Genomic DNA, 572,747 nt, shown 5'->3' with positions numbered 1-572,747 from the left:
TAGCACTTTGTACTCAGGACAAAAAGTGAATTGCTTTGCCACATGTTTTGTAGTATTACTTTGGTGCCTTGTTATAAACAGGATTAATATTTTGGAATGGGTTTTATTCTGTACATGTGTTCTTCTTTTCACTCTGTTAATTAGGTTAGTGTTATGGAATAACTACAATGTCGTTGATCCATCCTCAGTTTTCTCCTATCACAGCAAATAAACTATGTAACTGTTTTAAAATCCCCATTGGCCTGATGGTAAAATCCCTGAGATGTTTCCTTCCTCTCCGGCAACTGAGTTAAGAAGGAAGCCTGTATCTTTGTAGTGACTGGGTGTATTGATACACCATCCAAATTGTAATGAATAACTTCACCATGCTCAAAGGGATATTCAATGTCTGCTTTTTACATTTTTGACCGATCTACTAATAGGTGCCCTACTTTGTGAGAAACTGGGAAAACTCACCGGTCTTTGTAGTTGAACCTGTATTTGAAATCCACTGCTCGACTGAGGGACCTTACAGATAATTGTATGTGTGGGGTACAGCGATGAGATAGAGTAAAGTATTCAAACCCCTTGGCATTTTCCCTATATTGTTGCCTACAACCTGGAATTAAAATTGATTTTGGGGGGAGTTGTATCATTTGATTTACACAACATGCCTACCACTATGAAGATGCAAAATATGTTTTATTGTGAAACAAAGGTGTTAATGGTTTTAACTAAAAACTTGAGTGTGCATAACTATTCAACCCCCTCACTCCCTCTCTTCAAGGCAAAACTGCTCTATCTCAGATGGGTTCCGCTGGTGTACAGCAATCTTTAAGTCATACCACAGATTCTCAATTGGATCGAGGTCTGGGCTTTGACTAGGCCATTCCAAGACACTTAAATGTTTCCCCTTCAACCACTTGAGTGTTGCTTTAGCAGTATGCATAGGGTCATTGTCCTGCTGGAAGGTGAACCTCTCTGCCAGTCTCAAATCTCTGGAAGACAGAAACAGGTTTCCCTCAAGAATTTCCCTGTATTTAGCATCATCTATCATTCCTTCAATTCTGACCAGTTTCCCAGTCCCTGCCGATGAAAAACATCCCCACAGCATGATGCTGCCACCACCATGCTTCACTGTGGGGATGGTGTTCTCGGGGTGATGCGAGGTGTTGGGTTTGCGCCAGACATAGCATTTTCCTTGATGGCCAAAAAGCTACATTTTAGTCTAATTTGACCAGACTACCTTCTTCCATATATTTGGGAGTATCCCACATGCCTTTTGGTGAACACCAAACATGCTAGCTTATTTTTTTGCTTCAATTAATTGCTCTTTCTGGACACTCTTCCCGTTAAGCTCAGCTCTGTGGAGTGCACAGCTTAAAGTGGTCCTATGTACAGATACTCCAATCTCCGCTGTGGAGCTTTGCCTCCTTAAGGGTTGCCTTTGGTCTCTTTGTTGCCTCTCTGATTAATGCCCTCCTTGCCTGGTCTGTGAGTTTTGGTGGGCGGCCATCTCTTGACAGATTTGTTGTGGTGCCATATTCTTCCCATTTTTAATATTGATTTTAATGGAGCTCCATGGGATGTTCAAAGTTTTGGATATTTTTTATAACCCTAACCTGATCTGTATTTCTCCACAATTTTGTCCCTGACTTGTTTGGAGAGCTTCTTGGTCTTCATAGTGCCACTTGCTTGGTGGTGCCCCTTGCTTAGTGGTGTTGCAGACTCAGGGGCCTTTCAGAACAGGTGTATATATACTGAGATCATGTGACAGATCATGTAAAACTTAGATTACACAGGGGTGGACTTTATTTAACTAATTATGTGACTTCTGAAGGTAATTGGTTACACCATATCTTATTTAGGTGCTTCATAGCAAAGGGAGTGAATACATATGCAAGCAACACTTTTCCGTTTTAATTTCTTTAAATTTCACTTCACCAATTTGGACTATTTTGTGTATGTCCATTACATGAAATCCATATAAAAATCCATTTAAATTACAGATTGTAATGCAACAAAATAGGAAAAACGCCAAGGGGCGTGAATACTTTTGCAAGGCACTGTATAAGATGAGTAAAGAAAAAATATGTAAACATTATTGAAGTGTCTAGTGTTCCATTATTAAAGTGGTCAGTGATTTAAAGTCTAAGTATATTGAGCAGCAGCCTCTAAGGTGCAGGTTTATGTAACCTGGTGGAAGCCGCCTAGTGATAGCTATTAAACTGTCTTCATTTCTTTTTTATTTAACTAGGCAAGTCTGATGGCCTTGAGATAGAAGCTGTTTTTCAGTCTCTCGGTCCCAGCTTTGATGCACCTGTACTGACATCACCTTCTGGATGATAGCAGGGTGAACAGGCAGTGGTTTGGGTGGTTATTGTCTTTGATGATCTTTTTGGCCTTCCTGTGACATCGGGTGCTGTAGGTGTCCTGGAGGGCAGGTAGTTTGCCCCCTGTGATGCGTTGAGTGAGAGGTTATTTTCCTGACACAACACTCCCAGTGCCATCTCCTTCTCCCTGTAGGCTGTCTCATCATTGTTGGTAATCAGGCCTACTACTGTTGTGTCGTCTGCAAACTTAATGATTGAGTTGGCGTGCGTGGGAGTACAGGACAGGGCTGAGCACACACCCTTGTGGGTGGGGCCCATGTGTTGAGGATCAGCAAAGTGGAGGTCTTGTTTCCTTGTTTTTGGTCTCATCGTAGACTTTGATCTGAAGACATTCTTGTGATTATTGTGATTTTGCTTTTCTAAATGTTTGTAGGCTTATGTAGCCAAATTGTATCTATGATAGTAAGCTATCCATTTATGTTTTTTGTATGCTATTTTAATATTTGAGAATTAACCAATGATATCAGGCCACACCTGTGTGTGTCTTTTGACACTATATAAACGAGTCACCCCGCAGTGTTTGTCGTTATACCCTGATGAAGACAGCTTGTCTGTCGAAACGTTGGACATTACATTTTTGCATCTGAGCTTCTAGGGTGTGCGGCTCTCCTTTATTTTTCAAGAGGTCTTGTTTCCTACCTTCACTACCTGGGGGTGATCCGTCAGGAATTTCGTAACCCAGTTGCACAGGGCAGGCGATTGCATAGTCTGTGGAGCTATTGGGGCGGTAAGCAAATTGAAGTGGGTCTACGGTGCCAGGTAAGGTAGAGGTGCTATGATCCTTAACTAGCATCTCAAAGCATTTCATGATGACAGAAGTTAGTGCTACGGGGCGGAGCGATAGTCATTTAGTTCAGTTACCTTTGCTTTCTTGAGTACAGGAACAATGGTGGACATCTTGAAGCATTGAGGGGACAGAAAACTGGAATAGAGAGAGATTGAATATGTCCGTCAAAACTCCAGCCAGCTGGTCTGCACAGGCTCTGAGGACGCGGCTGGGAATGCCGCCTGGGCCAGCAGCCTTGCGAGGGTTAACACGCTTAAATGTCTTACTCACGTCGGCCATGGAGAAGGAGAACCCACAGTCCTTGGTAGCGGGCCGCGCCGGTAGCACTGTGTTATCCTCAAAGCAGGTGAAGAAGGTGTTTAGCTTGTCTGGAAACAAGACGTTGGTGTCCGCGACGTGGCTGATTTTCCCTTTGTGGTCCGTGATTGTCTGAAGACACTGCCACATACATCTCGCGTCTGAGCCGTTGAATTGTGACACCACTTTATCTCTGTACTGATGTTTTGCCTGTTTGATTGCCTAACGGAGGGAACTAAGACACTGTTTGTATTCAGCAATATTCCCAGTTACCGTGCCATGGTTAAATGCGGTGGTCCGTGCTTTCAGTTTTTACCGAATGCTGCCATCTATCCATGGTTTCTGGTTAGGGTAGGTTTTAATAGTCACAGTGGGTACAACATCTCCTACACACTTCCTGATGAACTCATTCACCGTATCCGTGTATTCCGCAATGTTATTCTCAGAGGCTACCTGGAACATATCCCAGTCCGCGTGATAAAATAATCTGGAAGCGTGGATTCCGATTGGTATGACCAGCGTTGAATAGTCTTGAGCATGTGAACTTCCTGTTTGAGTTCCTGCCTATAGGAAGGGAGGAGCAGTCAATGTGTTGGTAGATCTTCAGTAGCATTTTCCTCAAATTTGCTTTGTTAAATTACCCAGCTACAATAAATGTGGCTTTTCAGCATATGTGGTTTCTAGTTTGCATAAAGTCCAGTGTAGTTCTTTGAGGGTGTTTCGTGGTATTGGCTTGAGGGGGAATATACATGGCTGTGACTATAACTGAAGAGAATTCTCTTGGGACATAATATGGTCGGTATTTGATTGTGAGATATTCTAGGTCGGGTGAACAAAAGGACTGTTTTCTGTATGATATCAGAATCACACCATGAGTAGTTAATCTTGAAACATACACCCCCACATTTCTTCTTCCCAGAGAGTATAATTATGTCTGCGCGATGTACTGAGAACCCAGCTGGCTGTATGGACAAAGACAGTATATCCCAAGAGAGCCATGTTTCCGTGAAACAGAGTATGCTACATTCCCTGATGTCTCTCTGGAAGGAGATTCTCACCCTGAGCTCGTTGACTTTATTATCCAGAGACTGAACATAAGCAGGTAATATACTCGGAAGCGTTGGATGGTGTGCACGCCTCCTGAGTCAGACTGTAAGTCCACTCCGAATACCTCTTCCCTGTCGGCGGTGTTTTGGATCAGCCTCTGGAAAGAGTTCAGTTGTCCTGGGGGGTGCGAACAAAGGATCCAATACGGGAAAGTCGTATTCCTGGTTGTAATGCTGGTGACTTACCGCTGCTCTGATATTCAAAAGTTGTTTCCGGCTGTAAGTAATTACACATTACATTTCCTGGGCTAGTAAAGTAAGAAATTACACACAAAAAAAAACAAAATGCTGCAAAGTTGCTTAGGAACTAGAAGCAGAACTGCCCTGTCTGTCAGCGCCATCTTGATTGTCATAACTAGACAACCATTTTCAGGTCTTGCCATAGATTTTCAAGTAGATTTAAGTCAAAAAAGTAACTCAGACTCTCAGGAACATTCACTATCACCTTAGTACGTAACTGCAGTATAAATTTGGCTTTGTGTCTTAGGTTATTGTCCTGCTGAAAGGTGAACTTTCCTCTCAGATTTTGCTTGTCCTTTGTTCCTTTCCGTTTCTGTTCCATCCTGAAAACTCCCTAGTCCTGAGACGTGGTGAGGTTGGACCCTGGTGCAGAGAAGAGACCAGACGAGGAAACAGTGGTTAGGGATGAACATAAATACTTCACTGAGTATAAATACTTCAAAAAGTAGTCACAGGATCACAGTACACTAGAAAAACAACAACCACTAAGGAAATTAACACACTCGTTAACCTCTGTAGGGTAGGGGGCAGCATTCGGAATTTTGAACAGCATGCCCAAATTTAACGGCCTGCTATTAGGGCCCAGGATATATGATATGCATACTTGGATAGAAAACACTCTAAAGTTTCCAAAACTGTTAAAATAGTGTCTGTGAGTATAACATAACTGATTTATCAGGCGAAAACCTGAGAAAAATCCATTCATGAAGTAGTTTTTTGTAGTAGTAGTAGTGTAGTAGTTTTCTATTCAATGCCATTACAGTATCCATTGACTTAGGACTCAATTTGCAGTTTCTTTGCCTTCCACTAGATGTCAACAGTCTTTAGAAATAGTTTCAGGCTTGTATTCTAATAAATGAGGGAGTAAGACCAGTCTGAACGAGAGGACCCTAACGTGACGCAGAGTTTTTTCAGGCGCATTTGCATTTCTTGTTTAACCTTTTATATTGACGACGTTATTGTCCGGTTGAAATATTATAGATCATTTAGGCTAAAAAACAACCTGAGGTTTTTTGGATATAAAGAGTCTTCATTGAACAAAAGGAACATTTATTGAGTAAATGAATGTCTTCTGATTAACACCATATAAAGATCATCAAAGGTAAGGGATTAATTTTATCTCTATTTCTGAGTTTTGTAACGCTTCTGCCTGGCTGGTTACTGTTTGTAATAATTTGTCAACTGGGCTATGTTCTTGGCTAGGTATGTTCTGGGCTAGGTATGCTTTTGCACTGTGGTTGGTTTAATAACAAGAAGTTAATCTTTAAACACATGTAAAATATGTTTTGTTTTCTGAATTTTTATAATGAGCATTTCTGTAATTGAATTTGGTGCTCTGGAACCTCACTGGATGTTGGCTAGATTTGACGCTAGTGTCCCACGTACCCTAGAGAGGTTAAGCAATTCAAGCTTCTGCAATGGACCACAGAAAACACACCTCCTTAACCTCTAGCGTCGAGCAATCCCGTATCCGGGAGAGTAATTATAGCCTCAAGCTCATTACCATAACGCAATGTTAACTATTCATGAAAATCGCAAATGAAATGAAAGAAATATAGTCACTCACAAGCTTAGCCTTTTGTTAACAACACTGTCATCTCAGATTTTCAAAATATGCATTTTAACCATAGCTACACAATCATTTGTGTAAGAGTATTGATAGCTAGCATAGCATTAAGCCTAGCATTCAGCAGGCAACATTTTCACAAAAACAAGAAAAGCATTCAAATAAAATAATTTACCTTTGAAGAACTTCAGATGTTTTCAACGAGGAGACTCTCAGTTAGATAGCAAATGTTCATTTTTTCCAAAAAGGAGAAATCGCTCCGTTTTGTTCATCACGTTTGGCTAAGAAAAAAATCTGAAAATGCAGTCTCTACAACACCACAACTTTTTACCAAATTAACTCCATAATATCGACAGAAACATGGCAAACATTGTTTAGAATCAATCCTCAAGGTGTTTTTCACATATCTATTCGATGATAAATCATTCGTGGCAGCTGTGTTTCTCCTCGAAGCAAACGAAAAATACACGCAGCTGGAGATTACGCAATAATTGCAACGGAGGACACCAAGCGGCCACCTGGTAGATGTAGTCTCTTAAGGTCAGTCTTCCAATGATTTGCTTACAAATACGTCACAATGCTGTCGACAACTTGGGGAAACGACAGAAAGTCTAAGCTCATTCGTGACCCATACACAGCCATATAAGGAGACATTGGAACACAGCGCATTCAAAATCTGGGGCACTTCCTGTATGAAATTTCATCTTGGTTTCGCCTGTGGCACTCACAGACAATATCTTTGCAGTTTTGGAAACGTCAGAGTGTTTTCTTTCCAAAGCTGTCAATTATATGCATAGTCGAGCATCTTTTTGTGACAAAATATCTTAAAACGGGAACGTTTTTTTATCCATAAATTAAAAGAGCGCCCCCTATATACAAGAAGTTAACAAGGACACAATCATGAAATAATAAGACACATCTGTCCAATTAAAGTCTCTAGGGTGGTCTCAGCCGCCCTCTGCCTCCCTCTAGGAGCGGCTTCGCCCCGGAGCCACGAAGACCACCACGTAGTTGTTTGAAGTCTCTAAAAAGACCCGCACCAGGATGTCCTGGGCAGGCACCCACGCCCGCTCCTCGGGACCATAGCCATCCCAGTCCACCAGGTACTGCAGGGTCCCTCGAACCCGACGAGCCCATGTAGGCTGGGCGGCCATCCACAAGTTGAGGGGCGGAGGAGCAGGTGTGGGGGGATTGAATGGACTGGTCCGTACCAGCTTGAGGCGGGAGACATGAATGGATGGACTGACCCTCATGGACCTTGGAAGTTGGAGGCGATAGGTAACCGGGTTGATGCGACTCAGGTGGTTCTTCCTTTAAAAGTTGCGTCATACTGCAGCACAGCTTGTGGGGTGCCGCAGAATTCTATGGCATGTTATTTAAGTATCAGCCATTGCTGCCATTAATGCTAGTTAGTGCTAGTTTCACCACCAGGGGGATTTTTAAGAAGCATTTGACTGTCTTTAAAATTGTCTGTACTAGAGAACACCTATTTTTGTAAGAATATAGTACATGGGATTGATTTTAAGAATGTTGCTTAATTAGTTTGATTAATATCATGGTGTTTCTTTTCCAGGAAAACGGTACATCATACATCTGACAGACAGAGCCTGATTCAGTAACAATAAACATGGATTGGATGGAGGCAGATGTTATAGGAAGAGCCATGGGAGTATAGGTAAGGGAAAGGTGGAAAGTATCTGGGCAACTACAGCACCTTTAATTTAGCGAGTATTTTTTTGAGAATTAGAAACAGAGAAAAAGTTGTTAACATTGGGGGTTGGGGGGATGTAACGGCCGTTGGTGGAAGAAGGTAAGGACCAAGGTGCAGCGTGGTACGTGTTCATATTATTTATTCGAAACTGAACACTAACTACAAAATAACAAAAGGAATAACCAAAACAGTTCTGACAGGTGATATAAACACTCAACACAAAACAACTACCCTACAAAAACCCAGTGGGAAAAAGCTACCTAAGTATGGTTCTCAATCAGAGCCAACGATAGATAGCTGCCTCTGATTGAGAACCACACCCGGCCAAACAACAAAGAAATCAAAAACATAGAAAATGAACATAGAATGCCCACCCTAGTCACACCTGGCCTAACCAAAATAGAAAATAAAAGCCTCTCTATGGCCAGTGCATGTAGCACTGGAGGTCTGGAGAGCAGGGCTGGCACCATCCGTCCTGGCTAGATCCTCACCCTAGCCCGGCAGATGCAGGGAGCTGGAATGTAGCGCACCGGGCTCAGAACGCATACTGGAGATCTGTAGTACCAAGCTGGCACAAGAGGTGCAGGGCTGGGGAGGGGCACAGGAGGCCTGGTGCGTGGGGCTGGCACAGTCTTCACCAGACGGCTAGCACGCACCTCAGGACGAGTATGGAGAGCTGATTCGGGTGCCATCAAATCCAGGACACGCTTCGTCGGGCGGATGTCATGCCTCATGCACCAACACAGCAACTCCCTCATTACTCTCTCCTCCAATCTCCACATCAACTCCTTCACTGTCTCTGCCTTGCTTCCGTCGTTCACCCCCAATTTCGCCCTGACTGGCTCAGGTTCTATCCTTGGCTCCTTACAATAAGCACGGGGAGTTGTCTCAGGTCTAACTCCTGACTCTGCCACACTCCCCGTGTCCCCCCCACAAAAAAATATATATTTTGGGGCTGCCTCTCGGGCTTCCTTGCCAGCCGTGTTCCCTCGTATCGTTGGTTCCCTTTTCCTGCTGCCTCCGCTCTCCTGGCTGCCTCCCTGTTCCCATGGGAGGCAATCCCTTCCAGCCAGGATCTCCTCCCATGTGTAGGATCCCTTGCCGTTCAAGATGTCCTCCCATGTCCATTCCTCCTTTTCACCATGCTGCTTGGTCCGTTGGTGGTGGGTAGTTCTGTAACGGCCGTTGGTGGAAGAAGATGAGTACCAAGGTGCAGTGTGGTATGTGTTCATATTCTTCATTCGAAACTGAACACTAAATACAAAATAACAAAAGGAATAACCGAAACAGTTCTGACAGGTGATACAAACACTCAACACAAAACAACTACCTACAAAAACCCAGTGGGAAAAAGCTACCTAAGTATGGTTCTCAATCAGAGACAACAATAGACAGTTGCCTCTGATTGAGTACCACACCCAGCCAAACAACAAAGAAATCCATAACATAGACAATGAACATAGAATGCCCACCCTAGTCACAGGGGAGCAGTGACTGGATTTCAAAAATTGGCGCTGTACAACGTGACCGGTCGGGAGTCAGCTTCTAAGTGAGTGCGAGTGAAGGGAAATATAATCCTAACATTTCCACACCGTAAATGTAGACTAACCAATACCCGGACAGAGATTCCGTGAAAATAAAAATCTCATTGATTTTATCAAGACCAGTCCCCATGCTTGTCTCAGTGTGAAATGGTGATGAAATAGTTGACCACACATGGGTGGGCCATTGCTTCAAATCCTATTATAACAATTAGATGACTTTGGGTGTTCCAGTAAGCAACCATGTGTTGCCTTCATTAGCTCACTTTATTCTTAAAAGAACTCCAACACAGAGAAGAGAAAGGAGCCTTAAATAATTAAACAATAAAGCGATTGAATTCACAAATGCATTTGATTGTTTTTAATATTGGCCCTCAAGCAAAACACAGCATCTACCGTGGTATTCCATTTCAAGCGAGACCATTCAAGCCATCGACTCACTGATGGTTGAAGATTATCGATCGGCAAAGGTAATCTGGAATCTGCTGGCATCACCGCACAACATCAACATCAGTCTAATCACAGTCAGAAGAGAGTTGAAGAAACTGCAGTGGACTTATGGATCTGTAAGACATTATATATATACACCTACCGTTCAAAAGTCTGGGGTCAGAGACCCATTATCAGCAACCATCACTCCTGTGTTTCAATGTCACGTTGTCTTAGCTAATGCAAATTTATAATTTTAAAAGGCTAAATGATGATTATAAAATATTTTTGCAATTATACTAGGACAGCTGAAAACTGTTGTTCTGCTGCACATGTGAGAAATACGTCTGCAAAGTCCATGCACACACACGTGCATACTGTCCTACATGTGCTAATTAGAGTTGATCAATTTATGTTCTTCACGTTTTTGTTTTGTATCCATTATCTTACTTTATTCTTATTTATTGTTGATGTTTATACACCTTGTGGGTGGGGGAAAAGTTTTTAATAAATGGGAGAAGACAAGAATTTTGTATTTGAATTCCTCATTGTACAGTATATAAGAATATATCACTATGTTGCCAAAAAAGTTCAAGTGCTATCTTTCGCTAAAAATGTATGTTTAGACCTATGCAGTACCTATAGCAATAATAATAATAATAATAATAATAATAATAATGAATAAATAATAATAATAATGAACCTCTACTTTAGTAAAGAAAACAATTGTAATAAAAACGAGTGGTGTCCACTGATTAAATGCAGTCTTTCTGCATTGTGAAAATGGAAAACCCAGATATTCACAAAGTATGTGATGAATGACAATTTGCTTCTTCATGCAAAATATATTTGGGGTTTAAAATTCAATTAAGCTGCCTTATTTGAGGTATTTAGTGAAGGCGGGTCATTTTTGACCCTTTGAACATGGGGAGTATATAGAATGTTAAGAGTACACAAGGGTTAATCAGCACAACAGTTTTCAGCTGTCCTAGCATATTTGCAAAAGGGTTTTCTAATGATAAATTATCCTTTTAAAATGATAAACTTGGATTAGCTAACACAATATGACATTGGAACACATTAGTAATGGGTCTCTGTACGCCATTGTAGATATTCCATAAAAGATCTGCCAATTCAATGGACAAAAAATGTGCTTTTCTTTCAAAAAACAAGGACATTTCTAAGTGACCCCAAACTTTTTAACGGTAGTATAGAGTAAGATAGATGTTTTCGTGGTCAAAAAGTTGTATTCCTATTACCTTCCAGTGTAGTGAGAGCGGCTTTATCACAATGCTATGTCATACCGACAGAATGTCTGCCTGCTTGAAAGGCAATATCTCAGATGCACATGAAACCATTAAATTTCCCCGGGAATCGATAAAGCATCACCCAGAGATGCCCAAAAACAATAAAGCATTCAATATGGGTGAATCTTTCCTTTAACTGCAGCGTACATGGGACCCATGCTATGACCTATGCAATGTCCTCTTGTAAAAAATAAAACCGCAAATGCATCCTTCCATCACTCCCCCAACATCCCACTACTGTCAACAGCAGTAACATCACACACATTCACCCACTACAATACAACACCACAACACAACAGGTTCAAACAAGGAAACAAACACTTTATGTCCACTGGAGGCCAAATGTTAATCGTTCTGTTGCCGTGACTAAAACAGGGCCTGGTTTCACACAGTCACAGTGTTAAGCTGCTGTTATTACCAGCCCTCTATTAGAATGTACTGAGACTCTGGCACAGGGCACAAAGGACTGGCACCAACCCACCGCTTAATGAGTTGGGCCCTATCGCTGGCCTCAGCCAAACCATAATCTCCTCTTACCATAACTGAATAAAAACAGCACAAATGTTCTTATCAGAAGGGAACAGCAGACGATTCCCCAAAACACCCACTGATCTGCCACACACACACACACACACACACACACACACACACACACACACACACACACACACACACACACACACACACACACACACACACACACACACACACACACACACACACACACACACACACACACACTCACACACACACACACACACACACACTCACACACACACACAAACCCACGTAAACATGCATGCACGCATGCACAGGCAGACATACACACAAAAACACAAGCAACCACAGGACTGCTCTTAATTGATGTTCCCTGGCCAGCAGCTGCAGATCACTCATTTTGGTGCTATGTCAGCCTTACTTCATTTATTGGAATATTAGTTTGCTTGTTTGTCTTATTTAGGTTTGCTTTGATTTCCCGATACAGGGCTTTGGAGGGGGCTTAAGCAGCAGAAATGGCCTGTGAGACAGCAGTTGCGTGGCGGTAGTCTGGTGGTTTCCTGAGACTGACTGAAACTAGACAGTGTTGTGGACTGTGAAGGCTGGTGGGAGTCTCACTAATAACTGTATAATTGGGGAATATCAAAGACATATAACTATAGTCTCACACACATGATTTTTAGGGACACACCGATTTCAGTCAAACACTCAGACAAGAGTGTGAAAACACACACACTAATGCACACGCACAAACACGCATGCATGCACGCGCGCACACACACTCTTTTACTCTTTCTCGCTCCCTCTCTTGCTTCCCAACTTTTCATTTTACTTCCCATTTACATCAAAACCCCATTCTCAAAAACAATCCAGTGAAAGTAATTCGTTAATCAGCTTTCTCTCTCAAGCGTTTTTTTTCTCTACTTGGCAATTCTATTTTTTGAGTTTGGTCCCTGGAGCAATTATTAGTCTCATGTTAAAAGCTACTTCTCTTTCTTGACATTCAGAGAATATTGCTTATTTGGGGTTGGAGGAGGCACACCCGTCCTTTAGATGGGATAATTGGCTTATCCTCCTGGAATGAATATGATATGAGAGAACAGTTAGTTGTGTAATTGACTGAACATAGTGAGGACACCCACCCCCCCATCACACACACGCAAACACACACAAAAAAACGCCCCTTGACCACACACATACACACCCCTTGACATATACATTTGTGACAAAGTGTTGCTGAGCTCTTTCACTCCCTACACAGAAGACTATGTTAATAAATGGCCAGCAGGGGTTGTGGGCTGTAGAGGTGGGGGTGGCAGAGGAAGGGGAGGGAATGGAGATAAGGCAGATGTTTTTCCCCCACCACATTTCATTAGCAGAATTATGTGGTTTAGAGTCATGCAATCTGGTCATATGTTCATGCATTATGACACATTCTCTTCCCTCTTGCTGTGTGTTATTATAACATAACTAGATGGTAGTTTTACATTAAGTAAAGTTGCGGGGCTTTATTTAGCTCTTTAAAAGTTTGTGGTAGTGGAGAGAGAGAGAAGTGTAAATACGGTGTGTTCGGAAAGTATTCCGACCCCTTGACTTGATTTTGTTACATTACAGCCATATTCTCAAATGGATTAAATAGTTTTTCCATAATCATCAATTTACACACAATACCCCATAATGACAAAGCGAAACCTGTTTTTTAGAAATCTTTACTAATTAAAAAATAATAATAACTGAAATTTCAGATTTATATAAGTATTCAGACCATTTGCTCAGTACTTTGTTTGATGCACCTTTGGCAGCTTATACAGCCTTGAGTCTTCTTGGGTATGACGTTACAAGCTTGGCATACGTGTATTTAGGGAGTTTCCCATTCTCCACTACAGGTCCTCTGAAGATCTGTGAGGTTGGATGGGGAGCATTGCTGCACAGCTATTTTCAGGTCTCTCTAGAGGTGTTCGATCGGGTTCAAGTCTGGGCTCTGTCTGGGCCACTCAAGGACATTCAGAGACTTGTCCTAATGCCACTCCTGCATTGTCTTGGCTGTGTGCTTAGGGTCATTGTCCCGTTGGAAGGAGAACCTTCGCCCCAGTCTGGAGCAGGTTTTCATCAAGGATCTCTCTTACTTCCTTCGTCTTTCCCTCGATCATGACTGTCATGATCTACTTGTTCAAACATCTCAAGGATGACCAATGGGAACAGGATGCACGTGAGCTCAATTTCGAATTTCACATCGAAGGGTCTGAATACTCATGCAAATAAGTTATTTTGATTTTTTGTTTGTAATACATTTTCTACATTTTCTAAACATCTGTTTTTGCTTTGTCATTATGCGGTATTGTGTGTAGATTGATGAAGAATTGGTAGAATAATAATTATTTAGAATAAGGCTGTAACGTTACAAAATGTGGAATATTCAGGGTCTGAATACTTTCCGAATGCACTGTAAACTTGACTATAGACGGTATTTGAAAACGTTGTCATTCCACAATAAAATCAATTATGTGTGTGGTCTGCCTGTGCTCTTATCTGTTGTCATTTTTTATTTTATTTTTAAAATTTATTTTATTTCACCTTTATTTAACCAGGTAGGCTAGTTGAGAACAGGTTCTCATTTACAACTGCGACATGGCCAAGATAAAGCATAGCAGTGTGAACAGACAACACAGAGTTACACATCAAGTTTGCGGACGACACAACAGTGGTAGGCTTGATTACCAACAACGACGAGACGGCCTACAGGGAGGAGGTGAGGGCCCTCGGAGTGTGGTGTCAGGAAAATAACCTCACACTCAACGTCAACAAAACTAAGGAGATGATTGTGGACTTCAGGAAACAGCAGAGGGAACACCCCCCCATCCACATCGATGGAACAGTAGTGGAGAGGGTAGCAAGTTTTAAGTTCCTCGGCATACACATCACAGACAAACTGAATTGGTCCACTCACACAGACAGCATCGTGAGGAAGGCGCAGCAGCGCCTCTTCAACCTCAGGAGGCTGAAGAAATTCGGCTTGTCACCAAAAGCACTCACAAACTTCTACAGATGCACAATCGAGAGCATCCTGGCGGGCTGTATCACCGCCTGGTATGGCAACTGCACCGCCCTCAACCGTAAGGCTCTCCAGAGGGTAGTGAGGTCTGCACAACGCATCACCGGGGGCAAACTACCTGCCCTCCAGGACACCTACACCACCCGATGCTACAGGAAGGCCATAAAGATCATCAAGGACATCAACCACCCGAGCCACTGCCTGTTCACCCCGCTGCCATCCAGAAGGCGAGGTCAGTACAGGTGCATCAAAGCTGGGACCGAGAGACTGAAAAACAGCTTCTATCTCAAGGCCATCAGACTGTTAAACAGCCACCACTAACATTGAGTGGCTACTGCCAACACACTGTCAATGACACTGACTCTACTCCAGCCACTTTAATCATGGGAATCGATGGGAAATTATGTAAATATATCACTAGCCACTTTAAACAATGCTACCTTATATAATGTTACTTACCCTACATTGTTCATCTCATATGCATACGTTGATACTGTACTCTATATCATCGACTGCATCCTTATGTAATACATGTATCACTAGCCACTTTAACTATGCCACTTGGTTTACATACTTATCTCATATGTATATACTGTACTCGATATCATCTACTGTATCTTGCCTATGCTGCTCTGTACCATCACTCATTCATATATCCTTATGTACATATTCTTTATCCCCTTACACTGTGTATGACAGTAGTTTTTTTTGGAATTGTTAGTTAGATTACTTGCTCGTTATTACTGCATTGTCGGAACTAGAAGCACAAGCATTTCGCTACACTCGCATTAACATCTGCTAACCATGTGTATGTGACAAATAAAATTTGATTTGATTTGATTTGATTTGACATGGAGTAAACAATTAAAAAGTCAATAACACAGTAGAAAAAAAAAGATAAAAAAGAGTGTATATACATTGTGTGCAAAAGGCATGAGGAGGTAGGCGAATGATTACAATTTTACAGATTAACACTGGAGTGATAAATGATCAGATGGTCATGTACAGGTAGAGATACTGGTGTGCAAAATAGCAGAAAAGTTAATAAATATAAACAGTATAGGGATGAGGTAGGTAAATTGGGTGGGCTATTTACCGATAGACTATGTACAGCTGCAGCGATCGGTTAGCTGCTCAGATAGCAGATGTTTGAAGTTGGTGAGGGAGATAAAAGTCTCCAACTTCAGCGATTTTTGCAATTCGTTCCTGTCACAGGCAGCAGAGAACTGGAACGAAAGGCAGCCAAATGAGGGGTTGGATTTAGGGATGATCAGTGAGATACACCTGCTGGAGCGCGTGCTACGGGTGGGTGTTGCCATCGTGACCAGTGAACTGAGATAAGGCGGAGGTTTACCTAGCATGGACTTGTAGATGACCTGGAGACAAATATGTAGCGAGGGCCAGGCGACTAGAGCATACAGGTCGCAGTGGTGGGTGGTATAAGGTGCTTTAGTAACAAAACGGATGGCACTGTGATAAACTGCATCCAGTTTGCTGAGTAGAGTATTGGAAGCTATTTTGTAGATGACATCGCCGAAGTCGAGGATCGGTAGGATAGTCAGTTTTACTAGGGTAAGTAAGTTTGGCGGCGTGAGTGAAGGAGGCTTTGTTGCGGAATAGAAAGCCGACTCTATTTGATTTTAGATTGGAGATGTTTGCTATGAGTCTGGAAGGAGAGTTTACAGTCTAACCAGACACCTAGGTACTTATAGATGTCCACATATTCTAGGTCGGAACCATCCAGGGTGGTGATGCTAGTCGGGCGGGTGCAGGCAGCGAACGTTTGAAAAGCATGCATTTGGTTTTATTAGCGTTTAAGAGCAATTGAGCAGTCAATGATAATACTACAATTATTGTGAATATTCTGATTAGTATAATAGTTTGAGGGAAGGGACACTAAATGTTTACAGCCACCGAAAGATGTTCAGATTTAAGGGTTGGCTGTGTGTGTGTTCGTGTATGTGTGTGTAGGCTACTGTATGCGTTGTTATTAGGGAAGTTATGTTGTTTGTTGATTATTGGGGTAAATTACTGTTCATTACTACAGTGTGAAGTGTGAGGTGATATGTTGTGATTACTCACTGAGTATATAGGCCTAGAGCAGAATTGCAAGGGTAGATAAGGTCCTTGACAGTCGTTTACTACTCCAAGAAACAGTCTGGAATGGATAACAGCTAAGGAGAAAAAGAGAGGTTTTGTATATAAATGTGTCTATTTCCACAGATTAGAAAACATTTTTATTATCACAGAATCATCATCATATAAATGATGTGTGTTCTGCTTGTGTTCTGATCTGTTGTCAATGTTCACAAACACATGCAGAAAGCAGAAGATGATGACATTGCTCAAGATAATCTAACTAATCTAAATATGTATTAAAAAGTAGAAAGAATGATAGCCACGACTGTTCAATCTACAATTCAAATCAATTTAGCTAGCTAGTTGCAGACAGCATGAACAAGCAAGCTAGCTAACGTTACTCAAATTTCATTAGCTAGTTAGCTAACTAAACCCACAAGTCAAGCTAGCTAGCTATCATAACATTGAAGATGTCACAAGTTGACCTTTAGAATGCAGAGGAAATCCCACGAAAGTGGATGGAGGACAAAAATAAGTAAATAAAATTGTATTAGTTTAAAAATTATAAAATATTTCAAAAAGTTTTATGTCAGAAACTCTAAGCGCTGAAGACTCATGGACTTATTTTGTTTGAACGACTTAGTAACTCGTTTGAACAACTTAGTATTTTGTTTGAACGACTCTGTAAAGAAAATAAGGTAACACTTTGCATTAAGTGCACATTTATTAATATGTATCTAAATAGAAGTACATGTATTTATATCATAGTAGTTACATGTAATTACTATATAAATACTATGTAATTACACTGCTTTAAGGGTTTAGCAATGTAGGTTATTACACAAGTGGAATAAGGATACAATTACAATTCAGCTTGTCTGAGGTTATTCCACATGTGTAATTACTCATGATTTATCTATATGTAATTTCAAGATGTATTGTTCCAAATGTAACTAACATGTTCTCTAATTCCACTTTTGTAGTCTCCTGTGTAGCACCATTATATCATGTAACCTTGTCACATGTAACTACATAAGTCACTACCACCAAAATGGGCTAGTCTAGGACTTTGTCAGCTCTTGTAACAATGCAAACCATATCATTGACTACAGCTTCTGTTATCTTATTTCCATGTTATTTGGCATAAAGGATGTACTGAAAAAAATGTAAGAGCAATGTACTTACATTGGAAATGCAAGTAACTATAATGTACATACCCAGGAGCAAGCAACTTAATGTAAAGTGAAACACATAAGGGTATAACCTTTGTAAATACTATGTACCTGCCTTTGAAAGGGGATTTGGGGTTTGTTTCCCTGGCTTCAAAGGTGTAATGTATGTGAAATGTTGTTCAAAATAATTATAATGTACAATGTTCATGTACTCATAAGCAAGCAGCTTCAAGTAAAGGGAAACACAGTAGGAAAATGGGAAAATACACACCCAAAAAACACTGTTAGCAACAAAACATGCTTATAACCCTGTCAAAAGAATGTGTTTCATTCATTTGCTGTGGGATCATAGTTCCAAAGACATCGTATTGGTTGATATAAATGACAAGTTTACATTCTGTTGTTTTTGGCAAAATAGAGCTTGCAGGGGTTGCGTTTATTTAAACGGCCGGTATTGACCGCTATTTAAATTGACTCAGCAAAGTAGCTGGCAAGTGTTTGGCAAGTTTTCAGAAATGCAGCCACACTTTATATAAAAATCTAAACATATTTAGAATTCAATGTCCTTTTTTAGGCTCCGTGCAACAAACAACTCATCTGTAAGTATTCTACTCACGTTAAATGAAAATGGAAAGGTTTCAGTTATAACTCGGATAGTTCATCACAGTTGGCTCTTTTTGAACCTGTCTTACATTTTTTTTGCCAATCTCTTTCAATGTGTCGTGTGTGACATCCTGTGTGGGGATCCACAAAGTTCTTTCTGTGGTTGACTTGTCTGGTGATTCTAACCCACCCTATTCAGAGACCTGAAATATGCTCACCAGCAGTCATTCAGAGTATAGGAACCGCTTCGTCTGATGATAGGGATTAAGGTTTCCTGTGAACGTTTTCCACCATTTTAAGAACTGGGATGCCGTCTGTTGTGTTTGTCCTCCATCATCCCAAACGCCCAACCCTGTCTTCTCCATGTTGGCCCCATCCTTCCAGGATTGTACTGAAATATAGGAACAAGTCCATATCGTTATTTTGTGACAAGAGACTTGGCCAGTGGTTAGTCACACCTTGAAATGGCAGGGGATCAGTAAATCCATGGGAACTAGCGTAATGTCACATATGACACACGCTCAGGTCTGATGGGTGAAGTTGTATAATGTTGAAACATGATCCTAGGAAACCACTGATGATGTTTATTTATCAAATAATTCAGTATATGAAATGGGTAAACCCTATATTTTTTTTATCCATATCAGTACTGAGGAGTACTTTAAAAATGTTTTTTTTAAAGAAAAAGAAGAGTACTTTAAAAAGGCAACTATTTTATTTAACTAGGCAAGTCAGTTAAGAACAAACTCTTATTTTCAATGACGGCCTAGGAACAGTGGGTTAACTGCCTGTTCAGGGGCAGAACGACAGATTAGTACCTTGTCAGCTCGGGGGTTTGAACTTACAACCTTCCGGTTACTAGTCAAACGCTCTAACCACTAGGCTACCCTGCCGCCCTGGTTATACCCAGTGGTGGAAAAAGTACTCAATTGTCATACTTGAGTAAAAGTAAAGATTCCTTAATAGAAAATGACTCAAGTAAAAGTGAAATTCACCCAGTAAAATATTACTTGAGTAAAAGTCTAAAATTATTTGGTTAAAAATATACTTAAGTATCAAAAGTAAATGGAACAAAAAAAAATATATATATTTTTTTACATTTATTTAACTAGGCAAGTCAGTTAATTAAGAATAAATTCTTATTTACAATGACGGTCTACCAAAAGGCAAAAGGCCACCTGCGGGGACTGGGGCTGGGATAAAAAAATAAATATATGACAAACACACATCACGACAAGAGAGATAACACAACACTACATAAAGAGAGACCTAAGACAACAACATAGCATGGCAGAAACACATGACAAAACAGCATAGTAGCAACACAACATGACAACAACATGGTAGCAACACAACATGTCAGCAGCACAACATGGTAGTAGCACAAAACAGGCTACAAATATTATTGGGCAAAGACAACAGCACAAAGGTCAAAGAAGGTAGAGACAACAAGACATCCCACAAAGCAGCCACATCTGTCAGTAAGAGTGTCCATGATTGACTCTTTGAATGAAGAGATTGAGATAAAACTGTCCAGTTTGAGTGTTTGTTGCAGCTCGTTCCAGTCCCTAGCTGCAGCGAACTGAAAAGCCAAGCGACCCAGGGATGTGTGTGCTTTGGGGACCTTTAACAGAACCTGACTGTCAGAACGGGTGTTATACATGGAGGATGAGCTAAAATGTACTTAAGTATCAAGTAAAAGTATAAACCATTTCAAATTTCTTATATCAAGTCAACCAGACGGCACAATTGTTTTATTATTTTTATTGATTGATAGCCAGGGGCAATAATTTACAAACAAAGCATATCTGTTTAGTGAGTCCGCCAGATCAGAGGCGGTAGGGATGACCAGGGATGTTCTCTTGATAGGTGTGTGAATTGGACCATTTTCCTGTCAAAACGAGTACTTTTGGGTGTCAGGGAAAATGTATGGTGTAAAAAGTACATTATTTTCTTTAGGAATGTAGTGAAGTAAAAGTACAAATTGGAAAAATATAAATAGTAAAGTAAAGTAAAGATACCCCAAAAAACGAATTAAGTACTTCTTTAAAGTATTTTTATTTAAGTACTTGACACCACTGGCTATTCATTTGGTTGTGCGAGAACTTGGATTCATTCATCACCACCAACCTCTTGACCAAGTTTGGAAACCCTTCCTCCTCTTGAAACCTCCTCAGGGCTTTGTTGCAGACCTTCAATAATGAGAAGTGAGACAAATGTTAGTTTTATGAGAAGACTTGAGTGTCCCATGAAGTATGACCATCAACTTCAATAGGAGTGGCACCGAAATCAAATCTCACTTAGGATCCCAAATCGTCCTGAGCGGACACTGCTCCAGTCTCATGTGGAAATACACTTTAATGGAAGTTGTCACAAAATAACTGAGTTTGAGTTTGTCTGTTGCTGCTATCTGCACTGTAAACATTTTCAGATTTGAAAAAGCACAGCCTATATTCAGTCAGCAAAATAGGCTTTTAAAATTCCAACAAATTTAGTAATCAAAGTAAGAACTGACAGATTGATCATCAAAATAGTTGCAGGTCTAAAAACAGTACTCAAAACACATTTGTAACAACTTTTATTACATTTTTCTGAAACAGTGGTGCAAGACTCCCCAGTCACGCCATGATGCCCTTCCATAATGAAACATAACCTAAATCCCTGTGGGAAACAGTGGTCAGGATGGGTTGCAAAGCAAACTAAATGTTGAAGAGCCCCTTTAAGCTATCTAGTAAATAATGTATTAAATATCCCAAAAGCTTGATTATTAAAAGCACCCCTTTAAATACAGTTAAAAAAGCTAAAAAGCTAAAAAGAGCTAAAAATGTCCTCAGAGTGAATGGGTAAACAAATCTGGTGGCTTTTTCAGTGTCAAAATTGCCCAGAATTCTGTGTTTATCAACAACTGTAACAATCACAATGCACCTCTCACCATTCTCAGGCTTTTCATCATTCTTGTCAAGGTCCTTAACCTCTGTGCAATGCCATCCTCAATCATATTAAAGTGTAGCCCCTGTGCAAGTCTGCAATATTGTAACAAAGAAATTAACAAATGAGATCAATAGAATATGACAATAGAAACCCAAATCTTTTTTTCAGAAATTAAATTAAACCCATGATAGGCCCCAGACTCAACCCACTGAGACCCAGATTTTGGTAACAAAACATGAACTTGCCCTTAAACCACATTCTCTTCAGCCTGGAAAGACCTGCTCGCCATACCTTGCTCCAACTTTGTAATAACCTATGCCATGTAACTACTTAGCAGAGAGCCCCATGCTCATTTTTGAAAGATCATGGACTTTCTGTGGGGGACAGCTATTAACAAAGGAAGTCAAATGTATGTATTTTTCTTTTACCTTGGCATTCATTAACCTACCGATGAAGAACTTTAAGCGGAACCCGAGAATGGCTAAACATTGAAAACATTGAAAACCTTCCGAATGGTGCAGAAGGGAGTCTGAGGATGCCTCCTCTTGTTTTGACAAATCCTAGAAGGAAACATGCAGATTTAGAGACCGACACTAAGTGATAATTGGAATGCAACATAGGCTAAGTAATACTATTACATTCAGTTCCACTCTACTATGATTATTAATGAACTTTTTCAGTAGCAGTAGGAATACATCCACATTGTTGGAAATAGGAGAACAAAAGCTTTCCAGACAGACATGAAATATTTTGAGGCTGCAGGCCAAAGGTTGACCAGAAGGTTGTGCGTCTCCTAAGCCCTTCACTTGCTCTACATGGGCTTGCAGTCCAGAGTGTCCAGAGTCTGAATGCAGCCTGGACACAGAGGAGAGAACAGCACATACACAATTATGAAGGACATTGGCCACTGGAAAGCTTCGATTATTCTCTTCAATGCATGTTAATAGCAGTCTCATGGTTTGGGGGTAGAAGTTGTTAAGAAGCCTTGTGGTAACCTTTTTTCTTTTTCTGCTGTTTTTTTGCTGACAATATATCACTTAGCACAGGATCCATGTTCAATTAAAAATCCCTTGGTCAGGTGTAAACAGTATTGGATTTGGGCGTGCACTGTCAGAGTTAAAATGTATATCCAGCTGGACATTGTAGAAAGTGTTGTGAAATACCCACGTGCAGGAAATTGTAGTAACGTTATTCAGCAAAAAAAAAGATGTTCACTTGTTCACGTTGTTGAACGACATCGAGAACAGAAGCGCAGTGAAAGCCAACGTTGACCAAGGACAACAAAGGTATATAAATAGTAAGATATTAATGTAGTTCATATTTCGAATTGAATTTGTTTTGATAATCGGTGGATTTCATGTGACAACTCAGTGCAAATGAGGCGCCATGTGAGACCATCTCCTTCTTGGTCCCAGGCTGTCTTTAGCAACATAGCTAGCTAATGTTAGCTAAGGACTAAGTTAAGTGACACAGCTGGAATTTAGCTGGTTTACACAAGCAGTAGCTAGCTAGTTGTATTTTGCGAGTTATTATTTTCAATTGATTTATTATTTAGCTAACAATGTAACAGACGCAAAAGGCATGCTAATCGTTTCCATAGCAAGATAAGCCAGTTGTCTGACAGTGGTTGTTAAAGTTAGGCTAGCCAGCTTACATTGGTTACCCAACTGTCAGCTAACTTTTTGATGGCTAGCTAATTAGGATGAGGATGATGCCATAACTGAAGTGGTAGATGTCGAGATCCCGAAGCAAGAGGTACAGGAACCAACTGTGGTTACTATAGATGATGATATACAGGAACCAACTGATATACAGAAACCAACTGTGGTTACTATAGATGATGATATACCCCCCATAGATGGTAAGTATTGCTTGATTCATCATCATTTTTGGTTTCAGTAGAAACAACAAAACAATTATTTTGGGGAGAAAATTAAATATCTGACCCGACCAAAGCACCAGACTCTGTTGGGTGTTTGATATTATGTGACGAGTCTGCAATACATATACTGCAAAGTGCTAGCTAGTAACGTAAACTCACTCACTTTTGTACATCGCCTTGGTCCGTACAATTTACCTTATTTTTGCGCCCAAAAAACGTAATACTTCCAGATCAACTGTAATATCAATATCAATGTAAAGCACTATTTCTCCCCTTTCCAACGAAATTAATGACGAGACCTTCATGATGCCCATCTCTGCATAATTCAAGAAGGCAATGAGCTCCGTCGGGTCTTTTTTTAAATGTCGGGTGGGGAGCAAAGGCTACGAAGTGATCTTGAAAGGGGGAAATATGTTGTGTGAAGAAACAGGTTTTTTCACCCGATTAGTCCAACTAATCAACTTTAAAATGTAAATAAAACAAAGAGTTTATGTAGTATCTCATCACATACCTGTTTGAAGGTTTGTGTCGAATTTGAAGAGGGATTTAGGGCTGCGCTAACATTAGCCTCACATGTGAACTGCAGCTGTTGCGGCATTTGAGTGTCATGACGGCTCGCAGTAATGACGTGCAAAAAAATGCAATTGGCACCCTAGTCATGAAATATTACTTTAATATTAGCAATAATTATATTAGTTTAGACAAAAATAATGAATAATGAAGTTGTCTTACAAGTGTATATGGTTAAGCATGATTTTAATCTGCGAGAGAAGGGCTACCCTGATGGAAAGAGGCTGTGTTCATGATCATTATGTTTATTATAAGCTGAACACTGAAACAAAAACGGAACAAAACGCAACCGTTCTGTCTGTTACTCACACAAAACAGAAAACTACCCACATACACTGGTGGGAACAGGCTACCTAAGTATGGTTCTCAATCAGGGACAACGATAGACAGCTGCCTCTGATTGGGAACCACACCAGGCCAAACACAGAAATAGAAAACATAGAACAAAAAATAGAATGCCCACCCCAACTCACGCCCTGACCAAACCAAAATAGAGACATAAAAAAGGAACTAGGGTCAGGATGACACATAGTGAACAATACAGTACTTGACCAAAACGTATGTATCCTGCTTAAATATTGTTCTAAACAGGATTACTATCTACAGTGCCTTGCGAAAGTATTCGGCCCCCTTGAACTTTGCGACCTTTTGCCACATTTCAGGCTTCAAACATAAAGATATAAAACTGTCTTTTTTTGTGAAGAAACAACAACAAGTGGGACACAATCATGAAGTGGAACGACATTTATTGGATATTTCAAACTTTTTTAACAAATCAAAAACTGAAAAATTGGGCGTGCAAAATTATGATTCTTCACAAAAAAAATACAGTTTTATATCTTTATGTTTGAAGCCTGAAATGTGGCAAAAGGTCGCAAAGTTCAAGGGGGGCGAATACTTTCGCAAGGCACTGTATGTCAGTAGTCTGTCTCCATATATCGCTGAAAGCAAGAACACTCTTGTTATTCTGCATACTTAATGTGTATTCCTCTTCCACCCACTTCCTGCGCTCCTTATCTACTTTAAAAACCGATTAAACTATTATCACAAATTAAACTGTATTCAGTCCAAGGTTACATGCTACTTCCAACTATAACTTTTCTTCCTGATACTACTTTTACTTTTTATGCTACAGACCTTTATATACCCCAAAAGCTCCCATGGTGTCACGGGATTCTTCCTGGGAAGGAGAGGCGGACCAAAATGCAGCGTGGTTATTTTTGTACATCTTTAATAAAGATGAAAATACAACAAGCTACAAAACAAGAACCGTGCAAAACCGAAATAGTCCTATCTGGTGCAACAAAGACAGGAACAATCACCCACAAAACAGGCTACCTAAATATGGCTCCCAATCAGAGACAATGACTAACACCTGCCTCTGATTGAGAACCATATCAGGACCAAACACAGAAACAGACAAACAAGACATCCAACATAGAATGCCCACTCAGATCACACCCTGACCAAACAAAACATAGAACATACAAAGCAAACTATTGTGACACATGGACTCCTATTCAATTTCCTAAACTTTCCAAACTGGCCATTGTTACGTCTGCTGAGTTTTCTCTCTTCTAATTTCAAAGTAAAACAGCTCCTGAGTACTTTAAGGGCCGCTTAACTCCCACTTTGATACCAGTTGTTTTCTTTCTTTCTTTAACTACCCTAAATACTCTAACTGCCCCAAATACTCTAAATACCCCAACTACTAATGAACAGAATTCTATGGGAGATATGCTTTTAATTCGGCACATGCTCAATGTTTAAGCAAGAGACTCCATTAATCTTTCCAGAGCTTTTAAGTGTCTTTAAAATAAATTTTAAAAAATACAAATAATTAGGAGCCATTAACATAATCGTTGAGGATATTGGATCGTTAGGTATAGGAATTGATTCAATCTTATCAATACCAAACAGTAGCATGTGTGTGAGTGCCAGTGAGTGGGAAATGGAGGGATTCATTTCTATGCTTTGATACCCTTATTATTACCTTAACACAGATCATGGGGAAAAATGACTTGTTTAACAGGTTGTGGCGGGTCGTCGTCGGGCTGCATGCGCCGCACAGTCAGGCTCAGCAATGATTACATTATGTGTAAAAGTGTTTTTCTGTAACATATCTCTCCCTTATGTTTCAGGGTGTGCGAGCCGGACAATAGCGCCACAATAGCGGACAAAAAGAGCCGGACAATAGCGCCAGCTCGTCACCCACTAACAGTGAGATGAATAAAAGAATAAGCCGAAGAAGGAAAAAACAAGGGACTAAAAAAGGAAATGGCTAAATGCAGAGGTTGTGTCATGACACTGCACAAATGTAAATAATTGATTCAATGGCGTCAATGAACATTAGACACTTTTTGAGTGTTTAAAGGCAAGCCAGCACAGTCAAGCTGTCATATGGCATGTATATTTATGGAACACTAATGAAAAAAGTTTCAATTTAAAGTCCTACCATAGAATAGAATTTCAAAGATAATTGGCCACACCCACGGAAAATCCCAAGGTCACGTAGGAAAGGCCTGATGATTGTAAGGGCAACAAAAGAGGCCAGCTCCCTCTCTCTGCAGGGAAAATTACTATGTTTTACAACTAAGGTCATACGTCTTTCAATTGCTGTCAGCGATTTCAACAAAAAAGCATATAATAGGCTGCATGCATGTCAGTACATACAGATCCTACTGTTTATGTCAACACATATTCCTGTTAATTTACTAAAATCAGTTTGAAGTGCAACTAGCTCTCTCCTGCACAGGATAGCGGGCAAAGGCAGGTTAGATGGTAAACTCTGAGCTAGCATGAGTTTGCCTTGTTTCGTTGCTTGGGTTACCCTCCTGTCATAAAATAGAGCATTATGGGTAGAGTTCTGAAATAAAGTCCAGATGCAGTAGAAACCTTATGGACAATCTAAATTTGACCTATAAAACACAAAAATAAATGTGTACTTTTGGGAAATGTTAACAGCTTAGGGGTTCTGTAAGACATTGTTACTTTTGTGGATATTTTAGAGTGGAACCTTGTCTCCAAGGACAAGTTTAAGGCATAATGCACATGGGCTGTTGTCACTTTAAGGCTTAAATGCACCAACTGGACGGTTGGCTGACTGCTCCTCACTTCACATAGGATAGAGCAGACGAGAGCTAACAACAAAATCAAACACACAGCCCTAACGTTGATCTATCACATCTTTTAACAGGTTGTTCTACGCCTGTGCACAAGTGGAGCCAGTTGGCAGGTTACATTACTACTACCACCCGGTTTTCCAACACCTTAATTAAGGTTACTCTACACAATTTAGGGTCCAAAAGCCCCCTGGCAAAAGCCACATGGCATATTTTAAATAGCTTAAAGTATAAAATGAACAAATTACCTTAGTAGGGCTTAGTAACTACTTAGTATTAGTTACTAGATAGTAATTATGCTATTAACAAATGTTTTGTTTTATTGCAATTGCAACTATGTAATTACATGGTAATGAAGAAATAAGGCACGGGGAGTAGGAGGGGTATATTGCCAATATGCCACATCTAAGGGCTGTTCTCATGCATGAAGCAACGCAGAGTGCCTGGATATCCTCTTCCCTACCGGTGTGATTACTACTTGAGGGTTTAGAGCTTGAGGTAGTCACCTCATACAAGTGCTTGGGAGTATGGCTAGACGGTGCGCTGTCCTTCTCTCAGCACATATCAAAGCTGCAGGCTAAGGTTAAATCTAGACTTGCTTTCCTCTATCGTAATCACTCGTCTTTCACCCCAGCTGCTAAACTAACCCTGATTCAGATGACCATCCTACCCATTCTAGATTACGGATATATAATTTATAGATCGGCAGGTAAGGGTGCTCTCGAGTGGCTAGATGTTCTTTCCCATTCGGCCATCAAATTTGCCACCAATGCTCCTTATAGAACACATCACTGCACTCTATACTCCTCTGTAAGCTGGTTATCTCTGTATACCCGCCGCAAAACCCACTGGTTGATGGTTATTAAAACCCTCATAGGCCTCACTGAGATACCGCCTATCTGAGATACCTGCTGCAGCCCTCATCCTCCACATACAACACCCATTCTGCCAGTCATATTCTGTTAAAGGTCCCCAAAGCACACACACCCCTGGGTCACACCTCTTTTCAGTTCGCTGCAGCTAGCGACTGGAACGAGCTGCAAAAAACACTCAAACTGGACAGTTTAATCTTAATCTCTTCATTCAAAGACTCAATCATTAACACTCTTACTGACAGTTGTGGCTGCTTCGCCTGATGTATTGTTGTCTCTACAATCTTGCCCTTTGTGCTGTTGTCTTTGCCCAATAATGTTTGTAACATGTTTTTGTTTGTTTGAACCATGTTTTGTGCTGCTACCATGTTGTGCTGCTACCATTTTACAGCGTTGCTACTATTGTTGTCTTTGGTCTCTTTATGTAGTGTTGTGGTGTCTCTTTTGTGATGTGGGTTTTGTCTTATATTTATTTTTAAAATCCCAGCCCCCATCCCCGCAGGAGGCCTTTTTGGTAGGCCGTCATAAGAATTTGTTCTTTAAATTTTTTTTTTAGCCCTTTTTCTCCCCAGTTTCATGGTATCCAATTGTTAGTTGTTACTATCTTGTCTCATCGCTACAACTCCAATATGGGCTCGGGAGAGACGAAGGTTGAAAGTCATGCGTCCTCCGATACACAACCCAACCAAGCCTCACTGTTTCTTAACACAGGGCAGATCCAACCCAGAAGCCAGCCGCACCAATGTGTCGGAGGAAACACCGTGCACCTGGCAACCTTGGTTAGAGCGCACTGCGCCCAGCCCGCCACAGGAGTCACTGGTGCGCAATGAGACAAGGATATCCCTACCGGCCAAGCCCTCCCTATCCCGGACGACGCTAGGCCAATTGTGCGTCGCCCCACGGACCTTCCGGTCACGGCCGGTTACGACAGAGCCTGGGCGTGAACCCAGAGTCTCTGGTGGCACAGCTGGCGATGCAGTACAGCGCCCTTAACCACTGCGCCACCCGGGAGGCAAAGAATTTGTTTTTAACTGTCTTGCCTAGTTAAAAAAAGGTTAAATAAATAAAAATATTGGCCGTATACCACAAACCCCTGAGGTGCCTTATTGCTATTATAAACTGGTTACCAACATAATTAAAGCAGCAAAAATAAATATTTTGTCACACCCGTGGTCTGATATACCATGGCTGTCCGCCAATCAGCATTACCAAGGTGGAACAAGGAATGGGGAGGAAGGACTCGGGGGAAGGCGCCCTGTAATAATCTGTCAAACTGTATTTACATTGCAATTACTATTTACCTACATTGTTGTTACTAAGAACATTACTATGTAGTTACAATATTTAATATCAACTTCAGGATAAGTAATATCATGTTTTCTAATTAAACATACGCAGTCATTCTGTACACGTTGAAGTCGATTTGGTTTTGTAGCTTAAGCTTTATTTGAGTTATGGAAGAAGGAAAAATATAAATATTTATGTTTAGAATAAATGCTACTGTGTTCAGATTTCAGCAAGCACATTAATACATTGATTTATGTTGTATATGTTAATGGACAAAACCCCGTACGACATAGCAAAAAGGTGCAAGAAGGTCCTTGCGACCTACAAAAAAGGAAGCATCTCCACTGCTGATTGCCACTCTAGCAGAGATCATGCTAGTGGCGCCAGAGTTCCTTTGTTCACAGCCAGCATTTAACAGCTCTAAAGAGACGCTCCACCAATAAGCAAGAAGGCTCACCAGAAATGCAAAAGCAGAGATGAGCGACGCTATAAAAGAGAAGAGGTGTAATGAACTGCTCCCTATCACTTATAAGTTCAAATAAACACTGATTCACACATACACACACACACACACACACTAGGTAGAGATGACGTGAGAGAAAGAATAAAGATGCAAGGACACTTCATGAGGAACTGTCAGATGCCGCGGTTATCGATCCTGCATCTCAGTGGAGGCACATTGCATATCCTTGAGCTGATCAACACCCTGAAATACTCTGAAAAGCAGCCAATTATCTCTGTCCCCGTACTGCCTTTTGGTCACGGCTATGAAAGGTTCAGCAGGCTTTTAGCACTTTATATAACCTTGGAAAAGTAATTCCAATTTCAACTCTTCCCACTATTAATAATAGGGTTATGAAATAGCCATACCAACCATCAGACAGGGCCTGCAACTGCCTATCGAACACAGCTTGTTTGAGTTGGAGACTCCATGTGACTTTAAAAATGGTAAAGGACTTGGGTTGATGCATCTGAACAGTAGGAGCTTATTTTCTTAAGTGGATTACATCAAGAGCTGGGCTATGCAGACGAATCCGGAAATTCTGGTACTTGATCTCTGGGGACATTCAAATCAAATCAAATCAAATCGTATCGGTCACATACACATGGTTAGCAGATGTTAATGCGAGTGTAGCGAAATACTTGGACTCTGATAATAATTTTGAGGGTTATAATGTGTTCAGAGCTGATAGACAGGGTGGATGTGGTGGAGCGAAATGTTTATTAAAAAGATACTTTCTCTGTCTCTTTACTGAAATCCATTTGCCTTGACAAAAAAAATGTGAGCTACTACATTTAAGCTTGTGTTTGGGCAAACATTTATCCATAACTGTCTTAGGGGTCTACCGTCCTCCCTCGGCTAACCTTTGTGCACTCGAGGAGTTATTGTCTTATTTTACTAAATCAGAAGTTATTATCCTGGTTGACATAAATTATGATTTGGAAATGCAGGCTTTGGACAACCTGTAAGACATGTGTAATGATCTAAACTAAGCAACTGTAAAGATCCTTCAAAGGATGGATAATCATACTCCCTTCATTCTCCCTTCGAATAAATTAATGGTTAAAGGTATATCAAATGCCTGGTACACTCTGGAATTATCAGAAGTCATTCATAAAAGAGATGATGCTTGCGCCAAGGCCAGGAACGCAGGCTTAGGCTCGGACTGGCAAGCTTTTAAGCTTTTAAGCAACTGAGGAATCATTGTGTAACACAATTCAGAAAGGCCAAATCTGATTATTATATTACCACTCTTTTGGATTGTAATGGGAAACTGGCTAAATTCTGGAAAACTTTCTAATCCATGAAGGTTTCTACTTCCTCGTCTTCCTCGTCTGCCACAACAAATTAATTCAGACACAGGCCTCATTTCTAAGCCTATTCACAATGATATTGGGGTGGATGCTAATAGGGGAAACTTGCTAAATGATCAGAGAAATGATAGTCAAAGCATTTCTTTAAGGATATTTACAGAAAAATAAGTACTGGATGCTTTGCCAGACGACAAGAAATCCACAGGGGCTGAAAAATTGGATCCCGGTCTGCTTAAGTGTGCAGCGCCCATCATTGTTGGCTCAATTTCCCACATTTTATATTTAACATCGCTATTAGGAAATATTTAAAAGTTTGGAAATCAGCTCTTGTGTTGCCACTCCATAAGGGCGGAGGTAGTAGAGTTCTTAGAAATTACAACCCCATTTCAAGGCTTTCTTGTTTAGCTAAGATTCTTGAATCCATGATAAATGTACAACTTTGATTTTTCTTATCTGAGAAATCTATTTTGAATGTAAACCAATCAGGGTTTAGTCCTGGGCATAGCATTTTAAAAAGTATTTTTTATTTAACTAGGCAAGTCAGTAAAGAACAAATTCTTATTTACAATGACGGCCTACCCCAGGCCGAACCCTAACCTGGACAATGCTGGGCCAATTGTGCACCGCCCTATAGGACTCCCAATCTCAGACGGTTGTGATACAGCCTTGAATCAAACCAGGGTCTGTAGTGACACCTCTAGTACTGAAATGCAGTGCCTTAGACAGCTGGGCCACCCGGGAGCCCTGCTGCTTTGTTTGTGGACCTGTCAAAAGCTTTTGATACTGTTGATCATGCTATTTTATTGAATAAGTTGTCCTTGGTAGGCCTGAGCTCTGATTCATGGTTTGATAATTATCTTAGTGGCAGAACTCAGTCCATCGTGATTGATGTTATTAAGTCCGACTTTCTTGAAGTACATGAATGTGTTCTGCATGGGTTGATACCAGGACCTGTTCTTTCATTATATAGAAACGTTTTTGGTCATTCTGTAAAAAATTATACATTTGATCAATATGCAGACGATACTATTATGTACTCAGTTGCCTTGACTGCTGACCTGGCAGTGACAAGGCTATGGTCCGATTTTGCAGTTGTGCAGGAAGCTCTTACTGAATTAAAACGAGTACTTAATACAGGCAAAACTAAATACATGTTGCTTTCCAGTTCTCGTAAGATTGTCTCAGATCGAACGAGTCCCTTACTTACAGTTTAAAAAACATATGATTGAGCTTGTTAAGGAACTAAGATTTAAAGTGGGCTTTTTTTTACAGAAACAGATCTTGTCGCTCACTAGTCAGCAGGAAGCAGATTGTGCATTCAACCTTTCTACCTGTTCTTGGTTACGATGATACTATTTATCAAACTGCATCTGCCTCTAATCTTAAACCCGTGGATTCCATTTTTTATAGTGCCCTTTGTTTTATCTTAGGAGACAGTTTTATTACTCATCACTGTATTCTTTACCAAAAGGTCAGCTGGACACCTTTTTTTTAATGTGTCCTTTATTCAACTAGGCAAGTCAGTTAAGAACAAATTCTTATTTTAAATGACAGCCTAGGAACAGTGGGTTAACTGCCTTGTTCAGGGGTAGAACAACAGATTTGTACCTTGTCAGCTCAGGGATTCAAGCTTGCAACCTTTCGGTTACTGGCACAACGCTCTAACCACTAGGCTACCTGCCTGTCAGAGTCTAAGTGACGTGGGTAATGCTGAGTCAGGTGCAGAACGCCGCCCAAACAAGGAGGGGCACCAACTTCGGCTGAGGTCGTGACACTGCCACCCCTTTGACATCACGTAGCTCACATATGCTCTTTTTGTTTAATAAACCCCTGTTCCACAAACTTCCGACTTACCCAACGTTACTGTTCAAAGGGTTGGTTAACTCCGGAGACTCCTTTAGGTGTCTGGAGAGTTAGGTAAATCAGCCTTTACTGTCTTTACACTTTGCGTGTGGAATGATCTAGAATACACCTTCAAATTGGTGCCTCTTGGGCATTTCAAATGGTTATTAGGGGGCCTTTTTACTGAAGAATGTGTCCTGTTTTTATGATTGTGTTTTGCTTTTCATGTATTGTTGTTTAAAATGTGTTTTTTATTGTTTATATGAATCTATATTTTAATAATGTGTTTATTGTATTTTGATGTGTATTGTGGTGCAATATAGGGCTCATCTGGAAAAGAGACCTAGGTACTTTGTTGATATGATTATTCATTGACCATTCTTTGATAGCCTAAAGCAGGGCTTATTTTTGAATGCCAGAACATGTAATTGGGCAAGTGTAAGTGGGCAACTGTAAAATGTAAATTTTCTTCGAATAGAAATACCATAATATCAATCAATTTAATTAAGGTACAATATCAGAAATATATCGTAAATAACTAAGGCCAGTATCAGCGTCTTTTAAAAAAAGAAGGAATAAGTATCTCAAACTGCAGCGGTCAAATGATTTGCGCACAATACATTTGTGCATTAAGTGTGGGAAATGCGCTCTGCAAATTAAATATTATAATTATTATTATAAAGGCAGAAGAATACATATATAAAAACTGTATTAGATAATGGAATATTGGTGGGAATAAAGCCATAATCTAAACAAGAGGAAGGAGAGTGGGATATATTTGAAAAGCCTAACATAAAAAATGTATTGAGATGAAGCCGTATTTTTTTGCAAAATCTTATTTTACAGTGTCTATTGTGCACATTTTTATTAAAATGTCTTTGGAGAAAGGAAACAAGTAGGTGGCCAGTAAGGTACAATAAACCTTGTGGACTATTTACAGAAAATACACGCAAAAGAATACAAATCAGCCTGATCATCAGGACGCATAACTGCAACACGTTTTGACTGCTATTTCATACACACATTGCAACCCCTATGACTCCCCAAAAAAGTGTTTTAAGGCTCCATTTGAGTTCATTCCACCTGGGCCTATTGACCCAACTCCGGATACATATGACAGACTGGTGGATAAAGACATATCCAAGCTAGAGCTCTCTATTCCCTATGTAGGAAAAACTATACCCTCTCTGAAAAACAAGCCACTAAATGACACTTCTGTAGTCATCCGCCCAGCTGAGAAGGGAGGCGCTGTTACTGTACAAGACTACACTGTCTATAGGACTGAAGTAGTCTGGCAAATGAATGATCAGACGTTCTATAAGAGGCTCACTACAAACCACACAGATGTATATTATGATTTATATTATGGTGTTTCTATTCCAAGAAAAATGTAAGTACATTTTACAGTAGCCTATGTATTGCCTACCTAAAACATTTGTTAATACATTTGAAGTCCTTCAAAATACAAACTACATATCCTAATGTTAGAAAGTAGAACATAAGCTACATATAGGCAGTGGGTGGGTAGGCTAAATAATTACAATAGAATAATAAAAAAATATGAGTGATAAAGGAAATGAAAAATGCTAGGCAGAGCATGCCCAGAACTTGTGGCTGAGTAGTACCAGAGGGAAATTGGAGTGATAGCCTCGAGCATGCCCGAATTATGCTCTGCTCCTACTATCCACACTTGCCCACGTACATGTTCTGGAATTCAAAAGCAGCCCTGCTTAAGGCTATCAAAGAACTGTCAAGTAACTGCAGCAACCATTACATGGTTTAAACTACAAATAGATACTAAATGGTTTGAATGAGATAGTAAGTCATTCAAATTAGATGCTAAGTTCTGCTTTTTTTTTCGCCTTGGGCTTCAGGGCATCTGTACAACCCAGACTGGTCTACCCTTTTTAAAGTTTGAACCGCGTTTCTATCTTAAACGGTGTAAAAGGAATAGCGTTCCAAATGATATTAAGTATGTTGAAGATTTAAAGTGGGGACTCTTGCTTCACAAGCCACATTAATAAACATGTTCATTGTTTGCAGATATGATCAAGGCTCAGGCCCTGCATAAATCATATACATTTCATTCTGAGAATGTCAATGTGTGACTTGCAGCGACACAGTGTGAACCAAAATGAGAGAGCACCTTAAAAGTAACAGATGATGTACCTCTGAGTTAGAAACACATAAGTTATTGCCTCAACTGCAGTTATGAGTTTAGTCTTTTATAAATACAAACGGTGCTCACAAGACCCTTTTGCATAATTGAAACATCTCTTTAGAAATATGCAGTATGCAGTTGCAACAACATGAATGAACACACAACACACACCACATGAAGCCTAACACACATAACACAACACTTCGCACTGCATCCTCGGGCAATGGCCTACTCACACTGGCACACATGCAGATGATGCAGAGCATACACACAGACACTCATCGAAGGGTAGGCCTAATTCTGATCATGGCTGTTATGTCGAAAACACAATAGGATTTTCATGACCGTAACCCTCCTTTGACAACTTGGAACAGCGCTCTCTGTGTGGCGCTTTCTCAATTTGCCAACTCTCAAACTTCAACAGTCTACTGGCATTCATACACTGGATTCACAGACTAGCAGCAAATAAACTTAAACAAAGTGGAATCAGGATATGAATGCCCACACCCCATGGCAGATCACGCCTTCATTCTGCTTTGATCAACCTTATCGTGTGAATCCAGGCTGGTGATATCCCACATTGCTTTATAGAGGAGCTGGTTTGCAGTTCCCCAAAAATTGGAGGTGCCATTACCCTTCCGGCCCAAGTAGAGAGAGCGGTGAGAGAGGTGTTTATGGGAGTTCATCCTGTGCTCTGCTGGTTTGTGTCACACGCCCTCATGCCCCATCCAATTTCTGAATAGGTTATCTGTACCACTGACCCCACTCTGGCTAGATAACCTGTCATGGCTCCTCAGTCTCAGACACACTGAGGAAATGTCAGCAGAAAAAGTCAGCAAAAAAAAAATCTAAAATCTAAATATTTACTCAAAATGAAACAGTTGGCTGTCAGAGGGACTACAGAAAAATAACATCATACAGCCAGCCATTCACCAGCTGAACAAGATGGACAACATGCCCTGTCTCCTAGGAAAGAAATCTAAGTTGTCCATTCTTCACCAGTGATCTCAAAGTACTACCCAGCATGCCCCCCTCAGAGAGAGAGACACAGCTAAATGGGAGCTCTCACATCTCTCAACATGTTTTTTTACAAAAGGATAGACTTGGATTTCCGGCAGGTATATATGCAGGATTCTACTCCCCACAGCATGGCCTTCACATCAGATCAAGACTCCAAACCTACAACCTAATTTTGACCAAAATTAACCGGAGAGATTACTGCTTCCAAGGTTTTCTTTTTCCAAGCTATACAGAGGGTGCACTAACAAACAAACAGTAGAGACCTGAGGACACCAATCCAACCTGGAACTGAGCTCCCAGGCTTGAAAAAACAGACCAGATACAAATTAGCCAGACCAGATACAATTAGCACTAAGGTGTGAAGTAAAAGGGCTGTTGGCCCAACAAGTGTCAGGAGTCTTTGAAGCGTTCTCTGAAGACCCCTCTTCTGTTCAAAGACCATTCACTGCCATTTTCTACAAGAAATCTGCCTCCAGAAATATAAGCTTTTCCCATGTGGGTGTGACACCTACTCCCGTTGCCTGCTGCACTGTTGCTTGGATTCCACCTGGCGATCTGTTCACTGTCTGCCCTGGCCTGTCTTCCCCGGTCTGGTACAGGTACCCGCACCACACTCACTCCTCTCTCTCTCCCGAGCTTTCGCTAGCCTCTAGCACACATGCTGTTGGGGCGAGTGACTCTGAACTTACAACCGCTATCCTCAAGTCGTTATATATTTCATTTTTTTGTTGTGCATCTTGCTATTTTGCCATTTGCCTCATGACTCCTGCATACTTTGTTGACTACAATCTTTCTTTACCTAACCTGGGGGACAGACTGTTTGTTCCCACTCTGACTCTCTATTGGTTACATGGACTTTTGGCCTCCCAACCTATTCTAACCACCTCTCGCTGGATTTGTATTCATGTTATCTGATGGAATTGCTGTACAATATGATTGCTGTTGCCATCTGATGCACATCCAGATATCATAAATAGCACTGCAGAGCTCTCCCTGTACTTTGTCGTGCCCTGATTGTATTACTGTTGATGATATCTGGAAATGTGTACGTACACCCTGGCCCACCTACTGTTGCTAGCCCCAATTCTGACTTGTGCTTCTATGTTAACTTCTTATGGTATAGGGGACGCTTGCGTCCCACTTGGCCAAAGCCAGGGAAAATGCAGGGCGGCAAATTCAAATAAAATGATATAAAAATCAAACTTTCATTAAATCACACATGTAAGATACCAAATTAAAGCTACACTCGTTGTGAATCCAGGCAACATGTCAGATTTTAAAAAGGCTTTTTGGCGAAAGCATAAGAAGCTATTATCTGATGATAGAACAACAGTAAACAAAGAAGGTAGCATATTTCAACCCTGCAGGCGCTACACAAAACGCAGAAATAAAATATAAAACATGCCTTACATTTGACAAGCTTCTTTTGTTGGCACTCCAATATGTCCATAAACATCACAATCGGTCCTTTTGTTCGATTAATTCCGTCCATGTATATCCAAAATGTCCATTTATTTGGCGTGTTTGATCCAGAAAAAAACAGCTTCCAATTTGCGCCACGTCACTACAAAATATTTCAAAAGTTGCCTGTAAACTTTGCCAAAACATTTCAAACTACTTTTGTGATACAACTTTAGGTATTTTTTTTACATTAATAATCGATCAAATTGAAGACGGGTCTATCTGTGTTCAATACAGGAAGACAACAAATCGAACTGCCTGTAGCTCAGGCCCAGAACAAGTATATGCTTATTCTTGGTACCATTTGAAAGAAAACACTCTGAGGTTTGTGTAAATGTGAATTGAATGTAGGAGAATATAACACAATAGATCTGGTTTAGACAATACAATGAAAAAACCATATGTTTTTTTTTTTTATTGTTGTATCATCATCTTTAAAATGAACAAGATAAAACAAACATTCAGATAGGATGATGGTGACAATTCCAATGAAAAACATAAGAGGGCAACAGTACTTGTGCGAAGTTTCAGAATGATAACTTCCAAAATGAGTGTGCTACATGACATTTATCATGAAGTCACCCAGGTGTCCCACACAAGTAGCCCAAATGTACCCAAGTGGCCAAATTGATGAAGTTATACATTTTGAATGGAATAACTATATACAAAATACCAAAATGGTATTCTAACACACACCCCAAAAAATGGAGAAAAAACATAAAAAAACATATATACATTTACAAAATAAGACTTTCAATATTTGGAAGACCCTCAGTCCTCTACACAATATTGTGCTGCTGATGCCAGGTGTCATAGCACATCCATGCCTGCAGAAATACACTTGGGCAGATGAACACCACTTGTGGCAGGAGCTGGATGAACCAGCTTCCGTGGGGGATGGACACCTTGGCACTTGGGGCTCCCATTCGGAGTCAGTGTCACTGTGAAAGAAAATGTTCAGTTAGAATAGTTTCACATATGAGCCCTGTATCAACAGGTACAATAAACATATATATATAGAGTACAGGGAACATAAGGTTGAATATATTATTATAGACCTGCTAGATCTACTGTCTCATTTATATTATGACATTTCAGCTAGATCTACTGTCTCTATTATATTATGACAGACCAGTTAGATCTACTGTCTTTATTATATTACAACAGACCAGCTGTATCTACTGTCTCCATTTCACTTTGGCCATCGTTGTGGGCCTGCCCTCCCCTCACAGCCTCAAATAGGCTATTTCACAATGAGTGTAGCTTTAATTTAGTATCTTACATGTGTGATTTAATGAAAGTTTGATTTTATATAATTTTATAAAATTTTGAATAATGATGTTAACCTTTCTGGTTATAACCTTTTCGGCAAGACAGATCTTCCAAAGGTGGGGGATTGGCAATCTTACTAAGGATCACCTTCAGTGCTTGGTTGTCTCTACCAAGTCTGTCCCCAAACAATTGGATTTGCTGGTTGTAATTAAGCATTAAACTTTCAAATAGCTCTTTGTTGAATGTTGCTGTGTGCTAATTGTCCTCCATCAGCACCAGCCTGTATGCTACCTGCCCTAAATTTTCTCCTGGCCCCTTACTGTAAGTCTGAATATGTCCTGCTAGGTGACCTAAACTGGGACATTCTTAAACCACCTGACCAAGTCCTAAAGCAATGGGACTCCCTAAATCTTTATCAGATTATCACCAATCCACAAGGTATGACTCCAAACACCCAGAAAGGGCTACTCTCCTCGATACTATCGTCACAAATTATCCTGATAGGTATTAGTCTGGTGTGTTCTGTAATGACCTTAGTGATCACTGTTTTACAGCTTGTGTTCGTAATGGCTGCTCAGCGAAACGACCTGTCCTGAATTGTCATAAACGCTTGCTAAAATTTTTTAATGAGCAACCCTTCCTTCATGAACTGGCCTCTGTAAAATGGAAAAGAATCAGCTTGATCCCCTCTGTCGAAGATGCTTGGACATTCTTTTTTGATATTTTCAGCGGTATTGTTAACAAACACGCCCCCAAAAAGAAAATGAGAATTAAAAACAGGTTCTTGATCTTGCAGAGTTACTCCACCTCAAACATTGCATTTGGTGAAAGGCTTGGCACACTTCTAATGCGACTATCCCCAATGCTTCTTCCTCTTTTTCCCCTGCCCCTCCCTGCCGACAGTCACTGAGTCCGAGGTGCTAAAGGAGCTCCTCAAATTTGACCCCCAAAAAACATCTGGGTCAGATGGTTTAGACCCTTTCTTCTTTAAGGTTGCTGCCCCTATCATTGCAAAGCCTATCTCCAACCTTTTTAACCGTTCTCTCCTTTCTGTGGAGGTTCCCATTGCTTGTAAGACAGCCACAGTTCGTCCTTAATTTAAGGGGGAGATCAAGCTGATTCTATCTGTTATAGGCCTATTTCTATTTTGCCCTGTTTATCAAAAGTGTTGGAAAAACTTGTCAATAATCAACTTACTGGCTTTCTTGATGTCTATAGTATTATCTTGGGTATTCAATCTGGTTTCCGCTCAGGTTATGGATGTGTTACTGCAACCGTAAAGGTCCTCAATGATGTCAACATTGTCCTTGGTAGACCATTCCATTCTTGTGGGCCGGAGTACTGGTGTCTCTGAGGGGTCTTTGACCTGGTTTATACACTACCTTTCTCCAAGAGTGCAGTGTAAAAAGTCAGAAAATCTGCTGTCTCTGCCACTGCCTGTAACCAAGGGAGTACCCCAAGGCTCAATCCTAGGCCCTACGCTTCTCAATTTACATCAACAACATAGCTCTGGCAGTAGGAAGCTCTCTCATCCATTTATATGCAGATGATACGGTCTTATACTCAGCTGGCCCCTCCTTGGATTTTGTTTTAAATGCTCTACAACAAAGCTTTATTAGTGTCCAATAAGCTTTCTCTACCCTTGACTTTGTTCTGAACACCTCCAAAATGAAGGTCATGTGGTTTGGTAAGAAGAATGCCCCTCTTCCCACAGGTGTTATTACTACCTCTGAGGTTTTAGAGCTTGAGGTAGTCACCGCATACAAGTACTTGGGAGTATGGCTAGAGGGTGCACTGTCCTTCTCTCAGCACATATCAAAGTTGCAGGCTAAGGTTAGATCTAGACTTGGTTTCCTCTATTGTAATCACTCCTCTTTCAACCCAGCTGCCAAACTAATCCTGGTTCAGATGACCATCCTACCCATGCTAGATTACAGATATATAATTTATAGATCAGCAGGTAAGGGTGCTTTCGAACAGCTAGATGTTCTTTACCATTCGGCCATCAGATTTTCCACCAATGCTCCTTATAAGACACATCACTGCACTCTATGCTCCTCTGTAAACTGGTCATCTCTGTACACCCGTCGCAAGACCCACTGGTCGATGCTTATTTATAAAACCCACTTAGGCCTCACTTCCCTGTCATGACGTTGCCCTGTTGGGGGAGGTTTATGACCTCCCATAAATACCTTTCCCCCTTTTTCTCTCCACTCTACAGAATTGACTCTTGGAAAGCCCTTTTGTTAATAACAAATGCATTGTATTGTAACATCAAAAGGTTGGGGAAAAGAACAATCTTTAGATAATCCAACCAGCTGAAAGTATCCGTTGGTACTTAAAAAATATGATGTCAGATCACTTGTCGTCTGAGACATTATTGCTGATGATAGGATGACATGAACTGTATCTTGGAAGGTTTACACATTCTAGTTATCAGATTAACATGGAATTGTTGTGCAATTGAAATGTTTAAATATGATACAATTTTAAATGTTTAAATGTTTAAATAAGATCAAATTTAATTTTAGCTTCTAAATTAGATAATTATTTTCATAAGGGATATGCTCACTCTGCGGCCCCGCCCAAGTGAACAGGCATTGGTTGTGAATTATGAAACATGCCTTCTCTCCCCCACTACAAAAGTCCATTGACGAAAGTCAACCTCTTATGTTCCCGATGACGTGAGGACTGCTGTACATACTTTTAAAATGGCTAATATCAACTACAGAACTAAGCCAACATTAGCATGAGCTCTGGTTGCGAATGGTTGAACTACTACGACCCCACAAAATTAACATTGTGTTCACGATGAAGTGACGACTAATGCTGATGTCCATCCATTTAGAAGGGCGAATTTCAAAGTGGATGTGGTGATCGTCCCACTGGAAGGATGAATGTGACTACACCAGCCAGAATATAGCATGAGCTTATAGTACGTTGAGTTATCAGCAGCAGCTGTAAACGTGCTTGGCCTAGGAAAAGACAGAAAATCTCTTCAGAACAACTGGGTACTACATCGTATCCATTCTCCCACCAGACAACAGGGCACTACAACGTATCTGTTCTACCATATTCTTCAAAGGACAAGGGAGATCTCTAGTGGACAAACCAGCCTTCCATCTTCGACCAATCTATCGAAGCACAGCTCAGAGTAAATATATTTCTTGCATTTTCCTTTTCCGAATGTATGATGTATTGTTGTCTCTGCCTTCTTGACCTTTGTTCTGTTGACTTTGCCCAATAATGTTTCTGGCATGTTTTTGTGCTGCTACCTTGTTGTGTTGCTACCATGTTGTTGTCATGTTGTGTTGCTATCGTGCTGTGTTGTCATGTGTTTCTGCCTTGTTATGTTGTTGTCTTAGGTCTCTCTTTATGTAGTGTTCTGTCTCTCTTGTTGTGATGTGTGTTTTGTCCTATATTTATATTGTATTTATTTTAAATACCAGGCCCCCGTCCCCGTAATGATGATGTATTTACGTGTCGTCTGGATCAGTTGTATTTCCGTTCTGACGGAGATGAAACAGGGAAATGGTCAGTGGTCCTGGCGTTGGAGCTTGCAACCAAAGAAGCTTCTTCCCCAGTCGGAGCCCACACACATATGAGCCTGTTGTTCTTTCTAAGACTTGATGATATCGACCCATAGGTTGTTAAGAGTTAGCAGGGGCCTGCTCTCTCTCTGTCTCAGTCCTCAATTCCGTTCAGTCCGAAGAGATAGTTTGTTAAAAAGTTTGTTAAAAGTTTGTTAAAAGTTTGTTAAAGCACAATAGTGCAATATAATGTTTGGTTCCCCTTTTGGGAGAGATACAACTCAGTGGTTTGTCGAGAGTGAGCAGAGTGTGTGGTTCTGCAAAGTTCCTCTCAGGTGATTCTTCCGTCGAGTTGGATAAGGCTTGCTTGATCTCTGTTTTGGGTTTCCAAGGAGATGGGATCATTCATCACACAGGCATGGACTCGCCTTGTTTAACTTGATCTTATTTCTGTTTAGTAAGCGCTCTAATTTATAGGGAGACTCGCAGAAGGCGGGATCTAATGGCCGGACATTGTCATTAGGACTGCCCTGTTTATTGTAAGGATGCAGCATAGCAATGTTCATATGATATAAACTTGAGACTTAATTATTAGTGTTCACAGCATGTTTTTCTTGTCCGGAAGACAGTTTCACATTACCCATGATGAAAACGTAGCCTGTAAAGTACAAACATGACCATGGTTCCTTTACACACTGTATGTTACAGCAAAATCCACATTATATCCTCTTTTAATGACTGACAAATCAGAAAAAAAGATATTCATTTTATACAGTATCAACATGTCATAAGTCCTTCAGTTTCAATAGTGAAGAAAACGTGTGTAAATGTCCTTTGCGCTTTTGGCACCATTTTCCCTGTGTTATAAAGAGTAACAATTCCTGACTCTCCTCTTGGGATAGACATGCAGGCAGTCTGCTGACTTGCAGAAAGGTCTGGTTTATGTCTCCTGACCTGCTCAGGGCCATTCAGGGTTGTAAAGGGAGAAGGGGAGAGCAGTTTATTTGTCTTGTGATGGGTTGAAAGGGAGCACTGTCAATTACAGAACTGTAGATCTTTGCCTGGCATGTGGGACTCTGTCTGCTCGTGGGCTCTCATTACAACAGTAATATGCCATTATTTATTTGACTGAATAATGGGAAAAGGTTTGTTTGAGAATTTTTAATAAGGTCAGGATCAAACTATCAGGATGAAAAATGTTAGCTAGGTAATCCAACATTTTCCCTGACATGCAACCATCCCAGAGACAGGAGACAAAGGATGGTGAGCCTGTTGCTTCGAGAGACCCTGCTGGCCAGCCAGCCACATCCCAAGCATTTGCACCTGATTCACCCTAGCTAGCTAGTCAAAATACAGAATAAATGTCAAGCATTTTGTCAGACATTGATGTCAGTTTGGAAACTGTAGGGAGACTGTGTCCCTACTACATTGACTACGATTTGCTGTATGATAAAGTCACTCACAAATATGTTTGAAATGATTAGCATCTTCTGGGGTAACTAGCTAGGTAGCTTTAGCTTGGTAGCTAACTAGAACCAATATAACCAACCTGACCAGAAACTGCAATCATTTTCAATATTATTAGCAATGATTTAGTACTCCTTCTGTCTAAGTATTAGCCAGGCAGCCACTTTGTTGTTCTATTGAAATATAACTTCAGTTCATAAACATATATAGCTAACTAGTGTAATGAAGTGCTATTTCCTATGCAAATGACCAGCTTACTGCTATTGCATTGCTATAATTGAGACAACATATAGCAATGTATTTTCACAGTAAAACATGGTAGGGCCAGACAGGAACGCACACACCTACACACACGCAGCCCCTCCCCTTCTGGATGGGCTCCAAAGACAAAGAACTCTGTCGAGAACCAATGGGATACTGACACCAGGCTGGAGGAGACTGTCTATCATCTACGAACAACCTACTAGGAGCCTGGACTACCAGAATCTACCTACGTCATTTCAATGTATAAAATGAACTGTACGATTGTGACCAGCCTCTTTTTTCTTTCCAATGGTTCGCTTGAGAACTTGACGAAACGGAGCCGTGCACGTAATTGCCAGATATCATTACTTTGAATAAACGGCCTTTACTATACCGTATCCACGTTGTCCAGCGTCTCGACTTGGTCTCGTTTCTCATATACCTATTCATCAACACTAGCTAGTTAACAAACTAAACCAGCTAGCCAGATACCTTGCCCTGTGGCCACAAGCTAACTTTGTAAGCAGCTAGCTAGCTTCATCTGGCTAGTGTGGCTTGATGGGACTGGGTATGACCATCATCAACCAAAAACTGTCTTATAAATTAGGGATATATTAGATGATGAGATCTAGCTAGATAGTTTACTAGCTAACTATAGATACTGAAACACATTATTTCATTTTGCTACGTTTTTGAGGGAGAACATTGTTTGCATCAATCAGCTAGCTAACTTTTCCCAGAGCTTGGGGAAGAGTGTGTGACTGCCACGTGTGAGATAAAATTGCAAGATTATGTTATAATACTACTATCAAATGGTTGTTTTATGCAACTGAATAGAGTACTCTGTTAACTATTTTGTGTGTGTTCTACAGAGGATGGGTCTCTGGGAGATAACACTGACAGGAGATGTATGATGTCTTTTGGATGATAAAACCTAAAGAGCATTCCAGAGCATGAGTTAATGTTTCTGTTCTATACCATACCAGGGAGAGATGGTTCCAGTTTGGAGTCGGAGGGACAGACACGGGTCACTATACAATGAAAACTGTTGACACAGCAAATACTGTCTGCTATGTATTATGGGTGTCTTTCATATAAGTCTTAACCTTGTGACCCATTCTATATATCTGTTTTTTTGTCATGTAGTTTGAAAGGGGTGTATCTTGGCTATAAAATACCTTTGTACTTTGTCTCAGGGCTCTCAACGAATCATTTGATCGTGAATTGGCGACCAGCCATGACCAGCCATCATTATCGTAGAGCACTCAATCGATCCACTTTATATGTGTGCGTTGTATTTACCTGCTCTATTATTAATAAGTGATTCAAGATTTAGTTTAAGTATAACTCTGACTTGTGTGATAAGGTTGTCTCCTCATTTGATAGTAAAGAAATGAACCACCACACAGGTGCGGCAACGGCAGTTGCATGAGAGAACTTTACCGGCACCATAGCGTGCATATTGGTGAATCACTGTCACATATGAAATACGAGTGATAGTGTAATCAAGTGTTATTTGACGCATCAATTAGTGTTATTTGACGTGTATCTGTTTTGACAGGCAAAAATCCAAACGTCGTTCATATGTGGCTGCTGGAATACATCTAAAGTCAGGTCCAAAATTATTGGCGCCCTTGATAAAGATGAGCAAAAAGACTGTATGAAATAAATAATGCAAATACTGAGCAATATCATATTCTCAAATAAAATGAAAAATCATATTAATTTATACTAATTCAATTTCTCAGAGGAATATATTTTGGTTAACAAGTAATATTTATTTTTTGGAAAAGATAGGTGTCAAAATGATTGGCACCCCTGTTTTCAATACTCCGGCACCCTCGCATTGCAAGGATAGCGCCACCTAGCCTTTTTGTAAAAAAATTCATTTTGTGACTTTACTGTTATTTATCAAATCAACTAACTATTTTTAATTGTTACCCAATTAAATTAATAATATAACATTTAACTCATTAGGAATTTGGGGCACCACGAGAGTGGTTGTTTAAAGAGTTAATATGTCCCGAACTAAACTGTAATGATATTTGTACTACACAAATTGGTTTAATTATTTATTTACTAGCTAACTAAATGATAACGCAGAATTAACATACACACTTAATACATTAGAAAAATCGTCCCCGAAGGACTGACACAATATGGTGGTTTTTACACAACGACATGGAGAGGGAAAGAGAGAAAGAGACACTTATCATTGATACATTTTAGAACCTATTCTCACAGTAATCATATACTTTCAAATTGAAATCAAATTTTATTTGTCACATACGTGTTTAGCGAATGTTATTGTGGTGTAGTGAAATGTTTGTGTTTCTAGCTCTAACAGTGCAGTAATATCTAACAGTAATATCTAACAAATTCACAACAATACACACAAATATAAAGTAAAGGAATTGAATTAAGAATATATGAACATTTGAGCTAGCATTGTCAGAGCGGCATAAATTAAGATACAGTAGAATAGGATAGAATACAGTATATACATTTGAGATGAGTAATGAAAAATATGTAAAAAAGTGACTGGTGTTCCATTATTAAAGTGGCCAGTGATTCCAAGTCTATGTATATAGGGCAGCAGCCTCTAATGTGCTAGTGATGGCTATTTAACAGTATTTAACAGTCTGATGGCCTCGAGATAGAAGCTGTTTTTCAGTCTCTCGGTCCTAGCTTTGATGCCCCTGTACAGACCTTGCCTTCTGGATGATAGTGGTGTGAACAGGCAGTGGCTCGGATGGTTGTTGTCCTTGATGATCTTTTTGGCCTTCCTGTGACATCGGGTGCTGTTGGTGTCCTGGAGGTCAGGTAGTTTGCTGCTGGTGATGAGTTTGGCAGACAGCACCACCCTCTGGAGAGCCCTGCGGTTGCGGGGAGTGCCATTGCCGTACCAGGCAGGATGCTCTCGATTCTGCATATGTAAAAGTTTGTGAGTGTTTCAGGTGTCAAGACAAATTTCTTCAGCCTCCTGAGGTTGAAGTGCGCTGTTGCACCTTCTTCACAACACTGTCTGTGTGGGTGGACCATTTCAGTTTGTCAGTAATGTGTACACCGAGGAGCTTCAAGCTTTTCACCATCTCCACTGCGGTCCCATTGCTGTGGATAGGTGGTGCTCTCTCTGCTGTTTCCTGAAGTCCATGATCAGCTCCTTTGTTTTGTTGACGTTGGGTGAAAGGTTACTTTCCTGGCACCATACTCCCACTCACCACATGAATCGCCACCTTATTGGAGTAAGAAATCATTCATGTATTTACGTGTGAATGCCCTCGTTTGCCGTGGATCTCAGTCGGAACCAGCCTTCCTTCGGAAAGGTGATGGGCCTTTCAGCGGCACGCTTGTAAGCTCTCATTGTCCCGAAAGGGACCCGGACCAGTCTCTTCTACTGTTGTTCACTCTGGACCATGCTCCTTTGACGATAGACTAGACAGCCGTGTCGATGGTTCCCATGGGGTGATGAGAGCAGCGTACTATGGTGATTTGAGATGAATAGTAGAGTGGTCCCACTTAAATGAGCTTTTTTAGATAGTTTTCTTAGGACAGCTAATCAGCTGTACCAGTGATTGTCTGAGAGGTGAGCTTCGTGCCTCTTCCTCATGTTGATATTTAGAGTTCAAACAGCTTTAGATATGGGCTGCAGCTCCCCATCTTTCCTGGTCTTTCCTGGTCTTAATTTTCTTCACCTTGTGTTGAGGTACAAAGTTCCAACCATTTCAAACGTGTAGCTACCGCTTCACCCTTTTCTGGTCTAATGTTAATTTCTTTACCAATCCTTTTATGCACTCTGGCTGAAGGGGGCGGTTCCGTCAGGCTGATACGGTCTCTGACCTCACTCGGGGCGTGGCTACTTACTATGCACAGTTTATAGTAGATAGATTCTCCTACAAAATCACATTTGTATCTTAACAAAAATCATTTTTCATATTTTAAATACAATGTTAAGGATGGAGACTTCATACATGTAGTGTATATACTTTTCAAGTTACAGTATTTCCTTCATAACCTTTTTAATGATATCAGAAAATGTGACCGACCAGCTCAAATCGGTCTTTTGCAGCAAATGTTTTAAATATTTTTTATATTGGATAAAAGTAGACTCAGAGCTACAAAATGGTATATCATACACTGCAATTGAGGAACAATGGAAAGTAAGTCTACTTTGAAAGTTCATGAACTGGGAAACTCACTTTTGAGAAAAGGGCCTTTTAATGTTTTGGTACCTACTAGAGAGCTCTCCTTTGCCTGCACCCATTCAGCATTGTTCACACCCTCTTAAGCCAGCCCCACCCACCTATTTAAGGATTCACATGTGAGGTCATGTGCTAAACAGTGAGTAGTGTAGTAAAGATTAAGACTAAAAATGGCAGTAACCTACAATAAGGAACAATGCCAGGTAAACAGTTTCCAGTTAATTAAAATATATATATATATATTAGACAACCTTGTCTAAATTGATGGGTCATAATGCAATATGGTGGAAAAGTATAAATCTTTTCAAATTCCTTATATTAAATCAGACGTCACAAATCTATTTTTTTATTGACGATAGCCAGGGGCACACTCCAAAATAATTTACAAACTAAGCATTTATGATTAGTGAGTCGGCCAGATCAGAGGCAGTAGGGATGATCAGGGATGTTCTCTTGAAAAGTGAGTGAATTGGACAATTTTCCTGTCAAAAATGTAACAAGTACTTTTGGGTGTCAAGGAAAATGTATTGAGTAAAGAAGTACAATATCAGAAATAGATTATGTCAATATAAATAACATATACATTATGTATAAGAACAATATCAATTAACGATATCAGTGATAGACAAGGTAGTTTTATGCATACAATCCGGGGTGAAGTGGCTGAGCAGCAGTATAAAAAAAACAGTAGCAGCAACATATGGCGTGTGTGTTAGGAGAGAGTCATGTGAACAGAGGCACTGCAGATAGTGCCGATGACTGGTCCATCTAAACCACGCATGAACAAGGGAATCTATATTCGGAGAGCCTGTTTCTGTCCTGCCCTTAACTTTGTTGCAGGGCATGTGATGTCCGTAGCCTCCTCGTCCCAAAACTCCCTGATCATGTCAAAAAGATTTGTCCAGTCCAGGTGGTGCTTTTACAGGCCGACCATCTATGGGAGGAAGGATGCGCAGCAGCGGAAACCTGGTCCCGAAAGTCCGAACGCTCCTTGGCGACAACACCATTGACACTAAAACAGGGAATAACAAAAAAATCAGAAGACATTACAACCCTGCACAACATCAATTCACCTCCCAATTTTAGATAAGAATAACCTCATACAATGAAAATGTTTTGGTTTTTTACCTGAATTGCTGGTACTGGTTGATCTGTGTCAGCGGCATGAAGTACAGAGCTGGTGTTGTCAGCCATAGCTTTCCACCAGCACCATCCCATCCTCCAGGTCAACCAGCTGCGAGATGTTGACCACTGTCACGGTGCTGTCCTTCACAACACCAGCAATCTCAGACAAAGTGTTCACTCTGGTCTTTCTGAAGAGCTGCTTGATGAGGCCAAAGCACCAGCCAGGGGCAAATTGTGCTGGTCTAGATTGTGCTGGAGCTTGTGCATAAGAGAGCACAAACTTATTCTTGTTTTGGCCACTGCAGTTCTCAATTCAGGTTCACACGTGTTTTCCCAACTCCGTAGTTGAAGAAATGGTTAATGTAGTTGATGACTGCGCTGCTGCCTTTGCTTGCTTGGGCCAGCTCTTTTTTGGATGACTGTATGACTGGTGGAAAAGAGTCAGGCATGTTCTACTGATTGATGCTGAATGAAAAATTCCAGATATAAATATTTTAGCATTATTATACAATAGATATGAAATGGCATTCTGAGATATCACTACACACAGTTCATACAGGGAATGTTAGCTACTGCAGCTAGCCAGCCATCTAACGTCAACTGGCTGTCTAACAGCAAGCTTTAACTAGCAATACAAACCGATTGTCATAGCTAGCTAAAGTTAACCAATAGGCTCAAGGTTAGCTAGTTAGCTAGCCGATTGAATACTAACATCGTTTGACATGTTTCTATGAACTCTACGGATACAATTTGGATTTTTTGTCTGCCTGTTGTGACTGTTTGAGCCTGTGGATTACTGAAGAAAACGAGCAAACAAAATGAATGTTTTCAGATATAAAGAGAGACTTTCCCGAACAAAAACATTTATTGAATAAATGAATGTCTTCTGAGTGCAATCATATGAAGATCAAAGGTAAGTGATTAATTTTCTCTATTTTTGACTTGTGTAACTCTTCTACTTGGCTGGTTACTGTTTGTAATGATTTGTCTCCTTGGCTATGTTCTCAAATAATCGTAAGGTATGCTTTCGCCGTAAAGCATTTTAAAAATCTGACACCGTGGTTGGATTCACAAGAAGTTCATCTTTAAACCTATGTAAAATAGTTTTATCTTTTCTGAATTTTTATAATGAGTATTTCTGTATTTGAATTTGGCCCCCCTGCAATCTCACTGGATGTTGGCCAGGTAGGACGCTAGCGTCCCACACACCCTAGAGAGGTTAAGAGAATATCTTACTTAAGAGAATAGGCAGCCAGTGTCCTTGGGGGTCCGTGGGGTGTCTGAACTAAGTGGGGGGAGGCACAGTGCGGGGTAAAGAGACTTAATGGAATTATGAGACATCATAAGAACAGGTGCTTTTGGATTCACTCTTTACCTCCCACACCCCAATCCCATCCTCTCATCTTCCATTCCTTCCCTGACTCTCAAAGAGCAAATGGGTGAGACGTCAACCCCTACGGGAGGCTGACTCACCACAAAATAGAACATGGAATGGCTTTATTTCAAGCCAAACAAGAAATGCGTGTCCCCGTCCTTGTAATGCTGTATGTGGGTGAGCCTTTTGGGTGCCCACGCAACATGAGAAGGGAGGTGAGAGAGGGACAGAGTGGAGTGCAGAGAGGGAGGAGGAAAAGAGGAATGGAGGATGGGACAACTCACAGATTTTATTTTAAATGCCAAGCTCATGTCATAACAGGCCTCCCTCACATCAATAGGCCTAAAACAGTGCCTTCAGAAAGTTTTCATACCCCTTGACTTATTCCACATTTTGTTGTGTTACAGACTGAAATCAAAATGGATTAAATACATTTAAAAAATCTCACCCATCACACAATAATACCTCATCATTTTGATGATTAATAAAAAATTAAATGCAGAAATCTCATTTACATATGTTACGAATCCCTTTGGCCCGGCAGTCTAGGGGGGAAGGTATCGAAACCCGTAACATAACTCATGCAAAGTATAAAAGTGCCAAAGTAATGGTGAGAACGAAATAACCACAGACAAACTGATATTTACCGTCAAACACTCAGGGTTTGCAAACACTAGACTAGCCAATACAGCTAACTAACTAACCAAAAATACAGTGTATTGACACCCCCAAATATATATTAGAATCACCTTTGGCAGTTGTGAGTCTTTCTGGGTCGGTCTTTAAGAGCTTTTCACACCTGGATGATACAAAATTAGCTAATCCTTATTTACAAAATTCTTCAAGTTCTGTCAAATTGGTTGTTGATCATTGCAAGATCACCATTTTCAAGTCTCGCCATTAATTTGCAAGCACATTTAAGTCAAAACTGTACCTCGGACTCATCAGGAACATTCACTGTCTTCTTGGTAAGCAACTCCAGTGTAGATTATTGTCCTGCTGAAAGGTGAATTCATCTCCCAGTGTCTGGTGGAAAGCAGACTGAACCACGTTTTCCTCCAGGATTTTGCCTGTGCTTAGCGCCATTACATTTATTTTTTATTCTGAAATACTCCCCAGTCCTTAACAATTACAAGCATACCCTTAACATGATGCAGCCACCACAATGCTTGAAAATAACACTTTTTCCTGAACGCCAATCATTACATGTGGAGGAAACTCTCCAAATACAGGTGTGCCAAGCTTGAAGTGACATACCCAAGAAGACTCAAGGCTGTAATCACCGCCAAAGGTGCTTCAACAAAGTACTGAGTCTGAATACTTACGTAAATTTATTATTTCCGTTATAATTTTTTCTAACTTTGGAAAAATGTCTAAAAAACTATTTGCTTTGTCATTTATGGGGTATTGTTTGTAGATTGATGAGAGGGGGGAAAAAAAACAACATTTTAGAATAAGGTTATAAAGAAAATTTGGAAAAAGTGAAGGGATCTGAATACTTTTCAAATGCACTGTATTTATTGTATGTTTGCATTTTTACTGAATGTGTGGTTACAGTATGCTGTTCGACATTTATTGAGTCACGTTGAAATATAAAACGTACATTGTTGCATTTGTGTTCCTTTCTTGTTTGAGTACACACAAACATCATACAGTACAACAACAAAATCTTAGTCTTCACACTGAAATAGGTTTGATAGTGGTGTTTTGAATGTGTCACAGTAGTGTGATCTCGGGTTGTCACTAAGTTAGATTCATTTGATGTGTGCGTTTCATTTGTATGCAGAGTTTCATCTTGAGCAGGGAGTACACGATTTGTATTGCTGATTTGTATTATTGTATTGTTTCATTTTGCAAGATTCTGTGGGGTTTGGGGAAATTGGCCATTTTGTGTTTAGAGTGCTTGAGATGTAATTTCAATAAACATGTTAACAATTGAGAAAAACTGTAAGATTAATGGACTAACTAAGTCTGTATAAGAGTTTCTGCTAAATTACTCAAATGTAAATATGTTGTTCCATGGGGTACAAAATGGTCAAAACTACACTTCACAGATACTCATATGAACTAACATGGTACAGTGTGGGACCTTGTAGATATAATGAGACCCTTTTCTACCCAAAACGTTGAATATAAAGTACGATCACAACTGTGGTTTGATAGGTGGGGGCAATATACGGATGGGATCTATTAGCATATTTGCGAGTGTGGTCAAATATACTGTATGTGTATTTGTGCCAACCATCAGTGGAAATTTTCTAACAGTTTAAGTGTTTGATGGTTAAGCACATTCTTAGACACGGTCTGTTCTGCAAACTTGGTAAGAAAATGTGTCTGTAATGAGTTGCACTGTGGAGAGGTTATTGTACATTTTTCAGCAACTAAATGGCAACTGGTTGCCAGAATTTGCAATATCTTGACTGGAAACCTCTTTTCAGTAAGTCACAATAACTTAGTGCTAAAATATTGCCAGCAACCTACAGGACACTTGCTGCTATTAGCAGTCTTGCCATTAACCTACTGCACCTTCACTGACTCTTGTTGACATCCTGCACATTTGTGACACATGGTTTGACCTGCAGTCCCCACGGTTATATCCTAGGTTTAGGGTAATAAAGTATTGTGTGGACGAAGTGCGGGCGGGTTGTATAAAGAGAAAACGTTACCTTGAAAAATCCATAAATGTATCATTATTGTGCAATATACATCTATATGCTACATTTAGGTTTTTATTTCATTATTTTAGGCTGGCATTAGTGCGCAAGCTTTACGGCCTAACTGTATAGTGCCAAATAGGCTACACGCCAATTGCCAAATGCTTTTGGGAATGGGCAGAAAAAGTCCATGTGGACGGACAATGTCAGAGTTTAATTCAATAAAAGAAAAGCTGTGAAATGGAGAGTTAAAAATGAAGAGGAAGGAGGGCCAGAAAGGTCATGTTTTGGAAAGATTTGATGAAGTGATAATGGAGGATGATAGCAGTCTACTCCCCACAATGAACCTCACTGCCAGCAGTAATACCTCCTCTAGGAGGTTAGGGCTGATTGGCAAGGCCATGTGAATTCCCTCTGACCTCCAATCTCTGATTTGTCATGTATGATGATTGTGAGTCGCTACACAAATTTGACACAATATAGGGACTTCAAATAGGCCTGTGGCACGTCAAGGGAACTTTAGCCTACTGTTCAGATGGGTTACATGGACACTGAAATCTGGACACTGACTGTAAGTCTGTAACCTCTCAAATAGCCTTAATGTTAACTCCTGCAGAATTAAGCATTTGACTCGAGAACAGAGAGGGAGAAATAGGATTTCTTTCTTTCAGCATCTTGAGAGAATGCAAATGCGCAGTTAGATACCGCCTGTAGAGGTGTTATCTTTATCAGCATCTTATAACAGCTGGTAGTACTTCAACCATAGAAAATATGCATCCAAGCTGAACTGAAATCTTATCAGAAAACATGTTGGGTCTTTCGCACAGCTTTCTATTTCCTTACAAACCCCTCAAAATGATCTCATTTGGAAAGTTTGCACAGAAGTCTTTCCCGTTTTGACATGTTCTTCGCCGCCCCTGAACGTCTTTGCTCCGTGAAAGAAGCAGAGATGACAAAGAAAAACGTTACCGATATCATTAGATTGAAGCATTCATTTGATCGATTTATGACGTTTTTCTGGTGAGCAAGGGTTTGTGTTGTCTTCTGTATAACACTTTGTGACATCTTCTGATGTAAAAAAAAGGGCTTTAAAAATACATTAAATTGATTGATTCTTGAGCAACATACAGTATAATGACATAAGAGAAGCTGCCTGTATCTAATTATAGATAAGTTGACTAACAAATAGCCTACCAATATATTGGAAATTATAAGCAGAAACAGATTTAAAATCAGGAAAAATAAATTCTGCACCCACTGTCAGAAAATCATTCCGTCGTCTCTGACTGTAGCCTACAGCGCATTTTCGATATTAGTGTGTTAGGGTCAGGTGCAGGCCTCAGATTTCTCATTTATTACATCTAGTTGGGCAGTTGCAGATGGGTTATTATCAATTGCAGGCAGGTGCAGGTGAATAAACAGCTGATCTGTGTGCCACTGATTGGCAGCATACTGTAACAGCAGCAGTCTATCAGAGTAGTGCAGGGGTGGCTTATTCTAGAAGTGGCTTTCAGCCTGCTCTTTTTGGTTTCCCATAAAAGGGAATTGCATAGCGTGCTGACTTCATAAACATTAAGCTTGTACACAGGGCTTGAGTTTGAAGTGGAGGGAGTAGCATGTCTCACGAGGAGGCGAAAAAATAGATTATGGCTTGGAAAATGTGAATATTTTCAGAAAAAGTTAGGTAATTGGTTAAGGGAGGAGGATTGAGGGAAAGAAAGAGGAGATTGAAAAGACTGACGGAGGCAGATGATGGGTTTAAATATGCTGAAGCTAGCAATAACAAGGGAGGGGGTATGTCAAGGAAGATTGGTGTCAATTTCTAACAGAGTGAGCTGGATGCCAGTTTGAGTTCTGGAGGTGAAATGGAAGGGGTAGAAGGTTTATGAGGAGCTTGAAGCCTGCGTCTTGCGTTGATGGACATGATTATGATAAAGATAAGTTTGGTCCAGTGGGAGTGAGATTTTTGAAGAGGGTGGAACCAGGCATTTTGGGTGGTTTTAAGGTTGAGTGGAAAATATGGTTGGTGCTGTTGAGTCGGTGAAGGTAACCCGAAGTGGACTTGTGATGTGTGTTTGTATTTCTTCAGATGAGAGGGAGCAGGCACCCCGCTCGACCGCAAACTTGGGGAAAGACCTGTTACTTGCTTTGGGCACAGGTACACTTTTGAAGGGAATGATTTCTGGGGTCGCGTTAAGTGTGTAGGTAGAGCAATTGAAGTTGAACATTCCTGGTGTTTGTAACACCTGCCGTTTGGGGTGACGCAGATCCGGTGTGGAGTGTGACGAAACAGATGTGACACTGTCCTTTCTTTTGAGTTTTGAGTCTCTACCTGACAAAGTCATGTCAGGATATATCAGTTATCCTGTTAGAGCTTTTGTGGTGAATCCACTGCGCTGTTTCAGGTGCAACGTTCATAGTCATGTTGCAGCAATGTGTAGGAGGGAGATTCCAAGATGTGGGAAGTGTGCAGAAAGGCATGGGACAGAGGATTGTGTGGTTTTGGTGGATGGAGTTGTGTGTCAACTGTAGGGTGTTCATGTTGCTGGGGATCGGAAGTGTCTGGTGCGAGAGAGGCGGGTTGAATTGGCCAGAGTCCGAGTAGTGCTGAGGGTGTCGTATGCTGAGGCAGTGAAGAAAGTGGAAGACGATGGGTCAAGGGTGAGGGATCCTGAGAGGATCTTTAGTGAGTTGTAGATTTGTGCCAGCAAAAAAAAGGATAGGGCAATGAGTGAGTTGTGGTTCTTTAAGGTTGGCTTCTTAGTGTTCATATCAATGGTTGTCATCTGTACTGCAGAAATGGAATGTAAATCATAGAGAATAGATGTTGTGGTGGCAGCTGCAGAGAAGTATTTGGGTACACAAGATTTAACTTCAGAAGAGTTACAAGGTGTGTTGACCGGTGGTGTCCCGTCCTCCTAGGCCGTTGGCATGGTGCAGGAACAGATAGGGTCAAAGTAGTGGAATGGGGTAGTCTGTTTTAATGAGAGTAGGTAGCAGCTGCAGAAAAGTGTTAAAGAAACTTGCTCCCTTCAGTCTCAACATAGACTGTGATCATGGTGTTTTTGCTATCCATTGTAAATATTTGTTGGCTTATGTAGCCAAATGGTATTTATAATTGTATGTTATCCATTCATGCTTTTTATATATTTTATTTGTATCTGTAAATCAGCTTGTCAGCTTGTCTGTCGAAACGTTGGTTGTAAAATTATTGCATCTGAGCTCCTAGTGTGAGGCTCTTCTTTTATTTTTCAAGCTGCAGAGAAGTATCTGGGTGTATGACATCTTACTGCAGAAGAGTTAATGGTGTGGTGATTAAAAAATATATATAAAATAGTGGTATATAGGTGTAGGGTCAGTTGGCGGTGTAAGTTTTCCCTTTTAGGAAAAGGAAAAATTAAGAGAATTTAATGTAGGTAGGCCATAACTGGCCTCACTCTTTAGTACAGTAGGTGATGGTGTATGCACCTTTAAGTTGAATGTGATCTGCCAACCCATTCAAAAAGAGGAAGATGCTTGTACATTCAGTTATAAAGGCTGACAGAGTGCCTTCAGAAAGTATTCACAACCCTTTGTCCACATTTTGTCGTGTTACAGCCTGAATTCAAAGTGGATTAAGGATGCAATATTGAACTTTTTGGGCAACCCCACCAACTTCACATGGAAATCGTAGTTATAGATCTGCCATTCGCATTGAAAGCAAGTCTAAGAAGTGGTAGATATGTTCTATGTTCTATAAGCACATTTTCTTTGCTTCCGGGTTCTTAAGTTTCAGTTTCGTATCCTTTACTTTCGGTTTTGTACACCGGCTTCAAAAAGCTGAAAGTACCAAAGTTTTGGTTATTGAAAAGATATTTCACAGTGGTTTAGATTGTGCAATTGCTTCTTTTGTCACATAAACAAAAATTAGGGGAACTATTAGAATTTTAGCAACCAGGAAATGGCGGAGCAATTTCTGCATATTCCAACTTTAAATTGAGAATGTTGTCACTGGTTAACACACAATATCAAAGAGGAATTATGTTTTTTGAAGTGTTTGTAAATGTATTAAAAAATGAGAAGTGGAAACGTCTTGAAGTCAGTAAGTATGGCAAGGCTAAATAAGATCAGGAGTACATGTGCACAGGCTTAACAAGTCACATAATAAGATGCAGGGATTCACTTTCTGTGTAATAGTGTTTAACATGATTTTTGAATGACTACAGTGCCTTGCAAAATAATTCACCCCGCTTGGCATTTTGTACCCCACACATCTGTAAGGTCCCTCAGTCGAGCAGTGCATTTCAAATACAGGTTCAACTACAAAAACCAGTGAGGTTTCCCAATGCCTCACAAAGTAGGGAACCTACTAGTAGATGGGTTAAAAATAAATAAATCAGACTTACACTTTGGATGGTATATTAATATACCCAGTCACTACAAAGATACAGGCGTCCTTCCTAACTCAGTTGCCGGAGAGGAAGGAAACAGCTCAGGGATTTTACCATCAGGCCAATGGGGACTTTAAAAAAGTTACAGCGTTTAATGGCGGTGATAGGAGACAACTGAGGATGGATCAACAACATTGTAGTTATTCCATAATACTAACCTAATTGACAGAGTGAAAAGAAGAAAGCGTGTACAGAATAAAAACACATTCCAAAACAGGCATCCTGTTTATAACAAGGCACTAAAATTATACTGCAAAACATGTGGCAAAGCAATGAACACTTTTTATACAGGAAAAAAAGTTATGTTTGTGGTAAATCCAATGCAACACATTACTCCATAATGTTAAGCATGGTGGCTGCATCATGTTATATGTATGCTTGTCGTCTTTAGGGACTGGAGAGTTTCAGGTTAAAAAATAAACTAAATGGAGTTCAGCACAGGCAAAGTCCTAGAGGAAAATGTGGTTCATTCTGCTGTCCACCAGACACTGGGAGATGAATTCACAGGACAATAAACCACAACACAAGGCCAAATATACACTGGAGTTGCTTACGAAGAACACATTGAATATTCCTGAGTGGCCGAGTTACAGTTTTGACTTAAATCTGCTTGATTATGGCAAGATGTGAAAGTGAATGTTTAGCAATGATCAACAACCAATTTGACAGAGCTTGAAGAATTTTGAAAATAATAATGGGCAAATATGTGTGCAAAGCTTTTAGAGAATTACCCAGAAATGTAATCGCTGCCAATTATGATTCTAACATGACTCAGGAGTGTGGATACTTTTGTAAATTAAATATGTCTGTATTTCATTTAAAATAAATTTGCTAACATTTAATCTTTATTCAATTGGTAGTAGTTTATCTTTAGCTTTTGAAAATTCCCAAAGAGCATTTAACACCATACAACAGAATCTGTATGATTTAAAGCGGATTCTAAATTCGGGTAAAACAAAATGCATGGTATTTTCAAATGCCAGGCATGTTACAAATCATGTCATTCCTACATTGGCTGGACATACTATAGAGCAAGTTAAAGTGTACAAATATTTGGGTGTGTGGGTTGATGAAAATCTGAGCTTCACTGTGCATATAGAGAACTTGATAAGGAAGCTCAAGCTGAAAATAGGATTTTATTACCGGCATAAAGCTTGTTTTTCTTTTGAGGCCAGGAAGGAGCTGGTACGATGTACATTACTGTCGGTTTTAGATTTTAGTGATGTTATATACATGCAGACCTCAGCCACTACCCTGAGATTCAGTGTATCATGCAGCCCTGAGGTTCATTACAAATCAGAAACGTCTAACACATCATTGTGATCTCTTCAGTGCTGTTGTCATTGACCTTGCGTAGGCTTAAACACTGGTATACACTGATTTATAAGGCCATATTGGGTAAAATGCCATTTTATCTCAGTTTTTTTTTATTCGGGTCAGTAAATTAATATAATTTACGGTCCCATTCTGATTTGCTTCTAACAGTACCAAAAATTAGAACAGGTCATGGTAGAAATAGTTTTAGTTACTTAGCTGCGTGGTCCTGTAATTCTCTCCTGAACATTTTAAAATGTGATGATCTAGTTTCGTTGGTGGAGTTTAAAGACTTGATCGATGTCTACATCATAGAAGAGTTATTGTTTTAAGGCCAGCTGTTTTTAGTCAAGACGTTTGTGTTTTTAATGTAAAATGTTGTTGTACTGTAAGTGGGTTTATAGTTTTGTTTAATGTTGTGTTCGTAAGTTGTTTTGTCTGAAACATAGTTCCCTTTGCTGCTATTGGACCAGGTCTCTCTTGGAAAAGTGATGTTCTCAATGAGAAAAAAACGGTATAAATAAAGATAAAATAAAATAAATAAAAAATTCTAAGACATGTTTTCACTTTGTCCTTTGACATTATGGAGTATCGTTTGGATGGGTGAGATAAAATACATACATGTAGTCAATTTTGAATTATGGTTGTAACACAACAAAATGTGGAATCAGTCAATGGGTATGAATTATTTCTAAAGGCACTGTACGTGCACGTGGTTCCAAAGAACAAAAATACATTACATTTATAGCTAGTTTCAATATAATTGTAATACTCACTTTCATTCTTCAACAGAATCATAAAAAACTTAAACTGGAACATTTCCACTGCAGGTCGGCACGAATACAACATATTTTAGACCATGCCCCTCTTGAATCTAGGGGGCAGTATTTTCATTTTTGGAAAAGTAACGTCCCCAAAGTTAATGTCTATTTTGTCAGGACAAGATGCTAGAATATGCATATAATTGACAGTTTAGGATAGAAAACACTCTAACGTTTCCAAAACTGTAAAGATATTGTCTGTGAGTATAACAGAACTGATGTTGCAGGCGAAAGCCTGAGAAAAATCCAATCCGGAAGTGCCCCAGGTTTTGAAAGCGCTGCGTTCCAATGAGTCCCTATTGAGCTGTGAATGAGCTATCAACCAGATTACACTGTCTACGTATTCCCCAAGGTGTCTACAGCATTGTGACGTAGTTTTACGCATTTATGTTGAAGAATAGCCGTAAGCGGCTACATTGCGCAAGTGGTCACCTGATGGCTCCCAGGGTGACTCTTGCGTAAAATACAGAGGTAGCCATTACTCCAATCGATCCTACTGAAAAACGAATTGTCCCGATGGATATATTAATAGATATTTGAAAAACACCTTGAGGGGGGATTATAAACAACGTTTGCCATGTTTCTGTCGATATTATGGAGCTAATTTGGAAAATTTTCGAGGTTTTCGTGACTGCAATTTCCGGGCGATTTCTCAGCCAAACGTGAAGAACAAACAGAGCTATTTCACCTACAAAAATAATATTTTGGGAAAAAAGGAACATTTGCTATCTGACTGGGAGTCTCGTGAGTGAAAACATCCAAAGCTCATCAAAGGTAAATTATTTAATTTGATTGCTTTTCTGATTTCCGTGACCAAGTTACCTGCTGCTAGCTGGACAAAATGCTATGCTAGGCTATCGATAAACTTACACAAATGCTAGTCTAGCTTTGTCTGTAAAGCATATTTTGAAAATCTGAGATGACAGGGTGATTAACAAAAGGCTAACCTGTGTCTCAATATATTTAATTTGTGATTTTCATGAATAGGAATATTTTCTAGGGATATTTATGTCCGTTGCGTTATGCTAATTAGTGTCAGGCGATGATTACACTACTGCATGCGGGATAGGGAGTCACTAGAGGTTTGTTAGTTAGCAAGCCAGCCATCGAACTCCAGCTGGCTAGCTAACAGCAAGCCTTAGCTTGCAATGAAAATAACTTTGACAAAATTAGAAATGTGTAATATTTGAAACTGTAGCTAGATTCTTACCTGTATACATGGATGAAAGCTTCACGTCAGACTGCATATAAGACTGCATTATAAGACATCCTGTGTTGTTTGTGTTTTGTTTGCACAGCTTATTTGGACCGTTGTGTTCCACTGATTTCAAAACGTGTTCAAAACGCCAAAACACTCACACTGAAACAAACACCCACAAACCAAAAGTGAAACCCAGGCTACCTAAGTATGGTTCTCAATCAGAGACAACTAACGACACCTGCCACTGATTGAGAACCATACTATGCCGAACACAAAAACCAACATAGAAAAACCAACATAGACTGCCCACCCCAACTCACACCCTGACCATACTAAAACAAAGAATAATATAACAGAACTATGGTCATAACGTGACAGTAGTCCAACTTTTTCCCACTGACCTTTGTCAATAGCACCTGATAAATTCAGGGCAGCAATGTTATTGAGAGCAGTAGCAACATATTTGCAATTCTCCATGGCTAACGTTATATCTTTTTAAAAAACTGCAGTAGAAAGGATTATGTAGGTATTGTGAGCAAGTTCATTTTATAGACACAAGATGCAACCCTGCAGACCAATCCAAACTCATCTCTCGGGAATGTCCAGCCCACTCATTATCTCAGCCAATCATATTTACAGATGGCATACTTTTTGATATTAAAGCACATGAAAGTTCACATGTTCGAGAAGGCATTTCTGGCAAAAAAATGCATTTTGATTTAAAAAATAATAATACTTTCAACAGGCTCTCCTGTGAAGTCGTAACTTGCAACATACTCCTAGTTTCTGAATTGGGTCACACATTTTGTGGAAATGTGTTTTTGGAACACTTCACATGACATTTCACATGTGAAAACATGGTTTTGGAGCACTTAACATTTCAAACTTCACATGTGACTCAAGAGGCTGAGGACAGTGTGTGTGTGTGTGTGTGTGTTGCATTTCTGTGCCTGTGTGTATGTGCGTGTCTTGTGAGGGCTGCATTTCACACACTCACATTTTGTGTGTGCGTGTATGTGTGTGTGTGTGCTGCCTGTGTTTATGTGCAACACAGAACGACAAAATACCCTACCGAGCAGCGTCCGTTGAGAGTCTCCTGTAAAGAGGAGAGAATATACAACAGACGACTGAAGAAGTCCATGTTAGTCGATCCTCAATCAAGTTCTCTACACCTGATGCTATAACCAACCTAAAGCAAGGGATACACAGAACATACACAGAGAGAGAGAGAGAGAGACAGAGAGAGGAGTAAAGACTGTAATGCACTACAATACCTTTGACTTGAGTGAGAGGTGTGAGTGGAAAGTCACTAGGATGAGAAAGGCGAGAGCTAGGCTTGAGAAAGACAATCATTATATATTAATAACACTGGAGACTTCTCCTCCGGCCCACAGCCTCTGTTTGTGGCCCCTATTGATTTTTCACTCAAGTCCTTTGATGAGAGTATAGGGACTGACACTTTAATTACGTTTACTGGTAGTCTGTGTGTGGGTGGGTGGGTGGGGGGGATTGTGGAGTGGGGGAGTGTGTGTTTGTTACATCATCAATGACTAACTTGGACCTTTGTAAAGACATTTGTGGTTCATGTAGTGTGTGTCTACTCCCTATGTGCGTCTACTCCCTATGTGTGTCTACTCCCTATGTGCGTCTACTCCCTATGTGCGTCTACTCCCTATGTGCATCTACTCACTATGTGTGTATACTCCCTATGTGTGTATACCCCCTATGTGTGTCTATTCCCTATGTGTGTCTATTCCCTATGTGCATCTACTCCTTATGTATGTCTACTCCATATGTGTGTGTACTCTGTGTGTGTACTGTACGTCCGTGTGTGTACTCTATATGTTATAACTTGTGTTTGCAAATTTCTGACCTCTTTCTTTTCCTAAAACATGTTTAACCGTCTCCTTGCCTGTCTATCTCAAATGCTCTCCTCTCCATTGTTCTTTATAACTGTCACGGCCGTCCTCCTCTTCATCTGAAGAGGAGAGGCGAAACGGATCAGAGGACCAATATGCGGCGTGGTAAGTGTCCATGGTAAATATTTAATAAAGAAAGTACTGACACTGCATACAAAACAATAAACAAATGACGACCGTGAAGCTACAACATAGACAATCACCCACAAACAAACAGTGCAACCCAGGCTACCTAAGTATGATTCTCAATCAGAGACAACTAATGACACCTGCCTCTGATTGAGAACCATACTAGGCCGAAACATAGAAATGCCCCAAAACATAGAAAAACAAACATAGACTGCCCACCCAACTCACGCCCTGACCATACTAAATAAATACAAAACAAAGGAAATAAAGGTCAGAACGTGACAGTACCCCCCCCCAAAGGTGCGGACTCCGGCCGCAAAACCTGACCTATAGGGGAGGGTCTGGGTGGGCGTCTGTCCGCGGTGGCGGCTCTGGCGCAGGACGCGGACCCCACTTCACCATTGTCTTAGTCTGCCTTATTGTCTGCCTCCGTGGCTTTCTCACCATGGCCACCCCTCTCAATGACCCCACTGGACAGAGGGGCAGAAGCTCTGGACAGAGGGGCAGAAGCTCTGGACAGAGGGGCAGAAGCTCTGGACAGAGGGGCAGAAGCTCTGGACAGAGGGGCAGAAGCTCTGGACAGAGGGGCAGAACCTCTGGACAGAGGGGCTCTGGCGCCTCTGGGCTGACGGGCTCTGGCGCCTCAGACTCCGGCAGCAGCGCCGGACAGGCGGGAGGCTCCGGACAGGCGGGAGGCTCCGGCAGCAGTGCCGGACAGGCGGGAGGCTCCGGACAGGCGGGAGGCTCCGGACAGGCGGGAGGCTCCGACAGCGTCGCCGGACAGGCGGGAGGCTCCGGCAGCGGCGCCGGACAGGCGGGAGGCTCCAGACAGGCGGGAGGCTCCGGCAGCAGCGCCGGACAGGCGGGAGGCTCCGGACAGGCGGGAGGCTCCGGCAGCGTCGCCGGACAGGCGGGAGGCTCCGGCAGCGGCGCCGGACAGGCGGGAGGCTCCGGCAGCAGCGCCGGACAGGCGGGAGACTCCGGCAGCGGCGCCGGACAGACAGGACCACCTGCAGGGAGGAGACAGAGAGACAGCCTGGTGCGTGGGGCTGCCACAGGAACCACCAGGCTGGGGAGACCCTCAGGAGGCTTGGTGTTAGGAGGCACCTGAAGGACCGGGCTGTGGGGGAGCACTGGAGCTCTGGTGCGCAACCTTGGCACCACTTCCCCAGGCTGGACAACTACTCTAGCCCGGACCCTCCAGAGTGCAGGCACAGGTTGAACCGGGCTGTGGGTAAGCATGGGAGATCTAGTGCTTACTACACGCACCTCTCCCTTAAGCTCCACTCCACATTCGCCCGACATGAGCGGAGCGCAGGCAGAGGACGCACTGCACCCTCCCAGCGCCCCGGAGACACAGCACGCAGAGCCGGCGCAGGATAACCTGGACCAAAACTGCGTACCGGCGACCAGACCCGCTGAGCAGGCACCATACGCCCTGGCTTGATGCCCACACTCGCATGGCACTTTCGGGGGGCTGCCCTATAGCGCACCGGGCTATGGGCACGCACTGGCGACACCGTGCGCTTAACCGCATAACACGGTGCCTGACCAGTAATGCGCTGCTTATAATAAGCACGAGGAGTGAGCTCAGGTCTGCTACCTGGCTTAGTACCACACCTCGTCTGCCCCCCAAAAAAAAAAAATTTTGGGGCTGCCTCTCGTACCTGTCGCACTGCTGTGCTGCCTCCTCATATCGCCGCCGCTCAGCTTTCGCTGCCTCCAGCTCTGATTTCGGACGGCGATGTTTCCCAGCCTGTGCCCAGGGTCCCTCTCCGTTCAGTATCTCCTCCCATGTCCAGGAGTCCTGTGATGCTGGCCGCTGTTGTTGCTGCTGCTGCTGCTGTCGTCGCTGCTGTTTACCACGCCGCTTGGTCCGAGTTGGGTGGGTGATTCTGTCACGGATTTCCTCCTCTTCATCTGAAGAGGAGAGGCGAAACGGATCAGAGGACCAATATGCGGCGTGGTAAGTGTCCATGGTAAATCTTTAATAAAGAAAGTACTGACACTGCATACAAAACAATAAACAAATGACGACCGTGAAGCTACAACATAGACAATCACCCACAAACAAACAGTGCAACCCAGGCTACCTAAGTATGATTCTCAATCAGAGACAACTAATGACACCTGCCTCTGATTGAGAACCATACTAGGCCGAAACATAGAAATGCCCCAAAACATAGAAAAACAAACATAGACTGCCCACCCAACTCACGCCCTGACCATACTAAATAAATACAAAACAAAGGAAATAAAGGTCAGAACGTGACAATAACTCAATTCAATTTCTTCCCCCACTCTCACTTTCTCTCCCTCTCCCCTTTAGAGGGCCTTTTTTTACTACAATTGTTTTACAAAATACAGCCCTGGAAGGGCATTTCACTCGGTTGGTTCTTCACAGCTCCGTGAACCTGTCCTGCTGCCACTCCATGCATGAAACCTCAACAACGGCCAAGAGAATAGGGGAAAAAAGACACACAACAATACAACACACAACGATCTGAAACAATACAACAGAGACATGCACATGAACTCATACACAGAGACACACAGACACACACACACACACAGACACACACACACACACACACACACACACTTACAACCGGAGAGGGCAGCATAAACATTGTTTTCCTGGAGGCTGGTCCTACTCTCAGCTTTCCTCCGCTCTCCACTCCTTCTCCTGCAGCTGATCAGGTGCCAGAGGGTCCAGGGTCCAGAGGTCATCATGGCATCTGGCTCCACCACAGTCAGTGTTGGACTTGGACATGTGTACACCAGCTAGCTAGCTAGACCACCTCCTGCTGCTATCTAAGTTAGCGCACGTCTTGGGCAGCCTGCTACAGCTAGCAGACAGACCTGTTGCAAGCGGGGTATGGTGCTTTTATCAACTCAATAATCTGGTCCGCTATTCTCTCTGCATGTAACATCTTGGTGATATTACAGTCACACCTCCTATGTAGGAGAGTGCACCCTGCTATTTCAATATGTGTCAATAGCCCTTGAGGATGTATGCTAAGTGTGGAAAGCGCTGCCGATTGTACTTAGGATGTGCTGGAAAAAAGTGGGACGGCACTGCTTTTTCTGATTGGCATGTTCCAATATTACGCTTTCATTTAAACTAATCTATTCAATTTGTCTGAAATCAAATAACGAAATTGGCATATCAAGGTTTTTTCTTTAGGGATGGGGAAATTGAGTTTCGAGGCATTGAGCATTTCCATCCAGTTTTGTCAAAAATCGGTTAATTACTCAAGGCTTTGATCAACACGTTGTATACTAGTGGTACCTGCTGGTCAGAAGAATTTAGAACAAATTATTAGAGACGACACCGCACACGCTGTATCCTTTTTGTCTTCTACAAAAGCAATTTCAAACCAATCAGGTGGTCGTTCGACAGAACAAAGCTTTGGACGCCATTTGATTACCTACTTCTGATAAAGTGATACAAGTATCGGCATACTGCTTCAAAGTAAACAACTTAGCAATTTCGGCTCAAACCTCGGAGCTCCAGTATAAAGCGTAACATCACTAGTTACAATATTGTAACCAATTAATGTGAACGTCTTGTGTAAAGAATGTGTTTGGAGTCATTATTTCAGGTTCTGGAACCAACTATAATATATTCATTAACAGAACGTTGATTGAATTGCTGGTAACTCAATTGAAGAAACGTGGATTTGTAATTCCAAAGTGAAAAATCTACTTGGTAAAAAATGAAAACGGGGTTGTATGTCTGTTAGTTTGTATTTATGTCATTTATTTTGGTTTAACTGAAGGGAATAGTAATTTGGCTGATAAAAGAATTAGGGTGCAACTTGATTTATAGGTTTGTCAAATATCAAATATAAAACGTTGGCATTGAATCATATTTAGTTTCAACAAATGTAATTTTGAAATGTATTGAAGCAATTTCTTTGGTTGATCCAAATAGTATTTTCTTTTACAGTGTGCATTATATTAGCACAAAGCATGCATTTTCCTTCTTCAAATGGGGACTTTTAGCTCCAGTGGGTGAAAATCCATTCTGTAAGATCATTTAGTAACTGCCATGTTTTTTGTTGGAGTAAGCATATGTCGATTCGGTCTTACAGTTTTTGACAATTGCTTACACATGATTTCTGAAACGATGACTCCTTTTCTCTACCCTCTACACACAAAACCCCCAAACAAACACACAACATGCAAAACGTCACACATCTCTTGCAAAACCAAACACTTCAATCAAAACTATTTTAACTCTTCTCAAAACTGTTTTTGAATCAAAACTACACACAAACCATCAAATGATTAGCTCTAATACATGCCAACTACACACAGATGTGACAAATGTAAAAAACTACAATCTTGTGTCTTTTTCATGTTCAGTGTGCAGCAGAGTCCACGGCAGTTTGTTATAGCACTCACACGTACATGTAGGTGCACAAGTATATACATTATGTATGCATATTCAGTATATATTTACACTATAAATAGAAATCTAAGGGGGAAAAAATGTAATGTATTTATTTCTCAAAACATTGTATTTTCATCCCGATTTCCGGATGAACAGTAACAGACAAAACAAATACAGTAGGAGACAACCAAATAGGCATGTTGATATTAAAAAAAAAGCTGTTAGGGTGCATCCTGTCTCCTATTTTTGTCTGGCCACAGCACATCATAAACATCACAAGCGATGTTCTCTCTGCCTAAACAGCGGGGGAAGCAGTGTCTGGAGTGGCGCATCCAGCCCTGGCATGCCCCCTCATCTATGTCACCACAGGCCTCCTCCTTGTCCTCTTCCTCCTCCTTGTCCTCATTCTCCTCCCCCTCTTACTCTCGCTCCTCTAACTCTCTCTCCAAAACTCTCTCTCCTCCATTGTTGTCCAAACCAAGAAAGACAAGCTGAAGCATATTTATAGTGCTCAACTCCGATTTCTTAGTGAAGAAATTTGCTATAAGTGTTTTCACACGTGAGCACTGGGTGTAGGTAATGGGTAAATGAGTGTGGCATTTTGAATGGCAGTACTTTCCAAATGAAACACAAGACCTGTTAGTTTTGAACGAAGTGTCTAATATAGAGAACTAGTGTTTTGCAAAAAGTGTGTTTTACAATTGCAAATTGAGTGTAAAGCAGATATTGTGCTTGCAGTTTTGGAGACTTGGTCTGAAGATTAGGTACATGAGTGAATTGTTTCTCTGAGTGTGCCTCAAATACCACTTTTAGCGTGTGATTGTAAAAAACTGTAAGTAGCTAAATTTGAAATGTTGTTGTTTACATTTTTACTTAGGCACTTTACACCACTGCTGTCTGGTGTGTGATCGTCCAGGATTGAAGATCATCTTCCGGGTGGGCCTGGTGTTGTTGAAGTGCATGCTGGGCTCCCAGGACAAGCGGAAGACGTGTCAGGGCCAGTATGAGACCATGGAGCTCCTCGAGACCATAGATACATGCTACATGCAGGAGGGGCTTCTAGTGCGGTGGGTACCCCCACCCACAGCCATACTTATAGAACAGAAACATCAAATACTGGAGAATACTAAGTGTCATGTTTTTTAGCCACTTTCAGAATACCTGAGAATGATTCGACTGTCATGGCCACTTTGCATGCTAAGGGCTATGGTGTAAACTGAAAAAAATATATTAATAAAACACTGATATTACAGTCATGATTTCTGCTAAGACCACTACTCCTTATGCTCTGTCCCAGACTCTAGAGCTGTCAGTGTCAGAGCGGGACATTGAGAAGAAGCTTCTGGCATCGGTGCGGTGCTGGAAGGAGACCCGAGGTGAGTTGCACTGCAAGTTCCTTCCTATAATGCATGGCGCCAAGGCCATCATGGCAGCCGAGCTGCCCAGTTGCCAAGACCTGAAACAGAACCCAACCATCATAGTCAAGTCGCCCCTGGCAACCAAGAGCAATGGGGAGGCCAAGGAAAGGAAAAAGACCAAAGAGGAGAAGAATGGGAAGAAGAACAGCTCTTCGACTCCAGTGGAAGCCTACCTTGAACCCAACGAGCCCTCTCCCCTCCTCAAAGACACAGCCCTGTATGCCTATTCCATTAAAAAATCTGCCGTTTCCAGCTACAATAGTCATTTACAACATTAACAATCTCTACACTGTATTTCAGATCAATTTGATGTTATTTTAATGGACAAAAAATGTGCTTTTCTTTCAAAAACAAGGACATTTCTAAGTGATCCCAAACTTTTGAATGGTAGTGTAATTCAAAAACAGCGCGGTAGAAAGGACTATCAACACATACTGAGCAGTTCATGTTATAAACAAAAGCGTGTTACATGGCATACCAATCCAATCTCATCTCCCGGCATGTCCAGCCCACCCATTATCTCAGCCAATCATGACTAGCGGGAAGGTTCCTCTCTTTTTTTCCTCTCTTTTTCTAAACCCACCAGGCTCGTAATTGAACAATTTTATTTGTATTTATGGATGAAATACAAGTTTGTTATTAAGGCAGGCTTCCCCCCATAAATTATCAAAAAATTAAGGAAAATAATACATAATATCTTTTGTCTCTCTGTTTCATACATTTCCTTCAATTCGCAAGTAGCTGAATGTATCTCACTGATGGAAGCATCCAAGCGAATGAAATAGAACCCTGCTGTCTCAATATGTCTAGGCTATCTATGCTTTCTGGTCAAAAATAGTATTTTTGTATTTAAAAAAAAAAAATAGCCAATCAGCATTGAGCTAAACTGGGTGAGCTCAGCTGTGAATGGTCCTGGCGCACCAAAAAAACATGTCAGGAGTGACTAAAGTGGAGTTTGGAGTGTGACTGTTTGAGGTTGTGGACAGGTGTCTGTTATACTGATAACATGTTCAAACAGGTGCCATTAATACAGGTAACGAGTGGAGGACAGAGGAGCCTCTTAAAGAAGAAGTGCCCCACTGTATATATATATACACAGTATATCACAAAAGTGAATACACCCCTCACATTTTTGTAAATATTTGAGTATATCTTTTCACGTGACAACACTGAAGAAATGACACTTTGCTACAATGTAAAGTAGTGAGTGTACAGCTTGTATAACAGTGTAAATTTGCTGTCCCCTCAAAATAACTCAACACACAGCCATCATTAATGTCTAGACCGCTGGCAACAAAAGTGAGTACATCCCAAAGTGAAAATGTCCAAATTGGGCCCAAAGTGTCAATATTTTGTGTGGCCACCATCATTTTCCAGCACTGCCTTAACCCTCTTGGACATGGAGTTCACCAGAGCTTCACAGGTTGCCACTGGAGTCCTCTTCCACTCCTCCGTGACGACATCACGGAGCTGGTGGATATTAGAGACCCTGCACTCCTCTACCTTCCGTTTGAGGATGCCCCACAGTTGCTCAATAGGGTTTAGGTCTGGAGACATGCTTGGCCAGTCCATCACCTTTACCCTCAGCTTCTTTAGCAAGGCAGTGGTCGTCTTGGAGGCGTGTTTGGGGTCGTTATCATGTTGGAATACTGCCCTGCAGCCCAGTCTCTGAAGGGAGGGGGATCATGCTCTGCTTCAGTATGTCACAGTACATGTTGGCATTCATGGTTCCCTCAATGAACTGTAGCTCCCCAGTGCCTGCAGCACTCATGCAGCCCCAGACCATAACACTCCCACCACCATGCTTGACTGTAGGCAAGACACACTTGTCTTTGTACTCCTCACCTGGTTGCCGCCACACTCGCTTAACACCATCTGAACCAAATAAGTTTATCTTGGTCTCATCAGACTACAGGACATGGTTCCAGTAATCCATGTCCTTAGTCTGCTTGTCTTCAGCAAACTGTTTGCGGGCTTTCTTGTGCATCATCTTTAGAAGAGGCTTCCTTCTGGAATGACAGCCATGCAGACCAATTTGATGCAGTGTACGGCGTATGGTCTGAGCACTGACAGGCTGACCCCCCACCCCTTCAACCTCTGCAGCAATGCTGGCAGCACTCATACGTCTATTACCCAAAGACAACCTCTGGATATGACGCTGAGCACGTGCACTCAACTTCTTTGGTCGACCATGGCGAGGCCTGTTCTGAGTGGAACCTGTCCAGTTGAACCGTTGTATGGTCTTGGCCACCGTGCTGCAGCTCAGTTTCAGGGTCTTGGCAATCTTCTTATAGCCCAGTCCATCTTTATGTAGAGCAAAAAAAAAAATCAGATCCTCAGTGTTCTTTGCCATGAGGTGCCATGTTGAACTTCCAGTGACCAGTCAGTATGAGGGAGTGTGCTGGGCGATGTTCACAAATAATCGCATAAATAAAGGTATGCTTTCGCCGTAAAGCATTTTAAAAATCTGACACCGTGGTTGGATTCACAAGAAGTTCATCTTTAAACCTATGTAAAATAGTTGTATCTTTTCTGAATTTTTATAATGAGAATTTCTGTATTTGAATTTGGCGCTCTGCAATCTCACTGGATGTTGGCCAGGTGGGACGCTAGCGTCCCCCATACCCTAGAGAGGTTAAATTGTATTGTTTATTTACGTATTAGGGTACCTGACGTTTGATTATAAACATTGTTTGGCTTGTCTGGAGAAGTTTATTGGTAACGTTTGTGATTCATTTTGTATGCGTGTTATCAGAATTTTGTTATCAATGTTCATAAACTTCAATTAATCTACTCAGTCTGCAACCCAGAGTTTGTAAGGTTCTGGTTTAAATTAAACATACAGAGTTCCCAGCTTACAATGGTCAAAATGTTTATTCACGAGAGCACTCTGAAGTCCATTATACAAAGACATCCATTTTATACCTTGCTCCTTACTTACGCACATACTTCCACACAAACAGTAGATATCCTACGCACATACATACACACGAACAGTAGGTGAGTTGGATCCTTCTCCAGAGTTCTCACCACTGTGTATCACTACCCAGCCAGCAGTTCCATTCCCCCAAGATTAGGGAAACCTTGAGAAGTATTTCCTGTCCAATCATAAGTTTCTCAGAGTTCTAGCCAGGTCGGGTCAAACACAGTTTAATTGTTCTCTGTATTTTCTTAGGCACACACATATTTCTCTCACAGGTCCTTCTGAACCTAGTTGGACTTACGTGTAAATACTTTAATTATTCCTTATACGTGCTACATAAACTATAATCATTAATAGTTAGGTTTCAAGGTGGAAGTATTTAATCATTATCTTTAAACATATAAATTCCCTTATCAATGCGTTTTGAAGGAGGGAAAACGGTGCATTATTGAATGAAGTGCGCTAGCTAAACTGAGTTTTTGGGGAAATGAAGAAGGACTTTATCAAACAAAAGGACCATTTGTGATGTAGCTGGGACCTTTTGCAGTGCCAACAGGGGAAGATCTTCAAAGGTAAGGCATTTATTATATCGCTATGTCTGACTTTCGTGGCGCACCTGCCTGGTTGAAAAATGTTTTTCATGCTTTTGTATGTGGGCCCTGTCCTCAGATAATCGCATGGTGTGCTTTCGCCGTGAAGCCTTTTTGAAATCTGAAAAGCGGCTGGATTAACAAGAAGTTAAGCTTTATTTTGATGTATGACACTTGTATTTTCATGAATGTTAAATATTTATATGTCTGTCATTTGAATTTTGCGCTCTGGGTCTCTAGCGGAACGCCTGCGCCAGAAAGGTTAATGATGTTGTCCTTTTGGCAGATGAAACTTCGCCCCAGTCAGAGGACCTGAGCGCTCTGGAGCAGGTTTTCGACTTCCATTCATCTTTTCCTTGATCCTGATTTGTCTCCCAGTCCCTGCCTCTAAAAAACATCCCCACTGCATGATGCGGCTACCACCATGCTTCAACGTAGGGAGGGTGCCAGGTTTCCTCCAGACGTGACACTTGGCATTCAGGCCAGAGAGTTGAATCTTGTTATCATCATACCAGAGAAAATTGTTTCTCATGGTCTCAAATCAAATCAAAATCAAGTCAAATCAAATTGTATTTGCCACATGCACCGAATACACCAGGTTTAGACCTTACAGTGAAATGCTTACTTACAAGCCCTTAACCAATAAAGCAGTTAAGAAAAAGAGTCAAGAAAGTATTTACTAAAATAAACTGAAAGAGAAAATATATAACATTTTTTGAAACAAATTATTAATTAAGGAGCAACAATAAAATAACAGCAGGGAGGCTATATACAAGGGGTACTGGTACATTGTCAATGTGTGGGGGCACCGGTTAGTCAAGGTAATTGAGGTAATATGTACATGTAGGTAGAGGTAAAGTGACTATGCATCGATAATAAACAGAGAGGAGCAGCAGTGTAAAAATGGGGGCTGGGGTGGGGACAAAGCAAGTAGTCTGGAATTAGCTGTTCAGGAGTGTTATGGCTTGGGGTAAAAGCTGTTAAGAAGCCTTTTGGACCTAGACGTTGCTCCGGTACTGCTTTCTGTGTGGTAGGAGAGAGAACAGTCTATGACCAGGGTGGCTGGAGTCTTTGACAATTTTTGGGGCCTTACTCTGACACCGCCTGGTATAGAGCTCCTGGATAGCAGGAAGCTCGGCCCCAGTGATGTACTGGGACGTACGCATTACCCTCTGTAGTACCTTGCGGTTGGAGGCCGAGCAGTTGCCATACCAGGCAGTGATGCAACCAGTCATGATACTCTCGATGGTGCAGCTGTGGAACTTTTTAAGGATCTGAGGACCCATGCCTGAGAGTCTTTAGGCATCTTTTGACAAAGTCCAAGCGGGCTGTAATGTGCCTTTTACTGAGTGGCTACCGTCTGGCCACTCTACAATAAAGGCCTAATTGGTGGAGGGCTGCAGAGATGATTTAAGAATGCTGGTGGCCATTGTGTTCTGGGGACCTTCAAAACTGCAGTAATGTTTTGGTACCCTTCCCCAGATCAGTGCCTCGACACAATCCTGTCTCCTAGCTCTACAGACAATTTTTTCGACCTCATCATGGCTTGGTTTTTGCTCTGATATGCAGTGTCAACTGTGTGACATTATATAGACAGGTGTGTGCCTTTCCAAATCATGTCCAATCAATTTAATTTACCACAGGTGGACTCCAATCAAGTTGTAGAAACATCTCAAGGATGATCAATGGAAACAGGATGCACCTGAGCTCAATTTCGAGTCTCAGAGCAAAGGGTCAGAGTACGTATGTAAATGTCATATATTAATTATACATTTGCAAAAAATCTCTAAAAACCTGTTTTGGCTTTGTCATTATGGGGTATTGTGTGCAGATTGCTGAGAATTTGTATTTATTTAATCAATTTTAGAATAAGGCTGTAACGTAGCAAAATGTGGAAAAGGTCAAGGGGTCTCAATACTTTGAGGATGGTCACATGTTTCATGAACTGAAATAAAAGATCCCAGAAATGTTCGATACCCACAAAAATCTTATTTCTCTCACATTTTGTGCATAAATTTGTTTACATCCTTGTTAGTGAGCATTTCTAATTTGCCAAAATAATCCATCCACCTAACAGGTGTATCATAGCAAGAAGCTGATTGAACAGCATGATCATTACAGAGGTCCCACTTGTGCTGGAGACAATAAAAGGCCACTCTAAAATGTGCAGTTTTGTCACAAAATACAATGCCACAGATATCTCAAGTTTTGATGGAGCGTGCAATTTTTATGCTGACTGCAGTAATGTTCACCAGAGCTGTTGCCAGAGAATGTTAATTTCTCTACCATAATAGGCATCCTACGTCGTTTCAGAGAATTTAGCAATACATCCAACCGGCCTCACAATCGCAGAAAACCTGTATGGCGCTGTGTGGGTCAACAATAAGCTATGGACAACGAACACAATTGCACAATTTAGATATTGTGACAAAATCCTGAGGCCCATTGTCTTGACATTCACCTCATGTTTCAGCATGATAATGCACGGCCCCATGTCGCAAGGATCTGTACACAATTCTTGGAAGCTGAAAATATCCCAGTTCTTCCATGGGCTGCATACTCACCAGACATGTCACTCATTGAGCATGTTTGGGGTGCTCTGGATTGACGTGTATGACAGTATGTTTCAGTTCCCGCTAATATCCAGCAACTTCGCACAACCATTGAAGAGGAGCGGAACAACATTACACAGGCCACAGTCAACAGTCTGACCAACTCTATGGGAAGGAGATGTATGGCGCAACATGAGGTTAATGGTGATCACACCAGATACTGACTGGTTTTCTAATCCACGCCTCTACCTTTTTTTTAAGGTATCTGTATCTCCCGAGTAGTGCAGCGATCTAAGGCACTGCCTCTCAGTGCTAGAGGTGTCACTACAGACCTTGGATCAATTGTGGGCTGTATCACAACTGGCCGTGATTGGAAGTCCCATAGGGCGGCCCAGAACTGGCCCAGTCTTAACTGACTTGCCTAGTTAAATAAAGGTAAAATAAAATATCTGTATTCCCAGTCATGTGAAACCCATAGATTAGGGCCTAGTGAATTTATTTAAATTGACCAACTTCCTTAAATGACCTGTAATCAGTAAAATCTTTGAAATTGTCCTAGATCTTTCAGGTAATAATTTCAGGTAATACATTCAATGCAGTTATTTAGCTATGGGCTCTGCATAAACTTCTAACTTATAGACTCTGTCTCTTGCGCAATATGCAGCAGGAGCTCCGCTGGCCTCTCTCCTTACAAGAATGCTCCTTGGAGTTCCAGGAATAGCTAGACTAGAATAACTTCTTGCTGAAAGAATGTATTTTTAGCATGTCTTATACAAATAGACTATTGGAGGAGGGATACAAGCACTTGTTTGCTGAATTTGAAGTACATCAGCCAATAGAACTCATGGCCACATGCCGGGGAGTTTGAAAGAAGAAAGAATGCAGGATGGCGGCAGGATACAGCAGCTATTTGTTCAGACCCATAACCATTCAATCTTCGTGAAGAGAAAAGAATGCCATCTGCATCTTATTCTAGTCCTATATTATTCAAGTATGATGAAGATCAGGACAACAAAACATTTAAATTAGCTACTGAAAGCAAGGAACGAACGAAGCAACAATACAGAAAGAGTAAGTAGGCTAATATGCACATCGCTCAACATTAGGGGAAACATTATGAAAGGTATACATGTGTCAGCCTACTAATTATAAACATTTACAATAGGCCCTACTATATTTCAAAATTAAAATCGAATTCGCTAGCCTAAAATTGCAACTTTGTAGGCTGCATGTCCTGCACCAACATTATGTTCTCTCCAAGGTGCATGGTTTGAAAGAGGTGCATAATTCTAGTCCATATAATACAGTATACTACAACACAGTAATACAGCCCGCACTCAAAAATATTAGCTTACTGGAGCTTGTTTTATTTACTTACCCAAGAGAGCATAGCTATATCTATAGGCATTCATCATTTGGGCTTTTTTTGACTCACAAATGCCCATAAAATATCTTGAATGTAAGGATCACCAGGCTCAGGTAGCATCAGACTTTAATTTTCATGCCAATCAAAGCATTCATATTTTAGCAGATTGTCTTGTCCAGATCGACTTATAGGAGCAATCAGGGTTAAGTGCCTTGCTCAAAGGCACATTGACTGATTTTTCACTAGTCATCTCAGGGATTCAAACCAACAACCTTTCAGTTACTGGTCCCACACTCTTAATCCCTAGGCTACCCGCAGCCAACTTTATATGCTTTAGAATGACACTTCCAGTTTGGGTGGGAAATACCGGGTTACCCGGGGGAAAAGTGATTATTCTTGGAATGGAACATTTGTAAAATACAGGGAAAATATTCGACCTTAATCTGTATATTATTTTTTAGATGTTTGTGGCTGCTGGTGAACCATGATGTGCTGGCATAATCAAAGTGACACTGGACTAGTGCACTTGCCACAGTCTTTAGGATGTCTATAGCTAGGTTTCCATCCAACTGGTGACAGATTTTCATGTGACTATTCTAAAGTCTGCATATAAACAATATGAGCATTTCAGGGTTCCCTTAAAGAAAATTTGGCCCCTGACAAAGTGGCCTGGAAGATTTCCATTTAAGAAATTTATTGGATATCCATATGCTTTGAGATCCGACTTGGCGCAGCCAGTGCCCTCAATAAATGAGGGATATTGGCCAAATGAGCCACATTTACGTGTCCTTAAAAACAGCCTAGATCAAATGACCAAAACACCATTCCTTGTGTTTCGATGTGTAGCATATGCAAATCTTTATTGCCTATTTTTGAAATAGTTTTTTAGGCTACTTTCCTGAAAAAAATAATTGTCCACCTCATGGTTCAGCTGTCTAAGATTTGAGCACTAAACGCATCTGGGCATTGCATGCATAGGCTTAGGTGTCCACCGTATGATTCATTTAAAGTTTTATATAGCCTATATAAAGGAGGAGAAGCTTAGGTCCATCCCCAGAGAGATAGAGAGAGATAGAGATATGCCGGTGGCATTCTACAACACCGGCATGCATTTCTTAATGCCAGATGCCTACTGCGTCTGCTATACAGATGTAAACATACAGAGGGAGGTTAATTCATACATTTTCTACCAGAATATTTTGGATGAAGAGAAGCATTATATTGTTAGATCATAGGAGTAATTCTCTTAGGCCTGAAACATTCTTTCTCACCTCAAGTTCAACAGTTGAAGCGCAGGTGTGCACTTGACACGTCTGTAGTTAGAATGAGACCAAGGCGCAGCATGGTATGCGTACATTCTCTTTGAATGAACACCGAACAAACCAACAAAATGAACAAATGAAATGTGAAGCTATACAAAATAGTGCTGACAGGCAACTACACATAGTCAAGATCCCACACCAGAAAGTGGGAAAAAGGCCTGCCTACATATGATCCCCAATCAGAGACAACGATAAACAGCTGTCTCTGATTGGGAACCATATCAGGCCAACATAGAAATACACAACATAGAATGCCCACCACAAATCACACCCTGATCCCTCCGCTTCTGTGGAACTGGACCGTGGATCGTTGCCGGAGGAACCGGACCGTGGATCATCGGCGGAGGCTCAGAACTGGGAACCACCGCTGGAGGCTCAGAACTGGGAACCACCACTGGAGGCTCTGGACTGCAGCTCATCGCTGAAGACCCTGGACTGGGGACCGTCGCTTGAGACCCCGGACTGGGGACCGTCGCTAGAGGCCCCGGACTGGGGACCGTCGCTGGAGGCCCCGGACTGGGGACCGTCGCTGGAGGCTACAACACCGGCATGTATTTCTTAATGCCAGATGCCTACTGCGTCTGCTATACAGATATAAACTGGGGACCGTCGCTGGAGGCTCCGGACTGGGGACCGTCGCTGGAGGTTCCGGACTGTGGACCGTCTTTGGAGGTTCCGGACTGTGAAACTTCGCTGGAAGCTCTGGACTGGGAACTGTCGCCGGAAGCTCTGGACTGTTGAGGCGCACTGGAGGCCTGATGCGTGGGACCGGTACAGGTGGCATCGGGCTGATGACACGCCCCTCAGGGCGAGTGTGGGGAAGAGGCACAGGACGTCCTGGACTGTGGATATGCACTGGAGACCTGATGCGTGGGACCGGTACAGGTGGCACCGGGCTGATGACACGCACCTCAGGGCGAGTGCGGAGAAGAGGCACAGGACGTACTGGACTGTGGAGGTGCACTGGAGACCTGATGCGTGGGATCGGTACAGATGGCACCGGGCTGATGACACGCACCTCAGGGCGAGTGAGGAGAGGAGGCACAGGACGTACTGGACTGTGGAGGCACAATGGAGGTCTATAGCGCAGAGCTGGCACAACCCTTCCTCCTGACTGGATGCTCACTCCAGCCCGGAAAGTGCGGGAAGCTAGCACAGGACGCACTGGGCTGTGAAGGCGCACTGGAGACCTGATGCGTGGGACCGGTACAGGTGGCACCGGGCTGATGACACGCACCTCAGCACGCCCGCTCTGCAGCGCTCTGAATGCCAGCACCTCTCTCCAGAATCTTGGGTCAAGCTCCTCACTTGACTCCCTGACTGGCTCCATGTCCCTCCCCCAAAAACATTTCTTGGGGTTGCCTCTCGTGCGTGCTCCGTTGAGCTATCTCCTCGTATCGTCACCGTTCCGCTTTTGCTGCCTCTATCTCCTCCTTAGGATGGCGATACTTCCCGGCCTGCGTCCAGGGTCCTTTTCCATCCAGGATCTCCTCCCAAGTCCACTCCTCCTGTACACGCTGCTTGGTCCATTTTTGGTGGGATCTTCTGTCATTTCCGTCATTAGAATGAGACGCAGTGTGGGATGCGTACATTCTCTTTTATTGAATGAACGCCGAACAAACCAACAAAATGAACAAACGAAAGCTATACAAAATAGTGCTGACAGGCAACTACACATAGTCAAGATCCCACACCAGAAAGTGGGAGAAAGGGCTGCCTAAATATGATCCCCAATCAGAGACAACGATAAACAGCTGTCTCTGATTGGGAACCATATCAGGCCAAAATAGAAATACACAACATAGAATGTCCACCCCAAATCACACCCTGACCTAACCAAATAGAGAAATAAAACGTCTCACTAAGGTCAGGGCGCTGCCTTCATATTATAGACTTGCAGTAACTAAAGCTTAATAATAGCCACACCACACCAAACCAAACCACAAAAGTTTCTAAACTTTATTAGGGTAATATCAAAATATAGTCAAGCCATTGTTTATAAGGAATTACAGTTAGAACTTAATTTGGCCAAAGAAAATGTCTCAACAGTACGAAATAAAACAATTGCAAACTGGTTTAAACCTTGACAAAAGTTTAGAACAGGCTATATTGCAACAATAACCAACAAAGGCAAATGCCTACCATACCCAACAAATGACAGAAACAGGCTGATGTTATTTTTTTACAACATACCTACTTATTAATATCTTAAACTAAATATGGAACACACATTTTGCCAATAAAATGCTCAACAGAATTAAACAAAACAGCTTTCGCAAATTTAAAAAAAAGGATTTCGATTAATAAATAGGCTTACAATAATAACAATGATATACAATAATAATAATAATGACGAACAAAATTGCATCCTACCTGAATAGGGAGTTGCACAGTAGCCTGCATTTGGGCATGACAACGTGCTTCTCATCTTCCATTACAACATTAAAACATATTTTTTAAATCCACCTTCTAGGCTTTTCACTACAGGCATAGTATTTTTCCTCTAATGTTTGTTTTACTTCATCTTCACAATCAAAAGCGGTCTAGGCCAAGGCTCCTCTCTCTCTCATTCTCCTCAGCAGCAGGCTCACATGTGCGCAAGGCATGAGAGAATGGTACTGAAGCGCAAATTTGGGGTGGAGGCTATGATAGATTGTCCTGAGCAATTTGGCCCACTACAATTTTATTGTTTGGCTTTTCATTTTTGATTAGCCAAAAGCCACAATGCTGGACAAGGGAAACCCTGGCACCTTTTCCCATTAGAGTTGTGTTTCCACCAAATTGACTTGTTGCAGATAAAAGTCTGGCAAAAAATACAGAGTGCACATAAAACTTAATTACAGAATAAAGTTAAGTGGGTAACCAACCATAGCATTTTCAACCTGCTAAAGTCGGGTCCTCTCCTTGTTCGGAAGGCGCACGGTGCTCGGCGTCGCCGGTCTGCTAGCCATCGTCGATCTACTTTTAATTTTCCATTTGTTTTGTCTTGTTTTTCAACACACCTGGCTTCAATTACCTCATTTACGTGTTGTGTATTTAACCCTCTGTTCCCCCCATGTCTTTGTGTGGGATTGTTTATTGCAGTGCTTGTGCACGTTCCCCGTGAGCGCACGACGGGTTATTTTTGTGCCCATTTATCTTGTTGTTCTGGATGCCATTGGTTTTGCTTAATAAATCTCCGGTTATTACCCAGTTCTGCTCTCCTGCGCCTGACTTCTCTGCTGCCAATTACGCCCCCCCGCTACAGCTTAGGTATAGCGACGTCTGGTATTGACGTGTGCTCTAGCCAAAAGCTTGCAGATACAGTGAAGTGCCTACTTACATGATGAGATTACTATGGACAAAAGTTCCAGATAAATTGTACTTATCAGCCAAGCATCAATCATCATGTCACTAGAAAAATACTCTCCATATTTATTGAAAGGAGCATCAACCTCATCACTGTGCACTTTCAACACTCTGTGAAGTTCATCATCATTTCAGCTGTAGCCTACTAAACTGGATGCTTTCCATTGATGTCGTGACATTTTTATCCAAAACTGGCTACTTTACTCGCATAAAAAGGTTGGATGGAAACTAACATACAGTATGTAATTGTTTTAAGATTGTCATGCCAAGGATAATTAAGCTATTTGATTTAGAGTTGTACCCCTTAAGGTATAAAAAAATATATATTTGATGAAACATTGAATTTGGCCCATAGAAACGCATTCAATAACTACTTCATACATAAACTCAGCACAAAAAGAAATGTCACTGTCAACTACATTTATTTATAGCAAACTTAACATGTGTAAATATTTGTATGAACATAACAAGATTCAACAACTGAGATATAAACTGAAAAAGTTTCACAGACATGTGACTAACAGAAATCGAATAATGTGTCCCTGAACAAAGGGGGAGTCAAAATCAAAGTAACAGTCAGTATCTGGTGTGGCCACCAGCTGCATTAAGTACTGCAGTGCATCTCCTCCTCATGGACTGCACCAGATTTGCCAGTTCTTGCTGTGAGATGTTGCCCCACTCTTCCACCATGGCACCTACAAGTTCCCACACATTTCTGGAGGGAATGGCCCTAGCCTTCACCCTCCGATCCAACAGGTCCCACACGTGCTCAATGGGATTGAGATCCAGGCTCGTTGCTGGCCATGGCAGAACACTGACATTCCTGTCTTGCAGGAAATCACGCACAGAACAAGCAGTATGGCTGGTGGCATTGGTATGCTGGAGGGTCATGTCAGGATGAGCATGTAGGAAGGGTACCACATGACGGAGGAGGATGTCTTCCCTGTAATGCACAGCATTGATATTGACTGCAATGACAACAAGCTGTGACACACCAATAATGTGACACACCGCCCCAGAGCATGATGGACCATCCACCTCCAAATTGATCCCGTTCCAGAGTACAGGCCTCGGTGTAACGCTCATTCCTTCGACATTTATTGTGAATCCGACCATCACCCCTGGTGAGACAATACCGCTACTCGTCAGTGAAGAGAACTTTTTGCCAGTCCTGTCTGGTCCAGCTACGGTGGGTTTGTGCCCATAGGCTACGTTGTTGCCGGTGATGTCTGGTGAGGACCCGCCTTACAACAGGCCTACAAGCCCTCAGTCCAGCCTCTCTTAGCCTATTGCGAACAGTCTGAGCACTGATGAAGGGACTGTGCATTCCTGGTGTAACCCGGTGTGATGTTCGGATGAACCGATCCTGTGCAGATGTTGTCACACATTGTCTGCCACTGCGAGGACAATTAGCTGTCCGTCCTGTCTCCATGTAGCGCTGTCTTAGGCATCCCACAGTAGGGACATTGCAATTTATTGCCCTGGCCACATCTGCAGTCCTCATGCCTCCTTGCAGCATGGCTAAGGCATGTTCACGCAGATGAGCAGGGACCCTGGGCATCTTTCTTTTGGTGTTTTTCAGAGTCAGTAGAAAGACCTCTTTGGTGCCCTATGTTTTCATAAGTGTGACCTTAATTGCCTACCGTCTGTAAGCTGTTAGTGTCTTAACGACCGTTCCGCAGTTGCATGTTCATTAATTGATTATTGGTTCATTGGAAAAGCATGGGAAACAGTGTTGAATCATTTACAATGAAGATCTGTGAAGCTTTTTGGATTTTTACAAATTAGGGGTCCTGAAAAAGTCCTGAAAAAGGGACGTTACTTTTTCTTGTTAAATAAAAATAGAAATCAAATGCAATAATTTCAAAGATTTTTACTAAGTTACAGTTCATTTAAGGAAATCAGTCAATTGAAGTAAATTCATTGGACCCTAATCTATGGATTTCACATGACTGGGCAGGGTTGCAGCTGTTGGTGGGGAGTCACCCACTGGGGAGCCAGGCACAGCCAATCAGAATGAGTTTTTCCCCACAAAAGGGGAAGCTTGTGGAAGGCTACCCGAAACGTAAACAATTTAAAGGCAATGCTACCAAATACTAATTGAGTGTATGTAATCTTCTGGCCCACTGGGAATGTGATGAAAGAAATAAATGCTGAAATAAATAATTCTCTCTACTATTATTCTGACATTTCACATTCTTAAAATAAAGTGGTGATCCTAACTGACCTAGAACAGTGATTTTATACTAGGATTAAATGTCAGGAATTGTGAAAAACTGAGTTTAAATGTATTTGGCTGAGGTGTATGTAAACTTCCGACTTCAACTGTATACTTTCATTTATTTTTTAAAACTGGTACCTAAAACTAGGCTACATTCAGACTAGTCTTGTGAGGCTTGTGGGTGTCCAATAGCAAAACAACCAAAATGTTTTGTGTTTGGGATAGACTCACTTTTCAATCAAGGGCTAATATTACAGAAAGAAGTTGGGAGATTGGATGTACCAACTTCAGACAAGCTTCTTGCTATGTAGGCGTCCTAATAGTTTGTAGCCCAAACTGTTCGGACGCTACAGACGTTTCGTGAAAATACCGATTTTCGGGACGTCTCATGGTCGGTCTGATATACACTGCTCTGGCCCTGCCACTTTTCTCTGCAGATGCGCAGATGCGAAAGGACGACATCAGCGGATGCAGTGAATTGAGACACAGCCCAATCAGTAACAAAAATATATCTCTAGTTTATTAAAATGATTGATTTTGATGGAGATGTTTTTATTATGCTTATTCGATTGCCGTGGGACTGCGGACATCAACTCTAGTGTTTTTTAATGTCAATCCATTTTGAGGATACTGAAATTATATTATGGATGAACATGATTACAGGAGACTTTTGAATTAGCCTAATCAGATTAAAACATAGTGACTGGGTGTGTTTATGCCACATATAAAATATAATAGATTTTAAAATGTAAAATTACACATATTTGGGCTATACTGAAGCGTTCGATTCTAGGTGCGCGAGGAATAGCCACTCGGATTGGAGAGGAGCGCGTGTAAAGCATTCCTGAATAACTGTGGCTGCTGTGAGACACGTCATTATAGGACGATTTGGGATTAAGATCATCTGAAACAGACAGCGCATTCAGTATCAGAAGTAAAAATACAGCCAGACTGGCCTGCTACTGTGTCTTTCTAGACTTTATATGCTGTGGAGAGTAGACCCACAACTGATCCAAATCGAATTCAAATTCAAATTACATTTAAATTACAGGGCTTTTGCTCCATTATTTAAATTTCATTTTCACTGCAACCAAAAGTAGAATTGTGTATATACTTGAAAACAATAATGCAATTATGCGTTGCATTTTGGTGTTGTAGGCTACCAGTCTAGGGTAGGATATGTGTATTGCCGCTAAACGAGATCAATAGGGGAGACCGTTAGACTGGTAGACTATACTGACCTGTGGTATAGTAGTTAGCACACGGAAAGGGCAGTGCATGAGGGAAGTATCAAAACTTCTTCATATAGGGCGCATGCAAGCAGATGATGAAAATTGGCTAGGATGGAAGAAATCATACAGTAAAACCTGCAAAAGACCAAATGTTAACAAGAAAAAAAAACATACAACCCTCCCCAAAGAAAAAAAAGGTTGACAACCCTCTCCTGCTTTAGATCCCCCTTGGTATTTTCCAATGTATTCCTAAACATATGTGATTAGAGTATGTTGAAATTGTGCTGGAATAGTGGAGGCAGCGCCTGTTTTCTTTGTGACTTGTGGTAACTCTCCGTGGTTCTAAATCAGTCTTTTTTTATTAGTCCGAAAATGCCGGAAACATTAACTTGCTTGACAATGCGGATGGTCATATACCTGTTTGTTACATGCAATATGTTTTGTGGACTTCACCGGACAGATGTTGCTCTCCGGTTGTGTGATGAAACAAAGGTGTGGTTGAATTTATTCTGCCACTGCGTCTTCTTATTGTTTCGACTTTAGGCCTATATATCACGGTATCACGGTATTAAACTCATGTTTTTATTAATGGAACTTGATGTCTATGGAAATATTACATTTTCTCTGCACCTATAGGGATACACTTTCAACAACTACATGCAACTGCTTTGCAAGTTACAGGTACAGCATGCGTGTGGTGTAACACATAAACATAACGAAACTGTGTTTCCTACTATTGTTAATACATACTCCATTTAATAACCTGTTATCAGAGTTAGGTATCCAACAAATATAGGTGACGTTGCTGCATACGGCACATACATTTTGTGCATCCACAAGCTATGAAAAACAAGTAGCTTAAATTAAATCAGGCAACGACTTGCTTTTGCTTCAACCCAGACGTTTCATCTGTAGCCTGTTGGTAGCAACACAACACATACGATTTGGGAGAAAGAGAGAGAGAGGAATAGATAGACTACATTCATTTATCAGTACATTCTATTGAGAGTTGGATCTAACCCACAATAGTCTCGTGTGTGTTTTGTTCTGTTATCTTTTCGCACATTGGTTTCTGCAGAGTGAAGGAGTCTCGGGGGCCCAGGAAAAGCAGTGTAGGGGGTAGGCGGTACAGCTCGAGCTGTGCGGTGGCAGAGTCGGTGACAGAGGTACAGCAGTAGCCCAGCTGCGCGTGGAGGGCACAGCAGACAGAACGGAGCAGAACTGGGAACCTGGGTGGAACGTGCCGCGCGCATGACAGCTTCAAAGGAACGCAGCGCCGCGCGGCAGCACACAAATTGAGCCCGCTAATCTGAACCCCTGCACCGCTCTTGTCAAAAGCATCTGTGTGAAATAACCCTCCTCATGCAGATCAGCTTCTAAACTAGGGCAGGCTTTATCCCTCATCTGTTCCGCGTCGCCGCCGACCAGAGCCTCATAGTCAGCAGTGGATAGTGCAGGAATGAAGTGGACCGCATAGCAAGAAATCAGGCGATAGGCTACCGCACCTTGGCTTTGTCCTTTTCACTCAAAACGTGACACAGTCTGGAACTATCCAGACGTTATTTTTTACTATTTCAACAATACTGAGGATAACACCTAGTTTGCACTTCCTGAACGATTGGAGACCGCAAAGGAGATCTTTTTACCCAGACAAATTTATTTGGATGACCGGCTTTCCAAGTGGCTTTTTTATTGGATTCTCTACTACTTGGACTTTAATCTCAGAATCTCTGATTGTTATCCGTCGTTGCATGTAGAGGGTAACGGTAAAAAAAAATAACCGAAGAAAATCCGAGAAATCGAAGTTCAAGTTCTGTAAATACGTTACATATGAGTTGACTATGTTTAGTTCCCCGCCACTCCTGCTAGAACCGTAGCCAGCCCCTGTGGTAGAGAAGTTGTTTAGCTTCTCTCTCCCTCTGTGCGCGAACACTTAGAGCTAACACCCCTTTCTATGTAGTAGATCGCCTGGAAAGAAACACAAAAATAGAGCGTTCTCCTTCACCCCCGCCTCGTACCAACAGGCGGTTCTGGTCTAAGGTTCTCCAGAGAATGGTAAATGGCCGATGGGGAATCATGAACAGCACTTTGGAACTCGAAGATGGACCACGGCATAAAAAACAGGTATGTACCTACCCTCCTTGTCCACATTTTTCCTTGCGCAGCTGTGCGCTGTATTTGTTGTCTTTATAGATTTTGTATAGCGCGCCAGAAAGGCAGGTGCAACTTTGGCGCAGTATTTTGTTTGCCTCCCGCTAGAAGGCTAGATGCTAATCGAGTCCGTGGATGTCCATCCCCTAAACCCTAACCGTAACCTCAACCACTACCGTTATCCTAACCCCAACCATAACCCTTACCTTCCCATAACCCAAACATTAACGATTACATTAACCATGTGAAATGTCAACTTCAATAGGTAGGGGACTCCCCAAGGATCCCGGATAGTCACACTGTATTTGGGTGCAGCGCTCTATTCCGTGGGAGTAGCAGTGGAGCTCCCCTCTCTCTCTCCCCTGGCTATGGCACTTCTTGTTCCTGTCACAGTTTGTAAACCCAGCTGTATATCAAGTGGATGGCTAATAGGTTATTTTGTTTCCCTCAATGCAAGCCTCGGAAGAGACAGCGCTATTCTCTGGAGTTGAAATTGCTTCACAGATAGAGAAATAGCCGAGAAAGGGGAAGAGAGTCTTTGGATTTGGACTGTGTGATATTGGCTATTCACCTCCGAGTTCCATGAATGATGTTTTTGAATCTACAGGGCCCTCGAAAAAATGCTGGGTGTATGCACTCTAAAAATAATGCTGGGTTATAAACAACCCAATTTGGGTAAATATTGGACAGAACACACATTTGGTTATTTTGACAAAGCCAATTGGGTCACAAACAACCCATTGTTTTCTTTAAATTGGATTGTTGATGCTGGGTTATTGAGCTATGATCCAAGGGGTCAGATCAGAAGACTGGAGGCGTGGCTTAGTAGGGGTGTGACTTTCAGATAGTTATTTTTGCCCCCCCCCATGAGAGTAAATGTCTTTCTGTTGAATCTGTTCTGTTTAATGCATGTTAAAATTAAAGTAACTGTCATATTATATTTTGTTTGTGTGGAATTGGATGCTGTTTGATTGAACCAGATGAAAGTATGATGACTAAAATGTACTGTTATTTCATAAAGTTACTGGTCATGTCCCCCATGTCAAACAGTTGGATTCAGAAAGAGGGATTATTGAAGGGATAGGGTGACATCAACCTAACTCTAATTTTAATACACCAATGGTAAAATGATATTCTCTTACCTAATTTTAAGAAGTGTCACCTTGTAACCATCATCGGAGAAGGCGTGTTTGCAGAGGGGCGTGGTTTATATAGCTAGATAGCTACTCTACTGGTGCCACAATTTGACTGTAGGGTGTCAGCAAATATATTTCAACGTTTACACTATTGATCTATGGCAAAGATACTTATATGTCTCCCCTTTCATCTGTGTCTGGTATTAGATAGTTACTAGCTAGCTAGGTCTTCAGCCAGCATGGAACAGGGTCGTTCAAATCTCTAACGTAATTGTCAAGTCATTGGAACCGCATCACAAAAGAAATGGAAACAGAGCTGTATGTAGGTGTTTTAAATCATTGCTGCAATTTCACTGTTTGAGTTGCTTTGTGTGTCACCACATTTGCTTGAGTTGGATTGTCACGCCCTGACCTTAGAGATCCTTGTATGTCTCTATTTTGGTTTGGTCAGGGCGTGAGTTGGGGTGGGCATTCTATGGTTTGTGTTCTATGTTTTCTATTTCTGTGTGTTTGGCCGGGTGTGGTTCTCAATCAGAGGCAGCTGTCTATCATTGTCACTGATTGAGAACCATACTTAGGTAGCCTTTTCCCACCTGTGTCTTGTGGCTAGTTGTTTTCTGTTTTGTGTCTTTCTGCACCAGACAGAACTGTTTCGGTTTCATTCGTTCTCTTCGTTGGTTTTTGTTAATCCGTGTTCAGTTCAAATAATAAATACGAAGACGTACCACCCTGCACCTTGGTCCTCCACTCCTTCCAACAGCCGTTACATGGATGTATTGCACCACTGCTCACTGCATCCAAGTTTCTTGACACAGGCCTTTCAAAGAGCTTTTAATCAAGGCGAGCTCATGATTATAAAATCCCTACTCATTCAGAACTTAATTTCAAACTTCCTGGTATTGAGCCATTAGATAAAATAGTACTTTTCCAAAAATGTTGAGCATTTCTATCTTCAAAAAATGTTATGTAACTCAAAAGGCTATAAACACATGGGAATCATAATGACTGTTCAGGACCCTTAAATGAGTAATGATATTCATGATCACCTTTTACTTTAAAGGTCCAACACAACTATTAACACCCACAAACATGATACTGTTCTACATTCACCCCGATTACAAAAATGGATCGCTCTTACAGACAGTGAGCCACGTGGCTTGCTATATAAAGCAGGCAGACAGGCATCAAGGCATTCAGGTATTGTTCGATTTAAATTCAGAATGGGCAAAACAAGTGACATAAGCGACTGTGAGCGTGGTATGATCGTCGGTGCTAGGCACGCCGGATCCAGTATTTTAGAAATGTCTGCCCTCCGGGGCTTTCACGCACAGTAGTGTCTAGTGTTTACCGAGAATGGTGCAACAACCTAACAGGCGGGCCACAAACAGACAAATAATGGCACAGTACAACTGCGGTGTGCAGAACAACATTTTGGAATGCACAAGTCCTCTATCATTATAATGGTTATTGCTGCAGACGACCAGACCAGGTTCCATTCCAATCAGCCAAAATCAAGAAGAAGCTCCAGTGGGCACATGATCACCAACACTGGACAATTGAGAAGTGAATAAACATTTTCTGGTCCGACGAATCCCAGTTCCTGTTCCGTTATGCCGATGGCAGAGTCAGGTCATTTTGTAAATTTACTTTTTAGTTCTTTTTTCTTCTTTTCCTTTAACTTCTTGACGCTACCCATCCCGGTACCGGGATAATTGTCATCAGTAACCGCTGAATAGCATAGCGCCACAGTCAAATAATATTACAAAAAAATATTCATATTCATGAAATCACAAGTGCAATATTGCAAAACACAGTTTAGCCTTTTGTTAATCCACCTGTCGTCTCAGATTTTGAAATTATGTTTTACAGCGAAAGCAATCCAAGCGTTTGTGTAAGTTTACCGATAGCACAGCATAACATTATGTACACTAAGCATTAAGTAGCTAGGTCACGAAAATCAGAAAAGCAATCAAAAAATTGTTTACCTTTGATGATCTTCTGATGTTTTCACTCACGAGACTCCCAGTTACACAACAAATGTTCCTTTTGTTCCATAAAGATTATTTTTATACCCAAAATACCGACGTTTGTTTGTCACGTTATGTTCAGAAATCCACAGGAAAGAGCGGTCACGACAACGCAGACGTATATTCCAAATAATATCCATAATGTCAAAATGTCAAAACATGTCAAAAGTTTTTTATAATCAATCCTCAAGTTGTTTTTAAAATATATATTCGATAATATATCAACCGAGTGTGTAGCTTTTTCAATAACAGCGGGAGAAACAATGGCCGCTTTACTCAGTTGCGCAAAACTCACTCTGAGAGCCCCCACCTATCCACTTACGCAATGTGATCCTTCACGCTCATTTTTCAAAATAAAAGCCTGAAAATATGTCTAAAGACTGTTGACACCTTAGGGAAGCCATAGAAAAAAGGAATCTGGTTGATATCCCTTTAAATTGAGGATAGCATGCATAGGAACAGAGAGGTTTCAAAATAAGAGGCACTTCCTGATTGGATTTTCCTCAGGCTTGTGCCTGCAATATCAGTTCTGTTATACACACAGACAATATTTTTGCAGTTTTGGAAACTTTAGAGTTTCCTATCCTAATCTGACAATTATATGCCTATTCTAGTTTCTGGGGCTGAGAAATAGGCAGTTTCAAATGGGTAAGTTTTTTAGCCAAAAACGAAAATACTGCCCCCTACACGCAAAAGGTTAAAAAAAGTATTAACCCCTCCAACAACCCCCTCCCTTCGAAGGACAAATATATATATTTTGTTTTTTTAACAGCTTTTCTACTACATGCACATTTTACATATAGACATACATTTTACATACACATTTTGCATACACATTTTACATACATGGTACTTTTATATAAAGCAGTCACATACAATAATACATTACCAAACATAAGCTCTTTAGTCCTAACCCTCAGCCACTCTCAGCCCATTCCACCTATCACCATAGACTTCCCTTGTTTGGTTTCCATGTGCCATATATTTTTCAATTGTGCTGTGATGTTTTACATAATTTTTTAACCTTTCCAATAATTTAGTATATTATATTGTGAGCTAAAGATGAAAACCTTTCCTATAAGTATTATTATATTATTTATTGACTGACAATGGCTTTCCAAATCACCCCAAAACTGCTATCTGTAAGGTCAATTTTAAGTGCATGTTGTGATTTTTTTTTAACCATTCCTGAACCTGTGACCAGAAACAAGCTATATAGGGACAATACCAGAATAAATGATCTAATGAAACATCTACAGAGCTGAGATGGTTGTATGCCCCATGTATATAGCATCCTGCTGGTGGCAAGAAGTTTATATACTCATTTAAATGGGAAAATTCTTAATTAAGTGTTGAATCAAGTGTTGTTTTTTGTACCAGTTCATAAACCACGTGCCATGGAATTGGAACATCGAAAATCTCTTCCCATTTATTTTGCAACCCGTATGGCGTGGCTGTCAACATTTTTGTCCTCAAATGAAACTGGTATATTTTTCTATTTATGACAATTCCTTTCAGCCAATTTGTATCTTTAATATATGGCAGGCAAAAGGTTTCCTATCGTCTCCCTTTTCCACTTGCATCCTCAATTTTTGTGGTAATTGTTTTATTTAACCAGGTAGGCTAGTTGAGAACAAGTTCTCATTTGCAACTGCGACCTGGCCAAGATAAAGCAAAGCAGTGTGACACAGACAACAACACAGAGTTACACATGGACTAAACAAGCCAATAACACAATAAACAAATCAATAACACAGTAGAAAAAAATAAAGTATATATACAGTGTGTGCAAAAGGCATGAGTAGGTAGGCAATAGGCCATAGGAGTGAATAGTTACAATTTAGCAGATTAACACTGGAGTGATAAATGAGCAGATGATGATGTGCAAGTAGAGATACTGGTGTGCAAAAGAGCAGAAAAGTAAAGAAATTAAAAACATTATGCGGGTGAGGTAGATAGATTGGGTGGGCTATTTACAGATGGACTATGTACAGCTGCAGCGATCGGTTAGTTGGCCCGATAGTTCATGTTTAAAGTTGGTGAGGGAAATAAAGGTCTCCAATTTCAGCGATTTAGGCAGCAGAGAGCTGGAAGGAAAGGTGTCCAAATTAGGTGTTGGCTTTGGGGATGATCAGTGAGATATACCTGCTGGAACGTGTGCTACGGGTGGGTGTTGTTATTGTCACCAGTGAACTGAGATAAGGCGGAGCTTTACCTCGCATAGACTTATAGATGACCTGGAGCCAGTGGGTCTGGTGATGAATATGTAGCGAGGGCCAGCGGACTAGAGCATACAGGTCGCAGTGGTGGGTGGTATAAGGTGATTTGGTAACAAAATGGATGGCACTGTGATAGACTGCATCCAGTTTGCTGGGTAAAGTGTTGGAAGCTATTTTGTAGATGACATTACCGAAGTCGAGGATTGGTAGGATAGTCAGTTTTACGAGGGTAAGTTTGGCGGCATGAGTGAAGGAGGCTTTGTTGCGAAATAAAAGCTGATTCTAGATTTGATTTTGGATTACAGATGTTTAATAAGAGTCTGGAAGGAGAGTTTTCAGTCTAGCCAGACACCTAGGTATTTATAGTTGTCCACATTTTCTAGGTCGGAACCGTCCAGGGTGGTGATGCTAGTCGGGCGGGTGTAGGCAGCGAATGGTTGAAAAGCATGCATTTGGTTTTACTAGAGATTAAGAGCAGTTGGAGGCCACGGAAGGAGTGTTGTATGGCATTGAAGCTCGTTTGGAGGTTAGTTAGCACAGTGTCCAAGGAAGGGCCAGAAGTATACAGAATGGTGTCATCTGTGTAGAGGTGGATCAGGGAATCGCCCGCAGCAAGAGCGACATTATTGATATATACAGAGAGAAAAGTCGGCCCGAGAATTGAACCCTGTGGTACCCCCATAGAGACTGCTAGAGGTCCGGACAACATGCCCTCCGATTTGACACACTGAACTCTGTCTGCAAAGTAGTTGGTGAGCCAGGCGAGGCAGTCATAATAAAAACCACGGCTATTGAGTCTGCCGATGAGAATACGTTGATTGACAGAGTCGAAAGCCTTGGCAAGGTCGATGAAGACGGCTACACAGTACTGTCTTTTATCGATGGCGGTTATGACATCGTTTAGTACCTTGAGCGTGGCTGAGGTGCACCCATGACCGCCTCGGAAGCCGGATTGCACAGCGGAGAAGGTACGGTGGGATTTGAAATGGTCAGTGATCTTTTTATTAACTTGGCTTTCGAAGATATGCAGGGCAGGATAGATATAGGTCTGTAACAGTTTGGGTCTAGGGTGTCACACCCTTTGAAGAGGGGGATGACTACTGCTGCAGCTTTCCAATCTTTAGGGATCTTGGACGATATGAAAGAGAGGTTGAACAGGCTGGTAATAGGGGTTGCAAAAATGGCGGCAGATAGTTTTAGAAAGAGAGGGTCCAGATTGTCTAGCCCAGCTGATTTGTACAGGTCCAGGTTTTGCAGTTCTTTCAGAACATCTGCTGTCTGGATTTGGGTGAAGGAGAAGCTGTGGAGGCTTGGACGAGTAGCTGCGGGGGGGGAGCTGTTGGCTGGGGTTCGAGTAGCCATGAGGAAGGCATGGCCAGCCGCTGAGAAATTATTTTTGACATTTTCGATTATCATGGATTTATCAGTGGTGACCGTGTTACCTAGCCTCAGTGCAGTGGTCAGCTGGGAGGAGGTGCTCTTGTTCTTCATGGACTTTACAGTGTCCTAAAACCTTTTGGAGTTAGAGCTACAGGATGCGGAATTCTGCTTGAAAAAGCTAGCCTTTGCTTTCCTGACTGACTGTGTGTATTGGTTCCTGACTTCCTTGAACAGTTGCATATCGTGGGGACTATTTGATGCTATTGCAGTCCACCACAGGATGTTTTTGTGCTGGTCAAGGGCAGTCAGGTCTGGAGTGAACCAAGGGCCTTATCTGTTCTTAGTTCTGCATTTTTTGACTGGGGCATGCTTATCTAAGATGGTGAGGAAATTACTTTTAAAGAATGACCAGGCATACTTGACTGACGGGATGAGGTCAATATCCTTCCATGATACCCGGGCCAGGTCAATTAGAAATGCCTAGTCGCAGAACTGTTTTAGGGAGCGTTTGATAGTGATGAGGGGTGGTCGTTTGACCGCGGACCCATAGCGGATACAGGCAATGAGGCAGTGATCGCTGAGATCCTGATTGAAAACAGCGGAGGTGTATTTGGAGGGCAAGTTGGTCAGGATAATGTCTATGAGGGTGCCCATGTTAATGGATTTAGGGTTGTACCTGGTGGGTTCCTTGATGATTTGTGTGAGATTGAGGGCTTCTAGCTTAGATTGTAGGACTGTTGCGGTGTTAAGCATATCCCAGTTTAGGTCACCTAACAGAACGAACTCTGAAGCTAGATGGGGGGCGATCGATTCACAAATGGTGTCCAGGGCACAGCTGGGAGCGGAGGGGTGTCGATAGCAGGCGGCAACAGTGAGAGACTTATTTCTGGAGAGGTTAATTTTTAAAATGAGAAGTTCAAACTGTTTGGGTGTAGACCTGTAAAGTATGACAGAACATTGCAGGCTATCTCTGCAGTAGATTGCAACTCCTCCCCCTTTGGCAGTTCTATCTTGACGGAAAATGTTGTAGCTGGGTATGGAAATCTCAGAATTGCTGGTGGCCTTCCTAAGCTTGGATACATTTAGGGCATAATGTGCAGACAGGGGTATGGGGGGTGAGGGTACAGCGGAGGTAAACCCAGGCACTGAGTGATGATAAGAGAGGTTGTATCTTTGGATAAGCTGGTTATAATGGGTGAGGTCACCGCATGTGTGGGAGGTGGGACAAAGGAGGTATCAGAGGTATAATGAGTGGAACTAGCGGCTCCCCAGTAAACTAAAACAATGATAACTAACCTAAAAAACAGTATACAAGGCATATTGACATATGAGAGAGACATACAGCGAGGAATAAAGTAATCACAGGTGTTGATTTGGAGAGCTAACTAAGACAACAATTGGTGAGACAACAACAGCTAATCAGCTAAAACAACAACAGGTAAAATGGCGATGACTGGGCAGACAGGGTCGGTTAAGTTGTTATGGCTGCAATCCCGATATCGGGATCGATATGACAACTACGAGTGAAAATAGAGGGCGCCAAATTCAAACCACAGAAATCTCATAATTACAATTCCTAAAACATACATGTGTCTGATATAATTTTAAAGCTATTCTCGTTGTTAATCCCACCAAAGTGTCCGATTTCAAATAGGCTTTTCATCGAAAGCACTACAAACGATTATGTTAGGTGTCCACCAAACCACAATAAGCACAGCCATTTTCCAGCAGGATATAGCATTCACAAAAAGCATAAATAAAGATAAAATGAATCACTAACCTTGAATTATCTTCATCAGATGACACTCATAGGACTTCATGTTACACAATACATGCATGTTTTGTTTGATAAAGTTAATATTTATATTTAAAAAAATCTGAGTTTACATTGGCACGTTAGATTCACTAGTTCCAAAAACATCAAGTGATTTTGCATAGCCAAATCGTTTCAACAGAAATACTCATCATAAATGTAGATGATAATACAAGTTATACACATGGAATTATAGATATACCTCTCCTTAATGCAACCGCTGTGTCAGATTTTCAAAAAAGTTTACGGAAAAAGCAACCCATGCAATAATCTGAGACGGCGCTCAGAACAGTATCCAAATTAGCCTCCATGCTGGAGTTAACAGAATTCCTTACCTTTGATGAACTTCATCAGAATGCAGTCCTAGAAATCCCAGGTCCATAATAAATGCTTGATTTGTTCGAAAATGTCCGTTATTTATGTCCAATTAGCTACTTTGGTTAGCATGTTTGGTAAACAATTCCAAAGTCACAAAGCGCGTCCACGATAACGTGACAATGTCCAAAAGTTCCGTAACAGTCAGTAGAAACATGTCATATGATGTACTGAATCAATCTTTAGAATGTTGTTTACATATATCTTGAATAACGTTCCACCCGGATAATTAGAATTACTTCAGATGAGCGGTAGAACGCATGTCCTTCCCCTGTGAATGCGCCTGGTGAAAGCATGGTCCACTCATGGCTGTGGTGACAATTTCCTGTGTCAATCGACCCCCCTGGTGACATCTAGTGGAAGGCGTAGGAAGTGAAAACTTATCCATATCTCGATGTAATTTCAATGAGACCTTGGTTGAAAATCTGTCACCTACAGGAAAAAAAACAGGAAGTGGAATTTCTCAGGTTTTTGCCTGCTATATGAGTTCTGTTATACTCACAAACATAATTGAAACAGTTTTAGAAACAGTTTTAGAATCGTCAGTGTTTTCTATCCAATACTAATAATAATATGCAAATATTAGCAACTACGACTGAGGAGCAGGCCATTTGATATGGGCATCTTTCATCCAAGCTACTCAGTACTGCCCCTGCAGCCATAAGAAGTTAACTACACAGAGCTTGAGTTCGCGGCTGGGGCCGACAGATAAAAACAAAAAAGAATAATAAAAAATAAATAAAATAATAATAATAATAAATAAATAAACAAAACTAAAAACATAAATATATAAACAGAATGGATTTCTGTGATTAATGGACAGTCCAGCGGGCATCAGCTATGTAGCCAAGTGATCATAGGGTGCAGGGGACAGCAATATATGGGACAGGGAAGCCGCGGAGTAGTCGCTACCACGCTATCACGTGGGCGACGCAGCATTTAAAGTTAGTAGCCCGGGGCTAGTAGAAGCGTCTGCTCCGACGTCCAGCGGAGGCCGGTTGATGGCACAGTGGATGGAGTATTCGTCGGCAGATCTGTCGTGGTGGTGCGGCGGGGCGCCTTGTCTACTAAGGATCCAAGCCAGATGGCGAAAGAGGTATTGTAGTTGTAGTAATTTAGTTTTCTATCCTGGAGATGCGCCTGGCTCATAGCTCAATGGTGCTAGCTTTGGGGCAGGGGCGTTAGCCACTATTTGCCACTTGGTAGCAGCGGTGATCCTGTGCCAAGGTCCAGAGATTACGGCAAGGATCCGGTGGGGTAGTGTGTTCTAGCCGTGTTTGGGTGGAGTCCGGGTGAACAACTGAGTAGGCCAGGAGGTGGGCCTCAGGGATAGTTTCGGTACTGCTGCAATCAGTTGGTTGTAAGTTTGTATTGAGCAGGTATTCCCATATATTTTCAATAGCTGCATATGTGACAACTCCTCCATTTCTATTCATAGCATCATTAATAAATATAATACAATTTATTTCAATTTTTTCCATTAAAATGTTTATTTATTTGTATCAGTATATTTGAGTTTAACCATAACATTGGTTGTAATATTTGTTCTATATTTTCTGGTGGATAAAACTGAAATTGTAATCAGCTTTGTATGGCTTGTTTAAGAAAGGCAATACTTTAGACAAAATTAAATGTTCAATTAGTCGAAAATGAGAAGTTGTAATCTGTATAAAGGCAAAAAGTAAATTTTTTTAACAAAGGATGAGCCTTTCTTAATAATCTACGGGAGAATCATTTTGGGTATAGCTTATGTATGAGCATAATTTTTGCATAATGTGATTTAAAAGATTAGTCGTCTGGAGTAGGCAGGACCAAAGAGTTAATCAATGTGATTTTTCCTTAAATAGACAAGTGTTTACATCTCCATGGTTTCAGAATCTTGTTTATTTTTTCTTTACTTTCTATTGAAATTGATTGTGGTAAGTTCATTTATATTTTTTGAGATGTGAATACCAGGTATGTCTACTTCACCACTCACCCATTTTATTGGTAAACTACAAGGTAGTGTAAACACTGTATTTTTGAACGATCCAATACGTAATATGGTATACTTGTCATAATTAGGTTTTAGTCCAGAGAGGATAGATAAATGATCTTCAATTAGACTGTGAAGGGATCCAAATTGCGGAATTATGACAAAACTGGAGTCCTCAGCATACATTATCCCCTGGATTTCTAACCCCTTGATGTTCTTGTTGGATCTAATTTTCATAGCTAACATTTCAATGGCCATAATAAATAGATATGGAGACAAAGAACAGCCTTGTTTAACTCCTCTTAAAAGTGCAATACTTTCTGAGAAGTAACCATTATTTACTGTTTTACATCTGGGGTGGCTGTACATAACTTTAACCATTTGTATAAGAGATTCACCAATATTAAAGTCAGGATTTGAACCCACCCTGCCTGGTGTCAACGCTACAGACGGGTGGCGGTGGTGTACTGGTACGATGAATGTTTTCCTGGCACACGTTAGGTCCCTTGATACCAATTAAGCAATGATTGAACACCACAGTGTATCTGAAAATTGTTGCTGACCAAATCCTACAGAGCATCTTTGGAATGACATTGAATGGGCGGTTTGCAGCATGAATATACTGCCGCCCTATCTGCAAAAACTGTGTGATAGGGGTTCTTTGGCTTGTAACCATAACGTGTAACCCTTTCTGATGCTTGCCAAGATTTACCAGAGATAAGGGACTGTTGATATTGCGCATGCGTGCACACACACTTACTTAAACACGTGATGCATCTAGTGTAGTAAGGGGAGTCACCCCAGGCCATTGCAGAGCTGCTTTAGAAGGCTATAATGAGCAGCAGACAGATTTGAGTCTTCTCTTTTCAGCAGGAGCCAATTGTTTCCAACCTGGGTTTTCCGCATAATAATTGTCTCGAAATTGAACCTAAACTTTACAGAAACAAATTTCACACACATTGAAATAAAATAAGTAAAGTATAATGGGAGAGAAAGGGGGAGAATGTGTGAATTCATGAGTGAGGGCAAGCAAACAATATAGATAAGGCGTTCAATATCTGGGAACAGATTCACATCGGGCAGCAGGTGAGCAGGTGTCGGAGAATGTGGTGATGAGGCTTGTGGAACCTTACGTTGGCAAGGGGAGAAATGTCACCAAGGACAATTTTTTCACTTCACTGTCATTGGCGAACAAGCTGCTTACAAAGAAAACAAGCCTGGCCATGAACAAAGTCAGATGGGCGCTCCCTCCCTCTGCACAAAATAAGGCACCTGCACAGTCGTTGTACTCGGTGCTGAAGAATGACAAGACAATGGGACACAATAAAGAGAGAACCGTAGACTAACCAAACAAATGTATGTCAAAGAGTGTCAAGCTATTGAAAGTTACCCAGATTTGTGTCAATTGTTAGGAGAAGTGATAGGAGCTAAATTAAATTAAACTGTTGCCATTGTGTGAAGATGCACACAATGTAAGAATGATCTGAGAATAATTTACTATTTTTGACTGCTGTCATGTCCACACTTCTATTCAATGCCGTTATTGCTTTTGTGCTGATTTTCACTATTTATCAAGGCCACTTGGAGCTTATTGTGATGTTTAGGCTACGGATGTTTTCGTCATTTGACCATGGGTCTTGCTGACCCCGATTGGTTGGGGTATTTTTTAAATTGAGTAATTCTAAAAAGAAGCTGTTACCCTGTTCCAACACATGTGCTTTCTGTTTCATAGTTGTAACAAAAGCACTGTAAAAAAATTGAACACTTGAATTTTTGTGTATTTTTTTTTTGTATGTGTAGCCTACAGTAACATAAACGAATGAGAAGGCTAGCGTGTTATTAAAATAAAAAGACAAGGCCTTCATAAACAGAAACACCCAATACTTAGTTTTAAATGCATTAATTACGCTGTGAGAATGTTGCAGTCAGAATGACTGCTCATTAGCTTGAAGGGGGGTCCCTCGAGGCCCAGCAGTTCTAGTTAAAAGAAGCTATTGATCCTTTGTGTCTAAATTACATTATGGGCATTCTCATGGTGTAGTAGGCTATTCAGAATGATTTAATTTCTTTTTGAACAGACCAGCAATTCTATAACTTTGGCAAATTATTTCAATTTATCAGGGGTGCTGCAGCTCCTCCAGAACCCTTCGCGCGGCTGTGATTCTATAAGGAATAAATGATGATGAAGTGCAATGCTGGAAAAATGAGAGTTTCAGGCGTATGTCTATCAGAGCAGAGAGATCTTAGAAAGGGAATCTCATTCTAGTTCTGTGAGGAATACAGGCACGCTTCTCACACTGCCACATTCACGAGTTGGTATCAAACATATGTTCCAATGTTGGGCAAACCATAAGGCCTGGCCAGCCCAACCAAATCAACTTTTAGAATATCAGGCATGGATTTGAATATCTAGATACTTTATCACATTGTGTTTTTTTTGGGGGGGGGGCAGGATAATTAACGAAGAGGAAACTCAAATTAACTTTGAACACGTTTATTCTAACTTGTACATTGCAAAAAGTGAACATTAGTTTTCATGCCACGAGAGGTACCGGATCGGCCAAATATGTTCCGGAACTAAACAGTCCAAAACTGAGAGGTGCCGGATCCTCAAATTAAGCATGGATCATTTGATGTCTCTCCATCTGGGAGGGACCTGCTGAGGTCAAACACTCCCGTACGCTCTCCCGTACACGCACACAGACACACACAGACACACACAGACACAGACACACAGAGAGAGGTAGATCCCAGGTTGAAAAATAAGCAGCAAAAAGGGAGTGGTTCCTGGTTCAGTAGGCCTCTGATTTCCCTGCTGGTGTTCTCACAGTGTAAAATCACTGTTCTAACAACTGAAAATAGCCCTCTCTCTCTCTCTGAGATACTGTTCTCTGTGTGGTCGGGGTGTCTAATATCAAATTCTACAAGTGCAAGTTTCTTCACGCAAGTTACACACACACACACACACACACACACACACACACACACACACACACACACACACACACACACACACAGGGCTGAGGGCTTGCTACTTGTTTGTATGCCTCTGCAGTTGAGTGTGAATGTGTGAGCGAATGTGTGAGAATGTTAGAAGGTGCTTCAGTTCGTGCAAGTGCATTTGAGTGTTTTGTTAATGTATGCCTCTGCTGGTCTTTGTGAATGTGTGAGAGTCCCGAAGCAGCATGTGTGTGTTTAATCAAGCCATGCTGCTCCATAAGGACGGGTTTACTATGTTTATTGAGGGAAAAAAACAAGCCTTCAGACTCATTGATTTTAGTTTGAAGCAGTTTTATATTAACAGCAGCGTGGAAATCATTCACCTCCAAGTCACCTCAACAATTATGGATGCATGCCATTATGAATTTTAACGCATTTCTTGGGATTTCATCACATAAGAGATATTGTAGGATGTTACTGGAGATTTGATATTTTCATTCATATTATTTTGGCTATTTTTAGACCATTAACAATTTGATGTGTAGTGACATTGACATTTGTGACTCCTTTCAGGAAACATTTCCCGCATCACTACTTCACTGGAGCGTTACTTTCTTTTAAATATCAACATGCATTTTTTGGCAGAAAAGCCATCTGGAACATTTGAACTTTAATGTGCCTTAATTCTTGTGACTCCCCATCCCGGGTCCGGGAGCGTAATCATCGCCTGACACTAATTAGCATAACGCAACGGACATACATCTTCCTAGAAAATCTTCCTATTCATGAAAATCACAAGTGAAATATAATGGAACACAGCTTAGCCTTTTGTTAATCACCCTGTCATCTCAGATTTTCAAAATATGCTTTACAGCCAAAGCTAGACAAGCATTTGTGTAAGTTTATCAATAGACTAGCATAGCATTATGCCTTGCTAGCAGCAGGCAACCTTGTCACGAAAATCAGAAAAGCAATCAAATTTGACCTTTGATGAACTTCGGATGTTTTCACTCACGAGACTCCCAGGTAGATAGCCAAAGTTCATTTTTTCCCAAAAGATTTTTGTAGGCGAAATAGCTCCGTTTGTTCTTCACGTTTGGCTGAGAAATCGCCCGGAAATTGCAGTCACGGAAACGGCGAAAAATATTCCAAATTAGCTCCATAATATCGACAGAAACATGGCAAACGTTGTTTATAATCAATCCTCAAGGTGTTTTTCAAATATCTATTCAATAATATATCCGTCGGGACATTTCGTTTTTCAGTAGGACTGATTGGAGTAATGGCTACCTCTGTATTTTACGCGAGAGTCACCCTGGGAGCCATCAGGTGACCACTTACGCAATATAGCCGCCTACGGCTATTCTTCAACATAAATGCGTAAAACTACGTCACAATGCTGTACACACCTTGGGGAATACGTAGAAAGCGTAAGCTGGTTGATAGCACATTCACAGCTCAATAGGGATCATTGGAACGCAGCGCTTTCAAAATATGGGGCACTTCCGGATTGGATTTTTCTCAGGCTTTCGCCTGCAACATCAGCTCTGTTATACTCACAGACAATATCTTTACAGTTTTGGAAACGGTAGAGTGTTTTCTATCCTAAGCTGTCAATTATATGCATATTCTAGCATCTTGTCCTGACAAAATATCCCGTTTACTACGGGAACATTTTTTTTTCAAAAATGAAAATACTGCCCCTATTAACCAGGTTAATAACAAACTTGTATGCCATCTGTAAATACAAATACAATTGTTCAATTAAGAGCCTAGTTGGTTTAGCCATGGAAAAAGTTAGAAAACTTCCTGCTAGCCATGATTGGCTGAGATAATTAGTGGGCTGGACATGCCGAGTAATGAGTTCGGATTGGTCTGACATGTAGCACGCTTCTGTCCATAACATGAGCTGGTCAGTATGTGTAGGTAATCCTTTCTAACACAACAATTGTATCCGTGACAGAGAGGGAGAAGCGTCCATCCAGCTACATTGTCAGATATTAAACATTTATAATTTTGGCAGAAAGTCATTTTTGCTTCAAGTTAAAGTGTACTGTTAGTTAGCTAGCTAATGTTACGTGTATGATCTCTGTAGTAATATTATTTGAATCTCAGATCCATTTGCATTGCTAGTTATAGCCTAATGTCAGCTGGCTAACATTGACCTTGGTTGGTTAGCTACCTGCAGATTCATGCAGGGTAGTAATGGTGTGAGTTGGGATTATGGTTCATTGTTTAGCTAGATAGCTGCATATCTAAACAAAAGACTCCACTACGCATGTAACTATTTCAATAGAATGTTTACGATGTGACTGCAACAAACTGTCGATAGACGTAGCTGGTAAATTCGCTCTGGCTAGCTACTCCAATTTCAGAGCACTCTTGTCTGAGTGTGCCAGAGCGCAGAATAACTGACAAATTTACGAACGCTCAACACCAATTGAATATGGCCAGTGTCAGTAAGCGTTGGCAAAAAAGCACAATTAAATTGTTTCCAGCAGCACAGTTGCAGTCACCAACACTCTGGAAAAAAACTGCCTAACGAGCTCTGCTAGGGCGAGTAAAATGGTCAGAGTGAGCTGTTCTCTCATTTGTGTCTGGAAGTAACTAGCAAGCCAGCCAATGTTAGCCTGGGTGCTTGACTGCTGTTGTTAAGTCAGAACACTCTGATCAACCCTACTCCTCGGGCCAGAGCATCCAGTGTGCACTCTGAATGCTCTGAAACCGAATCGCTCGGAATTTACAAACGCACACTCTGACAATGCTCTGAGTTTAAGAATGCCCAGAGCACACTCTGGCACTCCAGATTAAATCCAAGAACACACCCGTATTATAAACCAGCCTTTAGTCTTGAAATCTTTGGTGGTTAAGTACTTGGCCTCACATGTGAATCCTTAAAGAGATGGGTGGGGCTAAAGCTTAAGAGGGTGTGAACAATGCTGAATAGGTATAGATAAAGAAGAGTTCTCCAGTAGGTACCACAACATTCAGGGGCCATTTTCTCAAAAGTGAGGTTATAAGTTTATCAACTTTCAAAGCAGAATTACTTTCCCATAGTTCCTCAACTGTAGTGTATGTATGATATACAATTTTGTAGCTCTGAGTCTATCTAATGTAAAAAAAAACTAAAAAAACACAATTTCAAATTTTCCTACATAAGACGAATCAAGCCGGTCAGTCACATTTTGATTCGCTCATTCGGGCTATTTTTTTTGTGAAATTTTAATTGTGTGACTGATGGAGAATGCGGTTCTTATCAAGTTACACAAATCCGCGAGGAGTCAGTAGAAACCACAGAGAACTAACTAGGCACACTCCCTCGGGACATACCAAGATGGAGTTTCTCTACCATCATAGGACGATGGTAGAGTAACTCCATCTTGGTATGTCCCGAAGGAGTGTGCCTAGTTAGTTTTCTGTTTGGATATAAATATGTGCATGCTAATGTGAATGTGTGTTTGAGAAATATTGCACTTCTAAGAGTTGCATACTGTAAGTGTGCATGTGTGTGCATGTGCGTGTATGTGCATGTCTGAGTGTGTGCGTGTGTGTGTGTATTCACTGTTAAAGGGAAACCATTGTGTAAGTGCTAGATGGAAGGCTACAGATGACAACAGCATGGGCTTCTTTCTGTGGCCTTGTTCTTCTATATGCCCTCAGTCTTTGTTTATATCCTCGTTGATCAGAAGGCTTGAGAGAGAGAGAAAGAGAGAGAGAGAGAGAGAGCGAGAGAGACATTGAGAATGGGAAAATGAGAGTATGAGAGAGTGAAATCTTATAAAGGGTCTCTATACACCATTTTTATTTTAAATAGTACCATATATGGGTTCTTTGGCTTGTAACCATAGCAAAACCCTTTTTGGTGCTATGTAGAAACGTTTTTGTAAGGCTCTTTAGAGAACCCTGCTCATAAGGTTCTAAATCAAACCTATATGGTGCTATATGGTGCTATATTTAACCCTTTTTTAAGGTTATTTTGAGATTTTAGCATGTACATTTTGGTGGCGCAAACTCAACCAGTTTTTCTAGATGCATGCCAGAAAAATCACTACACCACATAACACTAAACAATACATTAGTTGCACAATAACGGTGACAAACAGTGCCCACAAACTGTTAGGGCCTACTGTACATAAAGCTGTCCCAACAGAGGAGCTTTCCTTCTAGCACCATGGAGCGAATCCTTACCACCACTACACCTGGCTATCAGCGGAGACTCGTCTGGCAGCGAAACAGTTCATTCAGCCTCATTTACTGCCTTTTTGAAAACCATAGCTGACATGGCTGACTTAAATACGGACTCCTTGTGGATTTGTGTAACTCGATAAGGACCGCATTCTCCTTCAATAATATCGAATGCCGATATGAGTTGTACTTCTGAACCATACCCAAACATTACATTTACGTTCAGTAAACTCCTAATCTTTGTTCTTGTATCATATGAGATGTGAATAGGAAACTTAATTCCGAAGTTGAAGTGTGTTTTCCGTCGCTTCAGCTCAAATAATGGACGCCGTTGACTTCAATAAATGTTGCGGAATTTTTTACTTGGCTGCGTGAGTTCTTTTTGCATACTTTACAATGAAGCTTGCATCGATGCATGTTTCAAAATATGTACAAATGGAGTACGCCTTCGAGAAGTGCCCTCCGTGCGACCGTTTCGCTTCCTTTGTTTTGGACTCATACTCCGACCCTCCCCTTCTCCAATTTGCGTGCCTGGAGCACGGTAGTATGCATTTTGACAAACACCCAGGGTTTTGCCACACTTACCACCGGGTCTGCGTCGCGCCGAACGGTGTACATCACAGACACCAGGGGATTCCCAACTTCAATTGAGCCACCTTAACTCTCAACCCCAACGCAGTTATCGATCCTTTCAGTGGCACTCTGAAGGAGAGCAGAGCAGGACACCCTTTCATCCCGAGACTGGAAGCACCCTCTCCCTCTGAGCAGCAGATACACAACAAAATAATCAGCATAAGTCCACCTCTGCATATTTTGGCCAAATTGACAGACTCCAACTACTTCTTCACCCAGCCTGATACCACAAATGGATGTGCCAAAAGGCATGGATCTGATTTTTCCATGAATCATACTCCCACAGGGCCAGAGTGATCTCCGGAATATACCTGAGCGTTATGGTACAGCTCAGGAGCTTTCACCTCACCTCTGACAGCTGATGACACAAGTTCGTTCTTCTCACTTTGTAATATGAAACAAGATAACACAACACATCACACTCTCAAAAGCGGTTGCACAAAAAACAGCTGGGCGCAAACCACACCCCAGAATATTCTAACGGGCCGCTCCCCTACATTTTAATTATCACTAAAAGAGCAGGGAACCCTTTTGTGAACTGTAGAGAATCATTGAAGAGCTCGAAGGGTTCTTTGAGTCATTATGGTTCCACAATGACCCATCACCCTTCCCAACGAACCCACATTTTGTGCGTGTTTAGAGTCGCAAAGATCTTCAGCCCCACGGAAAGTGTCAGTACGAAATCCAGTCTACATTACACTCCAACAGACTATTTCAGAACCATGGACAGCGTCCACATAGAGACAGACAAAGGGTGGTAGGAGAGAGAGAGAGAGAGAGGATGGTTACAGGCAATTCCCAGTAGTGTAGAGTGTTAACCTTTTAAAGCAATTGTAAAGTAAACCAATTGTGTGTGTGTCTGTGCGTGTGCGCATGTGTGTACAGGGGAGCAGTGGTGAAAGGAATGGAGAAATGAAACGAATGAGATGATAAGAGAATGAGATGATGGCAAGGTTATACCTCCTGGAGCCTCTGACAGATACATCACTGATTTTGAGCTGCTCGACCAGATACAGCATAGTTGCTGGACAGAGAGAGAGCGAGAGAGAGGGCGAGATAGAGAGAGAAAGGTGGAGAGAGAGAGAGGGAGTGAACAGTTTCACTGTACTTGTGCATGTGACTATAAAAAAAACTTGAACTTGCACTTCGGGCAGAGAGAGAGCCAGAGACAGAGGAAGAGAGTGAGTGAGAGAGACTATATTTTAAGAGTGGTATTTTCATCAGACACTCCATGTCTCTCTTACACACACTTACACACCCTTTCCAGTGTCTCTCTCTTTTGGATCTCAACCTCTTTACCTTCTCTCACTCTGTCTCACCCACACATTATAACCAGAGGCAAATTGAAGATTGGATAGTATTTTCTCCTTCATATGCTGCCTGCTTGGCATCATAGAGATATTTCTGCCCTCAAGACATTTCCTGTTATTTTTTGTTCATCCAAAACAATATGCTGTGTGTGTGTGTGTGTGTGTGTGTGTGTCTAGATGTACTGTTTACAGTTTGCGTAACTTCCTCTGTTCAATCACCTTGAACGGTTCAATCATCTTGATAGACACCTCGGCTTCCCTACTGTTTTGGACAGATTGGTTTATATCTCCATGTCTGCATCTAAAATAACAGCCCCATGGGCCGTGGTCAAAAGTAGTACACTACTTAGTGAATAGGGTGCTCTTTAGAACACAACCCATATATGTGGAATGAGAAGTGTTCGGTTTCCTGGAGGTGATTTCAATCTGTCTGAAATGGAGCTCCCATTCATTTGGCTTCTGTCGCTTGCTAGCCTGCCTGGGCTGGTGCTACTGCTATCAAATAGAGATGTTAGATTAAGTCCTACTCTTATAAGACGCACAAGAGCTGCACAGCTCCCCGGCATAATGGACCTCTCTGTTCCCCGGGTTCCCTATTAATCAAGGGGTTCTTTCATGCACACATGAACACGCACACACATGGGCAGCATACAAGTTAGTACACACCAACATGTGCAAGCGTGCATACATGCACACACACACAGACATGCACACACACTAAAAACAAATGGTTCTATATCGTGCCAAATAAGTGTTATTTGGCTTGCAACCATAGCGGAACCCTTTTTTGGTGCTATATGGAACCTTTTTCTGTAGGTTCTCTATAGCACCAAAAAAGGGTTTCACTATGGTTCAACACGTTTGGGGGCTATATAGAATTCCATTTTATGGTTCTTTATAGAATGTTTATGGAGAATGGTTCTATAAAGGACCTTGCTCAAACTCAAAGGTTCTTTGAGATGCCCCACTGTGTTAGCCTACTGTTACAGCATTAAACTAGGAAACATGGCACGGTATCATCTGTCATATACAAAGCATGGTCATCCAATTTGTCTTTGTGTTAAAGACACATGGTGAAACCCTGATGATTGAGTTGTGTCTCCCTGACTGAGTAGTGCTCTCCCCAGTCACATTATTCGGTCTGTTCTCAACCAAATGGGGCTGTTTCCTCTGCAAACCGGTGTCATATATTTACCCACTAACGAGTGTAGTTCAACTAACAGAGAGCATTAATAACGTCTTTATGGGCCAGGCGCCATCAGGTGTCCCAAGGTTAATAGTTATTTTAATTGACTTGAGGCAACTGGAGGGAAGGATGCCTCCGATACATTTAGAGTTTCCCCTTGGCTCATAGTGTTCGACAGGGATGGGTGACTCTGGTCCTCAGGGGCCTGAGTGTCTGCTCTGCTGATTTTGATTCTGTCTTTCAAATGAGTGTCTGGTGTATGTATACCTGGAGAAGCAGGTTTGTCTACTCATCTTTTTATGAATCTGAGCACTGTAGGGGAAAGAGGGATGGAATAGAAGAGTGGGCAGGTGAGAGAATAGAAGTGGTTCTGCGGTCAAAAGATCTGAAGTGCACCCTCCCCAACTACAGCCTGGGGTTCGATACCAGGCTGTGTCATAGCCGGCTGAGTCCGGGAGCACCATAGGACGGTGCACAATTGTCCCAGCACCGTTCGGTTTAGGGGAGGGTTTGATCAGGGTGCTTTCCTTGGGTCATTGTGCTCTAGCGACTCCTTGTGGCAGGTCTGGACGCCTGCAAGCTGATGTCAGCTTAACTGTGTTTCCTCCAACACATTGGTGCGTGCGGTTCACTTCTGGGTTAAGCGAGTTGTGCGATAGGGATGGGTGACTCAGGGCCTGAGGACCAGAGTCACCGCCTGAAATTTGGTAATAATGTAGTGCGGCCAGGCGGGTCATGTTTCGTAGGACGCATGACTCGACCTTCCCCTCTCCCGAGCCCATTTTGGAGATGCAGCGTTGAGCCAAGGTTGTAATTTGGGGAGAAACAGGATTTTTTTTATACACTTGTGACCATACCACCCTGAAAACACCTGATCTTGTCTGATCTTGGTAGCTAAGCAGGGTCATGCTTGGTTAGTACTTAGTAGTGCTGTAAGCTCCCCCTCAAAAAATGTAAGAAGATTTAAAAAATAACAGGTGATTGTAGTGATGGGAGGGTGACAAAGATGGAGTGATGATGATGATGTATCACAAGAGACAAAGTTCTCTGATGGCAGATATCAGATTTAGATTCCGTTTGCGATGGAGATGTATAAACAGAGGGATACAGCGATGAGTTCATTCCTACTGTACTATAAAACACTTATGACAAACTCATGGCTAATATATTAACAGAGTTATCCTCTGCCATCCATAATTTATTCACCATCAAAAATTCAATCTGGCAGACTGTGTGCCATTATTCAGCCTCGCTGGGGGAAAGCAGTCGCTGCTGTTTTAATAAATGAGGAGTTTAAGGACTCCACTCCCACGGATCACAGTTATTCCAAACCCCTGAATAGAAATGGAGGGAGGGAGGGAGTTGGAGGGAGTTGGAGGGAGATCTCTGGAAGTAAATGCATTGGGATTGGTTGTCGTCACGCTTTTAGAAATCAGGACAATAAGTGCTTGTTTGCGTTTTCTGAAGTGACACTTTTTGGTTCTTGAACCCTCTTCAAAATCAACAGTCTGCTGTGATTGCCTTTTACAACCGGAAGACATGAAAACACTTGCCCTCCACCAGTCTCTCTCTCTCTCTCTTCCTCTCTCCATCGCTCCCTCTCCGACTGCCATTGAAGTCAATGTATTGTGTAACCCTTGTGTTTATGCTGTAGTTCTATGTACTTGGATGTTTCTGTAGCCCTCTGTGCAAAATGTGCAGCAGGCGGCAATAAGCCTGATTGGATATGGAAATGGGAGGTGTTGGGGGTCCAAAGACTTTCTGCTGATGCTGTACAACTCTTTACAGTGTGCATACTGGGGATCTCTCTGTATTACACGCACGCACACACTCACGCACGCACACACACACACACACACGCACTGAGCATGAAACAGCTCTCATCCCCCATGTAGCGAACACTAATCTTATAAAATAGGACAGGAGTTAGCACGTGTGGTTTCTTCGTATTACTTTGACCAATTTGATCATATTAGATTACTAATCTCTGCAAAGAAGGGCCGAAGGAAAGATTTTTCCAAAACACCACTGTGCTGTCTTCCGCCATCTTGTCTGTCACCTTTTTTTGAATTCACTCCCTGCTGCTGATGCTCCATGACTCATATCCATAGCCATAGAGAGATGAAGGGAGAGAGACAGACTGAGAGAGAGAAGCAGGAAGTGAGAGTGAGAGTGAGAGAGAGACGGATGGAGGTTACAGACTAAGGAGGATGGAGGGAGAGAAAAAAATAGAGAGAAAAGGATGAAGGAGGAGAGAGTGGAAAGACTGAGAGAGACACTGTTGTAGGTATTCCAACAGGTAGACTATCCCAATAGGCGAAGCACCGCCACAACATGTAATTTTTCACTGCGAAAACGGCAACAGTCTGCTACAGTATGTTGAGTTTACCGGGGAAGCAGTGAAGCCAGCTGTAGAATATTGAGTGATTATGTTTATGAGTCTGTTGTTAATAACGTTTAACTTTTCCAAAATTGTGTGATATAAAACACTTTTGTTCCTTCTATTAATGGCAGTTCTGTTTGCCTATCGCTATAATAACCATTTATCTGTGAAATTAGAGATTGAGCACCAATCATCAGCTGAATCAGAAAATATTTTACCAAATGACAGTAAAGTGAACAGCTGTTGTGATAGCGCACCACATTTTTCTGGAATGTTTTGATGTTGTTACACAAGGGATAGTCCAAACTATACAGACTCAAAATGTAGGCCTATAGCATTTTTAAAAAAGGTTTAAAAGCTGAAAAACTCTCCTGAGTGGTGTCACTACAGACCCAGGTTCGATCCCGGGCTGTGTCGCAGCCGGACGTGACTGGGCGACCCATGAGGCGACGCACAATTGGCCCAGCGTCTTCCGGGTTAGGGGAGGGTTTGGCCAGGCGCATGCACGCTGACACGGTCGCCAGTTGTACGGCGACACACTGGTCCTCCGACACACTGGTGTGGCTGGCTTCCGGGTCAAGCAAACAGTGTGTCAAGAAGCAGTGAGGCTTGGCAGGGTTATGTTTCAGAGGACGCATGGCTCTCGACCTTCGCCTCTCCCGAGGCTGTACGGGAGTTGCAGTGATGGGACAACACTGTAACAACTGTCGGGTTCACCTAGGGGTCATGATAAGGGCTGTACCAAAATGTTTGATGTATTAGAATAATTGATTATGCTTATGTTTTATTAATAGAAGGGGAGGGTTTATAAGACCCCTCCCCTTACATGTATAGGGTCATAGACTACAGATGAACAATATATATTCATTATAGAGTTTCTCTCTCTCTCTCTCTCTCTCTCTCTCTCTCTCTCTCTCTCTCTCTCTCATAAAGAAGACCCCTCTTTGAAATGTGTGACTGACACAGAACTCTGCAGGGGAGTGTGGGAGATAATAGAGGGGGTCAGACATTCCACAATAAATCAACTTTGGGGAGTGGACATTTATTGCCTAGCTTTTAGATAACACTGAAATGCTATGTTTGTATAGCTATGGATGCTTGGTCTCAGGAGTAGAAGGTAATGACGTAGTCAGTGACATCACTAAGGCTGGATTTTGGTTTAATAAAACAACTGGAGACCTTTTGTTTGATGCAGAACTTACTCAGAAACATGCGTGCTATGTTCCTGATTGTCAACTTCTGTCTGCAATTGCATTAATAAAGGTTTTTGAATGATTTAATTAAAGATATTGTCTAATGCTAATTTCACCAATTTTTTATTTTAGCTTTATTTAACTAGTCAAGTCAGTTAAGAACAAATTCTTATTTTCAATGACGGCCTAGGAACAGTGGGTTAACTGCCTGTTCAGGGGCAGAACGACAGATTTGTACCTTGTCAGCTCGGGGATATGAACTTGCAACCTTTACTAGTCCAACGCTCTAACCACTAGGCTACCCTGCTGCCGCCCACTAGGCTACCAATGAGGCAATAATGATTGACAAGGACGAAAGGAACAAACCCTAACACAACCAATTTGATATCATGAAATTGGGGAGAAAAGGAGTAAAAAAATAATAAGAAAAATATATAGAAAGCTTTCTTTGCTTGTTATTAATTGTATTCAATGGTTTCACCTGAGTGTCCTTGCCAGCCAGGGTAGGGCAGCAGTACAACATTCCGATGTGATAGTCTTCTGAATCTTTCATGCATCTTTTTTGATTGAAAATGGGAGCGATGAGGGGTGAAAATTATTTGAATGTGTGTCCAGACAAGGCAGGGTAGCATTTTACAGCATTATAATGTTATAGTCCTTTGAATATCTCAGGCATATATATATATATTTTTTAAATGGGAACAAATACTAATTTCAAACAAAAAGGACTACATTCTCATTCATATTATGAATACATGAGGTGAGTATCAAAATAGTTTTAAAAAATGCCCTTGCCTTAATAAAGTTGGACCTTGGATAGATCTTGTGTGTTATAGCCTATTCAGTCAACTCAAAATATAGTGTTCTGTTCTTATGAAATAGCCTACTTTTTCCATATCATAATGAGACTAAATGAAAGGACATAGGCCGAATCGATGTGATTTTGTCCAATATTAAATTGTTAAAATGTAGGGGGAAAAGGCAGACATTGTATATAAACATTGGGTTTGTGTGGCTCAAAGTTTTCAGACGCTTTCTGTCGGTAGGCCTACCCATGTGTCTCTCCTCATTCGGAAAGGCTGCTCACTGCTGTCAATACAAAAACTGATAATTCTGACTGAATTAATTTGCAATGATGTGAATAATGATGATGATGATGGTGAGAGCTCAGTATAGCCTAACCCTTTAGTGAAATTCCATTTCTATAGTCATGTTACAGAGTATTTTTTTTACATTGAAACATCCAAATGCTGGCCTTTTACCAGATATATTTTTTCTCTGAAGAAATGTTCGATTTTCAGAACAAATGCTGTTTGCTATAGCATATAGATAACATTCAGCCAATTTGAACACATTTATAGAACATATAAAGAACAGCAATGTACGATTTAATGGATAGCAGCAGACAGACACAAAATAGTTTCACATTCTTTATTAAAAGACACAGAAACAGCCAATATGCAAAACAGTTGGCTTCACAGCTTCCCCGCCAAATAGGCCTACTGTCACATCCTGATCCGGTTCACCTGTTCCTGTTATTGTCTCCACCCCCTCCAGGTGTCGCTTATTTTCCCCAGTGTATTTATCCCTGTGTATTCTGTCTCTCTGTGGCAGTTCGTCTTGTATGCTTCCAAAGTCAACCATCGGTTTTTCAGTTTTTCTGCTTTTTTCATTCTCCTTTTTCTAGTCCTCACAGTTTTGACCCTTGCCTGATTCTGGACTTTGTACCCGCCTGCCTGACCATTCTGCCTGCCTTGACCACAAGCCTGTCTGCCACTCTGTACCTCCTAGACTCTGATCTGATTTTGACCTTTTTGCCTGTCCACGACCAATCTCTTGCCTACCCCTTTGGATGAATAAACATTGTAAGACTCCAACAATCTGCCTCCTGTGTCTGCATTTGGGTCCCGCCTTGGGCCTTGACACCTACAAGGAAACTTGATGTATCTTGATGACGTTGAGTGCATGAGGGGATCTGTGCGCTACGTAATACCTTCTATAAAAAAAAAATTGTTTTGCTTGACAAAGAGACACGTAAGCCTCAACAGGTATTCCAATTAGGTATTCTAAACGTAGGTGCCCTTGACACTGGGTTTGAAACTTGAAGGAAACAGTAATTAAGTGGTTCCATAGCCACTTATTAAATATGCTCTCTTATTGGCACTGACACTGGTTGGTTTAAATAGACCCTCTCATTCACCTCTCTCCTATCTCACACACACACAAATTCACACCCACACCAAAACCTTTAAAGCCACACACACGTATATGCATGCAAGCAAACACACACACACACGCACACACTCACACACTCACTCGATGTGAGTGTGAGAACTGGAATCAGTGAGGTTAGAGTTAACTCTCCAGCGACTCTTCCCCTGTAAGGGAAAATGTAGGCCAGGCTTCACAGGCCCTGTAATGTGCCAACATAAGAAATCAATCAAACTCACACTACTCGTAAAGGCCTACAACTCCCATTGATCTACTGCTGAAAATGTGCAAAAGATGGAGGGAAAACACCACCATGCAGGTTTCTACTGAACAGCGTTGGGGACAGGAGGATGAAGAGGGTTAGGAGGGATGGGAAGAGGTGGCAGAGGAGGGAAATGCAGGTGAGGAGGCATGGGGAAATACAGGAGGTAGTGTAAGGGGGAACTTTGTTCTGACCTTTGATCTGATTGGCTGATAGCAGTGACCCTGGGGGTGATGGAGCTGTCAATCACATGACAGGCAGTCTGGGAAAGTGATTATGTCAAGATTCTGCTGTGGCGTGCCGGTATGAGTTGAGGTTGGGATGGGGAGGCATTTATTTGTATTTGTGTGTGTGTGTGTGTGTTTGCGTGCGTGCGCTGTGGTTTATGTTATTTCCACTCTCTGACACCCTTGACAGCAGCTGTCGCCTGTGGTGAGTCATGGTTCAGAGGTTGGTGGGATGCCCCTGCTTCTAACAATACACCCCATACTTTTGATCGGCTTATTCGGCACTAAACTTTCTTAACGGACCAAATCAATTGCAAGTTCAATATTTTACAGAGGATCCTCTGTTTTTGTCATGCAGTAGATGACTACAGAGCAACAAGCTCTCACAGTCTACCTGCAAGATTAAACATTTCTCCAACAGTAACATTTTGTTGACATTGCACTGCTTATCACAGGGATTGAACACATATCCCTCCAATACAGAGCCTGTGGTCTTACACCCCTCCACCATCCTCAAAATCCAAGCATACTTGATGGTAATAGCGCTCTCCATTGCACCTAATGGCAATGTAGGTTAAATTAAGGGTTTAGGTTAAATTAAGGGTTTAGGCAGATTAAGGTTTAGGAATATTAGGCACGCAGAAACAACTCTACGGTTCAGTTAAGGCATTCATTCAGACTGGGTTAAGTTAAAGGCTAATGTTTGGGATACAGAATTACCTCTAGGGCTCACTTCAGGCATAAATTCTGAGTGGTTAAATTAGGGATTAAGGTTTGGGATAGGGTTAAATCATTTCAGGAATTCAAGCGGATTGTTTAACAATTCGGCATTAATTTCAATTGGTTAGATTAAAGATTATGGTTTGGAATAGTGTTCATTAACTTCAGTCATTAGGTCTGATTGGTTGAATGAAGGATTACGGTTTGGGATAGGGTTAAAACAGAACAACAACTCCACGATTACGTTTAGCCGTTTACTAAGACTCACCTTTCATCACATTGTGGATGGAGAGGAGATATGTTTTATAGACCAGGTTTCAATTCCAGCTCCCGTCACTTGCATTTTTCGATGTTGCCTATAGTGACCGGTTTTGACGGAGTCAAAAACGTCAAATTGCTACATTAATCTACATTAATCTCCCAGCTATAGAGACCGATAACATTTCTAGAGTCCAAAAAAAAGATTTTCGAACATTTCCATTTTCATCCCATCAAAGATGATTTTATTATCCTTATGTCATAAGTGAGACATCTCCTGCAGGGGATAGTTGCAGTATTTATAACCAAGCTTGCTTTTCCATTTTAGATGTGGGAATCAAATCTCTTCAGTAAACATGCGTGTATCTAATTCTGGTCTAAATGCAGAGAACATTGACATTTTTATTTAGCAAAAACTTGAACCAGTGCCATGGTATATTTCTACAATATTCTCCTAGCATCCCTACAGTGTACTAATCACTCAATGTGTCTGAGAAAGAAGATGATATTAGACAGATAGATATGGGACAAGTGCACACAACACAGATAATGATTTCAGTGTTAGAGGGATCCCATCCATGCATATGGGTGGTTTAACCAGCTAGCGACCACACTTGTCCCTGGTCAGATACGGTGATAAGGCCTAAACACATTCAAATAAATTCACGTGAAATGTTCATGTGTCGGACACGTGTGACATTTCACATGACTTTTTTCACATGACATGTGGTTTACCAAAATGTCACGTGTTAATTTAAGTTTTCCATGTGCTTTTGTAAATGGCGGGATTAGAACGTGGGACTTCCATGGGATAAACCAACATCTTGACCATTAGACCAAGAGGGACAACACTAATTTGGAAGTTGTAGGCCGGGCTACCTCATCACGTGACCAAGAGTTTTTTTTTTGTCCATTTTAGCTAGGGCTGTAATTTCATATTATTCATACAAAAAGCATTGCAAGAATATTGACGTCTTGATTTTGTCCAAAGCAACTGTTAGCAAAATCAGGTTAATTGATAAAACACTTTCTTTAACCACAATGTCAACTTGTTTTGACATCGCATTGTTTTTAACTGTGTTGATTATGTATTTTGGATGTGCTCAGGGTATTTTGACCGCTTTCAAACAATGCTTTCAAAATAGATGTCAACGTTTTTAACATGTGAAACTACAAATTTCACATGTGCAACTGCAGTTCACATGTGAAGTGAAAACATAGGATGATTATCTGCCATATGCGACGTGTCAACAATTACAACTGTGGGTGATCGTGAGGAGTCAGAGGTCAGATGAAGATCAGCGCTGGGGCGGATGTAGAGTACTGTTTAGAACATGCATTAGGGTCATGCAAACCATACTATATCACCGTAATGTGTGGCTAAATAGAGCGATAGTGTTTATATTATTCCATATGGAGGAATGTATGGTGTTGTGCTTGATACTCTATCCCAGTCACACAAACTAGACTGATCTTATGGATTGCATTTATACTTCTGTGCTCCATTCCATATAGTTGAATATAGTGCTTGATACTCTTTGAAGGATTACGTACAGTGCCTTCGGAAAGTATTCAGGCCCCTTGACATTTTCCACATTTTGTTACGTTACTGTCACGCCTCCTCCCCCTCTCCCTCTCTCTGGCGCTCGAACCTGCCCTTCATTACGCACACCTGTCACCATCATTACACGCAGCTGAGCAATATTGTAATCACCTGGACTCCATTACTTTGTTGATTGCCCTTCTATATCTGTCTGTTCCTCAATTGGTTACCTGTGTCAACATAATATCATTTCCGATTCCCCTGTCCAGACGCTGTCTGTATTCGGTTTCTTTCCATGGTTATTAAATGTTCACTCCCTGTACCTGCTTCTCGTCTCCAGTGTCAAACCTTACAGTTACAGCCTTATTTTCCACACAATACCCCATAATGACAAAGTGAAAACATTTTTTTATTTTTTACATTTTAGCAATGTATTCAAAATGTAAAACAGAAATACCTTATTTACATAAGTATTCAGGCCCTTTGCGATGAGACTTGAAATTGAGCTCAGGTGCATCCTGTCTCCATTGATCATCCTTGAGACTGTTATACAACTTTATAGGAGTCCACCTGTGGTAAATTCAGTTGATTGGACATGATTTAGAAAGGAACACACCTTTCTATATCAGGTCCCACAGTTGACAGTGCATGTCAGAGCAAAAACCAAGCCACGAGGTCAAAGAAATTGTATGTAGAGCTCCGATACAGGATTGTGTCGAGGCACAGATCTGGGGAAGGGTACCAAAAAATGTCTTCATCTTTGAAGATCCACAGCAACACAGTGGCCACCATCATTCTTAAATGCACACATTTTGGAACAACCAAGGTTCTTCCTAGAGCTGGCCGCCCAGCGATTGGGGCAGAAGGGCCTTGGACAGGGAGGTGACTAAGAACCTGATGGTCACTCTGACAGAGCTCTAGAGTTCCTCTGTGGAGATGGGAGAAGCTTCCAGAAGGACAACCATTTCTGCAACACTCCACCAAGCAGGCCTTTATGGTAAAGTGGCCAGATGGAAACCACTCCTCAGTAAAAGGCACATGACAGCCCACTTGGAGTTTGCCAAAAGGCACGTACGGACTCTCACACCATAAGAAACAAGATTTTCTGGTCTGATGAAACCAATAGTGAACTCTTTGAATGCCAAACCTGGCACCATTCTTACGGTGAAGCATGGTGGTGGCAGCATCATGCTGTGGGGATGTTTTCAGCAGCAGGGGACTGGGAGACTAGTCAGGCAAAGATGAATGGCGCAAAGTACAAGGAGATCCTTGATGAAAACCTGCTCCAGAGTGATCAGGACCTCAGACTGGGGCGACGGATCACCTTCCAACAGGACAACGACCCTATGCACACAGCCAAGACAACGCAGATGTGGCTTTGGGACAAGTCTCTGAATGTCCTTGAGATGGTCCAGCCAGAGCCCGGACTTGAACCCATCTCTGGAGAGACTTGAAAATATCTGTGCAGCAACACTCCCCATTCAACCTGACTGAGATTGAGAGGATCTGCAGAGAAGAATCAGAGTAACTCCCCCAATACAGGTGTGTCAAGCTTGTAGCATCATACCCAAGAAGACTTGAGGCTGTAATCGCTGCCAAAGGTGCTTCAACAAAGTACCGAGTAAAGGGTCTGAATATTTATGAAAATGTGATATTTCAGTTTTTTTTTTTTTATAATACATTTGCAAAACAAAATTAAAAACCCTTTTCACTTTGTCTTTATGGGGTATAGTGTTGTAGATTGATGAGGGGGAAAAAAACAATTGAGTCGATTTTAGAATAAAGCTTTAACGCAACAAAATGTGGAAAAAGTCAAAGGGGTTGAATCATTTTCAAAGGCACTGGTTATAAAGTGCGTGCTGTGCTCGAATCTCAAATAGCTGAATTACCGATTTGACCTCATGTCACCCATGACCCAAAACATTGCAATGGTGGCCATGGTGATTCATCAAATAAGGTGAAACCCAGGTTTTAGCTAACCAAACAAACAATTCCAGGATAGCCTATAGCTCCAGACTGTTTCTCTCCAACTCAATGAGAGATGATGCAGAATGCATGAGGCCCTTGTGTTGCTATAGTATGTCCATTGGAATAGAAAGAGGGGAAAAAAATTGAGAAAACATTTGGAAAGCCTTTGCAGTTTGTCCAGGGTCATTCCATTAGGACCGTCCAGGCATTTTAACTCATCCCACAGTGATCCTACTGGGAATGCTTCATTTCCTATCAAGCCGTGCTCTCACAGGCACCCTGGAAAGGCAGCAGCAGTAAGGTGTAAAGAGGTTTCACCGTTCTATTTTACAGTCTTTGGCTTTGATCTGCACCATGTTACTGCTGAGAGATGGGCTGCTGTTATTAGGGAGCGGTGTATGTGCATGCGTGAAGAGGAAGTTGGGATAGGGGTTAAAGTGGTCATGTTTTTTTCTGTGAAATTACATCATCAGACTGCTTCAACAGTGCTTATCTATCATTACAAATCTCTTACTAGTGCCAGTGCAGTGGTAATTCTACCATGTACAACCATGTTAATATTGGATTAGTGGTTTATATCATGGTGCTGAATGTATAATGCTTGCGGTGGGTCTCTTTATTATTTACATTCAATACTGTAATTACTAAACCTGAACTGACATGTTTCACATCACATTGGAATCATAAAAATCACTTTTCCAACATGATAAATCCCTCACGAGTTAATCCTCGCCATCAGATAGTGTGAGAGATGCGTGGGCTGATGGCCTTTATCTGTGATCGTATTTGTCAGATGTCAGTCCAGATGACAGGGTGACATTACGGGGTGGCAAGGCTGGCAGCGCCAACTGCCAACATTCCCATAGGGCTCTGGTGAAAAGTAGTGCACTATGTAGGGGATATGGTGCCATTTGGGATGCATCCCTTCTGCGCATCCTGTCTCCATTTTTGACTCTTCCGCTCTCCTATAGGGCTCTGGTCAAAAGCAGTGCAGTTTGAAGGGAATAGGGTGCCATTTGTGTCGTAGCTAGGGACTCAGTGCTGCAGTCGCTCCAGATACTATTTAAGACTTTAAACAACAATTAAGGTGGACTTGTGTTTCCATATCAACACCTCCAGTCTATTAGACTGTCACCCAACTGACTCGTGGCTGTTGGAACAGAAGACACTCTAGAGCCCTCTGGCATTCTACTGGTGAAATAATTACTTTCTACTGCCTGTTCAGTTTCATAATTACTGCCTTTTAAAGGGGTTCATTTTACCCACTCTAAAAAAGCTAGCTAGTGTAGAGCTCTCTCTCTTGATTCTGGTCTTGTTCCATCCCCCTCGTTCTCTCTCTCTCTCTCTCGCTCTTTCTCGCTCTTTCTCTCTCTCTCTCTACCTTTCAGTCCTTCTCTCTCCCTCTCCATATTCTTTCTTTCTTTCTTTTTTTCCCTTCTATTTGTCCTGGGAAGGCTTTGGTGATCTGATTCACAATGACTTCAGAACACGTGAAAAAAGTACTCAGCGAAAAAAGAAACAGCCCTTTTTCAGGACCCTGTCTATCAAAGATAATTAATAAAAATCCAAATAACTACACAGATCTTCATTGTAAAGGGTTTATTAAACACTGTTTCCCATGCTTGTTCAATGAACCATAAACAATTAACAAACATGCACCTGTGGAACGGTTGTTAACTGACAGACAAAATTTCAAGTGTTTTCTATCCTAATCTGTCAATTATATGCATATTCTAGCATCTGGTCATGAGAAATAGGCCGTTTACTTTGGGAACGTTATTTTTCCAAACATAAAAATAGTGCCCCCTAGCTTCAAGAGGTTAAGACACTAAGAGCTTACAGATTGTAGGAAAATAAGGTCACAGTTATGAAAACTTAGGACACTAAAGAGGCCTTTCTACTGACTCTGAAAAACACAAAAAGAAAGATCTCAACGCAATCTCAACGCTGTGCATTAAAGGGAAGACATCCTCCTCCCTCATGTGGTACCCTTCCTGCAGGCTCATCCTGACATGACCCTCCAGCATGACAATGCCACCAGCCATACTGCTTGTTCTGTGCATTATTTCCTGCAAGACAAGAATGTCAGTGTTCTGCCAAGGCCAGCGAAGAGCCTGGATCTCAATCCCATTGAGCACGTCTGGGACCTGTTGGATCGGAGGGTGAGGGCTAGGGCCATTCCCCCCAGAAATGTGTGGGAACTTGCAGGTGCCTTGGTGGAAGAGTGGGGTAACATCTCACAGCAAGAACAGGCAAATCTGGTGCAGCCCATGAAGAGGAGATGCACTGCAGTACTTAATGCAGCTGGTGGCCACACCAGATATTGACTGTTACTTTTGATTTTGACCCCGCTTTGTTCAGGGACACATTATTCTATTTCTGTTAGTCACATGTCTGTGGAACTTGTTCAGTTTGTCTCAGTTGTTGAGTCTTGTTATGTTCATTCAAATATTTACACATGTAAATTTAGCTGAAAATTAACGCAGTTAACAGTGAGAGGACGTTTCTTTTTTTGCTGAGTTTATATTACTCTGATGATTCCAGATCAGTTTATTAAACTCTCATTACTACAGAGGAGTAAACTAAACTCCAGAGGCTCCCGAGTCTCATAGCAAAGGGCCAGAATACTTAATGAACTGCATCTCAGTGCTAGAGGCGTCAGTACAGACCCTGGTTTGATTCCAGGCTGTATCACAACTGGCTGTGGTTCAGAGTCCCATAGAGAGGTGCACAATTTGCCTAGCATCGTCCGTGTTAGGGTTTGGCTGGAGTAGACAGTCATTGTAAATAAGAATTTGTTCTTAACTGATTGTTTAAATATTCATAAAAACTATAGTCTTCTCTAATCTATCTAATCACCTAGCATCTTTACTCCAGAAGGCTAATGCATCTCTTTTTTAAATTCCTCAGTACAGGGAACTCACTCCTGAATTCCTTTTGATATGTTTGCTCATGCTCTTGTTGCCGCTGTGATGTATTAATGATACACTAGTTGTCAAGCTTCACAATGAATACATCTGCTGGTTTTTATTTATCTCCCTTGACATATGAACCTGATTAGTAAATATTATGGCGTGTTTGAACTAAGACTTTGAAGAGTAGAGAAATGTAAACCCCTTCTAGTTTGCTGAACAGCGTGATCTCCTTTCTGTTTCTCTTAGTCTTAGCCTTATTTAGCAATCGCTAAATGTGCTAACAGTGAGGCAGCCATTTGCCTAAATTGATGCACACAAGTCCTCTTCAATATGTATCTGCCTTGTGTATCTTCGACATCTCCTGTGTAAATTGACAGATGAATGGCAGAAGTGGCAGCTGTCAGCGAGTGGCTGGGGACTCATTTCAGAGCTGCATAGGCATGCCATGAGGTTAGTAGGCTTCTCCTCTGATGTGTTCCCAGGTCCCGAGGATTCCTGCTATTGACATCAGATGCTGTTAGCTTTATTTAGCAAAGTGTTAAGCTTTACCCTCGTTCTTCTTTTTTCCTCCATAGACAACAACAGACTTTATTTAGTTTGTTAACCTGTTATCGCTGCAATCCCCCTATCGGGATAAGTGTCATCAACAACCGCTAAATAGCATAGCGGTACATACAATAAATATTACTATAAATATTTATATTAATGAAATCACAAGTGCAATATACGAAAACACAGCTTAGCCTTTTGTTAATCCACCTGTTGTGTCAGATTTAGATTTAGAAATTATGCTTTACAGTGAAAGCAATCCAAGCGTTTGTGTAAATTTATCGATCGCACGATAAAACATTATGTACACTTAGCATCAGGTAGAAAATCAGAAAAGCAATCAAATTAATCGTTTACCTTTGATGATCTTCGGATGTTTTCACTCACGAGACTCCCAGTTACACAACAAATGTTCTGTTTGTTCCATAAAGATGATTTTTTATATCCAAAATACCTCCGTTTGTTTGCCGCGTTCTGTTCAGAAATCCACAGGAAAGAGTGGTCACGTCAACACAGACGAACATTCCAAAGAGTTTCCATTTAGTCCACAGAAACATGTCAAACGTTTTTTATAATCTATCCTCAACCGCAAATGTCTTTCACAGTAGGAGAGGGTAAAACAATGGCTGTCCAAATCTGTTGCGCAAGCAAAACTCATGTGACCACTTGACGTGATGTTATCGTTCTGGCTCATTTAAAAAAATAAAAGCCTGAAACTATGTCTGAAGACTGTTGACACCTTGAGGAAGCGATAGGAAAAGGAATCTGGTTCATATACCTTTAAATTGAGCAAAGGGAGGCTATGGAACATGGAATTTCCAAAATAGAAGCCACTTCCTTTTTATTTTTTTATTTTTATTTTACCTTTATTTAACCAGGTAGGCTAGTTGAGAACAAGTTCTCATTTACAACTGCGACCTGGCCAAGATAAAGCATAGCAGTGTGAACAGACAACAACACAGTTACACATGGAGTAAACAATAAACAAGTCAATAACACAGTAGAAAAAAAGAGTGTATATACATTGTGTGCAAAAGGCATGAGGAGGTAGGCGAATAATTACAATTTAGCAGATTAACACTGGAGTGATAAATGATCAAATGGTCATGTGCAGGTAGAGATACTGGTGTGCAAAAGAGCAGAAAAGTAAATAAATAAAAACAGTATGGGGATGAGGTAGGTAAATTGGGTGGGATATATACCGATGGACTATCTACAGCTGCAGCGATCGGTTAGCTGCTCAGATAGCAGATGTTTAAAGTTGGTGAGGGAGATAAAAGTCTCCAACTTCAGCGATTTTTGTAATTCGTTCAAGTCACAGGCAGCAGAGAACTGGAAGGAAAGGCGGCCAAATGAGGTGTTGGCTTTAGGGATGGTCAGTGAGATACACCTGCTGGAGCTTGTGCTACGGGTGGGTGTTGCCATCGTGACCAGTGAACTGAGATAAGGCGGAGCTTTACCTAGCATGGGCTTGTAGATGACCTGGAGCCAGTTGGTCTGGCGACGAATATGTTAGCGAGGACCAGCCGACTAGAGCATACAGGTCGCAGTGGTGGGTGGTATAAGGTGCTTTAGTGACAAAACGGATGGCACTGTGATAAACTGCATCCAGTTTGCTGAGTAGAGTATTGGAAGCTATTTTGTAGATGACATCGCCGAAGTCGAGGATCGGTAGGATAGTCAGTTTTACTAGGGTAAGTTTGGCGGCGTGAGTGAAGGAGGCTTTGTTGCGGAATAGAAAGCCGACTCTAGATTTGATTTTAGATTGGAGATGTTTGATATGAGTCTGGAAGGAGAGTTTACAGTCTAGCCAGACACCTAGGTACTTATAGATGTCCACATATTCTAGGTCGGAACCATCCAGGGTGGTGATGCTAGTTGGGCGTGCGGGTGCAGGCAGCGAACGGTTGAAAAGCATGCATTTGGTTTTACTAGCGTTTAAGAGCAGTTGGAGGCCACAGAAGGAGTGTTGTATGCCATTGAAGCTCGTTTGGAGTAAAAGCTCGTTTCCTGCTTTGATTTTCCTCAGGGTTTCGCCTGCAATATCAGTTCTGTTTTACTCACAGACAATATTTTGACAGTTTTGGAAACTTTAGAGGGTTTTCTATCCAATACTAATAATAATGTGCATGTATTAGCAACTGAGACTGAGGAGCTGGCCTTTTACAATGGGCACCTTTTCATCCAAGCTACTCAATATTGCCCCTGCAGCCATATGAAGTTAAGTAAACGGCTGTTATTTGAGGCGATGAGGACTGTTAAGAGGGCAGTTATAATTATGGGGATTCTGAAAAGTTTTTGAGCTTTGTGGGGGACCTTTTTATCCAGAATCGCCATGGAAAATGCAGTTTTTTGGCATAGAGGCTGAAATGGTCCTCCTCTCACGTGGTGGACAGGGCATGGTGTTGGCTTTCATAAACACTTTTTCAACAGTGATTTACTGTTACGTATTCAGCTCTACTCGAGAGCCTAGTGCTTAAATAAAACCCCACTCTCTACCCACTAGGAGAGAGAGAGAGACCACTCAATGGAGCACACATGATGCTTAGCTGATAGGTCTTTATCCTAACTTCACATTCTACATTGTGTCGTTTTCATCTTGTGGGGTTATTTTGAATGCAAAACCAATGCCTGCAATGTTCTCCATACAATTTCAGAAAAATGTATCTATTACCTCGTTCACTTCTCCCTCATTCCTTCTTTTCAACTATTCCAGAGTTGCAAAGAAAAAGCCATATCTCAGACTGGCCAATAAAAATAAAAGATTAAGATGGGCAAAGAACACAGTTTGTGCTGTTCTGTGAAGGGAGTAGTACGCAGCGTTGTATTGTAACGGTTTTCTAGTGGTGATGAAGGAGAGTCGGACCAAACTGCAGCGTGTCGATTGCGATCCATGTTTAATACAACAAAGAAACACGAACTTACAAAAAACAATAAACAAAACCGAAACAGCCTATCTGGTGCAAACTAACAGAGAGTACACATAGGACACTAAGGACAATCACCCACGACAAACTCAAAGAATATGGCTGCCTAAATATGGTTCCCAATCAGAGACAACGATAAGCATCTGCCTCTGATTGAGAACCACTCCAGACAGCCATAGACTTTGCTAGACAACCCACTAAGCTACAATCCCAATACCACCACCAAAACCCCAAGACAAACACACCACAATTACAAAAACCCCATGCCACACCCTGGCCTGACCAAATACATAAAGATGAACACAAAATACTTTGACCAGGGCGTGACAGAACCCCCTAAGGTGCGGACTCCCGAACGCACCTCAAAACAATAGGGAGGGTCCGGGTGGGCGTCTGTCCATGGTGGCGGCTCGGGCGCGGGGCGTGGACCCCACTCATTTAATGTCTTAGTCCCCTCTCCCTTCGTCCCTGGATAGTCCACCCTCGCCGCCGACCATGGCCTAGTAGTCCTCACCCAGAACCCCACTGGACTGAGGAGCAGATCGGGACTGAAGGACAGCTCGGGACTGAGGCAGCTCGGGACTGAGGGGAAGCTCGGGAGTGAGAGAAAGCTCAGGAGTGAGAGGAAGCTCAGGAGTGAGAGGAAGCTCAGGAGTGAGAGGAAGCTCAGGAGTGAGAGGAAGCTCAGGAGTGAGAGGAAGCTCAGGCAGGTTGATGGATCTACCAGATCCTGGCTGGCTGGTGGTTCCGGCAGATCCTGGCTGACTGGCACTTCTGGCGGATCCTGGCTGACTGGTGGGTCCTGGGAGACTGGCGGATCCTGGCTGACTGGCGGATCCTGGCTGACTGGCGGATCCTGGCAGACTGGCGGATCCTGGCAGACTGGCGGATCCTGGCAGACTGGCGGATCCTGGCAGACTGGCGGATCCTGGCAGACTGGCGGATCTAACTGATCCTGGCAGACTGGCGGATCCTGGCAGACTGGCAGATCCTGGCCGACTGGCAGATCCTGGCCGACTGGCAGATCCTGGCCGACTGGCAGATCCTGGCTGACTGGCAGATCCTGGCCGACTGGCAGATCCTGGCCGACTGGCAGTTCTGGCGGATCCTGGCAGACTGGCGGATCCTGGCAGACTAGCGGATCCTGGCTGACTGGCGGATCCTGGTTGACTGGCACTTCTGGCGGATCCTGAAAGACTGGCGGATCCTGGCTGACTGGCGGATCATGGACTGGCGGATCCTGGCTGACTGGCGGATCCTGGCTGACTGGCGGATCCTGGCTGACTGGCGGATCCTGGCAGACTGGCGGATCCTGGCTGAATGGCGGATCTAACTGATCCTGGCAGACTGGCGGATCCTGGCTGACTGGCGGATCCTGGCCGACTGGCAGTTCTGGCAGATCCCGGCTGACTGGCGGATCTGGAAGAGTCTGGTTGACTGGCAGATCTGGAAGAGTCTGGTTGACTGGCAGATCTGGAAGAGTCTGGTTGACTGGCAGATCTGGAAGGGTCTGGTTGACTGGCAGATCTGGAAGAGTCTGGTTGACTGGCAGATCTGGAAGAGTCTGGTTGACTGGCAGATCTGGAAGAGTCTGGTTGACTGGCAGATCTGGAAGAGTCTGGCTGACTGGCAGATCTGGAAGAGTCTGGCAGACTGGCGATGCTGGGCAGACTGGCGGTGCTGGGCAGACTGACGACGCTGGGCAGACTGACGACGCTGGGCAGACTGGCGGTGCTGGGCAGACTGGCGATGCTGGGCAGACTGGCGATGCTGGGCAGACTGGCGATGCTGGGCAGACTGGCGATGCTGGGCAGACTGATGGCGCTGGGCAGACTGGCGATGCTGGGCAGACTGGGGGCACTGGCGGCGCTGGGCAGACTGGCGGCACTAGCTGCTCCATATAGGCTGACAGCTCTGGCGGCTTCTTACAGACTGACCGCTCTGGCGGCTCCGTGCTGACTGGCAGCTCCTTGCAGACTGGCAGCTCCTTGCAGACTGGCAGCTCCTTACAGACTGACAGCTCCGTGCAGACTGACAGCTCCGTGCAGACTGACAGCTCCGTGCAGACTGGCTGCTCCATGCAGACTGGCTGCTCCATGCAGACTGACAGCTCTGGCTGCTTCATGCAGACTGACAGCTCTGGCTGCTCCATGTAGACTGGCTGCTTCATGCAGACTGGCAGCTCGGGCTGCTTCATGTAGACTGACAGCTCTGGCTGCTCCATGCGGACTGACAGCTCTGGCTGCTCCATGTAGACTGACTGCTTCATGCAGACTGGCAGCTCGGGCTGCTTCATGTAGACTGACAGCTCTGGCTCCTCCATGCAGACTGACAGCTCTGACTGCTCCATGCAGACTGACAGCTCTGGCTGCTTCATGCAGACTGGCAGCTCTGGCTGCTCTATGTAGACTGGCTGCTTCATGCAGACTGGCAGCTCGGGCTGCTTCATGTAGACTGACAGCTCTGGCTGCTCCATGCGGACTGACAGCTCTGGCTGCTCCATGCAGACTGACAGCTCTGGCTGCTCCATGCGGACTGACAGCTCTGGCTGCTCCATGCGGACTGACAGCTCTGGCTGCTCCATGTAGACTGGCTGCTTCCTGCAGACTGGCAGCTCGGGCTGCTTCATGTAGACTGACAGCTCTGGCTGCTCCATGTAGACTGGCTGCTTCATGCAGACTGGCAGCTCGGGCTGCTTCATGTAGACTGACAGCTCTGGCTGCTCCATGCAGACTGACAGCTCTGACTGCTCCATGCAGACTGACAGCTCTGACTGCTCCATGCAGACTGACAGCTCTGACTGCTCCATGCAGACTGACAGCTCTGGCTGCTCTAAACAGGCGGAAGACTCCGGCAGCGCTGGAGATGAGGAAAACTCTAACAGCGCTAGATAGGCGTGAGACTCCGGCAGCGCAGGAGAGGAGAAAGGCTCTGGCTGCGCTAAACAGGCGGGAGGCTCCGGCAGCGCTGTAGAGGAGGAAGGCTCTGGCTGCGCTGAACAGGCGGGAGGCTCCGGCAGCGCTGTAGAGGAGAAAGGCTCTGGCTGCGCTGAACAGGCGGGAGGCTCCGGCAGCGCTGTAGAGGAGGAAGGCTCTGGCTGCGTTAAACAGGCGGGAGACTCCAGCAGCGCAGGAGAGGAGAAAAGCGCTGGCTGCGCTGAACAGGCGAGAGACTCCGGCCGCGCAGGAGAGGAGAAAGGCTCTGGCTGCGCTGAACAGGCGGAAGACTCCAGCAGCGCTGTAGAGGAGAAAGGCTCCGGCAGCGCTGAACAGGTGGGACGCACTGTAGGCCTGATGCGTGGTGCTGGCACTGGTATGCCGTGCATGCTATGCCAAGCCCACACCTTTCTTTCTACTCTGTCCAATACATCCTCCACACTCTCAGACTCAGCACTCTGCTTCGCCGACAGCTCCAATTCCATCCATGGCTCTGCCCAGGGTCCTTGTCCGTCAAGGATCTCCTCCCAAGTCCATTTATCCAAAGAGTGCAGCCTCTCCCAATGCTGCTGCTGCCTCTGTTGCTTCTCCTGCTGCTGCCTTTGCTCCTGCTGCTGCCTTTGCTGCTGCTGCTGTTGCTCCTGCTGCACCTGTCGCTTCTCCTGCTGCTGCTGTTGCTGCTGCCTCTGTTTACCACGCCGCTTGGTCCTTGGTTGGTGGGTGATTCTGTAACGGTTTTCTAGTGGTGATGAAGGAGAGTCGGACCAAACTGCAGCGTGTCGATTGCGATCCATGTTTAATACAACAAAGAAACACGAACTTACAAAAAACAATAAACAAAACCGAAACAGCCTATCTGGTGCAAACTAACAGAGAGTACACATAGGACACTAAGGACAATCACCCACGACAAACTCAAAGAATATGGCTGCCTAAATATGGTTCCCAATCAGAGACAACGATAAGCATCTGCCTCTGATTGAGAACCACTCCAGACAGCCATAGACTTTGCTAGACAACCCACTAAGCTACAATCCCAATACCACCACCAAAACCCCAAGACAAACACACCACAATTACAAAAACCCCATGCCACACCCTGGCCTGACCAAATACATAAAGATGAACACAAAATACTTTGACCAGGGCGTGACATGTATGAGATCTTCAGTTTCTTGGCAATTTCTCGCATGGAATAGCCTTCATTTCTCAGAACAAGAATAGACTGATGAGTTTCAGAAGAAAGTCCTTTGTTTCCAGCCATTTTGAGCCTGTAATCAAACCCACAAATGCTGATCCGCCAGATACTCAACTAGTCTAAAGAAGGCCAGTTTTATTGCTTGTTTAATCAGAACGACAGTTTTCATCTGTGCTAACATAATTGTAAAAGGGTTTTCTAATGATCAATTAGCCTTTTAAAATTATAAACTTGGCTTAGCTAACACAATGTGCAATTGGAACACAGGAGTGATGGTTGCTGATAATGGGCCTCGGTACACATATTCAATTAAAAATCTGCTCTTTCCAGCTACAATAGTCATTTACAACATTAAGAATGTCTACACTGTATTTCTGATCAATTTGATGTTCTTTTAATGGAAGAAAATTAGCTTTTATTTAAAAAACAAGGACAAGTGATCCCAAACTTTTGAACGGTAGTGTATATATCTGTATATATACAGTACCAATCAAAACTTTGGACACACCTACTCGTTCAAGGGTTTCTTTATTTTTAATATTTTATACATTGTAGAATAATAGTGAAGACATCAATACAAAAAAATAACACATGGGCTCATGTAGTAACCAAAAAATTGTTAAATAAATCAAAATATATGATATATTTGAGATTCTTCAAAGTAGACACCCTTCAAAATAGACAGCTTTGCACACTCTTGAAATTCTCCCAACCAGCTTCATAAGGTAGTAATCCGGAATGCATTTCAATTAACAGGTGTGCCTTGTTAAAAGTCCATTTGTGATTTTTTATTGAACCTTTATTTAGCTAGGCAAGTCAGTTAAGAACAAATTCTTACGTTTAATGATGGTCTAGGAACAGTGGGTTAACTGCCTTGTTCAGGGGCAGAACAGATTTTTACCTTGTCGGCTCAGGGAGTTGAACTTCAACCTTTCAGTTACTAGTCCAACGCTCTAACCAATAGGCTACCCTGCCGCCCTGTGTTTGAGCCATCATTTGTGTTGAGACATGTTAGGGGTATTATACAGAAGATAGCCCTATTTGGTAAAAGATCATGTCCATATTATGGCAAGAACAGCTCAAATAAGCAAAGAGAAATGACAGTCCATCTTAAAAATGTTAAAAAACATCAAGTGCAATGATGAAATTGGCTCTCATGAGGACCGCCACAGGAAAGGAAGACCCAGAGTTACTGTTGCAGAGGATAAGTTCATTAAAGTTACAAGCCTCAAAACTTGCAGCCCAAATAAATGCTTTATAGATTTCAAGTAAGAGACACATCTCAACATCAACTGTTCATAGGAGACTGTGTGAATTAGGCCTTCATGATCGAATTGCTGCAAAGAAACCACTACTAAAGGACACCAATAAGAATGTTACGCACGCCTCTATGAAGAGGGAACGCAACACCCTGCTACAACTAAACTCTGTGAAGCGAAAAAGGTATGGACTGTAGGTGCGAGTAAAAATGACAACAAGCAGAATGTGGTACCGTTTACAAGGACTTTATTCCTTTACACGGTAATATGGGGAAAAGGGGCTGGACGGAACCAAAGCAAAGAAAGTAAATCTCAAAGCCCCCCCCTCTCCTATCTTACCTGCCTACCCACTACTTACCTAATTTAGCACCACCTGGTACCCTAACCAAAATACAAGGGGTGGTCCGCCCAGGTCTTACCTAGTGTGCCTAGACAGCGAATATGCTACGGGTATATGTATGCCCGCGGGCCTCTTGCCTAAGCACTCCCTAGGTGCCTTCCCCTTCCCCCTGGGAACAAATGAAACAGAATATTAAACAATTTCACAAACAAACTAAGAAACAAAGGACATCAAATAAGTTCTATCTGAGCAACAAACTCACAAAACATACCAACTCTCAGCAATGAACTCCCAGCAAAATCAACCTCTAGCAAAACCTCTCTAGCAAAATCTCTACAATGACCTCCCAGCAAATCTCTCTAGCAAATCTACCTGGGCAAAATCCTCTACAAAAAGAAGATCTTCTGAACAGAACACTGGCTTTTATATAGCTTCTGAAGGAATGGGTAATTGGAGACAGCTGCGTCTTGACGAGGGGGCGGGGTCAGCTCCAATTAGCCCTGGAGTCGACCAATCAGCTGCTTGAGGGATTTCAGGAAGCCATTTCCTGAAATAAACACATGTAAATACACAAACTACAACACATAATCTGGGGAACGTAACAAAGAAGAAAAGACTTGCTTGGGCCAAGAAACAAATGTCCTTGTTTAACTTTGACACAAAGTAGTCTGTGATAAATAGCACAATATGTTTCATCTGAGCATTTGTTATAGACGACCAACCACCATGTCTTTGTGAGATGCAGAGTAGGTGAACGGATGATCGTCATATGTGTTGTTCCCACTGTGAAGCATGGAGGAGGAGGTGTGATGGTGTGGGGTGCTTTGCTGGTGACATTTAACCAACATGGCTACCACAGCATTCTGCAGCAATACTCCATATCTTCTGGTTTACGCTTAGTGGCACTCTCATTTGTTTTTCACCAGGACAATGACCCTACACACCTCCAGGCTGCGTAAGGGCTCTTTGACCAAGAATGAGAATAATGGAGTGCTGTATCAGATGACCTGGCCTCCACAATCACCCGACATCAACCCAATTGAGATGGTTTGGGATGAGTTGGTCTTCAAAGTGAAGGAAAAGCAGCCAACAAGTCCTTGGAAAAACATTCCAGGTGCTGGTTGAGATAATTCCTGGTGCTGGTTGAGATAACATTCCAGAAGCTGGTTGAGATAATGCCAAGAGTGTGCAAAGCTGTCATCAAGGCAAATGGTGGCTTCACAATTGATTCCTTAAAGAGATGGGTGGGGCTAAAGCTTAAAAGGGTGTGAACGATGCTGAATGGATGTAGACAAAGAAGAGCTCTCCAGTAGGTAACAAAACATTCAAGGGCCATTTTCTCAAAAGTGAGGTTACAAGTTGATCAACTTTCAAAGCAGACTTACTTTCCCATTGTTCAACTGTAGTGTACTTTTCTCCAATGTAAAAAAACACAATATCCAGCTAGTCGGTCACATTTTGATTCACTCAGTCGTCTATTTTCATTGTGACATTTGACTCGTGTGACTGAGCTGTGGGACTATGGGACGATGGTAGAGGAATTCCATCTTTGTATGTCCCGAGGGAGTGTGCTTATTTACTTCACTTTTTGGATATAAATATGTGCATGCTAATGTGAATGTTTGTATGAGAAATAATGCACTTCTGAGAGTTGCATAAGTGTGTGTGTGTGTGTGTATATGTTTGAGTGTGTGCATGTGTGTTTGCGTGTTTGTATTAATTTATACAACTTTCTAGCTCTGAGTCTGTACTTTTATCCAATGTATAAAAACACAATTTCAAATGTTGTTACATAAGATCGAATCGAGCTTGTCCGTCACATATATAGACAGTTGTGGGTCTTTTCAAATCATGTCCAATCTATTGAATTTACTACAGGTGGACTCCAATCAAGCTGTAGAAACATCTAAAGAATGATTAATGGAAACAGGTTGCACCCTAGCTCAATGTCGAATCTCATAGCAAAGGGTCTGAATACGTATGTAAATAAGGTATTTCTGTTTTTTTATTTTGAATAGATTTGCATAAATGTCTAAAACACTGTTTTTGCTTTGTCATTATGGGGTATTGTGTGTCGATTGATGAGGAGAAAAAAATATTGAAACAATTTTAGAATAAGGCTGTAACATTACAAAATGTGGAAAATGTCAAGGGGTGTAAATACTTTCCGAATGCCCGTATATATGTGACACAAGGAATAAATACAAAGTGAATAACCAATAACAATAACGAGTAAACATGACATGGCTATATACAGGAAATACTAGTACCGAGTCGATGTTCAGGGTAAGAGGTAATTGAGGTAGCTACAGTATGTACAAATATACTGAACAAAAACATAAATGCAGCATGCAACAATTTTAAAGTTACAGTGCATATAAAAAATGTTTTAAAAAATCGGTCAATTGAAATAAATTCATTAGGCCCTAATCTATGAATTTCACATGACTGGGATTGCAGATATGCATCTGTTGCTCACATATACTTTAAAAGAAATGGGCTTCATAATGGACCTCAGGATCTCGGTACGGTATTTTAGTCAATTCAAATTGCCATCGATAAAATGTAAATGGGTTCGTTGTCTGTAGCTTATGCCTGCCCATACCATAACCGCCACAACACTGACATCAGCAAACCACTCAACCACACGACGCCATACATGTATGCGGTTGTGAGGTCGGTTGGACGTACTGCCAAATTCTCTAAAACGACGTAGGAGGTAGCTTAAGGTAAGGAAATGAACATTCAATTCTCTGGCAACAACTCTGGTGGACATTTCTGCAGTCAGCATGCCAATAGCACACATCTTCAAAACTTGAGACATCTGTGTCATTGTGTTGTGTGACAAAACTGCACATTTTAGGTTAGCCTTTTATTGTCCCCAGCACGAGGTGCACCTGTATAATGATCATTCTTTTTAAATCAGCTTCTTGATATGCCCCACCTGTCAGGTGGATGGATTTTCTTGGCAAGGGATAAATGCTCACTAACAGGGATGTAAACACATTTGTGCGTATGGAACATTTCTGGGATCTTTTATTTCGGCTCATGAAACATGGGACCAAAACTTTACATGTTGCTTTTATATTTTTGACCAATGTAGGTAGGGGTAAAGTGACTACAGGATAGATAATAGACTGATAGACAACAGGATAGATAATAGACTGAGTTGTAGCAGCAGTGTATGTGGAGTAGTAGCAGCAGTGTATGTGGTGAGAGTAAAAGTGTGTGAGTGTGTGTACCGTGTTAAGTGGGCAGTACTGGGCACACTCACCTGTTAAAGCCAGTTGGGTGATACCATTCCCTTGGGGTTGGGGGGAGGCACATGAAGCCCTCAGCACTCACTTCACCCTTGATCACTACAGCTGCCTCTGTCCCCCATGAGAGGCTGACCGAACTGAACCCAATACTGCTGGGCCAAAACAGACAGACACACACATATCAAATTATGTCACACAGACACATATGCATGCATGCTTGTCAGGAGTTCAGAGGTGAAAACAATGGGGGATGCGTGTGTGTGTGTGTGTGTGTGTGTGTGTGTGTGTGTGTGTAGGCGGGCAGGCGGGACCTCCACCTCCACACCAACGTCGCCATCCATCAAGCTGTCTGCAACACCACACACTTACCTACGGTCTCCAGGTCAAGCAGCTTGAGCGAATCCATATAGGATACCTGCAGAGCATCCTGGGAATCACCTGGTGTGACCGTGTGCTCTGTACGGAAATACTTGCTAAGACCAACTGCAAGACCATGGAGGCCAATGGTCACCCAACACCAATTGGCTCGGCCATGTCGTCAGGATGTCTCAGGAGCACCTGCCATGGAAGATCCTGTATGGCCAGTTACACCAGGCGGGCAAAATAAGCGCTACGAGGACCAGCTAAAAACATCGAAGTAGTTCAACAGGAAGACGTGTCACATCAAACCCACAGACTTAGAGGACGCAGGTGGTAGCTCCGCCAGAGAGGTGTACAGAGGTGTAACGATAAGAGGAGCACAAAGAGACAGCAAATCAGCCCCAAAGAAACACAACCATGCCTGTCCCCACCGACACAGACTACACGTGCCCCACAATAACATTTGTAATAACATTTGTAGATCTGCAATAACGTTTGTAGATCTCGGATTGGACCCTTCAGCCACCAACAAATTCACTGTTAACTCAGAAGTGGAAGTCCTCATTTGAATATGATTGACTACCATAAGTAAGTAAGTAAGTAAGTGTGTGTATGTGTGACTTACCCAACTGTATATTTGCCCTGTCCTCAAGGAGGGGGGTGTTAAAATGAACACTCACCAGCCCGTCTCACCCCATCACCATCAAACTGTGCTCCCTGAGCTCTGTCAAGGTCAATACTAAAGCAGGGAATGGGTGTTCACTTCGTACTGCCTCCCAAACACACATACACACACCACACACGGCTTCCTCTCAACCACCACCTACCCACCCATCACCACGTCACACACCATATTCCCGTAAACACATAACTCAGTCTGTAGAGAAGCTGTACCATGAACTAAGGTGTATGTGTTATTGATGTGTGTTTATATGGCACACGCATGGAGATAGAAGTATGCACATGTATACATTAAGGAGGAAGGGCTCTTTATTTCTCTCTGTGTGGAAGTGTCAGCACTCTCTCTCGAATCACACTTTAGACTTCTATAAAAATGCTAAGGCTGAGGGGTGGGATGATCGTTCTAGTTATTTAAATGCCATGTGTGCGTGTGTTTGTGTCTGTGCATGCATTCATGAGTTGAACTTAGAACCGAAAGGTTGCAAGATCGAATCCCCGAGCTGACAAGGTAAAAATCTGTCGTTCTGCCCCTGAACAATGCAGTTAACCTGCTGTTCCTAGGCAGTCATTGAAAATAAGAATTTGTTCTTAAAACTTCTTAGGGATAGGCATCCCGTCAGCGGGACAACTGTCGACAACATCCGGTGAAATTGGAGGGCGCGCAATTCAAATAAATAATCGTAATATTAAACATTCATGAACATACAAGTATCTTATATCATTTAAAAGCTTAAATTCTTGTTAATCTAACTGCATTGTCCGATTTACAATAGGCTTTACAGCGAAAGCATACCATGCGATTGTCTGAGGACTGCTCCCAACAAGAACATATATTTCAACCAGCACAGGCTTTATAAAATAGCAATTAAATAAATATCTTACTTTTGAAAATCTTCCTCTGTTTGCAATCCCAAGGGTCCCAGCTACAACATGAATGGTTGTTTTGTTGGATAAAATCCTTCTTTATATCCCAAAAAGTCAGTTTAGTAGGCACCATCGATTTCAGTAATCCACTCATTCAACAAGACAGACAAAGGAGTCCAAAAGCTACCGCTAAACTTTGTTCAAACAAGACAAACTTATTTTCTATTTAATCCTCAGGTATCCTAAAATGTAAATAAACTATAATATTTCATATGGAAAGAAGTATGTTCAATAGAAAAGTAAAATTAATAACTGCTTGTCTTCTTCATCGTGCCAACAGACTGATATTGAACTGGGAGTCTGTACAAAAGCTCCAAATTCTTGCTCGTTTTGAAGAAACAAGCCTGAAACAATGAACAAAGACTGTTGATAGCTAGTGGAAGCCATAGGAATTGCAATCTGGGAGCTGGAATTACATAGAACCCATAGCTTTCCATTAATCTCCAATTCTGGTTGGTTTTTCTTTTTAATTTCGCCTGCCATATCAATTGTGTTATAGTCTCAGACATTAGTTTAACATTTCTAGAAAGTTCAAATTGTTTTCTATCCAATGCTACAAGATATATGCATATCCTGGCTTCTGGGCCTGAGTAACAGGCAGTTTACTTTGGGCACGTCAGTCAGGAAGACTGTCAGGAAGATTCAGGAAAATAGATCCTACTGACTTGCCTAGTTAAATAAAGGCAAAAATAAGTGTGCGTGTGTGTGTATGTGCTTGTGTGTATTTATTTATGGCTCTTTCAGAAGGGAACTTGAAGTGGAGGCTGAAGGCGAGACAACCTGTAAGGAGGAGGTCAGAGACCTGGCCGTGTGGTGCCAGGACAACAACCTCTCCCTCAACGTGATCAAGACGTGATCAAGACAAAGGAGATGATTGTGGACTACAGGAAAAAGAGGACCGAGCACACCCCCATTCTCATTGACGGGGCTGCAGTGGAGCAGGTTGAGAGCTTCCAGTTCCATCACCAACAAACTAACATGGTCCAAGCACACCAAGACAGTCATGAAACTTAACTTAACAACAAAACTTATTCCCCCTCAGGAGACTGAAAAGATTTGGCATGGGTACTCAGATCCTCAAAAGGTTCTACAGCTGCACCAGCGAGAGCCTTCTGACTGGTTTCACCACTGCCTGGTATGGCAACTGCTCGGCCTCCAACTGCAAGGCACTACAGAGTGTAGTGTGTACGTCCCAGTACATCATTGGGGCCAAACTTCCTGCCATCCAGAACCTCTATACCAGGCAGTGTCAGAGGAAGGCCCTAAAAATTCCAGCCACCCTAGTCATAGACTGTTCTCTCTGCTACCGCACGGAAAACAGTACCGGAGCACCAAGTCTAGGTCCAAGAGGATTCTAAACAGCTTCTACCCCCAAGCTTGAACATGTACATACTATATACTACCTCAAATAACCGGTGTCCCCACACATTGACTCTGTATCTGCCACGCTCGTCTGAAGACGAGGGAATGAGATTGAGAACCACACCCGGCCAAACACATTGAAATAGAAAAAATAGAAATAAAGAAACTAGAATGCCCACCCTAGTCACACCCTGGCCTAACCAACAGAGAATAAAAGCCTCTCTATGGCCTAACCAACAACTGCATTGTTGGTTAGGGGCTCTTAACTAAGCATTTCACTGTAAGGTCTACACCTGTTGTATACGGCACATGTGACTAATACAATTTGATTTGATGTGCTGACAGAATGGAGAGCTGGAGCCTGTGAAGTTTCCTGTTTTTCTTTATTTTTACTATTTTCTACATTGTAGAATAATAGTGAAGAAATCAAAACTATGAAATAACACATATGGAATCATGTAGTGACCAAAAAAGTGTTAAACAAATCAAAATGTATTTTGTATTTGAGATTCTTTAAAGTAGCCACCCTTTGCCTTGATGACAGTCCATTTTCCAAGACCTGAAAGTCAGACAATCCGGAACATTTCAGGAACTTTGAAAGTTTCTTCAAGTGCAGTCACATAACCCATTAAGCTCTCTGATGAAACTGGCTCTCATTGTGACTGCCACAGGATAGGAAGACGCATAGTTACCTCTGTTGCTGAGGATAAGTTCAGTAGCGTTACCAGCCTCAGAAATTGCAGCCCAAATAAATGCTTCACAGAGTTCAAGTAACAGACACATCTCAACATCAAGTGTTCAGAAGAGGAGACTGCGTGAATCAGGCATTCATGGTCAAACTGAAACCACTAGTAGGACACCACTAAAAAGAAGAGACTTGCTTGGGCCAAGACACACAAGCAATGGACATTAGACTGGTGGAAATCTTTCTTTGGTCTGATGAGTCCGAATTTTAGATTTTTGGTGCAAACCACTGTGTCTTTGTGAGACGCAGAGGAGGTGAACAGATGATCTCCGCATGTGTGGTTCCCATGGAGGAGAAGGTGTGATTGTGTGGGGGTGCTTTGCCAGTGACACTGTCTGTGATTTATTTAGATTTCAAGGCACACTTAACCAGCATGGCTACCACAGCATTCTGCAGAGATACTCCATCCCATTTGGTTTGTTCTTAGTGGGACTGTCATTTTATTTCAACAGGACAATGACCCAACACACCTCCAGGCTGTGTAAGGGCTATTTAACCAAGAAGGAGAGTGATGGAGTCCTGCTTCAGATGACCTGGCCTCCACAATCACCACGAATTTAGATGGTTTGCAATGAGTTGGATGGCAGAGTGAAGGAAAAGCAGCCAACAAGTACTCAGCATATTTCGGAACTCCTTCAAGACTGTTGGAAAAGCATTCCAAGTGAAGCTGGTTGAGAGAATGCCAAGAGTGTGCAAAGCTGCCTTAAAGTCAAAGGGTGGCTACTTTGAAGAATCTAAAATACATTTTGATTTGTTTAAAGCTTTTTTGGTTAGTAAATTATTACGTATGTGTTATTTAATTGTGTTGATGTCTTCGCTATTATTCTACACTGTAGAAAATGGTAAAAATAAAGACAAACCCTTGACTGAGTAGGTGTGTCCTAACTTTTGAATGGTACTGCATATGTATGGCCTCCTTGATAGGAATGCTTGTTTATGTGTGTACTATTTACCAGAAACAATGTAGAGGGAAGGGATTATGAAGCTTCTTCTGAAGGCATATCATAGACGTGTGTGTGTGTGTGTTTATGCATATGTATCTGTGGGTTTGTGGTGTGTGTGCGTGTGGCAGTTTACAATTGTGTGTACACATGTGCGTGCGCACACGCAGAGGCAGCAGCAACAGTGATGTGGGCAGCCTCTTTTGAAGGGCCCTCATGTTGTGATGAAGATGTTTTTACTGTCGGAGAAGTGCTGCTCGTGCATTTATATTTCACCAGGAGAATTCAAGCCTGCTGAATGTGTTAAGGCAGGACCATTTGTGTTTATGACCTCATTACAAATGTATTTTAAAAAATGCAGAGTGTTTATGAATGTGGGGGGTCATTTTGGGTCCATAGTGGTCGCCAGATGTACTATATATGCACTCCTCTATCCCTCAGAGGTATAAAAAACAAACCTGAGAGAGGAACTGGCAAAAGACCCACTCACTAAAAAGTGAGGGTTCGTCATTTATTTATTTATTTTTAACATTTATTTAATTAGGCAAGTCAGTTAAGAACAAATTCTTATTTACAATGACGGCCTACCAAAAGGCAAAAGGCCTACTGCGGGGACGGGGGATTTAATTTTTTATATTTTTATATATATATATAAATATAGGACAGAACACACATCACGACACAAGAGACAATACAACACTAAATAAAGAGAGACCTAAGACAACAACATAGCACGGCAGCAACACATGACAACAGAGCATGGTAGAACACAACATGACAACAACATGGTAGCAACACAACATGGCAGCAGCACAAAACATGGTATAAACATTTTTGGGCACAGACAACAGCACAAAGGGCAAGAAGGTAGAGACAACAATACATCACGCAAAGCAGCCACAACTATCAGTAAGAGTGTCCATGATTGAGTCTTTGATTGAAGAGATTGAGATTAAACTGTCCAGTTTGAGTGTTTGTTGCAGCTCGTTCCAGTCGCTAGCTGCAGCAAACTGAAAAGACGAGCTACCCAGGGATGTGCTTTGGGGACATTTATTAACAGAATGTGACTGGCAGAACAGGTGTTGTATGTGGAGGATGAGGGCTGCAGTAGATATCTCAGATAGGGGGGGAGTGAGGCCTAAGAGGGTTTTATAAATAAGCATCAACCAGTGGGTCTTGCGACGGGTATACAGAGATGACAAGTTTACAGAGGAGTATACAGTGCAGTATTGTGTCCTATAGGGAGCATTGGTGGCAAATCTGATGGCCGAATGGTAAAGAACGTCTAGCCACTCGAGAGCACCCTTACCTGCCAATCTATAAACTATGTCTCTGTAATCTAGCATGGGTAGCATGGTCATCTGAATCTGGGTTAGTTTGGCAGCTGGGGTGAAAGAAGAGCGATTACAATAGAGGAAACCAAGTCTAGATTTAGCTTTAGCCTGCAGCTTTGATATGTGCCGAGAGAAGGACAGTCTACCATCTAGCTATACTCACATGTACTTGTATAAGGTTCTTTGGGCAGGATGGGGGTTTTATGTGGAACTACAATAACTGAAAGAACCCTCTGAGCTCTTTAATGGTTATTTACAGTTCACAAAAGTGTTCTTAGCTCTTTAAGTGATCATTAAGATGTAGGGTAGGTGGCTCATTCAAATATTTTGGGGGGTGGTTTGCGCACAGCTCTTTTTGTGTCACCATGAGTGAGAGTGTCTTTTCTGTTTCTCCAATGTGTTGTGTTAAGCTTTTTCACATTATATATGGCTGTAGCCAGTTATGGTGTCTTGTGAAAGAGTCCTCTATGGCCTTGTTTCAACTCCGAATGGCTGACTACATCAGTCAGTGATTCTCTTCCCAGGATCTCCCAGTTGTTCGATTAAGTACACTTGATAAATCTGCAACATGCAACTTTTTGGGTTACTTGACCAAATAGAAATGTATGTAGATCTGTCATTTTCAATGAAAGCAAGTCTAAGAAGCAGTAGCTATATTATATGAGTGCTATTTCTATGATTCCTGTTCTTAAGTTTTGTTTGTTTAAGTTTCGGTTTTGTACACCAGCTTCAAATATTTGAAAATACAATATTTAGGGTTAGATGGTACATTGATTATCTACACTATGCTTGCTTGTTTTGTCACAAACTGAAATTAGAATTAGAGATTTCTGCATAGTGCATCTTTAATGAATACAATAGTCCTTATGGGAATTTTAACAATATAATATGGCTGACCAGAATTAAAAAAAAAATGTGGTTCTTCAAAATGATCTACAAAGAACTTTTCAGATTGAGAAAGGTTCTTTATAGAACCATTCTCCATAAACGTTATATAAAGAACCATAAAAAAGGGGTCTATATAACCATAGCAGAACCCCTTTTTCACCCTATAGAAAGTCTACACCCCCTTGAACTTTTTTTTCTCTCTCACATTTTGTTGTTTTGAAAAATTGGGATCGAAATATATGCAATTGTAATTTTTTGTCATTTATCTCCACAGAATACTCCACAAATGAATACAAATGAAATAACTCAATTAAATGAATTGCTTAAGTATTCACCTCCTTTGTTTAGGCAAGCCTAAATTGGTTCAGAAGTAACATTTGGCTTAACAAATCACATAAAAAATTATATGGACTGACTCTGTGTAGATAATAGGGGTTGACATCATTTTTTTATGACTAACCCTGCCTCTGTCCCCCATACATACATCAGATTTTTAAAAGCCTCATATAGAATGGCAGTGATTAGTATACAGGTTACAATAACAAATGAGACATTGAATATTTCTTGGTCAAATTAGTAAATATGCTGTGGATAATTTATTAAACCAGCCAGACTCGTCAAAGATGCGGTCGTTCCTTCTGAACTGAGCTGCAGGACAGGAAGGAAACTGCTTAGGGATGTCACCATGAGGCCACTGGTGTTTTTTAAACAGCTACAGAGTGCATTGGCTGTGGTGGGTGAAAACTGAAGGTGGATCAACAACATTGTAATGACTCCACAAGAATGCCCTAAGTGACAAATAATACAAATATACTGAATAAAAGTATTCCAAAACATGCAACAAAAAAAACATGGCAAGGGGATACACTTTTTGGCCTAAATGCAAAGCCTTATGTTTGGGGAAATTCCAACACAACACATCACTGAGCAACTGCCTCCATAGTATGGGGATGCTTCACATCAGCAAAGACTGGGGAGTTTTTCAGGAGGAAAAGAAGGAGGAAAAGAAACGGATGCAGCTAAGCACAGGCAAAATCCGAGAGGAAAACCTGCTTCAGTCTGCTTTACATCAGACACTGGGCGAGGAATTCACCTTTCAGCAGGACAATAACCTACAACACAAAGCCTAATCTACACTGGAGTTTCTTACCAAGAACACAATGAATGTTCCTGAGTTGCCAAGTTACAGCTTTGACTTAAATCTGCTTGAAAATCTATGGCAACACTTGAAAATTGCTGTCAAGCCATGATCCCCAACACCTTGACAGAGCTTGAATAATTTTGAAAAGAATAATGGGCAAATATTGCACAATACAGGTGTAAAACTTACCAAAGAATCGCTGCCGAGGTGTTTCTAACATGTATCGACTCAGGGGGAGAATACATACAGTGTCTACTCAACCTTAGGAAAGGTTTCTTTATAGCACCATACAGGTTCCATTTAGAACCTCATGAGCATGGTTCGTTATTGAAACTTCAATAAAGGGTTCTATATAGCACCAAAAAGGGTTCCACTATGGTTACATGCCAAATAACCACTATCTGGTTCTAAAGGGTTTCGCCTGTAACATCAGTTCTGTTGCACTCACAAACAATATCTTTGCAGTTTTGGAAACGTCAGAGTGTTTTCTATCTAAAGCTGTCAATTATATGCATAGTCAAGCAACTTGTCGTGACAAAATATCCCGTTTAAAACGGGAATGTTTTTTATCCAAAAATGAAAATACTGCCCCCTAGTTACAAAAGGTTAAAGTTCCATAGATTCTATTATTTTGTTTAGTAGCAAGTTGAGTCAGGTATGCTAGCTCTGGAACAGCTGGAGGTCCCTAAAGAGAGACTTTGAAAAGTACTTACTTAGATAACTGCTCTCAATTGACACAAGACACCATTACAGACTATAATCATGTACAGTGTAACATGTAATAGCATAACTCAACAGATTAGATCAACTGTAATGACACTCTCACTCAAAGTTGCACAAAAAGAGCTGGGCACAAACCACATCCCATAAATATTCTCTCCTACATTTTAATGATCATTGAAAGAGGAAAAAACACTTATGAACTGCAAAGAGACATTGGTGGTCTATTTACGTGTGCGTGTGTGTGTGTGTGTGTGTGTGTGTGTGTGCGTGTGCGTGCCTCCCTGCCTGTTTGTGTATTTGCATGCCTGCCTGCTTGTGTGTGTGCATGTGTGTGTGTTTGTGTGCATGTGTGTGTGTTTAAAGGAGACAAGTATTCCCATTTTCCCATCTAGTTGTGTATTCATGTATGTATGTTGGTCCTAAGTGATTCAGATTCTCTGCATGTTTCTTTGCACAAAGTATGCAGGTGGTCATGCGTGCAGTGTTTGAGTTGCCCCTGGTGTAGTCGGAAGAATAAAAGCCTTGAATCTGCATCCGATACCCCTCTATTTTGATGGAGCCACAGAAAACACAGTACAAACACAATAGAGGGTAATAGTGGTGCCTGGAACTCATTTAAAACCATTCTCACTGAGCTATTCATTTTACAGTGACCACAAAGTTACACAGAAGGGCCTTCAGTTCCTTTAAACCTATTCACATTCAGCTCCTACTTTCACTGCAACAGCAAACAACACAAATAACTCACTTACACCACCACAGCCCGCTTGTCAACGTATTCACATTCAGATCGTGTGTAGGTCTATGTTTTTTATATCTTTATTTCTCCAGTGTGGGCTTAAGGAAAGTGTAGCTAGTGTGTGTGTGTATGTGTGTGTGTGTGTGTGTGTGTGTGTGTGTGTGTGTGTGTGTGTGTGTGTGTGTGTGTGTCTGTGTGTGTGTGTGTGTGTGTGTGTGTGTTTTGTGTGTGTAGCTAGTGGGCTCACACAGAGTTTGTTTACTACTAGAGGATGATGTCTCACGGACTATTGAGCTGATCCAAGATATCTAAGGAAAAGGCAGGCGGATTAAAAAACCAATGTAAGAATTCAGAAGATTCATTCAAAATACATGCCAACATAATGTAGAAACTCATCAAATCAAATCTTAAATACACATCTAGAATATGCTTCGGAATGAAAATGAATAGTAATGTCACAAACAACACTCCAAGGTCTAAACCATTCCCCTCAAGGAAGAGGGAAAAACTAACCACACCTGTTTAGGTTTGAGATAAAGCTATCAGGTATGTGTGACCTGGGCTGTAAATTGTACACTGAACAACACTATAAACGCAACATGTAAAGTGTTGGTCTCATGTTTCATGAGCTGAAATAAAAGATCCCAGAAATGTTCCATATGCACCAAAAGCATATTTCTCAAATGTTTGCGCAAATTCTGTGCACAAATGTGTTAACTGCCATGTTAGTGAGCATTTATCCTTTTCCAAGATAATCCATCCACCTGAAAGATGTGGCATAACAAGAAGCTGATTATACACAGGTGCACCTTGTGCAGGGGACAATAAAAGTCCACTCTAAAGTGTGCAGTTTCACAATGACACAGATGTCTAAAGTTTTGAGGGAGCATGCAATAGCCAGAGAATTTAATGTTAATTTCTCTACCATAAGCTGCCGCCAACGTTGTTTTACAGAATTTTCCAGTATGTCAAACCGGCCTCACAACCACAGACCATGTGTAACCACGCCAGACGATAATCTCCACATCCGGCTTGGTCACCCAAGGGATTGTTTGAGACCAGCCCCCAGACAGCTGATGAAACTGTGGGTTTGCACAACCGAAGAATTTACAAACTGTCAGAAACCATCTCAGGAAAGCTCAGCTGCGTGCTTGTCGGACCAACGTCTTGACCAGACTGCAGTTCAGCGTGGTAACCAACTTCAGTGGGCAAATGCTCACCTTTGATGGTCACTGGCATGCTGAAGAAGTGTGCTCTTCACGGATGAATCCCAATTTCATCTGTACCGGGTAGATGGCAGCATGCATGGTGACGTGTGGGTGAGCAGTTCACTGATGTCAATGTTGTGAACAGATTGCCCCATGGTGGAGGTGGGGTTATGGTATTGGCAGACATAAGCTACAGACAACAAACACAAATACATTTCATCAATGGTAATTAGACCGTATAGAGATACCGTGATGAGATCCTGAGGCCAATTGTCATGCCATTCATCCGCCACCATCACCTCATGTTTAAGCATGATAATGCAGGGCCTCATGTTGCAAGGATCTGTACACATATTTCCAGTATAGCTAGGCTGTCTCAATAGTGACATGATCAGCATTAAATCCTGGCGGAATTGAATTTGAATGTGTGAAATTGTTGGGGATAATATTGAATTGGGAATTTAATTATTGGAATTTACTTAACATTGGAATTGAATTTAATTGAATCTGAATTCACAGACCGGCGTGGAATTTGTATGGAATTTAATTACATTTACAGGGAGAGGGAATTTAATTGGAATTGAATTTGTTGTGCAACAAAAGTTTTCCCTAATGTCTATGGAAAACTAGTTTTTTTCTGGTCTTTGACTTCTGTCTTTGTCTACGCTATGCTCTCCTTCTATCTCTCTCTCCCCCTCCATCCCTCTCTCCCTCCCACCTATTGAGCCCTGTCCCGGTAAATGATATACCCAGGACTGAATGTGTGCTAAGCCTCTTCCTTGAGATTGGATTAGCGAGCAGTAAGCTAAAACTCACCTCACCTCTCCGTGCACACACACACACACACACACACACACACACCTATCTCAAACAAACCAAACACACTGTCCCACGACACATTTTTTCACCCAATGTTTTTAAATCACAAGTAACACACACACACACACACACACTGCCCCTTCCTGCTCACATTGACTATAAGCTCTGCCACTTCTCACAACCAGCCTGAATCTCAGTTCATCAGATTGAATCCTGCCTGCCAGGTCCAACCAATAAAAGCCAAAAATATGCTTTTAGGTGTAAATCCCTTGCTGTTTTGGAGCTAGATTAGGTCGAGGCAAACACAGAGCAAACAAACAAAGTCACACCCTCACCCACATCACATTTTAATCCCACAGCAACAAACACAACGGGGAGCATGGGGAGTGTACTGTATGTGTGTGTGCAAGAATGAATGAGTGAATGAATGAATGAATTACATTTTATTTTCATGTCAAATCGCCAGTTGGCAACCCATCCATTGCGGGATCAATTGGAACATAAACAAACATTACAATGATTCACAGTGATAATTCTCCCGGTGTTCTGCACAGTTCACAATGCATAAAGAATGAAAAATAAGTCAATACATAGTAGTAGATAATTTTACACACAACAAAAATGTGGGTTCCTCAAGGGTTCTTTACAATTCACAAAAGGGTTCTTTGCTCGTTTAGTGATTATTCAAATGTGGGGGAGGCAGCTTATATATTTTGGGGTGTTGGTTTATGCCCAGCTCTTTTTGTGCAACTGTGAGTGAGAGTGTCATTCTAGTTTGTCTAATGTGTTGTGTTATGCCACATTATATTATAAATGACTATGGCTATAAAGTTGTTTTGTCAATTGAATATATTTGACGAAATCAGTCAGTGGTTCTCAATTCCTTTCTCAGGAACTCACAGCTGTTCCAGAGGTAGCTCCCTTCATTAAACTTCTCATTTAACACAATAGTAACACCTATAGCATTTTTACAACATAATACGCCTGACCAGAATATTAAAAAAAAAACTGTATAAGTCTTCAAAATGATCGACAAAAAAATATTTCAGATTGAGAAAGGTTCTTTATAGAAAGGTACCTTATGTGTATCTTTGTAGTGATTCATATGTCGATGATGTAACAAATATTTGCTGGTCTATGGTGTGTAATGAGGAGCAACCAGACGATGCACTTGACACATTTATGAAATTGCTTATTCCAGTTACTAATTAGCATGCAGCCATTAAGAAAATGACTGTGAAAACTGTTCAATCCCAGCAGATTGATGAGGAATTGAAAAATGGTATGGTTGAGAGGGATGAGACAAAAGATATTGCAAATAAGTCTGGCAGCCCAACTGATTGGCAAACGTACTGCAAATTAAGAAATCATGTGACTAAACTAAATAAAAATAAACTATACTATGAAACAAAGATAAATTATATAAAGAAGGATAGTAAGATGCTTTTGGGCACCTTAAATGCCCCAAAGCTTCATTGAATCAGATAGCTCATTCATCACAAAGCCCACTGATATTGCCAACTACTTTAATGACTTATTCATTGGCAAGATAAGCAAACTTAAGGATGACATGCCAGCAACAAATGCTGACACTACACATCCAAGTATATATCGGACCAAATTATGAAAGACAAGAATTGTACTTTTGAATTCTGTAAAGTCAGTGTGGAAGAGGTGAACAAATGATTGTTGTCTATCAACAATGTCAAGCTACCAGGGACTGGCAATCTGGATGGAAAATTACTGAGGGTTATAGCAGACAATATTGCCACTCCTATTTGCCATATCTTCAATTTAAGCCTACTAGAACATGTGTGCCCTCAGGCCTGGAGGGAAGCTAAAGTCATTCCGCTACCCAAGAATAGTAAAGCCCACTTTACTGGCTCAAATAGCTGTCCAATCAGCCTGTTACCAACCCTTAGTAAACATCTGGAAAAAAATGTGTTTGACCAGATACAATGCTATTTCACAGTAAACAAATTGACAACAGACTTTCAGCACACTTATAGGGAAGGACACTCAACAAGCACAGCACTTACACAAATGACTGGTGATTGGCCGAGATAAATGTATGATAAAATGATTGTAGGGGCTGTCTTGTTAGACTTCAGTGTTGCTTTCGACATTATCATAGTCTGCTGCTGGAAAAACACATGTGTTATGGCTTTACACCCCCTGCTATAATGTGAATAAAGAGTTACTTGTCTAACAGAACACAGAGGGTGTTCTTTAATGGAAGCCTCTGGAACATAATCCAGGTAGAATCAGGAATTCCCCAGGGTAGCTGTTTAGACCTCTTGCTTTTTTAAAATGTATTTTTTACTAATGACATGCCATTGACTTTGAGACAAGCCAGAGTGTCTATGGATGCGGATGTCTCAACACTATACACGTCAGCTACTACAGCGACTGAAATGACTGCAACACTTAACAAAGAGTTGCAGTTAGTTTCGGAGTGGGTGGCAAGGAATAAGTTAGCCCTAAATATTTCTAAAACAAAAAGCATTGTATTTGGGACAAAACATTCACTAAGCTATAAACCTCAACTAAATCTTGTAATAAATAATGTGGAAATTGAGCTACCTGAGATGACTAAACTGCTTGGAGTAACCCTAGATTGTAAACTCTCATGGTCAAAACATATTGATACAATAGTAGCTAAGATATGGAGAAGTATGCCCATAATAAAGCGCTGCTCTGCCTTCTTAACAGCACTATCAACAAGGCAGTTCCTACAGGCCCTAGTTTTGTCGCACGTTGACTACTGTTCAGTCGTGTGGTCAGGTGGCACAAAAAAGGACTTAGGAAAACTGCAATTGGTTCAGAACAGTGCAACACAGCTGGCCCTTGAATGTACACAGAGAGCTAATATTAGTGATATGCTTGTCAATCTCTCCTGGCTGAAAATGGAGGAGAGATTTACTTCATCACTACTTGTATTTATGAGAGGTCATGTTGAATGCACCGAGCTGTCTGTCTAAACTACTGGCACACAGCTCGGACACCCATACATACCCTACAAGACATGCCACAAGAGGTCTCTTCACAGTCCCCAAGTCCAGAACAGACTATGGGAGGCGCACAGCACTACATAGAGCCATGACTACATGGAACTCTATTCAAAATCAAGTAACTAATGCAAGCAGTAAAATTAGATGAAAAAAAAACAAGTTACATAATAAATACAAATACACATAAGAACTCACATGGTACTGGTCGGTACCTTTTAGGGTACATGTGCGGATAATCTAGTATAATGGTACATTGTTCTATAGTTGCCATGGCATCATAGTAGCCAGCCTAAGCAGAGAGCTCCTGTAAATGTGTACATAGTTAATTATTTGCAAGTGTTTTTATTTGTGTTTTTTTTAATCAGCTGTTTTGTTTTGGATAACATGGAGTTTTATTGCAAATTTCTGGTGGTTTTGACCCACAAATTTGCAGATGGACTGACAGGTCAACTAGCTAGCCAAGCCAAAAAGAGTAGGCATTTATAAATACTGAACTTCACGTGAAAATGCACTGATCCTCCCGTAGACCATGTGGACACACTGTTTCTAGTGGTTGATGTATTGCATTGCAAGAAGGCAAAAGTAGCCATGTAGTAGCTTTGGGGAATATATGATGGTAGTCTTTTTCATAACAGAAAACAACAGGCAGCTAGGCCTAAATAGAATAACAAAATGAAATAATTTGCTGTAAGTGAGAAGAGCGAAAATATATGTGTTATACCTTGCATTCAAAAATAATTAGCGATAGGCATCCCATAATCCATAGGCCTAATACATAAAGTGGGGAGAACAAGCATTTGATACACTGCTGATTTTGCAGATTTCCCTACTTACAAAGCATGTAGAGGTCTGTAATTTTTATCATAGGTACACTTCAACAGTGAGAGACGGAATCTAAAACAAAAATCCAGAAAATCACATTTTATGATTTTAAGTAATTAATTTGCATTTTATTGTATGACATAAGTAATTGATACATCAGAAAAGCAGAACTTCATATTTAGTACAGAAAGCTTTGTTTGCAATTACAGAGATCATACGTTTCCTGTAGTCCAGGTTTGCACACACTGCAGCAGGGATTTTGGCCCACTCCTCCATACATACCTTCTCCAGATCCTTCAGGTTTCGGGGCTGTCGCTGGGCAATACGGACTTTCAGCTCCCTCCAAAGATTTTCTATTGGGTTCAGGTCTGGAGACTCGCTAGGCCACTCCAGGACCTTGAGATGCTTCTTACGGAGCCACTTCTTAGTTGCTTTATTTTTGTCTCATCAGACCACATGACCTTCTCCCATTCCTCCTCTGGATTGTCCAGATAGTCATTGGCAAACTTCAGACGGGCCTGGACATGCGCTGGCTTGAGCAGGGGGACCTTGCGTACGCTGCAGGATTTTAATCCATGACGGCGTAGTGTGTTACTAATTTTCTTTGAGACAGTGGTCCCAGCTCTCTTCAGGTCATTGACCAGGTCCTGCCATGGAGTTCTGGGCTGATCCCTCACCTTCCTCATGATCATTGATGCCCCACGAGGTGAGATCTTGCATGGAGCCCCAGACCGAGGGTGATTGACCGTCATCTTGAACTTCTTCCATTTTTAATAATTGCGCCAACAGTTGTTGCCTTCTCACCAAGCTGCTTGCCTATTGTCCTGTAGCCCATTCCAGCCTTGTGCAGGTCTACAATTTTATCCCTGATGTCCTTACACAGCTCTCTGGTCTTGGCCATTGTGGCGAGGTTGGAGTCTGTTTGATTGAGTGTGTGGACAGGTGTCTTTTATACAGGTAACGAGTTCAAACAGGGGCAGTTAATACAGGTAATGACTGGAGAACAGGAGAGATTCTTAAAGAAAAACTAACAGGTCACGTTGTCACATGTAGCTTTATGTTAACACATGTTCCTTCACATGTTGTCATGTTATCACATTAACTACACGTTAAATCACATTAGATCACACAAGATCACGTGTTCACACGTGTTCACGTGAAATTCATGTGGTTTTTCCGTAAGGGATCTGCTGTCTGTACCAGCATTGTGTTATTTGGCTGGACTGAGCTTTGTCCTGAGAGTGTGTTTGTTCTATGGTTCTAGGCTAATTGGTCAGGTCAATGGTGTGTGTAGAAGGTCAGGGACAGCATGTACTCTCCTAAAGCAGTTACAATGCCATCAGCTAGGACATAGCCCTAGCATAATTACATTAAACTTCCTACAGCACACAAGCGCTTGCTCGCGTTGCGTGTCACATGCGCATCACGTGTCACATACGCACGCACACATGCACATGCACGCACACACATGCACGAATACACATGCACGCACACACACACACACACACTCACCGGACACACGCACGCACACACACACACTCACTGGAAACACGCACGCACACACACACTCACCGGGGACACACACACACTCACACTCACACTCACACAGTAACCTTTTGCAGAGAAGTTGAAGACACACTCAGCAGTGACTTAGAAGGGACATGAAATCTTTGTTGGGACAGACAAAGTTATTCCTGGTATCCTACCTCAGTTCTCCTCCTGTTATGTACTAAATGTCTCTTTTCTGTTGTTCTGTGTGTGTCTGTCTGTGTACTGTCATGGGTTTATTCTTTATACGTGTGTTGTTACTGTATCATTTTACCAATAGCATGATTTTGGTGCTTCATTTTCAATAATTGAGCATTTGTAGAGGTTATATACCTTGCATTTGCGTTCCAATCGTTGGCCTTTTTTTTGTGTTAGAGCTGAAAGTTTACTGTAATATCGGCACATCGAAACAACACCGACAAACACAACAACAACGGTTTGTTTGTTTGTTCCATGCAGACATTCTGTGAGTGTGTACCCAGCTCCTCCCAGATCAAACACCGCTGGTCAGACTCAGACACAGTCAGAGAGACCCCCTCACCCACGAAGGTAAGAGCGCCCACACACCTTACCTCTCTCACACACACACACCTATAACACAAACGCACATGCAGGCTACTAGACCCACCAGATTACTCTCTTACACCTCAAACTTCTAGTTTTGTAACACAACCTGCCCAACGTTAAAATTCTACACGCTGTAGCACCCCACTGTGAACCTGACACAAAACTATGTGTTATAGTGCAGTTAACATGCAAGCAAATCCTAAAATAATGATGAATAATCTTATATTCAGTATTGCAGTTATATCTATTTTTTATGTGGTGAAATGTGTTTGTGGAAAGATGAAAGTCCTCTAATGTAACTCGTGACTTGTCGTGTGACAAGTAGCCTAGCGGTTAGAAAGGCGAGCAAGCATGAATGTTGACAGTTTGAATCCCGGGTCTGACTGGAAAGATCAGGCGGGAAGTGAGCTGGCAACTTGAAGGGTTGCTGGTATCAAATCCTAGATGCCATCGCGTGCTGTTGTGCACTTCAGAAGGCACTTAAACCCCCCAAAAAGCTGCTCCACTGGTGCTCAATGTATGTGTGTCTTTCAGAGAAGCCAATGCTGACTTGGGTCTAATGTAAATCAAATCACATTTTATTGGTCACATACACATGGTTGGCACATGTTAATGCGAGTGTAGCGAAATGCTTGTACTTCTAGTTTCGGCAATGGAGTAATATCTAACAAGTATTCAACAAATTCACAAGAACTACCTTATACACACAAATGTAGGGGATGAAGAAGAATATATACATATATGGATGAGCGATGGCCGTGCGGCATAGGCAAGATGCAGTAGATGATATAGAGCAGTATATACATATGAGATGAGTGATGTAGGATATGTAAACATTATTAAAGTGGCATTTTTTAATGTGACTAATGATAGGCATAGGCAAGATGCAGTAGATGATATAGAGCAGTATATACATATGAGATGAGTGATATAGGATATGTTAACATTATTAAAGTGGTATTTTTTTAATGTGACTAATGATAGGCATAGGCAAGATGCAATAGAACCGTATATACATATTTTACCTTTATTTAACTAGGCAAGTCAGTTAAGAACAAATTCTTATTTTCAATGACGGCCTCGGAACAGTGGGTTAACTGCCTATTCAGGGGCAGAACGACAGATTTGTCAGCTCGGGGGTTTGAACTTGAACTTGCAACTTTCCGGTTACTAGTCCAACGCTCTAACCACTAGGCTACCCTGCCGCCCCATATGAGATGAGATGCGTTATTTTAGCTGACTAGTGATACAGTTGATTACATACACTTAAGATGGAGTCATTAAAACTCGTGTTTCAACCACCCCACAAATTTCTTGTTTAACAAACTATAGTTTTGGCAAGTCGGTTAGGACATCTACTTTGTGCATGACACAAGTAATTTTTCCAACAATTGTTTACAGACAGATTATTTCACTTATAATTCACTGTATTGCAATTCCAGTGGGTCAGAAGTTTACATACACTAAGTTGACTGTGCCATTAAACAGCTTGGGATATTCGAGAAAATTATGTCATGGCTTTAGCAGCTTCTGATAGGCTAATTACCATCATTTCAGTCAATTGGAGGTGTACCTATGGATGTATTTCAAGGCCTACCTTCAAACCCAGTGCCTCTTTGCTTGACATCATGGGAAAATCAAAAGAAATCAGCCAAGACCTCAGAAAATAAATTGTAGACCTCCAGAAGTCTCGTTCATCCTTGCGAGCAATTTCCAAATGCCTGAAGGTACCACGTTCATCTGTACAAACAACTAGTATAAACACCATGGGACCACGCAGCCGTCATACCGCTCAGGAAGGAGACACGTTCTGTCTCCTATAGATCAACATACTTTGGTGCGAACAGTGCAAATCAATCCCAGAAAAACAGCAAAGGACCTTGTGAAGATGCTGGAGGAAATAGGTACAAAAGTATCTATATCCACAGTAAAATGAGAGGCCGCTCAACAAGGAAGAAGCCACTGCTCCAAACCGCCATAAAAAAGCCAGACTACGGTTTGCAACTGCACATGGGGACAAAGATCGTATTTTTTGGAGAAATGTCTTCTGGTTTGATGAAAAAAATATAACTGATTGGTTGTAATGACCATCATTATGTTTGGAGGAAAAAGGGGGAGGCTTGCATGCCGACGAACACCATCCCAACCATGAAGCACGGGGTGGCAGCATCATGTTGTGGGGGTGCTTTGCAGCAGGAGGGACTGGTGCACTTCACAAAATAGATGGCATCACGAGGATGGAAAATTACGTGGATATATTGAAGCAACATCTCAAGACATCAGTCTGGAAGTTAAAGCTTGGTAGCGAATGGGTCTTCCAAACGGACAATGACCCCAAGCATACTTCCAAAGTTGTGGCAAAATGGCTTAAGGACAACAAAGTCAAGGTATTGGAGTAGCCATCACAAAGCCCTGACCTCAATTCTATCGGACATTTGTGGGCAGAACTGAAAAATCGTGTGCGAGCAAGGAGGCCTACAAACCTGACTCGGTTACACCAGCTCTGTCAGGAGGAATGGGCCAATACTCAGCCTACTTATTGTGGGATGCTTGTGGAAGGCTACCCGTAATGTTGGACCAAAGTCAAACAATTCAAATGCAATGCTACCAAATGCTAATTGAGTGTATGTAAACTTCTGACCCACTGGGAATGTGATGAAAGAAATAAAACCTGAAATAAATCATTCTCGCTACTATTATTCTAACTGTCTTAGGATCCTAACTGACCTAAGACAGGGAATTTTTACCTGACTAAATGGAATTGTGAAAAACTGAGTTTAAATGTATTTGGCTAAGGTGTATTTAAACTTCCGACTTCAACTGTACCTTTATTAAGTACATTTATTACAGTGGCTAGAGATTTGAGTCTGTAGGTTGACAGCAGCCTCTCTATGTTAGTGATGGCTGTTTAACAGGTTGATGGCTTTGAGATAGAAGCTGTGCATCTGTAAACGTTTGTGAGTGTTTTAGGTGACAAGCCAAATTTCTTCAGCCTCCTGAGGTTAAAGGAGTGCTGTTGCACCTTCCTCACCATGCTGTCTGTGTGGGTGGACAATTTCAGTTTATCCGTGATGTTTACGCCGAGGAACTTAAAACTTTCCACCTTCTACACTACTGTACCTATGTCGATGGGGGGTTGCTCCCTCTGCTGTCCTCCTTTGTTTTGTTGACGTTGAGTGTTAGGTTATTTTCCTGACACCACACTCCGAGGGCCCTCACCCCTCCCTGTATGCCTTCTCACCCCTCCCTGTATGCCGTCTGGTAATTTAGCCTGCCACTGTAGTGTTATCTGCAAACTTGATGATTGAGTTGGAGGCGTGCATGGCCAAGCAGTCACGACTGAACAGGGAGTACAGGAGAGAGCTGAGAACGCACCCTTGTCGGGCCCCAGTGTTGAGGATCAGCAGGGTGGAGATGTTGTTTCCTACCTTCACCACCTGGGTGCGGCCGGTCAGAAAGTCTAGGATGATGCACAAGGCGGGGTCGAGATCCAGGGTCTCAAGCTTAATGACGAGTATGGAGGGTACTATGGTATTAAATGCTGACCTGTAATCAATGAACAGCATTCTTACAAAGGTATTCCTCTTGTCCAGATGGGTTAGGGCAGTGTGCAGTGTCGACCTATTGGGGCGGTATCAAATTGGAGTGGGTCTAGGGTATCAGGTAGGGTGGAGGTGATATGCTCCTTGACTAGTCTCTCAAAGCACTTCATGATGACAGAAGTGAGTGCAGCAGGGCAATAATCATTTAGTTCAGTTACCTTAGCTTTCTTGGGAACAAGAACAATGGTGGCCATCTTGAATCATGTGGGGACAACATACTAGGATAGGCATTGATTGAATACGTCCGTAAACACACCAGCCAGCTGGTCTGCGCATGCTCTGAGGACGCTGCTTGGGATGTCGTTTGTAGCTCTAAAGCCTAGGCAAAATTGAGTCTAATGTATCTCTAAACACTAGACTGACTTGGGTCTAATGTAGCTCTAAAGACTAGGCTAACTCGAGTCTAATGTAGCTCTAAAGACTGGGCTAACTCGAGTCTAATGTAGCTCTAAAGCCAATGCTAACTTGGTTCTAATGTAGTTCTAAAGCTTAACAAGACTCTTCACGTCTCATGCACGGTTAGTCATCAAATGATCATGGTTCATCTGAGTTCTTATTCCAGGCATTGTCACAGATGGAGATTTGAAGTGTTCTCATTGAGAGGAGAGGGGATAGGATGAAGCATTTTACTGTCAGTAGCTGTGGAGAACAGCACAGCACGGCTCAAGTGTTAATAAAATCCAATTAGATTTGATTTGTATTGTCATGATATGGCTGTGGCATTTTCTCTCTTTCTGGCTTTCACCCTCTCTGTCTCGGCCTGTCTATGCTTATTTTTTCTGTTTCTGCCCGTCTCTCTCTTCCTTCATGTTTTTTTCCCTCTTTCCCCCTCTCTCTTTCACCCTCCCCCTCTCTCCCCTGCTCTCTTGCTCTCTCTCTTTCCTTCTCCCCCTCTTTCTCTCACTCCTCCCTCCCCATCTCCCCCTTTCTCTCTCTCTCTCCCTTGAACCACCTCACCCAATCTACCCTCTAACTCTGAGGAGAGGATGATGAGAACTGAGGTGCTCATCTACAAGGAGGATTTAGGGCTCCTTCACGACGTCAGCCTCGCCTCATCAGTGTCTCCATCACCATGGCGATCGCATTCAGGGGATTATCACATATTAAATGTCACATTTGCGCATGGAGCAGAACAGGTGGCAAACCCTGTCTCAATAGAAATACCTCAATTAACGATGGATTTAGCTTGTGTTGCTGTACCACCCCACATGAGTGCATGTGGGGAGGTACAGAATATTAATGTGTATGTGGAGGTCTGTGGGTGGGTATGTATGTGTGTGTGTGTGTGTGTGTGTGTGTGTGTGTGTGTGTGTGTGTGTGTGTGTGTGTGTGTGTGTGTGTGGTGTGTGTGTGTGTGTGTGTGTGTGTGTGTGTGTGTGGTGTGTGTGTGGTGTGTGTGTGTGTGTGTGTGTGTGTGTGTGTGTGTGTGTGTGTGTGTGTGTGTGTGTGTGTGTGTGTGTGTGTGTGTGTGTGTGTGTGATCTCTGCTGTATCTCCTGTGGTTTTCTAGTTACCTAATGAGCGGATGGAGCCCGTCATCTAGCCACCAGCCTATGACCCAGTAATGTCTCTGGGAGGTCTTACCTCCCAGTGTGCCTCCTCTTATCCCAGAGTAAGCTGTCTGAAACAGAAGAGAGGGAGAAAGTAAGAGAGAGACAGAGAGAGAGACAGAGAGAGAGAGAGAGAGGTAGCGAGAGCAGGGCCCATAGAGAGAGAGCGTTTGAGTTTTTAAAATACCTTTATTGGGTCTGGGAACCCACAACACGATAAACACTCAAACAAACAAAAAAATGGTTGAACATCAATTAACCCTTGTGTGGTTTTCATAATTTTGTTATTTACCCAATGTTTGCAAGCCTGATGTACCCTCAAAATTATTGGGTTTTTAAAACAATACAGCCATAACATTTTCCATACAAATACTTAATGCTTAATACTTAGATGTTGACTTATATCAATTAAAAGCAATATAGACAGCATACATGCTTCATATTTGAAATTTAACTCAGCTAGATTACATTTATCAGTAAAGTGCTGTTTTTTATAATCAAGACATGGGTGGAATAAATCATGTTTATCTTGAACAAATATAAATTAAACAAGGTTTTCATCACTATTGATGTTTATTGCTTTGAACTGAACAAATTGGAAGGACACATTTTACATACAGCATTTTATGGAAATGATAAAGGAGCCCCATTGAACACAAATTAAGGCTGGTCTACACACCACATGAGGGACAGAGTTTGTGTGTGTGTTGAAGAGGTATTTATTGCACTTGCTGCATGTGTACTGTGTCTTCCTGTCCTTCTTGGATCCACACATACCACAGCGCTTCTTCTTGCTGCTACCGGATGCAATCTAGAATGATGAACACACTTAGTTCAGGAATTTTACTAACATCTCATTCACTCACATATATAATTACATCAGGCCAAGGTAGGATAGTCAGACACACACACATGCAGAAACATCACTCACACTTATGTTCGGTATTGGAGTTGTTGGTTCTGTGGGTCGGGCAGATGGGGCGCCAGTTTTCTCCTCCTCACGATGGCTGCAGAAGCTGGGGTCCGTGGGATATGTTGGCTCCTCTGAATTTTAGTTCTTACCAATGCCTTGCCCAGCTCCTCTAGAAAGAGATGTCTCCTCTGGAGCTTCCCTCTGTTCCAATCTGGGTTCAACGCCATCCAGATGATCAACACGTTGTACGCTGAGATGTCCAAGAATATCACAAGTGACCAGCATAGGGTTCTTCTTTTGCAGCTGTAGCCAGTCACCAGCTTGTCTAAATTGTCCACCCCTCCTTTTGTGGCATTGTAATCCATTATGATTTCTGTTTTTTGATGTTCCTGGCCACAGATTCTTACATCCCTATGCAGCGTACTCATGAGTACCATATTTCTGCTTTTCTTTGGCACGTACGACACTAGGGACGTGTCGGCCGTGAACACAAACAAAATTGATAGGCCTGTTCCGTGTATTCAACAACTGAGGTGGGAACTCTGGCTTGTTTTTTCATACCATAGTCAGCTTCCTCTTGAGGAGCTCCTGTCCCAGCTTGTGCGAAGTAAAAAAGTTATCGCATGTGATATTGTGGCCACGGAGTTCAGGTGTCACATCTAGGACAACCTGCGTCCCTTGGTTCTTCTCAGGGGCTCCTCCATCTGGTTTCCCTGTATACACTTACAAGTTCCACACATATGATGAAGCAGCATCACAGGCAGCCCAGATCTTGGTTCCATATTTTAGATGGTATGTACTGCCTGAAGGGGCAGCGTTCCCTTAAATGGCGTAAGCTGCTCATCAACAGTAACGTTTGGCCCAGGGTTGTAAAACAAGTGAAGGCGGTCCACCCATTTGTCCCACACTGACCTGATTGCATCTAGCTTGTCTCTCTGCTGCCTAGCTGGTCTGGTGTCTCGGTTCTGGAAGCAGATAATCCTGGAAATAATGTGGAGGTTTTCCAGAGACATTGTTGCAAAGACAAATTATCTGCTAGTTTCTGTCTCCCAAAGGGATTCGGTGGATTCCCCATTGGATCTGAAAACACCATCAAGGATAAGAACCCCAAAATATGCATGTAAATGACTTTGGCCCATCTCAATCTATCCCTCTCCAAAAACATACCTTCCCTCCAAATTAGTGCAGTCCAGAATGATTTTCTGGATGGTGTCTGGGATGATCAGTTTAAAAGAAGACTTTATGTCCTGCACATGAGTAACCGCCATCCGTGTCGGCCCTGGTTGCATCCTTATCACATTGGCAGCTATGCCGTGTGGCTCCTTCCTTGGGCAAGAAGACCATTTAATTTCACATTTTTCAGACTCCGAACTGACAGAGACATGATCCTCATATTCTGAAAATTCTTAATCTTCTAAAGTAGGAGACGCTCCTTCCACACTAACATCTCTCTCTGCAAAAGAAATGTCTAAGGCCCTCTGAGCAGAAATTATTTTTGCGATACTGATTGATTGTGGTAAGGAGACACACATGCAAGGCTATTTATTTGTTGTGTCCCTCCACCAATTTGCACCTGGCTGGGGTAGAGTGCTGTAAAACACTGGATTTTTTTTTACAATGTATCGAAATAATGTTTTCTAATGATGTATTGTAATAACATTGTGCAGGTCCTTGTGTAGTTTCACACATTACAAAGGGTAAAGAGTGCGAGAAAAGTGGCAGATAGGCAGGGAGACAGACAGGTTCTTGGTGTTGAAACATCAGACCCAGGGAGGAGGAAGACAAAGTTTTCATTTTCACTTGCTTTCACCTTCACAGACACACTTTTCCACACTTTTGCTACCCTTGGGTTCAGTGAACCCGAACACCACGTATGTCATATAAATGTGTAGGGGGGTGCACAGTGTGCACTCAATGAAAATGGGTTATTTTACATGTACATTACAGAAAATTAGCCAAGGCCAATTAGTCTGGAAGGTTGGAAAAATAGGTTGGAAAAAATAATTAATTGTATCATTTTTCTTTTAATAAACATTGAAAACGGGTCCCACAGACCCGAACACCACACAAGGGTTGAAAACACAACACCAAATCTTCCTTCACAGCAACTAAACAAAACAACCTCTGAATTCCCCATATCCTCATAAACAGCCCTATGTTATTAACCAGTTTGTAATAGGCAAACTCATTCCTCAGTATCGCTGCCAACATCCCCTCCAGCATGCCCACCACGTCCACAGATCCCTGTCCCTGAATACTATTCTTTTGTGTCTTCCAAATTGCTAATTTAGCTGCCCCTGACACAACGTTAATTTAGATAACTACACCCCTTCAACTAAACCTGTACTTTGGTCCAAAGTTGGGAAGAGAAAAGCTCTCCCAGAGCTGAGAACAAACTAGTGATAAGGTCAAACATCCTGACCAACCTGGAACACTGTAAAAAAAAGATGCGCCAGACTTTCAGACTCAGCACAGAATGGACACCCCACCCCAACAGTAGGATCCAGGTGTACCAGATGCATATTGGTGGCTATAGCTCCATGTATTATCTTCCATTGTAGGTCAGCCGTCCTCTTATCAATAGGCGGTTTATATAAAGACCACCAACAGCCTTTTGGGGAGGTGCCTGGACCAAACACACCCGCCCACCTTGTCGATTTTACCCCTTCCAGGGAAGAAGCATGGGACACTTTTACACATATTGTGTACATTGTTTCCCACCGGCATTAACTCCCCCAGCTCCGGGGTATCGAAGGAAAGCAGCATCCCCATGTCCTCATCTAATGCCCCCTCAAAAGCACTAACATTCAGCGCAGGGAACACACAATCCAGACCCTCCGTCCACCAATCAGAGATGGAAGTATCAGTCTCATACTGCCGAGTAAGTACCGGCAAGGAATTGCAGACCTCAGCTATGGCCTTCTTCAGTAGGAGAGATGACCAGATCCCCTCTCTTTCTCCCAGCTCCTCCAATGATCTGCTCCTGCTGCGCATCAGATGACCCAGCTTGGTACACCCCACACCTAACAGGCATGAACGTAGGCTGGCTGAACCCATAGCACGGGACTGGATGACAGTGTTATAAAACAGAGGCTCTTCAAAAAGCCACATCCCGGTGGCGTGCCGGCCTTATAGGACATGTTGAAAACTCTCCAAGCCTACATAACAGACTCATAGAATGTAGTCAGGCCAGACAAATCCCCCCTCTAGCTTTAAGAGGAAAATGGGCTTGTCTAAGCCCAAACAGCCCGCTCTCCTCATCAATGTGTAGGCTGTATCAACCCAACTGGAACCGTCACAGTACAACGGTCTCTGGGCTGCTTGAAGTCAAAAAGCCATGATCCTAGAAGAAATGCCCACCAGGCCTTACCCACCCTTGTGCAGTGGCAGGTATAGGGCTGCAGCTTTAATCCAATGTTGTCCAGACCAGAAGAAATTGGCAAGGGTACTCTGAAGCTCTTGTATCAAGCCCCCTGGTCTCTGTAAAGTCTGTGCCACAGGATAGAGGTGGCTAGGTTATTGGCTACCAGCACCCTTCCCCTATAATACAGATGGGATAGTACCCATTTTCACTTAGACAATCTAGCACACAACTTCTGCACTACACCCTCACAGTTATTTTCTTGAAAGACATCTGACCTAGAAAATCTCCCAAAGTCTTCGTCCCATCTCTGCCCCACTGAAGCCCCTCTGGCAACTGTGGAGCGGACCCTATCTGAAGCTGACCTGTCCACAGCGAATCATTCTTTTCCCAATTGACACTGAGGAGGCCCCATCATACATATTTAGAGCATTTGAGAGAACCTTAACATCCTCACCCCCTGTAATAAAAACTGTCACGTCATCCGCATACGCAGACAGTGTTATCGTGGAACCCTTCATAAACCCATCGCACAGAGAAACCAGTAAGCCTTGCTCTTAAAAAAAACACTGGTTCAATTGCCAGACAATAACTGTCCTGAAACTGGGCATCCCTGCCTAATACTGCAATGGACGGGGATGGGGCAGCTCAACCTCCGCCCCCACCACCTTCACCATACATGAGGCCCCAGCATTCAGTAAGCTCATCCAAGACAAAACTGTGGTTCACACAATCAAAAGCCTTCTGATTCAAAGAAAGCAAACCCACATTCACATCAGACACTTTAAAAGTATCTAAAACATATCTTATTAGAAACAAGTTATCAAAAATAGAGCAGTCAGGTACACAATAAGACCTGTTTGAGAGACACTTAGATATAATTTTATATTCTGCACACAACAATGCAACAGGTCGCCAATTAAAAAAAAGAAGCCAAATACCCCTTTTTTGGCAATAATGAAATCACAGCACGTTGACAGCATACAGGAAGAGAATCCTCATGAAAAGATTCACACACCACTTCATAAAAATCCCCCCCAATAGACCCCCAAAAGTTCTTATAGAAGTCAGATTGTAAACCATCAATGCCAGAAGCTTGGCCTGATGAGAGCTGCATAACTGATGTGGACAGCTCCTGCAGAGTAATGTCAGAGTCCAAAGCAGGTCTCTGCTCAGAGCCCGATTGAGGAAGTCCATGTAACAACTGTTCAGCACACAGAGGATCACAATCCTTCACCTTGTAGAGGGCAGTGTAGAAATCCACGGCATATTGGCGCATCTCACCGTCAGCCGTGGTCACTTTCCCATCAGGGAGACGAAGGCAGACCATCAGTTTGCGGTGCGATGTCGACTGCCCTAGATTTTTTTTTAAGTGCTAGGAGCAACCATAACCTTGAAGGTAGCAAAACAATACCTAATCAAGGGAACCTTCACTCTTTCATGTAAAAAACAACCTCAGTTCATGTCTCTTGTCCTGTATGTTCATGACTAGTCCGGGGTCATTCTAAGTGAGCAATTTCAATTTAATAGATTTGATGTCCTGTTCAAGGGCCCCGATAGTCTCTCTAACTTCAGTACTAGACAGGGCAGTATACTGTTGACAAAAACACACGTATTTTGGCCTTCCCAACCTCCCACCATTGTCTCAAGGACTCAAAATTCCATTTAATAGCCTTCTATTTTTTCCCAAAACTACAAAAACATTCACAAAACATGACATCAAGTAATAACTTAAAATTAAAATAAGAATGAGGTGATGACCTTCGTGAACAGGACAAGTGAATATCAACAGTAACACTATGGTGATCAGAAAAAGCCACAGGAGTAATGTCACAACTTCCAACCTTACTACAGTAGTGCTCAGATACAGACAACCTGTTTAACCTTGCTGCACTGACACGACCTTCATGAATTTTTAGCCATGTGTACTGCCTAACTTTTGCATTTCTTACTCTCCACTCATCAGAAAGCTCAAACTCAGTTAATAAACCAGACAGACAAGTAGCTGACCGCAGTTGAGGTTCTTGCGCAGTGCGATCAAACTGTAAAATCAACTGTACAGTTCCAGTCCCCCCTAAAACCATAAACCCCTCTTGGTCACACTGTCTTAAGGTTTCCTTTATTTGATAAAATACAGCAATATGTAGCCTCAGTAGGGGCATAAACATAAAGATAAAAAAAATACTTAACATCTGCCTTGACCAATAAAACCTGACAATTGACAATCTCTGTTGTGGATACCACAGTCACCCCTAAACCTGAGGATACAATTGCCACCCCAGCACTGAAATTAGTACCATGACTGAGTATACGTTGCCACTCCCACCACATAACTCAGTCAAGCTCATTAGCCTCATCACTATGTACAGTGGGGCAAAAAATTATTTAGTCAGCCACCAAGTGTGCAAGTTCTCCCACTTAAAAGATGAGAGAGGCCTGTAATTTTCATCATACGTACACTTCAACTATGCGAGACAAAATGAGGAAAAAAAATCCAGAAAATCACATTTTTAATTAATTTATTTGCAAATTATGGTGGAAAATAAGTATTTGGTCAATAACAAAAGTGTATCTCAATACTTTGTTATATACCCTTTGTTGGCAATGACAGAGGTCAAACATTTTCTGTAAGTCTTCACAAGGTTTTCACACACTGTTGCTGGTATTTTGGCCCATTGCTCCATGCAGATCTCCTCTAGAGCAGTGATGTTTTGGGGCTAATGCTGGGCAACACGGACCTTCAACTCCCTCCAAAGATATTCTATGGGGTTGAGATCTGGAGACTGGCTAGGCCACTCCAGCACCTTGAAATGCTTCTTACGAAGCCACTCCTTTGTTGCCCGGGCAGTGTGTTTGGGATCATTGTCATGCTGAAAGACCCAGCCACGTTTCATCTTCAATGCCCTTGCTGATGGAAGGAGGTTTTCACTCAAATGCTCATGATACATGGCCCCATTCATTCTTTCCTTTACACGGATCAGTCGTCCTGGTCCCTTTGCAGAAAAACAGCCCCAAAGCATGATGTTTCCACCCCCATGCTTTACAGTAGGTATGGTGTTCTTTGGATGCAACTCAGCATTCGTTGTCCTCCAGACATGAGTTGAGTTTTTACCAAAAAGTTATATTTTGGTTTCATCTGACCATATGACATTCTCCCAATCTTCTTCTGGATCATCCAAATGCTCTCTAGCAAACTTCAGACGGGCCTGGACATATACTGGCTTAAGCAGGGGGACACGTCTGGCACTGCAGGATTTGAGTCCCTGGCGGCGTAGTGTGTTACTGATGGTAGGGAGATTATCAGTGGTCTTGTATGTCTTCCATTTCCTAATAATTGCTCCCACAGTTGATTTCTTCCAACCAAGCTGCTTACCTATTGCAGATTCAGTCTTCCCAGCCTGGTGCAGGTCTACAGTTTTGTTTCTGGTGTCCTTTGACAGCTCTTTGGTCTTGGCCATAGTGGAGCTTGGAGTGTGACTGTTTGAGGTTGTGGACAGGTGTCTTTTATACTGATAACAAGTTCAAACAGGTCCCACTAATACAGGTAACGAGTGGAGGACAGAGGAGCCCCTTAAAGAAGTTAAAGGTCTGTGAGAGCCAGAAATCTTGCTTGTTTGTAGGTGACCGAAAAATTACAGTATTTTCCACCATAATTTGCAAATAAATTCATTGCAAATCCTACAATGTGATTTCCTGGATTTTTTTTCTCATTTTGCCTGTCATAGTTGAAGTGTACCTACGATGAAAATTACAGGCCTCGCATCTTTTTAAGTGGGAGAACTTGCACAATTGGTGGCTGACTAAGAACTTCTTTGCCCCACTGTATCTCCTGTAGAAAAACGATGTTAAGCCTTTTCTATTTTATTACTTCTTATACCCAAGCCCTATATTTCCTGTCCCTTCCCCCATTCATTTTGAGATAACCTACCCTTCGTACCTCCATATATAAAAGTGGAAGGAAAAACAGAAGAAACCACAGAGAAAACAGACAAAATGAAAAAAACATGCTATGAGGCATGATAATCATAATTGATTTGATTTTCTCTTAACCTTGCCACGTTTACCACTACCAGAAACGCATCTTCAAACTCAACTAGTCTAACCCCACCATCTTCTGTAACTCTCTCTCTAATATAGATATATCTCATCTTTCTGTCCCCACCTACTTTCCTTCCTCACCCAGCAGCATCCTCTACTCCTGGACTCTGTTATTGTCAGGGATCAAACGATTGTTTGTGTTATGCACCTCTTGGCTTTGTTCCTCTCCAATGAGTTTGGATGCAAATGCTTTCACTGTGTACTCTGTGTGGATGTGTATGTGCAGATGAAACACAAGTGAGGATTTCTATATAGAAGTTTGCACATCCCTAAATCCAACACAGACTAAAGATGTTGAGAGTGAACAAACACACACACATGGCCATGACGTCCACATCTGTGCAGAGAGACTATGAATAAACACAGTGATGAGGAAGTGCTTCCTGGAAAACAAGGTGTATTTCCCAAAGAGCCACACAGTAATACAACTCCATAATAAAGTGAAGGTTGGCATTTATTGGGATGAGTATTGTCCTGGAGGCAAAACTGAGGAATTCCACTAGATGGGCCAGATGCAAAGTAAAATTGGCTAAATGTGACTCACCACCTGGATTAGGTCTTAGGTAGCAACATTTTAATTTCTGTTGTTTTACATTGGATAAAAGTAGAGACTCAGAGCTACAAATTTGTATATAATACACTGCATTTGAGGAAACAATGGGAAAGTAATTCTGCTTTGAAAGTTGATCAACTTGTAAACTCACTTTTGAGAAAACTGTCTTTCAATGTTTTGGTACCACTATTGGAGAGCCCTTCTTTGTCTACACCCATTCAACATTGTTCACACCCTCTTGAGCCTTTGCCCCACCCATCTCTTTAACGGTTGACCCAAGTGTTCTGCACTAACTGCCAGCTACTTCCAAACATCTAAGAGAGATAGAACAGCTCACTGAACAATACTCGCCCTAGCAGAGCTGGTTAGGCTGTTATGTTATCCAGAGCGTTGGTGACTGCAACTATGCTTTCAGGTTGTCCATTCTTAAATTCAGAGCGTTTCGTGTTCAGAGTGCACACTGGCTAACATTGGCTAGCTACTTCCAGACACAGAATGAGAGAACACCCCACTCTGACCATTTTACTCACCCTAGCAGAGCTGGTTAGGCATTTTTCATGTTATCTTTTTGTGGCAGGGCTGAAATGCAGTAGGAAATGTTTTTGGGGGATTCAGTTCATTTGCATGGCAAAGAGGGACTTTGCAATTAATTGCAATTCATCTGATCACTCTTCATAACATTCTGGAGTATGTGCTAATTGCCGTCATACAAACTGAGGCAGCAGATTTTGTGAAAATTAATATCTGTGTCATTCTCAAAACTTTTGGCCAATGACTCAGTCAATCCTCAACAGGCAGGTGGACAAACACTCACAAATTCTGACAAACTCCAAGCATTGATTATGCAAGAATGGGTTGCCATCAGTCAGGATGTGGCCCAGAAGTTAATTGACAGCATGCCAGGGCGGATTGCAGAGGTCTTGAAAAAGAAGGGTCAACACTGCAAATATTGATTCTTTGCATCAACTTCATGTAATTGTCAATAAAAGCCTTTCACACTTTTGAAATGCTTGTAATTATACTTCAGTATTCCATAGTAACATCTGACAAAAATATCTAAAGACACTGAAGCAGCAAACTTTGTGAAAATTCATATTTGTGTCATTCTCAAAACTTTTGGCCACGACTGCAAGTCAAGGTGTCTTATACCATTGTAGTCGTGATAGCCTTGAAATAGACTTCTTCATTCCTATGTTATCCATGGAGGAGCTAACCTAACTACAAAGTTCTCTATAAGCACTGAACCAGTTGTACGCAGTGTGATCATGGTTGTTACGAATCCCTTTTGGCCTGACAGTCTAGGGGAGATGGTAACGAGACCCTAGGGATTGCGACCACAGTATTACAAAACATCAAAATCATAATTTTTCTTTTAAACACAAGATAAAGCATCTGCCAATACATCTGCCAATACAATTATAATTTGGATCTCCAAATTATAATTCAGCACAATCAGCCCCCTACGCATAAGGCACTGGTTCTGGTTGTACATCCGGTGGAGAAACACTAAGGGGTTGTGGTCAGTATATACAATCACTGGTAGGGCACTGGAAGCAATATATACCTCAAAGTATTGCAGAGCCAACAACAAAGCAAGAGCTTCTTGTTCTATTGTGGCATAGTTTGTTTTACATTTATTACATTTACGTGAAAAATAACAAACGGGATGATCCACTCCACTCTTGTCCTGCTGCAGTAGAACAGCACCAGCACCTCTGGCACTAGCATCTACCTCAAGTTTGAATGGTTGTTCAAAATCCGGAGCAGCAAGTACAGGGGTATTACATAAGAGTGCTTTCGCAGATTCAAAAGCTCTCTTACAATCAGGGGACCACACAAATGATCTAGCCGGACTGACCATCCCCACTGGCGGTTGGGACCTCTCGCACCCGAAGCGAGAATCATACCCCTAGGTACGCTTTTTGTGGTCATATTCCCCACAAAGTGGAGTGATTGTTCGCAACGGTGTGATATGTCATTTGTATTCATGGTGAAAACAGATGGACTTATTTGAGTTTGAGTGGAATTGGCTATTGCGATGTTGTTTACCTTGTGCGTTGTAACAATTGTATCTGAGTCTATAGTCAAAGCCCACCGTGGGCTTGATTCTTGATCGAGCGTCCCTGGATCGCTTACACTCTCGCTAGTGGTGCTAATTGTGGCGGACCTGTTGTCTGGCAATTCCGCGCATAGTGTTGGCACTTTTGTACTTCTCTTAGTAGAGAGCATCGGTCTACGTTTTGATCATTATTGAACCCTTTGTTACCCTTCTTAGCCTTGTGCCCTGACACTTTGTGTGGGTTGGGAGCAGGAACATAGCGACCAGGTTGATTGTAGCAGTAGTCGTTTCTCCGGCGACGTACTTTATGGTTATTTTTTACCGCGGTGGTTATTGGTATCATGGTGTCATGGTAGATACCATTGTTGTACATCATCTCTCAATGCTCCTATCCCTGATAACTCACCCTCTAACTGGAGTGAGTGCTCATGCTCAATATTCAAAACTGAGATGTCAGGACTCTTAGCGCTGCTCACTTTTGATGCCTCAAAGAGTTCTCATATTGGCAAACCAACGTGGGCTATAGGGCCCAAGGCGCAGGAATTCGCTGTAAACAAAAATGGCTGCTCTCCCTTTGTTAGCTTAACATCTAATGCAAAGCTAGCCATTCTTGTACAATAATGTTATTTAAGCACAAAACGGTCATTGGCGATTCTTCACCACAAAGGGTAATTTAACCCTGAAAGCTGAACTCACTAAGGGTTCCAGCAAAGGCGGGACTTCCGTCGTGCAAGGCGGAGATTTCCGCTGGAGACAAAGGAACATTCCTGTTTGGATTTGGAGAGGGATGTTCTCTCTCCTTAATTTACAAGAGGAAGTGAGATGTCAACCCCCCACCAGCTCACCCCTCTGTGGGTCAGAGAGGTCTGGTTACTGTCTTCCATTGCCAAGCTGATCTGACCCATTCGGATCCTCACAGGACAGTCATAACATTCTTATTGGTGTCCTTTAGTAGTGGTTTCTTTGCAGCAATTAGACCATGAAGGCCTGATTCACGCAGTCTCCTCTGAACAGTTGATGTTGACATGTGTCTGAAGCGTTTACTTGGGCTGCAATCTGAGGTGCAGTTAACTCTAATGATCTTGTCTTCTTGCGGCAAAGGTAACTCTGGGTCTTCCTTTCCTGTGGCGGTCCTCATGAGAGTCAGTTTCATCATAGTGCATGATGGTTTTTGCAACTGCACTTGAAGAAACTTTCACATTTCTTAAGTGCTCCATATTTACTGACCTTCATGTCTTATAGTAATGATGGGGTGTCATTTCTCTTTGCTTATGTGAGCTGTTCTTGCCATAATATGGACTTGGTCTTTTACCAAATAGGGCTATCTTCTGTATACCACCCCTACTTTGTCACAGCACAACTGATTGGCTCAAACGAATTAAGAAGGAATGAAATTCCGCAACTGAACTTTTAACAAGACACATGTGTTAATTGAAATGCATTCCAGGTGATTACCTCATGAAGCTGGTTGAGAGAATTCCAAGAGTGTGCAAAGCTGTCATCATGGCAAAGGGTGGCTACTTTGAAGAATCTCAAGTAGAAAATGTATTTTGATTTGTTTAACTGTCTTGTGATTACAACATGATTCCAAATGTGTTATTTCATAGTTTTGATGTCTTCACTATTATTCTACAATATAGAAAATAGTAAAAATCAAGAAAAAAACATTGAATGAGTAGGTGTTCAAATTTTTGGACCGGTAGTGTATATATATAAATAAAATAAATATCCCCTTTTCAGGACACTGCCTTTCAAAGATAATTAGTAAATATCTGAATAACTTCACAGATCTTTCTTGTAAAGGGTTTAAACACTGTTTCCCATGCTTGTTCAATGAACCATAAACAGTTAATGAACACGCACCTGTGGAACGGTCGTTAAGACACTAACAGCTTACAGACGGTAGGCAATTAAGGTCAGTTATGAAAACTTAGGACACTAAAGAGGATTTTCTACTGACTCTGAAAAACACCAAAATAAAGATGCCCAGGGTCCCTGCTCATCTGCGTGAATGTGCCTTAGGCATGCTGCAAGGAGGCATGAGGACTGCAGATGTGGCCAGGGCAATAAATTGCAATGTCCGTACTGTGAGATGCCTAAGACTGCGCTACAGGGAGACAGGATCGTCCTCGCAGTGGCAGACCACGTGTAACAACACCTGCACAGGATCAGTATATCCGAACATCATACCTGCGGGACAGGTACAATATGGCAACAACAACTGCCCGAGTTACACCAGGAACGCACAATCCCTCCATCAGTGCTCAAACTGTCCGCAATAGGCTGAGAGAGGCTGGACTGAGGGCTTGTAGGCCTGTTGTAAGGCAGGTCCTCACCAGACATCACTGGTAACAACGTCGCCTATGGGCACAAACCCACCGTCGCTGGACCAGACAGGACTGGCAAAAAGTGCTCTTCACTAAAGTGCTCTTCACTGACGAGTTGCGGTTTTGTCTCACCAGGGGTGATGGTCAGATTTGCATTTCTCGTCGAAGGAATGAGCGTTACACCGAGGCCTGTACTCTGGAGCGGGATCGATTTGGAGGTGGAGGGTCCATCATGGTCTGGGGCGGTGTGTAACGGCATCATCGGATTGAGCTTGTTGTCATTGCTTGTTGTCATTGCGGCTAATCTCAACGCTGTGCTTTACAGGGAAGACATCCTCCTCCCTCATGACCCTCCAGCATGACGATGCCACCAGCCATGCTGCTTGTTCTGTGCGTGATTTCCTGCAAGACAGGAATGTCAGTGTTTTGCCATGGCCAGCGAAGAGCCCGGACCTCAATCCCATTGAGCACGTCTGGGACCTGTTGGATCGGAGGGTGAGGGCTAGGGACATACCCCCAGAAATGTCTGGGATCTTGCAGGTGTCTTGGTGGAAGAGTGGGGTAACATCTCACAGCAAGAACTGGCACATCTGGTGCAGTCCATGAGGAGGAGATGCACTGTAGTACTTAATGCAGCTGGTGGCCACACCAGATACTGACTGTTACTTTTGTCCCTTTGTTCAAGGACACATTATTCCATTTATGTCTGTGGAACTCCACATGTCTGTGGAACCTTTTCAGTTTATGTCTCAGTTGTTGAATCTTGTTATGTTCATACAAATATTTACACATGTTACGTTTGCTGAAAAAAACGTTGTTGACAGTGAGAGGACGTTTCTTTTTTTGCAGAGTTTCTAAGTTCAGGAAATGTTTTTGTTATTTTTTAAAACATATTTTACCCCTTATTTGAGGCACAAAATGATCTCCATACTTCTATTTGTTTGTATGGATTACATTCAGACGAATCGCGTGACACTTATGGGTTTTGTAGAGCAAAACAGAGAACACCATCATGCTCGCTAGTGTCTCCCTATTCCAGAGTGGTCATATAATAATAATGACAATAATAATAATTTGTAGGCCAAACCGTTCGGACGCTACAGACTTTTTCGTGAGTAGACCTAAAAAGGTGTCAGTGTCTGATTTCTGATTTCAAATAGGATTTACAGGGAAAGCACCACAAACGATTATGTTAGGTCACCAACAACTCTCTAAAATACACAATTTTACCAGCCAAAAGAGAGAGAGAGAAAAAGCACATATAGAGATAAAAATGAATCATTTCAAAAAAACTTTACAGAAAAAGAAACGCATGCAATAATCTGAGACGGCGCTCAAAAGTAAAAACACCACAGCCTCAAAGATGGCGTCAACATAAACAAGAAATTACATGATAAATATTCCCTTATCTTTAATGATTTACATCAGAAAGCACTCCAGGAATCCCAGGTCCACAATAAATGTTTTTTTTTGTTCAAAAATGTCTGCTATTTATGTCCAAATACCTTATTTTGTTTGCACGTTTGGAATACATATCCAAACACTAATTCTGGTCAACGTTATATCGGACAAAAACGTCAAAAAATGATATTACCGGTCGAAGAAACATTTCAAACTAAGTACAGAATCAATCATTAGGATGTTTTTAACATATAGCTTCAATAAAGTTCCAACTGGAGTACTCCTTCTTGTCTTCGTGAGCAATGGAACGCAAGTGACTACCACGAGGAATAAACATGATCAGAAAATGGCTGACTGCCAGACACCTGACTGATTCTGCTATCATTCACTCCCACAACATCATAGAAGTCTCATTATAATTTCTATTGATGGTTGACATCGAGTGGAACCCCTAGGCAGTGCAACATCATTCATATCTCAAGGGGATTTCATTGGAGACTCTGGTGAATACATTCAAGCTCAGATTTATGACTTCCTGTTTTGATTTCAACTCAGGATTTTGCCTGCCAATATGAGTTCTGTTATACTCACAGACATCATTCAAACAGTTTTAGAAACTTTACAGTGTTTTCTATCCAATACTAATAATAACATGCGTATATTAGAAACTGAGACTGAGGAGCAGGCCGTTTACTTTAGGCACCTTGTTCATCCAAGCTACTCAATACTGCCCCCCAGCCATAAAAAGGTAATGTGAAGGTGGATATAGGGAGATATGAGTCATTAATTGTGAAATGGTAGAGTAGGACACACTGTTCTCTCCTCTACCTACTCTATACACAGATGATAATGGCTATATCCCTGAGTGACAAGATGGCTCCCGATTGTGAAAGCTTTTTTTAGTTTTGGTTAATGACACCATGGCAGTGTCAAAATGTTCTCCCTTTCTCTATATTTCTTGCACATTCTTGCTTTCTCTCTCTTCTCACACACTTTATCTCTCTATCTTCATCTGTATCTCTTACTCACTTATTTCTGTGTCTCACACTTTCCCTTTCACTGCCTCTCTCACACTTTCTCTCTCTCCCATGCTCTCTCTCCCCTTCTCTCTCCTCTCTCTGAAGTGGGAGTGAGAATTGAACCTGGCTCCCTGCTGTGTTTTATCCCCAGAAGTGTTTTAAACGGGGACTCTTTTCAACATTCTCTTCAATAAGCTACTTATCTCTTTTCTTCTCTTCAAAAACTACACATGTTGCAGAAAACATGTCTTATATCGAGCCTCTTCCAACTTTCAGACTTCCGATGTGTGCGTTTGGTTGCAGATCAGGTTTTGATACAGGAGTCGTTTATGGTGGTTAATGAGATATAGGAGAGAGAAATTGCTCCGAACAAAAACGATTTGATCAAGGACGAGTTGTGAAATGTGACACCTTTAAAATACTAAAAACCTGTAAACACTGCGTAATATTCAATTAGAGGTCACCAAATGACGAAGCTACAGACATATCCAGAAAGATTCTGAAAATAATGTTGCTCTAACATTCCCCTTTTCTTTTTGTCCCTGCCTACCATAGAGGATGAGCTGCAGCTACCTTCTGTGCACCATCCTCCTGTTCGTAGCCGTCCTACTCGCCGTCACGGTAACCGGCACCATCCTCTTCATGAACCACAACCAGGCCCCGCCCATGTCCGACGGCCCTCCCCACATCTCCACCAATCAGGACGAGGCCAACGCCCTGGTCACCGTGGAAAGGGGCGATGGCTCGCGCATCAACATATTTATTGACCCCAACTGTCCTGACTACAATGGGAACTTCCTGCGCCTGGAGGGGGTCCAGACATCGCTGCTCCACTCGCTGACTGACCACGACGCTGACCTGAAGTCTGTCAAAGGTCAGGACCGGGCACTGCTGGTCAATCTAGCTGAAGAGGTGGCCAAACTGTCGGCCCACGCTGGTCAGCTGAAAATGGACTACGAGTCTCTGAGGCGAGGCCAGGGGAGTTTGGGACAGGACCTGAACACACTGCAGACAGAGCAAGGACGTCTCATACAGGTGAGGTACTACATGCTACAGACATGTTGCCTAACATACTGAAACACACTCGACACTAGTCTGAGACAAGAGTCCCAGAGACGAGATCAGGGGAGTTTGGGTCAGGACCTGAACACTGAAGACAGAGCAACACTGTAAAATGAATCTAGTTGATTCAACTAATTATCATTTAGTCACTGGTTCCACAGCCTTTTTTAATTTACTAAACTTTTCAGTCAAAGTGTAACCTGAACTAAACATTTTTTTTACTTGAGTAAATGTAGGTTAGGGACACCCACATGTTCAATTACTGCTTTTAACATACAATATTTTCAACACGTTGTGTATGTTCATTTATACAGTAAATGTCCCTACCTGGGATTTGAATTCAAAACCTTGTGGTTTATTACATTCCTATCTTTATTCCGCTCCACCGTGTCGATGACAGATTCCACCTGTATTCCTTTACTTCAAGGTAAATCAAAGCTCTGCTAAAAGCAGACTAAAAGTACACTCAAGAAATACTGTAGTCAACGGACACTAATAAACAGCCCAAAACACACTCTGTGAGACACTTGACTTGACGTATGCGCACCCTGACAAAACTACTCCGGGGCAGGACCTGAACACAGCAGGGCGGACTCATACAGTTAAGATACGACACAATACAGTGCAGACAGGGTTTACAGTACTGGATATTTGTCTCTGTCTGAGGCTGCTCGACTGACAGGCTGTATGAAAGGGCTCAGGAAGTGGGTTAGACAGAGTGAGTGTTGACTGACAGTCTCTCCCCTCTTCCTAACACACATTTGGTAATTTGGGATGTGACCTGAGAGTGTGAGAAAATGTGTACTTGTCGAGCTGAAGAAACCTATTACCAAGCACTGGGAAAAGATAACTGACAAATGTTCCATATTTTCCATGGATTTGTTCAACTGAGCCTTCATTAAACTACACACAGAATCGACATGTTTTCACAAAGCTTTCCCTCCTGCACTTCTCCCGTTCTCTCGCTTCTCCCCTTCTCGTCTTATTCTCTCACAAAGCCATGAGTTCTACGTCCGCTACATACTTCAGTCTGAGACTGCCATGGTTGAAGTCGTTTGTGGCTGAAGTCAAAATGAGGGTTGTTGTGCAAAACAAAGTCATCAACGGTTAGATCATCTCTAACCAATCAGAGTATCAAAGCCTATCAAAGCCTACGGCACATTTTCAGTTTGGGTAGCCAAGCAAACGATTCCCTTGCAACGCTCCCTTTCATTCTGTTCGCTACCCCTTTTCTGCTCATTCTCTCGTTAACACACAAAACAAGAGAGAATGAAAAAGAAAGTGAGGAAGAGAGGGGGAACAGAGAGGATTCTTCCTCCTGAGCATCCGCTGCAGGAGCCAGTATACTGTGCTATTTAGGAAGTGAAACCAAGACATGGATTAGTGAGAAGCTTCCCAAACCTTTTGGCGTTCTGTTCCTCTGGCTGTTCAAACAGAGCTGGAAAAGGGCCTTCTCTTTATCAAAGACCACGTTCCAACCAGACCAGGAACACCGAACACAGGCAGTGGATGGAGAAGGGGCGGGGGTTGGTGGAGATGGTGGGGGGGGGTGATCAAAGCTGTGGTTAAAAAAAAGACACGCAGGAGAGGGCTTTGCGTTGTGGAAGTATCGCTCCCAGTAAGCCCTTTTATTTTAGGAGGAAGAGGGGCTGTGAGGGGAGGTAACTTAGCAGTTAAGAGCATTGGGAAAATAATTGAAATATTGCTGGGGTGAATCTCTGAGTCGACTCGGGAAAAATCTGTCGATGTGCCATTGAGCAAGGTACTTAACCCTAATCGTGCATGTATGTCGCTCTGAGTAAGAGCGTCTGTTCTAATAGAGCGTCTGGTCCTGGTCAGTCCCTGGATGGGAGACCAGATGCTGCTGGAAGTGGCGTTGGAGGGCCAGTAGAAGGCACTCTTTCCTCTGGTCTAAAAAATATCCCAATGCCCCAGGGCAGTGATTGGGGACACTGCTCTGTGTAGGGTGCCGTCTTTCGGATGGGACGTTAAACGTGTGTCCTGCCTCTCTGAGGTCATTAAAGATCCCATGGCACTTATCGTAAGAGTAGGGGTGTTAACCCCGGTGTCCTGGCTAAATTCTCAATCTTGCCCTCAAACCATCACGGTCACCTAATAATCCGCAGTTTACGATTGGCTCATTCATCCCCCTCCTCTCTCCTGTAACTATTCCCCAGGTCGTTGCTGTAAATGAGAACGTGTTCTCAGTCAACTTACCTGGAAAAATAACGGATAAATAAAAATGTCAATAAATAATCAAATGTGAGCGTATTATATCTGTAAGCTAACAGAGCTGGGAGACTCCATCTTGTCATTTCCAGGGCCATCTTCTCATTTACACTAGCTAACCAAGGAATGGAAAAAGACCTACAGGAAGCGAAATGCAGATTCTTCCAGTGCTGCAAGACAATATGTTTCTATTAAAGTCCCCTATTTACAGTGCCTTCGGAAAGTATTTATACCCCTTGACTCAGTGATTCCCAAACTCTGTCCTCGGGACCCCAAGGGGTGCAAGTTTTGGCTTTTGCCCTTAACACTAAACAGCTTATTCAAATGATCAAAGCTTGATGATTTGTTGATCATTTGAATCAGCTGTGTAGTTCTAAAGTAAAAACCAAAATGCGCACCCCTTGGGGTCCTGAGGGCCGAGTTTCGTAAACCCTGACTTAACTTATTTCACATGTTCTTGTGTTGCAGCTTGAATTCATAAGGGATTACATTTATATTTTTGTCTCACGCATCTACACACAATACACCGTAATGTGGAAACCTAGTTTTTGAAATTTTACCAAATCTATTGAAAGGAAACACATAAATATCTCTCTTACATAAGTATTCACACCCCGAGTCAACACTTTGTAGATGCACCTTTGGCGGCGATTACAGCGTTGTCTCGGGTTTTCGGATGTTTTTAGTCCGAGCCCTGATCATGAGGAGGCCCGAGAGATGATCATGATGGCGCCGACAGAGATGGTCGCCTCGCTTCAGGTCCTTAGGAAACTATTCAGAAATGTGTTTTTTTTATGTGTTATTTCTTACATTGTTAGCCCAGAAAATCTCAAGTGTTATTACATTTAGCCGGGAAGAACTATTGGATATAAAAACAACGGCAACATACCAACATTACGAGCAGGAAAATGACTTTCCCAATGCGGGTCCTCTGTTCGGACCTCCACGCTGGACATGGGATCTTATCCCAGTGCCGACCCAAAACACTCTGGCCGCCGCAGGAGAGGCAGACGGAGTGGCCTACTGGTCAGACTTAGAAGGCAAGCACACCATACAGCATACCATTCAGCATATTACGCTCTAGACAAAAAGAAAACCAGCCCCGTTGCAGACATCGAGTTCTTGCTCCCTAGGCAAATTAAACAACTTCTTTGCTCGCTTTGAGGACAATACAGTGCCACTGGCATGGCCCTCTACCAAAGCCTGTGGGCTCTCCTTCTCCGTTGCCAACGTGAGTAAAACATTTAAACGTGTTAACCCTTGCAAGGCTGCGCGTCCTCAGAGCATGCGCAGACTAGCTGGCTGGTGTGTTTATGGACATATTCAATCAATCCCTATCCAGTCTGTTGTGCCTACATGCTTCAAGATGGCCACCATTGTTCCTGTTCCCAAGAAAGCTAAGGTAACTGAACTAAATGACTATCGCCCCATAGCACTCACTTCAGTCATCATGAAGTGCTTTGAGAGACTTGTCAAGGATGATATCACCTCCACCTTACCTGATACCCTAGACCCTCTCCAAGTTACTTACCACCCCAATAGGTCCACAGACGACACATTCGCCATCACACTGCACACTGTCCTATCCCATCTGGACAAGAGGGATACCTATAAGAATGCTGTTCATTGAATACCGCTCAGAATTGAACACCATAGTACCCTCCGAACTTGTCATTAAGCTTGAGTCCCTGGGTCTCGACCCCGCCCTGTGCAGCTGGGTCCTGGACTTTCTGACCGGCAGCCCCCAGGTGGTGAAGGTAGGAAACAACATCTCCACACCGCTGATCCTCAACACAGGGGCCCCACAAGGTTGCGTTCTCAGCCCTCTCCTGTACTCCCTGTTCACCCATGACTGCGTGGCCATGCAGGCCTCCAACTCAATCATCAAGTTTGCAGATGACACCAGAGTGGTAGGCTTGATTACGAACAATGATGAGATGACCTACAGGGAGGAGGTGAGGGCCCTTGGAGTGTCAGGAAAATAACCTCTCACTCAACGTCAACAAAATGAAGGAGATGATCGTGGACTTCAGAATACAGCAGAGGGAGCATTCCCCCATCCACATCGACGGGACAGTAGTAGAGAAGGTGTAACGTTTTAAGTTCATCGGCGTACACATCATGGACAAACTGAAATGGTCTCCATCCACTGCCTGTTCATCCCCGCTATCATCCAGAAGGCGAGGTCAGTACAAAGCTGGGACTGAGAGACTGAAAAGCAGCTTCTATCTCAAGGCCATCAGACTGTTAAACAGCCATCACTAACATAGAGTGGCTTCTGCCAACAAACTCAAATCACTGGCCACCTTAATCATTTGAATAAATGGATTTGATAAAGCTATCACTAGTAATACTTTAAATAAAGCCACTTTATTAATAATGTCTACATATCTTACATTACTCATCTCCTATGCATATACTGTATTCAATACTATCTACTGCATCTTGCCTATGCCACAAGGTCATCGCTCATTCATGTATTTATGTGTACATGTTCTTATTCATCCCTTTACATTTGTGTGTAAGGTAGTCGTTGTGAAAGTTTTAGTTTACTTGTTAGATATTACTGCACTGTTGGAACTAGAAGCACAAGCATTTCACATTAACATCTGCTAACCGTGTGTATGTGACCAGTACAATTTGATTTGATTGTGTCTGTCTGTACAGCTTTGAACATCTGGATTTGGGGATTTTTTCCCATTCTTCCTTACACATTTTCTCAAGCTTTGTTAAGTTAGATGGAGAGTAGGAGTGAACAGCAATCTTCAAGTCTTTCCACAGATTGTCAATGAGATTCAAGTCTGGGCTTTGGCTGGGCCTGGAGCCATTACGGAGTTGCTTTGGCTGTATGCTTGGGGTCATTGTCCTGTTGGAACGAAAATATTCACCCCAGTCTAAGGTCGTTTGCACTCTGAAGCAGGTTCTCATCAAGGATATTCCTGTATTTGGCTCCATACATCGTTTCCTCTATCTTTACACTTCTCCCAGTCCCTGCCACTGAAAAGCATCCCCATAGCATGATGCTGCCACCACCTCATCAGACCACATAATCTTTTGCCTTATGATCTCAGAGTCTTTCACGTGCCTTTTTGCAAAACTCCAGGAATGCTGTCATGTGCTTCCATCTGGCCACTCTCACATGAAGCCCAGATTTCAAAATTGCTGTAGAGACTGTTGCCCTTCTGGCAGGTTCGCCCATCTCAGCCAAGGAACTCTGTAGTCCTGTCAGTGTAGTCATTGGGTTGATGGTCACCTCCCTTACCAAGGTCCTTCTTGCCCGGTTGCTCAGTTTGGTCGGACGGCCAGATCTAGACAGAGTCTGGGTTTTTCCATATCTTTTGAATTTCCCAATGATGGAAACCAGTGTGCTCTTGGACTTCATGGTGTAGTTTCTGCTCTGACATGCATTGTCAACTGTGGGACCTTTATAGACAGGTGTGTTTCTTTCTAAATCATGTCCAAACAATTGAACTGGCCATAGGTGGACTCCAATCAAGTTGTAGCGACGTCTCAAGGATGATGTATGTACCTGAACTCAATTTGGAGTGTCAAAGCAAAGGGGTATGTAATCAAGATATGCCTGTATTTCATTTTAAATACAGTTGCTAAAAATGAGAAAAACATGTTTTCACTTTGTCATTATGGTGTATTGTGTGTAGATGGGTGAAAGAAAAAATATATATACTGAATCGATTCTGAATTCAGGCTGTAACAAAATGTTTCATAAGTCAAGCGGTATGAATACTTTCTGAAAGCACTAATAGGCGACTTTGAGAGGTTCTGGACCGGTTGCATCCATTCTTTTTTGTGTACAGAGCACTCTGTGAACAGTGCAACATCAATTGCTGTGCACTCCTTGAAAGATCTAGTTCTCCTGCTTCACATACCTCTCTCTGCTCTGAGCTGAGATACAGTATGTGAAATCGGACACCTAATTTGAATATTTTCAGACCGATCCTGGACAAAGGGTTGATTTCTGCTGGCTGTGAACCTTGCAGCTCTGCTTGCAATACTGTATATGAAACGGGAGAACCTAGCGAATGCAGCAAAAAGCAGTCTTATCTCACTGAGATGTTCTCAGATGGATTTAGAGCTCTCAATATCAAAGAATAAAAAATAATTTAATAGAATTGAAACAAGACCACTTTTTCTTGGTCACTTTGTTCTTATTGCTGGAGTTGTAACGAGTCAGAAGGCATTTGAATGGCGTCTCTGCGTCGCTCAGAGGACGCTGGGCAGAACATTCTCTGTCATCAGTTAAATGAAATGGTGCCAATTTTGTACTGTCAGTAAGTATGATTGCTGCTATATTTAGAAAGCATTTCAATCATTTCAAGCCCTATTCCCCCCACTTTGAATAGGAAAAAATAATATATGATTTGTCATGTTTTCCTATTTCTATTATATTTTAGCACAAATTACTTGCTGTTTGTGGTCCCAATGCAAACATTATCATATTTCTGCAGATTCTCACAGTATAACGTGTGTTGAAGATCGACAAATGCTGTTGCTGTCTGGCTACAGACCTAGTCTACAGAATGCACCGTGTTTCCCATTTCCTTGTCTAAATACAAAAACATGAAGGCCAAATGGAATCTGCAGAGGACAAAAGCCTCTTTTTAAGTCCCTCTAAGTCATTTTAAATGGTGTTTGTTTAAAAAAATGATATCCCTGCAGTTTGAGCTTGGTACAAGTCATATCAGCTCCAGTCAAACAGCCCCAGCTTTAGCCATGCAGAACTCAGGGGGGGAATGGGATAGAGAAAGAAAGAGTGAGAGAGCGTTGATTGAGAGAGAAACCATAGACAGCGTAGAGGGATAGAAAGAGAGAGATAGAGAGGGAAAAAGAGAGAAAGCATATAGAGAAAGAGCTAGACTGAAAAGAGCGAGACCAAGATGGTAGCAACGAGCGTCTAGCGGGTGCTAAGTGGAGGTGGCGGCGACAGAGACGTCCTGGTAGCAGAGCAGAGCCACAACCCTGTGTGATTGATTTCCTCCCTCAGATGAGGCGAACGCAGGCCACTCGCTGCTCTGTGCTTTATGTGCGTGCAGACGCTGTTCCCCCACCTGACACTTCAGTATGACTGTCTGATCTATGACTATCTGATCCCTGGCCCGTGTCCAGGGACAAGATTTATGGTGCCACGGTTAGTAATGGCCCTGACTGCATGCAACACGGGGAGCCCCAGGAGAATGGTTCCAACCCACAACACATTAAGGAACTGTCCCAGAATGACCCAGAGGTGTGGGAAGGAGGAAGGATCTGATTGGACAGGTATATAGACCATCTCAAAGTCAGGGTGTGTGTGTGTCACTTTGATGGACATACTAATTTCTTTGGATGTCTTTTTCTTACACACACATAGATTGTAGATATAGTTATTCCTCAAGAAATCACTAATGTCATGCCCTCGAGCTAGTATTACCTTTCAAACACACTAACATCTGATCTCATAACATCCTTTGCATAAGTAACTCTTTTTGCACACACGCATGACGCATACACACATCGGGCACTACTGAAATCGCATTACACGGCCACAGGGTCTCTACACACCCACTAAGGATATGACCCATTTTACGCTGAGGAGAGAGGGAGCACAGGGAATTTGTATACCTGGTGTGCTTCTGTATACCTGGTGTGTGCGTGTGTGTGTTTGTGTGTGTGTGTGTGTGTGTGTGTGTGTGTGTGTGTGTGTGTGTGGGTGTGTGCGTGCGTGTGTGTGTGCATCTAGGAGTGCATCTTTGCGAGTGTATGATAGGATGAGTCACCAAATTCCCCTGATTTCATTGAGTTCCTTGTGTGAGAGAGATGGAGGTGGAGATATAGGGGATCTAGGGGAAGAGAGGGGGGGGGTAAAGAGAGAGCTGTCAGCAGCTTATCACTAAACCCAGACTAACACACAATTAGCATCACAATACAATTAGTTCTCATTTACAGCCTTCTAAAGCAGCTCCACAATGGCCCGGGGTGACTCCCCTTACTACACTAGATGTATCAAGTGTTTAAGTGTGTGTGTGTGTGTGTGTGTGTGTGTGTGTGTGTGTGTGTGTGTGTGTGTGTGTGTGTGTGTGTGTGTGTGTGTGTGTGTGTGTGTTGTGGTTATTGAGGCCAGTGGAGGGCCTGTGGGTTTCTCTACTGTAATGCTGTTAACACACCAGACAATAGCTGACTCCATGGACACTGCCTCAGACTCACAGGTGTCTGAGCCACTTATCTGTGGCTTTTTGCAGGGGCAGAGGAGTGTTTATGTGTTCGTGTGCGAATGTGTGCAAATGTGTGTGTGTGTGTGTGTGTGTGTGTGTGTGTGTGTGTGTGTGTGTGTGTGTGTGTGTGTGTGTGTGTGTGTGTGTGTGTGTGTGTGTGTGTGTGTGTGTGTGTGTGCACGTGTGTGCGCGTGCACATGTGTGTCCAACACCAGGCTGGGTAGCCGCTGGACAAGTAGGTGTACAGCGGTAGAGAACAGAAAGTAAAGAGCTAAAGAGCTAGAAGGTAGAAACATAAACAGTTAGAGAGGTTTGTTGCTCTATTTTCTACTGGCAACCCCATTTATCAATCCAGTGGGCTCTGGCTCTTTTCTCTAAACCAATTAGGGGGCAACATGCTGGGGATATTGGCTTAGATCAGAGGTACAAAGCTTTGGTCCATTGTGTAGGCAATATACAACCAATCAGTAAATCAAGTGATGGGCAGAGAGAAATACTTGAGGGCCTGTTATGTTTAAATACAGTCTTTTTGTGGCCTATTGAGCCTGATTCACAATATAGGGCAAATTTGGCCTGGGCACACCGAGCCAAGTTGGGTTGTACTGGGCTTTTTTGTTGTTGTTGTTATTAAACTAGGCAAGTCAGTTAATTCGATCCAGCAACCGTTCGGTTACTGGCTCAACACTCTTAACCACTAGGTTTGCCTGGTTAGACATCCACCACATTGTCTGGAACAGTGCTGGAAAGAACAAAGTGAAAAGGATACATGCAGGCCTGCACAGTACGGATCAGGTCGGCCCTACGGTGTGAATCAGGCATTGGAGTTCTGCTCAGGGTGGAGTAATATTTCTGGACTACAGTGGTGGATATTTCTACACATGCCTACATAGTTAGTCATTAAAAATTGTCAACTAATAGTTCATATCTTCAGAACATAGACTACATGTTAGAATAGGTACAAATCCTACCTCTCCTTCCTGTATGTCTCATTCTATCTCTCTCTACCCCTCATTCAGGACTGTACCTATCCCAACACAAATGATAATGCAAATGATGGTTAACTAATGGTTAATACTGTGTATTGCAGCTGCTGTCCGACTGCCAGATCAACATGGTGAAGGTGGTGAACTCTGTGAGCGATGCTCTCAGCTCCATGCAGAAGGAGACGGGTGGACTGAAGGCTCGTGTCAAGGCTGACCTACAGCGGGCACCGGTCAGAGGCGCTCGCCTCAAAGGCTGTGCCAACGGTAAATCTCTGTCTGTCTGTCTGTCTGTCTGTCTGTCTGTGTGTGTGTGTGTGTGTGTGTGTGTGTGTGTGTGTGTGTGTGTGTGTGTGTGTGTGTGTGTGTGTGTGTGTGTGTGTGTGTGTGTGTCAGTGGAGGCTTCTGAGGTGAGGACAGCTCATAATAATGGCTGGAACGGTGTGAATGGAATGGCATCAAACCATGTGTTTGATGTATTTGAAACCATTCCACTGATTCCGCTTCAGCCATTGACACGAGCCCGTCCTCCTTTATTAAGGTGCCACCAACCTCCTATGGTGTCTGTCTGTCTGTCTGTCTGTCTGTCTGTGGCTGGCTGGCTGGCTGGCTGTCCTGCATGCATGCATATATATCTATGTTTGTGTGTCTCTGTCTTCATATGTGTCTGTCTGTCCTGTATATGAACAATATATCTCTCTAGCTGTGTATTATTCAATAGTCTGCCAGTGGTGAAGATGAATATTACCTCAAGGCCCCTTGGTGCTCGTGTTGAATGTATGAGTGTTGAATATACAGCATGTACATATATGAGTAGTGACTAGTGTGTTTATTGAGGTGTGTTGCTCGGAGTGAGAGCGTGAGAAAGCCTGAGGCGTGGTCACTGAAGAAAGCTTGAGTCAAACCTAAAAGACCTGAGGAGAGTCTCCCTCTAGCCACCAACCATGGAATACACTGCGGCTGACACTTACATACCACACACACACACACACATACACTAACACTAACACACTCGAGAGCATGCGCGAGCGCGTGTGCGAGAGCGCCACAGGCCCCAGGTTCCCATTAATATTTCATACATAGGGACTGCATGAAAATCCTTGATGTAATTTCACACTCCCGGATTCCTGCATATGTGGAACTTTACAATATCCATTTCAATGACTGCCCTGCTAGCCACCACCCTGTCCAACACGCTATACACTGTAAAAATATATATTATTTGGATCAACCTAATAAAAACTGGATCAACTGGTTACAAGTAAATGGGTTAGGTTTTCTCAATTGAAAAAACGACATTTGTTGAAACCAAATACATGATTCAATGCCAACTGTTCAATACCACTATTTCAATTTGCAACCTATTTCTTTCAACATTCATCTTACTTTCCCTTTTTGTTAATCCTACCAAATAATAAGTAGATTTTTCGCTTTGGTACTGCCTCTCCAAATTTCATACATTGGTTTTCAAGCAATTAAATCAATGTCCTCTTAATCAAGCTATGAAGTATGTTCCATAAAGATGAATGAATCACTCCAAACACATTGACTTTCACATCGACTTGCTACAACATTGTTACCAAATAATGAAGGCCTCATCCACACAAGCACTTCCAGCATTGCTCCCACCACAATCACTTACAATTTAGTGTGGAATATGCACATAACCTATTTAAAAAATAAAATGGAATAGATTTCCTGGAATGACATTAACTCTCATGGGTAGTTAAGAAAAACAACCCTGAAAAGCCACGCCCCCAATAGGCCATGCCTCCAACTCTACCGCCGCTACGTTGCACCCACCGCTGTTCAATGCGAATGTGCACGTGTTGAAAGCAATTGCGAAGCGTTCATTCAATAAAAACAATCACATTGATCTGTCAAATTCGTTATTTGATTTCAGACAAATTGAATAGAACCGACGCATAATTCTGGATAATTCCAATCACAAAAAGCACTTTGCAGCTGTGCCGTCCTACTTTATACAGTGTACATGGGTGGAGGAGCACAGCCTACTCGTAGCACAGAGCATCACACTGGCTGCATGTCTATGAAACTGCAAATTATACAGTACACTAGCATTGTGTTATTTGTTTTTTACATGCCTAAAAGAAATATAAGTTGTCTGTAAGAAAAGCAACTTTGCTCGTGAATCTGAATTTGATGGTCATTTGCTAAATGGCATATATTACATTATTATTAAATTGTGCAACAAGTTCACCAGGCTCATAGGAGGGGGCGGAGGGGGGCGAGGGATGAGAGATGGCTAAGGGAAGTCTCTAAAGTGTCTTCTCTCCAAAATTATAGTGTTTGGCCCCTGTGGGAACTCTCTCTCTCTATGCTTTAAATTCTGGGGTTTGACCTACTGAAAGCTGGCATGCATAATCTATGAGAACTAATCATCACAGAATTCCCCCAACATAGTGACGAACCCACACACACCCAATCCTGCTGATCCCTCTGTCACACAAATACTACCTGTATCCCCAACCCCCCTCTCTCACCACCTAAGTCCCAATTTTCCCCCTCTCCCTATCTGTCAAGGGAGGGCTAGATATAGTGAGATGGCGCCGGAGAAGAAGGCAGACGGTTTACCCAGCCGATAGTGTTATTTTGTTCTTTTATTTGCGTTGTTTATAAATGATTTTTTAAAACTTATTTTGTACATAATGTTGCCACTACCGTCTCTTATGACCGAAAATAACTTCTAGACATCAGGACTGTGATTACTCACCACGGACTAGCAGAATCCTTTTTTCCTTTCACGTCTCTGACGAGCCCGACGCAAAGGATATACTGCTTCCTCGGGAACAGGCCCTGGTCCACGTGAAGAGGAGACGGAGAAAGAGGGGCCGAAGAGGTGGGCTGCCTTCTGAGAGTTCGTAGGCGATCGAATAAACCCCCACTTCCCTCCATACTGCTAGTAAATGTGCAATCCTTGGAGAATAAAATTGACGAGTTACGCGGAAGATTAAACTAACAACGGGACATGAAAAACTGTAACATCTTATGCTTTGCAGAGTCGTGGTTGAACGACGACAATATTAACATACAGTTGGCTGGTTATATGATGTACTGGAAGGATAGAACAGCGGCATCTGGTAAGACAAGTGGTGGCGGACTGTGTATTTTTGTAAATAACAGCTGGTGCACGATACCTGTGGTCTTGAGCTATTGCTCGCCTGAGGTACAGTATTTCATGATAAAGTGTAAACCACACTACCTACCGAGAGAGTTTTCATCTGTATTCTTCGTAGCTGTTTACATACCACCACAGTCAGAGGCTGGCACTAAGACAGCATTGAAAGAGCTTTATTCTGCCATAAGCAAACAAGAAAATGCTCACCCAGAGGCGGCTCTCCTAGTAGCCGGGGACTTTAATGCAGAGAAACTTAAATTCATTTTACCAAATTTCTATCAGCATGTTAAATGTGCAACCAGAGGAAAAATAACTTTGGACCACCTATACTCCACACAGAGATGCATACAAAACTCTCCCTCACCCTCCATTTGGCAAATCTGACCATAATTCTATCCCTCTGATTCCTGCTTATTAGCTAAAATTAAAGCAGGAAGCACCAGTGACTAGATCCATAAAAAAGTGGTCAGATGAAGGAGATGCTAAGCTACAGGACTGTTTTTCTAGCACAGACTGGAAAATGTTCCGGGATTCCTCCGATGACATTGAGGAGTACACCACATCAGTCATTTGCTTCATCAATAAGTGCATCGATGACGTCGTCCCCACAGTGACTGTACGTACATACCCCAACCAGAAGCCATGGATTACAGGCAGCATCCGCACTGAGCTAAAGGCTAGAGCTGCCACTTTCAAGGAGCGGGACTCTAATCCAGAAGCTTATAAGAAATCCCACTACGCCCTCCGACGAACCATCAAACAGGCAAAGCTTCAATACAGGACTAAGATCGATTCGTACTACACCGGCTCTGATGCGCGTCGGATGTGGCAGGGCTTGCAACGTACTACGGGCTACAAAGGGAAGCACAGCCGAGAGCTGCCCAGTGACACAAGCCTACCAGACGAGCTAAACTACTACTATGCTCACTTCGAGGCAAATAACACTGAAACATGCATGAGAGCACCAGCTCTTCGGGAAGACTGTGTGATCACGGCCTCCGCAGCCGATGTGAGTTAGACCTTTAAACAGGTCAACATTCACAAAGCCGCAGTGCCAGACGGATTACCAGGACGTGTACTGCGAGCATGCGCCGACCAACTGGCAAGTGTCTTCACTGACATTTTCAACCTCTCCCTGTCCGAGTCTGTAATACAAACATGTTTTAAGCAGACCACCATAGTGCCCGTGCCCAAGAACACTAAGGTAACCAGCCTAAATGACTAGCGACCCGTATCACTCACATGTTTGTATCACACGTATCACTCACATTGCTCACATCAACACCATCATCCCAGAAACCCTACCCCACTCTAATTTGCATATCGCCTCAACAGATCCACAGAAGATGCAATCTCTATTGCACTCCACACTGACCTTTCCCACCTGGACAAAAGTTACCTATGTGAGAATGCTATTCTTTGAATACAGCCCAGCGTTCAACACCATAGTTCCCTCAAAGATCATCAATAAGCAATGGACCCTGGACAAAACACCTCCCTCTGCAACTGAACCCTGGACATCCTGATGGGCCGCCCCCAGATGGTAAGGGTAGGTAACAACACATCCGCAACGCTGATCCTCAACACAGGGGCCCCTCAGATGTGCGTGCTCAGTCCTCTCCTGCACTTCCTGTTGACTCATGACTGCACGCCCAGGCATGACTCCAATGACACAACAGTGGTAGGCCTGATCACGGACAAAGACGAGACAGCCTATAGCGAGGAGGTGCGAGACCTGTCCGTGTGGTGCCAGGACAACAACCTCTCCCTCAACCTGGTCAAGACAAAGGAGATGATTGTGGACCACAGGCAAAACAGGACCAAGCACCCCCCCCTTCTTTATTTAGTCACTTTAATAAAAATAAAATAAAAATATTATTTCACCTTTATTTAACCAGGTAGGCTAGTTGAGAACAAGTTCTCATTTGCAACTGCGACCTGGCCAAAATAAAGCAAAGCAGTTTGACACATACAACAACACAGAGTTACACATGGAATAAACAATCATACAATAAATAATACAGTAGAAAAATCTATATACAGCATGTGCAAATGAGGTAGGATTAGAGAGGTAAGGCAATAGTGGCGCCATGGTGGCGAAGTAATTACAATATAGCAATTAAACACTGGAATGGTAGAATGTGCAGAAGATGAATGTGAAAGTAGAGATACTGAGGTGCAAAGGAGCAAGATAAATAAATACAGTATGGGGATGAGGTAGATTGAATGGGCTATTTACAGATGAGCTATGTATAGGTGCAGTGATCTGTGAGCTGTTCTGACAGCTGGTGCTTAAAGCTAGTGAGGGAGGTAAGAGTCTCCAGCTTTAGTAATTTTTGCAGTTTGTTCCAGTCATTGGCAGCAGAGAACTGGAAGGAGAGGCGGCCGGAGGAAGAATTGGCTTTGGGGGTGACCAGTGCGATATACCTGCTAATGACTCTAGCTACATGTACATACTACCTTAGCTAACCTGTGCCCCCGCACATTGACTCTGTATCGGTACCCCCCTGTATGTAGTCTCGCTTTTGTTATTTTACTGCTGCTCTTTAATTACTTATTCTATATCTGTATTTTTTTAAACTGCATTGTTGGTTAGGGGCTCGTAAGTAAGCATTTCACTCTTGTATTTGGCGCATGTGACTAATAACATTTGATTTGATATGCCCACAGTATAAGGCTATAAGAAGTCTAGTCGAATGTTCTCTTCGTCTCTCTCGTTTCTCTTTGTGTGCTCTTACGTAATGTTTTAGCCACTTGTTTTACTGTCCAGCTAGAATTCCAACTGATAGATTGTTGGTTCTCTTTGTCTTTTTCTCTTCCCTTCTGCATCTCTCTTCTCTCTGTCTGTCTCTCTTTCTCCCTCTCTCTAGGCTCTCGTCCTCGTGACTGTGGCGATCTGTATGCTAACGGGCAGAGGGAGGATGGCATCTACTCTGTGTTTCCCACTCACTACCCCTCCGGCTTCCAGGTCTACTGTGACATGACCACGGACGGAGGGGGCTGGACGGTGAGTCATACTGTACACACACACACACGCTCGCTCAAGAAAACCACACACACATTCAGAGGCACACACGTAAAGGCACACACACACAGAATCAGAGGCACACACGCACGAGCACACACACACACGCTCAAGAAAACCACACACACATTCAGAGGCACACTCATAGAGGGCACACACACACACACACAGAGGAACACATATAGGGAAGAACACACACTCACATGAAACACACACTCATGAGTGGAACGGTCTGGTGTCTGCATTAGAATAGAAGAAACACAGCCATTTATATCCTCAAGTACTCCAATAGTTTTCTTATTCATCCACAACAGACACAATCTCTCTCCCATCTCTCTCCTTTTTTGCACTTTTATTGGGTTGGTAATCAAAATGAAAACTCCCGAGCTAAAAGGTAATGAAATGCTTTTTATTACGATTACCTTTGGGTTTATTACGACTACCTTTGTTTTAAATGGTTTTTTACTCTCACTTACAAATGATATCTGCCAAGCCACACTAAAATAACAATCATTCGGTGTGGAATGCTCTTAATTAAAACTGTCCCAGAATGCAACATGCATTTCATTTCACCAATCTTTTGGATCTCCAGAGTACAAACATTGTTTTCTTCCACACTCCTCATGATTAAAATTCAGCACTGCAGACTTGTCTATGTAGAGAAACCAAAGTGGAAGAAATGCGCTGCGATTAGATTGCTTGTTTAACTTTAGACCTGACACAGTGTGTAGAGCTGAAAAAATTATAAAAATAAAACAGTGGAACATGATATGGAAAGGCTTCTAAGACAGTGCCTGAGAGCACAGGCGAGGATAAACACGAGAGAGGGAGATACATAACTACTAGATATCCATCTACGTGTGAGAGGGAGGGAGAGGGAGAGAGAGAGAGAGAGGGAGAGAGAGAGAGGGAGAGGGAGAGAGAGAAATTAGTATTCAAAGGAGAATGAAGTAATTGAACAGGGTGAGAGAGAGAGAGAGAGAATTGAATAGGGGGAGTGAGAGAATGAGAGCATCTATTAGGTAGATATGAGAAGGTGCGTATAGAGTAGTGGGGAGGTATTACACAGGCTGTGGGTCCTTGTGTCACAGAGTTATCTGTCCCCGCCAGACAATCTAGCGTGACAGCTACTCAGCACTTCACTCAGTAGTTTATGAATCAGGTAGACATACTCAGCCGCAGATTTAAATGTACACCCCAATTTGCCACTGTGAGACTCTCAAAGACATATCGCTCTGCTTGTTGTGACACTAGAATGCTAAGTTGTTTATTTTCACTTGTCTTCCTGTGATAGGCTTTTGATAAGGTTCTGATATCCAAATACAGTAGGATATGATTAAGTTAGAATGGAATTGAATGTTTAGTTGTTTGTTGTCGAAAGGGAAGACACTTGTCTCCTATTCATATCCTGAGTGGCGCAGGGGTCTAAGGTGTGGCTGTGTAAGGCACCACATCTCAGTGGGGGAGAAGTCACTGCAGTCCCCGGTTCAAATACAGGCTGCGCCACTTCCCGGCTGTGATTGGGAGTCCTATAGGGCGGCATGCAATTTGCCAGTTTTTGGGCTGGTGTAGGCTCTCATTGTAAATAAGAATTTGCTCTTATTTGACTGACTTGCCTCGTTAAAAAAAAATATATATATATATATAAGGATTTGATATCCAACTACAGTAGCATAGGACAAAATGAAGTGTTAGGTTGTTTGTGTTTTGCGGAGTTGTTTGGTATTAAGCGATCACACACTCTTGTGTAGCTGGGTCTACGCAAGGGTGTGTGAGCTGTTTTGTGAGATTGAATCTTTGGACAGCTGTCCCACATAGAGGATTAGAACGGCAGAGACAGCGAGGTGAACAAACACTGTCACAGAGCTAGTAGATCTAAACACACTTGGCTACCTCCCAAATGTACTACATCCCTATGGAGTGCACTTCTTTTGACAAGGGCTACTAAGGCTCCGGTCAAAAGTGTTGCACTTCATAGAGAATAGGGTGCATTTTGGGACGCAGTCACTGTCACAGAACTACTACATCTAAAAACGCTGTCACAGAAACACTAGATCTATATGGTTTTGGTGATGGGAGACATAAGCCGTGTTCATCTAGCTTTACTGTGTGTGTGTGTGTGTGTGTGTGTGTGTGTGTGTGTGTGTGTGTGTGTGTGTGTGTGTGTGTGTGTGTGTGTGTGTGTGTGTGTGTGCGTGTGCGTGTACTTTTTGTGTTCTCTTTTGTGTGTCCTGTTTATATTAGTGTACTGTATGTGTGTGTAGTTTACCCGGTTCAGTGTGTGTATGCAGTGTGTCAGTGTGCAGTGTAGTGACCATTTTTCTCTCTTGTTCTGAGCTGTAGTGGTCCTCAGGGAGACGAGAGTGGAGCTCTTATAAGGAACTAATAGTTTATCTGCTTTGTAAATCATCTGTAGCCTGCAGCGCTTTGGCTGTTCCTACACACTTACGACAAGCGCCGCACACCAACACACACACACAAAAAAAAACTCACAAAGACACACGCATAAAAGACGAGATGGGGACAGTTTAGGATATTTGTTGGCTGGCCCATTGTCCACCATCACAGAGAGACTGTGCTGTCTGAGTTAGTCCCTACACCAATAACCTTCTCAACTCTGCCAAGATAATGACAGACACACGGTGCGTGTGTGTGTGTGCGTGCGTTCGTGTGCGTGTCACTGTCAGTGAGCATGCCTTACACAAGCAAGGTCATAGCCTCCTGTGACAGAGTGCTTGACACAGCATGATGGAGTACAGCCAACCACCAGTCTGTATCTGGGTGTGTATCTTTCCATGTTGGTGTGTTTGTGCATGGGTGCGTGCGTGCGTGCGTGCGTGCGTCAGTCACTGTCAGCAAGTCTACCAAATGTATGCCTCTTTGCATGCTGTTCTTCGCATGAAACATTTAAGAATGAACTCATTCTCAATTTGCCAATGTTACAGCCTAATTGCTGAGACCTTAACAGACAGCATCTCATCTCCTGTCTGTCTCCCTGTCTATTCATAACGGTTAACACCTCCGGGTCATTAACAGCCAACGAGAGTTAGGACTTTCTGTAGCAGGTACAGAGAGACGTGGGCTTACATAAGGAATGAGCCGTATGCTGCAGCTCACTCAAACAGAGCAGCCCTACTGAGACTAAGGCACACACAGAGAGGGGCTTGAAGAGGGAGGGAGGGAGGGAGGGAGGGAGGTAGGGAGGGAGGGAGGGAGGGAGGGAGGTAGGAGGTAGGGAGGTAGGGAGGGGGAGGGAGGGGGAGGTAGGGAGGGAGGGAGGGAGGGAGGGAGGGAGGGAGGGAGGGAGGGAGGGAGGGAGGGAGGGAGGGAGGGAGGGAGGGAGAAGAAAGACAAATATCTTCAGAGAAAGAAGGTTGGGATCTCTAGAGAGTAAGTGACGGAGTAGAGAGAATGAAGTTCTAGAGGGCCCCCGGGGGAGGCTGTAGTCTACAGAGGTACAAAGGGAGGGGACGTGACGTATAGGTGTTGAATCAACTACGGTATTGAAATTCTAGGTCCTTTTGAATCACACCTTCTAACCACGTTCCAGTATCCAGCACGGCTCAAAACATCAGTCTCCTCGGCACTACAAGAATGTTAGCACCCATGTCCTCCACGTAAGTCAGTTAAAATATGGCTTTCCGCCCCAGGGCTGCAGCAGCGCAGTGTTATGGTGACCTTTTCCACAGGGCTGGTTAGTGCTGGTGATTGAATAGGGCTCTCCGTCTGGTGATAAGGTCAGGCCAGTCTGCTGTGTGATAGTGCTGGGAGTAGAGAGTGGGAGAGGGAGCTTTGAAATGTGTCCCAAATTGCTGTGATCCCTAGGGAGTGCACTCCTTTTGTTCCGGGCCCATAATGGCTCTTGTCAAAAGTAGGGAATAGCGTGCCATTTAATGTAATGCCACATTGTATCGGCCAACTACAGCAGATAGCCCCTCCCTAGTGTTTAGTATTAGAGAGATTTTAGTACGAGAGGAGATGCCCTGTGTGTTCAGCCACAGCAGCCTTCTATCATTTTTGTGTTCACATCTTTATGCCCGCGTTTAAGTTCAGTGCACAACACAGGAGATTGATGGTGTACAATGTGTGTGTGTGTGTGTGTGTGTGTGTGTGTGTGTGTGTGTGTGTGTGTGTGTGTGTGTGTGTGTGTGTGTGTGTGTGTGTTTGTGTGTGTTTGTGTGTGTGTGTGTGTGCGTGTGCGTGTGTGTGTTTGTGTGTGTTTGTGTGCGTACTTCCTAGCATTACAGCTTTATGTAATAGACATTTGGGGATGATTTATAGCTGGGGGCTGTGATGGCCATTCCATTCTTCCAGTCTACCGACCACAAGGCCAGAAAATGTGAAAACAATGAACTTTTCCCCAGAATTTCCCGCAAGAAAATAAACTATTGTCACATTCCACTGCAAGATTCACTTTCAAAACCCTCAAACATCACAGCCAGCAAACACACTGCAGGGTATCCAGTGGAATGTCTCACTCTTCAAAACAAGGCTTCACCATTTACCTTCTTTTTTTTTGTAATACAAACATACAGTATTTCCCAGGGTTGCACAGTTCCAAAGTATCTATCTGTGTGAAATATGTTGCCATGAATTTCAGACAGGTTTATCTATTATTTCTATACTCGTGACATACTTGCTTCAGCCCTGGTTTCTCAGGAGGGAACATGACAGAGGAAAAGGGAATATTTTTGTCCTTCAAGGTTTGACACTTTTTTTTTTTTACCTCATTACCATCTTTAGGCTCTCACTAAAAGAGAGAGAGAGAGGGGGGAGCAAGAGAGAGAGGGAAAAGTATGAGAGAGCCGGGAGAGACCTTAAATTTAAACTTTAATTGAAGTGAATAGAAGAGAAGGAGTGAGAGGTGAAAGAGGACTGCAGAGGAAAGAGAGAAAAGGAGAAACGGAGAGTGAGAGGGTTGAGCTGGTGAAGGGAATGTAGAAGGTTCTCTGGGGTAATTGCCGCAGTATTTCTCCTTTCTCTCATGCGACAGACCAGGGACACAGAGCGGGGCCTGTCTGTCTCACAACCTGTATGTTCGGAAAGATGGTGACGGATAAAAGACACTCCGTTAGACCAGGGGGAGAGAGGACCTGTCATATGTACCTCTCCCTGCTTCTCTCTCTCCGCCCCCCCCCCTCCCCTCCCTCTCAGCCTTTCTCTCTCCGCCCCCTCCCCTCCCTCTCAGCTTCTCTCTCTTTGCCCCCCTCCCCTCCCTCTCAGCTTCTCTCTCTCCGCCCCCCTCCCTCTCTGCCCCCCCTCCCTCTCTGCCTCTCGCTGTCTTTCTGTCTCTCGCTGTCTTTCTGTCTCTCGCTGTCTTTCTGCCTCTCGCTGTCTTTCTGTCTCTCGCTGTCTTTCTGCCTCTCGCTGTCTTTCTGTCTCTCGCTGTCTTTCTGTCTCTCGCTGTCTTTCTGTCTCTCGCTGTCTTTCTGTCTCTCGCTGTCTTTCTGTCTCTCGCTGTCTTTCTGTCTCTCGCTGTCTTTCTGTCTCTCGCTGTCTTTCTGCCTCTCGCTGTCTTTCTGCCTCTCGCTGTCTTTCTGCCTCTCGCTGTCTTTCTGCCTCTCGCTGTCTTTCTGCCTCTCGCTGTCTTTCTGCCTCTCGCTGTCTTTCTGCCTCTCGCTGTCTTTCTGCCTCTCGCTGTCTTTCTGCCTCTCGCTGTCTTTCTGTCTCTCGCTGTCTTTCTGTCTCTCGCTGTCTTTCTGTCTCTCGCTGTCTTTCTGTCTCTCGCTGTCTTTCTGTCTCTCGCTGTCTTTCTGTCTCTCGCTGTCTTTCTGCCTCTCGCTGTCTTTCTGTCTCTCGCTGTCTTTCTGTCTCTCGCTGTCTTTCTGTCTCTCGCTGTCTTTCTGTCTCTCGCTGTCTTTCTGTCTCTCGCTGTCTTTGTCTCTCGCTGTCTTTCTGTCTCTCGCTGTCTTTCTGTCTCTCGCTGTCTTTCTGCCTCTCGCTGTCTTTCTGCCTCTCGCTGTCTTTCTGCCTCTCGCTGTCTTTCTGCCTCTCGCTGTCTTTCTGCCTCTCGCTGTCTTTCTGTCTCTCGCTGTCTTTGTCTCTTGCTGTCTTTCTGCCTCTCGCTGTCTTTCTGCCTCTCGCTCTCTTTGTCTCTTGCTGTCTTTCTGTCTCTCGCTGTCTTTGTCTCTCGCTGTCTTTGTCTCTCGCTGTCTTTCTGTCTCTCGCTGTCTCTCTGCCTCTCGCTGTCTTTCTGCCATTTCTCTCCTTCTGTTACCCTCTCACTGTACCTCACACTGCCCTGATTGCCTCTCTTACGTCTTATTCCTGCATTCCTACCCTCTGTCCACATTTATTTTGCTGTCTTCGTGTCCTTCCCCTCCACCCCCCCCCCTCTCTCTCTCTTTCCATCCATCTCCCTCTCTCTTTGGTGTTCTCTGTGTGAAGTGTGCAGTGTAAAGGGTGGAGGACATTAGACAGAGTGATGTGTATAGGGACAGACATGTATCAGTCAGGAAATGGTGCCCACGGCAGGCCCTCTCAATAGGCAGAGTGCGGCATTTTCCGAGCTAAACTGACCAAGACGCACCTCCAACAACAACATGTAAGACTTCACATAATTCCTCCCAAAAACAAGGACAACTTCTGTCAACCATTGGCATATGGGCTTTTTAGGTGAGCGCTGATGATAAGCAGTTCCCACTTTGTCAAAGGTGCAAAATATTTTGCTTTGCTGCTGGAGAGACCCATCGATGCAGCGTTCCGTCCCAAAAATAATCGAACATAAACGATGTAGCAGATATATATAAGATATGGTAGAAAGAGTATGTGGCCTTTTCTGTAGCCTACAGGGCAGAGATACAACGTATGTCAATGTAATGAGAAAGACACTTTTAACATCATGCAGGTTTCTCTGATTAAATAGCCTAAGCTAAACGGTACCCAATCAAATAAAATGTTAACAAACAATGTATCCTAAAAATAGGACAGGTCCAAAGTAAAATGGACAATATGGAACAGGCAATTGCAACTGTTGGCCAGGAGTTTCACCCGATTGTCACAATCGGCGGTTTCAAGTTTGTATCCGTATAGTTTTTGACAAGGCGATCGTAGTGAAAATAATATTTTTGGTCTCGCCTAGAGCAGCAGAAGGGCAAGGACTGGCCCTGACGGTGCCTTGTTCACATTCAGCTACATCTGTGTTTTACTGGTTATAGCCTGGAATATCAAGTACTGCCATTGGAATGGATTAGGTCTTAGCGTAGTATACGTGATTATTATTATTTTATTTTGCTCAAAGGAGGAGACTAAAAATGGACGCTGTCTTAATAATGGATGGGATCAGTTCTATCAGAGTGCCGCATTATCGAAAATATGCTTTTATCAAAAAGCACCGCCTATCACTCTAAAATATTAAATTCTGCGAAGAACTGAAATGTGGAAAAAGTTTGAGATTCAACGTGTGATTGTGTGCAGTTTTGTAGCACTCTCTATTTGGAGTCAGAGTGCATTTGGAACCACTGGCATTCTCGTCAATAATGCATACCCAGTTAGTTTATTGGTTTTGAAAAAAGAAAACACCTTCCTAGATGGATTCGGATGTAAGTCTGTCTGTTTCTGTGGGACGGAGGAAAAGTAAAAATCTCATTCTGTAATCGGTCTTATATGTTGTTGTTGTTTTTTTTTTTTTTTTTACAAAATGGCTGTACCGAGCTAATGTACAGATTATTTCCATCCAAAATATGCTTACTTTCTATACATCCATAACCTCTTATGAAAGCCCTGCTGTGAAAATCAGGTATGTGGGTCGTTTTCGACTGTTTGTTTGGGTGCTTGTGTTGCACCTTGCAGCAGTCCTGTGTTGCACCTTGCAGAAGTCCTGTGTTGCACCTTGCAGCAGTCCTGTGTTGCACCTTGCAGAAGTACTGTGTTGCACCTTGCAGCAGTCCTGTGTTGCACCTTGCAGAAGTCCTGGGTTGCACCTTGCAGCAGTCCTGTGTTGCACCTTGCAGAAGTCCTGTGTTGTACCTTGCAGAAGTCCTGTGTTGCACCTTGCAGAAGTCCTATGTTGCACCTTGCATAAGTCCTGTGTTGCACCTTGCAGAAGTACTGTGTTGCACCTTGCAGAAGTCTTGTGTTGCACCTTGCAGAAGTCCTGTGTTGCACCTTGCAGAAGTCCTGTATACACAGTATTATAGCGATGTCTCGCAGAGGCACAGAGACCTAATGGTGTTTTGCATTATCCCCGCCTGTTTGTTGTTTCATTCTGATATGTACCTGTGGCGGGCAGACAGGTAGATGGGGGAGGAACAGCAACTTGCAAAAAGAGAAAGAATGAGGAACAAGACAGCGCATAAAATATGATTAATCAAATTTTAAGGGGAGTTGAAAATGGGGATGGAGGTCAGATGAAGGCTCGTCTGCTTATCCCTTCCCGTATGGGAAAAACACGTGATCTCATGTGATCTCACGTGAAATAAATATGACAACATGGGGATGCAAAATTTCAACATGTGATACCATGACACTGCACATGTAAAAACAATTCAGCACATGTGAAAACCCAGGTGTGAAACCCAGGTGTCTTTGAAAGGCATAATTGACATTCATTAAATTTAAACAGTCATGCAGGTTTTGTTTTTTTGTTCGGGTTTGTTCCAAGGACATTTTCAGGACATTGTGGCATGGTCCCCTGGAGGTTTTGTCTAGTTGCTGTGAAAATATAGTAAATCTATAACTAGTCACTGTATTTTTACAGCTACATTCCGGTGTTAATGTTAGGACTGGATGCTGCTTACTTGGGGATCAATATTAAATACAAATACTTGGTGCTCTGCCTCACTTGGGATTTGAACACATAATATCTTTATTTCTAGCTACCTTAATAATTTACTGCCGCGCCACCAGGTATGTGGACCTAATGAACGTTGGCAAGAATACATTTCTGCACTTTGCCTAAAGTTGCAGTAGAAAATAAAGGTATTATTTCCATAAAAAGAAAGTGTGCTGCTGTATTCTGAATTCAATTAGTGTCAATTATTGTGTACTGTGACAACGCTTGGGACTCAACCTTAAATGGAGATTTGAACTTCTAACATCTTGGTCCCTTTAAAAAATAAAATGTCTTGCTCCAGTGCAACTTCACCACCAGATCGTTAAGCGTGAAAGAGATATGTCCCCAGCCAAATGATCACCAAGGTAAAAACTAAAAGTGCTCAAGACACTTTACGTATACAATAACTATTTGAGAATTTGAGCATGCATCCTTTTGGTTGGGAGCGCCACCAGGTACTTATTCATTACAAACAAAATACATATTCAATTATGGCTAAGGTACAGTGTTCTTAACGGTGGTACAAAAAGGTCAAAGGTACACTTCACTGGTACACATATGAACTCGCATGGTACAGTGCAGTACCTTGTTGGGGTAATGGGATATTTTTCCACCCAATATTTTTAAAATATAAATTACAATCATCACTGCACTTTTACAGGTGGGGGCAATGTACTATTTGTGGGCTCATTAGCATGTTTTGGGGTGTGGTCAACTGCCTGTGTATTTGTGCCAGCCGTCAGTGGAAGTAATGTAGCCATTCACGTGTTTGATGGTCATGCCACGGCAAGTGGAGGACTTTCTTTAACACTGACCTTTTTTTTTTTTTGTATTCTAACTGCATGCTTATTGTTGAGGGTTGTTGTGACTGTTCTGGCCAACAAATACCTGTTGAGACATTCAAGCAAACCCGACCAAGTGTTGTCAAATCTACAAGCTTCTCCCGGCATAATACCTGAAGCGGAAATTGCAAATGGCTGCACGTGCTGCATTAAGAGAAATCCCATGCAGCCTTGTTTGCAGGTTGGAACACTGGAATGCTTTATGTGATCTAAACATTGATAAGAATGATGTAAAGCCTTCATTATTTTCTTTCTTGATTTTACATTTCAGGTCATTATTTCTATACAGGATTTGAGGGACGCTGATCTTTCTGTAGTGCCAGAAAGTCTGTAGCATTCGTCTCAAAATCCCTTCCTTATAATACATCACTGCACTTAGCAAAAGAGTGTGATCTGCAGTGCTATTTTATTCATCAATTATTCTGACTATTCTCCAAAGGAAGTTAGTGGCACCTTAATTGGAGAGGACGGGCTCGTGGCAATGGCTGGAGCGAAATCAGTGGAATGGTATCAAATACAACCAAACACGGGGCTTCCATGTGGTTGATGCCATTCCATTTGCTCTGTTCCAGCCATTATTATGAGCCATCCTCCCCTCAGCAGCCTCCATTGCTATTCTCTCATCATTGATTTAATTGACTTGTTTCAGCAATTTGAGGATTATCTATATACAGTAGATGTCTAATGTTGATTGGTCACATTATTCTGTTTAAATGTTACTCCTGAATCACTGTGATAAATATATATATATTTTTCTTTATAGTGTATTTTTAACAAAGCTGAGATTTGCATTGACGTCCAAAGTTTAGGAACACAGGTGAAACCTATTGCTGACACAGACATCGGGGCATAGCAGGTAGATCGGAATGCCGTCAACTAAGAGGTTGTGAGTTCAAATCACAGTTAAGAACATGTTGAATGACATTTTTTCTCTAACTAAACATGCACGATATGGTCAAATATGTCATTTAAAAGCACTCTGTTTGTATCATAATGACTCAAGATTTTGGCAGGGTGTCACCTGTGAAATCTCATGTGAAATGTTTAATCCACATATGAAAGGTCATGTTAAATATGATCACATGTTAAGTGTTTAAAAAACACAGTTTTGCATGATTTCACATGTGAAATGTCATGTGAAGTATCATATGGGAAGTGTTCCAAAAACACATGGATTCACATGTGCAAAACGTGGAAAATCACATGATTCAATTATGTTTAAAAAAAAATCTGCAAGCATTGTGACACAGCTGTGCGTGCGTACCTCTGTGTTTGTGAATGACTGGGGAGAGTCCCCCTAGCCATGAGGAAATAGGCCAGATAAGCTTGGAGCCAGAGTGTGAGAGAAAGCCTGTCCTCTGTGTGTTTAGTGTTATCACAGGCACTGGCTGACGTGACCTTTGTGAAACAACCACTATTAGCCGTTGGCCTGCCACTGTGGAGCTAGCTAGCATTAAAACTGCAGCACATACACAACAATATCCTCTCTGTTCTATGCCCTTTGACAGAGGATGGCAGAAACAGGGTCTACATATACAACCTGCCGCAGTTCTTTCCCTTGCTGCCCCTCCTTCTTATGCCTACTTTTATACCTGCTGTCTGTCTGTCTGTCTGTCTGTCTGTCTGTCTGTCTGTCTGTCTGTCTGTCTGTCTGTCTGTCTGTCTGTCTGTCTGTCTGTCTGTCTGTCTGTCTGTCTGTCTGTCTGTCTGTCTGTCTGTCTGTCTGTCTGTCTGTCTGTCTGTCTGTTTTGTATGCAGGCTCATACACTCCTCAGTGATGATAGAGTGTAGTAATTATATAATCTGTTGATTAAACATCAAATAGGCAAATTTCCTATCTACCACTGGCCTGTCCAGCAACATGGGAAATACACCGTCTCAGGGATGGAGTTAGGAGGAGAGGGGAAAGGGATGTAAGGGAGAGAAGGATGGAGTTAGGAGGAGAGGGGAAAGGGATGTAAGGGAGAGAAGGATGGAGTTAGGAGGAGAGGGGAAAGGGATGTAAGGGAGAGAAGGATGGAGTTAGGAGGAGAGGGGAAAGGGATGTAAGGGAGAGAAGGATGGAGTTAGGAGGAGAGGGGAAAGGGATGTAAGGGAGAGAAGGATGGAGTTAGGAGGAGAGGGGAAAGGGATGTAAGGGAGAGAAGGATGGAGTTAGGAGGAGAAAGGGGATGTAAAGGGATGTAAGGGAGAGGGGAGGGATGTAGGATGGAGTTAGGAGGAGAGGGGAAAGAAGGATGGAGTTAGGAGGAGAAAGGGATGTAAGGGAGAGAAGGATGGAGTTAGGAGGAGAGGGGAAAGGGATGTAAGGGAGAGAAGGATGGAGTTAGGAGGAGAGGGGAAAGGGATGTAAGGGAGAGAAGGATGGAGTTAGGAGGAGAGGGAAAGGGATGTAAGGGAGAGAAGGATGGAGTTAGGAGGAGAGGGGAAAGGATGTAAGGGAGAGAAGGATGGAGTTAGGAGGAGAGGGGGGAAAGGGATGTAAGGAGAGAGAAGGATGGAGTTAGGAGGAGAGGGGATGTAAGGGATGGAGTTAGGAGAGAGGGGAAAGGATGGGGAGTTTAGGAGGAGAGGGGAAAGGGATGTAAGGGAGAGAAGGATGGAGTTAGGAGGAGAGGGAAAGGGATGTAAGGGAGAGAAGGATGGAGTTAGGAGGAGAGGGGAAAGGGATGTAAGGGAGAGAAGGATGGAGTTAGGAGGAGAGGGGAAAGGGATGTAAGGGAGAGAAGGATGGAGTTAGGAGGAGAGGGGAAAGGGATGTAAGGGAGAGAAGGATGGAGTTAGGAGGAGAGGGGAAAGGGATTAGGAGGAGGAGGGGAAAGGAATGTAAGGGAGAGAAGGATGGAGTTAGGAGGAGAGGGGAAAGGGATGTAAGGGAGAGAAGGATGGAGTTAGGAGGAGAGGGGAAAGGGATGTAAGGGAGAGAAGGATGGAGTTAGGAGGTAGGGGGGAGAAAAGGAGGAGTTTAGCGCAGGGGAGGGAGTTTAGGGATTGGGCAGATAGCACACTTCTGAAAGAATAGTGGAGAATCAGAGCACAGTTCTATATCTCGCTCTTTCTCTTCTCTCTCTGTGTGTATGTGTGAGGTAGTGGACAGACAGACAGACAAACAGACCGACAGAAAAACAGAATGCTAGCCTGCTGAAAGGCTTATCTCAGCTTGTTAAGGAGCCTTTACTTAATGCAGAGATTACTAGCAGCTTAATGTGATTAGGCCAATGGAATATACCCTTGAGTGGGTGTTGGGAAGGTGGACGCTCTACAGGATGGAAAAATTCATTTGCAGACCGTGTGTCTTTGTTAGTGTCTCTCGCTACCTCCCAAATGGCATACAATTGCCTATTTAGTGCAAATAGGGCTTTGGTAAAAGCAATGCACTATGTAGGCAATATGGTACCATTTGTGATAAAACATCTTTCTACAGTTAAGGGCTTTCCACACGACTGAGCCAAACTGTACTGGCCTGGTTACGCGTCCAACATATTTGCTGAAAATTACAATGTGTGAATGTAACATATCTGTCCAAGCGCAGTCAGCACGACAGTGTGAAGAAGGTTTCATTTTGCGTTGTTTGTGTTCAGAATGGATTGCCCTTCTCTCCCATTCACTCTCAAGACCTTACTTACAGTACTCTCTAGAGAGACCGAGTAAGGCTATGAAAAAGGCACAATGTATTGTAAAGGCAGGTCATCTATTTGGCAAACTGTCATAATAGATCACATCCCAGATCAGTTACCCTAAAATGAGCTTGTCAATGTGTTTGTGTTCCAAATGGCACACTATTTCCTGTGTAGTGCAAGCACTACATTTGGACAAAAAGTTGGGATGTAGACAGGGACACACCTGTTGGAGGCTTCATAAAAAGAAAATACATACTGTATACGTCTGGGTGAGTTTGTAGATGAGAAGGTGGAGTATAAACATCAACAATGAACTGTCGATCAACATGGTTGTCTTTCGCGGAAACAGCAACTTGGGAATCTAGATTTGATTGGGGAGAGAACATTGAGAGAACATTGTAGAATACTGGATAAAAGTGATGTTCTCCTAATAGCTTCATTCCCCAGCTTTTGTTTCTCAGGTTTAATTGGGAGTTTGTCATCCAATGACTCTGCTGCCAGTTTTGGTTGACATTTCCCCCCTGATTGGTATCATTCTGGTTGGAAATGCCAGGCCTAAATTAATTAAACGATAAAGGGCTCAAGACAACAAATCCCCACTTAACAAACTATCAGGATCCCTCAGCATCAAATGTGACATTATGAGTGAACTTCTCTCTGTGATCCAGAGATGGATGGAGGGAGAGAGAGAGAAAGAGAGGAGGAGAAAGAAGAGGAGAGAGAGTGGGAGAGGGAAAAGGGAGAGAGAGATAATAACACAGAGAGAGAGAGAGAGAGAGAGACTAGGCCTTTTGACAGAAGTATTGTTTGCTAATCTGAAATGCCTCCATTTGAAATAAGCAACATGTACACCATGGTATCCATTGCAGTGCAATTGACAATCAAATTTCAGGTGTACTATGAAAAAGTCTGACAGCATTTACCTATATTGTGAGCTGGTGGCATAGTTAACTAACGTTCTTATTTTCTTTCATCTTGATTTGTTTAGTGCACATTGTTGGAGAACAATTTTATTTTCGACAGTGACCATTATTGAGAACTGATAACGACAGCATTCTATTTCTGCGGGCATTTACCTTTGAAAGCCAGGATGTTTTTCTTAGTCGAGCAGAAGAGCTCAAAATAAAGAATTCATCTCCGAAACGTATAACAGGGAACCTGGATCAACATACACAAAGAAAACTGCAAATGGAAACAAGATATTAAGAAACGGCCCCTGGATCATTTCTCTCTCTCTCTCTCTCAGTATTAGGCGAGGCACCTCACCGTAAAAGGCACCCTAATAGGCAACGAACCGGTTGAATACAGACACCAATATAATAGTTTTTTGCATTACAACATTTATGAAATATTGTATTAAAACATGCAAATTGTTCTATAACTAATTATATATGTGAATGTTTGCAAATACCACCAATTTATTTTTCTGCACACTGGATGAAGTAAGCCTAAATATTTTGGTTTAATTTTAGTTAAGACAAACCTTTTTTTGCCACATATTTCCAAAGAAAATGTTATGTAGAATCTAAAATTGACAACATATCAACAATTGCCTCTATACATCTCTGGAGAATATATCTAAGTATAACCCCCCTGTTGTGTTCGTTTCATGTTAATTCATTCTGTGATCCCGGTCCAAAATGACCACCCCATTATAGCTGATTATAAATCCATAATAATACATATATTATCACCTAATGTTGTGTTACATCTTTTTATCAACTTACACATTTTGAACTTCTATTTGCTATTTATGGCCTGTAGGCATCAGTGAACAAATCAGATTGTATTAGAAACATGCACCGAATACAACATTTCACCTTACAGTGAAATGATTACTTACTTACTTGAGCTCATACAACTCGTTTTTGAGCAAATAAATTATGGATGGATAATTTTGACTACAACAAATGCTCAGAGGAAACATATTGTGATATTTATCACAGACTACTTTGTGTCAAAGTTTAACAAGGACATTTGTTTTAAAACCATTTCAAAATGTTTAAATAGTGGCACAAAATAACATCTGTTGTGTTCCCGGTCAAAACTGACCGGTATGATTTTATTAGTAAAGAAAGGACATAGGCCCAAAACTACACATGAACACTTTACCATATTACAAATTCATGTCTGAACACATTAAAGAACAACAGTAACAATAACAGTATTACTAACAGTAACAAAAACATGAAATTGTTCACAATCTATCAATCAATGGTGGTTACATTTTGTGTGTTCTCATGTATATGTTGGACAATACGTGGTGGTTGTTGCATGTGCCTTGCTGTCAAGGGTTAGTTGTGCATATGTGTGAATGGAGTCAGGCACAGGACACTGAACAGAGTAAAAATAACATTCTTTACTCGGGAAAATATTCGGGAAAAATAAATCCACGCAGGGATCACAATCCCTAACACAAAAGACTAACATAAACCAGGAACAATCACGCACAAAACACAGAGGGTTAAATAGGAAAATAATAGTAACTTAATGGGAACCAGGTGTGTACACTCAAGACATAACAAATGGAAAACAGAAACATGGATCGGTGGAAGCTAGAAAGCAGGTGATGACGAACACCACCCAAACAAGGACAGGCAGCAACTTCGGCGGAACTCGTGACACTTGCTAATATATGCACAGAATTTATGGCACATGATGCTCATTTTGACATCTCTTGATGCTCATTTTGACATGTCTTGATGCACACAGATTCCACCTCTACATTTAGTCTCTTCTGTCTCTGGCGGCTGTAGATCTTGCTTCTAGCCCTTGTATATCTCTCACCAATCCAGCAGAGGATGGTGTTCGAGGAAGGTGTTTGCGCCTTTGAATGAGGGGAGCCACCATGGCTTTCCCCAACTCTTCTAGGAATATTCTCCTCTTGAAGAATTACCCCTGCTTCCAGCCTGGAATCACCTCCATCAACACCACAAACACGTTGTAGGCCGACACATCTAGGATGTTGAAGAACACCACCATGGGCCAACATGCTCTCATCCTCTTTACGAGAGTACGTGCCAGTAACCTGCAAAAAGTGCAACGATCAGTAAATAAAATAATGAGTACATACAAGTGATACTTCATGTCTTGCGTAGTAACGTGAAGAATTGCATCAACGCGTTGTTTTAATGTATCACGTCTAAAACATATTTACATATTCAAATGCATAGATTTGACTCCAGATTGTTCACAAATTCAATAAGCATTTCACCAAACAACAACATATCTTATTTTAATGGTGCAGATAAAATAATCTAGTGATAGAAAAAAAAGAATATGAGACTTGAAAGATAAAAAGTAACATACCTTATCAAGGTTGTCAACTCCCCCTTTGTTCCTGTTGTAATCCAGGACAGCATTGAGCTTCTTGTACTCTCTGGTACTCACAGCGGCATCCCTGTACAGAGTTGTCATCAGGAGCACATTCTTCTTTTTCTTCGGGCAGTAGGACACAAGAGTGTGTGTATCGGTGAAGGCAAATTCAGAGGAAAAATGATCCGTGTCCTTGGTAGTGAGCAAGGCAGGAGGCAACTCAGGATTGTTCTTTCTGACCGTCCCCACCATGGTCCTTTTTTTTTGAGTAGTTCCTGACCAAGAGCATATGAGATGAAGAAATTGTCACATGTTATGTTGTGCCCCTGGAGACCAGCAGCCATTTCCAGGACCACCTGCTTCCCCTGGTTCCTTTCGGGAACACCGTCATGTTCCCGGCATAACTTGTCCTGGCATTACATGCTGCCCTCATCTTTATTACATATTTAGACATCCCCTAAAAGTGACCAGATGCTCATCCACTGTGATGTCTGGACCTGGGTTATAGATGAGTGGCAGGCGCTCCACCGACTTGTGCCAAACCTCTCTGATCGCTGCCAGCTTGTCTTGTTGACGTCGGCCTGGGCTTGTATCACGGTTGTCGAACCAAAGAACCCGCGACAACTCGTGAAATGTCTGGAATGACATAGTGGCACGATAAATTTCCCGACCAGACTTTGCTTCCCATAAACTGGTGGTAGATTCATTTCTGGATCTGTACACACCAGCCAAGATCAAGAGATCCACTTATGCTTGGACATCTGTCGGGTCTACTTCCTCCAGTTGTCTTTGTAAATGCGTTTCGATTGACTCTGTCAGGAATGGTTCTAAGGAGGATTTTATGTCATCAACCCGGGATATGGCGTATCTCGTTGGTCCTGGGGTCATCCTGATAACATTTTCAACCGACAGCCGACCTCTCCTCTCAGGTGGGGATGAAGACCAGGACAAATTCCCATTCTGCATCTTTACTGTCAGTTTCCTGGCCTCCCTCCTCCTCACCAGTGTCATGATCAAAGATCTGAACAAGAGCCTCACATACAGTATATCACTTGGTCAATGTGCTGCCACAGAATGAACTGTGAGCAAGGCCATGTCCTTATTTTTTAATTTAAACTTTATTTAACTAGGCAAGTCAGTTAAGAACAAATTCTTATTTACAATGACAGCCAACCAGGGATAACAAGCTTAACTACCTTGATCAGGAACAGAAAGATAGATTTGTATGTGCCTAATTGGTTTCTTAATTCATTTTCATGTTCGTAAATGTGCACTCTCCTCAAACAATAGCATGGTTTTCTGTAATGGCTACTCTAAATTGGACAGTGCAGTTCGATTAAGAAGAATTGAAGCTTTCTGCCAATATCAGAAATGTCTATGTCCTGGGAAATATTCTTGTTACTTACAACCTCATGCTAATTGCATTATCCTACGTTAGCTCAACTATCCCGCGGGGGACCCACCGATCCTGAAGAGGTTTTAAAATCGTCTGCAATGTCGAACGTGCCCACACTCTTACTACTTAGGCTATATCCCACCAGCAACCGTCTACTGGCTGACCCGGCTGTAGACGTTAGGTTGTGTCTAAGGCTGGAGGATGGATTGAACAAGGAGAAGGAGGCGGGAGAGGGGGGATTGAGTGGGAGAAGGTCGAACCTCCCTCTTGATTGACCGACAGCTAAGGTCCAAGGCAGAGTGTAATACCAGACTAGCACACACACTTTCAGACACACACACACACACACACACACACACACACACACACACACAGTACAGTACACTTGATTTGAACTAAGCCTACATTCTGTACCTTTGACTGGATGGCAGTTTGGCCATCTTCACAGATAATACACGTGAGCAGTTTATCCCTGGACCCCAAAGCTTGTTGATACCCCCATTGCTTGTTTTTATTCATACATTTTTTATCCTCCTGTATTTTATCTTTGCTGCAGTGGAGAGGAAGGAGTCCATTGGGTTTGCATGTATGAGTAAGCATGAGATGGAGAGGGAGGTGGAGAGGAAGCAAGAGCTGTTGTCTGTTTTATTCACCTCTATGCTACATGCTTCTGCATTTTTTGGTTTTACACATCCATGAAAGGAAAGGGGATAGCTGGCTTGGCCTGAAGCGGAAAGAGTCCAGTCACCCCAATAAACACACACACACTTGCACACACGCTTGAATGGAAAGCACACCAACACACATCCATCCGTCCACGCACGCACATACACAATCACGCACATTCACCCTCAACCCCTCCACCGGCTTCTAAACCTAGAGACAGTAATGGTGTGTGAGGGGAAACAATCAGTGTATGTGTGGGGCATTGGCCCATGGCTCTGGGGATCACACACACCGGCTCCAGGGTCAATAGGCAATCAAAGAGAGGAGGCTAGGCCATATTGCTGAGCAGAAGACCAAGGCAGGGTGTGTGTGTGTGCGTGCGCATGCCTGTGCGCATGTGAGTGTGTGCGTGCCTGTGCGCGTGAGCGTGCATGCAGTTGCTAACCGAGCTAATCGTTAATCTGGTTGGTGGTAAAGCTGCACATTCAAGTCACCAACTCAGTGATTCACTGTGGCAGACAGGGCAGCTAGCTAGCAGGTAGCTAAATCTGGTTCAGGGACCAGGGACCTCTCTACTCTCACGCTGTTGGCTAAGTGGCCAAAGTGATTAATGAGTAGAATTGTGAGAGTGAGGAGTTTTCTTAAAGAACATCCACGTAACTTCCAAAATAAAGGAAATACCAACGCAAACTATTCTTAATAGGCCGTTGGGCCATCACGAGGCATCAGAACAGATTCAAAACGCCTTGGAATAAATTCTACAAGTCTCTGGAATTATATTAGATGGTTGCAACACCATTGTTCCACATGAAATTCCATAATTTGGTGTTTTGTTGATGGTGGTGAAAAGCGCCGTCTCAGGCGTCGCTCCAGAATCTCCCATAAGTGTTCAATTGGGTTGAGATCTGGTGACTGAGAACGCCATGGCATATGATTTACATCGTTTTCATGATCATCAAACCATTCAGTCACCACTTGTGCCATGTGGATGGGGGCATTGTCATCCTGGAAGACACCCCACTCATCAGGATAGAACTTATTCACCATGATGGGTTAGCTGACAACAAAATGTAAAAGATCCATGCGCGTCATTGGTGCAGGAGGGTGTGTCTTTGTGAATATCTTGTTCTTGATATCATGTCTTGTTTTGGGGTGATTTGACGGATGTCATCGCTAAAATCTGACAGATAGCTAACCAAGAATGTATTTGAGAAACAACAAGTGCTCATTGTGCAAATGTATTTATGTTCTCAATTAACATTGAAGATGAAATATAGTTTGCATGAGAGGTTGACACAGGAGTGAATATTCCTTCCTGTCCTGCCTTGTCCTGTCAGATTTTTCCCCGTACTGTCCTGATCCCGCGACAGTTTTATAACCTTCCTGTCCCATTCTGATAAAATTCACTCCCGTCCTGTCCAGTGCTCATCTTTACACAGTGGTGGAAAAAGTACTCAATTGTCATACTTGAGTAAAAGTAAAGATACCTTAAAAGGGAAAATGACTCAAGTAAAAGGGAAAGTCATCCAGTAAAATATGACTTGGAATAGCTATTTATTTATTATAGCAATTCCAACTGAAAAGACGAGCGACCCAGGGATGTTTGTGCTTTGGGGAGCTTTAACAGAACGTGACTGGCGGAACGGATGTTGTATGTGGAGGATGAGCTAAAACGTACTTAAGTATCAAGTAAAAGTATAAACCATTTCAAATTCCTTATATTAAGCAACCAGACAGCACAATGTGTTTATTTTCTTTATTGACGGAAAGCCAGGGACACACTTTAACGCTCACACATCATATACAAACAAAGCATTTGTGTTTAGTGACTCTGCCAGACCAGAGGCAGTAGGGATGACCAGGGATTGGTAGGTGTGTGAATTGGACCATTACTTTTGGGCTATTCCTGTACTGCCCATTTATGGGGCTATGCATTTGGGTGAGGTTTCTTTCTCGCCCGAGTAGCCTCGTTTCACTGCTAAAAAATAAAATAAATAATCTATAATCTATAATCTGTTCAGCGAAATAACTCAATGCCAAATACAGGGAGCCTAGTCAAATAATTAACATCCAAATCACATTAACTGTTACTCTCTCGCGGGAATTCCACTTAACGGTGCGTACGTAGCCAAAAGTAGCTGCTGCTCATGTTGGTATCTGTACTGATGGCGCAAAAGCCATGACAGGGAGACATAGTGGAGTGGTAACGCGTGTGCAAACAGTTGCTCCCGACGCCACTTGTGTACACTGCAGCATCCACCGAGAGACTCTTGATGCCAAGGGAATGCCTGACAGCTTGAAAGACATTTTGAACACTACAGTGAAAATGGTTAACTTTGTTAAAGCAAGGCCCCTGAACCCTCGTGTATTTTCTGCACTATGCAATGATATGGGCTGCGACCATGTCACACATTTGCAACATACAGAAGTGGGCTGGTTATCAAGGGACAAAGTATTGACACGTTTTTTAAAATTGAGAGACGAGCTTAAAGTTTTCTTTACTGACCATGATTTTCACTTGTCTGACCGCTTGCATGAGGACAAGTTTCTCACATGACTGGCCTATCTGGGTGATGTTTTTTCTCACCTGAATGATCTGAATCTAGGATTACAGGGACTCTCTGCAACTATATTCAATGTGTGGGACAAAATTGAGTCATGATTAAGAAGTTGGAGCTCTTCTCTGTCTGCATTAACAAGGACAACACACAGGTCTTTCCATCATTGTATGATTTTTTGTGTGCAAATGAACTCAAGCTTATGGACAATGTCAAATGTGATATAGTGATGCACCTGAGTGAGTTGGGTGCGCAAATACGCAGGTACTTTCCCGAAATGGATGACACAAACAACTGGATTCATTATCCCTTTCATGCCATGCCTCCAGTTCACTTACTGATCAGAACAAGAGAGCCTCATTGAAATTGCAACAAGCGGTTCTATGAAAATAGAATTTAATCAGAAGCCACTGCCAGATTCCTGGATTGGGCTACGCTCAGAGTATCCTGCCTTGGAAAATTGTGCTGTTAATACACTGATGCCCTTTGAAACAACTTACCTATGTGAGAGTGGATTTTCGGCCCTCACTAGCACGAGAACAAAATACAGGCACAGACTGTGTGTGGTAATTTAATTTAAGACTGAGATTCTCTCCAATACAACCCAACATTGCAGAGTTATGTGCATCCTTTCAAGCACAACTTTCTCATTAACCTGTGGTGAGTTATTCACAATTATCGATGAACAAATAAGGTTTTATATGTATGATGGTTAAATAAAGAGCACAATTATTGATCATTATGATATTGTTATTTGCGCCCTGGTCCTATAAGAGGTCTTTGTCACTTCACACGAGCCGGGTTGTGACAAAAACACACACTATTTTTTAGGTTTTATGAATATGTCGTATAGTGTGTGTGTGGCAGGCTTACAATGATGGCAAAAAAACAACATTTGAGAGTATGCTGACCCTGGTGCTAGAGGGGGTATGCAGCTGGAGGTGGAATATTTGAAGGGGTACTATAGGGGTCTATAAAAAGTTGGGAACCACTGCTATAAGGGGTTGAGTGGACCTAAACCATGCCAGGAAAATGCACCACACACCATACACACTAGGTTTCCTCAAAGGTTATTTGGAAAGGGGGATGATTCTATGTGGAACCATGACTAAAATAACCCTTTCGTTTTTCACAGTTCACAAAAGGGTTGTTTGCTATTTTATTAATAATTTAAATGTAGAGGAGGTGGCTCATTAGAATATTTTGGGGTGCAGTTTGCTGCTCTTTTGGGAGATCCAACGTGTTGTGTTAACGGGATCGATATGACAACAGCCAGTGAAAGTGCAGGGCGCCAAATTTAAAACAACAGAAATGTCATGATTAAAATTCCTCAGACATACAAGTAAGTACATACAAGTATTTCACACCATTTTAAAGATACAAGATACACTTCTTGTTAATCCCACCACAGTGTCCGATTTCAAATAGGCTTTACGGCGAACGCATTACAAACGATTATGTTAGGTCAGAGCGAAATCACGGAAAAACACAGCCATTTTTCCAGCCAAACAGAGGAGTCACAAAAAACAGAAATAGAGATAGAATTAATCACTGACCTTTGATGATCTTCATCAGATGACACTCAAAGGACTTCATGTTACACAATACATGTATGTTTCATTTGATAAAGTTCATATTTATATCAAAACATCTCAGTATACATTGGTGCGTTATGTTCAGTATTTCTAAAAACATCTGGGGATTTTGCAGAGAGCCACATTGTCACGTCCTGAACTTAGTTGCTTTTTATGTCTCTATTTTAGTTTGGTCAGGGCGTGAATTGGGGTGGGTATTCTATGTTTTTGTCCTATGTTTTGTATTTCTGGTTTTGGCCTGGTATTGTTCCCAATCAGAGGCAGCTGTCATTCGTTGTCTCTGATTGAGAACCATACTTAGGCAGCCTGTTTTCCCACTATCGGTGGTGGGTAGTTGTTTTCTGTTTTGTGTTGCTGCACTTTACAGGACTGTTTCATTTTCGTTTCACTCTCTTTGTTATTTTGTTAAGTGTTTCTGTTCTAATAAATATAACATGAACACTTACCACGCTGTGCATTGGTCCGATCCATCCTATTCCTCATCAGAAGAGGAAGACAATTGTTACACACATCAATTTACAGAAATACTCATTATAAATGTTGATAAAAATATCTCAAGGCATTCTGGCAGACCTCTGACTCATTCCCCTCTCATTTGCCCCCACTTCACAGTAGAAGCATCGGACAAGGTTCTAAAGACTGTTGACATCTAGTGGAAGCCTTAGGAAGTGCAACATGACCAATATCCCACTGTATCTTCAATGAGTTGAAAAACAACTAACCTCAGATTACCCACTTCCTGGTTGGATTTTTTCTCAGGTTTTTGCCTGCCATATGAGCTCTGTTATACTCACAGACATCACTCAAACAGTTTTAGAAACTTCAGAGTGCTTCCTATCCAAATATACTAATAATATGCATATATTAGCAACTGGGACTGATTCGCAGGCAGTTTACTCTAGGCACCTCTGGGCACCTTATTCATCCAAGCTACTCAATACTGCCCCCAGCCATAAGAAGTAAAAAAAATTATATATGACTATGGCAAGTGATGATGTATTCTATATCCAAGATGGCAGCGCAGTAGGACGTGTATATCTGTCTTTGTCTTATCCCTTGTTTTATCCCTTGTAAATTGCCAGCCTTTTTCGTATATATCTTAATCTCACTTTCTATCTACGAACTAAATATACTTTCCTGCAACCCGCCTCACCCAATGTGGTACAGATCTGCTATTTTTATTCCTTATAACTGGAACTTCCATCACGAGCTAGCCAGCTAACGAGCTACTAGTCTTTGTTAGCCATGGCTAGCGGTCCTCACCTTTTTTCCCCCCGGCATCGGCCAGCCTTAAGCTCGGACCACACCTGCCAGTCTTGACCAGCGCGATATCAACCCATAGCATATCAGACTGCTTCTCTCTACTATATCATTGGATTCCTGCAACCCGCCTCACCCAATGTGGTACAGATCTGTTATTTGTATTCCTTATAACGGGAACTTCCATCAGGAGCTAGCCAGCTAACTAGCTACTAGTCTTTGTTAGCCACAGCTGGCGGTCCTCACATTTTTTCCCCGGCATCAGCCAGCCTTAGCTCGGACAATCACCGGCCAGTGTGCACAGCGCGATATCAACCCAGAGCATATCAGGCTGCTCCTATCTACCATATGACCGGATTCCTGCCGCTCTGGATCATTACACCGGATCATTTCTCCGGATCATCGCAGCTAGCTAGCTGCAAACGAGTGGCTGCCGACATGAAAGCCCGATGTGGTCTCAATAGGAAATTCTGTTACGATATCGTGGTAGGACCATCTACTAGCCTTGGCCCGCTAGCTTTTCTGGACGCTGTGTCCCCTGCCTGCCTAGCGTAGACTCACCTATTTCAGCTTTTTTGACCCTATGATCACTCGGCAACACAGCTGATGCCCCCTGGACGGTTTCAATAACACGGTGCCTCATTTTGTTTACCTGTCGGCCCCAGCCTCAAACTCAGGTCCTGTATGTACCTAACTGACTCACTCTGCCCATTCATCGCCATTTACCTGTTGTTGTCTTAGCTCTCCAGATCAACACCTGTGATTGCTTTATGCCTCTCTCTAATGTCAATATGCCTTATCTACTGTGTCTTGGCTAGTTTTTATTGTTTAATTTCACTGTAGATGCCTCAGTTCCACTCAAAATGCCTTTGCTCTTTCATTCCCCCCCATACACATGTGGAAACCTCACCTAGGTTAATTGATGCCTCCAGAGACGAAACCTCTCTCATCGTCATGCAACGCATAGGTTTACCTCCACTGTACTTACATCCTACCCTACCCTTGTCTGTACATTATGGCTTCAATCTATTCTACCACGCCAAGACATCTGGTCCTTTCATTCTCTGTCCCCAACGCGCTACACGACCTGTTCTTATAGCCTTTAGCTGCACCCTTGTCCTACTCCTCCTCGATTCCTCTGGTGATATAGAGGTTAACCCAGGCCCTGCAGCCCCCAGTTCCACTCCTATTCCCCATATACTGTGAATGTTTAAATTACGTATTCAATATAGACAAGAAAAATATAATAATTTGTGTGTTATTAGTTTAAGCACACTGTGTTCGTCTATTGTTGTGACTAAGAGGGAGATCAGATCAAATTTTATGACAAATTTAAGCAGAAATATATGTATTGTGTCAATCATTGGTATTGTGTCAATTGAGAGCAGTTGACTAAATGACTCAATTTTCTCCTCATGTAGCCCCAGCTGTTTCAGTGGTTGCTCACATGATTCAACTTGTCAATTAAGACAACTATGGAAATGTAACAATATAATATGGCTGACAGGACAACAACTATATGGGTCTTCAAAAGGATCTACAAAAAACCTTTCAGATTCAGAAAGGTTCTTTATAGAACCATTCTCCATAAAGGCTCTGAAAAGAACCACAAAATAAGGGTTCTACAGTTGAAGTTGGAAGTTTACATACACTTAGGTTGGAGTCATTAAAACTCATTTTTCAACCACTCCACACATTTCTTGTTAAGAAAATATAGTTTTGGCAAGTCAGTTAGGACATCTACTTTGTGCATGACACAAGTAATTTTTCACGTTCTGTCTCCTAGAGATGAACGTACTTTGGTGTGAAAAGTGCAAATCAATCCCAGAACAACAGCGAAGGACCTTGTGAAGATTCTGGAGGAAACAGGTACAAAAGTATCTATATCCACAGTAAAACGAGTCCTATATCGACATTACCTGAAAGGCCGCTCAACAAGGAAGAAGCCACTGCTCCAAAATCGCTATATAAAAGCCAGACTTCGGTTTCCAACTGCACATGGGGACAAAGATCGTACTTTTTGGAGAAATGTCCTCTGTTCTGATGAAACCAAAATAGAACTGTTTGGCCATAATGACCATGTTTTGAGGATAAAGGGGGAGGCTTGCAAGCTGAAGAACATCATCCCAACCATGAAGCACAAGGGTGGCAGCATCATGTTGTGGGGGTGCTTTGCTGCAGGAGGGAGTGGTGCACTTCACAAAATAGATCACAAGGAAGAACAATTATGTGGATATATTGAAGCAACATCTCAAGACATCAGTCTGGAAGTTAAAGCTTGGTCGCAAATGTGTCTTCCAAATGGACAATGACCCCAAGCATACTTCCAAAATTGTGGCAAATGGCTTCAGGACAACAAAGTGAAGGTATCGGAGTGGCAATCACAAAGCCCTGACCTCAATCCTATAGAAAATGTGTGGGCAGAACTGAAGAAGCGAGTGCGAGCAAGGAGGCCTACATACCTGACTCAGTTACACCAGCTCTGTCAGGAGGAATGGGCCAAAATTCACCCAACTTATTGTGGGAAGCTTGTGGAATGCTACCCGAATCATTTGACCCAAGTTAACTTCTTCGATATAGGGGGCGCTCTTTTAATTTTTGGATAAAAAACGTTCCCGTTTTAAACAAGATATTTTGTCACGAAAAGATGCTCGACTATGCATATAATTGACAGCTTTGGAAAGAAAACACTCTGACATATCCAAAACTGCAAAGATATTATATGTGCGTGTCACAGAACTGATGCTACAGGCGAAACCAAGATGAAATTTCAAACAGGAAATGCCCTAGATTTTGAAGGCGCTGTGTTCCAATGTCTCCTTATATGGCTGTGAATGCGCCAGGAATGAGCTTACACTTTCTGTCGTTTCCCCAAGGTGTCTGCAGCATTGTGACGTATTTGTAGGCATATCATTGGAAGATTGACCATAAGAGACTACATTTACCAGGTGCTCGCTTGGTGTCCTCCGTCGAAATTATTGCGTAATCTCCAGCTGCGTGTATTTTTCCATTTGCTTCAGAGGAGAAACCAAACTGCCACGAATGATTTATCATCGAATAGATATGTGAAAAACACCTTGAGGATTGATTCTAAACAAAGTTTGCCATGTTTCTGTCGATATTATGGAGTTAATTTGGAAAAAAGTTCGGCGTTATAATGACTGAATTTTCTGGGTTTTTTCTTAGCCAAACGTGATGAACAAAACGGAGCGATTTCTCCTACACAAATAATATTTTGGGAAAAACTGAACATTTGCTATCTAACTGAGAGTCTCCTCATTGAAAACATCTGAAGTTCTTCAAAGGTAAATGATTTTATTTGAATGCTTTTCTTGTTTTTGTGAAAATGTTGCCTGCTGAATGCTAGGCTTAATGCTATGCTAGCTATCAATACTCTTACACAAATGCTTGTGTAGCTATGGTTGAAAAGCATATTTTGAAAATCTGAGATGACAGTGTTGTTAACAAAAGGCTAAGCTTGTGAGTGAATATATTTCTTTCATTTCATTTGCGATTTTCATGAATAGTTAACGTTGCGTTATGGTAATGAGCTTGAGGCTATGATTACGCTCCCAGATACGGGATTGCTCGATGCAAGAAGTTAAACAATTTAAAGACAATGCTTCCAAATACTAATTGATTGTATGTAAACTTCTGACCCACTGGGAAGGTGATGAAAGAAATAAAAGCTGAAATAAATCATTCTCTCAACTATTATTCTGGCATTTCACATTCTTAATTAAAGTGGTGATCCTAACTGACCTAAGACAGGGAATTTTACAAGGATTAAATGTCAGGAATTGTGAAAAACTGAGTTTAAATATATTTGGCTAAGGTGTATGTAAACTTCTGACTTCAACTGTGTATACTGTTGCTCCTAAAAGGGTTACAATATAGCGGAACCCTTATTTGGTGCTGTATATAACCTTTTTATATAGTTCTTTATAGAACCTTAGGAAATGGTTATTTGTAGCACCATACAGGTTCCATTTAACCCAATGAGCATGGTTCTTTATTGGACCATGAAAAAAGGGTTCTATATATCACCAAACAGAGTTATGCTATGGTTACAGGACAAATAACCCCTATCTGGTACTTGTACAATACAAGGAACTATTGCAATACCAAGGTATATTATCAACCCAATGCATTGATTTACCCCGGGAAAGGTTATGTTTTTGCCATACTGTTAAATGTATCTTCCTTTCCTATTTGTTATAGGTTGGAATGTGAAAGAAGATCTAGGGAGAATGATAGCCTCCTCAAATTCATTCTTTATCACTTTCAGTGGCTTGTCCAGAACATATTGAGTGGGGTGGCCATGGTGGGGCACAGATCCAGTTTAAGGGGGCCATGACATTGTGTTATTGTCACGTGCACAAGTACAGTGAAATGCCTTTCTTGCCAGCTCTTTCCCAACAATGCAGTAAATCAATATCAGTAGTACTACGAAATAGTAAAGAAGCACAAAATCACACAATAAATAGAAATAAGAACACAAGAAAGTAAGTAAACTATGCATAGGGTCAGTTCCAGGGTCAGTGCCAATACCATATTTACAATGTGCAAGGATACTGGAGTGGTAGGGGTAGATACTATTTGTATAGAGATAAGGTGACTAGGCAGCAGGATATAGGGTAACCAGAGTAGCATCATGTATATATGATGATTGAATGTGAGTGTGTGTGTGTGTGTGTGTGTGTGTGTGTGTGTGTGTGTGTGTGTGTGTGTGCGCGTGCGTGTGTGTGAGTTCGAATGTGCATAGAGTGAAAATAAAATAGGAGAGTCAAATCATATATTCTGTGTAGCCATTGTGTTAGTAATTTAGCAGTCTTATGGCTTGGGGATAGAAGTTGTTCGTAGAGGTCCTGGATGGCAGGCAGCTTGGCCACAGTGATGTAATGGGCTGTCCGCACCACACTCTGTAGTGCCACTTGATCGAGAGCGATGAAGTTGACATATTAAACAGTGATGCAGCCAGTCAAGATGCTTTCAATGGTGCAGCTATATAACTTTTTTAGGATTTTTTAAATCTGATTGTACTGCTTGCATGTGGAATAGAGTTCCATGTAGTGCTGTGCGCCTCCCATAGTCTGTTCTGGACTTGGGGACTGTGAAGAAACCTCTGGCAGCATGTCTGTGGGGTATGCATAGGTGTCCGAGCTGTGTGCTAGTTGTTTAAACTTCTTATGGCTGGGGGCAGTATTGAGAAGCTTGGATGAATAAGGTGCCCAGCGGTGTCCAGAGTAAACTGCCTGCTACTCAGTCCCAGAAGCTAAGATAAAAAACACTCTGAAGTTTCTAAAACAGTTTGAATGATGTCTGTGAGTATAACAGAACTCATATGGCAAGCAAAAACCTGAGAAACAATCCAACCAGGAAGTGGGAAATCTGAGGTTTGTAGGTTTTCAACTCATTGCCTATCGAAACTATAGTGGGTTATTGGTCATGTTGCACTTCCCAAGGCTTCCACTAGATGTCAACAGTCTTTTGAACCTTGTTTGATGCTTCTACTGTGAAGTGGGGGAGAATGAGAAGGGAATGAGTCAGAGGTCTGCTAGAGAGCCACGAGCTGGCCACGTTCGTTCACGTGAGAGCGAGCTCTGTTCCATTGCATTTCTACAGACAAAGGAATTCTCCGGTTGGAACATTATTGAAGATTTATGTTAAAAACATCCTAAAGATTGATTCTATACTTCGTTTAACATGTTTCTACGGACTGTAACAGAACTTTTGGACATTTTGCCTGCTCCTAGTGATCGCGCGTCATGAATTTGGATTTGAGAACTGAATGCGCTAACAAAAGGAGGTATTTGGACATAAATGATGGACATTATCGAAGAAAACAAACATTTATTGTGGAACTGAGATTTCTGGGAGTGCATTCTGGTGAAGATCATCAAAGGTAAGTGAATATTTATAATGCTATTTCTGACTTCTGTTGACTACACAACATGGCGGATATCTGTTTGGGTTGTTTTGGTCTCTGAGCGCCGTACTCAGATTATAGCATGGTGTGCTTTTTCCATAAAGTTTTTTTGAAATCTTACACAGCGGTTTCATTATTAAGAACAAATTCTTATTTACAAGGGCAGCCAACTCCTTTGTCCTTGTCGGGGAATTGAAGCCCGGTCTCCCGCGTGCCCGCCCGCACGACACGGGAGTCTTTAGCTAAATAGCCCACTACTGTACTGCCGACCGTCACGTTGTACAGCACCATATTTTCTATTCCATCCTAATGGAAACCTAGAGGGTTTTTCATTTTTCTTGGAATAGAAACACCATAATATTAATCAAATTAATTAAGCAAGTATCAGTCAAAAGTTTGGATACACCTACTCATTCCAGGATTAGTCTTTATTTGTACTATTTTCTAAATTGTAGAATAGTAATGAAGACATCCCAACTATGAAATTACACAAATGGAATCAGTTAACCTCTTGAGCCTATGGGGGCGCTATTCCATTTTTGGATAAAAAGACGTTCCGTTTTAAGCGCAATATTTTGTCACAAAAGATGCTCGACTATGCATGGAATTGGTAGCTTTGGAAAGAAGACACTCTGACGTTTCCAGAACTGCAAAGATTTTCACTGTGAGTGCCCCAGAACTCATGCTTGTTTCTGCAACCAGGAAATGAACAGGATTTCTGAGGCTCCGATTTGCATCATCTCCTTATATGGCTGTGAATGCGACAGGAATGAGCCTACCCTTTCTATTTCCCCAAGGGGTCTGGAGCATTGTGACGTATTTGCAGGCATATCATTGGAAGATTGACCATAAGAGACTACATTTTCCAAGTGTCCGCACGGTGTCCTGCGTGGAGTGCGCAAAACTCAGGTGCTGCTATTTTTCCATGGGATTCTGAGAAAAAACCATGCTTCCACGAACGGCATATCAATGAAGAGATATGTGAAAAAACACCTTGAGGATTGATTCAAACAACGTTTGCCATGTTTCGGTCGATATTATGGAGTTAATTCGGAAAAAGTTCGACGTTTTGGTGACTGAGTTTTCGGTTTGTTTCGGTAGCCAAATGTGTAGTAACAAAACGGAGCGATTTGTCCTACACAAAGAATCTTTCAGGAAAAACTGGACATCTGCTATGTAACTGAGAGTCTCCTCATTGAAACATCTGAAGTTCTTCAAAGGTAAATTATTTTATTTGATTCCTTTGCTGGTTTTTGTGAAAATGTTATGTGCTAAATGCTACGCTAAATGCTAAGCTAGCCATCAACACTCTTACACAAATGATTGATTTTCTATGGTTCAAAAGCATATTTTGAAAATCTGAGATGACAGTGTTGTTAAGAAAAGGCTAAGCTTGAGAGCAGGCATATTTATTTCATTTCATTTGCGATTTTTAGAAATCGTTAACGTTGCGTTATGGTAATGAGCCTGAGGGTGTAGTCACACTCCCGGATCCGGTATCGGTAGTTCAGAGAGGTTAAGAAAAACAATGTATGTACAAGGACAGCCTACTCCTTCCTCCCGGTCGGGGAAATGAACCCTAGTCTCCCGTGTGCCTGCATTCTCTAGTACCCTCTGCCCAATGCGGTAGCGGGGAGCTGGAGTCCGGCGATGGTCCGCTTGTCGACGATACCTGGAGTTGGTCTTGAGAAGTGCCGTCCAAGCTCTTCTCCAGGTTCGTTGACAGCGGTGGGAAAATATCTGGGCCGAGGTTACGCTGACATCTTCCTCTTGTTCAGGGAAGAGTGGAGGCTGATAACCCATGGAGCACTCAACAGGGGAGAGTCCCATGGCAGAACTGGGAAGAGTATTCCGGGCATACGCCATCCAGACCAGTTGTCGGCTCCAGGTAGTGGGATTGGTTGAGACCAGGCATCTCAGGGTGGTTACCAGGTCTTGGTTGGCTCGCTCCGACTGACCGTTGGTTTGGGGATGGAATCCGGATGAAATGCTGGCCGACGACCCAATAAGGTTGCAGAATGCCTTCCAGAACTGAGACGAGGACCCTGATCGGAGACCATGTCTACCGGGTGTCCATGGATCCGGAAGACATGCTGCAACATAAGCTTGGCTGTCTCCTTGGCAGAAGGTAGTTTGGGGAGAGGGATGTAATGGGCGGCTTTGGAGAACCGATCGACTACCGTCAGAATGACAGTGTTTCCATCAGACGGAGGGAGCCCAGTGACAAAGTCCAGAGATATATGAGACCAGGGATGATGAGGGACCGGTAGGGGCTGAAGGAGGCCAGAAGGAGCTTGCCGTGGAGTCTTGCTCTGAGCACACACTGTTTATGTGGCGACAAAGGCAGAGACGTCAGGTACCATTATGGGCCACCAGAAACATTGTCGGAGGAATGCTAGTGTACGACGGGAACCTGGATGACAGGTCTGCCTAGAGGAATTAGCCCATTCCAGGACCCAGGACTGGACTGGGTTAGGGACAAACAGCCAGGTTAGTCGGGCCCTCTTCAGGTCCAGGCTGGGAGCGTTGCACCTCGCAAACCAGGTTCTCAATACCCCAATCCACAGTGGCAGCAAGGCATGAGGTAGGGAGAATGGTTTCAGAGGTCGAGGGTGTGGTAGATGAACTGTGTAGATGAACTGTGTAGGCATTTTTTGACCCTGGGCGGTAGGAAATGGTGAAGTTGAATCTGGTAAACAAGAGCGCCCACCGGGCCTGCCTGGAGTTGAGGCGCTTGGCTGTATGGAGATATTCCAAGTTTTTATAGTCGGTCCAGAACAAGAATGGCTGTTTCAACTGCATCCTGGACAGTGGTTGAGGCCAATCCACCACTGCTTTCACCTTTCGAGGATCCATCTGAACATTGCCCTCAGCAATGACATATCCCAGAAAGGTGATAGTAGAGTGGTGGAACTCACACTTCTCTGCTTTCATGAACAATTGGTTCTCCAGGATGCGCTGAAGGACCTGTCTGACATGAAGTACATGTTCTTGGGCAGATCGGGGAAAAAACTGGATGTCGTCAAGGTAAACGAACACAAAATGGTTTTGTCCGCTAGCGGATACACAGTCCTAGACAGGTTAAAAACTCCTCATGTCTCCCAATGGTGGCTCCCTGCAGGGACACAGAGTGGCAGAGCTGGTCCAAGTCTGCTGGGCCTGTCATGGCCAGTTCGCACTATCAAAGCACAAAGCGAGACCCAGATGCAGACACAGGAGGCATATGGTTGGAGTCTTACAATGTTTATTAATCCAAAAGAATGGTCGTGTACAGGCAAAAGGTCAAAACCAGTTCAGAGTACAATAGGTACTGAATGGCAGGCAGATTCAAGGTCAGGGCAGGCAGGATGATCAGGCAGGTGGGAAAGTAGTCCAGAGTCAGGCAGTGGTCAAAACCGAGAGGACTAACAAAAGAGAATAGTAAAGGAGTATGAGGAAAAACACGCTGGTTGACTTGACAACACATACAAGACAAACTGACACAGAGAGAAAGGAAATACAGTGATAAAAACACTGGGGAAATAAGTGAAACCTGGAAGGGGTGGAGACAATCCCAGGGACATGTGAAACAGATCAGGGCGTGACATATACAGTTGAAGTCGGGAAGTATACATACACTTGGAGTCATTAAAACTCGTCGGTTAGGACATCAACTTTGTGCATGACAAGTTCTTTTTTCAACAATTGTTTACTGACAAATGATTTCACTTATAATTCACTGTATCACAATTACAGTGTCAGAAGTTTACATACACTTTATTGACTGTGCCTTTAAACAGCTTGGTAAATTCCAGGAAATTATGGCATGGCTTTATAAGCTTCTGATAGGCTAATTTGAGTCAATTGGAGGTATACCTGTAGATGTATTTCAAAGTCTACCTTCAAACTCAGTGCCTCTTTGCTTGACATCGTGGGAAAAGCAAAATAAATCAGCCAAGACCTCAGAAAAAGTATTGTAGACCTCCCCAATTTCCAAATGCATCAAGGTACCACATTAAACTGTACAAACAATAGTATGCAAGTATAAACACCATGGGACCACGCAGCCATCATACCGCTCATGAAGGAGACGCGTTCATTCTCCTAGAGAAGATGGGGCGAAAATTGCAAATCGATGCCAGAACGACAGCAAAGGATCCTGTGAAGATGCTGGAGGAAACAGGTACAAAATGATCTATATCCACAGTAAAATGAGTCCCATATCGACATAACCTGAATGGTCGCTCAGCAAGGAAGAAACCACTGCTCTAAAACCGCCATAAAAAAAAGCCAGACTGCGATTTGCAACTGCACATGGGGGACAAAGATTGTACTTTTTAGAGAAATGTCCTCTGTTCTGATGAAACAAAAATGTAACGGTTTGGCCATAATGACCATCGTTATGTTTGGAGGATAAAGGGGGATGCTTGCAAGCCGAAGAACACCATCCCAACCGTGATGCATGGGGGTGGCAGCATCATGTTGTGGGGGTGCTTTGCTGCAGGAGGGAGTGGTGCACGTCACAAAATAGGTGGCATCATGAGGAAAGGAAAATTATGTGGATATATTGAAGCAACATCTCAAGATATCAGTCTGGAAGTTATAGCTTGGTCGCAAATGGGTCTTCCAAATGGACAATGACCCCAAGCATACTTCCAAAGTTGTGGCAAAATGGCTTCAGGACAACAAAGTCAAGGTATTGGAGTGGCCATCACAAAGCCCTGACCTCAATCCCATAGAAAATTTGTGGGCCGAACTAAAAAAGCGTTTGCGAGCAAGGAGGCCTACAAGCCTGATGATACACCAGCTCTCTCAGGAGGAATGGGCCAAAATTCACCCAACTTATTGTGGGAAGCTTGTGGAAGGCTACCCAAAATGTTTGACCCAAGTTAAACAATTTAAAGGCAATGCTTCAAAATACCAATTGAGCGTATGGAAACTTCTGACCCACTTGGAATGTGATGAAAGAAATAAAAGGTGAAATAAATCATTCTCTCTACTATTATTCTGTCATTTCACATTCTTGAAATAAAGTGGTGATCCTAACTGACCTAAGACAGGAAATTTTTCCGAGGATTAAATTTCAGGAATTGTGAAAAGCTGAGTTTAAATGTATTTGGCTAAGATGCATGTTAACCGACTCTACCATGTTATTACAAGAAAGGTTTTAAATTATCTGGTAATGCCAATATGGAAGGCTATCAAATGCTTCTCAAAGATACCCTCTGGTGGTCAAACTAGAAATAACTTGCATTAACAGAAAAAATGGCTGACAATTAAATAACGTGTCACAGAATGCAAGGTGTGCTGCAATATGACACCATTTTTAAAAAGGAGGAACCACTGTAGGAAAGCAAATTTAAGTGGGACCATTCTAGTACTCTTCAATCCAATGTATTCTACTACTGTCATCATTTCTTACTCCAATCAGGCAGCAGTTCGGGTGCAAAGTATATATTTAATGTGAGAGTAGTTCTTAAAATGTGTCAACGATAAGTATCTCTTTCTCTCTTCCTCTTCATGTTCTTTGTAACAAGCCGCCATATGTTGTCAGTCTGCTAGGGACCTGTTTCTAATGTATTTAAGTGTGTATATTTATCCTGTGTTTCATTTAATTAGCTAGTAAATAGATAATTAACTTCTTGATTCTAGCCATCCCGGATCGGGGATCGTGAATACAGCCTCAAGCACATTACCATAACGCAACGTTAACTATTCATGAAAATCGCAAATGAAATGAAATAAATATATTAGCTCTCAAGCTTAGCCTTTTGTTAACAACACTGTCATCTCAGATTTTCAAAATATGCTTTTGAACCATAGCTAAACAAGCATTTGTGTAACAGTATTGATAGCCTAGCATAGCATTAAAGCTGGCATTCAGCATGCAACATTTTCACAAAAACAAGAAAAGCATTCAAATAAAATCATTTACCTTTGAAGAACTTCAGATGTTTTCAATGAGGTGACTCTCAGTTAGATAGCAAATGTTCAGTTTTTACAAAAAGATTATTTGTGTAGACAAATCGCTCCGTTTTCTTCATCACGTTTGGGTAACAAAAAACCCGAAAATTAAGTCATTAAAACGCAAACTTTTTTCCAAATTAACTCCATAATATCGACAGAAACATGGCAAACGTTGTTTAGAATCAATTCTCAAGGTGTTTTTCACATATCTATTCGATGATAAGTCATTCGTGGCAGTTTAGTTTCTCCTCTGAAGAAATGGAACGCACATGGACCTGGAGATTACGCAATAATTTCGACGCAGGACACCGGGCGGACACCTGGTAAATGTAGTCTCTTATGGTCAATCTTCCAATGATATGCCTACAAATACGTCACAATGCTGCAGACACCTTGGGGAAACGACAGAAAGGGCAGGCTCATTCCTGGCGCATTCACAGCCATATGAGGAGACATTGGAACACAGCGCCTTCAGAATCTGGGGCATTTCCTGTATGAAATGTCATCTTGGTTTCGCCTGTAGCATTAGTTCTGGGGCACTCACAGATAATATCTTTGCAGTTTTTTTTTCTTTCCAAAGCTGTCAATTACATGCATAGTCGAGCATCTTTTCGTGACAAAATATCTTGTTTAAAACGGGAACGTTTTTTATCCAAAAATTAAAAGAGCGCCCCCTATCTCGAAGAAGTTAAACCAATTCGTGTCATACTGAATCATCAGTAAGGCTGGGGTTTTTGCAGATGCAGAAGGTTACGACTGTTCAGAATGATGATATGATACGAGGTTATGAATAATATGTTGACTGTTTTATGGATGTGACAGGTAAAGACCTTTGAGTTTAATTTGGGAGATGGCAACTTTTTAAACCACCGCTCTCGTGGTGCCCTAAATTCCTAATGAGTTAACCTCTCTGGGATATGTGGGACGCTTGCATCCCACCTGGCCAAAAGTCATGGAAAACGAAGAGCGCCAAATTCAAATAAATTACTAAAAAAATCAAACTTTCATTAAATCACACATGCAAGATAGCAAATTAAAGCTACACTTGTCGTGAATCCAGCCAACCTTTACTTTCGGAAAATATGCTATTAACTGAGGATAGCACCATAGTAAACAAAGAGTGAGAAGTATATTTCAACCCTGCAGGCGCGAAACAAAACGCAGAAATAAAAACTAATTAATGCCTTACCTTTGACAAGCTTCTTTTGTTGGCAGTCCAATATGTCCCATAAACATCACAAATGGTCCTTTTGTTCCATTAATTCCGTTGATATATATCCAAAATGTCAATTTATTTGGTGCGTTTGATCCAGAAAAACACCAGTTCCAACTTGTGCAACGTGACTACAAAATATCTCAAAAGTTACCTGTAAACTTTGCCAAAACATTTCAAACCACTTTTGTAATACAACTTTAGGTATTTTTTAACGTAAATAATCGATAAAGTTGAAGACGGGATAATCTCTGTTCAATACAGGAGGAAAACAAACTGTAGCTAGCTTTCTGGTCATGCGCCTCTATCTAACAGTACACTTCAAGTTACCCTCATTCAAGATGGCCGTACTTCTACATTACACAAAGGAAAAACCTCAACCAATTTCTAAAGTCTGGTGACATCCAGTGGAAGCGGTAGGAACTGCAAGAAGGTCCCTTAGCAATATGGATTCCCAATGAAAGCCCATTGAAAAGAGGGTGACCTCAAAAAAATCTAATCTGAATGGTTTGTCCTCTGGGTTTCGTCTGCTATATAAGTTTTGTTATACTCACAGACATGATTCTATCCAAATCTACTAATAATATGCATTTCTTATCTTCTGGGGATGAGTAGCAGGCAGTTGAATTTGGGCATGCATTTCAACCCGGATGTGAAAATAATGCCCCATGTCACCATGAAGTTAATCGTTACATGATTAACCCTCCTGGTGTGTTCCGGTCGAATTGGACCGATTTATACGTTTTCTCTCAGAAAAATGTAGTTCATTTAATCTGATTGTCATAAGGCTCCATGATGTTGTCCACACAGGACATCTGAACACACAAACTACATTGTGATGCTTTTCATTACATTTTGGGTGTTTTATTTAACTTTTGTACACCTGTGGTGTTCCCGGTCAAAAATGGGTGAGACTACAACTAGTATATAAAATTGAGTTCAGGCACATGCCCATTCATCAGAAGGACACACTTCCTCTCCCAGACCCCCACATGCATGTGTGTTTACACACACACACACACACACACACACACACACACACACACACACACACACACACACACACACCTCACTCCCCGTATTGGCTTCCATGGCAACCCCCACGGGAACCGTTCCCAAATAGATATCCCCTACGGGAACCACACCTGTTGGCTTTCTCACAAACAATTGCAATATTGTTTCAATAATATAGATAACTTTTCTCGCAGCTCTGGTACATAGAGCTTTTTTGTGGCAATTAATTCAATGCAGCACAATGACCAAACGAGATACTGTATGTGAGGCTCTTGATCATATCTTTGATCATGACACTGGTGAGGAGGAGAGAGGCCAGGAAACTGACAGTGAAGATGCTTTCTTGCAGCTCTGGTATACTCAAAAACAAGTTGCATGAGCTCAGGCCAATGAGGCCTACAGGCCATAAATAGCAAATAGAAGTTCAAAACCTGTAATGTTCACAAGAACTTAAGTTGATAAAAAGATCTAACACAACATTAGGCGATAATAATAATATATGTATTATTATGGATTTATAATCAGCTATAATGGGGCGGTCATTTTGGACCCGGGATCACATAATTAATTAACGTGACACGAACACAACAGGAGGGTTAATTTAATCGGGTAACAATTAAACATGATTCGTTGATTCGATAAATAACAGTCATCAGATTAATGAAAGTAAAGTCACGACAGTGGCCAATCAGATTTCAGGGGTGGGCCGTGGCCACACCCTGAACACGCCACTGCTCACATTCTTCTAGATACTCTCTATTTACACTTCCTTACACCCTGAAGTACACATCTGTATCTGTCAGACATCTCTGACTCCTCTTTCAGGTGCTTCCAAAGAAACAGTGAAGCAGAGTTCAGCTCTTTCAGAAACAAGATAACAGTCGTTAGATATCTTTCTCGAAAGGGCGCTGCCAAAGTGCACAGGAATGGAGAGAAATTAGTTATTATCAGCAGGTGAAAGTGTGTAAAAGCAAAGGTCTGTCTGACAGAACTCAGCCACATCGTTGGAGTTGCTTTGGTGAAACGAATGGAGGGTGGTTTGTTTCTTTTTGCTGGATGTGATTCGTGTTTGATTTGGAGGAAAGGATTCATGGTCTCCCTGTTGCATTTTAAACCTCACTGCTACCCTGCTGGCTCCGGGCTAGAGCTAATGGTAGTGGAATTCAGAGAGAGAGGGAGAATGAGGCATAGAGGAGAGAGAAAGAGCGAGAAAGATATATATAGAGAGAGAGAGAAAGAGAGAGAGAGAGGGGGAGAGAGAGGGGGAGAAAGATAGAATGTTAGAGCGAGAGAGTAAGAGTGAGGAAGAGATAGAGAGAGAGAGAGATAGAAGAGGAGAGAGAGAGTGAGAGTGAGAGAGCAAGTGAAAAGAAAAGCCTCTCCATCGTGTTCTAATACCTATCATCACTCACTCAATTTGCACTATTCTCCTCCGTTCTAGAGAGGGAGGGAGGGAGGGACAGAGGGATAGAGAGGTAGTTATGCCACAAAAGAGAATTTACTGAGATGGGTTTTGAACCATTGTGTTTCGTGTCTTGTTGTTGCGTTTGATTGTCTCTGTACCCAAAGGCCTTTGCCACCTTTACCACCTCTCCTACTGGGAGAATGAGAGGAGTAGAGCACAAAGGCCTGCTATGGAAACTAAACGATCTTGACAATATGACTACTAGAGATTTTAACAGAACATTTTCTAAATTGCCAGCATGGTCATAGTAAACACAGCCTAAATTCAAACAAACAGATATGAATGAATCAGTGACACATCACTAGCTCTTAAATCACACATCTTTTTTTCCCCAGAACACTCACTGTGTAGTCCAGCCCTGTACAGCTATGTACTGTACTATATCCCTATGTAGCAGGGTCTGAGAGGTAGCACTCAGGCAGTGTGTGTTTCAAACACTTCATCCATGATGTGTTACGGTCAGTCATGGTCACCCTACTAACACCAGACCATAGCAAGACTACATCTATAAAGGGGAGAAACAAACCACATGGGACAGAGCCCAGTAAATAACGCAGGACGAAGCAGTGTTATAGATGGACTAAGAACAGCATGGAAAACTACCAGAAAGCAACTGACCATCAAGAAATGCAATCCATTCAAGACAACTTTCTGGCCATCACATATCCTCACAATTATTAAGGAAGGCTAGGCTACTGGCTGTAGGCCTACAAAACAAACAACATTTTTTTTACAAGATGCCAGACCCATCTGCTCTGCTCCCATGTTACTACCCCCTCAGCATATTGCTCTCGGTTGATGTGATGGCAACTGGTCCCTAATTTCCCACGTGCTCTTGAATGAACTATGACTTCACCTGCAGACGACTTTCCTAGGACTACACCCGCGCATGCTTGAGAAACATGCATCCCAGATTTCAACCAGTTAGTTATATGCACCCCTGCATGTTGAAGCAATGGTTTTTCCCAGGGAGTGTTTACATTCTGTTTTGTGTGCACGAGGCTAACACTGAGGGTGAGAGTATCCATGTTGGTAGCCTGTAGATAATATTTGTCTAACGTATCCTGATTCCCACCAAATCTGGGTTTTGTGTTGAGTTAATTTTTATTTCGATTTTTTTGAAGACATACATTTTTTTTAATCATCTGCCTATTTCTGCCATAATTATTATTTATTCCTACCACTTCTAGGCCTACCGTACTTTAGTGAATAAAACCAACATTTTGGCACCGTAAATGCCTTTTGCCTATCTACCTGTAAAACCGTGCGACACTTCTACCTTTTCACAGTTGAACTGTAGGCCTATGATAAAAACAAAGATTTCTTTCATCGTGTTTGTCGAGGTGTGGGTGGTTCATTGGTGTGGATCACAAACCGACTCAGAGAATTGCCGGTGTCACTTTAACACAAACAGCAACTTCACTAGTAATCATTCTGACTGTTTCTCCATTCAGATGTGTTTTTCACAGCTCTAGCACATTTCCAATTTCTGTTCATATACTGCTTGTGATGACCCAATCATCAGCATTTTTCCCAGGGAGTTTATTTAATATACAAACATATCTAGGCCTACACACACGCGCAAAGGCACACAGGCATACAATTGCACACACACACACACACACACACACACACACACACACACACACACACACACACACACACACACACACACACACACACACACACACACACACACACACACACACACACACAGTGCCTTGCAGAATGTTACAGTGAGATATTTTCTATTAAGTCTTTCATCTCCAGTCTGAGCCATGTAATCGAAAATATTCTGTATATTTGTTTTGTTTTCCATCCTGAAAGGTCTCTTTTATGCAAAGCTTCACTCTATTTATTCACACATCACTTAGCCTGATATAATTAATTTCATTTCATTCATAGTGCTACAGTGGGTGAAGGATAATGTCATTTTCACCTAGTGCTAGAGTTCGGATTATTTTATTATGACAAAGTCAATCAAGATTTGATGGATTCCCTTTATTAGCTTCCGACAAATGGCCTTTCAGAAGGGAAGAGTGTGTGCATTAGATATTGGTGAGGGCAGAAGCATTTATGACGGAGAGAAGATAACGTTTTAATGGTGTCCTTAGATCTACAAGATTGGTGCACTTATCACTGTGACTCATCTTACTATTGGAAAGATACAGCAGTCAGGAAGTGTATCACTGCTGACCCCAGACCCACTCTCCGACCTTTAAACTCCCCCACTTAAAAAATATTACAGTTTACTGTAGATTTTCACAGTACTTTCCTTAGAATTCTGTAGTAAACTATAGTATACTGTAGGAGACTACACGACACACTTTTGTATCCCTCCCACCATGTGTAGTACTTAGTATATAATTGTGTAGTACAGTATTATCCACACAAAAAAAACACTTTAGTAAATACTACAGAAATGCCTGAAAAAACACAACAGTCCGCATTTACTATAATAAATAATACAGCATTCAATTTGCATATACCCTGCCCATTCTCCTCCCCCATGTCCCAATTTGTGCAACCCGTAAAATAACCTACACGCCGAGTATAGACAATATATTGTGTTCCCTACAGTTAATAAAAAAACTAGCTAAATGAGAACAAACACACTACTGTCAATACTACAGTACAACATACTACAGTCTGCAAAAACACAATAGTATGTACTATAGTCTGCAAAAACACAACAACAATTAATATAGTATATACTAGTCTTTTTTAACTGCAGTATGTATACTATAGAAAACTGTAAATACGACAGTATACTGTCGTAGTGTTTTTTCAAAAAAACTTTACGGAAAAAGCATAATCTGAGAACCGTGCTCAGAGCCCAAAAAATCCAGAGGAATATCCACCATTTTGGAATCAACAAAGTTAGAAACAACACCATAAATATTCACTTACCTTTGATGATCTTCATCAGAAGGCACTCCCAGGAATCACAGGTCGACAATAAATGACTGATTTGTTCTATAACGTTCCATCATTTATGTCCAAATTGCCACTTGTTAGTGTGTTCAGCCCAGTAATCCATCTTCATGAGGCGCAAACATTTCGTCCAGACAAAAACTCAAAAAGTTCCGTTACAGTCCTTTAGAAACATGTCAAACAATGTATGTATATCAATTGTTAGGATGTTTTTAACAAAAAACATCAATAATGTTCCAACCGGAGAATTATTTTGTCTTCAGAAAAGCATTGGAACGAGAGGTAACTCTGTCGGAAACGAGCGTAATGAGACCGAGGCTCTCTGCCAGACCACTGACTCAAAGAGGTCTCATGAGCCCCTCCTTTATAGTAGAATCCTCAAAACAGTTTCTACAGCAGTTTGGCATCTAGTGGAAGCCATAGGAAGTGCAACCTCATCCATTATCTCAATGTGTATTCGGTCGACCAAGCTTTGAAAAACTACAAACCTCAGATGTCCCACTTCCTGGTTGGATTTTTCTCAGATTTGCACATGCCATATGAGTTCTGTTATACTCACAGACATCATTTAAACAGTTTTAGAAAGTTCAGAGTGTTTCCCTTCCAATACTAATAATAATATGCATACAGTGCCTTGCGAAAGTATTCGGCCCCCTTGAACTTTGCGACCTTTTGCCACATTTCGTGCTTCAAACATAAAGATATAAAACTGTATTTTTTTGTGAAGAATCAACAACAGGTGGGACACAATCATGAAGTGGAACGACATTTATTGGATATTTCAAACTTTTTTAACAAATCAAAAACTGAAAAATTGGGCGTGCAAAATTATTCAGCCCCTTTACTTTCAGTGCAGCAAACTCTCTCCAGAAGTTCAGTGAGGATCTCTGAATGATCTAATGTTGACCTAAATGACTAATGATGATAAATACAATCCACCTGTGTGTAATCAAGTCTCCGTATAAATGCACCTGCACTGTGATAGTCTCAGAGGTCCGTTAAAAGCGCAGAGAGCATCATGAAGAACAAGGAACACACCAGGCAGGTCCGAGATACTGTTGTGAAGAAGTTTAAAGCCGGATTTGGATACAAAAAGATTTCCCAAGCTTTAAACATCCCAAGGAGCACTGTGCAAGCGATAATATTGAAATGGAAGGAGTATCAGACCACTGCAAATCTACCAAGACCTGGCCGTCCCTCTAAACTTTCAGCACATACAAGGAGAAGACTGATCAGAGATGCAGCCAAGAGGCCCATGATCACTCTGGATGAACTGCAGAGATCTACAGCTGAGGTGGGAGACTCTGTCCATAGGACAACAATCAGTCGTATATTGCACAAATCTGGCCTTTATGGAAGAGTGGCAAGAAGAAAGCCATTTCTTAAAGATATCCATAAAAAGTGTTGTTTAAAGTTTGCCACAAGCCACCTGGGAGACACACCAAACATGTGGAAGAAGGTGCTCTGGTCAGATGAAACCAAAATTGAACTTTTTGGCAACAATGCAAAACGTTATGTTTGGCGTAAAAGCAACACAGCTCATCACCCTGAACATTCTATCCCCACTGTCAAACATGGTGGTGCCAGCATCATGGTTTGGGCCTGCTTTTCTTCAGCAGGGACAGGGAAGATGGCTAAAATTGATGGGAAGATGGATGGAGCCAAATACAGGACCATTCTGGAAGAAAACCTGATGGAGTCTGCAAAAGACCTGAGACTGGGACGGAGATTTGTCTTCCAACAAGACAATGATCGAAAACATACAGCAAAATCTAGAATGGAATGGTTCAAAAATAAACATATCCAGGTGTTAGAATGGCCAAGTCAAAGTCGAGACCTGAATCCAATCGAGAATCTGTGGAAAGAACTGAAAACTGCTGTTCACAAATGCTCTCCATCCAACCTCACTGAGCTCGAGCTGTTTTGCAAGGAGGAATGGGAAAAAAATTCAGTCTCTCGATGTGCAAAACTGATAGAGACATACCCCAAGCGACTTACAGCTGTAATCGCAGCAAAAGGTGACGCTACAAAGTATTAACTTAATTAAGGGGGCTGAATAATTTTGCACACCCAATTTCAGTTTTTGATTTCTTAAAAAAGTTTGAAATATCCAATAAATGTCGTTCCACTTCATGATTGTGTCCCACTTGTTGTTGATTCTTCACAAAAAAATACAGTTTTATATCTTTATGTTTGAAGCCTAAAATGTGGCAAAAGGTCGCAAAGTTCAAGGGGGCCGAATACTTTCGCAAGGCACTGTATATTAGCATCTGGGACAGAGTAGGAGGCAGTATACTCTGGGCATGCTATTCATCCAAAAGTGAAAATGCTGACCCCTATCCCAAAAAGGTTAACTTCTTGGTGACAGGGGGCAATATTTTCACTTCCGGATGAAATGCATAAACAAATTAAACTGCCTGCTACTCATCCCCAGAATATAATATATCCGTATTAGTAGATTTGGATAGAAACCACTCTGAAGTTTCTAAAACAGTTTGAATTATGTATGTGAGTATAACAGAACTTATTTAGCAGGCGAAACCCCAAGGACAACCCATTCCGATTTGTTTTTTTTGAGGTCACTCTCTTTTCAATGAGATTTCATTGGAAATCCAGATTTCTAAGGGACCTTCTTGCAGTTCCTATCACTTCCACTGAATGTCAACAGTCTTTAGAAATTGGTAGAGGTTTTTCCTTTGTGTAATGAAGAAGTACGGCCGTCTTGAATGAGGGTAACTTGAAGTGTACTGTTAGATAGAGGTGCGTGACCAGAAAGCTACCTACAGTTTGTTTTCCTTCCGTATTGAACACAGATCATCCTGTCTACAATTTTATCGATTATTTACGTTAAAAAATACCTAAAGTTGTATTACAAAAGTACTTTGAAATGTTTTGGCAAAGTTTACAGATAACTTTTGAGATATTTTGTAGTCACGTTGCGCAAGATGGAACCAGTGTTTTTTCTGGATCAAACGCGCCAAACAAATGGACATTTTGGATATATATTGACAGAATTAATCGAACAAAAGGACCATTTGTGATGTTTATGGGACATATTAGAGTGCCAACAAAAGAAGCTCGTCAAAGGTAAGCGTGAATTATATTTTTATTGAGCCTGCAGGGTTGAAATATGCTTCTCTCTCTTTGTTTACGGAGGTGATATCCTCAGATATTAGCATTGTTTGCTTTCGCCGAAAAGCCTTTTTGAAATCTGACATGTTGGCTGGATTCACAACAAGTGTAGCTTTAATTTGCTATCTTGCATGTGTGATTTCATGAAAGTTAAATTTTTATAGTAATTTATTTGAATTTGGCGCTCTGCATTTTCCCTGGCTTTTGGCCAGATGGGATGCTAGCTTCCCACATATCCCAGAGAGGATAACTTCCTGACTGATGTCTTGAGATGTTGCTTCAATATATCCACATCAATTTCCTTTCCTCCTGATGCCATCGATTTTGTGAAGTGCACCACTCCCCCCTGTAGCAAAGCACCCCCACAACATGATGCTGCCATCCCCGTGCTTCATGGTTGTGATGGTGTTCTTCGGCTTGCAAGCCTCCCCCTTTTTCCTCTAACATAACGATGGTCATTATGGCCAAACAGTTCTATTTTTGTTTCATCAGACCAGTGGACATTTCTCCAAAAAGTACGAACTTTGTCCCCATGTGCAGTTGCAAACCGTAGTCTGGCTTTTTTTTATAGCGATTTTGGAGCAAAGGCTTTTTCCTTGCTGAGCGGCCTTTCAGGTTATGCCGATACGTTCATCTGCCAGTACGTTCATCTCTAGGAGACAGAATGCGTCACCTTCCTGAGCGGTATGACGGCTGCGTGTTCCCATGGGGTTTATACTTGCGTTCTATTGTTTGTACAGATGAACGTGGTACCTTCAGGCATTTGCAAATTGCTCCCAAGGATGAGGAAGACTTATAGTTTGTTAACAAGAAATTTGTGGGGTGGTTGAAAACAAGTTTAAATGACGCCGACCTAAGTGTATGTAAACTTCCAACTTCAACTGTACAGTGCATACATACATACATACATACATACATACATACATACATACATACATACATACATATAAATACATATATATACACTTAAAAAAAAGATATGTACTTTATTTCTCTCCAACCCTACCACCCCTCCCCCTATTGGAGCAAACTAGAGAACAGCAACGCTTAGGCCTTTATTTCCAGCTCATTCATACTATATACATTTTATGAACACAGTCTATTTTACAATAGTTGTATTTTATTTGTTTTTAACTCTTGTCCTTCCTCTACCTTCAACCTCTCCCATATATTTGATTTCCATTTGCCATATCTTTCAAACTGTACTCTTTCAAAAAACATTAGTTATCTTCTTGTTATTAGTTGTTATTAGTCCCTACCTTCAGCTCCATTCAACCCCTTCCAATATATCTCTTAACACCATCCATGTTGATGTTTCACAAAAGCTCTGAACCTTTCCAATCTCATTGTTTCTACAGATTGTACATTTAAAAAACATTTTTTTTGCTAAAAGTGTTATTATATTATTGACCAATTGACTATGACAGATCGCCCACTAATTCTATCTGCAGGGTTAGCTCCAGGTACCAAAACACACATGGACAGTATCAAAACAAATTATCTAATGATTCTCCCTCTTCGCAGCAAAGTGGAGCTGGGAAGGTTGTATCCCCCATATAAATAACATTCTGTTGGTTGCAAGAATTCTGAATAGTAATTTAAATTGAAAAATGCTACGTTTCGAATCCGGCGTCGTTTTGCTTATCAGTTCATAAACCATGTGTCATGGAATCGGTACGTCAAAAATCTCTTCCCAACTATTTTGCAGTCTATATGGCACGGCTGTCAATTTTTTGGGTCCTTAAATGAAACTGGTATACTTATTTTTTTATCACAATTTTCTTTAACCAATCGTGGTGTTTAAATTAGAATATATAGATATATATATATTACCTTTATTTAACTAGGCAAGTCAGTTAAAAACAGATTCTTAATTACAATGACAGCCTACCCCAGCCAAACCTGGATGACGCTGGAACAATTGTGACCTGCCCTATGGGACTCCCAATCTCAGCCAGATGTGATACAGCCTGAATTTGAGCCAGGGACTGTAGTAACGCCTCTTGCACTGATATGCAGTGCCTTAAAATTCTGCACCATCCGGGAGCCCAAGTGCAGGGCCGACAGACAAGTTCCTTACTTTTCCCCCTTCCACTTTCATTTTCGCGGTAATGCCAAAATTAGTAGGTTCTAATTGTGGGTAGAGCAGATGTTGCCATATGTTTTAGTTTGCTGCATGTATGACAACTTCACCAGTCACATTTATGATATAATTTATAAAGAGTTTACCTTTTTTTTTTTATTAAAAAAATATTGTTTTTTTAATCAATTAGTATGTTTATGTTGAACCACAAAATTTGTTGTATTATTTGTTCTGTCTTTTCTGGTGGATTAAATTCAATGAAGGGAAAAAGGCCTTTCTGGAACATAGGTTTTAGATATTCTTACTAATTTGCTAGGGAACCTTTTCGGATTTAAGTATAACTTTTGTATGACTGAAGCCTTTAGTGAGAGGTATAATGCTTTAATATTTAAACATTTCAGTCCTCCGAATTCATGTTCATTATATAAATGGGCACATTTTATTTTGTCTGGCTTGCCGTGCCAAATAAATTGGAATCATTTTTTCTCACATAATTTAAAAAACTGTTTGCTAGGTGTAGGCAAGACCATAAGCAAATAGGTACTCTGGGATATGACTAGAGAGTTAGTCAGGGTGATTTTTCCACAAATACAAAGATATTTACATTTCCATGGTAGCAAGATCTTATCTATTTTTTCAAAATTTCTATAAAAATGTATTGGAGTGAGATCATTTATTTATTTCGGAATATGCATACCGAGTATATGTACATCACCATCAGACCATTTTATTGGTAAACTACATTGTAAAGTAAAAGTAGTATTTTGTAATTATCAAATACGTAATCCAGAGTTTAGAATCCAGAGTATAGAACAATTATCTGGATCCTCTATGAGGCTGTGGAGGTATCCTAGTTGTGGATTTAAAAGAAAACATGAATCATCAGCGTACAATGACACCTCATTTTCGAATCCCTTGAAATTATTGTTGAATCTGATTTTAACAGCTAACATTTCAAAAGCAATAATAAATAAGTATGCCGATAGTGCACAACCTTGTTTCACTCTTCTTGACAGTTCAAAACTTTCTGAGAAGTAGCGAATATTTACTATTTTACACCTGCTCTTTGTCTGTGTACTCCAGGTGATCCAGCGAAGGGAAGATGGCTCAGTCAACTTCTTTAGAGGATGGGACCCCTACCGCGAGGGATTTGGAAAAATCACTGGAGAACACTGGCTCGGTAAGTGTGTGTGTGTCCCTTTTGTAAGTGCACGATCAAGAAGCACCTTGGCCCAATTCTTGGTTCCAGGACCATAGCTGAGTAGGATAATAATTTGAGTGCTGATAACATACTCAGGACCATGAGGGTAAATGTGGGTAGTAAATGTGGTTTGAGGCAAAGTCACGATTATTCATCTAAACACATTTAACAGATACAACAGGAGACTGTCAGAGCACCACAGAGTACTCTCCCTACTCCTCATTCAGAGGGTGTAGTTGTCTTCTTTGTCCGTGAAATATAAAGTAGTGTACAGGCTAGAAAGGGATTTACAAGCTGCTGCTGCTGCTTCCTGCGCCATCCACTTTCTTCCTTCCCTTCCCTTCCTTCCTTCCCTCACTCTCTCTCTCTCTTCTTTTCTTGCTATTTGTCTCCCAGCCCAGTTCTCACTCTCCTTTCCTGTGCTTTGTTCATAAAGCCTGTTCTTAGTGTGCCTGCATGTTCCTGGAGTCCAAGCTGTCTGCTTACAGACTAAATAGTGTGTACGTTTCTTTGTAGCTTCAGAAGTGTGTTCCGTAGACGTAGCCTGCTTTGCTGTTGTCCTGTATCTTCAGTACTGCAGAACTGCCTGCCTGTGTAACTATGTACTGTATCTGCTACAGTGTGTCCTGTCCTGCAGCCATACTGTGCTGCCAGTAGATGATCTTAGTGTGATCTTACAGTGCCTTCGGAAAGTATTCAGAAGCCTTGACTTTTCCACATTTTGTTACGTTACAGCCTTAATATAAAATTGATTAAATAATACAATTTCCTCAGATATCTAAACACAATAACGCATTGACAAATCTAAAGCAGTTTTTTATAATTGTTTGCAAATGTATTAAAAACAAAAAACAGAAATAGCTTTTTTCCATACAGTTAAAGTCGTAAGTTTACATACACTAGGTTGGAGTAATTAAAACTCATTTTTAAACCACTTCACAAATTTCTTGTTAACAAACTACAGTTTTTGCAGTACACAAGTCATTTTTCCAACAATTACTTACAGACAGATTATTTCACTTATAATTCACTATATCACAATTCCAGTTGGTCAGAAGATTACAAACACAAACTTGACTGTGCCTTTAAACAGCTTGGAAAATTCCAGAAAATTATGTCAATTATGTCATTTAGAAGCTTCTGATAGGCTAATTTACATAATTTGAGTCAATTGGAGGTGTACCTGTGAATTTAATTCAAGGCCTACCTTCAAACTCAGTGCCTCTTTGCTTGACATTATGGGAAAAGCAAAAGAAATCCGCCAAGACCTCAGAAATTTTTTTGTAGACATCCACAAGTCTGGGCCATCCTTGGGAGCAATTTTCAAACGCCTGAAGGTACCACATTCATCTGTACAAACAATAGTATGCAAGTATGAACACCATGGGACCATGCAGCTGTCATACCGCTCAGGAAGGAGATGCATTAGAGATGAATGTACTTTGGTGCGAAATCTCCTAGAGATGAATGTACTTTGGTGCGAAAAGTGCAAATCAATGCCAGAACAACAGCAAAGGACCTTGTGAAGATGCTGGAGGAAACAGGTACAAAATGATCTATATCCACAGTAAAACGAGTCCTATCTCTACATAACCTGAAAGGCCGCTCAGTAAGGAAGTAGCCACTGCTCCAAAACCGCCATAAAAACGCCAGACTGCAGTTTGCATCTGCACATGGGGACAAAGATTGTACTTTTTGGAGTAATGTCCTCTTGTCTGATGAATCAAAAATGGAACTGTTTGGCCATAATGACTATCGTTATGTTTGGAGGAAAAAGGGGGAGGCTTGCAAGCCGAAGGACACCATCCTAACTGTGAAACACAGGGATGGCAGCATCATGTTGTGGGGGTGCTTTGCTGCAGGAGGGACTGGTGCATTTCACAAAATAGATGGCATCTCAAGACATCAGTCAGGAAGTTAAAGCTTGGGCGCAAGTGGGTCTTCCAAATTTACAATGACCTCAAGCATACTTCCAAAGTTGTGGCAAATGGCTTCAGGACAACAAAGTCAAGGTATTGGAGTGGCCATCAGAAAGCCCTGAAGTCAATCCCATAGAAAATGTGTGGGTCAAACTAAAGAAGCGTGTGCGAACGTGGAGGCCTAAAAACCTGACACCAGGTCTGTCAGGAGGAATGGGCCAAAATTCACCCAATTTTTTGTGGGAAAATTGTGGAAGGCTACCCAAAATGTTTGACCCAAATTAAACAATTTGAAGGCAATGCTACCAAATACTCTTTGACTGTATGTAAACTTCTGACCCACTGGGAATGTGAGGAAAGAAATTAAAGCTGAAATAAATCATTCTCTCTACTATTATTCTGACATTTCACATTCTTAAAAAAAGTAATTGATCTTAACTGACCTAAAACAGTGAATTTTTACTAGGATAAAATGTCAGGAATTGTGAAAAACTGAGTTTAAATGTATTTGGCTAAGGTGTATCTAAACTTCCAACTTCAACAGTAAGAATTCAGGTCCTTCGATATGAGACTCGAAATTTAGCTCAAGTGGACCGTGTTTCCATTGATCATCCTTGAGATGTTTTTACAACTTGATTGGAGTCCACCTGTGGTAAAATCAATTCAACACCATGTCAGAGCAAAAACCAAGCCATGAGGTCGAAGGAATTGTCCATAAAGCTCCAAGACAGGATTGTGTCAAGGAGCAGATCTGGGGAAGGGTACCAAAACATTTCTGCAGCCTTAAAGGTCCCCAAGAACACATTGGCCTCCATCATTTTTAAATGGAAGTACTGAGTAAAGGGTCTGAATACTTATATAAATGTAATATTTCAGTTTATTTGTAATAAATTACATATTTTTCTTCTAAAAACAGGGGTATTATGTGTAGATTGATGAGGAAAAAAACTATTTAATAAAATTTAGATTATGGCTGTAACCTAACAAAATGTAGAAAAGGTCAAGGGATCTGAATACCTTCTGAAGGCACTGTGTATCTGCAGTACTGTGGTGTGTTCTGCCCATGTATCTGTAGAAGTAGTAGTGTGTACTGTAGACTGTCCATGTAGTTGTCAGACAGTTCTTCTCAGACAATGCTCTGCCTGTGTAGGTAGGTGACTGGGTTTGTATCTGCAGTGTGTTTAGCTGTAATGTGATATCTCCACCTCCGTCTGATGTAGAAAAGGTCATCCCATCTTTTGCAGCGGCTCGTTAAAGACAAACTAACGACCGCCGAGGGAACAAAGGAGGAAAAGCTATGTTTTTTTGCCCCAATCTCTTTCCTTTCTCCCTCTCCCTGGCCATCGACACAACTAAAAAAATATAACCAAGGCGCAGAGTTTAGCGCTTTTGTCGTGCCATAATTGAGATGTTAAACCCCGTTATCGGTGTATGTACATGTGATTGCAGGAGAGGTGAGAAGAGGTATGTGCGCGGGAATGCATTTATGTCTGTCTGTCTGTCTGTGTGTTGGGAGGTGCCCAAAACTCAAAGACTAGCGTTTTGGGATGACAGTCCTGTCTGTGTCACTGAGATTGTCGAGTTCTCCAAAAACCACGGGCAGGGGGAAGAGAGGGAGAGAGGGAGAGCTATATAGAGAGAGCACTCTGGACACAGCAGGGTCGAGAAAACACTTGATAAATCCTTTTATAGGCAGCAGGCACGGCCCTCATCCTCTCCTGCTGGTTCTGTCCTTCTCTCTGTCTCTGTCCGATGTAGGAGGGCTGTGGTAGAGGTCTACAATTGATTTAGGGAGGTTGGCAATGACACTTTTTTGAAAGATGCCAGTTGTAGTTTATTAAATAGATGTGTCGATTGATGAGGGAAAACAACGATTTAATACATTTTAGAATAAGGCTGTAAACTGAGTTTAGCTCACACAGACAGTTTACCCCTTTTCTCACTTAACTCAAAATTGGAATATATTATGCCGTCTGTGACTCATCCATAAGTGAAGACCACCTGTCTTCATTCTAGTTTCTCTCTCTCAATGTACCCCCTTCTCTGTGTGTGTGTGTGTGTGTGTGTGGGGGGGGGTCTTCACCTCTCAGATCAATAAAAAAAAACACCACCAGAAACTCAGTAAATTAACTCCCCAGCCCATAGTACCAGTCTCTCAGCAAAGGTGTAACAATCTTCCAACACAGCAGGGACTCCACAGCACAACTACACACATTGTACGCTGAACTATTGTATATAAATAGAAGTGTGTCAATTTTACATCCAACCATTATACACAGTGTACAAAACATGAGGAACACTTTCCCAATATTGAGTTGCACCACCTTTTGCCCTCAGAGCAGCCTCAATTTGTTGGGGCATGGACTCTATAAAGTGTCGAAAGCGTTCCCACAGGAATGCTGGCCGATTGGTAGTGGACCATTCTTGATACACATAGGAAACTGTTGAGTGTGAGAAACCCTGCAGCGGTTGCAGCTCTTGACACACACAAAGCAGTGTGCCTGGCACCTACTGACATACCTGGTTCAAAGGCACTTAAATATTTTATTTTGCCCATTCACCCTCTGAATGACAGACATACACAATCCATGGTGCGGTCCAAACACTTAAAAGACACACCCTCATACACTTATGCCCTTGGGGGAATCCCCCTCACCATCTTGGAGGGCGGTCCAAATGATTAGCCAAGCAAGGGAAGTTTGCAACGTAAGCCCCTCAGCCCTTATTTTTAGTCGGCTTTGCGAGTGTCACGAATGTTGTTGTAAGAATCGGACCAAGGCGCAGCGTACGTAGAGTTCCACATGTTTATTAAACGAAACTCACAAAAACAATAAAGAGCAAAACGATACGTGACAAGATCCCAACAGACAACAGGTGGGAAAAGGCTGCCTAAATATGATCCCCATTCAGAGACAACGATAGACAGCTGCCTCTGATTGGGAACCATACCAGGCCAACATAGAAATAACAAAACTAGAATGCCCACCCTAGTCACACCCCGACCTAACCCAAAATAGAGAATAAAGGATCTCTAAGGTCAGGGCGTGATAGCGAGTGTACAATTATGTTCACTCCGGGGCCTGAAACGCCCCATAATTCAATTTGTAACAATTGTACATCCACTAAGAAAAGTCAGGGAAAACTTTTAAAAAACATCAATGGAGAAGTCAGCATACAAGTTTAAGTAAAAACGAATGCAAATAAGTTAGAAATTGTGCTACTAATGCACATGACGGCATAAACACGTCTCATACAAAGTAAATATGTTTTGTTTGGATATCTTTTGGAATTGGTAGAAATAAAACATTTCCCCTTTTCAGAAGTTCCAGCTAAGCAGGCTAACGTTAGTTAGCTAATAAATTTGCTAGCGATCATACAGTAGGTGTATATTAATAATTATATATTTAGTATAAGTAGACATGCACTCGTAATAGACTGTAGCGCATATAAAGCACCCACAAGCTACCAGTGGCTGAAAACACAATCGTCGCGGGATTAAGGAGTGACGGATTTCCGACCAAGGGTGTATACTCTTCAGACGTCATGATACGTCATCAGCAGTGTCCACTTAATCTGAGGGCTGAGGGGATAGGCTGTGTCTTAAGTGTTTGGACCGCAACCCATGTCTCAATTGTCTCAATGCTTAAAAATCCTTCTTTAACCCGTCTCCTCCCCTTCATCTACACTGATTGAAGTGGATTTAACAGGTGACATCAATAAGGGAAAATAGCTTTCACCTGGTCAGTCTATGTCAGGTTTTCCCAAATTCGTTCATCAGGATCCCTGGGGGGGCACATTTTGGTTTTTGCCCTAGCACTAAATCAAATCAAATTGTATTTGTCACATACACATGGTTATCAGATGTTAATGTGAATGTAGCAACATGCTTGTGCTTCTAGTTCCGACAATGCAGTAATAACCAACGAGTAATCTAACCTTACAATTTCACAACAACTACCTTATACACACAAGTGTGTGAAGAGTATGTACATACAAATATATGAATGAGTGATGGTACAGAACGGCATAGGCATTAGGCATAGGCAAGATGCAGTAGATGGTATTGTGTACAGTATATACATATGACATGAGTAATGTAGGGTATGTAAACATATGAAAGTGGCATTGTTTAAAGTGGCTAGGGATACATTTTTTCATTATTTTTTACATTATTAAAGTGGCTGGAGTTGAGTCAGTATGTTGGCAGCAGCCACTCAATGTTAGTGGTGGCTGTTTAACAGTCTGATGGCCTTGAGATAGAAGCTGTTTATCAGTCTCTCGGCCCCTGCTTCGATGCACCTGTACTGACCTCGCCTTCTGGATGATAGCGGGGTGAACAGGCAGTGGCTCGGGTGGTTGTTGTCCTTGATGATCTTTATGGCCTTCCTGTGACATCGGGTGGTGTAGGTGTCCTGGAGGGCAGGTAGTTTGCCCCCGCTGATGCGTTGTGCAGACCTCACTACCCTCTGGATAGCCTTATGGTTGTGGGCGGATCAGATGCCGTACCAGGCGGTGATACAGCCCGACAGGATGCTCTCGATTGTGCATCTGTAAAAGTTTGTGAGTGCTTTAGGTGACAAGCCGAATTTCTTCAGCCTCCTGAGGTTGAAGAGGTGCTGCTGCGCCTTCTTCACCACGCTGTCTGTGTGGGTGGACCAACAGTTTGTCCGTGATGTGTACTCCAAGGAACTTAAAACTTACTACCCTCTCCACTACTGTCCTGTCGATGTGGATAGTGGGGTGCTCCCTCTGCTGTTTCCTGAAGTCCATGATCATCTCCTTTGTTTTGTTGACGTTGCGTGTGAGGTTATTTTCCTGACACCACAATCCGAGGGCCCTCAACTCCTCCCTGTAGGCCATCTCGTCGTTGTTGGTAATCAAGCCTACCACTGTAGTGTCATCTGCAAACTTTATGATTGAGTTGGAGGCGTGCATGGCCACACAGTCGTGGGTGAACAGGGAGTACAGGAGAGCGCTCAAAACACACCCTTGTGGATCCCCAGTATTGAGGATCAGCAGGGTGGAGATGTTATTACCTACCCTCACCACCTGGGAGTGGCACATCAGGAAGTCCAGTACCCAGTTCCACAGGGCGAGGTCGAGTCCCAGGGTCTCGAGCTTGATGACGAGTTTGGAGTTTACTATGGTGTTAAATGCTGAGCTGTAGTCGATGAACAGTATTCTCACATAGGTATTCCTCTTGTCCAGATGGGTTAGGGCAGTGTGCAGTGCGGTTGCATCGTCTGTGGACTTATTGGGGCGGTAAGCAAATTGGAGTGGGTCTAGGGTGTCAGGTTGGGTGGAGGTCATATGGTCCTTGACTAGTCTCTCAAAGCACTTTCATGATGACGGAAGTGAGTGCTACGGGGCGGTAGTCGTTTAGCTCAGTTACTTTAGCTTTTTAATGGTTACTTTAGCTTTAACAATGGTGGCCCTCTTGAAGCATGAGGGGACAGCAGACTGGGATAAGGATTGAATATGTCCGTAAACACACCAGCCAGCTGGTCTGCGCATGTTCTGAGGACGCGGCTGGGAATGCCGTCTGGTCCTGCAGCCTTGCGAGGCTTAACACATTTAAATGTTTTACTCACGTCAGCTGCAGTGAAGGAGAGTCCGCAGGTTTTGGTAGCGGGCCGTGTCAGTGGCACTGTATTGTCCTCAAAGCGAGCAAAGAAGTTATTTAGTCTGTCTGGGAGCAAGACATCCTGGTCCACGACGGGGCTGGTTTTCTTTTTGTAATCCGTGATTGACTGTAGACCCTGCCACATACCTCTTGTGTCTGAGCCATTGAATTGCGACTCCACTTTGTCTCTATACTGACGCTTAGCTTGTTTGATTGCCTTGCGGAGGGAATAGCTACACTGTTTGTATTCGGTCATGTTTCCGGTCACCTTGCCCTGATTTAAAGCAGTGGTTCACGCTTTCAGTTTCGCGCGAATGCTGCCATCAATCTACGGTTTCTGGTTTGGGAATGTTTTAATAGTTGCTGTGCTTACTTGCTAATAAACTCGCTCACCGAATCAGAGTATTTGTCAATGTTGTTGTTTGATGCAATGCAGAACATATCCCAGTCCTGGTGATCGAAGCAATCTTGAAGCGTGGAATCAGATTGGTCAGACCTGAGCGCGGGAGCTTCCTATTTTAGTTTCTGTCTATAGGCTGGGAGCAACAAAATGGAGTCATGGTCAGCCTTTCCGAAAGGAGGGCAGGGGAGGGCCTTATGTGTCGCAGGTATTTCAAATAAGAAACTTATCATCAAGCTTTGATAATTTGAATCAGCTGTGTAGTGTTTGGGCAAAAACACAAAATGCACCCTTTGGGGTCCCAATGACCTAGTTTGGGGAAACGCTGGTCTATGTAATGGAAAGAGCAATGTTGTGTTTTTTGCCCAAACACTACAAACACTATAGCACCAAACAGGTTCCATTTAGATCCTTATGACGATGGTTCTTTATTAAACCTTCAAAAAATGGTTCTATATAAGCACCAAAAAGGGTTCCACTATGGATACAAGTAGTATTTAAAAATGTGTGTGGAGTGTCTGTATTCTGCTCACGCAGCAGAGATCTGTAAAGGGCTACATCTCTACAAAGAGAGCAGACAAATAAAAGAACAGTCTGAATCCTGGGAGGACGAGAGGCTATTGTGCTCTTTCTCATTTTGTCATTCTTTGTCACAGACACTCACTTTACATGGCTGGGACAGGCTAGGGAAAGCCACACAATCAGCAATCATCCAGAGCTTCTCCATTCACAGACCTTTTGATTCACTCCTCTCCTTCCTCGCTTCTCTCCTCTACGCTCCCCCCTCCGTCCATGCTGTTATCTTCATCCAACCTCCTAACAGTCTGTTCCCTGGCCCAAGATCGGTTCTGCCCTCCTCAACCCCATTCAGCGTAATGTCATCCGAAAGCATCCCTCCTTATCTCTCTGGCTGTCCCCCCTCACTTCTCTCACCCTTCCTCACATCTCTCCATGTCGCCCTTCACTCCTCACACCACTCCCTGGCCTCCATGTCCAGTCTCCACGTCCAGTGTCATCAGAAAATGTCCCTAAATGCCTGACCCAAGCAGGGCCTACCCCACACTATGCCTACCTCTCCCATCCACTGGCTCAACCTATAGGCACTTGTGAATGCCTAAAGGACCTAACCTAGCCGCTCCCCCCATTGTACCTATGCCCCCATACCTCCCTCACTCCCATCCAGCTTTCTCATCTCCTCGTCTTTCTCCCTGGCCTCCACCAAGACCTCAGCCCCTCTCACCTCCATCCATCCCATGTCATCACGAAGCGTGTCTGAATACAGAACCAGGCAGCAGAATCAGCAGCTCTGCTGTAGAAAAAAAAAGAAAATTTCGCCCCAATCACATCTGGCATCATCTGCCCTCAGGTCATCTCCGCTTCTGACAGCATGGGGTTAGAGGTTGAAGGCATGCACCAATTATAGTGAGAGGAGGGAGAAGAGGGAGGAGAGGGGAGAAGAGGAGGACAGGGGATCGACCGTGCAGAGGGAGTTTTATTCTCCTGGTATTTAACGGAAATATAGATAAAACGATAGGTGATCTCTCTGTGGCTCATTAGCAGGGAAGGGCTGAGGGAAGGCATCAGTGGCTCTGCATATAAATGTCAACCCTCCATCCCCTCCATCATGCAAGAGGGAGGAAGGAGTGTGTGTATACAGTGCCTTCAGAAAGTATTCACACCCTATGACTTTTTCCAAATTGTCTTATGTTACAAGGTGGGATTAAAATTGATTTCATCGTCTTTTTTTCTCAAATATCTACACAAAAATACTCTGTAATGTCAAAGTGGAAGAAAAATTAAATTACATGTAAAATAAAACAATATACTGTATCTTATATTACATAAGTATTCAACCCCCTGAGTCAATACATGTTAGAATCACCTTTGGCAGCGATTACAGCTGTAAGTCTTTCTGCGTTAGTCTTTAACAGCTTTGCACATTATTATTTTTACAATTCTTCATGCTCTGTCAAGTTGATCGCTGCTAGAAAGCCATTTTCAAGTCTTGTCATAGGTTTTCAAGCTGATTTAGGTCAAAAACGTAACTAGGCTAACTCACAAACATTCAATGTCGTCTTGGTAAGCAAGTATATTTAGGAAGCAGGGAAGCAGGACTGATGAGACGAGGGACTGGAGACAGGGACTAGAGTCAGAGTGGATGGGACTGTAGCGGAGAGAAAAGCAGCGTCAGTCTAGGGAAAAACAGGCACAACACGATAAAACTATTAATGCAGGAACAAACGGCTTAAAACTCAGACTGACTGAGCAGAGGCTTTGATTATCGAACAGGTTGCAGCTGGTGGAGATCTGCTCTGCCTCCAGTACACCTGTCTCCACTCACACAATCAATACACAGATAGAGAGAGAGAGAGAGAGAGAGAGGGAGAGAGCACTGGGGGAGTGGCTGCAAGTTAGAGAGACACAGGATGAGAAGTAGAGGGCGTGGCATTAGAAGATTTCGCGAACACTTTGAAATTCAGGATATGAAGAAAAACATTGTCACATTTTTTGCAGTTTTACTTTAGTTTACTTTATTACGAAAAGGAAGCATGTTTTGGAAAATGTTTATTCTGTACAGGCTTCCTTCTTTTCACTCAGTCATTTAGATTAGTATTGTGAAGTAACTACAATGTTGATCCAGCCTCAGTTTTCCCCTATCACAGCCATTAAACTATGTAACTGTTTTTAAGACACCATTGGCATTATGGTGAAATCCCTGAGCGGTTTCCTTCCTCTCCGGCAACTGAGTTATGAAGGACACCTGTATCTTTGCAGTGACTGGGTGTATTGATTTACCATCCAAAGTGTAATTAATAACTTCAGCATGTTTGTTTTACTCATCTACCAATAGGTGCCCTTCTTTGCAAGGCATTAGAAAACCTCCAACGGCCAAATAACAGCCAAATAACGGCCAAATAATCTTACTAGAAAATATTCATATTCATGAAATCACAAGTGAAATATAGCGAAACACTTAGCCTTTTGTTAACTTCTTGGATATAGGGGGCGCTCTTTTAATTTATGGATAAAAAAACGTGCCCGTTTTAAGCGCAATATTTTGTCACGAAAAGATGCTCGACTATGCATATAATTGGCAGCTTTGGAAAGAAAACACTCTAACGTTTCCAAAACTGCAAAGATATTATCTGTGAGTGCCACAGAACTCATGCTACAGGCGAAACCAAGATGAAACTTCAACCAGGAAATGGGCAGAATTTTTGAGGCTCTGTTTTCCATTGTCTCCTTATATGGATGTGAATGCGCCGGGAATGAGCCTGCCCTTTCTATCGTTTCTCCAAGGTGTCTGCAGCATTGTGACGTATTTGTAGGCATATCATTGGAAGATTGGCCATAAGAGACTATATTTACCAGGGGTCCGCCTGGTGTCCTTTGTCTAAATTGGTGCGTAATCTACAAGCTGCACGCAGTCATCCAGTGATTGAGAGGAGAGAGAGGAGGCTTTCAACGAACGATATATCATGAAGAGACATGTGAAAAACACCTTGAGGATTGATTCTAAACAACGTTTACCATGTTTCAGTCGATATTATGGAGTTAATTTGGAAAAAAGTTCTGCGTTTTGATGACTGATTTTTCGGGTTTTTTTGGTAGCCAAACGTGATGCACCAAATGGAGCGATTTCTCATAAAAAAATAATCTTTCAGGAAAAACTGAGCATTTGCTATCTTAACTGAGTCTCCTCATTGAAAACATCTGAAGTTCTTCAAAGGTAAATTATTTTATTTGAATGATTTTCTGGTTTTTGTGAAAATGTTGCCTGCTGATGCTAACGCTAAATGCTACGCTAGCTGCGCTAGCTGTTACACAAATGCTTGTTTTGCTATAGTTGAGAAGCATATTTTGAAAATCTGAGATGACAGTGTTGTTAACAAAAGGCTAAGCTTGAGAGCTAGCATATTAATTTCATTTCATTTGCGATTTTCATGAATAGTTAACGTTGTGTTATGCTAATGAGCTGCGGGGATAATTACACTCCTGGATACAGGTATTTTTCGTAGCTAAACGTGACGCACCAAACTGAGCGATTTCTCCTAAACAAATAATCTTTCAGGAAAAACTGAGCATTTGCTATCTAACTGAGAGTCTCCTCATTGAAAACATCTGAAGTTCTTCAAAGGTAAATGATTTTATTTGAATGATTTTCTGGTTTTTGTGAAAATGTTGCCTGCTGATGCTAACGCTAAATGCTACGCTAGCTGCGCTAGCTGTTACACAAATGCTTGTTTTGCTATGGTTGAGAAACATATTTTGAAAATCTAAGATGACAGTGTTGTTAACAAAAGGCTAAGCTTGGGAGCTAGCATATTAATTTCATTTCATTTGCGATTTTCATGAATAGTTAACGTTGCGTTATGGTAATGAGCTTGAGGCTGTATTCACGATCCCGGATCCGGGATGGCTAGAATCAAGAGGTCACCCTGTCGTCTCATATTTTGAAATGATGCTTTACAGCCAAAGCAAGACAAGCGTTTGTGTAAGTTTATCGATAGCCTAGCATAGCATTATGTCCAGCTAGCAGCAGGAAGCTTGGTCACGAAAATCAGAAAAGCAATAAATTTAACCGTTTACCTTTGATGATCTTCAGATGTTTTCACTGACGAGACACCCAGTTAGACAGCAAATGTTCCTTTTGTTCCATAAAGATTATTTTTCTACCAAAAATATCTCAGTTTGTTTGTCACGTTATGTTGAGAAATCACCGGAAATAGCGGTCACGACAACACCCCCAAAAAATCCAAATTAGATCCATAATATCAACAGAAACATGGCAAACGTTTTTTTAGAATCAATCCTCAAGGTGTTTTTCAAATATCTATTCAATAATATATCAACCGGGACAATTGGCTTTTCAGTAGGAGCGAGAGGAAAAATGACTACCTCTGTCTTTTACGCAAGAATCACTCTGAGAGCCCTCAGCTGGCCACTTACGCAATGTAGTCGTTTACGCTCATTCTTCAACATAAAGGTGTGAAACTATGTCAAAATGCTGTAGACACCTTAGGGAATACGTAGAAAAAAAGGAATCTGGTTGATATCTCTTTCAATGGCCAATAGAGGTGCATAGGAGCACAACGGTTTCAAAATAAGAGGCACATTCAGATTCAGATTTTTCTCAAGGTTTCACCTGCAATATCAGTTCTGTTATACTCACAGACAATATTTTGACAGTTTTAGAAACTTTAGAGTGTTTTCTATCCTAGGCTGTCAATTATATGCATATTCTAGCATCTGGTCCTGAGAAATTCGTGGTTTACGTTATTTTTCCAAAAATAAAAATAGTGCCCCTAGTTTCAAGAGGTTAAGCAAATGTTTACTCCTGAATGTATTTAGACTTGCCATAACAAAGGGGTTGAATACTTATTGACTTACAACATTTCAGCTTTTTAATTTTTAATTTATTTATTTTTAATTTTTAAATACCCTTTGACATTATAGGCTATTGTGTGTAGGCCAGTGACACAAAAATGCAGGCTGCTATGGTGACCGTATTACCGTGACACCGGCGGTCTCGAGTCATGACAACAGTCAAATTCCACGTTACCATTTTGTTAACTAGGCTTCTCCAAGCTCTGATGCCTGGTACTCTATTGTCTGATGGGTGAGTTTGGGGAAGTCTGAAGTTTCAAGTTTTGGGAACAACATTTTTCACAATGCACCTTTGTAATAAACATGCATAATCGCATTTGCGGTCACTTTTGAGGATGATGTTTTGCATTTTGGAACATTCACGCTTAAAGCCTACTGCTGTGTGTAAATTAATGGGCTTATATTGTGAACAAATTGCCTAACAGTTTATCAACATTTTAAGCTAAACCTTCTGATCTGTTGCAACAGCCTCATTGATTGAAAAGAAAAATGATGTATGCTAGTAGTTCTATTAACTTAGGATCAATTTCATCCCAACAACCAGATCCCCTTAGCCGGTTTTGACACCTTAAAACTCAGTTGTAAATTAGGCAGGAGGGGAATCTCTCGCTTTGCTCCTCAGTATTGGGAAATAAATGTGCTTTGTCCTCCGGAGAACTTTAGCTGCCAAAACCTTTTCGTCCAAAAAGTGAACATTGGAACATTATTTCTAACATGAGAATGTTTGGAATGGTCAATGGGGACCTAAATAATAATCATGTCATATTGTTTATTTTCTTGTGATGTTATTAAAAACTATATTAAATACATTTGTGTAGAATTGCATAATCAGACAAGGCTGGGGTTCTTGCGGATTCAAGAAGTCTGCGACATTCAGAATGAGACTGATATGAGGTATTGATAAATAAGTGACTGTTATCGATATACAGTTGAAGTCGGAAGTTTACATACACCTTAGCCAAATACATTTAAACTCAGTTTTTCACAATTCCTGACATTTAATCCTAGTAAAAATTCCACGTCTTACATCAGTTAGGATCACAACTTTATTTTAAGAATGTGAAATGTCAGAATAATAGCAGAGAAAATGATTTCATCACATTCCAAGTGGGTCAGAAGTTTACTTGCACTCAATTAGTATTTGGTAGCATTGTCTATAAATTGTTTAATAACTTGGGTCAAATGTTTTGGGTAACCTTCCACAAGGCTTCCCACAATACGTTGGGTGAATTTTAGCGCATTCTTCCTGACAGAGCTGGTGTAACTGAGTCAGGTTTGTAGGCCTCCTTGCTCGCACACTTTTTCAGTTCTGACCACCAATTTTCTATAGGATTGAGGTCAGGGTTTTGTGATGGCCACTCCAATACCTTGACTTTGTTGTTCCATTTTGTCACAATTTGGAAGTATGCTTGGGGTCATTGTCAATTTGGAAGACCCATTTTGCAAACAAGCTTTAACTTCCAGACTGATGTCTTGAGATGTTGCTTCAATATATCCACATCATTTTCCCCCTCATTTTGCCATCTATTTTGTGACCAGTCCCTCCTGCAGCAAAGCACCCCCACAACATGATGCTGCCACCCCCATGCTTCACGATTGGAATGGTGTTCTTTGGCTTGCAAGCCTCCCCCTTTTTCCCCCAAACAAACAATTGTCATTATGGCTAAACAGTTCTATTTTTGTTTCATCAGAGCAGAGGACATTTCTCCAAAATGAGCATTCTTTGTCCCCATGTGCAGTTGCAAACAGTAGTTCTTATTGCCTGTTTAGGAGCAGTGGCTTCTTCCTTGCTAAGCCACCTTTCAGGTTATGTCGATATAGGACTCGTTTTACTGTGGCTAATAATACATTTGTACCTGTTTCCTCCAGCATCTTCACAAGGTCCTTTGCTGTTGTTCTGGGATTGATTTGCACTTTTCTCACCAAAGTACATTCATCTCTAGGAGACAGAATGCGTCTCCTTCCTGAGCGGTATGACGGCTGCGTGGTCCCATGGTGTTTATACTTGCGTACTATTGTTTGTACAGATGAACATGGTACCTTCAGGCGTTTGGAAATTGCTCACAAGGATGAACCAGACTTATGGAGGTCTACAATTGTTTTCTGAGGTCTTGGCTGATTTCTTTTGATTTTCCCATGATGTCAAGCAAAGAGGAACTGAGTTTGATCGTATAAGCCTTGAAATACATCCACAGGTACACCTCCAATTGACTCAAATTATGTTTTCCAAGCTGTTTAAATGCACAGTCAATTTAGTGTATGTAAACCTCTGACCCACTGGAATTGCGATACAGGGAATTGTAAGTTAAATAATCTGTCTGTAAACAATTGTTGGAAAAATTACTTCTGTCATGCCCAAAGTAGACGTCATAACTGACTTGCCAAAAGTTTAGTTTGTTAACAAGAAATTTGTGGAGTGATTGAAAAACTAGTTTTAATGACTCCAACCAAAGTGTTTGTAAACTTTCGACCTCAACTGTATAACAAATATTTATTTATCTTCGTAGTTGGTCTAGGGTCCTTTTTTTTCAGAATTTCCGCCTGGCTGACGTGCTCAAAGTAAACTGCCTGTTACTATGCATATAATTGGTACCATTGGATAGAAAACACTTTGAAGTTTGTAAAAATGTAAAAAATAATGTATGAGAGTATAACACAATTGATATGGTCAGAGAAAATCCAAAGAAAGACCTACCATAATTTTTTTGAGAACCCATGCTCTTACAATGGAAAGCTATGCAATTCCAGCTCCCAGATTGCAAATCCTATGGCTTCCACAAGATATCAACAGTCTTTGCTCAAGGTTTCAGGCTTGATTTTTGAGTTTTGGTACAGGGAGTCCGAGTTGGAAATCAGTCTGTGGGCGTGCGACGAAGAGGACGCACTTCTTTGAAATATTAGTATGAAATATTAGAGTTGGATTACATTTTAGGGTACCTGAGGATTAAGTAGAAACATAGTTTGACTTGTGTTAACAAAATTTAGCAGTATCTTTTTGGATTCCTTTGTCTGCTTGTTGAACTCAAATCGATGGCGCCAACTAAACTGACTGTTAAGACAAAAAGAAGGATTTTATCTAACAAATGCATGTTGTAGCTGGGACCCTTTAGATTGCAAATCAGAGGAAGAATTTCAAAAAGTAAGTGATTATTTAATCGCTATTTGTCATTTTATGAAGCCTGTGCTGGTTGAAAAATATGTTGACTTGGGGCGTCATCCTCAATCAATCGCATGGCATGCTTTCGCTGTTAAGCCTATTGTATAAATCAGACAACGCAGTTAGATTAACAAGAATTTAATCTTTTAACCGATATAAGACACTTGCATGTACCTAGATGTTTAATTTCCATAATTTTCCCAATTTTTTTATTTGAATTGCGCACCCTACAATTTCACAGGAAATTGTCGACAGGCCCTAAGAAGTTTTAATTCAGGTGATGGTAGCTCATTAAACAACTTCTTCCATGGTGCCCCAAATTCCTAATGAGTAAATTGTAACATGATTAATTTAATCGAGTAACAATTAAACATAGTTAGTTGATGAGATACATAAGTCATCACATCAATGCAAGTCACGTCACGACATATTATAAAATAATATAAAATAATGCCATGAAATTCTAAGCAAATCATGTTTGCTAAATTAACTAGTGTAGCCCATAACCATATCGAATAGTCAGATGAGGGCCTAATATAAGGACCACTCAGAGTATGCTATTCTGTTCTTCTGAAATAGACTACATTTCATCATTTCATATTACTTTAGACCTTTCTAAAAGTAAATAATGGATTTATTGTGGTGTAGGCTATATTACATTGATTTATTAGACTTTTTTAAATGTAGATGTTCCAAAGGTCTGCATCAGTGGCTTATAGGCTATGCGTGGAAGCCAGGAGATGTTAAATGTGTTTACGTTAATTAACGGTCAAATACCGTGAGATCTGCAGTCATTTGCTTGACAATCACCTGCTGACCAAATTTCATGACCGCCACAGCCCTAGCTGCAACACCATAAAAAAAATATATTCAAAAAGTCAAGGGATGTGAGTACTTTCTAAAGGCACTGTAGATGGAAGCATTCTGAAACGTCAGAGCCAGGAAAGAGATGCGCCCTGTCTATATGTGCAGAGAGGAAGAGAGATTGTGAAGATTGTTTGAGCTCTGCTTAGTTTGACAGGAAACATATCAGTACACTCAGTCTCTTCCAAGTCATCCACAGCTGGGCTGCAGCTCATTTTGTTTTAGAGAGAGCTGCCTCATATTAGTTGTTTGTTTTGAGAGAACTGCCTCACATTAGTGGGTCTCTCTCTCTCTAGGCCAGCATCCCGGAGTCGCCTCTTCACTGTTGACGTTGAGACTGGTGTTTTGCGGGTACTAATTAATGAAGCTGCCAGTTGAGGACTTGTGAGGAGTCTGTTTCTCAAACTAGACACTCTAAAGTACTTGTCCTCTTGCTCAGTTGTGCACCGGGGCCTCCCACTCTTTCTATTCTGGTTAGAGACAGTTTTACTCTGTTCTGTGAAGGGAGTAGTACACGATGTTGTACCAGATCTTCAGTTTCTTGGCAATTTCTCGCATGGAATAGCCTTCATTTCTCAGAACAAGAATAGACTGATGTTTCAGAAGAAAGTTATTTGTTTCTGTCCATTTTGAGCCTGTAATCAAACCCACAAATGCTAATGCTCCAGATACTCAACTAGTCTAAAGAAAGCTTTTATTAGCACAACAGTTTTCAGCTGTGCTAACATAATTGCGAAAGGGTTTCTAATGTTCAATTACTCTTTTAAAATGATCAACTTGGAATAGCTAACACATTAGCTTACACTGATAAGGGACCTATGTACGTCTATGTAGATATTCCATTAAAGAATCTGCTGTTTCCAGCTACAATAGTCATTTACAACATCAGGAATGTCTACACTGTATTTCTGATCAACTTGATGTTATTTTAAAGGACAAAACATGTGCTTTTCATTCAAAAACAAGGACATTTCTAAGTGACCCCAAACTTTTGAACGGTATTGTATATGGAGAAAAGATAAGGGGTTAAGTACATGTAAAAAAAAAATATATGTTTACTGATCTTTCTTATGTCACTAAGATTTAGGACAGACACTTAAGAACAAACTGTCTGTTGTTCCATGTTGTGAATCTGTTATTCAATGCATTTGTATTTGCTCATAGCAGTAAGGCCAAAAATAATTGGAGGGGTCTTTTAAAAATGTCATAACATGGATACCATTTAACTATCAGATTTAGAATTTTTGGACCCATTCAGGTGAATCATTCTTTTAAAATGATTTGATAAAATATTGAATTTGACCTTTACTACTATAGCCGATAATATCGCATTGAATAACACATTCATAAATGGCAAAAAAGACAGTCAAAAAACAAATCATAAGTAATAAGGTTTTGAAGTGTCTGTCCTATATGTAGGAGATATAAAGAAAGCTTAGGAAATATTTTAGCTTTTATTGGACACACATTTAAGCCCTTAGTTTTATTTCCACAAAACTACTTTCATACTCCCATTAATTTGTATGGGTTACCTTCATACGAGTACCGTGAGGCTTGTGGGGTCTTGGAGCAAAATGGAGAACACCATCCTAGTTCATGACACTACAAATATTTTTGTGAGAAGACCGATTTTCAGAATGGCTCATGGTCTGCCATACACCGCTGTAGCTTGGCCGATGCGGAAGGCCGACATAGATGGAGGCGACACAGCTCATGTAAAAAAAAAAAAAATCTCTAGCTTAAACTGATGGATTTCGATTGGGATTTTTTATTATGTTGCTTAGATTGACACACGGGTGCGTCAATAGACTCTTAAGGATTATCCATCCCCTTTAGTCACATATTAAGTCCATTCAATTGATTGAAGATGTCAATAAAAAACTAACAACTCCTCATCACGCATTTATTAGATATGTGTTGTCTTTCTTGTGACGGCAATCACAGAGGAAAGCAACTATCTCCTTCCTAAGCTCACATGGGCTGCTCTCTTGAGATCATTATGACCCTTGCTTAGCCACTGAACATCGTTATGTAAAAGTGTATCATGATGCTCAGCAGACTACGAAACAAATTATGATGCAGACTAGATGTTGATTGGATAAATGTTATGATAGTCTTAACTGAGTCCATGGTGTTTTTTTTTTTTTTACAAACAATGAGCACGAGAGGGGGGGGACCTGGGGAGTTTCGAGGTAGCGAAATACATGTTAAAAAAAAATCTAATTTATAAAAAAGCATTGCATTATATCATTGCATTTGCATAGTGGCATAGAGCATTAAAATAGAGTCACTTACAGAAGTTGTACACATGGGGTACATTTTAGCATAATGTCTGGGAAAATGATGGCCTTTTATAAATGCATTTCATGCAATTCTATGTAATATTACATGACTGGAGACTTTGGAAGAATCTTTGTTTGATACTGCATAAATGATTGAAATGGTAGGCTACTTTTACAAACCGAGTTTTGAAGATCATAAAAAAACAACCTTGTCTTGAATCCATCATTAGCCTAGGCCTAGGTGTGTGGAGACACATATTATAGGCTCCAATATGAGGAGGAAATTATAGTCCTAAAAATGCTTTCCAGTTTCACTGACTCACCCAGTGATGCGCAGACCACTCACTGGTGATGGCCGATGTACTCGTGCCAAAAGCCTATCTCACTCTCTCTCTCTCTTTTGTAAAACAATATTTGGAAGTTGATCAAATATTTTGGGGGCCTACAGCATAGAGTCTAAATAAATGATTAAGTACAACTCTTGAAGATGAAAGAGATGTGAGAGATACTGGTGCGCTTCTCACACAGCCACCACCACGCGTTGGTCTCAAACACATACTATGTCTTACAAGACTTGAATTTCACATACATCAATGTAGCAGTAGAACAAGCATATCACAATCATTTGATTTGATAACAGAATATAAAAATAAAAGAAATCATTATAGGCTACAGCAGAACATATAGCATAATATATACAGTTGAAGTTGAAAGTTTACATACACTTATGTTGGTGCCATTAAAACTAGTTTTCAACCACTCCACACATTTCTTGTTAATAAACTATAGTTTTGGCAAACCGGTTAGGACATCTACTTTGTGCATGACACAAATCATTGTTCCAACAATTGTTTACAGACAGGTTAATTCACTTATAAATTACTGTATCACAACTCCAGTGGGTCAGAAGTTTACATACACTAAATTGACTGTGCCTTTAAACAGCTTGGAAAATTCCAGAAAATTATGTCATAGCTTTAGAAGCTTCTGATTAGGATAATTGACATAATTTGAGTCAATTGGAGGTGTACCAAGGCCTACCATCAAACTCAGTGCCTCTTTGCTTGACATCATAGGACAATCAAAAGAAATCAGCCAAGACCGCAGAAAAAAAATGTAGAACTCCACAAGTTTGTTTCATCCTTGGGAGCAATTTCCAAATGCCTGAAGGTACCACGGTCACCTGTACAAACAATAGTATGCAAGTATAAACACCATGGGACAACGCAGCCATCATACCGCTCAGGAAGGAGACGCGTTCTGTCTCCTAGAGATGAATGTACTTTGGTGCGAAAAGTGCAAAACAATCCCAGAACAACAGCAAAGGACCTTGTGAAGATGGAGGAAACAGGTACAGAAGTATCTATATCCACAGTAAAGTCCTAAAACGAAATTACCTGAAAGGCCACTCAGCAAGGAAGAAGCCATTGCTCACTGCCACAAAAAGCTAGACAACGGCTTGCAACTGCACATGGGGACAAAGATCGTACTTTTTAGAGAAATGTCCTCTGGTCTGATAGAACTGTTTGGTCATAATGACAATCGTTTAGTTTGGTGGAAAAACAGGGAGGGTTGCAAGCTAAAGAAGACCATCCCAACCGTGAAGCTTGGGGGTGGCAGCATCATGTTGTTGGGGTGCTTTGCTGCAGGAGGGACTGGTGCACTTCGTACGTTCCGTACTGTGAAGTTAATCTGAATATATGTAACGTTTGTATCTTCACGTTTGTAAAGGAAAAATATGTTCTTACCTTAGTTTTCCAAAATCTCCCACAACACAGCCGTTTCCTCGTGCGTGGTCTCCTCTCTATATCTTGTTTTTGCTCCTGGTGTCTGTGACACAACTGTGTCCTTCAGCAATCCATAACCTCACATAGGGGACTGGGTTGAATTTGGTCAGGGGTGGGCCAACAAGGTTCAGAAAGAATTGCCCTGAAATGGTGGAGGTATGCAGAGAGGCGCGGGTTGACGTGCAAATCAGATTCATTTGAGAAAATCCCTGCTGGCATTCTGCTCTGGAGAAGGGGATGGTGCTGACCTCCATCAACAGCTCTTTAAGTCCATCTGGGATGTCTCCTTTATCATTACCATTAGTGTCCCTGTACTGCCTGTAGGCCTGTATGACCTTGCATGGACTGTCAATGCCAAACCGCTTGCAGAGAGATTCTACCTCTGTTTCTCCATACAGTGCTTCTGCGTCCTCCGGCCAGTATTGTGCGTAAAGCACCTTCAGCTCCTCTATGAATTGTCTGTATCCTGTATTGTCCCCTTCCCCTCCTCCTTGAGAGAACATTCTGATTAAGGACTCTGTCGCTGGGTCTTCCACCATTCAGTTTGACACCTTGGAAAGAGTTTTCCTGAATCCCTCTTTGGCTGAGTTCTGTGCCGGCCTGGCTGCTCTGCCGGTGCACTGAACACCCTCACTTCCCTGGTGACTGTCTTGCATACACTAATAATTGTGCAGTCTCTCTTTTGGAGCACAAGTGAAAATTCAGATAGTTCTTGAAGTGCATCACACAAGGCCTAGATTGTTAACAAACACACGTAAAAACTTAATCAAAGTTGATGGCCTTTTCTTATTCACTTTTTAATTTGCCTTTCCCTTAGTTCCAAATTCAGTAGGGAGACGACTAGCCTAAGCTACGTGACGTGGTTACGTAGGGACCTCTTCACTAGCTGACCACTGCCAAGACCTGTCTCAAGATCAGTTACTAACCTCGCTGGCCTGCCCCATAAAATATGCAGTGCATACAGTAACTTTTTCCACATTTTCTTATATTACAGACTTATTGTAAAATTGATTTAAAAAAAATGTTTTTCTCATAAATCTACACACAATACCACATAATGACAAAGCGAAAACAGGTTAAGAAATATTTAGTTATTTAATATTTAGTTATTTAGTTAAGCATTCAGACCCTTTGCTATGCGACTCATAAATGAGCTCAGGTACATCCTGTTTCCATTGTTCATCCTTGAGATGTTTCTACAACTTGATTGGAGTCCACCTGAGGTAAATTATATTGATTGTACACAATTTGGAAAGGCACACTCCAGTGCATGTCAGAGCAAAAACCAAGCCAATAGGTCAATAGATTTGTCCGTAGAGCGCCGAGACAAGATTGTGTTGAGGTAGAGATCTAAGGAAGGGTACCGAAACGCTTCTGCAGCATTGAAGGCCCCCAAGAACACAGTGGCTTCCATCATTCTTAAATGGAAGACGTTTGAAACCACCAAGACTCTTCCTTGAGCTGGCTGCCCATCCAAACTGAGCAATCGGGGGAGAGGGCCTTAGTCAGGGAGGTAACCAGAACCCAATGGTCACTCTGACAGAGCTCCAGAGTTCCGCTGTGGAGAAGGGAGAATCTTTCAGTATGACAACCATCTCTGCAGCACTCCACCAATTAGGCCTTTTTGGTAGTGGCCAGACGGAAATCACTCCTCAGTAAAATGCATGACACCCGCTTGGAGCTTGCAAAAAGGCACCTAAAGACTCTCAGACCATGAGAAACAAGATTCTTCGGTCTGATGAAACCAAGAATTAACTCTTTAGCATGAATGCCAGGCGTCACATCTGGAGGAAACCTAGCACGATCCCTACGCTGTAGCTTGGTGGTGGCAGCATCATGCTGAGGGGATGTTTTTCAGCGGCAGGGACTGGGAGACTAGTCGGGATTCAGGGAAAGATGAACCGAACAAAGTACAGAGAGATCCTTAATGAAACCCTGCTCCGAGCACTCAGGAACTCAGACTGGGTTGAAGGACAACAACCCTGAGCACAGAGCCAAGACAATACAGGAGTGGCTTTGGTTCAAGTCTCTGTATGTCCTTGAGTGGCCCAGCCAGAGCCCGGACTTGAACCCAATCAAACATCTCTAGGGAGACCTGAAAATAGCTGTTTAGCATCGCTCCCCATTCAAACTGACAGAGCTTGAGAGAATCTACAGAAAATAATAGGAGAAACTCCCCAAATACAGGTTTGCCAAGCTTGTAGCATCATACCCAAGAAGACTAGAAGCTGTAATCGCTGCCAAAGTTGCTTCAACAAAGTACAGAGTTAAGGGTTTGAATACTTATGGAAATGTGATATTTCAGGTTTTATTTTGTATACATTTGCACAAAAATCTAAACTGTTTTTTTGCTTCGTCATTATGAGGAATTGTGTGTAGATTGATGATGTTTTTTAAAAAAAATCCATTTTAGAATAAGGCTGTAATCTAACAAAATGTTGTAAAAGTCAAGGTGTCTAAAATTGTTCAGAAAGTACTGTTGTGACGTTGTTTTAGTTAATATGACGACTGTTGCTCATCGAATGATTAAAAGTTTCTAATTGTGTGATTAACTGAATCAAGCAATTATTAACTCATTAACCTGGGGCACCATGGGAAAACTAGTTTTTATTGAGTTTCTATTTCCCAAATTAACCCAAAGAATATCAGAATATCGATTTTACAACAGCACCTAATTAACCAGTTACGTCTACAATCTCGTTCTGAACGTCGTATATACCATGAATCTGCACGGACCCGGGTCTTACCAATGAGTTCGTACCACACCAATCTTAGTTGAATAATTTATTTACTAGAAAGCTAAAATGATGTTAAAAGATACACATAGACAAAACACATTATAGGCTATTGATTAGAACTTAGGATAACGGGCCAACACACTCTGGCGCATGTTACCCAAAATGGGGATATCAAAGAGAGAGAGAGAAAAAAGAAAGTACACGAGAGAAATATACATTTGGGTGAATTTGTCAGCTATGCTATTCTAACCCTAGCCTTGCCCCAAACTGCCGCTCTTATGGGTCAGAATACAATGATGTAATTACGTGGGGAAGATCTCCGAGGATTCTCTGCGTGGACCGTTCAGGGGACCGTTCAGGCTGCTCGATGACGTACTTCTCCGGCGCACCTTTCTAGTTGTCCTCACAATGTCAGTGGCTTAGGAGTCTGTTCCCTCACCCTTGCTCTGGAAGGGGTCTTCTGAGGACAGACAGCTCTGTAGCTCAGAGCTCACAGCATAGGAATGAAACCGTTTAGATACCACGATTCGCTGGGATTAGGTGGTCCGGCTTGAATTCACCCGCTTAGACACAGCTACTCATCCGTAGCTTGGGTAGAAAAATATTTATTTTGTCTTCAAACTTGTGTTGCGTTCTGGGTTTGTTGACTTTTTAGACCTCGGCTGCAGCTGGGGTCACTTAGTCTCCTCTGTAAATTCTTCACCCACAGGTTTTATACCCTCTGGTCAGAAGTGGGCGTAACCGCCTTTAGGGCAATTCTCTGGGCGTACCAAGTTAAGGGCAAGGTCTAGATTTTACTCAAATCCAATTTTAGACAACTAACTTCACATTTCATCTTTACCAAAACATTCTCTTTGATTTGGACATTTTCCATACAACGTACAATGTATAATATTCAAACATATACTAGGTAAACTGTTGATGTCACACTGTTTTCGTAATAACGTCATCTATTAACCTTTAATAACAAAACAAAAATGACATACATTTTCATATTCCATCTATCGTCATGACCACCATTGTGGCTGACAGAAACCATTGTTCCAAAGTCCCTTTATTTCATGTTTAATGTTCTGAGGTTGGTTCCCCATATTAACAGGAGAAAGGAATTTGTCTGTGGCCTGAGATTTACCAGAGGCGTGAGGGGTCATAAAACGCCCACATCTTTCAGACCCCTAGATCTCTCCTCCTCTGTTGGGGTTGAGAGATAATCTGTATGGTTGTGGTGTCCTGTGACCTGACCTGATCAGGACAGTCATGACAGTACTGTATATACAAATAAGAGAGCAGGTCTGAAATCACTTTGGAAGGATTAGGATGATGGCACAGAAGGATCACCGTGCTTTTACATGATGTTTTTTTCTGGGAGGCGGGAGAAATAACCAGAAGGCAACGTGATTTGATTGGTTTAACTCTGATCGCATTATTTAAATGTTTACAGTGCAAACATATACTCCAGGTACTGGAGCCAGGCAAATAGGTGCTGGAACAAAAAATGTCATATCTGAGTGGTGTCGGATCCTGTTCCGCGAGCCACCAGTTGAATATTCCTGTCCTGGGAAATCTCACCGGCTTTATGATTCATCAATATGTTGTGTGACGGTGAGAATGTCACAATGCACGACGATTCATCAGAGAAGGTGTATTTTGTGACGTGATGGGACCAGAGTTAGAACATTATAATGTATATCTGAAACTACACATGGTTTTACTTCAGCAGAAGCAATGGCAAAAGATTAGAAGACAAGCATAGATTGATATGCCAGATTTTGGTATATTTAGATTTGATTTTAAAACAAAAATCATGGCTCGTATCTGACGTCCCTGTCAATGCTCCAAACTGGGTGGGCTATGGTAGAGGAAAATGCTGGTATTCCTCTCCCTCTCTCCCCTTTGCCAATAGGCAAGCCATACTGGGCCAAACGAGTCTCCCCGTAGCCTCACTGGACTCTCCCTAGCCTCACCCGCAAGTAATTACATGCAGCCGGAGGAGAGAGAAGAAAGCATTTCATGTGATTTTACACTCTCAGTGCCGTGCTAACGGTATGTTTAATCCTCACAGCTGCAGCACAGCATGCTAGTATCAGCTAGACAGGCCTTCTCGACTACAGTATCAGCCACACTTTTATTCGCTACAGATTATCTCTAAAGCCTTCTTCATCTAATTTGTCTGGGATTGAAATGTTTTTCCCTGATATGTAGCACCAGCTGGTTGCTGTGCCAAATGCCTGGTATATAAGGCTAGTGGATGGGGTAAAGTGAGTCTGACGTGAGTACAATGTACAGAACTGAGAGAAAGAGAGGACGGGGAAATATACTATACCAATCAATGCAATTGATTTGATCAGGTTTGGAGGCCAAGGTTGGTCACAAGGCATCTGTCCAATCACCTTTCATGGCTGATGGGATGGATGGTTCTCATTCATCTTGTACTCACACATTCCTCTATCTGCTTCTGCACTTTATAAAACCAGCTGTTTTCTCTTCAGTTCGGTGAGTTATGATGAACGATATCAGGGTTATTTATTGGCAACCAAAGATCTCTCTCTCTCTCTCTCTCTCTCTCTCTCTCTCTCTCTCTCTCTCTCTCTTGTTACTTTCTGAATGTAATCCATTACAGTTATACAGTGCATTTGTAAAGTATTCAGACCCCTTAACTTTTTCCACATTTTGTTACGTTACAGCCTTATTCTAAAATGTCTCTTCAAATGCCTCATCACTCTAAAATGTATTTGTAAATATTCAGACCCCTAAATGTTATTAAGCCTTATTCTTTTTACTTTTTTCTTTACATAGTTGAATGTGCTGACAACAAAATCACACAAACATTATCAATGGAAATCAAATTTATCAACCCACGGAGGTCTGGATTTGGAGTCACACTCAAAATTTAAGTGGAGAACCACACTACAGGCTGATCCAACTTTGATGTAATGGGCCAGTCCATAGCATCAATGCCTTTCTCTTGCAGGAACTGCTGACACACTCCAGCCACATGAGGTCTAGCATTGTCTTGCATTAGGAGGAACCCAGGGCCAACCGCACCAGCATATGGTCTCACAAGGGGTCTGAGGATCTCATCTCGGTACCTAATGGCAGTCAGGCTACCTCTGGCGAGCACATGGAGGGCTGTGCAGCCCCCCAAAGAAATGCCACCCCACACCATGACTGACCCACCGCCAAACCGGTCATGCTGGAGGATGTTGCAGGCAGCAGAACGTTATCCACGGCGTCTCCAGACTGTCACGTCTGTCACATGTGCTCAGTGTGAACCTGCTTTCATCTGTGAAGAGCACAGGGCGCCAGTGGCCAATTTTCCAATCTTGGTGTTCTCTGGCAAATGCCAAACGTCCTGCACGGTGTTGAGCTGTGGTGTTGAGCTCTGACCGTTTGAGCAGACACATGCGCATTTGTGGCCTGCTGGAGGTCATTTTGCAGGGCTCTGGCAGTGCTCCTCCTGCTCCTCCTTGCACAAAGGCGGAGGTAGCGGTCCTGCTGCTGGGTTGCTGCCCTCCTACGGCCTCCTCCACGTCTCCTGATGTACTGGCCTGTCTCCTGGTAGCGCCTCCATGCTCTGGACACTATGCTGCCAGACACAGCAAACCTTCTTGCCACAGCTCGCATTGATGTTCCATCCTGGATGAGCTGCACTACCTGAGCCACTTGTGTGGGTTGTAGACTCCGACTCATGCTACCACTAGAGTGAAAGCACTGCCAGCATTCAAAAGTGACCATAAACATCAGCCAGGAAGCATAGGAACTGAGAAGTGGTCTGTGGTTACCACCTGCAGAACCACTGCTTTATTGGGGGTGTCTTGCTAATTGCCTATAATTTCCACCTGTTGTCTATTCCATTTGCACAACAGCATGTGAAATGTATTGTCAATCAGTGTTGCTTCCTAAGTGGACAGTTTGATTTCACAGAAGTGTGATTGACTTGGAGTTACATTGTGTTGTTTAAGTGTTCCCTTTATTTTTTTGAGCAGTGTATATACAGTACACCATAATGACGAAGCAAAATTCGTTTTTATACATTTTAGCATATTCATAAAATAAAAAAAACTGAAAAATCACATTTACATACAGTTGAAGTTGGACGTTTACATACACTTAGGTTGGAGTCATTAAAACTTGTTTTCAACCACTCCACACATTTATTGTTAAAATATAGTTTTGGCAATTTGGTTAGGACATGTACTTTGTGCATGACACAAGTCATTTTCCCCAAAAACATTTACAGACAGATTATTTCACATATAATTAATTCACTGTATCACATTTCCAGTGGCCCAGCAGTTTACATACACTAAGTTGACTGTGCCTTTAAACAGCTTGGAAGATTCCAGAAAATGATGTCATGGCTTTAGAAGCTTCTGCTAGGCTAATTGACAGCATTTGAGTCAATTGGATGTGTACCTGTAGATGTATTTCAAGGCCTACCTTCAAACTCAATGCCTCTTTGCTTGACATCAGGGGAAAATCAAAAGAAATCAGCCAAGACCTCAGAAAAAAATTGTAGACCACAAGTCTGGTTCATCCTTGGGAGCAATGTCCTAACACCTGAAGGTACCATGTTCATCTGTACAAACAATAGTACTCAAGTATAAACACCATGGGACCATGCAGCCATCATACCGCTCAGGAAGGAGATGCGTTCTGTCTCCTAGAGATGAATGTACTTTGATTTGCACTTTTCGCACCAATCCCAGAACAACAGCAAAGGACCTTGTGAAGATGCTGGAGGAAACAGGTACAGAAGTATCTATATCCACAGTAAAACGAGTCCTATCGCAATATAACCTGAAAGGCCGCTCAACAAGGAAGAAGCCACAGCTCCAAAACCGCCATAAAAAAAAGCCAGACTACGGTTTGCAACTGCACATGGGGACTTTTTGGTCCTCTGGTCTGATGAAACAAAAATAGAACTGTTTGGCCATAATCACCATTGTTATGTTTGGAGGAAAAAGGGGGATGCTTGCAAGCTGAAGAACACCATCCCAACCGTGAAGCATAGGAGTGGCAGCATCATGTTGTGTGGGTGCTTTGCTGTAGGAGGACTGGTGTACTTCACAAAATAGATTGCATCATGAGGAAGCAGATTATGTGGATATACTGAAGCAACAAAGTCAAGGTCTTGGAGTGGCCATCACAAAGCCCTGACCTCAATCCTGTATAAAATGTGTAGGCAGGACTGAAGAAGCGTGTGCGAGCAAAGTGACCTACAAACCTGACTCAGTGTCACCAGCTCTGTCAGGAGGAATGGGCCAAAATTCACCCAACTTATTGTTGGAGGCTTGTGGAAGGCTCTCCGAAATGTTTGACCCAAGTTAAACAATCTAAAGGCAATGCTACCAAATACTAATTGAGTGTATGTACATTTCTGACCCACTGGGAATGTGGACTAAATGTCCGGAATTGTGAATTTAAATGTATTTGGCTAAGGTGTTTGTAAACTTCCGACTTCAACTGTAAGTATTCAGGCCCTTTACTAAGTACTTTGTTGAAGCACCTTTGGCATTTATTACAGCCTCAAGTCTTTTTGGGTATGATGCTAGAAGCTTGGCACACCTGCATTTGGGATGTTTCTCCAATTTTTTTCTGTAGATCCTCTCATGCTCTGTCAGGTTGGATGGGGAGCGTTGCTGCACAGCTATTTTCAGGTCTCTTCAGAGATGTTTAATCGGGTTCGAGTCCGGGCCACTCAAGGACATTCAGAGACTTGTCCCGAAGCCACTCCTACATTGTCTTGGCTGTGTGCTCAGGGTTGTTGTCGTTGGAAGATGAACCTTCGACCCAGTCTGAAGCCCTGAGCACTCTGGGGCAGGTTTTCATCAAGAATCTCTGTACTTTTCTCTGTTCATCTTTCCCCCGTTCCTAACTAGTCTCCCAGTCCCTGAAAAACATCCCCTCAGCATGATGCTGCCACCACCATGCTTCACCGTAGGGACGGTGCCAGGTGTCCTCCAGACGTGATGCCTGACATTCAGGCCAAAGAGTTCAATCTTGGTTTCATCAGACCAGAGAATCTTGTTTCTCATGGTCTAAAAGACTTTAGGTGCCTTTTTTCAAACTCCAAGTGGGTTGTCATGTGCCTTTTACTGAGGAGTGGCTTCCGTCTGGCCACTCTACCATAAAGATTCTCCCTTCTCCACAGAGGACCTCTGGAGCTCTGTCAGACTGACCATGGGGTTTTTGGTCACCTCCCTGACCAAGGCCCTTCTCCCCCAATAGCTCAGTTTGGCCGGGCATCCAGCTCTCGGAAGAGTCTTGGTGGTTCCAAACTTCTTCCATTTAAAATTGATGGAAGCCACTGTGTTCTTGGGGGCCTTCAATGCTGCATAATTTTTTCAGCACCCTTCCCCAGATTTGTGCCTCGACACAAGCTTGTCTCGGCGCTCTAGCAACAATTCCTTCGACCTCTCGGCTTGGTTTTTGCTCGGACGTGCACTGTCAACTGTGGTACCTTATATAGACAGATGTGTGCCTTTCCAAATCATGTCCAATCAATGTAATTTACCACAGGTGGACTCCAATCAATTTGTAGAGACATCTCAAGGATGGTCAATGGAAACAGGATGCACCTCAGCTCAATTACAAATCTCATAGCAAACTGTATTTTACAAGTCTCATTGCAAGTCTCATAGCAAACAATATCAGTCCTGTGGCCTTCACCAAATTAGTTCCTAGTTAGCTATGATCATTATAATCGAACCGTTACATATATCATAAGGCCTAAATACTCATGGTTGAAATGGCACATCAGGCCTGCAAGTTAGGTTGCACATTTCCACAAACTTTCCCTCTTTTATGTCGGTAGTAATCTTCCAACCAGGATATGTAGAAAACCTGGGAATTTTACAACCCTGACTGTAAATCATATAATGCTGGCTTGCGAAGTGAAGTGTGTTTTCTACAGGAATATAGCCGGGATGAAGCTAGCCAACAGTTTACATTTACATTCACCCTCGTCCTGCATTCATAATGACTGCCTGGGTTATTAAGAAAAGTGAGAAGAAACTTCCTAAACCATTCAAACTGGAACAACCATTTCAGTGACGTGTGCAAAAATGCAATAATTGGATTAGTTTAGATTTTTTGTTTTTAGCATAACATTTAATTACTCAATCTCCCAATGTACCTGCAAAAACACAGATAATTCAAGAAAATCTACCTGCAGTAAAGCATGCTTGGCATTTTTTTAAATTTGCAATCATATCTTTAAATAAAAATGTTGGTGTGACTTCTCATTTAGTTTTGAGTTAGTACCACAATAATAATTATTTTCTTGGACTTTCATTACAACTTTTGGATTACCCAAACTCAGTAATGTAATTTGATTACTTTCCATTACTTTTCGATTACTGTCCCTTAAAGGTGCAGTATACAGAAATAGCTCTGTCATTTCCTGGTTGCAAAAATTGTAACAGTTCGGTTAATTTCAGTTTATGTGACAAAGCAAGCAGTGCATAGTGTAGAGAATCATTGTACCATCTAAACCACTGTGACACAAGTTTTCAATAACCAGAAATATAGCATTTTCAGCTGTTTACAGCTGGTATACAAAAGATGCAAAAACGAGGTTTAAAGGTGCCAAAAGGTCATTCTTAATCTCATGTGCAATAATCTTTTGAATTACTAAAATATCACGTGATATTTTTTGGGGATAGAAATGCCAAAAACTCGAGTAAAAGTACTCTCTCTCATGGCTAACTACCAGGAAGTTTGAAAAGACAGGCTGAGTTGGCCGGGGAGCTTATATTTATGAGCTTGCATTGACTGACAGCTCTTTGAAACGTGGATGTCAAGAAACGTGGATGCGGTGAGCAGTGTTGCAGTAAAATCATCTGAAGCAAATTTGGTGATACACAAAGCAACTAAAACAACATTGAAATGTTGAGGTAGAGCACTGACATGTTTGTAGTTTACCCGAGAATATGAGTTAATTAATTGCCTATACCTGTTATAATGTGTGAATTGCTGTGTTGTTAGATTGAAATAATATTATATGATGTATGTTCACAAAAATATTCAAGGATATTTTTCATTTGCTCATTTGAGCAAGAATGACATTTACTCTCACAGGTGGCCAAAAATAACAATCTGAAAGCCACGTCCCCAATAACCCGATTACCCAAACATGGGTTAATTTAATTAACATGGGTTAATGCTGGGTTGATGTAATCTGGTTTTCTTCAGTCTTTTCATTAAATATTTGAATATAAATGTCTTAACATTACGATTGAAATATTATAACAGTGTCAACTGTGCCAACTCTTAGATATGCATAGACAGTTGATGACCTCATACTCTTAACAACCTAATTAAAGCTACAAAACTATCAGTGCTCAACCTTAACCACGTGATGACAATACAACAAAATAGATTAAATGCTTATGGGCTTTTTAGAAATATGTGTTCGTTTGTGTGTTGAGCGGGTTATATGTGTAAGCATGGTTGTACAGCATGTGTTAATTTGTATGTGTGTGTATTGGTGTGTGCAATAATACAGTATGTAGGGCTACCAATGCATGTGTTTTTGCATATTTCTGTCTCCTGAAACCATGCAATGAAAGTCAACCAATCCCAATCAAATAAAGTTAGAATTAAATCAAAACTCATCCAGCCATGACAGCATCATAATCACTGCCCAGCAGTAGGCCTAGTCTTACTGTAACCTACTGCAGCAACAGAGCAGACAGGCATAATATCTCACGGATGTTAAAGAGAAATACAAACTACAATCTCAGTATATATAATTCGTATGGACACATAACTGTTTTCAGTTAAGGGTTCCTCTCAGAGCACATTCATGTCTCATCTATTATTCAACTGTTAAGAAAGGAGAGAAGCCTCATCTGTTATTCTGACACTGTCAGTGTTTAACGAGCCCCATCAACCACTATCAGAGGAGCGCAGTAGAGGCAAGGCCCTCAGAAACCCTGATGCTGTTACACACTACTGAAACACCTAGACTACTGCATCAGCCTCCGAGCAGAGTAGAGGCAAGGCTCCCTGGCGCTAGCACACCCTTTACATAAACTTCAGTCTCAGCCTGGTAGAGCTCCGAGAGGCAGATGAGTAGCTGCAGATATAGAATCTTAATTTGCCCAGTTTGTCTCAGCAGGAAAATAATCCTGCAGCAACAGGAAATGTGAAATATTATGTGGATTATAATTAATGCACATTTTTGTAGGGGATGATACATTTATATTTTCAGCAAATCAAGTCTGACATTTTAAAGAGGAAATTACACACTTTAGAAGCCTTTTTCACCTCCAATACACTACAAGTTTGCATTTCATGCTGTGCAGAACATTTTCTGCTAGAACAGGGTGATCAAAATAAGATTCTACATCTGTAGCTAGCCTACTCCATATGCTGCAGATTGGAGCTCAAAGCGGAGGCAACGCCCTGAGCAGCTTTGCCTGACACTGTTGTACCTGCTATCGAAACTCCCATCCACATACACCAAGTGTACAAAACATTAGGAACACCTTCCTAATATTGAGTTGCACCATTTTAACCCTAAGAACAGCCTCAATTTGTTAGGGCATGGAATACAAGGTGTTGAAAGTTTTCCACGGGGATGCTGGCCCATGTTGACTCCAATACTTCCCACAGTTGTGTCAAGTTGGCTGGATGTCCATTGTGTGGTGGACCATTCTTGATACACACAGGAAACTGTTGAGCAAGAAAAACCCAGCAGCGTTGCAGTTCTTGGCACACTCAAATCGGTTCGCCTGGAATCTACTACAAAACATGTTCAAAGGCACTTAAATGTTTTGTCTTGCATACCCTCTGAATGGCACACAGACACAATCCATGTCTCAATTGTCTCACGGTTTAAAAATCATTATTTAACCTGTCTCCTCCCCTTCATCTACACTGATTGAAGTGGATTTAACAGGTGAAATCAATAATGGAGCATAGCTTTCACCAGGATTCACCTGGTCCGTATGTCATGTCATGTTTTGTACTATACACTCAGTGTATATGTAGCTAGCCCACTCACGTTGCTATAGAAAACCACACCCTACTGTAGTCATGACAGTTAGAGCTCTCGCTGGCAGCTAGCTAGCCTCCACCTACATCCACTGTAGATTGGGGAACATTGCTGTAGTGGAGATGTCCATTCTTGCAATTTGTAGAAATTCTGTGGTAATTCCGATATGTTCGAGGATCCCTGGCAATTGGGACGGCAGGTAGCCTAGTGGTTAGAGTGATGGGCCAGTAACCGAACGGTTGCTAGATAACATCCCCGAGCTGACAAGGTAGAAAGTTGTCGTTCTGCCCCTGAACAAGGCAGTTAACCCAGTATTCCTAGGCCATCATTGTAAATAAGAATATGTACTTAACTGACTTGCCTAGTTGAATAAATCAAAAAATTGGTGAGTCGACTCTGTTGGTGAAGGCACTTAAAATGATGCTTGTCTCGCATGCCCATGGGGATGTACTCCATTCTCTTTTACTGTTTCTATCCCTCTCCCAGCTCAGGTATCTACCCCTCGCTGATGCATACAGGATAAAACAAAAAATTTAAGCAGCCACCAGTAGTTATTTCATAAGGTGTTACATTTTTGGAGAGGATTCCTCTCATAAAGGAGTGTTGAAGGATTGCAGATGGGGTGATTGAAAATGTGATTGAGGAATGATTGAATGGGTCTAGTAATGATGAGGAGAAAGCCTTTACTCTGAGAGGATGTTGGTTGGTTTCCCCCCAGCTCACAGCACCCCTCTGGTAATTCACTGTCTGCAGCAGTGTTTAAGTCTTCTGAGTACCTGAGCTTGGTAATTAGTCATCCATTTTGTATGTGATGTATGGAGAGGAGCCAGGAAGCAGGAGTCAGATGTATCAGTGAACACCATGTTACTCTTTACAATGTGTGCCTGTGAATAAAACATAAACTCCAGTTGCACCCTGCTGTATCATAACCCTGTTGTCTGTTACTAATGACTGTTAGTGAGGTAATAACTGGTGTTCCTAACAGTATTGCTTTGCTAACAGTTTAGATGATATCATGGCCATCACAAGTCTTTCCCTGGTTACGCCCTTTGCCTACAGATTATTTTTTTAAACTGGTTATTACATACCACATATCACGAGTGGAAAGCCATACCCTCTACCCATAGACAATAGCGGGGAGCAGGGGTTGGGTGGCGGTCCACCTGTTGCCGATACCTGGAGATGGTCTTGAGAAGAGCAGACCGGGCTCTCTTCCAGGTACGACGACAGCGGCGGACGAACATCTGGCCAAAGGGTATGCTGACTTCTTCATCTTACTCAGGAAGTAGCGGGAGCTGATATCCCAAGGAACACTCAAAGGGCGAGTGACCAGTGGCCGAGCAGGGAAGGATATTGCGGGCGTTTTCCAAACACACGAGTTGCTGACTCCAGGTGGTGGGGTTGGCGGAGACGAGGCAATGAAGAGCCGTCTCCAGGTACTGATTGGCTTGCTCTGACTGGCCGTTAGACTAGGGATGAAAACAGGAGGAGAGGCTGGCCGATGACCCAATGAGGGTGCAGAACGCCTTCCAGAACCGGGACCTTGATTGGTGACCATGTCGACTGGAAGTCCATGGATCTGGAAGACATACTGCACCATGAGCTGAGCCCTCTCCTTGGCTGAGGGCAACTTGGAAAGGGGAATCAAATGGGCGGCTTTGAAAAACCTATCCCTCACCGTTAGGATGGTGGTTTTTCCATCAGATGGAGGCAGACCAGTGATGAAGTTCAGGGATATACGGGACCATGGGCGGTGAGGAACAGGGAGTGGTTGAAGGAGGCCAGCCGGAGCTTGCAACGGGGTCTTCTTCTGCACACACACAGTGCAGGCGGCGATGAATGCAGAGACGTCAGGAACCATGCTGGACCACCAAAAATGTGGTAGACATGGTATGGTAGACATCAGGGACTTCCGGGATGCCTTGGAGGCGAAGTGGGAGCAATGGACGAGCGAGTGTTATCGATCCATATGGTCAAGGCTATGAGAGAGTCGAGGTCCATTGGAAGCTCCCAGGCTGCAACCTCGTCTTTAACCTCCTACGATAATCCATGAAAGAACGTGTTGAACAGAGATTCCGGGTTCCAGGCACTCTCGCCGGCCATTGTGCAAAAATCTACCGAGTAGTGTGCCAGACTACGGGAGTCTTGACGCAGTTGAAGTAGCTTCCAAGAGCCTCTCTCCAGGACAACAGAGAATCTAATACCTTTCTAACCTCTGCCACAAACTCCTCCAGACTGATGCAAACGGTAGATTGTTGCTCCCACACCGCCATAGCCCAGGCAAGTGCCCTCCCAGACAGCGTCATCAGGTACATTATCTTCCTCGAAGATGAGGGAGCACTGGGAGAAAAAATGCCCGGTAGGTTCCTGGATCTCCAGCGTTGCACTCCGGAGGAGGAGGGTTCTCTGGAAGCTGGGGTTGGCTGGGGAGAAGCGCCTCTAGTAGCGAATTTACTGAGAGTCCGGGGATTACAGTAGTATCTTTCTGCCTCGAAGATAATCCACAAAACTGCTCCAGCAATTGAATGACCATGCATTGAAAGCATGGTCATGGCATTATGCCAAGGACTGGAGTCCTTCCATAAGGTTTTGAAGTAACTTCTTGTGTCTTCCAATGACGGCTTATTGGGACGAGACAGCTTTGCGGAGATGGTCCGAGTCTGCTGGGTCAGTCATGGCCAGTTCGGACTATCACGACTCAGGATAAGACCCAGATGCAGACACAGGAGGCGGTTGGTTTGAATCTCAGATATTTATCGTAACACAGGGGGCTGGCAATGGGCAGGTTAAGGACAGGCAGGGGTTCGTAAAGCAGGTCAGAGTCAGAGGACGGCAGGCAGGCTCAGGGTCAGGACAGGTAAAACGGTCAGAAATGGGAAGACTAGAAAACAGATATAGAAAACAAGAAAATACGGGAAACACGCTGGTACGATCTGAACAAGACAAGACTAACTGGCAACAGACAAATAGAAAACACAGGTATAATACACAGGGGATAATGGGGAAGAATGGGAGACACCTGGTGGGGGGTGGAGACAAGCACAAGACAGGTGAAACAGGTCATGTTTGATTGTGCTGTCACAACTAATGGCTGCTTAAGGATTGTCTATCTGCTTTGGGACTGTACGCCAGTTATTATCACCTTGGTAACAGTGTAGTCCAGCATTGATGCCATGGCTAACATAAGTCTTTCCCTGAGTTAGTCCAAAGAATGCCCATTCACATACAGTAGGAATGATCAATTATCAACATAACATGAAATACTCTGAATCATTTTGCTGCAGCATAATGTAAATTATGGTGCATTGTGGCAACATTTTGGGGGTGGGTAAATAATTGCTATATTTTGAATAGTACTGTAATTCCACCCCACACAATACAGTACCTTGCTTAATTTTTGGAGTGCCAAAAAACCTTTTGACCGCTTGTGGGTCTATGTTGTTTTTGTTTCTGTCTCATTAACATATTTGGAGGTGTGCCTTGTAAGACGCCATATTTGTTGCACCCTTGAGTGAGAATTCTGCAAGCAAAGATGATTCTGAGAGAATAGATCCTTACCTTCTGGCTGATCCATATGTGGTGTCAGGTTGGGTGGAGAAGAGTTTGGGAACTGTTGAGTCAGTGAAAGTAACTTGAAGGATTTTTTGCTTTTTCCATCCAGAGGGTGTCTGAGACGCCCGCCACATGGTGCGATTCAGACCTGGTGGTGAGTGTGGTGAGACAGAGAAGACACTGTCTCTCCTGCTGAGTTTTTATGCAGAGTCTAGTTTTGATGCATACTAACCCAACAAAGTCAAGTTAGTATGCATCAGTTATTTTTTCAGATTTTATCCTGAACCCAGTACAGTGTTTTAGGTGCCAAGCTTATGGTCATGTTGCAGCAATATGTAGGAGGGAGATTCCAAAATGTGAGAAGTGTGCAGGCGAACATGAGACAAAGGAATTTGTAGTATCAGTGGAAAAAGTTGTGCGTGTTAACTGTAGGGGTACCCATGTTGTTTATTTTATTTATTTCACCTTTATTTAACCAGGTAGGCAAGTTGAGAACAAGTTCTTTTTTACAATTGCAACCTGGCCAAGATAAAGCAAAGCAGTTCGACACATACAACAACACAGAGTTACACATGGAGTAAACCAAACATACAGTCAATAATACAGTAGAAAAATAAGTCTATATACAATGTGAGCAAGTGAGGTGAGATAAGGGAGGTAAAGGCAAAAAAAGGCCATGGTGGCGAAGTAAATACAATAAAGCAAGTAAAACACTGGAATGGTTGATTTGCAGTGGAAGAATGTGCAAAGTAGAGATAGAAATAATGGGGTGCAAAGGAGCAAGATAAGTAAATAAATACAGTAGGGAAAGAGGTAGTTATTTGGGCTAAATTATAGATGGGCTATGTACAGGTGCAGTGATCTGTGAGTTGCTCTGACAGCTGGTGCTTAAAGCTAGTGAGGGAGATATGAGTCTCCAGCTTTAGTGATTTTTGCAGTTTGTTCCAGTCATTGGCAGCAGAGAACTGGAAGGAAAGGTGACCAAAGGAGGAATTGGCTTTGGGGGTGACCAGTGAGATATACCTGCTGGAGCGCGTGCTACGAGTGTGTGCTGCTATGGTGAGCAGTGAGCTGAGATAAGGCGGGGCTTTACCTAGCAGAGACTTGTAGATAACCTGTAGCCAGTGGGTTTGGCGACAACTATGAAGCGAGGGCCAACCAACCAGAGAGTGCAGGTCGCAGTGGTGGGTAGTGTATGGGCTTTGGTGACAAAACTGATGGCACTGTGATAGACTGCATCCAATTTGTTGAGTAGAGTTTTAGAGGCTATTTTATAGATGAATAGATCGCCGAAGTCGAGGATCAGTAGGATGGTCAGTTTTATGAGAGTATGTTTGGCAGCATGAGTGAAGGATGCTTTGTTGCGATATACGAAGCCGATTCTAGATGTAATTTTGGATTCGAGATGCTTAATGCGAGTCTGAAAGGAGAGTTTACAGTCTAACCAGACACCTAGGTATTTGTAGTTGGTTAACCAGGCGAGGCAATCATTTGAGAAACCAAGGCTGTCGATTCTGCCAAAAATAATTTGGTGATTGACACAGCCGACAGCCTTGGCCAGGTCGATGAATACGGCTGCACAGTAATGTGTCTTATCGATGGCGGTTATGATGTCATTTAGGACCTTGAGCGTGGCTGAGGTGCACCCATGACCAGCTCCGAAACCAGATTGCATAGCGGAGAAGGTACGGTGTGATTCGAAATGGTCGATAATCTGTTTGTTAACTCTGCTTTCGAAGACCTTAGAAAGACAGGGTAGGAGAGACATAGGTCTGTAGCAGTTTGGGTCTAGAGTGTCACCCCCTTTGAAGAGGGGGATGACCGCGGCAGCTTTCCAATCTTTGGGAATCTCAGACGATACGAAAGAGAGGTTGAACAGGCTAGTAATAGGGGATGCAACAATTTCGGCAGATAATTTAGAAAGAGAGGGTCCAGACTGTCTAGCCCAGCTGATTTGTAGGGGTCAAGATTCTGTAGCTCTTTCCGAACATCAGCTATCTGGATTTGAGTGAAGGAGAAATGGTGGGGGCTTTGGCGGGTTGCTATGGAGTGTGCCGGGCAGATTACCGGGGTAGGGGTAGCCAGGTGAAAAGCATGGCCAGCCGTAGAGAAATGCTTATTGAAATTCTCAATTATAGTGGATTTATCGGTGGTAACAGTGTTTCCTAGCCTCAGAGCAGTTGGCAGCTGAGAGGAGGTGCTCTTATTCTCCATGGACTTTACAGTGTCCCAGAACATTTTTGAGTTTGTTCTACAGGATGCACATTTCTGTTTGAAAAAGCTAGCCTTAGCTTTCCTAACTGCCTGTAGATATTTGTTCCTAACTTCCCTGAAAAGTTGCATATCACGGGGGCTATTCGATGCTAATGCAGAACGCCACAGGATGTTTTTGTGCTGGTCAAGGGCAGACAGGTCTGGAGTGAACCAAGGACTATATCTATTCCTAGTTCTACATTTTTTGAGTCGGGCATGCTTATTTAAGATGGTGAGGAAGTGATAATTGAACTTATATGTTTAAAGTTCTGATTAGAATATTCCATCCTGAAAACATATAATTGTATGAAATTGATTAGAATCATAAAGTTACTAGTAATGAGGTATGTAGGTTTAGTCAGTTAAATTATATCTCTGTACAAAATGTCTTTATAGTATCTTAAACACAGACTGTTGATAGACTGTTGGGAGAGGGCAGGGAGTACTTCTCACGGCCTCCCTAATCTTGGGGGAGGACAGGGAGTGCTTCCCATGGTCTCCCTAATCTTTGTTGGCTGGGTAGTGATACAGTATGTGCGTAGGATACCTTCTGTTTGTGTGTGAAAGTATGTGCGTAAGGAGTCTGTTTGTGTGTGAAAGTATGTGTGTAAGGAGCCAGTATAAAATGAATGGTTTTGTACAATGAACTAGCGCTCTCGGAAATAAACATTTTGACTATCATAGCTGGGCCTCCGTCTGTTTCCTTCAACAAGTATCTTACAAATTCTGGGTTGCAGACCTAGTGGTTTAATGAACATTGAGAATATAATTCTCGTAACAGGAAGGCACTTTTAAAGAATAACCAGGCATCCTCTACTGACGGGATGAGGTCAATGTCATTCCAGGATACCCCAGTCAGGTAGATTCAAAAAGGCCTGCTCGCAGAAATGTTTTAGGGAGCGTTTGACAGTGATGAGGGGTGGTCGTTTGGTCACAGACCCATTACGGATGCAGGCAATGAGGCAGTGATCGCTGAGATCTTGATTGAAAACAGCAGAGGTGTATTTGGAGGGCGAGTTAGTTAGGATGATATCTATGAGGGTGTCCGTGTTTACGGATTTGGGGTTGTACCTGGTAGGTTCATTGATAATTTGTGTATGATTGAGGCAATCAAGTTTAGATTGTAGGATGGCCGGGGTGTTACAGTTTTTCTCAATTGCTAAAACCCATTGGCTGAACAAAGTTCAGCTAATTATGCAGTCTGTTGTCAATACCATAAACCATTTCACATGGTAAAACACAATTTGCAGATCTCACTTAGAATTTTCAGCAAAACTCGAAACACATTCTCATTCTCAAAACACATTCTGCACTCTAATGCACATGTCATCCATACTGGTAAACACAAGTGGCAACAATCAAATAAAAATAGAGAAGACTGAACACAACCACTCAAAATTGATTTAACCTGTTTCAAATGATGCGACACAACCAATATAAGCCAGTTCAGAGATCAAACAGGTTGTTGAAGGTGGGAAGGAGAAAGACTGAGAATGGATAGAAGAAACAATGTGAGAGGACGAGTGCGTATGCGAGGTGGGCGACGAGGAGGAAGAGGATGATGAAGAGGAAGACAAAGAGTGGAAATATCTGATGAAATTCGAGCAACAGTTATAGACCATGTTTTTGTTCATGGACTGACAATGAGGGAAGCAGGACTTAGAGTGCAACCCAATTTGAGCCGATTTTCTGTGTCCACCATAGTAAGGACATTCAGAGAAGAGAACAGGTACAGTATACTACTGTATTTTTGTAATTGCAAATTTACTGTACTACACTATATGCAGCTGTTTCAATAGACATTTGTAAAGTTAATCACTGTATTGTATTGTACTGCATGAATATGTTTTGTAACTGCACAACTACTTTTTGTAGAATTGCAAGGCTGCCACATGCAGGTGGAAGGACAGCTATATTCACTCGGGAGCAAGAGGCCATTATAGTTGGCATGGCCCTTCAAGATAATGCAATACGACTCAGAGAAGTCCAGAAACGAGCGATACAAGACACCACACACTTCCAGGGAATCGACAGTGTGATCATTTCCACAATTAGCCGTTTCCTCCATCGTAACAGGATGCGAATGAAACAAATATACAGAGTACCTTTTGAGCGCAACTCGCCAAGGTTGAAAGAACTGCGAGCTCAGTATGTGCAAGTAATTGTACATTCAGAAGCATTTACTGTAATCCAGATTGTCTACAGTACTAACACATACTATGTGAATAACATTACTTTTCAGTACATACAATGTATGTGAATCAGAAGCCTAATTGTACTCTACAGTATAGCACTGTCTCTGTGCGACTTACAAAATCCTACATATTGTATTTCTACACAGACAATATTTGACTTGGAATCCTTGGACAGACCCCATGAGTTCATCTTTGTCGATGAAGCAGGCTTCAATCTAACAAAGAGGAGAAGGAGAGGCCGAAACATGATTGGACAGCGGGCCATTGTTGAAGTCCCTGGTCAACGAGGTGGCAATGTCGCAATCTGTGCTGCTATCAGCAACGATGGTGTTCTACATCACCATGTTACACTCGGGCCATATAACACCCAGCACCTTCTAAGATTTATTGCCAATTTAAGATATATTTTATTTGAGCAGCAGGCTCAAGAGCAGCAGGGTCAAGAGCTAAATGAGAATCCCATTCCCACCTATGTGATAGTGTGGGACAATGTCAGTTTCCACCGAGCTGCTCAGGTAAGGGAATGGTTTAACATCAATGGGCAGTTTATGAACTTGTACCTCCCTCCATCCTCGCCTTTCCTGAATCCGATTGAGGAGTTTTTCTCCTCTTGGAGATGGAAAGTGTATGATAGACAACCCTACACCAGAGTAAATCTGCTGCATGCCATGGATTTAGCCTGTGGTGATATTGGTGAGGAATCATGTAAGGGCTGGATACGGCACACAAGAGGCTTCTTCCCTCGTTGCCTCACGAGGGACAATATTGCTTGTTATGTCGACGAAGTGCTCTGGCCTGACCCAGCCCAATGACAAGAAGAAGCACATTGATCACATGTTTACTCCTTAGATTTTTGTCGTACAGTGCATTGTAGGCTGTATACTGTACAATGGACACATTGTATGGCCCTGAACATTGTGCTTTCCATTTATTAACAGTATTGACTGCTCAATAGATTTTGACTGGTTGCAGGTTCATATCAACAAAGAACAAGAATTTACAGTATCACAGAGTGAAAGGACATGTTTATGAGATGCAGGGTACAGTACTGTAAAAATAGGGGTACAAGGAGGAGGAAGAACAAAAAACAAAATTGCAAAGAGCAAAGCAGAGTAGTAGTTTCTGATCAATTTTGAGCTACTATGACAGAACATGTTTTCGTTCATCAAAAGACAATGACGGAAAAATATTATTATTTCTTTTGATTAAAAATGTACTTCTATCTGAGAATTGTATGTTTTGAACAATATGTTTTCTATTTCGATGTATTGTTTACTGACTGCTTGAGAGTGTATATAATTTTGATCACTTTGTTTATGATTTGAGAGCAGTGTTTGATTTTGAACACAGGTAAAACTGTTTTGAGGCAAATGTTTCATTTTGCAAGAGGAGTCAGAGGTTATGTAAATAGTGCTTGAAGATGAGGTTTTGTGTTTAATGTTTTCAGGAAATGGAGCAAGGTTTCAGAAATTGTGTTTTAGCAATTGAGAAAAACTGTAATTAAGCATGTCCCAGTTTAGGTGACCTAGTAGGACAAGCTCAGAAGATAGATGGGGGGCAATCAATTCACATATGGTGTCAAGGGCACAGCTGAGGGCAGAGGTTGGTCTATAGCAAGCGGCAACAGTGAGAGACTTGTTTCTGGAAAAGTGCATTTTTTGAAGTAGAAGCTCGAATTGTTAGGGTACAGACTTGGATAGTAATACAGAACTCTGCAGGCTATCTTTGCAGTAGATTGCAACACCGCCCCTTTGGCAGTTCTATCTTGGCGGAAAATGTTATAGGTAGGGAGGGAAATTTCAGTTTTTTTTCTGTGTTGGCAGAGTGTGCTAAAGCAGTGAGTAAAACAAACTTAGTTAACATGCATGAAACCAAGGCTTTTATGGTTACAGACGTCAACAAATCAGAGCACATGGGGAGTAGGAGTGGAGCTAGGCACTGCAGGACCTGGATTAACCTCTACATCACCAGAGGAACAGAGGAGAAGTAGGATAAGGGTACGGCTAAAGGCTATACGAACTGGCCGTCTAGCACGTTCAAAAGAGTAAAAGGAGCAGGTTTCTGGGCACGATAGCATAGATTCAAGGCATAGTGTACAGACAAAGTTAAGGTAGGATATGAGTACATTGGAGGTAAACCTAGGCATTGAGTAATGATGAGAGAGATTTAATCTCTATAGACGTTTAAACCAGGTGATGTCATCGCATATGTAGGAGGTGGAACAACATGGTTGGTTAAGGCATATTGAGCAGGACTCGAGTCTCTACAGTGAAATAAGACAGTAATGGACAAGGCATATTGATATTAGAGAGAGGCATGCATAGCCAAGTGAACATATGGGTCCAGTGAGTGGTTGGGCTTGTTGGGGACACAGCGATTCAGACAGTTAGCAGGCCGGTGCTAACAAGCTAGAAGTTATTTGGCCAGAGCTAACAAGCTAGCAGTTAGCAGACCGGGGCAAGCAAGCTAGCAGTTAGCAGACCGGGGTTAGCAAGCTAGCAGTTAGCAGACCGGGGCTAGCAAGTTAGCAGAAGGGCCTTTGGGGGACGTTGCGATGGAGGTAAGTCTTTTTGCCTCTTTGTGCGGTGACGTCGATAGACCAGTCGTGGATTAGTAGGGTTCCAGGTAGCTCTACATAGCTAGCAGGCCGCGGTTAGCAGAATGGGCCTTCAGCAGATGTCGTGCCTGAGGGGCCTGTTGGAATCCCCGGGCAGATTATATCGGTATTCCAGTCGTAGAGGATCGGCGGGGTTCCATGCCCCATACCGGCAGTAGAAGGGGTCCAGATATTGTAGCCCAGGAGTGAGCTTCGGTGGTAGCCCTGGAGCCCTAGCCGGGCTAGCTTCAGGCTAATTGGTGCTTGCTCCGGGATGGAAACGCTAGCCAGGAGTTGTCACCCAGGATTGCGGTTAGCTAGCTGCGAAGATCCAGATGAAAATGTTCAGAGTTTGCTGTTGGAATCCAGGGTTATGGAGAAAAAAAAATAGGTTTGTTATGCTCTGGTTTGAGTCACGTTGTACAAACTGGCGAGAGCTTTCTGAGCTAAAGTTTAGCTGATGACCGCTAGCAGTGGATTGCTGACTGATAGCTGGTAGGTAGTTAGCTGGCTAGCTTCAGTTAAGGGATTCCAGATCCGAAGTAAATAGAAACACTTTAGGAAAAAAAAAGATCCACGCCACATTGGGCGAGGCGGGTTACAGAAGAGTATTTAGAAGTTGAGATTTTGGAAAAAAAATGTAAAAGATATGCAAAGAAAAATATATAAAAAGATATATACAAGGGACGCGACAGGACAAAGACAAGTTATGGAATAGTGGTGTGGTTTTAATCGGTTTATGGTTAGTAGTTTTGGCAATTTGTATTCCCTTTTTTCAGTCCTTTTCCCCTTCTCTTTTTGCGTCGCAGAATGTAATGAATTCACGTTTCAGAACCATAGGATGAAACACAAGTCTAGATAAGAGAAATAGATGAATAGGGAGACCATGAATGGCCTCACACTCCAGTACAGTAGCTGGCAGTGTATGCACCTCTTGGTGCGATCCGCCAATACAAATTTGAAGTAGAAGAAGCAGCAGCAGCAGAAGAAGAGGAAGAGGAAGATTGGCGTACCAATTTAAATCCTATGTGGTTATAGTGCCCCATCAATTTAACATGTATAGGGGACAGATTGGATTGGAAGCAAGTCTTAAACCTTAAATGGTTGAGCATTTTGCCATGTTCTTTTGATCTGTTTTGACCTGTAGTCGCACAGCCAGTTTGGAAGCCTTTGTTAAGGCCTCTAGAAATCAAAGTGATATAAAAGACCAAATATTCTGTTGTGTTTTTAAACCTAACACTTTTCCCAAACTCAGTCCCGCAAATAACCAACTCATCATCAAGTTTGATTATTTGAATCAGCTGTGTAGTGCTAGGGCAAAAATCAAAACTTGCACCCAGTGGGGGCCTCGGGACCGGGTTTGGGAAACCCTGCTATAGGCAATGATGTCATACAATCAGTATCTTGTAAAGTGATGATTATGTGATGTGTTCAGTGAATATGGTGAAGGTGGTTGTGATGTTTTAAACAGTGGTAATGGATGACTGTTGTGCTGCTGATGTCAACATGAAAATAGTAATACAACTCCTTCATATGTTGTAATGGTATAGTAATCATGTATAAAATGGAACAGTAGGAAATGAGAATTGGTCAAATATCTCTCAGAAACATATATAAGATGCCAGCATTGTTTGTCTGTCTGGGGTGAGCTATCGATTTCCTCTCAATTACAAACCCATTAGATAACTCACTTCCTACTCTAAAGCCATTTACCCATGAATCATAGAGCCCTGACCTCTGTGAAACCAAGTGACCTCACACCCTAATCCCATAGATCAAAGGCAGCTATTAACCCCTCCTTTCCCAAACCCTACTTCCTTCTATTCATTCCTACTCTTTTCTAGCCATCCTTTACACCTCCGATCCCTCCTATTCATTCTATTCCTCATATCACCTCCTATACCTTATATTCCTCATATCACCTATTCCTTCTATTCCTGATATCACCTCCTATTCCTTCTATTCCCCATATCACCTCCTATTCCTTATTTTCCATTAAATATCAACATTTTCTGTCCTTCTCTACCCCTCTCAGTAACCCTAATTGTTTACTGAGAAGACACCATCTGGTCATTTAGCTCAGCTCAACACTTCTTTTAGCTCATTTCTTCACAGAGATAGCCCTCAGTACCCTCCAGCCCTGCCACACTCACCTGACCTGAATAGATAATTGATCATGTGTAATTCTGGAACCTTTGACTCTGTGCATGCGGGTCTGTTTGCATGCCGGATGTGCGTGTGTATTGTATGTGCAACGTGTGCGTGGTTAAGTGTGTGCATGTATGTGTGTGTGTGTTTCCCCATGGATGTGTGTGTTCAGTCTCCTCCCAGTCATCCCCATCAGGCCTAGCTGGGCTGCAGCTTATTTTGTTTTACCTGAGAGAATTGCTTCATATTATCTCTCTCTCTCTCTCTCTCTCTCTCCATCTCTCTCCATCTCTCTCTCTCACTCCTATCGCTTTCTCTCTCCCATCTCTCTCTCTCGCTCTCTCTCTCACTCTCTTTTTTTCTCCATCTCAGAGGTTAAGTTCAGATGATTTCACACTGCCTGCTAGTGTTTAATTGTATTGTATCTCTTTGATTCTTACACAGCCATTACTCTGTGTTTTTCCTGTTGGATGGAAGTGGGAAGCTATTTGTGAAACAGACTTGGGAGTGGAAAACACTTGTAAGATCTCATCTCTACATCTGATCGGTCTTTACACAAACATATTAATCTGAAGATGAGGTTAGCACAGCACTGCTTCACTGGTGAAGGGCTCTGGAGAGAGAGAGGGAGATGGGAAGATAAACAAATGGGGAGAAGAGTCAGTCTGTATGTGTGCATGCGTCCTCATTTGGCAATACAGGATATACACCGAGTATACCAAACATTAAGAATACCATGTTGACCAATGCTTCCCACAGTCGTGTGAAGTTGGCTCAATGTCCTTTGGATGGTGGACCATTCTTGATACACACGGGAAACTGTTGAACATGAAAAACTCAGCAAGGTTGCAGTTCTTGACATGAAACGGTGTGCCTGGCACCTACTACCATATCCCGTTCAAAGGCACTCTTTTGCCTTGCCCATTCACACTCTGAATGCCACACATACACAATCCACGTCTCAATTGTCTCAAGGCTTAAAAATCCTTCTTTCACCTGTCTCTTCCCATTCATCCACACTGGTTGGGATGATCGTTCTATTTGGGATGCTGCTGTTGCGTCTAAAGAGAGGCTAAAGAGTACTCGAAGACTCACACTAATCCTCACACACAGACAGACACACAGACACACAGTCAGACACACAGACACACAGACACACACACACACACACACACACACACAGCTGGTATGCTGGCCCTGTATGGGGCGATGGAGGGAGGATGATTGACTTGTAGAGGAAGGGAGAAAGATGGAAGAAGGGGAGAGTTGGACGGAGGTATACAAGAAGGAGGAGGAGGAGCGATGGATGGATGGAAGAGGAGGAGAGAGGGGTGGAAGAGTAGGATAAAATGGAATAGAGAAAGCGAGAGCCGGGTGGAGGAGAACGAGGGATGGAGGGAGATGATGGATCATGGAGGAGAGAATATAACACAAATGCAGGTGCAGAGGTGAGGAGTGTTGCATGATCCCATGATTTTCACAGCCATAACACACAAATATCACAGATCACCTGTCGCACTCATCACTGGCTATAATATTATCTGTTTGTGGTAAGAGGGTTTTTGTCACAGGGTGTTTTTTGGTGTTGCTTTCGGCACCCCCGGTCATACACACGTTGATGTGCCAGTAATTGGAAGAGAAGAGAATATTGATGAAGAGATAAGAAAATGATGCAGAGATAGAATTGGGGGAGAACGGAGTTCCAACTCTTTACTATGGTAAACATCAAACAAATGATCATTTCAGTAGATTTCTGGTTGGAAATGGTCCTGAAAACAGTTCTAGAAAACTAACGTTCTATATCACCCTTCTTATAGAGCAGCTTCTTATAGGCACTTTCTGCTATATCTACATGTTGTATTCATCACTCCTTCCTTCCCAGGTTATATATCCAGCTTATAACCACCTTCACCCTTCTTATGAACACATTGTAACATATTTTACCATATCTACAGGTAGTCATCACTCATTCCTTCCCAGACTATATCTACAGGCTCTAGTTGCCCTTTGACTCTGTTTCCTCAGATCAAGTATGGTTTCATGAATTATTCCCACAGGTGGTTCATTATGAATTAGGTATCATAAGAGCAGTTGAATAATTTACTCCCGGGCGCTCTACGGGGGTACTCACAGACAGATCTATGGGAAGAGAGAGAGGGAAGCGAGAGGGAGAGAGGGAGGGAGAGATACGGGGAATAGGCATGCAGTCTCTATGGTTATGTGTGTGGGGGGGGGATTTGTGTGTGTGAGTATGCATGTGCAAGTGCGTGTGTGCGCGTGTGTACTTTGTGTGTTTGTGTGCCTTCTTTGTGAGCTTACTTTGTGTGCATACTTTGTGCATGCATGCATGCGTGTGTGCACAGATCGGCAGTATTTCTGTTGCATTTGAAATACATATTTTAATTACTTCTGAGTATTTTGTCATTTTGAATTACAATACATTCCAATGTATTTTGTATTTCCAAAATATTGTAATTTGTATTTTCAAAATACCAAATACTTTTCTATAAAAAAATATATAGTGGTTCACATTTTGTGGCCCACCTTTCACCCCGCATTGATATTAGAAGTGTGATAGCACCATGGTGTGATAAGAGCTTCTGCTAAATTACTTTGTTGAGGGAAATTTTTAAGATGAATAGCTATTTGACTAGCTATTTTAAGATGAATGCATTACCTTAGTCATTTAGCAAATACTTTTGCCTGAACTGGTCCCCCATGAGAATTGAACCCACAATTCAGATCTTGCAAGCACCATGCTTTACTGACTGTGCCTCACAGGAATGCACTAATTGTAAGTTGCTCTGAATAAGAGTGTTTGCTATGTAACTACATGTAAATGTAAATGTGAATATGCAAAGCATGCTGAGTATTATTCTAATGGACTCAGCCCTGAAACAAGGCCTATAATAATACCCAGTGTGCTTTGCAGTTTGTTTTGCTGTGTTCATTTTCACATATACATTTACATTTTTACCATTTAGCAGACACTCTTAACCAGAGTGACTTGCTCAACGAAGGTAGATAAACAACAACATATCACAGTTAAAGGAAGAAAAACGTTTTTTTTTGCAACCGTTACTGAGAATGTTGTTGTCCGGGCTTAAAAGTGACATGTATTCAAATTCAATGTAACATAAGTTACAGGATTTTATAATTTGTTTTGATCTTTATGTTATTTTGTATCTCTGAATTTTGTAATTGTATTTTGTAACTTTTGTCCACCCATACGTGTATGGTAAGGAAAGGTTGGCACTGGTTTGTGCAGCTGCTTTAGTCGGTGCTTGTCAACATGTGGTTGTGACCTGACAATTTCAATTGGCACGCAAACAAAGGTACATTTAGCCCACGCTTACTTTCATGCATTTTCTCACTCAGTCTCAAACACTTACTATGAGTATATAATATGGAAATTAGGGAATAGCTGGTTTTGTCCATGGTGCTAAAATGGTCTGTTGGAGTACATACTGAAAGAACTACATACACAAAATGAATGGTTCTAAATAGTACCTGAAAGGGATTTTGGCTTGCAACCATAGCAGGACTCTTTTTGGTGCTATGTAGAACCCTTTTTTTGAAGGTTCATTAAAGAACCATGCTCATAAGGTTCAAAATGGTGCTATGAAGAACAATTTCCTAAGGTTCTATAAAGCAACATTAATTAAGGTTTTATATACTGTAGCACCAAAAAAGGGTTCTGCTATGGTTCCAACTCTTTTGGTGGCTATATAGAACCTGTCTTTATGGTTCTTTATAGAACCATCATGGAGAATGGTTTTATGAAGAACCTTTCTGAATCTGGTCTATTGAAGTACATTATAACTGTCCATTGTGCAGAATTTTACACTGGTGGGTCTATTCCTGAATGCTGATTGGTTAAAACAGCATTCCGCCCAGTGTCTTGTCCACAAGTTAGCACCGGCTAAATCTATGACGTTAAAATGCCAATTTACTCTGCGCAATCCACTGTCTCGTCAGCCCATCCAGGCAATTCATTTATTTCAATGAATTCATTCATTTATTTTTATAATTTGTGCATAGGACTTTATATGGTCCTGAAATGGTCTATTGAAGTACAATATAAATGTCCCTTATTTGTATTTATTTTAACTAGGCAAGCCAAACCCAGACAATGCTGGGCCAATTGTGCACCGCCCTATGGGACTCCCAATCACAGCCGGTTGTGATACAGCCTGGATTTGAACCAGGGTGTCTGTTGTGATTCACTGAGATGCAGTGCCTTAGACCACTGCACCACTTGGGAGCCCCAATAATGCTGAAATGTATTGTAAGCCTTGCCATTGATGCTGTCAGTAATGCTGAAAGCCTTTGCAGTGCCATACACCCATTACAAGAGGTCAGACTCTCACCCTCATTCTTTCACTTTCTTTTTCTCCCTTTCTCTCTTTTTTTATTCCATAATGTCCTATATTTCTCTGCTAATGGCATCATTAAAGAGCCTCTCGCTCTCTCTAGCTCTCACTCTCTCTATCTCTCTCCCTTCCTCTCTCTCCCTCTCAACCCTCCCCTCTCTCACCCCCTGTCTTTCTCTTTCTGGCCATGTGCACTGTCTACTCTCTCCTCAGATATGACCATTGACCCTATAAACAGAACCTCAAAGAGGCCCAGGTTAATGACCTGGATCCAGGCTTTTAATTTATAAAGCACAGGAGGGGGGTTAACCATATAGATAATATATATTACTATTTAATTATGTGGTTTTAACATGAACAACTGTGTCTCACTCATTTTGTAGGAGGTAATAGATGTTCAGCAATGACTGAATTCATTGATTTTGATGGCATATCATATAAAACAATGATTCTTTAGATACTTTTTTAGAATTAAAATCTGAAAAACACTGTCGTAATTGGAGCACACTGGTGTTGAGAAGAGATAGTTCTTCGAGAGATAGTTGGATCCTGTGATGTTTGTAAACCTTTCATCTGTCACAGAGAGAAAGTGCTGTTCCTTTAATTGCACACACACATACACACACACACACACACACACTTTTCCTGAAATCCCACACCAGTATACCATCCCCAGTCGAACAGTACTGTAAAGAAACTGCACATTAGTGTGGTAATATTTGATAGGCTGAAATTGCTTAGGGGATGAAATATGCTTCTCATGCATCTCTGGTGTCTTTACAGAAACCCATGAGGATATTTTTCAATTTAAAAGGAAATAATATGTATTATTGATACTTATGCAAAACTCTGTATCTTCAATGAGGGCTTTGGGGGACCCTAGAGAGGGGTAATGAAGAGGTGCTTTGGGGCAAACGCTGAGCAAACATCCCTAAGATCATTATCCAGGGCTTTAGAATAAGATTGTGGAACGAACGGTTGAGAGAGAGAAGCAGGGGGGGAGCGTTGATTCTTCTCCTGAGTACATACCAGAAGTGATCCGTTCCTCTGACTCTATTCAGCCCTGAACGGCTGTAGTTATATACACATAGGCCTACGGTAGATGGAATCAAGGAGCTCACACGAACACGCACGCACTTACAGTAGGGCAAAAAAGTATTTGGTCAGCCACCAATTGTGCAAGTTCTCCCACTTAAAAAGAGGAGAGAGGCCTGTAATTCCTCATATTTACACTTCAACTATGACAGACAAAATTAGAAGAAAAACAATCCAGTAAATCACATTGTAGGATTTTTTATGAATTTATTTGCAAATTATGGTGGAAAATAAGTATTTGGTCAATAACAAAAGGTTAGCCCAATACTTCGTTATATACCCTGTTATATACCCTTTGTTGGCAATGATAGAGGTCAAATGTTTTCTGTAAGTCTTCACAAGATTTTCACACACTGTTGCTGGTATTTTGGCCCATTCCTCCATGCAGATCTCCTCTAGAGCAGTGATATTTTGGGGCTGTTGCTGGGCAACACAGACTTTCAACTCCCTCCAAAGAGTTTCTATGGGGTTGAGATCTGGAGACTGGCTAGGCCACTCCGGGACCTTGAAATGTTTCTCACGGAGCCACTCCTTCGTTGCCCGGGCGGTGTGTTTGGGATCATTGTCATGCTGAAAGACCCAGCCACGTTTCATCTTCAATGCCCTTGCTGATGGAAGGAGGTTTTCACGGATCAGTCGTCCTGGTCCCTTTTCAGAAAAACAGCCCCAAAGCATGATGTTTCCACCCCCATGTTTCACAGTAGGTATGGTGTTCTTTGGATGCAACTCAGCATTCTTTGTCCTCCAAACACGACGTGTTGAGTTTTTACCAAGTTCTATTTTAGTTTCATCTGACCTTATGACATTTTCCCAATCTTCTTCTGGATCATCCAAATGCTCTCTAGCAAACTTGACACGTCTGGCACTGCAGGATTTGAGTCCCTGGCGGCGTAGTGTGTTACTGATGGTAGGCTTTGTTACTTTGGTCCCAGCTCTCTGCAGGTCATTCACTAGGTCCCCCCATGTGGTTCTGGGATTTTTGCTCACCGTTCTTGTGATCATTTTGACCCCACGGGGTGAGATCTTGCGTGCAGCCCCAGAGGAAGGAAGGAAGATTATCAGTGGTCTTGTATGTCTTCCATTTCCTAATAATTGCTCCCACAGTTGATTTCTTCAAACCAAGCTGCTTACCTATTGCAGATTCAGTCTTTTCAGCCTGGTGCAGGTCTACAATTTTGTTTCTGGTGTCCATTGACAGCTCTTTGGTCTTGGACATAGTGGAGTTTGACTGTTTGTGTGACTGTTTGAGGTTGTGGACAGGTGTCTTTTATACTGATAACAAGTTCAAACAGGTGCCATTAATACAGGTAACGAGTGGAGGACAGAGGAGCCTCTTAAAGAAGAAGTTACAGGTCTGTGAGAGCCAGAAATCTTGCTTGTTTGTAGGTGACCAAATACTTATTTTCCACCATAATTAATTTATTAAAAATCCTACAATGTGATTTTCTGGATTTTTTTTCTAATTTTGTCTGTCATAGTTGAAGTGTACCTATGATGAAAATTACAGGACTCTCTCTCTTTTTAAGTGGGAGAACTTGCACAATTGGTGGCTGACTAAATACTTTTTTGCCCCACTGTATATATGCGTGGGCATGCACACACACAGGCTCTACTTATCTCCCTGCTTTTCTGTCTCTCTCCATCTCTCTCTCTCTCTCACACACACACGCATGCACGTGCAGACACACACACACACACACCTCTCTTTACCCTCTCTCTCTCAAACACACACACAGACTAGATACAGACAGAAATAAAGCCTATTAAACAGCCAAAGAAAACAGACTGATGAATAGACTGAATAGTTTCAAAAGAATCACAAAAAGCACAGAGATGTCGAAGGTGCAACAGTTAATCTTAAGTTTCTCCTCCTTCTTTCCTGTGACCACCACAGTCGGATGTTGGAACGAGCAAGCGGCAGAGTTCAGCGCGCACCTGTCTGCATTTTGTCCCTCGCGCACCTCCCCTTTAATGTCTGTGTGTGAGCTTCTCCTCTCTTCTGCTGACGCGCAGGCGACATCACAGAGAGAGAGAGAGAGAGAGGTGGGCTGAAAGAGAGAGAGAGAGAAAGATAGACTGAAAGAGAGAGCAAGGGAAAACACGGAGAGGGACAGAGTGAGAAACAGAAAAAAAATAAACAATATATATTTTACGAGAATCAGTGTGGTATAATAACCGCCCTGCAGCCACGCAGAGGGAGAAAGACATGAATAATTAACACCAAGAAATGTCACAAGCGGCAAAGAGAAGTGTAATCATTCTGCTGTTGGCTTCATAGCTCTGTTTAGTTCTTCTCTTCCTCTCTCTTTCTCTGCCTGACGGCACAATACGAGCAAGACAGAGGGGTTGGCATCTCAACGATGCCTTAAAAGCATCCAATACGTTTCCCTTCTATGACATATTTTTCAAATGAAATGAAATAAATCATTAATATTTTAACCTTTTAACGGCATTGTGCAGACTACCAGCTGAGGCCTTTTACATATTTAATCACAAGACATCGATGTCTCTCTCATTAGCTGTTCTGTCTCATTTGAGAAACACAAATCTCTGTCGCTAATGGTTTAATCAATGTCAACGAGGAGCTGTTTTGTCTCTTTAGAGCACCGCCTCGCCTTCACTCGGTCTCTCGCTCTCTCTCTCTCTCTCTCTCTCTCTGTCTCTCTCTTTCTCTCCCTCCCCCCAAAAAAACACCCTGACAAATTGTGAACTTTATAGTCCCAACGAGTAGAATTTGTCCGTCGCTCTAAAAACCTCAGAGCTCTGGAATGAGTTATGGATGACTCCGACCCAATTTTAATAAGGTAATTGAGGATATATTTCATTTTTAGTACGCCATTATTCACTGTCTCTTTACCATGCTGACAAAGGCACCATATGTTCCCAGTTGTGTTTTTATCTCCGTTCTATATTTAAAAGGAGTTCCACTTTTTACGGTCTATGGGTCTGCATTTTTTGTTGTTGCTATAAGTGAAGAAGAACATGCAGGTCATAATAATCGGTGGAAGGCGCTTGAAGAACATCTTAAATCGAACACCAGAGGGAATAGAATGCTCTGGAATGCTCATGATAGTGCCCGAGAAGCCGGTGTTTGGAGGATGTATTGGCAGTGGTGTAAAGTACCTAAGTAAAAATGTATTTTTGTGTACTTTACTATTTATATTTTTTTGAATTTTTACTTCACTCATTTGTACTAGAAAATGATGTACTTCTTACTCCATACATTTCCCCTGACATCCAAAACCACTTGTTACATTTTGAATGCTTTGCAGGACAGAAATGGTCCAATTCAGGCACTTATCAAGAGAACATCACTGGTCATCTCTACAGCCTCTGATCTGGCGACTTACTTAATACAAATGCTTTGATTCTGAATGATGTCTGAGTGTTGGAGCATGCCCTTGGCTATCTGTAAATAAAAATACATTTAAAAAAACAATTGTGCCATTTGGTCTGCTTAATAAAAGGAATATGCAGATAGCTTTTGCTTGTGATACTTAAGTAAATATTTGCAATTACATTTACTTTTGATACTTAAGTATATTTAAAACCAAATACTTTTAGACTTTTACTCAAGCAGTATTTTACTGAGTGACTTTCACTTTTACTTGAGTTATTTCCTATTATGGTATCTTTACTTTTACTCAAGTATGACAATTGGGTACTTTTTCCACCATGTGGGTGTTAGGCTCGAGATGAAGTCGATATATGCCAATATATTTCAAGGGCATTATCACTTCTATACAACGGGTTACCAACATATTCAAATAATGATTTACATATTTTCATTAAAATGTTATTTATAATAATATAATTACTATTTCATCCTTCTACAAGATATAATCCCAACGCAAATATAGGGTTGCTACCCAAGCCGACTGGCCGTTCGTTCTATCGGTTTGGTTGCCAGAGACGCCACCCAGTCGTTCAGTATCTATGGCCGCAACCCAATCGTTCTAAAGGTTCTATTGGCTGGCAAACTTCTTATCCCTTGCTTGCTAGCTAGCCAACTACGGCTAACTTACAGTCACGTCAAACAGTGCAGCCAGAATAACAACAGTAACATTCGCATTTGTTTAAGCTGTTTTCTAGTGATATTTATTTGGACACATCCATAACAACAAGCTAATGAGGCGTGATTTCACCTGGCATAGATGTCACGTGTTGACGCTGGAGAGACGATTCAGGTACGGGGAGTAACATTTAATAAATAACGGACACATGACTGAGACAGGAACAGCGTCAGCAAACAGACAACAAAGACAAAAAAACAATACAAAGCAGCAGTGGGGGATCAGAGCTGGGGAACTGACTAATATAGGGGAGGAAATGAACAGGTGATGAGTGAGTCCAGGTGAGTCCAATAACGCTGATGCGCGTGAGGAGGGAAGGCAAGTGTGTGTGATGGATGGCAGGAGTGCGTGATGCAGGGCAACATGGCCTCCTCAAGCGCCAGGGGGAGGGAAGAGCGGGAGCAGACGTGACAATAGAAAATGTGCTCTCTCGTCAGGACACTGTTGTTCAGAGGAGCTAGCCAACAACACAGCTACAGTAACACAATCACTTCAAACTGAAGCTGGAAAGACTGTAAACTAGCTGCACTTAAGTTTTGTTTGAGCTTTTGTCAATTTACATTTCTTTGTATAAAGACATAAAATGATGCCAGCTAATTCCTGGTTTCGACTGGCTGAGAAACGCAGTGTCTGTCTCATCACACCTCCTGACCCGTTCATTGATATGTGACAGCTTGAGATCGAATTTCAAAGTTGAAACAATCTTGCAAATGTCGGAGAGACAGTCAGCAAGGTTAGAAAAATCTCAGTTGTTGAAAAATACATGTTTTTCTAAAAGAAATGTGAGATAATGTCTAGATGCCTTTGATAGTGGAGATCAAATGTATAAATTGACTTGCTGGGCTGATGAAACAGTGGATTGTCAGATGGAACAGAGTAAATAGGCATTTTAACGTGATAGATTTAGCCGGTGGTAACATGTGAAATAGACACCGACTGGAATGCTGTTTTAAACAATCAACATTCAGGAATAGACCCACCCATTAAGGAATATGTAAATAATGATGTCATAGAAGGTATTTAACTTCTTCAAAATTGGTGGGTTCCCTACATGACGGTTGAGTTAACATAGGCTAATGCGATTAGCATGAGGTTGTAAATAGCAAGAACATTTCTCAGGACATAGACATATCTGACATTGACAGAAAGCTTAAATTATTGTGAATCTAACTGCACTGTCCAATTTACAGTAGCTATTACTGTGAAATAATACCATGCTATTGTTTGAGGAGAGTGCACAGTTTTGAACATGACAAGTTATTAATAAACAAATTAGGCACATTTGGGCAGTCTTGATACAAAATCTTGAACAGAAATGCAATGGTTCATTGGATCAGCCTAAACCTTTTCACATACACTGCTGCCATCTAGTGGACAATATCGAAATTGCAACTGGGCTGGAATAATACATTATGGCCTTTCTCTTGCGTTTCAAATATGATGGTACAAAAAATACCAAATAATAGTTTTTTTCCTTTGTATTATCTTTTACCAGATCTAATGTGTTATTCTCCTACATTCCTTTCACATTTCCACAAACTTCAAAGTGTTTCCTTTTAAATGGTACCAACAAAATGCATATCCTTACTTCAGGGCCTGAGCTACAGGCAGTTAGATTTGGGTACGTCATTTTAGGCAAAAATGCTTTCAAAAAACGGGGCAGATCCTTAGGAGGTGAAAGCATGTCACTTTAACTGTTATAGTTGTTCAGGAATGTTGTAGGCCTACACTGACGAATGCCAAATCTTCCCCTGATTTAAATAAATACTAAAAATAAACCTTGAATCTCCTTTTTGAGTGTGGACCAGCTACACAATATTGGAACTCTATTACATTTTAGTCGACACACCGGTTCTGAGCGTAGTGGTCACACAACCTCCGTACACTTATGGAAAAAACACATGATTTCACGTGACATTTCGACACGTTTTGCACATGTAAAATCATGTGATATTTTACATTGTTTCACATGTGGATTTTCATCTGTGATCACATAACCTTTCAAACAATGTTGTTTTTAATGATACACACAGTGCTTTTAACATAGTGTTTTCAACTAACATATTTGACATACATAACTACATTATGCATGTTTATTTAAACAGTCATTTTATTCAACATAATTGTTGGGCGGGATTTGAATTTACAAACTCTCAGTGCATGGCATTACGATCTTCCTGTTTGTACATCCTGGTACTTTGCCAGCCAGGAAAAGTATAAGAGAACAGATAGGATCCAATGATCACTATAGTAAACAGAAGAGTATCTGCTATCCGGAATAATTGGGACGTCCCTACCTCATTGAAGTTTGAATTTAACATGGTAAGGTAAGGGTTAAGGTTAGGGTTAGGAATATGGTAAGGGTTAGGGTTGAGGTTTAGGATAGGGACATCCCAAGAATTCTGGATAGCACTGACCTAAACAGAAGATTCTGGCAAGTTTAATTTATTTTACTTCTATGAATTTGACTCATGCACGGCCATTGTAGTTGTGGTTGAACAGGGAGAAAAGGACGTGCCCTTGAGCAAGTTATTTAATCCTAATCGCTCTGGATAAGAGCGTATACATTTAAAAAAGAATAATAATCATCATTTATTTGTCACATGCTTCGTAAACAACAGGTGTCGACTAACAGTGAAATGCTTACGGGGCCTTCCCACCAATGCAGAGAGAAAGAAAATAGAGAAATAACAGAAAAGTAAAACACTTAATAATAAATACACAATGAGTAATGATAACTGATACACGGGGTACCATTACCGAGTCGATGTGCAAGGATACAAGGTAATTGAAGTAGGTACAGTTGAAGTCAGAAGTTTACATACACATTAGCCAAAATACATTTAAACTCAGATTTTCACAATTCCTGACATTTAATCCTAGTAAAAATTCCCTGTTTTAGGTCAGTTAGGATCACCACTTTATTTTAAGAATGTGAAATGTCAGAATAATAGTAGAGAAAATAATTTTGTTCAGCTATTATTTCTTTCATCACATTCCCAGTGGGTCAGAAGTTTACATACACTCAATTAGTATTTGGTAGCATTGCCTTTAAATTGTTTAACTTGGGTCAAATGTTTCTGGTAGCCTTCCACAAGCTTCCCACAATAAGTTGGGTGATTTTTGGCCCATTCCTCCTGACAGAGCTGGTGTAACTGAGTCAGGTTTGAAGGCCTCCTTGCTCGCACACACTTTTTCAGTTCTGCGCACACATTTTCTATAGGTTTGAAGTCAGGGCTTTGTGATGGCCACTCCAACACCTTGACTTTGTTGTCCATTTTTTCACAACTTTGAAAGTATGCTTGTGGTCATTGTCCATTTGGCAGACCCATTTGCGACCAAGCTTTAACTTCCTGATTGATGTCTTTCGATGTTGCTTCAATGTATCCACATAATTTTTCCTCCTCATGATGCCATCTATTTTGTGAAGTGCACCAGTCCCTCCTGCAGCAAAGCAGCCCCACAACATGATGCTGCCACCCCCGTTTTTCACGGTTGGAGATGGTGTTCTTCGGCTTGCAAGGCTCCCCTTTATCCTCCAAACATAACAATGGTCATTATGGCCAAACAGTTCTATTTTTGTTTCATCATCCTAGAGGACATTTCTCCAAAAAGTACAATCTTTGTCCCCATGTGCAGTTGCAAACAGTAGTCTGGCTTTTTTATAGTGGTTTTGGAGCAGTGGTTTCTTCCTTTCTGAGTGGCCTTTCGGGTTATGTCGATATAAGGACTAATTCTTCTGTTGATATAGATACTTTTGTACATGTTTCCTGCAGCATCTTCACAAGGTCCTCTGCTGTTGTTCTGGGATTGATTTGCAATTTTTATGAAGTACATTCATCTCTAGGACACAGAACACGTCTCCTTCTTGAGCGGTATGATGGCCCCATGGTCCCATGGTGTTTAGACTTGCGTACTATTGTTTGTACAGATGAACGTGGAACCTTCAAGAGTTTGGAAATTGCTCCCAAAGATGAACCAGACTTGTGGAGGACTACAATTTTGTTTTCTGAGGTCTTGGATGATTTATTTTGACTTTCCCATGATGTCAAGCAAGGAGGCAATGAGTTTGAAGGTAGGCCTTGAAATAAATCTACAGGTACTCCTCCAATTGACTAGCCTAATCAGAAGCTTCTAAAGCCATGAAATAATTTTCCAATATGTTTTTAAAGCACAGTCAACTTAGTGTATGATAACTTCTGACCCACTGGAATTGTGATATACAGTGAATTATAAGTGAAATAATCTGTCTGTAAACCAATTGATGGAAAACTTACGTGTCATGCACAAAGTAGATGTCCTAACTGAATTGCCAAAACAATAGTTAACAAGACATTTGTGGAGTCGTTGAAAAATGAGTTTTAATGACTCCAACCTAAGTGTTTGTAAACTTCCGACTTCAACTGTATGTACATATAACTAGGGATAAAGTGACATATAATAAACAGTAGCAGCAGTGAGACAAAAAAGTGAATGCAAAACAGGTCAATGCAGATAATCCGGTTAACTATTTAACTAACTATTTAGCTGTCTTATGGCTTGGGGGTAGAAGCTGTTCAGGGTCTTGTTGGTTGGTTTATCAGTACCACTTTCCATGCGATAGCAGAGAGAACAGTCTGTGACTTGGGTGGCTGAATTCTTTGACAATTTTAAGGGCCTTCTTCTGACACCACTAGGTTGGCAGGGAGCTTGCACCCAGTGATGTACTGGGCTGAACGCACTACTCTCTGTAGCACCTTGCGGTGGGATGCCAAGCAGTTGCCATACCATTCGGTGATGCAGCCAGTTGAGATTCTCTCAATGGTGCAGCTGTAGAACTTTTTGAGGATCTTAGGGCCCATGTTGGTGTGTGTGGACCATGATAGAGCCTTAGTGATATGGACACAATGGAACTTGAAGCTCTCGACCCGCTCCACTACAGCCCATCGATGAGAATGGGGGCATGCTCGGGTCTCCGTTTCCTATCGTCCACAATCATCTCCTTTGCCTTGTTGACATTGAGAGAGAGGATGTTGTGCTGGCACCACACTGCCAGGTCTCTGACCTCCTCCCTATAGGCTGTCTCATTGTCATCGGTGATCAGGCCTACGTCTGTCGTGTCGTTGGCAAACTTAATGATGGTTTTGGAGTCATGCACGGCCATTGTAATTGTGGTCGAACAGGGAGTACAGTAGAGGACTAAGCACGGACCCATGAGGGGCTGCTGTGTTGAATGGCTGACAATAACCAGACCTTCTTTCACCTGCAGAGGGGAGGAGGGGATTGGTGTGGAGGTTTTGACACCCGGTTGTAAGTTAAGCAGGATTGGACTCTCTCTCACCCTCCAACATTGGCTAAAGGAATGTCCCTTTGTCTCCAGAGACTTTTTCACACTCAAAAAGTGGACAATGGAACAATAATTATATCATACAGAATATGGAGAATGTTCAGTGGAGAGATATGGGAAACTAATGTCATATTGTTTTTCATTTTGTGATGTCATTAAAAACTGTATGGATGAAATACTGTAACTTGTAAAGGAAACCCCCTTTATCTGTCAAGTTTCCATCCAATACGTTGGTATATGAATTATAATTTTTTTGTAATTTTGTTAAAACTTCTTCAGGATAGGGTCTATTTATCTCCATTTCCGCCTGACTGACGTGCCCAAAGTAAACTTCCTGTTCATCAGGCCCTGAAGCCAGGATATGCATAGAATTGGTACCATTGGAAAGAAAACACTTGAGAAATGTTAAAATAATGTAGGAGACTATAACACAATAGATATGGTAGGAGAAAATCCAAAGACATACCAACCGGAATGATTTGTTTGAGAGCCCATGCTCTTCCAATGGAACGTATAGGTAAACAATTAAATCTAGCTCCCAATATGGAATTCCTATGTCCTTCCAATGGATGTCAGTAGTCTTTGCTCAAGGTTTTAGGCTTGTTTCTTCCCAAACGAGGAAGAATAATGAGTTTTGATACAAGGACTCAGACTTAGAAATCAGTGCGAGCGATGAAGAGGACACGCACATGCTAATATCATTTACCTATTGAACATACTTTTTTTCTGTATGAAATTGTATAGTATAATTGTCATGCATAGGTGTAATAGGTGGCAGGGAAGTCAGGCACAGGAGAGTCAAATGGAGTGTAAAATGGAGTCTTTTAATAAAGTCCACGGAGTATGCTCCATAACACTCTATGTACATAAACACAAAACATGGGTACGAGGACCCGACGCGCACCTATACAAACAATCACACTACACTGACAATAACAATCTCTGACAAAGACATGAGGGGAAACAGAGGGTTAAATACACAACAGGTAATGAATTGACAACAGGTGTGTGGGAAGACAAGACAAAACCAATGGAAAATGAAAAAAGGATCAATGATGGCTAGAAGACCGGTGACGTCGAACGCCGAGCACCGCCCGAACAAGGAGAGGCAACGACTTCGGTAGAAGTCGTGACAATAATTAGATTTTAGGGTATCTGGAGATTAAATAGAAATGTATTTTGACTTGTTTTAACAAAGTTTAGCAGTAGCTTTTTGGATTCCTTTCTCTGCATGTTGAACGAGTGGATTACTCAAATCGATGGCGCCAACTAAACGTTCTTTTTGGGATATAAAGAAGCATTTTATCTAACAAAACAACACTACATGTTGTAACTGGGACCCTTTGGATGACAAATCAGAGGAAGATTTTTAAAAAGTAAGTGAATATTTATTCGCTATTTGTGAATTTATGAGACCTGTGCCAGTGGAAAAATATTTTGATGAGGGGCACCGTCCTCAAACAATCGCATGGCATGCTTTCGCTGTAAAGCCTACTGTAAATCGGACAGTGCAGTTAGTTTAAGAAGAATTTAAGCTTTTAACCGATATAAGACACTTTTATGTACATAAATGTTTAATATCCATAATTTGTATGATTATTTATTTGAATTGTGCGCCCTCCAGTTTCATCAGAAGTTGTCCCACTAGCGGGACGCCTAGCCTTATTAAGATAAGAATGTGATTTTAGGAGTCATAAAAGAACTTCTAATCATATCCTTTGCACATTAAGTAGCCACACCCCTGGTGAGGTCAGAAGAGCGTGTCAGACGGACGGAGTTGTCCCCTTTGGCCAGAGTGCATAAAAGTTCTTGGTAACGAAATTAACATTAGACCAGAAAAGTGTGGAGGGGTCGCTACACGTGAAATGGTTGGAACTATGAACCTCAACAGGAGGGGAAGAAAATGAACTCACCTACCAGACCTGGACATTGCCAGTCTGCAGCTGCGCATGTAAAGTGGTTCAAACTCTGATTGTCCACACAAGGAGGAGAAAGGCGATATCTCCCCTCTCAGACAATCACTGGTACTGCTAAGTATCTTTTCTTAGGTATGAAAACCCATGGAGACCAGACAACTAAGAAGAAGGACAGTGTGACCTCTTGTGGACAATCAGAGCCTTATACCCACAGGAGATCCCAACCAAACCCTTTAAGGCTTGGTGCCAACAGAGATAAACGACGAACGAAGGCATTTCACACGTAAATATATTAATGATGTCTTACTCCAAACTATATAATTAATGTGAGAATAATTCTGAAATGTATCGATGATAAGTGTCCCTTTTTATCTCTCTCTTCTCCCAACCCCTCTTCATTCGTTGTGTATAGGCTGGCATATTTTGTCAGTCCACTAGGGACATTTGTCTCACCTAAAGGGTGTATGTTTATTCTGTGTCATTATTTAGTTAGCTAGTTAATAAATAATTAAACCAATTTGTGTAGTACTGAATAATGAGCAAGGCTGGGGTTTCCGCAGATCCAAGAAGGTTATGATCATTCAGAATGAGTATATGATAAGAGGTTATGATTGAAATGTTGACTGTTTCATGGATGTTATAGGTGAAGACCTTATAGAGTTTAATTTGGGAGATGGTGACTCAACAACTTCTTCCATGGTGCCCCAAATCCTAATGAGCTAATTGTTAAATTATGCATTTAGTCAAAGCACATCCAATCCAATCAAATTGAATTAGTCACATGTGCCGAATACAACCTTACAGTGAAATGCTTACTTACAAGCCCCTAACAATGTAGTTTAAAAAAATATGAATAAGAATAATAAATACAAGTAAGTTACAAGTAGTTAAAGAGCAGCAGTAAAATAACAATAGTGAGACTACATACAAGGGTTACCGGTACAGAGTCAATGTGCAGGAGCACCGTCGAGGTAATTGAGGTAATATGTACAGTACATGTAGATAGAGTTATTAAAGTGACCATGCATATATAATAAGAGAGCAGCAGCGGCATAAAAGGCAAATAGTCTGGGTAGCCATTTGATTAGATGTTTAGGAGTCTTATGGCTTAGGGGTAGAAGCTGTTTGGAAGCATCTTGGACTAGACTTGGCGCTCCGGTACCGCTTGCCGTGCGGTAGCAGACAGAACAGTCTATGACTAGGGTGGCTGGAGTCTTTGACAATTTTTAGGGCCTTCCTCTAACACCGCCTGGTATAGAAGTCCTGGATGGCAGGAGGCTTGGCCTCAGTGACATACTGGGCAATACGCACTACCCTCTGTAGTGCCTTGCAGTCGGAGGCCGGGCAGTTGCCGTACCAGGCAGTGATGCAACCACTCAGGATGCTCTCGATGGTGCATCTTTAGAACCTTTTGAGGATCTGAGGACCCATACCAAATATTTTCAGATTCCTGAGGGGGAATATGTTTTGTCATGCCCTGTTCACGACCGTCTTGGTGTGTAATCGGGGAACAATTAAACATAGTTGATTAAATGAATAACAGTCATCAAATGAATGAAAGTAAAGTCACGACATATTGGCGTCCCCATGCAAGGAATCTAAAATAGAACTAGGCCTTGCTGTTGAATTCAGTCTATAAGAATTGTGTAGCAGATTACGTTATACATCAATAGAGATGTAGGATTTGTTGTTGAGCGGTGTGTGCTTTTCCATTTGATTCCCCTCCTGTGTTGCATACTGAGTAAGGATCAGTGTAGGGTGAATTACTGAATTTAAGAAATTTGAGAATAGATTTGTTTGGCCAAAGTGAAGTACTATCTCTGTCGCGTTGTAGGAGCATGAGTCGACCATGGCGACTATGTTAATGCATTTTCCGGTAACATCGCTAGAATGCGAGATGTCATTAGTAAACTCCTGGTCCCGTATTGAAGGGGACCCTTTCTGTGCTTGGAAGTTAAAATTGTATAAATAAACAGATAGCTTTGCATTCGAATCTAAGCTAACAAAGAAAGAGCAGCCATTTTCCTTTTTCACATCGAAATACTGCACTTTGTGGGAATCCCGTGTGATTTCAGCTTTCAGGGAGAAACCCTGTGCCTTGGGCAACGGAAGTCCCGCCTCTGCTGGAATCTCATGTGGCCCCTCGTCGTGAAAAATTGGCAGTATTTTAAAAAAAAAATGTTACTCCATTTTGAGGGCCAACGTCTTCTCACATTTGTAACTGGTTACATTTTAATAATATCCAACCAATTTCAACTGATTGGAAATTATTGACTCATTCGATTTAACAATGAAGATAAATTGCCAAAGAAACCTTTCACCAAGTTGATAATTTGGATAATGAGAAATATTAAACTTGTCAATCTTAACCTAGATACAACGATGCTTTCAGGTTAATAAAAGTTTAATTCCCAGATAGCCTATGAAGGTAATAGTTAACATTAATTAATCAATTAAATTTACTTTTGCAAATTCATTGACGTCCAACTCCCACATTACTGATCCAGTGTTGATGATTCATTAATGTCTATAAATAGATTAAAATCGTATTTCCAACGACTCAAAACCCAAACTCTATCATTTGCAAGCTATCAGAGGGGGTGGTCCCCATTCCCCTGCTAATTAGGGAACCCTCACCCATAGATGAATTGATCGCTGACCTCATCATCAATGTAAACCCAAACTATGTCATAAGCAAGAAAACAGCAGAAATTGCGACAGACGCCCTCCAAAATATACCATCATGTACAGGCCTTGTAAAGGTTCTCTCCAGGTTAGCCCTGATGTATGGCCGCCAGCAGAGATTGACATCGGTCCAGTACCACAGTGCACAGCACAAGCATGTACAAGAAACTGTTGACATGAAGGGACAGGTGGAGAGAAGCAGAAAAGAGAAAAATACTGCTAGACGTGGAACTGCGTTTGAAAACTGAACAATAAAAAGCACTTACAAAAACCTTTGACGACGAACAAGCACAACAAGCACAAGCTTGATCTAGTCGGCTTATGGTAGAGAAAAGACCATTCAATTCTCTGGCAACAGTTCTGGTGGACATTCCTGCAGTCAGCATGCTAGTTGCACGCTACATTTAAGACATTTGAGGCATTGTGTTGTGTGACAAAAGTATTTTATTGTCCCCAGCACAAGTTGCACTTGTGTAATGATCATGCTGTTAATTCAGCTTCTTGATATGCCACACCAGTCAGGTGGATGGATTATCATGGCAAAGCAGCTTTTTGTGCACATTTCTGGGATCTATTGTTTCATCTCTTGAAACATGGCACCAACCCTTTACATGTTGCATTTATATTTTTGTTCAGTATACAGTATATACACTACCGGTCAAAAGTTTGGACACTCCTACTCATTCAAGGGTTTTTCTTTGTTTTACTATTTTGTACATTGTAGAATAATAGTGAAGACATCAATCTATGAAATAACACATCTGGAATCATATAGTAAACAAAAAAGTGTTAAATTTTTATTATTTTATATTTGAGATTCTTCAAAGTAGCCACCCTTTGCCTTGATGACAGCTTTGTACACTCTTGGCATTCTCTCATCCAGCTTCACCTGAAATGCTTTTGCAACAGTCTTGAAGGATTTCCCACATATGCTGAGCACTTGTTGGCTGCTTTTCCTTCAGTCTGCGGTCCAACTCATCCCAAACCATCTCAATTGGGTTGAGATCGGGTGATTGTGGAGGCCAGATCATCTGATGCAGCAGTCCATCACACTCCTTCTTAGTCAAATAGCACTTACAAAGCCTGGAGGTGTGTTGGGTCATTGTCCTGTTGAAAAACAAATGATAGTCCCACTAAGCCCAAACCAGATGGGATGGAGAATCGCTGCAGAATGCTGTGGTAGCCATGCTGGTTGAGTGTGCCATGAATTCTAAATAAATCACAGAGTGTTACCAGCCAAGCACCCCCACACCATAACACCACCTCCTCTATGTTTCACTTCTTCTTATTATTACTTCTTATTCTATGTCTCTTCTTCTTATTGGTCTCCTTTAGTAGTGATTTCCTTGCAGCAATTCAACCAATAAGGCCTGATTCACACAGTCTCCTCTGAACAGTTGATGTTGAGATGTGTCTGTTACTTGAAGTCTATGAAAAATGTATTTGGGCTGTAATTTCTGATGCCGGTAACTCTAATGAACTTATCCTCTGCAGCAGAGGTAACTCTGAGTCTTCCATTCCTGTGGCGGTCCTCATGAGAGCCTGTTTCATCATTGCACTAGAAGAAACTTTCAAAGTTCTTGAAATTTTCCGTATTGACTGACCTTCATGTCTTAAAGTATTCATGTCTTTGCTTATTTGTGCTTTTCTTGCCATAATATGGACTTGATCTTTTACCAAATAGGGCTATCTACAGAACGAGAAAGTTTAGGGCAATGCAGACCCCATTACTTTTTCCACATTTTGTTAGGTTACAGCCTTATTCTAAAATGTTTTAAATCATTTTTGTCCCTCAACAATCCACACACAATACCACATAATGACAAAGCAAAATATGTTTTTAGACATTATTGCTAATTTATTCAAATCTGAAATATCATTAACATTAGTATGCAGAACCTTTACTCAGTACTTTGTTGAAGCACCTTTGGCAGCGATTACAGCCTTGAGTCTTCTTAGGTATGACTCTACATTTTCGCAGCAGATCATCTCAACCTTTGTCTGGTTGGATGAGAAGCGTTTCTGCACAGATATTTTCAGGTCTCTCCCGAGATGTTCGATCGGGGTCAATTCCGGGCTCTGGCTGGGCCACTTAACGACATTCAGAGACTTGTCCCGAAGCCACTCCTGCATTGTCTTGGCTGTGTGCTTAGGATCGTTGTCCCGTTGGAAGGTGAACTGTCGCCCCAGTCTGAGGTCCTGAGTGCTCTGGAGCAGGTTTTCATCAAGGATTTCTGTACTTCGCTCCGTTCATCATTGCCTCGATCCGGACTAGTCTCCCAGTCCCTGCCGATGAAAAACCTCCCCACAGCATGATACTGCAACCAACATGCTTCACTGTCGGGATGGTGCCATGTTTCCTCCTGACATGACGTTTGGCATTCAGGCCAAAGAATTCAATCTTAGTTTCATCAGACAAGAGAATCTTGTTTCTCATGGTCTGAGAGTCTTTTGTCAAACTCCAAGTGGGCTGTCATGTGCTTTTTACTGAGGAGTGGCTTCCGTCTGGCCATGGTACCATATAGGCCTGATTGTTGGAATGCTGCAGATATGGTTGTCATTCTGGAAGGTTCTCCTATCTCCACAGAGGAACTATAGGAACTTCATTGGTCACCTCCCTGACCAAGGCCCTTCTCCCCCGATTGCTCAGTTTGGCCAGGCGGCCAGCTCTAGGAAGAGTCTTGGTGGTTCCAAACTTCTTCCATTTAAGAAACTGATGGAAGCCACTGTGTTCTTGGGGACCTTCAATGCTGCAGATTTTTTTTATACCTTTCCCAGATCTGTGACTCCACCAAATCCTGCCTCGGAGCTCTACGACAATTCCTTCGACGTCATGGCTTGGTTTTTGCTCTGACATGCACTGTCAACTGTGGGACCTTTATATAGACCTTTCCAAATCCTCTCCAATCAATTTACCACAGGTGGACTCCAATCAAGTTGTATAAACGGCTTAAGGATGATCAATGGAAATAGGATGCACCTGAGCTCAATTTCAAGTGTCATAGCAAAGGGTCTGAATACCTATGTGAATAACGTATATATCTATATTTCTAAAAAAACTATTTTTGCTTTGTCGTTATGGGGTGTTGTGTGTAGGTTGCTGATTGTTTTTATTTATTTTATCCACTTTCGAATAAGACTAATGTAACAAAAGGTGCAAAAAGTCAGCAGGTCTGAATACTTTCTGAAGGCACGGTAGAAATTATGACACACTAATTGAAAGTCTTAGAATAAAACAATGAGGATTTCTATCAGCTTAATCAAGGTGTAGATTACATATCACATTCCAGTGTTCCAACTTGTAAACATGGCTGCATGGGATTTTGCTTATTCCAGCCCATGGCAATTTCCACTTCAGGTATAATGCCTGGTGACGCCTGTGGATTTGACAGCTCTAACACTGTTCCACAGCCGACACAAACACTATGCAGGTCTCTGCTAGCTTGGCTCTGATAGAATCTAGCCGTAAGCATAAATGCCCTTGGGATTTGAACTTGTAACCTTTTGGTCTGGAGTACCTTAATGTCTCAGCAGTGCCACCAAACGATTATTTGTTAGCAAGAACATATATCAAAAATAACAGTGTGGTACAGTGTTTTGTTCCCTGGTGTACAAAAGGTCAAAGGTACACATAAGGTAGCTTCAGATGTACACATAGGAACTCACATGGTACTATTTGGTACCGTTTAGATTACACGTGTGGATAATATAGTTTAATGGTACATTTTTTACCCAATAAATTAAATAGAAAGCTGCGTTCGTAACAATGAGGGAGGTGGGAATTTACCAGTTGTGAAGTCGTGGACACCATTTGGGATGCATTCATATGCTATGAATTTCCTGGGAAATGCCAATTCGCTAGTGGCCGATAAGATGCATCAACCATAAGATAAACATACAGCTATCATGCTTGTAAACAAATTAGAGAGTTCAAAAACCATTTTAATTGATTAATTTTTATAAATATACATTTGTTGTTACATCTACCTGCCGAAAATGCTGTTATCGAGGTAATTTCCTTGGTACTTGATGTCAGAGGTCAACATGTGGGAGAAGTAGGAGCTCAGGGATGATAGACGCATTTCCCACTAGTAATTACCAGTTGGAGGGCCATTCACGCAAGGTTGTTGTGCAGTTTACAGAAGCAGTTGATTCACGTGAATGTTTTAGTTAAATAAATAACTGTCAAGTCACTGAACAAAAAAATAAACACAACATTTAAAGTTTTTGTTTGAGAAAACCGCACATTTTAGAGTGGCCTTTAATTGTCCCCAGCACAAGGTGCACCTGTTTGTAATGATCACGCTGTTTAATCAGCTTCTTGATATGCAACACCTGTCAGGTGGATGGATTATATCAAGTCAGACTTGAGTCACAAATATGAGGACTTGCAACTCGACTTTGACTTTAACACCAATGACTCGTGACTTGACTTGGATTTAAGCCTTATGACTCGACCTGACTTGATACCCTCCCCAAGCCCAAATATGAAAAATGATGCTATTAAAAAAAGTGAGCAGCACATCAACTCTTCATTTAATGGATTACAGTTTGTATCGGACAGCAGCCAATCAAATTGTGCCAGCTGAGAAAATGTTGCGCGTGGCAGTGCAGAGGAACGTCGGCAGGTGAAGTCAGATGGCGCCCTTGGAAAGATGATACCCAAAATATTTTTTTTCGGATATAAAGATTAAGCTGTATCAACAAAAACGTATTGTACTTTCAAAACATGTGGGAAGAAAATTGCAGACGGAGGCCTGTCTTTCTCATAGCTACCCATGTATTCCCATAGAAATATAACTTTTATTTGGAAAGTAATAAATATCTAGATGTTTTTAAAAGCATTCATGATTTGCGTAAATGTAATATACTAACTATTACTCTTGTTAAAAATATGAGATGGTATTACATTTGATGAAGAACACATTATGACTTATTTAGGACTCGAAACTCAAAGTTTAGGACTTGAGACATGACTTGATACTTGCCTGATTTGACTTGAGACTTGACTTGGGACTTGAGTGCTAAGACTTTAGACTTACTTGGGACTTGTGAAAACAATGACTTTCAAAAAACGATAGTCACACTAAGCACAAACCAGATGGAATGGCGTATCGCTGCAGAATGCTGTGGTAGGCATGCTGGTTAAGTGTGCCTTGAATTCTAAATAAATCACTGACATTGTCACCAACAAAGCATTCCTACACCGTCACACCTCCTCTTCCATGCTTCACGGTGGGAACCACACATGTCGACATCATCCATTCACCTACTCTGCATCTCACAAAGTCACAGTGGTTGGAACCAAAATCCTCAAATTTGGACTCATCAGTCCAAAGGACAGATTTCCACCGGTCTAATGTCCATTGTTCGTGTTTCTTGGCCCAAGCAAGTCTCTTCTTATTATTGATGTACTTTAGTAATGGTTTCTTTGCAGCAATTCAACCATGAATGCCTGATTCACACAATCTCCTCAGGTGATGTTGAGATGTGTCTGTTACTTGAACTCCGTAAAGCATTTATTTGGGCTGGTAACTCTAATGAATTTATCCTCTGCAGCAGAGGTAACTATTGGTCTTCCTTTCCTGTGGCGGTCCTCATGAGAGCCAGTTTCATCATAGCGCTTGATGGTTTTTGCGGCTACAATTTTCCAGATTGACTGACCTTCCAGGATATCCCTGGAATAAACTGGGAACTAGACAAAAACTCTGCAGGTACATTTACTGTTTAATTTCTTTAATGTAAATGATGCCTTTCATAGTAAAATCTTCTAAATGGCCTTTTATGAGAGCAAACGAGATTACGCGGTCAGATGTGTTCACGTGAAATTCATGAGGTTTTTCACTTAAGAGTAGGCCTACACTACACATAATGTATCTTCACAAACCTTGCAATTAGCAGTACAAGTAGAAGTATAACTGACAAATACTGTTGGTTCTCTTAGGGGAGTTCAGCAGTGTTTTGGAAACCTTGTGCTGCATGAATGGACTGTTTAATTACAATGCAATCAATGCCACATGCCCACTGACTGGAATTGTACACAATACCAATTACAGTGGAAATAATTCCCACTGAAAAGGTGGCATTGTTGTCAGTGACGTGATGTCTGTGACGAACATTTGGGATCGGTGCCCTTGTGAAGTGTTTTTTGAATTGATGGTATGACCAACTATTGTAATTTCATAATGCTGTCTTTCTTTGATACTCTGGAGTTAAGCCCTGCTGGTACTTGAAGGGTGATGATGTGCACACTAGTGGTTGTTTACACACATTCCTAGTTAGACAATCAGTAGGCACACAGTAGTAGATACATAGTAGTAATATAGTCGTAACACAGTACTACACAGTAGTAATACACTCCACGGTAGTCACAAAACATACACTGTAAAAAAGTACTGGCAGCAGAGTAGACAGTAGGTTACTGTAAATTTGTGGTAAAATGTACAGCAATTTATTAGTATAGTCAACTCAACGCAGTAGAACGTTCTGTAATTCCAAGGTTAATAGCAGACCAAGAAACCAAATAAAATCTGTATATTTTATAATCAGTCCTATTATGAATTACAGAATCAAACTGATGGGATATGCATGTTATTAAAGAGGATAAAATACTTATTTATATTGTGCATAGCGTTTTTTGGGACCTGGACAGACGTCAATATGAAACATCACAGAAAATACAAATGTATCACACCTTATCCATTCCTAATGACTTCTTTATAAAAGTGTAATTCCATTCTGTTCTTCACCTTGCCGACACAGGGGAGAGAGTTTTCTCCTCATTAAACTGCGACTGAAAGGGAAATTAGCAAGAAATAAAGAGATGCCGTCCCCCTAACAGAGCAATCAGTATGATAATTCACCAGCAAAATGCCTAAAAAAATCCTAATTTCAGAGGAGCAGAAGCAGTTTAAATAACTCTACATTAGCATTTAATTAATGTGGCTGACTAGGAACACCACACCTGAGCGTTTAAGTTTGAACCAAAGAAGACAATGAAAGTTTCTGTTGTTTAGGTAACGTCTCTATATGTCTGCGTGCCAAATGGTACCCTATTTCTTACATAGTGCACTGCTTTTGCACTATATAGGCAATAGGGTGTCATTTGGGACTCATGCTCTGTTTAATTATTCTCAGTTAGAGTCTGGGAGAGAATCTCCAGGGCTTCAATTAGATAGTGAATTAAAGCTATGTAAATGTGAAGTGTGTGTGTGTGTGTGTGTGTGTGTGTGTGTGTGTGTGTGTGTGTGTGTGTGTGTGTGTGTGTGTGTGTGTGTGTGTGTGTGTGTGTGTGTGTGTGAATTCAGATGGAAGTCAGTGTTCTTTAAATAGAGCTGTGTCACATCTGCTAGTTAATTTCTAATTCTCTTTCTGAAGAAGAGAACAAACATTCAGCTGTTATTTTTACATTTTATTGTTAAACCTCTGTCGAGAGAACTGCCACTGTCTGTCTGAGCAATAAGGTGTGGCATTAATTCTCACACTGGTATAAGCTGCTGCTGCATGCTCGTGTGTGTACGTAAGTGTGTGCATGCATGCGGGCTTGCAGGAGGGTAATGTGTAAAAGTGTTTGCTCGAAGTCTGCGAACAGAACGAGTGAGAAGCACCCTAGAATCTGCTGATGCTCTGAGAAACTCAAAGCCTGGAAGATCCACCTCCCGTTGAGTGAGAAAACCAAAACTAAGCAGCTCCTCTACCCAGCCCCATACTGGGGTGTGTGTCCCAAACTACACCCTATTCACTACAAAGTGTACTACCGTTGAGGAGAGCATGATGGGTCCTGTCCAAAGGTTGTGCACTATGTAGAAAATAGAGTGCCATTTGGGACACTACCTGGGAGTCAACATAACTGAATGGTAATGGGGCTTTTTCATCAGGGTTTGCTGTCAAATTAGGCCTCTTCTTTAGCCCTCATCAGCCCTCTCTGTCAGAACACACTGAGACTGACAGAGCTGGAGGATTAGTAGTGAATTCAAATCAGACTGAGCCACTAGACATTAAGTTTGGTGGGGTTTGGAAAGGAAGAGAGAGTATTGAACTTAATTTCTGATGAGGTTTGTCTGAGAAATACCATTGGCTCCTCTTACTCTGGGTGCCAGTTTTCACTGCTTTCTTGCTACTTATGGAATAGTTAAGCCAAACATGCACTGTAACAAATTGCTAAAGCACTGTATTATCTGTTTTGCTGTATATTTAAAGCAGCATACTGTGAATTATGGTGCGTTGTGGAATTGGAAAGAATCGCTGGCCCATTAACAATATTTTGAGGTGTGCCTTGTAAGTGGCTAATGTTTAATTGTTTGACACGTTAGTGAGAATGCTGTAACAATTCAACTGATATATGGTAGTATTTCCCTAACAATTGAATCCACGTATATAGGGGTAGATTAGAGTTAAACCACATCCTTTGATTGGTTTAGACCTACAATCACAGCCGGTTGGTAACATTTTGTTTAGGCCTCTAGAAGGGCAAGTGATATAAAACCTCATATGTTCACAAATATTCTGTAAAATCAAATACCTAACAGCCAACCTGCTTGCACTAATCCCATGTCATTACAGTAAAATACCAACATGATTACAATAGCATTCACTTTTTGTACTGTTGTACGGTCATTGCTTTGCATTATCCAGTAACTTACAGGAAGTTGGTGGCAAGTAACTGTCAATATTGCGGTACCATAATTTGTAATAGCCAGAGATCAGGAAAATATACATTCAAAAGGTACACTACATATACTAAAGTATGTGGACACCCCTTCAAATAAGTGGATTCGGCTATTTCAGCCAAACCTGTTGCTGACAGGTGTATTAAATCTAGCACACAGCAATGCAATGTCCATAGGCAAACATTGGCAGTAGAATGGCCTTACTGAAGAGCTCAGTGACTTTCAATGTGGCACAGTCATAGGATGTAAAGATTTCTGCCCTGCTAGAGCTGCCCCAGTCAATTGTAGGTGCTGTTATTGTGAAGTGAAGATTTCTAGGAGCAACAACAGCTCAGTCGCAAAGTGGTAGGCCACACAAGCTCACAGAATGGGACCGCTGAAGTGCATAGCGTGTAAAAATCATCCTCTGTTGCAACACTCACTACTGAGTTCCAAACTGCCCCTGGAAGCAGCGTCAGTACAAGAACTGTTCATCGGGAGTTTCATGAATGGGTTTCCATGGCTGAGCAACCACACACAAGCCTAAGATCACCATGTGTAATGTCAAGCGTCGGCTGGAGTGGTGTAAAGCTCGCCACCAATGGACACTGGAGCAGTGGAAACGCGTTCTCTGGAGTGATGAATCACGCTTCACCATCTGGCAGTCCGACGGACAAATCTGGGTTCAGCTGATGCCAGAAGAACGCTACCTGCCCGAATGCATAGTGCCATCTTTAAAGTGTGGTGGAAGAGGAAAAATGGTATGGGGCAGTTTTTCATGGTTTGGTCTTGGCCCTTTAGTTCCATTGAAGGGAAATCTTACTGCTACAGAATACCAGGAAACATTCTAGACGATTCTGTGCTTTCAACTTTGTGGAAACAGTTTGGGGAATGCACCTGTGCACAAAGATAAATGGTTTGTCGAGATCGGTGTGGAAGAACTTGACCAGCCTGCAAAGAGCCCTGACCTCAACCCCATCAAACACCTTTGGGATGAATTGGAACATCGACTGCAAGCCAGGCCTATTATCCCAAAATCAGTGCCCAACCTCACTAATGCTCTTGCAGCTGAATGGAAGCAAGTCCCCACAGCAATTTGGAACAACTAGTGGAAATCTTTCCCAGAAGAGTGGAGATTGTCATGCAGAAAAGGGGGGACCAACTCCATATTAACGCTCATGACTTCAGAATGAGATGTTCAACAAGCATGCTTCGACATACTTTTGTTCACATAGTGCATCGTAATACAAATACAGGACAAGATGAAGACCAATCTATCCTTAACTTCAACAACATTCCCAGTAACGGTTACATAGACATTTTACTTGCGATGACTGTAATATGTGTTTTTATCAACCTTAGTTTAATCAGCTGACTGTTAGTCACTCTGGATAAGAGCTGCTAAATGCTTCGCAAGTGTGCATTTTTACATTTTGGTCATAGCAGATGCTCTTAGCCAGAGCGACTAACATTCAGTGTATTAAACTAAGGTAAACAAGAATATACCATAGTCATAACAAGTAAAAGATTATATTACCATTACCGAGAATGTTGTAGTTAAGTGGGGTATTTCCAAATATATATTTGTGTTTTAAAATACTGAATACTTCTATTCTAATTAAACTGTTACAAAATAGGCTCTGTGAATTGTATGCATTCTGACTGCAGGAATGTCCACCAGAGCTGTAGCCAGAGAATTTAATGTTTGCCGATGTCCACATTGTGTACAAAGTGCCCCATATTGGTGGTGGGGTTATGGCATGGGCAGGCATAAACTACGAACTACAAACACAATTGCATTCTATTGATGGCAATTTGAATGCACAGAGATACCGTGACAAGATCCTGAGGCCCATTGTCGTGTCATTCATCTACCGCCATCACCTCTTGTTTCAGCATGATAATGCATGGCTCCATGTCGCAAGGACCTGTACACAATTCCTGGAAGCTGAAAATGCCACGGGTTCTTTCATGGCCTGCATGCTCACCAGACATGTCACCCATTGAGCATGTTTTGGATGCTCTCACAATCAGCAGCCTGATCAACTCTATTGCGAAGGAGATCTGTCGCGCTGCATGAGGCAAATGGTGGTCACATCAGATACTGACTGGTTTTCTGATCCACGCCTCTACCTTTTTTTAAAGGTATCTGTTACCTTTAAAATATGCATATCTGTATTCCCAGTCATGTGAAATCCAGGGATTAGGGCATCATTTATTTATTTAAATTGACTGATTTCTGAACTGTAACTTAGTAAAATCTTTGAAATTGTGACATGTTTTGTTTATATTTTTGTTCAGCGTATATCAAGTACATTTAAGTACATGCACTGTACATCTGCAACAGTTTACTAACCACGGTGCTTCCAGCAATGCACTGTAAATTCTAAGAATACAGCATCTTGTACTGTTACAGTAATATTCTGTACATTTGTGTTATAGTAAAGGTCCTGTACATCTACAGTTATTTACTGTCAAAATTACAGGATTACATTTACAGTGTGTTTGACTTGACAATGAGTGACAAGTATATGGCAAAACATCACAAACAGATCTGGAACCAGGTTACATTGACACCTGTTGCTGCTTGAAATGTCAACCAAGCACCTCAGTTGTGAACAGCTGTTCTCTTGCTTATTTAGGTTATCTTATCTTGTTTCTGCACTGCTACAGGATATAATTAGAGCCTTATTGCATATCTTCACTGTGACCTTAAACTATCAGAGGCTGTTCCCATTGCATACAGTTAAGTAATCATATATGATCCGTGAAATCTCAAGACACAACATTGCTTTTAAGCTACACAGCCTGTGGAAAATCATTATTTCTCTTTCAAATATCTTTTCATCCTAAGAAAACACCCGTAACTGTAGAATGTGTTTTGAACACCAAAGCTAGAGGCTGGTATGCACTAAGCTGCAGTCCCCCACTGTTAGTCTATCGTCGCTGTAATGCAGTGTGCTTTTCACTGAAACACCTCAGAGTGACTGGAGAACCCAGTTTGGTCAGGAGGGAGGCGTATTCCTGTTCTGCTCTGTCTGTCAGTCTCTTTGATCTCAGGAGTGCAGAGCTCTGGCCTGGAAGCACCATCAGTCTACACACCACAGGAAACCAAGGAACAGGAGGGGGCAAGGATGTGTGGAAGGAGGAATGGCAACGCCCTCACTCTGTCTTTGTCACTCTCTCTCTCTCTCACTCTCTCTCTTAATTAGAGTTCATTGTGAGACAGCCATGACATGCCTGAACTGAAACAGACTCACTGAGTGAGTCACTTCACAGCCTGTGATGTCAATCACTGGGTTTGTTTATTTTGAAATATTGAGTTTTCAATCTTGACTACAGAGTTGGAATGGAGTGAAATTGACCCATAGCCAGCTGAAGATTGTATGATCGGCACAAGAGGAGTCTTTTGTATTGAGTTCCTGTCATGGGAGCTTCCAAACTCAGTGACTGGGGCGTGTCCATTCACACACACAAAACATTTGTGACTTGTTTCAGGAAACTAGGCATATGTTGCACGTCACTATTTCATAGGAGAGGTATGTGAATTATATTTATAAAATATATATTTATATATATATACATCTAAATGCGTTTTTTGGCCTTCTGGAACATGTGAACTTTCGTGTGCCTTAATACATACGTGTATGCCATCTGCAAATGCGAATACAATTGTTAAATTAGTTGGTTTAGCCATGGAAAAAGTCAGGAACCTTCCCCGCTGGCCATGATTGGCTGTGATAATGAATAGGCTGGAAATACAGAGAGATGAGTTCGGATTGGTCTGCCGTGTACCATCTTCTGTCTATAAAATGAGCTGCTCGTTATGTGTAGCAGTGGCGGTCAGTGCCGTTTAATGAGCATGACCTTATTTCTATTACAGCATATTGGATGACTCTCATTCATATTCCATTCACCCAGTTCAATGTATCAGTGATAGGTGTAGGCTACTACATGATACTCAAATGTTCCCTATACCCATCATGAGGTTGCTACAACCTAGCCTATGAATTACATTTTACAACGTTTGTGCAGGTTTCAATGCCGCTTGCACACTCTTGCCTGCATCTAGCTGATGTAAGGTGAAGTCATTAGTACAACAGTTGCAAACGAGAGTTTCTGTTGGACAAATTCAGGTATGTTTATCCTTGTTTTGTTCTGTTTGCTTCCGTTTAACCTCTAGCGACGAGTAATCCCGTATCCGGGAGCGTAATCATAGCCTCAAGCACATTACCATAACGCAACATTTCCTATTCATGAAAATCGCAAATGAAATGAAATAAATATATTCAAACACAAGCTTAGCCTTTTGTTAACAACACTGTCATCTCAGATTTTCAAAATATGCGTTACAGCTAACGCTAGACAAGCATTTGTTTAAGTTTAGCATAGCATAATGCTATGCTAGGCTGTGCTGGCAGCAGGCAACATTTTCACAAAAATAAGAAAAGCAACCAAATTAAATAATTTAACTTTGAAGAACTTCAGATGCTTTCACTCAGGAGACTCCCAGTTAGATAGCAAATGTTCCTTTTTTCCAAAAATGGCGAAAAACGTCACATTTGTTCATCCTGCTTGGCTGAGAAATCGACAGAAAATACTTCAACTATAATGCATTAGCATAATGCAACTTTCTATTCATGAAAATCGCAAATGAAATGAAATAAATAAATATATTGAAACACAAGCTTAGCCTTTTGTTAACAACACTGTCATCTCAGATTTTCAAAATATGCTTTTCAACCAAAGCTACACAAGCATTTGTGTAAGAGTATTGATAGCCTAGCATAGCATTAAGCCTAGCATTCAGCAGGCAACATTTTCTCAAAAACAGGAAAGCATTCAAATAAAATAAATTACCTTTGAAGAACTTCGGATGTTTTCAATGAGGAGACTCTCAGTTAGATAGCAAATGTTGATTTTTTTCCAAAAATATTATTTGTGTAGGAGAAATCGCTCCGTTTTGTTCATCACTTTTGGCTAAGAAAAAATATGAAAATTCATTCACTACAAAGCCAAACTTTTTCCAAATTAACTCCATAATATCAACAGAAACATGGCAAATGTAGAATCATCCTCAAGGTGTTTTTCACATATCTAAGGTGTTTTTAACATATCTATTCGATGATAAATCCTTCGTGGCAGTTGGGTTTCTCCTCAGTAGCAAACGGAAAAGTACTTGCAGCTGGAGATTACGCAATAATTGCAACGGAGGACACCAAGCGACCACCTGGTAAATGTAGTCTCTTAGGGTCAATATTCCAATGATATGCCTACAAATACGTCACAATGCTGCAGACACCTTGGGGAAAACGTGGAAAAGGTAAGCTGACTCCTAGCTCCTCCACAGCCATATAAGGAGTCATTGCCATGAGGCGGTTTCAAAAAATGCGGCACTTCCTGATTGTATTTTTATCAGTTTTTTTCTGTAACATCAGTTCTGTGGCACTCACAGACAATATCATTGCAGTTTTGGAAACGTCAGAGTGTTTTCTTTCCAAAGCTGTCAATTATATGCATAGTCGAGCATCTTTTCGTGACAAAATATCTTGTTTAAATGGGAACGTTTTTCATCCAAAAATTAAAAGAGTGCCCCCTATATCGAAGAAGTTAAGAAACGTTTTTCAACAGAATAGGCAGAATGAATACTCCCCTGATCACGCATGAACAGAGTTCACTCTCATAACAGCCACATTGTATTCCTTCTCTGCCCTTCGCTTGTGGACTTCAATCCACAACAGATCAGCTGTATGTGACCAGGCAAAACACATTTTCCAAGCCAAACCGCTACACACAGCCTGCATCGTTGTCACCCTATTAGCTAAAGTAATGTCATAGTCAGCATAGCTAAAAGAACTAACGTTAGTAAATTCGCTACAATCACGCCCAATTTTTCAGTTTTTGATTTGTTAAAAAACCAAAAGTTTGAAATATCCAATAAATGTTGTTCCACTTCATGATTGTGTCCCACTTGTTGTTGATTCTTCACAAAAAAAGTACAGTTTTATATCTTTATGTTTGAAGCCTGAAATGTTGGCAAAAATAATTTGTCTGTTCAAAGTTCAAGGGGGCCATGTTAATACTTTCAATTCAAGGCACTGTATATAGCCCTTCGTACATCAGCTGGTATCTCAAAGTGCTGTACAGAAACCCAGCCTAAAACCCCAAACAGCAAGCAATGGTGCAAAGGTGTAGAAGCACGGTGGCTAGGAAAAACTCCCTAGAAAGGCAAAAACCTAGGAAGAAACCTAGAGAGGAACCAGGCTATGTGGGGTGGCCAGTCCTCTTCTGGCTGTGCCAGGTGGAGATTATAACAGAACATGGCCAAGATGTTCAAATGTTCATGAATGACCAGCATGGTCCAATAATAATAAGCCAGAACAGTTGAAACTGGAGCAGCAGCACGGCCAGGTGGACTGGGAAAGCAAGGAGTCATCATGTCAGGTAGTCCTGAGGCATGGTCCTAGGGCTCAGGTCCTCCGAGAGAGAGAAAGAAAGAGAGAAAGAGAGAATTAGAGAGAGCATACTTAAATTCACACAGGACACCGGATAGGACAGGAGAAGTACTCCAGATATAACAAACTGACCCTAGCCCCCCGACACAAACTACTGCAGCATAAATACTGGAGGCTGAGACAGGAGGGGTCAGGAGACACTGTGGCCCCATCCGAGGACACCCCCGGACAGGGCAAACCGGAAGGATATAACCCCACCCACTTTGCCAAAGCACAGGCCCCACACCACTAGAGGGATATCTTCAACCACCAACTTACCATCCTGAGACAAGGCCGAGTACAGCCCACAAAGATCTCCGCCACGGCACAACCCAAGGGGGGGCGCCAACCCAGACAGGAAGATCACATCAGTGACTCAACCCACTCAAGTGACGCACCCCTCCTAGGGACGGTATGAAAGAGCCCCAGTAAGCCAGTGACTCAGCCCCTGTAATAGGGTTAGAGGCAGAGAATCCCAGTGGAAAGAGGGGAACCGGCCAGGCAGAGACAGCAAGGGCGGTTCGTTGCTCCAGAGCCTTTCCGTTCACCTTCCCACTCCTGGGCCAGACTACACTCAATCATATGACCCACTGAAGAGATGAGTCTTCAGTCAAGACTTAAAGGTTGAGACCGAGTTTGCGTCTCTTACATGGGTAGGCAGACCATTCCATAAAAATGGAGCTCTATAGGAGAAAGCCCTGCCTCCAGCTGTTTGCTTAGAAATTCTAGGGACAATTAGGAGGCCTGCGTCTTGTGACCGTAGCATACGTGTAGGTATGTACGGCAGGACCAAATCAGAGAGATAGGTAGGAGCAAGACCATGTAATGCTTTGGAGGTTAGCAGTAAAACCTTGAAATCAGCCCTTGCCTTGACAGGAAGCCAGTGTAGGGAGACTAGCACTGGAGTAATATGATCAAATTTTTTGGTTCTAGTCAGGATTCTAGCAGCCGTATTTAGCACTAACTGAAGTTTATTTAGTGCTTCATCCGGGTAGCCGGAAAGTAGAGCATTGTTCTACACTGCAGTGCTAGCTAGCTGTAGCTTATGCTTTCAGTACTAGATTAATTATCTAATAATTTCATTGGGTGGACAACGTGTCAGTTCATGCTGCAAGAGCTCTCATAGGCTGGAGGACGTCCTCTGGAAGTTTCTGTGCACGTCTATGGAAGGGGGTGAGAACCATGAGTCTCCTAGGTTTAGTATTGAAGTCATTGTACCCAGAGGAGGACGGAAGCTAGCTGTCCTCCGGCTACAACATGATGCTACCCTACATAGTGCTGTTAAGGCTCCTGTAGACCTTTGCAGAATAGTGTGTTTTAGTCAGTTATTTGGTGATGTGAATCTATTTAATACAGTTTTATCTAAAAATAATAACCTTTTATATGTTTTACAATTAACATTTTTATGAAATTCACTGAGGAGGATGGTCTTCTTCTTCCTCCTTCTTCCTCCTCTGAGGAGCCTCCACTGATATGTAGATAATCCTTTCTATTGCAGCTATATGTATATATATATATATATTATCAATGGAGAACTGCAAATGAGTTGCTACTGCTCTCAATAACATTGTTGCCCTGAATTTATTAAGCTTTATCGACAAAGGTCAGTAGGAAACAATTGTGATGGACTACTTTCTGGAGGACGATTGTGCCATGCTGACTCTCTCTGACTCTAAAAATTAATCAGACGTTAAGGAAATTCCTGATTTAGGTAAAACACATTGAACCAGACATTTGATTACAGTGATGGGGAAGAAATGGCAATCATGAAGTTGCCCGAGTTTTGAAATCAGTGGAATGCCTGGTGGAAGCAGAGTATTTATTTTATTTTTCCTTTATTTAACTAGGCAAGTCAGTTAAGAACAAATTCGTATTTTCAATGACAGCCTAGGAACAGTGGGTTAGCTGCCTGTTCAGGGGCAGAACGACAGATTTGTACCTTGTCAGCTCAGGGGTTTGAACTTGCAACCTTCTGGTTGCTAGTCCAACGCTCTAACCACTAGGCTATGCTGCCGCCCCATATGGTAACGAGATTCATACAATTCTGTCATTTAATATGCAGAGGGAGTCGAAAAGAGAACACATAAGGCTATTATATAAAACACCTGTCTCCGTATTACATCTTCAAACTAAGGGCAACCATGGCATCCGTGACAGAGAGGTAGAAAGATTGGATGATTGTTATGGCTTTGCCGCCTGACTCTCCTCCACCAGTCATACAAGGAGACTGGAGGATGGTACGGTGCTGGTGGAAAGCTATGGCTGGCAACAACACCTGACTCCGTACTTCAGGCCATTGCCACAGATCAAGCAGTACCAGCACTTCAGGTGAATATCATTTTCATTGCATTGTATGAGGTTATTATTCTAACCTAAATTTGGGAGGTGAATTGATTTTATTTAAGGTCTTTATTTTTTGGTCTATTTTCCTGTTTTACAGCTTCGATGCTCCGGAGTCTGGTGTTGTTGTCGCCAAGGAGCATTCAGACTCAGTCTGGACCAGGTTTTAGCTGCTGCGCAACACTGACGTTCTTCCTCCCATAGATGGTCTGCCTGTACAAGCACCACTTGGACTGGATACAACTAGACGTGTATATTTTTGAGAAGATCAGGGACTTTTACGATGAAGTGACCATGGATATCACATGCCCTGCACCAAAGTTAAGGGCAGGACAGAAACAGGCTCATATAGATTCCCTTGTTCATGCGTGGTGTGGACGGACAAGTTCATCACTGGGGGAGAGTTCCCAGTCATCCAGGCTTTCGGCAGTGCCTCTATGCACATTCCTATGGCTCTCTCCTAACACACACACACACACGCCATACGTTGCTGCTGCTATTCATTTTTTATCCTGATGCCCAGCCTCTTTACCCCTGATTGTATGCACATAACTACCTCATGTAGCACTAATATTGTTCTTGATATTATTCTTGTACATACTCATTATCATTTTGTTCTTTCTCTTCTGGCGTTGACATTTTTTGTTCTTTTTTTATCTTGACATTTTTTATTTTTGATATTGCTACTATGCAAATATGCAATTACCCATTTCACTGTACCGTTTACACCTTCTGTAGAGATCCTTCCAGTTATCAAGATTATAGCGAGATTATGCACCTTCTGTATGCTGTGCATGTGACAAATAAACAGATTTTGTTTTTGATATCGTGTGTTTAGCAGAGACGGTAATGTGAACAACAACATGACCTGCACCAAAGTCATATTAGGATATAGGCTTTTTGTAGGCTACTACTTTTACCACTTTTAGCCTTGAAATCTTTACTACACTACTCACTCTGTTTAGCACATGGCCACATGTGAATCCTTAAAAGAGATGGGTGGGGCTAATGCTTAAGAGGGTATGAATGATTCGGAATGAGTGTAGACTAAGAAAAGCTCTCCAGAGACATTTTCTCAAAAGTGGGGTTACAAGTTTTTCAACTTTCAAAGCCCATTGTTCCTCAACAAATGCAGTGTATGATATAACATGTTATAGCTCTGAATCTTTACTTTTATCCAATGTAAAAAATATATATATATATAACTTAAAAATGTAGCTTCATAAGTCCAAATCAAGTGGGTCAGTCACATTTCGCCTGTCTCCAACAGGAAAAAGGCTTTTTCAAGTTTAGGGGTTAGGTTTAGGGTTAGGGTCACAATTAGGATTAGGTTAAGATTAGGATTTAGGGTTAGGGGTTTTGGGTTAAGATTAGGGATAGGTTAAGGGTTAGGGAAAAATAGGATGTAGAATGGGAATCAACTATTTGGTCCCCAAAAGGATAATAAAACAAATGTGTGTGTGTGTGTGTGTGTGCATGAGTGCGCGCTCACGTTTGTGTGTGTGTGTGTCCATCAGAGTGTGGGCTTTGTGATGACTCGGGAGTGAGAGCAGTGCTGTCTTTGATGTTATGTGACAGACCATGGGTTAAAGCATCCAGACAGAGCAACCTGCTGCGCTGAGGGGACCTCTCACTTACTGTAGCAGGTTGACTTCTGGGAACTGACCGGTGGGCAGGGACATTAAGTGTTTTCCTTGAAGACACATGGTACAGCACGAAGCAGATGCTGCTGCTGAAATTAAATGACTTTGGTGTGGGTGTTGTCTCAAGGAAACAAGGGATCTCTCTCCCTCAAGGAGTGGCTCTGACTGGTCAACTCTCTCTCTCACGCTCTCTCTCTCTCCAGGGTTGAAGCAGATCCATGCTCTCTCCATCCAGGGCAATTATGAGTTGAGGATTGACCTGGAGGACTTTGACAACAGTACAGCCTATGCCCAGTATGGGATGTTTGGAGTTGGCCTGTTCTCTGTGGACCCTGACGATGATGGATACCCACTGACTGTTGGAGATTACTCTGGAAATGCAGGTACATATATCTGAATGACCTGTTCCCTTTGTTAATCAATAAAGTATCAACCTAATAAACTCTCATCTTCAATTAACATTTTATATTTAAGTTTGATTTAAATTATAGATTGGGTTGTTATAGACCCGAGACACCGGGGTACCCAAAGCAAAGTTAAGCCGCACTTAAACACGTATGTTGAAGCCCCAGGTTTACTCATTAAATACGTATGACTCAAAATTGCATTGACTATCTATAGTAAAAACTGCTGTGTCCTCTGCAGTAGTTTATTGTTAAGTGCTGAGGGAAGGAGGGATGGAAGCGTTTGGTTTGGTCTCCACGGCGTGGATAGACAGGGACAGAAAGACAAGCACAATCCGTATGTGTCTGCGTATATCTGTTCCCCAAACATCACATCCCAGCCGCAATCCCGTCACCGTGAATAAATTACTACCCAATTAATTATGGTGGTTGACCGGCAGCATAAACAAAACACTGCCAGATGCCTGTCACAACAAATAATCAATTTAAAGAACCTTTGGGGAGTGGAGTACTGAGAACACAGAGAGAGAAGAGGGACAGATGAGAGATGGAGGGATGGGAAGAGGGGGTATAGATGAGAGGAGGAGGGAGAGAGTGTTGTCACAAGCAGGTTTTGCAGAAAGAGAGAGTGTTGTGTAAATGGCTTGTACACACAAATAAATAATGGTTCTAAATAGTACCAGGCAGGGGTTATTTGGCTTCTAACCATAACAGAACCCTTTTTGGTGCTCTATAAATTACCATTAACATATGTTCTATATAGCACCAAAAAAGGGTTGTGCTATGGTTACAACCATTTTTGGAGCTACATGAAACCCTTTTTTTTGTGGTTCTTTATAGAACCTTTGTTAATAATGATTGTATAAAGAATATTTCTCATTCTGAAAGGCTCTTTGTAGATCATTTTGAACCATACAGGATTTTTATTCTGGTCAGCCATATTATATTGTTAAAACTCCATATGTGTTGTTATTGTATTGACAAGTTGAATCAAGTAAGCTACCTCTGGAACAGCTGGGGGTCACTGAGTAGAGAATTGAGAACCACTGACTGAATTAGTCAACCGTTTTCAATTGACACAAGGCAATACGTGTGAGGCTTTCACAAGACACCATCACTGGCCATGGCCAGATATAATATGTCATGGCATAACACAACCTATTAGATACACTGGACAATTAAATGATCACTAAAAGAGCAAAGAACCATTTTGTGAACTGTAAAGTACCATTGGAGAGCTTAACGGGTTCTTTGAGTCATTATGGTTCAACATAGAACATCACCCTTCCCAAAGAACCCTTGAGGAACCCTAATATGTTACAGTGTAAAGCTTGTTCCTGCTCTTCCTACCTCAATACCACTAACCTTCAACTGACAACATGCCGATTGGACATTTGAATCCCACTGCAGCACACTAGCCTCTCCCTCATACCCTCTCCTCCCCTTAGTACCACTGTTATTGTTATTATCACACACACTCTCACTCACATTTTCTCTGATCTGAGGGGTATCCTACGAAGCATATTTGAGGCGTTGGCGAGGTAACTTTGGTCAACTCTGAGTTCAAATCAAATCAAATTTTATTTGTCACATACACATGGTTAGCAGATGTTAATGCGAGTGTAGCGAAATGCTTGTGCTTCTAGTTCCGACAATGCAGTAATAACGAACAAGTAATCTAACTAACAATTCCAAAAAAACTACTGTCTTATACACAGTGTAAGGGGATAAAGAATATGTACATAAGGATATATGAATGAGTGATGGTACAGAGCAGCATAGGCAAGATACAGTAGATGATATCGAGTACAGTATATACATATGAGATGAGTATGTAAACCAAGTGGCATAGTTAAAGTGGCTAGTGATACATGTATTACATAAGGATGCAGTCGATGATATAGAGTACAGTATCTACGTATGCATATGAGATGAATAATGTAGGGTAAGTAACATTATATAAGGTAGCATTGTTTAAAGTGGCTAGTGATATATTTACATCATTTCCCATCAATTCCCATTATTAAAGAGGCTGGAGTAGAGTCAGTGTCATTGAGAGTGTGTTGGCAGTAGCCACTCAATGTTAGTGGTGGCTGTTTAACAGTCTGATGGCCTTGAGATAGAAGCTGTATTTCAGTCTCTCGGTCCCAGCTTTGATGCACCTGTACTGACCTCGCCTTCTGGATGACAGCGGGGTGAACAGGCAGTGGCTCGGGTGGTTGATGTCCTTGATGATCTTTATGGCCTTCCTGTAGCATCGGGTGGTGTAGGTGTCCTGGAGGGCAGGTAGTTTGCCCCCGGTGATGCGTTGTGCAGACCTCACTACCCTCTGGAGAGCCTTACGGTTGAGGGCGGTGCAGTTGCCATACCAGGCGGTGATACAGCCCGCCAGGATGCTCTCGATTGTGCATCTGTAGAAGTTTGTGAGTGCTTTTGGTGACAAGCCGAATTTCTTCAGCCTCCTGAGGTTGAAGAGGCGCTGCTGCGCCTTCCTCACGATGCTGTCTGTGTGAGTGGACCAATTCAGTTTGTCTGTGATGTGTATGCCGAGGAACTTAAAACTTGCTACCCTCTCCACTACTGTTCCATCGATGTGGATGGGGGTGTTCCCTCTGCTGTTTCCTGAAGTCCACAATCATCTCCTTAGTTTTGTTGACGTTGAGTGTGAGGTTATTTTCCTGACACCACACTCCGAGGGCCCTCACCTCCTCCCTGTAGGCCGTCTCGTCGTTGTTGGTAATCAAGCCTACCACTGTTGTGTCGTCCGCAAACTTGATGATTGAGTTGGAGGCGTGCATGGCCACGCAGTCGTGGGTGAACAGGGAGTACAGGAGAGGGCTCAGAACGCACCCTTGTGGGGCCCCAGTGTTGAGGATCAGCGGGGAGGAGATGTTGTTGCCTACCCTCACCACCTGGGGGCGGCCCGTCAGGAAGTCCAGAACCCAGTTGCACAGGGCGGGGTCGAGACCCAGGGTCTCGAGCTTGATGACGAGCTTGGAGGGTACTATGGTGTTGAATGCCGAGCTGTAGTCGATGAACAGCATTCTCACATAGGTATTCCTCTTGTCCAGATGGGTTAGGGCAGTGTGCAGTGTGGTTGAGATTGCATCGTCTGTGGACCTATTTGGGCGGTAAGCAAATTGGAGTGGGTCTAGGGTGTCAGGTAGGGTGGAGGTGATATGGTCCTTGACTAGTCTCTCAAAGCACTTCATGATGACGGATGTGAGTGCTACGGGCGGTAGTCGTTTAGCTCAGTTACCTTAGCTTTCTTGGGAACAGGAACAATGGTGGCCCTCTTGAAGCATGTGGGAACAGCAGACTGGTATAGGGATTGATTGAATATGTCCGTAAACACACCGGCCAGCTGGTCTGCGCATGCTCTGAGGGCGCGGCTGGGGATGCCATCTGGGCCTGCAGCCTTGCGAGGGTTAACACGTTTAAATGTCTTACTCACTTCGGCTGCAGTGAAGGAGAGACCGCATGTTTTCGTTGCAGGCCGTGTCAGTGGCACTGTATTGTCCTCAAAGCGGGCAAAAAGTTATTTAGTCTGCCTGGGAGCAAGACATCCTGGTCCGTGACTGGGCTGGGTTTCTTCCTGTAGTCCGTGATTGACTGTAGACCCTGCCACATGCCTCTTGTGTCTGAGCCGTTGAATTGAGATTCTACTTTGTCTCTGTACTGGCGCTTAGCTTGTTTGATAGCCTTGCGGAGGGAATAGCTGCACTGTTTGTATTCAGTCATGTTACCAGACACCTTGCCCTGATTAAAAGCAGTGGTTCGTGCCTTCAGTTTCACACGAATGCTGCCATCAATCCAAGGTTTCTGGTTAGGGAATGTTTTAATCGTTGCTATGGGAAAGACATCTTCAACGCACGTTCTAATGAACTCGCACACCGAATCAGCGTATTCGTCAATGTTGTTGTCTGACGCAATACGAAACATCTCCCAGTCCACGAGATGGAAGCAGTCTTGAGGTGTGGAGTCAGCTTGGTCGGACCAGCGTTGGACAGACCTCAGCGTGGGAGCCTCTTGTTTTAGTTTCTGTCTGTAGGCAGGGATCAACAAAATGGAGTCGTGGTCAGCTTTTCCGAAAGGGGGGCGGGGCAGGGCCTTATGATAACTGGTCATACGAAAGCTGCTCACCTTTTAGCCAAGTACATTTCTATGGCTGCTTCAGAGCTAACCTTCTCCGGTGCAGGCTAACTCACGGCTAACTCCACTTACCCTGATTGAAATGACTGAGCCACGAGTTGAGCACCAATGAAATCAGATTCCCTTCCTCTTCCAAAGATTGCATCATCATCCCCTTCATTTGAGGAAGACTGATTAAATATTGTATTTATCAAAAGTAAATATTTGTTTATCTGTACGCAGCATCCATAGGAGGGGGGGGTACTTGTGCATTGATAAGCACCCGAAATACGGCATTAACAACAAGTATTAAAATAAAGACAGCCAGAAACAGTGGGTTAACTGCCTTGTTCAGGGGTAGAACAACAGATTTGTACCTTGTCAGTTTAGGAATTCGATCCAGTAACATGTTCGGTTACTGTCCTAATGCTCTAACCACTAGGCTACCTGCTGCCCCACTTCTAAAAGCTTATTTCACACAATAGCCTGCTGAATTTGAAAGATAACTTTAATTTCATATTGAATCCAACACAAATGAAAATGTGGCACTGACTCGCCTATAGATTGATGTTCCAGAAATGTCTCAATGAAGAGCTCGGTGTTCGACTAGCCATGTGTGACATGCACATGCAGTTACAAGCCTGTTAGACTTAGCGGCAGGTGGACAAACAATATCCACCGTCGTAATACGGATAAAGCCTGAGCTTTAGTCAGCCACCAACTGTGCAAGTTCTCCCACTCAAAAATATGAGAGAGGCCTGTCATTTTCATCATAGGTACAATTCAACTATGACAGACAAAATGAGAAGAAAAAAAAATTGAGAAAATCACATTGTAGGATTTTTTATTAATTTATTTGCAAATTATGGTGGAAAATAAGTATTTGGTCAATAACAAAAGTTTATCTCAATATTTTGTTATATATCCTTTGTTGGCAATGACAGAGGTCAAACGTTTTCTGTAAGTCTTGGTTTCACACACTGTTGCTGGTATTTTGGCCCATTCCTCCATGCAGATCTCCTCTAGAGCAGTGATGTTTTGGGGCTGTTGCTGGGCAACACGGACTTTCAACTCCCTCCAAAGATTTTCTATGGGGTTGAGATCTGGAGACTGGCTAGGCCACTCCAAGACCTTGAAATGCTTCTTACGAAGCCACTCCTTCGTTGCCCGGGCGTTGTGTTTGGGATCATTGTCATGCTGAAAGACCCAGCCACGTTTCATCTTCAATGACCTTGCTGATGGAAGGAGTTTTTCATCAAAATCTCACGATACATGGCCCCATTCATTCTTTCCTTTACACGGATCAGTCGTCCTGGTCCCTTTGCAGAAAAACAGCCCCAAAGCATGATGTTTCCACCCCCATGCTTCACAGTAGGTATGGTCTTCTTTGGATGCAACTCAGCATTCTTTGTCCTCCAAACACGACGAGTTGAGTTTTTACCAAAAAGTTATATTTTGGTTTCATCTGACCATATGACATTCTCCCAATCTTCTTCTGGATCATCCAAATGCTCTCTAGCAAACTTCAGACTGGGCCTGGACATGTACTGGCTTAAGCAGGGGGACACGTCTGGCACTGCAAGATTTGAGTCCCTGGCGGCGTAGTGTGTTACTGATGGTAGGCTTTGTTACTTTGGTCCCAGCTCTCTGCAGGTCATTCATTAAGTCCCCCCGTGTGGTTCTGGGATTTTTACTCACCGTTCTTGTGATCATTTTGACCCCACGGGGTGAGATCTTGAGTGGAGCCCCAGATCGAGGGAGATTATCAGTGGTCTTGTATGTCTTCCATTTCCTAATAATTGCTCCCACAGTTGATTTCTTCAAACCAAGCTGCTTACCTATTGCAGATTCAGTCTTCCCAGCCTGGTGCAGGTCTACAATTTTGTTTCTGGTGTCCTTTGACAGCTCTTTGGTCTTGGCCATAGTGGAGTTTGGAGTGTGACTGTTTGAGGTTGTGGACAGGTGTCTTTTATACTGATAACAAGTTCAAACAGGTGCCATTAATACAGGTAACGAGTGGAGGACAGAGGAGCCTCTTAAAGAATAAGTTACAGGTCTGTGAGAGCCAGAAATCTTGCTTGTTTGTAGGTGACCAAATACTTATTCTCCACAATAATTTGCAAATAAATTCATAAGAAATCCTACAATGGGATTTTCTGGATTTTTTTTCTCATTTTGTCTGTCATAGTTGGAGTGTACCTTAGATTAAAATACAGGCCTCTCTCATATTTTTAAGTGGAAGAACTTGCACAATTGGTGGCTGACTAAATACTTTTTTGCCCCACTGTAACTGAAGCTGATTCGCTTTAGAAAACCCCGAGTAGATCTAGCTTGCATCGTAGGATACCCCTCTGGTCTCAGTGGACAGGTTGGTCATTGCGGCTGGGAGCAGCTGGATTCTAACCGTGTTCAGTGGAGCCACCTTGTCCCATCCACTTCCCTTCAGCCAGACAAGGTTACACTGAGTGGGCTGCAAATGACACGCTAAGTACTGCTAGCCTGGTTCCTCTTTTCTCTCCCATTGTTTCGTATTATCCGGCAACCATTATCATGTTGTCACATTGGGTTGTTGTTATATGTTTTTTTTATTTTTATGTTTCGACGTAGGGGCTCTCTGTGTGAATGCTGAAACGCGCCCTGTAGGAACTGGTGGCGCTGCGAGTTACTGTGGGAAAATGGAATTGGAGGGAGTGGAGTGGTGATGTGGCCACACCCTGCCTGGGTAAATAATGGATTTAGTTGCCCTGATGAGATGCTAGAGAACACTTAACTAATTGTCTTTTGTTGAATTTATATAACAACATTCCAACCTCATTTAGCATGATCTATTATATTATGTCACTATTTGCATTCATTTGCATCTCTTTCAATTAGAGACTTTTATTTTGAAGGTGAACCGCAAATTGAAGTACTGTGGCTAACCCTTATTGTGTCTAGCTTCACATATGTGGGTCCGCCCATCATTAATCAAATAAGTCTTATAAATGTGGGTTATTTTAGATTATGACACCCAGCTTGATCGTTAGTTAGTTAACTATAGCTACTGAAATATTATGTTGTTTGGCTATGTTTTCGGGGAAGAACATTGTTTGCATCCATCAGCTAGCTAGCTTTTTTTTTATGACCAGCACTGTCCCAGAGCTTGGGGAAGTGTGTCTGCGTTCAAGTGAAGCAGCGGCAGATGCGCGAGACAAAACTTTGCCAGCATCATAGCATACAAAAAAATATATGAACGTATTAAATTATTATCTGATGTGCAGTCATATTTAGGTCTTGATTGGTCAACAAGCTTATTTTACGTGTCAAATAACATTATTTGACGTGTATCTTATTTGACACGCAAAACCCAAATGGCGTTCCATAGCCAACCACCCAAGAGTGACATTCAGCTCAAAGCCGTAGCCTATAGCTAGCAGTGTCCCGTGTACCTCTCTTCAGTTCTATTTCTGTAAATGCTCGCAGAGTAGTTTTAGATCCGGCTGAGGCTTCAAAGCTCTTTTTTAAGTGTGTGTGTGTGTGTGTGTGTGTGTGTGTGTGTGTGTGTGTGTGTGTGTGTGTGTGCGCGCGCGCGCACTATGTGACGGTTGAGCGCTGATCGGATCGTTAGGGAGGCGATAGTAAAAGCAGAAGGATAAAGAGGTCAGCATAGAGCCCTTTGATAAATGAACAACAAAGTGTTGTAACCCTGTGGTTTGTGTAATGAGGACTGATCTTTAGAGAGGAGAGGAGGCCTCTCTCTGATCTCACGTCATCTATGGAAATGACGGATTGTTCCTTAGTCATTTGGAAATGAATTAGGAATGCAGTGGTGCTCTGGTGCTGTCTGATGTAAGAGGGCTCTAGTGAAAGACATTGGTTTAGCCAGGAAAGACAAATCAAAGCACTGAAGATTTGGAATCAAATGTATGTCTCTCTAAAGCCTCTTCTATCCTCTCTTAATTATCTATTTCTCCTTTCTTGTCTTCCAATCTATCCCCTATTTCTCCTCTGTTCACCCTTGTCCCTTTCATTTGACTGTGTGGGTGGGTGTGTGTGCTTGTGCGTGCATTTGTGTGTGTGCGTGCATGTTTGTGTAAATATGATGCGTGTGCGTTTGTACATGAATGCAACATGAATGTGTTCTCCACCCATCCAATCCCCCCCCACACACACAGGCGATGCTCTGCTAAAGCACAACGGAATGAAGTTCACCACCAAAGACAAGGACAACGACCACTCGGAGAACAACTGTGCCTCCTTCTACCACGGTGCCTGGTGGTACCGTAACTGCCACACGTCTAACCTGAATGGACAGTACCTCCGCGGGCAGCACACCTCCTATGCCGACGGCATCGAGTGGTCCACCTGGACCGGCTGGCAGTACTCCCTCAAGTTCTCCGAGATGAAGATACGGCCCACTCGCGACGAGAGCAAATGAGAAAAATTAGGGAATAAAAGAAGAAAAAGAGAGGAAAGGAATTTGAAGGAAGAAGGTGCTCATAAGAATAAATATAAAACCCCACACTCAAAAGACAGCTATAGGCTGTGGTTCTTGTTCAGCTATTGTTTGCTGACTGACTAAAAGGACATCTTTGATTGGTATACTACTATTGTCTACGTTTCTCTGTGGAACCCTCATCCCTTCCCCCTGCCCCGCCCCGCTTGCTGCCCTCTGCTAATCCCTCGTCGCTCGTTGCGTACTGTTGTGCTGAGGTTTTTCGTGCCCCCCCACCCCCATTATCCTTATCCTTCATCACTATCATTAGGAGATTTGTTGCCAATGATTTTGAGTGTTTCCCTCCTGACAACGACCACACCGCGACACGAAATGAATCTTACTCACTCTTACTTCACAGGAGTTCGGTGGCACGTTTAACTTGGGGAGAATGGGCTTGTGGTAATGACTGGAGCGGCGTCAGTGGAACGGTCTCAAAAACCATGTGTTTGATGCCATTTCATTTGCGCCGTTCCAACCACTACTATGAGCCGTTCACCCCCTCAGCAGCCTCAACTGTCTTACATACGTCTCTCTTTCTCGCGTTATTTACATCTAGTCATCAATCAATGATCTGTCTTTTCTATCTGAGCCTTGACCTTGACCTCTCTCCTGTGATAGTTGCACCTTGTAGCCAGTAGTTCTATTCCCACAGTCCTTTACTGCGTTGTTTCCAGTCAGCGAAGTATGGTGTGACCTTTGAACAAGTGGCTGAGTCAGAACAGGAGATGTGGCATTACAGTTAGAGAACACACACACACACACACAAAACGCTGTACCCTGAAGCTACAGTATTACCATGACACAGCAAAACTCAGTCTGTCACCTAAAGGGACTTGGCTGTATTGGCCTTCCAGTCAGGAGACATGCTAAAATGGCACAATCCACAGTACCTCACCACCCACTGCTTAAGCATCCCTTTATTAAAGATATGCTCTGTGGGATAACAAGACAATGGAATGGGAATGGTGTAGAGGGAGCGGTTGAAATAGAAGGAGACAGAGCTAGACATATCAAACAGAGGGGTGAGAAGGGAATTACTAAATGAAAAGGGGAATAAGAAAGACAGAGTGAGAAAAATGAGGAGATCAAATAGAGGGGTGAGGGAGCGATCGACAGAGAGATCGGGGGTGGATGGAGATCAAATAGAGGGGTGAGGGAGCGATCGACAGAAAGATCGGGGGTGGATGGAGATCAAATAGAGGGGTGAGGGAGCGATCGACAGAGAGATGGGGGTGTTGATGGAGATCAAATGGAGGGGGGAGGGAGAAGGGTAAATGAGAGGGAGCAGATATCATTAATCTGACTGAGGCCATTAGGGAGCATATTGGGCACTTTGTCTGATCAGCCTGCCAGCTGATCACCAGCCAAGTCACTGCTACGACAGAGCCCCAGACGTTAACTCCTCAGTGTGTGTGTGGACGTGTTTAACTATTCTTGTGGGGACCAGAAGTCCCCACAAAAATAGTAAACGGAACATATTTGAACAACTGGGGACATTTTGTTAGTCCCCACAAGGTCAAATGCTATTTCTACGGTGTTTAGGGTTAAGGTTGGAATTAGTGTTAGGCTTAGAATTACGTTAAGGGTTAGGAGCTAGGGTTAGCTAGGGTTAGTTTTAGGGTTAGGAGCTAGAGTTAGGTTAAAGGTTAAGGTTAAGTTTTTGGGGGTTAAGGTTAGGGTAAGGGTAAGACTATTTGAGCTCCCACTCAGATAGAGAGCCTATATAAATGTGCTAAGGGTTATCATGTTCACATTGGTAGTAAGTGAATGTAGCAGGCAGCAGTATGGAAAAGAGAAGGAAGAGAGTGTGGTGAAGTTACAAGTGGACCCTTGGGGCCAAAAGTAGAAAGAAAGAAAGAAAGCAGGAAAGAAAGAAAGAAAGAAAGAAAGAAAGAAAGAAAGAAAGAAAGAAAGAAAGAAAGAAAGAAAGAAAGAAAGAAAGAAAGAAAGAAAGAAAGAAAGAAAGAAAGAAAGAGAAAGCCACCTTTCAGAGACAGGAGTGACATGACAAGAGAGTAAAATCTGTTTTTCATCTCTTCCTTTAGGAAAGTAAAGCATGTTTTAACCTTTACCCCCACGGTCACAACATTAAATAGTCCCCTACTCTCCTGAGCATTTTAACTCTACGCCTGTGTTTTCGCAATCAGCTGTAATCTAACCCATTGATGTACACATGCACACGCAGATACATACACACATTATGTCTCTCTCTCCTCCTTTATGTTCTATTTCATCCATATCTCATGTAAGAAAATGTCCACCCCCCCCTCCCCTCCCCTCTCGGTTTCTCCGTCTCCCCTCTCTCCCTTTCTCCCCATCTCCTGTAATGTTTTCTCTTCTGTAATCCACCCATGTCTAGCTGAATGCCTAGGTTTTCTGCCAGGGTGACGCAGGCTCTTGTCTTCTGGCTCTAGCAGAGAAACTGTTGATGTAAAATACAGTTTGCTGCTATCGACCGATCCCTCAACCTGGATTTTCTTTCTTAATAGCTCAAAAACGTGTTTCGTGAAAGACGACAACAAAAAATATGTTTGTCTGTACAGTATTATAAAAAAGAAAAAGAAAAAAAACAGTAAGAGAAGTTTTGCGTAAGAGAAGAGAAGTAAGAGAATTTGTGGGGATGAAATTGTGCAATTCTGAATATTTTTTACATTTGGTGTATCAACTGTTTTTTTTTCTCTCTTCATTTTTTGTTTTGTTATGGATTTTCTTAGATGTACTGAAAGCTTTAAAGATATGTGTAGATTTATTGTACAGTGTGTATGACTTTAAGAGCATGTCCTACTGTTTTCATCCTATGCCAAAAGACAAACGATAACTCAAGCACACAGACTTTACACATCTTTACACAAGTCAACAGAAGAAAAGAAAACTCATCTCGAGCCGGTACTTCTCCTCATTTACCGGACTGGGCACCAGGGGAAGTGTGGCCAGCTATACTTTTTGGAGAGGAGCAAGTGAGAAGAGGAGGGGCATAGTATAGCACACGAGGACACATCCGCCTTGATCGACAGCACAAATTGATCTTTACCGAAGTGATAACAATGGCACATCTGGTGGCTCTGCTTTCTCTGTTCGACATTGTGTTGTGGGACACCTTTGATCTATTCGGACATGTTGGCTCTACCAGACATACTGGTTCTATGGGATGCACCAGCTCTGGAGGACATGTTTGATCTGCCCTGGCTGCCAATGGACAAACAGGCATTACAGTGAGCATTGCTCCTCAGACACTGGGCTGTGTGTTTTGGATGGGCTGGTGCTTGGATCCTTCTTCCACTACAGGGCAGTCTATTGACTGTAGTATCGGCAGAGCCTCGGCTCTATGCAGCCAACCATCCGCAAAAACCTGCTCCGACTCAGTCAGAGCGAGCACTGCTCACTGTGATGTCAGCTCAGCTCTCCGGGAGTCCTGTGGTGGTAACACTGTGCCAGGACTCCGGCCACATCTACAGTCTGCCTCTTCTACCGCTACCCAGCGCTGCAGCTAAACATCAAAGAACCGGCTGTGTGCACAGCAACCACGCGTTATCAACACTAATCGTGTTACCATGGAAACAGAATTACATGGGAGCTTTCGATGTTGAAAATTTGTGTCGGGTTAGAATTAATAGTGATTTAGACGTACATTATGATTTCAAATGTGGTTGGTGCCGAATTGAAATGGTGAAACTTGTAAAGCTGAAGTTTAATGAGGTACTGGAATGAGTCAGACTGATATCGTGACGTGACTGGCTGACTTAGATTACATGGATTCCTCTTTCTGTGTGTCTGATTGCATTTAGAAGGGCAGCTAAATTTGCATATTTCTTTCCACTAAATGGTCTTTTCAGGCAGACCAATCACATAAGATCTTTTCACATCAGCTTTTTCTTCAGAGCTGATCCAATTGGCCAAAGGACCAATTCGTGAAAAAATATCAGAATTGGTCTGCCTATCTATACGCAGACTCTGTATGTGTGAGAGTGTCCGCTTCAGTGAGAGAGAGAGAGAGAGAGAGAGAGAGAGAGAGGAGGAAGGGGAGGGGAGGGGGAATTCATCAAAGTTAATGTGATGCTTATGTATAACTTGCCTCCCTACTATTTGTGTTGATAACAGAGTGATATTAATAAATCAACGATTAATTAATGTGATAACCAATTCCATAGAGTGGCTCACCCCCTTCAGGTCATGTGTTGAACTGCGCTGCTCATTTTAACCCTCAACTCTACTCTCCCATGTACAATCTTCACTTGAGCATCAAATATTGCACATAATATGTTCTATCAATGTATTGTAAACCCTACAGTCTTTTTTCCAAACCCCCTCCATCCCACCTCCACTTCTCTCATTTCCTGTCTGCTGTTTCAAGCACCATCCACCTCCCTCCTCTCTGCTTAAAGGTGAACTGCATTCACTGATTCCGCATGTGTTTCGTCCAGTGCTCATTAAGAAATGCAGTTTCCATTACTGAAGCACAAACAAGAGTTGTCTTTGGGGTGTGGTTTAATGTGGGTGTTTCTTGGGAGTGTCTTTTAGTAAGGAGGTGGATGAAGATCACTGAAGCATTGATGCTTTCCAGGCAATTTTGTCATTACTCAAGGTTTTGATCACCATAGTGTACACTAGTGACACCTGTTGGTCAAAATAATTTACAGCAGCCACATTATTATACAGTAACTGATGTCCCACACACTGTAGCGAGTGTAGAGAGTAACCTTTTTGTCTTCTACCGAAAACAGCACCAAACCATCAGGTGGTTGTTCGATGAATCGAAGCTTCGGACGTCATTGATCACATGCCTTTGATAAAGTTATACAAGTAAAGTCTTAGCGATTTCAACAAACAAAAAAGGTCAGTAGTGAGTAATTTAGTGATAGTGAGGTAAGCTAAGATAGCTTTGCTATGGAGAGAAGTGACTCACCATCTCAAGATGATCTACTAATTCAGTTGTATGTGTAGGTTATAGCCTGTGCTGACCTTGTGTTTAACCAATCAGACAGCAGCTAGATATCTAGATAGCTTGGGGGTAGCTACAGCTACAGCTGGCTAGCCTATCTAACTAGCTGATGTTCCTCTGTCACATCACAGTTATGCCAAGATAGCAAGAAGTACCGGTGTCTGGAATGTGTTTCATGACACACTCGTTCCACAACACCTTGCTACGAAAGTAGCTTGCAACTGGAAGTGTTGTCTCGTCACGTGTTCCTATGGACACGATATCAACAACTGCGAGTTGAATGCCCTTGTCTTCAGTCAACTAAGTTGTCAACACAATATTCGAGAAGATGCTAGTTTGGTCTCATCCCGTCTCTGTTTACTCCAGCTTTTAGATCTTTCCTAGGGCACAAATCCCAAAACTAATATCCCTACATGTGGACATTGCACAAACATGGCCAGCTTGAGTGTAGATACATTTATCAACAACAAAATCGATGCCCGCGCTTGTGTTACAAAGACAAAAATGTGTTCTACTGCAAATAGGCTATCATATCGATATGCTTATAAAGACAGTATGCCTACACTTTACCTAGCAAAAGAAAATAAGTTGTGCGTCGAGGACAACCGCAGATAGAACAAGGAGCATACAAATATGTGGTACAACTTCAGCTGTGCCAGAAATAGAGTGGCATTCTATTATATTTAAATGGTCTAATCTAAGGACTTGGCTGTCTAACCACACCCTGACATTTACAGCTCTCTGGGTGAGATCCTGTCTTCAAGTCTCCAGTGTGTAATGTAGTCCCTTCCATCTATATAATGTATTACAGGTTATGGACAGGTGCATGGGTTCAGCAGGCAGAGTTCAATAAATACAGGCAGATGTGAAACGCAGGAAGATGCTACTTGTCTCATACCACTCATACCACTCTGTAGGTAGCCTAAAGAGTAATATAAAATTGCTGAACTTACGTAGATATTCCAAACAAAGTGTTTTGATACCTTTCAAGCGTAACAGTTCCATGCAGAATATACAATCCTTCACATAATACTGTTGTTTAAGGTTCTGAACAAACAAAGTTTTAAAAAAAATCACAGATGACTAGAAAAAGCTCAAACCAAGTGTATTCACCCACTGGGTCACACAGCTGCAAAGACAAAGACATGATTACACACGCACATATATTTATACCCTCCTACTAGGCCGAATCAACTTCTTGCACATCGAGACAGCCAATACTTTACTGTATGTGTGTGGGAAAGGACTTCATCTGACCTGACCACTGGCAGAATTTATTACTCCTCTCTAATCTATGACTGTCCTACCTTATTAGTGACTGAAACCAGACTGTTGTCCTTTGCCTCCCTCCATAGGAGCCATGAAATTTGACAGTAACATGTTTGACAGAATGTAAACAGACCACTTGACTGTTTCCACATTTTTTCACGTTACAGCCATATTCTAAAATAGATTTTAGACATTTTTGAAACTTTTTGCAAATGTATTAAAAATAAAAAACAGTATTCAGACCCTTTGCTTTGAGACTCGAAATTGAGCTCAGGTGCATCCTGCTTCCAATAATCATCTTTGAGATGTTTCTACAACTTTATTGGAGTCTACCTGTGGAAAATTGAATTGATTGGACATGATGGAAAGAAACACACCTGTCTATATAAGGTCACACAGTTGACAATGCATGTCAGAGCAAAAACCAAGCCATGAGGTAGAAGGAATTGTCCGTAGAGCTACAAGACAGGATTGTGGCGAGACACAAATCTGGGGAAGGGTACCAAAACAATTCTGCAGCATTGAAGGTACCCAACAACACAGTGGCCTCCATCATTCTTAAATTGAAGAAGTTTGGAACCACCAAGATTCTTCCTAGAGCTGGCCACCCGGCCAAACTGAGCAATCGCGGGAGAAGGTCCTTGGTCCGGGAGGTGAACAAGAACCCAATGGTCACTCTGCCAGAGCTCTAAAGTTCCTCTGTGGAGATGGGAGTACCTTCCAGAAGGACAACCATTTCTGCAGCACTCCACCAATCAGCCCTTTATGGTGGAGTGGCCAGACGGAAGCCACTCCTCAGTAAAAGGCACATGACAGCCCGCTTGGAACAAGATTCTCTGTTCTGATGAAACCAACATTGAACTCTTTGGCCTCAATGCCAAGTTCCACGTTTGGAGGAAACCTGGCGCCATCCCTACGATGAAGCATGTTGATGGCAGTATCATGCTGTGGGGATGTTTTTCAGTGTCAGGGACTGGGAGACTAGTCAGGATTGAGGCAAAGATGAATGGAGCAAATTACGGAGAGATCCTTGATGAAAACCTGCTCCAGAGTGCTCAGGACCTCAGACTGGGGCGAAGGTTCACCTTCCAACAGGATAACGACCCTAAGCACACAGCCAAGACAATACAGGAGTGGCTTCAGGACAAGTCTCTGAATGTCCTTGAGTAGCTTAGCAAGAACCTGGACTTGAATTTCTGGAGAGACCTGAAAAAAGCTGTGCAGCAATACACCCCATCCAACCTGACAGAGCTTGTGAGGATCTGCAGAGAAGAATGGGAGAAACTCCCCAAATACTGATATGCCAAGCTTGTAGCGTCATACCCAAGAAGACTCAATGTTGTAATCACTGCCAAAGGTGCTTCAACAAAGTACTGAGTAAAGGGTCTGAATACTTATGCAAATGTGATATTTCCATTTTTCATTTTTTATACATTTTCAAGCATTTCCAAAAAACAGTTTTTGCTTTCTCATTATGGGGTATTGTGTGTAGATTGATTAGGGAAAAATAATTATTTTATCAGTTTTAGAATAAGGTTGTAACATAACAAAAAGTGGAAAAAGTCAAGCAATCTGAATACTTTTCAAAGGCAATGCAAGACAATTCTCTGAGATATTCCCCCACCATTCAATTCAATAATAACAAAATATGACAAAAGTCATCGATGTGTCTTGTATAACATTAATGCTGAGTGCAAGGTCTCTCCCAGTTCAGACATCTGTATCAACCTGTATTTTAGTCATGGGACTCCATCTGTTGAAAAACAAGGTAGAGTTGATACACACAGCACTGGATACATTATCAATGGTTGTAAGGTGAATTCCAGGACAGACAAGTGATAGTATTCTTGCCTATGACCAGATCAAATGTGGGATTGTTGCCTGGCCACGTACTGCCTAAGCCTTCTGCTTCTGATAGTGTAGGGGGGGTTCACACGTCACTGTTGAACAACAAATCCACCAGGTTTTGTAAGTAACCTGTGAATCAAATTAAATATCATCACTTAGCATAACATAAAGCACGGAAAATAACTTTTCTCTCATTTGGAAGTAATTATACTAATAGAGTGACCGTAAGTACAGAATAGATTCAGGATAGTGAAGCTGAGCCTTTACTATTGTGTTGAAAACAACTGGTAACTCGGAATTCGAAATTTTTCTACTTCCGACTTCAGTGCGTTCAAGACAAGTGGGAACTCGTCGGAATTCCAAGTCGGAAATGTGGCCATGTTTCTAGAGCTCCGACTTTCCAACTTGAAGATCACTGACCTCATGATTTGACCTTCTTTTTTTAAGCGTTCCCAGTTGTCTTGAAAGCACCATACGCAACCAGCTGTGCAACATTACAATGCTGAATGCTTGCTGACATACATGTGTAGCATGTTAGCTAAAAAGACTGGTATTCAGGCTAGACAAGTAGCATCCTTTATTTTTGCCAGAGGAAAATACACACAGTAAATTGGCCAGTGTTACCAAGTGTTGATTTTCCAGTGTAACATTTCTAGAGTTATAAATACTTTCTGTATTTATTGTTGTTTTCAACCCAACATTGAGGGACTTTGTCAAGTTATATGGACCTCTTGTTGTAATGGTTAAAAACACTGAGGTGTTATTGCATGAGACCATTTGATGGAAACTAATTGTATACACACTTCCTAGTGTTAAAAATACAATTTAAGGCTGTTATTCCATAAGACCATTGGTGTAAACTACATACAATCCTAGTGTAAAAATACTAAATCAGGTGTTATTTCATAACACAAAGTGTAACAGCCTAAGCTTTAAGCACAGTGATAATGTAACACTTAATAGTGTGGACCCATAGAGACACTGGCAACCTCTTGATTCTAGCCATCCCGGATCCGGGATCGTGAATACAGCCTCAAGCTCATTACCATAACGCAACGTTAACTATTCATGAAAATCGCAAATGAAATGAAATTAATATGCTAGCTCTCAAGCTTAGCCTTTTGTTAACAACACTGTCATCTCAGATTTTCTAAATATGCTTCTCAACCATAGCAAAACAAGCATTTGTGTAACAGCTAGCGCAGCTAGCATAGCATTTAGCGTTAGCATCAGCAGGCAACATTTTCACAAAAATCAGAAAAGCATTCAAATAAATCATTTACCTTTGAAGAACTTCGGATGTTTTCAATGAGGAGACTCTCAGTTAGATAGCAAATGCTCAGTTTTTCCTGAAAGATTATTTGTTTAGGAGAATTCGCTCCGTTTGGTGCGTCACGTTTGGCTACCAAAAAAAAACGAAAATTCAGTCATCAAAACGCCAAACTTTTTTCCAAATTAACTCCATAATATCGACTGAAACATGGTAAACGTTGTTTAGAATCAATCCTCAAGGTGTTTTTCACATATCTCTTCCTGATATATTGTTCGTGAAAGCCTCCTCTCTCCTCTCAATCACTGGATGACTGCGTGCAGCTTGTAGATTACGCACCAATTTAGACAAAGGACACCGGGCGGACCCCTGGTAAATGTAGTCTCTTATGGCCAATCTTCCAATGATATGCCTACAAATACGTCACAATGCTGCAGACACCTTGGAGAAACGACAGAAAGGGCAGGCTCATTCCTGGTGCATTCATTTTTTATGGAATATCTACATAGGCGTACAGAGGCCATTATCAGCAACCACCACTCCTGTGTTCCAATGGCATGCTGTGTTAGCTAATCCATGTTTATCATTTTAAAAGGCTAATTGATCATTAGAAAACCCTTTTTTTCAATTATGTTGGCACAGCTGAAAACTGCTGTTCTGATTAAAGAAGCAATAAAACTGGCCTTCTATAGACTAGTTGAGTATCTGGAGCATCAGTATCTGTGGGTTCGATTACATGCTGTTTGTAAATATTCCATAAAGAATCTGCCATTTCCAGCTACAATAGTAATTTACAACATTAACAATGTCTACACTGTATTTCTGATCAATTTGATGTTATTTTAATGGACAAAAAAACAACATTTTCTTTCAAAAACAAGGGCATTTCTAAGTGACCCCAAACTTTTGAACGGAGTGTACTTTTATAAGAAAAGTTTAGCACTAATTGCAGACGAAGCAACAGAATACTAGCTAACCTAGCTCTTGATCATGACTCCAGTTCCATAGCAAAGGCAGAATTCCGCCATGGACTGAGTTATCGAAAGCAAGCATTGACCCAAACAACATGCATGTTCTCATAAAAGTATCAAGCTACCTAACTTGCAAATCTGGGTTAGTTATCCGTATCTTTGTCCGAGTTTATATTAATTGCCTAGCTAGCTAACGTTAGCTAGCATAGGGAGGTTCTTAGCTAGCCAGTTTGAGTTGAAACGTAATCGATGGCAAGCTGGCTAAATTTACATCCTATCAAACCTTGTCATCAGGTGCAATGTTAACTATGCAAATCTTCCTCTATGACATTACATAACATTACACAATCAGGAGAGGCTATATATTTAGCTAGTTAAATCACAGTATAACAGTATCATAGCTAGCTAGTTAGCTACTCACCACATACCAGTCACAGCCATCATGTACGTTTGTTGCATTTAATCCATTCCTTGCCATCTAGACATCATCATTGGCAAAAGTGGGCATGTAATCCATACCCATCCCATCCATACATGTCGTGATGCACTCACTTCCAAACCTCGTTTTTGGACAAGACTGACTTAATTACCAACATTATCCTATTTACACTTTGTTGTCAATTTTGACACTGTAGTTAATGTTTTTGTTTCATATCGGTGCCACATAGGCCATTACAACCAGAGAAGTTGGTTCGAGAAGGCAGTTCTCCTTTAAACTCAAGCACTATCTTGACTCCAGCATTATAAACAGAAGTTGGGATCATTCAGTTATCCCTTTCTCCCACTCATTATCATCAGCATCAGCAGAGTACTGATCAATCCCCCCATTCCCTCACCCATCTCACTCCTCCTTGTTTCCATTCCCCCTCCATCTCACATGCTCTCCATTCCCCTAACCCCTCCATTTATCCCACCTCCTCCATCCCTCCATTCCCCAACCCAACCTCCCTCAGTCCCAAGCTCCCTAGTCCCCATCACAGAACCAACTCTGCTTTCATTTTTCTCTCTCGTGAATATAGATTGTTTTGTGGAATCTTGATACTGTGTTTTAATGTTCTTGTCAACATTGAATAAACATTCACATTTTATGAGTGGAAAAGTACTTCATGTTTGTATTATCTGTTTGTATCTTGTGCAATGTGTTTGTACATGCATGAGTGTGTACAGAGATGGGCAGTAGTTCTGTTACATGTGAAATACGTACTTTTATTACTTCAGAGTTTTTTGTAATTTGAATTACACTGGGCTGAATTCATCTCCAATGTATCTTGTATAAAAAAAATACTGACATTTTTATTTCAAAAATACAAAACATTTTTCTATACCATTTTATAAATTATGGTTCACCCTGCATTGGTATCAGAAGTCTGATAGGACTATGGCTGGGGAAGGCAACCCTGGTCCTGGGGTGCTGCAGGCACCTGTAAGACTGCCTGTGTTGAATTTAGGTAGTCACTGAACTGATCAATTAGTTGGAACAAAATCCTGCAGTACCTGCAGTACTCCCCTGCACTATGGTGTGATAAGAGTGTATGCTAAATTAACAAAAATGTAAATGTTTAATTATATACGTAACATAATTGTTCAAACTAATTACATTTTAGTAGTTGTTCTTGTTGCACCTATTACTGAGAGGGCTGTTCCAGTTTATTGGTAGTTCCACCAATTTGGCATCTCTGAAGAAGTTAAACATGGTCAAAATAAACACTTTTTGTCCACGTAATTTTAACAATCTGTCATAAAGCACACGTAACTTTCACGACTTCCACCGAAGGTGGCTCCTCTTCCCTGTTCGAGCGGGGCTCGGCGGTCGTCGTCGCCGGTCTACTAGCTGCTACCGATCCCTTTTCTTTTTTTGTTTGGTTTTGTCTGTCTTGTTGTTCACCTGTGTCTAGTTTAGGTTCATCAGTGGGGTATTTCATCTCGCCCTACCCTCTATACTTTGTGCGGGATTGTTTGTGTACCTGTCATTTGTTTGGGTAGCGTTTGGTTTGTTCTGTTGTACAAGTGTTTTTTCTGGACTGCGTTCCTGTTGTTTAATGGCTGCTGTGTGGTCCTGTGTCTGTTCTTGATGGACTAAATAAAATAAACGCCCTTCTTGCAATTCGTACTCTCCTGCGCTTGACTCCACACTCACCTCTCCTAGGGAGAACCTGACAGACTCCCCGCAATCTCACTCACCGCAATCATGGAGTCAGCAGGAGTGGACGTGCCCTCCCCGTCAATGGAGGAGCGTGTCCTCCAGCATACAGCCGTGCTACACTGTCTGGGGACGGCCATGGATCAAGTGATGGCGATAATGGAGAGATGGGAGAGGAGCGGCCTCCCTTCCCCATCTTCAGCCACTCTCACGCGTCCGGCCCCAGCGGGATTCAGTACGATGGGACGGCTGCCGGATGCAAGGGGTTCCTGCTCCAGCTGGAACATTACCTGGCGACTGTTCACCCGACTCCCTCGGGAGGTGAGAGTGTCAACGTCCTCGTCTCTTGCCTTTTGGGCAAAGCCCTGGAGTGGGCCAACGCAGTCTGGGAGGGTCCAGACTCAGCGAGGGACCATCACTCGCTTCCGGTGGTAGTAATTTCCTTTGGGCTGGTGGCTGCTCCCATTACCTCACTGCTGAAGGGGGGGGTGGACAGAGCTTTTTGTCATCTGAAGGCGTTGTTTACGATGCTCCCGTATTGGCGCATACGGACCCCTCTTTGGCATTCATAGTGGAGGTGGACGCGTCCCAGGCTGGTGTTGGAGCCGTGCTATCACAGCGCTCGGGCACACCCCTGAAGCTTCGCCCCTGCGCTTTGTTTTCGAGGAACTATGATGTGAGGGACCGAGAGTTGCTGGCTGTGGAAAAAAAGCTCTGAAGGTGTGGAGACATTGGCTTGAGGGGGCGCAACACTCTCTTCTCATCTGCACTGTAACTGTCACAACTTCCACCGAAGTTGGCTCCTCTCCCTGTTCTGCCACCGATCCCTTTCCTTTTTCATTTGGTTTTGTCTGTCTTGTTGTTCACCTGTGTCTAGTTTAGGTTCATCAGTGGGGTATTTAATCTCGCCTTCTAGGTTTTGTGCGGGATTGTTGGTGTATCTGTCATTTGTTTGGGTTACGTTTGGTTTGTTCTGTTGAACAGGTGTTTTTTCTGGACTGCGTTCCTGTTGTTTAGTGGCTGCTGTTGTGGTCCTGTGTTTGTTCTTGATGGACTTGTAAATTCGTACTCTCGTGCGCCTGACTCCAGACCCACCTCTCCTAGGGAGAACCTGACAATAACGGACATATACCAGGAGCTGTGCCTGGCCCGCAATGTCTGTTGACTCATCCAACTGTAACGCATAGAATTCACTGGCTTGTGTGCGAAGCAGTAATTGTTTGAAAACATCTCCTGCCATGTCACTGATGCATCGTGAAATAGCGTTGTTTGATGAAAGCATTGTCTATATGGTTTTCTTGGCCTTTGTCCCAGCATTGTCCCAGCCATATCCGCGGCATAAGGAAGAATGAAGTCCTCCACAATAGAACGGGGCTTTTCTGTCCTAGCCACTCGGTAGCTCACCATATGATATATATATAGTTGCTTCTAGCCCATTCTTATTAATGGTATCTGTTGCTTTTATAAAAGGTCTTACAACTCAAGTCACATCTTAATTCTCGCTTAATTCTTGTTTCTAAATGTCTGTGCAAGAGTGATGGTTTCATCGAGTTGCGAGATAGTACTTTTGCACATATAACACACTGTGGCTGAGGAAAGACACTGCTCCCAATATAAGTGAACCCCAAATCAATGCAGTTCTCATCATATTTGCGCCTCTTCGATGGTCCAACGTTCTTGTCTGTTGTTCAGTGCTTTCCCGGGTCAGGGGGCAGTAGCTCTTTGGCTGCATCAGATTCACAACTGTCAGTGTCCATGCTAGCTGGACTAACAACAAATGTAGAATTAATGATGCTAGCATTGTATATGCTCGTGGAAGCAGAACAACTTGTGTTATTGACAGGTGCAGGTGTAGTAATGCTGGTAGTAGCAGTACTTCCAGTAGAGCTGGTATGTGTCTCTATGGAAGTGGGCCTTACTTTATTTTAACCATTTATCAATTTCCGAGCAAACCGAATGAGCAGCAGCTACGTTTGGCTACATACTGACCATTAGTGGAATTCCCGCGAGAGAGTAACAGTTAATGTGATTGGATGTTAATTATTTGACTAGGCTACCTGTATTTGACATTGTGTTGTTATTTAGCTGAACACTAGATGATTTAATTTGATTTTTGGCAGAGAAACGAGGCTACTCAGGTGAGAAAAAAATCTCACCCATCTATCCCATTGGGAAATATAAATGTACTGTTTGAATTTTTATTTTATTTTTGGCTTACCCCCGAAGGCATTGCGCGTACCCCTGGTCTAGAGGTAACAGGGTTGACGTGCTGTGCTCAACTCACTTAGTTTTTATATCACAATGTTTTTTACTTAAAAAATGTAGAACCAGGTCACCTGCTTTTAAACTTTAATTTGACTATTACATCTGCAATGTTTCTTTCGAAAAAAATATTTTTTAAATCTTTATTTTCACCATATTAAAACGAGTGTACAGTTTCACGGACTGGGTTCACCTGAAAATGAGGGACAGATATAAATGATATACCACCACAGACCGATGCTGGCACTAAGAGTGAACTCAACCAACTCTATAAGGCCATAAGCAAACAAGAAAATGCTCACCCAGAAGCGGTGCTCCTAGTGGCCGGGGACTTTAATGCAGACAAATTTAAATCAGTTTTACAAAGCTTTTACCAGCATGTCACATGTGCAACCAGAGGAAAAGAATCTATAAACCACACACACAAAGCTCTCCCCTGCCCTCCATTTGGCAAATCCGACCATAATTCTATTCTCCTGATTCTTGCTTACAAGCAAAAACTAAGCAGGAAGTACCAGTGACTCGATCAATACGGAAGTGGTCAGATGGCATGGATACTGCGCTGCAGGACTGTTTTGCTAGCACAGACTGGAATATGTTCCGGGATTCATCCAATGGCATTGAGGAGTATACCACGTCAATCATTGGCTTCCTCAATACGTGCATAAATGACGTCGTCCCCACAGTGACCATACGTACATATCCCAAACAAAAACCATAGATTACAGGCAACATCTGCATCGAGCTAAAGGCTAGAGCTGCCGCTTTCAAGGAGAGGGACACTAATTCGGACACCTATAAGAAATCCTGCTATGCCCTCAGACGAACCATCAAACAAGCAAAGCGTCAATACAGGATTAAGATTGAATCATACTACACTGGCTCTGACGCTCGTCAGATGTGGCAGGGCTTGAAAACTATTATGGACTACAAAGGGAAACGCAGACATGAGCTATGCAGTTATGCGATCCAACCAGATGAGCTAAATGCCTTTTATGCTCGCTTCGAGGCAAGCAACACTAAAGCATGCACGAGAGCACCAGCTGTTCTGAATGACTGTATGATAACGCTCTCGGTAGCCGATGTGAGCAAGACCTTTAAACTTGTCAACATTCACAAAGCTGCAGGGCCAGATGGATTACCAGGACGTGTACTTGCCAGTTGCGTGGACCAACTGGCAAGTGTCTTCACTGACATTTTCAACCTCTCCCTGACTGAGTCTGTAATACCTACATGTTTCAAGCAGACCACCAATGTCCCTGTGCCCAATAAAGCGAAAGTAAACTGCCTAAATGATTACTGCCCCGTAGCACTCACTTCAGTAGCCATGAAGTGCTTTGAAAGGCTGGTCATAGCTCACATCAACAGCATCTACCCGGATACCTTAGACCCACTCCAATTCGCATACTGCCCCAACAGATCAACAGATGACGCAATCTCAATAGCACTCCACATTGCCCTTTCCCACCTGGACAAAAGGAACACCTATGTGAGAATCTTGTTCATTGACTACAACGCCATTGTGCCCACAAAGCTCATCACTAAGCTAAGGACCCTGGGACTAATCACCTCCCTCTGCAACTGGATCCTGGACTTCCTGACCGGCCATCCCCAGGTGGTAAGGGTAGGCAACAATAAGTCTGCCAAGCTGATCCTCAACAATGGGGCCCCTCAGGGGTGTGTACTTAGTCCCCTCCAGTACTCCATGTTCACCCACGACTGCATGGCCAAACACGACTCATCATTAAGTTTGCTGAAGACATAACAGTGGTAGGCCTGATCCCTAACAACAACGAGATAGCCTTTAGAGAGGCGGTCAGAGAACTGGCAGTGTGGTGCCAGGACAACAACCTCTCCCTCAATGTGAGAAAGACAAAGAAGCTGATCGTGGACTACAGGAAAAGGAGGACCGAGCACGCCCCCATTAACATCGACTGTGCTGTAGTGGAGCGGGTTGAGAGTTTCAAGTTCCTTGGTGTCCACATCATCAACAATTTATCATGTTCCAAACACACCAAGACAGTCATGAAGAGTGCATGAAAAAAAGCTTTTCCCCCTCAGGAGACTGAAAATATTTGGCATTGATCCCCAGATCCTCAAAAGGTTTTACAACTGCACCATCAAGAGCATGGTACAACTGCTCGGCATCTGCTCGGCATCTGACCCTAAGGTGCTACAGAGGGTAGTGCGTACGGCCCAGTACATCACTGGGGCCAAGCTTCCTGCAATCCAGGACCTATATAAAAGGCGGTGTCAGAAGAAAGCCCATAAAATTGTCAGAGACTACAGTCACCCAAGTCATAGACTGTTTTCTCTGCTACAGCATGGCAAGCGGTACCGGAGTGCCAAGTCTAGGACCAAAAGGCTCCTTAACAGCATCTACCCCCAATCCAAAAGACTGCTGAACAATTAATAAAATGGCCACCGGACGTTTACATTGACCCCCTCTCCATTTGTTTTGTACAGTGCTGCTACTCGCTTTTTATTATCTATGCATAGTCACCCCCACCTACATGTACAAATAACTTCTAACCTGTAGCGCCGCACACTGACTCAGTACTGGTACCGCCTGTATATAGATAGCCTGGTTATTGTTATGTTATTGTGTTACTTTTTATTATATTTTACTTTAGTTTATTTGGTCAATATTTTCTTAACTCTTCATGAACTACACTGTTGGTTAAGGGCTTGTAAGTAAGCATTTCTTGGTAAGGTCTCCACTTGTATTCGGCGCATGTGTCACGAATCTCGCCGAAGATGGTGCCTCTTCCTGTTCGGGTGGCGCTCGGTGGTCGCCGGCCTATTAGCTGCCATCGATTCCCTTTCCGTTTGTTTCTGTTTATTGGGTAATTGGGTACACCTGTTTTGAGTTAGTGTTTGTTTGTAGGCTATTTAAGGGCACTAGGCCCGCTGGGTATTTGTGCGGGCTTGTTTTCTGTTATCTGGTGTATGAGTGTTATCAGTATTTTTCCGGACAGTTTTAGTCCGTTCTATTTGGGACGGGTTGTTTCATGCGCCCTGGTGTTTTGCATGTCGTGGCTCCACAGTCTATGGAATAAAATATCCACGTACTAAATTACCTGCTCTCTGCGCTTGACTCCTCCACTCACCATTGTTAGAAGTTGTAACAGCATGTGACAAATAAAGTTTAATTTGATTTGATATGTCAAATGCAACAAAATTACTATGGCTTTACAATGACGGTGAAATGATTAATGCGAGATGCAGGCAGGGGTTGGAACTGGAACAAAATTTTTAGAGGAATGGAAATAGAACCGGAAACAAAAGTGATCTCTAGTGCTCTGGAACAGAACCATTACTTTACAAGTAGGGAACCAGTTTTTTTTTCAATCCCACCAAAAACACCAACGAAGCTCCTATGCTCCATTTTGTTGCTCCCTGCCTACCGACAGAAGCTAAAACAAGAAGCTCCAACGCTGAGGTCTGTTCAATGCTGGTCCGACCAATCTGATTCCACGCTCCAAGACTGCTTCCATCACGTGGACTGGGATATGTTTCGTATTGCGTCAGACAACAACATTGACGAATACGCTGATTCGGTGAGCGAGTTCATCAGAACGTGCATTGAAGATGTCGTTCCCATAGCAATGATTAAAACATTCCCAAACCAGAAACCGTGGATTGATGGCAGCATTCGCGTGAAAATGAAAGCGCGAACCACTGCTTTTAATCAGGGCAAGGTGACCGGAAACATGACCGAATACAAACAGTGTAGCTATTCCCACCCGCAAGGCAATCAAACAAGCTAAGCGTCAGTATAGAGACAGAGTAGAATCGCAATTCAACGGCTCAGACACAAGAGGTATGTGGCAGGGTCTACAGTCAATCACGGACCAGGATGTTTTGCTCCCAGGCAGACTAAATAACTTTTTTGCCCGCTTTGAGGATAATACAGTGCCACTGACACGGCCCGCAACCAAAACATGCGGACTCTCCTTCACTGCAGCCGAGGTGAGTAAAACATTTAAACGTGTTAACCCTCGCAAGGCTGCAGGCCCAGACGGCATCCCCAGCCGCGCCCTCAGAGCATGCGCAGACCAGCTGGCTGGTGTGTTTACGGACATATTCAATCGATCCCTATCCCAGTCTGCTGTTCCCACATGCTTCAAGAGGGCCACCATTGTTCATGTTCCCAAGAAAGCTAAGGTAACTGAGCTAAACGACTACCGCCCCGTAGCACTCACTTCCGTCATCATGAAGTGCTTTGAGAGACTAGTCAAGGACCATATCACCTCCACCCTACCTGACACCCTAGACCCACTCCAATTTGCTTACCGCCCAAATAGGTCCACAGACGATGCAATCTCAACCACACTGCACACTGCCCTAACCCATCTGGACAAGAGGAATACCTATGTGAGAATGCTGTTCATCGACTACAGCTCGGCATTCAACACCATAGTACCCTCCAAGCTCGTCATCAAGCTCGAGACCCTGGGTCTCGACCCCGCCCTGTGCAACTGGTACTGGACTTCCAGACGGGCCGCCCTCAGGTGGTGAGGGTAGGTAACAACATCTCCACCCCGCTGATCCTCAACACTGGGGCCCCACAAGGGTGTGTTCTGAGCCCTCTCCTGTACTCCTTGTTCACCCACGACTGCATGGCCACGCACGCCTCCAACTCAATCATCAAGTTTGCGGACGACACAACAGTGGTAGGCTTGATTACCAACGACGAGACAGCCTACAGGGAGGAGGTGAGGGCCCTCGGAGTGTGGTGTCAGGAAAATAACCTCACACTCAACGTCAACAAAACTAAGGAGATGATTGCGGACTTCAGGAAACAGCAGAGGGAACACCCCCCTATCCACATCGATGGAACAGTAGTGGAGAGGGTAGCAAGTTTTAAGTTCCTCGGCGTACACATCACAGACAAACTGAATTGGTCCACCCACACAGACAGCATCGTGAAGAAGGCGCAGCAGCGCCTCTTCAACCTCAGGAGGCTGAAGAAATTCGGCTTGACACCAAAAGCACTCACAAACTTCTACAGATGCACAATCGAGAACATCCTGTCGGGCTGTATCACCGCCTGGTACGGCAACTGCTCCGCCCACAACCGTAAGGCTCTCCAGAGGGTAGTGAGGTCTGCACAATGCATCACCGGGGGCAAACTACCTGCCCTCCAGGGCACCTACACCACCCGATGTCACAGAAAGGCCATAAAGATCATCAAGGACAACAACCACCCGAGCCACTGCCTGTTCACCCCGCTATCATCCAGAAGACGAGGTCAGTACAGGTGCATCAAAGCTGGGACCGAGAGACTGAAAAACAGCTTATATCTCAAGGCCATCAGACTGTTAAACAGCCACCACTAACATTGAGTGGCTGCTGCCAACACACTGACTCAACTCCAGCCACTTTAATAAAGGGAATTGATGGGAATTGATGTAAAATATATCACTAGCCACTTTAAACAATGCTACTTAATATAATGTTTACATACCCTACATTATTTATCTCATATGTATACGTATATACTGTACTCTATATCATCTACTCCATCTTTATGTAATACATGTATCACTAGCCACTTTAAACTATGCCACTGTGTTTACATACTCATCTCATATGTATATACTGTACTCGATACCATCTACTGCATCTTGCCTATGCCGCTCTGTACCATCACTCATTCATGCATCTTTATGTACATATTATTTATCCCTTTACAATTGTGTGTATAAGGTAGTAGTTTTGGAATTGTTAGCTAGATTACTCGTTGGTTATTACTGCATTGTCGGAACTAGAAGCACAAGCATTTCGCTACACTCGCATTAACATCTGCTAACCCATGTGTGTATGTGACAAATAAAATTTGATTTGATTTGATTTGAAGCACTCACACTGTCACTCAGAAACTTCTCCTTCCAGTGTCTGCCTGCCAGCTCATTTTTTTGGCTAGTTAAGAATACTATAGTTATCACGTTACACATTGGATTTATTAACAACAAAAAAATGAAGACGTCTTTTGAAATGTTGTGCCGCTGCACACACACGCTTGTTAGCTCGCTCCGGTCCAAGGCGTTGATCCAACTATCAGACGCTCAAGTTCCTCCATATTAGCCCCTCCTCCAAAGGTATCTAGGCCTACTAATAATATCCTAAACCCATTGTAATGCAAGTTATATCATGATTCCCAGTGCATCTAGTCATCTCCTCCGTGTCCACCCACTTGCTCGCTCACCACCTGCAAAATTTTAGTCGCACATTGTGCCCTACAGTTGTCTGTCCATCAAGCATTTAGGCCAAACAACTAGCTTTCCTGATCCATAGAACGCTGCTCTATTTGCACTGATTTATGGAGTAATTTAATGAGCTATATGTAAAAACTTTCGATTTCACAGGTGGGACCACATAGACTTGATCTTTGGTTTAGGTTCAACCCTAACTAAATGTGACCGCAAATCAGTTCTGAATTCACCAAACCATTGGACAGAACCCATACAAAATTGGACCCAAAGAGAACCATGAACTATAGACTCACAAGCAACCAAAGCCAAAACTGTACAAAACCAGAACAAACAAACCAGAACAAGTCTCAAACTCACTGGATAATATCTAATAACTAATAATCTTATAAAGTAACCCAATTCCAATTCAATATGACTTGCACACTGAATAATGATGGTTCCTCAAGGGTTGTTTGGGAAGGGTGGTGGAATTCTAATGATTCAAAGAACCCTTTGAGCTCTTCAATGGTTCTTAACAGTTCACAAAATATGTCTTTGCTCTTTTAGTGATCATTAAAATGTAGCGGTGCGGCTCATTTTTATATTTTGGGGGGGTGGTTTGCACACAGCTTTTTTTGTGTCACCATGAGTGAGAGTGTCTTTCCAAGTTTGTCTAAATTGTTGTGTCACGCTTGTTGGTATCACATGCTATATGACTGTGGCCAGTAAGAATGTTATGGGAAAGACTCACATATGACTCATGTTTGTCACTAAATCAGTCAGTTGTTCTCAGTTCTCTTCTCAGGGAGTCTCAGCGGTTCAAGAGTTTAACTTCAATTAAACAACAGTAACACTTTGGAAATTGAACATTATAATATGGATGACCAAAATAAAACAACCTGTATGGTCCTCTGAAATGATATAGAAAGAAACTTTCAGATTATGAAATGTTCTTTATAGAACCATTCTCCATAAAGGTTCTATAAAAAAAGGGTTGTAACCATAATTGAACCCTTTTTTTGTGCTACATAAGTTGTAATGGTGCTTTACAGAACCCTAGGAATGGGTTCTTTATAGGACCATACCGGTTCCATTTAGAACCTCATGAATGTGGTTCTTTATTGAACTTTCAAGTATTCTATATTTTTTTATGGTTCTGTCTAGCACAATACAGGGTTCCAAATAACCCCGATCTGGTACTATTTAGAACAAAAAAATTGTGTGTGTATGTATATAAACCTCTTCCTTGGTGCATAGACAAAAAAACTAGATAGATTCAAGTTATTTCCTCTATTTGACGGTGAGTACACGGTGTACAGAACTGATGGTGCCTTAGACAGCACAACAGACAGGCACACCACATCTCCACGGTGAACATAATTGTCAGCACCTCTGAAGATCAAAGAAGCCTTTGTGAGGTAGCGATGAATGAGCACCCCCTAACATCATCTGCTGTCCCAGACAAAATTGAAGACGGAAGGAACGAAATAAGTGACATTTGTCGACACAAAATAATATAGAGTTCTTTTGGCCCCCCCCAAACCAAACAGAACATCAGAGGAGATGAGTAATACACATGCATGCATGCACACAACACACACACACACACACACACACACACACACATGAACTCAGACACGGTACACTTTAATAAACACACAATTATCGTTTCATCTGCGCTTGGTATACAACTGCTGCGTCAAATAGGGTGCTGTAGCGATGTCACTGTCAGACTGAGATTCCAACACTGAACAGACTTCCAATGCTGTCACACAAACATACACACACACACACAGCCAGACGAGGACACTGTGACACACTCGGTCTCTGACGACAGAGCAGGATGTGACTGCTGTTGGCAGGGCATTATAATGAGAGAGTGCATGTGCAATTTGCACAGAATACAAACTGAGAACCAGATTGAATGTGTGTGCATACATGCGAGAGAGATGAGTATTACTAAGTTCAAATGTAGCAGTGTAGAGAGAGAAAGAGAGAGAGAGGGGAGATGAAAAGAGAGGAGGGCAAAGGAAAGAGAGAGAGAGAGAGAGAAAGAAAATATAATTTAAATTGAAGCCTGGAAACTGCTTCTCCAATAGGAATCCCAGATCATGCTTGTAGGCGATGTCATGGTGATGTAAGTTAGCTAAGCACATTTCAGAGGCCAGTCATCAGGTCTAATGGTGTGTTCAAGACAACTGGGAACTCTGGAAAATAAGAGGTCCAATCATGAAGTAAGTGGTCTTCAGGTCCGAAAGTCGGAGCTCTAGAAAGAGGCCTGAGTTCCCGAGTTGCAATTCCGAGTTGGGTGACCATCCAAAACTATTGTCAGGACTCGTTTTTATTTGAGTTTCCAGTTGTCTTGTGCGCACTGAAGTTGTAAGTCTGGGATTTGAATGCGGCATTAATGTTCTTGACGCGCCGAATTGTGCATGTGCAGGCCGTCAAATCAAAGGCACTCCTTTCGATATGAAATAGTTTTTTGATAAAAATGGAAACATTTTGTCACTTTCACAAGGACGTAGAAATGAGAGTTTAAAATGACTTAAGACATTGGCTCGAATCTAGGTTTTGCCTTTATATTTTTAGAAACTTTACGAGTAAGGAATCATTTTAAACTTCTACCGTTGACTTACCAAACCACAAGCCCGGTCTGTCAAGTCTGCTTTGCTTTCCCCGAAATATAGCCATGATGGACCTCTGGGTTTCGAACCTCTGAAAGAGAACGAGAAAGTGTGATTGTGAGGGATAGAAAAGGAGATGTGGGATTCTAAGATGAGAGGTGAGAAAAATGAGAGGTGATTGACTGAAGCAGATTTTACCACTCCTCTCGTGGCTGCCTGTCTGTTCCTGTCTTCTCTACAGGAGTTAAGTGAGTGACACTCTCTTTGTATGAGCCTGTTTGTTACCCCCACCACTTAAAGACATGTGGCTAGATCTGCCTCTTTCTTTCCTTCCATGTTCCCTCTTTTTTCTAACTTCCTCTGTTGAATGGGAGTCGAAGAAGATCAGTGTTATAGACAAGTGGGTGATGTTCAGGCAGTACAATGGATGGACTATAAGTGGCCACTTTGCATTGTTCCGTTTTCACTTACTGCATAGCATTATGTTTTACATTACTTAGGAGTATAATATACAGAATTCTTTGATGATTTTCATAACACAAAAATACACACTATTGATTCAACATAGAATTGTAACGCAATCAACTGCAATGGGATTGTGAGTTTGCTCAACATTTGGCCATAAAGTTTATAGCTGAACCGACATACATTCTCAGGTTGAATTGTATGTTCACAGAACTTTTAATTTTAGGTTTAGTGAACATACAATTCAATTTGAGAATTTAGTCTACCTTATTTGCATATTTCTCAGTGTGCCTTGCCTTTAGAATTAATTATAGTCACCAATCATGACTGTATTTTGTCTTCCCAACCAATACGAAACCAATCAAATAGTTTGCCGAAATACCACAGTTCAGAATGTCATTGATGAATTGATACAGGCATCAACACACTGCAAGGTGATTTTGATGCATGCCTTGGAGCTCCGGTATCAAACGTAATGTCACCGATCTTCAGTAGCTTTCAGTTCTATAAGCCTTTACCAATGGATGGTGAATATGTGGCCTTGTTGCTCCCTTAATGAAGTGGTCTGACACTCCTGGTACCCAGGGTACATCAACCATGAAAGTCGCCTTATGCTGGCTTGCAAAGTGATGTGTAATTTCTATTGTAATCTAGCCTGTATGAGGATATCCTACAATTTGAATGTGTAATCACCTGCCACCAGGGATTGAGGAGTACACCACATCAGTCATTGGCTTCATCAATAAATGCATCGATGATGTCGTCTCCACACTGACCGTACATACATACATACCCCAACCAGAAGCCATGGATTACAGGCAACAACCGCACTAAACTAGAGGCTAGAGCTTCCGCTTTCAAGGCGAGGGTCTCTAACCTGGAAGCTTATAAGAAATCCCACTGTGCCCTCTGACGAACCATCAAACAGGCAAAGTGTCAGTACAGGACTAAGATCGAATCGTTCTACACTGGCTTCGACAATCGTCGGATGTGGCAGGGCTTGCAAACTATTACAGACTACAAAGGGAAGCACAGCCGAGAGCTGCCCAGTGACTCGAGCCTACCAGACGAGCTAAACTGCCCAGTGACACGAGCCTACCAGACGAGCTAAACTTAATCTATGCTCACTTCGAGGAAAATAACACTGAAACATGCAGGAGAGCACCAGCTGTTCCAGACGACTGTGTGATCACGCTCTCCACAGCCGATGTGACTAAAACCTTTAAACAGGTCAACATTCACAAGGCCACAGGGCCAGACGGATTACCAGAACATGTACTGCGAGCACGCACTGACCAACTGGCAAGTGTCTTCACTGATATTTTCAACCACTCCCTGTCTGAGTCTGTAATACCAACATGTTTTAACTTCTTGGCGCACTCATCCCTTTAGCGGGATCATTTTCGTCAACATCCGCTGAATTGCAGAGCGCCAAATTCAAATGAAATTAGAAAAAATATTTAATTTTCATGAAATCACAAGTGCAATATAGCAAAACACAGCTTAGCTTGTTGTAAATCCACCTGGCGTGTCAGATTTCAAAAAAGCTTTTCGGCGAAGGTTATCCAAGCGTTTATGTAAGGACATCTCTCTCAGCAGACAAAACATTACAACCGCTAGCAGCAAAGTAGATTGGTCACAAAAGTCAGAAAAGCAATAAAATGAATCACTTACCTTTGATGATCTTTGGATGTTTGCACTCACGAGACACCCAGTTACACAACAAATGTTCCTTTTGTTCCATAAAGATTATTTTTACATCCAAAATACCTCCATTTGGTTGGCGCATTATGTTCAGAAATCCACAGGCTCGAGCGGTCACGACGGGGCAGACAAAAATTCCAAATAGTATCTGTAAAGTTCGTAGAAACATGTCAAACGTTTTTTATAATCAATCCTCAGGTTGTTTTTACAATAAATAATCAATAATACCGGACCGTAGCATTTTCAATAGGGGAGAGAGAGAAAATGTCTGCTCCAAGCTGCTCGCGCATGCAAAATACTGCTGGCACCCAGCCATCCACTGACGCAATGTGATCTTTCTCGCTCATTTTTCAGAATAAAAGCCTGAAACTATGTCTAAAGACTGTTCAGACCACGTGGAGACCATAGAAAAAAGGAATCTGGTTGATATCCCTTTAAATGGAGGGAAGGCATGCAATGGAACAGGGAGGTTTCAAAATGGAAGGCACTTCCGGGTTTGGATTTTCCTCAGGTTTTCGCCTGCAATATCAGTTCTGTTATACTCACAGACAATATTTTGACAGTTTTGGAAACATTAGAGTGTTTTCTATCCTAATCTAACAATTATATGCATATTCTAGATTCTGGGCCTGAGAAATAGGCAGTATCATTTGGGTAAGTTTTTCATCCAAACATCAAAATACTGCCCCTTACACTCAAGAGGTTAAGCAGAACACCATAGCCCCTGTGGCCAAGAACAAGTTAACCTGCCTAAACGGCTACCGAACCATAGCACTCACGTGTGTAGCCATGAAGTGCTTTGAAAGGCTGGTCATGGCTCACATCAACACCATTATCCCAGAAACCCTAGACCCACTCCAATTTGCATACCGCCCTAACAGATCCACAGATGATGCCATCTCTATTGCACTCCACACTGTCCTTTCTCACCTGAACAAAAGGAACACCTATGTGAGAATGCTCTTCATTGACTACAGCTCAGTTTTCAACAATATAGTTGGTGGTAGGTGGTCCTGGACAGGGGTAGGGTAACAACACATCCGCCATGCTGATCCTCACCACAGGGGCACCTCAGGGGTGTGTGCTCATTCCACTCCTGTACTCCCTGTTCACTCATGACTGCACGGCCAGGCACGACTCCAACACCATCATTAAGTTTGCTAATGACACAACAGTGGCAGCCTGATCACTGACAACAACGAAACAGCCTATAGGGAGGGGGTCAGAGACCTGGCCATGTGTTGCCAGGACAACAACCTCTCCCTTAACGTGATCAAGACAAAGGAGATGATTGTGGACTACAGGAAAAGGAGGACTGAGCACGCCCACATTCTCATCGATGGGCTGTAGGGGAGCAGGTTGAGAGCTTCAACAATAAACATGCTACAAGCACACCAAGACAGTCGTGAAGAGGGCACGACAAAACCTATTCCCCCTCAGGAGACTGAAAAGATTTGGCATGGATCCTCAGATCCTCAAAAGGTTCTACAGCTGCACCATCGAGAGTTGGTTGCATAAGCTCCTGGTATGGCAACTGCTCAGCCTCCGACCGCAAGGCACTACAGAGGGTCATCCGTACGGCCCAGTACATCACTGGGGCCACGCTTCCTGCCATCCAGGACCTCTATTCCAGGCGGTGTCAGAGGAAGGCCCTAAAAATTGTCAAAGACTCCAGCCACCCTAGTCATAGACTTTTCTCTCTGCTACCGCACGGGCAAGCGGTACCGGGGTGCCAAGTCTAGGTCCAAGAGGATTCTTAACAGCTTCAACCCCCAAGCCATAAAACTCCTGAATATGTCATCAAATGGCTACCCAGTCAATTTGCATTGTCCCCCCTCTCTTTTACGCCATTGCTACTCTCTGTTATTTTCTATGCATAGTCACTTTAATAACTCTACCTACATGTACATATTACCTCAATTACCTCGACTAAACGCTGCCCCCGCACATTGACTCTGTACCGGTACCCTCCCTCTATATAGTCTCGCTCTTGTTATTTTAATGCTGCTCTTTAACTACTTGTTACATATTTTTTTAACTGCATGGTTGGTTAGGGGCTTGTAAGTTAACATTTCACTGTAAGGTCTACAGCTGTTGTATTCGGCGCATGTGACTAATACAATTTTGTTTTATTTTATTAGAGATATAGGCCAGACACTTCTGAACACACTTCTTTTAGATTTTTTTTTTTTGGGGGGGGGACTATCTGTTGATCCATGTAGTGACTTTGTTATTCAATGCATTTGCATGGGCTAATAGCAGAAAGGCCAAAAAACTTTTTTATATAATAATTTGTAAAGAATATTTACTTCAAGGTGTCTTAAAAAGATAAATCAAATAGCAAAATGATCCTTGGTATGACCTTATTAAATCAATTCCATATAGCTTAGAACCCTACCCACCCAGCTTACACAGGGCAAAATAAGGTGTTATATACATGTAGTGTCACAAACTGGCTCAAAGTCCAGAACAAAAAGGGAGACAACGTGGAGATTAGGAATGACAAAAATATAATAATTAACTGAAGTAACGTAAATACAATTAACAATGGTGTGTGTAGTCAGTAATCAGTAGTGTAAGTGAGTTGTTGCATGCATAAATGTGATAATGAGGGGTATTGAAATGTGCCAAAGCAAACAAACAAAATGGCCACAAAATTTCCACAACCAAAATCTAACAGTGTGTCTGCATGGAGAGAGTCTCCTCAATGAATGAGGAAGAGGTGTATTTATCCCGGGACACATCTGGGCATTTCGCTGATGCCCCTCCCAGCTCCGCCCACCAACATCCTAATAAGGAAAACAAGAGCAAAGAGAGAATATGGCAGAGAGAGTGGGAGGGTCGTCACAGTAGTGAATCTGTTAAAACAATTTAAAAATGCTTCCTGATCTTTCTTGTAGCTCCTAGATATAGGACATAACAAACTTCCTTTAGATTTTTTCTGTTGTTAGATGTAGTGAATATGTTATCCAGCTTACACAGGGCGTAGACTGTTTAGTGCCATAAAACAAGAGGTTAAAAAGATGCATAAAAGCGTCTGCTAAAGTGCATATATTATTTTATGTTATTTTACTCTAAAACATTTCTAGGATGACCCAAACTTTTTCTCTCTTGGGCGCATAGCCAATATTGGACCTGACCTCAACTTTATTTAATATATTTATTTTTTTTACGAAAAAAAGGGATTGCATTTTTTTAAATAAAATTTTATTTTTGAGTTTAGTGATCCTTTAAATAAAATCCATTTTATTTGTCACATAACGTACAGATGTTATTGCGGGTGTAGCGAAATGCTTGTGTTTCTAGCTCCAACAGTGCAATAATATCTAACAAGTAATTTCCAACAATACACACAAATCTAAAGTAAAGGAATGGAATTAAGAACATATAAATATTTGGGCGAGCAATGTCAGAGCGGCATAGACTAAGATACAGTAGAATAGGATAGAACACAGTATTTACATATGAGATGAGTAATGCAAAATATGTAAACATTATTAACGACTAGTGTTCTATTATTAAAGTGGCCAGTGATGATTTCAAGTCTTATGTATATAGGACAGCAGCCTAGAAGCTTTTTTGCGCCTTCTTCACCAAGCTGTCTGTGTGTGTAGACCATTTCAGTTTGTCAGTGATGTGTACTCCGAGGAAATTAAAGCTTTCCACCTTCTCCACTCTTATCGATGTGGATAGGGGGTGCTCCCACTGACGTTTCCTGAAGTCCACAATCAGCTCCTTTGTTTCATTGACGTTGGGTGAGAGGTTATTTTCCTGGCACCACACTCCCAGGGCCCTCATCTCCTCCCTTTATAGTAATTTTAATTAGTTTGTAGTAGTTAAGTGTTCAATTAGATGACACAGCTACCTCAATCGTTATTTCAAATAATTTCAGTGACTTCACAGTAATTGCTAGCTAGCTAATGTTAGATAGCTTCCTAATGTCAGAAGTTTAACCTGGCAAGCTAGGTATACCATTACGACACGGCTAAATAAATAAAAATCCCCTTAGATACAGCCATGTCTCATAGTTAGTCATGAGATTTGTAAATGAAAGAGGAATATAATCATATGAATCAAATGGAGTTTCCCATCTCCCAATTTAGAGTATTTCTGGTGCAGCAGAGAAATGCATTTGTCCAAAATATGTGAGTAATGCATTTCCTATCAGACCTGCTGACTTTCTTTGTTTATGTAAGTACAGAGTCATATGATACAAGGCATTTCTGAACAGTTCCAGTCAAAAGTTTGGACACACATACTCATTCCAGGGTTTTTCTTTATTTTTCTACATTCTACATTGTAGAATAATAGTGAAGACATCAACATTATGATATAACACATATTGAATCATGTAGTAACCAAAAAACTGTGAAAGAAATGAAAATGTATTTTATACTTGAGATTCTTCAAAGTAGCAACCCATTTCCTTGATGACAGCTTTGCACACTCTTGGCATTTCCTCAACCAGCTTCATGAGGCAGTCACCTGGAATGCATTTCAATTAACAGGTGTGCCTTGCTAAAAGTTAATTTGTGGAATTTCTTTCCTTCTTAAAATGTGTTTGAGCCAATCAGTTGCGTTGTGACAAGGTAGGGGTGGTATACAGAAGATAGCCCTATTGGTAAAAGACCAAGTCTATTATGGCAAGAACAGCTCAAATAAGCAAAGATAAATGACAGTGCCTCATTAGTCTTAGTGATCCCTTCCCGCTCAGATCCCGGTAACAGGATTGATTTGCCAACATTCCAGTGAAATTGCAGCGCGCCACATTCAAAAACAGAAATACTCATAATAAAAATTCACAAAACATACATGTATAATACATCAAAATTAAGCTTAACTTCTTGTTAACCAAGCCGCAGTGTTAGATTTCAAAAAGGCTTTACGGCAAAAGCAGACCATGCAATTATCTGAGGACAGCACCCCTCATACAAACACATGAAAATCATATTTCAACCAGCCAGGTGCGACACAAAACTCAGAAATAACAATATAATTTATGCCTTACCTTTTAAGATCTTCTTCTGTTGGAGCTCCAAAATGTCCCAGAAACATCACAAATGGTCATTTTGTTCGATAAATTCCTTCTTTATATCCCCAAAATGTCCATTTATTTGGAACTTTTGATTCTGAAAAAACGCAGGTTCCAACTCGCCCAACATGACTACAAAGTATGTAATAAGTTACCTGTAAATTTCAAACAATGTTCCTAATCCAAACTTAGGTATCGTAAAACGTAAATAATCGATACAATTTGAGACGGGATAAACTGTGTTCAATACCGGACGAAAACAACGTGAAGCGCGTTCCAGGTCACGCGCACCAAAAGACTAGAGTCCACCTGGAGTGACACATGGAAAGGACAGGGCTACTTCTTCATTTCTCAAAAGAAAAACATCAACCGATTTCTAAAGACTGCCACATCTAGTGGAAGCCATAGGAACTGCCACCAGATTCCTGTTAAAAAGGGCTTACCATAGAAAGCCAATCCCTGGATGGATTGTGCTCGGGGTTTCGCCTGCCAAATCAGTTCTGTTATACCCACAGACATTATTCAAACAGTTTTAGAGACTTCGGAGTGTTTTTTTCCCAAATCTACTAATAATATGCATATCCTAGCTTCTGGGCCTGAGTAGCAGGCAGTTTACATTGGGCACACTTTTGAAAATACTGCCCCCTATCCCCAAGAAGTTTTAAGATGTTATTAAGGTCAGTCAATCCGGAAAATTTCAAGAAAGTTTATTCATTTGCAGTCGCACAAGCCATCAAGCGCTATGATGAATCTGACTCTCATGAGGACCGCCACAGGAAAGGAAGACCTAGAGTTATGTCTGCTGCAGAGGATAAGTTCATTAGAGTCACCAGCCTTGGAAATTGCAGCCCAAATAAATTCTTCACGGAGTTCAAGTAACAGACACATCTCAACATCAACTGTTCAGAGGAGACTGAGTGAATCAGGCATTTATGGTCAAATTTCTGCAAAGATACCACCACTAAAGGACACCAATAAGAAGAAGAGAATTGCTTGAGTCAAGAAACACGAGCAATGGACATTGGTCTGATGAGACCAAATATGAGATTTTTGGCTCCAACGCAGTATAGGTGAACGGATGATCTCCCCATGTGTGGTTCACACAGTGAAGCATGGAGGAGGAGGTGTGATGGTGTGGGGGTGCTTTGCTGGTGATAATATCAGTGATTTTTTTAGAATTCAAGGCACACTTAACCAGCATGGCTCCCACAACATTATGCAGTGATATTCCATCCCATCTGACCTTGCCTCCACAATCACCCAACCTCAACCCAATTGAGATGGTTTGGAATTTGATGGTTTGGGATGAGTTGGAACGCAGACGGAAGTAAAAAGCAGCCAAAAAGTGCTCAGCATATGCGGGAACTCCTTTAAGATCGTTAGAAAAGCATACCAGGTGAAGCTGGTTGAGAGAATACCAAGAGTGTGCAAAGTTGTCATCAAGGCAAAGGGTGGCTACTTTAAAGAATTTAAAATATAAAATTGATTTTTTAACACTTTTTTAGTTACTACATGATGCCATATGTGTTATTTCATAGTTTGATGTCTTCACTATTATTCTGCAATATGGAAAATGGCAAAAATAAAGAAAATCCCTGGAATGAGTAGGTTTGTCCAAACTTTTGACTGGTAATCTATGCGTTATGAATGACTGAAGGTGTCTTTCTTTAAAGTAAGTACAGCGTAATGTGATATAGAGTCCTCATGGATGTGTTATGAAGGGTGTCTCATTTCAACCGATGCTGATTTTTTAAGGTTCTCTCATGATCCACAGGTACTGAGGTGTGATGAGTATTTAGATGGGTTGATGGACATGCAAAGTTTGTGTGTGTGTGTGTGTGTGTGTGTGTGTGTGTGTGTGTGTGTGTGTGTGTGTGTGTGTGTGTGTGTGTGTGTGCGTGCGTGTGTGTGTGTGTGTGTCAGAGCCAAGATGATTTAGAGCAGTCCTACGGTAATTGAGACTACCACACTAGGTATTCCTCTTATGTTCCCAGGGTTTGATTTCTACCTGCTACAATAGTGCCACAGGTTTGTGGCTAATCTTTCAGTCAGGGGAGAGGGTGAATGCGTCAATGTCCTGACTGGGCCCAGCACCCCACGACATGGCTTGTTATATTGTTGTGTCAAAGACCTGACTGTGCGTGTTTGTGTATTGAAGAACATGTAACTTGGTTTCAGATGAAAATCACTTTAAATGTCCTTATGTAGGTGGCTTTCATCAAGGTAAGTATTTATGGGTGTAACGTTGTCACCAGGCTATTGCGCACACATACAATGCAGAATAAGCCTGGGAAATCAACCATTCAGTTGGCCTTAGTGGGAGTGACCATAGAATTCTATGGGAGAGACCTTACGGTGTAAGGGATTTCCTCCTCCTCTTCCGAAGAGGAGAGGCGAAAAGGATCAGAGGACCAATATGCGGCGTGGTAAGTGTCCATGGTTCTTTTAATACGTAAATGTACACATGAACAACTGAATACAAAAACAAGAAACGTGAAAACCCAAAACAGTCCTATCTGGTGCAAACACAGAGACAGGAACAATCACCCACAAACACACAGTGAAACCCAGGCTACCTAAGTATGATTCTCAATCAGAGACAACTAATGACACCTGCCTCTGATTGAGAACCATACTAGGCCGAAACATAGAAATACCCAAATCATAGAAAAACAAACATAGACTGCCCACCCCAACTCACGCCCTGACCATACTAAATAATGACAAAACAAAGGAAATAAAGGTCAGAACGTGACATACGGAGTAAAGGAATTGCCATCAGGCTGTGTCCTTTGGGAGCAAAACAATTCCCCTTGTCTACCCTATACCAGACCCATTTCCATAATTATGCTTCATTTTTACGATATAGAACATTTTGACTTCGTGGCTGTGCTGTCTAGTAGAAACCATTCCCCCTGACATCAAGGGAGAAAAAAACAATTCATTAATTAGCAGATGACATAGCTAGCTAATGGCTCCACGAGAAGAAGAAAGACTACACCCTTCAAATGTATGATCAATGTGTGTTGTGCTTGTGGGGAACACTATCACAATAAGGACTACAAACAGAAGTTCTTCATTGCCAAGACGTTGGACCAATACGACGGAGGTGACACACAGGGGAAGGTTTTGTAGGAGATGATTGGTTGGTAGATTAAGCCAATGAGTAATGATTCTCCCTGCACTCTGTATAGGTTAACGAAACCCAAGTTTGATGTGTTGGTCCACCAGACCTTCCGTGCATTTGGGCGGAAGTGCCTGGGAACGAGATTGGTCTTTGCTATTGAAGATCCTTGGGACGTCCCTAACCCATTGAAGTTGACATTTTAAAATGGTTCAGGTATGGCTTAAGGTCAGGATTACGTAAGGGTTGTGATTATGGTTAGGTAATGGTAAAGGTGGGGGTTAAGGTTAGGGTAAGGGTTTAGGGGAGGGACTTACCAAGGAACACAGATAGCACTAACCGAAGGTGATTAGGTATAATGTGACTAACATGACCTCACTTTAGAGTATGTGCCATCCTTCAGCACAACATGTCACACTTTGTAGAGCACATGCTTATATCATATTCGACATAGTAGGTATGTCACACTTGACTTTGGTGATTATGTCACACAGTTATGCCACATGTATGAACCCTTTATCATGCATGAGATAGGGTTATAGATGACTTTAAACACATTCATTTAGTGCTTATGAAGTCATTATGAAGGATTTATGAAGCCTTTATAATCTGAATGTAATTTAAAGCGGGACCATTTAGATCTTGGCTGGTATTAGTCAAATTGTCCTTTCCAACATGTACATTAATTTAATTTAATGTAAATCAGATTTCTTCTCACACTCTCTATTGCTCCATAGGGAATTGATTTTAAACTGAAATGTCATAGGAAAATTACAGCCTTTTTTTATTACACCTTGTGCCACACTATCCTCCTGCCACAGTCAACCGCGGTCTCAGTCAAGCCTGCACCTTGATTAGCATAATCATTCCCCAGAGAATTTGTTCCAAATGCCAACCTATTCCCTATAGAGTGCACTACTTTTGAAAAGGGCACATTGTGTAGGGATGGGCAAAAAATGACAAAGTACAAATTAGAGCAGCGTATCAAAATAAACTACGTTAGAAAATACTTGTAATTTGAATATGATATACTAGTCTTGCTATGACTGTGATGTGTTGTTGTTGATATACCTTAGTTGAGCAAGTCACTCTGGATAAGACCAAAATGCAAATGTATATGTGAAATTGAACATACAAAAATGAACTGCAATACACACTGGATATTATTATTGACCTTGTTTTGAGCTGGTGCTCATTAGAATTATAATCATCATTCTTTGCAATTGTTCATTTAAACATTTACATTTGAATAATTTAGCAGACACTCTTATGCGGATCGATTTACAGTTAGTGCATTTGTCTTAAGATAACTAGGTGAGACAACATATTACAAACTGATCAAGTACATTTTCCCTCAATACATTTTTTATCAATATTTTTACATGAACATTTATATTTAGTTAATTTAACAGACGCTCTTATCACGCCATAGTGCTATCAGAAACCAATGCAAGAGGGCCCACAAAATGAGAACCACTATCACAAACTGTATAGAAAAGTCTTAAGTATTTTGAACATAATAATTACAGTATTTTAAAATACAAAATACATTGGAGTGTAGTTCAGCCCAGTGTAATTCAAATGACTAAATTTTCAGAAGTAGAAAAAATACATATTTCAAATACAGAAATACTGCTCATCTCTGTCTATTGGTGCCACTTGCAACACAATCAGAGACTGCCAAAAAACACAACCCTATGGAGCAATCTTTGGATAGGTTTTCAGAATGCACTTGGAAAACTAAAGGCATAGAAACTGTAAATGCCTTAGTAAGAGGAAATTAATGTATTTCCATGACAGAATTAAAAAGCCATTTTTTATTTTTTATGACCAATGTTGATATTTTTAAATACATGCAACTTAAAAGTTTCATATCACAAAATGTGTATTTAAAATATCTTGGACGTCAGAGCAATCTTGAGAGATTCCTATTTGAGTCAGAAAAGGGTGTTCATAGGATAGGTAAGACATACAAAACCTTGCAGGGAACCTATCCAACTGACAATCACTAAGAAAAATATATAAACTATAGGAACCAAGACTTAAATATAACTTACATTGGCACAAGATAGAGGGAATGGTGGAACATAACTAATGAACATTTGTGCTTAATCTAGTGTAAACTAACGTATATAAAGGTATTATACAAGATACCAAATTCACAACTTCTACAACCCAACGACAGTGTCATATTTTAGAAGTATCATTGAATTATCATTGAATTATCATTGAATTACCACAGTGAATTATTGTAATGTTTGTTTATGTGTAAATTAATCCAATAAAGGATGGGTTGCCAATTGGCGATTCGATACAAAAAAAAATGTAATTCATTGATTCATTCAGATGTAATTCATTCTTAAGTGTAAAAGCAACAATAACTCAATAATCCATGCCTTCTGGGAATGTTATAAAGTCCAATAGTTACGGATAGGGGAGACGCTAGCTTCTCAACTGGCCAATTGCCAGGGGAAATGCAGAGCGCCAGATTCAAATAAAATGCTATAAAATTCAAACTTTCATTAAATCACACATGTAAGATACTCAATTAAAGCTACACTCGTGAATCCAGCCAACATGTCAGATTTTGAAAATGCTTTTCGGTGAAAGCATAAGAAGCTATTATCTGATAGCCTGCATCCATCTGCACCAGCAGTAAACAAAGGAGCTAGCATAGCAGGCGCTACACAAAACGCTGAAATAAAATATAAAGTATGCATTACCTTTGAGGAGCCTCTTCTGTTGGCACTCCAATATGTCCCATAAACATCACAATTGGTTATTTTGTTTGATTAATTCCTTCCATATATATCGAAAATGTCCATTTATAAAGCGCATATATAACAGCTTACCAAAACACAACGTCACTACAAAATATTTCAAAAGTTGCCTATAAACTTTGCCAAAATATTTCAAACTACTTTTGTAATACAACGTTAGGTATTTTTAAACGATAATAATCGATCAAATTGTAGACGGGGCAATCTGTATACAATACAGGAACGAAACCAAAGCAGCACCGCTGTTCAGGTCTTGCGCAACTCACAAATGTGTCCCCATTTCCGAGTTGGCCTACTTCCTCAATGCACAAATTAATAACTTCAACCATATTCCAAAGACTGGCGACATCGTGTCGAAGCGGTAGGAACTGAAAATTGATTCGTATTAATTATCCAATGACAAAGACAATCTATTCAACAGAGAGGGGGGGAAAAAATCTGAACAGTTAGTCCTCTGGGTTTTGCCTGCTACATAAGTTCTGTTATACTCACAGACATGATTCAAACAGTTTTAGAAACGTCAGAGTGTTTTCTATCCAAATATATGAATAATATGCATATCTTATATTCTTGGCATGACTAACAGGAAGTTGAAACTGGGCACGCTATTTACCCAAAAGTGAAAATTCTGACCCCTAGCTTTAAGAGGTATTAAGGGCAGAGTTAGAAAGTAGGATGTCAGAAGTATTAAAATGTAAATGTACTTTGAATCCATCTGTATCCATATTTCAAGACATGTCATGTGAGGTTGCAGTGAGATACCCAATGGGTTGGACAATACACTTCTCATCAATTATCTTGAAAAAATATATATTTGAAAACGGGAAATCAACATATCCTCCATCATTAAGACAATGGAAAAATAATATGCTTGATTATCTAAATATTGAAAGAGCGTGGGCAACAGAGAGGAACAAAATGATGCAATTTCAAAACATGGCAGAGAGTAGTACAGGCACTGGAGATAGATGTGAGCACAAGTGGGTCTGGGAAGGTGTGATGTTGTTTATGTTTGTGTGCATCTGTATGTTGTCTTTTAATATGTGCATGTTTTGTATTCTAAATTAAAATAAACGTACAAAAAAATGAAATACACTGGGCTAAACTGCACTGTAATATATTTTCTATGCTGAAAATACTGTAATTTCTATTATCAAAATACAGCATTCTTTTCTATAAATTTATTTTTATAGTGGTTCACATTTTTTGGCCCCCCAAACTGACTGGTTTTCTGATCCATGCCCCTACCTTTTTTTAAAGATATCTGTGACCAACAGATGCATATCTGTATTCCCAGTCAAGTGAAATCCATAGATTAGGGCCTAATGATTTTTTTTAATTGACTGATTTCCTCATATGAACTGTAAAAGTAAAATCTTTGAAATTGTTGCATGTTGCGTTTATATTTTTGTTCAGTATATTTTAAAATATAAAATACATGTATTTTAATTAAATACATTGTAAAATACAAGTATTTTGTTGTTTATTTACATACATTGATATTTATGGTATTGTGAGTGTGTATTTTGTAATTGTATTTTGTCATTTTTGCCCATCCTGCCCATAGTGCTCTATATAGGGAATAGGGTGGCATTTGGGATGAATACTCTGGGGAATGATTATGCTAATCAAGGTGCAGGCTTGTCCGAGACCACGGTTGACTGTGGCAGGAGGATAGTGTGGTACAAGCTGTAATACATGGGCTAGCATGCATTCTAATTAAGAACAACTTACTAAGGCAGATCAACAGCAACAACAACAACATTATTCACATTCAAAGCAAGAAAAAAGGTTTATCGAGAATGTGATTGCTGTTCCACCTGGCTCCTTGCAAATGATTTTTGTTGTGTTTTAAATGAAAAAAATATGAAATTAAAGTTTTTAGTAGGTTATTTTGATACATTAATCTCTATGGTATTTTGTAATTGTATTTCTAATTTTTGGCCATACTACATACAATCACAGCAACCCATTTTTCTATCTCCTATTTTTTTTTTTCATTTTCTGGCTCCATTTTATATCTGCATTATTTATTTTAATTTTATGTAACTAGGCAAGTCAGTTAAGATCAAATTCTTACTTTCAATTACAGCCTAGGAATAGTGGGTTAACTGCCTCTTCAGGGGCAGAACCACAGATTTGAACCTTGTCAGCTCGGGGATATGAACTTGCAACCTTTCAGTTACTAGTCCAACGCTCTAACCACTAGGCTACCCTGCTGCCCCACTACTTGTATACTTCTGGTGTGTTTTTATATTTATTCATTTGTATATCTTATTGTTATCTGCTCTGGTAGATTCTGCATGACCCAGACAGACTGACCAGTTGCATGGGCAGGACCGATCATCTGTGTTTGTGCTGCGTACGTGCAGTGGACAATTGTTTGTGATTTTGTTTGTGTGTGCGGATATGTGTGCCTTTATCAGATTTGGCGATAACACTTTATTTGGATTTTCTATCTACAGACTATAAGTAACATTTAAACTACCTATCTACTAACCCTAACTCTAACCTTAACCCTTTTCCTAACTCTAAACTTAACCATTAACCTAACCTAGTGTGCCCGATTTGGCACCTACGGAGAAGTCTGAATCTTTGACAAGTCTCAAGAAAACCTGCTACAGTAAGGGTGTCGCCAGGCCTGTAGCCATCAGCCCCCTATCTGTAGTAGTGGCTGGGTTGGCTGGGTGTTAGACGGTGAATTGATGTTGGTGGCAGGTAAAGATCCCACTGGGACCAGTTATATTTCCTCTGATGGCCGCCAACTGCCACACACACACACACACACACACACACACACACACACACACACCAGTCCTGGTTTATTACCAGTAACTGCTAATACCGAAGAGACACAACGGGAGAGACAAAGTGAGGGAGAGATGGAGAGAGGAAAGTGTGGTTTCACCCAGAGGAATTATTATGAGACTGACATGCAGGGTTTTCACCACTGCTTTGTGATATAGGGAAAGACTGGGAATGACAGAATCTGTTGACTCTGGTAATTGTAGGATCTTTGAGATTCCCTTTACCCTCATTAGTGTGTCATTCTCTTATATGTAATGGCAGCAGGGTTGGTCGGTAACAGTTTTCTGTCCCACTTTATTTGAAGTGCCGCTTATGAAAAAATCTTTAAGAACACCTTCCTAGTATTGAGTTGCACCCCCCTTTTTGCCTTCAGAACAGCCTCAAGTCATTGGGGAATGGACTATACAAGGTGTCAAAAGCATTCCACAGGGATGCTGACCCATGTTGACTCAAATGTTTCCCGCAGTTGTGTCAAGTCGGCTGGGTGTCCTTTGGGTGGTGGACCATCTTGATGCACATGGGAAACTGTTGAGCATGAAAAAAGCAGCAGTGTTGCAATCCGATGCCCCTGGCACCTACCCCGTTCCATAGCACATACAGTAAATATTTTGTCTTGTCCATTCACCCTCTGAATGGCAAACACACACACAGTGCATGTCTCAATTGTCTCGAGGCTTAAAAATCCTTCTTTAACCTGGCTCCTCCCCTTCATCGACACTGTTTGAAGTGGATTTAACAAGTGACATCAGTACGGGATCATAGTTTTCACTGGATTCACCTGGTTAGTCTATGTCATAATGAATTGTGCACTCAGGGCTTCATAATGGATTCACCTGGTTAGTCTATGTCATAATGAATTGTGCACTCAGGGCTTCTAGAATATTAGATTTTAGAATATTCTCATGAAAATCTGTCACCAATTGGATGGAAACCTAGCTATAGACACCCTAAAGACTGGCAAGTGCGCTAGTCCAGTGTCACTTTGATTAATCCTGCACTTTCTAGTTCACCAGCAGCCCTAACCATCTAAAGAATAAGCTACCAGCCAAACAAGTTTGTAAGAATTGTACATAAACTCCCCCCTCATACTCATTTGGAGGTTGAGTAGCTTTTGTCTCTATCTCTGTATCTACAGTATGTAATTGCATATGTATTTATGTAGAAAATAGGGACCACTATGGAAATAAGTGCCCAACTTTATTTTGCAATTTTTTTATATATATACATATATATATCTTTATTTAAGTCAGTTAAGAACAAATTCTTATTTTCAATGACAGCCTAGGAACAGTGGGTTAACTGCCTGCCTTTTCAGGGGCATAACAACCGACTTTTACCTTGTCAGCTCAGGGATTTGATCTTGCAATGTTTTGGTTACTAGTCCAACACTCTAACCAATAGGCTACCTGCCACCCCAATCCCAGTTACCGTTTAAAAATCTTTGTGTATAAACATATTTTTTACTGACAAATAAAATCAATAACTCCAAACTGTGCAGCGATCATTGGATGAATGGAAATAGGCATATTTTACAAAACACCAAAAAGTTTTATGACATTCGGAAATGATCAAGCCAAGCCATTGATACAGGGTAAGCCTACATAATAGGGAGGGATGCATTTTCTGTTTGTTGAAATGTAAATATTTATTGTGGCCGAATTTCCGATTTCTACCATGTTGTTTGGGAGAAATGTGCATAGTTCTCGCGTGCATTTACAGTGCAAGCGTGTGGTTTCTCCCAAAACACGAGTAAGAAACATTCATATATTTCTTCATTCACAGAGCAACGGGCTTTAAAAGTATCGGCAACATTGTAAAATCCAACAGCAGCATGTTCGTTTATTGCCCTGTCAATTAACATGAGAAAAAGGCGCTAGGCACATAAAGTTAACAGAACAATCTAAGATATGTAGCCAACACAATGTTAACACTCATACTAAATGAACTACAACTTGAAATAAAAACATTCCTAAATAATACACGCATGGCAAGAATCACTAATCAAATAGTACGAGAGAGAGAACGAGAGAGAGAATGAGCGAGAGGCACCTGTCCCTGACTGGGAGAGACAGACTAGGGCAGGCGGGGAGCAGTGCAGCGGGAACCGAGGAGGCTCTCAACTAGGCAGACATCCAGGGCGACAATAGACTATAAAATAACCGTCTGGAGGAAACAAAACCATGAAGGTGATATAGTCGCTAACCAAAACAGTAATAAAAATGTAAAAATCCAGACCAGAATGGATGCTCATGTAAAAGCAGGGAGCGAAATGTTTGGTGATCAGATGTGGACTGGTGAACAGGTTTCTCCAGGCTGAAGAAAATGTGCTTTAAGGGCAAGTTAAGGTTGTGTTACCAAAAGCTGGGTCTCGTTGGATTTAGTCTGGGGCATATATCATGACACTAGGCAAGACCCAAATGCAGACACAGGAGGCAGATGGTTGGAGTTTAAGATGTTTAGTAAATCCAAAGAGAATAGGCAAGAGAATGGTTGTCTGCAGGCAAAAAGTCATAACCAGATCAGAGTCCAGGAGGTACAGAGTGGCAGGCAGTCTCGAGGTCAGGGCAGGCAGAATGGTCAGGCAGGCGGGTACAGTGTCCAGAACAGGCAAAGGTCAAAACCAGGAGCACTAGAAAAAGGAGAAAAGGACAAGCAGGAAACCGGGAAAAAATGCTGGTAGGCTTGGACAAACAAGATGAACTGGCACAGAGAGACAGGAAACACAGGGATAATTACACTGGGGAAAACAAGCGACACCTGGAGGGATTGGAGACAATAACAAGGACAGGTGAAACAGATCAGTGCGTGACAGCCTATTGTGGGTTTAATTTATGAAGAAAATATTTTGGTTTGGTGCTAGGTGCTCTTGGTGCTAGGGGGCAGTATTTTCATTTTTGGAAAAAAAACGTTCCCGTTTTAAACGGGATATTTTGTCAGGAAAAGGTGCTAGAATATGCATATAATTGACATCTTTCGATAGAAAACACTCTAACGTTTCCAAAACTGTAAAGATATTGTCTATGAGTATAACAGAACTGATGTTACAGGCGAAAGCCTGTGAAAAATCCAATCCGGAAGTGCCCCAGGTTTTGAAAGCGCTGCGTTCCAATGACTCCCTATTTGGCTGTGAATGTACCATCAACCAGCTTACGCTTTCTACGTATTCCACAAGGTGTCTACAGCATTGGGACGTAGTTTTACGCATTTCTGTTGAAGAATAGTCGTAGGCGGCCACATTGCGTAAGTGGTCACATGGTGGCTCCGAGAGAGATTCTCATGTAAAATACAGAGGTAGCCATTACTCCAATCGGTCCTAGAGAAAAACGAATTGTCCCGACGGATATATTATCGAATAGATGTTAGAAAAACACCTTGAGGATGGATTCTAAACAACATTTGCCATGTTTCTGTCGATAATATGGAGCTAATTTGGAATATTTTTCGCCAAACGTGAAGAACAAACGGGAGCTGTTTCGCCTACAAAAATAATAATTTGGGAAAAAATGAACTTTGGCTATCTACCTGGGAGTCTCGTGAGTGAAAACATCTGAAGTTCATCAAAGGTAAACGATTTAATTTGATTGCTTTTCTGATTTCCGTGACAAGGTTGCCTGCTGCTAGCAAGGCATAATGCTCTGCTAGGCTATGATAAACTTACACAAATGCTTGTCTAGCGTTGGCTGTAAAGCATATTTTGAAATCTGAGATGACAAGGTGATTAACAAAAGGCTAAGCTGTGTCTCAATATATTTAATTTGTGAATTTCATGAATATTAATATTTTCTAGGGATATATATGTCCGTTGCGTTATGCTAATTAGTTTCAGGCAATGATTATGCTCCCTCATGCGGGTTTGGGAGTCACTAGAGGTTCATTTCTTTGTTGCAATATTGCAGATTAGCACAGGCGCTACACGAGGCAAGTTGATATTATTGAGGATGGCATTACACAGAGCTCAAGGACTGACAAGAATGACGAAAAGCCTGAGAAAGGTGAGAGGTGCATTGTGATTGTTACAGTTGTCGATCAACGCAGAACTATGACCAATTTTGACTCTGAAAAAGCCACCAGCTTCGTTTACCTATATTCACTCTGAGGAAATGTTTGCTCACTTATGTAAACGGGTGTTTTTAATAATCAGGCTTTTGGGACACTTCACACATTATTTAAAGGGGCTCTCCAAGATTTTCAACATTTAGCTTGCTTTGCCACCCATTCAAACCAGTGTTTTGTTTTCCATTTAGGTTATGTTTCATGGTGGCAGTCGTGGTATGGTAGCATGGCATAACTGCGGAGTCTTGCACCCCTGCTGCTGCCCTAATTTCACATTCTCGTGAGCCTACACTATTCAGTAAAATTAAGTAAGACCTGTTACAAATGTGTTTTGAGAACTGTTTTTGGAGCTGCAACTAACAACTATTTTGATAATCAATCCGTCAGTTATTATTAAGTTTTAAAAACGCCTGTTAAGCTGACTGAATGTTTTATAAAATATGAAATCTTTTAGCGCATTACAGTGCAAATAGCAACAACAGACAAACTCAAACTCAGTTATTTTGTTAGAACTTCCATTAAATTGTATTTCCACATGAGACAGGAGCAGTGTCCGCTCAAGACGATTTGGGACTCTAAGTGAGATTTGATTTCAGTGCCCCTCCTATTGAAGTTGATGGTCTTGCTGCCCTGGGACTCTCAAGTCTTCTCACATCACTAACATTTGTCTCACTTCTCATTATTGAAGGTCTGCAACAAAGCCCTGAGGAGGTTCAAGAGGAGGAAGGGTTTCCAAACTAGGTCAAGTTCTCTACAGAGATTGGTGGTGATAGATGAATCCAAGTTCTCACACAAGAGAAAGGTGTAGCATTATCCGTTTTGATGTAGTAACATTCATTATCTGGGCTTGGGAACTGAGAGGTAATTTGAGGGTATATTTCACTTATGGTAATCAGTTGCCTTTTTAAAGTACTCCTCAGGAGATATACTGATATGGATAAAAAAAATAGAGGGCTTGCCCATTTCATATACGGAATTATTTGATAAATACATCTCTGTGCTCTTGTACTCATCATCAGTGACGTTTCCTAAGATCATTTAGGGTGTTTCAACATTATGCAACTTCACCCATCAGACCTTAGCTTCTGTCATAAGTGACAATATGCTAGTTCATATGGATTTTCTGATCCCCTGCCATTCCAAGGTGTGACTAACCACTGACCAAATAACGATATGCACTTGTTCCTATCTTTCAGTACAATCGTGGAAGGATGGGGCCAACGTGGAGAAGACAGGGCTGGGTATTTTTTGATGATGGATGTCGAACACACCAGACGGCTCCCAGTTCTTATTAAAATGGTGGGAAACCGTTCACGTGAAACCTCAAGCCTTATCATCAGACGACATGTGCGAATACGTTCCACCATTCTGAGTGATTGCTGGAGAGCGTATGACAGGCCTCTGAATATGCTGGGTTACAGTCACCAACTTTGTGGCTCGTCACACAGAATGTGACACACAACAAATGAAAAGAGTGTGGCAGACAATAAAGAGGGCAGGTCTGCAGGCTAAAAAGTTTAAAGAAGCATCTCCATTTTATTGAGTGGATGTACTGGTTGGGTAAAGAAAATAATAAAAGAGTACTCTCTCAACTCGCCAAAAGACTGAATATTAGTGTATCAGCTGTAAGATTTTCACTCTTAGCATGCAACCCATAGAGGAAATGGAGCCAGGAGTACCCAGTGCCGGGAACTTGCCACGCCAATTTAAATAGCAGTCAATACCGGCCCTTTAAATGCAACCCCTGCAAGCTCTAATTTGCCAAAAACAACAGAATATCAACTTTCATTTATATCAACCAATATGATGTCTTTGGAGCTATGATCCTACAGCAAATTAACCCTTTTGACAGGGTTAAGAGCATGTTTTGTTGCTATCAGTGTTTTTTGGATCACTCCACATCAAAATGTTTGATATCGCATGAAACAAGAGACTCTGGAAACCATTGCTTCCAAACATTTCACTGTCTGTTCAGCAGGCTACGCGCCAACCCTCTAGAAAGTGTATCACCAAACTTCAACTACTACAATCAAAAACATATTGTAATATAGTAACTACATATTAATTACATGAGTAAATAAAATGTGATTCTTAATTAGCTTGTTCCTGCGTAGAAACATTGTATTTACAATACTTTTCTTTATAATGACATGGTAATAACTGAAATTGTGATTTAAAATTGAGATTTAAATGTTTTTATAACATTGAAATTACACAATAATTACACATAAAGGTGCTGAAACAACATTTTTCCTAGATTGAGATAGATCCCCATAGATCACAACTGCACGTATTGTATTGGGTGTCAGCCATCATTGTAACATAGTAACTACAATTACAATTATAGAGTAATTCATGTCCAATCAGATTTTATTTGTCACGTGTCACACAAACTTACAGTGAAATGCTTACTTATAAGCCCTTAACAAACAATGCAGTTTCAAGAAAACAAGTGTTGAGAAAGTATTTACTAAAATTAACTGAAGTAAAAGTACACAGTACAGAGTCAGTATGGTTAGTCGAGGTAATTGAGACAATATGTACATGTAGGTAAAGTGACTATGCATAGATACAGTGCCTTGCGAAAGTATTCGGCCCCCTTGAACTTTGCGACCTTTTGCCACATTTCAGGCTTCAAACATAAAGATATAAAACTGTATTTTTTTGTGAAGAATTAACAACAAGTGGGACACAATCATGAAGTGGGACGACATTTATTGGATATTTCAAACTTTTTTAACAAATCAAAAACTGAAAAATTGGGCGTGCAAAATTATTCAGCCCCTTTACTTTCAGTGCAGCAAACTCTCTCCAGAAGTTCAGTGAGGATCTCTGAATGATCCAATGTTGACCTAAATGGCTAATGATGATAAATACAATCCACCTGTGTGTAATGAAGTCTCCGTATAAATGCACCTGCACTGTGATAGTCTCAGAGGTCCGTTAAAAGCGCAGAGAGCATCATGAAGAACAAGGAACACACCAGGCAGGTCCGAGATACTGTTGTGAAGAAGTTTAAAGCCGGATTTGGATACAAAAAGATTTCCCAAGCTTTAAACATCCCAAGGAGCACTGTGCAAGCGATAATATTGAAATGGAAGGAGTATCAGACCACTGCAAATCTACCAAGACCTGGCCGTCCCTCTAAACTTTCAGCTCATACAAGGAGTAGACTGATCAGAGATGCAGCCAAGAGGCCCATGATCACTCTGGATGAACTGCAGAGATCTACAGCTGAGGTGGGAGACTCTGTCCATAGGACAACAATCAGTCGTATATTGCACAAATCTGGCCTTTATGGAAGAGTGGCAAGAAGAAAGCCATTTCTTAAAGATATCCATAAAAAGTGTCGTTTAAAGTTTGCCACAAGCCACCTGGGAGACACACCAAACATGTGGAAGAAGGCGCTCTGGTCAGATGAAACCAAAATTGAACTTTTTGGCAACAATGCAAAACGTTATGTTTGGCGTAAAAGCAACACAGCTCATCACCCTGAACACACCATCCCCACTGTCAAACATGGTGGTGGCAGCATCATGGTTTGGGCCTGCTTTTCTTCAGCAGGGACAGGGAAGATGGTTAAAATTGATGGGAAGATGGATGGAGCCAAATACAGGACCATTCTGGAAGAAAACCTGATGGAGTCTGCAAAAGACCTGAGACTGGGACGGAGATTTGTCTTCCAACAAGACAATGATCCAAAACATAAAGCAAAATCTACAATGGAATGGTTCAAAAATAAACATATCCAGGTGTTAGAATGGCCAAGTCAAAGTCCAGACCTGAATCCAATCGAGAATCTGTGGAAAGAACTGAAAACTGCTGTTCACAAATGCTCTCCATCCAACCTCACTGAGCTCGAGCTGTTTTGCAAGGAGGAATGGGAAAAAATTTCAGTCTCTCGATGTGCAAAACTGATAGAGACATACCCCAAGCGACTTACAGCTGTAATCGCAGCAAAAGGTGGCGCTACAAAGTATTAACTTAAGGGGGCTGAATAATTTTGCACGCCCAATTTTTCAGTTTTTGATTTGTTAAAAAAGTTTGAAATATCCAATAAATGTCGTTCCACTTCATGATTGTGTCCCACTTGTTGTTGATTCTTCACAAAAAAATACAGTTTTATATCTTTATGTTTGAAGCCTGAAATGTGGCAAAAGGTCGCAAAGTTCAAGGGGGCCGAATACTTTCGCAAGGCACTGTAATAAACAGAGAGTAGCAGCAGCGTAAAAATGTGTGTTCTACCGCCTGCCGTGCGGTAGTAGAGAGAACAGTCTACTACTTTTTGGGGCATTCCTCTGACTCCGCCTGGTATAGAAGTCCTGGATGTCAGGAAGCTTGGCCCCAGTGATGTACTGGGCTGTATGCACTACCCTCTGTAGTACCTTGTGGTCGGAGGCCAAGCAGTTACAATATCAGGCGGTGATACAACCAGTCAGGATGCTCACTGGTGTAGCTGTAGAACTTTTTGAGGATCTGAGGACCCATGACAAATCTTTTCAGTCTCCTGAGTGGTAATAGGTGTTGTTGTGCCTTCTTCAAGACTGTCTTGGTGTGTTTGAACCATGATAGTTTGTTGGTGATGTGGACACCAAGGAACTTGAAGCACTCAACCTGCTCCACTACAGCCCCGTCAATGAGAATGGGGGCGTGCTCGGTCCTCCTTTTCCTGTAGTCCACAATCATCTCCTTTGTCTTGATCACATTGAGGGAGAGGTTGTTATCCTGGCAACACACTGCCAGATCTCTGACCTCCTCCGTATAGGCTGTCTTATCGTTGTTGGTGATCAGGCCTACCACTGTTGTGTCGTCGGCAAACTTTATGATGGTGTTGGAGTTGTGCTTGGCCATGCAGTCATGGGTGAACAAGAGGAGTACAAGAGGGGACTGAGCACGGAGCCCTGAGAGGCCCCCATGTTGGGGATGAACGTGGCAGATGTATTGTTACCTACCCTTACCACCTGAGCGCGGCCCGACAGGAAGTCCAAGATCCAGTTCCAGAGGGAGATGTTTAGTCCCAGGGTCCTTAACTTAGTGATGAGCTTCAAGGACACTATGGTGTTGAACGCTGAGCTGTAGTCAATGAATAGTATTCTCAGGTAGATGTTCCTGTCATCCAGGTGGCAAAGGGCAGTGTGGAGTGCAATAGAGATTGCATCATCTGTGGATCTGTTGGGGAGTTATGGGAATTTGAGTGAGTCTAGGGTTTCTAGGATAATAGTGTTGATGTGAGCCATGACCAGCCTTTCAAAGCATTTAATGGCTACAGATGTGAGTGCTACGAGTCGGTAGTAATTTAGGCAGGTTACATTGGTGGTATTTGGTGCAGGGACTATTGGTGGTCTGCTTGAAACATGTTTGTATTACAGATTCGGTCAGGGACCGGTTGAAAATGTCAATGAAGACACTTGCCAGTTGTTCAGCGCATGCTCGGAGTACACGTCCTGGTAATCTGTCCGGGCCTTGTGAATGTTGACCTGTTTTAACTTCTTGACGCACCCATCCCATTAGCGGGATCATTTTCATCAACACCCGCTGAATTGAGGTGAGCCAAATTCAAATGAGATTTTTAAAATTAAATTTTCATGAAATCACAAGTGCAATATAGCGCTAGTTGTTAATCCACCGGGTGTGTCGGATTTCAATACAGCTTTTCGGGCGAAAGCCTTACAAGCATTTATGTAAGGACATCTCTCTCAGTAGAAAAATATTACAAACACCTAGCAGCCAAGTAGATTGGTCATGAAAGTCAGAAAAGCAATAAATTAAATTGCTTACCTTTGATGATCTTCGGATGTTTGCACTCACGAGACTCCCAGTTACACAATAAATGTTTATTTTGTTCCATAAAGATTATTTTTATATCCAAAATACCTCCATTTGTTTGACACGTTATGTTCAGAAATCCACAGGCTCGAGCGGTCACGACATCGCAAACGAAAATTCCAAATAGTATCCGTAATGTCCACAGAAACATGTCAAAAGTTTTTTTAATCAATCATGTCACGTTCTGACCTTTATTTCCTTTGTTTTGTATTTATTTAGTATGGTCAGGGTGTGAGTTGGGGTGGGCAGTCTATGTTTGTTTTTCTATGATTTGGGGATTTGTATGTTTCGGCCTAGTATGGTTCTCAATCAGAGGCAGGTGTCATTAGTTGTCTCTGATTGAGAATCATTGTAACGGCTTTCTTTAGGTGAAGTAGAGGCGGACCAAAATGCAGCGTGGTGGTTATTCATGTTCTTTAATTTATAAAGACAATACACATGAGATAACTAACAAAAACAACAAACGTGGGAAAACCTAAAACAGTCCCATCTGGTGCAAACACAAAGACAGGAACAATCACCCACAAACACACAGTGAAACCCAGGCTACCTAAGTATGATTCCCTTGAGCCTCATTCTGAACATGGACACTTCTTCATCTCTCAAAGGAAAAACCTCAACCAATATCTAAAGACTGTTGAAATCCAGTGGAAGCGATAGGAACTGCAAGAAGGTCCCTTAGAAATCTGGATTCTCAATGAAAACCCATTGAAAAGAGATTGACCTCAAAAAAAAATATTTGCATGGTTTGTCCTCGGGGTTTTGCCTGCCAAATAAGTTCTGTTATAGTCACAGACATGATTCATGATTAGAAACTTCAGAGTGTTGTCCATCCAAATCTACCAATAATCTGCTTATCTTAGCTTCTGGGCATGAGTAGCAGGCAGTTTAATTTGGGCACGCTTTTCATCCAAAATTCCGAATGCTGCCCCCTATCCTAGAGAAGTTTAAAAAAACAGATTGCTTGTTTTGCATTTAATTTGATTAACTTATTCGAACAATTCATCGTCCATTGTTTTATGGTGAGCACTCCATAGCTCACATGTAATGCAATTTAGGAGCCGTATACTCTTTCTGGAGAATTGCAAATATTTATAAGAAGGTTTCAATGATGTTTATAAGACATTACATTTGGGAGCTGGACAATGGTGAGTGGACATTCCCCCTTTCTCTTAATTTTGGATATTTGTCCAGCTTCTATGATAAGCTTCAAACCATACTTGCATTAAAATGATGAGACATAGCCTATTTAAAGCAAGTTGTTTATTTCATTATTATAATTTGATTAGAATTATTCACTGTCTTTTTATGTGTTATCAAAAGTAAATGTAATCTTGTCTATTGACAATGTTTGGTATGCCCATGGCTGAGATATAATGCAATTTAAAGTAGGCCTAGCCCCTGTATCAGTGCTAATGCTATGTTTAAAGCTCCAATGCAACCGTTTAAAAAAAATCCCAATATAAAATATTTTCTGGGTAACAATAAAGTACCTTACTTTGATTGTTTTCAATTAAAATTGTCACAACGAAACAAAAATAGCTTCTGAGCAAAGAGCAATTTCTCAATAAATAATTTTTCTAGGACTGTCTGAGCAATGGTATAAAGTACTTAAGTAAAAGTATTACTTAAGTAGTTTTCTGGAGTATCTGTACTTTACAATTTATACTTTTGACAACTTTTACATTTACTATATTTACACTACATTCCTTTTTACGTGTTTGTCCCAAATATTTTTAATGGTCGCCCCAGAGTGAGTTTTTTATGCACTTGATGTCAGAATGCACAAACTGTTCCAAAATGTGATTGTTATGCAACAGGCAAGTTAACCCAGACTGCCCTCAAACCAAGACACATGCTGCTGCTAATTATCTATAGGCGATATATCAACTATTTCAAATGATTTTCTAACAAGTTTTATTTTCTAACAACAGTTTGAAATGAGGTTTGTTCCACTTCATAACTTTACATAGAATTAGCCAATTTCACTGTTGGAGACAATTTATGTTTGAGGCTTGAACAGGACAAACTTTTCTTTTCGATGAGAGCACAAGCACCTCCCCAGTGTTTCTCCACATCAAGTATGTAGACATTTGCGCACATTTTGGACCATTCCTCCTGACAGAGCTGGTGTAACCGAGTCAGCTTTGTAGGCCTCCTTGCTCGGAACACACGCATTTTCAGTTCTGCCCACATATTTTCTACAGGATTAAGGTCAGGGCTTTGTGATGGCCACTCCAATACCTTGACTTTGTTGTTCTTAAGCCATTTTGCCATTTGGAAGACCCATTTGAGACCAAGCTTTAACTTCCTGGCTTATGTCTTGAGATGTTGCTTCAATACATCCACAACATTTTCCTCCCTTATGATGCCATCTATTTTGTGAAGTGCACCAGACCCTCCTGCAGTAACGCACCCCCACAACATGATGCTGCCACCCCCGTGCTTCACGGTTGGGATGGTGTTCTTCAGCTTGCAAGCATCCCCCTTTTTCCGACAAGCATAACAATGTCATTATGGCCAAACAGTTCTATTTTTGTTTCATCAGACCAGAGACATTTCTCCAAAAAGTACGATCTTTGTTTCCCCATGTGCAGTTGCAAACCGTAGTCTGGCTTTTTATGGTGGTTTTGGAGCAGTGGCTTCTTCCTTGCTGACTGGCCTTTCAGGTGATGTCGATATAGGACTCGTTTTACTGTGGATATAGATACTTTTGTACCTGTTTCCTCCAGCATCTTCACAAGGTCCTTTGCTGTTGTTCTGGGATTGATTTGCACTTTTCGCACCAAAGTTCTTCTCTAGGAGACAGAACGCGTCTTCTTCCTGAGCGGTAAGACGGCTGCGTGGTCCCATGGTGTTTATACTTGCGTACTATTGTTTGTACAGATGAACGTGGGACATTCAGGCATTTGGAAATTGCTCCCAAGGAGGAACCAGACTTAGATTGTTTAACTTGGATCAAACGCTTTGGGTAGCCTTCCACAAGCTTTGCACAATAAGTTGGGTGAATTTTGGCCCATTCCTCCTGACAGAGCTGAAATTGCTCCCAAGGATGAGCCAGACATTATTTTTCTGAGGTCTTGGCTGATTTCTTTTGATTTTCCCATGATGTTAAGCAAAGAGGCACTGCGTTTGAAGGTAGGCCTTAAAATACATCCACAGGTACACCTCCAATTGACTCAAATGATGTCAATTAGCCTACCATAAGCTTCTAAAGCCATGACATCATAAATGCTTCACAGATTTCAAATAACAGACACATCTCAACATCAACTGTTCAGAGGAGACTGCGTGTATCAGGTCTTCATGGTCAAATTGCTGCAAAGAAACCACTACAAAAGGACACCAATCAGAAGAAGAGACTTGCTTGGGTCAAGAAACATGAGCAATGGACATTAGACTGGTGGAAATCTGTCCTTTGGTCTGATGAGTCCAAATTTGACATTTTTGGTTCCAGCCGCTGTCTTTGTGATAAGCAGAGTAGGTGAATGGAGGATCTCTGCATGTGTGGTTCCCATCATGAAGCATGGAGGAGGAGGTGTGATGGTGTGGTGGTGCTTTGCTAGTGACACTGTCAGTGATTTCTTTAGAATTCAAGGCACAATCAACCAGCATGGTTACCACAGCATTCTGCAGTGATAAACCATCCCATCTGGTGTGCGCTTAGTGGGACTATCATTTGTTTTTCTACAGGACAATGACCCAACACACCTCCAGGCTGTATAATGGCTGTTTGACCAATAAGGAGAGTGATGGAGTGCTGCATCAGATGACCTGACCTCCACAGTCACCCAACCTTAACCCAATTTGGTTTGAGATGAGTTGGACCACAGAGTGAAGCCAACAAGTGCTCAGCATATGTGGTAACTCCTTCAAGACTCTTGGAAAAGCTGGTTGTGAGAATGCCAAGAGTGTGCAATTTTGTCATCAAGGCAAAGGGTGGCTACTTTGAAGAATCTAACATGTATTTTGATTTGGTTAACTTCTTGCGTCGAGCAATCCTGAATCTGGGAGCGTAATCATAGCCTCAAGCTCATTAGCATAACGCAACGTTAACTATTCATGAAAATCGCAAATGAAATGAAATAAATATATTGGCTCACAAGCTTAGCCTTAGCCTTAGCCACTGTCATCTCAGATTTTCAAAATATGCTTTTCAACCATAGCTACACAAGCATTTGTGTAAGAGTATTGATAGCTAGCATAGCATTAAGCCTAGCATTCAGCAGGCAACATTTTCACAAAAACAAGAAAAGCATTCAAATAAAATAATTTACCTTTGAAGAACTTTGGATGTTTTCAATGAGGAGACTCAGTTAGATAGCAAATTTTCAGTTTTTCCAAAAATATTATTTGTGTAGGAGAAATCGCTCCATTTTGTTCATCACGTTTGGCTAAGAAAAAACCCCGAAAATTCTTTCATTACAACGCAGAACTTTTTTCCAAATTAACTCTATATCGACAGAAACATGGCAAACGTTGTTTTTGAATCAATCCTCAAGGTGTTTTTCACATATCTATTCGATGATAAATCATTCGTGGCAGTTGGGTTTCTCCTCTGGAGCAAATGGAAAAATGCACGCAGCTGGAGATTACGCAATAATTTCGACGGAGGACACCAAGCGGGCACCTGGTAAATGTAGTCTCCTATGGTCAATCTTCCAATGATATGCCTACAAATACGTCACAATGCTGCAGACACCTTGTGGAAATGACAGAAAGTGTAGGCTCATTCCTGGCACATTCACAGCCATATAAGGAGACATTGGAACACAGCGCCTCTGGGCCATTTCCTGTTTGAAATTTCATCTTGGTTTCGCCTGTAGCATCAGTTCTGTGGTACTCACAGATAATATCTTTGCAGTTCTGGAAACGTCAGAGTGTTTTCTTTCCAAAGCTGTCAATTATATGCATAGTTGAGCATCTTTTTGTGACAAAATATCTTGTTTAAAACAGGAACGTTTTTTTATCCAAAAATTAAGAGTGCCCCCTATATCGAAGAAGTTAACACTTTTTTTGGTTACTACGTTAGATCATGTGTTATTTCAAAGTTTTGATGTCTTCACTATTATTCTACAATGTAGAAAATTGTAAATACAAAGAAAGAATCTTGAAAGAGTAGGAGTTTCCAAACTTTTGACTGGTACTGTATAAAACAGGAAATCAAATTTTTGACTGCATAGATTTCCATTCAAAACATGTTCAACATAGGCTATTTTGGAAAAAAGGGATAACCCTATATGTTATTTTGTCTCCGTAGCCTCAGGGCCGGCCCTAGGCATAAGCAACATAAGCGGTTGATTAGGGCCGCTAGCCGCTAGTGAGCACCGTACCCCAATTTCCTCAGTCTGGTTCTCAACTTACTGTTGAGTGTTAAATCAAATCAAATCCATTTCTATAGCCCTTCTTACATCAGCTGATATCTCAAAGTGCTGTACAGAAACCCAGCCTAAAACTCCAAACAGCAAGCAATGCAGGAGTAGAAGCATGCTGGCTCGGAAAAACTCCCTAGAAAGGCTTAAACCGAGGAAGAAACCTAGAGAGGAACCAGGCTATGAAGGGTGGCCAGTCCTCTTCTGGCTGTGCCGGGTGGAGATTATAACAGAACATGGCCAAGATAATAAGAATCACAGTAGTTGTCGAGGGTGCAACAGGTCAGCACCTCAGGAGTAAATGTCAGTTGGCTTTTCATAGCCGATCATTGAGAGTATCTCTACTGCTCCTGCTTTCTCTAGAGAGTTGAAAACAGCAGGTCTGGGACAGGTAGCACGTCCGGTGAACAGGTCAGGGTTCCATAGCCGCAGGCAGAACAGTTGAAACTGGAGCAGCAGCATGGCCAGGTGGACTGGGGACAGCAAGGAGTCATTATGCCAGGTAGTCCTGGGGCATGGTCCTAGGGCTCAGGTCCTCTGAGAGAGAAAGAAGAAAGATAGAGAGAAAGAGAGAATTAGAGAGAACATACTTAAATTCACACAGGACACCGGTTAAGACAGGAGAAATACTCCAGATATAACAGACTAACCCTAGCCCCCAACACATAAACTACTGCAGCATAAATGCTGGAGGCTGAGACAGGAGGGGTCAGGAGACATTGTGTTAGAGTCAGAGTTGTTCAATACGAAAGGTGCAGTTTTGAAATTTGGTTGTGTATCAGCAGTTTTCCTTTTGTTATATTTGTCAATGACTGTCACTCAATTGTCACTCACTAACATGTTTTAGATTGTTAAGTTAACCAGCTATCTAAAGGTGTAGTAATCATGGCCAAATTATCGTGGCATGAAGGGAACGTGCACAGGGGCCACTCTCACTCAGATAAATTTTAACATTGCAAAAGTCATGGCAAAATGTGCAGAATGTCAGGAAATTTGTTTTAAAACAGCAATATTTTCACTTTGCCCCATGGGAAAAACTTGTAGAATTGCAGGAAATTCTCTTTAAATCTTAATCTCACTTAGGGTCCCCAAAAGACTAAAGACGACCTTGCGTAGGCTATTTAACAAACTAGGCTATAACGGACTAACATTCCAACTGGAATGAATTACAACGCAATATTTACAATACTGTAAATATACTTTTTGTAATGTCATATTGAGCATGTTCCTACTGGCTAGTGAGGGGTCAAGCCTCAACACACCTACAACTTATTTATTCATCGTAACGCAGCCCTTTTGCGCCACCACCAGCTACTGCACCCATAATTCCCGCAATAATATTTCTGACAAACCACAGACCAATTTTAATTTTACTAGGCAAGTCAGCTAAGAACAAATTCTTATTTTCAATGACAGCCTAGGAACAGTGGGTTAACTGCCTGTTCAGGGGCATAACGACAGATTTGTACCTTGTCAGCTCGGGGATTTGAACTTGTAACCTTCCAGTTACTAGGCCACCACTCTAACCACTAGGCTACCCTGCCGCCCCAAAATAGTCCTACCGGCAGCGATAAGAATCACCACTGCGTTAAAATAGAGACCCGAGAATCAGTACACACACACACAGCGACACCTGCACACACACAGTTCTTTTAATAAACACATACACACACAGTGCTTTTAATGAACACACACACAGATCCAGTATACAAACTAACATAGAGACACAAAGTCAAAACAGCAGTGTGAAAACAGCAGGGGGTTAGTGAGCATGTAGACAAATCTCTCTATTTAGCTTTCATCAACAAAATCTTAAATACAAAACTTGAATACAATCTTTAAGTAACACACCCGTGTATTCAGGTACTCCCCTGTGAGATCTGTCCCAGGTAGTCTTCATGTTGTGGTATTATTACCCCGCTTTGTGATAACAAATTCCATCAGCATTTTGAAGTACCTTTTTTTTTGTTCTGCGTTCAGTTCTTCACTACCTCTCGCAAGCGAGGGGAAATAAGACTAATTTATGTTATAATTGTTCCGTTATAGATTTTGGCATTGATGACATAATCAGATTGAAATAGCGACTGGAGCAACTGGAGACAAAAAAGCGTGAACAGGCTCGTTCTACTTTTTAATCTGGTTTTAATTCATATTTATGTTTAATTCATCTTTAATTCTTTCAGGTCACTCACTTTCTCTAGTTGACCGGGAAATAAGATCCAACAGATTGTCCATATACTAAAGGCTGGTTGGTTGATAAGACTTGAGAGGGAGATAAAAAAAAAAAAAAAGCTTTTTTAGAATGAAAGATATGGAAAACCTCATATATGTGATTGGAATGGAGAGGGTATACTCTCCCTGGAGTTTTCTGGAATTCATGAGAAATTCAGAGGTCATGGTCATTTCATTTTTTGCCCTGATTCGCTTCTTTTTCATTTCCCCACTCTCTGCATGCCTAAACTTCCCCGTCACTGAAAATCTGGGGTTTCTGTCCGATATATTCTGCTTGATGGCTGTCATTGCTCATTTAGCTTGTAGAAAGCCTCTGCCTTCATTACAGAGTGTTGTAATTCACATTTGTACACACTGTGATTTACATTTCATTACTGAATAAACGCTGAATTAAAGACTTAACGCAGTAGATTAAGCTCACGCCTAATTGATTATGAGCAACATCAGGACATGTTACCACTCATAGCAAATTACACATTAATGATTTCCTTTCTGTCTGGTGTGTGTGTGTGGGTGTGTGTCTGTGTGTGTGTCTGTTTGTGTATGTGTGTGTGTGTGTGCATATGTGTGCTTGTGCGTGAGTATCATCCAAAATGCATGAAGGCCAGAGGATCTGAGCAGCAACAGACAGATCTGATTACAAACCTCTCACCTCACCAAGCCCCAAACTCTCCCAAAGTTACTGCCCCCGGGGCCACACTACAGAGATCACACAGACTCAGAGAGAGGGATGAGAGACACAGAGGGAAAAGTTTGCTTGACCTTATAACCATGTTGTCAGTGGAGAGTTGGAGATGGATACCAGCTTTTTAATTTAATCAACATACTAACGCTGTCTCGCTCGTTTTCCCTCACTCACTTGCACTCAATCCCTCACTCATACTCATTCACTCTTTTTTAATTTCTTATTTCACCTTTATTTAACCAGGTCGGCAGTTGAGAACAAGTTCTCATTTACAACTGCGACCTGGCCAAGATAAAGAAAAGCAGTGTGACAAAAACAACCACACAGTTACACATAAACAAACGTACAGTCAACATCATAAAATAAATGAAAAATAGATACATCTATGTACAGTGTGTGCAAATGTAGAAGAGTAGGGAGGTAGGCAATAAATAGGCCATAGAGGCAAAAATAATTACATTTTTGCATTAATACTGGAGTGATATATGTGCAGATGATGATGTGAAAGTAGAGGTACTGGGTGCAAAAGAGCAAGAAGGTAAGTAATAATATGGGAATGAGGTAGTCGGGTGTGCTATTTACAGATTGGCTATGTACAGGTATAGTGAATAGTAAACTGCTCTGACAGCTGATGCTTAAAGTTAGAGAGGGAGATATAAGACTATAAGACAGCTTCAGAGATTTTTGCAATTCGTTCCAGTCATTGGCAACAGAGAACTGGAAGGAAAGGCGGCCAAAGGAAGTGTTGGCTTTGGGGATGACCAGTGCAATATACTGTACCTGCTGGAGCACGTGCTACGGGTGGGTGTTGCTATGGTGACCAGTGAACTGAGAGAAGGTGGGGCTTTACCTTGCAAAGACTTATAGATGACCTGGAGCCAGTGGGTTTGGCGACGGATATGTAGTGAGGGCCAGCCAAAGAGAGCATACTGGTCGCAGTGGTGGGTAGTATATGGTGCTTTGGTGATTAAACGGATGGCACTGTGATAGACTACATCCAGATTGCTGAGTAGAGTGTTGGAGGCTATTGTGTAAATGACATCGCTGAAGTCAAGGATTGGTAGGATAGTCAGTTTTACAAGGGTAAGTTTGGCAGCATGAGTGAAGGAGGCTTTGTTGCGAAATAGGAAGCCAATTCTAGATGTCATTTTGGATTGGAGATGCTTAATGTGAGTTTGGAAGGAGAGTTTACAGTTTAACCAGACACCTAGGTATTTGTAGTTGTCCACATATTCTAGGTCAGAACCGTCCAGAGTAGTGATGCTAGTCAGGCGGGAGGGTGCATGCACTTAGTTTTACTAGCATTTAAAAGCAGTTCGAGACAACAGAAGGAGTGTTGTATGGCGTTCAAGCTCGTTTGGAGGTTTGTTAGCACAGTGTCCAAAGAATGGCCAGATGTATACAGAATGGTGTCGTCTACGTAGAGGTGGATCAGATTATCACCAGCAGCAAGAGCGACATCATTGATATATACAGAGAAAAGAGTCGGCCCGAGAATTGAACCCTGTTGCACCCCCATAGAGACTGCCAGTGGTCCGGACAACAGGCCCTCCTATTTGACAAACTGAACTCTATCTGAGAAGTGGTTGGTGAACCAGGCAAGGCAGACATTTGAGAAGTCAAGACTATTGAGTCTGCCAATAAGAATGCAGTGATTGACAGAGTCGAAAGACCTAGCCAGGTCGATGAAGATGGCTGCACAGTACTGTCTCATCGATGGCGGTTATGATATCGTTTAGGACCTTGAGCGTGGCTGAGTTGCACCCATGACCAGCTCAGAAACCAGATTGCATAGTGGAGAAGGTACGGTGGGATTCGAAATGGTTGGTGATCTGTTTATTAACCTGTTATGGCTGCAATCCCGATATCGGGATCGATATGACAACTACCAGTGAAAATAGAGGGCGCCAAATTCAAACCACAGAAATCTCATAATTACAATTCCTAAAACGTACATGTGTCTTATATCATTTTAAAGCTATTCTCGTTGTTAATCCCACCAAAGTTTCCGATTTCAAATAGGCTTTTCAGCGAAAGCACTACAAACGATTATGTTAGGTCTCCACCAAACCACAATAAGCACAGCCATTTTCTCTCAAAATACAGCATTCACAAAAAGCATAAATAAGTATAAAATTAATCACTAACCTTGAATTATCTTCATCAGATGACACTCATAGGACTTCATGTTACACAATACATGCATGTTTTGTTTGATAAAGATCATATTTATATAAAAAAATCTGAGTTTACATTTGCGCGTTAGATTCACTAACTCCAAAAACATCAGGTGATTTTGCATAGACACATCGTTTCAACAGAAATACTAATCATAAATGTAGATGATAATACACGTTATACACATGGAATTATAGATATACCTCTCCTTAATGCAACCGCTGTGTCAGATTTCAAAAAAAGTTTACGGAAAAAGAAACCCATGCAATATCCTGAGACGGTGCTCAGAACTAAAAACACCACAGCCGCAAAGATGGCGTCAACATAAACAAGAAATGACATGATAAATATTCCCTTATCTTTGATGATCTACATTAGAAAGCACTCCAGGAATCCCAGGTCCACAATAAGTGTTTGTTTAGTTCGAAAATGTCCGTTATTTATGTCCAAATATCTTCTTTTGTTAGCGCGTTTGGTATACATATCCAAACTCTAATTTTGGTCAGCGTTATATCGGACAAAAACTTTAAAAAGTGATATTACCGGTCAAAGAAACATTTCAAACTAAGTACAGAATCAATCATTAGCATGTTTTTAACATATAGCTTCAATAAAGTTCCAACTGGAGTACTCCTTCTTGTCTTCGTGAGCAATGGAACGCAAGTGACTACCACGAGGAATAAACATGATCAGAAAATGGCTGACTGCCAGACACCTGACTGATTCTGCTATCATTCACTCCCACAACATCATAGAAGTCTCATTATAATTTCTATTGATGGTTGACATCTAGTGGAACCCCTAGGCAGTGCAACATCATTCATATTTCAAGGGGATTTCATTGGGGACTCTGGTGAATACATACAAAGCTCAGATGTCTGACTTCCTGTTTTGATTTCAACTCAGGATTTTGCCTGTTATTTGACGTGGCTCTCTGTAATTACTCCAGATATTGGTCCCCCACCTAAAGGACATCCAGCCAACTTGACACCACTGTGGAAAGCACTGTAGTCAACATTGGCCAGCATCACTGTGGAATGCTTTCGACACTTTGTAGAGTGTATGCCTCGACGAATAAAGGCTGTTCTGATGGCAAAAGTAAGTGCAACTCAAAATGAGGAAGCCTTTGCATCTTCCCGGGTGGCCGTCATACCACTCGGGTCTGGGATCCTGGGTTCCAGGAGCAGGTTCTCTGGGGGATCTAAGTTGACGACTGGAGTACTAGGCACTAAAGCTTGGGCAATGGCTCCTCCTGGGTTGGGGGTGTGCAGTGGATGGAGGGAGTCGGTAAGTGCCGGGAGAGTCTCTGATATTTGGGGGAGTTGTTCTTGCTGCTGCCCCATCAGTGCTCCTTGGTGGGTTGTAATATTTTGATCTGGTCGATCTCTGATGGGTCCATGTTGGAGGCAGAAGCTTGTTGTGACATGATGAGGTATGACCCAGGACCAGGGAAGCGAACCAGACGAGGAACCAGTGGTTAGGGTAAACATAACTTTGATGGGGAAAAGTTCAACAGTAGGTGCAAAGTAAAACTTGGGAAAACAACAAACACTATGATTGAATAACTCACTCAGGAGACAACCACACATGGCAATGAAATCAAGCTTCTGCAAAGGGTGACAGAAAACACACCTCTCTAAAAGGAAATTATAATTAGGGACAGAAAACCCTTGTGACATGTGAAACTGTGACACCCTCTGATGTCCACATCTTTGATGGGGCCCATGCTCACCTCTCTGATGGGCCATTTGTTCACAAGCTCTTTGATTTCTTGATCTCCTTTGCTGTATATCCTGCTCCATGTTGAAAGAAATTGCAAGTGTTCACACACACCCTTTTATCTGGTGTCCAATTGTGGTTGACACTATGTGAGATCAATTAGCAATAACAAGAAGGCATCATGTGTGGTTGTTATGTATAATACATGTAATTTAGATGTTTATACTTTAGAAACACATCTTATTCCCGTAGTTCTCAAAATCCATATATAGTAGGCAAACCAGTTTTAAAATCTATAGGTTTGCCAAATGGTTAGGTGATTAATCATTAAGTGCATTCGGATTAAGTGATGGTCAAATGTAAGAAGTTAAAATAAATAAGAGAATCATATAAAAAGTAGTGTTAGCATTGCATTGCGAAAGGCAAATACTTTATATGAAAGGTATTTCCAGATGAAACACTGATTAGGTTTGGTGAAAAAGTTGCTGTGTGAATTTGTGTATTGTACAACAAAAATATAATTTTTGATGATCTGGTTTGAGTTTTGTACTAAGAGTTGTGAAGTTTTACCACATACTTGTGAAAATAGTTTAAAAAAATATTGGTTCTGTTCCAGAATAGTATAGATCACTTTCGTTTTCGGTTCTGGTTCAGTTCCACAAATAAATGTCATTATTTTACAGTTTTTGGTTAGTTCCCTTAACTGGTTCCAGACACTGTTTTGTACACTGTATACATTATATAAACTGAGTGTTCAAAACATTAGGAACATCTTCCTAGTATTACGTTGCACCCCCTCCTGCCCGTAGAACAGCTTCAATTCGTCAGGGCATTGACTCTGCAAGGTGTCAAAGGTTCTACAGGGATGCTGGCCCATGTTGACTCCAATTTGTCCCACAGTTGTGTAAAGTTGTCCTTTGGGTAGTGGACCATTCTTAATACAAATGGGAAAATGTTGAGCATGAAAAACCGAGCAGCGTTGCAGTTCTTGATACACTCAAACCAGTGCGCCTGGCGCCTACTACCATGCCCTGTTCAAAGGCACTTAAATCAGACCGTATACCAAAGGTATGACGAAACATTTATTTGTATTTCTCTAATTATGTTGGTAACAGTTTATAATAGCAATAACGCACATCAGGGGTTAGTGGTACAACCATGGCTAAATGCTGTACCCAGGCAGTCTGAGTTGTGTAGTGCGTAAGAACAGCCCTTATACCATGGTATGGCTAATATACCATGGATATTAGCCATTTACTACTCCACGTCAGGCCTTACTGCTTAAATAAATTATCTGCAGTGCCTTTGGAAAGGATTCAGATCCCTTGACTTTTTTCACATTTTGTTATGTTACAGCCTTATTCTAAAATGGATTAAATAAAAAAAATCCTCAACAATCTACACACAATACCCCATAATGAAAAAGTGAAAACAGGTTTTTAGAAATGTGTATACATTTATTAAAAATAAAAAACAGATACCTTATTTACATAAGTATTTAGACCCTTTGCCATGAGACTCGAAATTGAGCTCAGGTGCATCCTGTTTCCATTGATGATCCTTGAGATGTTTCTACAGCTTGACTGGAGTCCACCTGTGGTAAATTCAATTGATTGGACATGATTTGGAAAGGCACACCCCTGTCTATATAAGGTCCCACAGTTGACAGTGCATATCAGAACAAAAACAAAGCTGTGAGGTCGAAGGAAGTGTCCGTAGAGCGCTGAGACAGGAATGTATCGAGACACATCTGGGGAGGGGTACCAAAAAATGAATTCAGCATTGAAGATCCCCTAGAACACACTGGCCTCCATTGTTCTTAAATGGAAGAAGTTTGGAACAACCAAGACTCTTCCTAGAGCTTGCCGCCCAGCCGAACTGAGCAATCGGGGGAGAAGGGCCTTTCAGAAGGACAACCATCTCTGCAGCACTCCACCAATCAGGCATTTGTGGTAGAGTGGCCAGATGGAAGCCACACCTCAGTAAAAGGCACATGACAGCCCGGTTGGAGTTTGCCAAAAGGCATCTAAAGACTCTCAGACCATGAGAAACAATATTTTCTGGTTTGATGAAACCAAGATTCAATTCTTTGGCTTGAATGCCAAGTGTCAGATCTGGAGGAAACCTTGCAACATCCCTACAATGAAGCATGGTCTTGGAAACCTCATGTTGCGGGGGTGTTTTTCAGCGGCGGGACTGGGAGACTAGTCAGGATCGGGGCAAAGATTAACGGAGCGATGTACAGAGAGATCCTTGATGAAAACCTGCTCCAGAGCACTCAGGACCTCAGACTCGGGTGAAGGTTTACCTTCCAATAGGACAATGACCTTAAGCACACAGCCAAGAAAACGCAGGAGTGGCTTCGGAACAAGTCTCTGATTAACCTTGAGTGGCTCAGCCAGAGTCAGCAATGCTCCCCATCCAACCTGACAGAGCTTGATAGGAATGGGAGAAACTCCCCAAATACAGGTGTGCCAAGTTTGTACCATCATACCCAAGAAGACTCGAGGTTGTAATTGCTGCCAAAGGTGTTTCAAGAAGGTACTGTTTCAATACTTAAATGTGATATCTGTTAATTAGCAGTACATTCTAAAAAGCTGTGTTTATTTTGTTATTATGGGGTATTGTGTGTAGATTGATTTGTATTTTATACATTTTAGTTATAGTTCTCTTTGTGGTGTATTCAACCCTGCATGGTATTGTCAACAATAACATGGTATGAGGATCATGATGATCGATATGGGTTAGTCTGTAATAGGAAAGTTAGTGTTGGTCAAAGTTTTGAGGCATCAGTCTCACCCAGCCCAGGCTGCAGACCACCAGTCTGGCCAATAACTCCAGTTCCTCATTTGTGGCCTGCAATGCACAGGGACAGCAATGGTGCAATGGTCAGGTCCCTCTGGGGAAGACATCCCCATGACGTAAAAACGGCAGTCACCTGTTCGCATCCTGGACAATGGATTAAAGTCAGCAAAATAAATCAATCTCCGCCTTTTTTAAGTGCTCCAACTCCTTTAACCTCATTAGTCCTGTCAGAAGTTTTTCTTGGTCAGCACTTCTCATGATTTTTGACATTGTTGTTGAGCACCTTTCCTTTCCTTTTGTTTGCTGAAGCACAAAGGCACACAAACTCTAGCAACGCAACACACTTAACAGGGAGATTTCCTGTATTTATGGACCTACACTCCAACAAAGACACAAGTCATGATGTATGGACACTAGAGTAATTTACAGTTCCTTCAGAAAATATTCACACACCTAGACTTTTTCTACATTTAGTTCTCTTACAAAGTGGGATTAAAATGGATTTAATTCTAATTTTTGGTCAACGATTTACACAAAATACTCATGTCAAAGTAAAATAAAAAATTCGAACATTGACAAAAATATTCGGAAAAATAAAACCGTGATATATCTTTGATTCGATAACTATTAACTCCCTGAGACAATACATGTTAAAAACACAGTTGGAAGCAATTACAGTTGTGTGACGTTTTGGGTAAGTCTCTAAGAGCTTAGTCCACCTGGATTGTACAATATTTGGCCATTATTCTTTCAATATTTTAAATAAAATAAATACAGCTAAATACAGGCAAAATACTGGAGAAATGTTTGATTCAGTCTTCTTTCCAACAGACACTGGGAGACAAATTCACCTTTCAGCAGGACAATAACCGAAAACACAAAGCCAAATCTACACTGGAGTTGCTTACCAAGATGACATTGAATGTTCCTGAGTGGCCTGTTTACAGTTGTGCCTTGAATTGGAAAAAAAATTCTACGGCAAGACTTAATGACTTAAGACTAGCAATGATCAACAACCAACTTGACAGAGCTTGAAGAATTTTAAAAATAAAATGCATATATTGTACAATCCATGTGATTTACACCAAAAGACTCATAGCCAAAGGTGATTCTAACATGTATTCACTCAGGGATGTGAATACTTACGTAAATTAGATATTTCTGTATTTCATTTTCACAAGACCCAATAAAGTAGTTCTGGAGTCAACATTTTCTAAACAAGTCATATAAGTTGCATGAACTCACTCTTTGTGCAATATTGTTTAACATGACTACCTCAGCTCTCTACCCCACGCATACAATACCAGCCAAAACGTTGGACACACTTGCTTATTCCAGGCTTTTACTTTATTGTTACTATTTTCTACATTATAGAATAATAGTGAAGACATCAAAACTACAAAACACATGGAATCATGTAGTAACCAAAAAAGTGTTCAACAAATCAAAATATATTTTAGATATTAGATTCTTCAAAGTAGCCACCTTTTCCCTTGATGACAGCTTGGCACACTCTTGGCATTCTCTCAACCAGCAGGCAAACAGGCTGTCATGCCCTGACCTTAGAGATCCTTTTTATGTCTCTTTTTTGATTAGGTCAGGGCGTGAGTTGGGGTGGGCATTCTATGTTTTGTGTTTCTATGATTTTCTATTTCTATGTTTTGGCCGGATATGGTTCTCAATCAGGGACAGCTGTCTATCGTTGTCTCTGATTGGGAACCATACTTAGGTACCCTTTTTCCCACCTGTGTTTGTGGGAAGTTAACTTTGTTTGATGGCACATAGCCTTAAGCTTCACGGTTTGTTTTGTATTGTTTATTGTTTTGTCGGCGTCATTTCTTAAATTAAGTAAAATGTACGCTCTCAAACGCTGCACCTTGGTCCTCATCCTTCAACAGCCGTGACACAGGCATTGGATGTAACAGCGTTGCCATTCAAACTTAATTAGTTTGTTTATTTTGACTGTATTTTTTTATTGAATATTTGACCGTCATTCTATCTCCTGCCCAGCAACTCCACTCCCATTTGTCTCCAGTTCCACATCCCAACCTTCAGTTTCCCTCAACCCATCTCACCTATCTCTGCTGGCCACCCACTTCAGGTTTCTATGTGCAATACTTTCAACAATGTGTTGATGTTTAACACACATATTGAATCTAATTAATAGAATTGAGAAATTGTGAGTTAAAGAAAATAGGCGAGGCAGTCATTTGAGACTGATCAGGTCTCTGATTTCTAGGGTTTGTTGGGAGATGAACCTCCTCCATTTTTGGGGTAAATGCTGTAATCAATTGGTGCTAATCTTGCATTTTATATTTTTTAATTTCTCCTTTATTTAACCAGGTAGGCCAGTTGAGAACAAGTTCTCTTTTACAACTGCGACCTGGCCAAATTGGGGCGGCAGGGTAGCCTAGTGGTTAGAGCGGTGGACTAGTAACTGGAAGGTTGCAAGTTCAAATCCCCAAGCTGACAAGGTACAAATCTGTCATTCTGCTCCTGAACAGGCAGTTAACCCACTGTTCCTAGGCCGTCATTGAAAATAAGAATTTGTTCTTAACTGACTTGCCTAGTTAAATAAAGGTGAAAAAAAAGATAAAGCAGTGTGACAAAAATAACAACACAGAGTTGCACATAAACAAACCTACAGTCAAAAACACAATATAACATTATGTACAGTGTGTGCAAATGTAGAAGAGTAGGGAGGTAAAGGCAATAAATAGGCCATTGTATATAGGGCTTTGGTGACAAAATGGATGGCACTGTGATAGACTACATCCAGTTTGCTGAGTAGAGTGTTTGAGGATATTTTGTAGTCAGTTTTACGTGGGTATGTTTTGCAGCATGAGTGAAGGAGGATTTGTTGTGAAATAGGAAGCCGATTCTAGATTTCATTTTGGATTGGAGATGCGTAATGTCAGTCTGGAAGGAGAGTTTACAGTCTAACCAGCCACCTAGGTATTTGTAGTTGTCCACATATTCTAAATCAGAACCAAGAGAAAGAGTGCGGGTAACAATCGGTTGAAGAGCACGCATTTAGTTTTACTTGCATTTAAAAGCCGCTGGAGGTCACGGAATGAGTTTTGTATGGAATTGAAGCTTGTTCGGAGGTATGTTAACTTGGGCAAAAAACAGAGAAAATCCAGTGTGGCAAATTTTAAAAAATGATATAGAAATCCAACTTTCATTAAATCACAAATGTAAGATACTCAATTAAAGCTACACTCGTTGTGAATCCAACCAACATGTCAGATTTTAAAAAGGCTTTTCGGCGAAAGCATAAGAAGCTATTATCTGATGATAGCACAACAGTAAACAAAGAGGGTAGCATATTTCAACCCTGCAGGCGCTACACAAAACACAGAAATAAAATATAAAACATGCATTACCTTTGACGGGCTTTTTTTGTTGGCACTCCAATATGTCCCATAAACATCACAATTGGTCCTTTTGTTCGATTAATTCCATCCATATATATCCAAATGTTAATTTATAAAGCGTGTTTGATCCAGAAAAAACAGCTTCCAAAATGCGCAACATCACTACAAAATATTTCAAAAGTTGCCTATAAACTTTGCCAAAATATTTCAAACAACTTTTGTAATACAACTTTAGGTATTTTTAAACGTTAATAATCGGTCAAATTGTAGACTGGTCTATCTGTGTTCAATACAGGAAGACAACAAACAATGCTACATTTCACATATTGCGCAATCTCAACAGTGTTACGCAGTTCCTAGATGGCCTACTTCTTTATTGCACAAATGAATAACCTCAACCAAATTCCAAAGACTGGTGACATCCAGTGGAAGCGGTAGGAACTGAAAACCAGTTCCTAAGAAAATATCGTTTGCCAGCGAGAAATCACTGAACAGAGACCAAAAACAATAATTGGTTAATTCTCGGGTTTTTGCCTACTACATAAGTTCTGTTATACTCACAGACATGATCCAAACAGTTTTAGAAACTTCAGAGTGTTTCCTATCCAAATCTATTCATAATATGCATATCTTATATTCGTGGCGTGAGTAGCAGGAAGTTGAAATTGGGCTCGCGATTTATCCAAAAGTAAAAATGCTGCCCCCTATCCCAGAGTTTACCTACTCTTAGGTTTTAGTCATTAAAACTCATTTTTTCAACCACTCCACATATGTCTTACAAGACTTGAATTTCACATACTTTTCAATACATCAATGTAGCAGTAGAACAAGCATATCACAATCATTTGATTTGATAACAGAATATAAAAATAAATAAATCAATATGGGCTACAGCAGAACATAGCATAATATATACAGTTGAAGTTGGAAGTTTACATACACTTATGTTGGCATTAAACCACTCCACATATTTTTTGTTAACAAACTATAGTTTTGGCAAGTCAGTTAGGACATCTACTTTGTGTATGAGACAAGTAATTTTACCAGCATTTTTTTACAGACAGATTATTTCACTTAAAATTCACTGTATCACAATTCCAGTGGGTCAGAAGTTTATATAAACTAAGTTGACCGTGCCTTTAAACAGCTTGGAAAATTCCAGAAAATGATGTCATGGCTTTAGAAGCTTCTTAATTTGAGTCAATTGGAGGTGTACCTGTGGATGTATTTTAAGGCCTACCTTCAAACGCAGTGCCTCTTTGCTTAACATCATGGGAAAATCAAAAGAAATCAGCCAAGACCTCAGAAAAATAACGTCTGGCTCATCCTTGGGAGCAATTTCAGCTCTGTCAGGAGGAATGGGCCAAAATTCACCCAACTTATTGTGCAAAGCTTGTGGAAGGCTACCCAAAGCATTTGATCCAAGTTAAACAATCTAAAGGCAATGCTACCAAATACTAATTGAGTGTATATAAACTTCTGACCCACTGGGAGAGTGATGAAAGAAATAAAAGCTGAAATAAATAAATCACTCTCCACTATTATTCTGACATGGTGATCCTGACTGACATAAGACAGGGATTTTTACTAGGATAAATGTCAGGAAAAAATGTGAAAAAATGAGTTTAAATGTATTTGGCTAAGGTGTATGTAAACTTCTGACATCAACTGTATCTTACATTACTCATACCATACTGTATTTTATACCATCTATTGCACCTTGCCTCTACCGCTCGGTCATCGCTCAATCATATATGTACATATTCTCATTCACCCCTTTAAATGTGTGTGTATTAGGTTGGTGTTAGATTACTTGTTAGATATTACTTCACTGTCGAAACTATACGCCCAAGAATTTCACTACACTCACATTAACATCTGCTAAACATGTGTATGTGACCAATAAAATATTATTTGATTTAATTACCATGACTAAACGATCAATTGGAATTTGTCAGCATTCATGACTCGTGACCGCTGGTTTGGCATTAATACGATCACCGCAAAAGCCCTAGACATACCTCTACCATTTCAAAATAAAATACAATTTTCAAACATTTTTTCCATAAATACAGGTATTTTCTCAACCAGCACATTTGAGTTCAACCACAATATTTGTTGTAATATTTTCTGGAGGATTAAATAGATTAAATAGATAAAGCAAATAATATTTTACTAATATGATTTGAAAAACGAATCATCAGGAGTAGGCAGTGCCACAAGTGAGTGAAGTGAGATATTACTAAGGACTTAATCATGGTCATTTTTACATAAATAGAAAGGTATTTGCCTCTCCATAGTTTCAGGATCATGTCTATTTGTATTGGTTTTCTATTGAAATTAATTGTGGACAGCTCCTTTTATATATTTTGTGATATGAATACCAAGTATGTCTACTTCACTGTCAGCCCATTTTATAAGTGAACTGCAGGGTAATGTAATATTTTTTTTTTTAAAGATCCAATACGTAACATGGTACATTTATCATAATTATGTTTTTGTTCAGAGAGGCCAGAAAAGTTATCTAGATCTTCAATGAGACATTGCATGGATCTAGCATGTGGACTTAATATAAAACTCAGTCATCTACATACATGCACACCTTTGTTTTAAGCCTTTGATTTCTAATCCTGTAATGTTGTTATTTGATCTGATTTAAGTAGCTATCATTTCGGATGGCAATAACGAATATATATGGTGACAGCGGACACCCTTGTTTAACTCCTATTGAAAGTTCACAATTCTCTGAGAAGTAGCCGCTATTTACTATTTTACACCTGGGGTTGCTATATATTACTTTCACCCATTGAAAGACTTGCCAAAATACAAAACAATCAAGCCATTTATATATTAAATGCAGTCTTACTTTATCAAGGGCCTTTTCAAAATCCGCTATGAATACCAGGCCTGGTTTCTTAGATGTTTCATGTTGTTCTATTATTTCTAGTTGTTTTCATAAAGTACAATATCTCCAATGATTCGTCCATGGAAAAAACCTGTCTGAGGGTGGGCGGACCTTGCACCAGGTGAAAAGTGATTGCATTCATTTTGAGCCAGGTGTCCCGTTCTGGCCGACAGCGAAGTCGGTGTCATAGGTTAAGCACGTGGAGTAATGAGTAGGATTCTGTGTTTTCACATGCAAAGGTGATTGCTTTTGATAATAAATTATTTGTCTGCATTCCCAATTAAACCTTGTTTGAGATTTGAAAAAGTGGGAATAAAAATTGCTATTGGGTTATGAGATTATATTTTTGTTCTTGGATCCAAATATAACAACATTTCTGGATCCTAATTGGCCTGTTACAGTAGTTCTAAACGGGTAAACGGCAGCATTATGAGTGGATTAGCTCGGCTGATACCTGGAAGCTACTAATAATGTGTGTCTCTCTGCGTCTCAGTAGATTTCAGCTTTTAGTCACCGTTCAGTTTTTTTCCCCCCACCAGACGACAGATTCACTGATGTTGTCACATTCTGAGATACGCTTGTTTTCTGTAACAGGGAGAGAGTATTCATCTTGATTTGACTCACAGCAGCCACCTCTCTCCTCTCTTTTCCTCCCTCTTTCTCTCCTCGATTTAATTCACAGCAGCCACCTTTTTTCCATTTCTCTGTCTTCTATTCCTACCCCTCTCTCTTTCTCTGTCTCAGCGTGTTGTCATATGTTAGCAGTGTTAGCTGGTAGATAGAGCAGTTAACAGGCTATATATCCACCAGCAGCACACACACACACACCCACCAGCAGCGTATGTACTGCCATCAAAAACACATTACGCAAAATCTGACCTGCTCTCACACTGCTAACAGGCTGTATGGTGTTGTCATGGTACCATATTTGAATGGGGGAAAATAATAGATTTTCAAGAATGCCCTTGCCCTCGCTGCTATTTACAGATCCAACACAGTCTCTCAATTAACATTAAGCTGTTTAAATGTGGTTTCACATTGGCACTCTCTATATGCAGACATGGGATTCAGTAAAAACACCATTAGGAAAGAAATACTACACCACGGAAACAAATGCACATCTCTCTCACACATACAGAGACACACACACCACACACAAACACACAGACAGAGCGAAAGAGAGACAGACAGACAGACAGACAGACAGACAGACAGACAGACAGACAGACAGACAGACAGACAGACAGACAGACAGACAGACAGACAAATCAACCTGCATCTATACCTGCCCAAAGGATTTGTGACATGACACTATAGTTTATGGATATTAGTGTTAGAGCAAACACAAACCTGGTGTAGATGGCTCCTCTTTTCCGCCTGGCAGGGAGTAAATTGAAAAGTTAAGTGACTTACGTAAACGTGACTGAGCGTGCTGTAGACCCTGATCGCAGAATACAAATCAGCTCAGACAGAAACAGAGAGAGAAACTTGTTCATCTACGCAACAGGACGCAATTGTGTGTATGTGTTCCTGTGTGTGTGTTCCCATGTGTTTGTTCCTGTGTATGTGTGTTCCCGTGTGTGTGTGTGTGTGTGTGTGTGTGTGTGCGTGTGCACTCATAGACCAACCAAACCATTCCCAGGTTATGATAGATGATTGATATGGTATGTGGACATGAGTAGGGCTGTGTCTGTCACGAAATTTCATCAGCCGGGGATTGTCATGCAAAAAACTCCTGGTCTCATGGTAATTGACCGTAAATGAACAAACACATTTAGCATCTCAATAAATCCATGTAATAGAGCCTACACCTTCACAATAAATCCATTATTTATTTTAGACATGTCTAAAGAAACATGACATGAAGAAAAGGTAGTCTATTTCAAAAGAAAATGATAGCATACTCTAAGTTGTCTTTATGTTAGGTCCTGATCTGGCTATGCCATATGGCTGTGGGCTACACTAGTTCATTTAGCAGACAAGATTTGCTTAGAATTCCATGGCTCCAAACGATTTGAGGGAGTGCACACGTGGCTATTCTGTGAAGAGCTGTTAACAAAGAAATAGGTACTCCTATATGCTTAATTTTGAGTTATTAATGTAACTTAGTTGTTCTACAAACATTGGCCTATATGTTTGTTTTAAATATTTATATATATATTAACACGTATATACCCCCATTTTCAATTACGATCTTGTCTCATCACTTAACTCCCTGGGATCGAACCCAGGTCTGTAGTGTCACCTCAATGATTGCAATGAAGTGCCTTAGGCCACTGCGCCACCCGAGAGGCTGTTGTTTTGGTTTTTAACCTCTTGAGTGAAGGGGGCAGTATTTTGATGTTTGGAAGAAAAACGTACCCAAATGAAACTGCCTATTTCTCAGGTCCAGAATCTAGAATATGCATAGAATTGTCAGATTAGGATAGAAAATACTCTAAAGTTTCCAAAACTGTCAAAATATTGTCTGTGAGTATAACAGAACTGATATTGCAGGCGAAAACTTGAGGAAAACCCAGAAGTGCTGTTTTTCCTGAAAGCTCTCTGTTCCATTTGCATGCCTTCCCTCCATTTAAGGGATATCAACCAGATTTTTCTATGGCTTCCAAATGGTGTCAACAGTCTTTAGACATAGTTTCAGGCTTTTATTTTGAAAAATGAGCGAGAAAGGTCACTTCGCTGTCACGCCCTGGTCTTAGTATTTTGTGTTTATATATTGGTCAGGCCAGGGTGTGACATGGGGTTATTTTGTGTTGTGTTGTGGTATTGGGGGTTTTAGTAGGTATTGGGATTGTGGCTGAGTAGGGGTGTCTAGCATAGTCTATGGCTGCCTGAGGTTCTCAATCAGAGTCAGGTGATTCTCGTTGTCTCTGATTGGGAACCATATTTATGTAGCCTGGGTTTCACTGTGTGTTTGTGGGTGAATGTTCCTGTCTCAGTGTGTTTGTATTCACCAGACAGGCTGTATTAGGTTTTCACATTTCTGTTTGTTGTTTTTGTATTTGTTCGTATTTTCATTCATTAAACATGTATCGAACTAACCACGCTGCATTTTGGTCCGACTCTCCTTCGGCGGAAGAAAGCCGTAACATTCGCGTCATTGGATGACTGGGTGCCAGCAGCGTTTTGCATGCGCCAACAGAGTGGAGCAGACATTTTCTCTTTCTCTCCTATTGAAGAAGCTACAGTCCGGTTGAAATATTATCAATTATATATTGTAAAAACAACCTGAGGATTGATTATAAAAAACGTTTGACATGTTTCTACGAACTTTACGGATACTATTTGGAAATTTTGTCTGCCCTGTCGTGACCGCTCGAGCCTGTCGGATTTCTGAACATAACGCGCCAACCAAATGGAGGTTTTTGGATATAAAAATAATCTTCATGGAACAAAAGGAACATTTATTGTGTAACTGGGAGTCTTGTGAGTGCAAACATCCGAAGATCATCAAAGCCCAAAGAGGTTTTAACAAAGCTAATTAATCTGAAAACAAGGCTCCCTAAATTTGATCAGCATTTCAAATACGCGACCCGGGCTGGCAGCATTCTGGATCATTGCTACTCTAACTTCCACAACGCATACAAAGCCCTCCCTCGTCGCTCCCAGCCTATAGACAGAAACTAAATAGGAAATGTCCGTGCTCAGGTCTGTTCAACGCTGGTTCGACGAATTTGATTCCATCCTTCAAGATTGCTTCGATCACGTGGACTGGGATATGTTCCGGATAGCCTCAGACAACATCATTGATGTATACACCAATTCGGTGAGCGAGTTTATTAGCAAGTTCATCTGTGATGTTGTACCCACAGTGACTATTAAAACCTTCCCCTACCAGAAACCATGGATTGATGGCAGCATTCGCGCAAAACTGAAAGCATAAACCACTGCTTTTAATCATGGCAAGGCATCTGGAAAAATGACCGAATACAAACAGTGTAGCTATTACCTCCACAGGGAATTAAACAAGCAAAGCGTCAGTAGAGAGACAAAGTAGAGTCACAATATCCCAGTCCACGTGATCGAAGCAATCTTGAACATTCAAACTTTTACAGATGCAGTCGAGAGCATCCTGGTACGGAAACTGCTCCTCCCACAACCGTAAGGCTCTCCAGAGGGTAGTGAGGGTAGTGAGGTCTGCACAATGCATCACCGGGGGCAAACGACCTGCCCTCCAGGACATCTACACCACCCGATGTCACAGACAAATAGATCATCAAGGACAACAACCACCTGAGCCACTGCCTGTTCACATCGTTATCATCCAGAAGGTGAGGTCAGTACAGGTGCATCAAAGCAGGGACCGAGAGACTGAAAAACAGCTTCTATCTCAAGGCCATCAGACTGTTAAATAGCCATCACTAACATTGAGAAGCTGCTGCCAACATACTGACTCAAATCTCTAGGCACTTTAATAATTGAAAATTGGATGTAATAAATGTATCACTAGTGACTTTAAACAATGCCACTTTATATAATGTTTACATACCCTACATGACTCATCTCATATGTTTATACTGTACTCTATATATCTGCATCTTGCCTATGCAGCACAACCATCGCTCATCCATATATTTATATGTACATACTTTTTCATTCCTTTACACCTCTGTGTATCAGGGAGTTGTTGTGAAATTGTTAGATTACTTGTTAGATATTACTGCACGGTCGGTACTATAAGCACAAGCATTTCGCTACACTCGCATTAACATCTGCTAACCATGTGTATGTGACCAAGCCTACTTGATAGTAATAGGGGTCTGTTTCGTAAATAGTAGCAGGTTTTGAAGGCATTTCCAGACGTCCTCAGGACATAGATAGACGTCCAATTTCTAAATCACTCGAGTGATATACCTGCTACATCAACCGAACCCTTCATTATTTATAAGCTAAATGACTATCGATGTGGTGGGTGGATGAACACTTCTCACTCTGAATGAACTCTCTGCCCTCTGAGGACACTATAAGGCCTATTACTGCCCATAATATTTTCACTATCGACATGTTCACTGTTAATGTTGTTTGCATTGAATTCATCTCTGTAAGACCCTGAGGAGACCGGGGATATTAAAACTTCTCCTTGGATCAACACTATCTGGGGATTTCTAAGGTAGAGATGGGGAGAGAGGATAGGTGCGTCCCTTTACAGTCTGTGCTCGGGCCAGAGAGTTTGGTTGAAGTAATAACCCTGGAAATCGGATATTGTGGCGGGGGCTGTCCCGACAGAGCAGAACGGATGACACACAGCAGAGGAAAGGCATGCACTGCTCGCTCTCACACATTCATACCCTTATGGAAAACCACATGATTTCATGTGGAAAATCCCATGACATTTCCACATGTTTTGCACATGTGAGATCTAGTGTTTTTGGAACACTTCACATATGATGTTGGTATTTCACATGAAGTTTTCCATGTGATCAGATAACCTTTCACGAGATTTCACAGGTGATGCCCTTCAAACACAAATGAGTGATTATGATACCACACAGTGCGTTAAAGTAAAGCGTTTCCAATTTACATATTTGATATACATTGTTTACGTTTTTTTATGCAGTAAATATTAGTCAACAGGTCCTTACCTGAAATTTGAACTCCCAACCTCTTGGTTCATGACATTCTGCACTTTCTGCTATGCCACCAAGTCTGTTTCAGTAACTGATTTCACCTATATTCCTAAACGTTCGACCTCAAAGTAAATATAATGTTTGTTAAAGGTACACTCAAGAAAAACAATTATGCTTATCATAGCGATTCAGGAGTAATATTAAAACCGAATAATATGCCCCACCAACATTAGACAACTGTACAGAAAACCCTCAAATTGCTGAAATAAGTCAATGAAATCAATGATGAGAGAATAGTCAGAATAACTAATAACTAAAAAAGCAGTGCAGATGGCACTTATTCTAATTGTAGAGATCTATTATATGTAATGAATGTTTAGGGCTGTGCCAAAGTCTCTGTGGCACAGCAGAGTGAATCTCAAATCCTGAGGTTGTGAGATCAAATCCCAGGTGGTGTCATATTTTAGCTAAAGAGTGATAACACATAAAAAAGAAATGTGGGTCAACATATGATAACATGAAACTAAATTGTTAAAACTAAATTGTTAGCCATTGTTGTTAATTTTGTGGTAAGTTTTACAGTACATTTCTACAGTAATAGGATACTGTATTAGTGTTTGCTATATATTTCCATCATTCGCAATGAACTTGGGTACTTTTTGGCCAGTCCTGCAAATTAACTTGGCATGCCTCACTTGCAATTGCATTTAAGCGTATAGGATAATTTAGCAGTGCTTATGGCAAGAACTATAAAATAAAATAAATCCTGTAATTTTACTGAGTTTAACAGATACTGAGTTTCGGTGAAAATAGTGGAAACACCTTTCATGTATTTCTAAAGCTGAACTGTATTTTGTCAGAAATATAGAACAACAAGCGGCATTCAGGAGATACACAGAAATTACAATTCTAACTCAACTATTTCCAATACAGGAATATTAGGAATTTGGTAACTTTTGGAATGGAATTGACCTCAACATTGGTTAGCACACTTTGGACGTAACCACACCTGGAATTAGAACTCACTAAGATTACATCAACCTGAATTTCTTGCTTCGCCACCAGGTTTGTTTTTTTAGGGGATAGACCCGCTTTAACATTGCAGATAGAGTGTGGCTTCCATCAATGTAATTGCCTGCATCATTTCCAATCCGCCATACATTTTGTTTTGTATGTACACTACCATTCAAAAGTTTGGGGTCACCTAGCCATGTCCTTGTTTTTGAAAGAACAGCAAAAATTGTCCATTAAAATAGCATCAAATTGATCAGAAATACAGTGTAGACATTGTTAATGTTGTAAATGACTATTGTAGATGGAAACGGCAGATTTTTTATGGAATATCTACATTAGGCGTACAGAGGCCCATTATCAGTAACCATCACTCCTGTGCTCCAATGGCACGTGGTGTTAGCTAATCCAAGTTTATCATTTAAAAAATTTAATTGATAGAAAACCCTTTTGCAATTATGTTAGCACAGCTGAACTGTTGTCCTGATTAAAGAAGCAATAAAACTGGCCTTCTTTAGAGTAGTTGAGTATCTGGAGCATCAGCATTTGTGGATTTGATGACAGGCTCAAAATGGCCAGAAACATAGACTTTCTTCTGAAACTCGTCAGTCTATTCCTGTTCTGAGAAATGATGGCTACTCCATGCGAGAAATTGCCAAGAAACTCAGATCTGGTCCAACACTGTGTACTACTCCCTTCACAGAACAGCACAAACTGGCACTAACCAGAATAAAAAGAGGAGCGGGAGGCCCCGATGCACAACTGAGCAAGAAGACAAGTACATTAGAGTGTCCAGTTTGAGAAACAGACGCCTCACAAGTCCTCAACTGGCAGCTTCATTAAATAGTACCCGCAAAACACCAGTCTCAACGTCAACAGTGAAGTGGCGACTCTGGAATGCTGGCCTTCTAGGCAGAGTTGAAAAGAAAAAGCCACATCGCAGACTGGACAATAAACATACAATATTAAGATGGGCAAAAGCACACAGACACGGGACAGAGGAACTTTGCACATTTAACTTTTTCACACATGAGTTCCAAATATCTCTCACGGTCGCCCCAGCGTGAGTTGTTTTATGCACGTGATGACAGAATGCACTCACCATTCCAAAATATGATTGTTATGCAATAGGACAGTTAACACGCTGCCTGCTAATTATCTGTAGGCTGTGTTTCAAATGGTCAATTTCAAAATTATTTTCTAACAAGTTGTATTTTATAACAACAATTTGAATTGAGGTGTGTTCCCCCTCCTCATTAATTTACATAGAAGTAGCCCATTTCATTGCTGCGGACAATTTTATGTTTGAGGCTTTACTGAGCTGGACAAAACTTAGGTAGGTATTGCATTGTTGTTTTCCTTGCAAATAATGACTTTGGACATGTGTGCGTTCCTAACAAAGTGCCTTATTTTTTGAATATCGTGTTGTTGTTTCTACTGTAGCATAGAGTAATTATATATGGAGCATAATGAATTTACAGTTTTATTCACATACATTTTCAAGTTCTGGTGACAAATAATGCATTTCGGGTATTGCATAGATTGGAATGGACACCTATGATGTGTGTAAAAAAAAGTTTGGGGGTATTTTGTTGTCCTGATCATAATGAGCTAATGCTAAGCTATTTGCCAGCTATGTGTGGTGCCATGTTTGTTGGCATTATGCAATGCATTCTGGTATTTACAGTGGGGCAAAAAAGTATTTAGTCAGCCACCAATTGTGCAAGTTCTCCCACTTAAAAAGAGGTACACTTCAACTGTGACAGACAAAATTAGAAATAAAAACCCAGAAAATCACATTAGGATTTTTAATGAATTTATTTTTAAATAATGGTGGAAAATAAGTATTTGGTCAATAACAAAAGTTTATCACAATACTTTATTATACACCCTTTGTTGGCAATGACAGAGGTCAATCGTTTTCTGTAAGTCTTCACAAGGTTTTCACACACTGTTGCTGGTATTTTGGCCCATTCCTCCATGCAGATCTCCTCTAGAGCAGTGATGTTTTGTGGCTGTTGCCGGGCAACATGGACTTTCAACTCCCTCCAAAGATTCTCTATGGGGTTGAGATCTGGAGACTGGCTAGGCCACTCCAGGACCTTGAAATGCTTTTACGAAGCCACTCCTGCGTTGCCCGGGTGGTGTGTTTGGGTTCATTGTCATGCTGAAAGAACCAGCCACGTTTCATCTTCAATGCCCTTGCTGATGGAAGGAGGTTTTCACTCAAAATCTCACGATACATGGCCCCATTCATTCTTTCCTTTACACGGATTAGTCGTCCTGGTCCCTTTGCAGAAAAACAGCCCCAAAGCATAATGTTTCCACCCCCATGCTTCACAGTAGGTATGGTGTTCTTTGGATGCAACTCAGCATTCTTTGTCCTCCAAACACGACGAGTTGAGTTTTTACCAAGAAGTTCTATTTTGGTTTCATCTGACCATATGACATTCTCCCAATCTTCTTCTGGATCATCCAAATGCTCTCTAGCAAACTTCAGACGGGCCTGGACATGTACTGGCTTAAGCAGGGGGACACGTCTGGCACTGCAGGATTTGAGTCCCTGGCGGCGTAGTGTGTTACTGATGGTAGGCTTTGTTACTTTGGTCCCAGGTCTCTGCAGGTCATTCACTAGGTCTCCCCGTGTGGTTCTGGGATTTTTGCTCACCGTTCTTGTGGTCATTTTGACTCCACGGGTTGAGATCTTGCGTGGAGCCCCAGATCGAGGGAGATTATCAGTGGTCTTGTATGTCTTCCATTTCCTAATAATAGCTCCCACAGTTGATTTCTTCAAACCAAGCTGCTTACCTATTGCAGATTCAGTCTTCCCAGCCTGGTGCAGGTCTACAATTTTGTTTCTGGTGTCCTTTGACAGCCCTTTGGTCTTGGCCATGTTGGAGTTTGGAGTGTGACTGTTTGAGGTTGTGGACAGGTGTCTTTTATACTGATAACAAGTTCAAACAGGTGCCATTAATACAGGTAATGAGTGGAGGACAGAGGAGCCTCTTAAAGAAGGTCTGTGATAGCCAGAAATCTTGCTTGTTTGTAGGTGACCAAATACTTATTTTCTACCATAATTTGCAAATTAATTAATTAAAAATCCTACAATGTGATTTTCTGGATTTTTTTTCTCATTTTGTCTGTCAACGTTAAATTGTACCTATGATGAAAATTACAGGCCTCATCTTTTTAAGTGGGAGAACTTGCACAATTGGTGGCTGACTAAATACTTTTTTTGCCCCACTGTAAGTAAACGTCTGTCAGACCAAAGATGTTATAATGATGTGAAGGAATTGTTCTCTTATCTTTCAAGTAAACCTCCGGAAGTGAATGATGAAGTCAATTATTGTAGATGACACACCCCGATCCACATGCATACTGCAAACAGACCAAACTCATCTGGTCTCCTTTTTTTATCTTGATGCGAAAAAAACAGACATGGCAGCGAGCACAAACTACCAATCATTTAATTAATTTTGAAAAGTGTTTTACTCAATTATTTCGATAAATGTTGAGCTCAACCGTGATGTGATGAATTATAAATAGTAATTGCTATTATTTCAGTCATATTGTGGTTTCTGTCAGTTGAGAGTTATCTAAATATGACCGCTTGTGTTACGTCAATCTTTCCTCAGTTAGTGCTAGGACTAATGTAGCCTAAATTTTCCAGTTTGGAGGATTATTTATGCTGTTGCTACTTCTGTGAGTGTCTGAACATTGAATCCAAAAATAAACTGGTCACATTCAGGACATAACCTTGTAAGGACTGTGTTTATGAAAAATGTTTCTGTAAAAAAAAAAATTATAATGTTGCTAGCTCAAATGCTGACTGTTGCGTCAATCAAAACTGGGCGTTATAAATAAGCGTTCTAATCAAACCAATTTAATCGTACACTGCAGGGACCACTGTAGAATGATCGCACCCGTTTGCTGGTACGTGTGAAAAGGTTAACATGCTGGTAGAAATTAGGTACAATGGATTTAAGTTTCCCTGCATTAAAGTCCCCGGCCACTAGGAGTGCTGCCTCTGGATGAGCATTTTCTAGTTTGCTTATGGCCTTGTACAGCTCGTTGAGTGCCGTCTTAATGCCAGCATCAGTTTGTGGTGATAAATATATAGCTACGAAAAATATAAACAGTAATTCGTGTAGCCAACAGCTTATCATGAGACACTCTTCCTCAGGCAAGCAAAACCTTGAGACTTCCTTAATATTAGATTTCGTGCAACAGGTGTTATTTACAAATAGACACAGACTGCCATCCCTTGTATTACTGGAGGCAGCTGTTCTATCTTGCCAATGGACTAAAACCCAGACAGCTGTATGTTATCCATGTCGTTGTTCAGCCATGACTCTGTGAAACATAGTGAAACAACCCCCTTGGGTTGTGCCGTGGCGGAGATCTTTGTCGGCTATACTCGGCCTTGTCTCAGGATGGTAAGTTGGTGGTTGAAGATATCCCTCTAGTGGTGTAGGGGCTGTGCTTTGGCAAAGTGGGTGGGGTTATATCCTTCCTGTTTGGCCCTCTCCGGGGGTGTCATGGGATGGGGCCACAGTGTCTCCTGACCCCTTCATGTCTCAGCCTCCAGTATTTATGCTGCAGTAGTTTATGTGTCGGGGGGCTAGTGTCAATGTGGTATATCTGGAGTACCTCTCCTGTCCTATCCAGTGTCCTGTGTGAATTTAAGTATGCTCTCTCTAATTCTCTCTTTCTCTCTTTCTTTCTCTCTCTCTCGGAGGACCTGAGCCCTAGGACCATGCCTCAGGACTACCTGACATGATGACTCCTTGCTGTCCCCAGTCCACCTGGCCATGCTGCTGCTCCAGTTTCAACTGTTCTGCCTGTGATTATTATTATTTGACCATGCTGGTCATTTATGAACATTTGAACATCTTGGCCATGTTCTGTTATAATCTCCACCTGGCACAGCCAGAAGAGGACTGGCCACCCCACATAGCCTGGTTCCTCTCTAGGTTTCTTCCTAGGTTTTGGCCTTTCTAGGGAGTTTTCCCTAGCCACCGTGCTTCTACACCTGCATTGCTTGCTGTTTGGGGTTTTAGGCTGGGTTTCTGTACCGCACTTTGAGATATCAGCTGATGTACGAAGGGCTATATAAATACATTTGATTTGATTTGAAACATAAGATATTTCAGTTTTTAATGTCCCGTTGGTAGGAGAGTTTTGATCGGAGCTCATCCGTTCTGTTATCCAATGATTACCATCAGTCCTATCAGCCAATGTGCAGAGGTGAATTACTTAATCGCCGTCGGATCCTAACAAGGCATCCAACCCAAGTCCACGATATCTCCTTCTCTTCTTCATGCGAATGACAGGATTTGGTTCTTGTCAGTTGTCTGAAGTAAATCCTTTCACGTCCGACTCGTTAAAGACAAAATCTTTGTCCAGTACAATTTGAGTAATCACTGTCCTGATATCCATAAGCTCTTTTCGATCATTAGAGACTCTGGCAGAAACATTATATACAAAATAAGCGACAAAATAAGGAGAAAAAAACACACAAAAGAACAATTAGTTAGCAGTCCATAAAATGGTGCCACCATCATCCTGCAGAGGATAAGTTAATTAAAGTTGCCAGCCTCAGAAATTGTGGCCCATATAAATGCTTCACAAGTAATAGACACATCTCAACACCAACTGTTTAGAGGAGACTGCATAAATCAGGCCTTCATGGGCAAATTATTGCAAAGAAACCACTACTTAAGGACATCAATAATAAGAGGAGACTTGCTTGGACCAAGAAACACGAGCAAAGGACATTACATCGGTGGAAATGTCGACTTTGGTCCAAATTTGAGATTTTTGGTTCCGACCGCCGTGTCTTTGTGAGATGCAGAGTAGGTGAACGGATGATCTCTGCATGCATGGTTCCCACCGTGAAGCATGGAGGAGGAGGTGTGATGTTGTGGGTTGCTTTTCTGGTGACACTGTCAATGATTTATTTAGAATTCAAGGCACACTTAACCAGTATGGCTACCACAGCATTCTGCACCAATACGCCATCCCATCTGGTTTGTGCTTAGTGGGACTATCATTTGTTTTTCAACAGGACAATGACCCAACACACCTCCAGGCTGTGTAAGGGCTATTTGACCAAGAAGGAGGACCAAGGCACTCTTCATAGAATTAATTAAAATGCTTTTATTTCTATGGCATATTCAATAGAAACAAAGTTTTAAAAACCTGACGCATTTCGGCTGCATTTCGGCTGCATGGCCTTCGTCATGGAGTACAAAGAAATAATACAATGTCCTCTTTTGAACAGCTTTTCCAATTAGCCCGAATTTGAAGAGGGAGTGGTTACAAAATTGATTGGACAGCTAGTAAGCAATACTATACACATTAAAGAGTGAAATACTGTATCTATGTTAGCAAAAAAAATTAACTCCAAGCTAGAAGTATCAGAATGCCTAGAAAGGTTGTTCTAACCTTATATGACTGGAAGAAGTGTCAAGAACAAGAAAGCAATATATTCCATAGAACACAGCAAACATATTTTTTTAACCTTTATTTAATTTAACTAGGCAAGTCAGTTAAGAACAAATTCTTATTTTCAATGACAGCCTAGGAACAGTGGGTAACTGCCTGTTCAGGGACAGAACGACAGATTTGTACCTTGTCAGCTCAGGGATATGAACTTGCAACCTTTCGGTTAAGTAAGAGGTTAAAATAGGTTTAAACAAAATTGTTAAAATACAAATAATTAAATCAATTGAGTGATTGCAAAGGAACTTGAGTAAGAATGGGAGAACGTCGCAGTAAAATAAACAAGAAAAAAAGATGGCGATTTTTTGGGGGTTGAAGAAAAATACAATAATAATAATAATGTCTGTAACAAAAGGAGAAGGATAACTGAACTCTTAGAACACGAAACCTGAAGACTACAGGATGAATGACAAATAATGACATTGATGATACACTGAAATTAGTTGAAGGAGATTCTGAAAGCATGAAGGACTGACATAAATTGCAGCTAAAAAAAACATTAAACTACTCTGGGAGTGGAACGAGAAAATAATGTGAAACGAGAAAATAATGTAGACAGTATGAATTTGCCTAAAATAGAATTATTTGGGCTATACTGTTGCGAGAAAGAGGGATGGTTTGCCTAATACATGGAAAAGAAGAAACTGCACTGGGCCTGCAGTGGAAGTTGCAGAGAGAAAGATATTTGGATTATTAACGAGACAAGGACAAGAGGCTGAAAGCTGAAGAGGAATATCTTACTAACTAGGCTTGCATGTAGACCTCCATTTAAAATGACAAGATGACAGACTGAATTGGATTGATTAAGTGAAGTTTAGGAAATGCAAACAGCATGTGGGCGTTGTGACCTTTCTTCCCCAAGTTCCTGACTAAAATAAATTGCAAAGGTATGTAGAATTTTTGTTGTTGTTGCATTAACCACTTGACTGCGATGGGGAAATGTATAGGTTAAATTGATTTATTTATTTTTAATTTTTACATTTTTTTATTGCCTTAAAATAATCATTTTAAAGACAATTAGAAAATTTGTGTTGAAGTATATGACATTTGTTTAAGGGGAATTTGTTTGGTATTGGATTGAATAAGAGTACTGTTGTAATTCAGTCCTTTAGACCTTTCTAAAATTTATAAGATCTACAATTGCTGTATACTGTAGTTTTACAAAATGATAACTAAGTAGTGAGAATTGAGTTGACTGATCTTTGGAATTGAATTTAAGTGACCCAAATGTAATTTAAAGTAGGCCTAGACTTAGCTAACTGATTGATCTAAGATTTGACTGCTGTTAAGAAATTTAGATACTGTAAAAATACAAAATAAAAGAGGGATACCCCATTAATTACTGTGTGGATGCACACAATACACACACAATAACAGAATGATTGTGAATTAATGTGTGCATAGTGAGTTCATGTTAACACTGATCTCACCAATGGCCACAAGATGGTAATGAAGGACAAGATAAAATGGACTCCTGAGGGTTTGCAGGCACTTGACAAACCTTTTAGCCAGGGGTTGAAAGAGTACTGTAAACTGTAGAAGTACTGTTACTTTAATGAAATTGTAATCAAGTAGAAGTTAGTACTGGTGAAAAAAAACCGAATCAAGTAAAAGTTAAAAGTAGCATATTTAAAAAGTACTCAGAGTAAAAGTTACTAAATTACTTTAAAATAATTAGCTATTTCAATGTTGATGGTTATTTTTATTCTCCTTTTACAATTACATAAGTTCACGTGGAAAGGGTGTGGCAATTAAATGCAAGCTTCACAAAAAAAATGAATATCAAAAAATATATATTTTATATATACTACTGTATATGTAATATCATTTACATGTGATGCTTGACAGGGTAAATGTTCCATAAAACACCAGAAAATAACCAACAAGATAAGATCCAGCACAGCTGATTTTAAATATTAAATCTTCAACTTCACATATACAAATGTTCAAAGGAATGTTCAAAAAGGCATATTTTTTTGTGGAACTACCTATCGAACACTTAGATGCTCAGTCTCGTTCCTGTGTGATTGTGTCAAGATGATTCTTCAGGTACGCCAAACCTGTACATTGGAAACAACACAATATGCACATACCAGTGTTTCAGCAAACTCCGTTGTATGTGGCTGGCAACACAATCATATTATTGGCATTGCAATAGCTCTAACACAGACTTCCACACTTGTTATTCTCAGATACTGAGACTGATTTGAGTTGTTCAAATACACTCAGACCAAACACATTCTCTAATGCGGAGGTGAGTCCATGTCTGGCTGTACCCAAACATAGTTACAGTATATGCATAGGTTATTGTCCAGCACCTGTAATGTAACTTAAATCATTTAAAAAAGAAAAACATAAGAAAAAACAAGTTAAAGAAAAGACTCAAATACCAAAAGATATCATCATATGGACAATGAGGTTAAAAACATTTGGAGTAAAGAAATCACACCGGCTTTGTCAGTCCAAGATGTCTTGAACTTTGACAGAACGATTGGAGAAGCAATAAGCTGTGACTCCTCCATCATTTCTCCAAAGTGCTTTTGGAGACCGTTCTGAATGGCTCTGATAAGTGGTAGGCACATTTGGCAAGATGCTTCCAACCTTTTAAATGTTGTTTTTAGTAAGAAGATCACTGGCAGCAGCCACCCCATATGGGTGTTGGTCTCAGACTGTAGAATCTTCAAACCTGAAACCAAAGGCTTCATCACGTTGCAGTACTCATTCAATAAGTTTTTGCCTATTCCCTGCCTGTACTTTAGGATTTCCTGTTATCTATCTATTGCCTGATCTCCCAGACTACGTTACCAGCCTTTTCTCTGCCTGTGCTGTTGCCCTTTTGGACCCCATGTATGACCTTCTGCCTGCCCCTGGACCCAGCTACCTGCCTCATCCTGTGGTCTTTTGCAAAAAACACCTGCTGCGCCCTGTGCTTGAAACCAGCTCTCCGTCTCCCCTTGTGTTCACTACAAGAAGGACATTTCTGCTGGGCTCAGCCTGATAAGGTAAGGTAATACCTCTTAGAATTCTAACATTTCATGGACAGTAAATGTGACTGTAATAGGAAAACATTACATTGATTCAAAGAATTGCTACTTTTTCACTTAATTCTTCACACACTTCTTATGGCATCCTTCTCTTGTATGATGCGTGTGATCCTCTCCACAGCCAGGTGAGTTCCAATGTGTTTGATTTGGACAGATCAACTGCAGTTTGCATTCATTCTCTACAACTTCAGCAGCTAAGGTTGACCACCCCGTTTTATTCCACATGGCTTGGAATTTGGCAAAAGACCACCTGGACAACATTTTGTAGCTATCACCTATTTGTTTCTGCCAACTCAGAATCGGTTGACGCAATGAGGTTCAGCAGGTGACATGCACACTGATGCTGAGGGAGTTGCTATTCTCCCTCAGCATCTGTCATTTTCCAGGATGGAATAGGTGTCTTGGTATTCAACCTGCTCTGCTGGCTCTTCAGCATCTGAGTTTCGGTCCGCACCTTTATTCACTGAAAGCGCACAAGGCACGATGGCAGGGGGCATGGGATGTGCCGCAGAGCCGCGCACAGCAGACAGACCTAGCCCATGGGGCGAGGAGGAGGGAGGAAAAGGTGGGGTGGTCCCCACCATACTGGGTAGCACAGAACAACACTTTAACTTCTTAAGGTACAGGGGCCAGCATTTTCACTTTTTGATAAATAGCGTGCCCAATTTCAACTTCAACTTCCTGCTACTCATGCCAAGAATATAAGATATGTATATTATTAGTTTGAATCGTGTCTGTGAGTATAACAGAACTTATGTAGCAGGCAAAACTCGGAGGAATTAAGTTTTTTTTTTTTTTGGTCTCTGTCTGTTCAGTGATTTCTCATTGGGAAATGATATTTCTTAGGAACTTGTTTTCAGTTCCTTCCACTTCCACTGGATGTCACCAGTCTTTGGAATTTGGTTGAGGTTATTAATTTGTGCAATGAAGAAGTATGGCCATCTAAGAACTGCGTAACACTGTTGAGAGTTGCGCAAGACTTGAAAAGTTGCTTGGATTGTTGTCTTCCTGTATTGAACACAGATAGACCCGTCTTCAATTTGATCGATTATTAACATTTAAAAATACCTAAAGTTGTATTACAAAAGTAGTTTGAAATGTTTTGGCAAAGTTTACAGGCAACTTTCGAAACATTTTGAAGTGACGTTGCGCAATTTGGAAGCTGTTTTTTTCTGGATCAAACGCGCCAAATAAATAGACATTTTGGATATATATGGACGGAATTAATCGAACAAAAGGACCAATTGTGATGTGTATGGGACATATTGGAGTGCCAACAAAAGAAGCTCGTCAAAGGTGAGGCATGTTTTATATTTCCGTCCTGCGTTTTGTGTAGCGCCTGCAGGGTTGACAAGGGTGTTTAGTCCCCTCAAGCCAATGCCTCCGCACCTTCAAGGCTTCTACAACAGCTAACAGCTCTCGGTTCCCCACATCATAGGTTCGCTCCGCCGGGCTGAGCTTCTTTGAAAAGAAAGCACAGGGGCGAAGTTTCAGTGGCGTACCCGAACGCTGAGAGAGCACTGCTCCTATTCCAGCTTCGGATGCGTCCACCTCCACTATGAATGGCAAAGAGGGATCCGGATGAGCCAACACAGGCACCGAGGTAAATAGAGTCTTCAGGTGCCCAAAAGCCCTGTTCGCCTAAGCCGACCACTGCAAGCGCACCAGGCCCCCCTTTAGCAGTGAGGTAATGGGAGCAGCCACATGACCAAAACCCTGGATAAACCTCCGGTAGTAATTGGCAAACCCCAAAAAACGCTGCACCTCCTTTACCGTGGTTGGAGTCTGCCAATTACGCACGGCTGTAATGCGGTCGCTCTCCACTCCTGAAGTGGAAATCCGATGCCCTAGGAAGGAGATGGATTGTTGGAAGAACAAGCATTTCTCAGCCTTGACATATAGATCATGATCAATGCCGTCTTCCACTCATCACCCTTCCGAATACGCACCAGATTGTACGCAATCCTGAGATCCAATTTTGTGAAAAAACGTGCCCCGTGCATTAACTCAATAACCGTATTGATCAGAGGTAGCGGGTAACTATATTTCACTGTGATTTTATTAAGACCTTGATAATCAATGCACGGGCATAAACCGCCATCCTTTTTTTTCACAAAAAAGGAACTTGAAGAGACGGGTGAAATGGATGGCTGAATGAACCCCTGATGCAGGGATTCAGAGACATATGTCTCCATAGCCTCCGTCTCTGCTTGCGACAGGGGATACACGTGACTCTTGGGATATGCAGCGTCTACCAGGAGATCTATCGCACAATTCCCCCGTCGATGGGGTGGTAATTGAGTCGCCTTCTTTTTACAGAAGGCGAGAGCCAAATCAACATATTCGGGGGGAATGCGCACAGTGGAGACCTGGTCTGGACTTTCCACCATAGTAGCACCAACGGAAACCCCTAAACACCTACCTGAGCACTCTCGCGACCACCCCGCGAGAGCCCTCTGTGGCCAAGAAACAGTGGGGTTATGGCAAGCTAACCAGGGTAGGCCTAGCACCACAGAATACGCAGGAGAATCAATAAGGAAAAGACTAATCTTCTCCTTGTGACCCTACTGCGTTATCATACACAAAGGTGCGGTTACCTCCCTGATAAACCCTGACCCTAATGGTCGACTATCTAAGGCATGAATAGGGAAAGGCATATCCACAGGAACAATAGGGATCCCTAAACTATGAGCTAAACTTTTATTAATGAAATTCCCAGCGGCACCTGAATCTACTAGCGCCTTATACTGGGAATGCAGGGAAACTCACCTGGGGTGATGCCAGAATGCCCTGCCTGCCTTCTCTATTCCCAGAGGAACCAACCCGGCACCGACCAGCAGTGTGCCCTCTGCGACCATAAATGGTGCTTGAGCGGGAACCCCCTCCGGTCTCCCTGCGCACCATCCCTCCCAATTCCATAGGTTCGGGAGAGTGGGTGCGGGAGGATGGAACAACCAGACCCCGATCTAGACGTCCACGAGTAGCCAGCATGTTGTCCAGCCTAATGGACATGTCCACCAGCTGGTCGAAGGTGAGGGTGGTGTCTCTACAGGCCAGCTCCAGACGGACGTCCTCGCGTAGACTACAACGGTAATGGTCGATCAGGGCCCTGTCGCTCCATCCAGCGCCGGCAGCCAAGGTCCTAAACTCCAAAGCAAACTCCTGTGCACTCCTCGTCTCCTGCCTCAGATGATAGAGGAGCTCACCCGCTGCTTTGCCTTCGGGTGGATGGTCGAATACTATCCAGAATTGGCAGGTGAACTCCTCAAAATGGTCCAACGCCGCATCCTCCTTTCTACACACAGCGCTGGCCCATTCCAGGGCTTTCCCGGTGAGGCATGAGACGAGGGCGTAACTCTTTTCACGGTCAGATGGTACTGGGGAGACCGTGGCCAGATACAAGTTCAGCTTAAGGAGGAAACCCTGGCAGCCGGCAGTATCTCTGTTGTATGTAGGGATAAATGGATGGGTAGGGATAAATGGATCTTCGGTTCCGGAGGGGAAAAAGCGTTCAAGGGAGATTCTGGTTGTGGTGGTGGTGGCGCTGGAGAAACTCCCTGTCTCTCCAGGCGATCCATATTCTGGACAATGCGATCCATGACGGAGCTTAAACAGTCAATCTCCTCCGCTTGTTCCCGAACGCGTTCCTCCACCTCCATGAGCGTAGTGTCCTCTCCTGCTGACTTCATATATATTGGTCAGAGATTCAGAAATATGTGTATAGGTGGCAGGGAAGTCAGGCGCAGGAGAGTCAAACGGAGTGTAAAATGGAGTCTTTTAATAAATGTCCAAGTAACATGCTCCATAACACTAAATAGAAAAATGAATATAAACAAATATGGGTACGAAGACCCGTCGCGCACCTATACAACAAAAAACACTACACTGACAATAAACAATCTCTGACAAAGACATGAGGGGAAACAGAGGGTTAAATACACAACAGGTAATGAATGGGATTGAAAACAGGTGTGTGGGAAGACAAGACAAAACCAATGGAAAATGAAAAATGGATCAATGATGGCTAGAAGACCGGTGACGTCGAACGCCGAGCACCGCCCGAACAAGGAGAGGCAACGACTTCGGCAGAAGTCGTGACAAGTAATTACGAGTTGGAGGGCCGTTCAAGTGGACTTTTCCCAGTCGCATGTGGTAAATTCCAACTTCCCACTTGGTTACGAATGCAGCACGAGGTATTGTTATTATTGCACTTTGGAATGTAGGTGGGGGAAATGTGCTGGTGGGGTTCATTAGCACATTTTGTGGTATGGTCTAAAAAATATTGTATTTGTGCCAACCATCAGTAGAAATGTTGTACCAGTTTCATCATTAAATTGAGGATGGTTTAGTGCCTTTTTCAACACTGTCAGTTCTGCAATATTTGTAAGAACTCGTGACAGTCAAGAGCTTACTGTGCATTTTGCAGTAGTTTAATGCAGCCAGTCCACTTAATGTTTACTTTAATTAACTTTCTGTCAGCTATTCACAAGTGAGTTATTGTTGCTAATCCATCACACTCACTGACCTGATGGGATCACTACAATTACAATGACTAGTTATTATTAAGAACTATTGTTCTATGGTATGACATTAATTTATCAACTTTCAACAAGGTTGCCGGATTTAAATATAAGGATGCTGATTTTTATGAACAGAACATATTAACTAAAATAACATTCCCTCTTACGGAATAACAAAAAGAGCTAGCTGAAAGCCACGCCTAGAATAAGCCACAACTGCAATCTTCTGATAGGCTGCTGCTGTTACAGTAGGCTGCCAATCAGAAATTGATGTACATGTTGTCAACAGAAGAGTCAGTGAAGGCAAAGTATTTTACAGGAAAGATTGCTCGTGGCAGAAAGTGTCCTGCAGGTTCGTGGCAACATTTTGCCAGTACATTATTTGGACTTTTACAATAACTTACTCACAAGTAGATTCCAGTTAAGAAATTACAAATCCACAGCAACTTCTGGCAACAAGTTGAAATTAAATTACTGGAAAATGCACAATAACCTGTTCACAGTGCAGCACATTAATGACAAAGACAGTGTCTAAGGAAGTGCTGTACTTGCATCGCCATTTATGCACAAATAGTTGACCAAACCCTGAAATGGGCAAATTATCCCGCGAGTACATTGCCCCCACCTAACAATGAGCAGTGATGATTGCAAAAAATGGCCCATTATACCTATTATACCGAACTGTACCTTGTGAGTTCATGTATGTACCTCTGAAGTGAGCCATTGATCTTTTTGGACCCCCGGTAACAGCACTGTACCCTAACCATACCCTTATGTTTTTATATAGTGTGAATAACTATGCAACTGGTGGCACTGCAGAAACATCCACGCACTTGAGGATGCAAGGGCAATTCCTCAAAGAACTCATATATACTCTACACCAAGTGCCTTTGAGCACTTCTAGTTTTACTTTGGTGGTGGTCATTTGACAATGATTTACTTCATTCTGGGAAGCTTTTAGCAAAGTGCAGAAATGCATTCTTGCCAATAAGTCTGTGGCCGTGTCTCTTTCACACTCACAGCTCTGGTGGTGTCGCAGCACTGTAGCAGGACATTTCAGATTGCAAGTGACAGAGATTATTAGTTCAAATCCCATTGAAAGTCTCTTTCAAAATAAAGAGAAAGTGCTGTCACGGTACCAAATTATAAAGTATTTTTTTTACACTCATTGAAATGAGAATACGGCAGCATACTGTCATTTCATATAAATAATACCTTCAAGATGTTGAATATATATATTTTTTTTAATTCTGCAACTCCCCCCCCCTCTTCTCCCACGCACTCTCTCTCACACACACAGTACCATGCTAAAGTGATAAGCTGTGAGTCCTGTCTGGCTGTGACCCTACAGGAGTGTACAGCATCAGCTTTTTGTTTAGCTGCTCACACAATCTCTCACACACAGACGCTTTACACCACACAGACGCGCACACACACACACACACACACACACTTATTCTGTGTAAAGGGATTAGTTGCCAACCCGTGCAACCAAGGAAAGGTTACATAAGCTTCAGGGAAAATAAAACCATTGCCAACTTTCTGCTGAATTGCAGGTCAGTGTCCAGAATTCTTTTGTGTCATCTCCATTGACTGTGATGGAAATGGAGATGAGAACAGACATCAGTTGGGGTTACAGCACAGAGCCACAGACACTAAGAGGGCAATGTATTGGAAAAAAGGAAATAGGAGAAAAAGCTACAGCTACTGAAATCGTGTTGACAAATATGGACTGTTGCTGTCTGTCTGCCTTTCCTCTATCCTCCCTCTTTCCTCTATCCCCCCTCTCTACCTCCCACTTTCACACTTCCTCTCCTTCCCTCAACTCTCCCCTCTGGTCTCCCAGAGGGGGGATGTTTTTATTGTTCATCTCTGGCTTCAGACAAACTTTCTAACACAGGCTGACTTACTGTCTCATTTCCATACCGCTCATTACCATACCTCCACTATTCACACATGCCTGACCGCAACCTGAACTCCCCAGGCCCTTGTAGTCACAAGTCTACCACTCCCTAACACTTTCCCTTCACCCATATGACGAAACTTCCTGGTATCTCCCGGGTTGATGGGCGACAGGAGAAATGCTTTCGACAAAAGCTCTGGTGTCTTGCAGCACATGCATAATGTAGCCTGTTTCAGTGTAAGTCAGCAGCACACACTCTCCCTGAGGTTATAGCAACCATCGAGGATCAGAGCCAGGAGTTTTCCCAGACTAGGGTGTTGAAAAACTTGGGTCCCTAGTTGCGGTATGAAGTACCAAACAATATGGAGTACTGAAAAGGCAACAGTTTAGTCATTACAGTTACCAAGCACCTCTTGAGAGTCACAATGATCACATTCATATTCATTGGTTTCCTCTCCAGGACTGATTAGACCAGCGTGATGGATCTGACCATCGTTACAGAGACTGAGGGCTGGCTTATGGGCCAAACCATGAATCAGCTGTCACACGTTTCAATTTTACTATCTCCTAACGCCCTGGGTCCAAGAATGTGAAGCCGGACGCACTCTGACACCTATATAGCCCCGCTGCTACAGCGTCTGATCCCGAGAACATGCTCCCTACCTCATGTGTTGCGGCTGTACTCATCTGGGTTAGAGAGAGCCTGGTCTGTAAGGTGCAACTAACCGGATGTGTGTCCCGGTCCTGGAATGGGCACATTCCTCTAGACTGACCTGTCATCCCGGCTCCTGTTGGACCCTTGCTTTTATCCCACGTTTCTGGTCACCCACCATGGTTCTTCACATTTCCGCATTCGTCACTGCCTACACTGTGTGAGCACAGAAAAAGACTCCGCGGCAAGCTACGGCTGGCCTTCTTCAACCACTCCCTGTTCCTCACCTCCCTTGGCCCCATACAGCCCCCTGCACTTTGCCACTGGTTTCCCTCCCTCAGATGGCAACACAACCATTCTTCAGGTGGTGGATAAGTTTTCCAAAGCCACCCATTTTGATTCCCCTTCCCAAGCTACCCTCAGCCAAGGAGACAGCCTTGCTCATAGTGCAGCACGTCTTCCAGATCCATGAACTTCCGGTCAACATGGTCTATGATCTCTGTCCTCAGTTCTCATCCCAGTTCTGGAAGATATTATGTATCTTCATGAGGTTTCGGCCAGCTTGTCCTCCGGTTTTCATCCCCAGTCGGAGCAACCCAATCAGTACTTGTTGCCTCATCTCCGACAACCCCACCACCTGGAGCCAGCAGCTCGTGTGGGTGGAATATGCCCGCAACACCCTCCCCTGCTCGGCCACCGGGCTCTTGCCCTTCAAGTGTTCCTTGGGATACCAGCCCCCGCTCTTCCCTGAGCAAGAGGAAGAAGTCAGCATACCCTCTGCCCAGATGTTCGTCCTCCATTGTCGGCGTACTTGGAAGAGAGCCCGGTCCGTTCTTCTCAAGACCACCTCCATGTATCGCGACAGGCGGACCACCATTGGACCCCTGCTCTCCGCTATCGTCTCGGGAAAAGGGTAGTGCTCTCCACTCGGGATCTAGCCTTTTCCCATCTCGAAGATCCTTAGCCGCTCTGCTGTTCGTCTTCTGTTGCCCCGCACCCTCCGTATATATCACACTTTTAATATGTCTAGGATTTAACCTCTAGGATTAAACCTGTTTCCAGGTCCACCACTCTCCCCCATCGACGACCATCCGGAGAACATGGCGAGGCACCTCCTGAGTGTTCAACCTCGGGGCAGTGGATTCCAGTACCTGGTTGACTGGGAGTGTTATGGTCCGGAGTAGAGGTGCTGGGTCCCCGCAAGTAAAACGAATTCTACAGTACTATTAGGCCTATGATATGAATTATTTGGAGGGTGTTTCTGTGTAGGTGTATGTGTTTTTTTCATTCAACTTTTGTTTTCAAAACTTAGGTGAGACATAAAAAAGATAGGAAGGAAGTTGTGTTGGCAAGAGAGTTGAGTTATTTACTAGAATGGTGGTGATGACCGACTCTCAACCAGCTTTACCTGAAATGCTTTTCCAAGGAGTTCCCACAAATGCTGAGCACTTGTTGCCTGCTTTTCCTTCACTCTGCGGGCCAACTCATCCCAAACCATCCCAATTGCGTTGAGGTCGGATGATTGTGGAGGCCAGATCATCTGATGCAGCACTACATCACTCTCCTTCTTGGTCAAATAGCCCTTACACAGCCTGGAGGTGTGTTGGGTCATTGTCCTGTTGAAAAACATGATAGTCCCACTAAGCGCACACCAGATGGGATGGTGTATCGCTGCAGAATTCTGTGGTAGCCATGCTGGTTAAGTGTGCCTTGAATTCTAAATAAAGCACCCCCACACCATCACATCTCCTCATCCATGCTTCACGGTGAGAACAACTGGAGAACAACACATGTGGAGGTCATTCATTCGCCTCTCACAAAGACACGGCGGTTGGAACCAAAAATCTCACAATTGGACTCATCAGACTAAAGGACAGATTTGCACTGGTCTAATGTCCATTGCTTGTGTTTCTTGGCCCAAGCAAATGTCTTCTTCTTATTGGTGTACCTTAGTAGTGATTTCTTTGCAGCAATTCAACCATGATGGCCTGATTCACACAGTCTTCTCTGAACAGTTGATGTTGAGATGTGTCTGTTACCGGAACTCTGTGAAGCATTAATGTGGGCTGCAACTCTATTTGGGCTGGTATCTCTAATGAACTTATCCTCTGCAGCAGAGGTAACTCTGGGTTTCCCTTTCCTGTGGCGGTCCTCATGAGAGCTAGTTTCATCATTGCGCTTGATGGTTTTTGTGACTGCACTTGAAGAAACTTGAAAAGTTCTTGAAATTTTCCGTATTGACTGACCTTTATGTCTTAAAGTAATGATGGTCTGTCATTTCCGTTTGCTTATCAATCATATTTCAGAGTCCACAGAGGCGGAAGCATGATAGTTCGGCGTCCCATTACGACATATCAATGAGGCTCTGGAACCATCATCAGCGGGGGATACACTGCCAAACCGGCGCATCTCTACAAATTTCCCAACATATGTGGTTCGCGTACGTGTCTTCTACTCATTTTGAATGGGTGGACGATTGGAGAAATTGCTTGGGCCGCGTTGAGAATTCTAAAAGTATGCCATCGGTCCAATATTCTAGAACACTGCTTGTGCGTACATGTATGCATTTTTTACTCTGATAGACTTACTGTAACAGTAGAGGAGTGATGGCTGACCTCAGTCTGGGATCAGCTTTCAAGCAGATTGCTGTCAATTGAGCGGGCCGGGGAAAACTAAATTAAAGAGGCACAAAAATAACAACAAAAGTAAGCCAAAGGGAGACGTGCAGCAGGGCATCAGGCTCCCGTTTCCCGAAATGAGCTATATCCACAGCATGTGTGTTTGTGTGAAGCCATGAGGCACATGTCACAGTGTGAGGTTGGTGTGAAAATCTATCCACACAACATCAGTGAACATTTATCAACGAATGTCTTGAAAGGTACATCCCAGAAATACCAACCACAACTGTGAATCTCACAATCAGCCATCGCGTTTGTTTGCGTGTGTGTTTTTGTCTCTTGTGCTATGTTATCGAGTGTTTTTCATGATGAAGCATGCATATCTAAATGTGGGAGTGAGAGAATGATTGAGCAAATTCACAGCTTGTGTGTGAGTAATTTTTTTATAGTCTCTCATCAATGAAATATTCATGGAAAAGACAGTCAGTCATCAAATTCACATCTGGGCATGGGTCCCAAAATGGACAATATTCCCTATATAGCGCACTTTGGACCCTGGGCAAATGTAGTGCACTTAATGGGAATAGGGTGCCTATCGGGACAGTTGATGTTGATATGTTTCGTATTGCGTCAGACAACAACATTGACGAATACGCTGATTCGGTGAGCGAGTTCATTAGAACGTGCGTTGAAGATGTTGTTCCCATAGCAACGATTAAAACATTCCCAAACCAGAAACCATGGATTGATGGCAGCATTCGCGTGAAACTGAAAGCGCGAACCACTGCTTTTAATCAGGGCAAGGTGACCGGAAACATGACCGAATACAAACAGTGTAACTATTCCCTCCGCAAGGCAATCAAACAAGCTAAGCGTCAGTATAGAGACAAAGTAGAATCTCAATACAACGGCTCAGACACAAGAGGTATGTGGCAGGGTCTACAGTCAATCACGGATTACAAAAAGAATGTCTTGCTCCCAGGCAGACTAAATAACTTTTTTGCCCGCTTTGAGGACAATACAGTGCCACTGACACAGCCCGCAACTAAAACATGCGGACTCTCCTTCACTGCAGCCGACGTGAGGAAAACATTTAAACGTGTCAACCCTCGCAAGGCTGCAGGCCCAGACGGCATCCCCAGCCGCGCCCTCAGAGCATGCGCAGACCAGCTGGCTGGTGTGTTTACGGACATAATCAATCCCTATCCCAGTCTGTTGTTCCCACATGCTTCAAGAGGGCCACCATTGTTCCTGTTCCCAAGAAATCTAAGGTAACTGAGCTAAACGACTACCGCCCCGTAGCACTCACTTCCGTCATCATGAAGAGCTTTGAGAGACTAGTCAAGTGTGAAGACTTACTGAAAACATTTGACCTCTGTCATTGCCAACAAAGGGTATATAACAAAGTATTGAGATAAACTTTTGTTATTGACCAAATACTAATTTTCCACCATAATTTGCAAATAAATTCATTAAAAATCCTACAATGTGATTTTCTGGATTTTTTTTCCCCTCATTTTGTCTGTCATAGTTGAAGTGTACCTATGATGAAAATTACAGGCCTCTCTCATCTTTTTAAGTGGGAGAACTTGCACAATTGGTGGCTGACTAAATACTTTTTTGCCCCACTGTAAAATACCCCTAGAAACTTTTCCTATTCATGAAAATCGCAAATGAAATATATTCAAACACAAGCTTAGCCTTTTGTTAAAACCTTTTAAGGATAGGGGGCAGCATTTAGACTTTTGGATAAATAGCGTGCACAATTTCAACTTCCTGCTACTCATTCCAGTAATATATTATATGCATATGATTAGTAGTTGTGGATAGAAAACACTCTGAAGTTTCTAAAACTGGTTCAATCATGTCTGTGACTATAACAGAAATCATGTAGCAGGCAAAACCCAGAGGAAAAACTGTTCAGAATTATTTTTATTTTTTTCCTCTGACCGTTCCCTCAGTTGTCTTTGCCAAGGGAAATTAGATAGCGACCATTTTACAGTTCCTACGACTTCCACAGGATGTCACCAGTCTTTGGAATTGGGTTGAAGTTAATCATTGGTGAAACAAAGAAGAGGCACATCCTGGAACAATGTTACACTGTTGAGAGTTACGCAAGAGGGAAAAAGGGGCATGTTTTGTTTACTTGCTCTATCAAATACAGATTCCCCCGTCTACAATTTGATCGATTATTAACGTTTAAAAATACCTAAAGTTGTATTACAAAAGTAGTTTGAAATGTTTTGTAGTGACGTTGTGTTTTGGAAAGCTGTTTTTTTCCGGATCAAACCTGCTTTATAAATGGACATTTTGGGTATACATGGACGGAATTAATCGAAAAAAGGACCAATTGTGATGTTTATGGGACATATTGGAGTGCCAACAAAGAAGCTCGTCAAAGGTAATGCATGTTTTATATTTTATTTCAGCGTTTTGTGTAGCGCCTGCTAAAGCTAGTTATTTTGTTTACAACTGGTTTAGCTGGTTCAGGTGGGTGCATGCTATCAGATAATAGCTTCTCATGCTTTCGCCGAAAAGCATTTTTAAAATCTGACATGTTGGCTAGATTCACAACGAGTGTAGCTTTAATTGAGTACCCTGCATGTGTGTTTTAATTAAAGATTGAGTTTTAGCGAGTACTATTAGCATTTGGCATTGCGCATTTCCATTTCCTGTAGGCTATGTGAGACGCAGACGTCTCACCTTGCCCTATTGCCCTAAGAGGTTTTAACAAAAGGCTAAGCTGTGTTTTGCAAAATTGCACTTGTGATTTCATGAATATGAATATTTTTTAGTAATATTATTTGACTGTGGCTCTATGCTATTCAGCGGTTGCTGATGACAATTATCCCGCTTATCCTTTTGTGACTTGGGGGCAGTATTTTCATTTTTGGAAAAATAACGTTCCTGTAGTAAACGGTATATTTTGTCAGGACAAGATGCTAGAATATGCATATAATTGACAGCTTTGGATTGAATGCATTTTTAATATCTGACATGCTGGCTAGATTCACAACGAGTGTAGCTTTAATTGAGTACCCTGCATGTGTGATTTAATGAAAGTTTGAGTTTTATCGCGTTTTATTTCAATTTGGCGCTATGCATTTCCCGAGGCTATTGGCCACTTGAGACGCTTGCTTCTCACTATCCCCAAGAGGTTAATCGTTTACATTTGATCTTCGGATGTTTTCACTCACGAGACTCCCAGTTACACAACAAATGTTCCTTTTGTTCCATAAAGATTATTTTTATATCCAAATACCTCAGTTTGTTTGTCGCGTTATGTTCAGAAATCCACAGGAAAGAGCGGTCACGACGCAGACAAAAATTCCAAATAATATCCATAATGTCCACAGAAACATGTCAAATGTTTTTTATAATCAATCCTCAGGTTGTTTTTAAAATATATAATCGATAAATTATCAACCGCATGTCTTTCAGAGTAGGAGAGTGAAAAACAATAGCTTTCCAAATTCTGTTGCGCGAGCAAAACTCATGTGACCACTTGACGCGATGTTATCGTTCTGGCTCATTTTTCAAAATAAAAGCCTGAAACTATGTCTGAAGACTGTTGACACCTTGAGGAAGCGATAGGAAAATGAATCTTGTTGATATCCCTTTTATTGGAGCCATGGGAGGCAATGGAACATGGAGTTTTCAAAATAGAAGCCACTTCCTGGTTTGATTTTTCTCAGGGTTTCACCTGCAATATCAGTTATGTTATACTCACAGGAAATATTTTTGACAGTTTTGGAAACTTTAGAGTGTTTTCTATCCTAATCTGTCAATTATATGCATATTCTAGCATCTGGTCCTGAGAAAGAGGCCGTTTACTTTGGGAACGTTATTTTTCCAAACATAAAAATAGTGCCGCTAGCTTCAAGAGGGTATTAAGATGTGATCAATACATGTTGATAGTTTCAATCCTGTGCTGTTTGTAACTACACTGTTTGTAACAGAGTTTACAGTCATTTTTTAATAGGTGAAGGCTTGTTAGTAACTGGAATAAGCAATTTCATAAATGTGTCGAGTGCAGCGTCATTACACACCACAGACCAACAAATATTCTTTACATCAACAACATAGGAATCGCTACAAAATGTATTGTATGACCTATTATACACTGTATTAGGCCCAGCCTTTGGAACTTAGATTTTTCTAGATATGGCTACTTTATTGTGATCACTACATCCGATGGATTTGGATAGTGCTTTCAATCAAACTTCTGCAGCATGAGAAGGACTTCTTGACGCTACCCATTCCTTAACCTCTAGTGACACCCCAGCCCGTGAACGGGACCGTTGTCATCATCTGACACTAATTAGCATAACGTAACGGACATAAATATCCCTAGAAAATATTCCTATTCATGAAAATCACAAATGAAATATATTGAGACACAGCTTAGCCTTTTGTTAATCACCCTGTCATCTCAGATTTTCAAAATATGCTTTACAGCCAAGGCTAGACAAGCATTTGTTTAAGTTTATCGATATCCTAGCATAGCATTTTGTCCAGCTAGCAGCAGGTAACTTAGTCACGAAAATCAGAAAAGCAATCAAATTAAATTGTTTACCTTTGATGAGCTTCGAATGTTTTCACGAACGAGACTCCCAGTTAGATAGCAAATGTTCCTTTTTTCCAAAAATATTATTTTTGTAGGCGAAATAGCTCCGTTTGTACTTCACGTTTGGTTGAGAAATCGCCCGGAAATTGCAGTCACGAAAACGGCGAAAAATATTCCAAATTAGCTCCATAATATCGATAGAAACATGGCAAACGTTGTTTATAATCAATCCTCAAGGTGTTTTTCAAATATCTATTCGATAATATATCAACCGGGAATGGTGGCTTCTTAGTAGGGGAGAGAGAAACAATGGCCGCATTTGTCATTTATGCACCAAACACTCTGAGAGACTTCAGCTGACCACTGATGCAATGTTGACGTTCAGGCTCATTTTTCAAAATAAAAGCCTGAAACTATGTACTGTGACACTAGACACATTAGGGAAACCATAGAAAAAGTAATCTGGTTGATAGCCCATTCACTGCTCAATAGGGACGCATAGGAACGCAGAGCCTTCTAAATAAGAGTCCCTTCCTGTTTGGATTTTTCTCAGGCTTTCGCCTGCAACATCAGTTCTGTTATACTCACAGACAATATTTTTACAGTTTTGGAAACTTTAGAGTGTTTTCTATCCTAAGCTGTCAATTATCTGCATATTCTAGCATCTTGTCCTGACAAAATATCCCGTTTACTACAGGAACGTTATTTTTCCAAAAATGAAAATACTGCCCCCTATTTACAAAAGGATAAGCGGGATAATTGTCATCAGCAACCGCTGAATAGCATAGAGCCACAGTCAAATAATATTACTAAAAAAATATTCATATTCATGAAATCACAAGTGCAATTTTGCAAAACACAGCTTAGCCTTTTGTTAAAACCTCTTAGGGCAAGGTGAGACGTCTGCGTCTCACATAGCCTACAGGAATTGGAAATGCGCAATGCCAAATGCTAATAGTACTCGCTAAAACTCAAACTTTAATTAAAACACACATGTAGGGTACTCAATTAAAGCTACACTCGTTGTGAATCTAGCCAACATGTCAGATTTTTAAAATGCTTTTCGGCGAAAGCATGAGAAGCTATTATCTGATAGCTTGCACCCCCCCGCAATACCGGAAAAAGACTTAAACAAAGGAATTAACGTAGCCGGCGCTACACAAAACGCAGGAATAAAATATAAAACATTCATTACCTTTGACGAGCTTCTTTGTTGGCACTCCTATGTGTCCCATAAACATCACAATTGGGTCTTTTTTTCGATTAAATCCGTCCATGTATACCCAAAATGTCCATTTAAGAAGCGAGTCTGATCCAGGAAAAAGCAGCTTTACAAAACGCTACGTCAATTTTTTAAATAAAAAAAGTTGCCGATAAACTTTGACAAAACACTTCAAACTACTTTTGTAAGCCAACTTTAGGTATTAGTACATGTTAATAATCGATCATATTGATCACGGGGCGATCTGTATTCAATAGCAGCAGTTCTTGAAATGATGCTCCGTTTTCTCTCTCTCAAAAGTTCAAGATGTGTACTTGATGACAGGGAGTGCCTATTTCTCATCTGACCAAGGATTAACTTCAAAGCAAATGATAGTACTGGCGACATCGTGTGGAAGCTGTAGGCATTGTAACCTGCTCGCTATCTATTTTCCCTTGCCATTGACAATTCAGGCAACTGGCGGAAGGATATTCTTCTTTTTTTTGTGAACAGTTTTCCTTGGGCTTTTGCTTGCTCCTCATGCTCTGTTATAGTCACAGACATGATTTAACTCGTTTTATAAACTTCAGAGTGTTTCCTATCCACACATACTAATCATATGGATGTACTATATCCCTGGCATGAGTAGCAGGACGTTGAAATTTTGCACGATTTTTAACAAAATGTTGAAAAAAAAGTCCAGAGCTTTAATTAATCCACCTGTCGTCTCAGATTTTGAAATGATGCTTTACAGCGAAAGCAATCCAAGCGTTTGTGTAAATTTATCGATGGCATAACAAAACATTATGTACCCTAAGCAGGTAGCTAGGTCACGAAAATCAGAAAAGCAATCAAATTAATCACACTGTCATCTCAGATTTTCAAAATATGCGTTACAGCCAACGCTAGACAAGCATTTGTGTAAGTTTATCATGGCATAATGCTATGCTAGGCTCTGCTGGCAGTAGGAAACATTTTCACGAAAATAAGAAAAGCAACCAAATTAAATAATTTACCTTTGAAGAACTTTGGATGCTTTCACTCAGGAGACTCCCAGTTAGATAGCAAATGTTCCTTTTTTCCAAAAATATTATATTTGTAGGTGAAATAGCTCCCGTTTGTTCATTATGCTTGGCTGAGAAATCGACTGGAAAATGCTACCACTACAACGTCAAACTTTTTTCAAAATTAGCTCCATAATATCGACAGAAACATGGCAAACGTTGGTTAGGATCCATCCTCAAGGTGTTTTAAACATATATATTCGATAATATATCCGTCGAGGCAATTGGTTTCTCATAAGAAGCGATTGGAAAAATGGCTACCTCAGTATTTTACGCAAGATTTTCTGCGGGAGACACCATGTGACCACTTGCTATATATGGTCCCTTACGGCTATTCTTCAATGGAAATGCAATGACACCTTGGGGAATACGTGGAAAAAGTAAGCTCATTCACAGCCATATAAGGAGTCATTGGCATGATGCGGTTTCAAAAAATGCGGCACTTCCTGGTTGGATTTTTATCAGGGTTTCGCCTGTAACATCAGTTCTGTTGCACTCACAGACAATATCTTTGCAGTTTTGGAAACGTCAGAGTGTTTTCTATCCAAAGCTGTCAATTATATGCATAGTCGAGCATCTTTTCGTGACAAAACATCTTGTTTAAAACGGGAACGTTTTTCATCACAAATTTTTTATAGCGCCCCCTAATGCTTAACTTTCTAGCGCAGGCGTTCCGCTAGCGGAACCCTTCGACAACATTCCGCTAAAAAGGCAGCGAGCGAAATTCTTTTTTTTTTTAAATATGTAACTTTCACACATTAACAAACCCAATACCGCAAATGAAAAATAAACTTCTTGTTAATCTACCCATTGTGTCTGATTTCAAAAAGGCTTTACAGCGAAAGCACAACATATGTAGAGAATAAGATCAGAGCCAAGTCACAAAAACACACAGCCATTTTTCCAGCCAAAGATAGGAGTCACAAAAAGCAGAAATATAGATCAAATTAATCACTAACCTTTGATGATCTTCATCAGATGACACTCATAGGACATCATGTTACACAATACATGTATGTTTTGTTCGATAATGTGCAAATTTATATACAAAAATCTCAGTTTACATTGGCGCGTTACGTGCGGTTGTCACGCCCTGGCCATAGAGAGGCTTTTTATTCTCTATTTTGGTTAGGCCAGGGTGTGACTAGGGTGGGCGTTCTATGTTCTTTTTTCTATGTTTTTGTATTTCTTTGATTTTGGCCGGGTATGGTTCTCAAATCAGGGACAGCTGTCTGTCGTTGTCTCTGATTGAGAACCATACTTAGGCAGCCTGTTTTCCCTCTATGGGTTGTGGGTAGTTGTTTTCTGTCTATGTGTCTGCACCAGACAGAACTGTTTCATTTTCGTTCGTTCTCTTGTTATTTTGTTTTTGTGTTCAGTTTAAATAAATATTAACATGGACACGTACCAGGCTGCATATCGGTCCGATCCTTCCTACTCCTCCTCAAAAGAGGAGGAAAACCGTTACAGAACTACCCACCACCAAAGGACCAAACAGCATGGTGAAAGGGACTCCTGGACAGGTGAGCAGCGCTATCTGGAGTATGAGATAACCTGGGAGGAGATAGAGAGGTGGTCGGTCGACCCAGGGAGAGTGCCGGAGCCCGGGATTCTCTAGAACAGTGCAAGGAGGGGTACCGGAGAATGGAGTTGGCGACACAAACACGGCTGGCAAGGAAGCCCAAGAGGCAGCCCCAAAAAAATGTTTTGGGGGTCACACGGGGAGTGTGGCAGAGACAGGTTGGAGACCTGAGCCAACTCCCCGTGCTTACCGTGGTGGGGGTCGTAATGGTCAGGCACCGTGTTACGCGGTGCGCTACATCCCAGCTCCCCGCATCTGCCGGGCTAGGGTGAGGATCCAGCCAGGGCGGATGGTGCCAGCCCTGCTCTCCAGACAGTCAGTGCGTCTCCTCGGGCCAGGATATCCTGCGTCGGCTCTGCGCACTGGGTCTCCCATGTGTCTGCACAGCCCAGTGCGTCCTGAGCCTGCGCCCACATGTGCCGGGCTAAAATCCCCATCCAGCCAAGACGGGTTGTGCAGGCCCTTAGTTCGAGACCTCCAGTGCGCCTCCACGGCCTGTTGAATCTTGTGCCTCCTCCAAGGACCAGGCTTTCTCTCCGTCTCCTTCCTCCAGGTTCTCCCTCCTGTCCGGAGCTGCCAGAGCCGCCCATCAGTTAGACGCTGCCAGAGCCGCCCGTCACTCCGGAGCTGCCAGAGTCGCCCTTCACTCCGGAGCTGCTAGAATCGTAGCCCCTCAGTCCAGTGGCGCCCTCTACGAGGGTCTTCAGTCCGGGGCCCATTGCTAGGGTCCCCGCTCCAGAGGCGCCACCTAAGTGGTCCAAGACTGAGGTGGAGCGGTCCACTGAGGGTCCACGTCCCGCACCCGAGCCACCACCGTAAGAAGGCCCACCCGGACCCTCCCCTTTAGAGTCAGGTTTTGCAGCTGGAGTCCACACCTTTGGGGGGTGGGGTGGGGGGCACTGTCACGCCCTGGCCATAGAGGCTTTTTATTCTCTATTTTAGTTAGGGCAGGGTGTGACTAGGGTGGGCATTCTATGTTTTTGGCCGGGTATGGTTCTAAATCAGGGACAGCTGTCTGTCTCTGATTGAGAACCATACTTAGGCTGCCTGAAGGACAGGAGGACAGTAAAACAAATACTATGTGCTGCACATATGAAAAATACATCTGCAAAGTCCATGAACACGCATACTGTCCTACATGTGCTAATTAGAGTTGATGTATGTACTTCACGTTTAAAACAAATCTATTATTTTATTTTATTGTTATTTATTGTTTATACACCTTGTGAGTGGAGGTAATGGTGTGATGGTCGTCATTGGAATGAGGTGTACCACAGTGTGGTAAGGGTTCATCATATATTTATTGAACCGAGAACACTAAACAAAATAACAAAGGAGAAACGAAATGAAACAGTTCTGAAAGGTGACATACACATAACAGAAAATAATCACCCACGAAACACAAGTGGGAAAAGGCTACCTAAGTATGATTCTCAATCAGAGACAACTAACCAATTTATACACTACTAGCACACACTGCTAACTAGCTAGCCATTTCACACCGGTTACGCTCACAATCTTTCAAATCAAATTTATTTATATAGCCCTTCGTATATCAGCTGATGTCTCAAAGTGCTGTACAGAAACCCAGCCTAAAACACCAAACAGCAAGCAATGCAGGAGTAGAAGCACGGTGGCTAGGAAAAACTCCCTAGAAAGGCCAAAACCTAGGAAGAAACCTAGAGAGGAATCAGGCTATGAGGGGTGGCCAGTCCACCCGGCACAGCCAGAAGAGGAGATTATAACAGAACATGGCCAAGATGTTCAAATGTTCATAAATGACTTGCATGGTCAAACAATAATAATCACAGGCAGAACAGTTGAAACTGGAGCAGCAGCATGGCCAGGTGGACTGAGGACAGCAAGGAGTCATCATGCCAGGTAGTCCTGAGGCATGGTCCTAGGGCGCAGGTCCTTCGAGAGAGAGAGAAAGACAGAGAGAATTAGAGAGAGCATACGTAAATTTACTGTCACGTTCTGACCTTAGTTATTTTGTTATTTCTTTGTGTTAGAATGGTCAGGGCATGAGTTGGGTGGGTTGTCTATGTTCCTTTTTCTATGATTTGGGATTTCTGTGTTTGGCCTGGTATGGTTCTCAATCAGAGGCAGCTGTCAATCGTTGTCCCTGATTGACAACCATACTTAGGCAGCCTGTTTTCACCCTTGATTTGTGGGTGATTATTTTCCGCGTCAGTGTTTGTTCCACACAGGAATGTTTCGTTTGTTTCGGATATTCACGTTGTTATTTTATTTTAGTGTTCATGTAAATAAAGTATTGTTATGGACTGTTACCACGCTGCACATTGGTCCTCCGATCCTTCCTACTACTCCTCCTCGTCAGAGGAAGACAACCGTTACAGAATCACCCACCACCAAAGGACCAAGCAGCGTGGTAACGGGCAGCAGCAGCGATCTCCAGACTCCTGGACATGTGAGGAGATCCTGGATGGCAAGGGACCCTGGGTATACCCGGGAGAGTATCGCCGCCCCAAGGCAGAGCTGGAGGCAGCGAAAGCCGAGAGGCGGTGGTATGAGGAGGCAGCACGGCAGAGCAGGACACCAGATAAGACAGGAGAAGTACTCTAGATGTAACAAACTGACCCTAGCCCCCCGACACATAAACTACTGCAGCATAAATACTGGAGGCTGAGACAGGAGGGGTAAGGAGACACTGTGGCCCCATCCGATGATACCCCCGGACAGGGCCAAAGAGGAAGGATATAACCCCACCCACTTTGCCAAAGCACAGCCCCCACACCACTAGAGGGATATCTTCAACCACCAACTTACCATCCTGAGACAAGGCCGAGTATAGCCCACAAAGATCTCTGCCACGGCACAACCCAAGGGGGGGGGGGCGCCAACCCGAATAGGAAGATCACATCAGTGACTCAACCCACTCAAGTGACGCACCCCTCCTAGGGACGGCATGAAAGAGCAGCAGTAAGCCAGTGACTCAGCCCCTGTAATAGGGTTAGAGGCAGAGAATCCCAGTGGAAAGAGGGGAACCGGCCAGGCAGAGACAGCAAGGGCGGTTCGTTGCTCCAGAGCCTTTCCGTTCACCTTCACACTCCTGGGCCAGACTAAACTCAATCACATGACCCACTGAAGAGATGAGTCTTCCGTAAAGACTTAAAGGTTGAGACCGAGTTTGCGTGTCTCACATGGGTAGGCCAGACCATTCCATAAAAATGGAGCTCTATAGGAGAAAGCCCTGCCTCCAGCTGTTTGCTTAGAAATTCTAGGGACAATTAGGAGGCCTGCGTCTTGTGACCGTAGCGTACGTGTAGGTATTTACGGCAGGACCAAATCAGAGAGATAGGTAAGAGCAAGCCCATGTAATGCTTTGTAGGTTAGCAGTAAAACCTTGTAATCAGCCCTTGCCTTGACAGGAATCAAGTGTAGGGAGGCTAGCACTGGAGTAATATGATCAAATTTTTTGGTTGTAGTCAGGATTCTAGCAGCCGTATTTAGCACTAACTGAAGTTTATTTAGTGCTTTATCCGGGTAGCCGGAAAGTAGAGCATTGCAGAAGTTTAACCTAGAAGTAACAAAAGCATGGCTACATTTTTCTGCATCATTTTTGGACAGAAATGTTCTGATTTTTGCAATGTTACGTAGATGGAAAAAAGCTGTCCTTGAAACAAAAGAGAGATCAAGGTCCAGAGTAACACCGAGGTCCTTCACAGTTTTACTTGAGACGACTGTACAACCATTAAGATTAATTGTCAGATTCAACAGAATATCTCTTTGTTTCTTGGGACCTAGAACAAGCATCTCTGTTTGAGGACAAACCATTCACAGAGACAAACTGATATCTTTCCGACAGATAAGATCTAAACAGGCCAGAACTTGTCCGTGTATACCAATTTGCGTTTCCAATCTCTCCAAAAAAATGTGGTGATCGATGGTATCAAAAGCAGCACTAAGGTCTAGGAGCACGAGGATGCAAAGCCTCGGTTTGGTGCCATTAAAAGGTAATTTACCACTTTCACAAGTGCAGTCTCAGTGCTATGATGGGGTCGAAAACCAGACTGAAGCATTTCGTATACATTGTTTGTCTTCAGGAAGGCAGTGAGTTGCTGCGCAACAACCTTTTCTAACATTTTTGAGAGGAATGGAAGATTCGATATAGGCTGATAGTTTTTAAAAATATTTTCTGGGTCAAGGTTTGGCTTTTTCAAGAGAGGCTTTATTACTGCCACTTTTAGTGAGTTTGGTACATATCCGGTGGATAGAGAGCCGTTTATTATGTTCAACATAGGGGCCAACATAGGAGGGCCTCTTTGACCTCCTCTTTCTCCGCAGAAACCGGGCAGAGCCCAACTGAGTGAACCGGGTCCACAGCAGCAATGTAGCACAGTGTTCCTTCCCTCTCCTCGCCTCAAAACAGGGACTCTCTGAACACAAAAACAACAAAGTATCGTTACATTTACATTTGAGTCATTTATCAGATGCTCGTATCCAGAGGGACTTACAGTAGTTAGTGCATACATCTTCATACTGGTCCCCCGTGGGAATCGCACCCACAACACTTGAAACACTACTAGCGCGCAACGCTAACTAACACAGTTATATTTGTGTATGTGTATGTGTATGTGTGTGTGTGTGTGTGTGTGTGTGTGTGTGTGTGTGTGTACGAGCATGTGTGCATCCCCTGGAGGTGTCAGAGAGTGACGTGATGTAAATGAGTAGCATTACAACCAGGGGCCTCAGGCTTACCTGAGGCCAAACCCTATCTATGTGAGCAACAACCTATTACCTATTGCCTATCATATATTGTATTCACCTAAACACACAGCGACCAACACCTCTTATATCCATCACCCTTCGTCCCCTCTCCCTCACCCCTATTCCCAAACAAACAAGTGCCCTGTCCCCTAAGTGGCACCTGTGCTGTTGGATATTTATGTAGCCTCTCTCTGTCAGGGAACTGATAACCTCTACTACTGTGTTCAAAATTGTACCCTATTCCCTGTATATTGCACTACTTTTTAACAGAGCCCTATGTGCCCTGGTTAAAAGTAGTGCACTATATTATAGGGTGTCATTTGGGAGGCAGACCTCTACCGCTGTGCACAATTAAACACACCTACCACTCAGAATGAAAAATCACTTCAGAAAAGTGAGGGGAGGGAGAGGGAGAAAAAAGGGGAGACATAGGCCAAAGAGAAGGCAGAGACAGAGGAAGAGAAAAAGAGATATAGAGAAAAGATATAGAGTGGAAATAGAGAGAGAGAGAGCAGTGAGAGAGGGGAGGGATGGTTATTCAAAGATAAATAAATGCTAATGAGTGGAAATGTTTATGTGGCCTGTTCATGTGGCCTGATGTGTGGGAATTTGGGTGTGTGTGTGTGAGAGAAAGGACTTTAGCATGGTTACTGATAAGCGGAGAACAGAGAATGGACAACGTGACACTGGGACAGAGCAACACCAGTGTGTCTGCTATCTTGGCGCATTAACCTGGCAACAGCCAGTAGAACTCGGAATGAAGCCTCTAGTGTGATGTGGGACCGGATGGCAGCTATTTGAGTCACTGGTCTGGCAGAATGCCAGTTCCTGGTTACGCGCAGTAGTCATTATATGCCTTGCGTTCCATTACTCTGTAGACAAAAACGAATTCTCCGGTTGGAACATTATTGGATATATATGATAATAACATCCTGAAGATTGATTCTCTACTTAGTTTGATCAGTTTATTCGACCTGGAATATAACTTTTTTAAGTTTTCGTCCGATTCCGCCTGGAGCAGTGCCAGCTTTTCAACATGTGAACTAAACGTGCTAGCAAAAGTAGCTAATTGAACACTAGTAATGGACATTATGGAACAAAACAACGATTTATTGCGTAACTAGGATTCCTTGCACTGCATTCTGATGAAAGATCATCAAAGGTAAGGGAATATTTATGATGTAATTTCGTATTTCTGTTGACTCCAACATGGCGGAGAAATATATTTACGTCTGAGTATGGTATGGTATGCTTTTTTCGTAACGTCTTTTTAAAAATCTGACACAGCGGTTGCATTAAGAACCAGTGTATCTTTAATTATATGTAAAACATGTATCTTTCGTCAAATTATGGGTATTTCTGTTATCTGACGTAGCTCTCTGTAGTTACTCCGGATAATTTGGAGGCATTTCTGAACATGGCGCCAAGGTAAACCAAGATTTGTCGATATAAATATGCATATTATCGAACAAAACATAAATGTATTGTGAAACATGATGTCATATGAGTGTCATCTGGTGAAGATTATCAAAGGTTAGTGATTAATTTTATCTCTAATTCTGCTTTTGTGACCTCCACAAAAAAAAGACCACAAAAAAAAGACCTCCACAAAAATGGCTGTGTTTTTTTGGATTTGGTGGTGATCTAACAAATATATGTTGTGCTTTCGCTGTAAAACCTTTTTAAAATCGGACACGATGGGTAGATTAACAAGATGTTTATCTTTCATTTGCTGTATTGGACTTGTTAATGTGTGAAAGTTAAATATTTCAAAAAAATATTTTGGAATTTCTCGCGCTGCCTTTTCAGCGGAATGTTGGGGGGGGGTTCCGTTAGTGGAACCTGTGTCCTAGACAGGTTTTAAGGTTTGGTCACAATTTAAGACAAGGCTTTTAGGATGGGAAGGTTTTGATTATAAACCAAGTGTAATAACCGAGCTGTGAGTCGGGAAGCAGGTGCAGGTGAAACGTTTAATAAAACAACAAAACCAGTAACGAGACAATTCCATAAGGCTACAAGCCGGTAAACAAGAACACAACCAACTGGTGAGAAAACACAAGGGAGTGACATATAAAGGGGAGGAAATGATGAAGGTAATGAAGTCCAGGTGTGAATCATAATGGTTAACAGGTGCGCACAATGATGAGTGCCAGGTGCGCGTAATGATGAATCCCAGGACCGGTAGTTAGTATTCTGGAGATGTCATATGCAGGAGGGGAGGAGCAGGAGAAGATGTGACTCCAAGCAGCAGTAGACTGGTGAAAAGACCTTCTTACTTCCTTATGGTAAAGTGGTATCAACACACTCACTAAGCAGCAGACCTGGTTTTAATACAGTAGTATTTTGTTTTTTCAAACACTTGCAAGTGCCCGCATGGAATGCCAGATGGGCAGGTTTGCATTTATGGGACTATTTCTTTGGTCCCATTATGCCAGCCAAAGCAAGATTAATCAAGTGCAGGTCAATTATTTAAACTACTTCTACCTACGCAGCCATAGCCTTATGGGCAGATGGGTATGGATTCTATTCAGAGACTCAGTCAATCTGGTTAACATGCCAATGTATTTTTTGGTGATGAAACAGCCTTGTGTTGTATAGATGTAGATTTCAACCCAGCGGTGGCTCTTTCAGCTCTCTCATATGCCCTGCATCCAAGTGACTCTATTGAGGTGCACACCCAGCTATTATTGGGGCCCATTCACATACTAAGAGAAAGAAATATCGACTCTCCCCTTTCCAAATGTACATTTAAACTTACGTCATAGTCATTTAGTGGCGATTTTATCCAGAGCGACTTTGGTTTTAGATCCCTATTGTAACAACATAATGTAGTCTGGTCCGATTAGAATGATGATCATGAAAAGTTTTAAATGAGCCGTTACGAGGGGCTGTTTTCTGCTGTGATGACGCTAATTACAGTGGGAAGGTGTGAGAGAGAACGGCTACAAACAAAGTGTTGTCTGTGTGAACGGATCTCCTGTGGGAAGATATCCACCATTTTGCGGGTTTGCTGAATACATATGTTTTTCTCTAGTCTGTTGTCCTTGATGTGGCACGAGCCGCTGCCTGGCTGCGACGCTCCCCAGCACCGGCATGAGTGATTAAACAAAAGGATGGGAAAGACAGGGAATGGTTGAAAGAGGAGAGTGGTTGTGATCAAACAGATTTTTTTTATTTCTGTTGTTTTGGGAAGAATGGGCCTCTCTCTCTCTAGTTCTTCCAGGAGTAGTGCTCTAGATTCCCATATCCCTTCTTTCCTTTGTTTTCACTCGTGGTCCTTTGAAATATTTAGGGTGATCATTGTAGCTAGCTATCAACCCCTCCCCAATACATACATGTGCATGTACACACACACAAACAGTTAGGCCTTCTCACACACACACACGCGCGCGTGCGCACACAAACTTAAGACAACATTTTTCCGGTACCTTTTTCAAAGCAACAATCAGTCAACATGTGGACTTCAAGTGGACAGGCTGTCCCCAGAGCAGACTACTTCACACTTCAGATTTTCTGTTTTCAGCACCACTCTCTTCCCATGGTAGTACTTCTCAGGACCCTCAACCCTACCAATCATTCTCCTTCACTACTCAGAGTGTTCTCCTTCAGGTAACCCCTCTCACCTACCTCCCCAAACCCTCACGACCAGCATCACTACCACGGAGAGCTCCCCCTGATTAGTCTCTCTGCCTCCCTCTCTTCTCTCCTCGGCTCAACTTTAAGATCTGAAGAGGTAGATCAGATCTCTAAATGCTTCCAGGCTTTAATGGGAAAGCAGATGGGTTAGCTGTTAGTGGGGAAAATCTCAGAGGCTAGACAGTAGTCAACCTAAAACACTTTCAGAACAAACACGACAAGTTCAAAGCAAATTGAATCAAAATAACATTGACCTGCTGCTGATCTTACTGAAGACAGAATGTAGTGAGATACAAAGTACTCTTAATTGAGAGATTCAGAGAGAGAGGCCCACCTGCTCTGCTGGCCCATGCCCCATCATTTCACACCTACAGTGGTTTGTCCTTTAAAAGTTGCAGCATACTGCTGCACAGCTTGCATGGTGCCACAGCTTGCATGGTGCCACAGACTTCTATGGTACGTTATATAAGTGTCAACCACTGGTACCATTAAAGCTAGTTAGTGCTAGTTTGACCACCATCTTTGAGAAGCATTTGATAGCCTTCAATAGTGGCAGCATAGTATATGGGACTGATTTTAAGAAATGTTGCTTAATTCTTTTGATTAATATTATGGTGTTTCTATACCAAGGCAAACTGAAAACCCTCTGGGTTTCCGTTAGGATGTGATGGAAAATATGGAGCTGTGCAACGTGATGGTCGGGAGTAGGCTACAGTATTTGTACTATTTAGCTAAAGAATGTGTGGGCACGCGGGAGACGACTGGAGTTCAATTCCCCGGAAGGGGAGGAAGGAGTAGGCTGTCTTTGCAAATAAGAATTTATTCTTAACTGACTTGCCTAGTTAAATAAAGGTTACACTAAGAGCATAACTTTTCTACACTCTAATTGTATAATTGTCATCTAACCAATACCCAAATGGAGATTCAGTCAAAATAAAAAATGTCATTGATTTATTAAGACCATTCCCCATGCTTGACTCAGAGCAGCGCAAAACTGTGCAAAAATAGTTGGAGCCTGTTGCTTCAAATCCTATTCCTTCTAACTTCAATATGCTCTTTAAATAAATAAGATCTACACCACTTTTAAAGTGTTGCTCTGTGCTACTCAGTGTGGCGGGGTGGGGATCCACCCTGTGGGTCCACCCCCCCTCCCTACCCCTTCTTCCTCCTCCTTTACCCATGGGCTAGTTCTGTCTTCCATGTGCAGCTCTGCGGCCCATCCCGTGCCCCCTGCCCTCGTGCCTTGAACCTTGCACACTTTCATTGGATACAACTGGAGAACTGCAAGACAATTCCAGTGTGCGCCACTCTGGGTTAAACTCTCTTGGGTAGGGGGCAGTATTTTGAAGTGCGGATGAAAAGCGTGCCTGTTACTCAGGCCCAGAAGCTAGGATATGCATATATGTCTGTGAGTATAACAGAGTTGATATGGCAGGCGAAACCCCGAGGACAAACCACCCCCCAAATTGTTTTTTTCGGCCTACCTCATTTTTCAATGGCTATCACTTTAATTATAAGGCCTAGATTGCATTTCCTAGGGCTTCCACTAGATGTCAACAGTCTTTAGAAAGAGTTTCAGGCTGTTTAAAAAAAAAATTAGGCAGAAATTGTAGTTTTTCTAGGTGGCTCCCATTTTGGCTGTACTGTTTCCAAGCGCTTGGAAGAGAGCGCTTTCTTTGGTATTTTTCTCCGGTAAAGACAATAACGATTCTTGAAATCTGACACCGTTGCTGGATTAACAAGAAAGTTAAATATTTATAATACCGTCCCACCTGCACATAAGAAGTTAAACCAAGGCAGGCTTTAGGTAGAGAGAAGCCTGCCTCCTGTAATTATTATGTGTAGATAGCCTAGTGGTTAGAGCGTTGGGCCAGTAACCAAACGGTTTCTGGATTGAATCCCAGAGTGGACAAGGTCAATATCTATCATTATGCCCCTGAACAAGGCAGTTAACTTCTTCGATATGGGGGCGCTCTTTTAATTTTTGGATAAAAAAACATTCCCGTTTTAAACAAGATATTTTGTCACGAAAAGATGCTCGACTATGCATATAATTGACAGCTTTGGAAAGAAAACACTCTGACGTTTCCAAAACTGCAAAGATATTATCTGTGAGTGCCACAGTACTGATGCTACGGGCGAAACCAAGATGAAATTTCAAACAGGAAATGCCCCAGATTTTGAAGGCGCTGTGTTCCAATGTCTCCTTATATGGCTGTGAATGCTCCAGGAATGAGCTTACACTTTCTGTCGTTTCCCCAAGGTGTTTTCATTTGCTTCCGAGGAGAAACCCAACTGCCACGAATGATTTATCATCGAATAGATATGTGAAAAACACCTTGAGGATTCTAAACAACGTTTGCCATGTTTCTGTCGATATTGTGGAGTTAATTTGGAAAAAAGTTTGGCATTGTAATGACTGAATTTTAGTTTTTTTTTCTTAGCCAAATGTGATGAACAAAACTGAGCGATTTCTCCTACACAAATAATCTTTTTGGAAAAACTGAACATTTGCTATCTAACTGAGAGTCTCCTCATTGAAAACATCCGAAGTTCTTCAAAGGTAAATTATTTTATTTGAATGCTTTTCTTGTTTTTGTGAAAATGTTGCCTGCTGAATGCTAGGCTTAATGCTATGCTAGCTATCAATACTCTTACACAAATGCTTGTGTAGCTATGGTTGAAAAGCATATTTTGAAAATCTGAGATGACAGTGTTGTTAACAAAAGGCTAAGCTTGTGAGTGAATATATTTCTTTCATTTCATTTGCGATTTTCATGAATAGTTAACGTTGCGTTATGGTAATGAGCTTGAGGCTATGATTACGCTCCCGGATACGGGATTGCTCGACGCAAGAAGTTAACCCACTGTTTCTAGGCTGTCATTGTAAATAAGAAATTGTTCTTAACTGACTAGCCTAGTTAAATAAAGGTTGTATAAAAATAGTCTAAGGACAGAAGTAGTTGTTTTGATTTCCGTTTTTGGCCACGTTCTTTGTTTATTTGTTACGCTGGTTTTTCAGAGTTGGATGTTATCCTATACTGGAGTTATTTTGTTGGGCAAAGAAGACCCGTTTAGTAAACAATCTCAAGTAAAGGAATCCCAATCACTGCCTCTGGTCTGTTCATTTTGCGCATCCTGCCTGTGTTAGGGTGTTTCGGGCAAAGTGATCCGTTTACACTATCAATTTTTAAAAGGTTAGGTGAATCAGGTAGGACTCGGATGGAGCGTGTGGTCTGAAATAGTGGAGGGTTGACAAAAAAATCTTTGCTTCGGGGAGGGTTGTGTGGTTTTATGTAATCTGTGATTGTCTGTAGACTCCGCCAGTTACATGTCATGTTTGAGCTGTTGAATTGCGACTCCACTTTCTCCCAGACAAGCTAAACACCTTCTTCGCCCACTTTCAGGATAACACAGTGCCACCGACGTGGCCCGCTCCCAAGGACTGTGGGCTCTCATTCTCCGTGGCCAATGTGAGTAAGACATTTAAGCGTGTTAACCCTCGCAAGACGCTGGCCCAGACAGGATCCCTAGCCGCGTCCTCAGAGCATGCACAGACCATGCAGAGACCAGCTGGCTGGAGTATTTACAAACATGATTCAATCTCTCCCTATCCCCATCTGCTGTCCCCACTTGCTTCAAGATGTCCACCATTCAAGATGTCCACCATTGTTCCTGTACCTAAGAAAGCAAAGGTACCAGGAAAATATCCTCTCCCTCAACGTTAACAAAGCGAAGGAGCTGATCGTGGACTTCAGGAAACAGCAGAGGGAGCATGCCTCGGCGTACACATCACCGATCATTTTCAATGGTCCACCCACACAGACAGTGTGGTAAAGAAGGTGCAACAGCGACTCTTCAACCTCAGGAGGCTGATGAAATTCGGCTTGGCCCCTAAGACCCTCCCAAACTTTTACAGATGCACAATTCACAGTATCCTATTGGGCTGTATTACTGCCCTGGTATGGCAACTGCACCGCCCGTAACCGCAGGGCTCTCCAGAGGGTGTTGTGGTGTTCCCAACACATCACCGGGGGCACACTGCCTGTCCCCCAGGACACCTACAGCACCCGATGTCATAGGAAGGCCAAAAAGATCATCAAGGACATCAACCACCTGAGCCACGGCCTGTTTACCCCGTTATCATCCAGAGGGTGAGATCAGTACAGGTGCATCAAAGCTGGGACAGAGAGACTGAAAAATTGCTTCTATCTCAAGGCCATCAGACTGTTAAAAAGCCATCACTAGCTGGTTACCACCCGGTTACTCAACCTTGCACATTAGAGACTGCTGACATGGAATCACTGGCCACTTTAGTAATGGAACACTAGTCACTGCTTAATGCTTACATACTGCTTTACTCATCTCATATCTATATACTGCATTCTATTCTACTGTATTTTTGTCATTTCTATAGAGCTGACAGGCAATATATCTTACATTTAGAAGTGTTTACTTTAGTTAACTTTTATTCTGTCAGAGTCAATACTGAGACCAGGGTCTAGTTTTCAGATGAGCCCTGTATAGCACCAGAATAAACATCAAAATACAATCATAAAGAACAGACACTTCTGTCTGAAATTCTCTACAAGTACCAATTCCTCCAATTGTAAAGTGTATTGTAGATCATTCCACAAGTCGGGTGCAAGGAAATGAAAAGCTGATTTACCTCGTTCTCTATAAACACCAAAGGAATCTCCAGAGTTAACCAACCCTGTGAACTGGTTTGATAACTTGTCATTTTAAATCGTAACAGTGACGTTAGGTAAGTCGAAAGTTTGTGGAGCAGGGCATTGGTATGGCCTAAACAAGATGAATTGGAGTGCGTGTCTCGTGTCATAACCTTCTCGACCCAATGAGGCATCTGGCCTCTCTGCTGTCTATCAGCTATTCTTCTATGTTCCTGTGGGTTCAATCCACCTACCACTATTATTACTATGGCTAGAGGGCAGGATAGAGTTCACTGTATAGTAAGTGCGACAAAAAGTGTATTGAATAAGGGAAGGGTACCAAGGGGATATAATAAGTACCAAGGGGATGCTTATAGAAGCAGATGAGGACATTTTGCTCTTTTGAAGAAATTAGAGTAAAACCTGCAAACTGTAGAATGTAAACTCGGGAAAGAAATGCACTACCCTCCCCTGTGCACAATAAAAAAAATCTAAGAACCCTGCCCATAGCAAAACAGTATACCAAACATTAACACCACCATGACAGATTGACCAGGTGAATCCAGCTGAAATCATTGTAGATGAAGGGGAGGAGACAGGTTAAAGAAGAACAATGTCTCAGGACAGTCTGGGTCAAACAAAAAAAAAACAGTTGCTTCTGCAACCTGGCCAGGATGAAAATACTTGCACACCAAAATGCAAGGTGACACAGTCACATTCTATAGCCTCAGAGAGAGAACAGCTCATTTATGTAGGCAATGAGCCAGACAACCCACTGAGTGCAACAATAAAATGTGTATGAAGTTCTGCTCTAATATAAACTACTTTTTCCTTCATTGTTAAGCTATTTAATGTGTTATTTGAAAGTTGATATATACAGTATTTAGCTGGTATTTATCTATAGATGGTAGGCTACACTGCATAATGAAACAGTCCTTAGTAAGCTAGTGTTTTGAGGGTGGGGGGAGTGTGTTATTTGGTATTAACAGACTGGTTTTAAGCAACACACTAAACTTTACTTTCCAAATTGGGAGGCTCATGCAGGCTCAGGTAGGCTATACAGGACAATCACAACTCGGACCTTGCCGGGAAACTGTGCTTATGCATTTGGATACAACATTACACAAGACCACAACAGGTTAGAGCAACATGGTAGTTTGTTAAGTGTCATATAGCCTACAGTACATTTGGAGGGGTTACTATGCCATGGAAGCATCACCCGGGTGGGTGCTGCACTTTCGGCAGTTGATGATCCATCCCTACTACGGAGGAGGTTTCGGCGAGGTGCCTAATGAATAGCCCCCGGGCCTGTCTATCTGACTGACACATCCCACTCCCTGTACCATCCCTCTGTTAGTAACTGCCTGAACACTATCAGCTACCACTATCAACACTGTCAGCTGTGGAAGACCTACCACTCCCTGGCCCCTGTTTTTGTTTGATTTTTAAAGCCTCCGATTATGGATATAAAATATATGTAGTAGTAGTAGTATTACATGCACCATTATAATTTAACTCATGCCTGCAGCATGTTATCCTCTACAGCAGTTGTTCCCAAACTTTCTATAGTCCCATACCCCTTCAAACACTCAACCTCCAGCTGTGTACCCCCTCTAGCACCAGGGTCAGCACACACTCAAATGTTGTTTTTTTGCCATCAATTTAAGCATGTCACACACACACTATACAATACATTTATTAAACATAAGAATGAGTGAGTTTTTGTGGAAAGTGACAAAGAGCTCTTATAGGACCAGGGCACGAAAAATAATAATATAATAACAATCAATCATTTTGCTCTTTATTTAACCGTCTTACATATAAAACCTTATTTGTTAATCGAAAATTGTGACTCCCCACAGGTTAATGAGAAGGGTGTGCTTGAAGGATGCACATAACTCTGCAATGTTGGGTTGTATTGGAGAGAGTCTCAGTCTTAAATAATTTTCCACACACCGTCAGTGCCTGTAATTAGTTTTCATGTTATTGAGGGCCGAGAATCCACTCTCACATGGGTACGTGGTTGCAAAGGACATCAGTGTCTTAACAGCGCGATTTGCCAAGGCAGGATACTCTGAGTGCAGCCCAGTCCAGAAATCTGGCAGTGGCTTCTGATTAAATTACATTTTCACAGAACCGCTTGTTGCAATTTTGATGAGGCTCTCTTGTTCAGATATCGGTAAGTAGACTGGAGGCAGGGCATGAAAGAGATTACAAATCCAGTTGTTTGTGTCATCCGTTGGAAAATGTAAATGGACTGCATGAAAATGTGAAGAAAAAAACTATGTGTGAATCACATTTTTATTTGGCGTACCCCCAACGGCATTGCGTATACCCCAGTTTGGGAATACCTGCTCTACAGAATCAGTGTCCCTAAACCGGGACGGTTGCTGCTAACATGTTCTATTGTGACTAGAATGACGTTGTAAGTAACAGCCAACTTTCCAGGACATAAACATGTCTTATATGGGCAGACAGCTTCAATTCTTGTTAATCTAACTGCAATGTCCTATTTACAGTAGCTATTACAGTGAATAAATACCATGCTATTGTTTGAGGATAGTGCACAACAACAAAACACTTATATCATGGCAACTGGGTTGATACATTCACCTCTGACGGTAAATAATGTTCTTACATTCAGTAATCTTACTCTAATTTGTCATCCTGAGGCTCCAAGAGATAAGGTAGCATGTAGGAACTGGGTTCTACAGTTTGAACCCCTGCTGTCTCTAGCCCCACACTCATTTGGGCAAACTCCTGGCAGACTTGATACAAAATATAGTGTAATGTAATGCTTCGCTGAATCAGTCTGGAACTTTGCACACACACTGCGGCCATCTGGTGGCCAAAATCTAAATTGCACCTAAACTCCTGTCTGATTATATGGCCTTTCTCTTGCATTTCAAAGATGATTTAAAAAAAAATATATATATATATATATATATATATATATATATATACAAATATAATACAAATTTTAAAAATGTGTTTTCTTTATATATACATATGTGTATATATACATATAACGGTTTTCTTTTGGTGAAGTAAAGGAGGACCAAAATACGGCGTGTAGATTGCGATCCATGTTTAATAAACTGAAGCAACACGAATCTAAATACAAACACTACAAAACAATAAACGTAACGAAAACCGAAACAGCCTAATACGGGTGCAAATAAACACAGAACAAGGACATCAGGAGACTAAGGACAATCACCCACGAAACACTCAAAGAATATGGCTGCCTAAATATGGTTCCCAATCAGAGACAACGATAAACACCTGCCTCTGATTGAGAACCACTTCAGACAGCCATAGACTTAACTAGAACAACCCACTAAGCTACAATCCCAATACCAACACACCACATACAAAAACCCATGCCATATATATATATACATATGGGTATATATATATGTATGTATATGTACATATAAAGAACACATTTTTTAAATTTGTATTATATTTTACAAGATGCAATGTGTTGTTCTCCTACACATATCCTACATTTACACAAACTTAAGTGTTTCCTTTAAAATTGTATCAAGAATATGCAAATCCTTGCTAAACGTCCTGAGTTAGAGTCAGTTATAATGGGTCTGAACCTTATTGAAAAGGACCTCAACAGGTCAGGGTCAGGCCGATATGTTAGTTAAGTGTGTTATACAATTCAATACATGCAGCCCCATCATACGGACTCATTATCTCACTGTCTCACACTTATACTAACAGTCTCCAAGAATAACCCTGCAATCGGTAGCAACACTCATTGACAGCCAGGCGTATGCGGCCTGTTGTATTAATCCGAATGCATTTCTTGTTATCCATGTGGATGAGAGAGGGGAATAGACCAAGCAGATGGTCTGGTAGAGAGACAAAGACAGAGGACACAACACCATCCTCAACACCAAGTCACTTGCATCACACACGCTGAGACACAGAGACCTGTACACAGTTTTGACATCAGCAACTCACCGCACTCCAATTCAACTCAATTGGCCTTAATTTTCTGGCTTGGTACCAGGGAATGCCAGTCCAATCGGTTATACAGAAGGGTGCCCCAACTGGCGGCCCACGGGAGATTTTAAGTTTCTGAGCAAAATTTGTATTTGATTTGTATTTGTTTATTTGTAATTATTGTTGGTAATAAAAGACTATAAAAACACCAGCAAATCAGCTCCAAGTGATTATAATTTTGGGATTCGGTTCCAAATAATTCCCACGCATAATATACAGTTGAAGTCCGAAGTTTACATACACTTTGGTTGGAGTCATTAAAACTTGTTTTTCAACCACTCCAAACATTTCTTGTTAATTAACAAACTATAGTTTTGACATGTCGGTTAGGACATCTACTTTATGTATGACACAAGTCATTTTTCCAGCAATTATTTCACTTAAAATTATTTCACCTATACACTTCTTTTCATTTTCCCATGATGTCAAGCTAAGAGGCTAAGTTAAGTTTGAAGGTAGGCCTTGAAATAAATCCACAGGTACACCTCCAATTGACTCAAATGATATCATTTAGCCTACCAGAAGCTTATAAAGCCATGTAATCATTTTCTGGAATTTTCCAAGCCGTTTCAAGGCACAGTCAACTTAGTGTATGTAAACTTCTGACCCACTGGAATTGTGATACAGTGAATTTTACGTGAAATAATCTGTCTGTAAACAATTGTTGGAAACATTACTTGTGTCATTCACAAAGTAGATGTCCTAACTGACTTAACAAAACTATAGTTTGTTAACAAGAAATTTGTGGAGTGGTTGAAAAACAAGTTTTAATCGCTCCAACCTAAGTGTATGTAAACTTCCGACTTTAACTGTGTGTGTGTGTGTATATATATATATATATATATATATATATATATACAGTGGGGAGAACAAGTATTTGACACACTGCCGATTTTGCAGGTTTCACGTTCTGACCTTGGTTCCTTTGTTTTGTCTTTTGTTTTAGAATGGTCAGGGTGTGAGTTGGGTGGGTTGTCTATGTTAGTTTTTTCTATGATTTTCTATTTCTGTGTTTGGCCTGATATGGTTCTCAATCAATCGTTGTCGCTGATTGAGAACCATATTTAGGTAGCCTGTTTTCTATTGTGTTTTGTGGGTGGTTATTTTCTGTCTAGTGTGTTTTGTCACCTTCCAGAACTGTTTTGGTTTCGTTTCTTATTTTGTTCAGTGTTCTGAGTTTAATAAATATCATCATGAACACATACCACGCTGCGTTTTGGTCCAACGACGATCGTTACAGAACCACCCACCAAAAAATGACCAAGCAGCGTGGTAACAGGCAGCAGGAGCAGTGCTAGAAGGAGGAATGGACATTCTGGATGGCAAGGGTTGCTACACATGGAAGGGAATCCTGGCTGGAAGGGATCGCCTCCCATGGGAACAGGTAGAGGCAGCCAGGAGAGCGGAGGCAGCAGCTAAAGGGAGCCAGCGCTTTGAGGGAACATGGCTGACAAGGAAGCCCGAGAGGCAGCCCCAAAAATGTATTGGGGGGGAACACGGGGAGTGTGGCTAGGTGTGGCTGAGCCAACTCCCCGTGCTTCCCGGAGAGCGAGAGGGACCGGGCAGGCACCGTGTTATGCGGTGGAGCGCACGGTGTCCCCGGTGCGTGTGCATAGCCAGGTGCCGTACATTCCGGCTCCTCGTATCGGCCGGGCTAGAGTGGGCATCGAGCCAGGTGCCATGAAGCCGGCTCTACGCATCTGGTCTCCAGTGCATCTCCTCGGGCCGGCGTACATGGCACCAGCGCACAGTCCAGTGCGGGCTATTCCACCTCGCCGCACTGGCCTGGCTACGGGGAGCATTCAACCAGGTAAGGTTGGGCAGGCTCAGTGCTCAAGAGCTCCAGTGCGCCTGCACAGTCCGGTCTATCCAGTGCCACCTCCACGCACCAGCCCTCCGGTGGCAGCCCCCCGCACCAGGCTGTCTCTCCGTCTTCTCCCTACAGGTGCTCCCGCCTGTCCAGCACTGCCAGAGCCTTCCTCCTGCCTAGCGCTGTCAGAGTCTCCAGTCTGTCCTGAGCTGCCAGTCTGTCCGGCGCCGCTTGGGTCCTCAGTCCGAGGTCGGCGGCGAGGGTCGCCACGTTAGAGGCCACGGAGGAGGGTAGAGAGGCGGAGAAGGACTATGGTGGAGTGGGGTCCACGTCCCGCGCCAGAGCCGCCACCGCGGACAGACCCTCCCCTGTAGGTTTAGGTTTTGCGGCCGGCGTCCGCTCCTTTGAGGGGGGTACAGTCACATTCTGACCTTAGTTCCTTTTTTTTCCTTTTGATTTAGTATGGTCAGGGCGTGAGTTGGGTGGGCTGTCTATGTTAGTTTTTCTATGATTTCTATTTCTATGTTTGGCCTGATTCTCAATCGGAGGCAGCTGTCAATCGTTGTCCCTGAGTGAGAACCATATTTAGGTAGCCTGTTTTTAAAATATTTTTAAAATAATTGTATTAATTTTATTTTTAGCCCTTTTTCTCCCCAATTTCGTGGTATCCAATTGTTAGTAGCTACTATCTTGTCTCATCGCTACAACTCCCGTACGGGCTCGGGAGAGACGAAGGTTGAAAGTCACGCATCCGATTCACAACCTAACCAAGCCGCACTGCTTCTTAACACAGCGCGCATCCAAACCGGAAGCCAGCCGCACCAATGTGTCGGCCCCTGTTTTATATTGTGTTTTGTGGGTGGTTATTTTCTGTCTAGTGTGTTTTGTCACCTTACAGAACTGTTTCGGTTTCGTTTCTTTCTCTTTGTTATTTTGTTATTTTATTTTTTAGTGTTCTGAGTTTAAATAAATATCATCATGAACACATACCACGCTGCGCTTTGGTCCTCACCTCATAACAACGACGATCGTTACAGCAGGTTTTCCTACTTACAAAGCATGTAGAGGTCTGTAAATGTGTATCATAGGTACACTTCAACTGTGAGAGACGGAATCTAAAACAAAAATCCAGAAAATCACATTGTATGATTTTTAAGTAATTCATTTGCATTTTATTGCATGACAAGTATTTGATCACCTACCAACCAGTAAGAATTCCGGCTCCCACAGACCTGTTAGTTTTTCTTTAAGAAGCCCTCCAATTCTCCACTCATTACCTGTATTAACTGCACCTGTTTGAACTCATTACCTGTATAAAAGACACCTGTCCACACACTCAATCAAACAGTCTCCAACCTCTCCACAATGGCCAAGACCAAAGAGCTGTGTAAGGACATCAGGGATAAAATTGGAGATCTGCACAAGGCTGGGATGGGCTACAGGACAATAGGCAAGCAGCTTGGTGAGAAGGCAACAGCTGTTGGCGCAATCATTAGAAAATGGAAGAAGTTTAAGATGACGGTCAATCACCCTCGGTCTGGGGCTCCATGCAACATCTCACCTCGTGGGGCATCAACGATCATGAGGAAGGTGAGGGATCAGCCCAGAACTACACGGACCACCGTCTCAAAGAAAACCATTAGTAACACACTACGCCGTCATGGATTAAAATCCTACAGCGCACGCAAGGTCCCCCTGCTCAAGCCAACGCATGTCCAGGCCCGTCTGAAGTTTGCCAATGACCATCTGGATGATCCAGAGGAGGAATGGGAGAAGGTCATGTGGTCTGATGAGACAAAAATAGAGCTTTTTGATCCAAACTCCACTCGCCGTGTTTGGAGGAAGAAGAAGGATGAGTACAGCCCCAAGAACACCATCCCAACTGTGAAGCATGGAGGTGGAAACATCATTATTTGGGGATGCTTTTCTGCAAAGGGGACAGGATGACTGCACCATATTGAGGGGAGGATGGTTGGGGCCATGTATCGCGAGATCTTGGCCAACAACCTCCTTCCCTCAGTAAGAGCATTGAAGATGGGTCGTGGCTGGGTCTTCCAGCATGACAACAACCCGAAACACACAGCCAGGACAACTAAGGATTGGCTCCGTAAGAAGCATCTCAAGGTCCTGGAGTGGCCTAGCCAGTCTCCAGACCTGAACTCAATAGAAAATCTTTGGAGGGAGCTGAAAGTCCATATTGCCCAGCGACAGCCCCGAAACCTGAAGGATCTTAAATCTGGAGAAGGTCTGTATGGAGGAGTGGGCCAAAATCTCTGCTGCAGTGTGTGCAAATTTTCTATGGAAAATCTACATAGGCGTACAGAGGCCCATTATCAACAACCTTTACTCCTGTGTTTCTATGGCATGTTGTGTTAGCTAATCCAAGTTGATCATTTCAAAATCCTAATTGATCATTAGAAAATCATTTTTCAATTAGGTTAGCACAGCTGAAAACTGTTGAGCTGATTACAGAAGAAATAAAACTGGTCTTCTTTAGACTAGTTGAGTGTCAGCATTTGTGGGTTCGATTACAGGCTCAAAATGGCTAGAAACATAGACTTTCTTCTGAAACTCGTCAGTCTATTCTTGTTCTGAGAAATGAAGGTTATTCCATGCAAGACATTGCTAAGAAACGTCAGATCTCGTACAATACTGTGTACTCCTCCCTTCACAGAACAGAGCAAACTGGCTCTAACCAGAATAGAAAGAGGAGTGGGAGGCTCCGCTGCACAACTGTTTGAGAAACACACACTTCACAAGTCCTCAACTGGCAGCTTCATTAAATAGTACCTGAAAAAACACCAGTCTCAATGCCAACAGTGAAGAGGCGACTCCGGGATGCTGGCAGACTTCTAGGCAGAGTTGCAAATAAAAAGAAAAGATTAAGATGGGCAAAACAACAGAGACACAGAGGAAGATTGGAAAAAAAGTGTTATGGACAGACACAAATCTAAGTTTGAGGTGTTCGGATCACAAAGAGGAACATTTGTGAGACAGAAAAAAATGAAAAGATGCTGGAAGAATGCTTGACACCAATTGTCAAGCATGGTGGAGGCAATGTGATGGTCTGGGGTGCTATGGTGGTGGTAAAGTGTGAGATTTGTACAGGGTAAAAGTGATCTTGAAGAAGGAAGGCTATCACTCCATTTTGCAACGCCATGCCATACCCTGTGAACAGTGCTTTATTAGAGCCAATTCCTCCTACAACAGGAAAATAACCCAAAGCACAACTCCAAACTATGCAAGAACTATTTAGGGAAGAAGCAGTCAGCTGCTATTCTGTCTATAATTGCGTGGCCAGCACAGTCACCGAATCTCAACCCCATTGAGCTGTTGTGGGAGCAGCTTGAACTTATGGTACATAAGAAGTGCCCATCAAGCCAATCCAACTTGTGGGAGGTTCTTCAGGAAGCATGGGGTGAAATCGCTTTAGATTACCTCAACAACTTGACAACTAGAATGGTCTGCAAGGCTACAAATGCTGCAAATGGAGGATTATTTCACGAAAGACATTTGAAGGAGTCAATTATTATTTAAATTAAAAATAATTATTTATAACCTTGTCAACGTCGACTATATTACCTATTAATTTTGCAACTAATTTCATGTACGTTTTCATGGAAAACAAGGACATTTCTAAGTGACCCCAAACTTTTGAATGGTAGTGTAAGTGTTTTGGAAAATGGTGTTAATTGTTTTTCATATTGCCAACACAACACTCAAAACAAGCAATGAGACAAAACAAAACAAAAAACACACAGCATATAGAACTGTACCAGTGGCGACCCGTCATTCAGGGCAGAGCCCTACCTGTTTAGCTAACACGTGTCACATGTCAGTTTAAAACAATGTAAAAAATGAAACTTTTTTTTTTACTACAGCTGCATACAAACAAGGCCTCTTTAGTGCTTTCTTGAGTAAGGCAACTCCAAAATGCAAGTTTTTCAGCCTAGTTCAGTGCTTTCTGTGATGGTGGGGCAGACAGCAGAAAATGTGTCTCACCCTAATGTGCCTCATCCTAATAATTTGGTCCCTTTCTGCCTCATGGTGCACATGTAAGCTATTGCCTGTTTTAGAGAAATGTAATCATCAAATATTGTAAGAGCTATCATTGTCTGCTGATATTCCCACTTTATTTATCCTATGGGTTTGACTTGGTGTACAGGGAGAATACTGTAAGAACATCCCATCTTCTGAATTCTGTCGATGTACATTTCAAAAGTGCTGAAGAAATAGTTATACTGACAGCGTCCATCGTCGCTCACTCATGAATGTCTTAATCAAAATTGTGGATTGCCTCTTATTTGCTTGTCGTCCCCTTATGCCATAGTTTGTACATCTCAATTGTCAGTAGAAAGCACATTTGTTTAAGCAAGTCATCCATATCAGCTATGTTTTTAAAAGGCAGTAAATGAGGCTGAATGAACTGTTTTGCTGCCAGACAAGGCTCCGCTGATAGCCAGGTGTAGCAGTGGTAAGGATTCACTCTATGGTGCTGAAAATAAAACTTTGCTGTTGTGATAGCTTTATGTAGTTTACCCCACCAAGATTTACATGCTAAAATCGGCACTGTACTGTACCATAAAATAACCCTGGTTTTTGCATTCAACGTAACACAGGGTTCATTAAAGATAGAATGTCAAAAACCAGGGAAAATGAACAGCTACCGTAGGCTACAATTCTGTAAAGTAGGCCTAACGCTGATAATAACAATACTGAAATAAATCGACTGCTGGGATTTACTGTACGCAGCACATTTTTACATTGTATTCCATTTCCAGCAAGACTATTCAAGCGATTGACTCACTAATGGATGAAGATGCGCTCGGCAAAGGCTATCAAAATTGCTACAGAAAAAAGTAAGAAGATCAAGCAAGCCGAGTCCCAAGCATCCCCTCAATCTTCATGTGTGAGTGGCAATTTTCCGCCAGTGACCGGGCCCATATTTGATTTTTGGTGGTAAGTTTAGCTATTTACAAAGCAAAAGGCACATAAAATATTGTAGCCTACACCTCACGGACAGCTATGTGTTCCACAATAATTCACTGTTGCCTCCTTTTTTCAGGTATCATGGCTGCACTTTCGAACCATTTCTTTATTAAAGAATATCAGAAAGAATGTTGGCACTTATTTATTTTCAGGTATCATGGAACTCATCAAGCGATATGCTGGACCCTATGCCAGAGAGATGATTATGGGACCACATCATTTCTTTCAAGGTAGGAATATAGCAATATTTTGATACGTTTAGGCCTATTTACATATTTCTACTATTGTACCTAATGTTAGCTTTTAGGCTAAATACATTTTTTGCTTCTCCCAAACCAAATTGGGGGATTTTCACACCTACACCAGTTGGGCAATGGACAGTTGCGTGTCAATTCATAAACCATGTGCTATGGAATCTCTTCCCAACTATTTTGCAATCTATATGGCTCTCCGACATTTTGCGGTAGCATGAGGTCTTGGGGATTTTCACACATACAGTAGCCGGGCTATGAAGAGTCTATTGTACTGCTAATAGGAAAAATTGTTTTCATGATGGGCTACACCTACTACAGTACTAGTGAAAACCTGTTTTCAAAATGCCTCCAGCTGTACATCACTACTGTACAGAAAAAGACAGCATCTTGTTTACATTCTTTATTGTGTCACAAATAATTTGTATTTACCTTTCCAATTACATTTAGAGTTTGGGATTTACAAATGTGCGCTGTGAAATTGTCTAATAATAAAAATCGCTTTAAGTAAGGATGCATTATGAAATGAGAAGGACAGGCAGAGGAGACGGTGGAAATAGTTTAATACTGTGCATGGCATCTAGGTCATTTTAGTTTCTCTTAGAATAAAAACCTTAGTATTACAACAGTTTTAGTTTTTGCAATATGCTACAGTCAAGTTCCAGCTTGTTCTGATCAAGTAGAAACCAAAAAAATAAGTTCATTTCTTCATTGTTTATTTAGTGGCACCACAAATGTAAATTAATATTTACAAAACAATTTACCAAACAAAACACATTACAAACTTGCAAAAAAAAATTACTGAACCTATAATCAATTAGGCAAGTCAGTTAAGAACAAATTCTTATTTACAATGATGGCCTACCCCAGCAAAACCCAGATGACGCTGGGCCAATTGTGCGCCGCTCGGATCGGATTCCCAATCACGGCCGGATGTGATACAGCCAGGATTCAAATCGGGGACTATAGTCATGCCACTTGCACTGAGATGCAGTGCCTAAGACCACTGCGCCATTCTGTTGACCATTAGCATGTCTGCTCTCTTGTTTTGTATTGTTCTTTAGTTTCGACCCAGTGATTCATCTGACAAACAAAGAAATGTGCATCCTACAGGCCAGGGACGGATCAAAGCTGGCAAGAGTATTTGTATCATTATTTTATTAACGAAAGCATAAAGATTTTATTTATTTTATTTATTTCACCTTCATTTAACCAGGTAGGCAAGTTGAGAACAAGTTCTCATTTACAATTGCGACCTGGCCAAGATAAAGCAAAGCAGTTCGACACATACAACGACACAGAGTTACACATGGAGTAAAACAAACGTACAGTCAATAATACAGTATAAACAAGTCTATATACGATGTATGCAAATGAGATGAGATAAGGGAGGTAAAGGCAAAAAAAGGCCATGGTGGCAAAGTAAATACAATATAGCAAGTAAAACACTGGAATTGTAGATTTGCAGTGGAAGAATGTACAAAGTAGAAATAAAAATAATGGGGTGCAAAATAATTAAATGTATTAATTAATAAATTAAATACAGTAGGGAAAGAGGTAGTTGTTTGGGCTAAATTATAGGTGGGCTATGTACAGGTGCAGTAATCTGTGAGCTGCTCTGACAGTTGGTGCTTAAAGCTAGTGAGGGAGATAAGTGTTTCCAGTTTCAGAGATTTTTGTAGTTTGTTCCAGTCATTGGCAGCAGAGAACTGGAAGGAGAGGGGGCCAAAGAAAGAATTGGTTTTGGGGGTGACTAGAGAGATATACCTGCTGGAGCGTGTGCTACAGGTGGGAGATGCTATGGTGACCAGCGAGCTGAGATAAGGGGGGTCTTTACCTAGCAGGGTCTTGTAGATGACATGGAGCCAGTGGGTTTGGCGACGAGTATGAAGCGAGGGCCAGCCAACGAGAGCGCACAGGTCGCAATGGTGGGTAGTATATGGGGCTTTGGTGAAAAAACGGATTGCACTGTGATAGACTGCATCCAATTTGTTGAGTAGGGTATTGGAGGCTATTTTGTAAATGACATCGCCGAAGTCGAGGATTGGTAGGATGGTCAGTTTTACAAGGGTATGTTTGGCAGCATGAGTGAAGGATGCTTTGTTGCGAAATAGGAAGCCAATTCTAGATTTAACTTTGGATTGGAGATGTTTGATGTGGGTCTGGAAGGAGAGTTTACAGTCTAACCAGACACCTAAGTATTTGTAGTTGTCCACGTATTCTAAATCAGAGCCGTCCAGAGTAGTGATGTTGGACAGGCGGGCAGGTGCAGGTGGCGATCGGTTGAAGAGCATTTAGTTTTACTTGTATTTAAGAGCAATTGGAGGCCACGGAAGGGGACTTGTATGGCATTGAAGCTTGCCTGGAGGGTTGTTAACACATTGTCCAAAGAAGGGCCAGAAGTATACAGAATGGTGTCGTCTGCGTAGAGGTGGATCAGAGACTCACCAGCAGCAAGAGCGACATCATTGATGTATACAGAGAAGAGAGTCTGTCCAAGAATTGAACCCTGTGGCACCCCCATAGAGACTGCCAGAGGTCCGGACAGCAGACCCTCCAATTTGACACACTGAACTCTACCAGAGAAGTAGTTGGTGAATCAGGCGAGGCAATCATTTGAGAAACCAAGGCTGTCGAGTCTGCCGATGTGGTGATTGACAGAGTCGAAAGCCTTGGCCAGATCAATGAATACGGCTGCACAGTAATGTTTCTTATCGATGGCGGTTAAGATATCGTTTAGGACCTTGAGCGTGGCTGAGGTACACCCATGACCAGCTCTGAAAGATGTTGATGAAGAAGCCACATTTGCCTCGTGATCCATCCCAGTTGGTATTCTGTGGAACCATGCGGAAGTGAGGGATTGTAAATCTGAATTAAGGTCCTTATAATATTTCTAAAGGCTAAAATATTTATTTCTGTTTTTGGAGGAAGAGAAACCAAAAGCTCACGTGCCTATTTTTTGGACAAGGACATCCCGGCCGGCCAAACCCTCCCCTAATCCGAACGACACTGGCCAATTGTGCATCGCCACATGGGTCTCCTCGTCGTGGCAGGTACGGGTATCGAAAAAGAATCTGTCACAATGCAGTTTGCACTGCGATGCAGTGTCTTAGACTGCTGCGCCACTCGGGAGGCCCCATCCACAGCGTTTTTAATGCTGATCAATTGCCTTGCATAAAGAATCAAACTACTTAGAGGTGTTGTCAAGAGTCTATTGTCCTGCTAATAGTCCATAATGGGATATTATAATACAGGGTGTCCAGGTCAGGATAACCAAAACATGTCTTTATTAAAGACTATCAGAAAGAATGTTGGCACTCATTTATTTTGACCCAAAGCCATGAATGAGTGTGTCACTCAGCTTCGTGTAGGTGCCGAGGCTATATGACCGCGTCATCAACTTGATTATTTAGCAGACATCATTTGCTTACATTCAGTCAACACATGCATTTTAGGAATATCATGGAATATAATTGAACATTTTTGCTTCTCTTAGAATACAGACCTTAGTGTAACAACAGTTTTAAGTAAGTGGAAACCCCCAAAAAAGATGTGTATTTTTCTTGGTGTTTGCGTGCTGGACAGAGGAATATGAATTCTTACACTATTGTTCTAAGTTCAACCACCTTCTTCATCCATATCATTCAGTTCACTGAAATTCAATTTTGAAGTTGTGCACAATTTTCAGTTTCAATTTGATTTGTCGCCCATTCATTGTCAGAGACACATTAGTGCCTTGGGTCCCAACAACATAATCAGTGCTCTAACTCCCCCTTGAGGTGGTCTGAAGCAGTGATGCAGGGTACCGTACTAAACCACAAATTACCTCTAAATCCCGCAGCATAATCTCAAAACCTTTAGTTGATCAACTACTGTACATCCAGAGGTCCATCCATGGCTTGCTTTTTCTGTGGGTGGTCAACAGTATCAGAGGACTAGGACTCCTATGGGCCTTCACAATAGTCCTTCGATTTACCATCAGACATTGCGGCAAAATCTCCAAGATCTCCCTCTGTCATATGTTGTCATACAATATGTTGATGGTATATTGTTGGTGTCAGAAGATGAGGCAACACATGCCAAGGATCTAAAATCACTGTTAGACCACTTGCATGCCAAAGGACATAAAGCTAGCCCTGATGAGGCCCAACTCATGCAATCACAGGTTATCTACCTCGGTCAACTGGTCTCACAGGGAAAAAGAGAGATGACACAAAATTGTACTGTTGCCAGACAAGCTGCCAAGGAGCCCACTACGTTTTAAGAACTTCGCTCTTTCATGGGCTTGTGCAACTACAACAGATGCTGGGTGGACTCCTTTGCCAATATTGCACAACCCCTTAACAACCTCCTCAAGGGAGACCCTGATTCAAAAGACTCTGTAGCCTTCACGGAAGAACAGAAAGAGGCTTTTGGCAAGCTTAAACTAGCTCTGTCATCAGTGCCGGCTTTTGGCATTCCGGACTCAGGCCAACCGTTCACCCTCATTGTGGCTGATAAAGACGGCTGCATGACCTCGGTGCTGCCACAAAACCATGGTGATTGTCAGAAACCTGTAGACTACTATTTGAAGGAACTGGAAGCTGTGTTGACGGTGGCATTGCTTGTTCGCGACCAACATCTTACCACCAAGGGTCCTCATGCTGTTCATACTCTTCTAACAAGGAAATGAGCTGCACAGGTCAGAGCTGCTTGTTGGAACAAGTCGTCAATGGTGTTGGAGGCTCCTACCATCATCATACAATGTGGCACGCTGTGTAATCCAGCTACTCTGATGCTTCCTCCAGATACCACATTACTTGAACACAACAGTTGTGAGTTGGTTTTTGTTAAAGGAATTAGATTCCTCTATGATTATCAACCAATTCAGTTAAAACACTCTGCCCATCTCTAAGAATTTGTAAGATACTTATTTGCATAAAATAGACAGATACCAGTCTCCAGTCTACCAGTCTCAATCAATAGCATTTATTCTCGAGAGTACAGATCATGGTACAATTTACAACAGGTTATAAACTAAAAATGACGTCATAGGTTTTAAACTGTCCCTCCTCCACTCTGATACAATGGCAGTATAGTTCACAAGCCTTCCCACATCGTCCACCACCTGTTAAATAATTTACTACTAGCCCAAGGTCTCTCCTCTCCCTGTGTAGAGATAAGATGTCCGGTAAGGAACACAGCATTCTAGCCAGTCTGACGATAACTCCATTCGTTTCTAACAAGGAACAGACAGTCCTTCTAGACGAAAACTACACACATTACATTCAGTACTATGATTATAATAATATTCATACAGTAACATAGTAGTATTCTGTTTAGTCATAGTTCTGATTGAAATGTATACATAATTGAGTCATTATTCATAAAAATCCCTATACAGTTTTGGATCAGCTCTCTGATGGGTTTACTAAAAGTAATCCATTGGAAAACCCTGAGTTCATCTTGTACACAGACGGTTCAAGCATTGTGGAGGGGGGGTGAGAGGAAGGCAGGCTGGATAGTTACTACAATAGACAATGTGATAGTGACAGGCACGTTACCTGCAGGTATATCAGCACAGGTGGCCAAATTGGTGGCTTTGACAGAAGCATGCAAAAAGGCTGAAGGAAAAACGGCTGATATCTTCACAGACTCAAGGTATGCTTTCGGCGTTACCCATGATTTTGGAAAAATATGGAAAAACAGAGGATTCATGACATCACTGGAAGCTCCTGTGAAGAATGGACGAGAGGTGATGGCTCTACTGAATGCTCTCCGGTTGCCTAAACAAGTTGCAATTTTGAAAATGAAAGCACATGGAAAACGCTTTACAGACAAGGGTAAAGGTAATGACTTGGCTGACAGAGCTGCCAAGTCGGCTGCCAAGCGAACACCTCTGCCACCTAAACTGATTAGGAAATACACCTTGGATACATTGAAACACATTAGAGACATGCAAAGCAATGCACCAAAAGATGAAGTGTGGGAATGGATGGCTGTAGGTGGCAAACTCATAACAAAACCACAGGGTTGAATCCGTTTGAGGTCATCACAGGTCGACCCATGTCACTACAAGGCACGTTAGATTTGAGAAAAGCAGAACTACGCTTTGTGTTTGACACCATGCTTAACTATTGCATACAACTCTAATATAGTAGGGAAAGCAGACAGACAAGAGAAAGAGGCATGGGGAATAACTCCCAAGGGAGATCATGACATAGTGCCAGGAAAGTGAGAGATGGTAGAAAAATATATAACAAAAACATCTGGGGCAAAATGGGAAGGTCCTTCCTTTTGTTGATAACGAGGTCAGCAGTAGAAGTCCAGGGCAAATCATGATGGATTCATTTCACTCATTGCAAGGCAGAGCCTTGACTTGAATGCCAAGCGTCATGTCCGGAGGAAACCTGGCACCATCCCTAGGGTGAAGCACGGTGGTGGCAGCATCATGCTGGGGGGATGGTTTTCAGCAGCAGGGACTGGAAGACCAGTCGAGGGAAAGATGAACAGTGCAAAGTACAGAAAGATCCTTGATTAAAATCTGCTCCAGAGCAATCAGGACCTCTGACTGAGGCGAAGGTTCACCTTCCAACAGGACAACGACCCTAAGCACACAGCCAAGACAATGCAGGAGTGGCTTTGGAACAAGCTGCGCAGCCAGACCCCGGACTTGAACCCGATCGAACATCTCTGGAGAGACCTGAACATAGCTGTGCAGCTACGTTCCCCATCCAACCTGACAGAGCTTGAGAGGATCTGCAGAGAAAAATCGGAGAAATTCCCCAAATACAGGTGTACCAAGCTTGTAGGGTCGTACCCAAGAAGACTCAAGGCTGTAATCGCTGCCAAAGGTGCTTCAAGGAAGTACTGAGTAAATGGTCTGAATACGTATGTAAATGTGATATTTACATATATTTAATAAACTTGTTTTTCTCTGTCATTATGGGTTATTGTGTGTAGATTAATGAGGGTGGGGGGAGATGTAATACATTTTAGAAAATGGCTGTAAAATGTGGAAAAGGTTAAGGGGTCTGAATACTTTCCGAATGCACTGTACCTGCCAGTGTGACATTACTTTGATACAACAGAGTGAACTGGAGATGAAGCACCATGTGACACGTGTACATGACATTCCCACTACCAATCCTATTTACCTCTGATTGCACAAAAGTGCTATTAATGCCTTTAAATAATCAGCCTTTAATGAACTTCATGGTGATATAAAAGAGTAATGACACTGGGTTGTACAGCAGCACAGTAGGCTATGCGTTACGCGTTGGTACTCTACCCGTCTTAAGAATGATTCATATAGTGTTTCTGCTCTGGTGTCATGTTGGATACTATAAGACGGCACCATTACTTCTGGTGCCACATACTAACTCCATTATGTATGAGTTTTGGAGTGGGTCCTAAATAGCACCATATTTCCTCTTCTCCTCCCCAGTTTTTACACATCTGTCATTCATTCTCTCGTTTCACACTTTATCTCACCATGACATATGTTGCAGACGGCGGTGGTTTTGGTAATAACGTAGACTAACCTCTTCCATAGGTGCACTATGGATTGCAAATATGGCTACAGTACTTCTATTCTCAGAGTATTTCACGTAGGGTAGAGCGGACCAAGTGGCCGACAACACACTAACCCTAAGAATTATTAAGAGAAAGTACACTTGTTTCCGTGTGGACAGACAGTAATGCTTGCCAAATTGACTGCCCAAAACCGAATATGTGAAGGGAGAAGTAAAAGCCAAAGTGAAGGCCTACCTCTTGAGAAATGGGCCAAAAGTATTTGGTTAAATAGTGCTTTTTTATGCTTAAATTGCTTTACATTGCATTGGAGAACATTTTGTGATCCACCTCCAATATGTAGCACCCATCCAAGCTCGGAAGTGATTGGATGGGTGTCAAGTTAAAGGTGGTAAGACGTTCCCCTCCCTCCAACTTTCCTTTCCTACAGATTGGTAAAGAGAATATGTAGCATAAATCCAATCAAATTATATGGCCATCAATGTGAAAATTAGAGATGAAATAACTCCCTGTGCAGGGCCTATAATATGCCATTTCTGTGCAGAGAAAAAATATTGGTGAAAAGGGGAAAAAAATGACAACCAGGCTCCAAGGGCCTCCCTCCTTCGTTATTATTACCTTTAGATGAAAAACACAAATGCTACCCATGAGGCAAAATGTCAGAAAGTTATTCCCTGACATTTGAGGAAGTAGGGGGAGATAACCATTATCAGTGAATACATTGTATTAGTGAATACATTTCTCCTCACCATTACCGGTAAATCTGAAACAAACATAGTATACTATATACAGTATGGCTGACTTAAAGGACATATAGTCTCTACTGACCAAATGTCCTTTTTCCATCTGTAGTTTCTCTTTGAATTCTTCTCCAGGCTATTGATCATTACATAAAGGTGTCAACGGGAACAAACACACATGCAGCAGTGGGATTTTCCACACACTAATTGAAGACACCAAGACAAAGGCACACATGCTGAAGAGCCTCTGGAGAACTCTGCTGTTACCATGGAAATGCCATGGCTGGATCATGTAAGTGTTTCTATATCACGTAAGTTTCATGTAGCCACGACAACTGGTTAGATGCAAGTCGGGGCTGTCGAAACAATTATTGCATCTGAGCTTTTAGAGTGTGGGGTTCTCCTTTTTAACATTTATTTTCTAGGTGCAACTTCAATCTCAAACCGCTAACCCTCTACGCACCTCCATACTCAGCTCTGCACTGGTTCGGTCACCTTTATAAGCAGGGGCACTACAACAGCCATGCAGCACTACGACCTGTTTCACGACAACAACGTCTGACAGTTAGAGTCCGAATATGACCTCTGCGTTGTGGACCGTGACTTTGGGGTGTCGATCAAAATCAACATCCTGTAACCCTGAGGAGGTACAGAGAAACTAGACAGGGTACTGCCCTCTCTCTCTCACTGCTTTTCTCTCTCCCATTTCTCTCTGCCTCTCCCTATTCCCTTTCTCTCTACATACTACCTCTCTATCCACCTCTCCACTTTATAACCACTCATATCTGCCAGAATGCAGCTGTGTTTGGGCTAATTAAGTGAGCGCTTAGCTCTCACCCCCCCCATCCTTTATGTAAGCGGGGCCAACAGCCAAGTGTGTGTGTGTGTGTGTGTGTGCATTTGTGAATCAGAGACGGTGTGTCAAATACCATAAATAAATAATAAGCCAACCAAGACGGAACACAGGGAGCCACCTCCCACCTCGCATACTGATTAAAAATGGACTCGATTAATGAGAGAGACCACATGCACGCACACAAACGCACACACATGCACCCATGCCCATACACACTCAAAGCACATAACTGTACATTAATTGATGAAAACATTTTTTGGGCATTAATGTTATTAACCCATACAAATGCATTGAATAACAGATTCACAACATGGAACAACAGAGGAAGGTCCTCCCCCCCAAAAATCATAATATACATATACTGTACTTGCATTCATTTTTCAACTGATACCGGGGGACCTTCAGACAACTCTTGTGAGGCCTGTGGGCGTCCTAGAGCAAAAATTAAATCACATTTTATTGGTCACATACACATGGTTAGCAGATGTTAATGCGAGTGTAGCGAAAGGCTTGTGCTTCTAGTTCCGACAATACAGTAACAACCAACGAGTAATCTAGCCTTGTGTGCAATACACACAAGTGTAAAGGGATAAAGAATATGTACATTAAGATATGAATGAGTGATGGTACAGAACGGCATAGGCAAGATGCAGTAGATGGTATAGAGTACAGTATATACGTATGAGATGAGTAATGTAGGGTATGTAAACATAAAAGTGGCATAGTTTAAAGTGGCTAGTGATACATGTATTACATAAAGATGGCACGATGCAGTAGATGATATAGAGTACAGTATATACATCTACATATGAGGTGAGTAATGTAGGGTATGTAAACATTATATTAAGTAGCATTGTTTAAAGTGGCTAGTGATACATTTTTACATCAATTCCCATCCATTTCCATTATTAAAGTGGCTGGAGTTGAGTCAGTGTGTTGGCAGCAGCCACGCAATGTTAGTGGTGGCTTTAACAGTCTGATGGCCTTGAGATGGAAGCTGTTTTTCAGTCTCTCGGTCCCTGCTTTGATGCACCTGTACTGACCTCGCCTTCTTGGATGATAGCGGGGTGAACAGGCAGTGACTTGGGTGGTTGTTGTCCTTGATGATCTTTATGGCCTTCCTGTGACATTGGGTGGTGTAGGTGTCCTGGAGGGCAGGTAGTTTGCCCCCGGTGATGCGTTGTGCAGACCTCACTACCCTCTGGAGAGCCTTACGGTTGTGGGTGGAGCAGTTGCCGTACCAGGTGGTGATACAGCCCGACAGGATGCTCTCGATCATGCATCTGTAGAAGTTTGTGAGTGCTTTTGGTGACAAGCTGAATTTCTTCAGCCTCCTGAGGTTGAAGAGGCGCTGCTGCGCCTTCTTCACAACGCTGTCTGTGTGGGTGGACCAATTCAGTTTGTCCGTGATGTGTATGCCGAGGAACTTAAAACTTACTACCCTCTCCACTACTGTCCCGTCGATGTGGATAGGGGGGTGCTCCCTCTGCTGTTTCCTGAAGTCCACAATCATCTCCTTTGTTTTGTTGACGTTGAGTGTGAGGTTATTTTCCTGACACCACACTCCGAGGGCCCTCACCTCCTCCCTGTAGGCCGTCTCATCGTTGTTGGTAATCAAGCCTACCACATAATGTCGATACATGTACATGTAGCGACAATATGTTTTCGAGAGTCTCACCTTTCCACAGAGGGGTCATATTAGTGTGAATCCCAAACTGTACGGACGCTGCAGACAATGTTTTGAAAAGACCCATTTTTGGGACGACAAACACTGCTCTAGCTCTGTCACCTTTCACCGCAAATGCTGAAGTGCGACATCGGCATATGCTGTGGATTGAGGAACATCCAATGCAAAAAAAAGGGACAGATTTTTTTTGTGAATTTTTGAATTATGCTAATTTGATTTCCTGTGGGGATGTGGGCATCGACTCTTAAGGGTTTAAAAACATTGTATGTTAAAAACACTGTTTGTGTTTGAGTGTAACAGTGGTGGTAGGTGGCATTCAATATTAAGGGGGACACATTTTTTTATGAGTATGGCCTTATTTCATTTACAGCATATTGGATGAATGTCATTCATACCTGTATTCCATTCACCCAGCTCAATGTAACGTTGATAGGTTTAGGTTACTATATGAAACTCGAAATTGCCCTATAGCCACCATGAAGTTGCTACAACCTAGCCTACAAATTAAAGTTCATAACGTAGGTGCACAGTTTGAGAGACAAATTGGAGTAACCAAGGTGACAGACAGTGACACATTCAATACCACCTTGCACACTTCTTGCCTGCATCTAGATGTGGGGTGTAATCACTTGTCCAACAAGAGTTTCAATTGGGAAATTCAGGTAGGTCCCTCGTTTAAGAAACGCTTTGCAACATAATTGGAAGAATGAATACACCACTAATCACCTGCACACACAGTCACAGTTCACTTTCATAGCATCCACATACAGCATCATCACGTTACACGTCGTATAATTCCTTCTAGCATCTAAGTTCTCACCTTTTCTCTTTGCTTGTGGACTTCAGTGCACAACAGTTGTCTGTGACCAGCCACATAAAACTGCCTACATCATTGTCACCATATTAAAGTTAAAGTCAACAAACTAGAACTAATGCGATAGTAAATCCAAAATCCAATCAATGAGTACAATCAAGCAGTGTACAGCAAGCAGTTTAGCAGTTACACAGACTGACCCTGGTGGCAATAAATTAATAAAACCAAAAGCTTACTTTGACTTGGAAGAGTTGTATTGTTGGCTAGCCTTAACCAGCTAGCTAACAAAAATAGCATCCCTCTCTGTTCGAGTCAGGTTGTTGAGTAGGCTAAATTAGCTGCATGAGCTAAGTAAAATGTACACAAGAAGAAAAATATATACAACAAAATATAGCTAGCCCTCTCCCTCTCTTTCTCTGCTGTTCTCCTTAATTTTTGAAGAAATTCATTTGTTCAAAACTGTTAAACAAATAAAACATGTAAAACATACAATCCATCTGCAGTGAAGCCACTCAACTATCCAAGACCCCAACACTGTCCACCCCGAAACCTCCCTCTTTATCCCCTTTCCCCGAGCCATCCCATCTCCACCCCCTCCGACCCACACACCCCATAAAACAACTACCAACGTGCCAATAACCAATAAAAATAAACAGAAAAAGAGACAAGAACAAAGGAAAACAACAAAACAACAATGTAAAGCAAAAGACATCAAAGACTAAATTAAAACATCAAGGCCAACTGTGTGTGTTTTTCTGCACGTGAGGCAGTATGTGTATATGTGCACGTGTGTGTGTGTGTGTGTGTGTGTGTGTGTGTGTGTGTGTGTGTGATGAATTATCTGATCCTTTGATTGGCTGGATAAGAGTTCCTATTGCAAGAGCTCTGATAGGTTGGAGGACATCCTCTGGAAGTTGTCGTAATTACTGTATAAATCTATGGAAGGGGATGAGAACCATGAGCTGCCGAGATTTTGTATTGAAATTAATGTACCCAAAGGAGGACGAACAATAGCTGTCCTCCGGCTAAATCATGGTTCTACCCTAGAGGGTGCTGTTGAGGCTATTGTAGACCTTCATTACCAAACAGTGTGTTTTAATCAGTTATTTGAAGTTATGTAAATATATTTAGTATAGTTTTATCTACAAAGGATGACTTTTTTCATGTTTCACTACTTTTATTTTTATGAAATTCACTGAGTAAGATGGTCCTCCTCTGAAGACACTGGACTGGTGTGTAACCAGTTGCACAGCCTTTTTTTGTTAAGATCCCCATATAATATATCATGTTGAAGGTACATTTGAGACAAGTTCAGCAAACACGTAATTCACATTTTCTCACATTGGAGCTACGTTTTGAAGCTAACACTTTGACTGAAAAGTTGAGTAAACTAAAAAAGGCTGTGGACCCAGCTACTTAACAATAATTAGTACAACTAGATTTATTTTTTACAGTGTAGACAACCATCATCCTACACTATAGAAGGTCTATGACCACAGTTACCACAATGAAGTCAAAGTCATTCAAAGCCTACAGGCAGAGAACACATTTCTGACTACATTTCATCATCAGAGCCATTGGCAGTGAGTAGCTAGCTGAGTAACTACGGGTCCTTATGTTACCTCCCATGACCTCCTCATTACACAGCTGAATGGTCCGCTCACTTTTATTGGCCAATTTGAATGAAAGGTGGTAGCTAGTTGTTGGTGAGTGTGGTGAAAAGAGCCCCTACAGGCTAAAGCACCGGAGAAGGTACAGTAATATAATAGTACAGTGTGATGCAATGACTAAAACTGCTGACACAGTGTGATGAAATTAAAATTGTGCTTATTCGATCATTGTAGAAACAGTGTAGTAATCCCTTTAGTCACCAATTACAGTTCACCTCCTCCCCCTCCTTCTCCAATAATTGAAATAAAGAAAAGTTTTCCCTTTGGTCTTACATTGTTTCCCCAGGAAATCTTATTACATAAAGCCGGGAAGAACTATTGGATACAGGAGCAACGTCAATTTACCAACATTACGACCAGGAATACGACTTTCCCGAAGCAGATTCTCTGTTTCGATCACCACCCAGGACAATGGATCTAATCCCAGAAGCCGACCAAAACACTCCTGACAACAAGGTAGATGAAATTCGAGCAAGAGTTGCCTTCCAGAGAGATTTCAGAGATTGTAAAATTCTCTGTTTTACGGAAACATGGCTCTCTCAGGATATGTTGTTGGAATCGGTTCGGCCACAGGGCTTCACCATGCATCGCACTGACAGAGATAAACACCTCTCTGGGAAGAGGAAGGGTGGGGGCGTATGCTTCATGATTAACGACTCATGGTGTAATCATAACAACATACAGGAACTCAAGTCCTTCTGTTCATCCAACCTAGAATTCCTTACAATCAAATGCTGGCTACATTACCTCCCAAGAGAATTATACTCAGTTATCGTCACAGCTGTGTACATTCCCCCCTCTAGCAGACACCAAGGTGCCCCTCAAGGAACGTCCATGGACTCTATGTAAACTGGAAACCATATATCCCGAAGCTGCATTTATTGTGGATGGGGATTTTAACAAACAAATTTGAGAACAACGCTACCTAAATTATTTCAGTATATTGATTGCACTACACGCGGGGGAAATACACTCGATCACTGCTACTCTAACTTCCACGATGCATACAAAGCCCTCCCCCGCCCTCTCTTCGGCAAATCGGAACATGACGCTATCTTGCTCCGATTGTCTTATAGGCAGAAACTCAAAAAGGATGTACCAGTGACTAGAACCATTCAACGATTCAAGATTGTTTTGATCATGCGGACTGGGATATGTCGCGGTCAGCTTTAGAACAACATCGATCTAGACGCTGACTCGGTGAGTGAGTTCATAAGGAAGTGCATTGGAGAAGTTGTACCCACTGTGACTATTAAAACCTACCCTAACAAGAAACCGTGGATGGATGGATGCAAACACGCAAAACTGAAAGCACGAAACAGCGCATTAAACCACGGAAAGAGGTCTGGGAATATGGCTGAATATAGACAGTGTAGTTATTCCCCCCGCAAGCCGATCAAACAAGTGAAATGCCATTACAGGGACAACATGGAGTCGCAATTCAATGGCTCAGAAACGAGACATATGTGGCAGGGTCTACAGGAAGTCACGGACCACAAAAATTCAAAACAGCCACTTCACGGACACCGACATCATGCTTCTTTGCTCGCTTCAAGGATAATACAGTGCCACCGTTGCGCCCCCCCTCCCTTTTCTGTGGCCGACATGAGCAAAACATTTAAACATGCTAACCTTCACAAGGCTGCTGGCCAAGACGTCATCCCTAGCCACGTCCTCAGAGCATGTGCAGACCAGCTGGCTGGTGTGTTTACGGACATATTCAATCGCTCGCTATCCCACTCTGCTGTCCCCACATGCTTCAAGATGGCCACGATTGTTCCTGTCCCAAGAAGGCAAAGATAACTGAACTAAATGACTACCTCCCCATAGCACTCACTTCTGTCTTAATGAAGTGCTTTTAGACTAGTCAAGGATCATTTCACCTCCACCTTACCGGCCACCCTTGACCCACTTCAGTTTGCAACAACCTCTCACTCAACGTCAACAAAACAAAGGAGATTATCGTGGACCTCAGGAAATAGCAAAGGGAGCACCCCCTATCCACATTGAAGGAACAGCTGTGGAGAATATGGAAAGTTTTAAGTTCCTCAGTTTACACATCACAGACAAACTAAAATGGTCCACCCACACAGACAGTGTGGTGAAAAGGCGCAATAGCACCTCTTCAACCTCAGGAGGCTGAAGAAATACGGCTTGTCACCCAAAACCCTGACAAACTTTTACAGATGTACAATTGAGAGCATCCTGTCGGGCTTTATCACAGCCTGGCACGGTAACTGGCACGCCTTCAACTGCAAGGCTCTCCAGAGGTTGGTGCGGTCTGCACAACGCATCACCTCGGGCAAACTACCTGCCCTCCATGACACCTACAGCACTAGATGTCACAGGAAGACCAAAAAGATCATCAAGGACAACGACCCGAGCCACTCCCTGTTCACACCGCTACTATCCTGAAGGCGAGGTCAGTACAGGTGCATCAAAGTTGGGACCGAGAGACTTAGAACCTGTTTTTATCTCAAGGCCATCAGACTGTTAAACAGCCATCACTAACTCAAAGAGGCTTCTGCCTAGATGTAGACCCAATCACTGGCCACTTTAATAAATGGATCACTAGTCACTTTAAACAATGCCACTTTAAGGGAACCAGCCCTCCCACCGTCAGCTGGAATGTGGCGCATGGAACGCAAAAAATATTCTTAAAAATATTTAACCTCCACACATTAACAAGTCCAATAGCTAATGTTTACATATCTTACATTATTTATATCATATGTACAGTGGGCTCCAAAATTACTGGCACTGCACAAACAATACTTAAAGTAATATAAACAATATAATTATAGAGAAACTCAAAATACCAACATGTAAGAAATACTGTATTTTATTCATGTTTCAATGGAACCCACCAAAATCATAGTTATTTAATACAAAATACATTCCACCAAAATCAAGGTTTCATAATTATTGGCACTCCTCATTTAGCACTTAGTGCCACCACCTCTGGCAAGGATAACAGCATGGTCTTTTCCTGTAATGTTTGACGAGGTTAAGGAACACATTTGGAGGGATTTTGGACCATTCCTCTATGCAGATCCTTTCAAGATCCTTCACATTCTTGGGTTTGCGCTTATCAACTTCCCTCTTCAACTCAGCCCACAGGTTTTCAATTGGATGGAGGTCCGGTGACTGACATGGCCATGGCAGAACATTGATTTTGTTGTCACAGAACCATTTCTGTGTGGATCTTGAGGTATGTTTTGGGTTATTGTCTTGTTGGAAAGTCCATCTACGACCAAGTCCCAGCCTTCTGGCAGAGGCAACCAGATTGTCACCCAAAATTGCCTGATACTTGGTGGAATTCATTATGCCATCAATCTTAACCTGTGCCCCTGGACCTCTGGAATTAAAACAGCCCCAAAACATCACTGACCCCCCTCCATATTTCACCATGGGTATGAGGTGCCTCTCCTTGTATGCATCTCTGTTTTGACGCCAAACATGCCGATGCTGTATCTGACCAAAACGTTCAAATTTAATCTAATTTTACCAGAACACCTTCTTCCAAACATCATTTAAATGTTGGTTGGCAAACTCCAAGCGTTTGCGTCTGTGTCTTGGGGTCATTAAGGGCTTTCTTCTGGAACTCTTCCAAAGAGCCTGTGGTTGTGGAGGTGGCGTCTGATGGTGCTTTTTGAAACCTGGTGACCCCAAGATGCTACCAAGGCCTGCAATTCTTTCACAGTGATTCTTGGGGACTTTGTTGCTTCTCTCACGATCCTTCTCCCTATCCTGGGGGGCAAAAGGCATTTGCATCCTCTACCCGTGAGGTTTTCAACTGTTTCATATCTTTTGAATTTTTTAATAATTGCCCTGACAGTGCTCAGTGGTATATTCAATCGTTTGTGGATCTTCTTGTAGCCATTACCAGATTTATGAAGGTCTACGACCATCTGTCTCTTTTGAACTGCCAGTTATTTTGTTTTCTTCATGGTGCTGGATGACAAAGGGATATTGCATGCCTGTTACCTCATTTTATACCTTAGTGAAAAAGGAAGGGATGTAATGGCTCAATATAGTTCCTTAATCAATCACTCAATGTATCAATCATCCCCCAAGAACCAAAGTTTCAAGTGACAGATGAGATCCAGGGAGGGGATACAGGTTGTTATGTGAACCACGCAAAGACATTCCACTCCAGGGCAGGGTAGCAGAGTTTAGTTGTGTGGCTGGAGCTGTAGTTGTGAAATGGTTTTAATCTAAAAGAAGCCGTGGAGAGAAAAAGAAAACAGGTACAAAATGATTTAAAATGTGTTTAATCTGGAGTGATACAGCAGGGGGAGTGTCAGTGTCAAGAATCAGAGAGGCGGCGAGTAGAACGAAAGACAAGCGAGCGAGAGAGAGAGAAAGCGCGCGAGAGAGAGAGAGAGAGAGAGAAAGAGCAAGAGAGAAAGATACTTTTGTCTTTCTTTAATGAAACATTCTCATTTCATTAAAATCTCACCCCCCCTCAAAATAAAACACCATATTATATCCTGTACTGCATACATGTACATTACTCACCTTTCCTTCTGCCACACCATACAAAACACCACCAATAACCAAAAACCTCACCACCTCTACAACCGTATATCGAAAACATCTTCCCTAGCTATACAGACAGCCTCCCTAACACACCATATCTCCTGAAGATTAAACATAAGTCGTCCAGACGCCCCTGCCAGTCCCCACTCTCTGCAGTGGCGAAAACATTGCTGTTCCTTCCCCCTTTGGCCACTCAAACAACCCCCCTTACCGGCTCAGACAGTGCCTCCTGGACCTCCTCCAGGAATCTCTCCAGCAGCCTAAGAGACATTATTCCTGCTTGTTTTGCCAGCACTTCCGAGGTTTTCCATCCATCCTCTCCCAGCAGTTGCAGGTCACCCAGTCTTTGTAAACCCGCTGCCATCAGTTGCCTCTGCAGGGTGGCAGACTGAACCTTAGCAGCTGCCAGGCCCTCAGCACCGCAGAGTAAACATCTGAGAGACATGCTGTACTCAGCCTCTCCTGCTTCATGAGGAAGAGCTGCTGGTCCAACCCTAATCCGCCAGCTCTCCTCAGCAGCACGCATGCTGATTCCCTCCAGCCCACATCAGTATGGTACAGCAGTCTCTGCACTGACTTTAGTCAGAAAGCATCCACCGTGCTATCCAGTTCCACCAGGCCCTGTCCTCCTTTGTGATCGGTCATGTACAACACTGCCGCCCTCAGCCAGTGATGGACCTACCAGAAAAATTCCACCAGCTTGCGTTGCAGGTCTGCGAGCAGAGGGGAGGGGGGTTAGGACAGTCAGTTTATGCCACAGGGAAGATGCCACCAGGTTATTGATTATCAGCACCTTCCCTCTATATGACACTCGGGACAGGAGCCACCTCCACCTGGCCAGTCTTGACACCGCTGCCTGTGACAGCCCCTACCAGTTCTTCCTGACCCACCTCTCCGAGCCCAGGTACACCCCCAACATTTTACGCCCTTCACAACCCCACTGCAAACCCTCTGGAAGCAGAGGGGCCCAATCCCCCCATTTTACCTTAGCTGAAGAAGCTCCCTCGTACACCTTCAGACTGGTCTCTAGAGCCTGCATATCCTGACCATTACAGAAAAATCATCTGCATATGCTGATACTGCTAAGCCTATCCAGCAAACTCCCTGCAGTCTCCTGCGTATCAGTCCCCAAAAATGTTCAGTAGCTAGTGTATATAACTTCCCCGATAGAGGACATCCTTGTCTAATGCCGCGTCTCACCCAGACTGGCCTACTGAGCCCGACTCCCACCTTCACCATACATGACGCCCCAGAATACAACATCTTCACAAAAGTCAAAAAACTTTTCCCAAACCCAAACATCACATTAATTAAACAGACACTTACGGTCCACTCTATCAAAAGCTTTTTCTTGATCTAAAGAGACCAGTCCAAAGTTCACATTAGAACCTCTCGACAAGTCCAACATGTCCCTGATTAAGAACAAGTTGTCTGTGATTTATAGCGTCCTGGTACACAATATGTTTGGTCCTTATGTACTATCGAGTCCAGATGGGACTTCAGTCTGTTAGAGAGGACCTTGGCAAATACTTTGCAGTCCGCACAGAGCAATGCCACAGGCCTCCAGTTCTTAAGTTCACACAAGTCCCCTTTTTTGGGCAGGAGAGTCAGAGCCACCCGACGGCAGCTCATCGGCAACTCTCCTACCCCAACGCATTCACCTAACACGGAAAAGAAGTCCAGTCCAATCATTCCCCAGAATGTTTTATAAAACTCCACTGGGAGTCCATCAAACCCCGGTGCATCAAACCCCGGTGCATCAAACCCCGGTGCATCAAACCCCGGTGCATCAAACCCCGGTGCATCAAACCCCGGTGCATCAAACCCCTCTGCTTGACTGGATGTCAGCTTCCGGACCCATTGAAGAGGAGTCTGGAAAAACAGGCCTCATCATCCTCAGACTCACTTTCCTCCTCATCTCCATCTCCCATCCTGAACACCTGCCATTCCTCTCTGGTCAGGGCCTCCCCCCCAGCACCAGGCAAAGGTTCCTTGGTTCCTTTGACCACACCAGCCTCTCCCCTCCCCCTCCTTTCTCGCTTGACACCCTCCTCCCAACCTAGTCTTTTACCCTCCCCCACTATACTCTCCTCATCCACTAGCATAACCTGACTAGACCTAGATTCATCTACACCACCCTCCATAGCATGACTAGACCCAGCCTCAACTACCCCACCATCTTTGGTCTGACTAGGCCCAGCCTCATCTACACCACCATCCCTGGCATGACTAGGCCCTGCCTCTGCTGTCTGCATCTCATTGCCCCCTGCACGTTGACCTCAATTTCCCCCACTGGCGCTTGTGCCCTCGCCTTCTACTGTCTTTTTATGGGCATGCAGAGCTCTTATGCCCAAATACCCACATTCAAAACACAGTAGACTATCTGAGCTGGCACACCCTGCGTAGAGCCCCTCCCCATGCCTCACTTTAAAATGCACATTTAGCTGTTGCTCATTGTAATTCAGAAACATATACACAGGCCTCCGAAACGAAACAACATGCTTAACGGCATCTGCCTGAAAACCTGCCGACAGTGCACAAAAACCACTAGCAAACTTAGCAAAACGAATCAACTCTTTCCTGATTTGATCATCCGTAATAAGCGGAGGCAAATTTACAACTACCACCATTGTCGAAGGGGTAGAAAGAGGATAGATTTGCACCAGCACACCTCTTACAAGTAGCAATTTGCCTACCAATCAAATTTGCTCTTTTCATGAACACAGCCACAGCTTTGTTCATTCTGGAAGCGGAATGTATGATTTCAGCTCATACCTGTTCACCGACTGTGAGCAGAACCTCCTCCACTTTCACTCCATTCTCAGGAACACACCTGAATCCATGCAGTATCGACAGTGTATCCTCCGCACCAGGCTGAGAAACCATCACACACACTGAGCCTTACCACAGCGCTTGAGGAGGTAAAGGCCACCATGAGGAGAGAGCTGATGCAGGTAAAGGAGGAGATTGAAAAGGAGTTGTCTGTCATCAAGAGAGTGCTACAGCACAGAGAGCAGACTGTAGAGACTCCTAGAGAGAAGCTGCAGCCCCTCACCACCTCTAATAACCCACACTGACCCACCTTTACCCACAACCCCATCATACCGACAACAATTTTGCCCACACCCCCTTTCAACAAGAAGACTCACATGGGGACACCTACTACAGAGAGAAGCTCTATGGCCCCCCCTGACACACACCCCTCATGTACACAGGCCCTGTGTACTCCAGCCCCAGACCGTAAACGCACTAATCTAGTAAAACCCACTGAGGTGGCCATCCTTATTGACTCAAATGGGAAATTCATCCAAGAAGATAAACTCTTCCCCCAACACAAGGTGTGCAAAATATGGTGCCTATAACAGAGGATGCAATCCACATCCTGTCCCAGCCTGACTTTGGCACACCAGGCCACATTATTATTCACACCGGCACTAACAACCTGCAAGAGGAGCAGGAGAGAGTAGGCAGCCTCGTCAACAGAGAAGCAGAGAGGGCCTCTAAGTGGTTCACCAACTCCCACTTCACCATCTCCACTCTGCTGCCCCGCAAAGACTTTCATCCCCGTACCATTCAGAAAGTCAACGCTGACATCACCAGAGGGTGTGGCTTACTCCCGAACGTGCACGTTGCTCACCACCCAACAATCACCCCAGAGCATCTGCACGACCACTCCCACCTGAGGAAGCAGACAGGGATGTTTGCCAAGTCTCTAAAGGACGTGGCACTTGGTAGACAAACACCCCATGCCGCACTGGACTAGAGGACCACCCAGAGACCCCTACCAGACAACTGCACCACCAAGGAGCCCCAGGCTCCTTCAACGCCCCACCAGACCCAGCGCACCCCACAGGCCCCACCCACCACAAGACCATCACCACTTCCATCGGCTTAGCCAGACCGGACCGGGCCCAGCCGACTACCCCGCACCAGACCACCACCCCTAACAGACCAGAGAGGAAGCCCCACGGCCCAGAACTGGCCCTGCTCCACTCCACTGGGCCCAACAGCAAGACCAGCGCAGCTACGCAGAGGTCCTCAGAGGACAGGAGAACCCTGTAGGATTGAGTGAGAATAAACAGCTCCTCCAATACATCTGTACTCACCTCTTGGCCACAGTACAGCCACAGTACAGTAGACTATATGATCACAGACATTGACCCCTTCTCTCTCAGCTCATTAACTGCCAAGCAACTAACACCACTGCCTGTTCACAGCCAAATTACGTTGTTCCTCAAAAGAACAGACATGGAAACAACTACACATTCACAGCCCAGTAAGCTGTACAACATCAGAAATTCATACAGATGGGCCCAAAACAGCACAGAAGAATACCAGAAAGCAACCTGTAACCAAAATATCCAAACCCTCTTAGCTAACTTTCTGGATACCACATTCACTCACAGTAAAGAAGTCATCAATCTAGCAGTAAAAAACATCAACTATATATTCAGGCAAACGGCAAAAGAAGCACAATTGAAATTGATTTTAAAAAATTAAAAAACATCACAGATGAGAACAGGTTTGATGCAGATTGTAAAGATTGTAAAATTATAAGGAAAAAACACTATCCAACCAAAAGCACAGAGACCCAAATAATGGTGAATTACTCAATCATTACTGTGAGACTTTAAAACTCTATAAACGTACACTCAGAACCAAAAAAGCACAGTACAACAGCAAGCAGCTGCCACTAATTGAGGAGTCCATAAACACAAACAACTTCTGGGAAAATTGGAAAAAACTAAAAAAATCTAAACAAGAGGAATTAGCGATACAAAATGGTGACATATGGACAACCCATTTTAAAACACTCTACAACACAACAAATTGACACAAATGCAGAATAATGCCAAATTCATGAGAAGTGGATTAGAAAAAGGACAATCAAAATCTATTGGACTTCCCAATAACTGACCAGGAGCTCTATAAGAAACTTCAGGCTCTCAAAATTAAAAAAGCATGAGGACCTGATGGCATCCTAAATGAGTTGCTCAAACTCACTAGTGCAAAATTTCAATTGGCTATAGTAAAACTGTTTAATTTGATCCTGAGTGTAGGTTATTTCCCTGAGCCCAATCTTTAGAAACAGAGACAAATTTGACCCTAACAATTGCAGAGGCATTTGTGTGAACAGTAATCTGGGGAAAGTTTTCTGTAGTATCATAAATGTACGTAAGAGTTCTAAACTTCCTTAATAAGCACAATGTCTTGAGTAAAAGCCAAATTGGATTTATACCAAAACATCACACAACTGATCATATTTACACCTGTTAGATAAACATGTCCATCAAAATAATACCAAAATATAAGCTTGCTTTATCGACTTCCAAAAAGCATTTGATTCTATTAGGCATACAGGACTGTTCTACAAGGTTATTGAAAGTGGTGTAGGGGGTAAAACATATTACATAATTAAATCAATGTATACTGGCAATACGTGCAGCATTAAAATTGACAAGAAAATAACAGAATTCTTTAACCAGGGGCGGGGCCTTCATCAGGGTTGCTATCTGAGCCCTGCACTCTTCAATATTTACATCTACGAATTGGCCACTATTCTAGAAAAATCCTCAGCCCCTGGTGTTAGTCTCCACAATTCAGAATGCCTACTCTTCGCAGATGACCTATGCCTGCTGTCACCCACAGCACATGGCCTACAGCAGAGCCTGGACCTGGGCCCTGGCAGTAAACCCCAAAAAGACTAAAATAATGATTTTCCAGAGAAGATCCAGATCTCAGGGAATTAGACCAAAGTTCTCAGTTGGTACAAAATAAAAAAAAAGAGTACTGCACACACATCAATTACTTCGGATTAAAAATAAGCTCAACTGGACACCTTAATGAGGCAGTGAATGAACTGAGAAAGAAAGCACGCATGTAACGATTCTCGATGGTGGAAGGAGAGGAGGACCAAGGTGCAGCGCGGTAAGTGTCCAACATATTTTAATTGAAAAACTGAACACTACACAAAATAACAACGAAGAGAAAACGAAACCGTTCTGCCAGGTGAACAGACACTAAACAGAAACTAAACACCCACAACTAACATGGGGAAAACAGGCTACCTAAGTATGATTCTCAATCAGAGACAACGAACGACACCTGCCTCTGATTGAGAACCATATTAGACCAAACACAGAAATATAACATAGAAAAAAAGAACAGACTACCCACCCCAACTCACGCCCTGACCAACCTAACACAAAGACATAAAAAGGGAACTAAGGTCATTACGTGACAACGCAGGGCATTCTACGCAGCGAGGTGTGGGGTCCACTTGCAAAACAAGATTTCATCAAATGGGACAAACACCTCATTGAAACCCTGCATGCAGAGTTCTGTAAGATTATCCTACATGTCCAGAGGAAATCTAAACAATGCATGCAGGGCAGAATTAGGCCAATATCCACTAATAATAAAAACTCAAAAAAGAGCAATTAAGTTTTGGAAACATCTAAAATATAGTGACCCCCTCTCATATCATTACCAAGCCCTGCAATGCCAAGAGCTGAGCAATGAAAAGAGTCCCCTCATCCAGCTGGTCCTGAGTTCACAAACCTGTTCTACTAACACACTGAAGCCTCAGGACCAGAACATCCAATCAATCAGGATAAACTAAATTACAACACAGTTAAAATAAAACTATATTGCTTACTGGGAAACACAAACACAAAATGCAGTGCTATCTGGCCCTAAATCAACAGTACACTGTGGCTAAATATTTGACCATGGTTACTGATCAAAACCTTAGAAAAACCTTGACAAAGTACAGGCTCAGTGAGCACAGCCTTGCCATTGAGACAGGTAGACACAGGGAAACCTGGCTCCCTGTAGAGGAAAGGCTGTGCACATGTACTCTACTGTATGCTTATTGTTGAATATATGGTTATTTTGACACTTGGCTATTGTTGTCCCGTTGACAATTTTGATTCTCATTTTTATATTGTAAATATCCAAAATAAGTTTTGGCAATATGTACATTGTTACTTCATGCTGAGAGAGAGAGAGAGAGAGAGAGAGAGAGAGAGGAGAGAGAGAGAGAGAGAGAGAGAGAGAGAGAGAGAGAGAGAGAGAGAGAGAGAGAGAGAGAGAGAGAGAGAGAGAGAGAGAGAGAGAGAGAGAGAGAGAGAGAGAGAGAGAGAGAGAGAGAGAGAGAGAGAGAGAGAGAGAGAGAGAGAGAGAGAGAGAGAGAGAGAGAGAGAGAGAGAGAGAGAGAGAGAGAGAGAGAGAGAGAGAGAGAGAGAGAGAGATTAAATTGTGTAAATTCATGGAAGCTAAAATGTGCGCTTTGGTCTTAATTTAAGGTCAGGGTTATGCATTAGGGTTAGCAGTGTGGTTAAGGTTAGTTTGAATTACTTTGTGGCTGTGCCAGCTAGTGACCTCTCTGCAGAACAAGATGCAAGGTGAAAAAGAATAACCACACACATGTACAAACACATAGTCACAGCTAAACAGAATGACAGCAAGAGAAACGGCAAGAGAGAGACGGAGGAATGTGGACAGAGAAACACAACACAAGAGAAACAATAGAGATGCTAGGAGAGAGGTAGAGAATAGAAAGCGAGTAAGAGAGAGGGTGGGAGAGAGTGAACTATAGTGAGAGAGTGCTGCAGTGTGACAGGTACTGCGGCAGCATCATGAAGAAGCACACACACCAATTCACGCAAGTACACACACACACACACACACACACACACAAGAGTCTCTCTGACTTGTTCTCACATATCGCCGTGCTAGAGAGAAATAACAGATCCCTAATTAGGCTATTTTAAGGAATTGATTGACCGAGAGTTGGCACACACTGATGTTGCACTGCCTTCCCTAAACTTCGGTAAACTAACAGATGTGTGTGTCTGACTGTGTACACACTGGTAACAGCAGTCTACGGATTAAGACAGTAGTTCCATTAACTTCTATAAGCCGAACAAATTCAACCATGTCCACAACCTTTTCCACCGAGAGGGTAGAGAGAGAGAGGAGAGAGAGAGAGGATGGTGAGATGAAGGAAGGGGAGAGAGGAGTTATTGATTTCTCCTCTGCAGGTTGATTAAGTATTTGGTTTACCTTTCCCGGGAGACGAGCTGTGGTGATGGCTGCTGCAGAGTAAATATGAAACTTGTGTGTGTGCGTGTCTGTGCGATGGCTGACTGGGAGACTGACTGTGATATTTTAGCTCTCTGCCTGTCTGTTTCCCCCTGACATTTGAGCTTTCAAACAAACAATGCCCAATCAACCTGGATGGCAGAATCAGGGAGCTTGGGTCTAAACAATATCTCTACTCATTTGGAACAATGCCTCGGTGGGGGTGCACACACATATACTTTATGTACCCCCATGATGAAATCGCAGAGGGGAGTGTTGATCCGTCTTTGTCCGTTAGTACGTTAGCCACACGTGATATCTCAGACAGTACTGGCCAGATTTATATGAAACTTGGGTGAATGATGCGTCTTGCCATGGAGATCTGGCATTTACAATAGTACACTGATTGGCCAAAAGGGAGTGCTATAGTAATCAACAAAAATGCCAAACTTTGAACAAGCATATTTCCTGTCCTGTTTCAGCTATTGTCATGAAGTAGCTCAAATATGCAAAAAAAATCATGTTTTAAGTGTGAAGTAGGCATTTGTCTGAGGCCGAAAAAGAAAGGAAATTCACAAGCGCCACCATGCCTATTCCACCCATGCTCTACCAAGGTTTTCCAGCTCCCAGCTTTGACCTACTACTGTAACTATGTTGGTATTGTACTTCAAACTATGTATAAGGCAGGTTGCTTAGGATTCAAACCTTCTCAAAAAGACAAATTAATACTCTTAGAGGAGGTGCTAGAGGATAAGTCCCAAATGATCGAAATGCCTTTCATGCTCGCTTCAAGGTATATAATGCCTTGCATGACAGCCCCTGTTTTTCCGGATTACTGTGTGATCTCACTCTCCATCGCCGAAGTGTGCAAAACATTTAAACAGGTTAACAATCACAAGGCTACCAGACCAGATGGAATAATAGGGCACATTTCCAAAGTAAGTGCAGACTAGCTGGCAAGTGTCGAATTGTCCTTGCCCCTGTCTGTAATCCCAACACGTTTCAAGCTGACCACCATTGTCCATGCTCCCAAGAGCTCCAAGGTAACCTGCCTAAATGACTATCGCCCTGTGGCCTTCAGAAAGTATTCATACCCCTTTACTTGTTCCACATTTTGTTGTGTTACGGGCAGAATTTTAAATGGATGAAACAATTTTATGATCAATCTACATATACTAAACTATAATGAAAAAGTGAAAATGTTTAGACATTTTTGCAAATTTATTGAAAATGAAAACATAGAAATATATCACATTTACATAACTATTTACACCCTTGAGTCAATACATGTTAGAATCAACTTTGGCAGTGATTACAGCTGTGAGTCTTTCTGGGTAAGTCTCTAAGAGCTTTGCACACCTGGATCGTGCAACATTTTCCTGTTATTATTATTTTTTTTCTTCAAGCTCTGTCAAGTTGGTTGTCCATCCTTGCTAGACAGTCATTTTCAAATATTGCCTGAGATTTTCAAACAGATTTAAGTCAAAACTGCAACTAGGCCACTCAGCAACATTCAATGTCATCTTGGTAAGCAATCCCAGTGTATATTTAGCCTTGTGTTTTAGGTTATTGTCCTGCTGAAAGGTAAATCTGTCTTCTAGTGTCTGTTGGAAAGCAGACGGAACCAGAATTTCCCCAAGGATTTTGCCTGTGCTTAGCTATATTCCTGTTTATTTTGATCCTAATAAAAAAACCTAGTCCTTGCCGATGAGAAGCATACTAATAACATGATGCAGCCACCACTATGCTTGAAAATATGAAAAGTGGTACGCGCTTATGTTTTTTCTATGCCCCAACCATAACGAAATACCATCAACCATCAGGAAATAAACTTCATTTCTTTACAACATTAGTGCAGTTTTACTTTAATGTCCTATTGAACAGGATTCAAGTTTTGGAATATTTTTATTCCGTACAGGATTCCTTCTTTTAATTTAGGTTAGTAATTGTGGAGTAAATACAATATTGTTGGCCATCCTCAGTTTTCTCCTATCACAGCCATTAAACTCTGCAACTGTTTTAAAGTCACCATTGGCCTCATGGTAGAATTCCTGAGTGGTTTCCTTCCTCTCTGGCAACTGAGTTAGGAAGGATGCCTGTAGTGACTGGGTGTACTAATACACCATCCAAAATGTTAATATTAACGTCACAATCCTGAACGGGATATTCAATGTGTACTTTTTTATTCTTACCCATCTACCAAAAGGTGCCCTTCTTTGCGAGGCATTGGAAAACCTCCCTGGTCTTTGTGGTTGAATATGTGTTTGAAATTCACTGCTCGAATGAGGGACCTTGCAAATAATTGTATGTGTGGGGTACAAAGATGAGGTACTCATTAAAAAATAATGTTAAACACTATTATTGCACACAGAGTGAGTACATGCTAGGTATTGTGACTTTTTGGGATAGGGGGCAGCATTTTCATTTTTGGTGTCAACCGTCTTTTGAAACTTGAATATGGATTCTACTATAAAGGAGGGGCTCATGAGACCTCTTTGAGTCAGTGGTCTGGCAGAGAGCCTTGGTCTCATGACGCGCGCTCCGGACAGAGTTACCTCTCGTTCCAGTGCTTCTCTGAAGACAAAGGAATAGTCTGGTTGGAACATTATTGATGTTTTATGTTAAAAACTTCCTAACGATTGATTCCATACATCGTTTGACATGTTTCTAAAGGACTGTAACGGAACTTTTCGAGTTTTTGTCTGGATGAAGTGCCTGCACCTCATGAAGATGGATTACTGGGCTGAACACGCTAACAACAAGTGGCTATTTGGACATAAATGATGGAATTTTATGGAACAAATCAGCCATTTATTGTCGAACTGGGATTCCTGGGAGTGTCTTCTGATGAAGATCATCAAAGGTAAGTGCATATTTATGGTGTTGTTTCTAAGTTTGTTGATCCCAAAATGGCTGATATTCCTCTGTCTGTTTTGGGTTCTGAGCGCCGTTCTCAGATTATGCTTTTTCCGTAAAGTTTAAAAAAAATCTGACACAGTGGTTGCATTAAGGAGTAGTCTATCTTTAATTCTGTGGATAACACTAGTATATTTTACCAATGTTTATTATGAGTATTTCTGCAAAATCACTGGATGTTTTGGAATCAAGACATTACTGCACGTATTGCGCCAATGTAAACTGAGATTTTTGGATATAAATATGCACATTATCAAACAAAACATACCTGTATTGTGTAATATGATGTCCTATGTGTGTCATCTGATGAAGATCATCAAAGGTTAGTGATTCATTTTATCTATATTTCTGCTTTTTGTGACTCCTATCTTTGGCTGGAAAAATGGCTGTATTTTTTCAACTTGGCGGTGATCTAGCATAATCATATGTTGTGCTTTAGCTGTAAAGCATTTTTTAAATCGGACACGATGGGTAGATTAACAAGATGTTTGTCTTTCATTTTCTGTATTGGACTTGTTAATGTGTGAAGGTTACATATTTCTCAAAAATATTTTTGAATTTCGCGCGCTGCCTTTTCAGCAGAATGTTGTCACGTTGGAACCCCTGCGCTAGAAAGGTTAAGCAACTTTTTACTCCAGGCTTGCCATTAAAAAGGGGTAGAATACTTATTGAATTAAGACATTTCAGCGTTACATTTTTTTACATTTATTTTAAAAGATTTCTAAAAACATAATTCCCTTTTTCCTTTATGGGGTATTGTTTGTAGGCCAGCAACACAACATCTCAATTTAATTCATTCAGGCTGTAACACAACAAAATGTGGAAAAAGTCAAGAGGTATGAATAATCTGGAGGCACTGTATGAAGTGCTTTGAAAGACTGGTCATGACACACGTCAACACCGTCATCACAGTCCCACTCCAATTAACATACTGCCCCGACAGATCCACAGATGTCACAATCTCGTTTGCAATTCACACTGACCTGTCTCACCTGGACAAGAATGCTACAGCTTAGGGTTCAACACCATAGTCCCCTCCAAGCTCATCATCAATGTAGGGACCCTGGGACTGAACCCCTCCCTCTGCAACTGGATCCTGGACTTCCTGACAGGCCGGCCACATGTGATGAGGGTACGCTAACCCTTAACACGGGGTGTGTGCTGAGTAAGATTAGCTATGTTTATTTCAAAAAGAGACACATGAACCTAGAACATATTTATCAAGATCTGTCCATCACAATTTGAAATGTTCCCAAGCTCCGCCTCTATCCCTGCCTCCAACTAACAAAGAAGACATTGCAAGTTCGAATTTTATTTGATTATATAGTCATTACATTGACTTAAAACATGTTTTCACCTGGCAGGTGACAGTGGAAGGAGAAATGTTTTTCAACAGCCTGTAGGTAAGAGTTTTCATGAGCTAGCTAACACTGCTAGTTAGCTAGATAGCTCCTTTAGCTTGCCACCACAGCATGCAGTGTGACAGACTAAGGCAATAATTGCTTTGGATATTACAGTTTTTTCAGAATATTTAAACACTAACAGTAATTCTTGAAGCACTATCTCTGAAACCATTAACACTTGTAGCCAATGCACTTACCAAGTGTGCCAATCTGAATGCACATTCTCTGCTTTACACTAAGTTTGTAATTTTATAACACACTTTTTGCAAAACTGTGAACACAACTCACTGCTTTATAGTCAGTTTACAATTTAATAGCACACTTCTAGCAAAACTGTAAACATTGCTACATTGCTACACTATTTCCACATTGACATGTGAAAAAACTTTGTGATGATGACTTCACTTAACAATCAGAGCTTGAGCACTATAAATAGGCCACAGGTAAACATTTGGTTTGGACAACAATGGAGGCCAATATTGGACAGAGAGTAAGAGGGGTGATAACTAGAGGAGGAGGAGGTAGCGGAGGATGAGTAGGTGAAGAAGTAGGAGGAGGAGGAGTAGGAAGAGGTGAAGTAGGACGGGGGAGAAGGAGAGGACGTGGAAGAGGAAGGGGAGCCAGGAACACAATAACTGATGAAATCAGAGCGACTGAAATCATAGCGACTGGTTGACCTTCACCTCTTCCTGTCAACCATGGGATGAGCATGAGGGAGGCTGGGCAACGGGTTCAAACAAATCTGAGCCACTATATTGTTGCAGGTATCATCCAGATATTTCGAAATGAGAACCGGTAAGTAACTGTAAGTGCTGTAGTCTTACTGGTACAGTAATATGTACTGTACCTTCATAATGAGAAGGATCTATCACTAAAACCATTCAAATGTTTTTACAGAACTGCAAGAAAACCAGTATCTGTTGGAAGAGGTTGACTGTTCTACCCAGAGCAGGAGACCCACATTGTAAATACGGTCATTGCAAATAACGACTCGGAGAACTGCAGGACCACATAATGGCAGATAACACCAAAAAGTCAACAGAGTGAGTCTCTCTGCACTGTCTCATCTACTGAAACACAATAGAATGAGGATGAAGCAGCTGTACAGAGCCCCTTTCGGAAAAAAACTCAGACTGTGTAAAACAATTGAGATATTTGCAGGTAAGCTATACTATCCTATCATTGGTACTGGATCTGGAAGTGTATGGTGCTACATCGTATTGACTGATCCCTGTCTTTTTGTACTGTGCTACATTGTTTTGTCTTGTCTATTTCAGAGAATGATGGAGCTAGAAGCAGATGCAGTGCATCATGAGCTAATATATGTGGAAAGGGCATGTTTCAACCTTGCAAAAACAAGGGGCCGTGGCAGAAATATCATCAGACACCGTGCAATCATCAACATCCTGGGAGGACGTGGTGGCAACATAACAATGTGTTTCCCAAGCACAGATGTTTTTGTATTCTTATTCTTCTATTTTTTTGTATTGATAGTGTTCGGGAATACACATCCAAACTTTTACACATTTTGATACCTTTGTGTATGTGTGTTTACTACATGTATGACAAAACTTTATTGCAAACTGCTATGCCCTGCACACAGAAAAAGAAAAGGTGTTTTTCATTTACACTATCAGTGAGTAGTTGGTGCTTCGTGTTCTTATTCAAATGATGGTCTGTGTGTACTGTATTGATGCAAAAAAAACAGTTTTTTAAAAAGAGTTAAGAGTTTTGCGAGAATGTTTTTCCTTTGTAATGTTCCTAAGATCTGTGTAATGTTTAGCTGGTTCGGTGTAATGTTTTGCTGGTTCGGTGTAATGTTTTGCTGGTTCGGTGTAATGTTTAGCTGGTTCGGTGTAAGGTTTTGCTGGTTCGGTGTAAGGTCTTGTGGTTAGTGTGTAATGTTTTTGCTGGTTCGGTGTAAGGTTTTGCTGGTTGGTGTGTAAGTTTTGTGGTTAGTGTGTAAGGTTTGTGGTTGGTGTGTAAGTTTTGCTGGTTCGGTGTAAGGTCTTGTGGTTAGTGTGTAATGTTTAGCTGGTTCGGTGTAAGGTCTTGTGGTTGGTGTGTAGAGTTTTGCTGGTTCGGTGTAAGGTCTTGTGGTTAGTGTGTAATGTTTTGCTGGTTCGGTGTAAGGTCTTGTGGTTGGTGTGTAGAGTTTTGCTGGTTCGGTGTAAGGTCTTGTGGTTGGTGTGTAGTGTTTTGCTGGTTCGGTGTAAGGTCTTGTGGTTGGTGTGTAGAGTTTTGCTGGTTCGGTGTAAGGTCTTGTGGTTGGTGTGTAGAGTTTTGCTGGTTCGGTGTAAGGTCTTGTGGTTGGTGTGTAGAGTTTTGCTGGTTCGGTGTAAGGTCTTGTGGTTGGTGTGTAGAGTTTTGCTGGTTCGGTGTAAGGTCTTGTGGTTGGTGTGTAGAGTTTTGCTGGTTCGGTGTAAGGTCTTGCGGTTGGTGTGTAATGTTTTGCTGGTTCGGTGTAAGGTCTTGTGGTTGGTGTGTAATGTTTTGCTGGTTCGGTGTAAGGTTTTGTGGTTGGTGTGTAGAGTTTTTTAGAAATGTTTGCAAAACATTTTTTTAAAGAAGGAAATATCACATTTACATAAGTATACAGACCTATACTCAGTAATTTGTTGAAGCACCTTTGGCATTGGTTACAGCCTCAAGTCTTCTTGGGTATGACGCTAATAGCTTGGCATACCAATATTTTTGGTAGTTTCTCCCATTCTTCTCTGCAGATCCTCTCAAGCTCTGTCAGGTTGGATGGGGAGCGTTGCTGCACTGCTATTTTTAGGTCACTCCAGAGATGTTCGATCAGCTTCAGTTCCGGGCTCTGGCTGGGCCTCTCAAGGACATTCAGAGACTTGCCCCGAAGCCACTCTTGCATTGTCTTGGCTGTGTGCTTAAGGTCATTGTCCTAATGGAAGGTGAACCTTGTTGGGGATTAATCAGAATAGTTGGGTAACATAGATAAGATGTTTTATTTTCATTATATGCTTATGAGTTATTTCTCATGTAGAATGTATCTTGTTGTACTGTAGTGGTGGCCATTTGCAGTTATCTGTTCTCTGTCAGGGTTCAGTTACTTGGACCGCAGAGAGGGGAGAGGTCAAGCTTGTCTTCATATGTAAACATATCTTTTAAACCATGTGAATGGATGATTGAGGGGGAACCAATTATATCTTGGCTCCACAATGTCTGTGTGCCAGTCACTGTGTCTCCGTGAGCTTGTCCAGCATGGGAGTGTCTAAAATGACAATTGATAGTACCAAGACATTAGGATATATATGTTGTACCAAGAACGAGAAGTAGAACCTCGTTTTAGGAGAGCAAACTGAACAATAATTTATAGCTAATGCTGTCTGGCTATGGAATTACTCCTCTCTCAAGTAAAGTCTTCCTTTGTAATGTTCCTAAGATCTGTTATTCGTCATGTGAGTTGAGATGGGTGTGTCTTGGCTATAAATGATGCTAAGAACTGTTTTGTAAGCACTCTCAGAGAATTCATTTATAGACACTGAATTGATCTGAGAGTCACAGGGTTGTGATGGAGCTCATATAATTAAAGATGGACTTTATGATAACTCTGACTGTGTGTGGTTTGCTCTCATGATTTGGTAAATACAGGAAAATTCCACTACAACCTTTCGTGCCAGTCTGAGGTCCTGAACACTCTGGAGCCGTTTTTCATCAAGGATCTTTCTGTACTTTGCTCTGTTCATCTTCCCCTCAATCCTTACTAGTCTCCCAGTCCCTGCCGCTGAAAAAACATCCCCACAGCATGATGCTGCCACCATTGTACTTCAACACAGGGATGGTGCCAGGTTTCCTCCAGACGTGACGCTTGGCATTCAGGCTAAAGATTTCAATCAGGCCTCATCTTTTTAAGTGGGAGAACTTGCACAATTGGTGGCTGACTAAATACTTTTTTTGCCCCACTGTATATATATTCCATGTCAGATATATATATTTTCCATTTTTTATTCAAATGGAATGGAGTAGAACAGCAAACACACACATGGTCACTGCTCCTGCTACTCCTCTCCATTTCCATATGAAATCGCCATTGCGTGCTGTTGGGTGGAGGGCAGGTCAACAACAATGGCCGGAGTTCACCAATGGCCAGCACTTCACCTTAGTGACTGTTCCCTCTGCTCTATACAATACATATCTGTTTATTTTATGTGATGATAAAAGGCTCATGCAATACAAATATTTTTTAAATGTTATCTTTCACACTGATAGCGACTTCGACTGGGAGCCCCCGGTGCCAAGGTGCCCATCCCCCACTAAAGCGGGTTCATCCAGCCAGACTCCTGCTGTCTTCTGCTCCACACCTACCCCCGCCCGGCCATCTAGAGGTGTGAAGACAGTAACAAAGAAGCGGAGGAAGGGAAGTGTGGAACCTGCTGGCAGAGAGGTAGAGGGGCAATGGCACTCTGTGCTGGAGGAGGATATGGAGCCACGTCCTCCAATATTCAGACCAAAAAGGCCACCAGGACCTCAGCTCGACATGACATCAAAATACAGCCCCATGCAACTTTTTCAATTGTTTTTCACCCCGGCAGTTGTTGATTCCCTGGTGTGTAATACTAACAAGTATGGGGCTAGGAAGCAAGCAGGAAAGAAAGAGGCATGGAAGCCCATTTCCATGTCAGACCTTTTCTGCTACCTTTCACTGGTAATTTACATGGGGCTGGTGAAGTTAAAAACCCTAAAGGATTACTGGAAAACATCCCCACTCTATCAACTGCCTTTCCCCCCCACTGTCATGTCCTCTACAAGGTTTTTAAATATCTTACGGGCGCTTCACATCAGTGACCCAGAAGTTGATGAGGAGAATGGCAGGAGGAGAGGCACCGCAAGGTTTGACAGGCTCTGCAAAGTCAAACCTCTCTACCTCCAGCTTGGTTGAGGCCTGCAAGATCCATTTTCAGCCCGCCCAGAACTTGTCCATAGATGAAAGGATGTTAACCTCAAAGGCTAGAATTGGCCTAAAACAATACATGCGTAACAAACCAACTAAGTGGGGTTACAAGCTGTTTGTTTTGGCTGATTCTGTGTGTGCATACACATGCAATTTTTTGTCTATGAGGCGAAGAACACTTGTGCGACTGGTAAAAGACTTAGCTATGACTTATTGGATTTTCAACTGCTGGGGAAGGGCTACAAACTCTTTGTGGACAACTTTTACACAAGCCCTACCCTGTTTGCAGACCTGAGGAAGCTGGAGGTGTGGCACCATTCGGACCAACAGTGTGGGCTTTCCGAAGACCAAGGTAAATGACATGCCTAAGCGGGCTGAGAGGGGTACCATGCGATGGATCCGTGAAGATGACCTGCTGTTTGTGAAGTGGATGGACACCAGAGAGGTGGTGATGTGCTCCATTATCCACAAGTCCTTCAGTGGCGATCACATCGTCAGGCGTGTGAAGGACGCTACTGGGGCATGGACCACCAAAAATGTCCCCATTCCTGCAGACATTGCTTTACCATTTCATTGACATTGCTGTGGTGAATTCCTTCATCCTGCAGAAGGAAATGGCGAAGAGCTGTGGACAGCCCCCCCATCTCACAGATAGCCTTCAGGGAGCTGCTCATCCAGGAGCTTGCTGGCTATAGCAAAAAGTCCACTGCATCACTTTCTGCACCCTCTATCTCTGCCCGCTCTACCTCTGCCCCCTCTACTCCTGCCTCCAGTGGTGTTCATATGCCACAGTTCATTACTGCAGGCATGACTGTGCCTCAGGGCCAAAAGGGCACAGCATGGATGTGTCGTTGTGTTCTGTGTGCCATGAAGTCCCCCATCACCTGCACCACTTGTTCAGTTTGCCTCAGAAAGAGACTGCTGTGGGACATGGCACAGGCAGCAAAATATTGTGAGAGGACTTCCTGCACCCCTTTAAAAATAAAAATAAATTGAATATTTTATTAAACATTTTTATATATTTTTTTGTGTGTTAGAATTGCTTTTTGATATGTTGTATATTGTTATTTGCACTGTTGTATATAGTTATAGGTCATTTCATCAATTCGGCCACTTGGGTACATTTGGGCAACTTGTGTGGGACACCTGGGTGACTTCATGCTAAATGTCATGTAGCTCACCCATTCCTGAAGTTATCAGTCTGAAACTTTGCACACCTACAGTTGGCCTCATGTTATCCATCAAAATGATCTCCAGCATCCTATCGGACTGTGTGGCTATTCTAGTACATGTGAAAGATGATGCTACAACAATTTTAAAAAACAGAAAACGTATGCTCTTTCTTTCTCTTTTCTTCCACCAGATCTACTGTGTTATATTCTCCTACATTCAAATAACATTTCCACAAACTTCAGAATGTTTCCATTCAAATGATACCAAGAATATGCATATCCTTGCCTCTGAGCTACAGGCAGTTAGAATAGGGTATGTCTTCAGGCGGAAATTGAGAACAAGGGATGCAGCCATAACAAGTTATGAAAACGTAGGACTCTAAAGAGGCCTTTCTACTGACTCTCAAAAACACCAAAAGAAAGATGCCCAGGGTCCCTGCTCATCTGTGTGAACGTGCCTTAGGCATGCTGCATGAGGACTGCAGATGTGGCCAGGGCAATAAATTCCAATGTCTGTACTGTGAGACTCCTAAGACAGCGCTACAGGAAGACAGGACAGACAGCTGATCGTCCTTCCAGTGGCAGACCATGTGTAACAACACCTGCACAGGATCGGTACATCCGAACATCACACCTGCAGGACAGGTACAGGATTGCAACAACAACTACTAGAGTAATATCAGGAACACACAATCCCTCCATCAGTGCTCAGACTGTCCGCAATAGGCTGAGAGAGGCTGAACTTAGGGCTTGTAGGCCTGTTGTAAGGCAGGTCCTCACCAGACATCACCAGCAACAATGTCGCCTATGGGCACAAACCCATCGTCGCTGGACCAGACAGGACTGGCAAAAAGTGCTCTTCATCAGAGTTAATGGTCAGATTCGCGTTTAGCATTGAAGGAATGAGCGTTACACCGAGGTCTGTACTCTGGAGCGGGATCAATTTGGAGGTGGAGGGTCCGTCATGGTCTGGGGCGGTGTGTAACAGCATCATCGGACTGAGCTTGTTGTCATTGCAGGCAATCTCAACGCTGTGCGTTACAGGGAAGACATGCCATGGTGGAAGAGAGGGGTAACATCTCAACATCAATTCTGTTAGTCACATGTCTGTGGAACCTCAGTTGTTGAATCTTGTAATGTTCATACAAATATTTACACAGTTGACAGTGAAATGACTTTTCTTGCTATATACACTACCTGTCAAAGGTTTTAGAACACCTACTCATTCAAGTGTTTTCTTTTTTTTTTAAACTATTTTCTAGATTGTAGAGTAATAGTGAAGACGTCAAAACTATGAAATTAAAAATATGGAATCTTGTAGTAACCAAAAAAGTGTTAAAGATTCTTCAAATAGTCACCATTTGCCTTCTTAAAAGTTCATTTCTGGAATTTCTTTCCTTCTTAATGCGTTTGAGACAATTGGTTGTGTTGTGACTAGGGGGGTATACAGAAAATAGCCCTATTTGGTAAAAGACCAAGTCCATATTATGGCAAGAGCAGCTCAAATAAGAGAAATGACAGTCCATTATTAAGTTCATTGGCAGCTTGATGAAAGCCAGTCAATATTTAAATCACCCATAAAAGATTCCGCTCCATTGATATAATATACAGTACATTGTCAAGCATTTCACACGTTATCCAAATACTGACTGTTAGCAAATGACAGTTCAAGGGCAGGCAGAGGTCAGTAATCCAGAGCAGATTCCGAAAGGTACAGAATGGCATGTAGGCTCAGGGTCAGGGGGGGTAGTGGTCAGTAATCTAGGGTGGAGTGACAAGGCACAGAACGGAAGGCAGGCTCAGGGTCAGGGCAGGCAGAATGGTCAAAACAAGGAAAACTAGAAAAGAGGAACTAGAGAAAGACGGGAGCACGGGAAAAACTCAAGTAGGCTTGACAAAACAAAAGGCACTGGCAACAGACAGAGAACACAGGTATAAAACACTGGGGATAATGGGGAAGATGGGAGACACCTGGAGGGAGGTGAAGACAAGCACAAAGACCGGTGAAAGGGTGTGACACAGGGTGTGACACAGAATGTGAATGCCATCTGTTACTAGCAAATTATACATGCATACAAATTATACATGCATACAAATTATACATGCATACAACAGCTGTAGGATCAGCAAAGGCATTAAGGGCAGTAAGAGGGACATACATTAAGTTACTTACATTGTGTCTTCCAATGCCCCTGGGATAATGTACATTTGCTGAAGCATTATGAGAACTCAGTGAAACAATGGTAGGGATTAAATGAGCTGGGCGTGGGTCATTGATAAGTAATTGGCTCAACGCAGCCTTATATTTCTGTCAAAGAATCCAGGAACCCAAATTAATTGGGTGGATCCCATCCTCCTTATAATACCAGGTTTGTTTTCGAGCTTTGTATCAAAATTGTCAATAAATGTTACACCCACAGTGCTGCAATAGTCTCGTAGCCAGTTATGGAGGGCTAAAAGTTTGCTGAATGTTCAATGCCACGATTTAGGAAGGGCAGAGGGCCAGATATTATGGGGCGTTGGTTGGTGTCAAGTGTCAGTGTCAAGACACTGGTGAGCATGCAGATGAGCTTCCCTGAGACTTCCCTGAGAAATTCTTTGGTTGTGCATACCCAGTTTCATCAACTGTCCGGGTGGCTGTTCTCAGATGCTCCTGCAGGTGAAGAAGCTTGATGTGAAGGTGCTGGGCTGGCGTGGTTACACGAGGTCTGCTGTATTGAGACCGGTTAGACGATCTGTCAAATTATCTAAAACGACATTGGAGGCAGCTTATGGTAGAGAAATCAACATTCAATTCTCTGGCAACAACTCTGGTGGAGTAATCACTGTTCTGATGTCCAGAAGCTCTTTTCGGCCATAAGAGACGGTAGCATCAACATTATGTACAAAATAAGTTACAAACAATGCGAAAAAACAGCAGCCATCCCCTCCGGCGCCATTATCAAGCAATCACAACAAATCATGCGATTAACTCGATTACATATTTTTACTCTTGACAGCCCTATTTTGAATTGAACAGTCAATTGTTTGAGATTAAGATTAATTGATCATAAATACACATTGGAAGAGAAACCCAGTGTTGGCCCTAATGGTCAAGTCATTGGCTTCTCCTGTGGTGAGACCTGGGTACTAATGAAACTGAAACTACTTGCCATGTCTGCACCATCATGTGCATGTTGGTTTTGTCCAGATGTGACAATGGCACGCATTTTACAATATCAAATCCAACTGTGAACCAACTATATTCATTTGTGGGCATGTCAAAACACACATGAAACATCCATGGACATTTACTTGCATCTGTAGCGTCCAAACAGTTTGGGCCAGTACCACTCTGTGGAAACATGAGACTCTCACAAACACAAACAGCAGAAGTCAGAAGTTTTACAAACACTTAGGTTGGAGTCATTATTATCATTCAACAACTCCACAAATTTCTTGTTAACAAACTATAGTTTTGGCAAGTCAGGTAGGACATCTACTTTGTGCATGACACAAGTCATTTTTCCAACAATTGTTTCCAGACAGACTATTTCACTTATCATTCACTGTATCACAATTCCAGTGGGTCAGAAGTTTACATACACTATGTTGACTGTGCCTTTAAACAGCTTGGGAAATTCCAGAAAATGATGGCATGGCTTTAGAAGCTTCTGATAGGCAAATTGGCATCATTTGAGTCAATTGGAGGTGTACCTGTGGATGTATTTCAAGGCCTAGCTTCAAACTCAGTGCCTCTTTGCTTGACATCGTGGGAAAATCAAAAGAAATCAGCCAAAATCTTAGAAAAACAATTGTAGACCTCCACAAGTCTGGTTCATCTTTGGGAGCAATTTCCAAACGCCTGAAGGTACCACGTTCATTTGTACAAACAATAGTACGCGAGTATAAACACCATGGCCGTTATACTGCTCAGAAAGGAGACGTGTTCTGTCTCCTAGAGATTAATGTACTTTGTTGCGAAAAGTGCAAATCAATCCCAGAACAACAGCAAAGGACCTTGTGAAGATGCTGGATGAAACAGGTACAAAAGTATCTACAGTATATCCTCAGTAAAAGGAGTCCTATATCGACATAACCTGAAAGGTCGCTCAGCAAGGAAGAACAACAGCCTCAAATAGGCTATTTCATGTGGGGGTGAGGTGGGGTGGAGCGGCAGACACGCATCTCGGCCATGCTCCCTCTAATCCACAATATGTATATATATACACACAAACATAGGCTATGGGTCATAAACATACATACAAACATACCCCCACCCACAATGTATAGCCAACGTGTACTTTACACATTTCATTACATTTTTATATATTGCTACTAAAATTTAAAAAAATCACAAATAATATTTTATATTATTAATTTCAAACAACGGCATTAGCATGAGAAGAACTTACCAGTCCAAAACGATGTCCTCTCCGTTCAAAAAATATTCCTCCATTTGGGAATCGCTAAATGAATCGTCCTCCAAAAATCTCTGTCTCACTTTCCAGATCAATTTCTTCTAAAATTGTGTGTACATCTGTATATCTAGACTTAGATTTAGCTTTCCCTGACTTAGTCAGCATACTGATTGATATATAAACAGCTGAAGATGCGCTTTACCAAAACAACACTGTGCGTAACATGCATGGCTCCTTCCGGTATGAATCTTCAATGGTGAATGACCCACTTTATGCCGGAGTTTACTACATGGGTTGGTCTTCCAACACATAAACATTACATATTGCCGTTTGCCTCAGCTCATTGGCTATCTACCCAGCTAGATTTCAAGACGATCAGTGATCATTGGGTTAAAATACAGTCAATCAACGAAACAGTGGTCATATCATTGGTGCACAATGATGTCTTTACATGTTGTCTTCAAATCGGTTTCTGTCAGTCAATACATCCCGCGGAATGACCAATCACGTTTGGTTGTGTTACAAAAAACCAGTTGATTGCAATGAAACCAAACATGACTGGATAAAGTCACGTTTACTGTGTGTATTTCCATCGAACGTGTCGTCGAAAATGGAATGAGACGGAATTCACGACACAAGCGGTTCACAAAATGTTTCGTGTTTGGCTATAAAAATGGATTTTATCAAACAAAAGACCATTCATTGTGTAACAATGAGCATTGGGATTGCAAACAGAGGACGATAGTCAAATGTAAACTATTTATTTTATTGCAATTTGTGATGTTGTTACGCCTGTGCTGGTTGAAATAGTTTTTTTATGGGGCTTTGTTCTCAGATAATCGCAATTGTATTCTTTCGCAGTAAATCCTTTTTTAAATCTGACAACGCAGTTGGATTAACAAGATTCTAGGCTTTCGATACATGTGAGACACTTGTATTTTCATGAATGTTTAATATGACTATTTATGTAGCGATCACCGTATGTTGTCGAATTTAATCCCGCTAACGGGTTCGGTGCGCAGAGAGATTAAATACATGTCAAAACGTGAATATCTGTGTGAATCGTCACACTTGTCCGAAAACCACAACAACAAAAAATGTGTTTGTGACATTATTTAGATGTAATTTATTCAAACGTGTGTTCATAAATGTGTCTGAAAACCACATTTATCGTTTCCACATTATTTTTTAAATGTCTGTGTGTGCATACGCGTGTTTTTTGTGTTTGTGTTTAAGATTGTGTTTAAGTGATTTTGATTATGTGCTGGAAAAGTCCCACGGGTCCAAAGCATTTGAGCAGTTACAGGGAATGAAGATGCTTATTGTAATTCTCGCTCGCTCTCTTTCTGTCTCTCCTCTCCCTTTCTGCCTCTCTCTCCCTCCCTCTCGCTCTCTCCCTCCATCTCTCGCTCTCTTTCTCTCTGCTTTCCCTTTACTCTGTCGCCTGAAGGCACAGTACACGCCACTGCAAACGATCAATAAGCCAGCACACTAAAACTTTCGATCCGAGGTAAATATCATCCCCCTTCCACCCCTCCTGTGTGATTTTGGCGCAGGCCGCCTATATTATGAGTGGAGCTGTAATAAGATCGTTCCACAGCCATCAGAGGGGGCAACGAGTGAGGCGGTGACATGGTATGGAAGTGTATAGAGAGGGTATGGATTTTTCCTTCATGGCAGTAGGAAGGGGATGGCTCTAAGCCCTGGTTCCTCTCCTAGTCTGTTGCTGATCATGTGTGACACGATTTAAGCCCTACGCCCACGGCAGCAGGCAGACTCCACAAGTAAAACGAAAAATGGAACCTTTTTTGTGCCTCTGCTGAGCTGTCTGTCTTAACTCAAAACCACTCAACCAAAACGTTCCTGTATCTCTTTTTCTCTCTTTTCCTTTCACCTTCATTCTCTGTCACTCATCTGCACTTCTGTCCACGGAAAAAATGTAATTATTTCTCTTTGGCAAGGATACGTGGAAGGGTGGTTTTTTAAAACGAAGGTGGTGATTCTCTCAAGCTGTGGCTATGATCACCAAATCACAGCTAGAATCTATGGTCAGAAAACATGAAAATGGCACAAATGTAGTTCACAACAACATGAAGAAATGGTCTACCAAATGTATGCAGGGTTGGGGAGGAATATCATTGAATATCCTGGTGGTCATTGTCCCAGCCAGACAAGCAGGCAGACAGGCAGCACAGAGAGAGCAGTGGCATTATTGTAACAGTTATTGTCACAGCCAGTCAGTTAGTGGTTGTGGATGTGGTTGAGTCATCATTCAGGGACTAGCTGTACAGGAAGCAACGCAGCAACCAATCCCAGGAATCACATGATGGATGGCTTACTCACTCTGTCCATGAAGAGTGTGTGTGTGTGTGTGGAGGGGGGGGGGCTCCTCTTCCTTTAGCTCCAATCACTACCGGGGAAAACCCCTCGTTAGGCCTCACCTGACCCCCCCTACATACCACTCCGCCCTTCCACCCCAATCCCTCCCTTCTTCAACCTACACACAGATAGAGTGAGGAGGGAGACCGTTTTGAAGGTCACCCACGATCTTGCTATTCACCCTGTCTCCTCTGACTGTTCTGCTGCTCTTTTCATGATTCCTTTACTTTCTTCTCTCTCTTCATTATTTATTACTCTCTTTTCTCAGCCCTCATTTGCCGCCCTCTGCCTCTTGACTCCCTACACTCGTTCTTTAGATGTATCTTTCTTCACCTTCTCTATTATTGTCTCATCTCCTTTGTCACTCCTCACCATTTTCCCTCTCATCCGGTTTCCCTAGTCTCTCTTTAACTTCTTCCACTGTAAAAAAAACAATAATAATAATAAATAAAAAAATGGGGACCTGTGGCCTCATTATTTACCTCTCCACATTCCACTTTAAGCCTGCTGATATAAAAAAATAGAAAGATGAAAAAACAAAAACAGAATAAAAAAATTCCAAGGGACCACAAATGCTGTCTACTGAACTCCTAGGGAACATCCCCCCCACTGAGCAATGCCCCAGAACGAGCAGATCAAACGCCTCTCTCCCTACATTTCTTTTTTCCCTTTCTCTCTTTTTTTCTCCACCCATCCCTCTATTTTGGTGTTCCTCTTTCATGTTAGGGAATAGTGGCTTAAGTGGCGATATTGGTTTCTGACGGGCCTCTCAAATGAAGCCTGTGTGAGTTGGCTGAGAGGGGAAGTAAATTGGTTGGTTCTGGGGGCTGTGGCCCTGGTGGCGACCAATGTTGTGAACTCTTTGATCTGCACCGTTGCAGGATGAGACAGCTAGACAGCCACACACACGCATGCAGGTACACACACACCCATACCAACACACACACATAAAGTGGAGGGGTCATGGGTGGGGAGGGAGATTGAATTGGACGGATGAGTCACACTATTTTCATTCTTGGAACAAGCCTGTTTCGTTACAGTACTGGTTATTGCCTATCATGACATGGGGATTGAGCGAGTGCCCTGAATTATTGATTTTCACATTGAAGGCAAGATTATGAAGGAGAAGATATGTGAAGCTACACCCCCATCTTGTGGCGGCCATGCAATATGGCACCAAAGGTTTGACAGGCTTTTAGTGAGAGATGTGTCCTTAAACTGAAGCAGAAGTCAATTGACTGTCTACTACCAACAACAGCTCAACCATGTCACAATCATGGAGCTGTTTATCCTTTTATTTATCATCTTCTCAGATCTTCGTGGGCTATAATCTGCCTTGTCTCAGGGTAGTAAGTTGGTGGTCTGTTGATATTCTCTCAGTGGTGTGGGGGCTGTGTTTTGGCAAAGTGGGTGGGGTTATATCCTGCCTGGTTGGCCCTGTCCGGGGGTACCCTCGGATGGGGCCACAGTGTCTGAGGCCTACCTGGCCTGATGATTCCTGGCTGTCCCCGGTCGACCTGGTTGTGCTGCTGCTCCAGTTTCAACTGTTCTGCCTGCGGCTATAGAACCCTGACCTGTTCACTGGACCAGCTGTTTCTGTTTTTTTTTTTTCTCTCTCTCTCTCTCTCTCTCTCTCTCTCTCGACCTCTGAATGCTCGGCTATGAAAAGCCAACTGACATTTACTCCTGAGGTGCTGACCTGTTGCACACTCTACAACCACTGTGATTATTATTTGACCCTGCTGGTCATCTATGAACATTTGAACATCTTGAAGAGCAATCGAGCCTTAACGGCCATGTACTCTTATCTCCACCCGGAACAGCCAGAAGAGGACTGGCCACCCCTCAGAGCCTGGTTCCTCTTCCTAGGTTTCTGCCTTTCTACTCACTGTGCTTCTACATCTGCATTGCTTGCTGTTTTGGGGTATAAACCTCTTAAGGATTAGCACTTTTTTTTCAATTGTCGCCTAAAATGACATAGCCAAATCTAACTGCCTGTAGGTCAGGCCCTGAAGCAAGGATATGCATATTCTTGGTACCATTTGATAGGAAAGTTTGAGGTTTATGCAAATATGAAAGGAATGTAGTAGAATATGACACAATAGATCTGGTAAAAGATAATACAAAAAAGAAAACAACCATTCTTTTGTATTTTTTTTTGTACCATCATCTTTGAAATGCAAGAGAAAGGCCATAATGTATTATTCCAGCCCAGGTGCAATATAGATTTTGGCCACTAGATGGCATCAGTGTGTGTGCAATTTTTAGACTGATCCAATGAACCATTTAATTTCTGTTCAAAATGTTGTATCAAGACTACCCAAATGCCTAATTTGAATACCTAATACCTACCCAAATACCTAATACCTACCTTAAATACCTAATACCTACCTAATTAGTTTAACTTTTCATGTTCAAAATTGTGCACTCTCCTCAAGCAATAGCATGGTATTCTTTCACTGTAACAGTTACTGTAAATTGGACAGTGCAGTTAGATGAACAACAATTTAAGCTCTCTGCCAATATCAGATATGTCTTGGGAAATGTTCTTGTTCCTTACAACCTTGTGCTAATCGCATTAGCCTACGTTAGCTCAACCGTCCCGTGAAATGGACTCCGATCCCGAATACGTTTTTAAGACTGGGTTTCTGTTTAGCACTTTGTGACATCTACTGATGTAAAAAGTGCTTCATAAATACATTTTATTTTGTCAAAGTCCTCCACTTTGTCCTCTGTGGGTGTGCCCTTATAGGAGGAAGTATGCTGCTATATTCCAATTATCTACCCTTGTCCCAAACTGGGTGAAGCCAGGGTAGAGAATCTGAAAGAAGCCAGTGTCTTGATTAATGTAGGAAGATGTCTGATGCCTATGATAAAGAAAACCAAGTTCCTCAAATGATCTATATATTCACAGTGTGGGATTAGGTTGTGGCAATATTTTTAGGACATGTCATTATGTCTTTGTTTATCATAACATGTTTATATATTTTATAATTATGAATTGCGTGTTCAATAAACTCAACCATTATTGTGTTGTTGATGCCATGACCCGGATGTTGGTTTGCAGGTAAATGGAGCAGTTTCCTTGTGCATATATTTGGCAGACTTACTTAATTGTACCTGTCAAACAAGCAACAATTCAACCATTTATATTCCTAATCTGCGCACAACATACTTCCCACTCTCTATTCACTATCTCGCATCCAGTGAAAAGCGCTTGTTTATGACAGCGCAAAAACTGTTTATGGCGGGGTTTCGGGTAGCGACCTAGGGCGAAACCGGTGTTTGGTTGGACGCTGTTGTATCAGGAAGTGTCAAACATCCAATGACAAGCGGATTCTTGTTTCCACTGCGCTGATCCACCAATATATGGTTTATCCAGCAGAAAAGTGAGTACGGTTCACTTTTGCAGATTTTAAACATTCAAAATAGACTATTATTCACCAGAAATTACTCACGGACTATGAAGTGAGAACTTTATTGGTAGGTGAGGGTAAAAGCACATAGCTGCCTAGAAGTTAGTAGCCTACTCTCCCCTTCTCCAGGACAAATTGAGCGCACAAGGTGCCTCTGTTCTCGAACTCACTCTCTCCCGGACCTGACAGTTTGAAGAACTCGGTCAGAGTAAAATGGACTGGCTGTACCCACGATTTCACAAGGAGTCCCTAGCTCAAATTCTCTGTCGTTTGGGATTGTTCGTGATCTGTATGGTAAGTTCATTATTTTGTTGAATAAAATGCTTTGTATCCAGCAGGTGGCAAATTATTTTCGCGCTGGATGCAGTTTTGTAGTAATAAGTAACACATTCGCTATATAAAATCAGTTAAATTATATGGGGCAACCGTCACCAAATAGGCCTAGTCACATATTTATTTAATTAGCCTACGTGAAATGCGTCTGTTTAATTATAAAACATTTGGCGGATGTTTTGGACGGGGAGGTGGGGCACTTTAATATTGATTGAAATGCCAATCATTCCATCTCATACCATGCCGCTTGCAACGAAACAGGGACAGGAGCTGCAGAGAGAGAGAGAGCGGATTATAAATTGGTCGCTATCTGTTCCGACTAACCATTCAGCTGTGGCAGTGCAATGATAAGAGGATAGAGGACAGAGAGAGTCACCAAGCTGTATCCCGGACACAGCATTCCAGCATTCTGAGAGGACAGTTATATGGATAATACCTGGCTTTGTTCGCTACCAATGAATGACCGTCAGGGTCAGGACCGTGTCCTAACTCCTTTCACCACTTGTCCTGATGTGACCTCAACTCAGAGATGTGATATGTGAAATATGTCCCTATAAACACGGATGGAGGGTTAGGTTTTGTTCAGCTCACTAATGGTTAAGATTAGGAGTTGCAGTAGGGTAATGTATCTAATACTAGATCTGTGACTAAGGGCATAATGGTTCTCCCTTTGGGAAAAAGGTATTCTGAGTAAATAAATCTTAAATAAAAAATATGTAAAAGTATTATGTTTGTTATGTCATCATCATTACTACCACCTCAAGGTGCACTGTAAAACATTTCCTGTAATTTTTCAAGGAAATTACAGGCAGTACAGTAGCCAGAAGGTTGCTGTAAATGTACAGTAAATTACTGCATGTCATAGTCATAGCAAGTAAAACAATTCTGTATCCGTTACTGGGAATGTTGTTTTAGTTAAGGATACATTGGTCTTCATAATATCCTGTATTTGTAATAACATACCTTTTGGATGTATCTTTGCCCATCTCTGGCTAGTGCAAAGTACGTTATTGTAATATTCACATGTACTTGCCACCAGCTTCCTGTAGGTAACTGTAAAATGCAGAGCAATGACTGACATAGTACAAAACTGTGAAATGAGCCTACTATAATGTAAGAAAATAAATGCTACTGTAATCTTGTTGGTATTCTACGGTAATCACATGGGATGAGTGCAAGCAGGTTGGCTGCTAGGTATTTGTATATTACAGCATATTTATGAATATTTGGTGTTTAATAACTTTATGTTAATAACTAAACAAAGGCTTCCAAACTGGCAGTGATTACAAGGCAAAACAAATCAAAAGGACACTGCTTAACCTTCCTGCTGTGTTCGGGTCGAATTGGACCAATTTACAAGTTCTCTCTCTGAAAAATGTAGTTCATTTAATCTGATTGTCATAAGGTTCCATGACTTTGTCCACATAGGGCATCTGAACACACAAAATACATTTCGATGCTTTTCATAAGATTTTGGGTGTTTTATTTAACTTTTGTACACCGGTCATTAGAAATGAACAGGTGAGACTACAATTAGTGTCTAAAATTGAGTTCAGGCACATGCCCATTCATCAGATGGGCACACTTCGTCTCCCAGACCCCCACATGCATGTGTGTTTGAGCGCACACACACACACACCTCACTCCCCTTCTTGGCTTCCATGGCAACCCCAACAGGAACCTTTCCCCAATATAATCTTTCCCCTACGGGAAACACCTGTTGGCATTCTCACAAACAATTGCAACAATGTTTCAATAATATATATAACTTTTCTCGCAACTCTGATATGTACAGTTTGTTTGAGGCCTTGCTCACAATTCATTCTGTGGCAGCACATGACCAAACGATATACTGAATGTGAGGTTCTTGATCATATCTTTGATCATGACACTGGTAAGGAGGAGAGAGTCCTTGTTAAACTTTGACACAAAGTAGTCTGTGATAAATAGCACTATGTTTCATTTGTTCAAGTCAAAATAATCCATACATTATGCTTTATGATTATGATTAGGCCTACAGGCCATAAACTGCAAATAGAAATTCAGAACTTGTAATGTTCACAAGAACATAAATTGATAAAAAGATCACAGAATTAATGAACATGAAACGAACACAACAGGAGGGTTAATATTCAACCGTTATCAACCGTTCTAAATCAGTGTAGCTGAACAGCACGGGTACTGTAATTTAGAATTACATTACCTCACAGTAAAATTTTGCTGTAAATTTACAGGAATGTGTTACTGTGTGGGTGACATCTTGCGATTGTATTAAAGTGAATTGTATTGCTGTTCTCCCTTCCATCCTCTTCTCCAGGGAATGGTGTTGACCATGTCCATGTATCCCATGCTGAGGGCCCTGTGTGTCCAGCTCCATTCTGCCTTCACGGGGAGCTACGTACCTGGACACCACTCGGTCCTCCTCATCAACTGCCCCAATGAACAGGCAGCCAAGGACATAGGCAGGTAGGCTACCGAACAGCCAGCCTGGTCTCATAGACGAGACATAATATAGTAAATGTAAAAGCAGGGTACTCAAATGAGTATGATATGTTACGTTTGGTATGGTTACATAAGACAGATGGTTACTTTAAAGATGGTTACTTTAAAGAGTTTAACCTATCTCTGAAACTTAACCCTAACCCCTAGCCTAGCTAACGTTAGCAAGCTAGCTAACATTAGCACCCACATAGCAATCGTAACATATCCTACGTTTTGCATATTCTTTACATATTGTACATTTTCAAATTCGTAACATATAATACAAATTGTAATTTGTAGCACATCTTACGAAATGGGTGATGGACATCCACATATTAATACATACCATACCAATCATAACACATCATACTAAACTGAGTTTCTCGGATTTAGATACAGAATTATACAAAATGCTCTGAGACCATGTTGGGACAGCATACCATTACCACAACAGAATACTAGTCTCCAGTGTTGTTGTACTCAAGACCAGTCTCGGTATAGAGCCCAGAGTTTTTCCTGGTGAGGACACTTGGCCAGGAAAAAACTCCTGGCCCTATTAATATCACCCATGTAATATATCTAACCACTAACTAGATTATATGCTCAGTAATTAGGATTTCCACAATGCGTCAGTTCTCTCCTATTTGTAGATGACTCATAAAAATTAAAAATAAATAATAATAATAAATACTTATTTGGAGCATTCCGGAATACTGAGTGATGTTACGTTCACTTCAGACCTAAGCTCTTATTATTGCTTTCTCTTTCTGCATTTATAGGAAATAAGTGAGTAAGCTGTGAAAGCCATAAGCCAGTGGAGTACTACTGTGAGTGCAGCTTCCTCTCTCCCTGCGTCTGTGGTGCATGTAGATGAGCTATTCTCTGTTTACCGTGTGCCTGCCTGGATAGAACACTGAGTAGCTTTCAAACAAGCCACGATCTTCTGCCAAAATGTAAATGGCCATCCTCCGTCCTGTCTTCACAGGTTAGAGCAGTCAAATCAAGTAAAAAAAAAAACGATTTTTTTGTTGTCATATGCTTCATCAAACAACTGGTGTAGACTAACAGCGAAAAGCCTATTTATACAAGCCCTTCTAACAATGCAGAGAGAAAAAAATGATAACACAAGGAATAAATATACAATAAGTAACAATAACTTGGCTATATACATGGGGTAACAGCCGAGTCGATTTACAGGGGTATGAGGTAATTGAGGTAGATATGTACATATACAGTGCCTTGTAAAAGTATTCATCCCCCTTGGCGTTTTTCCTATTTTGTTGCATTACAACCTGTAATTTAAATTGATTTCATGTAATGAAGTGGTGAAGTGAAAAAAATGACTTGCTTCAGAAAATCTTAAAATTAAAAAAAAAAATGGAAAAGTGGTGCACGCATATGTCTTCACCCCCTCTGCTATGAAGCCCCTAAATACGATCTGGTGCAGCCAATTACCTTCAGAAGTCACATAATTAGTTTAAAAAAGTCCACCTGTGTGCAATCTAAGTGGCACATGATCTGTCACATGATCTCAGTATATATACACCTGTCCTGAAAGGCCCCAGTGCCTGCAACACCTCTAAACAAGGGGCACCACCAAGCAAGCAGCACCATGAAGACCAGGGAGCTCTCCAAACAGGTCAGGGACAAAGTTGTGGGGAAGTACAGATCAGGGTTGGGTTATAAAGAAATATCAGAAACTTTGAACATCCCACGGAGCACCATTAAATCCATTATTAAAAACCTGAAAGAATATGGCACCACAACAAACCTGCTAAGAAAGGGCCGCCCACCACAACTTACAGACCAGGCGAGGAGTGCATCAATCAGAGAGGCAACAAAGAGCAAAGATAACCCTGAAGGAGCTGCAAAGCTCCACAGCGGAGATTGGAGTATCTGTCCATAGGACCACTTTAAGCCATACATTCTACAGATCTGGGCTTTAAGGAAGTGTGGCCAGACAAAAATAAGCAAACATGTTTGGTGTTCGCCAAAAGGCATGTGGGAGACTACCCAAGAATATGGAAGAAAGTACTCTGGTCAGATGAGACTCAAATGGACTTTTTTGGCCATCAAGGAAAACACTATGTCTGGCGCAAACCCAACACCCTTCATCACCCTGAGAACACCATCCCAGGGACCGGGAAACTGGACAGAATTTAAGGAATGATGGATGGCACTAAATACAGGGATATCCTTGAGGGAAACCTGTTTCAGTCTTCCAGAGATTTGAGACTGGGACGGAGGTTCACCTTCCAGACAATGACCCTAAGCATACTGCTAAAGCAACACTCGAGTGGTTTACGTCTTAGAATGGCCTTGTCTTGGAATGGCCTAGTCAAAGCCTGGACCTCAATCCAATTCAGAATCTGTGGTGTGACTTAAAGATTGCTGTACACCAGTGGAACCCATCCAACTTGAAGGAGCTGGAGAAGTTTTGCCTTGAAGAATGGGCAAAAATCCCAGTGGCTAGATGTGCCAAGCTTATAGAGACATACCCCAAGAGACTTGCAGCTGTAATTGCTGCAAAAGGTGGCTCTACAAAGTATTGACTTTGGGGAGGGTCAAGATGCCCTCAATTCACTTTTTCAGCCAGTCAAGGTGTCCTCAATGGTGCAGCTGTAGAACTTTTTGAGAATCTGAGAGCCCATGCTGAATCTTTTTAGGATCCTGAGGGGGAAGACGTGTTGTCGTTCCTTCTTCACGACTGTGTTGGTGTGTGTGGTCCATGATAATTCCTTAGTAGACACTGAGGAACTTGAATCTCTCGATCTGCTCCACTGCTGCCCTGTCGAAGTGAATGGAGGCATGCTCTGAGAGGGCAGTGTGGAGCAGACCTGGGATAACTATAGTTTTAAATATGCTTTGTGGAAAGTAGCTATTTTTTTGGCAGAACAAATAGTTACATTGGAGGTGACAACTATTTAAATACAGATCTGAAAAAATTTATGTTTAACTATTTAAATACAGATCTCAGAAAGTGTCTACTTTTCAGATTTGCTGCCTTCAACTAATGTCAGGGCTGTAACTGGGGCTGGATGTTCCAGATAGAAATATAATGACTAGAGCACACACAATGTCCTACAATATTTCAATCTATCGGACAGCAGATCATATTTTATCTAAATCAAATCAAGCTTTATTTATAAATCACATTTCAGACATGGAATGCAATGCAATGTGCTTTACAGGGAAAAAAACAACAAATAAAAAACAATGAAAATAATGCTGAAATATTAACTACACAACATACACTATATATACCACGGTAAGTGGTACACTAGCCACTTTAAACAATGCTACCTTATATAATGTTACTTACCCTACATTGTTCATCTCATATGCATACGTTGATACTGTACTCTCGTCAACTGCATCCTTATGTAATACATGTATCACTAGCCACTTTAACTATGCCACTTGGTTTACATACTTATCTCATATGTATATACTGTACTCGATATCATCTACTGTATCTTGCCTATGCTGCTCTGTACCATCACTCATTCATATATCCTTATGTACATATTCTTTATCCCCTTACACTGTGTATGACAGTAGTTTTTTTTTTTTTTTTTTGGAATTGTTAGTTAGATTACTTGCTCGTTATTACTGCATTGTCGGAACTAGAAGCACAAGCATTTCGCTACACTCGCATTAACATCTGCTAACCATGTGTATGTGACAAATAAAATTTGATTTGATTTGAAGTGGACACCCCTTCAAATGAGTGGATTCAGCTATTTCAGCCACACCCATTGCTGTTAGTTGTTTAAAATTGAGCACACAGCCATGCAATATCCATAGAGAAACATTGGCTGTAGAATGGCCTTACTGAAGAGCTAAGTGACTTTCAACGTGGCACCGTCATAGGATGCCACCTTTCCAACAATTTATCACATTTCTGCCCTTCTAGAGCTTCTCCGGTCAATTGTAAGTGCTGTTATTGTGAAGTGGAAACGTCTAGGAGCAACAACAACTCAGCCGCAAAGTGGTAGGCCACACAATCTCACAGAATGGGACCGCAGGGTGCTGAAGTGTGTATAGCGCATAAAAATGGCCTGGCAGTCAGATGGACTAATCTGGGTTTGGCGGATGCAAAGAAAATGTTACCTGCACCAATGCATTGTGCCAAATGTATAGTTTGGTGAAGGAGGAATGATGGTCTGGGGCTGTTTTTCATGTTTCTGGCTAACCCCTTAATTCCAGTGAAGGGACACCTTAATGCTACAGCATACAATGACATTCTATATGCTTCTGTGCTTCCAACATTGGATCTACAGTTTGGGGAAGGCCCTTGTTTCATTGTGACAATGCCCCCGTACACAAAGCGAGGTCCATACAGAAATGGTTTGTTGAGATCGGTGTTTAATAACTTGACCTGCCTGCACAGATCCCTAACCTCAACCCAATCGACACCTTTGGGATGAATTGGAACGCCGACTGCGAGCCAGGCCTCATCGCCCAACATCAGAAATGGTGTCCAGGGCACAGCTGGGAGCTGAGGTGGGTCGGTAGCAGGCGGCAACAGTGAGAGACTTATTTCTGGAGAGAGTAATTTTCAAAATTAGTAGTTCGAACTGTTTGGATATGGACCTGGAAAGTATGACATTACTTTGCAGGCTATCTCTACAGTAGACTGCAACTCCTCCCCCTTTGGCAGTTCTATCTTGATGGAAAATGTTATAGTTGGGTATGGAGATCTCAGAATTTTTGGTGGCCTTCCTGAGCCAGGATTCAGACACGGCAAGGACATCAGGGTTAGCAGAGTGTGCTAAAGCAGTGAGGAAAACAAACTTAGGGAGGAGGCTTCTGATGTTGACATGCATGAAACCAAGGCTTTTTCGATCACAGTCAACAAGTCAACAAATGAGGGTGCCTGGGGACATGCAGGGCCTGGGTTTACCTCTACATCACCCGCGGAACAGAGGAGGAGTAGAATGAGGGTGCGGCTAAAGGCTATCAAAACTGGTCGCCTAGAGCGTTCGGGACAGAGAATAAAAGGAGCAGATTTCTGGGCATGGTAGAATATATTCAGGGCATAATGCGCAGACAGGGGTATGGTGGGGTGCGGGTACAGCGGAGGTAAGCCCAGGCACTGGGTGATGATGAGAGGGTTGTATCTCTGGACATGCTGGTTGTAATGGGTGAGGTCACCGCATGTGTGGGAGGTGGGACAAAGGAGGTATCAGGGGTATGAAGAGTGGAACTAGGGGCTCCATTGTAAACTAAAACAATGGTAATTAACCTGAACAACAGTATACAAGGCATATTGACATTTGAGAGAGACATACAGCGAGGCATACAGTAATCACAGGTGTTGAATTGGGAGAGCTAGCTAAAACAGTAGCTAAAACAGTAGGCATTCAAGCCAAGGAGTACTATCTTGCTTTCATCAGACCAGAAAATCTTGCTTCTCATGGTCTGAGAGTTCTTTAGGTGCCTTTTGGCAAAATCCAAGTTGGCTGTCATGTGCTTTTTACTGAGGAGTGGCTTCCATCTGGCTACTCTACCATAAAGGTCTTATTGGTGGAGTACTGCAGAGATGGTTGTCCTTCTGAAAGGTTCTCCCATCTCCACAGACAAACTCTGGAGCTCTGTCAGATTGACCATTGGGTTCTTCGTCACCTCCCTGACCAAGGCCCTTCTCCCCCGATTGCTCTGTTTGCCGGGCGGCCAGCTCTAGGAAGAGTCTTAGTGGTTCCAAACTTCTTCCATTTAAGAATGACCTTTAATGCTGCAGACTGTTTTTTTGTACCCTTCCCCAGATCTGTTCCTCGACACAATCCTGTCTCGAAGATCTACAGACAATTCCTTCGACCTCATGGCTTGGTTTTTGCTCTGACATGCACTGTCAACTGTGGTACCTTATATAGACAGGTGTATGCCTTTCTAAATCATGTCCAATATATTTAATTTACCACAAGTAGACTCCAACCAAGCTTGAGAAACAGACGCCTCACAAGTCCTCAACTGGCAGCTTCATTAAATAGTGCCCGCAAAACACCAGTCTCAAAGTCAACAGTGAAGAGGCGACTCCGGGATGCTCTAGGCAGAGTTGCAAAGAAGAAGTACATATCTCAGACTGGCCAATAAAAATAAAATATTAAGATGGGCAAAATAACACGGACACTGGATAGAGGAACTCTGCCTAGAAGGACAGCATCCCAGTCGCCTCTTCACTGTTGACTTTGAGACTGGTGTTTTGCGGGTACTATTTAATGAAGCTGCCAGTTGAGGACTTGTGAGGCATCTGTTTCTCAAACTAGACACTCCAATATACCTGTCCTCTTGCTCAGTTGTGCACCGGGGCCTACCACTCCTCGTTCTATTCTGGTTAGAGCCCGTTTGCGCTGTTCTGTGAAGGGAGTAGTACACAGCGTTGTACAAGATCTTCAGTTTCTTGACAATTTCTCACATGGAATAGCCTTCATTTCTCATAACAAGAACAGACTGACGAGTTTCAGAAGAAAGTTCTTTGTTTCCGGACATTTTGAGCCTGTAATCGAACCCACAAATGCTGATGCTCCAGATACTCAACTAGTCTAAAGAAGCCCAGTTTTATTGCTTCTTTAATTAGCACAACAGTTTTCAGCTGTGCTAACATAATTGCAAAAGGGTTTTCTAATGATCAATTTGTCTTTCAAAATCATACATTTGGATTAGCTAACACATCGCGCCATTGGAACACAGGAGTGATGGTTGCTGATAATGGGCCTCTGTACGCCTATGTAGATATTCCATTTAAAAATCTTCCGTTTCCATCTACAATTGTCATTTACGACATTAACAATGTCTTCACTATATTTCTGGTCAATTTGATGTTATTTTAATGGACAAAAACAAGGACAATTCTAAGTGACCCCAAAGTTTTGACGGGAAGTGTACATGTAAATGAATCAATACATTGTAGTATGGTAACATGAATAAGTATATTTCAAGCTAGAATCCAACAGCTGGAAATAATCCTGGAACCCCTGCGGTTAGGGTGAATCCTGTCTCTGTTAAAAAGTGCTGGTTTCTTCCACGGCAAATCAAAGTTGTCACACAAAGTTGCAAAGTTTCTTCAGGTACTTGTTGATGAGTCGGCTGAAACGTTCCGAACCCCTTCAGTATCACGGGAGGGGAACAGAGATTATTATTATATTCCCTGTGCTAGCGAGCATGTTTAAAACATGTTTGTAGTCCTCCCTCAGATCACCTAAAACGAAGGTCGTTAAAACCTATGTGAGTGACGATGGTCTCTATGTTAGAGTAGTTGGCTAGAACCGTGGGCAGGGGGGAGTTGATGTCATGGACACAGGCTCCTTGTTGACAGTGGACCTTGGTCGGTCCACAGATCATAGGCAGGACAAAATCTCTCACCATCAAGCTGCCCACCATGATGTTGGTCGTGATGGAATCCGATGGGGAAGCAACCTGTTGAACTGTGGTTGCCATGGCCGTGAGGGAGGTTCCACTGGGCGGCCGCCGGCTGTTGGTAAACATCCAGGATCCGTGCTGACTCCCGGGGCTGGTAGGTCCGGCACCAAGGGGGGCAAACCAGTTTGATAACTGGATTGTATCTTCTTGGATAGATGAAGGGTGCCCAGACTGCCTCCCCAATCTCTTACGCCTTGTGAGTGTCCAGTCTCCCATGGGCCACGGAGTTGAGTTTAACGCCTGTCTGTTGGATTGGGACAGATGACGTCTGTTTCTATATGAATATTATTTTCATTTCCATTCTCCTGAACATACCCCAGGTGTAGATAATCAAGTATACCCAAGCAACCAACCAATGATATTGTGTACAGATAAGTATAAATAAGCTTCGACACTATGCTGCACAGCAAATTCTCCATTGTTGAAATAAAACAAATTAACACTGACATATAGACACCGGAACAGTGTTAAATTAATACACTGCTTAGTCTAAAGCTGTATTCAAATATTTCCCACCGTGCCTTGCGGTTAAATTGTGGAGTTACCACCCATGACTGTATTTGTTATGGGTTCATCCATTTTCTGTCCGATGGATTTCACGGATCTCTCAAGTGAGGTCCAAAGTGAATAAAATACAAAATAGATATACATTTCCTAAGGCCTTATTTTGAGGACCTAGTTTTACCCTAATACAGGGACCTGAAACTCATGCACATTTTCTGCCCAGTTCTGGTGTGGAGTGCAATAGGGATTGCATCACCTGTGGATCTGTTAGTGAGGTATGCGAATTGGAATGGGTCACGGGTGTCTGGGATGATGATGTTGATGTGGAGCCATGACCAGGCTTTCAAAGCATTTCATGGCTACAGACGTGAGTGCTATGAGGTAGTCATTTTAGAGTGGTTACTTTGGCATTCTTGGGATGTTGGTATGTCCATGGCTTCTGTTTGAGATATGTACGTACTGTCACTGTGGGGACGACATCGTCGATGCACTTATTAAGGAAGCCGGTGACTGATATGGTCAACGCCTCAGTGTTTTTGGATGAATCTCGAAACATATTGCAGACTGTGCTATGAAACAGTCCTGTAGCTTTGCATCCACTTCATAGGGCCACGTCCGTATTGAGCGCATCACTGGTACTTCTTGTTAGAGGGCGAGGGAGTAAAGGTGATCTAGAGTTTTATCTCCTCTAGTTGCTCAGGTGGCATGTTGGTAAAAAAGAAAATAGAGGTGAGACAGATTTCAGTTTTTTAGTAGCATTGAGGAAATGTTCTCAATTGTTTTCAAAATTAGAAACGACATATCCTCAAAATAACCAGATCATATCCATAAGTGTTTTAATTGATCTCTCTCTCCTCCTTCCCACTCTCGTCCACAGAGCCCTTATGGAGAGGAGGATGGCAGCATGCATCAATATTCTGCCCAGGACTTCTACGATGTAAGTTCTGTCTGGCACGCATGCACTTCTTGAGTATGGCTACCCATTGCTAAGGAAATCACTATTGTGGTTACTTGACTGAATGTAAATGACTCACATTACCACAAGAGAGTGAGAAAGTTTCAATCTAAAGTGTGTAAGCCTGTAAATGCATTGGCCATGAATAAGAAAGTGTTTTCTGTTCTCATAGAGGCTTGTCAATGTTTTACCAGCTACTCAACAAGGTGCTACTGGATTTACACCTTCAGGAAACAGAACAGCAGTGACCTGCTACTAAAATAGTTACTTATCTACAAGTTGAATGCACAATGTCATTGAGCCACCAAAAGAAGGTCAGATAAGGACAGAGTGCAATGACTGGCATTTTATTTTACCAGGCAAGTCAGTTAAGAACAAATTCATTTTTTCAATGATGGCCTAGGAACAGTGGTTTAACTGCCTTGTTCAGGGGCAGAGCGACAGATTTTTACCTTGTCAGCTCAGGGATTCGATCTTGCAACATTTCGGTTACAAGTCCAACGCTCTAACCACTAGGCTACCTGCTGGGTATCGCCATTAACTCAGTATTCAACTGATTGATACGTAACTATTTTAGTAGCAGGTCAGGCTGTTCTATTTCCTGAAAGTGTAACTTCAGTAACACCTCGTTGAGTGGCTGTTTAAACATTGACACGCCTCTATGAGAACACACCATACATTCTTATCCATGGCCTAAGATAAGAGAAAAGTGCCAAACCCTCAACTTAGCAGGCCATTGTGTGACTTGTGTCACTGTAGAGAAACTGTGGATATTGGCCAGCTGTCAGTCAAAGTGGCTGTGTCTGTTACTGAATGTCCTGCTTGACTTGAGACTAACCTTTTGTGCAACCATGAGTGAGAGTGTTTTATTCCAGTTTACCTAATGTGTTGTGTTATGAAATGACATTATCTATGACTATGGGCAAAGATGGTCTCTTGTGAAAGAGTCACGTGTGGCCTTGTGTCAGTCAGTGGTTCTCAATTCTCTCCTCAGGGACCCCCAGCTGTTCCAGATGTAATTCACTTCATTCAACGTGTCAATTAACACAATAATAACATGTGTGGAATTTTAATAATATAATATGGCTGACCAGATGTTTCTTCAAAAGGATCTAAAAATAACCTTTCAGATTATCCATAAAGGTTCTATAAAGAACTATCATGTCTTTACTATAATTTCCCAATATAACCTTTCAGATATTTTCATATCTGATCAATAATCTTCTGATTAATGATTTATTTATTTTCCCTCACCTTAGTCTCATTCCAAACGTTGTAAATTGTTGGTTATCTGCACGAATCCAGTGTTCACTATGAGTCATCCATACATCAATTGTATTAAATCAGTTATTTATTACTAACTAAGTAATTCACATAAATGCATAAACATTGTTTAGAGGGGATAGTTCAAAGTGACATTCGTTATAGAATGGATGTTTCGGCGGTTGTCGTTCTTCGCGTTCAATGATACCGAATTCCTAGCTGCAGACTAGTAATCAATATCAAAAACTTGTTCTTATTCTGTCGGTATCGATAGTATAAGAGTAACCACGTGGTATGGTTAAAAGATTCAGCAATGGTCTACAACCTTTGTCCTCCCCTAATGGAGAAAAACATGGTCTGCTGATAATTTCTCAAAGTTGGGTTTTATTCGGAATGGCAGAAAAGGGCTGTCCCAGGATGTCTGACCCTAACTGGGCTCAGGGGCGGTCCTCTAATTTAGTTCAAATCCAATTGGGAATTGTAATTTTCTTCATTAAACAGTCCACAATCATATTACACCATTATACAAACAGTATCATACTCACTCATTCATCTTATACAACAATTAGATGTAAACCTCATATCTGAGGCTAATATATAAACAGCGTTATGGTAATGTGGCCACACCGTCTCTCTTGAGCTTCCCAAGTTGTGACAAACGCACCAGTTCGTAGTTGGATTCTTCACCGGTCTTTTACACTTTCTCTGGAACATGAAATTTGTTCGTACCTCAAGTTCTGTGAGGTGGAAGGATTTCCTTTGTCCTCTGAAAGTTTACCCTCTAATACTGTGTGGCCATGAGGCAGGATCTTCTGAGGAATTTAAGACCTCTGACCACAGCAGCCTAGTTGAAGGAGGAAAGGGGGGCGGCAGGGAGCGGGGGATGGGGTTGCTATACTCAGAGACCAACGTCATGACAGAACCATAAAAAAGGTTTCTAGATAGCCCCACAAAAGGTAACCATAGTGGAACCCATTTTTGGTCCTTTTTAGAAAAACATTTATAGTTCTTGATAGCACCAAAAAGGGTTACTCTGGGGTTACAAGCAGGGCATAACATTTACTTTTTAGTCCAGGAAGATGGCAGCCATTTTTTTACAACCCAAAATATTTTTTCTCCCGCTAATATTACACCAATAAAACACCCCAAAATTTAGGAGCACGCTTTGTAATGTTTCTAAAACAATAACTATATTACTAGTAAGAAGTAATGTGCAATATTGTTTAATTTATTTAAATTTTTGTGACCTAATTATTTTAACCAAAATATCACAGATGAGACAAAAATGTTAATCTGCCAATGTAAGGGCGGAAGGTTACCATGGTTGCATGACTAGAGACATATTTGTGCCTGTGAGATTGAGTTTGACAAGTAGAAACATTGTCTTTTCTTCCCTAGCAGTTGAAACTCAAACTTAGGAAAAAAAACTTAGCTTGTGATGAAAAACGTTTAAATAGCCAAGAAACACAAGGACAAATTCTCACTTCAGTAGACGTTCACTTCAAGTAAATTAGACCAACTTTTATGCCTGTGCTCAGCGCTTCTAAAAATGAATCTTTTACTCAGCTCTTCATGTGTGCACAGCCAGCCCCCAGCAAGGCAGTGTTGCAGCGCGAGGTGGAATAGGCTAAATCGGATTCGTAGTTCTTTGATTTTGTGCGATTATTTAACCAGCTATGAAACAAAACGTCAGAAATACTTTGAAAACAGCTCCTGCAGCATTTATTTGACTATTTATGATAATACTTGACTATTGTTATTAACAAATGTGAGTGAAATGCTCGCGGTGGGGGGCCCTGCCCACCCGCTAATGTGGCTGGTGAAATTAACATCTGAAAGGCACTGCATGGTCATTCCGATCGCTGGATTTGCCGTGCAGCATTTACAGTGATATGATTGACCGGCTCAGTCTTATGTAGCAAAATTTGAAAGTTGATAAACTCACTTTTGAGAAAAGGGCCTTTGAATGTTTTGGTACCTCCTGGAGAGCTCTCCTTTGTCTACACCCATTCAGCATTCTTCACACTCTCTTAAACCAGCCCCACCTATCTCTTTAAGGATTCACATGTGAGGTCATGTGCTAAACAAGAATAAGACTAAAAGTGGGATTAGCCTACAATAAGGAAAAATTCCAGGTAAACAGAAAGTGTCCAGATGAAAATATTTCAGAAATATTAGGTGATGCTAGCCCAGACACCGTTGTCTAAATTGATGGGTCATGTTAAAGAAATGCTATAACCGCCAGCCACATCCAGTGGTGGAAAAAGTACTAAATTGTCATACTTGAGTAAATGTAATGATAGAAACCTTCAAAGTAAAATACTTGATTAAAAGTATTTGGTTTTAAAAAAATAAAGTATCAAAAGTATAAATAATTTAAAATTCCTTATATTAAACCAGACAGACCATTTTTTTTTTTTTACAGATAGACAGGGGCACACTCCAATATAATTTACAAACGAAGCATTTGTGTTTAGTGTGTCTGCCAGATCAAATGCAGTAGGGATGACCAGGGATGTTTCCTTGATAAGTAGTGAAGTAAAAGATTCCAAAAATATAAATAGCAAAGTAATGCACAGATAACCCATCTTCGATTAAGTTTCCATCAGCACTCTTATGAACCCCAAAATACGACCACACTTCAGATTTGGTCCTCTTGGAAGGCTGAAAAATCTCCCGAGCGCTGTCACTGCCTTCCGCCATGTTTTCACACAAAACAACAAAACCCACGTTGCATGCTGCGCCTGCTTCAGGCTGTTGCTAACTTTGGTTGATGCTGGACAGTATTTACAGTGAGTTTTTCAAACCGTGGTAATCAAACATGGTTTTAATTATAATTAATATTTGAACCTGTAATATTAATCGCCGGGAATTTTACCGTGGTTTATCGTGAAACCGGTAACCGTTTCATCCATACGTTACACACACTTCATACACGTAAGTTAATGTTAGCTAGCAAGCCAGCCACCGCTAATGTTAAGCTAATTTAGACATGTAATGTTAACGTTAGCTAGCTAGCTATTTTTTTTACTTGAATCCCAGTCCATAAAGTAACGTTACCAGCAATACAAACCGATTGTCATAGATAGCTAAATAGCTTCAATGTTAAATTAGCAAGCAGCCATCGAACTGCAGCTGGCTGTCTAACATAGCTAGCTAAAGTTAACCAAATAGGTTCAATGTTAGCTAACTAACATTAGGCTATAACTAGCCATGCAAAATGGCATTCTGAGAAAACATCACTAACACTATCCACACTTCATACACGTAAATGAATCTTCAATGTCTTCTTCAATTAAATTGTTTTACCTAAATTTATCATCTGATTCATTTTCATAATCAAAGTCTCAGCATTCCACGACCTTCCTCCAGAAATTAGTCCAACTTTTTCCCACTGACCTTTGTCAATAGCGCCCGATAAATTCAGGGCAGCAAAGTTATTGAGAGTAGTAGCAACATATTTGCAGTTCTCCATGGCTAACGTTATATTTTTTTTTAACCTGTTGCGATGAGCAATCCCGTATCCGGGAGCGTAATTATAGCCTCAAGCTCATTACCATAACGCAACGTTAACTATTCATGAAAATCGCAAATGAAATGAAATAAATATATTGGCTCACAAGCTTAGCCTTTTGTTAACAACACTGTCATCTCAGATTTTCAAAAAATGCTTTTCAACCATAGCTACACAAACATTTGTGTAAGAGTATTGATAGCTAGCATAGCATTAAGCCTAGCATTCAGCAGGCAACATTTTCACAAAAACAAGAAAAGCATTAAAATAAAATAATTTACCTTTGAAGAACTTCGGATGTTTTCAATGAGGAGACTCTCAGTTAGATAGCAAATGTTCAGTTTTTCCAAAAAGATGAATTGTGTAGGAGAAATCGCTCTGTTTTGTTCATCACGTTTGGCTAAGAAAAAAAAAAGAAAATTCAGTCATTACAACGCAAACTTTTTTCCAAATTAACTCCATAATATCGACAGAAACATGACAAACGTTGTTTAGAATCAATCCTCAAGGTGTTTTTCACATATCTATTCGATGATAAATCACTCGTTGCAGTTCGGTTTCTCCTCTGTTCAAAATGGAAAAATGCACGCACCTGGAGATTACGCAATAGTTTTGACGGAGGACACCGAGCGGACACCTGGTAAATGTAGTCTCTTATGGTCAATTTTCCAATGATATGCCTACAAATACGTCACAATGCTGCAAACACCTTGGGGAAATGACAGAAAGTGTAGGCTCATTCCTTGCGCATTCACAGCCATATAAGGAGACATTGGAACACAGCGCCTCCAAAATCTGGCTCACTTCCTGTATGAAATTTCATCTTGGTTTCGCCTGTAACATCAGTTCTGTAGCACTCACAGACAATATCTTTGCAGTGGAAACGTCAGAGTGTTTTCTTTCCAAAGCTGTCAATTATATGCATAGTCGAGCATCTTTTCGTGACAAAATATCTTGTTTAAAACGGGAACGTTTTTCATCCAAAAATGAAATACTGCCCCCAAAGGATCAAGAGGTTAAACTGCAGTAGAAAGCATTTTCTACGCATAACTCCCAGCTAATTTTATAGACACAAGATGCTACACCGCAGACCTATCTGAAACTAATATCTCTGAATGTCCAGCCGACTCATTATCTCAGCCAATCATGGCTAGTGGGAAGGTTCCTGACTTTTTCTTTGGCTAATCCCACAGGGCTTGTAAATTTAACAACTTTATTCATATTTACAGATGACATAAGTTTGTTATCGAGAAGGCAATTCTGCCAAAAACCGCATATTGATTAAAAAAAATAACGTTTAAACGTCTCTCCTGTTATGTCATGACTTGCGACATATGGCTAGTTTCCTGAATTGGGTTATATATGTCCACTGCTGAAGTCAGTGCATTCATACTTCTTGCGCTTCGCAGCACAGAGCTGTTGTGAAGGTAGTTGTCAAGGAAGTGAGTTTGTGTTTATGCAGGATCTCCTACCCCAACTACCGTCAACCAATCATGTCAATCCGGAGCTATATGGAGCCCTCCGCATTGTTACAAAATATGAGAGGTGCATGGCGATGCGGTACAAAGCTCATTTTGGCCTTTGCGTGCCTATGGAGGCTCTGCATTTGCATCACACCATCCATATAGCACCTCCAACCACATTTTCGGATCAAGCATGAATTGGCTCTTACCTGCCAATGTCAAAATCTACCAGTATTTGGCAGGTGGTGGATGTTAACTTCTAGGTCCTGGTTACAAGCCAAAGAACCTCTATCTGGTACTATTTAGAACCATTATATTTGAGTGTGTATTTTTTTTAATCTATTTTTTTTATTTATTTAACCTTTATTTAATTAGGCAAGTCAGTTAAGAACAAATTCTTCTTTACAACGACGGTCTACCCCAGCCAAACCCGGACTACACTGGGCCTATTGTGCGCCACCCTATGGGACTCCTAATCACGGCCGGATGTGATACACTACACAGAAGTATACTTTTCACTGTGTGTGTACAATTTCCTACTGCATGTCCCAAAGTTGTTTTTTTGTCCCATAGGTATTACTGGAAAGGAGAGGTTCAAGATGCGACAGAAATTCTGATGGTAAGGTTATTTGGCAGAGCTTTTAAGTCTCTGGCCAGTCATTCAGAATTACGCTGTGAGTTGAAACCAACTTTCCAGAGTGATAACAGGGACTTTTCTGCATTGTAGTTTGTGAAGACGAGGACCTCGAAGATCCAGAGGGTCACAGACTTTGTCAAGTAAGTTACATTTGGTTCCTTTAGAAATCATCCCAAGCAGTTACATGTCAGGTAAAGCCAAAGCATTTCTGGGTCCAGGGCAACAGTACTTCAGGTCTCAGGAAGGCAGTAGGGATGCTAATTTGCCTAATGTCTATGTTGTTCCTTCCCTCCACCCCAGATCTGTCCATCCCTATGAGACTCCAGAGGTGCTGAGTTTTCCAGTTGAGGACGGGAGCCTGCCATATATGAAATGGATGGACGAGGCCGTTCCTGACGACTGACGAATGAGGGAGCATAATATCCCCAATGGTCTGTGATCTTATTGGATGTGAATCTCCAATCAGTTGATTAACAGGAGAGTTAGGCCACAGGGATTGGCTAGGAACCAGGAAGCTTTGGATTAGATCGAGGGGTCCAAACTCATGCTTTTGAACTCTCAATCCACAGATGATAACGGATTAGCTCCCACCAGAGGGGCATACAGTGCCTTGCAAAAGTATTCATCCCCCTTGGCGTTTTTCCTATTTTGTTGCATTACAACCTGTAATTTAAACTGATTTTTATTTGGATTTCATGTAATTGACATACACAAAATAGTTAAAATTGGTGAAGTGAAATGAAAAAAAATTACTTGTTTCAAAAAAAAAAAAAATTGGTGCATGCATATTGTCACGTCCTGACCTTAGTTCCTTTTTTTAATGTCTCTATTTTAGGTTGGTCAGGGTGTGAGTTGGGTTGGGCATTCCATGTTTTGTTCTATGTTTGTATTTCTATGTGTTTGGCCTGGTATGGTTCCCAATCAGAGGCAGCTGTCAATCGTTTTCTCTGATTGAGAACCATACTTAGGCAGCCTGTTTTCACCCTTGAGTTGTGGGTAGTTGTTTTCTGTCTCTGTACCAGACAGGACTGTTTCGTTTGTTCCTTTTTGTTATTTTTGTTTTAGTGTTCAGTGTAATTAAAAGATAATGAACACGTACCACTCTGCACCTTGGTCCTCTCCTTCCACCAACGACAACCGTTAGACATATGTATTCACCCCCTTTGCTATGGAACCCCTAAATAAGATCTGGTGCAGCCAATTACCTTCAGAATTCACATAATTAGTTAAATAAAGTCCACCTGTGTGCAATCTAAGTGTCACATGATCTCAGTATATGAACACCTGTTTTGAAAGACCCCAGAGCCTGCAACACCACTACGCAAGGGGCACCACCAAGCAAGTGGCACCATGAAGACCAAGGATCTCTCCAAACAGGTCAGGGACAAAGTTGTGGAGAAGTACAGATCAGGGTTGGGTTATAAAAAATATCCAGATCTTTGAACCTCCCAAGGGAGCACTATTAAATCCATTGTAAAAAAAATGGAAAGAATATGACACCACAACAAACCTGCCAAGAGGGCCACCCCCCAAAACGCACGGACCAGGCAAAGAGGGCATTAATCAGAGAGACAACAAAGAGACCAAAGACAATGCTGAAGGACCTGCAAAGCTCCAGAGCAGAGATTGGAGTATCTGTCCATAGGACCACTTTAAGCCATACACTACACAAAGCTGGGCTTTATGGAAGATTGACCAGAAAAAAACAAGCAAACATGTTTGGTGTTTGCCAAAAGGCATGTGGGAGACTCCCCAAGCATATGAGAGATGGTACTCTGGTTAGATTAGACTAAAATGTAGCTTTTTGGCCACCAGGAAAAAATTGTCTGGCGCAAAACCATCCCCACAGTGAAGCATGGTGGCCATCTCATGCTGTGGGATGTTTTTCCTCGGCAGGGACTGGGAAACTGGTCAGAATTTAAGTAATGATGGATGGTGCTAAATACAGTGACATTCTTGAGGGAAAGCTGTTTGTCTTCCAGAGATTTGTGACAGGGACAGAGGTTAAACTTCCAGCAGGACAATGAACCTAAGCATACTGACAAAGCAACACTCGAGTGGTTTAAGGGGAAACATTTAAATGTCTTGGATTGGCCTAGTCAAAGCCCAGACCTCAATCCCAATTGAGAATCTGTGGTATGACTTAAAGATTGCGGTACACCAGCGGAACCCATCCAACTTGAAGGAGCTGGAGCAGTTTTGCCTTGAAGAATGGGCAAAAATCCCAGTGGCTAGATGTGCCAAGTTTACAGAGACATACCCCAAGAGACTTGTAGCTGTAATTGCTGCAAAAGGTGGCTCTACAAAGTATTGACTGAATTATTGGTGAATAGTTATGCACGCTCAAGTTTTCAGTTTTTTATTTCTTGATTCTTTCACAATAAAAAAAATATTTTGCACCTTCAAAGTGGTAGGCATGTTGTATAAATCAAATGACACAAACCCCCAAAATAATCTATTTTAATTCCAGGTTGTAAGGCAACAAAATAGGAAAAATGTCAAGTGGGGTGAATACTTTCACAAGCCACTGTACTACAAAGCATGATCAATGAGTTAGCCAGCTAACATTGATGAACAACCAGAAATAACCTTATTTTTGTGAGATTAATTTAAGAAAGCTACATTCACACATGTTTATGTTGTTGAGTCAACTAGATATGTCCATTTCAAGGTTATCTTAAAAAAATTTAAAAAATTGGGTCAGAATATTTAGGCAAGTTAGCTTGCTAACTCATTGATCCTCCTTTGTACCCCTCTGGACATTGAGATTAAGTCAGACTCAGAGTTGTTAGACTCTTGTTGTTAGCGCTCTGTGTTATACAGGTCTGTGTTTTGTCATGTGTTTGATATGACCTCTGTAATGTTTGTTGTCAGTTTGTTAGACCTGAAAGAATTTGTAGCTCCAAATCTGAAAAGAATTGCCCGGAAACAGCATTAGGCTTGAAACAGTAATGTTATGTGTTTATTCAATGTATTATAGTTTACTACATAACATTATAAACTCAGCAAAAAACGAAACGTCCTCTCACTGTCAACTGCATTTATTTTCAGCAAACTTAACGTGTAAATGTTTGTATGAACATGACAAGATTCAACAACTGAGACAAAAACTGAACAAGTTCCACAGACATGTGACTAACAGAAATGGAATAATGTGTCCCTGAACAAAGGGGGGAGGATGAAAATTAAAAGTAACAGTCAGTATCTGGTGTGGCCACCAGCTGCATTAAGTAGTGCAGTGCATCTCCTCCTCATGGACTTCACCAGATTTGCCAGTTCTTGCTGTGAGATGTTACCCGACTCTTCCACCAAGGAACCTGCAAGTTCCAAGACATTTCTGGGGGGAATGGCCCTAGCCCTCACCCTCCGATCCAACAGGTCCCAGACATGCTCAATGGGGTTGAGATCCAGGCTCTTCGCTGGCTATGGCAGAACACTGACATTCCTGTCTTGCAAGAAATCAAGCACAGAACGAGCAGTATGGCTGGTGGCATTGTCAGGCTGGAGGGTTATGTCAGGGTGAGCCTGCAGGAAGGGTACCACATCAGGGAGGAGGATGTCTTCCCTGTAACTTACAGCGTAGAGATTGCCTGCAATGACAACAAGCTCAGTCCGATGATGTTGTGTCACACCGCCCCAGACCATGATGGACCCTCCACCTCTAAATCGATCCCGCTCCAGAGTACAGACCGCGGTGTAACGCTCATTCTTTCGACGATAAATGCGAATCCGACCATCACTCCTGGTGAGACAAAACCGCGACTCGTCAGTGAAGAGCACTTTTTGCCAGGCCTGTCTGGTCCAGCGACGGTGGGTTTGTGCCCATAGGCGAGGTTGTTGCCGGTGATGTCTGGTGAAGACCTGCCTTACAACAGGCCTACAAGCCCTCAGTCCAGCCTCTCTCAGCCAATTGCGGACAGTCTGAGCACTGATGAGGGATTGTGCGTTCCTGGTGTAACTCGGTCAGTTGTTGTTGCCATCCTGTACCTGTCCCACAGGTGTGATTTTCGGATGTACCTATCCTGTGCACGTGTTGTTACACGTGGTCTACCACTGCGAGGACGATCACTTGTCCGTCCTGTCTCCGTGTAGCGCTGTCTTAGGCTTCTCACAGTATGGGCATTTCAATTTATTGCCCTGCCCACATCTGCAGTCCTCAAGTCTCCTTAAAGCATGCCTAAGGCACGTTCATGCAGATGAGCAGGGACCCTGGGCATTTTCTTTTGGTGTTTTTCAGAGTCAGTAGAAAGGCCTCTTTAGTGTCCTACGTTTTCATAACTGTGACCTTATAATACACAAACCGCTGACAGACGGTAGGCAATTAACGACCATTCCACAGGTGCGTTTTCATTAATTGTATGGTTTATGGTTCCTTGAACAAGCATGGGAAACAGTGTTTAAACCCTTTACAATTAAGTTATTTGGATTTTTAGGAATTATCTTTGAAAGACAGGGTCCTAAAACAGTGATTTTTGTATTTGTTATAAGTTATTTCCATTGAATTGTATTCCTAAAACATCAGATTAATGATTAAATCACATTTGTTTTTCTTATCTGGTTTCCGTAAAGCTGGCACAGCATCCCTGTTTATCGTTTCACTGTGAAGTGAAAGTTGATAGTACTGCATTTTGAGTAGGGATTGTTGAGCTGAGTTTGAAATTATTGCTCTAAGGATAGCGTTTTGTAATATATAATGGGTCAAAAATACTTTCCTTCTTCCTTGAGGTGATACATGATGCTTTGTACCAGTTAGGGTTCTATTCCATCTGTATCACTGAATATACATTTTAAGGTAAATTCCAATTGAGCCGACATATACAGTGTTTCTGTGAATGCAGTCTTCGCTAACACTGGAACATTGCTTTTAAATTTCAATCATGCTGTGATGCTGAACTTCCGTGGTACGGATTGAATAGAGCCCTTACATGATTACATGAGATTTGGTGCATGCACTAGCACTCTGTATACTGTAGCGTGTTGTGTTCACCAATTTTTAGCCCGTGATCCCTGACTGTTAGATCCAGAGAGGAAGCTGTGTGTCCACATTAAACCTGTTCCCCTGAGTACATTGAGCACAGAGAAGAAAGGTCCACCTGTTCAGGGCCCAGATGGATCCGGGCCTGGTGAAAGCAGGGCCTGTTGTGTATACACATTAAAACAGCCACACGGTTAGGTCACTGTTTACATTGCATGCTGTAGATTACTGAGCTCTAGTTTATATACATATACACACACACAGTTCAAATCAAATTTTATTTGTCACATACACATGGTTAGCAGATGTTAATGCGAGTGTAGCGAAATGCTTGTGCTTCTAGTTCCGACAATGCAGTAATAACGAGCAAGTAATCTAACTAACAATTCAAAAAAAAACTACTGTCATACACAGTGTAAGGGGATAAAGAATATGTACATAAGGATATATGAATGAGTGATGGTACAGAGCAGCATAGGCAAGATACAGTAGATGATATCGAGTACAGTATATACATATGAGATAAGTATGTAAACCAAGTGGCATAGTTAAAGTGGCTAGTGATACAGTCGATGATATAGAGTACAGTATCAACGTATGCATATGAGATGAACAATGTAGGGTAAGTAACATTATATAAGGTAGCATTGTTTAAAGTGGCTAGTGATATATTTACATCATTTCCCATCAATTCCCATGATTAAAGTGGCTGGAGTAGAGTCAGTGTCATTGACAGTGTGTTGGCAGTAGCCACTCAATGTTAGTGGTGGCTGTTTAACAGTCTGATGGCCTTGAGATAGAAGCTGTTTTTCAGTCTCTCGGTCCCAGCTTTGATGCACCTGTACTGACCTCGCCTTCTGGATGGCAGCGGGGTGAACAGGCAGTGGCTCGGGTGGTTGATGTCCTTGATGATCTTTATGGCCTTCCTGTAGCATCGGGTGGTGTAGGTGTCCTGGAGGGCAGGTAGTTTGCCCCCGGTGATGCGTTGTGCAGACCTCACTACCCTCTGGAGAGCCTTACGGTTGAGGGCGGTGCAGTTGCCATACCAGGCGGTGATACAGCCCGCCAGGATGCTCTCGATTGTTACATTCACACCTCGGCACCCTGCATCCTCTGAGGGTCATCTCTCTTGCTCACACATACACAGTGAACATAGTATACCTGAGGGACTAACTGAACAATGTTCTGTAATAAATGATAGACAAGATGTCAAACAGCTACAGTTTGAGTGGAGTGATTTATCATGGTACCGTTTTCAGAGCCAGTTTAGTTTGCTTCCTCATTGTCTTGAATAGAAGTATGCTGGTTAAACCATTGATGCAGCATAGTTTCGCTTAACTCGCTGAAGTTAGAATGGGGGTTAGTCCCCCATCGGAAAACTGTTTCCAGCATCAGAACCTCACAAAGGAAATGCAGACATGGTTAAGCAAGGTTTTGTTCCCGTGGATTTACCCATAATCCACTTTACCCCCAAAGACAGAGGAAAGGGCAGTAGCGAGTAGCCTATTCCCTATATAATGCACTACTTTTGACCTGGGCCCATAGGTCTCTGGTCAAAAGTAATGCACTAATACTGTATAGGAAATAGGTTGCCATTTGGGACTCACATTTTCCTTTTCACCATTGGATTAATAAACGACCCGAAAAATGTACAGCTATGATGTATATGTCATCACTATTTATTTGATGTTACTATCAGGGTCATGAATAGAGGCTGAGTTCCTATGAGACTAAATCACATAATGTTATGTCAGCGTAATATGTTGCTGACGGATCATGCCCACTGGAGGTTATCACTGAGTGGACTGCATACTGATGACCATTTACATTGAGGGGGTTCAAAGATTGTTTTCACCACTATTGTATTGTGATGGATAGGCCTACTTTCTATTTTGGCAAACTACATTCAATTAAGGATCTCAACATTCAGTTACTAGCAAACAGGGTTGGGGAGTAATGGATCACAAAAAAATGTAACTAATCCGTTACCATCAAAAATATTGCAATCAGATTACAGATACTTTTGAAAAACTAGATGAAAAATATCTTTCACACTTCTCTGTTTTCTCAATAACAATCAAAGGAGCATTGAAAAGTTTGTTCCACCTGAGCGAGTCTGACCACAAGTTAGAGACCACTATGGACACACCAAATGTGTTTGATGGATCGCGGGAAAAGAGTAGGAATAGGCTTTTTTAGGCTACAGTCCAAGCTATTTCTTCACATGGTGCGACTGCTGTCGGCATCCAAAGATTATCCAACCTGAATAAACGCTTGGAGGTAAGGATGACAGCAGTTATGTATTCTACGGCGATACGGATATCACTTATTATTGATTGTTACATAGCGCATTGATGAGAATCACACTGCTGCTCTCTCATTTAGCTATTTGCGTCTTACGGATTGAGGTTGTTGTGGAAGGCTGTTCACAAATCTAAATGTGTATTTGAACTCAATAATGGTTGAATTGAAAAGGCTTAAGCTGCCTTCTTGAAATTTTACAGATTGAGTGACCTTCATTTCTTAAAATAATGATTTACTTTGGAGGGGGTGAATAGTCCTGTATGCCCATGTTTTATGTTTTTTTTTGTGTTATTTCTTGTTTGTTTCACAAAAAATATTTTGCATCTTCAAAGTGGTATGCATGTTTTGTAAATCAAATAATACAAACCCCCCAAAAATCTATTTTAATTCCAGGTTGTAAGGCAACAAAATAGGAAAAATGGCAAGGGGAGTGAATAGTTCACAAGCCACTGTAAAATATAGAAAATAATACAAATGAAGAAAAACTAGTATTGTTGTCCAAACTTTTGACTGGTACTACATATATCTCCATTGATTCTTGAAGAATATACCTTATAAATGCCTCATGAGCTTAGTTCAACTATCACAGTCCATGAGAACCCAAAATATGAGCTTGTTTTACTCCAATGTTTGTAAACACTGTAAATGTAAACAACCACTGTATAGTCTCATAACATGGTTAAAAACATAAACAACAGAGTAGGGCTGGCTAATATATCCTTAGTTTTGGGGACATGCTCAGGTAAAATCATTTGGCTAATCTATAGTTCCATATTTCCCATTCCTATTCTTGAAGATCAAGAGGTATACCAGTTATTGGAATGACTGGAATTTTAATAGACTTTGTTGTTGATATAATTTAATCGTAGTATTATATTTACTAGAAAGTGATGGGTTAGAAGAAGCCTACATAACCAAACCATAAAGTAACACTTGACATCCATATTTGGCCAGCTATGTAAACCTTAACATTGATTTATCCTGCAATAGATGTTGTCCAATTGGTAACATACATTTTTGTCTTCTAATGCCTCTTAAGGGAAAAGTAATCTAAGAGTCACGGAAGGTAATCAGATTACATTTCTGAGATGGGTAATCCAAAATTGACTGATTACAATTTTGGACAGGTAACTAGTAACTGCAACAGATTACATTTTGAAATTAACCTACCCAACTCTGCGAGCAACTATACTTTCTTATAATTTACTTGAAATTAATAAAATACTTGCACTTGCCCTGTCATGCTCAAATCCTGGAATTATCTTTAACACCCATTTGTCAATAATAAAACCATATGACATATGGCTCAATGTTATTTGTCTTTGCGTGTGATAAAAGTACATTCTGTGAGCAGAACTAGAACACAGTAATTAAGAATAGGCTATAAACCGTCGCCTTTAGCATTCCAATCGTTAAAAATAGGATAAAATGAACCGACAGAGCAATTACAATCCACGTGGAGACAGAGAAAACTCCGCAGGGGAATCACAGGAGGCCCGACAACCTTTAGTAGTTATCTGAAGCTGTCTCCAACTCTCTATGTTGTTATCAAAATGACAGTCAGAAACAGTGCAGTGTTATTAGTAGAATAAGCCATTTCTCAACTACTGGAGACCAGTGAATGTCAATCACATGACAACAATGATTCTGTGTGACACATACTCATCCAAGGTTGTGGTGGACATTGTCACTAGACCAGGCTGCTCCAGGCCTTGAGGCCCCGGTCAGCCAATAGAATACCAATATTGAAAGGCCCTTAGTAGGCTACTGGTGTGGGTGAAGTTCTAAAGGCCCCTGGAAATAGGGAGTCTCGCAATTACATTTCAGATTCATCATTGACTTTATTGCCAAATATTCTGTGCACCCCAGATGCTTCTCTTTTGTTTTTTTCACACCTAATAGGCTACCTGTTTTTCTCTCTGGCCAACAGATAGGACAGTAACTTAGGCCACATGAGCTGGACAAGCATGGGGAATACAGCAGCGTGGTCTGTCACGGTCTGTCACGCCCCACCATGCAGGCATGCGTTTCCCAATGTGCATACAGTTGAAGTGGGAAGTTCACATACACTTAGGTTGGAGTATTTAAAACTCGTTTTCAACCACTCTACAAATTTCTTGTTAACAAACTATAGTTTTGGCACAATCGTTGGAAAATAATTTTTCCAACAATTGTTTACAGAGAGATTGTTTCACTTATAATTCACTGTATCACAATTAGTGGGTCAGAAGTTTACATACACTAAGTTGACTGTGTCTTTAAACAGCTTGAAAATTCCAGAAAATGATGTCCTGGCCTTAGAAGTTTCTGATAGGCTAATTGACATAATTTGACATAATTTGAGTCAATTGGAGGTGTACCTGTGGATGTATTTCAAGGCCTACCTTCAAACTCAGTGCCTCTTTGCTTGACATCATGCGAAAATCAAAAGAAATCATCCAAGACCTCAGAAAAAAATTGTAGACCTCCACAAGTCTGGTTCATCCTCGGTAGCAATTTCCAAACGCCTGAAGGTACCACGTTCGTCTGTACAAACAATAGTATGCGAGTATAAACACCATGGGATCACGAAGCCGCAATACCGCTCAGGAAGGAGACCCGTTCTGTCTACTAGAGATGACTGTATTTTGGTGCAAAAAATATGTATCTATATCCACAGTAAAACAAGTGATATATCATCATAACCTGAAAGGCCGCTCAGCAGGGAAAAAGCCACTGCTACAAAACCACCATAAAAAAGCCAGACTACAGTTTGCAACTGCACATGGGGAAAAATATTGTATTTTTTGGAGAGTCTGATGAAACAAAAATATAACTTTTTTGGCCATAATGACCATCATTATGTTTGGAAGAAAAAAGGGGAGGCTTGCAAGCCGAAGAACAACATCCCAACCTTGAAGCACGGGGGTTTTTAGCATCATGTTGTGGGGGTGGTTTGCTGCAGGAGGGGCTGGTGCACTTCTCAAAATAGGTGGCATCATGAGGTAGGAAAATGATGTGGATATATTGAAGAAACATCTCAAGATATCTGTCAGGAAGTTCAAGCTTGGTTGGAAATGGGTCTTCCAAATGGACAATGACCCCAAGCATACTTCCAAAGTTGTGGCAAAATGGCTTCGGGACAACAAACTCAAGGTATTGGAGTGACCATCACAAAGCCCTGACCTCAATCCTATAGCATATTTGTGGGTAGAACTGAAAAAGCGTGTGCGAGCAAGGAGGCCTACAAACCTGATTCAGTTACACCAGCTCTGTCAGGAGGAATGGGCCAAAATTCACCCAACTTATTGTGGGAAGCTTGTGGAAGGCTACCTGAAATGTTTCACTCAAGTTAAACAATTTAAATGCAATGCTTCCAAATACTAATTGAGTGTATGTAAACTTCTGACCCACTGGGAATGTGATGAAAGAAATAAAAGCTGAAAAAAATCCCCCTCTACTATTTGTCTGACATTTCACATACTGAAATAAAGTTCTGATCCTAACTGACCTAAGCCAAGGAATTTTTACTTGGGTTAAATGTCAGGAATTGTGAACAACTGAGTTTAAATGTATTTGGCTTACAGTATGTAAGGTTTACAGTATGTAACCATCCGACGTCAATTGTAGATTTAAACTAAGTTTCACAATCCCTGACATTTAGTCCTAGTAAAAAATTCCCTCACCTTTGTTTTTACACTAACTTTACCCCTACCTACATGTACAAATTACTTTGAATAACCTGTACACCCGCACATTGAGTCGGCACCTATACCCCTGTATATAGCCTATTGTTATTTTGTTGTGTTACTTTTTTAAATGTATTTGTATGTAAACATTTTTACTGTAGTTTACTAAGTAAATAACTTTATTTTCTTAACTGCATTGTTGGTTAAGGGCTTGTAAGTAAGCATTTCACGGTAAGATCTACACTTGTTGTATTTGGCGCATGTGACAAATAAAATGTTATTTGATTTGCACTGTTTGGATTATTTTGGAGTGGGCGAACATGCACAGGAAGCCTATGATTAATTGTTCAGCAGTCTTATGGCTTGGGGTTAGAAGCTATTAAGGACCATTTGGACCTAGTCTTGGTGCTCCAGTTCCGCTTGCCACGTGGTAGCAGAGAGAATATATGACTTGGGTGACTGGAGTCTGACAATTCTTTGGGCCTCCTCTGAAACCACCTAGTATATAGGTCCTGGATGGAAGGAAGCTTGGCCCCAGTGATGTACACTACCCTCTGTAGTGCCTTACTGTCGGATGCCGAGCAGTTACCATACCAGGTGGTGACGCAACCGGTCAGAATGCTCTCAATGGTGCAGCTGTCGAACTTTGAGGATCTGGGGACCCATGCCAAATTTCAGTCTCCTGAGGGGGAAAAGACGTTGTAATGCTCTTTAACAACTTTCTTGGTGTGATTGGACCATGATAGTTCGTTGGTGATGTGGACACCAAGGAACTTGAAACTCTCGAACTGCTCCACTACAGCCACGTCAATGTGAATGGGGGCATATTCGGCCCTCCTTTGTCTTGCTCAGATTGAGGGAGAGGTTGTTGTCCTGGTACCACACTGCGTCATCTGTGGATCTGTGGGTCTAGGGTTTCCGGGATGATAGTGTTAATTTGAGCCATGACCAGCCTTTCAAAGCACTTCATGTCTACCGACATGAGTGCTACAGGGTGGTAGTCATTTAGGCAGGGACTATGGTGGTTTTCTTGAAACATGTAGGTATTACAGACTCGGTCAGAGAGAGGTTGAAAATGTCAGTGAAGACACTTTGCCAGTTTGTCCGCTCATGCTCTGAGTACACATCCTGGTAATCCGTCTTGCCCCACGACCTTGTAAATATTGACCTGTTTAAAGGTCTTGCTCACATCGGCTACGGAGGGCGTGATCACACAGTCCTCTCATGCATGCTTCAGTGTTGCTTGCCTCGAAGCTATCACAAAAGGCATTTAGCCCTTCTGGTAGGCTCGCGTCACCAGGTAGCTCGCGGCAGAGTTTCCCTTTGTAGTCTAATAGTTTGCAAACCCTGCCACATTTGACAGGTGTCAGAGCCGGTGTAGTAGGATTCAATCTTAGTCCTGTATTGACACTTTGCCTGTGTGATAGTTCGTCTGAGGGCATAGCGGGTTTTCTTATAAGCTGCTGCTCTTTGAAAGCGGCAGCTCTAGCCTTTAGCTCGGTGCAGATGTTGCCTGTAATCTATGGCTTCTGGTTGGGATATGTACGTATGGTCACTGTTGGGACGACATCGTCGATGCACTTATTGATGAAGCTGGTGACTGAGGTGGTAAACTCCTCAATGCCATTGGATGAATCGCAGAACATGTTCCAGTCTGTGCAAGCAAAACAGTCCTATAGCATAGCATCCATGGCATCTGACCACTTCCGTATTGAGCAAATCACTGCTACTTCCTGCTTTAGTTAATGCTTGTAAGCAGGAGTCAGGGGGATAGAATTATGGTCAGATTTGCCAGATAGAGGGTGAGAGAGAGCGCTTATTACCCCTCTCTGTGTGTGTAGAGGTGGCCTAAGGTGGAGGTTGTTTTCCTCTGGTTGCACATGTGACATGCTGGTAGAAATGAGGTAAAATGGATTTAAGTTTGCCTGCATAAATGTCACCGCCCACTAAGAGTGCCGCATCTGGATGTGCATTTTCTTGTTTGCTTATGGCCTTATATGGCTCATTGAGTGCAGTCTTAGTGCCAGCGGTGGTTTCTGGTGATAAATAGACAACTATGAAAAATATAGATGAAACTATCTACCAAAAGTGTTGTTTTCTACAGCTTATCATGAGGTACTCTACCTCAGGTGAGCAATACCTTGAGACTACCTTAATATTAGACATCTAACATAACAGCTGTTATTGACAAATAGACACACCCCAAACCCTTGTCTTACTGGATGTAGCTGTTCTGTCTTGCCAATGCCCGGAAAACACAGCCAACTGTATATTATCAGTGTCGTCATTCATCCACAACTCAGTGAAACAAGATTTTTACTGTTTTTAATGTCCCATTGGTAGGATAGTCTTGAAATGAGCTCCTACAATTTATTCTCCAGTGATTGCACATTGACCAATAGAACAGATGGGCGGGTTACCCACTCGCCAGCGAAGTCTCACAAGGCCCCCTGTATTTCCTTATGTTATGTGAATGATGGGGATTTGGTCCTTGTCTGGGAGCAACATTATATCCTTCGCATCAAATGTTCGTCCAGTTCGAGGTGAGTAATCGCTGTTCTGATATCCAAAAGCTATTTTCAATCATAAGAGATCTACCATCAACGTTATGTACAAAATAAGTTACAAATGATGCGAGAAAACACACAGAATAGCACAATTGGTTAGGAGCCCGTAAAACGACAGCCATCTCCACCGGCGCCATTCTTCAAATTGACTTTTTTACAAAACACCAAAAAGTGTGCCTAATGACAGTCATCGATTGCCTTTGATTTGGCTTATATTATTTGATGGTTCTCGCTGACAAATTGACCTTTTTTGTAGCCTGAAAAGTTGGGACACCTAAAATGGGGCTGAAACTGTCCCGGGAAAAACAGGATCGTCACCCTAACAAGTTCAATTTACTAGACTAGGCTACAATGTGTAGGCCTATTACCATTAACTTTAAAATAGGCCTACCCGTAGCCAGTGATGTAGTGGTAAAAAAAAAAGCAGGTTTGCCGTCAAGGCGATAAAAGTGACACTCCCTATACTTTCAATGCATTTATCTGAAAAAAAGAGGGTAAACTGAGTTTAGTTGAGTTTACCCTCCACTGCCTACACCGCTGCTGGTAGCCTACCCTCACAGCCAAGGCAATATTACACACATGAAAACACATTGAATGCAGGCTACCTGTTCTGCGTAATACATGAGTTCAATCAAAACATGTTTATACCCATGAGTTGTCCATAATTCAATGAATGCTTGGAGTCTTCACAGATCGTGTGACATAAAACACTTTTCTGTCCTTACATTAATGACATTTATGACCGTGTTATTAGTAATTATTACACATTTAACAATTGAATTAGCACATTGAACTTAACCCTGTACGATTCCTGGATCTTGGAGATCTTGGAAAATGTGTAACAAAGTGCAACTATGCCTACGTAACAATTTGTTATGTTTCGTCATGAAAACAGTTCTCAGGGGCACAGAAATCCAAAATAATGTAGGCTTATGCCATTGCGAAACTGAATGCTTCTTACAAAAAGAGTCAACTATAGGCCTACTGTCATTGTTGGACGGTTTGGATGTGCATTGGTGTCTAGCTGTAGGCTAGTTGTCTGGTGATATTGGCGACCCTCATCAGCTCATCCAGGAAAGAAAGTAAAGTGATAGAAAATAATAATGCTAAAGAAATAGTATACTTCTTCTGGCCACGGATGGCACGGAGAACACTAATGCCCACGTGCACATGAAAATCAAAGCAATGAGTGCTCTACAAAAACAAACATTGATAAATCCAACATTTTAATTAGCAAGTACAAAGGAAAATCTATGAGTTTAAAGAAGCTCAGCTGAGGCCAAATTCAGCACTACTGACCAGTGGAGGCAGGTAGGAGGAGCTATAGGACTCCATTCCTTTATCACATTCCAGCCATTACAATGAGCCCATCCTCATATAGCTCCTCCCACCAGCCTCCACTAACACTGAGTGGACAGTGCCGTGGATAGGGAAACGGGGAAACGTACAAATAAATGGTTTAAACCATGACAGAGAGGTAAGGGTGTTTTTTTCATTTGGAAGTTTTGATTTTCATATTTACCACTGCATTTGAAACAAATAGGAGAACGGTTAAATTAGCATTATTTAGAGAACCCCCTTAAAGATGATTTTTTTTTTTGCATTTAGGGGAGCTAATGTCTCATCCAGGGGAACTGAGGCCCCACTGGCTTCCCTGTCATTCACACCCTGCCTGTACATCATGTTATGGGTATGCTTGTCATTGTTATGGACTGGGGAGTTTCAGGGGGAAAAAACTAATGCAATGGCGCCAAGCACAGTAAAAATCCCGGAGGAAAACCTGGTTCAGCCTGCTTTCCACCAGAAACTGGGAGAATAATTAAACTTTTAGCAGGAGAATAACCTAAAACACAAGGCCAAACCTAGTTGCTTACCAAGAAGACAGGGAATGTTCATGAGTGGCCGAGTTACAGTTTTGACTATCTGCTTGAAAATCTACGGCAAGACCTGAAAATGGTTGTCTATCAATGGTCAACAACAATTTGACAGAGTAAGAAGAATTTTGAAAATAATACATGGGCGAATGTTGCACAATCCAGGTGTGGAATAATCTTAGCTGTAATCACTGCCAAAGATGATGTATTGACTCAGAGGGTTGAATGCTTACTGTATCAAATGAAGATATTTTAGTGTTTTATTTTTCATTATTATTTTACAAGTTTTAGAATTTGTATTCAACTTTGACAGAGTATTTTGTGTAGATTGTTGACAAGAAAATGAAAATTAAATCATTTTTAATCCTACTTTGTAACATTACATAATGTGGAAAAGGTCATGTGCACTCTCACCCAGTGCACATGGGTGAGAGTGGGGGGGATTTTTGAGAGGCAGAGTACCTCAAGTGGTGTAGTCCTGGTCTAAGCAGTTTTGGTGGTGATATGGTGTTATGTTAGTATGAACAGACTGAACACCAACTGGTGTTACTTTTTAAGCTGTTTAAAAAAAAATGTTGTTAATACAGGGTGTCAAATTGGCCAGTGTTACCTAGTGTACATTTTAAAGTGTAAAATTTGAGTGATGATTCAATTGTTAAATTAACACTTATTGTTGTAAAGGAACCCCCATTTAGTGTTGGTGTTAATAACCAGTGTTAAACAAAAAACACAACCATCATTATCATATTTCCCAGCATGCACTTTTGCAGTTCGATTATTTATTATTTGATTCAATATCTATGTTTTTGCATGTACATTGATTAATTAATCAATCTTATGCTTCTCAAATATAAATAACATTCACTTTTCTAAACGAATCCAATCTGTTATATGGACTTATTGCACCTGTTACTGAAATGGTTGTTCCAGTTAAGATGCTTAAGGTAGAGCTCAGGTTTTTGAGAAAGGGAACCAGTGTGGCCATGAGGTCGGGAAAAGATGGTGGACAGGGAAAAAAAGGAGAAAAGTGGAATATATTAAAACTAAATAAGGAATGGGGGAATGCAGAAGCCTTCTGGAAGACCTGATGAAGAAGATGGTGGACAGGTAAAAAAAAATGAGACATTTTGTTCGTGAATATGGAGTGGTGGATAACAGTGAACTTTTGGAAGAGCTAGAGAAGGAAATTGAATGTGACGATGGTGACGATAAATTAACTGCCGTGGCAGGTGTAGTGGAGACTGGCGAATTTGGGCCTCGGCCTGATGATGACAAATACGATTCTGGCCCAGTGGGAGAGATTTTTGGAGAGAACTTTGGCAGATCCATATGTGGTATAAGGTTGGGAGGAGCAGGACATTTTGGGTTGGTCAAAGTGACTCGAAGTGTAATTGAAGGAATTTTAACAATAATGACTAAATAAGGTATACATTTGGCGTAGATTTATAACTCACAGAGTTATGTTGTCTGTTAAAGAATATGTTGGTACATAGGCAAAGAGGAAGGGTCAACAGACAACTCGTGATCACAGTGAAACTAACAGGAAATATGTCTGGTCCCCAACCAGGGTGAGGAGAAACCGTTGGGCGTGCAGTAGATTGTGTAACATATGGTAGCAGAAGATAAGCAATGTGTATGTGTTGGAATTGAATTGACAAGAAGCTTTGTGATCCAGGAGGAGAGACATTATCGTAAGACATGACGCAATGTGTGATATATAAACTAATGTACTTTGTGATTGTGTTCAGAGCTCTCGGAAATAAATGCTACTGATTAATTTTGAGACTGGTCTCTGTCCATTTTATGCAAATAAGTATCTTACAAATTCTTAGAAACGGACAGAGTGTTTTAATTGAATTGGTTAATGAACATATAGGAAATAAATTCCTCTAACAGCTTGGTCCTTTGAGCCGGATCTAAATACCTGTTCCTGTCATCTGAAGGTAACAAGCCGAGAACCGTGCATGGGCGGGCTGTGGTCCAGTAGAACAAAGTCCTGTCCCCTGACATTGGGGCTCTATAACAGGCCGGTACACACCCCAGGGTGACAGGAACGGTGACTAGATCCAACCAACATTGCTTTTCCCAGTCTATGGCAAGGTCAGTAAGCTTTATTTTCGAATTTGGGGGGAATGATTTAAGATATTTTTGATTTGTTGTTCTTAAAATGCTTAGAATTGATCAATAATATGAGCATGAGTATTCCTAACAGATTCACTCAGGGGTTACACACTGTTGTTTAAAGATCGATAGGGAGGCAGGTCCGAAAAGACCTGAGGTAAGGCGCTGCCACAAATAAATATAACGAGGATGTAGTATGTTGGTAGTATAGGATGGTCATTTTGTACAAATAGCATAGTCATGGTTAAGCATTAAAGCGGTAAATTATCCATTGTCATGGTTAAGAATTAAAGTGGTAAATTAGCCATAGTCCAAATTTAAAAGCTGGTATGCGAACAGGATAACTTAAACCTATTTAACGCTGAAAGAAATTAATATCCAAACAGGAGGAGAGGGAAACTGTCACGCCCTGGTCTTAGTATTTTGTGTTTTCTTTATTAATTTGGTCAGGCCAGGGTGTGACATGGGTTTTGTATGTGGTGTGTTTTGTCTTGGGGTTTTTTCGTACGTATTGGGATTGTGGCTTAGTGGGGTTTTCTAGGTAAGTCTATGGCTGTCTGGAGTGGTTCTCAATCAGAGGCAGGTGTTTATCGTTGTCTCTGATTGGGAACCATATTTAGGCAGCCATATTCTTTGAGTGTTTCGTGGGTGATTGTTCCGGTCTCTGTGTTTGCACCAGATAGGACTGTTTAGGTTTTCACTTTTCTTGTTTTGTTTAGTCTGTTCATGTATAGTCGTCTTTATTAAAAACATGAATAACCACCACGCTGCATTTTGGTCCGATCCTTGCTACACCTCTTCGTGAGAGGAGGAGATAGAAGAAAACCGTTACAGAAACGTAATCTAGAGGAGTGGGATAAAAGCCAAATCTATAGACAAAAGGTTCCAGAAAGGAGAAACACATATAGAGATCCATACACAGATGGTAAACATTAAAGAGACACACACATAGTCAGACAGGATAGCAACTATAGTAACCAGGTAACGATAAACAACACCTACATAGATCATATAAATACATACACATAAATAGTGAAAAATACCATAACTACTAGTAATGGCAAGGATTTATCAAACATGGGTAGTAAATCCTCAAAGGAGGTCCCGGAATCAACGGGAGATCAGCGCTATATGGAACTTAAAGATAAAAGGAACATTGAATTCTGTCCAAAATGGAGAAAGAAGCATGAATTTGATTCACGTCTGGATGTGGAAAAGCTATAATTTCTTATAAAACAGATACATAAGGAGTGTGGTAAGGATGTGAAGAAGCAGAATAAACAAGGGCTGAACACAGCTAGAGTCTGGCTGTCGGAAGCCAGGAAAAGACTGGAAGGGGATAGGAAAAAGGAAGATGCAGAGAACCAAGAAAAGCTACCCTCCGCTCCCGCAGCTGAATAAGTTAGCCAATCGGGCGGGGATGGGGGTCAAAAACGGTATCCTTCTCTAATAGACCAAGCATACAGAGGTAATCCCGACGATGAGGTGGTGATGGCTCAAAGAAGAGTGCAATTGCCACTCCGTGCTGGGACTCCCCCAGCTTATGATCTGGGAGCGGATGGTGTGGGGCCAGAGGGATAAAGAGACCTGGAGAGGGAGCAGGAACTGGTTAGGGCTTCATTGAGGAAAGTGGAGTTGGAAAGGGCATGGGCAGAGGCTCAGGCAGTGAAGGAGATAGATAGATCGGGGAGGGGAAAATATCAGACAGAAAAATCTCCGATATAGGAGAGAAAAATAGATTGAGGCCTAGGAGAGATTTCCAGTATTATAATGGGGAAGAAAAAAAGAGCAGAGAGAGAGAGAGAGAGAGAGGACCAGTATCCCCTAATAGAATTACCCAATCCCCAGGCGGGGGAGGGTGATCATGGACCTCTTGTTCGGGTCTATAGGCCCTGGACGCAGAGAGACGTAGAAAAGGTAGTAGAATGAATCCCCCACCAAAAGACTAGATTAGCGTCCAGTTTCAGGCTAAACACAGGGGAGGTGGAAAGAGCAGTTAGTACTATTGTGGTTTGCTGCAAGCGGGTTTGCCGAATTATGCGCTAACTTAACGGAAGACACGCAGACTTCTCTAAGGTAACTGAATGTCGACAGGGAGAAAGTGAGACAGTCAGTCAGTACCTAGAACGTTTAAAAGATGTATCCAATGCCAACATTGGTACACCAGAACCAGCCCCCGGGGGTGATCAAAATACCCCTTATCATCAGCAATTAAAAATACCCTTTTTAACCGGAATGCGCGTTGAAGTCAGTAAGGAGGTCAAAAAAAAAGAAGTTAGTGGGATGGGGGTTGGCAACCCTAGCGGAGGTCAAAAGATATGCTGTCCACCATGAACAGCAAGGACAGACAGAAAAAAGAAAAAGCGAGAATAGGAAGGATGAGTTCTTAATGGCAGTACTAGAAGACAAAGCTACCGGAGATAAGGACAGGGAGAACAGGACTTGGACAGACAGAAAGGGGAAGTCAGGGGAAGGGAGAAAGGGAGAGAGTATGTTTTAATTGTAACAAAAAAGGACATTTCGCCAGAGAATGTAAGGCGCCTTGTGTACATTGCGATAAAAAGGGCCATTATCACCGTGATTGTAAACAGAAACCACATGAAAAGGGGGGTAAAAAGGAAAAGGGGGAGAGGTGCCCGAAACCTGACTCAGGCAGCGACACTGATGAATCCTGACTAGAGACTGATACCGCTAAGATAGTCAGGAAGGAGTTAGTGGACTGGTACAGCGAAAACGACAGTGACTGTAGTGACAATTTAGACCTTGATATGTTGGATAAGATGGACTCTGAGACTGAGGTGTTTGAATTAGCAACAGTAGACCTTGCCCTCGCTCAAGAAGAGAAACCCTTTGACACTTACAGTTATGGGAAAAATAATCAAATTTCTGTGTGATACGGGGGCATGTAGCACAGCTATATGCAGTGAGGATACACGAATAGGGATTCAATCTTCGGGAAAAAAAATATATTGTTCATTCTGCATCTGACCACCATTGTGTAGAAAGACTCTCGACTCCCATAACCCTCAGACATGAAATGACTGAGGGGGAGGCGACGGTCCCAGTACTCATATCAAAATTGTGTCCTGTGAATCTGTTGGGGAGAGACGTAATGAAACTCTTGAATACTGCCATAACACCAACAGACAAAGGTATGAAAGCCCAGGTTGTTAAATATAACATGGTAATCTGTGGGGAAGGGGAGCTGTATTACTGGTATAGTCAAGATTTATTGAGGGGAGGTTTGACAGACATACCCAAAGCATTGATGGAACTAACAGATGATGTCATATCAGGACCCACTAAAATGTCTCCAGATGACTTGCACTGTACTCTGTGGTTTATAACAGACACCCCGGCCCTGACCCTGCATATGAGAGGGCACTTCTAAAAACCACTAAACGAACCATTGGTCTGAAATGGCTTCACTATGACTCTACTCATGCAGCCGTGGAAGCAGAACTGCCTACTCATATGCAGGCTCTTTACAGAGAAAAATGGAGCCCCCATGTGTCCCTAGCTAAAGAGCCCTCTGGGCAGTGGAAGGATATGGGATATTGGGTGACAAAGGGGAAAAGGCTAACAGACTGGGTAACGGGGGAAGGGAGGTTTGCAACATAGCTCTCCAGTTCAGTTTGCGTCTGTGTCTGTCTGTGGTCGGGCTAACTGTACCCCCACAGTGCACACGGGTGAGAGTGGGGGGGATTTTTGAGAGGCATAGTACCTCTTGACCATAGAACAGGAGGAAGATTTAAAATGGATACCTGAATATTTCTGGTCTCCGGGCCCCGCTAATGTAGGCTTAAAGGAGTAACTCCGGTGCAAGTAGTTCCAAAATCAAATCATGGACCTTACCAAAAACAGTACCCATTAAAGCTGGAAGCAGTTAAAGGGATAACACCCACTTTTGAACAGCTGAGAAAGGGAGGGGTTATCATATCAGGGGACAGAGCGTTCTGTAACTCTCCTCTTTTTCCAGTAAAGAAGATGTTTCCTAGCACTGACTGGAGAATGGTAATTGACCTACAGGGGTCAATAACAGTGTGATACCAAGAACACATTGTGTACCGGATCCGCACACTCTGTTAAACCAGTTGAAGCCTGAGAATGCTTCCTTTACTGTGATAGACCTTGTTAATGCTTTCTTTAGTATTCCGATACACCCAGACAGCCAGGGGTGGTTCGGGTTCACCTTTTTAGGACAAAAATGGACGTATAGCCATTTAGCTCAAGGCTATTTGGAAAGTCCAACAATCTACAGTCAGGCTATTACCAGGAATCTTGGAAAATTTGACCGTCCTCAGGGGAGTCAAATTTTGATATACGTTGATGATATTCTGTTGTCATATTTCTCACGGGAGGCCTGTAAAGCGGATACTCTTGCTCTGTTCCTCTTCTTAGCAGACCAAGGTCACAACGTTAATAAGAGGAAATTACAGCTCTGGCAGGAACAGGTCATCAATTTAGGACACATCATAACTCAGGAAGGGAGATCGCTTAATTCAACCAGAAAGACAGCAATCTTAGAAGCACCCAAACCACTTAACAAAAAACAGATGAGTTTCTTGGGAATTATTAACTATTGTAGGGCATGGGTCCCACACTTTGCATTGCATACAGGGTTACTTAGTGATTTGCTCTATGGTAAGGCTATGACAGCAAAATACAAAATTGTTTGGACAAAAGAGGCGGAGAAACAGTTTGTGGCTATTAAACAGCTATTGATATCTGACACTGTTCTGGCATTCCCTAGGTATGGCCATGAATTCACACAGACTGTGGATTGCAGGGAGGGGTTCATGACATCAGTGTTCACTCAGAAACACGGAGGGAAGAATAAGCCGGTGGCCTATTGTTCCTCCCGTCTTGATGAGGTGGCGCAAGCAATGCCCCTGTGTTTACAGTCAGTGGTGGCTGCAGCACGGGCTGTGGAGGAGTCAGCCTCTGTAGTACTTTACCATGATTTGACTTTGAGGGTACCACGTGCAGTCTCAATCTCGTTATTGGAACATAAAATGGCATACATGTTGCCAGCTAGACACTTGTCTTGTATGATCATTCTGTTAACTTCTTAAGATATAGGGGGCAGCATTTTCACTTTTGGATAAATAGCGTGCCCAATTTCAACTTCCTGCTACTCATGCCAAGAATATAAGATATGCATATTATTAGTAGATTTGGATAGAAAACACTCTGAATATTCTAAAACTGTTTGAATCATGTCTGTGAGTATAACAGAACTTATGTAGCAGGTAAAACCCAGAGGACTAACAGTTCAGATGTTTTTCTTTTGAGGTCTCCGTCTGTTCAGTGAATTCTCATTGGGAAACGATATTTCTTAGTCACTTGTTTTCAGTTCCTACCGCTTCCACTGGATGTCACCGGTCTTTGGAATTTGGTTGACGTTATTCCTTTGTGCAATGAAGAAGTACGACCATCTAGGAAATGGGTAATACTGTTGAGAGTTGCGCAAGACTTGAAAAGTAGCATTGGTTTGTTGTCTTCCTGTATTGAACACAGATAGACCAGTCTTCAATTTGATCGATTATTAATGTTTAAAAATACCTAAAGTTGTATTACAAAAGTAGTTTGAAATGTTTTGGCAAAGTTTACAGGCAACTTAAGATATTTTGTAGTGACGTTGCGTAAATTGGTAGCTGTTTTTTTCCTGGATCAAACACGCCAAATAAATGAACATTTTGGATATATATGGACGGAATTAATCCAACAAAAGGACCAATTGTGATGTTTATGGGACATATTGGAGTGCCAACAAAAGAAGCTCGTCAAAGGTAAGGCATGTTTTATATTTTATTTCTGCGTTTTGTGTAGCGCCTGCAGGGTTGAAATATGCTACTCTTCGTTTACTGTTGTGCTATCATCAGATAATAGCTTCTTATGCTTTCGCCGATAAGCCTTTTTAAAATCTGACATGTGGCTGGATTCAGCTTTAATTTAGTATCTTACATGTGTGATTTAATGAAAGTTTGATTTTTATATCATTTTATTTGAATTTGCTGTGCTGCATTTTCCTTGGCTTTTGGCCAAATGGGACGCAAGCGTCCCGTATACCTTAAATATGCCAAATATAACAATTGAGCGATGCACTACCTTGAACCCCTCCACTCTAATTCCTATAGCTACCGATGGGTGTCCCCATGATTGTGTAGCAGAGACGGAGAAAGTAGTTCTTCCCAGACCAGATCTAACTGACCTGCCTTTGCCAGATGCTGAAATAACTGTGTTTGTTGATGGGTCTTCCAGAAAGAACCCAGATGGCTCAAATGCTGCAGGTTATGCAGTAGTGACTCTCACTGAGGTGCTTGAAGCTGAAGCTTTACCAAATAATTGCTCAACCATTTCTACAAATGTACCACAGGAATGGAACATAAATCACAGAGGATCAGTGGAGGCTCCTCAGAGGAGGGAGGGGAAGACCATTCTCCTCGGTGAATTTCATACAAATTGAAATTGTAATATAAATTATCCATTTTAGATTAAACTATAGTAAATATAATCACGTCACCCTAATAACTGATTAAAACACACTATTTTGCAAAGAAGGTCTACTATAGCCTCAACAGCACTCTGTAGGTTAGCACCATGGTGTAGCCAGAGGACAGTTAGCTTCCGTCCTCCTCTAGGTACATTGACTTCAATACAAAACATAATAGGTGTGACAAGAGATGAAAAGAATCTGCCCACTCCATCAAGCAATGGGGGTAACAACACAGGGCATCCACGGGACCTCATGGAACCATGGACCGCACCTGCAGAAACTGGACAACAGGGAGAAGCAGAGGAGATACCTATCATAGACTTCTCCCAGCTGACGCTTGACATACCATCTACGCCACCTCCAGTGGTAGAAACAACCAGCTGGTATGATTGAGTGGAATCAGCCAACAGTAACACGGAAGCAGCAATGTGAGAGTCAGTAGTGCATGACCTTAAAGGGTAATAATAGGAAGCTTCCATTTAACACACAGGCCTAAGATTATGTAGGTCTACAGCCCCAGTGGGAACTTTCCCTTTAAAAAGATATATAAAGAGAACAGAGATCATAAGACAGCATGATCCTCACCTACATATGAAACAGACTTCATATGGAGAATCATCATAGGTAAATTTACTATTGCACTATACGCTTTTTGATAGAGTAAAACAATATTTTGAGGACCGGATATTTGTGCTTAAGTACTTATTGGGTCATACTCTGAAGAAGCTGGTTGAATCTTGTGAACCCGTGACACTTGGCGCCCATCGTGGGGCACCGATAGTAATAATACTCTGAAAACTAAATAAGTTAAGGACCTATATACCCAGAGAAAGAAAACCATGGCAACTACCATATATACTACGGCAGCTCATGAGGAGCAAAGTAGGGTAGAAAATAATGGTACAGAACAGGAAATGATACGCAGGCAAAAGGCAGGCCTACCCAGCACTAGGCTCGCAATGTGCGTACCAGGAATACCCTGGGGCCGCTGACCAAGAGGGAACAGACGGCCCCTCCAATAACAGGATTAGGCAAATAGCCCTGAATCCTAAGAATTTGCTGTGAAGACTGATCAACTTCACTAGAAATTGTTGGAAAGGTGGAAATTCATTATTAAATGATTAAGGAACACCAATCTCTATTCAAAGTGTATAACTACTTTGAAATGGTATTATTTCCTTGGGAAAGTAAAGCTAACATAGTGCGTAAGTGTCACTATGGGCATTGTATGAGAAAAAAATCCCTGAGAAATAAAAAAGTACTATAGAGTTTATAACTAAATAGGAAATCTAAATAAAATCTCAAGGTAAAGAGCAATGGCGGGTTAGAGTCTACTCTTTGAGAAAAAAAATCCCTGAGGAAACTAGAAAATACTATAGAGTTTATAACTATAGGAAATTTATACAAACCTCAAGGTGAAGATATGGCAACAAGAGTGAATTATTTTCAACGCCGTCAAGGCAGGCAGACCTCGTAGTAATACGAAATTGGGTTCTAATACAAGTCATCACAGAATAAGAAGGTGGACCAGAGGATGTAAGTGTGTATTGTGGCAAAGTGGCCTTCTATGCACAGCCCTGGTACCCCATGGCAATGGCCCTGCTACAAGACGGGACTCCAACGAATCTAAGAGACACTAGTGTAATGTTGAGAGCCATGCAGGAAGACTTATGTTAAATATTTAGGATATATTTTAAGCCAACAGGGCAGAGAAACGATGAAGGTAGAAAAATAGTGATTTTATAAGCATTAAATGTCATTTTGAAAATAAATATGTTGCAGTTCTTAGGGATAATAAAGTACTGTAGGTAATGGATCCCATACTATGCAACATATATAAAATGATTGATGAGACTGAGTTAAGATTAACCCAGGTTATTGTTAGATAAAATACAGTGGACTCCCGATAGAGAGATTTCATTAGTACAGAAAACATATGCTATGTTTAGCAGCGGTTTGGCCTTATCTAATCATTTGAAGGTTTGTCTTCAAATTGTAGAAAGATGGCAAGAATATATGGCATCTGTTGTGACCCAGGGTCATTGAGAGTATCGGGTTAATTAAGTTGAACTATATAATTATCTTATAGGTTACTACATAGAAATGTTGAGTTCTATTAAATTCATTGGTGTAAACAGGGAGACAGTGAGACAGTCAGTCAATATTTGGAAACAGAGACCGTATTAGCTGCGGCAACGGGAAGCAGATGTGGAGGCGAAAAAGGCTGGTTTTGAACCACAGCCATTAAAGCAGCAGTTAAGAGGAAGTTAAACATAGACATAACTACATTGAAAGAGCTGAGACAGATAGTGACCCATGTGCATATGTATTAGGTCAGTTAGACACTGACACAGGAGTAGGGGAATGGGACTTTACAGGGAAGTAAATAATGCAAAGAGTGGACACCTCAGGGTACAATTTCAGGATGGACTTTAAAAAAGATATGAAAATAATAAACCACGTAGGGATAAACATGCTACAAGGAGAAGAAAATCTCCTCAGGTTATCGGACGCTAAATAATTATAAGTAAGGGGAGTCATAAATATGAACCATTTTTTGTTCCAGACTAAATAGAGAGAGTCAGAACACACATAAAATAATTGGAGGAGTACATAAGCCAGGGAAGCAATGCAAAATAGCCAGACACAAAAGAGGCCTTAACCAAGTTGAATACTGCAGGCAGGAAACTGAATCTGACAAAAAGCCAGATAGAAAGCTGACTTCCTTCTAGCCTAGGTTTCACAATCAGTGACGGAATAACAGCAAGCAAGGGGTACTTAGAAAAGGTGCAAGAAATGGAGAAACCACAGACTGTGAACGAAATGCAGAAGGGCCTGGGCAAACTAGGCTACATTAGAAATCATATACCAGGCTATAGCAGAGTGGCAAAACACTGCTATAAGGGTATCACAAGAAGAGAGGATCAGATAGGTTTATCCCATAAACAGTTTGGAAGAGAACCGATAGTCTGGACGGATAAAATGGAAAGTTCTTGGGAAAAACTTAAAGATATGACAGGCCAAGCACAAACAAATGAGCCAAGGAACCCAGACCTACCCTTATGGATTTGTATAAAGCTAGAAGGAGAGGAAGTAGACAGAGATGGGTACCTATGGGTATCCAATGAGAGCACAGAAAGGACAGTAAAGTGCTACAGTAAACAGTTCAAGGGCCCAGTAATGAAATACTCTTCAGAAGGAGCGAAGATGGCGCTGCTGGAAATATACTGGGACAAGATAGTAGCTTTGGCCCAAGGCCAGCAAATTATCGTTAAAGATGATGAGTTGAACAAACTATGGGCAGCCAACAACACAAAAAAATGTTAGGAGTAACCACCACTACATGGGACAAATGGAGGAACGTAGTGGGAACTAAGGGAGTACTTTTTGTTGCGGATAACGGTTGGGATCCGGAAGGTGAACCCCCAAAATTGGAGAAAAATAAACATAAAAAAACCCACAGAAAAGCCTAGGGACATAGTTGTGTTCACGGATGGTAGTGAAAAAACGGATAAGACAAGATGGGCTTTATTGTAAAAAATAAAGCCACGGGGGACACCCTGACCAAACAAAGTCGAACAATCATAGGAACAGCCCAGAAAGCAGAAGTGATGGCAGTACTGGAAGCACTCCTACACTGCATAGGGTCTAACCTAAAAAGGATTGAAGTAGTAACGGATAGTTATTATTGTGCACAAGCCATGACCTCAGACAAAAAGATTTAGCAAAATAACAGGTACAGAGGTGCCAAAAATAAGCCAATACAATATGAGGGAGAATGGAGGAAAATCCATGAGTTAATGGATAAAATTGATATAGTGGTAAGTCACCAAAAGGCTCACACTGCCGACTTGGCAGGGGCAGAAGTAGACTTTAACCAACTAGGAAACAGAGAAGTAGATGAACTAGTTCAGATGGTAAGAATAGTTCTCTATAAACGTGAAACAGACAAACTGAGAGCACTCCATGAGGATTGGGGCCACTTGGGGTCCCGAATATTCATGAAAAGGCTAACAAACTAGGGCATTTTCTATACTAGAGAAGAAGTACTAGAAATATGCAAGAAATGCATCATATGCCAAGAACAAAAGGTTAGTAACCTAGGCAGGGTAACAGGTCAACACATGAAGTGCAACACACCATGGAAGCAAATAGCATTAGGTACTATGGGTCCTATGAAGATTGCAACCTCCTTAGGGCACAGGTACGCTATAGTAGCGGTGTGTATGGCTACAGGATACTCAATAGTGCTCACATCAAATTCATCCAATTCGGTGCCAGTGTTGCAAATGCTTAACCTTCTAACCCTTGCTCTAGGTCCTTTCCCATCCATTAGAACCAATAATGGAAGACAGAATAAGAAGGTGGAGGAGTGGTGTGTGGACCATGGGGTCGCACACATATACCCCCCCCCCCTTACACCCCACAGGCCAATGGCTGTGCCGAAAGGACCATAGGGAAATTAAAGACGACCCTAGGGTTATGAAAGGCAGAGAAAGATTGGGGACCTAAGTTGGCACAGGCCTGTGTGGAAATGAACTTAACTCCAACAGACACAGGGCCTAGCCCAAGAGAATTGATGGGACTACCCAACATCAGCACAGTGGTGGAAATAGCTAATGCGCAGTCTCCCCCTCTACCTTGTGTGTTACAGGTGGGAGACTGGATTAGGATTAAGACCAGGAGCTGACACAGGGAATAGAGTAATCCCAACAAAACAAAAACGAAGAAAAAAATATGGAAAAATACGCCAGGTAATTGCCGTGATCAGTGCAAACACGATCAAAGTAGACGGTGATATAACGGTAGACGTTGCACATTTTAAAAAGGTATGTCCACCAGAGTAGTTAATCCAGAGTGGCTGCACATGTTGACCTGCAGGTCAGGAATACAGGTGAGACGCTCGGATGACGCAGTATGGACCACTCATCTAAGACACAAACAACTGGCGAAAGCAGGAGTGGTAGTTCGGGGGAATACCAGGGCTGTGTGGCACGAAAGCAGGTGCACAGATCCAGGACAGAAAGGTTATATGAACATAGCCCCATGTGAGGTATGCGGAGAACCCACAGGGGAGGTGCAGTATGAAGGCCCGGCCAAGATGAGCATAAGGCAGATAGCCACAGGAAGTGACTGTGGTAAGAGAGGTGGTAGGCAAAGAGTAGGAAGGGTTCTCTCGTGCAAGAGATGTGATAGGGACGTATTTCCAAACTGCATGGTAGGAGTACAGGAAGTGACATCAGGATGGGAGCCGAAGCGGTGCACATGTGTATGGACGCACAGAGGTGTGTTGGTCCAGAAGAATTGTGTGGAGTGCAGACCTCAGAAACTGAGAGGGGAGAATGGCCTGTTAAGAGGTAGCCTACTCACTCCAGTGTGAAGGGAGGAAGGCCTATGGCCTGTGGAAGCAGGGCCCTTCAGATTGGCTGGAGGAATAAGTACATACAAAAATTGTGAACAGTGGCTGGAAGAAAGGAAAGGTGACCCAGTCCCAGTGACAGGATATGGCACACAACCAGGAGAACCAGAATGTTGGATGAGGGTAGACGGGAAATTTTCCCATAGGAACCCTAGGAATTACCTAAGTCAGATGTTGACAAACAGACGTGACTGGGAACAAGATGATGAATATGAATTAGACAATAACCATGAGAGAAACGACCACCATGGGGTAATGAGAAGATGCTGGTGGGAAGGAACATGTAAGCCAGTGAGAGAACATAACTGGGGCAGGTTAATGAGGAAAGAGAAGACAATGTGCTGTGTCTCCAAGCTTATGGCCATAGAGGATACAGAACCCGTCAGGGGTGACAAAAGAGAAAAGCACATGGTGAAATTGGACTGGCAAATATACATTGCCCAGGACCCCAAAACCAAATTGGACTGTGTATACTCGTGCCACATGTTGGTGGACAGGAAAGCAGCTCCTGGAGAGGGAAGAGGTAGAAATGAAGCTGCTCTACCTGATCCACAAGGAAAAATGAGAAGGTTGATTAACCTAATAAAAAGAAAACTAACCTCAAACACACAAGACCCTGGAGAGGGCACATCTAGACAAAGGGACACAGGCCATACTAAACTAACCTCAGACACACAAGACCCTGGAGAGGGCACATCTAGACAAAGGGACACAGGCCATACTAGGTCCCCCATTTGAAAAAATAAATAAGAAAGAAAACAAAACTAACTAGAATGTCTCCCTCTGTTTCCACAGGGAAATGAGGCTGGGAGAATATAGAACCAGGCATAGGGAATGTAAGGTGGGATGGTGCTGGTGGGTAAGTATCCTTTCCACCATAATATTAGTACCCACCGCCGTAATAATAGGACTAAACCTAGGGATAGTGTATGAAAAACAAGAGAGAGAATTAGTACAGGGACTAGAGATACTCCAAGAAAAATGTGCCAGCTCTATACCAACCTATAGAGCATTTACAAAGAGATGGGGCACACCCGTACAATGCACCATAACAAATGACTCACTGTGTCCAGGACACCCTTCAGTCAAGTTAAAACAGAGATATAATATTACGAAATGGAATCTGACCTGGGATCATAATAATACCATAGTGGTGTTGTGGAAATTAGTGACCAGTAACACACTCCAAGGGTATATAGTAAATATAACTAAAGGACCAGTACTGGTTAATCAGACATGTGAAAATGGACAATATATGAATTCATATAAAGGCGGCCAGTGGAGGGGACAGCTGGGTGATGCAGAGAATATAACGGAGATCAAATTTATCTATGATCAAAGTACGACCAGTTCACCTTGGGAAAGTGTTGAGTGCCACAGTTTTAACGACTGCTTTCAACACCTCGGGCGTGGCCTAGGAGGACGAAACCAATGCGTTGGCCTCGGATGAGCAAAAATAGCATGACCAAAAGTCATGCATCAGCAAGTCATCCATCGGCAAGTTCAGCAATAACGACACCCCGTGAACCAGGCGAAAACAATACTAGCACCCTAGAGCGAGCTAAAAGGGAAGTGGCCCCTCTGACCACACTGGCGCGCGACAAAACAGAAATTAACCTAACACACACAGAGGGCCCAAGACAGGGTATGGATCAAGGGGGCTTAGATATATTATGTCTGAAAGGGAATAGCTCCAGGTACCGAGTAAGGCGCAGCACGCAGAGACGAATTACAGGACCAAGCCCTGAAGCTAAATGGTTGAATGATATAGTGTTATAACTACACCCTGGAAATTTCTCCTCATGGGAAAATAGAATACTGGGAGGAAGCAAGGGTATTATTTTACCGTATGCAAAAAATAGGACCTATAAGTATCCAGGATTTACTAGTGGCCCATTAGATAGATTCCACCGGATGGAATATGGAGTGTGGGGACATGACATTCCCCACTCCGCCAGGCCAGGAGAAAAAACAATAAAGTATTCCACCTCAGGATGGGTATGCCTTACGACACAGAATAATACAAACCCAGGACAGCACTAGACCTTAGGAGTTTGAAAGAAAATTATCAACAAAGCCTTGAGATGGCCCAAAGAATGTGTGCTCAAGCCCCATTATGGAACTGGGGACAAGAACCAAATAACCCGTTCTATAGGAAAAAAGGGAAGACCGCCCAACAGTATTATGACCAATGGGTTAGACCCCCCGCGAATAAAACTGAGGCCTGGGCACGATACCATTGCATCTCAGCCCATGGCATATTGAAAGAATCAGGAATCCCCCACTTCCATAGATGGTCAGGGGGACATTATCCTTCACCTGGAATGCTGGAATGAGAACGCAAACCAAAAATTGGTAGACATGGTAAACGCACGGGGCGCTTGCCACTCCAGAGTATTGGCTGGAGGAGGTATTTTAAAACATATAAGAACACAGGACAAAACGGAACATGTGCATCAATTTGGATACAGTTTCCCCCCAATAGGAAGATTGAACACTGATACCCTTATATGGATGCAGGGATTAATGCTTCAGAAATGGAATACAACCATGGGAAAAATGATTAGGAATGCATTAAAAATTAAAGAAACGGTCATTAAAAACTTTGAAGCCAGCACTAGTATGAAGAGTACCACGGTGTCCAAAACATTTGACCCAATAGCAATGGGATGGGATAAACGCCCGTTAGACCCCACTCCGTTAACCGGAGGATACGTACAATTAGCATGCTATGGAGGCATTAAATTCCATGTAAACCAAGGGGATATAGCTGGCACCAGGGATCAGACCCTTCGAACAGATCCCTCTCTAGCAGATTGGGCTAGATAAACCCTTGAACCCATGACCGCCCGGTGGCTGATGGGAGGGTATAAGGAATGGGCCATAAAGCTAATGTGGCCACAACAGGACGAACCATGGGGAGACCTATGGGGAAAAGGGTCAGACTGGGATAAGAATATGACCCTGACTTGGAATATGTCCACGTGTAAACAGTTATTTGACAATGGTACGGTATCAGAAGGGTGCAGTATAATTAAACAAAACTTGGGACTGTTAAAAACTATGGGCAGGAAAACTACTGTAACATATTGAAGAGAAGGATCTGGGACTAAGGAGCAGATGGCATAACGTGGTATCGAGATGTAATGCTTTAGGAGTCAACTGGTTAACTAGAGCATGGGGAGGTTTTACCACAGGGATGGCTAAAAAGGCAAATGATATAATAGTGGAACCAGTAAATAAGGTGGTCACAGCCATAAATGACAAATGGGAGGAAGTCACTTCATGGTGGCAAGAAATAAAATAAAGATTCTGTCTAGGAATAAGTATTACAGTAGGGATCTTGATATTCATAGTGCTTATGATAGCCCTAAGCTACGCCAAAAGAATGGGACTTCCAGTAGATGCAGTACTGAGGAAGGGGTGGCTATTCCTATTTAAAATAATTAAAATAACCCTTAGACTACTGAGAGAGTTATTAAAGTTAATGCTAAAACTCTTGTGGAAGATATGCAAAGGAGTAATAATATGGACTATGGTATACGAGAGAGTACATCAAAGATCTCCTGGCCGATCAGAGGAACGGGAGACAGAGGGAACACGGGTAGACCTACTAGAGGTCACGAACTTGTGACCCGCCGAGGTGTCAACCGCGAGCATGCACTGCCCTAGTAAAGGAAGTAGGCAGTGCCTGACAAGGGGAGGGGGCACTGGCTGAAGGTGAATAAAGGGTAGCTGTTTCTGCACAATAAGGCACAAATGACTTAAGCAGCCTGAGTACAACACAATAAAGAAAAGCTTGTAAACCATAGAAACTACCAACAACCTCCTAAGAAAATGGCATCAAACTCCTCCAACCAATCCGACTTTGAGGACAGGGACCTGACTCAAAGAGACCCCCAGGAGGAGGTAGCTATAACATTGTGTCAACTACTACAGATTATGATTTGGGGAATGTTGGGTTGGAAAAATAGGCAGGGTCAGGGGGTTATAACATTGTTAGCAATAATACTTAGCGCCCTAGTGGCAGTGATTAGGTTTGGTTTATCCAAAGGACGGACTGTAATGTTGTCTATGGTACCTGTGGTGGTAATACAACAAGTGGCACCAGTACTGGGGAAGCATTATGGGTTGATACAATTTGGAGAAACTATGGCAACAGTCTTCGGGGCAATAGGCCAGATAGGAGGCTTTAAAGTAAACATGACAGATACCACAGGGCTATGTGAACAATTGAAGGTATTTGCATATGCTGGATGGGTAATGGAAGGGATAATTTTGGTAATAATAATAATGCAGTTGTGGAAAGAACTAAAAAACTGAAAAATAAAAGAAGCCAAATTAGGAGACAGGTATTAGGAAAAGCACTACCCATGATAATATGGGTAGTTAGAGCTGTGGCCCTTAATGCCGTGCACCATTTTCACGGGAAATGGAATGAACTACGGCAATTATGGGTTTTGTGCTTACCAATCTTTTCTCCCCCTCATATCCTTAGGAAAACCCGGAGAAGTGCGACAGGGTAAGACCTGGATATTATTTAAAACAAGACGGGGAGAGGGAGGAAAGGTTGGGCAAAAAAGGTAGGATAGTTAGAGTAGAAGAGAGTAGGTGGCTATGGTGTAAGGGAGCTGAGGACAGAGTCATGATAAATTGTGGGCGATGTGGGAGAATGGCCCCCGGAGAATTGGAGCAGGAAGACATACATGGGGTAGTCCTATCTGGAACCACATGGCTATGCGAGGATTGTTATGAACCTCATGAGGCGTATCTGATAGAAAGAATAGGTGAGGAGGAGTACTTTGGTGCAGTTACATCCTGGGGAGATTAACTGAGGAAGAGGTACGGGCCCAGAAAAAAGGTAGAGGGGCAAGGAAAATAACCTTATAGAAGGAAGTAAGGAAGAACATGGAGAGGGACCAGGTTTGAAGATAAGGAGACTAAGAAGGTATACCCCAAGGCACAGACAGGATAATCAGAGATCAAGGAAAGAAAGGGAGGAAAAACAGAAAGAGAGAGGTAGGCAGTTAGTGAAAGGATGGTTTGGGTGTGGCTCAAAAGACAATGGCCCTAGCAGGCTGCCAGACGCAGGAGTTAGGAGGCAGACGGCACAGGGGCCAGCCTGGAGACCTATCTGGGAGCTAAAGGCAACAGAGGGAAGACAATGGAAAACCATAGAAGGAGATGGATCAGAGCATAAGGGCGAGGGACCTAACTGGTCCAAAATTGCAGATCTTACTAGTTCAGTAGTAAGGTGTGAGGCAGCAGCAGGAGATCTGAGAAGGGAGCTGGAATACATTGGGGATGAACTTAGATGCATGGTAAACCCCAGAAGTAGGAAGGGCAAGAAGAAGGCCAAGAAAGGCAGGTGACAATAACATAATGGTCTAACCAATCTTCCCCGAATTATAGGAATCAGAAGCTTCAGAGGAAGAACAGATGTATGAGAACGCAAAGATCCTAGGAGAATGGTGTATGGCTAGGATGGAGACATTCATTAAACATTGGCAAATAATGGATAGGCCTGACCTGAATGACTGTTGCGAGGGGCATATGTTGTGTTGGGAAAATACCAAGGAACTAGACCTACAGTGCCTTGCGAAAGTATTCGGCCCCCTTGAACTTTGCGACCTTTTGCCACATATCAGGCTTCAAACATAAAGATATAAAACTGTATTTTTTTGTGAAGAATCAACAACAAGTGGGACACAATCATGAAGTGGAACGACATTTATTGGATATTTCAAACTTTTTTAACAAATCAAAAACTGAATAATTGGGCGTGCAAAATTATTCAGCTACCTTTACTTTCAGTGCAGCAAACTCTCTCCAGAAGTTCAGTGAGGATCTCTGAATGATCCAATGTTGACCTAAATGACTAATGATGATAAATACAATCCACCTGTGTGTAATCAAGTCTCCGTATAAATGCACCTGCACTGTGATAGTCTCAGAGGTCCGTTAAAAGCGCAGAGAGCATCATGAAGAACAAGGAACACACCAGGCAGGTCCAAGATACTGTTGTGAAGAAGTTTAAAGCCGGATTTGGATACAAAAAGATTTCCCAAGCTTTAAACATCCCAATGAGCACTGTGCAAGCGATAATATTGAAATGGAAGGAGTATCAGACCACTGCAAATCTACCAAGACCTGGCCGTCCCTCTAAACTTTCAGCTCATACAAGGAGAAGACTGATCAGAGATGCAGCCAAGAGGCCCATGATCACTCTGGATGAACTGCAGAGATCTACAGCTGAGGTGGGAGACTCTGTCCATAGGACAACAATCAGTCGTATATTGCACAAATCTGGCCTTTATGGAAGAGTGGCAAGAAGAAAGCCATTTCTTAAAGATATCCATAAAAAGTGTTGTTTAAAGTTTGCCACAAGCCACCTGGGAGACACACCAAACATGTGGAGGAAGGTGCTCTGGTCAGATGAAACCAAAATTGAACTTTTTGGCAACAATGCAAAACGTTATGTTTGGAGTAAAAGCAACACAGCTCATCACCCTGAACACACCATCCCCACTGTCAAACATGGTGGTGGCAGCATCATGGTTTGGGCCTGCTTTTCTTCAGCAGGGACAGGGAAGATGGTTAAAATTGATGGGAAGATGGATGGAGCCAAATACAGGACCATTCTGGAAGAAAACCTGATGGAGTCTGCAAAAGACCTGAGACTGGGACGGAGATTTGTCTTACAACAAGACAATGATCCAAAACATAAAGCAAAATCTACAATGGAATGGTTGTACAATGGAAAAATAAACATACCCATGTGTTAGAATGGCCAAGTAAAAATCCAGACCTGAATCTAATTGAGAATCTGTGGAAAGAACTGAAAACTGCTGTTCACAAATGCTCTCCATCCAACCTCACTGAGCTCGAGCTGTTTTGCAAGGAGGAATGGGGAAAAAATTCAGTCTCTCGATGTGCAAAACTGATAGAGACATACCCCAAGCGACTTACAGCTGTAATCGCAGCAAAAGGTGGCGCTACAAAGTATTAACTTAAGAGGGCTGAATAATTTTGCACGCCCAATTTTTCAGTTTTTGATTTGTTAAAAAAGTTTGAAATATCCAATAAATGTCGTTCCACTTCAGGGTGTGCATTTAGTGGAAAGGGCACTCTACATGGAAGGCTAAATTGGCGAGGGAAAGATTTAGAGAGTGTGTGTTTAGGTTGCTTAGAGGAAGCAAGAGATTGGCCAAAAATGAGGGTAATGGTAAAAAGAGGGATGGCTTGGGAAATGACCCAGAAGAAGAAGAGGCAAAGTTGAGGGTTGTGTATAATGGTAAAGAAATAGAATGGGACAGGCAAACGGGGAAGATAGAGTTATCAGGGCTAAACAATTAAATATATTACACAGGATGGAGCCAGGACCAGGGGAGGATGGAACCATCGGTGCGAGCGTTGTTCTTGCATAACCAAAGGGAAAATAATTAGAGACACCAGATCTGGGAATAGCCTTATTACATATTTTTGTAAAGCTTGCTTTTGTGGTGCAACATGCAATAAGTTAGGGTACTGTAAATATAATGAAGATGAAGCAGGGGACTGGCCCAAAGATGGGGCAAACATTGTGGTGAAGGGAAGATTAGCAGTTAAGTCAGTAACGAGTGATGGTCAGTACCTCAAGAGTAGGTATTGTTTGAAGATGGAAGACGGACAGGAGGTTAGCTATGGCATGGTACAGAGGATAGATGGGCTAATATTAGGGGTACACGCTATAATGGGAGAATAATGAGGCAAGGAACTAAGAGAAAGGAGTGTTCAGATGCTGGAGAGGGTGTGACAAGAGATGAAAAGAATCTGCCCACTCCATCAAGCAATGGGGGCAACAACACAGGGCATCCACGGGACCTCATGGACCGCACCTGCAGAAACTGGACAACAGGGAGAAGCAGAGGAGATACCTATCATAGACTTCTCCCAGCTGACGCTTGACATACCACCTACGCCACCTCCAGTGGTAGAAACAACCAGCTGGTATGATTGAGTGGAATCAGCCAACAGTAACACGGAAGCAGCAATGTGAGTGTCAGTAGTGCATGACCTTAAAGGGTAATAATAGGAAGCTTCCATTTAACACACAGGCCTAAGATTACGTAGGTCTACAGCCCCAGTGGGAACTTCCCCTTTAAAAAGATATATAAAGAGAACATAAGACAGCATGATCCTCAATAACATATGAAACAGACTTCATATGGAGAATCATCATAGGTAAATTTACTATTGCACTATACGCTTTTTGATAGAGTAAAACAATATTTTGAGAACCGGATATTTGTGCTTAAGTACTTATTGGGTCATACTCTGAAGAAGCTGGTTGAATCTTGTGAACCCGACTGAGTCTCCGAAAAACAGAGGTCTAACCACCTCTTGATCACATAGACAAAGAGGGCGTTCGCATTTTTGACACCAGAAACCAGAGGTGATTAGCAATTCAAGGAAAAATAGCCAAGTACCAGTTACAATATATTGAGTCCATACACAGAGTTGGAAGTGTATAGAGATACTGGAATTCGGAATCTAGCGTCATAGCTGCGAGAATACCGATTACGGGAAAGTGACCAAGGGGTTGAGCATTTAAGGTAATTGAACTATTTTTGCTATTTAGTCAATATTGTTAGAAGTGTTAACACATTTAAAGTTTTGCAATATTATCTGGCATAGCTTAATTAAAGCATTAAGGATTGATTGAGCATTATTGTTGTATTGAGAAACTGTATAACCATTGAATTGTAATGATGTGTATAAGACAAAAAACAGAGTGACTTAATAAAAGCTTGAAACTTTGACAACTAGGCCAGATTAACGATCTGGAGAGCAAACACCTTTGACACTCTCACTGAACAGAAAGTGACCCTGGTAATAGGTTAAAGTGATTGCACTAAAGAATATTTCATTGTGTGGACAATAATATATTTTTAAGAGAGTGAAAACATATACCAATACTAGTTTCCAAGTGACTACTAGCTGACGAGCATAATAACTACTAGGAGTTGTTATTAGGTATTGATATATACATAGGTAAAGATAACTTGAAAGTAAGGAAATATAGGAGGAATCCATAACACTTAAGAATATTTAAATAGGAGTATATCTATCCAAGGCCTCATACTAGACCAGAAAATAAGGGAGTGACAACGTGAAAGAAGGAACAAACCCAACTTACGCGAAGGGCCATTACGAATAAATAGAAGGGTTGGTACGGCCGCATGGCTAGGCCCTTGTTACACCGAAGTAACTAAAGTCCCAAAGTACTCTGCCCAGCCAGAGGACGGGGTAGAGGCTTTTGCTGCAGGTATTGGGCAAAAGTCAGCACCGTGACAGAGGCTCATGGTTCTCATTCCCTTCCATAGACTTACACAGTAATTATAACAACTTCCACAGAACGTCCTCCAGCCTATCAAAGCTGTTGCATGTTGTCCACTGACTGGCATGTTGTCCACCCAATGAAAGGATCAGAGAATGAATATCATACTGAAAGCATAAGCTACTGCTAGCTAGCACTGCATTGTATATAATGTGGTGAGTAGTTGACTCAAAGAGAGAGAAAGACAATAGTTGAACAGTTAACAAATTAATTTATTCCAAAATGAAGGAGAAGCAAGAGAGAAAGAGAGAAAGAGAGATAGTTATTATTATTTTTTTAAACTTTGTTTCACGTATTTAGCTAGCAAATGGCAGCTAGCTAGTTTAGCCTACGGAAACACCCTGCTCAAGCAGAGGGATGCTTTGTTAGCTAGCTGGCTATGACATTCCAACACAACACTGAAACTTTTCCAAGGTAAGCTTTTGGTATTATTAATTTATTGCCACCGGGGCCCGCAAGTGTAACTGCTTATTGACTGTACATTAACGTGTTAGTGGCCAGATGGAAGCCACTCCTCAGTAAAAGGCACATGACAGCCCGCTTGGAGTTTTCCAAAAGGCACGTAAAGGACACTCAGACCATAAGTATCAAGATTTTCTGATCTGATGAAACCAAGATTGATATCTTTGGCCTGAATGACAATCGTCACGTCTGGAGAAAACCTGGCACCATCCTTAAGATCAATGGAAACAGGAAAAAGAGGACAGTGCACACCCCCATTCTCAGTGGAGCAGGTTGAGAGCTTCAAGTTCCTTGGTGTCCACATCACCAACCAACTGACATGGTCCAAGAACACCAAGACAGTCGTGAAGAAGGTAAGACAAAACCTATTCACCCTCAGGAGACTGAAAATATTTGGCATGGGTCCTCAGATCCTCAAAAGGTTCTTCAGCTGCACCATCGAGAGCATACTGACTGGTTACATCACTGCTTGGTATGGTAACGGCTCAGCCTCCGACTGGAAGGCACTGCAGAGGGTAGTGCAAACGGCCCAGTACATCACAAGGGCCAAGCTTCCTGCCATCCAGGACCTCTATACCAGGCGGCGTCGAGGGACCTAAAAATTGTCAAAGACTCCAGCCACCCTAGTCATGGACTGTGCTCTCTGCTACCACACGCAGGCATTACCAGAGCGCCAAGTCTAGCTCCAAGAAGATTCTAAACAGCTTCTACCCACAAGCCATAAGACTCTTGAACATCAAATCATATAGCTACCCAGACTATTTGCATTGCCCCCCCTCTTTTACACCGCTGCTACTCTGTTATCATCTATGCAAAGTCACTTTAATAACTCTACCTACATGTCCATACTACCTCCACTAACTGGTGCCCCCGCACATTGACTTTGTACCGGTACCATCTGTATATAGTCTCGCAATTGTTATTTTATTGCTGCTCTTTAATTACTTGTTCTTTTTATTTCTTATTCTTATCCATATTTTTTTTAACTGCATTGTTGGTTAGGGGATCGTAACTAAGCATTTCACTGTAAGGGTGTATTAGACACATGTGACTAATAACATTTGATTTGATTTAATTCGATGGTGAAGCATGGTGGTGGCAGCATCAGGCTTTGGGGATGTTTTTCAGTGGCAGGGACTGGGAGACGAATCAGGATCAAGGGAAAGCTGAATGGAGCAAAGTACAGAGAAATCCTTGATGAAAGCCTGCTCCAGTGGTGTAAAGTACTTCAGTAAAAGTCTTTCAAGCACTACTTAAGTCGTTTTTTGGGGTATCTGTACTTTACGTTACTATTTATATTTTTGACAACTTTCACTTTTACTTCACTACATTCTTAAAGAAAATTATGTACATTATCTCCATACATTTTCCTTGACACCCAAAATGTACTTATTACCATTTGAATGACTTGCAGTACAGGAAAATGGTCCAATTCATGCACTTATCAAGAGAACGTCCCTGGTTATCCCTACTGCCTATGATCTGGCAGACTCACTAAACATACAGTTGAAGTCGGAAGTTTACATACACCTTAACCAAATACATTTAAACTGATTTTTTTTCACAATTCCTGACATTTAAACCTAGTAAAAAGTCCCTGTCTTAGGTCAGTTACGATCACCACTTTATTATAAGAATGTGAAATGTCAGAATAATAGTAGAGAGAATCATTTATTTCAGCTTTTATTTATTTCATTACATTCCCAGTGGGTCAGAAGTTTACATACACTCAATTAGTATTTGGTAGCATTGCCTTTCAATTGCTTAATTTGGGTCAAACGTCTCGGGTAGCCTTCCACAAGCTTCCCACAATAACTTGGGTGAGTTTTGGACCATTTCTCCTGACAGAGCTGGTGTATCTGAGTCAGAATTGTAGGCCTTTCTATAGGATGGAGGTCAGGGCTTTGTGATGGCCATTCCAATACCTTGACTTTGTTGTCCTTAAGCCATTTTCCCACAACTTTGGAAGTATGCTTGGGGCCATTGTCCATTTGGAAGACCCATTTGCGACCAAGCTTTAACTTCCTGATTTATGTCTTGTGATGTTGCTTCAATATCAGAAGCTTCTAAAGCCATGACATCATTTTCTGGAATTTTCCAAGCTGTTTAAGGCACAGTCAACTTAGTGTATGTAAACTTCTGACCCACTGGAATTGTGATACAGTGAATTATAAGTGAAATAATCTATCTGTAAACAATTGACAGAAAAATGACTTGTGTCATGCACCAAGTAGATGTCCTAACTGAGTTGCCAAACTATAGTTTTTTAACAAGTTATTTGTGGAGTGGTTGAAAAACTAGTTTTAATGACTCCAACCTAACTATGTAAACTTCCGACTTCAACTGTAAATGCTTAGTTTGTAAATTATGTCTGAGTGTTGGAATGTGTCCCTGGCTGTCAAATAACAATAAGGAAATTGTCTCATCTGGTTTGCTTAATATAAGGAATTTGATTCATAGCATTTATTTGATGACAATTAAGTCCTTTTTGCACCACTGTACATTTAAATACACCACTGTACATTTAAAATCAGATGCTTTTAGACTTTTACTCAAGTATTATTTTCTATTAACCTCTCTAGGGTAGAGAGAAAGAGCGTGGGACGCTAACCCCCCACCCCCATCCAGTGAAAGTGCAGGGCGCCAAATTCAAACAGAAATCTCGTAATTAAAACTCCTCAACCATACATGTATTGTACACCATTTTAAAGATAAAATTGTTGTTAATCCCACCACAGTGTCCGATTTTAAAAAGGCTTTACGACAAATGCATACCATGCGATTATGTTAGGTCAGTACCTAGTCACAAAAACAGCCATTTTTCAAGCCAAAGAGAGGAGTCACAAAATCAGAAATAGAGATAAAATGAATCACTAACCTTTGATGATCTTCATCAGATGGCACTCATAGGACTTCATGTTACACAATACATGTTTTGTTTGATAAATGTTGTTGAAAATAAAACTGTTATGCATGGAATTAAAGATATACTTCTCCTTAATGCAACCGCTGTGTCAGATTTCAAAAAAGCTTTACAGAAAAAGTACACCATGGAATAATCTGAGTACAGCGCTCAGAGACCAAAACAAGCAACCAGATACCTGCCATGTTATGGAGTCAACAAAAGTCAGAAATAGCATTATAAATATTCACTTACCTTTGATGATTTTCATCAGAATGCACTCCTAGGAATCCCAGTTCCACAATAAATTATAGTTTTGTTCGATAAAGTTTATGTCCAAATACCTCCTTTTTGTTTGCGCATTTAGTGCAGTAATCCAAATACGCAAGCACTATGTAACGGCTCTCGTGGGTTGAAGAAGGAGACCAAGGTGCAGCGTGCTAGGCGTTCATGATTTTTAATAAAACTGAACACCGCAACAAAATAACAAAGTATAAAAACGAAAGCGCACAGTTCTGTCAGGCAGCAAAACAGCTAAACAGAAAATAACTCCCACAAAACCCAAATGGAAAATCACAACTAATATATGATCCCCAATCAGAGACAATGATAGACAGCTGCCTCTGATTGGGAACCACACTAGGCAAAAACAACAAAGAAATCGAAAACATAGATTCTCCCACCCGAGTCACACCCTAACCTAACCAAACATAGAGAATAAATAAGGATCTCTAAGGTCAGGACACACTAGGTCCAGACAAAGTCATAAAAGTTATATTACAGTTCATAGAAACATGTCAAACGATGTATATAATCAATCTTTAGGATGTTTTTATCATAAATCTTCAATAATGTTACAACCGGAGAATTCCTTTGTCTTTAGAAATGAAAGGGAACAGAGCTAACTCTCACGGGTGCGCGCCTGACTGAGCACATGGCCTTCTGGCAGACCCATGACTCAATCAGCTCTCATTCTCTCCCACTTCACAGTAGAAGCCTGAAACAAGGTTCTAAAGACTGTTGACATCTAGTGGACATTAGGAAGTCCAATATGACCCCACAGACACTGTATATTGGATAGGCTAAGACTTGAAAACCTACAAACCTCAGATTTCCCACTTCCTGGTTGGATTTTTTTCTCAGGTTTGTGCCTGCCATATGAGTTCTGTTATACTCACAGACATCATTCAAACCGTTTTTGAAACTTCAGAGTGTTTTCTATCCAAATAATATGCATATCCTTGTATCTGGGCCTGAGTTGCAGGCAGATTACTCTTTTCATCCAGACGGAAAAATACTGCCCCCCACCCCAAAGAAGTTTTAAGGCATCTTTACTTTTACTCTAGTATGACAATTGAGGACTTTTTCCAACTCTGCTCCAGCGCTTTCAGGACCTCAGACTGGGGTGAGGGTTCAACTCCCAATTGGACAACAATCCTAAGCACACAGCCAAGGAATTTCAGGTGTGGCTTCGTGGCAAGTCTCTGAATGTCCTTGAGTGGCCCAGCAATAGCCCGGACTTGAACCCGATCGAACATCTCTGGAGAGACCTGAAAATAGCTGTGCAGCCACGCTCCCCATCCAACCCGACAGAGCTTAAGATAAGAATTGGAGAAACTCCACAAATACAGATGTGCCAAGCTTGTAACATCATACCCAAGAAGACTTGAGGCTGTAATCGCTGCCAAAGGTACTTCAATAAAGTACTGAGTAGGGTCTGAATACTTATGTAAATGTGATATTTCAGTTTTGCATTTTTAATACATTTGCAAAAATAAAGTCAAAGCACTTTTTGCTTTGTCATTTTGGGGAATTGTGTCTAGATTGATGAAATAAATGTAGAATAAGGCTCTAACGTAACAAAATGTGGAAAAGGTCAAGAGGTCTGGATACTATCCGAATGCATTGTATAAATCAGTTAAGGAGGATACATATTAATCGGTCAAGGATACCCATCACTACACATTCTGTGAACTTTAAACTTGTAGAATGCACGCCAACTCAAGCTGCACGTTTTTAAAAAGTTTAAAATCACTGTATATTGTTATTGATGATATCTAGTAAGCCTACATACCCAGCTGTGCACACCTACCATAGCCTAAACAGCCCTCCTATTTGCCTCGAGTGATGGGGTTTAATGGGACAGCCATTGAGCAATGCATGAGTCAGAGCTCTCTCTTCATCTTAATAACAAACCATTGTCCTTCGTCTTCAGTCCATTATCAATTTCCAAGCACATGCTGCTCTGCCCTGCTGTGAAATATCTGTGTTGTGCTTTATGGTATGTACATAATCAGTCCGGCGACCACGCACTGCAGGTCCATACCAGAGCGGCGCACACTAAAACCAGAGTGCCATGTGATGAGCAGATGAACAGAGTGTCGTACGGTTCTGTTGGGTTGTGGTTGTAAGGTTTTTTTATGTACTTGAGAAGGGATATCATGGACAAGAACCCCGTATTTCAGATGTCTTGCGCTCAACACCAACGATGGATCAGTGTCAGGTAGGTCTTAGTCTCTGTTAACCCAGAAATGCAATCTTGCATAATTTGGTAAACTGTATGATTAATTTCTGTGTTCATACTTGTTAGAAGTTTTAAAGAAAAACAATTTTACCTCTTAAATATAGTTGTGCTAGAATTTCAAATTCATAAATGTAAATTCACTAATAAAAATATCACTATATTCATTGTTTTCTATAAGGAGTTTGAGCAGTATATTAAGATAATTTTACATTCTTCTAAAAAGAAAGCTGTAAAATGTCTAATTTTGTTTTGTGCAAAAGAATATATCATTTTAAAAGTTGTGTCAAAAATCAGAGAATGTGTATTTCATGAGATGCTTGTGTCTCTGCCCTAACAATGGGAGTCATTGTCCACAAAGGAAGGCAGGCAATAAGAGGCAAGATAAGGTGGGATAAGATGGCAGATACACTGGGGCAAAAAAGTATTTAGTCACCATAATTTGCAAAAAAAATCATTAAAATCCTACAATGTGATTTTCTGGATTTATTTTTCTAATTTTGTCTGTCATAGTTGAAGTGTACCTATGATGAAAATTACAGGCCTCTCTCATCTTTTTAAGTGGGAGAACTTGCCAATTGGTGGCTGACTAAATACTTTTTTGCCCCACTGTACGTGTGTGAACAACAGTCACAACTCCCATATAAAACTTTTTTTTACATAATGCCACGTGCGTCCACTTATATCAGTATACTAGTAAACAACCTAATCTTAATGAAACATTCTATTTAATCAAATAAGCCTCACATAGCAAATTAGCATTACATTTTTGTTGTTGACCAAATTCGACACTCTCACATTGACCTCCAGGATGGTGTCGAGGGACAGCTCTGAGGAAGGGTATCAAAACATTTATGCAGCATTGATGGTCCCCAAGAACACAGTGGCCTCCATCCTTCTTAATTGGAAGATGTTTGGAACCACCAAGACTCTTCCTAGAGCTGGCCTCCCGGCCAAACTGAGGAATTGGGGAGAAGGGCCTTGGTCAGGGAGGTGACCAACAACCCGATG

The 572,747-nt window shown here is 41.9% G+C and overlaps 3 protein-coding genes across 4 annotated transcripts in view; all 3 read left to right on the top strand.

The window, feature by feature from the left end:
- Positions 1 to 85,748: 85,748 nt before the first annotated feature.
- fibcd1b (fibrinogen C domain containing 1b) lies at positions 85,749 to 334,153 on the top strand. The gene is made up of 8 exons (XM_024397223.1): positions 85,749 to 86,901; positions 151,962 to 152,051; positions 173,507 to 173,986; positions 183,536 to 183,695; positions 189,438 to 189,574; positions 238,417 to 238,513; positions 324,236 to 324,415; positions 332,722 to 334,153. Exons 1-8 carry the CDS (start codon positions 86,830 to 86,832, stop codon positions 332,982 to 332,984), a joined length of 1,479 nt encoding a protein of 492 aa, XP_024252991.1. The 5' UTR covers positions 85,749 to 86,829; the 3' UTR covers positions 332,985 to 334,153.
- A 174,144-nt stretch (positions 334,154 to 508,297) lies between these two features.
- On the top strand, positions 508,298 to 527,764 carry zgc:63972 (protein CutA homolog). 2 transcript variants are annotated; one of them, XM_024397221.2, is made up of 7 exons: positions 508,298 to 508,446; positions 508,603 to 508,767; positions 511,124 to 511,272; positions 520,091 to 520,150; positions 526,982 to 527,027; positions 527,136 to 527,185; positions 527,346 to 527,762. In XM_024397221.2, exons 2-7 carry the CDS (start codon positions 508,687 to 508,689, stop codon positions 527,446 to 527,448), a joined length of 489 nt encoding a protein of 162 aa, XP_024252989.1. In that variant the 5' UTR covers positions 508,298 to 508,446; positions 508,603 to 508,686; the 3' UTR covers positions 527,449 to 527,762. The 2 variants fall into 2 exon arrangements, with proteins under 2 accessions (XP_024252989.1, XP_024252990.1); XM_024397222.2 differs by lacking the exon at positions 508,603 to 508,767 and having other exon boundaries at positions 508,328 to 508,446; positions 527,346 to 527,764.
- A 32,545-nt stretch (positions 527,765 to 560,309) lies between these two features.
- LOC121841698 (ras/Rap GTPase-activating protein SynGAP-like) overlaps positions 560,310 to 572,747 on the top strand; it is a 127,482-nt gene continuing 115,044 nt past the window's right edge. Inside the window, exons 1-2 of the mRNA XM_042311715.1 lie at positions 560,310 to 560,381; positions 560,971 to 560,994. Coding sequence (XP_042167649.1) covers positions 560,310 to 560,381; positions 560,971 to 560,994 — 96 coding nt within the window. The remainder of the gene's footprint in view (positions 560,382 to 560,970; positions 560,995 to 572,747) is intronic.

The sequence above is a fragment of the Oncorhynchus tshawytscha genome, linkage group LG33, assembly GCF_018296145.1.
Source record: "Oncorhynchus tshawytscha isolate Ot180627B linkage group LG33, Otsh_v2.0, whole genome shotgun sequence".
Lineage (NCBI taxonomy): Eukaryota > Metazoa > Chordata > Actinopteri > Salmoniformes > Salmonidae > Oncorhynchus > Oncorhynchus tshawytscha.
Note: the sequence above shows the minus strand (reverse complement) of the source record. Positions and strands in the feature narration are given on the sequence as shown.

Bases quoted from the DNA above. Each gene is read 5' to 3' on its own strand.
- fibcd1b (XM_024397223.1), top strand. From the start codon at position 86,830: ATGGTAAATGGCCGATGGGGAATCATGAACAGCACTTTGGAACTCGAA. The intron at 86,902-151,961 runs GTATGTACCTAC...TGTTCCATGCAG, and splicing joins GACCACGGCATAAAAAACAG to ACATTCTGTGAGTGTGTACC. The intron at 189,575-238,416 runs GTGAGTCATACT...TGTGTACTCCAG, and splicing joins CGGACGGAGGGGGCTGGACG to GTGATCCAGCGAAGGGAAGA.
- zgc:63972 (XM_024397221.2), top strand. From the start codon at position 508,687: ATGGACTGGCTGTACCCACGATTTCACAAGGAGTCCCTAGCTCAAATT. The intron at 508,768-511,123 runs GTAAGTTCATTA...CCTCTTCTCCAG, and splicing joins GATTGTTCGTGATCTGTATG to GGAATGGTGTTGACCATGTC. The intron at 511,273-520,090 runs GTAGGCTACCGA...TCTCGTCCACAG, and splicing joins GCAGCCAAGGACATAGGCAG to AGCCCTTATGGAGAGGAGGA.